The sequence below is a fragment of the Myxine glutinosa genome, chromosome 8, assembly GCF_964187855.1.
Source record: "Myxine glutinosa chromosome 8, kmMyxGlut1.1, whole genome shotgun sequence".
Taxonomy (NCBI): Eukaryota; Metazoa; Chordata; class Myxini; order Myxiniformes; family Myxinidae; genus Myxine; species Myxine glutinosa.
Genome location: NC_136268.1, coordinates 37450768 through 37864854, shown reverse-complemented (window position 1 = coordinate 37864854; position 414087 = coordinate 37450768). Strand labels below are relative to the sequence as shown.

General features: G+C 43.2%; 2 protein-coding genes and 1 long non-coding RNA gene across 22 annotated transcripts; 2 read left to right on the top strand and 1 right to left on the bottom strand.

Annotated features, from left to right (window-relative positions):
• Window positions 1-727: 727 nt before the first annotated feature.
• On the top strand, window positions 728-49950 carry LOC137432424 (synaptopodin 2-like protein; the record flags this gene model as incomplete). 2 transcript variants are annotated; one of them, XM_078783196.1, is given in 3 exon segments in its annotated part: window positions 728-1317; window positions 5608-6297; window positions 44381-49950. In XM_078783196.1, coding segments are annotated over 3 exon segments (1685 nt in total), but the record flags the coding sequence as incomplete, so codon positions are not given.
• On the bottom strand, window positions 12870-56801 carry LOC137432428 (uncharacterized). The gene is made up of 3 exons (XR_010985497.1): window positions 56765-56801; window positions 19632-19725; window positions 12870-12907 (listed from the first exon to the last, which is right to left on the bottom strand). It is a non-coding gene; the product is annotated as an uncharacterized LOC137432428 (long non-coding RNA).
• A 39667-nt stretch (window positions 56802-96468) lies between these two features.
• LOC137432425 (calcium/calmodulin-dependent protein kinase type II delta chain) lies at window positions 96469-364922 on the top strand. 19 transcript variants are annotated; one of them, XM_068124341.2, is made up of 21 exons: window positions 96473-96586; window positions 101325-101419; window positions 171483-171542; window positions 218179-218233; window positions 263962-264027; window positions 281809-281881; window positions 289519-289621; window positions 290757-290840; window positions 297437-297531; window positions 298490-298612; window positions 299342-299425; window positions 302401-302443; window positions 316482-316522; window positions 318973-319032; window positions 320575-320619; window positions 321509-321557; window positions 322752-322907; window positions 324784-324859; window positions 333476-333570; window positions 337913-338166; window positions 361690-364922. In XM_068124341.2, exons 1-20 carry the CDS (start codon window positions 96525-96527, stop codon window positions 338146-338148), a joined length of 1701 nt encoding a protein of 566 aa, XP_067980442.1. In that variant the 5' UTR covers window positions 96473-96524; the 3' UTR covers window positions 338149-338166; window positions 361690-364922. The 19 variants fall into 19 exon arrangements, with proteins under 19 accessions (XP_067980459.1, XP_067980442.1, XP_067980444.1 ...); XM_068124343.2 differs by lacking the exon at window positions 318973-319032 and adding an exon at window positions 317895-317921; XM_068124340.2 differs by having other exon boundaries at window positions 316479-316522.
• Window positions 364923-414087: the final 49165 nt, after the last annotated feature.

Genomic DNA, 414087 nt, shown 5'->3' with positions numbered 1-414087 from the left:
CCATGTTCTTGTGGGGTTGGCTAGGAGAAGCTTGGCCCGAGTCTTTCACAAATCGGCTGGACAGGCCTGAAGTTCGAAAGCGTAGGAATTTGGAAATTGTTAAGGGTGCCGCCGATAGCTAACCAATTCTTCGCGAAAGACAACATGGGATCTTTAACGTTCCGCCAAATAATGTCAGCAGACGGGACGCCCAGCTGAACGTCTTTCCGAACCTTAAGTCTTAAACCTTAAGTCTTAAACCTTATGTCTTAAACCTTAAGTCTTAAAGCTTAAGTCTTAAAGCTTAAGTCTTGAACCTTAAGTCTTGAACCTTAAGTCTTGAACCTTAAGTCTTCAACCTTAAGTTTTGAACCTTAAGTCTTGAAATTTGGTAGAGAGTGTTCATGACATGGTCTTATTACTACTCGTGGAACAATACCCTATTAAAACTACAATAAATAACCTTTGTGTGGGGTGGCTGGAATATTTTGCTAATACACGGTGTATCTATACTTATTAGCAAAACTTTTGAGTTTAAACAAACATTAGCTTTTTGATTATTTCATCACAATTCCAGAGATCTTTAAATGTCTAATAATATTTTTAACGATTTCCTATAAAATGCTTCCCAATCACGTTCTTTACAAACATTGTCATGCTGGAAAAGTGAGAGGTTTGATGGCTTTTTAGTTCTCCTGGTCCACAGATTGTAATTTTCTTCTTCGCAATGCGATGAAACTGTGTGCAGATCCATCAAAGCAATTAGTCACTTCAATCAAGATGCAGTCAGCAACGCACTCATCAAATGCCTTCAAGTCCAAGGGGATGTTTAATGGCCATCCGAGTAGTACAGCATCCCCAACGATGCACCAAAGTCATGACATTAACGGCTTCCCACCTTCTGAGGCCGACAGCCAGTCTCGGTCTTCGGCCGTGTTGAATCGCAGCCCACGGCCTTTCACGCCAGGTGGCTTCGGGTCTGTTGGTCGTCCCTCGACCAAAGCGGTTGAACCACAGGTCGTGGCCTTGTTCACGCCTGATGCCACTGTTGCTTCCGCTCCACCAAAAACGAACTTTAATCGCTGCCCGACTGCTTATCCAGGCCGGGGCAAAGACATCAATGCAGTCGGTGAATCAATGATCAACAAAACCGATTTGGAAACTCCTGCACGAGGCCCAACTCAACGGCCTGCTATCCTGCTGCCTGTAGGCCAGAGCCTTATGAATAGTGAAAGGGAGACCCAACACGCACCCCAACCAACAACACCGAACACAGAGAACTTGCCTCCACGAGAGCAACGCATTTCTATCCCTGCTGTGCATACTGGAAATCTTCAGGTCTGACAATGTGCTCTCTTCTTTGTTCGCTGTCTTAATTCAGAGTTGTGTTTCCATTTACTCGAGTAAGCTAAGGCACATATAGAATTCCACCTTCGAGACTAAACCTTGAAGGTTGCATATTTTAATGCGCATCAGCCAAAAGCTTACAGAGCTCCTGCCTCGTGAGACATTTCATTTAAAAATAACGTCCATATGTAAGTTACGACTTGAAGAAGCGAGCTCTCTGAGCTATGGTTATAATATTCATCGCAAGAAATCGAATAACAAAAATATACAGACAAAAGGACATTTAGTCCACAACACCCATGTCTGTTTTACATCCTGTTATCATTCGTTGAACAACAGTAGTTCTTATAGTTCCCACGTTATTATTTTGTTTTGTATGTTCTGATTCCTATTCTGACCTTTGTTCACCTCATCCATTAACATTCCGATGTTCAACACGAGTACAGGTATTTGGACATTCTCCAAACCTCCCCATGATCATTTCCACATTTTCTAACGGCCTGCCTTGTCTATATGTAGTTGTTCCCAGCGAGATACTTGTCTATCTACTATATGGTAATGTACTTATACCTCTCACTTAGCTTTTTTGCAAATGTATACATCTGCAAACTAGAACGGCACTCGGTAGAGAGCATACCTCCGCCAGGCTGAACAGTTTATATTTTGTATCCTACTGATAGGCCGGATCTGGATCCCGGCCTTCACGAAAATCTAATCGGCTTGTTCTTCTCACCTAACCAGCTCGTCCACGAAGTTTAGTCATAACTCGTCCATAACTTTTTGAAATATCATGTTATATATCGCTTTTCGCCCGATCTCTCAATGGTGAAGAATCACTTACAAAAATTAAATAATTCTCATATCCGAATCCATATTCAGATCTTCACCAAAATCGAATATATTTGTCCCTGTCACATACACAACCTGCCCACCAGGTTTCGTCCAAATCCGTCCACAACTATTTGAGATATCCTGCTATGTATCGTTTTTGGCCCTATCTCCCAATGGTGAAGAATCACTTACAAAAATTAAATAATTCTCATATCCGAATCCATATGCAGATCTTTACCAAAATTGAAACGATTAGTCTTTGTCTGACACCCAACGTCTCCACCAGGTTTCGTCCAAATCCGTCCATAACTTTTTGAGATATCCTGATATGTATCATTTTTGGCCCGATCTCCCAATGGTGAAGAATCGCTTACAAAAATTAAATAATTCTCATATCCGAATCCATATTCAGATCTTCACCAAAATCGAATATATTTGTCCTTGTCACATATACAACCTGCCCAACAAGTTTCGTCCAAATCCGTCCACAACTATTTGAGATATCGTGCTATGTATCGTTTTGGCCCTATCTCCCAATGGCAAAGAATAAAATTCCACTAGCCGGATCCGAATCCGGATCTTCACCAAAACCTAAACATTTCGTCCTTGTCACAAACACTAGATCTCTGCCAAATTTCGTCCGAATACGTCCACAACTTTTCGAGATATCTTGTTCACAAACAAACAAACAGACAGACAGATATGGATGAAAACAAACCTCAATCCACCTTCGGTGGCGTTGTAAAAAGGACTTTGAGAGCTTGTTTGGCATTATAGTTATATCCTAGTGACAGCTTAACTGTTCATCGCATTGTTGTAATGGGAATAACTTAACATGACTGACAATGATAACTTAAGACCCCTTCTCATCAAAGCCCTCCTATGCTAAGACATGTTGATATTGAGACTTGGAAACTTATGAAATAGGCCACAGGCATCGGAAAAGCAGATTAATCACATGCAGAACATACAACTTTAAAATTACAGAACATATAAAAATATTTTTACAATTTGTTTTAACACTTTTTTTTTGTTCCTTTTTGAGAAGCATTGTTTAGGCATTACAAGAAACATTTACAATGAATACAAACAGTTACGGGAAAGTTCAATTATTTACATGTAGATGTTTGGAGCATGGCCCTAAAAGCCCTACAAGGCACTGAACAGTTTGAGAATGCTTCCTTGAAAAATTCAAGAGAGCCAAGAAGGATAAACCAACAGATTATTCCATTTCACTTTGGCCTGTACCCAACAACATATTACTCGTACCCACAAAAAAAATGCAGTAACCTTAAAAAAAAACAAAAAGAGGCTCATGTGAGCATTTATGAAACATCACTAAAGTTTGTCGTTTGTAGAACGAACCCTCACGTCAATGTGCCAACTGTGTTTGCAACAAGCCTGAGTAATATGTGCAAATTGCTGTATTAATGTCACCAAAAGTGCACGTTTATGTTTTCCTTAAATCAATCTATATTAAGTTGTCATGGCAACGCAATCATATTTACATGGCCTAATGAAGGGACTTTTCATGTTTGCCATTTGTAGATCTAACTTCACGTCAGTATGTATGACCGAAGCCTGATTTGTCGAACAGTAAAGACATTCCTTGTTGCAACTCACAAACGAATGACCTTGTGAGTAGCTCTAATCAGGTTTGCTTAGCTACGGAAACTAATTTGTGCCATAAATTCTTTGTCGTATTAAGGCCTATCGAAAAGCTTTATAAGGATATCCTTAAGAAATCAAAAAATAGGATGTCCATGTTTCAATAGCTTCTGCCTTTGATTCCCGACCCGACTACAAACTCATATTACAGGTGTTTCACAGGCAGGGTGTGGCGTCGCAAAGTGTGCCATCTCTCGGAAGGCCGGTAAGCAGGTGTCCCGTCTGCTGGCATTAATTGGTGCACGCTAAAGATGCCACGGCACCTTTCGTGAAGAGTAGGCGAGTTGACGCCGACACCCTGAACAAATTACAACCTCCTTCCACCTTCAGTTGAACGTCAGGCCTGGCCAGCCGGTTCATAAAAGACTTGGGTCAAACAAGAAGGTGCTAATTAAATTAATTAATTAATTAATTGTCGTCATCGAAGAAGTAGCAGTTGTAGTAGTGGATGCTTCAATAGTTGTTTTGTCGTCATCGAAGAAGTAGCAGTTGTAGTAGTGGATGCTTCAATAGTTGTTTAGTGAGCCAAATCAAACTGAGCAAACAGACGCCTGAAAGAGAATATCAGAGGAATGCAGGCAGGTCGTTAGGGAAGATATATTACGAGTGAATAAAGTAGTGAAGAAAATAAATGGTACTGCCAAGACTACAGATAGAACATTGTTTTATTTGCTATTTATGGAGATAGCACAGTATTTTCATCAGTAACATTTTATTAGCCATAGCAAGGTTCTCTAAGGGCTTTAAATGTCGACCATGAGTGTGCAGCAGGACTATAAATATTCCTAACCAGCGAGGGTAAGATAATCCTCTCTCTGAAAACCAATAGTAATCCAGTTGGGGTTTAACAACAATCTGATAGCAACACGGCAATTATCCTGGTAGTAACTCAGTTTTCAGAAACTTAAAATCCAAATATCGAATGCTGCTTCCTTTAGTCAGATTTGAACCGACACCTTCTGGGATATCAAGATACTGCCCGCTTCACTAAACCACCATCAGAGCCGCCATGATAAGTACGTTTCTTTTGCATGGGCCTCAAATCCAAATGTCCCATCTGCATAATTTAGATGCAACTCAAAAATGAACTTGCAATGAATGTTCTTTGGATATATATTTCATTAAAATTGGACTTTGGCCCATTGCTAAGGCCACGGAGACTCTGCGAATAGACCAAAATGAATATGGATGTAAAATGCCAGTTACATAAATGGCTTCTAACGGCAAGTCTGTCAAGTTAAATGTAAAATCGTAAAATGGATATACAAAGACAAGTAAATACAAAATGGGATGTTTATACTAGGTGGTCCCAAATGGCCTCTTTTTGTCAATCTTATTTCTTTAAGGCGTGCGATACTAAAGCGCGTGTCTCGCTGTGTGTGTCTGGTGCGCTTTCTAAAAGCATTCTTATGTGCTTCAGTGTGCTCTAAAATTGAAACATTTCCAAATAATGTCTCATTTATGTCAAATAAAACATTTATTATGAACATTTTTCCAGAAAGCACAAGTGATTCATCCGGAGTTTATTGAGTTTGTTCCATCAGGAATAAGTTATGGATCTTTTGAGGTTAATTGTTTCAACACGATGGCAAAAAATAATAGCAAAATCATAAAAAAAGACAAATGCGTTAAAAAAGAAAACTATTTACACATTAGACATTACTTTGCCTGCAGATAAATTTACAATACTTTTCTACGAGGTTATTGTTCAAGGGAGGTATCTCCAAAGGTTATTGCATGTGAAGGAACGACACTAAACACATCTGTACTTGTTCTTTCCAGGAAGCTACAAAACGACCCAAACAAAATGTTTACAACTTTTCGGAGGGTGTCAAGGCTTCTCAGAATTCAGAGCAACAAAAAGCAATGCAAAAGCGTGGATTCGAGTCTTGTCCCGAGGAAGACTTCTTGAGCTTGGGAGCTGAGGCCTGCAACTTCCTGAGAGCAGAGAAGATGCGCTCACCACCTCCCATCGCTCCAAAGCCCGCTCGCCCAGGCAGTGCCAGTGACGTGTCTCCTCCAATCACTTTAGAAGGACGTGGAGGGGCATTGTTTGCTCGGTGTCGTAATCGCTCTGACCACTTCGTGGTTGAATCGACACAAAATGCATCCGTGGATACAGCCTTTGCCTCACATTCAACATCAGCAGCACAGGCTTTGGAGGAAACCTGGCAACCAACAGCTAATGTTCGTTCTCCTCCTAGTCTTTCTGGGAAAACCAAATCTGCTAGCTGCTCAGAGGTCTTGGTTAGTGCTAGTCCACAGCAAAGTTCTCCACGACCCGTGCCTTTCCAGGCTACCATGGCGACATCGATTCAGTATACAAGAGAGCAACCTAATTCAGGAGCCCCTCCATCACCTGCCACAAACACCGCAAAAGAGGCTTCATGGCGACCCGTCTCGGCATCAGGAAGCACATCATCGAAAGGCCAAGCCACATTCTACGTGCGCAAGCTCGGACTGCAGAGTCAGGTCTGGAAGCCCGTGGCATGTCAACCTTAACAGCTTCACCATCTTCTCCAGTCTACACCCAGTGGTTTATTTTCATCTCTTTTATCTTCCTAACAGTGCTTCTCTTTCAGTTTCCCACTTGCTTGCTTGCTCTGCTATATTCGGCTCATGAATTCAGTGTACATTTTTAATATAATTTTTTTGAAGTAAACCTGACCATTGCACCTCTTCCCTTTTGGGGAATGGTCCATGGTAATGCCCTGTGGATAACTCACTCATAATACCTATCTTTGCAATTTCACTTCGGCCTTAAAATATACACAAAGAATTAAGTTAAGCACCCCTACACAACGAATTAAGGTAAGCACCCCCTAATATATATTCTTTGTGTATATGTATACATTGGCATATATTCTAAGGTATGTGAGATCAAATAATGATTGGTATGACATTAGCAATTATCCATTGATGAAATTGAGTGATCAAAGTGAAAAAAAGTGATTGGTTGAGTCAGTGATCCGATCACGTGGGTCCTACACACGTTATTGACGCAAAGATCGCTAGAGGTCTTCTCAGAACAATGACTGTACGTTAGAAAACATAAACGTCATCCACACTGTCCGTGATGGACCTAAAGCTCCATACTTAAATTGAGGTGAAAATATGCCTAAAATTCCCAAAAAATTTCACCTTAAATTATTCAGAATAAAATATTGAAAACGGCATGATTGTTATGTTTTTATGTGACCATAATATCACTTCTCCAGAAAATATAGCCATATCATGGGTATATTACACTGTTTTGACGACAACAAACTTGTAATGTGCGAGGTTGTAAAAAAACGGGGGGGGTGCTTAACTTAATTCTTTGTGTATACTAATCGGCTTCTCCTATAGGAACCCATGATATGAGTTCCCATTAAATAGTGAAGGTTAATTAGAATCATAAACCTGAACGAATAGGATGACACGTATCTATTAAGTCATATTTTAATTCTCTTGGTAATGCTCATTTTTGACACAGGTTTGAACATATATCACAGTGCAAAATGTACCCTCCACCCCCCCCCCCCCCACCCGCTTCTTTTTGACATTACAATGCAAGTTGTTACAAACGTTCAGTTGTGACACAACGACACTACTATAAGCAATAAATAGGATTCCAATGCTCACTTGTAATCCAATCCCATAAGTTTCACCGATATCAGCGATATGCACTAAACACACACATCCCCCGATGCCTTTCCACGTCGTTCTATTTGTACTTTCAGCTATTTCTGCTCTTTTCCTTCTGCATAGTACTGCTGGGAAACTAGATTGTAGGACAGCTTTTAGGATATCCTGTTTGTAGACTGGCATAGCTAACTCCTCTCACTGGGCAATATTAAGCCTCATAGCTATTGCGATAACATATTAATTTCCCCATTAGGAGGTGTACGTTTGGCCCATTACTTTTACTGGCAATGGTACCCGCCCTACGGACTTCAATTGGGAGGCCCAAATGAAAAGGCAAAATATCAGAAATTGAAGATTTTTTTTAATTTTAAACGATTTATATAAACATTCGTTGAATCATATCACACGCAAATCATCAAAATCTAAACAGTATTTGTAGAATTTCAACAAAAGCCACATCACTGTTCATATTGGTAAATATTATTCCATCGTGTTTGGAAAAACTTGAAAATTTGAAAAATTGGAAAATTGGGGGAAAAAATTGGAAAAACAATATAGCCTATTTTACTCCAGGGGGTCCCAGGACTACCCACCCAAAATTTCGTTGCGATCGGTTCAGCCATTTTTGCGGTACCTGGGAACAGACAGATAGACATTTGGTGAATTATAGTAAGATTTTGTAGAATTTCAATGAAAGCCACATCACTGTCCATATCGGTAAATATTATTCCATCGTGTTAGGAAAAACTGGAAAATTGGAAAAACAAATTGGAAAAACAATATAGCCTATTTTACTCCAGGGGGTCCCAGGGTTACCCACCCAAAATTTCGTTGCGATCGGTTCAGCCATTTTTGCGGTACCTGGGAACAGACAGACAGACAGACAGACATTTGGTGAATTATAGTAAGATTGTCCCTACATCAACGTCCTATTTTATTGGACACGTGCGGAACTTTGATGCTTACCTACTTGTTAGAAACCGAGGTATGTGTATTTTCAATTTCCTGTTGTGGAATTCAACAGGTCTGCTCCATTAATAACGGAAGATAGTGTGAATATCAAAATAGTCGAAATAAAGATGTACTTGCCCAAGGTTTAGTTAAGATCAGTAAATATCCTGAAAGGAGGGGTGGGAGTTAATTTTGTTTTAATTATTTCATTTTTTTTTGCATGATGCTCGCACAAAATTACAGTTTCAGTGAACGTGAGGACGAGTAAAGTATTTGATTTCAAGCATGATGAACGAGGCAGGAAGTCACAGCATCGTCAAGAGAATACAAGGGCACAAATTGTGGCATACGAGGGAAGCGATTATGGAGGGACATTTCACTGAGAGTCGATGAATGCACCAGCATGAGGATTGTTTAATGTATGTGGGTTAAGGGTTAAGACTTCCAATGAAAAAGCTCAATGATTGTATTTTGATGAGAAATTGCCTGATTTTGGAGATCTGAGTTTACTTGCTCTATTTATTGTGCTTCCTTTTCCATTAAAACTTTTCCCTTTCAAATACCTTTCTAAAGCCTCACTATTCTTTTTCTTCTTCTTCTTCTTCTTTGCTTTTGCTAATGCTATATTGCCTTAACTTTTTCAACTATAACATAATTTTGACATTTTATCCTTTGCACAAACTTGGTTGTTTTGTAACCTAAAGCAATAATGCTGAAATGAAGTGTAAAAATTTGATGGTTTCAGATTGGTAACCTGTGGTTCACTCAAACATATCAGCTTCATGTAAAAATGTGACATGTCACGTCATAAAAAATTTATCGCAGACAATTGTCAAAGAATAACTGTAGAAAGACTTTTGGTCTTTCTTCCTGAATTCTAGTTTGGATAATTGCGGCCACATTTACGATACGATATTTAACTCAGTTATTCACTCCCTGTTCTACCAGGATATTTTGGAAATTATTCCCTTGCAAAAAATTATACTGGGAAAGCTTTTGCAGAAACACTAAAGCTACCATATTTTAATGTAGTATGCTAGTATTTTAATGTAGTACAGTATTTGGTCTACGAGTCAAAGGCAACACTTAAAAGATAAATCATAAAAGGTTAATTTAACGGGACTTTCGTGCAAAAAGCCCTTGGTTGCTTATCGCATGATGAGGTGGAGTTACTACACAGGTGTTTTTTTAACTGCCCGCTGACAAATCTACTTACTGTTCCTTGATCAAAACTATGGAAAACCATCATATTTTTGATAAAGGATTGCGACAGTAAATTCAAGCACTTTTTAACAAGTGTTAATTTGTGTTTAAATCTGGTAAACAAGGATATTTGTCAATAACTTTGACAAACTTTGACACTAGTATAAAAGCCGGTCAAAAATGCCGGGTTGGAACAGTTTATTTGACGGTACAGCCTCTTGAGCACGCCAAAGTCTGAAGCCTCGGCCTAGTGTCAGGTGTGCTTATATCATTTTTATGTATTAGACATCCTATGGATGTAAATGAGCACTCGTATAACTCTGCGTGCGTTGCATATCACGTGCAGTGAATTTCACCTCCCTGTGCATAGTATTTATTGTTATTTTAAACTAGAACAACACTCTTCAACATCACGACGTCAACTGATATGTCTCCGCCCACATTATTACATCATTATAATACTTGTACAAAGTTTGATTAAATCCATTCAGCTGTTCTCAAGATATCACATTTATACCTGACATGGCCTCTGACCTTTGACCTCGGGACCCCAAAATCTAATCATTTAATCTTTACATCATTATACATACCTGTATCAGGTTTGAATTAGATCACTTCAGCTGTTGTCAAGTTATAGACCTATTACAGACTTTGACCTTTGCCCTTTGACCTCTTAACCCCAAAATCTAAAAAGGTAATCTTTAGATCATTATACCTACCTGTACCAAGTTTGAATTAGATAACTTCAGCCATTCTCAAATTATAGACCTATTATTGAGTTTCACCTTTGACCTCTTGCCCCTAAATTCTAATCAGTCAATCTTTACATCATTATACATACCTGTACCAAGTTTGAATTAGATCACTTGTGCCGTTCTCAAGTTATAGACCCATTACAGACTTTGACCTTTGATCTCTAAATCCCAAAATCTAATCAGTTCATCTTTACATCATTTTTCAGTGTGAAAAGGCATTATGATGCAATCCTAGTACATTAAGCATCTATGACATCCGAGTGCATTAATTATCATCTTTCACTCACTCACCACAGGCAGGTTGGTGGTCTTTCTGTCTTTTACCGACTCCTATCCGGCATAGCCCCCCCAGCTATATCTGCGCTCTGTCCCCCAAATATTCCTACAGGTCGCACAAGATCTGCAAGCAACCCTCTTATGGTTAAACTGCCAAAATCAAGACTCTCTGCTCACCTTCACTCCTTCATTGCTCTTTTCTCCCGCCTCTGGAACAAACTCCCTCACTCTCTTGAATCCCACTCCTCCCTCCAGGTCTTTAAAACAGCTGTTCATCACCATCTCTTATCTTCCCCCATTCAAAACCTTGATCTTATCTACCCCCATTAATTTCACTCCAGATCCACTATTGTGAAATACCAACTTCTTTCTTGGAAGTTCAAGCAGTGTCCATGTTTTATATCTGTTCCACCACCCCCCCCCCCCCCCGCCTTCGCAAGCCCCCTCCCCCAAGCCCTCTCCCTCCCACAGATCTTCCGTTGTCCCTGTTCTCTACTGTTGTACTTGTGTGCGTCCCTCTCTCTCCCAATCTTGTCTCCCGCTCCCTTTATTGTATGTTTTGTGTGTCCGTTTGTTGTTGTTTTTGTGATTGATGTTAGTTAGCTCTTACACGAGCCTCGATCTTGTATACAAAAAAAAAGAAAAAAAAAAGACATGCTCCAGTAGTTTGGGTGATTAAACAAGGTAAATATGAGAACCAGGCCTTATTAGAAAGGCTTTCAAAGCTGCATGGAGTGACGTATTGCAAAACTCACCAAAACATGGTGAGGACTTTTGAAGTCATGGCTTTGCATTTTCATACTGATATTTTAAAGCAAAATCATATCAATAGTATTTTCAGTTGGAAAAAAAAATCACTTAAATCGCCCCTCCCCCACCACGCCCCCTTCCCCCTCCCCCACAACCTTCACAATTTTTGTTAAAAGTGGCATGACATTGGTAACAGTTTATTTCTCTGCTTATTCGGAGTAACTACTCGACCAATAACGTTTCTGCTCACTACTAACAGCATGTGTGGTGGGGTTTTCAATCATCTGCTAATTCCCCAATGTTGTGCTGAACCCCCATGTGATTTCTCATTTATCCTCCATTTTTACCATTATAAATTTTGGCTTTTCGCCTCACATTAACCACCATTTAATGGACGTGGAATTTGTACCCTAGCCAGCATGTGTGAGACTGCAGTACAGAGGTTGTCGTGTGTAACTAACCACAAATTGACATAAATGTGGCAGTGAATGTCAGGGCTTTAATTATGAAACTGCTGCCGCACTTCTTGTATTTGTCGTGTTGCGTTTTCATTGGATTTAGCAATCTGGTGCGGTGCGGCCTGGTTCATTTGTTGGGGAAATGGTGGGTCGGAGTAGGAGCATTTACAGCATGGGACATCATGCTGCGATCATGTTGTTCAGACGTCTGTCGGCGCTTAGTGGGGGTCTCTTCACATTTGGCTTCATTGTGTCCTGAGACGTCTACAGTTTCCTGCATGAACTCACATTGTTGAACTTGAAATATTATCGGGCCATCTGTGGGGTTGTTTTGGTGATGTGGATGACTCGTTTCAATTTATTTTATTTTTGTCTTGTAAATATACAATTTCATCAATAAGTATTGCAACAGTGAAGTCAAATTTGTTATTACTGCTATACACTCAAAAAAATTGGATTTGAGATCAAAATATGAATATGATTGGCAAGAGTAGACAATGTCATCTTTTATTTCTTGTTTTTTTATACAGTACATATACATATATATATATATATATATATATATATATATATATATATATATATATATATATAGTATATATACATATATATATATATATATAGGGGTGTCACTAAAATGTAAAGTTTGGATTTTTCATACTCTCACCCCGGGAATTATTCGATTAGTAAAAACTTTGTGACTGAAAAATCATTTGGATTGAATAACTTTAAAAGGTCACCCCCGGGGTCCAAAGTTTTTTTTAAATTTTATTTAAAAATCAGATTTTTGTATTCCAATCAGATATTTTTTATTTAAATAAAACTATTATTTGCTCATTTTTTTATAAATACGAATGAATGACCGATGAACATAACATGTTCTACAATTCTACATATATAGAACATATAGATTCTACAATTCTGCATTCTACACGTATAAAATTAACGACGTCTCTGCGGGCTTCTTCTTCAGTTCTTCCGGTCATCCATTTCCCGAAGCCTTATCATTTTTCCTTATCCAGCGTCCGTTCCTCTTCTCTCAATTGTTCTCCTTTCAACTCCCTAAACCACATCAAAACGCGGTTCTTGTAATATCATTCCTGCTTCCAAAAAAAATATTGATATTTCTACGCACAAAAAAAATAAAAAAAATTGCAACACGTCAGTCATCTCCCAGATTTCGCAGTGATTGGTCTTACATAGAAATCATATTCTACTTAATCTTTCTACAGATGGATACCCGCAAACAGGTATACTTGCTACGAACAACGGTGGATGAAGTGAAGGGATGCAAGCTTCCCTCATATAGGCAAGCATTCGGGCATTTCTTCTACCTTCACCATGAAAAGAAACTGACAGTCCGGGACGCATTAAGGGAGTCTTGTCGAGCAGTGATGGCTTTCTGGGATAAAGCTCATATTCCAACCAGGCTCGAGCAACATTGCATGAGCAAACTAGAAAAAGTTTTCGAGGAGTGGAAAGGCCTCAAGAAACACGCTTCAAGGACAAGTGATTCACACAAGACGAAGGAAAAAGAATTCATTGAACGTTTAGATCATCTCTTTGACATCGCCCACGCTGACGCTGAGAAACTGATCAAGTGCCGAGAGGATTGGGAGTTCCTCCAGCAGCAGCGTCATAGAGGACGTCCCGGCTCAATGACATGTCTGGACAAGACCCATCAACGCCAAGCCGAATATCGTAATCGACAGCGGGAGGAAGAGGAGAAATGAAGAAAGCGACCAGCAGATGAAATGAAGGCAGTATCTGAGGTAGCGATTTTAGAGTCATCGTCTTCAAGCGCAGATGACAGCCAAGAAGAACAAGGAGCATGTGGTGGATCGTTCACGCCAAAACGAAAAATGATGAAGAACATGACACCAGAATTGGCAGCAGCGCTTGATCGTACACACCTTTCATCAAGGAAGGCCACGTATCTGCTGGCCGAGACAGCTACCAGCTTTGGTCATGACGCCAGCAAGTACAACATCAATCGTGGGCCCATTCATCGTCAGTGTGAAAACTTCCGCGTCCAGATGGCTCAGCAGTTGAAGACGGAGTTACAAGTGGAGGGTCCATTAACTGTTCACTGGGACGGGAAACTCATGCAAGGTCTGACGTCACGGGAACATGTTGACCGGCTTCTTATTCTTATATCGGGCTTCAGAACAGAACAGCTGCTCGGGGTGCCAAAGCTTTGTCAGGTACTGCGCAGGCACAAGCAAATGCCATCACAGAATGCCTAAATGAATGGAGAGCGACTGATCGTGTCAAAGCCATGTGTTTCGACACCACTGCGACAAACACAGGTCACCGTGGGGGAACTCTTGTTCTTCTCGAGGAAAAACTTAGAGGAGACCTCATGTACTTTGCGTGCAGACACCACGTCCTAGAATTGGTGCTAGGAGCAGCGTTTGAAGCAACCATGGGGACAGCATCAACTGGTCCTGAGATTCTACTCTTCAAGCGCTTCCGTAGTCAATGGCTCTTCATTGACCAGCGACAATTCCAAACGGCGGACACAGATGTGGTCACCAAAGCCGCAATTTCTGAATTCAGAACGGAACTCATTGAGTTTGCTAAGTCACAGGCTCATCAAGTGCGTGATGACTATCAGGAATTACTTAATCTTTCCGTCATCTTCCTAGGTGGAATTCCACACAATGGCTCGATGGATGGCTAAGGTGCTCGATGCCATCAAGATCTGGCTCTTCCGTAACCAGTTCCAAATGACAAACACTGAGGTACGCGGAATTCGAGATCTCACTCTCTTTTCCATTATTGTGTACATGAAGGTGTGGACAACAGCTTACCAATCCATCGAAGCACCACTGAACGATTGGGAATTGATGAGGACGCTCATTCGATATTCGGACAATAAGATCTCTGATTGGGCAACTCTCTTGCGAAAGTGCTGATCTGGCTGAATTTATCATCTGTTGACATAGCAAATTTCGGCCCTAAAATTAGGGGTAAGGGAAATGTAAATGGTTATTTCACCATTTTGCAATTGTTGTATTCCAACATTTTAGGTGTCATCATCAAGGTATTAGGCTGGGCTACAAATTGGTATCAGAAAATTTTCATTGGGGTCACCGAGTACAGTTTTAGGGGTCAAAAGGTCACGCTCGGAAGGGTCAGGTGAAAATCTAGAGGTCGGGGGTATAAATGACCCCATTGTACCCAAACCAATAAAAATAAATAAATTCCACTCACCAAATTTAAGAGTACTATATAACAAAGTTTTTAATAATCAAGCCATGTTTGATGGGAATACAAGTTTTGGGAATTAACCCCTTAGTGTCTATGAGCAAAATCGAAAAATGGCAAAAATATGATTTTTTAAAATAGAAGTGATTCCACGCTACTTGCATGATCAACTCATGTGTATAATGTAATATATTATAAATTGTATTGATAAGGCATATAACCTGACCATTTAAACCAATTTAACCATTTGCTTGCCTATATTAACCCCTTCTGGTTGTTTCACTTAAACCATGTTAGCCCTGTTCATTCGTTTACAAACTGGTACTTTCAACTCGAAACCAAACATACCATGGGTATGCATTCACTTTTCTTGTTAGATTAGGCCTTAAAATATTCACAAGGTTTGATAATGAATCTCTCATGCACATTTAATGAGGGTAAGTGGGGATAAATGTACCATATCCATCCAGTCTCATTCCTCTAATGATAAATTACTACATGTAGTAAAATAGGGTGTGTCAATACAAGGCTTGTGAACTTTCTGTTAGTATTTTAGTTAGGATGATGAGGCTGATTTTATGAATGAAGAATCATGAGTGAGACGTTTATGTTCAGAGAACATCTTCATTTTTTTCCTCCATTAATGTGCACATCAGTGGATCCCCGCAGCAGTTACAAGCCATGGTGCATGAAACTTTGGCTTTTCTGCAAGGGCAATGTGGCCCACATTTATCTTTGCGACATTTGCATTTAGTTTTCAGCAAACCTGGTTTTGACGGTTTTGTCATCAAAGTAGCCAGCAAGTATCCTTTCTTGGTATTCCGGCCAAAGTCGGTGGGATCGGGCAACGTTGGACTTGCCATTGTAGCACGTTTCCAAATTAATATTTGGTACAGAGCCCTCAGGATGTGAAGCTGAAAAGCATCGCTTGTGGGAGGCAATGATCGGATGTCAGATCTCTTTGTTTGAAAAATATGACACCGTAGCTCATCCATAGAACCAGAGAAGTCCTTTTTCCCATACAGTGCATAGACATATTTATGCGTGCACTCTGCAATAGCTTCTGACATTTCAATACCCTCTTCAGGAATTCCATATTGTGCAACTGGCTCAAGGAGCTTTCTACAATCCAATGCCACTTTCAATGCACGTTTTTTTCCACAATGGAAAAAGTAGCTGACTGCATCACAGCCAGTGAGAGCATATGCTGACAGTAAGGATGAGCTGGTCATATCTGTGTATTGGCTTGCAAAAAACTTGGAAATAACATGACATGGGATGAAGATGTTCTCCTTTTGCATCCAGAGCTCGTCTAAACCATCGACCCTTGAAACGTGGTAGATAGCCAGCATAATGACATCCGTGTCAGTGGCTTGGATGACTGCTCTCTTGCACCCTTGTTCCTTTGCCGAGTCTGCAATGTGAGCAAAGATACGCATATCAGCCTCCTCATGTTCATCACTGGCCAAGCTTTCAAGTTCTGATATACCATTTTTGGTCAACTTCAAGGCAGGTCCACGGTAAATTCTGCCTTGCCACAGATGAAACATACCATGGTAAATTCTGCCTTTGAAGTTGAAGATCTGGTGATAAGAGGCAAAGTTTTCTCAACAACATCATCCTCAGTTGTTTTGGAACGTTTCTTTTGATCAACAGATTTCTTGTTCGTATACATATTGCGACATCTTCGGTGATATTTTGGTTGTTTATCAAAAAATGCATCTCTGCAAATGATGTCATCTTGGAGACGACTAGCAGTGTCATCATGGCGGTGTGTCACAGCGTATAAGAGAGTATCATACCCGTTGTTCGTCACCTGCTGCAGGGTATCATGGGTGGTTTTCTGACATATTATGCAGCAAGTAAAGTCAGTTTTGAGAAGAGACGGACTCTTGCGTTTCCTTCCAAACTGTAGCTCGGTGAGTTCTGCCATGGATAGACTTTGGATGTTGTAACTTGAAGCTGAAAGGCAAAGTGCAAGGCGTCAAATTTTCAGTGAAATCCAACCATGCCAATGGAAATAAAATAAAATGCCGCTAGCCCCACAAATCGGGAGCTGTACTACTCAGCCATAAAATGAAAATGACAACAAGATGGCAGCTGTGGTGTGGCCATATTGGATGAAGAGTTGTGCTGGAAATCAAAAGGAAGCTTCCTCTATCCATGCGCAACACACAACTAAGAAATTGGATGAACTGACAAAGACATTTTTTAGTTAATGGGCAGAAACCAAATTCAAGATGGCAGCTCTGGCAGCCATATTGGATATGGGATTTGGCCTGAAATGAAAAGGAAGCTTCCTGTACCCACCCCCAACACATCAGTAAGAAATGGGATCAATCGGCCAAGGCATTCTTTAGTTAGTGGGCGGAAACCAAATTGAAGATGGCGGCTCTGGCAGCCATATTGGATATGGGGTCGGGTCGGAAATTGAAAGGAAGCATCCTCTACTCTGCCCCAACACACCACCGAGAAATGGGATAATGATCATGCCGGAAGAATTAGCCTGCATTCTCTCATAAGGGGGACTGAATAACCGTGTCCTTATGGGCTTCCGTAGATTCCATAAAAATGTACACGTTACATAATGTACAAGCCCAGCCTAAAGTACTCAAAAGTACAGCCAAAAAATCTAATCACTGCAAACTAATTACCTGTTAATGAGGCATAATACTTCTTTTATGATTATGTAACACGAGGTGTCTATCATATTTCACGATTATAGGATGTGATGGATTAAATTTTAATTTCCAGATAGATTTTCTGGCTCTTTCAAGCATGACAAATGAGAGGTCAATTGCACCTCCAAATAATGACACACTGAGGAGCTCTTTGTTTTTAAGGTATGGTGTCTCATTAGGGACTCTCCTTTGAATGAGTTCGCATTGGGCTTAAACACTTACCTTTAGCCTATTGTCTCTTGATTTAGCTGCCACTCCCATCACACAAATTGAAGATAATGATGTTTATTTACATAAAAATGAACAAGTCGGATCAACAACTAACATCAAAGAGCTATAGTTACTGAACATCTTCTGTAAATTTTCAATAAAATTGTAACAGATGAAAAATGGTAAAACGACACGAAGGGTTAATGTGAAAAACACACAAGGGTTAATATAGGCAAGCAAAGGGTTAAATTTGGTTTAAATGGTCAGGATATGTACTTTATCAATATAATTTATAATATACTCATGTTTTAATCATGCAAGTCGTGCAAAATCACTTTCATTATAATAACCTATATTTTCGCCATTTTTCGATTTTGCTCAAAGACATTAAGGGGTTAATTCTCAAAACCAGTATTCCCATCAAACATCGCTTGATTATTAAAAACCTGGTTGTATAGTACTCTTAAATTTGTGTGAGTGGCATTCATTTATTGTTATTGGTTTGGGTACAGTGGGGTCATTTATACCCCCGACCCCTAGATTTTCACCTGACCCTTCTGAGCGTGACCTTTTGACCCCTAAAACTGTCCTCAGTGACCCCAATGAAAATTTTCTGATACCAGGTTTTAGCCCAGCCTAATACCTTTATGATGATACCTAAAATGTTACAATACAACAAAAGCAACATGGTGAAATAGCCATTTACATTTCCCCTACCCCTAATTTTGGGGCTGAAATTTGCCATGTCAACAGATGATAAATTCACCCTAATCGGCACTTTCGCAAGAGAGTTGCCCAAGCAGGCCACCCTAGACATGTGCACCATGGCCCATTCTACCAAAAAACACCAAAGACAAAAGTATGTTCTTCCATGACTACCTCAACCCTTTTTAAGCACATTTCTGATCTCTGGCTCCCCTACTATGAGCGGTTGCTCTCTACAACCTACTACCTACAATTTTAGGTAAGCATAAGTATTGGAACAAATGATTGACAGGTGTTTTTGTTGCCCAGGTGTTTCTTCTTGCATTGATTGTTCACACACAAAAGAGCTGTGAATGTCTAGTCTTGGTTTTAGCATTTGCTTTGCCTTGGGAGTCTGCCTTTGGAGTCAGTCGGCATAAACCAACATGAAGACCAGAGAACTGTCTATGAAAACAGCGCAGGCTATTTAGAATCTGACAGAACAGAAGAATTCAATTAGAACTAGAGCACAGAAATTGGGCATAGCAAATACAACAATTTGGAATATCTCGAAAAAGAAATAAATCACAAGTGTACTTAGCAATAGACAACAACCAGGTCAACCAAGGTAAACAACTGCAGTTTGATGACAGAAAAATCATTAGAGCTGTGAAGAAAACCATAAAACAACTGTCAGCGATATCACCAACAACCTCCAGAGTACAGGGGTGAAAGTATCAAAATCTACATTTGCAGAGACTTTGACAGCAGAATTACAAAGGCTACACTGCAAGATGCAAACCTCTAATCACCACCAAAAATAGAAAGGCCAGATTAGAATTTGCCAATAAGTACAGAGGTGAGCCAGTAATGTTCTGGAACAAGGTTTTATGGACAGATGACCAAGATAAACCATAATTTATGGACAAATGAGACCAAAACAATGGAAAGGCAAAAGTGTAGAGAAAGGGAGGTACTCCATGTGATCCAAAGCATACTACCTCATCTGTGAAGCATGGTATAAGTTCTTGCACCATCTGCTCTTTCCATGCTTTGTCCCCCTCAGGTCTCTTCAGGGCTCACAAGGTCCACCATCTGGTGAAACAACATAAATCCAGGATTTTGACAAAACTATTATTCCATTCAAAACATAAAATATTTGCCGAGCATGACAGATTTGTTTAACTGAAGACTTTGATGTAGATGAATCACCACTTACATCTTTCATCAAACTTTGCTCCTATCCTACAAAATCTTTAAATACAATGCATGTTAATCAATTTATACAATAAGAGAGCAGTTTGTCTATGTGTGACATCATTTTTCTCAGAGATGGCTGAAGCCTAACTATGTGAAAGGTAATATTAAATGCTCCCCAACCCCATTGCTGAGTGGGTATAGGGAAGTGTTTTAGGCACACACAAAAAAAACAAGAAAAAACAAACAAATTGATTTCATCAAAATGCCAACAGGATAAGAGCATCACGGGCACGGTCATCATGGGCTACTTAACAGAAACTTTCCTCCTTCACGATGTCTCTGATTCCTTAATATCTCTCCCAGGTTACTCCCTCCTCTGGTATGACAGACCTGAGCCTCGTCCTGGAGGTGGGGTTGCTATCTTTATCAAAAACTCTCTTCCTCACTCGCCCTGCACTTCCCTCTCTCCACCTCACCCCCAGGAGTACCTCTGGCTATGACTTCCCCTTCGCTCCCACCTTTTGTTCATATGTGTTTTGTACCGTCCACCAAACAGTGATGACTCCATCTACATCTCGCTGTCTGATAATATGGACCAACTTCTATCTACTCATCCCAACTCTCTCTTCCTCATATGTGGTGACTTCAATTGTCACCATGCCAGCTGGCTGGGTGTGGGTTCCTCTCTCACCAGCCATGGCTCCTCAGCAAAGGACTTCTGCGACTCACTGGGACTGACACAATCTGTCAATTTCCCAAACCGGATCTTAGTCAACCGAACATGTTCTCTTCTAGACTTGGTTATGACTAACTTCCCTGCAAATGTCTGCTGCTCTTCTTCTGCTCCAATCGGCTCATCTGATCATGTGCTTGATAAGTGGACATGTCTCTGACCATTCTCAGAGAGCCTCCTCAGCGTCGACGAGTCTGGCGTTTCACTCAGGCCAATTGGCATGGTCTTCAAGCAGCCATCAATCATCTGGACTGGTCTCCCATCTCTACCGCCTCTGACATCAACTCATCCTGGGAATTCTTCCAAAGTAAATTGCTCTCTCTCATGCACAGATTTAGTGTATCCCATCTCGTCTTCAGTTGTCATACCCTTCCTCCCGTCCATGGTACATGGAATCTTGTGGTGAAGCAGTTGCCCAGAAACAACTTGCCTTCGCCTCCTGAAAAGCAAATCCAACGGAAGGAAATCTCATATCCTTTCACAAAGCCCGAAACAAGTGTGTGTCCACCCTCAGGAGAGGCAGGAAACGATATCTCTCCACTCTCAAGACCGAACTCTCAAAACTGTCTCCCTCTTCCAAATCCTGGTGTCTGGTCAAATCCATTTCTGGTGTTTGTTCCCCCTCCATCCCCTCCCTTACCTCAAATGGCTACACAGCTGACTCTGCACGTGAAAAATATTAATGCCTCAACTCTGTGTTTGCCTCTAAATCTTGTATCCCAAACCCATCCCTCTCTGTACCCACCGTACCCAGTCATACCCAGCTGCTCCTGGGCTATGTGTCCTTTCCTCCTGACAAGGTGGAAAAGTTTCTGTCAAACCTAGACTGATTCTGCAACTGGACCTGACAGCAACAGCCCACGGGTCCTAAAATTCTGCTCTGCCGCTTTTTCACTCCCTCTCTCTGTTCTCTTCACCCTCTCTTTTGCTCAAGGTCATCGGACATCAGCTTGGAAATCAGCCAACATCACCGCTTTACACAAAAAAGGTGCAAAAATAGATCCTTGCAACGACAGACCAATCAGCCTTCTCCCAATTATCAGCAAAGTCATGGAATCCATCATTGCTTCGGACATCAAATCTTTCCTCATCTCAAATGGCTTGATCTCTGATCATCAATTTGGTTTCAGACCAGGTCACTCTACTCTGGACATGCTGCTTCTGCTGTCTCAACAATGGATGGAGGTTCTCAATGCCAAACAGGAAATTAGAGATGTCTCCCTTGACATATGTGCCTTCGATACGGTCTGGCACCCCGCTCTGCTCACCAAACTCTCCTCCTATGGTATCCATGGAAATCTCCACGCATGGCTTGCGGACTTCCTATCTAGTCGTAGTCAACGTGTGGCCCTGAATGGGTTTCTCTCATCTCCCCCTTCCTGTTCAGGCTGGAGTTCCCCAAGGTAGTGTTCTGGGCCCTGTGCTTTTTCTGGTCTTCATCAATGATCTCTCTGACTCTCTTGAAAATCCTCTCTATCTCTTTGCTGATGACTCCACTCTCTGCCGCTCCATTCCTCATTCTTCAGATCGGCAGTCTGCAGCCTCCTCACTCTCTGCAGACCTGGACACAATCACAGACTGGTCAATCAAGTGGAACATGTCTTTCAATCCTGACAAATCACCCACTCTTACAATGTCTCTCCGAAAGGCCCGACTGGAAAACCCTCCCATCTACTTTCTCAACAATCCTCTCCAAGAAGTTCTGTCGCTCAAGCTTTTGGGTCTCACTATCTGCCATGATCTTTCTTGGGAAAACCACATTTCCAAGCTGGCCTCCAAAGCCAGTCGCCAACTGGGCATCCTCCGTCGTGCGAAGTCCTTCCTTGGCACACCTGAGCTCCTCACCACATACAAGGCTTTCATCCACACCTCAATGGAATACTGTTCCTCCTCTCTGGGCCGGTGCTCCTGCCTCACACCTAGCTAGGCTTCACGCTGTTGAAACCAAAGCTTTCAGAATCATTGGAATCTCCCGCGATGAAGCTAACTCCGAGGGCCTTTCACTTACTCACCACAGGCAGGTTGGTGGTCTTTCTGTCTTCTACCGACTCCTCTCCGGCCTTGCTCCCCCAGCTTTCTCTGGGCTCTGTCCCGCAAATATTCCTGCAGGTCGCACAAGATCTGCCAGCAACCCTCTTATGGTTAAACTGCCAAAATCAAGGCTCTCTGCTCACCTTCACTCCTTCATTCCTCTTTTCTCCCGCCTCTGGAACAAACAATCTCACTCTCTTCAATCCCACTCCTCCCTCCAGGTCTTTAAAACAGCTGTTCACCACCATCTCTTATCTTCCCCTATCCAAAACCTTGATCTTTTCTACCCCTGCTAATTTCACCCCAGATTCACTTTTTTAAAATACCAACTTCCTTCGTGGAAGTCCTTGCAGTGTCATTGTGTTTTATACTTCTCCCACCCCTCCTCTCCCAAAGCCCTCTCCCTCCCACATATTTCCCGATATCCCTGCTCTCAAATGTTGTGTTTGTGTGCTTCCCTTTCTCTCCCCATCTTGTCTACCGCTCCCCTTATTATATACTTTGTGTGTCTGTTTGATTTTTTGTGATAAATGTCAGGTGTTTCGCGAGCCTCGATCCTGCATACAAAAAAAACAAAAAAACAAACAAAAAAAAACGCCGGGTACTGGACTGCTCGTGATATATAAAAGGGAAAGATATGGGAGGACCCTGGTGCTTATTCTTTGCTTAATTGGTACTCATTGCATCCTGAATATATGAATGAATGATCGTTTTAAGGCCATTTTCCCCGCTGGAGTGGGGATTAGCCTTGCGGGCCCCATGACAATCATGGTTCCCTGTTTGAGGCAATGTTTTATGGCCGGATGCCCTTCCTGACACCAGCCCTTAATCACCTCTTGCAATGCGCAGGGATAGGTGCACCTATTCTAAATCGGGGTACACACCGGGATCATTCATCCCAGCAAGCTGGTACTCAATTTGCCGACCTCGGAAGGATGACAGGCTGAGTCAACCCCCTGGCGTTAATTTAGCGATCGACCGGGATTCGAATCCAGGATCCTAGGATCCCAAGCCAGCACCTGAACCGCTAAGCCAACACTCGGCTCTCTCAATTCGCCTTTCCATTGTTTTGGTCTCATTACATACTATTACTCTTAATTTACTGAACCACATTTATGACCAAAAAGGTATTTAGAAATACTTTTCAAACAAAGTGAGGAATAATTGAACTAATTTTGCAAATTGCACAAATGCAGATCTCTAAGAGAAACATGTTATCGGGCAGGAGTACCATCACGTGCAGACTGCAGATGGATTTCAAAGCAGTTAACTCTAACGTAACCACTGGAGGTAAAAACAAGTGATATCGATTTTTTTTGAGGAAGAGATTATTGAGAGGGGGTATGTCAGGTCAGATATAAAGATTTAGAAATAATTGTCGACAAAACACGTCAGCAATTTGTGTCGTGTCAGGCCACATCAAAATGTCATTATGTTTAAGTAAGAGGAAATAGTGTTAAAACTGATGTTAATCACCATATAGAATATGCCATTCACTCTTATACTCATCTTATCTACTATACACGGATGAGGTGTGTGTGATGACTGATGACTATAAATGGACCGAAGAACGGTGTGCAGCTGATGATCCGTGCAGTCGGGAAACGAGTCAATTGCTTACAGGTTAAGGTTCTTGCTTTCGGTAGGGGAACTATGTTTTGAGGTTTACAATTTAAACTAGAGGTTCCATGGAACCTGAACTCAACTGGTCCATATCAATATGGTTACAACGTGCATTTTAAGGCCATTTTCCCTGCTAGAGCGGGGGTTAGCCTATGGTTAATATGGTTAGAATATGCATAATAGAACCACAAACTATATAGTTTATATGTGCTAAAAATATATGACAAAAATGGATTTTTCAATATGGCCGCCCTGCCGCGCCCATTTTTGGGCGTGCAACGCCCAAATGCAATCCCAAACTAGTTTATGTCTTAAAGATGCTGCATAACAAGTTTCATCAAATTTCATCAATATTTGTGACTTTTAGAGCGTAGACGTCGAATTGTTTACAGACGACAGACAGACAAACAGACAGACGTACGACGGACACTGGGTGTCGACAAAAACTCAGCTGGACATAGTCCAGTTGAGTTAATAAAGTTAAATATGGGATGTTGTGAAATTAACATCATTTACAGAAATCCTTTCAATTATTTATATTTAAGTTTAGGAACAACCTATACTGTGCAATTAATTAAATGCATTTTTAAATAAGAATTGAAGAAGAAAAATAAGTATTGAAAATCATAAGAGATAAAATTGTGAGAAACAAAAATAAAAAACAAGATGTGTGTGTGTGTGTGTGGGGTGGGGGAGGGTGAGGGGGGGGGGGGGGGGATGTGTGTGGATGAATATGTGTATATATGTGCATATATATATATATATATGTGTGTGTGTGTGTGTGTGTGTATGTGTGTGGGGGGGGGGTGTGGGGGGTGTGTGGATGTATATATGTGTATATGTTTATAGATGTGTATATATATATATATATATTATATATATATATATATATATATATATATATATATATATATATATATATATATATGTGTGTGTGTGTGTGTGTGTGTGTGTGTGTGTGTGTGTGTGTGGGGGGGGGGGGGGGGTGTGGATGTATATATGTGTATATGTTTATATATGTGCATATATATATATATATATATATATATATATGTGTGTGTGTGTGTGTGTGTGTGTGTGTGTGTGTGTGTGTGTGTGTGTGTGTGTGTGTGTGTGTGTGTGTGTGTGTGTGTGTGGGGATGGGGGTGTGTGGATGTATATATGTGCATATATATATATATATATATATGTGTTCCAATGATTCTGAATGCTTTGGTTTCAACAGCGTGAAGGTGAGCTAGGTGTGAGGCAGGAGCACCAGCCCAGAGGGGAGAGCAGTATTCCATTGAGCTGCGGATGAAAGCCTTGTATGTGGTGAGGAGCTCAGGTGTGCCAAGGAAGGACTTCGCACGACGGAGGATGCCCAGTCGGCGACTGGCTTTGGAGGCCAGATTTGAAATGTGGTTTTCCCAAGAAAGATCATGGCAGATAGTGAGACCCAAAAGCTTGAGTGACAGAACTTCTTGGAGAGGATTATTCAGAAAGTGGATGGGAGGGTTGTCCAGTCGGTCTTTTCGGAGAGACATCGTAAGAGTGTGAGATTTGTCAGGATTGAAAGACATGTTCCACTTGTTTGCCCAGTCTGTGATTTTGTCAAGGTCTGCAGAGAGTGAGGAGGCTGCAGACTGCCGATCTGAGGGATGAAGAATGGAGCGACAGAGAGTAGAGTCGTCAGCAAAGAGATAGAGAGGATTTTCAAGAGTCAGAGAGATCATTGATGAAGACCAGAAAAAGCACAGGGCCCAGAACACTGCCTTGGGGAACTCCAGCCTGAACAGGAAGAGGAGATGAGAGAAACCCATTCAGGGCCACACGTTGACTACGACTAGAGAGGAAGTCCGCCAGCCATGCGTGGAGATTTCCATGGATACCAAAAGAGGAGGGTTTGGTGAGCAGAGCGGGGTGCCACACCGTATCGAAGGCACGTGATATGTCAAGGGAGACTGCTGTAATTTCCTGTTTGGCATTGAGGACCTCCATCCATTGTTGAGAAAGCAGAAGCAGCATGTCCAGAGTGGAGTGTCCAGGTCTGAAACCAAATTGATGATCAGAGATCAAGCCATTGGAGAAGAGGAAAGATTTCATATCTGAAGCAATGATGGATTCCATGACTTTGCTGATAATTGGGAGAAGGCTGATTGGTCTGTAGTTGCTGGGATCTGTTTTTGCACCTTTTTTGTGCAAAGCGGTGATGTTGGCAGATTTCCAAGCAGATGGAAGATGACCTTGAGCAAAAGAGAGGGTGAAGAGAACAGAGAGAGGGAGTGAAAGAGCGGAAGAACATGATTTTAGGACCCGTGGGCTGATGCCGTCAGGTCCAGTTGCAGAATCAGAGTCGAGGGTTGACAGAAACTTTTCCACCTTGTCAGGAGGAAAGGACACAGAGTCCAGGAGCAGCTGGGTACGACTGGGTACGGTGGGTACAGAGAGGGATGGGTTTGGGACACAAGATTTAGAGGCAAACACAGAGTTGAGGCATTCAGCTTTTTCACGTGCGGAGTCAGCCGTGTGGCCATTTGAGGTGAGGGAGGGGATGGAGGGGGAACAAACACCAGAAACAGATTTGACCAGACGCCACCAGGATTTGGAAGAGGGAGACAGATAAGAGAGTTCGGTCCTGAGAACGGAGAGATATTGTTTCCTGGCTCTCCTGAGGGTGGACACACACTTGTTTCGGGCTTTGTGAAAGGAAATGAGATTTCCTTCCGTTGGATTTGCTTTCCAGGAGACGAAAGCAAGTTGTTTCTGGGCAATAGCCTCACCACAAGATTCCGTGTACCATGGACGGGAGGAAGGGTATGACAACTGAAGACGAGATGGGATAAATCTGTGCATGAGAGAGAGCAATTTACTTCGGAAGAATTCCCAGGATGAGTTGATGTCAGAGGCAGTAGAGATGGGAGACCAGTCCAGATGATTGATGGCTGCTTGAAGACCGTGCCAGTTGGCCTGAGTGAAATGCCAGACTCGTCGACGCTGAGGAGGCTCTCTGAGAATGGTCAGAGAGATGTCCACTTTAACAAGCACATGATCAGAAGAGCCGATTGGAGCAGAAGAAGAGCAGCAGACATTTTCAGGGAAGTTAGTCATAACCAAGTCCAGAAGAGAAGATGCTCCGTTGACTGAGATCCGGGTTGGGAAATTGACAGATTGTGTCAGTCCCAGTGAGTCACAGAAGTCGTTTGCTGAAGAGCCATGGCCCATGGCCGGTGAGAGAGGTACCCACCCCCAGCCAACTGGCATGGTGACAGTTGAAATCACCACATATGAGGAAGAGAGAGTTGGGATGGGTAGATAGAAGTTGGTCCATATTATCAGACAGCGAGATGTAGATGGAGTCATCACTGTTTGGTGGACGGTACAACACACATATGAACAAAAGGTGGGAGCGAAGGGGAAGCCGTAGCCAAAGGTATTCCTGGGGGTGAGGTGGAGAGAGGGCAGTGCAGGGCGAGTGAGGAAGAGAGTTTTTTATAAAGATAGCAACCCCACCTCCAGGACGAGGCTCAGGTCTATCATACCGGAGGAGGGAGTAACCTGGGAAAGATACCAAGGAATCAGAGACATCATGAAGGAGGAAAGTTTCTGTTAAGCAAATCACATCTGGTTTGTCAGAAGCAACCTGTATGGAGAGATCAGTTAAGTTTGAGCGAAGGCCCCAGATGTTTGAGGTCCATACTGTTAAGGAAGAGGAAGGGGGAGCATCGGATACAGAACAGGGGGGGGGGGGGAGCGGTCGGGTAAGATGTGGAAGAGGAGGAAGAGGTAGGGAGAGCTGTTGAAGGTGTGTCAGAGATTACAGAATAGCTTGGAGAAAGGGAAGAATGGGGCAGACAAAAGGTTTGATGGTGATTGGGTGAGGCACAGTGAGGTGTTATTTGAGGAGGGGGAAGAGTGAGGCAGAAGGTTGAGGGAGAAGAAGGTGAAAGTTGGAAGGGGGAAGAAGCGGGGATGACGCTTTGAGGAGGAGGGGTGAGAGGGGAGTCTAGGAGGGGAGGAGTGAGGGAGAGTCTCGGAGGGGAGGGGAGTGGGGGGAGTTTAGGAGGGAAGGGGCAGGGGGGGAGATTTGAAAGGGATGGGTGATGGGGAATATTTGGGGGGGAGGGGCAAGGGGGAAGATTTGAAAGGGTTGGGTGATGGGGAAGATTTGGGGGGGAGGGGCAAGGGGGAAGATTTGAAAGAGATGGGTGATGGGGAAGATTTGGAGGGAAGGGGTGAGATTGGATTTTGAAAAGTGTACGATTAATGGGAAACGAACATTTATTGCAAAATGAGTTTCTTGAGACATTCGAGTCAAAAATACATTTGAGGACGCTGACGGATGGGTGGAGTTCTGGAGAGTTTAGGGAATGAATGAAAGATGCACTGTAAGAGATGGATTTTTTTTTTGGAATGAATAGATTTGGTGAGCAAGTCGAAAGCATCCTTTTATAGAGGAAGAAGAAAAAGGTGTTATAGAATATGACAAAATTAAGTTCTTCAGGGGACAGATGAAACATTTTTTAACAACGTGATCACGTGATCACAAACAACGTGGTCGAAGAACGAACGAACAAATAAGAATGAACAAACGGATAAGAACAGGGAAGGAAATTTTTTTTTTTTTTTGAGATTTTAAAACAAGGAAGTATGGGGTGAAAAGAACGTGAAAAACAGAGACCGAAAGTAATTTGCAGCGCGATCGAAGAACCGCTGAGACAAAAAAAAGCCTCAAGCCAAGGGCTGACACGGTAGCCTACTAGCACTACACTAGGCCTCAGAATACACGATAAAAACGACGATTCTGTACACAGATATGAAAAACCAACACCGAGAAACCTATTAAAGTCACCCCAATAGGTACATACACCGGAAGAAAGATACAGATTCGACAAAAACACAATTGTGAAAAATTACTTAACTTCGAAAGCGTGCGCGCGGGGACAGCTTTGAAGAGACGTGACGACCAATCTTGCGCATGCGCAGTCTTTTCCAACATGTTGGATGCATTCCAACAACAACAACAACATGCATTTTAAGGCCATTTTCCCTGCTAGAGCAGGGGTTAGCCTATGTGTGTGTAAATAAGAGAGAGACAGAATTGTGAGGAACCGAAATGAAAAACTAGATGTGAGGCATGTTTTTTGTGCTTTCTGATATGGAATGCGATACACCAAAATGATCGTCATGACCTCCAAATTTGATCAGGCTAATTAACTACAAAGAATCCAGAAGAATTCCCATGTTTTTCCTGTTAAGGGGTATAGAGAAGTATAATATAGATCTTTGCACGGCATGGCATTCTAATTACAAAATAAATAACATAAATAATGACAACTTGTAACAAAGCATATACAACATACATGTATTAATTAATACTAATAATATTACCAACAATAATAATAGTTGTATCATTTGGCAATAATAATAACAAATGTTTCCATGGGAAGTTGGCTTGAATTAGCTCAAGGAGGCAGAAGAGGATATAGGAATAGGGAAGTTCGCCGACATGCATCGACAACTTCGAGGCAATCTTCTGGAGAAGTATGACAATATCAAATTTGTCTGGAGTTAGACTCTCTGAGGAATCATTTTGTTGGCTGCTGAATCTCGTGCAAGAAGACCTGGATCAACCTGACACGATGAGCAATGCACTGAATCCCCTCCTCCAACAATATATGCAAGTGCATCGTTTCCATTGGATGTTGGAGATATGTGCTCGGCAGTTTATACATGCACAATTAATCGGCAGTTTATCTCCCTTTGTAAATTGCTATTTACATGGGTGATTATAATCTGTGCGACTAAAACGATGTTTTTGTCAGCGTTTAAGGGTTATAAGAAGAAAAAGGGAGCTATAACTGAGATAAGACTTGTTTTATATTGCAGAGATTGGTTAATACTGCACATGGAAGTTTTGCTTTAAAGTGAGTGGGAGGAATGAGGACAGTTGATTAATTAAACTAGCAACGGTACACGCCATAAGGGCGGGGCTTCAATTGGGAGGCCCAAACGAAAAGGTAAAATATCAGAAATTGAAGGTTTTTTTATTTTAAACGATTCATATAAACATCCGTCAAATCATTAAAATCTAAACAGTATCTTACTATAATTCACCAAATATCCCACAGTGATCGATACTCTATGATCGTGATCGTGAATCGTGATCGATAATCGTGTTCATAATCGCTATGTCGTATGTACTCCCGATACGTGTTTCCTTCAGTTGAAATGGGTTAGAATTCTCTCAAGCAGGGATTCAACCCGTGTCCTCATAAAAGGTCTTTATCCGAGATCACCGAGTTCGATCGGTGCAGCTGTGCAGCGATCGGTGCAGCTGTTTGTGCGGCACCCGGGAAAGCAACATCGTCACAATGAGAACAATGAACGTTACGTGAACGCGAATGTTATGCGGGAGTCCAAACCTGAGAATACTGGAGACTAAAGCTGAAATTGGGAAAACTAAATAGCCTATTTTACTCCTGGAGATCCCAGGATTACCAACCCAAAATATCTTTGCGATCGGTTCAGCAGTTTTTACGGTACCTTCGAACAGACAGACAGACAGACAGACGGACATTTGGTGAATTATAGTAAGATAACGCTTCGGCAAGTACCTACAGAAGAAAGCTGGGAAGAATATGCAGGTTTAGGTATGGTTGGCTGTGTGCATGTGACCATGTGTGCCTTGTAACTTTACATCTGTTTCCTACCGACTCCTCTCCGGCCTTGCTCCCCCAGCTCTCTCTGTGCTCTGTCCCCCAAATATTCCCACAGGTCGCACAAGATCTGCCAGTAACCCTTTTCTGGTGAAATTGCCAAAATAAAGACTCTCTATTCACCTTCACTCTTTCATTCCTCTTTTCTCCCGCCTCTGGAACAAACTCCCTCACTCTATTCAATCCCACTCCACCCTCCAGGTCTTTAAAACAGCTGTTCACCACCATCTCTTATCTTCCCCCATCCAAAACCTTGATCTTTTCTACCCCCGCTAATTCACCCCAGATACACTTTTTTGAAATTCCGACTTCTTTCCTGGAAGTCCTTGGTGTCCTTGTGTTTTATACCTCTCCCACCCCCCCCTACCCCCCCCCACCCCCTTCCCGTGCCTCCTCCCCCCAAGCCCTCTCCCTCCCACAGATCTCCCGATGTCCCTGTTCACTACTGTAGTACTTGTGTGCTTCCCTCTCCCTCCCCATCTTGTCTCCCGCTCCCTTTATCAAATGTTTTCTGTGTCAGTTTGTCTTTTTGTGATTAATGTTAGCTCTTACACGAGCCTCGATCTTGTATACAAAAATAAATAAATTATAATCTGATTTCTTCCCCAACTCAGGCTCTGCGCCTCCCTGTCTACTAGAGTCCCTGTATAAAGAGAGTTGCGCCATGCGCTGACCCGAGATTTCTGGTCACATGATTTCGTGGCGCCATTTTGTGTCTAACTTCACCGTGCGTGAACATCAGCTTGGTACGGGAATGTTGTTTATTGCCAAACAAAATGACTGGTTGTTCTGCTTTTGGTTGTTCAAACCAATCTGGGAAATATAAGATGTATAGATTTCCAAGTGATAAAGTCAGAAGACACATTTGGGAAGCGAAAGTCAGACGAAAGAGCTGGAAAGCGATCGACTCCTCGAGACTCTGCCAGGTAGGCCCACGCCGCTTGATGATCGATGTTCAAAAGCAATTCTATCTGCTCGGTTTTTTTTTGGTTGTCTGTCCGTTGAAAACCTGTCTGTGCTTTTCTGTGCTTTTCCATATCTGTTCGACTAGACGAACCGTGCACACTGCAGGTATTTTTAAAAGTTTTTTCTCTGTTTAATTACGGCTTGGCGCAGTCGAAAATTAAGTGTTAATTAAGTCGCCAGCTATGAAACATATTAATCGATCAGGCAATATCCATCAGAGTTCTGGGCAAGGGTGTAGTAATAAATGAACGTTTCAATCTTACTAGATGCCGATGACGTTTTCCTTATGTCAGAGACAGAAGCTGACTTGCAGCTTGTTAAATCATTACAATGGAAATTGAATATAAATGTCGATAAAACTAAAGTTGTACACTATAGAAATATGGCAATACCACGTACAGAATTTGTTTTAAGTGTGTTAGACTATATGTCGGCTGGAAGTCCTACACCGGAATTGCTCTCGGCACCCTTTAAAAAATATTGGATATTCCCACACTCCTTTCTAAAAGTTATTAAAATTCAGAGAACGACAGCATTGGTTTGTCTTACTTATAATGTTAGCTCTTATATGCAGTGTTGGCTTGTAATATGCATTGCCATACCACTTTTAATATCACCACACAGCTCTTTTTCACGGCAATAGCTGAGTTTTTGACAAAACAAATATCACCTGTATGTAATAATAAGACAAAATATGTGCAGTAAAATTTTTTTTAGCAGGTTTAGAATATATCACCCCATATCACGAATGTACATGTATATCTAATCCGACACATAGACACAAAATGGCGTCCAAATTTGAGTTGACACAACTCTCTATATACAGGGACTCTACCTGTCTACCCTTTAATAAACATAATAAAAATGCTTCCTTCCAACATCCCTGCTCCAATAAACCATGAGGTATTTTAAACACCCATAAATTAGTTTAACTTGTAATAGCTTAATAGTTAAAACAAAACATACATTCAGTATGAGCTTTGTTTGGACCTCAAAGTCACGCACAAGGAACTTTGGCGCAAGAGGAGGCCATTCGGCCCATCTTGCCTGTGCTGCACCAACACCAGTAACCGTCACCAATACGTACACAAACTACCTGCAAAAGCTGCCAATATATCCCCATACCACTGTATCTCTACTGCATGTAGATACCTATCGAATTCCAATTTAAACCTATTTACCAGCTCCACTACCACTTCTAGTTTTAACAGCTTGGCAGTTCACAGCCATTTGCCACACTCATTTTATAACTCTGGTATCAACGGTTATTTTTTTAACTTTATCAGTGTTTTGCTGACTTGATCAAGCTGTTGATCTAGTTTTATTTTTTGTTTGTTTTTTGCTTTTTTGTTGTTTTTGCTGTATTTTTTAAAAACTAGTTTTTTGCTATTGCCCCTCTCATCATACATTTGGCTATTACCCATTGCAAAGTTTTCTATAATAACCAAAGTTCCTGAGTTTTTGTTTTCTATCAGCTTTATTAGACTTTTGTTGCACATTTTTTCAATGAGGTGAGAGTTCTGGAAGACATTAAACACAGATTATAGTGTGTGAGGGAAAAATACCTCACTACAATTATTTATGATGTGAGAAAGAACCACCTTTAGAGGCCATTTTTCCCCGCAGAGCAGGGGTTGGCCTTTTTTGGGCACTGTGGTCCCCTTTTTGAAGCAATGTTTTATGGCCGGATGCCCTTCCTGCCGCCAACCCTGTTAGTCGCCTCTTGCGACACACAGGGAATTACCAGTGAGCTGGTACTCAATTTGCCGACCTCGGAAGAATGACAGGCTGAGTCAACCCCCCGGGCGTTAATTCAGCAACCAACCGGGATTAGAACCCAGGATCCGAGGATCCCAAGCCGGAACCCTAACTGCTAAGCCAACACCAGGCTAATTATTTATAATGTGGGAAGCAATGCTTTTACAAAACGCATATCTAGCCAGCTGATATGATATACAGTGGCCTGCAAAAGTATTCACTCCCTACCAATAATGATACATGAAGATGAATTACGAGTTATGTAGAAACAGTTTCCAAATGAACTTTTTTATTTACAACTGAAGAGATCAAACTAAACACTGTTATAGTTGAAGGAGGTTACATGTCGGGAATATCTGTAAAAAAAAAACATGTACAAATCACAATTCACTGGTTGTAAAAGTATTCAGCCCCTTATGTCAGTACCTGGTGGAAGCATCTTTTACAGCAATAACTGCTATGAGTCTTTTTGGGTCGGTCTCCACCAGCTTTGCACAGTGAGATGGTGAAACCTTTGCCCATTCTTCACGTGAAAATTGCTCTTGCTGGGAATACAGGTTAAAATCCCATACAGTATTACTTGTCTCGTATAATATTACACCGATGTCTGCTCATGTCTTTGTCCTGCATATTATGTTTTTTATTATATACACAGTCGAGGCTCGTGAAAGAGCTGGCACATAAAACACATAAAAAGAAACAGAAACACACATGAAACATATAATAAAGGAACGGGAGACAAAAGGGGGAGAGAGAGGAAAGCACACAAGAACAACAGGAGAGAACAGGGACGTCGGTAGATATGTGGAAGGCAGAGGGCTGGTGCAGGGTACACGGTAGAAAACAAATTGACACTACTAGGACTTACGAGAAAACATAATTTGAAAAAGGTGGATTTGTGGTGCATTAACGGGGTTATAAAAGATCAAGGTTTTGGAAGGGGGAAGATAAGAGATGGTGGTGAAAAGCTGTTTTAAAGATCTGGAGGGAGGAGTGGGATTGAAGAGAGTGAGGGAGATTGGTCCAGAGTCTGGAGAAAAGAGAAATGAAAGAGTGAAGGTGAGCAGAGAGCCTTGATTTTGGCAGTTTCACAAGAAGAGAGTTGCTGGCAGATCTTGTGCGACCTGCAGGAATAGTTGGGGGACAGAGCCCAGAGAGAGCTAGGGGAGCAAGGCCGGAGAGGAGTCGGTAGAAGACAGAAAGACCACCAACCTGCCTGCGGTGAGTGAGTGAAAGGCCCTCGAAGTTAGCGTCATCGCTGGAGATTCCAATGATTCTGAAAGCTTTGGTTTCAACAGCGTGAAGACGAGCTCGGTGTGAGGCAGGAGCACCGGCCCATAGGGTAGAGCAGTATTCCATTGAGCTGTGGATGAAAGCTTTGTATGTGGTGAGGAGCTCAGGTGTGCCAAGGAAGGACTTCGCATGATGGAGGATGCCCAGTCGGCGACTGGCTTTGCAGGCCAGCTTGGAAATGTATTTTTTCCAGGAAAGATCATGGCAGATAGTGAGATCCAAGAGCTGGAGCGAAAGAACTTCTTCGAGAGGATTGTTGAGAATATATACTAGCTTCTTGAGCTTTGGACCAATGTATAAAACAGGTGGGATAAGGTAAAATAAAATATTGTTGTTGTTAATTAGCCAACCCATACACTTTTCCATGGAAAATTAGTCCATACAGGGCAAGGGGATGCTGCAGCCCCAAATCAGGGGGTGGACTTTGCAGGGCAGGAATTTGGAACTTGGTCAGGGTGCTGGCGACAATTGTCTACTCGAAGCAAAAATCACCATGGGATCTTTTAACGTCCAACAGAAATCTACGCTGGCGGATGGGACATCCAGCTTAACGTCGCATCCGAGGGACTGTGCGCATATATTGTTGCAATACCCTGTCTGTGAAACATCAACCCAAACTAGACAGCTCAAAGAGGAGCGTGCTACCTCTACGCCCTCCTGGCAGACAAAATGAAGTAAGAGTGTGACTCACAGGTGAGAGACAAAGAGATCAATGAATGATGATTTTATCAGGGAAAGAGATGGAGTAATAATAAACAGAAAAAGTAGTTGAAGCAATACTTAATGCATAAAAACTTTCTATACCCTCACAAAGTTATCTCCAAGAGTACTTGCAGAAAGACTGACTTTTACTTTTCTCGTGAATAAGCTGATGATGCCCAAACCTCTAATTTCGACAATTTGAAGAACTGTTCAATGGAAGGCTTCCTGATGTAGAATTTGTTTTCCTTGGTGGAAAAGCATAATCTTAATGCTCAAGTATAGCACACTATAAGCAGCTGAAGAGTATCAAATGATCATTTGGAGCATTACGATTAGAGGATCGATGCCTTTTGCTCACTTATTTCAAAGCCAGCTTGAGTGCATTAGTAGCTCGTCAAGACCATATAATGTCTAGTTTTTACTGACCTTCTTACTTGTTCACCTACTGTTGCTTATTATAACCTTTTCCTTCTCATTAAGAAAAAAAAAATTCTCATGAAACGTTTTTTTTTTTTTTTTTTTTTTTTTGTTAAGCCTGGTGTTGGCTTTAGCAGTTAGGGTGCCGGCTTGGGATCCTCGGATCCTGGGTTCGAATCCCGGTCGATCGCTGAATTAACGCCGGGGGGGGTTGACTCAGCCTATCATCCTTCCGAGGTCGGCAAATTGAGTACCAGTTCACTGGTAATTCACTGTGTGTCGCAAGAGGCGACTAACAGGATTGGCGGCAGGAAGGGCATCCGGCCATAAAACATTGCTTCGAAAAGGGGACCAGCGTGCCCGAAAAAGGCCAACCCCCACCCTGCGGGGAAAAATGGCCTCTGAAGGTGGTTCTTTCTTCTTCTTCTTTCTCATCAAAAAAAATCTAGCTCTCTCATAGTATGATTAGTAAATCTAAATACAGTACAGTATTACCATTTTAACCAGACTGTAAGTGCCATCATCAGTTTCCTGTGTAGCCTAGTGTTGGCTTAACAGTTAAGGTGGAAGGCTTAAGATCCTAGGGTCTTGGGTTCAAGCTCCTGTCAGCTCGTTGAATTAACACCAGGTGGGTCGAATCAGCCTGTCATCCTTCCGAGGTCCCATCCTTCTGAAATGAGTACCAGCCAGCTGATAACGGGGCGGCACCGCTGCGTATCAGTGGCACAGTCGTGCCCTCCCCACCACCTCTACCCCCGGGAAATGATGCAACGAGCAACCACACGCTGCATATTAATAAATAAATAAAGTTTCCTGTGTAAGGAATACATGATAGTTTGTCACTGCCTTCCACCAGACGTCTAGGAACGAAATACTAGGATTATGCCAGGTTACTTTTACACAGTGGCCTACCCTTTTCAAAAGACACAATAGGATATTCCACAATCCATGAGCAAGTGCTGGTAAGGAAGAAAGGAAGGAAGATAAAGGTTTGGCAGAAGCGACGGTGTACAATATGATGTAATATCAAGTATTGGAATACCATGTTGAAAGTTTATAATCAGACTCCATTTCATTCTGGAATAAATAGAACCTAGAAAGCTAAACTTTTTTACCACTTTTAATTACTCCCACGAATGGTGGTTAATTCAGTTAAATTTCTTCACAAATGTAAGGTTCCAAAATGTTTTAAACTTCTAAAATAGCTACTCTACAAATAAATTTCTTTGTAAAACTAAAATGGCCACCAGTCTACCAGTGGCCCATCTTTGATGAGATCGCAAAATAAAGTGAGATGCATGTTTATGCCATCGTGTACTCTACTTGTGCCAAGTTTGAACAAAATCGGACCATGCATGTTCACGAAATGGTTGGGAACACATTTAAGTAACAAAATGGCCGCCGGTCGGCCATCTTGGATCTGATTTCAAAAAGAAACGACGAGGATGTGTAAGTCATCATTCATTATCTGTGTGCCAAGTTTGAACAAGATCGGTAAATGCATGTCTGTGAAATGGGTGAGGACGTGTTCAATATCAGGTTCTTTTTTACAACTAAAATGGCCGCCAGTCGGCCATCTTGGATCTGATTTCGAAAGGAAATGACAAGGATGTTTAAGCCATCATTCATTATCTGTGTGCCAAGTTTGAACAAGATCGGTAAATGTATGTCCATGAAATGGGTGAGGACGTGTTCAATATCGGGTTGTTGTTTTTTACAACTAAAATGGCCGCCGGTCGGCCATATTGGATCTGATTTCGAAAGGAAATGACGAGGATGTGTAAGCCATCATTCATTATCTGTGTGCAAAGTTTGAACAAGATCGGTAAATGCATGTCTGTGAAATGGGTGAGGACGTGTTCAAAATCTGGTTTTTTTACAACTAAAATGGCCGCCAGTCGGCCATCTTTGATTGCATCGTGAAAAAAATGATGTGCATATGTAAACCATCATGTGTCATCGTTTTGCCAAGAATGGGCAAATCGGTCCATACATCTCCGAGATATGGTTGCGGACGCACAAACACACACACGGACAGATGAGACCCAATCCATAAGCCCCCGTTTTGGAGTAAGTCCAACGGGGGCTAAGAATACCTCTACATTGTAAGAACACCATAGCAAGCATGCCTTGCAAACATGGGCCATAATTCGAGGACTTTCACACAATATTAGTTGTTTTGGCCCTTAACCTTTGGTGAAGAGAGAGATCTCCTCTTAAAGTGATCAAGTGCAGCAGCTTACATGGTGAAGTGTGTAATTAATATATGTGGTACTTGCTAAAGAGGAAAAACGAATTAATGTATTTCTGCATAACTGTAGCAGAAAATAAAATGTCTCTCTTTTAATTGCAATAAAAAAAATATATATAAAAATACAACTTCTATACTTGTAGGATATCATTAACCAGAACAGGAAGGAGATAAATAGAAGGATGTTTCTTTCATTTACGGATTGATGCACCTACACCGCAGAATATCATAGCATCAGTAAGTGTTATGCAACAGACTTTTCAATGCAAAAAGCAATTTGGGATAAAGAGGCCATTGCCCTGTGTGCAATGTGAGAGTAATAGACCTTGTGTTTGGCCTCGTCACGGGCAGTTGCCAATAATACCGAGTGCTTTAGATTCCACAAAATCCAGGAGAGAGTGATGCTGGGGCACCACTAAACAATGAACATCGTTTTTTTTTAACAATGAACATATAGCATCCCACTGATAGGCCTGATCTGGATTCGGACCTGAACCAAAATCGAATTGGCTTGTTCTGGTCACATAGCCAACGTATCCACCTAGTTTTGTCATAACTCATCCAGAACCTTTTTGAAATATCATGCTATACATCATTTTCGCTCTATCTCTCAATGGTGAAGAATCACTTTTTAAAAAATTTTTAAAGTCTTTTCTGATCTTCATCCAAGTCTAATAGATTAAGCCTCGTCACAAACCCAACTATTCACCAAGTTTTATACCGAATCCGTCTATAATGTTTTGAGATATCATGCCACATATTGTTTTTACCTCAGCCATGGACGGAGGTTATGTTTTCATGCCTGTCCGTCTGTCTGTCTGACTTTAAACAGGATATCACAAAATGTTGTTGACGGATTTGGACAAAACTTGGTGGACCGGTTGGGTGCCTGGCCAGGACAAATATATTCGATTTTGGTGAATATCTGAATATGGATTCGGATATGAGAATTATTTAATTTTTTAAGTGATTCTTCACCATTGGGAGATAGGGCCAAAAACTATACATTGCAGGATATCTCAAAAAGTTATGGACGGATATGGACGAAACTTGTTGGACAGGTTGTGTGTGTGACAAGGAAGAATCGATTCAATTTTGATGAAGATCCGGATCCGGATCCAGCTCGAATAATTTTAAGTGATTATTCACCTGCGAACCAATGGGGCCATTAAGGAAGTACAGTAGTAGTAGTTTTCTTCATCTCCAGTGGTACACATAATAACTCAAAGTCCTCAAGCTCTCCAACCCACTGTTTCTATTCATAAAAATCAAATGATTACGTTATTGCATTTTGCTTCCCCAGCCCCTCATCAATTAATTACATTATTGTTACATAAACAACGCAAGTATCTTGTGACTCCATCTTCCATCATGATCCTTGGGTTTTAGTGTGATTTGCAAAAAAACTCCATCATCTGCAAAAAAAATGAGTCATTTGCTCTTGTGCAATGTAAATTTATGCAAAAGACCTTAATGCCAAAAAATTTGAAGTTTTTGGAATTTAGAAGGAACATATGCACGACTAACTATAATTACACATTTGTTTACCTATCTAGTGAATGTACGATTGAACTGAATTATTTATTTCCAACCTTCTAATATAATTTGTCTTTGGGGTTGGGACCTCTTGTCACCCAATCTTTCTGCCTGTATTTCTTATTTTACTCTTAAAAACCCTTTTCTCTGCATTACCTCAATACAGGTCAGTGCTTTAGCAAGTAGTAACGATGACGATGATAAAGAAATAGTGAATACAGTTCATAGAAAAGTTTCTACAGGTGAGGGGCATTGAAAAGGTTCTATGAATCAGATACTCGACAAACCTGATAAATAGTCCAAAACATACCAACCTTTTTATTTTTATCATTCTTCAATATATAATATCATACTATAATGGAGCTAAGAGATATGTGGGTATGTATGTCTGCTATGTACCCATTGGTTGGAGATCTGGCCCCACTCAAACCACAACTGGCACCTGAGAAAAATAAATCATACGTCCGCCATTTTGTGAAGGTGCGTATAGGTCTCAGGCCTCTGGTGTCAGCTCATGATACAGTGCAATTGGAATTATCCGAACGATATAAACATTATGTATTATATATGCACATAAGCAGTCGACATGATTTTGCTTATTGTCGTACGGTATCCAGGATTCTTTTTGAGAGTGATCGCGCCAGCAGTCTGTGGCCTATACAGCAGAAATTTGTGTAATAAATCGAGGTTTTTGTGCGAAATTTTGGGTTTAGGCTGAGTTGTCAAGGCTGATTAGTGTGAAAATACAGAAGGGCCGCTTGTCATTTGGACGGGCTTTTCTGGCAGTATAATTAATGAAAAAGCTGTATTTTTTATTTACAGAGATATGACAGAAGTAAGTAGACACCTTTAATTTATTCATTGCATCTGTATAACGCGATTTGTATAGAAGAAAAACACGACAAAATGACAATAACACTGAAGCTTTTGTGCTGTACTCTTCAAGGCAATTCACAGCAAAGAGACTGGAACTCTGGAAGAGATGATAACTAGTGCATTTATAAGCATGTCTAAGTAACCGTGACACTGATTGGTTCTTCAGTCATGATGTCTTTGGTGTTCTGAACGCCCATTCGTTGACTTAATCACCACTGTCCCTGGCTCCGATTGGCTGGAGCGGAATTGTCAGCGATGACGCACCATTTGCATCATTACCTTGGACAGCGGTCAGGGAAATACCTTTAATCTTTCTGTGTTGAAAGAGAATGAGAGAATGTACAAATTCCTTTTGACGACTCAATGTAGGGTCCATGTAATGGAGAAAGGTTGCTTCTAACATACGTAGACGTAACATACTGCGACCTCGGTTCAATATATTGAACATATCTGCATTGTACTGGTCTGCACAATCGGGGTTGGCAGTCAAGTGCGGTGCAATGGCAGAAGAAGAAGAAGAAGAAATGGTCAAAGGTTCTCACACGTTCTCAAAGGAACGTTCTCACACCCAAGTTCTTTGCTCGAATCACCAGGGGGTCATGCTGTTGGATACGATCAGCCAACCTTTGGGTTGTACATAGGAAACAAGTTCTTTGCAGAAACGAGTTCCTGGGTCTTGTATGACAATTAACTATGCCTCAAACCCAGGAAGCACACAAACTTTCCGATTTTCAAAGAGGACAAACTGTTGGCCAATCGGAAGGTGGAGTCAGCCAGCGTCAGATAGCTCATATCTTTGGCATTCCCTTTTGTACGGACAATTGGGTGATTGTGCAATTCACCCGCGAAGGCAAGGAATACACATCTCGCCGTTCTGGTCGACCTGGGCCCTCATAAAGGTGTAATCGAGCTGTCAAGCGGTCCATTGAGAAAACTCTCCATTGCAAGGCAGCAGATGTTGCAGAAGGGGTCCAGGTTAGCTCAAGAACTGCCGTGCACCACCTTCATCAACTGGGCTACTATGGGAGAGCAGCTAGGAGAAAACCTCTTCTTAGACCAGCCAACATTCAAAGGCGAAAGAAGGGGGCTGACGAGATGGCCAACAGACCCTTCGAGTTTTGGCAAACTGTCATTTTTTTCAGATGAGTCTCAATTTGCTCAATTTTCTGACAGTGGGCGCGTTTGGGTCTGGAGACTTCCCAGTCAAGAGTTTTCTTTGAACCGATTGAAGCCAACTGTCAAACACGGTGGTTTTTCAGTGATGGTGTGGGGAGCAATCTGGAGCGCTGGTCGGTCAGAGCTTGTGGGGTTTGTTGGCAACATAAACTCTACGATATGCATTTCTATCCTTCAGGATGGACTTCTCCCTGTCTTCTCCACTGGTCAGATGGTCAAAAACAACACTCTGTTCATGGAAGATGGAGCTCCATGCCACACTGCAAAAAGACCAAAGAATGGCAGGACAGAAATGGGATCAAGCAACTTCCATGGCCAAGTCAGTCTCCTACATGAAATCCCATTGAACACCTCTGGGCCGTATTGGATCGAGCAGTGCGAAAAAGTCCAGGAAACCAACATCATGGGCAGAATTGCTAAACCTTTTGCATGAAGCCTGGGCAGAAACCCACAATAGAAAATTTCGGAACTTGTTAGTTCTATGCCTGAAAGAGTAAAGACGTTGAAATCTGCAAATGGCAAATCTACAAAATACTAGTGTATGTATTAAAATGGATCAAATGTACTTCAAAGGTTCAATACATAATTTTCTTTTTAAATAATGGTGTCTATTTACTTCTGTCATGTCTGTGTATATGTAACTCATTTGTATAATTTGTGGAATGTTCCTAATATATTACGTGCAGAGCAATAACATTAGGAGGCATTAGTGTACTTTACATGACTTACAAAGACATTCTTAAAGAAAGGATAAATCGACAGTACATGCGATTTGAACCTAGGGACACAACATCACAGATAAGTACGAGATGGAAAACTTGTGAGGGCTTGAATTCCTAAAGTTCTGAAAGATGATTGAATAACATCATCCAATGTGTAAAGTCACATCAATTTTCCATTGTAATCATACTAAAATACGCCATTTTGTGTGTCTGTTTGTCTGTCTGATGAATTTTTGATGCCAATACAATCTGTCGTTACTTATCCAATCTCAACCAAACTTGACAGGATGACGAAGGGTTACATTGAACGAAGGGTTTGATGAAGGGTTTTAAAGTATAATGGCCTAAGGTTGTAGTGCATGCATTTGCCCCCCTCCCCAAGGGGGTTTTCTCCCCCGAGCGGGTTTTCCCCGCAATTGCCGTCAATGGCATTGCGTGTTGAGGTGTATATCAATGTTAAATTAGCTTTATCGTGGCGTATGTCCAAAGAAGATTTATTGTCCAAAACATGTATGTCCAAAAACGTATGTCCAAAACAATATTAATACTAATAATGTCCCACTTCCCCAAGGCGTTTTTCCTGCAGCGATAATGTGTATAAATAGCTTATGGTTATAATGGCCTTTCCGTGGGAGCAACGGCTTCTACAGGAAGTAAAACTATTATAAACCACAAACACGTATGCTTATCTTTTTTTAACAGTCGCTAATGCTCTTTATAACACTAAATGAAGAAATTTGGAGGAATCCCGACATCTGTGAAGTAAGGTTTACTTACAGAACTGAGCAAAGATCTACTGTACTCTATATAACCCACAATTGTTGGGTTAATAACATGGCCCTTTCTGCCTCTACCGTGGCATTTTTCGTAGTGAACTTTTGAAACTCGCTCCTGCTGTTTGATACGAAACTGAAAGAGAGAAGCTCGGGTTGTGCTCGTTTCCCAATCAGCTATCTAGCACTTGCCAAGCCAGCCATTCCTTAACGGTTTTGAATGGAGTGCTTGCTCAAATGCTTAAACCACTTGGCAATCTCTACCACAAGAAACTTGGTAAATGAACACACATCCAATGTTCTTGAGACACCACCATAGGTCGTCTGTAATCTATATACCCCAAAGAGGAATGACCCTTCCTGCCGCTCCCGTAGTGAGCGAGTGTACTAGTAATACAAATCTGACATGTCTAATACAGAATCATAGTTTTAAATTACCTTGCTCTTCAGTTAATTGGCATAAAACTCATTTTCTGTTTGTTCTTTTTCGGACCGATTAACCGCAAATGCTTCAAATAAAAAAGGCACAATGTAAACCTAAAGATGAAGGTTTAGCTATTTGAGACTTGAGTTAAAACACACACACTTACATGTGCACACTATGGGCTGTCGCCACGTAGCAATTTGATTCCTGGGTTGAGTCAGGATAAATTTTTTCCCACACTAGCCCCAATTGGGAATTTTTTTCCGTTTAGTAAATACACATCTGACATGTCTAACAAATACTTTTTAATTCTCTTGCTTCACAGTTATTTTGTAAAAAAAAAAAAAAAGAAGAAAATAACCTGTCTTTTCAATTCTGTACATATTAACCCAGAACACTCTAAACAAAAAAAGCACAATGTAATAGTAAAGATAAAGGTTTAACTCTAAAAATTATTTGTGAGTTATCGAGTAAGAACAATGAGCCTAACAATCTGCAAAACCTTCCTGCTCCCCTCCCCCTCCTTCCTTCCCTTTTCCCTCCCATTTGCAAACTTTCTTTGATTCTCCAGGTGCCTTTTTCATTTCCAAAAAGAAGTGGTCACAAGATGTGTGAAACGAACGAAGACACGCGATCAGAACCAGCTGCCTGGGTCTCTCCAGCTCTTTCTCCAGTTCCAAGTTCACCCAATCTTCCATGCCGTTCAATTCATACACGTCTAGCTCGATCTGTCACTGAGGCAGCTCGACGCAAGACTCTGTCAGGGCATTCTTTAGCATGGAGGCAATCTGGTGTGCAGCGAGCATCTTCTTTCTCTAACGCCAGTAGCTGTGCATCCTGCCCAGGTAACTCCCCGAGCTGGAAATGGCACGGAACTGGTCCAAGATGTGTGCAGACAGGTGCGCTTGCATCAAAAGCAAGCAAGCAACAAGTCTGCAACGTTCGGCCACAGGGCTGGAGGGGACTGGCACACTGACAGATATATTTGGGTTCCAACGAAACCATGTGCAAAGTCAAACTGGGCAAGACTATACTGGATTCTACAAAGATACAAATATCACTGCATCCAGTCAAGTGTTTGGTCCTGCAGGGGAATGACGTCATTACATTTTGTGCTTTGAAAGATTTCTGATGTATTGGAACACTTAACCTACACATGAGGGCGTTCAAAATGTTCTATAAATAAGGTAATCACAATAGTCCATGGCATGTACTCTTAACGTTTTTTATTTTTCAAAACAAAGTATATATAATTAGGAGGACAATATGTCATCTTTATATTGATATGCAGACCCCATCCTAAATTGTTGGCATGTGACTATTGTATTCTGTTCGTATAACTGTTTCAACACCCCTCATAGAAAGAAAGACATGATCATTCCTGTGTTTCAGGGTAATAATACTTGTGATTGTATAACTTTGTTGATATTTGATGGCTTTATTTTCATTATTTTCTGACTAAATGAAGAAGTAATAACAATCTGCAGTCCCATTTCAAAATTGCACATTATACTGTTATTAAATATTCACAAGCATTTGCAGCATAACATATGATGGAGCATCCTTGAGAATTGTTGCACTCTTTTTAACACACCAACACACACCAACACACACCAACACACACCAACACACACACACACACACACACACACACACACACACACACACACACACACACACACACACACACACTTTGATGTCATTCTTTCCTCTGGTTAATACTTTGAAAACAACTTTATTTCGTTCTGTAATACAACAATTTTATTTGTCATTCTGTGAAATTGTGACAATGATCTGGTAAAACAAAGTAGAATACAAAGAGGAAGATGAAGCATATGGGTGTTGAAGTGTACAATGAAGAAGAAGAAGAAAAACTCTGAAGCTTTCCGACTCCATGCCTTGATTGAAACGGTGAGTTGCTATACTTTGGTTGTAAGAGAGTTTAGCAAAGAAAAAGAGGAATTTAGGAGGTCATTACATACTGTATTAAACTTTGATGCAATATCGTATGATAGGGCAGCAAGATAAAACCTACACTGGCTTCAAAATGTACGATGGCATTATCAGGCATGTTAATACCCATTACCCAATAACTCAGGTCTTGCCTTGCAGTTCTGTATTAATTAATTAAGCCCTAAACATTGAACCTTGGCATAATTTCACTGGCTTTATTTGTTATGATAAACCTTGTTTTAGCAGGGGACTATCTATAGGGTTATTCAAAAAGAAGTATACAACAACAAACAACATCAGGCATTTTAAGGCCATTTTCTCTGCTGGAGTGGGGTTAGCCTTGCGGGCCCCATGACAATTACGCCATTTCCCCATGACAATCTTCTCCATTTTGCCCTATTTTCTACATCTCCCCTCGTTAACCCCCTTGCCGGCATTTCTTCTTCCACCACCTTGCGCCAAGTCTTTTTCGGTCTTCCCCGTCCTCTATTTCCTTCAACATTCATTTCCATCACCCCTATTTCCTTCATAGGAATTTCCTTCATCACCTCTATTTCACCCCCTATTTCCCCATCTATTTCCTTCCCCATTCATCATATATATACGTATATTCATTTCCATCACCCTTCTCAACCAGTCACGTTCATCCTTCCTCAACACATGACCAAACCATCTCAACCTGTTCCTCTTCACAGCATCAATCACAGGCTCTATTCCCATCATCTTTCGCAATTCATCATTTGTCTTCCTCTCTCTCAACGATACTCCACACATCCACATAACCATTCACATTTCCACCCTTTCCAGCCTTCGTTGCTGCTCTACATTCATTACTCATGTCTCATTCCCAAATATCATAACACTTCTCATACATGCAGCATACACCTTTCCCTTCAGCTTCAACGATACATATGTCTTCCTCTTAGAGTTCTTTGTAAAAATATTACTCAAGTCTATTTTCGTGCCTTCACCTCATTCAATAGTAAATAAGCCATATATAATAGGTTATGGTCTCCCTTTATTTTTTTCTTGTAGTGCGGTCTCACTCGGTAAGACAAATACCGTTAGCAAGCTGGTAAGCATTGTTCATGGACATTTCTTGCATAAGAGAGTACTTTTCCATTCATGTTTTCATTTCCAAATTTGATGTCCTTTACTTTGGGTATGTAAATGGCCCATCGGAGATTTTGCTACCAAACGGATGCATTTGTAGCAAAGCTAAAAGATCAAACTCTTTGAACCATTTGTCAGGACAAAGAGTACAGCATGGTATGCCTTTCATTTTGCCGAGGAAGATATTTCTCTCGTCTCATAATCTGCCCGAGTTGTCCAACTTCGTTTTTCTTCCTCTTTTATGTCGTGCTTTTCCAGCTCAGCATCCATTTGGCTGATGTTGGTAATTTCACTGCCAAGGAATGTGAACCCTTTATTTTCAAAGCTGATTGATGGTGCAGAAAATGACTCACCAGGTGCCTACAGTTTTTTGTTTTCTTTAGAGTAACCCAGCTTTCCCAAATTGAACCATACTAAGATGCACTACCCTGATAAACCCGATGATATTGCACTGTATATAAGCTTCTGTTGCATCAAAGAGGCAACAATGCACAATCAGCAGCAAAAGGCATCTCTGATAAATGAGAACACGGATATTTGTTTTCGGTTTAAATCCCAAATTATGAAGTCTGGCAACTACTCGACTCATGTAGTTTTGCTGTCAAAGTGTAATGGTATTAGCCTTAGCATATTGCTAGCAACTATCAATAATGCACAATTGCTTGCAGCTGTCAATAATATCAACAATTCAGTTTTATTGAATATAAGAAGAGAAGGGGATACCTACACGTTTGATAAAAAAGAGGAATTTTAAACTTTTTATCCTTACTTTATCATAAACTAGTGAGGTACCCATGCCTAATTGAGGTACCTTAACCTAATTTATTATATAGATTCCTTTTAGCCTTTCTTCCCTCTCATCACAATTCAAACTTTTTTCCACCCCCCCCCCCCCCCTTCCTGCCCTCTCTCCTAACTTCCATTTCACAATTTATTTCTCTCTCATTACCCCCTCGCCAGCCTTTATCTAAATAACATGTAAATGGTCTCAGAATATTATAAGAAGCTTTATGTGAATGTGCAAGCCATATACACAATCACCACCTGTAGAAATAGTCGAGCTAAATAATTATCGGAAGGGATACAAGTTGATAATAAAAAAAAATTTATGTGCTTCAAATGGCAACATTGTTTTTTATATGGTGGAAATCCTAAGAATGTGGAAGAAGGAGATAAGCAAGAAGGTCCAATGCAGGTGAAAGATGGAAATTAAAATACACGTGAGGTTACAAATGAGTCTTTGTCTCTCAGCTGTGCTCGAGGAACGAGTGGAGTATAATCTCCATGTACAATATTTGCAAAAAGTCGGAACGATTCTGAAACGTAGTACCTAAAGGTGTTTGCGGCCTATCCGCAACGCTTCACGGCATGGAATAGGGCTCGTTTTGGTCATATTATATCAAAGAACCAGACAGAGTACTGGATTGCCTTACCTTTTTGCAACACAAGAGCATGCCTATGCTCATTAGCAATTTTTTCATATATCTTGCTTCCACTTTATACAGAAACGTAACAAATAGTCAGGTTCACGATGTTAACAAATATAATTTCGTTCAAAATTTTGGGATTAGCAAACCTGTACATTTTTGGAATCATCAGAGCATGGAGAATCCGAAAATCAATGTTGGCATTTGCACAGACACCTGCATGGCCGCCATTTTGGATTTTCAAAATGTCCGCCATAAAATACATATTTTGCGCTATCTCGGCTTCTAGTCAACCTAGAAACTTAATTAAATATGCTAATCCTATGTTTTCTGGGTCAAGGAATCCAATAAATGCCTCAAAATAGTGCTCAGGATTATAGAAAAGCAACAAACAAAGGTGATTGAAAACCATTGTCTTTATATTTGTGATATAACTGTATTACATAATACATGATATTGCAAGTCCTTTGATGTTATAGGTATGGGTTTATAAAGCAAGAAAGCAGCCTTGTTAGTATCAGATTGAACTATAAGTCCTATACACAGGATCTACGAGGTCTATACCGTTCAGGAATATGCTTTTACAGATCTTCATCACTGTCTCCTGAGTGTCATTTTCGCAAAGGTGTCTACGCAAATGCCAACATTAATTTTGGATTCATCATGCTCTGAATATTCCAAAAATGTCTAGTTTTGCTAATCTCCAAAAATTTTGAACAAAAAAACATAGTGAACCTGACTAAAAAAGTAGATTAGGCTTGAGGGCTGGCCAGTATGTCTGCAGGCTGAAATATAGAATCGATAAAAGCGATTGATTAAAAAAACTGTTATTTATCTATGATGGTTTCAATTGAATTTTTCTACCTGCTAATTTCACAAAAGCTCAATGCTTTTATCTGAAGAAACCCAAAACAATTTGTTTTTCTATTTCTATGCATTGCCACAAACTTCCTGAGCAACTCCTATATCAGTAAATAAACACTCCCGGTATACTAGCCATGTCACCGGTATGGCAGATAACAACACAAAAAGCCGTAAAAAAGAGGTTCCTGCAAATACATTTGACAGAAAAGTGTTTGCCAACGGTTTGATCAAAGTGGATCTAAATATTTCATCATGTATGTAAGAGACCTTGATCTGGATGGGAATCCAGAGACAATGGGAGCACCATGTTTGCACACATTTTTTGTTGTTGTTTTTCTTAGTGCTTGCAGTCACGAGCACTTTTTGTTAACTTAAATTGCTGAGCAAGCAGTTCAGGAAATTGTTGTTAATAATCGTACGCATTTTCTGATTTAGGACATTTATGACCGAAATACTGTACATCAAGACTGCTTGAGAATGATAGGCAGATCAAAACTTTGCTTGATGCTAAATCAAAAGGTTACTTTGCTAGTTTCCGATACAAATCCACATGTTAAAAGTTGTATTTCAGCTCGGTCATATCCACAGCTGCAATTCCTTCACAGCCACTTTTCAAATCACAAGCATAATAGTAATTTTTAGTTTAGAATGCCACTGACGATACACACATGATCACTTTGTTTGTTTTTGGACTCGAGATTTGTCAAATGTATTCAAAACAATGATGTACTCATAATTTGCTGTGTTTTTTATAGTTTGAAATAAAAAAAAGTCTATTCAACGAGCAATGTGATATATATATATTTTTTTCTAGAAACCATATTTCATCATAAACTTCTGTCAGGAAAATCATGAAATAATTTATCTGAAGTTTGATTGCTCTTGAACAGTTTACCTTTTCATCCCACCGATAGACCGGATCTGGAACCATACGTTAAAGGTTCACAGACACAGAAAAAAAACATTTTAACCCTGCGCTCGCGAAGCGAAAAGCGGGGTTAAGCATTCAGTTACGTACGTGTGCCGCCGTGCATGTCTGCATTTTTAAAAAAAATCATTTTCTCGGCAACCGTTGGTCCGATTAACATGAAATTTTCACCATAGGAGCGCCTCCTCCTGTAGAATATTTTAATGATTATTATGACGTCATAGGTCACGTGGTACAGGCGCCATCTTGGAAAAACCGAAAAATGTTGCACCTCTATATCTCCAAAACCGCTGCATGGAATTTTTTTTAAACATGGCTCATTGTAAAGAACTCCATATGGGGAATAGGTGTTGTTAACGATGATGTCATTGGTGCCATAATTATGACGTCATAATTCGACAGGAACAACACTTAGTCTGATCAGTTTGAAATGCATTGAGCGTGATCTATGCAACAATTATATTAGAGAATATAAATTTATGATGTCATCGCTCACGTGGTCTGGCAGCCATATTGGATCAAATTTTAAAATGTTCAAAAACAGAAGAGTTGGCTCGCAATAAGTTGACGGCGCAGGGTAAGTATTCTCTGAATACCATCTAGTTTTTGATGTGATTATATTGATTTTTAAATAATAATAAACAAAGAACTGAACATGGTTTTTAATTTTAATAATTTTTTGAGGTGTTACAGTGAAAACATCAAACCTGTTGGATACCGCCCCTAAAAATCATGACGTCATCTGTGTGACATGGCGTCATCTGTGTGACATAATCAAAGGCGAGGTTGTCTCAGGGCACAACAGATAATGGCTGCAAACTCGCTTCACCCTCGTCCAAGTAAATTTCACGAAGATTTTTCTGATCAAGAACTCTCTACACAACAACAACAACATGCATTTTAAAGGCCATTTTCCCTGCTAGAGCGGGGGTTAGCCTAGAGCGGGGGTTAGCCCGCATCAAGAACTCTCTGATAGTCAAAATTATTATTAAAGAAACCCGCAGCAAAAAAAATTCCCGAGATGACGTAATGAGTCACTTTTCGTTATGTAATTTCGTAATTTTCGTAATTTCGTAATTTCGTGACGTAATGAGTCACGCCTGTACCACGTGAGTCACGTGGGTAATAAAATCGCCATTTGAGGGGGGGGGGGAAGTGGGGAGGTGTGGGGCCAATCCAGCGTAAAAGGACACCCAAAAACATTAATATCTTCCTTCCAGATATTTATTCAAAAAAGAACAACGATTAGATGTTAAGTGAAGCCATATCCATTAATTAAAACAAACATAATTTTCTGTGTCTGTGACCCTTTAACCAAGATCTGTTTGGCTTGCTCTTGTCACCGAACCAACTCATACACCTAGTTTTGTCATAACCTGTCCAAACTTCAAATATCATGCTGCATATCGTTTTTGCTCCATCTCTCAATGGTGAAGAATCGCTTTAAAAATTCTCGAATCTGGATCCGGACCTTCACCAAAATGTAATTATTTATTCCTTGTCACACACCTAACCTCTCCACAATCATTCGTCTGAATCTGTCCACAACTTTTTGATACTCAACAACTTATGTAACTTTTACATGTTTGCAAGTTCAAATTAAGTTTAGTTTTCTCTTTTTATTGTTAATTTGCATCGCCTGTTTAGGTCTTGGATTGGTTGATCTTAGCAGCTGGGACGCCAGCTTTCAAAAACCCAATACTGTGTTGAATTGAGGAATCAAAAGTAATTTTGTCCTGTAGTTTGTAATCAAATTTTGTCCGACTTCTGTCCTGGAAGACCTAGCAGTGTCAATGTGTTTTATACCACCCCCCCCCCCCAACCCTAACCCCCTTCCCGTGCCTCCTCCCCCTAAGCTCCTCCCACAGATCTCCCGATGTCCCTGTTCTCCGCTGTTGTACTTGTGTGCTTCCCTCTCTCCCCATCTTGTCTCCCGCTCCCTTTATCTTATGTTTTATGTGTCCGTTTGTCTTTTTGTGATTAATGTTAGCTCTTCCACGAGCCTCGATCTTGTATACAAAAAAAAAAAAAAAAAAATTGTTCACTTGCGTTGCTGTAATTCATGTTAAAGTACACGAGTATAATATCATGGAATACCTGGACACTAGAGAGTGTCAGGTCAACATGCCCAACAACAGGGTGGAGGGAAACCGGTGCATGGGTATCGAATGTGATGTCACTGAGTGTCCTTGTCCTGCATATAGCATAGCTACAAGTTCATGTATGAGCCTGTCACACAAATAATGCATATATTGCCACAAAATGCATAATAATATTTCATGCCATTCAGGGAAGGGGGGGGGGGGGGGGGGGGGACATCAAGTACATTAGTACCGTTATATATATATATAATAACCACCTTTAGAGGCCATTTTTCCCCGCAAGCGGGGGTTGGCCTTTTTCGGGAACCGTGGTTGTTGTTGTTTTTTGGTCCCCTTTTTGAAGCAATGTTTTACGGCCGGATGCCCTTCCTGACGCCAACCCTTTTTGCCGCCTTTAGCGACAAACAGGGAATTACCAGTGAACTGGTATTCAATTTGCCGACCTCGGAAGGATGACAGGCTGAGTCAACCCCCCTGGCGTTAATTCAGCGATCGACCGGGATTACAAACCCAGGATCCTGGGTATCCTAAGCCGGCACCCTAGCCGCTAGCCCAACACCAGGGATTTTATGATTATAGGAAATTTATTATTATATTATTTTTTATTATTTTATTTTATTATTATAAATTATTATTTATAATTATTATTATAAATTTTATGATTATAGGAAATTATACAACTGATTAGTCAAGATAAATATATTTGACATTGTTCAGAAGTACAGGTAAGAGGGTAGCAATTGTCTTAAATATTCCCAACTACTTTAAACGAGGTGTATTGATACAATTCATTCATTCCATTCATTCATTCACTTTAAACGAGGTGTATTGATACAATTCATTCATTCATTCATTCCATTCATTCATTCACTTTAAACGAGGTGTATTGATACAAGCCCCAAGGGAAGCGGAAGTACAGATGTTGGATCGTTTACATACAGACACTGGTGGTAGGGAACAGGACGGACATGGAAAGAAGAAAGAATAAGCAGGAATAGTGTGAAACAGATGGACTTAATAGGGAACACGCAGAAAAGGAGGGGGCAGCACGTGATGTTGATATCTTCACCTTAAATAACCTCAGAAAAAGACAGGATTGGATGGATAGACACAAGGTGGCGATACCACAGGAGGGAGGAAATGGAAACGAAGTAGTTGGTGAGATTGGAGAGAATTGACATTTCTGGGAGTCTTTCGGCAGGTTGTCCATTCAATATGTATGGCCCTTTGGAGCCATGGGTGAGTGAAGAGAAAATATAACTGGAGGTCAAAGAAAACCTACAAAATAGCTTGTGATGGCAAAAAGCAGGCCAAGCTCACATCCTTATGAAGGCTTTCAATAGTGCAACTAAAAAGTCTTTAGCTGTACAAGGACATTCAGCAGGTAAAAAGGGTTAGCCCAATCATGGTTAAGCTACCCTCTTCTTCATGTTAGTCCCGAGTCAGGGATAATCGGGGGCCGGGGTGACAGTGGGGAAGGAAACTACTCCACCTCGACTTCAGAGAGCGTGGTTGAATCTGTCAAATATGGAGTACTGTTGTCCCAATAAAAAAAAGCAACTTTCCGCTCCACCCTTCAAAGGATCATCTGGCAACATCGCTAACATCGACACTACCTTTTGAAGAAGAAGGCAGATTCACTACTCGTGAACTGGGTGCCCATGCTGAACTGCAATGCCCACCTGCCAGCCTGTCTAATGACCTTTTACTAGTGAACATTGCATTGGACACTGCCAACCAGCTCTACTGCCTTTCAACGTATGATGGAGGATATAATGGTTATCCATTGTTATGCGCATGTGTTGGAATTCCATCTCTTCCCTTTATCTATCTATAATTCCAGTAATCTCTGTGTGTGTGTGTGTGTCTGTGTGTGTGTGTGTGTGTGTGTGTGTGTTTGTCTGTGACCGCTGTTTCTCGACAACCACGGGTCCGATCTAATTGAAACTTGCCAGATATATTGCTGGGGACCTGAGGATGTGCCTTTTCAAGGTTTCATATTAATCGGAGAAGTAGTTACCGAGCTATGTCCAAAAAACGATTCAACCAATCAGAGAGCAGCGAGCTATCACGTGTGCCGAACGTGGCGAACAGACTCTGCCTCGGACGGCACATTTGAGAGCATATTCATTTATTTCACGTTGGCAAACTATGTTGGCGCTATGTTGGTGTTAAACTATGTTTTAAAACTAATTAAAACTAATTTGCGATTCATCGTAAATGCGATATGCGACCTTCCGGACAGTCAAATGAGGACGTCACTTCCGGACTTACGGATAGTCATAGTGACGACGTACTGATGCTGAACGTGGCGAGCAGACGCTGCCTCGGACGGCACATTTGAGAGCGTATTCATTTATTTGACGTTGCAATCTGTGTTGATTGTTGTAAGGTACGATCGATTGTAGTACACGTTTATAATAACTCTGCCGATACAGGCCCGATTAACTGCAGCGCCATCCGAGCTGCGGCGTCGGGACGATACATTCATTGTACGGTCACATCACGCACTTACGGGCACGCCCATGGGCCCATGGGCACGCCCATGCATGCATGGGCGAAGACATTTTTTTTTTTTTTTTTGGCAAGGAACGGGCACCCACGTACGGGCACGTCCTAGTAAATAATAATAATGATAACTAGAACGACACTCGGTAGAGAGCGTACCTCCACCAGGCTGAACGGTTTACGTTTTGTAACCTACTGATTGGCCGGATCTGGATTCATACCAAAACCAAAATCCAACCGGCTTGTTCTCGTCACCGAACCAACTCATCTACCTAGTTTCACCATAAGTCATCCACAACGTTTTGAAATATCATGCCATATATCGTTTTTGCCCCCATTTCTTAATGGTGAAGAATCAGTTAAAAATTCAAAATTTCTCGTATCCGGATCCGGATTTTCACCAAAATCGAATCAATTCGTCCTCGTCACACCCAAAATGTCCACCAAGTTTTGTCCGAATCCGTCCATAACCTTTTGAGATGTCATGCTATATATCGTTTTTGTCCCTATCTTTCTATGGTGCAGAAGTTTACAAATTATAGTTATCCAAATCCGGATCTTGACCAAAATCTAATTAATTTGTCCTTGTCAAACCCCCAACCTGTGCACCAGGTTTTGTCCAAAATTCGTCCACAACTTTTTGAGATAACCTACTCATAAACAGACAACCTACTGGGAGTACAGGGTGGGGAAAAGACCCCAAATCTCAGGTGGATGAAAAGACCCCAAATCTCAGGTGGGGAAAAAGACCCCAAATCTCAGGTGGGGAAAAAGACCCCAAATCTCAGGTGGGGAAAAAGACCCCAAATCTCAGGTGGGGGAAAATACCCCAAAAGTCAGGTGGGGGAAAAGACCCCAAATCTCAGGTGGGGGAAAAGACCCCAAACCTCAGGTGGGGGAAAAGACCCCAAATCTCAGGTGGGGGAAAAGACCCCAAACCTCAGGTGGGGGAAAAGACCCCAAATCTTAGGTGGGTGAAAAGACCCCAAATCTCAGGTGGATGAAAAGACCCCAAATCTCAGGTGGGGAAAAAGACCCCAAATCACAGGTGGGGGAAAAGACCCCAAAAGTCAGGTGGGGGAAAAGACCCCAAAAGTCAGGTGGGGGAAAAGACCCCAAATCTCAGGTGGGGGAAAAGACCCCAAATCTCAGGTGGGGGAAAAGACCCCAAATCTCAGGTGGGGGAAAATACCCCAAATCTCAGGTGGGGGAAAAGACCCCAAATCTCAGGTGGGGGAAAATACCCCAAATCTCAGGTGGGGGAAAAGACCCCAAATCTCAGGTGGGGGAAAAGACCCCAAATCTCAGGTGGGGAAAAAGGCCCCAAATCTCAGGTGGGAGAAAAGACCCCAAATCTCAGGTGGGGGAAAAGACCCCAAATCTCAGGTGGGGGAAAAGACCCCAAATCTCAGGTGGGGAAAAAGACCCCAAATCTCAGGTGGGGAAAAAGACCCCAAATCTCAGGTGGGGGGAAAAGACCCCAAATCTCAGGTGGGGGGAAAAGACCCCAAATCTCAGGTGGGGGAAAAGACCCCAAATCTAAGGTGGGGGAAAATACCCCAAAAGTCAGGTGGGGGAAAAGACCCCAAATCTCAGGTGGGGGAAAAGACCCCAAACCTCAGGTGGGGGAAAAGACCCCAAATCTCAGGTGGGGGAAAAGACCCCAAATCTCAGGTGGGGGAAAAGACCCCAAATCTCAGGTGGGGGAAAAGACCCCAAATCTTAGGTGGGGAAAAAGACCCAAAAACTCAGGTGGGGAAAAAGACCCCAAATCTCAGGTGGGGGAAAAGACCCCAAATCTCAGGTGGGGGAAAAGACCCCAAATCTCAGGTGGGGGAAAAGACCCCAAATCTCAGGTGGGGGAAAAGACCCCAAATCTCAGGTGGAAGAAAAGACCTGTCTGGTGTAGTTTTCCTCGTCATACATCATAAAAGTGGAATTAACCCTTCCCTAAAAACGGATTCTGTGGATTTCTAGAAAAAAAAACAACTGATTATACAGTAATCAAAATATGAAAAAAAGTTCAACCAAAGTAAATTGATACCTCATTTATCTATTACCTTGAATTTTCATGGAGTTTGGATGAAATTGCCTGAAAATAACCAGTGCCCGCATCCGGTGGTGTAGTGACACATTTTGAGGTGCTGGAGCCCTGCAAAATATGTACCGGCCGTGACGTCATTGCCAGATCATATCTACCATCACATCAAGTTTTAAAACAACATTCAACATTTGAGTGTCCAAAATGAATGATAAATGAAATACGCACATTTTACCAAAAGACAAAGGATAAATAACACTCAATAATCTCAGAATTATTAATCCAACATTGTAGAAAAAGTCAGATTAATTTAGTCTCTCAACACCGTTTTTCGACAAAACCATATATTTTATAAAATTAAGAGGTTTAAAAATATTTTTTTTAATGTCTGGCCATGTGGAAAGGTTCGCACTGACACAAGACCGACTTTCACTCCTGGGTGCCTCATGCTCCTGGGTGCCTGGGTGCCTCATTTCACTCCTGGATGCCATCTTTAAAATGCAGTGGTTTGTGGGATATCTCAGGCAATATTGAACGTATATTTTTTGTTCTATAAAACAATTACTGTAGTGAAATTATACCAAGGTGAACCCAGGGTGTGCTCGTTACAGAAGGGGCGTCTATAAGACCCGGGACAACCGGGGCGCGCGGACACTCCAGCGGAACTCACTGTGACATAGTCCTGTAGTTTGAATGGTATGTACGCCCCTAAATGCTGCGCTGACTGTCCTCTCTGTTGGACCATTGTTATATTGAATCGACCATTGCTGCTCATGAAATACTCTGATTTTAATGCCTGTTGCATGCATGTATTCTTACAGGATGTACTACAGATCTAAATGATATTAAACCTACCCAGAGGTCAAGTCGTGTCTGAGCTTGATTTTCACGACATTTAATATCATTTAGATCGCCGGAATGGCTGACCACAAGATGATCGTGGTACCGATTCTCGGAGCCGACCCTCAAGCTGAGGGATCAGCATCGGAGTTCACTCACTGGCTCAAAACGCTGGAGAATTACTTTGCTGCTCACGAAACAGAGCCCACCGCTGCGATAAAGCTGTCCGTGTTACAGTCGAAGGTCTATCACACCGTTTTCCGGAACATTTCTCAATTTGGGACGTACGCTACGGCTCTAGCCGAGCTGAAGCGCCTCTACGTAAAGACACGGAGCGCTGTGCACGGCCGGCATCAACTCTCTCAGCGGCGACAGCAACCATCTGAATCGATCGATCGCTTCGCGCAGGAGTTGCGCTACCTGTTGGCAGACTGCGTGCAGGACGTCCGGACCCACGAGCAAGTGCAGGACGACTTGCTCCGAGATTCATTCATCTCCGGAATTAATTCTGGAGTCTTGCGGCTCCGACTCTTGGAGGTCGCGGATCTGACATTTACAGAAGCACTACAGCTGGCACGCGTATACACAGATGCCCGAGAACAATCTACCGCATATGATCACCCACGAGTCGTGGCGGGGACCTCGCAACTCGCGTGACCGGAGAGGGCTACCGCCGAGGATACGGAGGAGGACCCGACCACTACGGCCGAGTCTCTGGGAGCTCCTGAAGCGGACTCCGCTTCCGGCCTCACTGCTGCCGCCGCTGCCCGGCCACGGCCTGACCGGTATGCAAAATGTTATTTTTGTGGGAATCGGCAGCACCCTCGCTCTGAATGCCCAGCCCGGGAGGCTACATGCCACCTGTGCTCCACCAAGGGCCATTTTGCAAAGGTCTGCAGGAAGGCCGCTCGGGGCACGCGTCCCCGCACGACCTTGAATGGGCTCATCGCGGAGCCAACGGATCGAGCGCTGGACGGGGCGCCTCACTCGGCTTTGAAGAGCCGCTCTCCTTCTCGCGGGCCTCTGGCTACACGCCCGACCTTGGTGAGATACACCGGGCCGCCGAAACAAATGCTCCTGCTGAGGCCCAACCTGCCGACGCTGCCCGAAGGATTGCAGCCGGCGTGGGATCCACCCGCGAGGCGCGATCTTCTCGCCCGGCCGGTACTATACCTGCCGGGTCTGCCGGCCTTGCGCAGGCCATCATTCCGCTCACGGTCGCGGGCGTTTTTGCGCAAGCTTTGATTGACACGGGGTCCACGGATAGTTTTATCGATCAGCGACTCGTGCATCAACATGGGTGGCCGGTTCTCGGGACAACCCGCCGGATCTTCATGGCCTCTCAGGGACTTCGGTTGAGCACAAAAGGGGCGTGTCGATTGAAACTTGTGATAAAGGGACGCACGTTCCCGGACGTGTATCTCATGGTATTACCTGCTTTATGCGCTGACGTTCTGTTAGGACTTGATTTCCTTAAGCGGCATGGACGTTTGGAAATAGACTTCGGAGGGCCGGACACGCTCGCTGTGTGCGCCCTCGCTCAAATGGACATGGAGCCACTCTCACTGTTCCCCAACCTGACCACTGATTGTACCCCTGTAGCCGTCAAATCGCGGCGCTACTCTCGCGCGGACGCGCAATTCATTGCGGAAGAAACGGCCCTGCTCTTGAAGGACGGTATCATAGAACACAGTAGGTCACCGTGGCGGGCCCAAGTCTTAGTGGTGCGGAGTGAGGCCCACCGCCGGCGCATGGTAATCGACTATTCGCAGACAATTAATCGTTTTACACAGCTGGATGCCTACCCCTTACCGGGGATGGACGCCCTGGTACGCCAGGTGGCCCTGTATTCCGTTTATAGCACTCTTGATCTGCGTAGTGCGTATCATCAAGTCCCCATCTCTAGGGCTGATCGCGTCTTTACAGCCTTTGAATCGGGTCAGCGGTTGTACCAGTTCACGAGACTTCCCTTTGGGGTAACTAACGGAGTCGCTTGTTTTCAGAGGGCTATGGATGACCTCGTTGCGAAGGAGAATTTGACCGATGTCTTTGTCTATCTGGACAATCTTACGGTTTGTGGGTATGACCAGGAGCATCACGACGCTAATCTGAAACGCTTCCTCGAGGTCGCGCGGAAATATCGCCTAACCATGAATGCGGCTAAGTGTCGATACTCTCTACGCACGGTAGACCTTTTGGGGTACACCATGACCCATGGCTCCGTCTCTCCGGATAAGGAGCGTCTGCGCCCTTTGCTCGATATGGCTCCGCCTAGCGATCGGGCTTCGCTGAAACGCGCTCTAGGGCTGTTCGCCCACTACTCAAAGTGGGTGCAAAATTTCTCCGCGAAGCTCCGCCCCCTCGTGGCCTGCGACACTTTCCCCATGGGCCCGGCCGCCCTGGCGGCCTTCGAGGGCCTTAAAGTCGACATCGCTGGCGCCACTGTCGCGACGATTGACGAGAGTGCCTCTTTCGTTTTGGAGAGTGATGCCTCGGATCATGCGATAGCGGCGACTCTCTCCCAAGGAGGCCGCCCTGTGGCTTTCTTCTTGCGGACTCTCACCTCCGCCGAGCGGAGGCATTCGTCTGTCGAAAAGGAAGCATACGCGATCGTCGAATCAATTCGGCGATGGCGGCCGTATCTGCTTGGGCGGAGTTTCCAAGTCGTCACGGACCAACAGAGTGTTGCGTTTATGTACGACACCTTACATGCTCAGCGCATTAAGAATGAGAAAATCACCCGTTGGCATATCGAACTCGCCGACTTCTGCTACACCATCAAATACCGCCCGGGGAAGGATAACCTGGTCGCTGACGCCTTATCGAGGCCGGCCACTTGCGCGGGGGTTGTAACTTTGGAGGGGCTGCGTACTTTGCACGGCACTATGTGTCATCCCGGGGTAACGCGCTTCGTGCATTTTGTGCGCGAGGGCAATCTGCCGTACTCGATTGAGGACATCCGCCGCATCTGCCGTGATTGCGCGATCTGTGCGGAACTCAAACCGCGTTTTTATAACCCTCCTATGGGGACACTCGTTAGGGCTACTAGACCGTGGGAGCGCTTGGCGATGGACTTCAAAGGGCCGCTGCCAATGTCGAGCTATCTGCTCACTATCGTCGATGAGTATTCCCGATTCCCCTTTGCTTACACGTGCGGGGATATGTCGGCTGCCACGGTTATTCGGTGCCTGCAGAATTTGTTTTCTATGTTCGGGTATCCGGCCTACGTGCATACCGATCGGGGTGCGGTGTTCCTGTCCCAGGAGGTGAGGGGCTACTTGCTCCAGCATAATGTCGCTTCGAGCTACACCACCCCGTACCGGCCCCAAGCGAATGGACAGATCGAACGCTTTAATGGGATTATATGGAGGGCCGTCATGCTAAGCCTTCGGACCCTCGGCCGAGGCCTCGATAAATGGGCGTGGTCACTACCTGCCGCTCTAAACTCGATCCGGGCTCTCCTATGTACTGCCACCAACCAGACTCCTCACGAACGACTGTTCCACCACCCTAGAAGCTCCGGCAGTATCTAATCTTTACCCAGCTGGCTCGCTGAACCGGGGCCCGCCTATCTCAAATGAGCGGTTCGCGCTAGCAAGTACGACCCCCTTGTTGACAAGGTGCAGGTCCTCCAGGCTAATCCCGAGCATGCTCGCGTGTTAACGGCGGATGGCCGCGAGTCTACTGTCTCCGTACGCCATCTCGCCCCATGTGGGGACGACGACAGGGATATCGACGAACCCGTCTACGAGTCTATGGACTCTTTCGAAGCTTCCCCTATGGAACTACCACCGTTACTCCCGTCGTCCCCCACTCCCGTGCCCGAAGGCGCAGGGGCGCCCCCTCCGACTCCCACCTCCGGCGGCTATTCCGACGCGGGGGACTCCGGGCTTGGGGACGCCGTGCCCGGTAGATTCCGAACACGAACTGGCAGGGAAGTTCGCCGCCCCGACCGCTACGGGTGGACCGACTGACGTGGATTGACGTGACCCATTCGTTTATTGCTGATGCTTGCTTGCAACCTGCCGAGCGGCAGTATAGTTCTAACGGCGGGGAGAATGTAGTGAAATTATACCAAGGTGAACCCAGGGTGTGCTCGCTGCAGAAGGGGCGTCTATAAGACCCGGGACAACCGGGGCGCGCGGACACTCCAGCGGAACTCACTGTGACATAGTCCTGTAGTTTGAATGGTATGTACGCCCCTAAATGCTGCGCTGACTGTCCTCTCTGTTGGACCATTGTTATATTGAATCGACCATTGCTGCTCATGAAATACTCTGATTTTAATGCCTGTTGCATGCATGTATTCTTACAGGATGTACTACAGATCTAAATGATATTAAACCTACCCAGAGGTCAAGTCGTGTCTGAGCTTGATTTTCACGACAATTACGTCAATGGAATAATTAAAATTGTTCGGTTATAATACATCTGTTTGCTTGTAAATCCTTTGCTTTTAAAAAAGACATGCCATAAAAATACAAGATGTCCCTCGCAAATGCCAGCCAAACAGTTCAATCTTGGTTTCATCAGACCACAAAATCTTGTTTCTCAGTCTGAGAGTTCTTTAGATGCTTTTTTGCAAACTCCAAGCGGGCTTTCATGTGTCTTTCACTGAGGAGAGGCTTCCGTCTGGCCACTCTGCCATAAAGCCCAGATCGGTGGAGTGTTGCAGTGATGGTTGTCCTTCGAGAAGCTTCTCCCATCTCCACACAGGATCTCTGGAGCTCAGCCAGAGTGACCATCGGGTTCTTGGTCACCTCTCTAACCAAGGCCCTTCTCCCCCGATTGCTTAGTTTGGCCGGGCGGCCGGCTCTAGGAGGAGTCCTGGTTGGTCCAAACTTCTTCCATTTAAGAATTATGGAGGCCACTGTGCTCTTGGGAACCTTCAATGCAGCAGAATTTTTTTTGTAAGCTTCCCCAAATCTGTGCCTCGACACAATGCTGTCTCTGAGCTCTGCAGGCAGTTCCTTCGACCTCGTGGCTTGGTTTTTGCTCTGATATGCATCGTCAGCTGTGAGACCTTATATAGACAGGTGTGTGCCTTTCCAAATCATGTCCTATCAATTGAATTTACCACAGGTGGACTCCAATGAAAGTGTAGAAACATCTCAAAGATGATCAAGAGAAATGGGAGGACCCTGAGCTAAATTTCAAGTGTCATAGCAAAGGGTATGAATACTTATGTCAATGTGATATTTCAGTTTTTTCTTTTTAATAAATTTGCAAAACTTTCTAAAATCCTGTTTTCTCTTTGTCATTATTGGGTATCGAGTGTAGATTGATGAGGGAAAAAATGAATTTAAACGATTTCAGCATAAGGCTGCAACATAACAAAATGTGAAAAAAGTGAAGGGATCTGAATACTTTCTGAATGCACTGTAGATATACGAGGATAAAAAAAGGTTTAATTACCAAATCACTCCACAAATTGTCAACTTTATTGATTTAAAATGATCTCTCTCTCTCTCCTTTCATCATCTTTCCATCAGATGAGGGAAGGATGAAGGAAGGAAGGAGAGAGAATGAGGAAGATTGAATGAGGGATAATCCCACTATCAATTTGCATTTGTCAACTGTCTTTGACACCAATATAAATTTTATTTACGGAGCCTGGGCATCAAGATACTACATACATTGAACAGTTTCAAATGGAGCACCTCAACGTCATTAGAGCATTTATATTGCACCAGATGTGGCAATAAATGTGAATTGTTGCTCCCAGCTTGCCGGCTCGATGACTGAAGACACCAGTTGCGCTGTTACCGCCTCCATCACTACTACCCCGTTTAGTAATTGGGTAAATAAATAACGTTGACAAATGTTATGTTGAAAATTATTAATCGATTTTCATCATTTCATGTGGGTCTTTTTTTTGTTTTAGTGTTGCTAAGCTAAGCTCCGTCTCGGACCGATTGAGGTGCCGGAGCGGTGCTCTGGTGCGCTCCGAGACCGCTTCACCCCTGCCCGCACCGTTTTTGGTGCCAATTCTGTGTGAAGTAAATTTTCCATGTGCGAATCCCTCGTCACACACTCTATTATGAGAAAAACCTTTGGCACTGCACTTGCGAGATTTAGGCAAATCACCCAGGATTCACACAAACAAATTCCTTCTGTGCATGGCTAGCTTAACCCTTCTACAACAGGCATCTTGAAAGTAATTTTCAGCAACAAGTCCAATTTTATTATTAGTTTAGCTATAATAATCACGAATATGAATTGAAAAAAAAAACAATATGCACGACAAAAAAAAAATACAAGTTTTTCTAATCAAAAAAAAAAAAAGGAAAATTATGCAAACGACAAAAGCTCGTACCCATTGTTAGCTAGAGTGTTTGCCAATGCACAAACATAAAGCAATAAAAATGCAGGTAAATATCAGACATACATACACCAATTGAAAGTTTAGGGACATACACAGTCATGTGAAAAAGTAAGTACACCCCATGTAAAGTTTTGACTTTTTCAACATATTTCAACATACAGCTATTTGATCTTCATTTCAACAATATTGATAGATAAAGTTGATATAATATAACAAATATCATGAAACATTTACATTTTGTAGTCCATTGTATAATTTAAATAAACATAAATGCAAATTTCGCATGTGGAAAAAGTAAGTACACCCCTACATTTATCACTACTTCAAATACCTAAAATTAGAATCAGGTGCACCAGCTCAGGTGCAAATGATTAGAACATCGTTAGAGAGGATCTTGGAGGAACCTGTCTTATTTAAACCTCAGACATTTAGTTTGGTTTGCTCTTCGTTGTTGAAGTGTGTGGCGTCACCATGCCTAGATCAAAAGAGCTCTCTGAGGCCTTCAGAAAGAAGGTTATAGATGCCTACGAGTCTGGGAAGGGATTTAAAAAGATCTCCAAACAATTTGAAATCAATCATTCGACTGTCCGGAAGATCATCTACAAGTGGAGAAGATTCCAAACAACTGCCAACTTGTTCAGGCCAGGCCGCCCCAGCAAATTCAGCCCGAGAGCAGACCGCAAGATGCTGAAAGAAGTCTCTAAGAACCCCAGAATGTCATCACAGGACCTACAGGTAGCTCTTGCCACTGTTGATGTCAAAGTGCACGAGTCTATCATTAGAAAGAGGCTGCACAAATTTTTATCTACATGGGAGGTGTGCCAGGAAGAAACCTTTGCTGTCCAGAAAGAACATCAGGGCAAGACTAAAGTTTGCCAATGAACACCTGGGCAAAGACCAGCACTTCTGGAACAATGTGCTCTGGACAGATGAGTCAAAGGTCGAGCTATTTGGCCACAGTACCAGAAGACATGTTTGGCGAAAACCAAAGACAGCATTTGACCACAAGAACCTGATACCAACTGTAAAGCATGGTGGTGGAAATATTATGGTTTGGGGCAGCTTTGCTGCATCAGGGCATGGGCAGCTCACCATCATAGAATCCACTATGAATTCCTCATTGCACCAGAGGGAGCTTGAGGATAATGTGAGGCCATCTGTCGGAAAGTTGAAGCTCAACTGAAGGTGGACCTTGCAACATGACAAAGACCCTAAACATACCAGTAAATCCACCAAGGAATGGCTGAGAAGAAAGAAATGGAGGGTTCTGGAATGGCCAAGTCAAAGCCCGGATCTAAATCCCATCGAGATGTTGTGGGGGGATTTGAAACGAGCTGTGCATGCAAGAAACCCCTCAAACATCGCACAGCTGAAAGAATTCTGCATGGAGGAGTGGACAAAAATTTCTCCCAGTCGATGTCAGAGACTGGTAGAAAGTTATAAGAAACGTCTACTTGAGGTTGTTTCTGCCAAAGGGGGCAATACCACCTATTAGAGCCATGGGTGTACTTACTTTTTGCACATGCGAAATTTGCATTTATGTTTATTTAAATTATATAATGGACTACAAAATGTAAATGATTCATGATATTTGTTATATTTTATCACCTTTATCTATCAATATTGTTGAAATGAAGATCAAATAGCTGTATGTTGAAATATGTTGAAAAAGTCAAAATTTGACATGGGGTGTACTTACTTTTTCACGTGACTGTATATGTCCCTTGGTCCTTAAAGGGTTAAGGTGCAAAAATGAACTTCTGTGGTTGGACTCACTCACCTCTGCACAAGAAAAGTGTTGAGGTAAAAGCCAGGAACCGTGATATTGTACAGTGCCCTTAGAGTTTAATCAGGACATTTATAGAAATGCCAAGAAAGTGTTTCAGTTTCTGGGTGCCCCCAATACTTTCCACAAAGGATTTTTTATAGATAAAGTCAAGGCTTGTGGAGGAGCTAAGACACAAAACAGATCAGGATGAAACAGTACAAAAGGAACAGTATAAAGAAGGAAGAAACACCATCAGCAGGGTTGAGGGAAAAAATCGACAAAGACTTGGACAAATAAGGAATTCCAGGAGGAATGAGGGGTAGGGGAGGACACACAGGGTGGACAATATGGATACAGAAGCAAATGCTCAGGAAGGAAAAGCTAGAAACTTGGAAGGAGGTGAGTTTGGGAAAGAAGGGGCTTAACGGGGGTAGAAAATATCATGATTTTGGATTGGGGATGATCTGAGAAGGTGGTGAACTGCAGTTTTGAAGACCCAGAGGGAAGAATTAAATGGAAGAGAATGTGGAGGTTGGTTCCACAAGTGGGAAAAAGAGGAACAAATGCGTTGATGAGTGGAGGTGAGCAGTGATTGTGGATTTTGGTAGTTTCACCAGAAGGGAGTTGAGGTGGACAACATGCGCCCCGCAGAAACCTAGGGAGAGGGACACATCACGAAAGAGCAGTAGGGTGCAAGACCATAAAGAAGGCAGTAGAAGACAGAGAGACCACCAAGCTGTCTGCATTGGGAAAGTGATAGGCCCATAGACTCACCTTCATCGTATGTGATTCAAATGATTTTGACGGCCTTGGTTTCCATGACATCAATCTGAGCAAGGTGTGAGGCAGTGGAGCCAGCCAGGAGAAGAGAAGTACTCCTTCAAGCTGCAGATGAAAGCCTTAGGTGGATAGGAGTTTGGGTGTGACAGACTTTATATAACAGATGATGCCCAGTCATCGACTGGCTTTGGAGGCCAACATTTAAATGTGGTTTGATTATGGCTGATCCCTCGCAAATCCAGGGGATCCAGGTGTTTGTGTGATTTGACTTCCTCAAGCGGATTGTTAAGAAAGTACATGGGAGGGTTTTCAGATAGAGAGATATAGAGAGAGATATAGAGAGAGATATAGAGAGAGATATAGAGAGAGATATAGAGAGAGATATAGAGAGAGATATAGATATAGATATAGAGATAGAGATAGAGATAGAGATAGAGAGAGAGAGAGAGAGAGAGAGAGAGAGAGAGAGAGAGAGAGAATGAGATTTGTTTTTATTGAAAGACATATTCCAAGTGTTTGACCAGCTGGTAATTCTATCAAAGTCTGAAGAGAGGAAAGAGACTGCTGCCTGTGTATTTGAAGGATGAGGAATGTCACGGCAGAGGGTGGAGTTATCAACAAATATATAAAGTGGATTTTCCAGAGAATCAGAGAGATACTTATAAAGATTAGGAATATGAATGGGCGCAGAACAATACCTTGGGCCACTCAGGCCTTGACAGGGAGAGGAGATGAAAGCCGCCCGTTGGCTATGAGAGTAGAGGAAGTCAGTAAGCCATGTATGGAGTTGGCCCTGGATGCCATAGGAAGAGAGTTTTGAGAGCAACGCGGGATGACAGTCTGTATTGAAATCTCGAGATATGTCGAGAGAGATGGCCCTGATCTCATGCCTGACATTGAGGGCTTCCATCCATCGATGGGAGCATAGAAGCAGCATGTCTGAGGTAGAGTGACCTGGTCTGAATCTGAATTGATGATCTGAGATTATTTGGAAAAAAGGAAGGATTTGATGATGAATTCCTTGACCTTGCTGATGTTTGGAAGTATGCTGATAGGTCTGTAGTTAAGGGGATTGTGTTTTTTTTAACCTTGTTGATATAAGGCCGTGATGTTGGATGATTCGCAAGCAGATGGAAGATGACTTATCACAAATGTTAGGGTGAAAAAGGAAGATGTGCAAGAGCAGCAGAGCAGATCTTTAGGACATGTTGAGTGCCATTATGTTTTTTGAAAAATGTCCACAACACCGACACTGCTTCTCTCTCGTGGAAGAGATCCTGCACCGTAAGGTCTGCTTTTTGTCAAGTCTCAGCTGAGGAGCCCACTATCCACTAATACACCATATTTTGATCCAAAAATTATTTTTCAGCACAAAACAGGCTCTTCCTTTACCCTTCCTCTTCCACTTCCCTTTTTCTCCTACAACCGAGGCTATAATTGGTGCTTTGGTACACGTAGTTTCAAAAACTACAGGGATTCAAAGTTTTCCGCACCTTCTCACGTCTAACATTTTGGCTAGAATCTGAAAAGTATGGAATGTTGCTACATACTGTACCTGCTTGCCGTTTATTTTGAGGCCAAAGTCAGTATTGCAAAAAAAAGTCAAATATAAATTTGCAATATAATTTTTTTTTATAGGATTCAAAGTCGCCCTCCTGCATCAGCAGCTTAGTCCTGCCTCAGCAATAATGCAACCATCAAAGTGAATTGAATCCCGATAAAGTATGAATGATTTGAAGAGATAGGTAAACTCGTGCTGGACTACAATTTGGCCATGTGACCGATGACCCCTGCTGGACAACACCAAGAAGCTACAGCCAGATTGACTGTGTACGAAGAATCAAATCCTCTTGGGGAAGTTGAAATGAAGAGATGTGATGATGGGTTGCCACCCAATATGGGACATTGTGTTTTCATTTTTAACAATCGTTACAACTGGAAGAAGTTTAAGTATTCCAACATGCGTGGGCTATTTGTAAATCATGAAATTTTCACAATAGGTGCACCTCCTCCTGCAGAATTTTAAATGATAATTATGATGTCATATGTCACGTGGTATGGGCGCCATCTTGGAAAAAACGAAAAACTTTGCACCTCTATATCTCTGGAAGCGCTGCATAGAAAAAAATTGAGACATGGCTCATTGTAAAGAACTCTCCATGGGGAATAACATATGTTAATGATGATGTCATAGGTGCCTAAGTTATGACGACATAATTCGATAAGTACAAAACTTCATCGATCAAGATGAAATTTCTTGAGCGTCATATAGGGATAAATTGGTGGAGGAAAAAAATTTATGATGTCATAGGTCACGTGGTTCGGCCGCCATATTGGTTTTAACACAAAAGCCTTCAAAACCACTAAAAGCACGTCCTGGCGAGGGTCTGCAATCTCCGATTGCTCTTTCTTGTATAAAATGTTTTATTACTTGTTTCTTTACTTTTTTTTTTTGGAAATATATATTGATATTTTACTATTGATTTACAAATGTTGTAGTACAAACTTTACCGGTGCTCACCAGTGGCGTATTGAGGGTGTCTGGCACCTGGTGGCCCTGCCTCCACCGGCCTGATTGACAGTCGTAGTCCTGCAGACCCATCGGATGCCTTCCTATCGTTTTACAAAGGAATGTAGTTTTCCATACTTTTCGTGGAATCCTTTAAAGCTATTAAAATTACGATACCAAAGGATGTTGCACGAAATAAAACGTTGCACATCGGATTGTAACAGAATCATTGCCATTAATAGGGGCAGCTCGGAAATATGCTGTTTGAAGATGATGATTCATTATTAATTATTATTATTATGAATGACGAGATGAATTCCCGGGTTTGACCAATTTCGTTTTTTTTCTTTTGCCATGGTCTGGAGTATTGAAAAGTGATCCCTGCCTGGACAACCAGTTGAGTACAGAGCAGGTAGGTTCTCAGATGTAGCCTAAACGAATTTTTTCGAGAAGATACTCAAACTTTAATTTTGTATGTAGCAGATGGGACCAGCATTTTTTCCGCGCCATCCCTACATGGAGAGTACTAGCGTCGTACTCTCGGATAGCCCTTATTAGTCCAGCTGCAGAGGGTCAAGCGTGAGACTGCGGTTTGTTTTTGCATTGGAGACAAGTTCTGGGAATGTAGTTGCTTGGGGGAAAGCAGAGTACAATGGACGCCCCTCTTTGTAAACAGTTTATTTCTCGGTAGGAAAGAAGGATCAAAAGTGGTAATACTAATCAAAAAGGGCCTCTTCGGCAACCATAGAGTGGTAATACTAATTGTAATCGTATATAATGATAGTGACAATGGTTCATAATGATAATGGTAATGGTACATAATGAGAGCACGGCAAGCACGAGACGGCTGGTTTTTTTTTTACGGTGTAGCCCATAGGGCAATGCAGTCGAGAACTGTGTTTGTCTGTCTGCATGTATGTATGTCCCTCACAAACCTCCACCAATTAGACCTGAGGATATGGTCACATGACAGGGGGACAGCATTTCGTAAACATTGCATTTGCATATTTTACCAAAAGGAAATATAATAACATTCTGCGAAACATTTTGGGGTCCCATCAGTTGTCATAAGGTGAGATCCAGTCACATGACAAGGGGACAGCGTTTAGTAACCATTACAGTTCCGCGCGCATTACAGTTCCGCGCGCAGACAATAATTTTACTAAAACGAAAAATAATAAACTTCGGTGGAACGTTTTGGGGTGCCAAGGTAAAAACTAAAATTCTAACTGAAGTACCTCCACACCCAGAGTCAAAAAAACAACAGACAACGGGAAAGATAATGAAATAAAATAAAATCCCTTTTTGGCCGTCTGGCACTCAGCTTGGCCTCAAGTTGCTCTTTTTGAGGAGAGTGGTGGTGACGAGGCTCAGGGAGCACATAGATGGCGCCAAGGGTGATGAGGCAAGTTGTGTAGGCAGCCCTTTCTCGCTCACCAATCTGTCTGAAGCGCCAAGAACCCTACAAACCACCACCTTTATTGCTCCGAGTGGTGCCACAAAAGCACCCCAACCCCACCCAGCTCAAGATCGGCCAAACACAGCCAAGATGGTGCAGATTCTTGTTCGAGCAAGCTCAGTGAGACGTGCTCTTCTTCTTTTCCTCCTGAAGCTTCTCTATGACGTCACACCGACCAAGGGCAAAGCTCATTCCGAGTCACCCCATGGTCCTCTCGGCCAATCATGACATTCAGGGGCGTGGCTTGCCGGCTCTTTCTTCCACGCCCATCGTACCACTCTGGGGGCATGGCCTTTTTCCTTATTAGGTCCATTGGGTGGGGCTTACTTGCCGAGAACCTGCCTGGCTTGCAGTGGATGGTGGTTGTGGTTTAATGGAGGTTTTCATGGCTGGCCTTGGCAGCAAAACGCAAAGGGAAAATCACAGAGGGAATATCACATACTGGAGAAAACTAACCGTAAACACTAACTAATTATCACTGCTTCACCCCTCGTGTGAAGACACATAAACAATCTTAAGCTACAGTCTCCCTATTTATGTACATCAAGATTTCTCCTACACGACCGTCCATGGCCCATGCTATAATTATACAGCCCTACCTTTACTATGGGATTCCTTCATCTACCCCCACACACGTAACAGTATTAATTTGTGATTGGAATGATGAATGATGCTGTTTGGAATTAATATATATATATATATATAGATATTGAGTTGAAAGCAGAATGAGGAAATGACGTAAGGGTTTCCATTCGTGACCTTCGCGGATTCCCCATTTGCAGTTTCACCATTGACTGGATATAGCAACATTCAGACTGGGTACGATTTTGTCCAAGTCCTTCACGAACCTGCTGTCAATGCCTAACACTCGACTGAAAGTGGCGAACCGGTTGTCCATGCCTGAAGTCAAAATTTCTTAATACTTACATTTTTTGTTAATTGGTGAATATGTTTGCTAATTGGTGATTAATTCCAAACATTCATTCATTATTTGCTAATTGGTAACTGGTATCCCCCACCCAGGTCATACTATCCTCTTCAAGTAAAGTATCAAACAAACCCACGATGCCGTTGTTAGACTATCGGTCTTGTTTTAAATTGCTTCAGTTTCTTTATTTATCCACCATTGTCCAACCATAACTTTTTTACCATCTGAGATTTTGTCATCAAATATTCAAACCAACCTTTATTATGCGAAATAGGTGAAGTACCCAGCATTGCCAGTGGGGATGGAGGGGAAGGAGGACAAATTAACCGTTGCAAAGAGTGCTTTAACCTTAGCATTGCCCAGGTAAAAAAGAACATTGAAATACCTTCTGCCAGCACCACAATGTGGCGCTGCACAGTACACATTTACATAGAGAATTCAGCCAATCAGCACCTCACTCCACTAGTTGTGAAGGCTCTTCTCAGTTCGTGTTTACAGCACCCTGGTAAATCTTTATTTCTCCCGATTTGTGCATAATTTGGTGAGCCAAATTGACCCATAATGTATGGGAAAAGTACCGCAGGTGATACTTTTTGGTAATGGTGGTGTTGGTAATGCTCCTCTCAACCTCATTACTCATCGCTGTCTCAAGCTACTCTGGCTGAATGCATTGCTACGTACAATACCATAACTTTATCTCTTTTTTTGACGTCATTACCATTAAAAAATTTATTTTATTTATAAATCGATTTAAAACATTTTCATGTGTACTCAATCATTATTTGTGCTATTAACAACCAATATGCCAACGAAGCTCTGATATATCGCTTATAGGTGAGCAATGGTGCTGTCTGGCCTGAATTTCCACTGGAGCCATGTTAAAATTGTCTTATTATAACGAATCACAGGGGACTATAGGTTTGCTCTCCTTCAGTCTGTCTGTCCATCCGTCCTTCCTACCTGTGGTTTTCCAGACTTTTTTTTCTCATACCCTTTAACATATTCATCTGAAACTTGGTACATGGCTTTATTATGATAAGCTACAGAACAAGTTCGAGTTTTAGGGCGTTTTGTGAATTTTTCACAGTTATACCCTTTTTGGACTTTGATTGTTTGTCTGTCTGTTTGCTGTCTGTGAACAGGATATCACAAAACGTTGTGGACGGATTCAGACGAAACTTGGTAGACAGGTTGGGTGTGTGACAAAGACGAATGATTAGATTTTGGTGAAGATCTGGATCCAGATCCCTATCAGGGAATTTTTAAGTGATTCGTAACAATTGGCAGATATAGGGCCAAAAACGATAAAGAGCAGGATATCTCAAAAAGTTATAGATGGATTCAGACGAAACTTGGTGCACAGGTTGGGTATGTAACAATGAATGAATAATTAGACTTTGGTGAAGGACCGAAACAGGATCTGAAAACTTAAGTGATTCTTCACCGATGAGTGATGGGACGAAAAACAATAGGGGGCAAACAATAACAATAACAACAATAACAAACAAACAAAACAATCGTACAGGCACAATATTTCAAAAGGTTATTGATGGATTCGGACAAAACTTGGTGGATTGGTTGTTTCACAAGGAATAATTGATTAGATTTTGGTGAAGATCCGGATAAGGGAATTTTTTTTTTTTAAGGTGAAAATTCACTCTTGAGAGATGTAGCCAAAAACGTTAAAAAGCACGATATTTCAAAAAGTTGTGGACGAGTTGTGACAAAACTTGATGGATGAGTTGGTGTGGTGACAAGAACAAGCCGATTCCATTTTCGTGAAGGTCGGGATCCAGATCCGGCCTATCAGTAGGATACAAAACATAGACTGTCCAGCCTGGCGGAGGTATGTGCTTTACCGAGTGCCTTTCTAGTTACCCTCACCTGAGGAGAGGGTATTCAATTTGAGTCCATTTATTTGTTTGTCTGTCTGTCTGTTTGTCCGCACAGAATAAATATGATTTTCTCTGCAACCGTTGGTCCGATTGACAGGAAATTTTCACCATAGGTGCAACTCCACCTGTATAATTTTTAATGATAATTATGACGTCATAGGTCACGTTGTTCGGCCGCCATATTGGAAAAACCGAAAACATTTGCACCTATATATCTCTGAAAGCGCTGCATAGAAAAAGTTGACACATGGCTCATTGTAAAGAACTCTCCATGTGGAATAACATCTCTTAAGGATGATGTCATAGGTGCCTCCATTATGAAATCATAATTCGACAAGTACAAAACTTCATCCGATCAAGATGAAATTTCTTGAGCATAATCTAAGGATAAATTGGTGGAGAAAAAAAAATGATTACGTCATCGGTCACGTGGTTCGGCCGCCATATTTGTTTTAACACAAAAGCCTTAAAAACCACTGAAAACACATCCTGGCAAGGGTCTGCAATCTCTGATTGCTCTTTCTTGTTTAGCTCTGTTTTTAGCAGTGCTCGATTTTCAGGAACATATTCCGGGCGTTAATCAAGGTATGATGGATGGTACTTAGATAAAATATTACGCCATCTTCAAAACAGTCTAATTTGCCACTGACACTCTCAGCGTTGGGCAATATTGAGATTCAGGCAAAATCGTGGCTCATAGGAATATAGATCGAGCTTGAAAACGCAAAGCAGACAGACCACCTTTAGAGGCCATTTTTTCCCCCGCAGAGCAGGGGTTGGCCTTGGCAAAACAAGAGTTTAAAAGTGTTGGGGCATATCGACATTCAGACAATGTCACAGCTCATAGGAAATATAGATCGTTAGAGAAACGCAAGGCTAGAAGATTAAAAGACCTTTCCATATTGTTTTTCTGAATACTACATGTGGGAAGGTGTTCTATGAACTCTATAGTTTATTAATTGTTTTCTGTATTTTAAAAACATGCATTTACATTTTTACACACCATTTTTATTTACTGTCCGTCACTCTTCAATGACGCCAACTCAACGACAAAAAGTACGTTACCGCATGCGTGCGTTCATACCTGCAAGCTTCATGGACAGAAGAATGTTCTTGCACTCTGTGCACATGCTGTCACACCTATGATAATTATTGTATTTATATTATACTATAATAATTATCGTACGTTTGGCAACAATGGTTAGTGGAGTGTAAGTATTATTCCACTGTAAACCACTGTCTTTAAAATGGTTTTCGGTTGTCGCTACTGTCGGACGGTACGAAATATAACGTCGTTAATCGCGCGCGCACACACACACACACACACACACACACACACACACACACACATATATATGTGTGTGTGTGTGTGTGTGTGTGTGTGTGTGTGTGTGTGTGTGTGTGTGTGTGTGTGTGTGTGTGTGTGTCTCTCTGGCAATTATGTCACCATGGCCCCACCCCACCGGGCTGTTTGACAGGAGGATTCCCTTCATATTCCTTTGTGAAATAATGCAGTTATGGCTAATTTTTGTGGAACACTTTCAAGTGGTAAAATTTTTGAGTAGTCAAGGGCCTTCCCACTATGAAATGCAGTATGTTCATATTTAAACTAAGTCTGGTGGATGGTGAAAAGGTGAAACTGCCAAAATCAAGACTCTCTGCTCACTTTCACTCTTTCATTCCTCTTTTTCCCCGCATCTGGAACAAACTCCCACACTCTCTTCAATCCCACTCCTCCCTCGAGGTCTTCAAAACAGCTGTCCATCACCATTTGATACCTTCCCCCATCCAAAACCTTGATCTTTTCTACCCCCATTAATCCACCCCAAACACACCTCCTTCAAATTCCCTGTTTTCTTTCCTGAAAGTCCCTGTCGTGTCTCTAAAGGTTGATGGAGGTTATGTTTTCACCCCTATCTGTCTGTCTGTGTTTGTTTGTCCGTTTGTGAACAAAATATCTCAAAAAATTGTGGACGGATTCGGACGAAATTTGGCAGAGATGTAGCGTATGTGACAAGACCGAAATGACTAGATTTTGGTGAAGATCCGGATTCGGATCCGGCTACTAGAATTTTTAAAGTGATTCTTCACCGTGGGGAGATAGCCTGCTATGTATCGTTTTTGGCCCTTTCTCAAAAAGTTGTGGACGGATTTGGACGAAAGTTGGTGGACCGGTTGGGAGTCTGAGAAGGACGATTCGATTTTGGTGAAGATCTGAATATGGATTCGGATATGAGAATTATTTAATTTTTCAAGTGATTCTTCACCATTGGGAGATAGGGCCAACAACGATACATAGCAGGATATCTCAAAAAGTTATGAACGGATTTGGATGAAACTTGTTGGACAAGTTGTGTGTGTGACAAAGAAGAATCGATTCAATTTTGGTGAATATCCGGATCCAGATCCAGCTAGTATAATTTTTTTAATTGATTCTTCATCATTGAGTGATATGGCCATTGGCCAACCAGGCGGAGGTATGCTCTCTACTGAGTGCCATTGTAGTTTATCCTGTGTACCCCGCCCCAGCCCTCTCTCTTCAACAGATGTCCCTGTTCCCTACTGTTGTTGTACTTCCGTCTTTTCTCCCACTCCCTTTATTATACCCTCTATGTGTTAACTCTTACACGAGCCTAGACCAAGTATACAAAAAAAAAAGTCCTCAGCTCAAACTAATTTTGAGTTAGGCTGTCTGAAAAGAAGAAGAATTGCAAATGGGCTATTTTGGTTAGTCAGCTTTGAAACTCAGTGATGCTGTCAGAAAGTTTAATTAGTGATATTGGATGTGACATCCTCCACAGATAACTCGTAGGTACATTATATTGTCCTGTGGATGGCTCTATTAAGACAAAGCATCCACGGGTGGCTAATCGAGCTTTAATGAGGCGTTCACTTCAATCAATGGCAGATGATACGCGAGGGGGGGGGGAGGGGTTGGGGAGAATGCCGACTTACCTGGGTGGCCCCGACGATGTCTTCACCCTTTGAAAAGAAACTCACAAAAACCAGAATTGAAGGTACAAAAATAAACACGGCTTCATTGCTGTACCCCGACAACAAAGAAACGCGCCGATCAACTAAACCCCTCCAATGGAGCGCTCCCACACAGACTTAAACTACAGGACGAATGGAAGGATAAATAAAGCAATCATTGTGTTTGTGGGTGCGGGCTTATCTCCGTCTAGCTGAGGTGTGTCAGGGTTCGTCAGGTATCGTCGGCTCCAAGCGCACAAGCCCGCCGCGGCTCCGATGTTGGCGGGAAAAAGGCCTCGTTACACCCCCGTTCACGCTCCCCCAGGCCCACGTACGCCGCTGCATGGCAAGCCTCGCGTCCCCACGCGATCGCTCATGAGGTCCCATGCGTGAATGCCGGGTAAGAGAATCGTCGGCGCTTCAACGTCTTTCCAATGTCCAAAAAGCGAAGGCCCAAACGGGAAGAGGACCAAACGGGAGAGAAGGGAAGAGAGACCCGGGCAGGAAGGAATCCAAAAATGAGGAGAAGGAAATGTCGGCCAGCGAGTCGTTTTACTGGCCGTCTCGTGACGTCAGCTCTCTTCCCCTCCAACCACTGCGTCGCTTCTTGCTAGCCTTTCACGCCCTCCTCTCTGATTGGCCGAGCGCTTCACACCTTTAGTGTCACGTCATCGGTCGGTGGCCAGTGTGACACATCCTTCACCTTTCCTACTCTGCCAATCGGCGACCTGCTCTTTACTCGCCCCTCCCCCCTGTCAATCACGAGTCCTTCTGGGCATGGCTATTGCCTGCCTGATCGATGTTTGCTTGCCATGCCGCCGTAGTGCGTGGTCGCTTCCTGTCTGTTCTTCTGTAAGTTATCGTGGCGGAGGGGGAATTTAATTAGTGTGGTGCTAATGGGCCTAGCTAATGTCTATTAGTGCATTGCCATATGGGACACAGGTATGATCACAGGTTTGACATACCGGGGAGTTAGCATAATCCCTACTCTACCTATCACACAATCATCCTTGTATGATCACAGGTATACACTTAATCCGACAAACCAGGCTAGACAGGTCCCTGCCTTATTGTACATCGAAATGGTTCTTCTTCTTCACGACATCGGAGCACCTACCTATGCAGATCTACCTGGATATATATATGCCCTACCCAAAATTCATAACAATATGTTTATAACTATGAATCTTGGTATATCTTTCTGAGGATTTGTGTAGCTGTCTTAAACCACTGGGATGTCCGTGCCATGCCGACATAGGAAGTACAGTGACAAGTGGCCACTGGCCATGGCACAATGATAGCGGCCATCAAGTCCCACAAACCTGGTATATTTATATACCGTCAAATCCTTTACTGAGTTAGCCAATGCTTTAAATGACCAGACTATCGGTACAGTGGAGTCTTGAGCCAAACTGTGCTGGTTGGAGGAATACTGGATGAGAAAAAGAATGCAAGCGGCAAAGGAAAGAGAGAGAAAAAGGACGACAGCCAAACTCTACAAGGAGAAGCACAGTTGTGAGGTCAGTTCCTCTGGAGAGCATCCTCACCACAAATCAGCTTGCTTCACCTATACCTGGAGCTGACAGGATAGCCTAGATGTAAGTACACTCACCTCTAAACTGCCTAGCCTGAGTTTGAATCCCGACCCAGCTATAAACTGTCCTGTCATCCTGGTGTTTCACAAGCAGGGCGATTCATCGATGTATTGCCGTCCCTCAGATGGACGTTTACGGGCATCCCGTCTTCCAGCATTCGTTGGTGGACGTTAAAGATCCCATTGTGTCTTTCGCAAAGATTAGGCAAGCTACCCCCAGCGCCCTGGCCAAATTCCAAATTCCTGCCCTATCCAGCAGAGGTCATTGCATCAGCCACACAGCCATGCCCTCAGCCAATGATGCTACCCAGCAACCATGTGCTGCATACGAACAAACAAGACCTATACCCGGAGCACCAGAGTATCCATGTGTACCTGTATTGTCACTGGCTGCTGTCATCACCATCAGTAAGACTTGGCTTTCCCCCTTTCCTTATCATTTGTCTCACTTACAAGGTTCCTTTGCTTCCCCGCTATTCTTGCTATTCCTTTCATTTTGTGTGGATCTGTGGCCATATTGGGGAGGTGGTTTTGACTGGAGTTATTCGATAAGTGCCTGTTCAGTGTTGTGTTAAATGGAGGCCCATCTTGATTTTTGCCTCGTGTTCTTAGTTTAGTTATTATTGTATAGAAGTGCATCCATGTATATTGTAATTCCCATTCGTTTCACTGCCACAATCTACCATATAAAACATAATGTCAGTTTGTGTGGTTGTACAGATGTCTGTTCCCCTTCATAAGGGTCGGTTTTAAAGGCCAATCGTTTAACACGAATGTGTGTTCACTACGGCCTATTTATGAGGATAAAACAAAGTCGAAAAACATTTTCCATAAAAGAGTAATTACGTCTCTTCTATTGGAATTGTAGATGGTGGCTTACAAACCGAGCCTCAACGGCAGTGTATACAAACATTTTTTTATATTTTAAATAACATTAAATACAAGGCACAGGATGTGAAATACACTGCACGTGATGCGCAACACACTCAGAGTAAAAAGGAGTGTTCATTTATATCCGTAGGATGTCTAATAAATAAAGAAGATATAAGCACGCCAGACAGTAGGCCAAGGCTTCAGACTTTGGCATGCTCACGAGGCTGCACCGCCGAATAAACTGCTCCAACCCGGCATTTTTGATGGGCTTTTTACTAGTTATTATGAAATTATCAAATTGTACTTTGAGGTTACCATCTTTATCTTTGTTATTCGTGTGGAACCGCCTTTAGAGGCCATTTTTCACCGCAGGGTGGAATTTGGCCTTTTTTGGGCACCGTGGTCCCCTTTTTGAAGCAATGTTTTACGGCCGGATGCCCTTCCTGCCGCCAACCCTGTTAGTCGCCTCTTGCGACACACGGGGAATTACCAGTGAATTGGTACTCAATTTGCCGACCTCGGAAGGATGACAGGCTGAGTCAACCTCCTGGCATGAATTCAGCGATCGACCGGGATTCAAACCCAGGATCCGAGGATCCCAAGCCGGCACCCTAAACGCTAAACCAACACCAGGCTTTTTGTTTATCGAGTGGGAAGAGATTTAAATGGTCCTGCATTACCTGCTTGGAACTGGGCCCAATATACTGCCTTATGCCACGCCAACCTCCACTGGAAAAGGAGAGGAAATGGTTCCATTGATTTAGAATGAATGTCCCGATTTGAATGACAGCCGTTAGCATACATCCACCAACATCAGGTTTATTTCATCCATTATATTGATATGGAATATCAAGGACACATGCTTATGCTTGTACTTTCTCTTTCTCTGTTTGTCTCTGTCTGTCTGTCTTTCTGTCTGTCTCTCAAGCCTCCTCCAGACTACAATTCATAATAGAAAAAAATTGCGAATGTGACAGGTATGTAATGTAGTGTGGGCAAAATAACTCAACTTTGAACGACACTTGGAGCTAGTAGAATACCAGAATACCTTGGTCAAGGCCAGTCAGTGTTGGTCTGTGGACAATTTGAACAAAGACATTGACCACTTATTGAAACCATGAGGGTCCACTAGTCATCATGGGAAGCAAAGTAAAGCTGATGTTCCAGGCATCAGCTCCCTGTCAGACTTCTCTTGCCGCTATGAATGGCTAATTGCCTAATCGTCAGCCGTACTTTAGTTGCCATGGTGGTTGCAGACGTGTGCTTACTATCAGTCTACAAAATCGATCATACTGTAGCTGAGATGGTATGATCATTTAATTTTCTGTCAGTCACGTCCATCAGTTTTGGACAGCCAAGAGTGAGCGGGCAGAGCAATGGCCAAAACAGATGAGTTGCTTCTCAATACACGCTCTCGTGTTGCCTCCAAAGTAGCAGAAATGACTGCGGGGGGAATGGGATCTTGTTACAGTACCTTGAAAGTAACAGAATCTAATATATTGTTACAGACGCGGTTGTGGATGTTAGTTTACCGAGCGGTTTGGTATGACCGCGTCTGCACAGTTTACCCGATTATGCTCGAACGTTGACTAAGTCGCACTATGCTAAATCAATGATGGAAAAGACACAACGGCTGGATTAAAATGACACGACACCAAGGGTTCAGTTCTCAAGACCTCCGGAGGAGGTTATATTAGGGCAGAAGGTCAGATTACAACGACAAGAGGGACAGCATAGAAAGGCAGGCACTTAGACACACTCTTATATTAGCCCCGACAGACGACAGATAAACGGGACAAAACTGACTCACACGGGGATTGATGGCAAGGAGGGGCAGGTCTTCGATGGCTCAAGGTGCACCTTGGCTCAGGGGCAAAATCGACCCGGTCCAGTCCAAATATGCGGGAGGTCTCACTCAGCGCTCGGAGGTGGTGACTTGTCTTCTCAAGCTGGGGGCGCATCTGACGTCACGTCCGGTAAGTCGCTGCGTATATCCGGCGGGGAGTGACACGCCCTCGGCTCGTTAGCTCCGCCCCAGATGGAATCGGCCCGTTGCTTCTCATTGGGTGCGGGGGTTACCGGCTCCGCCCTTGACGAGGGGCTGACAGCCAGCCCCTTCGTGGTAACCCCGTGGGCGCACATGGCCATGGCGGCTAACCAAGCCGGTGTGAGGACGCACACTCCCCGCGCCGCGCCGCCCCCAATCTCCTCTGTTGTTGTAGTTGTAGTTGTTGTTGTAGTTGTAGTTGTTGTTGTTGTAGTTGTTGTTGTAGTTGTTGTTGTTGTTGTTTCATGGGGAAGATGGGAGGAGGTAAGGGGAGGTCCTAAACTCACTACTGGTGCCATACAATCACATTCTAGTGCAACGAAGAGTCAGAATTAATGGAACGAGTCCTTAACTGACATAGACTAAGAATAACTAGCAAGATGTCCGAAAGTTGTCTACGTGAGATGCGGTGGACCTGGGCACGACATTTAATGGGGGAAAAAGGGGAAGGTCGGTTCTACAGAGTGTTATTTACAGGCAATGGGACTAGGGAATGGGGGATTGGGGATAGTTGGGGAGTATTGGGGAAATAGGGGAGTATTTACAAGCGGATATTGAGGCCAAATGCCATATCCGCAACATTGCACCCTTCTCTACCCTCGGGGCGTCCCGACCCGATAAATTTTTACCTACTTTAGTGTGGCCCTCAGATGTAGTTCCCTCTACTATTAACTCTACCCTGAGTGCGACAGTTTTACAGATATTCACAAATGAGTAAATATGTCCCCCTGCGACGTTGCACCCTTCTCCTCACAGAAACACGCCCACAGGATAACCGAATCGCGGAAAGAATTCGCAAACTAAACATACAGCCGGTAGGGCGCATTATTTACAAGACTACGCTGATATTTACACTACGATCCAGGACCTGTTTTTGGAGGAACACATGCAGATGTTATGCATAGAGAGAGCACGCATGCCAGCATCGATACACCAACCCACGAGTGCCCTGTGGCCTTACGGCCTTTAATAATGTGCAGAGCACCCCTTCCCAGCACCAAAAGCACCACCCCATCACACAGTCAGCACCATCCGGTGTACCAATAAAGTGTTTATAAATCACCGGTGGTGTCGCAGCCGGCCGATGTTCTGCCGCTGGTCTTGCCTTCATGTGGTGCACTTGGCCTTCTTACTTCTTTCAAAAATAAAGAAAGGCGCCAACCGCGTCCATTTCTGTATTGTGGCCTTCAGTGGTGTCAACTAAAAGTGGTTCACCTGTATGGCATAGGTGCCACGTTGACCCATAGGTCCATCCACGGGTGGTGCTTGGCCGCAAAAGAACTGCGGTCCATTGTGGGTGGCCACCAACATTGCGGTCCATATGGTGTATCGATCCAGGCAGCAAGCAGCAAAAGTGCAGGCCCACAACTGCGTAGCCAGCACCTCTCTCTCCTCTCTCTCTACCCCAAAGCCAGATCCTCGGAGGTGGGAGACAAAAGAAGAAGACAAGTGAGTAAGGTGGTAAGGGCGCAAAAGTGCACGCAATGTAAGGTAATGCACACTGGGGGCACATGGGAACCAGGTGAGACAGGTACGTTCCTACCGTACGCCCCCCCCCCCCCCCACCAGGTAACCTACATGGCCCCTCCCTTACCCCTTACTGTATCCACAAAACAAAACACTACCCATAAACATCTACTTTACAAATCAACAAACGTCCCTACTGTCTTCCCCGTTCCTCCCATATACCAAATTCGTCTTCTCTCCCTCCTAACCAATCAAATTTGCCATTTTCAACTCTCATCAAAATTTGCCATCTCCAACTGAACATCAAAATTTGCCATTACCAATTCATCATCAGTCCCTCCTAAGGAGGGAGAGATGGAATCACCCCAATGTCTCATCCACGTCGTGATGCGTCTCACAAATCCAACAGCAATCCTTACTTCCTGCAACACAAAACAAAGAAAACACAGGTGTGGAGTCATCATCATCACCACAGGTAAGTGGCTGCGTATGGTGCGACAGGTTCATCAATCCTAACTATTTCCTAAATGACTTTAACAACTTTACACTACCCGGGGTCTTTCTCCGGCCAAACCATTGGCCCTCTTACACTATGGGTTCTAAAAACCAATTCCCATTGGCCAAACTGTGGTGCTTTTCAATTTGGGGTCTCACTCCCCCGATTCATCTCCCGGTGCCCTCGCACAATTTCTGGGCTGTGGCGTGTACCTCTCCCAGCGGGTCTACCCACCTGCACACCTCCACCACTGCAGTTGCCTCCGAGCTTACCTGCTCCTTACTCTAACCTAACTACCTGGGGAAGGCCCTCTGGCGCTCTCCCCACTCGGTGCCCTCTCTGGCACTGGGCTACCCGATCCACACCCGGGATCCTCAGGCACCCACTCACAACTACCGGCTCCCAGAGCCCACCTGCGGCCTCACCTGGCCGACATCCTCACAGTGGTGGAGTGCCCAACCAACTACACACACTAACAGGCTACACGCCCAGCCATTTCCACAACACTAATGCACCCATCCACAATACCATTCTGCAACCGCACCACAAATGCCAATATCCAACCACAATTTACCTATACCCTCTACCTAACACTTACACTACCCGCCCCGGGTATCCGTGATGGGGGTCCACTCTTCCCCCATTCACACCTTCGCACCATGCACACCACTCCGTACCACTTACTCCAACTCTCTCCACACACCTGTACTTGCACACCTGTGCTCTCACACCTGGTGCCACCTGCACCCTTCTCTCCCCAAGCGCATTCGCGCTGATCCACAACACTCATTACTCACACACTGCTCCACACACCCGTCCAGTTGCACACCTGTGCAATCACACCTGTTCCATCCTCACACACACGGCATCATCTCAGCTAACTACTCCCTTCTGAAACTTGCGCTTCCCAGTCGTCCCTTTAAACTATTGCGCTCCCACGTCATTATTATCCATACTAATCTACCTGCGTCCCCACTGCAGGTATCAGTCACTAACTAAACTTAACGTCACCTAATGTCATCTTCTAGGGCCCTATCCACGATATATCCTAACCCACCCGGGCTAGTTTTCACTGCCATACACCCCTTAAGCTATTGCTCCTTTGCCCCACATGGGAAGGGCGGCAGGGATGCCAGCCTTACCCACCGGGCCCATCGCTCACTACCAATTTTGCACATCAAATTTCAACAAATCAAAAATTTGCCAATCCTACTCATCATCTGCCAATCACTACTGCCAATCCCTTGCCAATCATCAAATTTTGTTTTTCTCTAATTTCGGGTCCAAAACACTAACCTCATCACCCAGTCTACTCAATAATGCCTCTCGGTGCGCCAATTCCTGTCCAAAGCCCGGCTACGTAAAGCCAAGCCATGAATGCGGGTTGTTCTGTGCCAGCGGCTGGATGCGTCCGGCACTCGGTGCAGGGACGGGGGCTTACCCGGGCCGAGATCCCACGCACAATCTCGGCGTGGAGCCATCCAATGTCCCGATCTCGACCTGCCGGAATGCCTCAACAAAAAGTGGTCGCCATGACGACCCTTTCTATCGGGCTGCCCGCTCCGCCTAGTGGAGCACGGACACGGCCGTTCAAAGCGAGGCCCAGCACGCACCGAGGGCCCGATTCGGCTAAAAGTCGCTCTAACCTCTAAACCGGTTACCTTCGATGCTTCACCTGGACGCTTACACCCCGCAGCCCGTTCCTTGCTCACACATCCAGCCGTTCCCATGCTCCTCGTACCTTTCCTTACACACCCAGGTCCCCTCATTCCACTCACAGCCTTGGTCACACACCTGACCACCGAACACTTTGGCACACATTCGTTGGTCGCACACCTCACCAACACACCTCTTCGCGCCCCCTCCTCTGTCACCTCCTCTGTGACAATCACAGGTGTGCTCTCATTCGCACACCCAACCACGTGCCTCACCACCAACTCCAGCGTGCATTCCCACTCACGCTCTACCATTCCAGGTGTGCATCCTTCCATCCCAGGTGTACATCCTCGCTCACCTGTCACAACCAACTCACTCTCCTTGTCACTCTCACTACTCTCACCTCCATTCTTGACAACGCACTCACCCTTACTCCCGACAGCGCACTCTTTCCTCAGGCACCTGTCCGTTACACACCTTTCTCGCGCACACTCTTGCGCACACTCTCCCGTCACACCCTCTGTAACACTCACCACAGGCATGCATTCTTCCTTGCCTTTGACAGCGCACTCTTTCCCCATGCACCTGTCCGTCACACACCTTTCTCGCGCACACTCTCCCGTCACACCCTCTGTAACACTCACCACAGGCATGCATTCTTCCTTGCCTTTGACAGCGCACTCTTTCCCCATGCACCTGTCCGTCACACACCTTTCTCGCGCACACTCTCCCGTCACACCCTCTGTAACACTCACCACACCGCGCTTCCATGTGCTCCCTCGCACACGCGCTACGACCGACTCACTCTCGCCAGCACCCTCACTCCTTGGCACGCACTTTTTCCTCACACACCCCAGAGTCGGACTTTCTTGCACACCTCCTTTTTCGCACACCAGACCTGTCGCACACTTCACCAACGGCCTCTCACGAACACCCGGGTCCATCTCGACCCCCAAGCTTCTTAAATCACCTGGCGCATCATACGCACGACCGTATTGGTCACCACTTACACCGGGTCCTCTTCCTCTTCGCTTCTCCTCCATCACCTGCGAATCCCTCATCCGGTTAATGAGCACATCATCACGATCCGAACACAGACTTTGGACCAATTCTTTTACCTCCTCTTTTATCTCTTTATTATCCTCTCTCCGTCGCTTCTTAATTTCGCTCACCCCTTCTTCCACTTCTTCTAATTTCTGTTTCACCTCCTTCATCTCCTCGTGCGCCCCTTTAAGTTCTTCCTCTAACTCCACTTAATTTTTTTCTATGTGCTCCCGCACCTCCCGCTCTTTAACCTCCATCACCTCAACCACTTTGTTCATTTTCCTCGTCAGGTCCTCAAGTACCGTCTGACACTCTTTCTTAATTACCCCTACGTCCTTTTTCATCTCCTTCTGCGTCGATTTTAACCCCTCTATTACCGCTGTGTTCTTCTTTACCTGTTCCCCCAACTCCTTTTGTCCCACTGTCAGTTGTTCTACTCCCAGCGTCAACTCCTCTATACCCCCTTGCAATTTTACAGTCCCCTTTCTCACCTCCTTCTCCATGCGCTCCTTACAGTGCCTCACCTCCTCGCGCACTCCTCCGACCTCCTCACTCACACCTCTTCTGATCTCCTCTCCCATCACTTGCATCTCCTGCCCAGATGCCACCCTCATCTGCTCCATTTCCTCCCTGTGAGCATCCAGTTTGGTTTCTACCCCCATTCTGACCCCCTCTATCTGCTGCCCCATTTGGTTAACTTCCCTTTCCCCTTGGTCCCTCATGTCCCTCAATTTGCCTTCCATCCTGTTTTCTAACCCCTCTAACCCATTTTTCACTCCCTCTATCTGATTCTCCTGGGCAGCCATTCTATTTTCTACCCCCATTAACCCCTTTTTCACCTCTTTTATCCCGTTGTCTAACCCCTCAAATTTGTCGTCTAACTTCCCAAATTTCTTGTCTAAACCCTTAAAATTATTGTCTAACCCCTCACCGGTACCCCTCGCTTCGTCCCTCATTACCCCCATTTGGCCCTCCAATCGCTCATTCTGAGCCTCCATCCGGTTCCCCATTTGTCCCATACTGCTTTTCAAACCTCTAATTTGGTCTCCCAATTGCTCACCCATTTGTTCCATAAGGGCCCTCATTTGCAGGAGGAAAAGGTTCGAATCCACCAGGGGCGCTGCCACGGTCGCGGGCGCGGTGACCAGCGAGGCGCCATTTTGCGCTCCCGCAACGTCGGGCGCAACGACGCTATTTTGTGCGTCTGCTACCCTCACTGCTTCACTCTCCTCGCGTCCCTCAATTTGGTCCTGGACCGACCCTGCCTCACTCTCCTCTACCGGAACCCAGCTGTCTTGATCCGCCATAGCGCGACCTTCAAAATTCGGGTTTTTATATTTGGTAAAACACAATCGAATTTCGTCGTTATAATTTCGAGCGCGGGAAACGCGCTCCGGATCGAATTCTACCTCCCAACACCAATTGTTACCCTAGTGGTACAATTGGTGTTCCAAAATTTGAGCCTAATAAATTTAGTCCCAGGTCCGAATCCGACACTCCTGACACCAATTGTTACAGACGCGGTTGTGGCTGTTAGTTTACCGAGCGGTTTGGTATGACCGCGTCTGCACAGTTTACCCGATTATGCTCGAACGTTGACTAAGTCGCGCTATGCTAAATCAATGATGGAAAAGACACAACGGCTGGATTAAAATGACACGACACCAAGGGTTCAGTTCTCAAGACCTCCGGAGGAGGTTATATTAGGGCGGAAGGTCAGATTACAACGACAAGAGGGACAGCATAGAAAGGCAGGCACTTAGACACACTCTTATATTAGCCCCGACAGACGACAGATAAACGGGACAAAACTGACTCACACGGGGATTGATGGCAAGGAGGGGCAGGTCTTCGATGGCTCAAGGTGCACCTTGGCTCAGGGGCAAAATCGACCCGGTCCAGTCCAAAGATGCGGGAGGTCTCACTCAGCGCTCGGAGGTGGTGACTTGTCTTCTCAAGCTGGGGGCGCATCTGACGTCACGTCCGGTAAGTCGCTGCGTATATCCGGCGGGGAGTGACACGCCCTCGGCTCGTTAGCTCCGCCCCAGATGGAATCGGCCCGTTGCTTCTCATTGGGTGCGGGGGTTACCGGCTCCGCCCTTGACGAGGGGCTGACAGCCAGCCCCTTCGTGGTAACCCCGTGGGCGCACATGGCCATGGCGGCTAACCAAGCCGGTGTGAGGACGCACACTCCCCGCGCCGCGCCGCCCCCAATCTCCTCTGTTGTTGTAGTTGTAGTTGTAGTTGTTGTTGTTGTTGTTGTTGTAGTTGTTGTTGTTGTAGTTGTTGTTGTTGTTTCATGGGGAGATGGGAGGAGGTAAGGGGAGGTCCTAAACTCACTACTGGTGCCATACAATCACATTCTGGTGCAACGAAGAGTCAGAATTAATGGAAACGAGTCCTTAACTGACATAGACTAAGAATAACTAGCAAGATGTCCGAAAGTTGTCTACGTGAGATGCGGTGGACCTGGGCACGACATTTAATGGGGGAAAAAGGGTAAGGTCGGTTCTACAGAGTGTTATTTACAGGCAATGGGACTAGGGAATGTAGTCCTTGAGCCAGACCAAAAGTAATGCTCCGGCGGGGGGAGTAATTCTCATTATGATTTTCCATTAGACCAATGTCTCAAGTGTCAGAAAAGGTGTGATGGACATCTGAGAACGGTAGCTTAGTGCCCGGATGGACGCCATCTTTGAAACCACCCAGCTCGAAAATGCCCATTTGGTGGGGTACATTGTTGCACGTGTATCTGGACTTCTATACTAGCTATCGATGTGCGGTTGACGACTAAATATACGTCCGATGTGTACCGTCTAAATAAAAAATAATATGAAGCATTTTGTTTTAGATTAATTATTATAAAAATCAATTATCGAAAAAAAATCATATATTTTTCAATATTTTATTATTAGACTTGTACTTTTTTTTAGTGAAACAACACTGGTATGATTTTCCAAATTATGCATTGTGCTACACCGTTTATCTGTCTATAAAAATAACTCAAAAACTAAAACATATCATCCACCACGAGTTTACAACAAATAAATGTAAAGAGGCATAAAATGACTTAGGCCGCCGCTGGCATTATCTATTCTGACGATAACGCAAGTTAGGAATGTCGTACGGAGAGGATTTTAACACCATACGATATCTAATAAGCAGGCGGAAATTGTTACATAGGAAATCTGCACTTTGGTGGCCATCTTGGATTTCAAAATGGCCGCCAATTATATTAATTATTCATTACTAGAGTTTGGAAAGACGTATGGAGCTGATTTTAACACCATACGATGTATATTCCTAATAAGCAAGCGGAGGTATCATTGAACATGTCATGTTTTAGTCAAATAACACCGGTATGATCTTCCAAATTATACATTTTGCTAAACCGTTTATCTGTCTATAAAGATTTTCAGGCAATTTGGCCTGCATTATAATAGAGAACAACATATGCTATACAATATACAGTGCACACAAAGTTAATCATCAGAGTCGCCATCAGAGTCATTGGCATCCTGAGCCACGATAGCATCATCCTGCACCATGTTGGAGCATCCCTGCAGCTTACACACAACAGTGCACTTCAACCCATTCAGTATGCAGGAGCAATCTGACGGTCGACACGTCCTTCTGCATGTGCATGAGATGAGATTCAAGACGACATCTGGAGCTGGTAGACCCGCCATCCATCGGATTGTGAGCGAACCGCCATCATCGAGTTCCCAACCATGTCCTGCTGATGGTGTTGGGACGTCTGGTAGGATTTCAAGGCTGCGTCGCCAGATAGCCGCCTGATAGTTGGCCCTAAGCGTATGCTGCATCAAGGAGTCTTCACAAGGCGGCAATTGTCCAGATTCGATCTGGCCCTTCTTTGCACAGAACATGTGATAACGGAGCGAATTAACACCGACGATCTTCGTGTTCTTGGCGTACAGCTGACACGTGAAGGCCTGAATGCTATTGAAGACGTCTGTTGGTACATTCCACGAAGATCCCAGATCTGTGAATGCTTGAAGATACAGCTCATTCGCTTGCACAAGCTTCAAAGCCTTTATCTTTCCTTGGCTAGCCAGAGCACTCACAGTGTCACACCCGCTCCATGCATGAAGCCCTGGCAATGCACTGCAAACTCCAGACCCCAATACCGCAGCCAACTTTCCAACGTCGATCATTCTGACTCGAACCTTTGTTCCTCGTCTGATGAAGAGCTGACTATTGATGGTTCTGCTGAGATGAAGACTGATGATCAGAACGTCGGTGTCATCTGCCACTAAGATGATCGTCTTGTAGTGGGTAGCGGCGTGCTTTGCGTGGAGAAACATACGCGTGTCTGCTTCCTCGTGGCTACATTCGAGTGCTTGCACCAACTTCCACCTATCGCGGGTCAGTACCAGACATTTTTCACCACAGGTGACATACAGTGTTCTGTTGCCTAGCTTTTCGCGATTTGTTTCATGTTTCCACGACTCCGCCAGAAACACAACCAGTTTCTCCTTTGTCTGGCTGCAAGCAAGGAGACGCCGCCAGTTCATGATTTTGTGTGCGGGTCTGATCTCGCTGAAACTGATGCCTTCATTTGAACCGCGGTTCACACGCTCAGCTGCTTTGATGGATTCTTCTGTGTATGTGTCAAAGACAACATCGATGCGCTCACTGCCTTGACCAGCGTGAAGCGCTGCAGCAAGGATGCGGTCAGATAGTTCTTCGAACGTGTCGTTCTCGCCATGCATCTTTTGTATGAGAGCCATCGCATCAATTATTGTTGCACTTCGCTTGTCAACGTTCTCGGCTGGTTCCACAAGACCTTCCATGTGTTTCGCAAGTGCAGCTTTGTTCGTTTTTTTCATTGACCCATCAACGTTTGCCAAAGACCATGGTAACGGCCCTAGTGGGTGACAAAGGACAAGTTGCATGTCGAGGTTCCTTGTCTTGGCGATGAGTATCATGGTGGCAAACAGTTGTCTGTCAGCTCTCAGGACGATCTCCTTGTTTGTGCCCTTCACAACTTTCTGCTTGATCTTACCAAAGGTCTTCATGTTTAGCTTGTTCAATGTGTCATGAAAGCCTGTTCCCTCTTCAAGACGTTTCTGGAAGCTTTGATACGCCGCTTCCCCCTTTTGCAGGGTGTTGAGTAGGTCATTAGAAACGTCCTCCCTCGCAGCCGCTCCGGTAGATATACTGAGAAGACATGACGGATCATCGGCGAATGGATTGGTCCAGTCATTTTCCAGTAGATCACAGATAGCTGTGATGCCAGACTCATCACGTTTGATGCGAGAAGTAGACAAGTCAGGGTGCTTGGCGTGAGATGTGTCGCTGCCATTCACAAGGATAGTTTCTCGTAGTTGCCTCAGTGCAGTAGCCCGATTTTCTGCAGTTAGATAGTATCGTGACACAGCCCCTTGTCGAAGACTAAAACCTCGTGTTCCTCCAGCTGTTTGCGTATCTTTGTTTACTGTTTCTTCTGTTGTCTGATCAACAGCGATTCTGGCAAATGGATTCCCTGGTCTAAGCTGTACGGAGAAGTAGCCTTGATTGTATTCTGATGACCTCTGTATTACCGGTGAGCGTTTTCATGACCCACGGAAGTAGGACATGCTTCGATGTTCTGATGGTACCCCGGTGTACAGCATTGATGATATCTTGAGCCATCGACCATACCAGTGTGTCGGCACGCGCAGAGCTACCCCCACTCCCGCAAATCAAAGTATGCAGAAATACACGAAGAGAATCTGGTATCTTCACGTAATCTGAAGTGAGTTCTGCTGGCTGAGGTGGCCAACGTTCATTGTAATGAGCATCTTTGATCTGGTGTCGCAGTGAAGTAGCTGCACGCACAATGTTACTTTCACCGTCCGTTCGTTCAAATGCTTTCACTTCTGCTTTCAGGTTTACGCACTCTGCAGCAATCTCTCGCTTTGTCAGATTATCGGGCATCAAGTATACACGGTGTTTCACATTGAAGAAGATGAGCGATTCTCCAAACTCTCTTTGTAATGTGCGCTGCAGATTCTTCTTGATGGAGTCACGAACATCAACTGAAAATGTATCTGAAGACAGGATATCTGTTGCAACATCAACTATTGGAACAATCCTCGGGTTCAAGAACAAGTCAGTGCGAATGAAATTGAATATACATCGTATCATTTCTTTTTTCTCGATATTATCTTCAATGTCAGTTTCTACTTGAGGTTTTTGGGGCCGTGTGTAGTTTCTATAGCAGGAGAAGTGGTAGTGAGCCTCAGCTGCAACCATATCTCGTGTAGTCAATGCCAAAACTCTCTCATCATTGCGAGCTGTCGCAGCATCTCTTATTGTCTTATCTGCTCGAAGTTCAACAGCCAAGACAACTGTTTCACGGGTACGACTGCCTTTTATGAATTTTGAAGCACGCTGGCAAAAAATGCATTTATCATCGTAGACCGTTGAAGTTGATCCTGTCTCTTCCCGTGATGATCGCCGTCGCACCGCATCGCCAGTATCAACTGAAGAACTTCTAGCTGCATTGGTCAAAGTAGCTAGGTGGTTTTTGTGAGTGAAGTCTGATCTACAAGCCCTATGGTATAATATTGGAATATTAGGAAGTTCAACTGCGCCTTCTTGGACTAGCTTTAGAATTGGATAAAAGTTTCTAACTGCGGCTGCGTCACACAATGTCTTCCAAGAACTGTTGCCCGCTGCCTTGCTTAGTTCAGAGAGTGGCGACTTCTTGCTGCACAGGATGCACGTTCCGGACTCAGGTTCAATCTTCGCCCGTTTCGCCTCGACACCGGCCATCTCAGCTGAAAGAACAAAAAGACTGACGTTAGATTACTCCGATATCCGAAAAGCTCGCCAGCTTACATAGACATACTCATCCAAGTCAGTGAACATGTTAGATGGCGCCACAATACAACTCTATAATAGAGTTGTATGTGGCGCCATCTAACATGTTCACTTTTAGTTCTTAAGCCACCCACCCCCCCCCCCCCCCCTCAGAAATTAATCAGGTCACCGCAACAAATCTCAGACTGAGATATAGAATATAGAATATAGATATAGAATAGACTGACGTCACTTTCGGCACTGGGTTCTGTGGGTTGATTATCGGCGGGAAATTCCAACTGACATAGTTTCGGTTTGTGGAAAGTGCATGCCTTTTCATATATTTTTTGTGTAAACTCGTGGTGGATGATATGTTTTAGTTTTTGAGTTATTTTTATAGACAGATAAACGGTGTAGCACAATGCATAATTTGGAAAATCATACCAGTGTTGTTTCACTAAAAAAAGTACAAGTCTAATAATAAAATATTGAAAAATATATGATTTTTTTTCGATAATTGATTTTTATAATAATTAATCTAAAACAAAATGCTTCATATTATTTTTTATTTAGACGGTACACATCGGACGTATATTTAGTCGTCAACCGCACATCGATAGCTAGTATAGAAGTCCAGATACACGTGCAACAATGTACCCCACCAAATGGGCATTTTCGAGCTGGGTGGTTTCAAAGATGGCGTCCATCCGGGCACTAAGCTACCGTTCTCAGATGTCCATCACACCTTTTCTGACACTTGAGACATTGGTCTAATGGAAAATCATAATGAGAATTACTCCCCCCGCCGGAGCATTCACTTCAAAATATGGCCGGTTGGCTCAAGGACTAATGGGGGATTGGGGATAGTTGGGGAGTATTGGGGAAATAGGGGAGTATTTACAAGCGGATATTGAGGCCAAATGCCATATCCGCAACAATATAAAGAAGAACGTTTGTGTTTGTTTATGCATTCGGACCTTGCAGAAACCAGTGCGACCAAACTTTGCGTGGCCTACTCTATCACCCAGGGGAAGGTCACTCCGGCAGCGATCGATCAATATGTTTTGTGAAGATCGTATGTTGAGGTTGCAGTGATTTGTTATACTTATAAATAAAATTAATAAAAATAAGTCAAAAGAAGGGAAAGTGGTCCAAGTGCATTTTGCAACTCCTGAAGATTGGTAATTAATATGAAACCATGAGGCCACCATTCCCCAATTTGTCACGCAGGAAATATTGGTTCAGGAGTTATCAAGTGACCACTATATTAATCATGTGTGTGCGTCTGTCTGTGTGTGTGTCTGTCTGCAGCATAACTACCCGATGATATCGCCCGATCTTGATGAAACTTGGGTGGGAGGTTGATATCATGATCTAGTTGTGTCCTGCCTCGAGTGGGCATATTGCGCCCATTGTGGGCGGAGCGACGCCCGAAGAAGATGTCTTTTTAGGGGGTAATCGAGTTCAAGCTACATCTTCTCCGAGGGAGTTGGTGGAATCTGACAGGGGTTTCGGTATTTGGTTAGGCCAATGTCATGTGTCTAGCCCCACGGACCTCGATTTTTCATTTTCGCCCCAAGGTCAAGGTCACAAGGTCACGAAATTTAGAAAAGTCGATTTTTGATGGTTTTATTACATTGTTCGCTTCCTGATAGGGTGAAATGTCGTACATGATCTTATATTATCATTTACATCATGAAATACAAGTTTTCCAACAAATTTCAGAATCTTCGACCTTTGAAGGTCACAAAGGTCAAAGTTTCAAAGTTGTCGGAATCGAACCGAATTTTCGGTATTGTGTAGCTAACTAACCTCATAACTGATTATACATTATTTTCTATCTCATTTCAAGGTCAGTAACCTTCGTTTTGACATTTCAAGGTCACAAAGGTCAAATTTTCAAAGTTGTCAGAATCAAACCGAATTTTCGGTATTGTGTAGCTAACTAACCTCATAACTGATTATACATTATTTTCTATCTCATTTCAAGGTCAGTAACCTTCGTTTTGACATTTCAAGGTCACAAAGGTCAAATTTTCAAAGTTGTTGGAATCGAACCGAATTTTCGGTATTGTGTAGCTAACAGATAACAGATAATTATCATAACAGATAATACATTCCTATTTATATATTTTCAATGTCGGTTTTGACCTTTTAAAGGTCACAAAGGACTGCCATTTCAAAGTAGTCCGTCCTTTGTCATTGAATACCGCTTGCTCATGAACCAGTCGTCTCCTGACTTGTTTAAATACATATTTCATTGAACTTCTCCAAGCAATACCGGGTACCATACTTCAGCTAGTTTACTATAAATTAAAGTCTGGAGCAAAGGACTGTATTTGTCTTCATTACATTGTACTATGGACAAGGAGGAGTGATTATGATTTTTTTTTCCTATCCATCCCGTGGCTGCTAGTTGCATCACTACTGGCTGGGAGTGTGGCAGTGCGGCTGATGCAGTGCCCCCTGTTTCCAATAAGCTGCTACTCATTTGACAAACCTCGGGAGGATGACAGGAGGAGTCAACCCACCTGGTGTTATTTAACGGCAGACAGGAGCTCCAACTGAAGACCCTAATATCTCAAACCAACCACCCTAACGGTTAAGCCAACACCCGGCTTTAGGAGTCCTAAGCCCCTCCCTCCCTCACCCCACGCCACACCCCTCGTAACGCTATTCAGCCTTGTTGCATTGAAATAAGCATAATTAAGGTCATATATGTGAATATATTTTACACATTAAGAATCAAACACCGCCCTAAAATTTAAAACGGCACCGTACGCAATGACGAGAGCAGAACGAAACGCAGTTCCTACAACAATACCTTTTTTCCCTTTGTAAACGGAAGATGGCGACAACTCTCTTTCCACACCTTTCCCATTTCTTCTTTTATGTGTCCTTTACAGTATTTGCAAGACGATTGAAAACGTCATCACGTATTTAGCATAGCGCGATGACATCGAACGTCATGACCATTCCCACAGCGCGATGACGTCAGAAGGTAGCAAAATGATATTTTCGATTTTGATTTCTCGAGTTCGCTTTTTAAATGGACAGAATTAGAACAATGTCTGTCGCACATGTCCATTTACTTCAGTCAATTATGAAAATCTTCGACCAAATATATATACATACTCTTTAATCAATAGATAGGCCATCTGTTGATACTGATAGAGAAGCCAAAAGAGGTGGAACGCGTGAGGAGAAAAATAAAAACGTCTTTGGGAGTTTGTCCTCACTCAGAAGGGAAAATCGATGACAAATATATTAATAATAATTGTGATTATATGATCTTTCGCCAATCAATTGTAAGTTTAATTTTTTTTTTCCACAAGACGTCGGCGTCGGTTCAATATCCGACCGCACACATCGACAATGACGACACCGTGTGCGCACACGAGTATTGAGGTTGAGGCCTTGCAGAACGTATTACGTCAGAGAAAATGTGCGTGAGGTCGATGCGTATTACGTCAGAGGAAATGCGTGTGAGGTCACGCAGCCGTGTCTGACGCGTCGCGTACCATGCGCCGCTTCAGTTATGATGACGTCGCCTTAAACGGTCGGATGGTTTTGCCATTTTGCAAAAAATTTCCTACAAAGGTAGTCTTCCATTTGCGGTTCTCCAGCTTTCTGGTAAATTCAATGGTTGTTAGCAATTAATAAACAGTAGCCACCTGTCACGTTGCTGACGTAATGTACGCGACTCGACACCACATGTTATATATACCCCTTCACAAAATGGTGATTCTAAACAGGTTAATCAAGGGAATGCTGCAGCGAGCAGCTTCCCCAAGGCCCAAGCTAATGCTTCATGAAGGAAGTAGAGAGCACAAGAACGCACGTACGCACAAGCAGCACGTCTAACGATCGCCCCCCTTCCCGGGACGACGCCCATTTCCTGCACCGAGTGCAGCCTCGGCCCAGACACGATCCCGCCCGCGGATCCTGCGAATGCCCCAACGAATGCATCGCCCTCTGATCGCTCGCCTATCTTTAGTCGCCGTCAATCAAGCGAGAGCACACGAAGCACCACGGGATCTGCAGGAGAGGCACAACAATCGCTTCCCGCTCGAACCGAGTTCCTGATTTGTTGCATTAATTTATTCCCATTTCATAATAATTGTCATCGTTTAATTGTTCCTAAAAAAACAAAAGGCCGGACGGTGAAGAGAGTTGAGGCGTAAGGGTGGAGGCGATTTGAGAATTGAGCAGGACACCGATTCGGGTACAGAGAGGAAGGAAGGGGCTGGGTGTACGGGGGGAGTCGGGGGGGGCGGGGGAGAGTGCGCGGCGTGCCGAGCTGCCCGCGAGGCGAGACATGGCGAGCACGATATGTACGCGCTTTACGGACGAGTACCAGCTGTATGAGGAGCTCGGCAAGTGAGTACCGCTCGTTGCTAGGGCTAGCAGTGCTCCCTCGAAGCTTCTTGTGTCCTTGGTCGGAGCAGCGTGCTCTTGTCCGGCCGCTCTCGTCTGTTGTGCGCGTCTAGTCTCGATCCGTCCGGCCTTTCTACGTGCGCGCTCGGTGTGTGCGAGACGCGTCATAAATGCAGATTTATATTTTGAAATATCGGTTGGGAGATCCGACGAGATCCAGTGTGTGTGTATGTGTGTGTGTGTGTGTGTGTGTATGTGTATATATGTGTGTGTGTGTGTATGTGTGTGTGTGTGTATGTATGTGTGTGTGTGTGTGTGTGTGTGTGTGTGTGTGTGTGTGTGTGTATATGTGTGTGTGTGTATATATATGTGTGTGTGTGTGTGTGTGTGTGTGTGTGTGTGTGTGTGTGTGTATGTTTGCATTTGTTTGTGTGTTTGTGTCTGTGTTTGTATGTGTGTGTTTTTATATTTGTGTGTATGCGTGTATGTGTGTGTGTGTGTGTGTGTGTATGCGTGTGTGTGTGTGTGTGTGTGTGTGTGTGTGTGTGTGTGTGTATATATGTGTGTGTGTGTGTGTGTGTGTGTTTGCATTTGTTTGTGTGTTTGTGTCTGTGTTTGTATGTGTGTGTTTTTATATTTGTGTGTGTGTGTGTGTGTGTGTTTGTGTCCGTGTTTGTATGTGTGTGTGTTTTTATATTTTGTGTGTGTGTTTATGTCTGTGTTTGTATGTGTGTGTGTTTTTATATTTGTGTTTGCGTGTGTTTTTATGTGTGTGTTTGTGTATGTGTTTGTGTGTGTGTGTGTTTGTATTTGTGTGTTTGTGTCTGTGTTTGTATGTGTGTGTGTGTGTGTTTTTATATTTGTATGTGTATGTGTGTGTTTGTGCCTGGTTTGTATGTGTGTGTGTGTGTGTGTGTGTTTTTTTTTTTTATAGTTGTGTGTGTGTGTGTGTACGTATATGTGTATATGTATACGTGTTTGTATGTATATGTGTGTATGTGTGTGTGTGTGTTTTTTTATTATTTGTGTGTGTGTGTGTGTGTACGTATATGTGTATATGTATACGTGTATGTCTGTATGTGTGTGTGTATGTATATGTCTATTTGTATACGTGTGTGTGTGTGTATGTGTGTGTGTGTGTGTGTGTGTGTGTGTGTGTGTGTGTGTGTGTGTGTGTGTGTGTATATATATGTCTGTATGTGTGTGTGTGTATGTGTGTGTGTACGTATATGTATGTATGTATACGTGTTTGTTTGTATATGTGTATATGTATACATGTATGTATGTATGTGTGTCTGTGTGTGTGTGTGTGTGTGTGTGTGTGTGTGTGTGTGTGTGTATATGTGTATGTTTGTATGTGTGTGTGTACGTACATGTATGTATGTATACATGTATGTATGTATGTGTGTGTGTGTGTGTGTGTGTGTGTGTATGTTTGTATGTGTGTGTGTACGTACATGTATGTATGTATACATGTATGTATGTATGTATGTGTGTGTGTGTGTGTGTGTGTGTGTGTGTGTGTGTGTGTGTGTGTGTGTATTGACACATAGCTCAAGCAGCTTGATCACATACCCCGTGCCCCGACCCCCTGTACATTCCCCTCCCACACTTGTTTTTTCTCATCTATAGTGTTAGCTGCACCAGATTTTCGCCCAATATTGTATGTGCAACTTGTTTCACTGCATAAAGCGTCTAAATCTGGGTAGCTGTTCTGCTAGTGAGTGAAGAATAATCTCCATTGCCCTCCTGTCGGGTGAGTGCATGATCAGTGTACATATTGTCAGAGAAGCGCAACGTCCGCAATACTGTCTGCCGCTGTGGCTGTTTAATTACAAGTATGGACATTCGTCAGGAGGCTGCGGTATCGTCGGTTAACAACACCTGTACATTTCCTGCAATCCCACTATCCCAGCCTGTTCGATATGGGTATGTGCGAACCGTTATGTCACGTGATATTGAATGGCTTCTCCTTCCACCCAGGTCACGTGATTCAAATTTGCATTTCGTCTTGTTATCAGAACTAAAGCCAATAGAACATTCTCTTCCAATAGGACATCAATGTCTTGTGTAGGTAATGCTGAACATTATACATGTCTATCCGGATGGCGCACAGCTATCTAGTTTGGGTTCGACTTCCGACGCATCTATAAACGTTTGGATTGATGCTTTGCAGACTCAGTGGGACGGATTTTCTTTTTTGTACACAAGATCGAGGCTCATGTAAGAGCTAACATCAATCACACAAAAACAAACGGACACACAAAACATACAATAAAGGGAGCGGGAGACAAGATGGGGAGAGAGAGGGAAGCACACAAGTACAACAGTAGAGAACAGGGACATCGGGAGATCTGTGGGGGGGGGGGAGAGGGCTTGGGGGGAGGAGGCACGGGGAGATGGGGGAGATGGGGAGAGGGGGGTGGGAGAGATAAATGTTAAACGTTAAAACCTGGATGGACGTTAAACCGGACATCCTAGCTGCCAGCATGAGTTAATGGACGATAAAGATACAACAGTGTCCTTCGATGAAGTGGGCAAGTTATCGCCGGCACCCTGGACAAATTCCAAATTCCTGCCTTGACTACAACTCGGAATCAAAAGGCAAACCGCCCAGTGGAATCCTTTCCGTGGGACATCTATGGTCGCATTGAACTTGCCTTCGGAGCAGAGCAACAAAAATATATCATACATAGCGTACATATATCATATGTTCCATGGAGTATACATGTTCCAGTGAAGCTCTGTTGGTCATGAATTTGATAAACTTAAGTTTGAGAGTGCTCGTAACACCTCCACCGATGGTACCTTGGTCCTGAAAACGATACAATTGTCGTGAGACAGGTCACTCTTACTCTCCAATTAGCAATTTGGAGGCAGCAGTAATGGCGGAGCCCTTGAATCAGAAATTTGGCAAAGATTGGCAGAGCAGCTCAGGGTTCTGGTGAGTAATGGCTGAACGTCTCCAAGACAGGAATTCTTGCTGAAAAGACGGGATGATATCGGCATACCTGGAACTCCAATGAGTCACACTTGTGGTCCTTTTGCCAAGAGACCAAAGGTTTGCTCAATGTCTGCTCGATCTTTGCACCATCAAAATGCTGCTGCTTCGACAGAGAACTTTCAAGGAAGCATCTACCTCTTTGTGCTGGAGTTCTGCGTGGATCCGACATTCGGTGTGGAAAGCGTCGTGCACCACCCACTTCGATTCCTCCTTGTGACGGTAGTCGATGCCTCGCACACGTTCCTCCGCAAAGCCTTGGATGAAGGCCTCTGCACGGTTGAAACGTCGAAGCCTCGCCGTTCTCGTACCTGCTGACGCTTCCACGCCCAAATCGAAATCCTCCGAACTGGCACTTCTTCACCGTTTTATTGATTTTGAAGTCGACGCGAGTGATCATATAATTGTCACCTGTTGGGCTTGCAAGTGCGTCGATGTGACCGTCACGTATGAGCATTTGGTCTGAATGCCAAAGTCGTATGCATTACTTCAATCCGTGCATGTTGATTGGCCACATAGGCAGAGTTGTGGCCCAATGACCGTTTTGTGTAACAATCGTTGGAATGCTTATGTAAGCTCAATCCACAAAATCAAACCAATTACTCATCTCGCCGGAACCCTCTTTCACTTCAGTTTGTTCCATTATTCCCTTCCTTTTCTACCCTTGTATTTAGAGATTTTATTTATTTTTTCTCTCTCCTTGTGCTTTCGGACCTAATTGATTTTTTTTTTGAAGTTTTTTTCTTCTGTCTTTCCTTTGGTATTTCTTCTTTATTTAATAACATCTGGCCTTTGGCCTTTCTCGTACTAGTTATAACTGATGTCTCGTAATTTGCTTTCTGCACCGCATATTTTCTCGTAGTTTTGGTTATGCATACTATTTGAATTACATTCTCACTGCTTCTTGTTTTTTTTTGAATTTTTTTCTTCTGTCTTTCCTTTGGTATTTCTTCTGTATTTAATAACATCTGGCCTTTGGCCTTTCTCGTACTAGTTATAACTGATGTCTCGTAATTTGCTTTCTGCACCGCATATTTTCTCGTAGTTTTGGTTATGCATACTATTTGAATTACATTCTCACTGCTTCTTGTTTTTTTTTGAATTTTTTTCTTCTGTCTTTCCTTTGGTATTTCTTCTTTATTTAATAACATCTGGCCTTTGGCCTTTCTCGTACTAGTTATAACTGATGTCTCGTAATTTGCTTTCTGCACCGCATATTTTCTCGTAGTTTTGGTTATGCATACTATTTGAATTACATTCTCACTGCTTCTTGTTTTTTTTTGAATTTTTTTCTTCTGTCTTTCCTTTGGTATTTCTTCTTTATTTAATAACATCTGGCCTTTGGCCTTTCTCGTACTAGTTATAACTGATGTCTCGTAATTTGCTTTCTGCACCGCATATTTTCTCGTAGTTTTGGTTATGCATACTATTTGAATTACATTCTCACTGCTTCTTGTTTTTTTTTTGGTCATGTCGGCCATTTTTCTTTTTCAAGTCTGATGTTTTGCCCTAGTTCCATCTTCATTTACGAATCGACATGGAAGCATTCACCTGTACTATTTCAAGTTTGTCCTTTTACTTTCCCCTTTTATTTTTTTTCACTTCACACATCCTGTTTCAATTACCTATCATCCTTCTGCTTTTCCTCCCACTGTTTCCAAATATATCTCCATCACGTGATTGTGAGCACATATGTATGTGTGTATTTTTTTTGTGTGTGTGTGTGTGTGTGTGGCACAGGGGCGCCTTTTCAGTGGTGCGCCGGTGTGTGAAAGTAAGCACGGGACAGGAGTTTGCTGCCAAAATCATCAATACCAAGAAGTTGTCGGCCAGAGGTAATGAAACGCCACAAAATGGCCTCACGCTTATTATATGTACACATAGTTGATCCTTGTATTGCTAAATATATCCACAGCAAGAAGGACGAAGAGTGCGAGCTCCGAACTTTGAGGCCCCGTGGCAATTGACGCTCATGTCCTATTTCGGTGGCTTAGTTCACACTGCGGACCAAACTGATGTCGCAAGAGTCATTTAGCCGTGCGCCGTGTGTCCTACATACATTTGATCGTGTCTTGGTGGGGTGTGTGCCTCTTTTTCATTTTGATTATAAAATGGTTTTTCTCAACTGAGGCTTCAAGCAGGAACAAGCATGAATTGTACTAATTTTTGCTTAAACAAAAACATTTTACAAAGAAAAATTGTGATGCAAGGATAGAACGATAACCGTGTTTGAGATGACGTTTGCTAGTTACTCCATAAAAATTGATAATGATGACGAGCTTTTTCTACATCAACGTTGTTTGGCATTCAGCAATTTTGACTTTTTGAAACCCCATTAAGCATGGTGAAGATATTGTTTGAAGGCCGCATTTTGGGTGGATCATTGATTGGATGGGTTGAAGCTGATACGACTCCTTGCACCTGCAACTTGGTGATTACGGAGTCAGTTCGCATTATCTGTGCCGTCCCTTCTCCCATCCTTCCTTATCTGTCTTCTAACCCCATCCTAAATGCTAAAACATTTGGGGTGTGTGCATCTATATATATATATCTCTGGGAGAAATAGCAGAAACTCGACAATACGAGCAGGGTGCCTTATTTGCATTAAATAAATAATCGGGAAAAATTAAATAAGTAGCACACATTGCTTCAAGACGGTCGAACTTTTATTTTCGACAAGCTTTCGACTAAACAGGCCTTCTTCTCAGTCTTCCTCGAGTTCAACGAAAGACTGAGAAGAAGGCCTGTTTTGTCAAAAACCTGTCAAAAAGAGAAGATTGACCATCTTGAAGCTACGTCCGCTACTTATTTAATTTCTTCCGAATATATATATATACACGTATATATATACACATACATATATGTGTGTGTGTGTATGAGTTGTTGATGGCAGTTCAGATGGTTTAAGATGAAAATTATTGAAAATTGGAAGTGATGAATGCTGCAAGAGGATTACATATGGGAAGACTTTGCTTGGTGACCATTTTTTGGACTGGGAAGGATATAGGCCAAGGTCAGATTTGAGATCATGCAGGTGGTGAGAGGCATATAAATATTCTGTCGGTGAATAAAGTTGTCGTTACATTTCCCAAAGGCTACAATCACAAGAAAAATATGAATTAGCATGATATAGAGGAATGAGAGGCTGGGTGGATAAAGAGATGAATGGATGACGGGATTCACGGGGTTGAACCATTTATTGTTATTTTTGCTCAAATCAAGAGGATTTGAGGCACAATATGGCACTGAAGATCAGCCGTGGAGTTTGTGATGCAGCCGGTTTCGCCCTGGCTTTGGGTGCAGATGAACCCTCTTGAGCATGCTCTGCACTCTCATTTGCATTCTACCCACGTGCACATTGCGTATGCTACACGCACACACCCGCTGGAATATTGCATGACAGCAGGAAGACGAACAGAATGCTCTACAGCTGCTGAAGAATGCGTTTTTATTTTTAATTCCATCAGAAACATAAAATTCTTGAAGGAATTGGCTTTTGCTTCAAAAAATTGTGCAAGTGGTTGTTCAGGGTGACCGTATGTATTGTTATAACCAACCACATGTTACTTGTTTACCATACTGAAATGTATTCAATTGATATGTATTGTAATGACGTATTTGACTGTTTTTATATCCACAAACAAACCTCATTGAATGAAGGCCGAGAAAGCTGACTGGTGTGACAATGGGATATGAGTGTTACTTGTTTATGTAGAAAGCTGACTGATGAGACAATAGGATACGAGAGTGTTATTTACATTGTGTGGTGTGTTGTATATAGGGTGAAGGTTGCTCTGTTGGGAAAAATTAAATAAATGCTCTAAATTAAATTAAATAAGTTAAATTAAGTTAAATTAAAAATTAAATTAAATAAGAAGAAGGCCTGTTCTTCCTGGGAATTCTTCCAAAGCAAACTGCTCTCTCTCATGCACAGATTTATCCCATCTCGTCTTCAGTTGTCTTACCCTTCCTCCCGTCCATGGTACACTGAATCTTGTGATGAGGCAGTTGCCCTGAAACAACTTGCCTTTGCCTCTTGGAAGGCAAATCCAACTGAAGGTAATCTCAGTTCCTTCCACCAAGTTCGGAACAAGTGTGTGTCTACCTTCAGGAGTGCCAGAAAGCACTATCTCTCCACACTCAAGAATGAACTCTCAAACCTGTCTCCTTCCTCCAAATCCTGGTGGCATCTGGTCAAATCCGTTTCTGGTGTTTGTTCCCCCTCCATCCCCTCCCTCACCTCAAATGGCTACACAGTTGACACTGCACGTGACAAAGCCGAATGCCTCAACTCTGTGTTTGCCTCAAAATCTTGTGTCTCAAACCCATCTCTCTCTGTTCCCACCTGACCCAGTCGAACCCAACTGCTCCTGGACTCTGTTTCCTTCTCTCCTGACAAGGTGGAGAAGTTTTTGTCAAACCTCGATTCTGATTCTGCAACTGGACCAGACGGCATCAGCCCACGGGTCCTAAAATCCTGCTCTGCGGCTCTATCTCACCCTCTCTCTGTTCTCTTCACCCTCTCTTCTGCTCAAGGTCATCTGCCATCTGCTTGGAAATCAGCCAACATCACCGCTTTAAACAAAAAATGTGCAAAAACAGATCCTTGCAACTGCAGACCAATCAGCCTGCTCCCAATTATCAGCAAAGTCATGGAATCCATCATTGCTTCGGACATCAAATCCTTCCTCTTCTCCAATGGATTGATCTCCGATCATCAATTTGGATTCAGACCAGGTCATTCTACTCTGGACATGTTGCTTCTGCTCTCTCAACAATGGATGGAGGTCCTCAATGCCAAACAGGAAATCAGAGCTGTCTCGACATATCACGTGCCTTCGATACGGTCTGGCACCCAGCTCTGCTCACCAAACCCTCCTTCTATGGTATCCATGGAAATGTCCACGCTTGGCTTGCGGACTTCCTCTCAGGTCGTAGTCAACATGTGGCCCTGAATGGATTTCTCTCATCACCCCTTCCTGTTCTGGCTGGAGTTCCCCAATGTAGTGTTCTGGGCCCTGTGCTTTTTCTGGTCTTCATCAATGATCTCTCCCACTCTCTGGAAAATCCTCTCTATCTCTTTGCTGATGACTCCACTCTCTGCCGCTCCATTCCTCATCCCTCAGATCGGCAGCCTGCAGCCTCCTCACTCTCTGCAGACCTGGACAAAATCACAGACTGGTCAAACAAGTGGAACATGTCTTTCAATCCTGACAAATCTCACACTCTTTGTCTCTCCGAAAAGACCGACTGGACAACCCTCCCATCTACTTTCTCAACAATCCTCTTCAAAAAGTTCTGTCGCTCAAGCTTTTGGGTCTCACTATCTGCCATGATCTTGCTTGGGAAAACCACATTGCCAAGCTGGCCTCCAAAGCCAGTCGCCAACTGGGCATCCTCCGTCGTGCAAAGTCCTTCCTTGGCACACCACTGTTCCCCCCTCTGGGCCGGTGCTCCTGCCTCACACCTAGCTCGGCTTCACGCTGTTGAAGCCAAAGCTTTCAGAATCATTGGAATCTCCCGCGATGAAGCTAACTCTGAGGGCCTTTCACTCACTCACCGCAGGCAGGTTGGTGGTCTTTCTGTCTTCTACCGACTCCTCTCCGGCCTTGCTCCCCCAGCTCTCTCTGTGCTCTGTCCCCCGAATATTCCTACAGGTCGCACAAGATCTGCCAGCAACCCTCTTATGGTTAAACTGCCAAAATCTAGGCTCTCTGCTCACCTTCACTCTTTCATTCCCCATTTTTCCCGCCTCTGGAACAAACTCCCCCACTCCCTTCAATCCCACTCCTCCCTCCAGGTCTTTAAAACAGCTGTTCACCACCATCTTATCTTCCCCCATCCAAAACCTTGATCTTTTCTACCCCCGCTAATTCACCCCAGATACACTTTTTTGAAATTCCAACTTTTTCCTGGAAGTCCTTGCAGTGTCCATATGTTTTATACCTCTCCCACCTCCCCCCAAGCCCTCTCCCTCCCACAGTTCTCTCGATGTCCCTGCTCTCAAATGTTGTGTCTGTGTCCTTTCCCCCTCTCTCCCCATCTTGTCTACCGCTCCCCTTATTTTGTGTTTTATGTGTCGGTTTGTGTCGGTTTGACTTTTTGTGTGATTAATGTTAGCTCTTTCACGAGCCTCGATCTTGTATCCCCCCCCAAAAAAAAAAAAAAAAAAAAGGTGAGTGTAACAAGACATGGATCACTCAGTTCAAGCATTAACCTACCAAAAGCTATTTTGACACCCTTTTCTAGTTTGTCAGAATGGCCCTGTCACGTCCAGCTTGCATAGCTGTTAACATCATCAAGAGGTGTTAACTAATCTGGGAACAGTCTCATCACTCAGTTTCAGAGCATCGTGTCCAAAAGGAAAGAATGAAGTGAGTTCCAATGAGAAGTGATAATCAGCTGTCAGAAAGTGAGATGTCCGTCAGGCAAATTTCAACCTTTATAGCCATCCACAAATAACGCACTACAGGCAATATTTTCATGCAGTCGAAGATCACAGGCAACACCAGCCATGACCATAAACTTGTTTTACCATCGAAAATCACTTCAGCAGAAGAAAACCCTGCAACCAAATTGTTACAGTCGTGACCAAAAATATTGGCACCCTTGCGCACCACCCTTGCACTTTTTTCAAATAACTCACAATTTTCTCGAAAAATAAGTTGAAATTGACAAAAGTATTTGGACTCCACAATTCCTTGTTTCACTGTTAATATTACAGAACCTTTGTTTTCGATTCAGAACTTAATATATCCTTTTAAATCAGAAAATAAAAGAAATGTCATTGACAAAATTATAGACACCCAACACTTAATATTTAGTATCACAGCCTTTGGACATAATAACTGCAGTCAAGCGCTTCCTATAGCCATGAATGAGCTTCCTACACCTCTCTTCTGGCAGTTTGGCCCACTCTTCTTGTGCAAACTGCTCCATTTCTTCCAGATTTGAAGGGTGCCTTCTTCCAACTGCTGTTTTCATGTCTCCTCACAGTTGTTCAATGGGATTTAGATCTGGACTCATTGCTGGCCACTTCAGAACAGTCCAGCGTTTTGTCTTGAACATTCCTGGGTGCTTTTTGAAGTGTGTTTGGGGTCATTGTCCTGCTACAAGACCCATGACCTTCGACAGAGATCCAGCTTTCTGACACTGGGTTGAACATTGTGCTCCAAAATGCCTTGGTAATCTCCTGATTTCATGATGCCATGCACACATTCAAGGTACCCAGTGTCAGGGGCAGCACAGCAACCCCAAAACATCACTGAACCTCCTCCATGTTTGACTGTAGAGAAGGTGTTCTTTTCTTTGAAGGCTTCATTTTGTTTTCTGTAAACATAGAGATGATGTGCTTTACCGAAAAGCTCTAATTTGGTCTCATCTGTCCACAGGACATCCTCCCAGAAGGATTTTGGCTTGTTCAGGTGTGTTTTGGCAAAGTCCAGTTGGGCTTTCTTTTGTCTCTCAGCAGTGGGGTCCTCCTGGGTCTCCTACCATAGAACCCCCTTTCTTTGAGTTGGTGACAGATGGTGCGAGTTGAAACTGTCGTAGCTTGTGTCTGAATGTCAGCTTGAATCTGTTTGGCAGTTGATCGAGGTACTTCATCCACCATTCGAACAATCCTTCGCTGCATTCTTCGATCAAGTTTTCTCTTGCAGCCACATCCAGGGAGTTTGGCTGCAGTGCCATGGGCCTCAAACTTCCTGATAACATTGCGTACGGTAGACACAGGAACATCAAGGTCTCTGGAGATGGACTTGTAACCTTGAGATTGTCCATGCTTAGCTACAAACTTGTGTCTGACCCCCTCAGACAATTAGCTTGTCTTATTTCTTTTCTCCATGCTCATTGCGGTACACAGTACACACACTCACACAAAACGGCAGAATGACTCCTTTTCTCTTTTCAAACTGGTTGAATGAGTGATTTTTATATTCCAGACACCTGCAACTCACCACAGGTGAGTTCAATTCCAACGTTAAGGAGAATCACCTGCTTGAAATCCAATTATTTCTGACAACTTCTAAATGGTGCCAATAATATTGCCCAGGCCATTTTAGGATTTGTGTGGAATTAGCTAAGATGTAATAATTTTTTCAGCTTTGTTTGTTTTGTTCCACTGCAAACCAAAGAAATACATATAAGGACACCAAGAGATTTTTTTTTTTCTCAACAATTTACTGGAAGAAATTGTGCATTATTTGAAAAAAGTGCAAGGGTGCCAATATTTTTGGCCACAACTGTATGTACAAAAGACATGTGACTCATTAATCCTTGATGATGTGAAAGTGAGTGTTAGGAAATTATTGGGATACCAGGCAAGCACCATCATTACAGTTAGTTTTGCTTTGCACTCTTTGAAATTCCGCACAAAAGCAACTGCATGCAGAGTCACAAGCCTTCATCTTTGTGGTCACTGCACATCATCTCGTGTCTTGGTGAAAAGACCGGGTATTCAAGTGTCTCTTAATGTGAAAACTGGTTTGCTCCTGGTACTCTGTTCAAGTTGATGGGAGGTTCTGTTGGACTTGGAGGTTTGGTTTTTTTTTGTGCTTGGTCTCGGCTCTTGGAAAAGCTAGGATACCAAACAGCTCAGGACACAACATAACAAAGGGAACAGCAGGAGAAAGGGGAAACACCAATAACAGGGCATAAGGGAGAAGTTAGACAGAGATGGACAACCAAGGGATGCAGATAACGGTGAGGGTTAGGGGGGACTGTGTGGGGTGGACAAGATGGATACATAAAGCAAATTTTTGAGAGTGATGGGGGGGGGGGGGGGGTTGGTGGTGTAACGGGTGTGGAAAAAGATCATAGCTTTGGATGGAGGATGACTTCAGATGGTGGTGAACAATTGGCTTGAAGACCGGGAGAGAAGAATGAGTTTGAAAAGTGTGTGGGAGGTGGTTCCACAGGTGGAAAAAGAGAGGAGTAAATGGGTGGAGGTGAGCAGTGGTTCTGGATTTAGGCAGTTTCACCAGGAGGGGGTTGCTGGTGGACCATGTGCATCCTGCATACACTTTGGGGAAGGGGGAGGGGGGGGGGAAGGGACAAAGTACAGAAAGAGCAAAGGATGCAAGACCGGAAAGGAGGCGGAATAATACAGAGAGACCACTGACCTGTCGGCAATGGTGAAGTGATTGGCCCACAGACTCAGCTTCGTGAGAGATTTCAATGATCTTGAAATGTCAACGCTGAGTTTGAAAACAATTGTAAAATATTAAGAGCCAGCGGGACTCACTGTGTGAGGAATAACGGCAAATCCCTGCACCTTGATCCTATCAGAAAGAGATAGCAGATGCTGTACTTTCTAATCAAAAACAGGTAGCAGATGTTAAAGATTATATTGGGGATTTATTGCTTCATCATGCTGCTTCGATTAGCCATTTCTTTTGATAGACAGACTACAGTTTTATACCCAATACGTTTTGATCTGTTGTTTTATCTCCCATCGCTCATGTGATGTGTGATCACTGATCAGTGATCACACACTGAAGAAGCTCCAGTGTTCTGAACAGACAGATACTTCCTCTTCTTCTTTTATGTTCAATGGCTTTTTTGATAATTCCCTCTTTAAGGATCTTTAATCTATTTTCATCGCTGAATGCTCCTACTAATTTCTACACACCCCCTTTTTCCCACCTTCCACTGAGCACACTTTTATATTGCATATCGTTTCTGTATGGTAATATTTCTTCGGCACATTTATGTCTTACGTATTCATGTTGTTAGTGGGGGAATGTATGAGGAAAGTTGCAAACATTCTCAGCCAAGCTTGTAAATGTTAGGTGAGCACTGAGCAATTTTTTCAACTCCCTCATATGTAAATATTTATTTTTAACGTAACATTTATAAAATGAGGATTTTTTAAACAGTACTGTTTAACAAAACCTTGAAGCCCTGCATTTTGTAATGGCAGAGGTGGATGGGTTTACACTACTACTACTACTACAACTACTACTACAACTACTTCTACTACTACTACTTAAAGGCCCAAATTATTCCTATCTTCTTGTGGTGTCGGTCATGGTAAGTCTTTGCCAAATGTCTTTCATGAACTGACTGACTAGGCCTGATTTTCAATTGGAACTACAAGGCACTTGTTGGTATTTCCAGTATAGCAGTGCTCTCCCCTATGGGCTGGCACCCCAGCATCAAATCTGTCTCCTGTATTCCGTGAAATCTAAAGCTCTCATCATGATTGGAAACTCCTGCAACTAGACTGAAGCGCAATGTCTGTTGCTTTCACATCACAAGCAAGTTGGTAGTCTCCCTGTTTTCTACTGCCCATTCTCTGATAGGCTAACACAATGTTCTAGAGGTACGCTCACTCGACTCTAAGCCGTCCAGCTTGGCTTCAAATCCAGACCCAGCTAAGACTGCCATCTCGGTGTTTCACAGGCAGGGTGTTTAATGTCCCTCCTCTATGTTATTGTGTGTGCTGTCCCTCGGATGGACACTAAACTGGAATCCTGTCTGCTGGCATTAGTTGGTGGTTATTAAGTAACTCATAGTGTCCGTCGCAAAGAGTAGGTGAGGTATCGCCGGCACCATGAACAAATTCCAAATTTGTGCTCTCACTACTGCTGGAAGAGGAACGGCAAACAACCAAGCATGACTCTTTGTTAAGAAACTGTTTCTGCAGAAAAAAATGTTCTGTAACACAGTGTATGATACTTCGGATTCTCCGATATTGCTCCCTCTGAGGTCTGAGTCCTGCGATCCCCCATAGCAACTCCAGAATACACACGTTCTTCCAATAACCCTGTCCTGGTTAAACTTCCAAAATATAGGCTGACTGACACCACACTTTGAGTCCTTCCTTCTCCCTTAAATAGAACCGCCTTCCAAAGACCGTTCTTTCCCATTCTTTCCTCCAGGGCTTCAAGCAGCCATTGTGTACCACCACCTCATGTCATCCCCCATCCTGACCCATGTTCTTTATTACCCACATTAACCTTTCCTAAGTTCACTCTTCCATAAGTCTCACTCTTGTAGTGACAATGGAAAAATAATTAGGGCAGGAATGTGTGATTTTCTCAGGGTGCGGGCAATAACTCCTCTACTTTTTTCAAAAGACACTGAAGTATCAAAAACATCCACTAATGAATGCTAGCAGATGGAACACCCACCTTGATCTCCTTCCAAGGGTCTGCATACTTTGTGATGCAATGCACTGCCTGCTAAGTACCAATCCAACAGTTAGTTGGGTCAATAATTGGGTCAAGCATACGAAACTCAGATTAGATAGACTACGCAAAGGTAAGTTCATTACCTCTGCATAATCCTGTCAGGACATTATATGATATGATATGGTGTTATGTAGAATCCATGTACTTACCAAATCATTGTTGTTTATTTAAAGATAAAATGCTATATACAATGTTGTGTTTATAGCCCCTCACCAAAATCGGTAAAATATCCGGGTGTGGAATCTGTAAAACACCGAAGCGGTTGCTTCGCGAATGACCAAGGCACAGGCTCAATAGAGTACGGAGCTTCTTGACTTGTGTGAAAATTCATCGTTTTTAACAACTGTCTCAACACGCTCATTATCAAGATTACAATTACTAGTGTAAGATCGCCAAGGGATTTGCCAATGAACCAAAACTGTTTTATTTCAGCATGATAGGACGTAGTAGGAGGTAGACGGCTGTTCTTAGAAAATACTAATAATTTATTAAGACCATGAGACAACATAAATGGAACGAAACGAAAGAGACAAAGGCAGACGGAATGAATAAATAAATACACACTTAACAAACATTTAATAAAACTAGAATGGCACTCGGTAGAAAGTATACCTCCACCAGCCTGAACAGTTTACGTTTTGCATCCCACTGAAAGACCGATCCGACATGAACCAAAATCTAATCTGCTTATTCTTTGTCTAGGGTGGAACTCCCATGTTGTTTAGCAGCCCAGTCCAGCCCTAGTCCCAGTTTCAGACAGGGAGGAAAACCAAACAACATATCCTTATCCTAACTAAGCTCTAATTTGGAGGGTGCACCCCCTGCTTCCCCCACTCCTCAAGTGGGCTATGCACCAGCCAACTTCACTCCAAACATAGATTAATACAGGAATTGATTCTAAGCCGTACACGAGCACACGGACCATACTAAAGCATATCAATATGATGTACGATCTCTAACCTAGAGCTTACCAAATCATTGCTGTGAATTTAAACACAAAATGCTGTACAATTGTACAATGCAATCTTGAACTGCTATAGAACTCGCCAATGTGCTCTGGAACATGAGAGGTGTCTTTTAATGGAATGGGGAATGGCAGTTGATCACAGTTGGAACTAGAACATCACTCGGTAGAGCTCATACTTCCGCCAGGCTGAACAGTTTACGTTTGTATCCCACTGATAGACCAGATCTGGATCTGGACCTGAACCAAAATCTAATAAGCTTGTTGTTGTCACCTACCCAACTCATCTACCTAGTTGTGTCATAACCTGTCTACAACGTTTTGAAATATCATGCGAAAGAGAGTTGCAAAATAAATGATACTTTTTCCCCCCAGATTGTATTGACCACATGTCCGCGATTTTTCAATTCAAATTTCGCGTGCGTCATCATGACGTGTCGCGCACGTTGCCTGCGTGTTGTCCCCGTCATATTTGCGATTAATGTTCGTGTCTTTGCTGAAATCTTTTAAAAGTCGACTTCAAATGGCTTCTGAAGCTAATGGTGGACATATTGACGTGTATTAAACGTGAGTTTTTCATTTTTGAATAAAATAAAGCCTTTGGTTGGATTTTCAGCCGATTGAAACTTCATTTCATCTTTGGGGAAAAAAGTATCATTTATTTTGCAACACCCCTTATGTACAGTTGTCTGCAAAAGTATTCACCCCCTTTAAAGTTTTCACATTTTTATCCCACCGGAGCTTATTTCATGACGTTTTCAAATCCAACTTTAATATATAGAGTCTTTGCAAACTACTCCAAAGTGATAAAGCTAAAACAATACAGATAAAATCCCTTATTCCATAAGTACATAATTTACCATTTCCTCAAGCATCTTGCATCTCACAGTCTTCTATCTGACCATCAATATGGCTTTCGCAACAGCAAGATCTACTGGTGATATCCTTTCTTACATTACAAATGTCCTCTTCTTTGAGAGACTTTGCGGAATCCTTTGTTGTGGGCATTGATATCTCAAAAGCCTTTGACAGAGTTTGGCATCGGGGTCTGATATCCAAGCTTCCCTCTTTTGGATTTCCTCCTTCACTCTGCTCTCTCATATCGAGATATTTCTCTGACCACTCTATCTCTGCAATTGTTGATGGTTCAACATCTTCCTCCTTCCCTATCAACAGCTGTGTCCCTCAGGGTTCTGTCCTGTCTCCAACACTTTTCCTTTTTTTATCAATGACCTTCTTTCTTCGACAAACAAGCAAATGCACTCATATGCTGTTGACTCAACAATACAATCCTCCATGTTTTTCCCAACTGCCCCATCTTCCCTCACTCGATCTACATTTCGTTTCATTACAGCCTCCTCTTTAAATTCGGATTTGGACAATATTTCCCAGTGGGGGAAAATGTAAGCAGGTTAAGTTTAATGCATCTAAAACTCAATTTCTTCCCATCTCTCTCTCTAGAACTCATCTCAACTCTCCTATCTCCTTTGAAAGCTCCACAGTTACACGATGTGATACAATAAACCTACTAGGTATTACCCGAACATCAAATTTATCCTGGAACCCACACATTACGCAAATAGCTAAGTCTGCCTCGAATAATCTAGGAGTCCTGTTCAGATGTCGAAGATTCTTCTCCTCTCAACAGTTGCTTCAACTATATAAAGGATTGATCCGTCCTTGTATGGAGTACTGCTCTCACATCTGGGGAGGTTGTAGCTCCAGATAATTAGTGGACAGAATTTAATTCAAAGCAATCTGACTTATCAACTCTCCCAATCTGACCTCAAAAGTCGAACTGCTTGAATTACACCACAAAGTTGGCTCTTTCTCTTTTCTACAGATATTACTTCAGATTATGCTCCCTAGAACTTGCTGCTTGTGTACCTCCGCAATTAGCGAGACCACGGAATACTCGACAAGCCACTACATCGCATGATTATTGGGTGGCCCTTGGCAACTCAAGGGTGGGCCATTATGATGTTTGTTTCTTTCCCTCCACTGCCAAACTCTGGAGCTCTTTAAACTTGTCATGTCTTTCCAAACATTTATGACCTTCCCCTTTTCAAAAAGCAGATATTTTACTTTCTCAAAAACCCTTTCTTCACTTTTCTATCAATGCAGTTCTTTTATTTAAGGCCTGGCCTCGATGAGGACTATATAGTCTGTGACTCGAGCCTTCAACATAAAAATATATATAGTCTAGTAGTCGAGGACATCGCCTCTTTGTTTGCTAGAACTTATGGCAAGAAAATGACATCAAATGAAAACGAGTACACAGTCTTAACACTAAAGTAAAGTTGCACGAGGTCTTCACAGATGCAAAAAGCTGCAGTGGTAATGTACTCATGTTGAACATGTCGAGAAGCTGAACGTCTGTCGTAAACTCATTCTGCATAACTGGGGAATTGTTCACTGAGACTGTCTTGATGTTGTCGTGCACTTTTTAGCAATACAGATGTGACAAAGCTTTTTTTTAACTCGTGAATATGGCATTTGATTGGTGTTATAAGAAAAATGGCAGATTGCTAAGGAATATATTTTCTGTAGATAGACCAGACCCTATCACAGAAGCATTGGAGAGCATCAACATATAGGGCGTTGTTGTTAACATCTGCCATTATGAATATTTGCATTACATGGAGACTGAGGAAGTGGAGTGTCCGTGTACATTGAAATGTGCAAAGTATTACAACCTGTTTGTCAGAAATACGCTTAAAGTGATAGCTTTTGAAAAATGTAGATGCGGAAAAAAAATGACTCAAGTGCCATTCAAACTAATTTGCACATTCCAAGGAGTGTAGAGGGAGCACTTGGAATTGCAACATTTGAGTACCTCTGCAATGTATTGTCCTTTGTGATTTTTGACAGCACAAGTTCTGGTCTGAGACTTTGTCACAGACTTGAATCTGCAAATTTGCTGCAGAATCCAATAAGAAGAAGAAGAACAACAACAACAACAACAATGTGTGTGCATATGCAATATACAGTGGAACCTTGACTTACGAGTTTAATTCGTTCTGTGACCGAGCTCGTAACTCAAATTGCTCGTTTCTCAAATCAAATTTCCCCATTAAAATGCATTGAAATGCTATTAATCCGTTCCAGCCCGCCAAAAACCACACCAATTTTTTTAAAAATATACAGTATATATAAAAATATCTCGCGCTTTATATTTCACCTGTATGCAGCATACAAGTTGGCAGGATGGCCTGGACTGGAGGTACGCACACTTGACTCTAAAGTCTAAACTGTCCAGCCTGGGTTTGAATCCCGACCCAGCTATAACCTGTCATGGGTGAATCACAGGCAGGGTGATTCATCAATGTGTGTACCGCTAAACTGGGCACCCCGTTTGCGTCCCATTAGTTGTTGGATGTTAAGGATCTCACCGTGTTTTCCACAAAGAGAAGGCGAGCTATCGCCGGCACTCTGAACAAGTTGTGGCCTGGCATGCTCTTCTCCTCTGCCGTTATATACGTCCTCCTCGGCATCTTTTTCCAGAAGAGCCCTGTCTCGTCACAGTTGAAGATTTGCTGGGGGATGTATCGTTCGGCTTCTATCAGTTCGGCAAAAGTTATAATAAAATCTTCAGCTGCCTTCACATCCGCCTCACCAAGTCGACAACACGCACACCTCGCTCATGTTTTTCGACGATTGCGTGTTTTATATCCAAGCACATCATCCTCTTCTTCTTCTCAGTTATAATAAAATCTTCAGCTGCCTTCACATCCGCCTCACCAAGTCGACAACACGCACACCTCGCTCATGTTTTTCGACGATTGCGTGTTTTATATCCAAGCACATCATCCTCTTCTTCTTCTCAGTACCGTGTTTTCCACAAAGAGAAGGCGAGCTATCGCCGGCACTCTGAACAAGTTGACGGCAGAGATACTGTACTTGCACGGCAAGATAACCACGTGACCAGAACCCACCTGGTGGCGTAAACTCAAAATAACCAACATGCGAAAACAAAAATGCAGCGCTATACGACAGAGATACTGTACTTGCACGGCAAGATAACCACGTGACCAGAACCCACCTGGTGGCGTAAACTCAAAATAACCAACATGCGAAAACAAAAATGCAGCGCTATACGACAGAGATACTGTACTTGCACGGCAAGATAACCACGTGACCAGAACCCACCTGGTGGCGTAAACTCAAAATAACCAACATGCGAAAACAAAAATGCAGCGCTATACGACAGAGATACTGTACTTGCACGGCAAGATAACCACGTGACCAGAACCCACCTGGTGGCGTAAACTCAAAATAACCAACATGCGAAAACAAAAATGCAGCGCTATACGACAGAGATACTGTACTTGCACGGCAAGATAACCACGTGACCGGGTGGCGAAAGCTCGTAACTCAGATCTCGGCTCGCATCTCAAAGCAATAAACCGCCCGAGCGACGGCTCGTATCTCGAAAAACTCGTAAGTTGGGGCACTCGTAAGTCAAGGTTCCACTGTACATGCATGCAGGTGCACCTGACTAAAAGCCTCTCTTAACTCTATTGTTAACCATGAAACAAACCCTACACAACAGCATTGCTTGCTGAAAGAGTCCTGGCCAGCAAGGGCCTGCCATGCATACACTGTTTTGGCATCTATTGTTCAGTTATGAAGATCTTCAAATTGTATCCAGGAAAAAATTATCAAAATTTAATCGTAATTCCTGCTCTATTGCAATCTCTGAAAGATACAGAACCTTCCACTGGCAAAAGCAGGGTCAGCTGCTGCATTACTAACTGCATTATCAAAAAGCTTACATAGGTTAAATCAGTCTTTTATTGACAAAGCCAGACATCCCCCACCCCCTTTCCTGCCGCCCTAGCCAGATAAATGAATCGATCCACGGACGTGTTCCTCGCTCACTGGCTGTCATCAGCACAGAATACATTCACCTCAGGAGTTAAGCTGACAAGATGTCCCATTATGTAGTACTATATACAAATAGCACCTCTTAATTTGGTGCAACATACAAGAAAGCCTCTTACCAATATATCAGCAAGATATTTTGCAATATGGTACGCATGTGATGCAGGAAGATGGTGCCACATGCCAAACATCCAGAACCACCAATGCCTGCAAAAGACAAAGTGGGCTGCAGCTTCTTACCTGGGAAGCACAGTCTCCTGACATGAATTCCATCAAACTGTTTGGGAACATGAATCAGGAGATGTGGAAAAGACGCCTACTGACCAAAAATACGCAAGAGCTGCAACAGAATCTGCTCGTGTTTGGTAAAATTTGGATGAAGCTGTCACAGGCTCAATCACTGTATGATACCAAAGGACATACTGTCAGATACCTTGGCCAGCAGACAAAAACACATAGTCATGCAAAAGCACATATATCCTAGCCCACATGGCCAGAATGCATGGCGGTAATACCACAACCCTTTTCACTTTGAGAAGCACTAGCCATTTCTATTGAGAAATACCCTTTTAAAGAAAAAAATAAAATAAAACAAGCAAACAAAGAATTGCTATATCAAAGGTAAACGTGGACTTTGGTCCAAAGACCAAAGTACTCTGCATTGGTGAAACAAAGCTTGTCAAACTAATACAAATACACATTGGCCCGAAGGACATGACCTATGGTCACATAAACACATGTATACATCCTATCCCACAAGACCTGTTGAGACGATCTTTTTTTTTTAAATAAAAAAAGCAAACACAAAGCTATGGAGATGTACTTCAGCCTGAAGACCAAAGTGCACAATCCAACGAAGCTCGTCAAACTAATTTGCACATGCACTTTCGTCTTCATCCCAAAGGCCAAAGCACATGATCATACAAACAAACACACACATCTGAGGCCACAAAGCCAGAATCTTATGACTGCTTTTTTTTAGTTAAATAAGGTAAAAAAAAATCATCAAAACAAAGCTAAAGATACGTACTTTGGCCTGGAGGCCTGGAGGCCAAAGTACATCATCAAACAAATAAATACATCCCAGCCCACATGGCCAGAATGCATGGTTAAATAAACACATCCACCATAACACAAAAAATCTTATGGCATTTAGTAAAAAAAAGGTAAAATATCAAACACTGTAACAAATCCTAGGACATGCGCAGCTTGTCCCCATGGCCAACGTACACAGGCCAACAAAGCTTGTCAAACTTATGTGCACATGCACTTTGCCCGAAGGTTGAACCACATGGTCAAACCACCACATACAGGGTGTTCCAAAAATACCTGGACAATTTTAGTTTATATATTTAGAACCACAGATGATACAATGTCCCTTTTGGTTTATATGATACAAAAACTCATGAAGTTTTATGCGCACTACCAATACACTTCCAATGTGAGCTCCGTTTGTCACGCGCAGGACATCAAGGCAGTGCACAAGTCCTTGCCATGTTCGGCTCGGCATGTTTTCGTCCGCCAGTGTGCATGCAGCTGTGATACGAGTACGAATATCCTGCAGGTCTGTCACGTTGGTGTTGTAGCCAACATCTTTGACAAACCCCCCACAGGAAAAAAAATCCAGGGGGGTTATGTCTGGTGATTGTGGGGGCCAGGCGGTTCGTCCATCTCTGCCAATCCAGCAACCTGGATTTTTTTCATTCAAGATGGCTCGAACGATTAAGGCCCAATGAGGGGGAGCGCCATCCTATTGAAAAATGATATCGTGATGCAGGTCTTTAATCTGTGGGAAGGCAAATCCTTCCAACATGCTCATGTAAATTGTTGAGGTCACTGTATCCTCCACACAGAAAAACGGACCCACCAAGTGCTCATGGAGAAGGCCACAACACATATTGACCTTTGGATTGTGTCATACCATGTAGGGGTTTTCAGAGCCCCAGATCCTCACATTGTGCTGGTTGACCTTTCCGATACATGAAAGCATGCTTCATCTGTGAACATGACCATTTTCAGGTAATCTTCATCATCCTCTATGCGACAGTGCATTTCCAAGGCAAACGCATTGCATTTGGGTCCATCGTTTGGTTTGAGTTCCTGTAGAATCTGCACCTTTATTGGCAGAAAGTTTCAGTATTTTATGCAAAATCCTGTGTACAATGGTGGTTGGTAGTCCCAGTTCTCTGGATTCTCATTGAATTGATTTTCTGGGACTTTGTTGAAATGATTCACGCAAAAACTTGAACTTCATTCAAACTTCTTATACCTAGTCCGCAATGACGGATTCCTTCCATACCTCGTACGGAAATTACTTTGAACTTGTGTGTTGGAAGAAATTACGCTGAAATCTCTTATCTCTCAATGAACCGAGAGCTCCCCTGTGTACTGTTCCCGCTCCTCCAGGCTCCCCCCCCCCCCCCCCCTTCTCTGAGATCTCTCGCAATCCTTTTAGAACTGTTCCCGCTCAATTATCGTCAGTTCTCACCAATCCTCCTCAGTTCTCACCAATCCTCCTCAGTTCTCACCAATCCCCCTCAGATCTCACCAATCATTCTCAGTTCTCTTCAACAAAACGAGCTCTCCTCAAATCCTGTGCAATTCCCTCCCAGGACTGTTCTTGCTTCTTGTAGCATACAGAACCAAGAGCTCTGGCTCCTCCCAAGTCTCCCTTGACAGCTCTCTGCCCCTGCTTCAGGCATTGGACTCCATCCCCGTCCAGGGGACGAATAAAGCTCCATTCCCTCTCTCCTTGCCTGGCAGAATCCCATAGCTTTCTGCTGCGTTTTCTGGGCTGTTGTTAACTATTATCTACAGAGATGTCACCCGGCACGCCCGGTGGATGTTTACATGAGGTTTAACACACGTTTCCTTAACTTTAATCCCTCTATCTTATCACCAACATGTCTCTCATATCGTGCACAATGAAACACAATCCTTATGCTAATAGGTCCCTACATCCTTGCATCGAGATTTGCTTCCTACTCGCACACGGTCCATACTATTCTATACAGATCTATCTACCCTAAGTGTATATATATATATATATATATATATGTATATCTGTCTCGGAGCTCTTGAAGAATTAACTCAGATGATAGCTGCTCCTACCAGAGGAAATCATTTTTTAACATCTTTGAAATGGTTTTATTTAGGGCATAATTGCATCATGGAAGTGAACAAGTAACACCACTTTGATTTCTAAACATAACTTATTAAAGGCATACAATCACTGAAAGTAAATGGCACATAATTATGTATAATCAATGTTAATTACTATGCTGTGGCCCCTTAGAGAAGCTATTAAGGATATGGAGGGAAGAAATAAAATATAAGTTGGATTCGATGGAGTGAAACGAGACAAGTAATGCCTGTTTTGAATGGTACTGAGGGCAGCATGTCTTTGGGAGTGTTAGGACATTAGAGGAGAGATGACCAGTTCAACCATGGCTATTCTGCAAGCTGCATTGGCAAACTATGAACTGTTGGTGCTGTGAAAACACTCTGGAGGTGTTGGTAGCACTCAGCATCACAGAGAGGTGCCTTGAAGGCATTCCAATTGCACAAATTGCTGCAAGCATGGTATGGCCTCGTTGAGATGGTGAAGAAGCTGTGAGGGCACCAAGGCATGCAAATTGGCGCAGTTGATGCAGGCGAGATAGCCTTTAGTGCATCGGGAGCACGTTAATGGTACAGATCAATTTGATCAGGACCTATAATGCATTTCTGTGCCTACTGCTTCCATGTGAGTCCACTTCTAAAGGTGTAACATTACTCCTCTTCACACCACCCTCTCCTCTGTCTTTAGTCTATTGCTGTAACTGCCTCACTGATCAACCCTTTCACAAATATTCCCGAAACTCTAGCTCCAGCTGCCACTTTTCCTGTGTCTGTTCAACTCCAACTTATGGTATTACCATCTTTATCCAGTTCTGACCTCTCACTGTCTTTGGCACATCCCTGAAATGGTTTCTGTTCAAATCCACTTACCAGTTGTTGGGACAGATCAAGCAATGACGTGATCAAACTAGCCAGAGAGAGAGGAAATACAACTGGCCCACACTCAGCAGGATACTTAAGGACCTTCGTCCTCCACATGAATGCCAACCTTTGAGGTTTGTCCATTCTCTAACCTCTAAATGCTGAGCGTCAAGCAAGGAAGCAGCACATACCATTTTTAAAGTTTTGATGTGATTAGACGAGGGTGAAAATCGAACCGTCGACCACCAAGACTCTATCATATCTATCGTAAAACCACAGTGCCATTGATTTTGGTGATAAAGTTTGTATGCGTGAAAGTTAATATGTGTTCCCTTAGGCTACAAGATACTTTGACGCAGGATGAGGCTATTAGGCCCATCAAAGTTTGTGCTGTTATTACCAACTTATGGTTGTTTGTCCGTACTCTATCCTTTTAAAATCGTGAGAATCAAGCGGGGAAGCAGCACGTACCATTTTTGAAGTCTTTGGTATGACTCGGCTGAAGTCCGAACCACTGACCTCCCAGACTCAGAGCGGACGGTCTAACTATTACACCACTGAGGAAATGTTTGTTATAGCAGACTGGCTTTAAACTGAGGCTGGTTTCGTCTGAAGATGGGAAAGTTTTATTTGCTTTGGGAGTCAATCGCAGTGTGAAAGTGGGGTTTTGATTCTGGAGTTTGGTGAGTTATTTAATATTTTTCCACTTCTTTTTTCAATTCTCACTGGCATGGCCTTTTTCCACAGCCTTGTGTGGTAAATGTTCCTTTACCTTATCATAATTATCCACGCAAAGGGTCTTGCTTTAGCCAAACTATTAGGCATGTCAGCTGTGCTTATCAGTTCTTCCATTCGTACCAACCTTGTGTAGTTACCTGAAAATACATAATGTGGAAGTGGATAAAGATGACCTTTGTTTGATGTATTGCTTTTACAGTGTTTGCTTATCTTTTTATCTGCAAGTAGCATGCTGGAGTAGCTCGAGTAAATGGTTTCATTGGCCATGGAAAATATCACCATGTAGGTACGTTCCTTTAGAGGCCTGCAATAATTCAAGGCAAAGGTTTTATCTGCTTTGCTGGCACACCTTTCTGTCATATTGTTTAATTAGGACTCACCCTATAGGATAGTGGAAGGCTTATTGCTGTTGTAGCGTTTGTTTCGACAATTGGCACCCACAATTTTTAGTGGTACCACAGAGTTTCTTAGACCCCTTGGAGGACTAAACCACCAGTTAGAATTTTTTTTTCTTCCTGTACTCTCAACACTCCCAATTTCCGATCTGTATCTCGGAGCCATCTGGGACTTTCGGATTGAAATTTTGCATTAATAATGGAAATAAAAAAGTATGCAGGGTGGATGTAATTTTTTTTCATTTTGACCTAATATTAAGGTCATGACCGAATTATAGACATTTTTACATTTTTCACCAAAACTCGACAAAGGTCTGTCTGATCAGAACAGAATTGCCCTTTATAGATAGCCTGTGTCGACGCCTTAGATCGATAGATAGATAGCCTAAAACACGGTGCATTTATGCTTATTTTACATCATACCCCTCCGGGTTAAAGGTCAGGGTCAAATGGTGGTCTGAAAAATAATGGCGTTTTTTTGTCATCGCTCAATTTTTCCAATGAGGAATTTCAAAGACCACTTGGTCTTCCAACATATTCTTGCAACATAATGATGTACCTGCACTGAAGTTGTGCACCTGATATTTGCTTCGTGTCTTTCACCTATTTTTCAGATTGTGGCCTCATGAACGAAAAACACTTTTTTGATCATAACTTGAATAATCTTCCTCCGATTTTTATGGTGCTGAGTTTGATGGATAGATTGTAGATGGGGACATATTTTCTTTATTTTCACTAAGTCACTAAATAGTAATGGGCAAGGTCATATGGTGGTCCAAAAATACGGCAATCAATGGATCACCGACCAAAGTTAAGTCGCGGGTGATCGCCAAGGGTAAGGCTTGCCGGTCGGGGGAGGCCGACCCTTGGCAATTGCTTTGTGATGGCAGATATCTAGTTCTGTTTTGATGTTGAATTGTGTACACCTGGAGGATTCCCATAGCCCTCTACCAGACATTTCTTTGCAAATTGGTTAATATTTAGAACCACCTTTAGAGGCCATTTTCCCTGCAGAGCAGGGTTTGGCCTTTTTCGGGCATCATGGTCCCCTTTTTGAAGCAATGTTTTATGGTCCGGATGCCCTTCCTGCCACCAACCCTGTTAGTCGACTCTTGTGACACACAGGGATTTACCAGTGAACTGGTACTCAATTTGCCGACCTCGGAAGGATGACAGGCTGAGTCAACCCCCCTGGCGTTAATTCAGCGATCGACCGGGATTCAAACCCAGGATCCTAGGATCCCAAGCCGGCACCCTAACCACTAAGCCAACACCAGGCTTGGTTAATATTTGGTTAATAAATTATAGTTAGTTATAGTTTGAGAGTATGATTTTTATTTCCTCTTTTGTAATTGACACCTGAAACACTGTGTAGTGTTCCCTCACCCAAGGTGCATCAACATGCACCCTGGGTGAGGGAACACTTGTGGTCACAACTATCCTGTACCTTGTGTTACCTCTTAAGCTTTCAGTGTTGATAAAAGGGCTATAGATTGGTTTTGCTTAGGCTGTGGTTTTTTTTTTTTTTTGGTTTTTTTTTTTTGTATACAAGATCGAGGCTCGTGAAAGAGCGAACATTAATCACACAGAAAGACAAACAGACACACAAAACAAATAACATCGGGAGCGGTAGACAAGATGGGGAGAGAGGGGGAAGGACACAAACACAACATTTGAGAGCAGGGACCGAGAGACATGGAGACATTGAGAGAACTGTGGGAGGGAGAGGCTTTGGGGAGAAGGCATGGGAAGGGGGGGGGGGGGGGGTGGGAGAGGTATAAAACATATGGACACTGCCAAGACTTCCAGGAAAGAAGTTGGAATTTCAAACAAGGTGGATCTGGGGTGAATTAGTGGGGGTAGAAAAGATCAAGGTTTTGGATGGGGGAAGATAAGAGATGGTGGTGAACAGCTGTTTTGAAGACCTGGAGGGAGGAGTGTGATTGAAGTGAGTGTGGGAGTTTGTTCCAGAGGCGGGAGAAAAGAGGAATGAAAGAGTGAAGGTGAGCAGAGAGCCGAGATTTCGGCAGTTTAACCATCAGAGGGTGGCTGGCAGATCTTGTGCGACCTGTAGGAATATTTGGGGGACAGAGCACAGAGAGAGCTGGGGGAGCAAGGCCGGAGAGGAGTTGGTAGAAGACAGAAAGACCACCTACCTGCCTGCGGTGAGTGAGTGAAAGGCCCTCAGAGATAGCTTCATCGCGGGAGATTCCAATGATTCTGAAAGCTTTGGATTCAACAGCGTGAAGCCGAGCCAGGTGTGAGGCAGGAGCACCAGCCCATAGGGGAGAACAGTATTCCATTGAGCTGCGGATGAAAGCCTTGTATGTGGTGACGAGCTCAGGTGTGCCTAGGAAGGACTTCGCACGACGGAGGATGCCCAGTCGGCGACTGGCTTTGGAGGCCAGCTTGGAAATGTGGTTTTCCCAAGAAAGATCATGGCAGATGGTGAGACCCAAAAGCTTGAGCGACAGAACTTCTTGGAGAGGATTGTTGAGAAAGTAGATGGGAGGGTTGTCCAGTCGATCTTTTCGGAGAGACATAGTAAGAGTGTGAGATTTGTCAGGATTGAAAGACATGTTCCACATGTTTGACCAGTCTGTGATTTTGTCCAGGTCTTCAGAGAGTGAGGAGGCTGCAGACTGCCGATCTGAGGGAAGAGGAATGGAGCGGCAGAGAGTGGAGTCATCAGCAAAGAGATACAGAGGATTTTCCAGAGAGTCGGAGAGATCATTGATAAAGACCAGAAAAAGCACAGGGCCCAGCACACTGCCTTGGGGAACTCCAGCCTGAACGGGAAGGGGAGATGAGAGAAATCCATTCAGGGCCACACGTTGACTACGACCAGAGAGGAAGTCCGCAAGCCATGCATGGAGATTTCCATGGATACCATAGGAGGAGAGTTTGGTGAGCAGAGCTGGGTGCCAGACCGTATCAAAGGCACGTGATATGTCAAGGGAGACAGCTCTGATTTCCTGTTTGGCATTGAGGACCTCCATCCATTGTTGAGACAGCAGAAGCAGCATGTCCAGAGTAGAGTGACCTGGTCTGAAACCAAATTGATGATCAGAGATCAAGCCATTGGAGAAGAGGAAAGATTTCATATCCGAAGCAATGATGGATTCCATGACTTTGCTGATAATTGGGAGCAGGCTGATTGGTCTGTAGTTGCAAGGATCTGTTTTTGCACCTTTTTTGTGTAAAGCGGTAATGTTTGCTGATTTCCAGGATGCTGGCAGATGACCTTGAGCAAAAGATAGGGTGAAAAGAACAGAGAGAGGGTGAGATAGAGCGGCAGAGCAGGATTTTAGGACCCGTGGGCTGATGCCATCTGGTCCAGTTGCAGAATCAGACTCGAGGTTTGACAAAAACTCCTCCACCTTGTCAGGAGAGAAGGTCACAGAGTCCAGGAGCAGTTTGGTTCGACTGGGAAAGGTGGGAACAGAGAGAGATGGGTTTGGGACTAAGGATTTTGAGGCAAACACAGAGTTGAGGCATTCGGCTTTGTCACGTGCGATGTCAACTGTGTGGCCATTTGAGGTAAGGGAGGGGATGGAGGGGGAACAAACACCAGAAACGGATTTGACCAGACGCCACCAGGATTTGGAGGAAGGAGACAGGTTTGAGAGTTAATTCTTGAGTGAGGAGAGATAGTGCTTCCTGGCACTCCTGAGGGTAGACACACACTTGTTCCGAGCTTGGTGGAAGGAACTGAGATTTCCTTCAGTTGGATTAGCCTTCCAAGAGGCAAAGGCAAGTTGTTTCAGGGCAACTGCCTCACCACAAGATTCAGTGTACCATGCACGGGAGGAAGGGTAAGACAACTGAAGGCGAGATGGGATAAATCTGTGCATGAGAGAGATCAGTTTGCTTTGGAAGAATTCCCAGGAAGAATTGATGTCAGAGGCAGTGGAGATGGGAGACCAATCCAGACGATTGATGGCTGCTTGAAGACCGTCCCAGTCGGCCTGAGTGAAATGCCAGACTCGTCGATGCTGAGGAGGCTCTCTGAGAATGGCCAGAGAGATGTCCACTTTGACAAGCACATGATCAGAAGAACCGATTGGAGCAGAAGAAGAGCAGCAGACATTAGCAGGGAAGTTAGTCATAACCAAGTCTAGAAGAGAAGATCTCGCATGTGGAGTAGTAGTGATGAATGAGCATGTTTGTCTGTTAGTCACTCGTGCATCCCAATCTGTTTGTTTGTCAATGTTTCTCTTTTGCCAAGCAGGTGAATCTCCCCCATTTTGGGGTCATCTACCACATTCTGAAATGGGAAGTGTTGTACAGATTGGCCTGAAAATTAAAAGCAAGTGAAAAGAGAACAGGATTGAAAATGGTGGTTGAGAGTATTCATGATAAAAAGGGAGGAATGGGGGGGGGGGGGGGGAGGGGGTGGGAAGAAAAGAAGAATATTAGAAGGATGTATAGGTGTCAAGGGTGGGGGAGGGGGTTCAAAAGTTATCCAAGGAACTCCTCCAGTCGTTGGCTCAATAAATGCTGTTTGTGCTTCCCTTCAGAAAGTTGTTTTCATTCTAAAGGCAACTTAATAGGGTAGAAAAATGTAATTTTGCTGTAACATTTAAACATTTCTTCCTACCAAGTACACTCTGGCATTGATTTGATGCTCTTAATATCATGAGCAATTTCTCTAATTATGACATTCTACTCTTGTATTGCAATGCAATGACCTCCTAAATTAATCATTTAAATGACATATTGCAAAAAACAAAGGTTTTCGCTATTTAGCCCTCCATGTGTGTCATATTAATTAGTTATTGCATTATTTTTTTTATCTTGCACTGCTTCGTTGTCCAACTTGGTTTTCCATTATTTTACTATCTTAAAACCTTTTGTTTAACCCATTGTGAACTTCTGTCTTCAAACTTCACATGATACAGTATACTTCACACCCTTTGTTAGTGATGACATCAAGAGCACTTCCCGTGCTTCCGGTTCTTTCCTACTGCCTCCTTTTTTTTTTCTTTTTTCTCCCTCGCTTTCAGTCTAAAGGGCATATTCCTGATTTCTTTCTGTTTTACTGCATGGCAGTACAGTGTATCTGAATTAGTAATGTGTTTGCTTCTGAGCTGTCTAGTAACGGGTTTGCACTTTATAAAGATCTATGATCATTTTTATAAAGTCGATGGGGCTTATTACAATGTAAAAGACTTAGTCCCGGTTGCATAAACTCCCTTAACCTTAAGGAAAGATTTCCCTTAATGTACACTGTAATTCCTTAGCTAAGGATTTCCTTAAGTGCTGTTGCATAAACAACCCTTAAGGATAAGGATTTCTTTAAAGTTAAGGTAATCCTTAGGAGCCGTTGCTATACCAGGCAGCCAATCACATTAGAGATAGGAAGAGGCTTCCGAAAGAAAGTACACGTAATGAACATGTAATTTTAAATGACGCTTGTCATATGTTGCATAGGGAACACTTGCTTGTGGACAAAGGAGGAATGAAATGATTCTTGTGTAAAATTCATTCGATTCTCATTCACCATTTTATTACTTCCGCCCCCGAAGGTGGGCAGAGGTTATGGCCCGGTTGCATAAAGCATCCTTCAGGAACAATTTGAGGATTCCCTTAACTTTTCCCTTAAGAACATCCTTAAGTTGGGGTTAGTTGCATATACGAATAATTTTTAACTTGTTCTCTTAAATCCTTCCTTAAAGTTAAAGGAGCATCCCCCCATCCTTAAACACGAACCTTTGCGTTTCCAAATGGTGCTTTTCTTGGAAATTTGTCAGGAGGATGACAATTATCACAGCGCGATGACAGACTGATATAGCAATACTTCCGCAATTTTCACGCTTTCATGCCATCCAGAATATTTTGCTTGTAGTTTTGCACTCATAGTCAGGTTCACTATGTTTTTTCGTTCAAAATCATGGTAGATTAGCAAACCTATACATTTTTGCAAACGTTATTACATGGAAAATCTGAAAATCAATGTTTACATTTGCCAATTCCGACCAATTCGATTCGACCAATTCGACCAATCGACCAATTCCATTCGACCAATTCGACCATTCGACCAATCGCTTCGATCGACCATTCGATCGATTCGATTCGATTCATCGAATTCGATTCGATCGACCATTCGACCAATTCGATTTGCCAATCAATTTGACCGACCTTTGCTTGTGTGGAACGGACTGTGAAAACGATGCGGACTATATTGTCGGATACGACACACAGGACAGTGATGACGAACTCAAAATGGCATATTCTGTAATCGTGTATGTTTGATGCCATTGACTGCTTGTGTATATTTTGTCATTGACTGCCTGTGTAGATGTGAAGTTATACTGACTGCATGTGTATATATGATTTTGCTGACTGCCTGTGTATGTTTGGTGATATGAATTATTGTGACACATTTTGATGTTATTAACTGCCTGTACAAAATGATAACATGTATTTGATTATGCAACTTATCGCGAATATAAAGACAGTATTTTGCAATTCAAAACCTTTGATTCGTGTCTTACCATTCCCCATAGCACTAATTTGATACTTTCATTGGATTCCTTGTCCCTGAAAATATAGGTTTTGTATATTTTAAAAAGTTTTTAGGGTAATTAGAGGCAGAAATAGAACAAAATATGTATTTTACAGTGGCCATTTTGAAAATCCAAAATGGCCGCCATACAGGTATCTCTCCAAATGTAAACATTGATTTTTAGTTTCCTTATGCTATAACCTTTCCAAAAATGTATAGGTTTGCTAATCTACCATGATTTTGAACGAAATATAATTTATTGACATAGTGAACCTGACTATCATATTTCACTTTTATAATTTCACACTTTCACCATTCTCGGAAAGTTTTCAAGCACTTACTGCACACATTAACGCATTCACAGTAAAATGGTGAATGAGAATGGAATGATTTTACACAATAATAATTTTATTCCTCCTTCAACCGCAAGCACGTGTTCCCCATGCAACATAACAAGCTCATTTAAAATCACGTGTTCATCACATGTTATTGCTTTCAGACTAGCGTCCTATCTCCAATCTGATTGGTTGCCTGGGATAGCAACGGCTCCTAAGGATTTCTTTACCCTTAAGGAAATCCTTAGCTGAGGATTCCTAAGGGATGTTTATGCAACAGCACTTAAGGAAATCCTTAGCTAAGAGAAATGGAAATCTTTCCTTAACCCATAAATCACGTCAGGCCATGATTCATTTGTGATTAATATATATATATATATATATATGTATATTATTGTATATATATATATATATATATATATATATATATATATATATATATATATATATATATATATATTATATATATATATATATATATATATATATATATATATATATATATATATATATATATATATATATATATATATATAAAAAATTATATATATATATATATGTATATATATATATATCTATATGTATATATATATATATATATATATATATATATATATATATATATATATATATATATATATACATACATACATACATACATACATATATATATATATATATATATATATATATATATATATATATATATATATATACATATACAGTCATACCCCGTTTTATGCCATTTCGACCTACGTCAAATCCGACTTTACGCCACTCTTCTAGAGTAAATTTCAGTTCAGCGAACGTCATTATGTGTGACTTTACGTCACTCCTACGGACGTGAAAAATTTTTTTTCTTCACATTAGCCATCTTCCTTTCCGTAAACACAGCATCGATCGTAGACAGACGCTTCCTCTTCTGGGTTCGTGTTTACCTTTGCCCCCTTTTCGATCCCATCATGCTTTGCGGTGGAGCGCCCTCTGTTGATATTTACCGATTCACGATAAGGTCTATGCCTTAGGGCTGCCACGGTCGACGGTATCGACCATCATTCATGATAGGGAACGTATTCTCGCATACGTCACTGAAAAAGCGCCACCGGCTAAGACTGCTAAAATGTGTGTTTGTGTTCAGAAGAGACGCCATGTTTAAGGTGAATAACATAATCTTATTAATTTTATTTATTATTCTTTACAAATTCATTTATTAATTGTGTTCATTACTCATTAAAAAATATGACTAAAATGTGTTTGTAGTGTTCTTTAAGGTTTAGCGATAGTTATATACTTTCGCGAGTTATTTACTGTAGTTTTACGGTGTTTGTCTTCATTTTAAGGCATTTTTAAGGCTTTTTTTTTCTTTCTTTTTTTTCGTATACAAGATCGAGGCTCGTGAAAGAGCTAAAAGGCATTACGCCCGGTTTACGTCAAAAACCGAGTTACGTCACGGCTTATGGAACCAATTAATGACGTAGGCCGGGGTATTACTGTATATATATATATATATATATATATATATATATATATATATATATATATATATATATATATATATATATATATATATATATATATATATATATAATATATATATTGTTGCGGATATGAGGATTGCATTTTTTTTGATTGTGTTGTATTATATTGGAGATGGTGATGAACATTGTTGGATATGGCCCCTCCTGCCTCCAGAGTTGTATAAAGGTAAAAAGGGCGTCCCATAATTAGTCCAAAAGCATACACGTCAGCCAATCATAGAATACCCCTGTTCGATAGTTATATCTTATTATGTGTTTTAGGGTAAGGCTGTGTCTCCCATTAATTGAAATACTCCATTGCACCAGTGAAAGAGATAGATTCCCTTCATTCCCATTCCCAAAACCTCCATTTCCCCTTTCGTCATTGCCAGGCCTCGATCGCCATTGCCAATTACATCCCCTCCAATTGCCGCCATTGACCACGAGGCAGGGTTGGTGAAGAAAGGCGGGTCCCCACCTCGTCAGGGAGTGGAGGAGTGAGCCAGCCCCACTCGACCAACCATGAACAAGGGGTTTGGCTTGAGAGGGCGGAGAGAGAACGTTTGGGGGAGGTTCGAAAAGGTTGAGGGGCGGGGCCTATATAACCCGCCGGCGGGGCGTTCCCAAGGGCAGACGAGAGGGAGTCCAAGCAGTTGAGACAAGGAGGGAGAGACATGAGATGGGCTGAGAAAGGAGAGGAGCTTTTAAGAGAGTCGCAAAAAGGTCCAAGGCAGATGAGCTGAGAAGAGAGAGGGTCCAAGAAAGAGCTGAGTTGTGAGGTCCAACAAGCAGAGATCATCCAAGGAAGCACCAAGCCTGCTATTCGTCACCTTGCTCGCGAGCGGCAGCGTCTACAGCAGCAGCTGCAACAACGCTCGCCAGCCGCGTAGGGGCCTGGACGGCAGTTCGGAGCAGGGCCGCGAAGGAACGGCGGCTGCCCAACGTGCGGATCGTGCTGCCGGACCCAGTGGACTTTCCTCTCCTTCCAGCCAATTCCTGTCATCATTCCCCGTGTGAGTCGTCTTTGTTTGTTCTGTCCTGGGTAGGTAATTAAGCTTGTATAAGCTAAAGATTTCACTGTGTCACCTGCGTCTCATGTCCCTGTAAATAAACGTGACTGCTTTCTTCTTGCTTATATGTGTAAATAATAAACCCAGTTACTCTTCTGTACGTCTTCTTCCTCTTTGCATTCGGTCGCTTTAGAGTTTTCCATATTGAGCAGCTGCGGTGCGATACGGCCAAAGTTTGGGGTTGAATCGGGTTAGTCGGGGAATAACTGTTCGGTTCGCGGAGCCTCCGCTCGGCAAATATAACATCTTTAACCGCGTACCGTAACAATATATACATATATATATATATTAATCACAAATGAATCATGGCCTGACGTGATTTATGGGTTAAGGAAAGATTTCCCTTTCTCTTACCTATATATACTGTATATATATATATATATATATATATATATATATATATATATATATATATATATATATATATATATATATATATATATATATATAGTGGAACCTTGACTTACGAGTGCCCCAACTTACGAGTTTTTCGAGATACGAGCCGTCGCTCGGGTAGTTTATTGCTTTGAGATGCGAGCCGAGATCTGAGTTACGAGCTTTCGCCACCCGGTCACGTGGTTATCTTGCCGTGCAAGTACAGTATCTCTGTCGTATAGCGCTGCATTTTTGTTTTCGCATGTTGGTTATTTTGAGTTTACGCCACCAGGTGGGTTCTGGTCACGTGGTTATCTTGCCGTGCAAGTACAGTATCTCTGTCGTATAGCGCTGCATTTTTGTTTTCGCATGTTGGTTATTTTGAGTTTACGCCACCAGGTGGGTTCTGGTCACGTGGTTATCTTGCCGTGCAAGTACAGTATCTCTGTCGTATAGCGCTGCATTTTTGTTTTCGCATGTTGGTTATTTTGAGTTTACGTCACCAGGTGGGTTCTGGTCACGTGGTTATCTTGCCGTGCAAGTACAGTATCTCTGTCGTATAGCGCTGCATTTTTGTTTTCGCATGTTGGTTATTTTGAGTTTACGCCGCCAGGTGGGTTCCGGTCACGTGGTTATCTTGCCGTGCAAGTACAGTATCTCTGTCGTATAGCGCTGCATTTTTGTTTTCGCATGTTGGTTATTTTGAGTTTACGCCACCAGGTGGGTTCTGGTCACGTGGTTATCTTGCCGTGCAAGTACAGTATCTCTGCCGTATAGCGCTGCATTTTTGTTTTCGCATTTTGGTTATTTTGGAAAATTTCATGTTCATGTCGAACATTTCATGTTCATGTTCATGTTTTCATGTTCATGCCATGCCAGGCCACAACTTGTTCAGAGTGCCGGCGATAGCTCGCCTTATCTTTGTGGAAAACACGGTGAGATCCTTAACATCCAACAACTAATGGGACGCAAACGGGGCGCCCAGTTTAGCGGTACACACATTGATGAATCACCCTGCCTGTGATTCACCCATGACAGGTTATAGCTGGGTCGGGATTCAAACCCAGGCTGGACAGTTTAGACTTTAGAGTCAAGTGTGCGTACCTCCAGTCCAGGCCATCCTGCCAACTTGTATGCTGCATACAGGTGAAATATAAAGCGCGAGATATTTTTATATATACTGTATATTTAAAAAAAAATTGGTGTGGTTTTTGGCGGGCTGGAACGGATTAATAGCATTTCAATGCATTTTAATGGGGAAATTTGATTTGAGAAACGAGCAATTTGAGTTACGAGCTCGGTCACAGAACGAATTAAACTCGTAAGTCAAGGTTCCACTGTATATATATATATATATATATATATATATATATATATATATACAGTATATATATATACATAGGCATCGTGATTTATCAATGTGATTTGATTTATCAAACTAGCAACGGTACCCGCCCTAAGGGCGGGGCTTCAATTGGGAGGCCCAAATGAAAAGGCAAAATATCAGAAATTGAAGGCTTTTTTTATTTTAAACGATTTATATAAACATCTGTTAAATCATATCACACGCAAATCATCAAAATATAAACAGTATTTTTATCTAAACAATCTTTGTGTGGATACGAAGGTAGTCGGAGGCATTATGTTTTCGGTTTGTCCGTATGTCCGTCCGTCCGTATGGGCTACACCTTATTTTTCTCAGCAACTACATGTCCAATTCAGACGAAACTTTCAGGGTAGGAGTGACACCCATGCAGAATGTTTTTTATGATAATTGTGACACCATTGGTCACGTGGTATGGCAGCCATCTTGGATTAAACACGAATGATGAAAAAATTATTTCTCAGAAACAGCTGAATGGAAAATTTGAAAATTGGCACATTGTCAAGTACTCCCAATGGCGAACAAAATCATGATAATGATGACATCATAGGTGAAGTGGTATACCAGCCAAAAAATGTTTTAATCGAATTCCTTATCCTAAAAATCGGAAATTGCATGCACATGATCTAAGACACATTGTATTGAAATATTAAATTTATGACATCATAGGTCGCATGGTTTGGCAGCCATATTGGATTTAACCTACAACCTTAAAAAAGCATCTTCTCCCAATCCACCAAATCAATTGACTTGAAACTTTACGTGTGTCATTGACTCGGCATGGCGATTAAAAGATTATCAAGAAAACATAATTGGTCACATATTGGATTTAAGGAAAATATTAAATAATTATATCTCTGAAACCGCTTACCCTTTCTATGTGAATTATTACAAATATCATCTAGCACCACTGCTGCATATAGTTTGAAAATGATGATGTCGTAGGTCACATGGTTTGGCAGCCATCTTGGATAGAAAAACGAACTTTATCCGATCAACACGAAACTTCACAAACGTGATCCCCTACCCATACATATGCAGAGGGTACATTTTTTTTACTCTAGTTTAAGGTAATTTGTCATGTGGTATGGCAGCCATATTAGCTTGAAAGCCAAGATTTAAAAAAATCCCTTCTCTGCAACTGCTTCACCGATCGATGTGAAACCTGTCATGGCTGGTGAAAATGTGATACTTGAAAACAGCTGAAGGGATTTAAATCAGACTTGTTTATTTTTAGGACAGAATGAGGGCATCTACCCGTTGTGGGACTATGCGGAGGCATATTGGCGACCTCGCATTGCTCTAGTTTTTTTAAACAAATAAGGGCATTCTTACTCTGCTACATAATTACATGCATGGTTTAGACTAGAAGACTTGAAATGTATACAAGTGAAGTAACTTAGATGTGAAAGTCCGTAAGCTTGGACTCTTCATACAAAAATAGGCAATGGTGTAAGATACATGGATAATTAGAGTGGAATACAGGCATAATGCATGGCTGAATACCCTCTTCCAGTGTTTATGTTTTTTGGATTGTTTTGCAGATGAATAATTAAAATAAACAAAAACTTGTTCCATTAATAGAGTGTTTGAGGTTTCACCAAAATGTACCAGAGAAAACGTTTTGCAAAACTAATGTATGTAAAAAGGGCACAGGTCGAAACTACAAATTATCTCAAGATGTGGAGCCCACCCGCATCCACTTTGTACTCGAACTAATCTTGACGAAAACAACAGCTTTAAAAAAAAGAAGGAAATTTTATTGTTTACTTTGTCCATATTCTCATAATATACGTAGGTTTGTTGAAAATTTGATGAGAAAATCTCAAATGGTAAAAAGCTCAAATAAGTCAGCAGTTCAAACCCAGACCAAGTGATAACAAAGACTTTAAAGTGGTAGGTCCGCTTCCTTTCTTGAAGCTCAGCATTTGAAAAGCATATAGCACGGACAAACAGCCGTAAGACGGCAACTATTGTGCAGGCTCTATGGGCCTCCTCCTGCATTGACAACGTTCCTTGTAAGGCAACTCATTAATTTCATGAACTGTGAAGTAAGCCTTGCTAGTCTAGTAGGAAGATTAGGTCCCCCTGCACCCCCCGGAGATATACTTCTAATCAGTGTTTCTAGATTGGAAAAAATGTGTAGAAAATGACTAGCTATGGCCCCAAGCTGAAAAAATGTCCCACATACCATTTTTATGCAAATTACTGCTGCCATTATCAAAAAAACGATTTTTGACATATCTCAGCCAATATTGCAGATAATTGAAAAATGAAGGTGTCTAGACCCATGTTTTGAAGGGCATAGATCATGATAGAACTATTCATAACATGATTACATGTGTCTATGGTATACTAGTATGCATATTAATGCTGTAATTACAAAATAATCAGTTTTACAAATGATAAGGATACGTTAATACTGCAGATAACTTAACATGGTACATAAGGGGTCTAAACCCAGGTATTTTCAAGGTTAAATGTCAACAAGATGCTCCTGAGTCTTGCATAGGGGCGGGACATTGGCAGTAACATTGGTACCACTCAACTTTTCTTCCCACCATTGACTTTGTATTGCGAGAGATTTTCACTTGCTTATTTAAAGGTTTCTCACCCAGCCCACGTAAAATCTACCAACTCCTGCTGTTAACTCCCAAACATATTTTTTTATGTTATCCAATCACAGTGCAGAAATGACAGACTAGAGATCCAAATTAGTGCTGCTATAGCTGCCATTTTACATTTCCATCCATGTAACATGCGCGCTCGCGCGCTCGTATCAATTGGTAATGTCGCGCGCTCGTATCAATTGGTAACGTTGATGTTATTGAATACCTCAGTTGAAAGTTCAGTCTTCCATTCCATCTGTGTGTTGTTCTTGGTATTCATCCTCCAATCTAGCCAGGTAAGATGCTAACTATAATGTTACTCACACTCTTGACTTCAGTTTCTGCATGAAATCATAAACAGGCAGAATAACAGCTGAGCCAGCTAGCACCATGTTAGCTAACGTTAAAGCTAGCCTCATCTATGTACAGTATGTTCCTAATGTCGGTGTAACTTAAACTTTTGTTAATGCCAAACATGAGACATATCTGTTGACTTCTGTATATGAATTGAACCAGAAAGAGGCACGACAGCTGAGCTAGCTACAGTAACTTAGCACAATGTTTCATTGGCCTAGATAGCTAACGTTAGTGTGGAAGAATTTAGATGTTTTAGCTATTAGCACTTTTGATGCCACTAAACATGGTTTAGTCAGCTAAAAAGTACCCTAGTGTAGAACATGACTCAGAACCTCTGTTACCTCACTGAAAACTCAGAGCCTCCTTTCACAGGCACTTTTAACATCATTCGTGATTTCTTATTTGTCATTTAACAGTGATGGTAGACATCGACAGCAAGCATGCCCAAAAGAAAACGGAGTGTAGAACCTGCAGCCCAAAGCTCTCCTCCTACATGCATCCTTCATGTACCATCCATGTCTGATCATGGGGATTTCACGCCCCTCCGTAAAATTAAAGGATCTGCTTCAGAAAAACTGCAACTGCTTCAAAAGATCCGGGATAGACGTCTCAACCAACCGCATGACTCCCCATGTCGTATGCAATCAGTATGTGATCAGATCCCGGCAACTCTTCCTGATGACCTAGAAAGAGTAGGATATCACAGCAAGTGTTATAAGCACTTTGTCCGCCACTTTCATCGTCTGGGAGATGATACAGAACCAGGGCCATCAACCTCATCATGGCATCACTCTCCTCGTAAACCAGGAGGTTCTGCTGAACCCATCTTCCCGCCAGAGTGTATATTTTGTGAGAAAGTTGAGACCAAAGATGCTCATCGCAATACTGAGAGGCCTACAACCTTCCCATCCTTTAAAAACAAAGAAAATGCATGGGAGCAAATCGAAACACGGGCTGAGAAAATGGGTCTCTATCGACTCCATCGAAAGGTGAAAAACAAAGACCTCTTTGCATGTGAGGCCAAACACCATCCGTCATGTTTTAAAGCTTTCCGCACAGCATTCTACAACTATGAGCGTGCGATTCACAGAGCCGAAGCACCAAAGGAGCAGGCTTGCATGTCAGCCGCCCATGAAAAGGCATTCAACTCAGTACTGGAACACATTCAAACCCAGGTCATCCAGCAGAATAAAGTTCTACAGCTTTCTTCCTTGCGCTTGCTCTATGTCGAGGAACTGAAACTGAATGGATATGAGAACTCAAATTATCGGTCAGAGAAACTACTGAAACGCCTACAGAATGACCCAATCAAGGAGCATATCCACTTCACGAAGGTTGATCATGACAAATGTGATGTCATTTCTTTCTGGCTTGTGCACAGCTCAAACATAACAGTTTCCAATGCTCTCGCACGAGCATTCACACTCGGAAGCACAAACAAGAACCAAAATGTTGCCCTCCAACTTCGCCAGGGTATTCTACAGGCTTTCAGAGAGTGTAAAGACCAACCATGGCCACCAACAGCTGAAGACATGGAGCTCAATCCTGAAGACATCCTACCTCCAGACCTTGTCCGCTTTCTCAGCGTGCTAATGACTGGCAAGGAGGGCATCGAGACAGAAAAGGTGAAGCGTCTGGTCTTCTCCATTGGACAAGATCTGTGCCGTGCAGTGTCAGATGGAAAATGGAAGTTACCAAAGTACATTCTCCTCTGTGTGACTGTAAGGCACCTGTTCCGAAGCAAACAGCTCACCACAATACTACACAGGCTTGGACACTCTGAGAGCTACGATTTCGCCTTGGAGTTGGAAACTGCTCTCGCCAAGGTCCTGGATGAAGTCTCAACTTATCGTACACCACAAATTGTGACAGGAGAGGGCAACCTTGTATTCCACTGTGAGTGGGACAACTTGAATAAAACCACTACCAGTGTGCACGGCAGCAACATTGTAAACAGTGCTGGAGGAATCATGGTGCAGGAGGTCAAGCCCGGGTTCGAGATCCTTTAATTTTACGGAGGGGCGTGAAATCCCCATGATCAGACATGGATGGTACATGAAGGATGCATGTAGGAGGAGAGCTTTGGGCTGCAGGTTCTACACTCCGTTTTCTTTTGGGCATGCTTGCTGTCGATGTCTACCATCACTGTTAAATGACAAATAAGAAATCACGAATGATGTTAAAAGTGCCTGTGAAAGGAGGCTCTGAGTTTTCAGTGAGGTAACAGAGGTTCTGAGTCATGTTCTACACTAGGGTACTTTTTAGCTGACTAAACCATGTTTAGTGGCATCAAAAGTGCTAATAGCTAAAACATCTAAATTCTTCCACACTAACGTTAGCTATCTAGGCCAATGAAACATTGTGCTAAGTTACTGTAGCTAGCTCAGCTGTCGTGCCTCTTTCTGGTTCAATTCATATACAGAAGTCAACAGATATGTCTCATGTTTGGCATTAACAAAAGTTTAAGTTACACCGACATTAGGAACATACTGTACATAGATGAGGCTAGCTTTAACGTTAGCTAACATGGTGCTAGCTGGCTCAGCTGTTATTCTGCCTGTTTATGATTTCATGCAGAAACTGAAGTCAAGAGTGTGAGTAACATTATAGTTAGCATCTTACCTGGCTAGATTGGAGGATGAATACCAAGAACAACACACAGATGGAATGGAAGACTGAACTTTCAACTGAGGTATTCAATAACATCAACGTTACCAATTGATACGAGCGCGCGACATTACCAATTGATACGAGCGCGCGAGCGCGCATGTTACATGGATGGAAATGTAAAATGGCAGCTATAGCAGCACTAATTTGGATCTCTAGTCTGTCATTTCTGCACTGTGATTGGATAACATAAAAAAATATGTTTGGGAGTTAACAGCAGGAGTTGGTAGATTTTACGTGGGCTGGGTGAGAAACCTTTAAATAAGCAAGTGAAAATCTCTCGCAATACAAAGTCAATGGTGGGAAGAAAAGTTGAGTGGTACCAATGTTACTGCCAATGTCCCGCCCCTATGCAAGACTCAGGAGCATCTTGTTGACATTTAACCTTGAAAATACCTGGGTTTAGACCCCTTATGTACCATGTTAAGTTATCTGCAGTATTAACGTATCCTTATCATTTGTAAAACTGATTATTTTGTAATTACAGCATTAATATGCATACTAGTATACCATAGACACATGTAATCATGTTATGAATAGTTCTATCATGATCTATGCCCTTCAAAACATGGGTCTAGACACCTTCATTTTTCAATTATCTGCAATATTGGCTGAGATATGTCAAAAATCGTTTTTTTGATAATGGCAGCAGTAATTTGCATAAAAATGGTATGTGGGACATTTTTTCAGCTTGGGGCCATAGCTAGTCATTTTCTACACATTCTTTCCAATCTAGAAACACTGATTAGAAGTATATCTCCGGGGGGTGCAGGGGGACCTAGTCTTCCTACTAGACTATTGCACTCTTCCCTCGACAAGGCTTCAATCAAGAGGCACACTCACATCTCATTCACCCCACCCACCCCCACCCCCTACATCATTACCTTTATCTTTTCTACCCTCATTAATTAATCGCACCTCACCCAAACCTCTTATTTGCATGTTACTGTGTTCCTCCCATGCTTCCTCTTCTCGTTTCTTGTGAGTTCATTCCCTTGCTTGTTGTGTCCAACTATTGCCCCGCTGCCCCACTCACTGACAGTGTGTTGCCATTTTGCCCTTTGGCATTTCGCTCTTCCATGAATCTCCATTTTGTATACAAAAACTGAACGCATGCTGTGAATTGTACTTGATTTGAATTTCAATTGCTCTCTATCTGCATTTGCGAGGACCAAGGACACTTAGTTTTGAGAGTGCATGGTGCTTCATTGTTATCCAGTGAGGCTGTGATGATATGCAGTGTATGGCATTCAAACCTTGAGAAAACCACCTGTTGAAGATCCTTAATTTTTTACTTCACAACATAACCATTTGGACCTATAATTGTGAATACTTCATATGTTTTGAGTCTTTTATGTGCACCAATAAGCTCTTGCATGATTTGAAGCAATTCGATTATTTTCAGGAGAAAATAAAACGACTGTGAAATTTTTAATGCAATAAGAGAGATGTTTGTGTGTGTGTGTCGCCATTTTCTCAGAGATGGCCAAATGGATCTTCCTCAAACTTTCAGAGGTTCGTTCATTCTTGAGTTCCGGGAAGATTGTTAGGCAAAAAACATTTCTGGCGAAATTTTGGAAAAAAAGTTGGATTTTTAAAAATTGCTCTTGCGCCCAAGCATTTGTAGCTATGTGAAAGGAAATATGAAATGATCCCTGAGCCCTTTCCTTAGTGGGTGCAGGGAAGTGTTTCAGGCCCCTATACAAAAATATTCGAAAAAAAATCAAAATTTGATTGGCAAAAAAAAAATAATGGCAACAAATGAAATTCAAAATGTTCAAAATGGCAACAAGATCAGAGCAGCAACGGATAAAGCCGGGTACCCTAGCTAGTACTTGATGAATATTGAGTACTTTAAGAATAAGTCAGATCTCGCATGACAAGGTCAAATAATAATTTAGATCAAATTGCAATTTTGTCAAGTCAATTGTTTTCATTTTTGTGTTGAAAATATCTAATTGCTCCTCTTCAAATCCTTCAATTAACCTTTTTCCCAACCTACATGATGACCGATTTTATACAAGAGTTAACCAAAGAGCATGCTTGCCATGACCGCGGGTAACGTAATCAAGCTCCATTTCTAAAACAAGCACAGTACACCGGAGGTAGGGATGCCTCACCGTGTCTTCTCCATGAATTTTTTCAACTTTTTCTTTCGAAAATATCAGACGTCCAGAATCTGCAATCATTCTTCGTGCAGCCCTGCCTAAAATCTACACGATGCTATCGACTGTTTGTGAAAATGGCAGTCCCAAAGCCTTTCACTTTGTTTATTTGTGTTATCCATCTCCATTGCTTCCTTTGACTGTGCCCTTGTCTTTGAGGCTTTTCATGTACAATAACGTTGCAGTGGGAAGACCCATGAGGATTTTCTCAGTCCTGGGGCCTGTTAGTTTAGGGCCTCGGTGGCCATTTACTGAGGCAAACAAGTGGGCGGAAGGCAGGCAGATGCTCTTCACTCGCGTGGGTTGCAGAGGTATTGTGTGGATGAAAGGGAGAAAAGCCTGGATTACGTTGCACCTACAGTGCTTGTGAGCTGATTCTTTTGTGTCATATACCATCGAATTTCCTCTTTAAATATCTCCTGCTCACACCACAAGTTATCGCTCCCACCTCAATCTTGATTTCTATGACAATCATCTCTATCCCAATTGCAGTGGCATTTGCTGTTGACCCCTCTCCATCATCCTTCATTGCTTTCCTTAACATCCATATTCTGTCCTTGTTTCTTCCCAACACCAGGCTTCCCATTTGCCATCTTGATTCACTCGTCAGTTATTCCTCCTCGGCTAGGTTTGTTCTCCACCCCCTCTCATTCCCATGGCTTTTCTGGAATGTTTGGTTTCAAGATGCTTCAGCCACCATAGCAATCCTGTCCCCCAGGTGCTTCTCTTTACCACACGAAAAATAATCTTTGTCTCTTTTGTAATGGAAATGAAATAATATTCAGGAAATAGTTATTTCCTCATCGTGCTCTCATGAAACATGGAGTTATTTCTTCATCAAGTTGGCTAGAGGGCAATTTATTTGGAGGCAGGAGAAAAGGTTCCATTTAACAATCAAAACCTTCCATTTAAGACCATGGTTCTTAACCTGGGTTCGACCAAACCACAGGGGTTCAGTGAGCCAGTCTCATTGCATTGCAATTTTTTTTTTTTTTTTTTTAGTTTTGTATAAATTCTGAATCTATGTGTAATTACGCTTATTATTAATATTGTTATTATTTTGCTATGTATGTTACGAACGAATGGAAATGTTATTTGTAATTGTATTCCCATCCCATTCATGGTTTCTCTGGTCTGTGTTTAAGATAAGTTGTTTCACACTGACTGTAGTAAGTTGAATCAATGAGCAACTTGCTAATTATTCTGTTGATGGTGCTTACTTGCTTACTTGCTTACTGGATTTTGGACTTTGCAGGTGTTCGGAAATTCCAGTGAATAGCCTCGATTAGCTTGCCGTGTGCCGCGCGTCATTGGTCGTGCCTTAATTTGGAGTTACTGATTAATTGAAATGTAAGTTTGAAATGTTTGTGGATATGCAGGGTGGGTTCAGAGTTATATTAAAAGTCAAAAGTGGATGGTGATTATAAAATATGATTGAATTACTCAGAAAATTAGGTGGAGGTGATAAAACTCCTTTGGTCGCAATTCAAAACTAACAATTCGCAGTTTTCTATGTAATATTATAATGGGATTTGAGGTGACATAGAGTTGAGTAGATAATAAATCCCATCATCGTAACTATAAGTTATGTTTTCTTCGTTAAAATTTCTCAGTTTTCAGAGGGGTACTGATTATATTTAAGCATATTCCTTTTTTAATTTTTGTCATATAATTATTTGCCCGAACTCAATTAAGATCAGTTTGTTACTTTTTTTTTGTTTTTTTTTTGCAGTATGTCGAGCAAAAAAAGGAAGTGGTCGGAGGATTACGTGCGATACGGGTTCACGTGTTTGACGGAACGGGACGGAAGTTAGCGTCCTCAATGCATGCTTTGCAATGTCAAGTTGAACAACTCCAGCCGAGCACCAGCAAAACTACGGGAACACTTCAAAAAAACTGCATGGCGAGGGGCAGTACAAAGACGCAACGCTGGATGAATTCAAATTGAAGAGAGTCCAATTTGACGCAAGTGCTACCTTGCCCACTCTCGGCTTCGTTCCAATTGACAAACCGATCCTGTGAATTACGTGCGAAGCCGTGCTCTGAATCATCGCATCTTCAAAGAGTTGTGCAATGAAATTGGCTCTGAATTCGAAGTCCTTCTCTACCACTCTAATGTTCGATGGTTATCACGAGGGAAGGTCGTGAGCCGTGTTTTTTCCTTGCGTGTAGAATTAGCCCTGTTTTTGCGAGAACACCAGTATTGCCATGCAACGCACTTCCAAGAGTCAGAATTCATCCTACACTTTTAAAAATACCTATCTTAGTCATTCATTATGGGCCCCTTCTGATTGTTGGCTTGGCACCATTGTAAACCTGGCCCTGGTCATAGTGAATGGAGGTGCATCCATGCTTGAAATCTTCTGTTCACTTTGATAATTTACTCTAGAGGCAGGAGCAACGTCCCCCAAAAACGATGACCAAAACTATGACCGTATATTCGTGGATAATTCCTCAACTGTTTTGTGCTTCTTCATGAATTTTGTTTCTGTCAGCAAAATGTAATGTCCTCTCCTATATTGTTAAATGTGCTCAGAATTCATTTTGCTTTCTACTTGCACGACATAAGTCATGATAATTTTTAACAAAACTGTAAATCGTGAAATTTTAGCCTTAAAATTAGCAAAGGATACAAGAGTGTAACCCAATTAATAACAAATCCTGGCCGCTAATTTAATACAGTACTGATGTGAGAGACTGATTGATTACTCCTCTTAAGCAATGGTCCGGCGCTTTCCCATCAATATACAATTCCTACACCTGTTGTGCAGAGATTTCAATTAGGTACAGATTACTCTTAATTATATCAGGATAGTTTGAGGTGTTGCTCAACTCCTCTTGCGAAGCGGCAGTGATGTTACTGTAGTAGCTGTACAGTATCCAATTTTTGATTGAGAAGAAAAACTGAAGTTTTTGTTTAACTCACAGTAACCTCCTCATTGAATGACATTTTAAAAATGAGCAGAATATGAGGAAACTAGGTAGGCATTTTTACCCATTGCTTCGCTGACAGATTTACTGAAAAAACAACATTTGCATGAAGCCTAGACCTTGTGTGTATATATATGCCTCTTGGCATATATATATACACACATTGGCATATGTATATACTAGGGCATGCCCGTACTATATATATATCTAAAATTATATCCCCCCCCCTCTATTTACATGAAATGGTTTGGTCCAAAGCGAACGGCTTGCGAGTGGTGACAATCCCCCCCCTCTATTTACATGCAATGGTTTGGTCCAAAGCGAACGGCTTCCGGAGTTTGGTAAAGGAATCGCCATCGCGTGCACAAACGCGCAGGAAAGCGAATGAATCGCAAATTCGTTTTTATTAGTTGTAAAACATAGTTTAACGCCAACATAGTTTGCAAACGTGAAATAAATGAATACGCTCTCAAATGTGCCATCCGAGGCAGAGTGTGCCCGCCACGTTCGGCACACGCGATCGTTCGCTGCTCTCTGATTGGTTGAATCGTTTTTTGGACATAGCTCGGTAAGTAATTGTCCGATTAATATGAAACCTTGAAAAGGCACATCCTCGGGTCCCCAGCAATATACCTGGCAAGTTAAAAGTATATCGGACCCGTGGTTGTCGAGAAACAGCGGTCACAGACAAACAAACAAACGTACAGACAGACAGACAGAGATTACTGGAATTATAGATAGATATACAACAACAACAGGCATTTTAAGGCCATTTTCCCTGCAAGAGTGGGGGTTGGCCTTGCGGTCCCCATGACAATCTTCTCCATTTTGCCCTATTTTCTGCATCTCCCCTTGTTAACCCCCTTGCCCGCATTTCTTCTTCGACCATCTTTAGCCAAGTCTTTCTCGGTCTTCCCCGTCCTCTACTTCCTTCCACATTCATTTCCATCACTCTTCTCAACCAGTCACTTTCATCCTTCCTCAACACATGACCAAACCATCTCAAACTGTTTCTCTTCACAGCATCCATCACAGGCTATATTCCCATCATCTTTTGCAATTCATCATTTGGCTTCCTCTCTCTCAACGATACTCCACACATCCACCGAACCATTCGCATTTCCACCCTTTCCAGCCTTCGTTGCTGCTCTACGTTCATTACCCATGTCTCGCTCCCATAAATCATAACACTTCTCACACATGCAGCATACACCTTTCCCTTCAGCTTCAACGGCACTCCCCTCCTCGTCAGCACGCCACTCGGTTCCCGAAACTTCTTCCATGCACATCTCACTCCAGCAACCGTTGCCGAGTCTGATCCACCTTCTCCATTCAGCATGTCTCCTAGGTAACAAAATGTTTTCACACCTTCCAGCTTCATGCCGTCTCCAAGATCCAACTCAACATTTCCTCCATCTGCAGCTCCCTCTGTGCACACCTTACACTTGAATGTAGCTGCCACACTGGTTAATGACCCTCTCAAACCACTACATTTTTGATGAACCCACTCAGCGCACATTGTACATTTAATGGAATTCACTCCGACACCCTTCTAGACGATAGGGCATGTGGTCCTAAGAGCTTGTCTTGTGGTCTCCATCTCCTGACTAAATAAAACTTATTTTATAATTAAGTTAAATATTTTTTATGAATTATCGTTCATATTCCCGCGTCATCGGTTGGAGCATTTTGTCGAATTTTAGGTTATAATAACTAATGGGTCACGTGTGTAAACAGATGCTGTTTGGTGAAAAGTATCGGTGAAAATGGCATCAGTTGGTGTCAAATTTGGTGTAAAGAATAGGTGTTATGCACATGTTCCAGGTGCCGGTGGTGATATTGTGCCATTTTTCCGAAAAAAGGTGGAGAACATTCTTGAGTGCTGTAGATATTTGGAGCGTTTTGGTGGGAAACCAGGCCGATTTAGCGAGGTCTTTCGTCCGCGATCATGGTCTACACTGCAGCGCATGTGGAAGTGCATTGCCGGTCCCTGAAACTGGGGGTTGCCACGCAGTGTGTTACCGGTATTTCACTGATTCTACCAAGCAAAAACGTGCCCAAACTGCTAAACAGAAGCATCAGAATGTCACCCAATCATCCGGTAAGTTTAAAAGTAGCCTACAAATACATCACGAATGAGAAAATTACATGTACAATCACGTAGGGAGGCCTATGAAATTGGGTCAGGTCAGTCCCAAATGTTGTGATTACAAGGCGAGGCGGGGCGGCTGCGAGGCTAACAAGGCGAGGCTGCTACACTACTTATAAAGTGTACCTGAGAGTTCCCCTGTCGTGGACCCACCAAAGGGAGGCGTATGGGTAGTTGATGGCATGGCCATGCTTCAGCAAATGAGTTCAAAAGGAATGCCCGCAAGCATGGGTCAACTGGCGGAAAAAATTCTGAGACAGTTAGTGTACCTGGCACTAATATAAGTTGTAGCTCCAACTCTGTACACTTTGTAACAGACACGTATCCATCGATCAGTATTAAGGGTGCTGAGAGGAAACGACGGGCAGCGAGTGGTTCCCAGAGGATTAAAATATCCAAGGCAGACCAACCTGTACCTAAACAATGGAAGAAATATCTGGCAAACAGCTTCAATAAGGAACAGCTAGTTCACTTCTTGTTCAACCATTGGAGTACTTGTGGAGAGGACAACTTTAAGGGCATCACACTGTATGTTGCACATGGCAAGATGTGTCATTCCATCACACCAAGAAATGGTACCATCAGCATTGAAGAAATACCGCAGCTCCATTCCACCCAAGAGGAGGCTGACACCAGGATGCTCCTACATGCACATTACATCAGCACCCAAGGCATCAGAAGCATCATCATCAAAAGCCCAGACACTGACGTGTTTGTTATTGGTGTGGCACTTGTATCGCACCTTGTGGGTTCCCAGTTGTATTTCCACACTGGCAGAGACGACAATGTACGTACCATTGACTTACAGGCCATACAGCAGGAGCTTGGAGATGACATCGCAAAAGCCATCATAGGTCTCCACTGTTTCACAGGATGCGATTCTGTAAGTTCCTTTTACGGCAAAGGGAAAACAAAAGCAATCAAACTTCTCACCCAAAATAAATCCTTTTCCCATGCGTGTCAAATGCTTGGCGAGTCTTTCTCCGTAACAGACGAGCTTGTTTCTTTACTGGAGGACTTCGTTTGCAAGCTTTACAGCCAGCAGGAGTACAGTCATGTCAACGATGCACGGTATTCTATGTTTTCGATGGCTACAAGAAACGAAAGTGTCATGCCACCAAATCGAGATGCCCTCATCAAACACGTACAACGAGCCAACTTCCAGGCAGCTGTTTGCAAGCGCAGCTTTGACAATCACCCAGATATCCCATCACCAGCTGGAGCTTTTCGTGATTTGATCGTAATTTTTTTTAGGTTGTGAGTGGGCTACATCCTTGAAAATTGGCACAATTGTTGATTGTTTTATGTACTGTGATCTAATGAGAGCATTTTTGGAAAATATCTTTAGTTCAGAATTTATGGTAGTCCGAATAGTTCATCAGCAAGAAAAAATCACAAAATTTGGCAAACCGTTGCCATGGCAACATGCAAAATATTTTTTCAAAACACTCTCCATTAGATCACAGCTTGCTAACCTATAAACAACTTGGTGATGTTACAGCATGATCTGATATTTGTAAATGTGTACAAAATTATGAGCAAATTTTTAATTTTACCTTAGCCCAAATTTAAGGTCATTGACATTTGACCTCGGGTCACTAACAAGATTGACCTTGACTTGCGCTAATTAATGTATTTCTTAAAACTAGACACTTATATGATTATGTTGATACCAAACATGGCATCATTTGTCAAAACATTGGCAAGATAATACCTCTTGAATGTAGTCAGGTCTTTTTGACCCATAGTACCCCCTTAAATAACATTACTTGTTTGACGCATTATTTTTAGGTGGGAATTACGAATTAATGCTCCACTTTTGAGCGTGGGAACAAAGGGGATATTGATAAGACATGCAATACCTATATTTTAAGACATAATATATGTAGTTCCAATGTGGAGACCACCAAAAGCACTTTCTGAAGGGATTTTGACGACATGCCCTATAGTCTATTCCTGCACACAGCACATGGCCTCTTCCCAGTTCTTTCCACCTCACCACATGCTTTACCACTTGACATCACCTTCGTCTTTGCGATATTCACCTTCAGACCTTTTGTATCCATACATTCCTTCCACTTGTTCATCTTTTCCTTCAGTCCATCCATACTTTCCGCAATCAACACCAGATCATCTGCATACAACAACTCCCACGGTAAACCCTCCTTTACGTTCTGAGCCAGCACCTCCATCACAGCTACAAATAGTAGTGGACATAGTACCGACCCCTGATGCACTCCCACCTTCACCTCAAACTCACCACTGTTCCCGTCCTTCGTCCTTACAGCTGTGCGCGCTCTTTTGTACATTGCCATCACTACTCTGATCAACCATTCCTCCACTCCTAACTTCCTCAATGTCCATGTCACTACTTCACGTGGAACCCTATCGAATGCTTTCTCCAGATCAACAAACCCAAGAAACAACTTCTTCCTCTTCTCCATGTACTTCTCCTGCAACTGCCTCACAATAAAAAGTGCGTCTGTCGTTCCTCTTCCTGGCATAAATCCAAACTGCATTTCGTCAATCTTCATTTTCTTCCTTATCCTCCTCTCCAACATCCTTTCCAATACCTTCATTCCATGCTCCAATAACTTTATCGCTCGATACGAGCCACAGTCCAGAGGTTCACCTTTGCCCTTGTATAGAGGGACGAGGGTACTCAGTTCCCAATCCACTGGAATGCGGCCTTCTTTCACCACCAGATTGCAGATCTCTGTCATTCTCTTCACACCCCAATTTCCCGCTGCCTTCAACATATCTCCCACAACTCCCGTCGGTCCTCCCGCTTTTCTACTCTTCTTTGCTTTTATCGCTTCCTCAACTTCCTTCTTGGTTATCTTCTCTGCCGGTCCTAAAACTGGGTTACTCTCTATGTTGCCATCCCATTCATTCTCTGCATTCAACAGTATTTCCATATATCTCTTCCATCTTCCTTTAATTCCATCAGGGTCCACAACGATTTGTCCCACTTCATCCTTCAAGCAACTCACCCCCATCACATCACACCTCTCTTTTGCTATCTGCTTTGCAATCCTGAATACCGCTCTCCGACCCTCTTCCAAATCCAAGCGTTCTCCGAACATTTTCCTGCATGCCTCCTGCGCCTTTGCTACCTCTTTCTTTGCAGCCTTCTAACTTTCATGCTCTTCCTTTCCTGCTCCCGTACCCTTCGCCTTCTGCCACTCCTTGAACTTCTTCCTCTTCTCGTCAATCTTCTTTCAAACTTCATCATCCCACCACCATGTTTCCGAGTGCCTCGGTGGTCCTTTTGTCCATCCACATACCTCACCAACGGCTCCCAACAGACTATCTTTCATTGACATCCAACCACTTTCAAGCTCAACCACATCATCCTCTACCCTACTCAGCCTCTCTTTTAATGCCTCCCTCACTGTCACCTCTTTCAATCTCCACACCTTCATTCTCGGTTGGTACTTCAACCGCCGAGCTCTCCTCGCACCTTTCAACCTTATGTCGCAGACAACCAAGTGGTGCAGTGAAACAGCCTCCTCCCCCGGGATCACCTTTGTGTCCCGGAGGTGCCCCCTATCTCGCCTATGCACCATCAGGTAGTCAACGGTTGTCGTCGACCCACCTGACGTGTATGTAACAAGCTTATTATCCTCTTTCTGGAACTGAGTATTACAAGTCAACAAATCAGCTCCATCAGCAAACTCCAAAATCCTTTCACCTTCTCCATTTCTCACACCATATCTGTAACCCCCATGAACTCCCTCAAAACCGTCCATACTCCTTCCCACATGTCCATTCAGGTCTCCTCCTACCACAACAACTTCCATATCTTTCACGTTTTCCATCAGCTTCTCTATTGCACACCAGAACTTGTCCTTCTCTTCATCGCTCCAACCAACCTGCGGAGCATATCCCGAGATGACATTCACCAAGAGCTTTCCAATCATCATTTTCATCATCATCAACCTTTCACTCACTCTCGTCACACTCACCACACTGTCTACAAACTCCTCAGAAAACAGGACACCAACACCATTCACGCTCTCCAGGCACCCTTGCCACACAAACTTGTATTTCTGTCCCTGCCTACCCTTCACCATTCTCACACCACTTCCCTTCCAGCTCGTCTCTTGCACACAACATATGTCCACTCTTCTTCTGACCAATACTTCCACCACTTCTCCTGATCTCCCTGTCATTGTCCCTACATTCCATGTCCCAAACCTCAGAAACCGATCTCCACGTCGGGCATCAGAGTTTTCTTCGTTATAAATGGAGTGAGTTCCACCCTTGCTTCGATCGGGTTCCCCACCTTGAGTTTTGACGAGAGGGAGTGGGGTCCCCCGCGGGGTACTTTGGGCTGTACCCTGCCCATATGTAGTTGTAATTGTCATGGTTCTCTTTTTGAGGCAATGTTTTTATGGCCGGATGCCCTTCCTGACACCAACCCTTTTTAGTCGCCTCTTACGACACGCAGGGATACGGTGTACCTATTCTAAACCGGGATACACACCGGTATATATGTATATATATATAAACTGTATGTACTGCAACTCAGCCTGGGAATTGTTCCACAGAAACCTGCTCTCTCTCTCATGCACAGATTCATCCCATCCCATCTTCAGTGGTCCTGTCATTCTTCCCGTCAATGCAACAAATGTGTGTTCACTTTCTCTCTTTCTCTGAAATGACCATCTCACAATCCCATCTACTGTCTTAACATTTCTCTTGAGGAAGTTCAGCCACTCAAATTCCTGGGTCTCACTATCAGCCATGATCTTTCTTCTGGGCAAATCACATTTCAAAGTTGGCAGCAGCCGCCGAATGAGCGTCCTTCCTTGGCAATCCTGAATCATTATTCACCTACCAGGCCTTCATGCTTAGCTTGATGGAGTACTGCTCTCCGCTCTAGCCTTACACCCCTGCCTTGCTTCTAGCTTAGCATGATGCCATGGAATCAAGGCCTTCAAGATAATCGGAATCTCATGCAATGGCTTTGCTTCTATGGCGTTATCACTTTACCATTGCAGACAGGTGAGTGGTCTCTCTGTCTTCCAGCTTCTCCTTTCTAGTCTTCCTCCCTCTTCTGGTCTTCCTTTCCATCCTTCTCTCCCTCATGTTTCTGCGGGGCTCCTGCAGTCCACCAGGAATCACATTCTGGTGAAACTCCCACAATCTAGAATCACTGCTCACTTCCACTCATTTGTTCGTCTTTTTCCCCCACATGTGGAATCAACTTCCATACTCTCTTCAATCTCATTCTTCCCTCCAGGTCTTAAAGACAGCTGTTCACCACCATCTCAGATCATCCCACATCAAAAACCATGAACTTTTATACCCCTATTAATGCAATTTCCCACCACCCTAAGCCCACCACCTTCAAATTTCCAGTTTTTCCTTCCTGAGAGCTGCTTCTGTATCCAGCTTGTATACCCCCTGTGGCCTCCCCTACACCTCATTCGTATCCGCATCCCTTGTTTGTCCATCTTCGTCTACTTTGTCCTCGGCCCTGCTGTTGGTGTTTTACCCCACTCTTTCTGCTGTTCATTTTATATTGTTGCTCCCTGATCCATTTCGTGTTCTATCTCTTCCACGAACCTTCACTTTGTATATCTATATATATGTACATATATGTATATGTACATATATGTATATTTACATATATGTATATATATGTATATGTGTATAATATATATATATATATATATATATATATATATATATATATATATATATATATATATATATATACATACATACAAACATACAGACTTTGCATTTAATATGGAATTTTTTTTTTTCTTGACTTGGGTTTACTTTCTGAACTCAGTATATCAATCTGGTGAGTTTCTTTTATGCTTCGGTGATTTGTTTGTTGGAAGAACCATGTCACTGATTGTCTGTCGCAGCAAGAAGTCAACAACAGGATTATATCACAGGTGGCGTGACAAAAGGTAAGGACAGGTACATTTGACGATTGGCTTCACAATCCGGTATATCAGGGTTGTTGCGTTCTGTATTAGTGGAAAACAACTGCTGCACGTCTACAAGAGTTATTGCCGCTTCCTCTGGAGATGGTCCGTCAACTCGACAATGCTGTTTGTCATTGAGTGGTGGCTTTATGAAATTCTGGCATGAAACAGTGTGCTATTGCTCTGCAGTATGGCATCACTCAAGGTCAGGTGTCAAAGATCCTGAAACGAAATGCTCAGAGGGGTGTCCCTACTCCAATACCGAGGCCAGGACGTCCCCTCAGAACCACAAGGAGGGACGATCACCAGCTGCACCGGTTAGTCCGCAATGGCCGTACCAAGTCAGCTAATCGGCATAGGGCTGAGTGGCAGCAACTGACAAATGTGCCTGTATCCAGAAGGCTAGTCAACCAACGACTGGTTCAAGCAGGCTATCGTGCCAGGCGTCCCCTGAGAAAGCCACGCCTGACCAGACAAAACCGCCAGCGCCGATTGCAGTGGGCCAGAGAGCACCGTCAATGGCAGCCAGGACACTGGAATCTCGTGATCTTCAGTGGCGAGTCTAGATTTCTGGTCGATCGTCAGGATGGCCACATCCGAGTGTGCAGACAAGTGCATGAAGCCTACAACGAAGATTGTATAGTGCCAAGAGTCCAAGCTGGAGGTGGTGGGGTGACCGTTTGGGCTGCTTTTCATGCAGGGGGCAAAACTGACCTGGTCGTTCTGAATGGAAACCTAAACCAGTTCAAGTACAGGGCCATTCTGGAAGAAACATTGCTTCCATTTGCTCATGCAGCCTTTCGAGGAAACTTTGTCTTCCAAGATGACAATGCACGGCCTCATCATGCTCACATGATCCAACACTTTCTTGCTGACCGTGGTGCAGAGCATATGGAGTGGCCTGCCATGTCCCCAGATATGAATCCGATAGAGAACTTGTGGGCAGAATCAACGTGACAAATCGACAACCTGGATCAGCAGCCAACCTCTGTGCGTGAATTACAGCAGGCTATTGTCACTGCATGGCAAGCGATTCCTGTCCAAACCTTGGCAAATCTCGTGAACAGCATGCCTCAATGTGTGCGTGCTCTCCTGAATGCTCGTGGGGGTTACACGAAGTACTGAACTAATTTTACTGTCAGTAATCCCAGTCGTAATTTAACTTTTGTTTTTGTTTTAAAAATTTTTGGCTAATGTGCAAAATAAAGAGATACTTCTGGAAAACGTACAGAAATTTAACACAGTACTGTCCATGAATTGAGTTTGATATCAGTTTACATCACTTTCAAGGATCAATCTATTTGCTTTGAAATGTCAAATGTGGTTTTTGTTTCTTTTAAAGTTCACATTAACAAAATCTAGAATAATTTTGACATAATTCCAATGAAATTTTGATTCCAAGTCATCTTGAAAAGTAAGTTCACCCCCACAAAAAAATATGCCATTTTAAATGCCAAGTCTGTATATATATATATATATATATGTATATACAGTAGTGACCCCTAATTCCGAACGCCCCTCATCTCGAACTACTCTAATTCCGAACCGTAAATTCGAGAAAATTTTGTCCCTAATTCCGAATGTATTTCTATAACCGAACCGCCAACATAGCGTTAGCGTCGTTCATATTTCCCGCCGCGAGCGTCGAGATTTTGAAGGCTTTGAAGAACCTATTGTGCCTGCTATTGTAGCATTGGGTCAGTCCATGGGCTTGGAGGTGAGTGAAGAGGATGTGGAGGAGTTAGTGGAGGATCACAACAAGGAACTCACCACAGAAGAACTTCAGCACCTCCACAAGATGCAGCAAGAAGAAGTGGCAGTGGAAATTTATTCAGAGGAGGAAGAGGGAGCTAGTGGTAAAATTTCCAGTGCTGAAATTAAAGAACTGTGCTTCCATTGGTCTAAAACACAGGCCATTGTTGAAAGGTGGCACCCTAATAAAGCAGTGGTTAACAGGAGCATTAACTTGTTCGGTGACAATGTGATTGACCACTTCAGAAAAATTAAGAAAAGTCGCCAACACCAGGCAACTTTGGAGAGGTGGTTCTCTAAAGAAAGCAAGCCTAGTGAGCCCCAACCCTCTACAAGTGGTGTTAAGAGACAAAGAGAGCAAACACCAGAAGCACAGTCATCTGATGTTAGCTTGGAAGGTGCCTCACCTTCCAAGCAATAAAACCCTCTCCCTCCTTCCTCCTCTCCAGCTTCCACATGCACCATCAGAACTCTCCACTAAGGTAAATGCAGTTATTTTCATGTTAGTACATTTATTTCTTGTTTTTATTATTATTATTATTTGATATTTAGGGCATTTACTCATCTTATTTTACCTTGAATCATGTGTATTTGCAGTTAACAGTGTCTTGATAATGGATTTTTGGGGTCCAGGAACGGATTAATTCACTTTCCATTATTTCTAATGAGGAAAATAGTTTCTAATTCCGAACTTTTCCCAATCCGAACTTCCGCTGGAACGAATTAAATTCGGATTTAGAGGTCCCACTGTATATATTGTTGTGGACGCGGTTAAAGATGTTATTTTACCGAGCGGTTGGTATTACCGCGACCGAACAGTTATTCCCCGATTAGTACCCGATTCCACCCAAACGTTGGCCGGATCGCACCGCGGCTGCTCAATGAGGGAAAAGACTAAAACGATGAATGCAAAGAGGAAGACGAAGGCAAAGAAAGGTTTGGAAATACTACTAAATTTATTTACTATTTACACACATAAGCAAAAAGAAAGCAGTCACGTTTATTTACAGCACATAAGACGCAGGTGACACAGTGAAAATACTAGCTTACCTACAGTCTTAATTAACCCAGGACAGAACAAACAAAAGACAGACTCACGTGGGGAATAATGACAGGAATCGCAGGAGGTGGATGGCTGGAGGTGAACGCTTGGTGGAGCCAACGTGGAGCTTGGTGGAGGTGAACGCTTGGTGGAGCCAACACGGAGCTTGGTGGAGCCTTGGTGGAGGTGAACGCTTGGTGGAGCCAACGCGGAGCTTGGTGGAGCCTTGGTGGAGGTGAACGCTTGGTGGAGCCAACGCGGCTGGTGGGGGGTTGGTGTGACGGGTTCTCTCTCCTTCCCTCACAAGCTTCAGGACTCTTTCTCTCTCTTTCTTAGTCCCACCCAGTCCAACAACTTCCTCTCTTGCTTAGTCCAACTCAAGGCCTTTCTGTCTTCTGATCTCCTCCCTCCTCGACTCTCTCTGGGGGCCTCTGCCTCGGGTTATATAAGCCCCACCCTTGACCCTTTTGCGAACCTCCCCAAAACGTTCTCTCTCCGCCCTCTAAAGCCAACCCCTCGTTCTGGGTTGGTCGGCAATGGCTGGTTCACTCCTCCCCTCTATGACGAGGTGGGGACCCGCCTTTCTTCCCCAACCCTGCCTCGTGGTCAATGGCGGCAATTGGAGCGGAGGTAGTTTCCAATCGACGAAAAGGGGGAATGGAGGTTTTGGGAATGGGAATGAAGGGAATCTATCTCTTTCACTTGGTGCAATGGAGTACTTCTATTAATGGGAGACACAGCCTTACCCTAAAACACAGAATAAGACATAACTATCGAACAGGGGTATTCTATGATTGGCCGACGTGTATGCTTGTGGACTAATTATGGGACGCCCTTTTGACCTTTACACAGCTCCGGAGGCAGGAGGCGCAGAATAACCAATAATAATAATAAAGCACACAATAAAAAAACACAATCCTCATATCCGCAACACTGCACCCTCCTCCTCTTAGGCACGTCCCGGGCCTACAACTTTTATTTAGTGTGACACGTAGGTGTAGTTCCCTCTACTTTTAACCTGACCCTGAGTGCGACAGTTTTAAAACATAAATAAATGTGTCCCGCTGCTCCATTGCACCCTGCCTAACAGACTTACGCCCACAGTTAACCGAATTGCGGAATGGTCTTCAAACTATACATTGACGGTGGGGAGCATTATTTACAATGACTCTGCTTTTATTTACAAGACTAACCCAGGACCTGTGATTGTTCTTTCTGGGGGGGAGACAGTCTGCTCTGCATCAATGCACCATGAAAGCACCCAAAAAATGCACCAAAGCACCCTCAAGCACCAATCGGTGCAGTCATCACTGTTCATCAATGTTCAACAATAAAAAATAACCAAACAACCCCTAACCCTGCAGGTGATCTCTTGCTCTTCGGCTCCCTCTGCTGGCTATTATTATGTCTTCCAGTTGTTGTCATTCTCTCTCATTTTCTTACTGGCGGCCTATTTGCAATAAAGTGTGCCCAACGTGTCCATTTTATTTTCTTTATTTATGGCCCACAGGGCCGACTACGTGTGGTTCACCTGTGGGGCATCGGTGCCCTGTGGCCAAGGTCCGCCAGCAAGATTTCGGGCCCTCATGGCCGGTTCCAGCAGAGGGGCCATGCCCCAACCCATGGGGTCCATCAGTGGTGCTCGGCCACAGGCATGTGGTCCATAATGTGGTGCATCGATGCAGACAGCTGGTTCTGGGAATTCCGGGCGCACAATGGAGGACTCACGCACGCTCCCCTCGGCGCCCAATGGCGCACAGGTCATGTGGGAGACAAAAGAGACAAATGAGCGAGGGGTAAGGTCACAAGGGTACACATCAATAAGGCAATGCAAGGCGAAATGTGTACGGAGAGCGAAATGAGAAAGCTCGTCCCTACCGTACGTCACCCCCCCTGTCACCTACACTACCCTTGCCCTTACCCCATATTTACAAAATCTACACATTTACAAATTCGTCGCTAATGTCTCGTCTCCCCATATTTCTTCTACACCAAATTCGTCTCCACAATCCCTCTGGCCAAAATTTGCCATCATCAATTCATCATCAATCCTCATAAGGAGGAAGAGATGGAACACAAAGCACAATGTCACACCCACGTCATGATGCGTCTCACATTCCAAACATTTGCACAGTAAAAAATAATCAAAACATGGCATGGTGTGGAGTACCTGTCACCTCAGGTGAGTGGATGCAGATGGTGCGAGGAGATCCTTCATCCTAACTATCCTCTAAATGATTTTAACACACTTTACACTACCCGGGGTCTCTCCCTGCCAATCCATTGGCCACTTACACTATGGGTTCTAAAAACCAATTCCCATTGACCAAACTGTGGTGCCTCTCAATTTGGGGTCTCACTCCCCTGATTCATCTCCCGGTTCCCTTGCACAATTTCTCGTCTGTGACGTGTAGCTCTCCCAGCAGGTCTACCCACCTGCACACCTCCACCACTGCAGTTGCCACCCGAGCTTACCTAGCTCCTCACCCTAACCTAACTAACTGGGGAAGGCCCCTCCTGGCTCTGTCACCCCTTGGTGCCCTCTGGCACTGGGCTACCCGGGTCCATCCTCCGGATCCTCGGGCCCCATCCACAACTACCGGCTCCCAGAGCCCACCTGCGGCCTCACCTGGCCGACATCCTCACAGTGGTGGAGTGCCCAAACCAACTACACACACTAACAGGCTACACGCCCAGCCATTTCCACAACACTAATGCACCCATCCAATCACCATTCTTCCACCCGCACCACAGACGCCAATATCCAACCACAATTTACCTGTACCCTCTACCTAACACTTACACTACCCGCCCCGGGTATCCGTGATGGGGGTCCATCCTTCCCCCATTCACACCTTCGCACCATCCACTCCACTCCACAATTTCCACCATACTCACTCCACGACCATCCATTCCAATACTCCAGATATTCCACACTACCATTTATTCCACACAACCATTCTCCATACCTGTTGTTGCACACCTGTGCACTCACACCTGGTGCCACCTGCACCCTCCTCCTCTTCCTGGACCATTTGGTCAGCACGACTCATCACTATCACTCCCTCATACACTGCTCCATCCACCTGTTCAGTTGCACACCTGTGCAATCATACTTGGTCAATCACACCTGTTCACAATACACTTCTATACACCTCCAACACTCACACGGCATCATCTGAACTACCTGTTGCCCTGCTAACTTCGTGCTCCCCGTCTTCCCTTTAAACTAAGCACATACCACGTCATTATTATCCACTCTAATCTACCTGCGTCCCCACTACAGGTATCCTTGTCACTAACTAATCTTAACGTTACCTAATGTCATCTTCTAGGGCCCTACACACAATATCCTAACCCACCCGGGCTAATTTTCACTGCCATACACCCCATAAACCTAGTGCTCCTTTGCCCCCCCCCCCCCCTGTGAGGGATGACAGGGTTGCCATCCCACCACATGGGGGACGTTCCCACTATCATCCCCCCCAGTCCTCTGACGCTACGAGCCCCCGTCGCAAGAGGTACTGGGTCCTGCCTCGGCATCTAGAGCCGAGGCGATCCATGAGGGCGCCTGCTCGCTGGCATAAGGTCTTATCCGGTCGGCATGGACGATCCGAGGGGGGGCCCGTGGCCCCATTTTGATTTTAATCACCACGTCACAGATTTGCGACAGGACGACTCCCGGGCCTTGCCAGGGGGAGGTGAGTTTTGGGCACCTGCCCTTCCGCCTCCGGGGATTAAAGAACCAAATCTTCATCCCCGGAGCGTATTGACTCCCCTGGCTCCGGTCGTCGTACCTACGCTTCATCTTGGCCCCCGCCAGATGGAGCTGGCGGCGGGCGAAGGCATGGACCCGCTCCATGCCTTCCTCCAGGTGACGTGCGTAACCCTCCCTCGGCGGTGTATCCGTGGTGTCTGGCACGGGACCGCATAGCAAGTCGGCGGGAGCCCGTAACTCCCGCCCATACATAAGCAACGCTGGACTGCATGCGGTGGCCCCGTGCTGGCTAGTTCGGTAGGCCATCAACAGGTACGGGAGATGTTCGTCCCAGTCATCCTGACGGGTGGTGGTGAACAATGCCAGTTGTTGGATCAATGTTCGATTGAACCTTTCCACCATCCCGTCAGATTGTGGCCGCAAGGGCGTGGTCCTGGTTTTTCGAATTGACAGGAGTCTGCACACATCTTTTAATAATTGACTCTCAAAATTTCGTCCCTGATCGGTGTGCAGCTCCTGTGGAATCCCGTGCCGACATACAAATCCTTCTACGAAGGCCTGCACCACAACCCCGGCTTCTTGGTTGGGGAGGGCGTAGGCCTCTGGCCACTTGGTGAAATAGTCCATTACAACGAGGATATACTTATTACCTTGGCGGGTGCGGGGCAGCGGTCCTAGAATATCCATAGCCACCCGCTCAAGGGGGGCCCCCACCTGATGTAATTGAAGGGGGGCCCTCATCCTCCGTGCTGGTCCCTTTTTAGCAGAACAGGCGTCGCATCTCCGACACCAGTCCTGTATGTCGCGCCCCATATTCACCCAATAGAACCTCCGGCGGACCCGAGATATTGTCTTTGTCCTGCCCAAATGGCCGCCGGAGCGGGTACCATGCACCTGTTGTAATATGACGTTCTTGAATTTGTCAGGGACTATCACCAGCCAGGAAGTTCTATCAGAGGGAACCTCCACCCACTTGCGATATAAGATGTTGCCTTTCAACTCCAGGGTCTGCCACTGAGCCCAATACGCCTTTGTTTGCGCCCCGAGGGGGGTGACCTCTTCCCCCTTTGGTCTTTGCCCCAATTTGACCCAATTGAACACTGGCCCCAGGACAGGATCCTCCTGCTGGGCCGTGCTCCAAGCCAAATCTCAAAATTCCTTGTCCGCGGTTAGTGGCAAAATTGGCCCTCTCACCCGGGTTGCCCGGACGACGAGATTCGGGGCAGAATCGCCCAATTGCTCCCTCTCCTCGTGTCTCGCACAAAATTTGCAGTTTTCCCCCAGACAAGGACGCCGAGAGAGTGCGTCCGCATTACCATGGGCCTTCCCGGCCCTATGGGCCACATCAAAATCGTACTGCTGCAACTTTTCCAACCACCTTGCCATTTGGCCCTCCGGTTCCTTGAACCGAAGGAGCCATTGCAGGGAGGAATGGTCAGTTCGAACCGAAAATGTCCGCCCGTACAGGTACGGGTGGAAATGGTTCATTGCAGCCAGCATAGCCAATAACTCTTTGCGAGTGACACAATAATTTCGCTCGGGCCTACTTAAGGCCCGACTATAGTAACCAATCACTCTCTCCACGCCCTCCTGTGTCTGAGACAAAACTGCGCCCAATCCTTCCTGGCTCGCATCCGTGTCCAGGGTAAATGCCCCGTCACTAGTGGGGTAAGCTAGAAGAGGTGCGGATGTTAGACACCCCTTCAAATTTTGGAAGGCCTCGTGGCACTCCCGCGTCCAATTAAATCGCGTCCCCTTCTCCGTAAGCCGGTGGAGGGGACGGGCCAACTCCGCAAATTTCGCCACAAAGCGCCGGTAGTAGGAGCAGAGTCCTAAGAATCCCCGCACCTCTTTGATGGTACGTGGTGCGGGCCACTCCTCTACCGCTTTAATTTTGTCTGGGTCCGTTTTTACCCCCTCGCAGCCGATCACGTGACCTAGATAGGCCACCTCTCTTGCAAACAAAGTGCACTTACTCGGGTTCAGCTTTAACCCTGCCTGTCTGAGGCACCCGAACACCTGGTCCAAATTAGCTAATGCTTGGGGGAAGGTTTTGGCATGTACTAGGACGTCATCCAGGTATACCAGGCATGATTGCCATGGCATGCCGCCTAGTACATGTTCCATCAATCTCTCAAAGGTGGCGGGGGCGTTACACAAACCAAACGGCATCACAGTAAACTGATACAGCCCCTTACCTGTGGAAAATGCCGTTTTCTCCTTCCCTGTCCGATCCATCTCCACCTGCCAATACCCACTCTTGAGGTCTAAAGTTGAAAACCAATTTGAGCCCGCAACGGCATCGAGCGTGTCATCAATCCTTGGCAGGGGATATGAGTCCTTGAGTGTCACGTTGTTTAGCTGGCGATAGTCCACGCAGAACCGCGTGGTCCCATCCTTCTTTTTGAACAGCACAACAGGTGACATCCAAGGACTTCCCGAGGGCTCGATCACACCTGCGTCGAGCATTTTTTCAACCTGCTCGTCAGCTTCCGCCCTCTTGCTCCAAGAGAGCCGTCGGGCGGCCTGACGAATAGGCCGGGCCTCACCGGTGTGGATCTGATGTTTCACCAGGCCCGTACGTCCAATATCCTCGGTGGACAAGGAGAAGAGGTCCAAATGGGACCCAACCAGTTTGTGTAAGGCCTCCCTCTGGGTACCTCCCAACTCTATGCTACTCCGATTTACCATCTCGCAAATGGGATCGGGCCAATTCCTAGAACTTATTGAAGGCTCCCCCTGGGGCCGGCTCGGCTGGATGTTCTCGCCCCTCACTGACGCGACTTCTCTAACTGGGGTGCAGCCAGCTATCTTCGTGCCCCTTACTATAGTGCGTGGTTCTGTGCTAATATTAATTACTCGGACGGCCACTACCGGCCCGTCCGTTTTTACAAGGGTGCGGCCCATGATTAAACCAGGTATGGATCGCGCTGCCACCGGTTCGACCAGGCCGCAGGATTCCTGCCATGTCGGGCGGGCTAACCATCGGGCCGGCACTACGGCCTCGGCCCCCGGAGGGATGGTCACGGCCTCAGGAGCCTCCAGCTCCACCCTCTCGGCCGTGCTCACCCCCTCCAATGGTAGCTCTTCCACTCCCCATTGCAGGATCCCCCGGCCCAAGTCGATTTTACAACCGCCGGCAGTCAACAAATCCAACCCTATTAAGCACGGGTCGCACACCTCCGCCACCCAAACCTCTATCTCTTGCTTTACCGATCCCAACTTGAGGGTCACAAAACCACGCCCTATGATCGGAGCCGTTGCCCCGGTAGCCAGCTGCAAGCTATGATTTTCCAGACGCTGGATTTTACCCCAGCCGTCTGCACTCAAATTAAGGACCACGGGGCTGATGATCGTGGCGCTGGCTCCCGTGTCCACCACGGCGTCTACCCCCACGCCGGCAATTTTGCACCGAATTGTCAAACTACCTGTTCCAATTTGGCCACAATGAATGACCTGTCGCGTCAACGAGGGCTTCTCCCCATCCCCTACTGCCGAACACCGCCCTGCATGCCCGGCACGTTCTAGTTTCCCGGGCCCTGGCGGGGGGGGGTGTCTGAGGTCGGCTAGGCCGATTGATACGGGGCGGAGTTGAGGGCATCGGTTGGCGGGGAACGTCCCGGTGCGGAGCTCGACACTCCCACGCACGGTGACCCATCCGAGCACAATTATAGCACCTCACCTGGTAAGGTGCTTGCCTCCGGTATTCCAAATTCCCCCCCCTGTATGTCCGAATTGGGGTACTCTGTCGGGGACTACCGGGGGCCACCACTGGGGCCGCCTGCCATGGTCCAGGTCCCGCTAGATGCTGATCCACCAGCCTCCGAACCATGCTCTCCAGGTCAGGGCCCCCGTCGGGGGCGGGCCCCCTTAGGGGGCCGCCCCCCATCTCGGGCCCCACCTGACGCACCGCCACTGCATGGCGCTCGCCTCCCTGGGCCAGGGGCCTCGCTGCTTCCCAACGGGCTGCAGCGTCGGCCGCCTGACTCATGGTCTGCGGGCGCCACATGGCGAGCTGTTGTCGGAGCTCCAGACCCGGAAGGGCCTGAATAAAGTGATCCAGCGCCAGGCTTTCCTGGGAACTCGCTGCCATGTCCGCGTGTGCAATCCCCACTGCGCGGCGAATATCGTGAGCAAGTTCCCCGATGGTCTCCTGGGGCTTGCGTTTACGCTGCGCAAGTTGAGCTTTAACAAGCTCGCTTTGCTGCTCAATACCGAAACGGTTAATTAAAGCCGCACGGAGAGCTGGCAGGGTAAGAGCACCCGGTGGTAAAGCTGTCAGCACCTCCGCCGCCGCACCGCGCAGTGCCCCTACCAGGTGTACTCCACCTTCGTCCGGATTCCAACCGTTGCCTTTACACACGTACTCAAACTGTGCAAGGTACGCCCTCAAATCACTCTTGCCATCATACGGCGCGAGTGGGACTTTGTGGGCGCCCGAAGGTCGGACCCCGCGCGTCACTCCCTGCGGGATCAACGCGGGACCAAACCGCTCGGGCTCCCACAGTACGCTATTCCCGGGGGGCTCCCACGCGTCCCCTGTTCCTCCAAACACTACCCCCCGTGGTGTCGATGCCTGGGTCGCCCTGCCGCAACCCGCTACCCACTCCATACCCGCACATTCTTGCTCACCAGCACCCCCCTCACTCCCCATAGCCAGACCTCCTTGTACACCTCCTCTTTCCACACACTCCGGACCAGTCATACACCTCACCATTGGTCCCTCACGAACACCCGGGTCGAAATCAACCCCCAAGCCGACTGAAGCTCCCCTCACATCACATACATTTCCGAATATATCGCCACTCACCTTGACACCTCGTCTCCGCACCTCCTCTGCCACCTGCCAACTCTTTATTTGGTTAGTGAGCACCTCATCACGATTCGAGCACAGACCTTGTACCAATTCCATCACCTCCTCCTTTATTTCCTTTTTAGTTTCCCTTCGTCTCTTCTTAATTTCACTCACCCCTTCTTCCACCTCCTCTAATTTTTCCTTTACTTCCTTCATCTCCCGGTGCGCCCCCTCTATCTCTTCCTCTAACGCCACTTTAACCGTTTCTATGTGCGTCCTCACCTCTCGGTCCTTCGTCTTCATTACTTCTGTCACCTCTTCCAACTTCTTCGTCAACCCCTCATGTACCATCTGACATTCCTTCTGTGTCGCTATTAATTCGTTTTTAATGTCTTTTTGTGTCGCTTTTAACCCCCCGATTATTGCCGTGTTCTTTTCCACTTGGTCCACTAGTTCCTTTTGTCCCACTGTCAGCTGTTCTACTCCCTTCGTCAGACCCTCTATTCCCCCTTGTAACCTCGCCGTATTATTTCTCACCTCTTTCTCTATACGCTTTTCGCCTCGCTTTACCTCCTCGCGTATCCCCGAGACCTCCTCACTTACACCTCGTCGTATCTCCTCCTTCATCTCCTCCATCTGGTTCCCCATCTGTTCGATTTCCCGGGCGGTATGCTCCCCTATTTCCCGCAATTTGGCTTCCATCCTATTTTCTAACCCCATTAACCCATTTTTAACCCCCTCTAACTGATTCTTCTGGGCAGCCATTCTATTTTCCACCCCCGTTAACCCATTCTTTACCTCTTTTATCCCGTTGTCTAACCCCTCAAATTTAGCTTCTAGCCGTTCCCCCATTTCTCCCATTTTGCCCCCCATTTCTCCCATTTTGCCCCCCATTTCTCCCATTTTGCCCCCCATTTCGCCCCCCAATCGCTCACTATCAGCCCTCGCTTCGTCCCTCATTGCCCCCATTTGCTCACTCTGAGCCTTCATTTGCTCACTCTGAGCATCCATCCGGTTCCCCATTTGTCCCATTTGGCCTTCCAATCGCTCACTGTTCTTGTCCATAAGGGCCTTCATTTGTATCATAAAAAGATTCAAATCCACCGGTGGCGCTGCTACGGTCGCGGGCGCGGCAAAATTTGGTGCCGCTACACCCACGTGCGCGAGGACGCCATTTTGTGCGTCTGATACTCCCTCAACCACATTGCCAATGTTCTCCTCTACTTCGTCCCTCTGATCCTGGGTTACTCCTAACCCCTCCTCTAGCTCACCCACCGGCATCCGATCGCCTTGACCAGCCATGGCGCGATTTCAAAATTCGGGTTTTTGTAAAACAACACAAATTTCCAGCAGCTTGTAATTTTGAGCGCGTTAAGCGCGCTTCGGGCCCGTATCTCACTCCCCGACACCAATTGTTGCGGACGCGGTTAAAGATGTTATTTTACCGAGCGGTTGGTATTACCGCGACCGAACAGTTATTCCCCGATTAGAACCCGATTCCACCCAAACGTTGGCCGGATCGCACCGCGGCTGCTCAATGAAGGAAAAGACTAAAACGACGAATGCAAAGAGGAAGACGAAGGCAAAGAAAGGTTTGGAAATACTACTAAATTTATTTACTATTTACACACATAAGCAAAAAGAAAGCAGTCACGTTTATTTACAGCACATAAGACGCAGGTGACACAGTGAAAATACTAGCTTACCTACAGTCTTAATTAACCCAGGACAGAACAAACAAAAGACAGACTCACGCGGGGAATGATGACAGGAATCGCAGGAGGTGGATGGCTGGAGGTGAACGCTTGGTGGAGCCAACGCGGAGCTTGGTGGAGCTTTGGTGGAGGTGAACGCTTGGTGGAGCCAACGCAGAGCTTGGTGGAGCCTTGGTGGAGGTGAACGCTTGGTGGAGCCAACGCGGAGCTTGGTGGAGCCTTGGTGGAGGTGAACGCTTGGTGGAGCCAACGCGGCTGGTGGGGGGTTGGTGTGACGGGTTCTCTCTCCTTCCCTCACAAGCTTCAGGACTCTTTCTCTCTCTTTCTTAGTCCCACCCAGTCCAACAACTTCCTCTCTTGCTTAGTCCAACTCAAGGCCTTTCTGTCTTCTGATCTCCTCCCTCCTCGACTCTCTCTGGGGGCCTCTGCCTCGGGTTATATAAGCCCCACCCTTGACCCTTTTGCGAACCTCCCCAAAACGTTCTCTCTCCGCCCTCTAAAGCCAACCCCTCGTTCTGGGTTGGTCGGCAAGGGCTGGTTCACTCCTCCCCTCTATGACGAGGTGGGGACCCGCCTTTCTTCCCCAACCCTGCCTCGTGGTCAATGGCGGCAATTGGAGCGGAGGTAGTTTCCAATCGACGAAAAGGGGGAATGGAGGTTTTGGGAATGGGAGTGAAGGGAATCTATCTCTTTCACTTGGTGCAATGGAGTACTTCTATTAATGGGAAACACAGCCTTACCCTAAAACACAGAATAAGATATAACTATCGAACAGGGGTATTCTATGATTGGCCGACGTGTATGCTTGTGGACTAATTATGGGACGCCCTTTTGACCTTTACACAGCTCCGGAGGCAGGAGGCGCAGAATAACCAATAATAATAATAAAGCACACAATAAAAAAACACAATCCTCATAACCGCAACAATATATATATATATATATATATATATATATATATATATATATATATATATATATATATATATATATATATCTGTGCAGCGTCTGTCCTGTCTTGTGTTGTCTTGTCACTGAAGTACTTTCTCAAACTTTAGTGAAATCGTACCAAACTTCTGGTATGCACATATCTCTCCCGTCGGTATGTCCTAAGCGTATTTTTTATTTTATTTTTTCCTATTTTTTTTTGTTGGGGGATTTTTTTGGGGAATTTTTTTTTTTCAACTTCAATTGTTTATAAAATGTGATATCACGTATATTACAAATACATTTGTGCAAAATAATTTTTGAATTATGATTGGTTTAAACCATGACAAAATGGCAACTCGGGTACAGTCATTTATCTATATATCTACACATCTGGGCAGTGTCTGTGTTGACACTTAATGACTCCCTCAAACTTTTGTTTCCGTGGTTGTGAAGTGTTTTTAATAACGTTGTGGTGGTTTTGAATCACGTGGTGGTGAGGTATTTTGAATTATGTGGTGGTGAGGTGTTTTTAAATGACGTGGTGGTGAGGTGTTTTTAAATCACATGGTGGTGAGGTGTTTTGATTTACGTGGTGGTGAGGTATTTATAATTACGTGGTGGTGAGGTGTTTTGAATTACGTGGTGGTGAGGTGTTTTGAATTACTTGGTGGTGAGGTGTTTTTAAATGATGTGGTGGTGAGGTGTTTTTAATTTTGTGGCTGTGAGGTGTTTTTAATTTTGTGGTAGTGAGGTGTTTTTATTACGTGTTTTATGGCTGTGAGGTGTTTTTATTACGTGTTTTATGGCTGTGAGGTGTTTTTAATTTTGTGGTGGTGAGGTGTTTTTATTACGTGTTTTATGGCTGTGAGGTGTTTTTATTACGTGTTTTATGGCTGAGGTGTTTTTAATTTTGTGGTGGTGTGTTTTTATTACGTGTTTTATGGCTGTGAGGTGTTTTTATTACGTGTTTTATGGCTGTGAGGTGTTTTTAATTTCGTGGTGGTGAGGTATTTTTATTACGTGTTTTATGGCTGTGAGGTGTTTTTATTACGTGTTTGATGGCTGTGAGATGTTTTTAATTTCGTGTTTTATGGTTGTGAGGTTTTTTTATTATGTGTTTGATGGCTGTGAGGTGTTTTCAATTTCGTGGTGGTGAGGTGTTTTTAATTTTGTGGTGGTGAGGTGTTTTTATTACGTGTTTTATGGCTGTGAGGTGTTTTAAATTACTTGGTGGTGAGGTGTTTTGAATTATGTGGTGGTGAGGTGTAATCGTCCCAAACTTCCAGTCTGCACCTACCCCTCCCCTTTGTGTGTGCTGAGGGGTTCTTTCTTGAAAAAAAAACATTCAACCTAAATCTTCAACCTAAATAGCCTATAAAAATGTAATATCACAATCACAACAAATACATTTGTGCAAAGTAATTGTTTGTATTATGATTGGTGTAAATCATGACAACACAGCAACTCAGGTACAGTCATTATCCTCAGCTAAAATAAGCCGGTTCCTCAGTAACGACGCGCTCGCCTCACCAAGCTAGTATATATATATATATGTATATCAGTCATTGTGCGACTCAATTCCATCAGTGGAAAACCGCCGGTAAGGTGTCCCATACAGCTACTGCTGCACCTTACTGTGAGCAATAGGCACCGCCTGCCACACGGTAACATTATCTCTGGTATCCACTCACTATATGGAGTCGACCTGAATGCGGTTTGGAGTAATGAAATTCGTATATGTAATTTAGTGCTCCAACCTTATGAGTGAATGTCGTGCGGTCACCGCCACGTATGTCCACATTGCCTGCCAAGCTCCAGAGGAGCCATCTCGCAGAGCGTCATTTTAATAGATGTTTAGGCGGTGCTTATCGCTCCCAGTAAGGTGCAGCAGTAGCTGTATGGGACACCTTATTATTGTTCTTTGATGCAAAACAAAACATGATTACTCGTAAATGGATGTGACCGCTTCAACACGCACAGGCATCACGTGATACGCAACAGGACGAGGTGCATCATGTGATATGGATCAGGGTGAGCTTTGCTCACTGTGCTGCACACGTTTGTCTTTGAGTTAGTTCAGTTCATTGTGAATTAGATGCCCTCATATGATGGAGGATATTGTGAGACAGAAAATTCGCTCTATACACTTGTATTCTGTATCTGGGAATTCGGCTGAAGTTCACAGGCAACTTGTTAAATAATGTGGCGCTGATGCAATGACAGAAGAACCATCGGCAGAATAAACAAGCAGTTTGATTAAACTGGCAGCATTCTTCTAAAACAGTCACCAGGTAGGCCTCGTACTGTTCGAACTGAGGAAAGCAGACCGGTCATTCAACAACAACTCGACAGTAACGCACCATTATCAACTCGTCGCTTATCAAATGTCACCAACATAAGCCGATCATCGATTCGAAGAATACTGAAAGACCTTAATGCGAACCAATACATACCCAGATTAATTCACCAACTGTCTGAGGATGATTTTGACAGGCTTGTTGAGGCATGTGAGACATTGCTTGGGTTAATGGATATGGACAATGATTTGCAGACCAGGATTTTGTGGTCAGATGAATCCCAGTTTACTTTATCTGTTTCTGTGAATCGTTATAACAGCGTGATATGGGCAGTAGACAACCCACAATTTACTGTTGAGCACAACGTCCAGTATCAAGCTAGTGTGTCCATTTGGGCAGACATTTCTTCTGGAGACACTGTTGGACCAATATTTGCGAAGAAAATGTGAATGCCGCAAATTACCTTCTAATGTTGGAGCAGCATGTATTTCCACTTAATGATGGCCAAATGTGGTTCATGCATGATGGTGCGCCTGTTCGTTATGCGGCCAGTGTACACCAGGCCCTTGGTTTGAACTTTACAGACAAATGGATAGGCCGTCGTGGTCCGGTTGAATGGCCGCCGCGCTCTTGTGATTTAACACCCTGTGATTTCTACCTTTGGGGTTTCCTCAAACGCAAAGTGTATGCGAGGAATCCTACGACCCTTAGAGACTTGAAACAATTAATCCGTAATGAGACTGCTGCCTTAATGACGGAAACGTGTAGAACTGTGTCAGAGTGTTTCGTCATGGCTACAGCTGTGCATGGACAATGTAAAGGAAAGCAGTTTGAACATTTGAACTGATCTGTTTCATGTATACAGTCACGTGAAAAAGTAAGTACACCCCATGTAAAGTTTTGACTTTTTCAACATATTTCAACATACAGCTATTTGATCTTCATTTCAACAATATTGAAAGATAAAGATGATATAATATAACAAATATCATGAAACATTTACATTTTGTAGTCCATTGTATAATTTAAATAAACATAAATGCAAATTTCGCATGTGGAAAAAGTAAGTGCACCCTTGGCTCTAATAGGTGGTATTGCCCCCTTTGGCAGAAACAACCTCAAGTAGGCATTTCTTATAACTGTCTAGCAGTCTCTGACATCGACTGGGAGAATTTTTTTCCCACTCCTCCATGCAGAATTCTTTCAGCTGTGCGATGTTTGAGGGGTTTCTTGCGTGCACAGCTCGTTTCAAATCCCCCTACAACATCTCGATGGGATTTAGATCCGGGCTTTGACTTGGCCATTCCAGAACCCTCCATTTCTTTCTTTTCAGCAATTCCTTGGTGGATTTACTGGTATGTTTAGGGTCATTGTCATGTTGCAAGGTCCACCTTCGGTTGAGCTTCAACTTCCGACAGATGGCCTCACATTATCCTCCAGCACCCTCTGGTACAATGAAGAATTCATAGTGGATTCTATGATGGTGAGCTGCCCAGGCCCTGATGCAGCAAAGCGGCCCCAAACCATAATATTTCCACCACCATGCTTTACAGTTGGTATCAGGTTCTTGTGGTCAAATGCTGTCTTTGGTTTTCGCCAAACATGTCTTCTGGTACTGTGGCGAAATAGCTCTACCTTTGACTCATCTGTCCAGAGCACATTGTTCCAGAAGTGCTGGTAAAGACCTTGGTGTTCATTGGCAAACTTTAGTCTTACCCTGATGTTCTTTCTGGACAGCAAAGGTTTCCTCCTGGCACACCTCCCATGTAGATCAAATTTGTGCAACCTCTTTCTCATGGTAGACTCGTGCACTTTGACATCAACACTGGAAAGAGCTACCTGTTGGTCCCGTGATGACATTCTGGGGTTCTTAGAGACTTCTTTCAGCATCTTGCGGTCTGCTCTCGGGCTGAACCTGCTGGGGCGGCCTGGCCTGAACAAGTTGGCAGTTGTTTGGAATCTTCTCCACTTGAAGATGATCTTCCGGACAGTCGAATGATTGATTTCAAATTGTTTGGAGATCTTTTTAATTCCCTTCCCAGACTCGTAGGCATCTATAACCTTCTTTCTGAAGGCCTCAGAGAGCTCTTTTGATATAGGCATGGTGACGCCACACACTTCAACAACAAAGAGCAAACCAAACTAAATGTCTGAGGTTTAAATAAGCCAGGTTCCTCCAAGATCCTTTCTAACATGTTCTCATCATTTGCACCTGAGCTGGTGCACCTGATTCTAATTTTAGGTATTTGAAGTAGTGATAAATGTCGGGGTGTACTTACTTTTTCCACATGCGAAATTTACTTTTTCACGTGACTGTATATATATACATACACACAATTTCCTCTTTACCGCTGTCCATGGCCTAAGAAATGCTGGAGTAGTTCCGATCCTTTCTCATCACATCTTATGTCAGTGGGTATGTGTTGAAGAGAAAATAATCGCTCGTCTCTGTCATCGTCTTTGGGAGCTCATACCATTTCATTCTGTTTCATTTCTCATTCAAGTATTTTGGGGATTACTTCTCAGCACAACTCAATTTATTTCTCTCTTAGGTTTCAAAAATTTCATCGAGACCTTTTCCATGTCAGTTGCACAGATTTATTTACTGTTTTGTCCATGACACAGGAATCCGTGTAACATTTCTTTACACTTTTGTTGTCTTTTTGTTAACCAAAGTTTTCTAAATTTTAAACCACATCATATAGCAATGGCTTTTCACGTGTTTACTTATTGTGAGAGCAGGAATGTTCTCATAGATGCTCACCTGTAAGGTGTCTGCTCCTGGGGTTTTATCCTCGACATGATACATTTTGCTCCAACTTGGCAATACTGGCATCCCGTGCCATCAACTCAAGGGATTGCATTCTGGAGTGCGCTGTCCATTGGATGGCATGGAAATGACGGGCCAAATGTAATTTTAGCTGTACCTTAAAAACGGTGCGTGCTACCTTTATTACCTTGTGATAATTAAAATGCACACGCATACTTTCTGTGAAGCTTATTTGAAAGTCAAGTGAATGCATTATATATGTGTACAGCATGTGGTGATAGCAATTTGTAACTGGTGACTCACCATGAACCATCCATAACTTATTTCAGTGTTGTTTGTCACCACAGTGCAAATGGTTATCGTGTTGAGTGAAGAACGCACCTTTTGTGCACGTCTCATTATTAATCACCTCTATTTTTCAATGCATCAATTATTCTTCAATTGTAATTGTCCTTCCGTTTCCTTTATTCTGCTGTCGATTCGCTTTAAAAATGGCATTTTTATTGGTCTAATAGCTGATAAGCTCCTTGAAGCACGTGCAGAATTCTCAATTTGAATGTCAAATGTGTAAGAAATGTATTTACAGGACTTGATTTTCAACAGCACTCAAGATTGTAAAAGCCTTGTTATTTTTGTTTCATCAAATGATCTTTAAACAGATGATACTTGAATGCCTCTTATGTGGATTTCTTTGTCTGTGGATCTTTTAGATCATCAGAAGCTCGAAAGAGAGGCACGGATCTGTCGCCTGCTCAAGCACCCCAACATTGGTGAATATCCTGGCAATGCATCATTCTGATCAGTCTTTGTCATGGCGACAGCACTTTTATAAACTGCAATTTTCGAATAAACGTCTTATTTAAGTAAATAATACACCCACTCGCTGAGGGAGTGGCAAGAGGAGTCATGTCATTGTCCTTATCATTACTATAATAAAAATTTACTTCCGTAAGGGTGTTGCAGGGTAATATTACGCATCATATGAAGCCCTTGGGGAGGGGTGATATTGTTTTGTTAACAGCATTAATATTGTGCTATTATCATTATTGTTGTTATTACTTTTGTTATTAGAAACGGCCTTGGGAAAACACCATGATAAGCCTTAACATGTCGTTTGTCCATGGAGGAAACCCCCCTTGGGGAGAGGGATAGCGGCCTTGTAAAAACGGCAGGATAAGCTATTTATTCACCTTAACACAGAGTTTGCCTCAGGAGGAAATCTCACTTGGAAAGGGGGACAAATGAATTCGCTACAACCTCCATAGTTTTGTCCTTAGTCCTCCTGTCAAGTTTGGTTGAAATTGGATAAGTAACAACAGAATGTATCGCAGTCAGACAGACAGACAGACATCAAATTGCGTATTTTAGTAAGATATAAATAAATAATATACATATGTTCTACAAAGCACTTCAGATCAGGAGGGGGCTATAAGGCCCATCTTAGCATACGTTAGTATTGCTAACCTATGGTTGTCTGTCCGTGCTTTTGAATTGAATGAATCAGCCTTTAGAGGCCATTTTTCCCCGCAGAGCGGGGGTTGGCCTTTTTTTGGCACCGTGGCCCCCTTTTCGAGGCAATGTTTTATGGCCGGATGCCCTTCCTGCCACCAACCCTGTTAGTTGCCTCTTGCGACGCGCAGGGAATTACCACCATGCTGGTACTCAATTTGCCGACCTCGGAAGGATAACAGGCTGAGTCAACCTCCCTGGCGATAATTCAGCGATCAACTGGGATTCAATCCCAGGTTCCCAAGCCGGCACCCTAACCGCTAAGGCAACACCAGGCTGGTGTAGCTTTATCCCTTTTAAATGCTGAGCGTTAAGCAAGAAAGCAGCGTGTATGATTGTTAATGTCTGTGGTATGACTCGGCCAGGGTTCAAACCATGGACCTCCCAGACTCAGAGTGGTAAAGCCACTTAACCTTTGTAGAATATTTGAAAAGCTCTGCCCATAAATGAGTGGGTCACAGAGCTTTTTGTGTTTATCTTTGGCTCCCTGTACCCAGCTCTGGTGAGAGTAATAGGGTTTCGGGTAGATTAAGACCTAAAGTTCAGGAAATGAATGTGACCTAATCTATGTATACGTCGTTCTCATATTTAGGTTTTCATTTTTTTGTGAAAGCCACTTAAACGTCATCGGATATAAGTTTGCTTTTTGCTGATGATTAATTAATTCCTTCATTTACATTTTACAGGAATTGCAATTTGTTTTGAAATGTCCAGCTTCATTCTTGGGACTACAGTGCTGTAATTGGTCTTTATTTTGATTAATTGAAGCTTCTTCTCCTAAAGTGAAAGCCTTTCGCAACTCTTAAGTGTTTTAATCTCAGACAGTCTTTGTTGAATATATATTTTGCAGAGTAAATGTTTGCATTTTGAATATTCCACCGAATAATTATTTGAGCTTCAGAGTCGGTTTGTTTCCGGCTAAACGAGCTATATCATGTTGGAATAATGATTAGCGGGTTATAGCAGAGGAATTATTAATCTCCTCCGTACCATCATCGAATTGAGTTGTTGCACTATGTCTATTTGTTTTGTTTTTTCGCTGCGACAGAAATCCTTTGAGAAATGTGCAATAAATTATGCTGCATTGAGGTGATTGAAGAAATTGATGCCACCAAATATCTGTAAATTTTGCTTCAATAATGTTGAGCTCAGATAAGTCTCTATGTAATTAAAAGTTTATCATTTGCAGTGCAGGGAGGAGCAGGTCCCTCGGACAGATGAAATAGACAAAGGACAGATTGACAAGCGGGGCAATTTATAATGTCAGGGACAGGTAGCACAAAAATGTGTAACATTACCAATGGATGTTATCAACAGAATGTTGATGGAGGTATGCTTACTGCCGTGGGAAGGAAGGACAAGCTGATGTTTCGGGCATTAGCCCTTCATCAGAGCAAAATAGGATGCTCATCATTCATCACAGCTATTTTACTCCGACGAAGGGTTAATGCCAAAAATATCAACTTCTACTTGCTTCCCAAGATGGTTATCATACTTCGATCAACGTCCTGTTGATTCCATCCATTGTTCTACCTATCGGTTGACACTAGTTCACTAGTTCTTCTTGTGATATTACCTTATTTGATGTTTAAATGATGACTATTGATGTTGACTTGTGTTTCGCTGTTCATGGCAGCTTAGCTGTTCTTCTCTTCTTCCACCTCTGAAGAAATTTCCTGTTCAGAAGTTGTGTCATCATAGTGTTAGTCTTCGTCGTTGTCGTCTTCGTTCTGGTTGCTCAAGCACATCCCTTTGTTGTCTTTTTTTATCTGTTTAATTACTCTCTCCTTATCTAGCTTACATATCTCATTCCACAAAAGTACTTCAGATGACCTAATATACAGTCACATGAAAAAGTAAATATACCCCATGGAAAGTTTTGACTTTTTCAACATATTTCAACATACAGCTATTTGATCCTCATTTCAACAATATTGATTGATAAAGGTGATGTAATATAACAAATATCATGAAACATTTACATTTTGTAGTCCATTGTATAATTTAAATAAACATAAATGCAAATTTCGCATGTGGAAAAAGTAAGGACACCCTTACATTTATCACTACTTCAAATACCTAAAATTAGGACCAGGTGCACCACCTCAGGTGCAAAAGATTAGAACATTGTTAGAGAGGATCTTGGAGGAACCTGTCATTTTTAAACCTCAGACATTTAGTTTGGTTTGCTCTTTGTTGTTTAAGTGTGCGGCGTCACCATGCCTAGATCAAAAGAGCTCTCTGAGGCCTTCAGAAAGAAGGTTATAGATGCCTACGAGTCTGGGAAGGGATTTAAAAATATCTCCAAACAATTTGAAATCAATCATTGGACTGTCCGGAAGATCATCTACAAGTGGAGAAGATTCCAAACAACTGCCAACTTGTTCAGGCCAGGCCGCCCCAGCAAGTTCAGCCCGAGAGCAGACCGCAAGATGCTGAAAGAAGTCTCTAAGAACCCCAGAATGTCATCACGGGACCTACAGGTAGCTCTTGCCACTGTTGAAGTCAAAGTGCACGAGTCTACCATGAGAAAGAGGCTGCACAAATTTGATCTGCATGGTAGGTGTAAAAAAAAAAACACCTTTAGAGGCCATTTTTCCCCGCAAGCGGGGGTTGGCCTTTTTCGGGAACTGTGGTTGTTGTTGTTTTTCGGTTCCCTTTTTGAACAATGTTTTACGGCCGGATGCCCTTCCTGACGCCAACCCTTTTTGCCGCCTTTAACGACAAGCAGGGAATTACCAGTGAACTGGTACTCAATTTGCCGACCTCGGAAGGATGACAGGCTGAGTCAACCCCCCTGGCGTTAATTCAGCGATTGACCGGGATTCGAACCCAGGATCCTAGGATCCTAAGCCGGCACCCTAGCCGCTAGCCCAACACCAGGGATACTGTAGGTGTGCACACCTGGTAGGTGTGCCAGGAGAAAACCTTTACTGTCCAGAAAGAACATCAGGGCAAGACAAGTTTGCCAATGAACACCTAGGCAAAGACCAGCACTTCTGGAACAATGTGCTCTGGACAGATGAGTCAAAGGTAGAGCTATTTGGCCACAGTACCAGAAGACATGTTTGGCGAAAACCAAAGACAGCATTTGACCACAAGAACCTGATAAAAACTGTAAAGCATGTTGGTGGAAATATTATGGTTTGGGGCAGCTTTGCTGCATCAGGGCCTGGGCAGCTCACCATCATGGAATCCACTATGAATTCTTCATTGTACCAGAGGGTGCTTGACGATAATGTGAGGCCATCTGTAAGAGAGTTGAAGCTCAACCAAAGGTGGACCTTGCAACATGACAATGACCCTAAACATACCAGTAAATCCACCAAGGAATGGCTGAAAAGAAAGAAATGGAGGGTTGTGGAATGGCCAAGTCAAAGCCCGGATCTAAATCCCATCGAGATGTTGTGGGTAGATTTGAAACGAGCTGTGCATGCAAGAAACCCCTCAAACATCGCACAGCTGAAAGAATTCTGCATGGAGGAGTGGGCAAAAATTTCTCCCAGTCGATGTCAGAGACTACAATAACACAACAACAACAAGAACATCTGGTAGAGACTGGGAGACTGGTAGACAGTTATAACAAATGCCTACTTGAGGTTGTTTCTGCCAAAGGGGGCAATACCACCTATTAGAGCCATGGGTGTACTTACTTTTTCCACATGCGAAATTTGCATTTATGTTTATTTAAATTATACAATGGACTACAAAATGTAAATGTTTCATGATATTTGTTATATTATATCACCTTTATCTATCAATATTGTTAAAATGAAGATCAATTAGCTGTATGTTGAAATATGTTGAAAAAGTCAAAACTTTACATGGGGTGTACTTACTTTTTCACATGACTGTATGACTTGCATCCACTGTTAGTTTGCTTCTTTGATTGTTTCTCCCTTTATTTTTATCACTTATGACAGCATGAACTTCAAGAACATTTTGTTCTTTGAAATTTGAACATTAGAAAAATAATACATAAACATTTTTGTACTTTACCATCCACTTCCATCACTTTTCTCAAGTTTTCTTTCTCATCGTGATAGCTAACCATCATCATTAATATACACGTACAGACACAAAGATATACATCTGCATCCGTACACCTATATTACCGTAATTTAGTCTTTTGTTTTTCACCTCTAGCCACGTAGAATCCTTTATTCAAACTCTGCCATATACTTACATTCTTCATGAAATGATAATTTGCGAACATTTTGTTTTAAGTTTTGTGACCTTTCTTCCTCTGCTCCTTCTTCTTCCTCTTCCTCGTCTTCTTTTTCCTCTTCTTCTTCTTCTTCTTCTCAAAAGGCACTTATTTATTCATTCATTTCTTATTTTCATGTGATTAGTAGCTCCACACTGCTGATTAAATTCCACATGCTATCCTCAACACAATATAACTTATCTAATTTCCTTTTTATAATTGAAATGGAAAACTAGTCTTCGTAAAGGTTAGTTTTGGTCTGCATCAGCGGACTTCAACAAAAAATTAACGCAAGAAACGTCAGCTTCTCCTTGCTTTCCATGGCAGTTAGCACTTCAATCAATATTCTATTGATTCCATCTTTTTGTAATAAACTTGGATGTCATATTTATATTTTCGATAGCTTGCACTTTGTGAAACAACATTGCATTTTTACAATCTACAACATAAGTGCAGAGGACAGCGAGCTTTACATCACCATCTCTAACCAGGCATCCCAGAGGCAAGCACATGTGGTACCAACGGAACTGTCCCTCAATCTACAACACCCAGCCCCTTCCATAGAGGTCTCCGAACTAATTCATTAACCAGGCTAAACTTTGCTTTATTTCTGAGATCTGATGGAATCGGGCACATAAAACCAAATCTTCTCCACAAAATGATAAGTACTCCACAAGCATAGCGCAAAGAAGAATTAAGCAAACGGTTTACTCTGTCTGTCAGTCTATTATTGAGAAATTGTTTAATTTCAATGGAATTTAATATCTTGAACGCTGAATAACTTTAATTGGAATCACGAACCTGCAGTTTAGCAGTACTGTGGCTCTGAATTTGGCAAATTGTATGGAGTCTCATCCCGAGCGCACAATACGCATAGTGCGGTAGAGCAATTGCTTCATTCTGTCTGTCTGGCAGTCAAACAAAATTGAAAATCATTCCAAACAGTAAACTTACTGTTTTTAGAGATGTCACGAAGGACACAAGCAACAGGCATGAAGAACTAATGTAACTTGTTAAATAAGGTGGTGTAAAACATGGCGCATCAACAGCAGAAAACTTCCGATTAAATGTTTGTTTGTTTTTTTTACAGCCTGTAAAGCATTTATTAGTCCCCTACCGGTGTACACCGGAGGGGACTATAGGTTTGCACACCGTCCCTCCGTCCGTCAGTCCATCAGTCCGTCACGCAAAGAACAGTTTTCCGGACTTCTTTTCTAAACGCTTAATGGTAATGATTTCAAACTTGGCACATGGTTTCCTCATGATAAGTTACAGATCAAGTTCGAACCTCACGACGTTTCGATCATTTTTGACAGAGTTATGGCACTTTGAACGTTGGTAATTCTGATAATTCTGATGATCCTTAACTCAGTGCCATTTTAGTTTTAATTTCCTTTAAAAAAGATTTTCTCTGCAATAATAGGACCGATTGAGATCAAATTTTTACCATAGGAGGGACTCGGTCTGTGCAATATTTTAATGGTAATTATGACGTCACATGGCACGTGGTTCGGCCGCCATATTGTTTTTCGTGAAAACACGAAAACCCCTTTTCTCTGCAACGGCTGAACAGATGGAGGCCAAACTTTGCAGGCAGAATCGCATACCCATGACGAACGAAAAAAGTCAGCGAGCATGACGTCATGCATCACATGGTTTCAGAGTTGTGACGTTTTTAAGCATGAACCTTTAAAACCGAGCCCCTCCCTCATTTTTGATCCAATCGAGGGGAAACTTCACAAATCTGTTCAGCATGTCAGTCTACTAAAATGTCCTTTTGGAATTTGCGATAGGGCACGTGGTTTGGCAGATATCGTTCATTAAACGAAAATATTTTAAAAATGGATATCTCTTGAATTGCTAGTGCCTCAGACCGTGAGTTGGTAATAATTTATATAATTCACACAGTGCAATATGTGCAGGCCGCTCCACGGAGCGACCTTGCAGGCTTATCAACGAGGCGAGGCGTGACACACGTGTGTCTCAGCATACCTCAGATCAAGTTTGAAAACCAGCATCAACCGTGCATAAATTTGCATATTCGATCATTTTTGACAAAGTTATGGCACTTTTAACTTTGGTAGGGGACATGCATTGCAGCGCAATACTCAGAATGCTTGTTTTATTTAAATTTTATTATGCAGAACACACATGACCTTGTTTGCACTTCCCAAAACCTTCAAATTAGCCATACTTGGGCAAAATTGTATGTTGTCTGAACCAATCAAATTTGTCACCCATGCTCTCAGGGCAGGGGACCTTCGGGACTGTTGTTCTTATTCCAATCAAATGTTTCCAACAACATCCCATGTCCAAGTTCCAATAAAGTCCCACGTCCTTTTTCTCAAGACTGCGTGTGTTGAGGTGTTCTACGAACTCTAGCTGTTGCTCTTTTATACACTAAGCATGCTGGAAAGGATTTCCAGTCTTGTGCGAATGCCCATAAATATTTTAGTAAATAATAACCATTCCTTTCACATCATCAATGGCATAGGGCTGCCAAGGCAATTTCATTGGCTAGAGCACATAATCCTGGAAGGGTGACCACTCCGATGCAGGATACTTGAATGGCTCATTTTTCCAAGAGCTGGTACTCATTTTGCCATCATCGGAAGGACGACAGGCTGAGTCAACCCACTTTGTGTTATTTATGACATGGCAGGAGCCTGAACTCAAGGCCTTAAGCTCCTAAGCTAGCCACATTGACCGTTAAACCACCGCCAGGTTGCAGTTAAATTTACATGTTTTGTGATACATTTTGGTCTTAAAGTGATAACATCAGGGGAATCATAATACTGAAGGAATTTAGATGTTTAATTTGTTTTAGCCCTAAAATATATATTTTGTATATCCATGTGTCAAGATGTCACATTCTGGCATCTTGTCTTTCCATTCGTAGCTGATAGGACAGCTGAGATGCAATGTACTCACCTTTGAGCTGTCCCTTCACAATTTGATTTTTAGCCTGGCTATAAACCATCACCCTTGTGAAGTGCACGCTGGGTGATGTTTGGAGTGCTTGCTGGTGCCATAGCCAAATTCGAATTTCCATCCTAATATACAGGGAACACTGCACAATGCACATACTCGTATGTTAGGTGAAATGCTTTATATAATTTTTGTTTGTTCGTATGCAACACGTGGCGACGGGTTTGCATCAGTTCTTACAGGGCAGCAACAGCAGAAGCAGCAGCAACGAAGCAACGAATGTAGAGCAGCAACGAAGGCTGTAAAGGGTGGAAATGCGAATGGTTCGGTGGATGTGCGGAGCGTCGCTGAGAGAGAGGAAGACAAATGATGAATTGCGAAAGATGATGGGAATAGAGCCTGTGATTGATGCTGTGAAGAGGAACAGGTTGAGATGGTTTGGTCATGTGTTGAGGAAGGATGAAAGTGACTGGTTGAGAAGAGTGATGGAAATGAATGTAGAAGGAAGTAGAGGACGGGGAAGACCGAGAAAGACTTGGCTAAAGACGGTGGAAGAAGACATGCGGGCAAGGGGGTTAACAAGGAGAGATGCAGAAAATAGGGCAAAATGGAGAAGATTGTCATGGGGACCGCAAGGCTAACCCCCGCTCTTGCAGGGAAAATGGCCTCAAAATGCATGTTGTGTTGTTGTTTGCTTACAGGGATGTGGCAGTGACATTGATGCAATGCCCCTGTTGGTTAGAGCTGAATATGGAATTTTGCCAGGGTGGAGGCCCATACTCTTAAGAGTGTTGGGGCATCCATGACAAGTTGATAAATGTTTCATTGGTAGAACAAATCAGCAACTCCATCACTGGATGTGAAATAAAAAGGAATATTGTGCAAGGCAATATTGATCCCTGGTGTTGGGCTAGTGGCTAGGGTGCCGGCTAAGGATCCTAGGATTCCTAGGATCCTGGGTTCGAATCCCGGTCAATCGCTGAATTAACGCCAGGGGGGTTGACTCAGCCTGTCATACCTTCCGAGGTCGGCAAATTGAGTACCAGTTCACTGGTAATTCCCTGCTTGTCGTTAAAGGTGGCAAAAAGGGTTGGCGTCAGGAAGGGCATCCGGCCATAAAACATTGCTTCAAAAAGGGGACCGAAAAACAAAACAACCACAACCACAGTTCCCGAAAAAGGCCAACCCCCGCTTGCGGGGAAAAATGGCCTCTAAAGGTGGTTTTTATTTATTTATTTATTTATTGTGCAAGGATATATATACACACAAGTTTACCCATTATTGGCCGACGACTTGGCCCATTATGCCTGTGCTGTACCCACACCCCATCAAGTGAATTAATCAATTTACTTACCAAATAACTAGACATAACATGCAGTGCGCATTGCAATGGAACTATAGTTTTCCTCGCATTTGACACTACAAAATAACATATCCAGACCAGAAAGCCCAGAGCCGACCTTCAGCTGACACAATACTTGGTCTTCAGCGGAGATCTCTCACCCAATTACCAACTGTGCTCAGCTTGCTTAACTTACAAAATCTGACCATCAGTTCCATTCAAAGCAATGTCACAGGCCTGTGATTGTATAGTATGAGGCCTTACCAGGGCCTTTTTGGGCTGTGAGATTGTAATTAATCTGTTGTATTTTTGTGTGATAGTGTTATAATTGTCTGATCCCCTCCCCAACCCAAAATTTAGCTTCACCTCATTTGTCCTTTCCTACAAACTTTTAATACGCAATTTTCACAAGTTCCCATTTTGAGGCTTTTAAAAATTATATTTGGTGTTTAACCATTGCCTAACTATTTGTAGTAGCCTCGCCTGGTGGGTTAAAGTCCGTGAGGTGATATTGTATTGATCTTGAAAGTTTTTCTCCAGAATGCTGCTGCTCATACCAGTACACCATATAGATTGTGCTGTATACTCTGCAGTGGCCTGAAAAAGTATTCACCCCCTACCAATAATGCCACATTTAGATGAATTATGAATTATGTAGAAACAATTTTTCAAAATGATTTTTTTTATTTATTAATAACTCAAGAGACCAAACTAAACACTGTTATAGTTGAAGGAAGTTACATGTCAGGAATACCTGCAAAAACATGTAGAAATAAAACATTTACTGGTTACAAAAGTATTCAGCCCCTTAGGTCAGTACTTGGTGGAAGCAGCAATGCCTTGCAGCAATGACTGTTTAAGGGTTGGCATCAGGAAGGGCATCCGGCTATAAAAACATTGCCTCAAACAGGGAACCATGATTGTCATGGGGCCCGCAAGGCTAACCCCTGCTCTGGCAGGGAAAAATGGCCTTAAAACGATCATTCTATATTCCTGCTATGAGTCTTTTTGGTCTCTACCAGCTTTGTACAGTGAGATTGTGAAATCTTTGCCCATTCTTCATGTGCAAATTGCTCTAGTTCTGCCAAGTTTGATGGGGATCGTCGATGGACTGGAATCCTCAAGTCTCACCATAAATGTTCATGGGTTCAAGTCAGGACGTTGACGGGGCTACTCCAGAACATTTTTTTTCCTTCTTATTCAGCCACTCCAGTGTGGCTCCAGCTCTGTGTTTCGGATCATTGTACTGCTGAAATGTGAATCTCTTACCCTGTTTCAGATTCATAGCTGACTCAAGCAGGTTTTCATCAAGGATTCTCATGTACTTTGCACCAGCCATTGTCCCTTCTATCCTGACAAGCTTGTCAGTCCCTGCTCATGAAAAGCAGCCCCACAGCATGATGCTTCCACCACCATGTTTGGCAGTTGAGATGGTGTTGACTGGGTGATGTTCAGTGTTGTGCCTGCAGCAGATGTAACGTTTTGAATTTAGACCAAAAAGTCATATACAGTCACGTGAAAAAGTAAGTACACCCCATGTAAAGTTTTGACTTTTTCAACATATTTCAACATACAGCTATTTGATCTTCATTTCAACAATATTGATAGATAAAGGTGATATAGTATATCAAATATCATGAAACATTTACATTTTGTAGTCCATTGTATAATTTAAATAAACATAAATGCAAATTTCGCATGTGGAAAAAGTAAGTACACCCCTACATTTATCACTACTTCAAATACCTAAAATTAGAATCAGGTGCACCAGCTCAGGTGCAAATGATTAGAACATCGTTAGAGAGGATCTTGGAGGAACCTGTCTTATTTAAACCTCAGACATTTAGTTTGGGTTGCTCTTTGTTGTTGAAGTGTGCGGCGTCACCATGCCTAGATCAAAAGAGCTCTCTGAGGCCTTCAGAAAGAAGGTTATAGATGCCTATGAGTCTGGGAAGGGATTTAAAAAGATCTCAAAACAATTTGAAATCAATCATTCGACTGTCAGGAAGATCATCTACAAGTGGAGAAGATTCCAAACAACTGCCAACTTGTTCAGGCCAGGCCGCCCCAGCAAGTTCAGCCCGAGAGCAGACCATAAGATGCTGAAAGAAGTCTCTAAGAACCCCAGAATGTCATCACGGGACCTACAGTTAGCTCTTGCCACTGTTGATGTCAAAGTGCATGAGTCTACCATTAGAAAGAGGCTGCACAAATTTGATCTACATGGGAGGTGTGCCAGGAGGAAACCTTTGCTGTCCAGAGAGAACATCAGGGCAAGACTAAAGTTTGCTCGTGAAAACCGAGGCAAAGACCAGCACTTCTGGAACAATGTGCTCTGGACAGATGAGTCAAAGGTAGAGCTATTTGGCCACAGTACCAGAAGACATGTTTGGCGAAAACCAAAAACAGCATTTGACCACAAGGACCTGATACCAACTGTAAAGCATGGTGGTGGAAATATTACGGTTTGGGGCAGCTTTGCTGCATCAGGGCCTGGGCAACTCACCATCATAGAATCCACTATGAATTCTTCATTTTACCAGAGGGTGCTTGAGGATAATGTGAAGCCATCTGTCGGAAAGCTGAAGCTCAACCGAAGGTGGACCTTGCAACATGACAATGACCCTAAACATACCAGTAAATCCACCAAGGAATGGCTGAAAAGAAAGAAATGGAGGGTTCTGGAATGGCCAAGTCAAAGTCCGGCTCTAAATCCCATTGAGATGTTGTGGGGGGATTTGAAATAAGCTGTGCATGCAAGAAACCCCTCAAACATCGTACAGCTGAAAGAATTCTGCATGGAGGAGTGGGCAAAAATTTCTCGCAGTCGATGTCAGAGACTGGTAGACAGTTATAAGAAATGCCTACTTGAGGTTGTTTCTGCCAAAGGGGGCAATACCACCTATTAGAGCCAAGGGTGTACTTACTTTTTCACGTGACTGTACACTTTACAAAATATGTGTGTATATATATATATATCTGTGTGTGTGTGTGTGTGTGTGTGTGTGTGTGTGTGTGTGTGTGTGTGTGTGTGTGTGTGTGTGTGTGTACGTAAACTGCTCAGCCTGGCTAGGGGATTCGCTCTACCGAGTGCCGTTCCAGTTCATTTAACATTACTCTTTGTCGAAGCACAATAAACTTGGTTGAAAATTTTTAACACTAGTTAATCATATTTGGCTTGCAGTCATGTTGTGAAAGGCATAATGCTGCTGAAGTTTCAGGTTAATTATTTTTTTTCCTTCTGTGGAATTGACCAAACACCTTTCAATACCACGACAATAAATAGTTGACTAATTTGGGGAATAAAATAATTCCTGTACTCTGCCTGATGTATTATGGAGCCCTTAAAGCCAAGTTAAACATACTGGAGTTTGATGCACATTTAATGAACAGCATTTCTAGAGCTACATTTCAAATGCTTGAAGTGTGTAATTTCGTCGAGATGGATCATTTTCAATTCAAAATCATTGTAAATGCAGTCTCTTGAAACACGTCAGAAAGCTGTTTACATGCAGACAGTGTGTTTGATAATTTAGAGGAAATAATAGGGGCTGCCTATCGAAGGGAAAATGCGACATTAGTAGAGGGGAAGGTGGGGTTCGTTGAAATATTGAAGTTTTCAAAGGAACCAAGCATGATGTCTAGATGATGCTGCCATTAGTGGTAGATAACGACGTTACCCTTTCACCGTATTGCTTTCAATACAAAAGGAAAGGAGTTGAGAAAAGTATGAATTACGATTTTTTTCAATTCTGGGTAAATATTTCTCTTTGAGGGAAAGTTCTTTTATCTTGATGATGTAGTTTGATAAAGGTCAGTACTTTTTATGCATTATATGCAGGTACTAAGCTGCAGTATGAGGAGAAGTAGATCTTGTAACTAAAGCACTGGTGTGCACTGTACATATAAGATTTACAGGTCTTAGTTGGAACAGAAAGCATGGGGTTAGTTAAAAAAAATATTCCAACTAACCCCACATCCTATATTTTGCCCCATGTAAGTTTCTCAGACGCTGCAGCCATTCCAAGGCATAGGATGAGCCTCCTACATTTTCTTCCCTGCCTGACAAAGTTGAAGAGTGTTGTCATGAACACAATACTTTGTAATGAAACTGCCAGCCCCATACAAAAGTGGTTGTATAAAGTGTTGCTCGCCAAAACTTGTCTTCCCAGTAGGGTTGTCTGCCTACAACTCAGAGTAGTTGTGTCAAAATCAATTGTACTCAACATATTTATCTGAGAATAATTCATTATTCTATGGTTTTAAGACCACCTAGACCGCCTACTCAGATCAGTTCTCCCATCCAAACTCACCTGCCGGACAAGCAGGAAACTGGTTCGGGATATCACTGTATGTCTAACAATTACTTTGAAAGATCTGCAAGGCTCTATGTCCAAGATGGTGTTCATCAATCAACAATATCCAGTTCCCTTTACAAAGCTGGCCTCTATGGACAGGTGGCAAGAAAGAAACTACTTTTGAAAAATTCACATCTGAAAGCTCATATGAAGTTTGTGAAAAAGCATCTTAATGATATTGCAGGCATGTGGAGAAACGTTTTGTGGTCAGACGAGACAAAAAATTAACTTTTTCGTCTAAATTCAAAGCGTTACATCCTGCGCAACCCTAACACTGAACATCACCCAGGTCATCATCCATCCATCCATGGTCAACACCATCTCTACTGTCATACGTGGTGGTGGCAGCAGCATGTTATGGGGCTGCTTTTATGGGGCAGAAAAGACAAAGTTATATCGAGCACACATACACATATACACAGTGTCTTTCTAGGGACAACCATTATTCAACGAAAGATGTATAGTCTAGTAGGAAGACTAGGTCCCCCTGCACCCCCCGGAGATATACTTCTAATCAGTGTTTCTAGATTGGAAAAAATGTGTAGAAAATGACTAGCTATGGCCCCAAGCTGGAAAAATGTCCCACATACCATTTTTATGCAAATTACTGCTTGAGGGGTCTTTGAGGGCTTCATCGAGGTGCTCTCGGTTGCAAGACTGGGTCATTCTGAGAAGCACAGCAGGGTCAGAGATCATGATGTTCTCCTCCTCAGTGAATCTCTCCATCAACAACCTCTCCATTGCCTCACACACTGTTTTGAGGCAAAAGAGGGACTTTGCGTAGGCCTTTCCACTGAGAACACCTTTGAGAGATCCACTTGTTACTAGTTGTGCCTCAAAGAGAATCTCTGCATATCCAGAACCACGCATCTTGTGTCCAGTGAGCATCCCGATGTAGTTCATGGATGTGTGGAAGGGTCCAATCGTTACTACATGACTAGCAAATTCATTTGGCCAGCGCCAGATGATGGGAAGGGCTTTCATGCAGACACCCAGATCAAATGTATTCAGGACCCATCTCTGACCCACCTCAGCAGTTGCTGCCTCGGAACGCTTCAGTAGCTCACGAACAACTGCGTTGTCTGTGATCGGTTGGTGGATAGGCGTGCAGTAGTCGACTGTTGATTTGCTGGGTGGGGGAGAACCAGTTGCAGAGGTGAAACCCCCTAGCCCAGGCACAGGCTGCAGGCCACAGCTTCCGATGTATCTGATGAAGAGCCAGATGTAGTACTCTTGCATCGTAGTGGCATAGACTGTGTCATTCTCTGCTGGCGGTGTGAATGATGAGCCTTCAGGGAACTTCGGGCCAACGCGAGTAAAGTGCAAGGGTGGGAGAGTTTTTGGTGTGTCGACCTTCAGGCTACGCTGTTGTGACCTATTGATGGTAGGTAGCATTCGGTCCTTGCTGCTCTCGAACCCGGGCTTGACCTCCTGCACCATGATTCCTCCAGCACTGTTTACAATGTTGCTGCCGTGCACACTGGTAGTGGTTTTATTCAAGTTGTCCCACTCACAGTGGAATACAAGGTTGCCCTCTCCTGTCACAATTTGTGGTGTACGATAAGTTGAGACTTCATCCAGGACCTTGGCGAGAGCAGTTTCCAACTCCAAGGCGAAATCGTAGCTCTCAGAGTGTCCAAGCCTGTGTAGTATTGTGGTGAGCTGTTTGCTTCGGAACAGGTGCCTTACAGTCACACAGAGGAGAATGTGCTTTGGTAACTTCCATTTTCCATCTGACACTGCACGGCACAGATCTTGTCCAATGGAGAAGACCAGACGCTTCACCTTTTCTGTCTCGATGCCCTCCTTGCCAGTCATTAGCACGCTGAGAAAGCGGACAAGGTCTGGAGGTAGGATGTCTTCAGGATTGAGCTCCATGTCTTCAGCTGTTGGTGGCCATGGTTGGTCTTTACACTCTCTGAAAGCCTGTAGAATACCCTGGCGAAGTTGGAGGGCAACATTTTGGTTCTTGTTTGTGCTTCCGAGTGTGAATGCTCGTGCGAGAGCATTGGAAACTGTTATGTTTGAGCTGTGCACAAGCCAGAAAGAAATGACATCACATTTGTCATGATCAACCTTCGTGAAGTGGATATGCTCCTTGATTGGGTCATTCTGTAGGCGTTTCAGTAGTTTCTCTGACCGATAATTTGAGTTCTCATATCCATTCAGTTTCAGTTCCTCGACATAGAGCAAGCGCAAGGAAGAAAGCTGTAGAACTTTATTCTGCTGGATGACCTGGGTTTGAATGTGTTCCAGTACTGAGTTGAATGCCTTTTCATGGGCGGCTGACATGCAAGCCTGCTCCTTTGGTGCTTCGGCTCTGTGAATCGCACGCTCATAGTTGTAGAATGCTGTGCGGAAAGCTTTAAAACATGACGGATGGTGTTTGGCCTCACATGCAAAGAGGTCTTTGTTTTTCACCTTTCGATGGAGTCGATAGAGACCCATTTTCTCAGCCCGTGTTTCGATTTGCTCCCATGCATTTTCTTTGTTTTTAAAGGATGGGAAGGTTGTAGGCCTCTCAGTATTGCGATGAGCATCTTTGGTCTCAACTTTCTCACAAAATATACACTCTGGCGGGAAGATGGGTTCAGCAGAACCTCCTGGTTTACGAGGAGAGTGATGCCATGATGAGGTTGATGGCCCTGGTTCTGTATCATCTCCCAGACGATGAAAGTGGCGGACAAAGTGCTTATAACACTTGCTGTGATATCCTACTCTTTCTAGGTCATCAGGAAGAGTTGCCGGGATCTGATCACATACTGATTGCATACGACATGGGGAGTCATGCGGTTGGTTGAGACGTCTATCCCGGATCTTTTGAAGCAGTTGCAGTTTTTCTGAAGCAGATCCTTTAATTTTACGGAGGGGCGTGAAATCCCCATGATCAGACATGGATGGTACATGAAGGATGCATGTAGGAGGAGAGCTTTGGGCTGCAGGTTCTACACTCCGTTTTCTTTTGGGCATGCTTGCTGTCGATGTCTACCATCACTGTTAAATGACAAATAAGAAATCACGAATGATGTTAAAAGTGCCTGTGAAAGGAGGCTCTGAGTTTTCAGTGAGGTAACAGAGGTTCTGAGTCATGTTCTACACTAGGGTACTTTTTAGCTGACTAAACCATGTTTAGTGGCATCAAAAGTGCTAATAGCTAAAACATCTAAATTCTTCCACACTAACGTTAGCTATCTAGGCCAATGAAACATTGTGCTAAGTTACTGTAGCTAGCTCAGCTGTCGTGCCTCTTTCTGGTTCAATTCATATACAGAAGTCAACAGATATGTCTCATGTTTGGCATTAACAAAAGTTTAAGTTACACCGACATTAGGAACATACTGTACATAGATGAGGCTAGCTTTAACGTTAGCTAACATGGTGCTAGCTGGCTCAGCTGTTATTCTGCCTGTTTATGATTTCATGCAGAAACTGAAGTCAAGAGTGTGAGTAACATTATAGTTAGCATCTTACCTGGCTAGATTGGAGGATGAATACCAAGAACAACACACAGATGGAATGGAAGACTGAACTTTCAACTGAGGTATTCAATAACATCAACGTTACCAATTCATACGAGCGCGCGACATTACCAATTGATACGAGCGCGCGAGCGCGCATGTTACATGGATGGAAATGTAAAATGGCAGCTATAGCAGCACTAATTTGGATCTCTAGTCTGTCATTTCTGCACTGTGATTGGATAACATAAAAAAATATGTTTGGGAGTTAACAGCAGGAGTTGGTAGATTTTACGTGGGCTGGGTGAGAAACCTTTAAATAAGCAAGTGAAAATCTCTCGCAATACAAAGTCAATGGTGGGAAGAAAAGTTGAGTGGTACCAATGTTACTGCCAATGTCCCGCCCCTATGCAAGACTCAGGAGCATCTTGTTGACATTTAACCTTGAAAATACCTGGGTTTAGACCCCTTATGTACCATGTTAAGTTATCTGCAGTATTAACGTATCCTTATCATTTGTAAAACTGATTATTTTGTAATTACAGCATTAATATGCATACTAGTATACCATAGACACATGTAATCATGTTATGAATAGTTCTATCATGATCTATGCCCTTCAAAACATGGGTCTAGACACCTTCATTTTTCAATTATCTGCAATATTGGCTGAGATATGTCAAAAATCGTTTTTTTGATAATGGCAGCAGTAATTTGCATAAAAATGGTATGTGGGACATTTTTTCAGCTTGGGGCCATAGCTAGTCATTTTCTACACATTTTTTCCAATCTAGAAACACTGATTAGAAGTATATCTCCGGGGGGTGCAGGGGGACCTAGTCTTCCTACTAGACTAGTAGGGATGGTTTCACATGATCATTTATTATGATCATCCCTACCTTGTTTCCATACTTTTTGGAGTAACATCCCTACATCCTTTCGCATTAAAAACAAGACCGGAAGTCTAACAGCGGTATAGCCGGGCTTGTAAAACATTATAAACCACAAACACACATGATTAGCTTTTTAAACAGTCGCTAATACTGTTTATTAAACAAATAAATTTGGAAGAATCCAGACATCCGTGATGTAAGTTTTACTTACAGAACTGAGGGAAGATCTACTGTAATCTAGATTATACCCCACAAGGGTTGGGTACGTACCATTTTGTTGGAAGAGACGTAACGCTGATGCTTTCGATATTTGATGGTCATTTTAATAATCGGTTTGTTTATGTTTCACACTGAATGAAAAATGTAAAGGTAGAGCATGGCGATTGTGATATATGACAGGTTCGACGATATGTTCGGTATGAACGGCATATAAATCAAAATGGCGGTGCGTGGCGAGTCAGCCGTAGCACCACCATTACGACATCAGACAGAATCACATCACCCTGTCACGTGGCCAGATCCTCAGCTCTGATTGGTATACGTTTGAGGGGACATACATACGTATAGACGGACACACAATGTTGTAGACAGCTTTTCCCTATGGGCTATGCCGTAAAAACTTCTTATTACTTGTTTCTTTACTTTAAAAAAAAATATATATATATATCGATGTTTTACTAGTGATTTACAAATGTTGTAATACAAACTTTATAGAGTCTGTAGACAATTTCATTATTTATTTTATACACTTAAAGGTATCTGGGATATTAAATTGACTGTCACAGAAATTTTAATTGTTATTGTATCTCCCTGTGTTGCACACTTCCAACATCCCACAAATGTTTATTGGGAAATATCACCCCAAAAAATAGCACTGCAAGCATCAGTGTGCATTTGGTGTGCATGTGTTGGTGTGCATCCTAGGTGCATACAAAATAAATATAAACTTTATATATTTGATGAAGTGGATTGCGTTTGCATTTCTCAACTCGAGTAAATCAAGAATGAGTGATTAGAATAATTTCCTAATTTAATTATGACATGAGTCGGTGATGAGGAATAAGCATCATTAGCAAGAAGGCATTGGAGGGCACGTCTGCGTATGTGGAGTGTCATAGGGTGGGGAGATTAGGTGGCATATGGTGGAGGATGTACGGTGGAGCTTTCTAATGGTTTGAATGGTCGCAACAAAACTTAGCACCCATAATGGAGGCACCATGGAGAGTATAATTGGGGAAGCGTTGCTTAGTAAATTTATGGGAGGAGAGATTGAGGGTGGGGAAAAGGGTTAGGGTTAGGGTTGTTAGTTGTCGTTAGTTGTTAGTTAGTTGTTAGTTGTTCGGCCCATAGTTGTCCCACTATTTACGTCAGCCCTATGGGCCGCAATGCTATAAAACGTTACTTGCATAATGAGGGATTTATAGTGAAGAAATTAAGTTAATAGCTTTTATAGATTTCTTAATTTAGAGGGGATTTGGAATAAGAGGTGAGTACCAGGGGAAGGGGGGGGGGGGCGGCTTGAATGATCGCTGCCAAATTTGGTCGAGATAATCTAGACCCCAAAATGGGTTAATGATTAAAACATGAAGTTATTAGGTTTATTAGATCTTGAGATTAATGTAGGGGATTTGGAAGAAATTGAAGGGTAATCTATTTAACCACTTTAATTGATTGTAACCAAACTTTTTAAGGATAGTATAGGCCGCATGAGGAGTAGAATAGGAGGGAGGTTGAGGTTTTGGGAATTTGTTTTTGGTTAGTTATGTTTGTTCCAGTGGACCAGCCTAGTGCTAGGAGCAGATCTAAAACCTTTCTCTCTATCCTTTTCGACCCGATCATTTTAGCTTTAAATCCTGGTCGTTTTTCTCTGGACGTATATTTCCTGCTGACTTAGCAATAGATGCAAGATCCTCTTAACTTAAAAAACTAGAAAAAGGAAAATATTTGTCGAGACAGTTTTTGAGCATTTGATGCTGTCTGGCGCACCATCCCACTCCACAAGGCGAATTGTACAGCGCTGTTTAGGGTACTTGATCATTTAATTTTCTCCATGTACAGAATCCGCATGTTACACTGCATGGCATACTGTATCTTCTCAGCATTTGGAAAAATACTTTGAGACTGTGTCTTGGGACCAATGTTTTTCTTTATATACACAATTGAATACATCTTCCTTTTGTGAGAGAGGCAGGCGGGGAGGAAGAGGGCATCAATTCTCCATCACTTTGTAGATGACTTAACCTGGTACAAAACATTTCCTCTTTTGTAACAGGAATCTGTGATGGATCTCCAACATTGATGTCGAGTAAATAATTTAGATTAAGCTCTTCAGTGTTGACAAGTTCCACAATCATTACCCCTCTCCAAAAAGGATTAAAAGCAAAATGACGATTTTAGTTGTCTGATCAATGTCTGAAAGAGAGGAACAGTAGAGACATGCCAGGCATTGCCCAGGGTTCCACCAATTAGTGGGTTTAGACTTCAGTAATAAAGGTTTTCATCGCTTTTCTATTAAATTGCTGCTGATGTTTTGATAGCAACCAGGATTATTTGGATGCTTTTTCATTTCGATTAGTTTTTAATACAGCATATACATTTATTTCTACTTATTTCTATTTATTTCTTATTCTTATTCTTATTATTTGCTTATTCTTATTCTTATTTATTTCTATTTCTTTCTACTTTTATACATTTATTTCTACTTATTTCTATTTATTTCTTATTCTTATTATTATTCTTATTATTATTATTCGCTTATTCTTATTCTTATTTATTTCTACTTATATACATTTATTTCTTATTTATTTCTACGTATATACATTTATTTCTTATTTATTTCTACTACAGCATATACATTTATTTATTTATACTTGAAGATTGTCATGGGGACCGCAAGGCTAACCCCCGCTCTTGCAGGGAAAATTGCCTTAAAATGCCTGTTGTTGTTGTTGTTGTTCTACATTTATTTCTACATTCTTATAATGCTTTTTTCTTTCAGTGTGTGCACTTGTAGAATCGATTTTTTGCTCTTTTATTTCTTTCATTCTGTCTCTATTGCATATCTGACAGTCATCATCAGCTTTGCGTTTGTCTATGGTAAAGGCCCAATGTTGACAGTCATTGTGGCTGCGGTCATAATAAAAAGGCAGTTGAAGTGATATATCTAAATTGTTTCAATTTCAGCAGGATATTAACAAATAGGAGATAAAATGAGCTGCTTCATTTCTGTGCAATGATTTTGATACAGACAACTTATTCTGAATTGGGGTAGTTCATGACTTGATGTTCATGGTAGCAGAAGTGCCATCTGGACGGACATCTTGTGTACAAAAACTGAGGTTCATGTTAGAGTGAGGTGATGAAGGATAAAAAAGGACAACATAGTGATAGCAAAACCACAGTTGGATACAACAAGGAAGGGAATGAGCTAACAACAAAGGAGGAAAAAGTGGAGTGGGCCGGGGAGATATTAGCCGGCAAGTCAGGGGGTTTGGTGAGGTCATGTTAATGGGGATGGAAAGAATTGCATGTAGTGATGGGGAACGTAATGAGATGGTGGGTGCACCATAGACTTGAGAATCGAGACGAAATATTTCAATATGGTCTCAGAAGGCATTCCACTAACAGAAGAAAACAGTGGAAAGCCAGGATTCTTGGAGTGGAAACAGGAGGGGAATTCTGCATTAACGTGTGCATTTCAGCAGAGCTGGGAATGGTCAGAGATGAGAGCATAGGGAGCTAGACACAATCTTTTCAATTATTATTCTCACCCTAAAGGGGATGCGAGACTTTTGCAATGCCTGTGTGTGTGTGTGTGTGTGTGTGTGTGTGTGTGTGTGTGTGTGTGTGTGTGTGTGTGTGTGTGTGTGTGTGTGTCCGCATCTAAATATTTCACCTTCAAAAATGATTTCTCTCCAACCACTTGTCCAATCGATGTGAAACTTTATAAGTAGGAGGGACTCCTCGTGTATAGTGTTTTATTGTTAACTCTGACCTCATAGGTCAAATGGTATGGCAGAAATATTGGATTAAAGGAAAAAATATCGGACATAGTTTTCTCCGAAACCGCTCTCAACAAAAAAAATTCGAAACTTGGCATATGTCGTCAACTCCCCATGGAATTTGGGTGATAATATAATGACATCATCAGTAAAAGTGGTATTCCAGCCATAATTGGTTGATTTTATATCTTTATCTGAAATATCTGAAACTTCACATAGTATCTGATTAATGACCCGATGTGAGTGAAGAATTAAATTTATGATGGTCATAACCCATGCCAAGAAACTATGTGACATAATAGGGTGCATGGATGATACGGGTATAATGTATATGGGCCTTAATAGTGGTGTGTTCAGTTAAGTATTTTGTTCGGAATGACCGCATTAGGCAAAACTATGTGCTCTGCAAATGCCGTTCTAGTTTGAACTCTTGTTCTGTATTTGAAAAACTCAATGGTCAGAAAAGGCCACAGACTTGTCTGCAATGAGAGCAATGGGTTTTGAATTTTGGCCTCATTGTGGGGGATTCCAATCAATTCCAGACATTGATGATCATTAGATGTAAGCATACTGCTTGGTCTATAGTTGATAGGAACTGTTTTTGCACCCTTTTGTAATTGGGGAAGATGATTTCTAACTTGCATGGCAGACGGGAGGCAAGCAACGAAAGACAGGCTGAATAGAGCAAAAAGAGGAGAAGCAAGAGCAGCAGAGCAGGATTTGAGAACATGAGCACTGGTGCCACTGCGCTTGTCATCATTAAAGAGTTGAGGCTGGACAGAACTTTCTCTACCTTCTCGGGTGTGAAAGACACAGTGTCAAAAAAGCAATGGGTATAACTTGGTTATGTGGAGATGGAGCTAGCTAGATGGGTTGGTTACATAAGATTTGGATGAAAATAACGGGTCCAGACATTCTGACTTATCTCAAGCAGAGTTTGTGCTCTTGCCTTTTGGGGTTAGGGAGAGAGGATGGATGAGAAACAGTTTGTAAAACTAGATCGGCACTCGGTATAGCACATACACTACATGACCAAAAGTATGTGGACACCCGAACATCGAACATCTCATTCAAAAATCATGGGCATTTATATGGAGTTGGTCTCCCCTTTGCTGCTATAACAGCCTCCACTCTTCTGGGAAGGCTTTCCAATAGATGTTGGAACATTGCTGCAGGGATTTGCTTTTATTCAGCCACAAGAGCATTGGTGAGGTCGGGCACTGATGTTGGGCGATTAGGCCTGGCTCACAGTCGGCGTTTCAATTCATCCCAAAGGTGTTTGATGGGGTTGAGGTCAGTGCTCTGTGCAAGCCAGTCAAGTTCTTCAACACTGATCTCGACAAACCATTTCTCTATGGACTTCGCTTTGTGCACGGGGCCATTGTGATGCTGAAACAGGAAAGGGCCTTCCCCCAAACTGTTACCACAAAGTTGGAAGCACACAATAGTCTAGAATGTCATTGTATGCTGTAGCGTTAAGATTTCCCTTCACTGGAACTAAGGGGCCCAGCCCAAACCATGAAAAACAGCCCCAGACCATTACATTAATCCTCCTCCACCAAACTTTACAGTTGGCACTATGCATTCGGGCAGGTAGTGTTCTACTGGCATCCGCCAAGCTCAGATTCGTCCGTCGGACTGCCAAATGGTGAAGCGTGATTCATCACTCCAGAGAACGCGTTTCCACTGTTCCAGAGTCCAATGGCGGCGAGCTTGACACACTCCAGCCGAAGCTTGGCATAGTGCTTGGTGGTCTTAGGCTTGTGTGCGACTGCTCGGCCATAGAAACCCATTTAATGAAGCTCCCGGCAAACAGTTTTTGTGCTAACGTTGCTTTCAGAGGCATTTTGGAACTCGGTAGTGAGTGTTGCAACCGAGGACAGACAATTTTTACGCGCCACGCACTTCAGCACTTGGCGGTCCCATTCTGTGAGCTTGTGTGGCCTACCACTTCGTGGCTGAGCTGTTGTTGATCCTAGACGTTTCCACTTCACAATAACAGCACTTACATTTGACCGGGGAAGCTCTAGTAGGGCAGACATTTTACGAACTGACTTGTTGGAAAGGTGGCATCCTATGACGGTGCCACGTTGAAAGTCACTGAGCTCTTTAGGGCCCATTCTCCTGCCAATGTTTGTCTATGGAGATTGCATGGCTGTTTGCTTCATTATATATCCATGTCAGCAATTGGTGTGGTTGAAACAGCCGAATCCACTAATTAGAAGGGGTGTCCGCATACTTTTGGTCATGTAATGTAGTTCACCAGGCTGAACAGTTTACGCTTTGGATCCCACTGATAGATTAGATCTGCATTCGGACCTTAACCAAAATCTAATCGGCTTCTTCTTGTCACCTACCCAACTCATCCACCTAGTTTTGTCATGACTCATCCAGAACTTTTTTGAAATATCATGCTATATATTGCTTTTGGTTTCATCTCTCAATGGTGAAGAATCACTTTAAAAATTCTCGTATCCAGATCTGTATCTTCACCAAAATATAATCAAATCGTTCTTGTCACACAGCCAATTCATCCACCAAGTTTTCTTAAAACCCGTCCTCAAATTTTAGAATCATCATGCAATATATAATTTTGGCCCTATCTCGCAATGTTGAAGAACCACTTTTAAAAATTAAAAAATAATTGCATCTGGATCAGGATCCAGCTTCACCAAAATGGAATTAATATGACCGTGTCACACACCCAACCTGTTCAATAAATTTGTTTTGTTTTGATCAAATCCGATCATAACCTTTTGAGATATCATGCTATACTGTATATCATTTTGGCCCTACCCTGTGTATCCAGATCCAAATCTTAACCAAAATCTAATGAATTTAGCCTCTTCACATACCCAACTTATCCAGCAAGATGCGTACGAATCCGATCATAACCTTCCAACATATCATGCCATACTTTTTTTTGTTTGTTTGTTTTTTATTTTTGGATACTAAGTCTAGGCTCGTTTAAGAGCTAACACATAGAACAGATAATAAACGGAGCTGGAGACAAGAGGGGGAAAGAGAGGAAAGCACAACAAGAGTCGAGAACAGGGGCATAGGTAGATCTGTGTAAGGGAGAGGGCTGGGGTGGGGTACACGGTATAAAACAAATTGACACAACGAGGATTTTCAGGAAAGAAAACTGAATTTTAAAAAGCTGGATTTGGGGTGTATTAATGGGGGTAGAAAAGATCAAGGTTTTGGATGGGGGAAGATAAGAGATGTTGGTGAACAGCTGTTTTGAATACCTGGAGGGAGGAGTGGGATTGAAGAGAGTGTGGGAGATTGTTCCAGAGGTGAGAAAAAAGAGGAATGAAAGAGTGAAGGTGAGCAGAGAAGATGGTTTCTGGAATATCTTGTGCATCCTGAAGGAATATTTGGGGGACAGAGCACAGACAGAGCAGGGGGTGCAAGGCCAGAGAGGAATCCGTAGAAGATAGAAAGACCACCCAACCAGCCTGCTTTGAGAGAGTGAAAGGCCCTCAGAATCAGCTTCATCCTGGGAGATACCAATGATTCTGAAAGCTTTAGTTTCAACTACGTGAAGCCGAACCAGGTGTGAGGCAGGAGCATCAGCCCAGAGTGGAGAGAAGTATTCCCTTTAGCTGTGGATGAAAGCTTTGTCTGTGGTGAGGAGCTCAGAGGTGCCAAGAAAAGGACTTTGCACGATGGAGGATGCCCATTCAGCGACTGGCTTTGTAAGCCAGCTTGGAAATGTGCTTTTCCCAGGAAAGATCATGGCAGATTGTGAGACCCAAAAGCTTGAGTGACAGAACTTCTTCAAGAGGATTGTTAAGAAAGTATATGTGAGGGTTGTGCAGACCGTCTTTTCGGAGAGACATTGTGAGAGTGTGAGATTAGTCAGGATTGAAAGGCATGTTCCACTTGTTTGACCAGTTTGTGATTTTATCCAGGTCTGCAGAGAGTGAAGAGGCTGCTGCCTGCTGACCTGAGGGTTGAGATATTGAGTGGCAGAGAGTGAAACATCAGCAAAAAGATAGAGAGGATTTTCCAGAGAGTCGGAGAGATCATTAATGAAGACCAGAAAAAGCACAGGGCCCAGAACACTGCCTTGAGGAACTCTAGGCTGGACAGGAAGGGGAGATGAGAGACTTCATTCAGGGCCACACGTTGACTGCGACTGGAGAGTAAGTCTGCAAGCCATGTATGGAGGTTTCCATGGATACTATAAGAGGAGAGTTTGGTGAGCAGGGCGGGGTGCCAGACCGTCGAAGGCACGAGATATGTCAAGGGAGACAGCTCTGATTTCCTGTTTGTTGTTGAGAACTTCCCTCCATTGTTGAGACAACAGAAGCAGCATGCCCAAGGTAGAATGACTTGGTCTGAATCCAAATTGATGATCCGAGATCAAGCCATTGGAGAAGAGGAAGGATTTAATATCAGATGCAATGGTGGATTCCATGACCTTGATTGTATATCATTTTGGCCTTACCTATATGGTGAAGAATCACTTAAATGATTCTCCTATCCAGATATTCACCAAAATCGAATCAATTTGGTCTTGACACAACCCTACCTGTCCATCAAGTTTCGTCTGAATCCGTCCACAACTTTTCGAGATATTCTGCTCACAGCCAAACAGATAGACAGGGGAGAAAACTTAAGGTGGCAGAGGTGATAATATATATTATAAAAGTTAATTCTTGTCTTTCCCAGTTGAATTCCCATAACTGAGCAATTATTTGAAAAGCTTACAGTGTTATGTCAATCAATATTATTCTAACGTTTTATTTTGGAATGTAAGATTGCTATTTTTAAATTAATTTTTTTTTGGTTTGGCAATTGTTGCTGAAAAGTGGCCTATTACCCTGCGGTAGTGGTGGGCAACCCATGGCCCACAGGATGTTTGTGGCCCGCAACGCTTCTGCTTGTTACCCCAAAGTTTACAGTGCCCTTTTCATTAACATGTATCTCATTTTGACTTGTAGTTGCAGTAAAGGGGTGTGTAGAGACCCAGGAGTTTCTTTTTTTGAGGGTCAGACCTGCGGCCCTATGATTAGCTTTGGTTGCTCACCACTGCAAGTTGAGTGACTCATTTGTGTCTGATTATAAACGGTCATGAAGCTTGTCTTCTTTGTACACATGGTTTCTACACATTTGTACACATGGTTTCTCTGTGAGAAAGATTTGAAGATTTTTCTTTCTTCTTTGGTTTCTCTTCTTTTTTTTCATTTGAGAATACACCCTTTTTGGTTTTTATCTCTATGTAGGTGTCTCATTATCTCTCTCGTTTTACATTTTGCATAAAGCGCTTGTAAAATAGTATTTATTTCGTAACTTGGCTTTAAAATTAAAACTGCACAATTTTGTCTTTTAGAAGTTTCACATATGTGCCCCTTAATTTTCTATCTCCTTACTCTTAATTCCCTTTTTATTACCTCCTCCACCGAAGGTGGATAGAGGTTATGTTTTCATCCCAGTCAGTTTGTTTGTTTGTGAACAAGATATCTCAAAAAGTTGTGGATGGGTCTGGACGAAATTTTGCGGAGAGGTTGGGTAATGGGTATGTGGCAAGGACGAAATGATTAGATTTTTGTTAATATCTGGATTCCGATCCGGCTCCAAGAATTTTTTCATGATTCTTCACCATTGAGTGATTGGGCCAAAAATGATATATAGCAGGATATCTCAAAATGTTATGGACGGATATGGACGAAACTTGGTGGACAGGTTGTGTGTGTGACAATGAAGAATCGATTCAATTTTGGTGAAGATCCGGATCCGGATCCAGCTAGTATAATTTTTTCATGATTCTTCACCATTGAGTGATTGGGCCAAAAATGATATATAGCAGGATATCTCAAAATGTTATGGACGGATATGGACGAAACTTGGTGGACAGGTTGTGTGTGTGACAATGAAGAATCGATTCAATTTTGGTGAAGATCCGGATCCGGATCCAGCTAGTATAATTTTTTCATGATTCTTCACCATTGAGTGATTGGGCCAAAAATGATATATAGCAGGATATCTCAAAATGTTATGGACAGATATGGACGAAACTTGGTGGACAGGTTGTGTGTGTGACAATGAAGAATCGATTCAATTTTGGTGAAGATCCGGATCCGGATCCAGCTAGTATAATTTTTTCATGATTCTTCACCATTGAGTGATTGGGCCAAAAATGATATATAGCAGGATATCTTAAAATGTTATGGACGGATATGGACGAAACTTGGTGGACAGGTTGTGTGTGTGACAATGAAGAATCGATTCAATTTTGGTGAAGATCCGGATCCGGATCCAGCTAGTATAATTTTTTCATGATTCTTCACCATTGAGTGATTGGGCCAAAAATGATATATAGCAGGATATCTCAAAATGTTATGGACAGATATGGACGAAACTTGGTGGACAGGTTGTGTGTGTGACAATGAAGAATCGATTCAATTTTGGTGAAGATCCGGATCCGGATCCAGCTAATATAATTTTTTCATGATTCTTCACCATTGAGTGATTGGGCCAAAAATGATATATAGCAGGATATCTTAAAATGTTATGGACGGATATGGACGAAACTTGGTGGACAGGTTGTGTGTGTGACAATGAAGAATCGATTCAATTTTGGTGAAGATCCGGATCCGGATCCAGCTAGTATAATTTTTTCATGATTCTTCACCATTGAGTGATTGGGCCAAAAATGATATATAGCAGGATATCTCAAAATGTTATGGACGGATATGGACGAAACTTGGTGGAGAGGTTGTGTGTGTGACAATGAAGAATCGATTCAATTTTGGTGAAGATCCGGATCCGGATCCAGCTAGTATAATTTTTTCATGATTCTTCACCATTGGGAGATAGGGCCAAAACGATATATAGCAGAATATCAAAAAAGGTTGTGGACGGATTATTTCGATTGAATGTGTTTCTGTATTGTGATTTTCTGGTCTACTCTGGAATACAAAATCTAAACTGTTCACCTGGCGGAGGTATGCTCTCTACTGAGTGCCGTTCTAGTTTCTTATCTTTTTCTCAGTTTTTCAATATTTATTTTCTCAATTTATCTCTCACCTCATGGCATTGTATAATAAATGTATGGTTTTCATGAAGCTCACTTTACAGCTCTAGCATGGTGTTTTTTTTTAAACTTAATATTGAAGCTTGATGCAAATTACATATTGCACAAGATGCATTGAAATGTCACCGACATGGATAGCATTGGAAAAACACATGCCCTTTGTTGTCATTGTGCTGAACCGGAACAATTGGAAAGGAAACTGTCAAAGCATTCCCACATCCCATTTCAGTTGTCTGACTTTCAGCCAGGGGTTGATATACTGTTGGTCAGTCTCACTTAACACTTCTCTTGGGGTGAAGACCTTCCTTTAAGAGCAAACCAATTTTTGATCGGTGTCATTTGGAGAAAGATGACGAAAGTAAAAGCTTCAGAGACGGATGGGGTGTGTACATGGAAAGTGTTGAGTGCCTAGTTAATTTGAAATATGGATGGGGTAATTAAGGAAAGAAAAAAAAAAGTCTTTTATAGCCAAAGCTCTTGAACCACAGAAGCATCCAGCTCTCCGCTATTTATAGAATATTCAATAATCACCATTGCTGCAATCAGTCGACTGGTAATATTTAACAACTAATTACAGCAAATAACATAACTGTAGGGTTCAAATTAGTGACCAGTAGGATGAAAGTTTTCATTACTCAACCAGTGCTTCAGTGCCTGATAATTGCAGCATCGTTTGAGTCAAAAATTCAAAATAGTGTCATGAAAGACTGAAGCGGGGATATGATGGCTTGGCAATTAACTTTGAATGGGTGTGTGTGTGTGTGTGTGTGTGTGTGTGTGTGTGTGTGTGTGTGTGTGTGTGTGTGTGTGTGTGTGTGTGTGTGTTATCTCCATATGTGGGTTTCAGAAGGTGGAATGGAGTCCACCCAGGTCTCAAAGTATCCACCTTTGCATGTGCTGTTTACGAGTGTGTGTGCAAACACACACACACACACACACACACACACACACACACACACACACACACACAAACGGCTTACCTTGTGTAGCTTTTCTTGGTAGCTACAATGGGGAATAGGGAATGAAAGAGTGGGGAAATGGGGAATGAAAGAGTGAAGGTGAGCAGAGAGCCTAGATTTTGGCAGTTTAATCATAAGAGGGTTGCTGGCAGATCTTGTGTGACCTGCAGGAATATTTGGGGGACAGAGCACAGACAGAGCTGGGGGACCAAGGCCGGAGAGAAGTCGGTAGAAGACAGAAAGTCCACCAACCTGCCTGCGGTGAGTGAGTGAAAGGCTCTCAGAGTTAGCTTCATCGCAAGAGATTCCAATGATTCTGAAAGCTTTGGTTTCAACAGCGTGAAGCCGATCTCGGTGTGAGGCAGGAGCACCGCACCGGCCCAGAGGGGAGAGCAGTATTCCATTGAGCTGCGGATGAAAGCCTTGTATGTGGCGAGGAGCTCAGGTGCGCAAAGGAAGGACTTCGCACGACAGAGGATGCCCAGTTGGCGACCAGCTTTTGAGGCCAGTTTCGAAATGTGGTTTTCTCAGGAAAGATCATGGCAGATTGTGAGACCCAAGAGCTTGAGTGACAGAACTTCTTGGAGAGAATTGTTGAGAAAGTAGATGGAAGGGTTGTCCAGTCGGTCTTTTCGGAGAGACTAAGTGAGAGTGTGAGATTTGTCAGGATTGAAAGACATGTTCCACTTGTTTGACCAGTCTGTGATTTTGTCAAGGTCTGCAGACAGTGAGGAGGCTGCAGACTGCCGATCTGAGGGATGAGGTATGGAGCGGCAGAGAGTGGAGTCATTAGCAAAGGGATAGAGAGAATTTTCCAGAGAGCCGGAGAGATCATTGATGAAGACCAGAAAAGCACAGGGCCCAGAACACTGCCTTGGGGAACTCCATACTGAACAGGAACGGGAGATGAGAGAAATCCATTCAGGGCCACACATTGACTACGACCAGAGAGGACGTCCGCCAGCCATGTGTTGAGATTTCCATGGATACCAAAGGAGGAGAGTTTGGTGAGCAGAGCGGCGTGCCAGACCGTATCGAAGGCACGTGATATGTCGAGGGAGACAGCTCTAATTTCCTGTTTGGCATTGAGGACCTCCATCCATTGTTGAGACAGCAGAAGCAGCATGTCCAGAGTAGAATGACCTCGTCTGAATCCAAATTGATGATCAGAGATCAAGCCATTGCAGAAGAGGAAGGATTTATATCCGAAGCAATGATGGATTCCATGACTTTGCTGATAATTGGGAGCAGGCTGATTGGTCTGGAGTTGCAAGGATCTGTTTTTGCACCTTTTTGTGTAAAGCGGTAATGTTGGCTGATTTCCAAACTGATGGCAGATGACCTTGAGCAAAAGAGAGGGTGAAGAGAACAGAGAGAGGTGTGAAAGAGTGGCAGAGCAGGATTTTAGGACCCATTGGCTGATGCCGTCTGGTCCAGTTGCAGAATCAAAGTCGAGGTTTGACAGAAACTTCTCCACCCTGTCAGGAGAGAAGGACACAGAGTCCAGGAGCAGCTGGGTTCGACTGGGTACTGTGGGTACACAGAGAGATGGGTTTGGGACACAAGATTTTGAGGCAAACACAGAGTTGAGGCATTCAGCATTTTCACGTGTGGAGTCAGCTGTGTAGCCATTTGAGGTGAGGGAGGGGATGGAGGGGGAACAAACACCAGAAACAGATTTGACCAGATGCCACCAGGATTTGGAAGAGGGAGACAAGTTTTGAGAGTAGAGAGATGGTGTTTCCTGACTCTCCTGAGGTTAGACACACACTTGTTCCCGGCTTTGTGAAAGGAAATGAGATTGCCTCCCATTGGATTTGCCTTCCAAGAGGCAAAGGCAAGTTGTTTCAGCGCAACTGCCTCACTGCAAGATTCCATGTACCATGGACGGGAGGAAGGGTATGACAACTGCAGACGAGATGGGATAAATCTGTGCATGAGAGAGAGCAATTTACTTTGGAAGAATTCCCAGGATGAGTTGATGTCAGAGGCAGTGGAGAAGGGAGACCAGCCCAGATGATTGATGGCTGCTTGAAGACCATGCCAGTTGGCCTGAGTGAAATTCCAGCCTCGTCGATGCTGAGGAGGCTCTCTGAAAATGGCCAGAGAGATGTCCACTTTAACATGCATATGGTCAGATGAACCGATTGGAGCAGAAGAAGAGCAGCAGACATTTGCAGGGAAGTTTGTCATAACCAAGTCTCGAAGAGAAGATGCTCCATTGACTGAGATCTGGGTTGGGAAATTGACAGATTGTGTCAGTCCCAGTTGGTTGCAGAAGTCCTTTGCTGAGGTGCCTTGATTGGTGTGAGAGGTACCCACACCCAGCCAGCTGGCATGTATACAGTTGAAGTCACCACATATGAGGAAGAGAGAGTTGGGATGAGTAGATAGAAATTGGTCCATATTATCAGACAGCGAGATGTAGATGGAGTCATCACTGTTTGGTGGACGGTACAACACACATATGAACAAAAGGTGGGAGCGAAGGGGAAGCCATAGCCAGAGGTACTCCTGGGGGTGAGGTGGAGAGAGGGCAGTGCAGGGAGAGTGAAGAAGAGAGCATTTGATAAAGAGAGCAACCCCACCTCGAGGACAAGGCCCAGGTCTATCATACCGGAGGAGGGAGTAACCAGGGAGAGCTATTAAGGAATCAGAGACATCTTGAAGGAGGAAAGTTTCTGTTAAGCAGATTAAGTCTAGTTTGTCAGAAGCAACCTGTATGTGAGGTGAGGTGGAGAGAGGGCAGTGCAGGGAGAGTGAGGAAGAGAGCATTTGATAAAGAGAGCAACCCCACCTCGAGGACAAGGCCCAGGTCTATCATACCGGAGGAGGGAGTAACCAGGGAGAGATATTAAGGAATCAGAGACATCTTGAAGGAGGAAAGTTTCTGTTAAGCAGATTAAGTCTAGTTTGTCAGAAGCAACCTGTATGGAGAGATCAGTCAGGTTTGATCGAAGGCCCCAGATGTTTGAAGTCCATACCGTTAAGGAAGAGAAAGGAGGAGCATCAGATACAGGACAGGGGAAGGGAGGGGTAGGGTAAGATGAGGAAGAGGAGGAGGAGGTCGGGAGAGCTGTTGACAGTGTGTCAGAGATTTCAGAAGAGCTAGGAGAAAGGGAAGGATGAGGAGTACAAAAGGTTAATGGTGATTGGACAATGATTGTGATGTTAGTGAAGCCTTTTCTAAACACCGACTGATGAACTGATTCATATAAATGTTTCGTACTTTGTGTTATGGTTATCCTTTAAAATCCTTCAAATAAACAATGATGCAATCTCCTGGTGAGTCAGCACTGCCATGAAACCTCCCCCCTCCCCAGCCCCCCCCCCTCTCCTTCCACTGTCTTGTTAGCTATCCATGTTGGAGTAAGACGAGGAGGGAAAACTCTGATGTAACACCAATGGGCTGCAGAAGGTCATTGGTCTTAGTTTCTAGTTCTCCAAGTAGCTGATGACTACAAGCCTAATCCATCCTCAGTAGCAGTGGCGATGCACCACAGTCATAGCCAGTTGAAAGCATGAACATGTCACTATGATAAGTGGATGCCAAAGGAAGAAAGAAGTACTTTGTAGGTGGGTTAGGAAGCTGAAAGTTTGCATACTGATGTATCTTAAAACCAAGATTTCAGGGGAAAAAATCACAAAACTGTCCGTAGATGTCCGTAAATGAAAATATCCATAAACAAAAGTCGGCCGGTGAAAACATGTTACCCACAGAGGGTCACCTGACAAAAAACAATGGTATGTATGCTATGTGATATTGTATTGGCCCGCTCGCTCCCTGAGGAAGCATTTGTTTCTCAGTTTTATGGTGGTATGATTGGAGAAATGAATGTGGGTTTTTGTTGTTTTTGGATGTTGTGCATTGGTAGGAAGTCATAAACATTTATCGTTCATATACGGTGTATAATGGAATTTTTTTACAGTGCATATTTCAAGTATTGTAAGTTTATGTTGTTAGGTGGAGGGAGGGGGATCCACAGATGGGTCGTGTTGAGCATAGTATGGACCATGTGATCGAGTAGGTTAGATTCCCCCCTTGTATCAGGATATTTGTCAGTGTCACGGCCTAAAGCACACCAAGCCAAGCATTCAATCACACCGGCTTTATTTATAGGTTATCACACTCAAAATCTATTTCTACACATAAAGATAAATAGCACCGCAAAGTGGGCGTAACCCCTCAGCCCATGCATGGTGGAAACAAATTTCAAGATGGTTGCGGTGGCGGCCATATTGAAAATCGCAGCGCGCCATTTTCGAAAGGAACCTTCCTCTACTTAACCCCAACACACACTGCAAAAATGGATTTAATCGGACAAGCCGTTCTGCTCGAAATTGACGGAAACCAATTTCAAGATGGCTGCCGGGGCGGCCATATTGAAAATCGCAGCGTGCCCATTTTCGAAAGGAACCTTCCTCTACTCAACCCCAACACACACTGCAAAAATGGATTTAATCGGACAAGCCGTTCTGCTCGAAATTGACGGAAACCAAAAGTTGACGGACGCCCGGATTGCTGCCGTGACGGCCATATTGAAAATCGCAGCGCGCCCATTTTCGAAAGGAACCTTCTTCTACTCAACCCCAACACACACTGCAAAAATGGATTTAATCGGACAAGCCGTTCTGCTCGAAATTGACGGAAAACAAAGGTTGACGGACGCCCGGATGGCTGCCATGGCGGCCATATTGAAAATCGCAGCGCGCCCATTTTCGAAAGGAACCTTCCTCTACTCAACCCCAACACACACTGCAAAAATGGATTTAATCGGACAAGCCGTTCTCCTTGAAATTGACGGAAACCAAAAGTTGACGGACGCCCGGACGACGCCTGTGATGACAATACCCCTTAGCCCAATTTGGGCTGAGGGTTGAAAAAGGAAACAAAGACGGGAGAAGAGAGGGGAAAACCCGGATTAGGCCAGCACGAGAGGGGAGGAGTAGGCAGCCAGAGCCAGCGCTGCAGGGTACTGCTTGTGTCGTCAGTCCCAAGGGAGGACCTACAGTCCGGTGGTCCTGAAAAGGTCCCAAGAGGAGAGACCCAGACGATGCGGATTGGAGCAGTACTGTATCCTCCAGTATCCACTCAAGGCCAGGTTGGGGGATCTGAACTGGAGGAGCTGCAGCGAGAGTTTGAAATAAGCACTGCATTCAAGGCAGGCCCCACAGTAGGCCCCAATGCAGGCCCAGCAGTAGGCCCCAAGGCCGGCCCACAGTAGGCCCCAATGCAGGCACAGCTGTAGGCCCCAACAGGGGGCCCCAATGCAGGCCTAGCAGTGGGCCCCTGTGCAGGCCCAGTGGTAGGCCCCAATGCAGGCACAGCGGTAGGCAAACGCAGTTTCTGTGTTTGGTGGGGGGCAGGAGGGGGTCTGGAGTTGTGGGGGTGGTGTTCTGGAGTTGTGTTGGGGGGAAGTGGGGAGGAGGTCCCTAGGTTTAGAGTGGCGTTAAGGCTGGGAGGGGGAGGTTGTGGACTTGGGGTTTGGGAGTTGGGGGAGGAAGGGAGCAGTGGAGTTGAGGATTTGACATCACATTTTACATTGAGCAGATATTCCGCGAATCCATGCTAGTAATAATAATACTAATTGTATTTATATAGCGCCTTTTACCAATGAATACAAGGCACTGTAAGACAGAAAAAGCGAGATGAAGAGAGAATGAAGGGGGTGGGGTGAAAAACAAATGGAGGCGCTGCCTATGAAGAGCTCAAACAATACACACTTTAAAGAATAAAGAGCTCCTTCTGATCACTCATTCTTGATTTACTTGAGTTACTTGCAGAATGCACCACAATCCACTTCATCAATTGTATATGAAGCTCTTTCACAATGCACTTCTTGAAATATATAATTAATTGATCATTTCTACATGTAGGGTGCACCCCAGTATCTGTTTGCAGTCTTTGTACAAACCGAATAGACCCCTTTTCTTGGCATTATTAATGGCAGTTTGCTATTATTGAAACATTAGGTCTGCGTTCTCCCTTCATGCTCCTCACATTCCTTCATCGCTTACTTCATTTTTGTTATTTATAGCTTGGAGAGTTAAACATCTCAAATTTAACTCCACTAGGATTAAATCTAATTTTATTATCACGAAGTTTACTCTATCTGTACTAAAATATATTTGAATTTTCAAGGAAATTACTGATGGAAAAAGGAAAATTAGCCCGACTTTACTAATTAAAATGTCATTGAAATTGCTTCAGCAGTGGTGAAATCGATCAATAGGTTTATAGAAGCGTGAGTGTAAGAGGAAGGATTCAAAGGATTCAAAGCACGTATAAATTGAAGTGTCTGAACATAAATAGCTTATGATATTGAGCAATGAAGAATTTTATGTGTGCAAATTTTTGCTGAATATTATTTCCATTAATGGACAATATATAATCACCTTTTCAGGCAGTGCAGCTTTTAATTGTAGCATTTATTAACTCAACTGGACTACCGTCCAGTGGAGTTAATCACATGCTGAACCCTCCGGCGTCCATCGTCTGTCGTCGTCGTCGTCTGTCGTCTGTCGTCCGTTAACTTTTCGACGTTAACACTCCAGCGTCCACAAATATCAACCGATTCTGATCAAACTTGACATGCAGTATCCTTACCCCAATGACCAGTTAGGTATTACATTTCAGCCCGATCCGTTGAAAAATGGCGGACTTAGGCGACCATTTTGTTTTTGGTCATGAAAACGACGTTAACACTCTAGCGTCCACAAATATTAACAGATTTTGATCAAACTTAGAATGTTTAACCCTTACCACACAAGGTAGGTTGCTATTGCATTCCAACCCGATCCGTCACAAAATGGCCGCCATATTGTTTTCAGCTCCGAAACGATGTTAAGACTTTAACGTCCACAAATATTTATAGATTTTGATCAAACTTGGTGTGTGAGACTCTTACCACACAAGGTAGGTTGCTATCTTAAGTCAAATCTAGTACAGACAACTGACCTACTTTAAAGTTGTCCAGTCAGTTCAGTTGAGTTCTGCTTCCCTGGAAGCTCTAGTTTATTTTCACATGTTTGCTGATTAACTGGCCTATCTGGTTCAGATGTCAGTGTTCCCACCTGCACCCCTGACAGTGATACATGGAATCCACATTCAGGTTCCATATACCAAATGTATTTGTCCATAATCTGCTGATTTTTCTTGTCGTTCACATTAATATGCACTGATGACTACTCATGTTTTTGTCCCAACTGGCACACTCACCTCTGAGCTGTCTCGCCTTGGTTTAAATGTCGACCCACGTATAAGCTGTCACCCTGGTGTTTCATATGTAGGGCGATGCATTTCAGTATGCTCCGTCCATTGGATGGACATTAATCCCGAGGATGTATCTGCCAGCATGCGCTGTTTGTAGGTGGATGTTAAAATATCCCATGGTGTCTTGCATGGAGAGAAGGCGAGTTATCGCTGGCACCCTTAACAAACTACAATTCCTGAACTATCAGTTGAGTATACTCTGTCGGAGTGGCGATCCTTCCGGGGTTGGTTCTAGGACTAAAAACGTTTTTCGACTACTCATAATAACTCCCAGAGCATTGCAAATATTAGGGGCATCTAATTATTATTTAGTCTCCCGCTATAGGATAAGGGAAGGCTTTTACATGTTGTAGGGTTTGTTTCTACAATTAGTGCTCCAATTTTTAATTGGCCCTCAGAGTTTCATAGACCCATAGGAGTACTAAACCACCATTTAGGTTTTTGCGGAGTTTTTTTCCTTTCATTTTTTTTTTTTATGGTCATGATCTAATTATAGACATTTAAACATCTTTCAGCATAGAAACAACCACTCCCTTTGCGAAGCATGGTAATCCATCTCCCCCCTTGACAGGAGGGGGATTCTTTTTTATTTTTTGGCCTATGGCCTGACACTGGGTACCTACCAACACGTATGCAAAATTTAATAGAGCTCGGCCCAGCCCTGTTTTGTATGACTTTCAGATACACAAACATACATGCATACATAGAATTGCCTTTTTTTTCTTCCTTTTTTTTTGTTGTATACAAGATCGAGGCTCGTGAAAGAGCGAACATTAATCACACAGAAAAACAAACAGACACATTACACAAATAACATCGGGAGCGGTAGACAAGATGGGGAGAGAGGGGGAAGGACACAAACACAACATTTGAGAGCAGGGACCGAGAGACATGGAGACATCGAGAGAACTGTGGGAGGGAGAGGGCTTTGGGGAGGAGGCATGGGAAGGGGGGGGGGGGTGGGAGAGGTCCCTTTGCCTTATACAATATTGCCTTATACAATATAGTAGGATAACTCAACTAGAGTTTGTCCGATCAGAACGAAATTTCCCACTGCAGATATCTTTGAGCAGGGGTCCTCAAATATTTTGATCGTGGGCCAGAACCAAAATTCCTCAGCACCTCACGGCCCACACAACCAAAGACATTTTAAACAAGTAAAAGCTACAGGACACATTACATGACACCCCTTAAAATTGTTCTTACATAAAAGATTATCTATTTTCTCCCCATGCCCGCTAATATTATTGGGGAGGGGGTGGTGGATTGATGCCTTTGTGTTGGGAGGGGGAGCGTGAGGACTTGGGCTTGGAGGCCTTCCTTACCTTTTACTACTATACTATGATTTGACGACACTTTGGCAATTGATGATGCCTGCGCATTTCTGTTTGATAGTGAGAGATTTACCACCTTATTCCGAGTGCTTACATTTTATATCCCCTTAAAGGTTCTTTTCCATTTGTTCGTCATGCGTAGGGTATTTTTTGTTGATTTTTTTTCTGAACAACTAGAACATCTACATTATTCCTCCACTTCATTCCTGGCAATCCCTGAAACTGTTCACTCAATTTCAATGGTGAATTGTGATAGTGCAGCTGATTTTGATTTTCTTCAGTATCACAATATACAGGTTTGAGAAATACTCAGTTGACTGTTTACGCTCAGTATTTACATTTTCTGGTAAAGGTATTTACATCGGATATAAAAACTTTTTTTGGGTTGTTTAACCCCTAAATTGTCATAGTCACTGTAGAGCCTTGTCATATCAGGTGACGATGCTTTAATTCCATTATTTGCCTTAATTTATTGGCTTAAGTCCTGTGTCATTGCTGAACTGATTGGTACATGTCACTTGGGATCCTCCTCTACCGACTCTACTCTATCTATGATCACTTCCAATGAAGTCATTTAGAAACAGGGTTCTTCCTTGCATATCCTGCATGCAGTGACCAACTGCAAATTCCAGGTCTCTTTTTCTCATAGTCCGGGAGACTTGGATCTCGATGTCCTTTTATTGCAGGGTTGCACCAAAAGCAACTGGATAAGTTGGTGTTGGCAAAGTGGCTTAGACAGGAGCAGCTTTATTATGCACTAATTTTGACATGGAGACATTATGACATCTCCAAGAAAAAGGATTTTGTACAATAATATGTTGTATGCGTTTGCTGTCTACTCACCGGACCTCATAAGAGCAATAAAGTTTTGGCAGACAGTACGCCGAGTTTAACGTCTTTACATCTTTAAAATGTTAGTCCTTATTTGATTGGATGTTGTTGTAGATCGTTGCTTGAACGTCGACAATTTTATTGGCTCTCGTATGAAAAGGTACGACGCTTGGATACTTGAGAATGGGGAGTATAAGGGAAGGGAGGACACCGTAAAATGTTTGATTTATTATCCATGCTTGTAGAATTAGAGCTTTTAAATTAACGGGCCTGTGTGTATCACTTGAGAATGTCAGGTAAAGCACCATTGTTTTTTTCAAAGGATATTGCATTCGGAGTCTTGCAGTTGGCAGATTACGTTGATTCATTATGGAGTTTAAAATATGAATAAAACCCGAGAAACAATCAAAATACAATGAGAAGCACTGAGAGATATTCACAAAGTAAAAGTAATCTCTGCTGCAGGTAATTGTGACTGTGAGCATTATGGTAAAAGGTAATTGATAACGAATTTCATTTTCATCTCCACTCCGTGATTATTGTTGTGACCCATATTACATAATGTAAACATAGTGATTGATAGGCTCACTCGGTCTCAAAAATGGGTCTTTGGAGTGTTGCTTGCATCTGGTTTTCACCCACGTCCACTTTCTTGAATCGCTTACAACAAGCAGTGTCATTGCTACAATGCACCCGCAACAGTATCAACACTTAAACATCCCATAACACACACACACACACACACGCGCGCACGCACACACACACACACACACACACACACACACACACACACACACACACACATAAACACACACACACACACACTGTACACACACACATACACACACTGTACACACACACACACTGTACACACACACACACACACACACACACACACACACACACACACACACACACACACACTGTACACACACACATACACACACTGTACACACACACACTGTACACACACATACACACACTGTACACACACACACACACACTGTACACACACACACACACACTGTACACACACACACACACTGTACACACACACACTGTACACACACACACACACACTGTACACACACACACACACTGTATACACACACACACACTGCACACACACACACACACACACACACACACACACACACACACACACACACACACACACACACACACACTGTACACACACATACACACACGCGCGCACACACACACACACTGTACACACACACACTGTACACACACACTGCACACACACACACACACACACTATATATACACACACACACACACACACACACACACACACTGCACACACATACACACACACACACACATACACACACACACACACACACAGACACTGTACACACACACACACACACACACACACACACACACACACACACACACACACACACACACACACACACACACACACACACTGTACACCCACCCACCCACACACTGTACACACACACTGTACACACACACACACACACACACACACTGTACACACACACACAATGCACACACGTACACACACACACATACACACACACACACACACACACACTGTGCACACATACACACACACACATTCTGTACACACATGCACACTGTACACACGCAGACTCTGTACACACACACACACACACACACACACACACACACACACACACACACACACACACACTGTACACGCACACATGCACAAATATACACACACAAACACACATACACATTGTACACACACACACACATACACACACACTGTACACACACACACACACACACACACACACACACACACACACACACACACACACACACACACACACTGTACACACAAACATCTTTTGATCTTTCATTTTTCTTCTCGAATGCAGATTTAGATATCTTAAATATCTTTGTAACATGAATCTGTCAATGAAACAACTACAATAACTAAAACTCACCATCAGCATCCAGCTTACCATCAGTGGAACAAAACAGAGGAAAGCAGGTTCTGTTAAATGTACTCAGAATGTTATTTCACATTTGCAAGGCATCGTGACTTGTTTAGAAGTATTTTGTCTGTTCCACAAATGCAGTTGCACCAAATGACTGGCAACCTCTGCAACTACTACCCTGATGACAACTGGGCATAAATGATCACCGAGTGGTCCATCGCAAAAGTTTCTCGAGAGGGACATTCTTGATCCTCCCCGTGTGTTTTAAGTGCTTTAAAATGGCCGACCCATCAAGCAAACCGGTTCCCACTCATTGCTAATGCTCGTAAATGGGATCCGCAAATTTTTGATGCATGTTTTGGCTCATGTATGCATACATTTCGGGTCATCAGATGGTGAGTGGGGGAGGGCACCTGTCTTGTCTGTCCCTCCCTTTCCTTCCGCTATTCATGGTTGCTTGCAGTTCAAATTTGGAGTGAAGGATCAGCCCAACATTGGCCCTCGAGCCAGCCCTTGTTAAACTTCAGCAGTTGCGGCGTGAGGCATCTGCCATCCATGAAACCAGTACATAGTGCTGGGAAGGTCATGCCTATGTATAGCAGGCTCAGCATTCGGACCAGCAGCAATGAGCGATGCTTTTGAGACTGGAAAAGTTGGCATGGTCCTGTGCGGTGGATCAAGCTTATAAATGACTGTTCACGAATGACGTGTATGGATGAAATGTACATTTTAATTCTTCTGTATGAGGGTCAGTCAGGTGTATGGATTATGGTTTGCCAGTTCCATTAAATCTGTTGTTATTGTCCTGCCCTTCTCGCCCCCCACAACCGCACACCCCCTTCCAATACCCTGCCCCCATCTGCACGATACCACTGCAGGAAAAAGAGACTTTGTGGTTAAAGATTCATCATTGTGAAATTCCTAGAGGAGCAGTTTTTTTGCAGGAGAAATGTGACATTGAGGATTCCATCCACTGTTTACTTCCGCCACCATGTTATGTTTTCACCCCTGTCTGTCTTTGTTTGTCTGTCTGTTTGTTTATGAACAGGATATATCAAAAAGTTGTTGACGGATTCGGATGAAACTTGGTGGACAAGTTGGGTGTGTAACAAGGAAGAATCGATTCAATTTTGGTGAAGATCTGAATCCGGATATGAGAATTTTAAAGTGATTTTTCACCATTACGTGATATTTCACGATATTTTCAAGCACGATATTTCAAACAGTTATGGACGGATTATGACTAAACCTGGTGGACGAGTTGGTTCGGTGACAAGAACAAGCCGGTTAGATTTTTGTTCATGTCCGAATCCAGATCCGGCCTATTAGTGGGATACAAAACGTAAACTGTTCAGCCTGGCGGAGGTGTGCTCTCTACTGAGTGCTGCTCTAGTTAATGTTGTTGTTGTTGTTATATAGTTACTATGAATTGGAAGTCTTCACATAATCCTATATATATATATATATATATATATATATATATATATATATATATATATATATATATATATATATATATATATATGCATTATATACACAGTATTGTATATGTACTTTAAAAAAAAAAAATTGTATACAGAATCGAGGCTCGTGTAAGAGCTAACACATTGAAAATGAAAGCGTGCACAGACACATAGAACATACAATGAAGGGAGTGGGAGACAAGCGGGGGAGAGAGGGAGCACACAAGCACAACAATAGTAGAGAACAGGGACGTCGGTAGATCTGTGGAAGGGGAGGGCTGGGCGAGGAGGGAGGTTTACACGGTATAAAGCAAATGAAAACTACTATGAATTTCAGGAAAGAAGTTGGGGATTGAAAGAGGTGGATTTGGGATGTTTAATAGGGGTAGAAAAGATCAAGGTTTTGGATGGGGGAAGATATAAAGATATATACTGTATGTGTATATATATACAGACTTGGCATTTAATATGGAATATTTTTTTTGTGGGGGTGAACTTACTTTTCAAGATGACTTAGAACCAAAAGTTCATTGGAATTATGTTGAAATTATTCTAGATTTTGTTAATGTGACCTTTAAAAGAAACAAAAACCACATTTGACATTTCGAAGCAAATAAATTGATGCTTGAAAGTGATGCAAGCTGATATCGAACTCAATTCATGGACAGTACTGTTAAACTTCTGTGCGTTTTCCAGAAGTATCTCTTTATTTTGCAAATTAGCCAAAAATGTTTTTTAACAAAAACAAAAGTTAAATTACGACTGGGATTACGGACAGTAAAATTACAGTTCAGTACTTCGTGTAACCCCCACGAGCATTCAGGAGAGCACGCACACGTTGAGGCATGCTGTTCACGAGATTTGCCAAGGTTTGGACAGGAATCGCTTGCCATGCAGTGACAATAGCCTGCTGCAATTCACGCACAGAGGTAGGCTGCTGGTCCAAGTTGTCGATTTGACGCGTTAATTCTGCCCACAGGTTCTCTATCGGATTCATATCCGGGGACATGGCAGGCCACTCCATATGCTCTACACCATGGTCAGCAAGAAAGTGTTGGATCATGCGAGCACGATGAGGCCGTGCATTGTCATCTTGGAAGACAAAGTTTCCTCGAAAGGCTGCACGAACAAATGGAAGCAATGTTTCTTCCAGAATGGCCCTGTGCCTGAACTGGTCCAGGTTTCCATTCAGAACAACCAGGTCAGTTTTGCCCCCTGCATAAAAAGCAGCCCAAACGGTCACCCCACCACCTCCAGCTTGGACTCTTGGCACTATACAATCTTCGTTGTAGGCTTCATGCACTTGTCTGCGCACTCGGACACGGCCATATTGACGATAGACCAGAAATCTAGACTTGTCACTGAAGATCACGTGATTCCAGTGTCCTGGCTGCCATTGACGGTGCTCTCTGGCCCACTGCAATCGGCGCTGGTGGTGTTGTCTGGTCAGACGTGGCTTTCTCAGGGGACGCCTGGCACGATAGCCTGCTTGAACCAGTCGTTGGTTGACTAGCCTTCTGGATACAGGCACATTTGTCAGTTGCTGCCACTCAGCCCTAAGCCGATTAGCTGACTTTGATACGGCCATTGCGGATTAACCGGTGCAGCTGGCGATCATCCCTCCTTGTGGTTCTGCGGGGACGTCCTGACCTCGGTATTGGAGTAGGGACACCCCTCTGAGCATTTCGTTTCAGGATCTTTGACACCTGACCTTGAGTGATGCCATACTGCCGAGCAATAGCACGCTGTTTCATGCCGGAATTTCGTAAAGCCACCACTAAATGACAGACAGCATTGTCGAGTTGACGGACCATCTCCAGGGGAAGCGGCAATAACTTTTGTAGACGTGCAGCAGTTGTTTTCCACTAATACAGAACGCAACAACCCTTATATACCCAATTGTGAAGCCAATTGTCAAATGTACCTGTCCGTACATTTTGTCACGCCACCTGTGATATAATCCTGTTATTGAATTCTTGCTGCGACAGACAATCAGTGACATGGTTCTTTTAACAAAGAAATCACCGAAGCGTAAAAGAAACTCACCAGATTGATATACCGAGTTCAGAAAGTAAACCCAAGTCAAGAAAAAAGAAATATTCCATATTAAATGCCAAGTCTGTGTATAATTATTATATTTAAAAAATATTAAATTCCAAAACAGAAATTTTCTTTGTCGAACAGTATTGGTCGGTAATTCATATGGAGCACCATCAATAACTTGCAATGGTTTTTGTCATGTAGAAATGACAGTAAAGGGTCATTGATCCTTATTTTTGCAGTAAAGGCTTAAACAAGGACGTATTGAGTCAGGAGGATAAGTATCGGTCAGCAACGTTTCCTGCCTGGTTGCTATCAGTCACTAATTATTATTGTACACCACCTATGACCTTTGAACATTGTTGTCATGTAGAAACACCAGTAAAGATAATCTGTCTTCCTTTTGTGAAAATAAAACTTCAACTAGCACATATTGAGCCAGGATAAGTATCGGTCAGCAACATTTCCTGTCCAGTCATTATTTCATTAGCACCATTCATTTTTGGCAGTCCATTGATTAGGTTCTTCATTTTAAAGCCTTTTTCATCCACTGATCAGATTATGAACGAAATAGCTTTCATGAAATGTTTAAACATTCCTCCTGATACAGAATTTTCATTTAATTGTCCAACAAAACAATCTGTTTAACACTTTCGACTTTCTATCATTACATTTGTGTTCACGTTCTTCATAAGATGTGTATTTGCCATCGTAACACTTGGCATACAGAAAAAAACACTCGCAGATTGCACGTGTACTTCTGGGACTACATTCTTTGGCAATTTGTGCTTTTGAAAAAAAGAAAAGTTCTCATTAAATGCTTATTTGCATATTGGGCAGAGTGCATGACGAATCATTATCCTTAATTGCTGTCCTTGCACCGAATGTTGATGCCAACTCCCAATTACATGAGGTGACACTTTACTTGCAAGATCAGTCTGACTATTTGAAATAATTTTTACAGGCCGAGGGGTAAGAGGCTACAAATAACGGTCAAGATGTATTGCTCTTCGGTTTGTTTTATTGGGTATTTATTGCGCATATGCTCCAACATGTTGCTTCTCATTTTAAGTCTTTCAGAGGCTACCAGATCTGGCAGGATCGCCTTGAGGTATGCACACTCTCTGAGCTGTCGAGCCTTGGTTCGAATCTCGGCCCAGCTACAAATTGTCACTCTGGTGTTTCACATGCAAGGTGTCGCAACAATGTGTGTGCCGTCCTTCAGATGGACATTAACATTGGGTGTCCCATCTGTGGGCATTACATGGTGGACGTTAAAGTCCTTCGCAAAAAGAAAGTGCCTTTTTAAAATCTTTTTTTTAATGGATATTGCCCAAGACAAGGCATACAGCCACTCTAGGTAAGGGGCACCCTGAATAAATTCCAAAATTCCTGCTTTAAGCTACAGCGGGCATTGCCTCGGCAGAACAACTGCACTTTCAGCAATTAGACCATCCACAGTCATGTGTTGCAAAAAAAGAATGGAATAGCCAGGTTTCCAATCATACCTTGACTCTTGAGTGAACACGCTGACACTGAATATACCATCATTACACAAAATAATTTTGATTATGGAACTGATAATTTGTGTGGTGTGGGCATGATAGATTGGTCAACAACACTCGCAAGATAATATTTTGTCGTTAATTTATTAATTGCTCCTTTATCATTGATAAAATAATTTATCATCTGAATAATGTGTTCTCTTTCTTTCTCCCACCTTTCCCTTTTGCACATTCTCACAATCTCCTTCTTTTGTCCTACCGAATCCCACTCCCAACCTCCATTCCCTTGTCATTTCCAGTCCGCCTTCATGAGAGCATTGCTGAAGAAAGCTTTCACTACCTAGTCTTTGATCTGTGAGTCTTGCACTCTACGTGTGCATACATCATGTTATTGCATACACAATCATGTTTAGGATCTAAGAATAGGTATAAAAAATTACTTGGAAGCCACTGTGTGTGTGTGTGTGTGTGTGTGTGTGTGTGTGTGTGTGTGTGTGTGTGTGTGTGTGTGCGTGTGTGCTTCCAATAACTCACATTGGGATCATAGAAATTTCACACAAATTACCCAAAAAAAAATTTCACAAAAAATCAATGTGGAAAAGGACAGAAAAAAGGCAAAAAAATATTTTTTAACAAAAACATAAACCATGGCAATAGACAAGTTTCACACAAATATAATTAAATTGTTTATCAGCCAAAATGATGCCGATGGACTTGACAATGATAGAGATGAAGCCATGACAGAGGATGGGGATAGATAGACATCTCTGAAGGGTAGAGCGAAGGTGAAGAAGCCTGCAGAACACTTCCTTCCCATCCATTGACCAAGATTCACCAAATCACTTGCTGTACTTTCAACACAAACCTTTATCGGACACTGCAGTCATTTGGAACCTGCTGAAAGAAATACGGTGGATCCAGGTCAACAGAATGAATGTCAACATTCATTCATTCATTCATTCAGGTCAACAGACATGAAGCACTGTTTCCATGTGATATAGTTTTAAAATTTTATTGCACAGCCATCAGTTTTTAGGAAGGTTTTCTTTTGTAGTTTCTTGCAGAGGAGATGATAATGCAAGAGCAGAATATATACCAGCTTCTAATATAAAAACCTTTGCAATTTTCCAATACCAGGGGAGGAGGAGTCCTTATCATCCTCTTTGGACATGTTGTTGATCCGAAGAACTTTGGACTTTAAGTGTAAATTATATATAGAAGGAGACGCATCTGGGCATGTGTGTGTCTGTCCATCATGCTTTTTAGTATTCTGAGGAATTCCTGCTGTCGTACAATAGTAGAAATGGTCCAATTGGAAAGATAATCGTCAATTTATTTAGTTGGAAAGCTAGTAATTAATTTACTTGGAACAAAAATTTGTGGCCGTTCAATTAAACAGTTTAATCATAAAAATCATAAACGAGAACGGCACTCATAGTCAGGTTCACTATGTCAATAAATTATATTTCGTTCAAAATCATGGTAGATTAGCAAACCTATACATTTTTGGAAAGGTTATAGCATAAGGAAACTAAAAATCAATGTTTACATTTGGAGAGATACCTGTATGGCGGCCATTTTGGATTTTCAAAATGGCCACTGTAAAATACATATTTTGTTCTATTTCTGCCTCTAATTACCCTAAAAACTTTTAAAAATATACTAAACCTATATTTTCAGGGACAAGGAATCCAATGAAAGTATCAAATTAGTGCTATGGGGAATGGTAAGACACGAATCAAAGGTTTTGAATTGCAAAATACTGTCTTTATATTCGCGATAAGTTGCATAATCAAATACATGTTATCATTTTGTACAGGCAGTTAATAACATCAAAATGTGTCACAATAATTCATATCACCAAACATACACAGGCAGTCAGCAAAATCATATATACACACGCAGTCAGTATAACTTCACATCTACACAGGCAGTCAATGACAAAATATACACAGGCAGTCAATGGCATCAAACATACACGATTACAGAATATGCCATTTAGAGTTCGTCATCACTGCCCTGTGTGTCGTATCCGACAATATAGTCCGCATCGTTTTCACAGTCCGTTCCACACAAGCAAAGGTCGGTCAAATTGATTGGCAAATCGAATTGGTTGAATGGTCGATCGAATCGAATTCGATGAATCGAATCGAATCGAATCGATCGAATTGGTCGAATGGTCGAATGGTCGATCGAAGCGATTGGTCGAATGGTCGAATTGGTCGAATGGAATTGGTCGATTGGTCGAATGGTCGAATTGGTCGAATGGAATTGGTCGATTGGTCGAATTAGTCGAATCGAATTGGTCGGAATTGGCAAATGTAAACATTGATTTTCAGATTTTCCATGTAATAACGTTTACAAAAATGTATAGGTTTGCTAATCTACCATGATTTTGAACGAAAAAACATAGTGAACCTGACTATCAGTAGAGAGCATACTTCCGCCAGGTAAACAGTTTGCATTTTGTATCCTAGAGTAGACCAGAAAATTACAATACAGAATCACATTTAATCAAAATCATCCGTCCACAACTTGAGATATCCTGCTATGTATCGTTTTTGGCCCTATCTCCCAATGGTGAAGAATCACTTAAAAAATTATAATAGCCGGATCCGGGTCCGGATCTTCACCAACATTGAATCGATTCTTCCTTGTGACACACATAACCTGTCCATCAAGTTTCGTCCAAATCCATCCATAACTTTTTGAGATATCCTTCTATGTATCGTTTTTGGCCCTATCTCCCAATGGTGAAAAATCACTTAAAAGAATTCTAGTAGCCGGATCATCACCAAAATCTAATCATTTCGTCCTTGTCACATACGCTACATCTCTGCCAAATTTCGTCTGAATTCGTCCACAACATTTTGAGATATCTTGTTCACAAACGGACAGACAAATTAGAAATCACTCATAGAGCAACACTTGGCAAAAGAGAACAAAGTAGAATGGCACTCGGTCGAGCATCCTTTTGACCACAAAAATAATTAGTGGTTGAATTCAGTGACCTGATATGCAAATCGTCTTCAAATTTTTAGTTCATCAGTTGAAAATTGTCAATTTTAGAAATTTGGCCTATGTTGACCTTTTGGCCTATGTTGATCTCAAAAATAGTTGGTGGTTGGTTTCAGTAAGCTGATATGCAAATCCTACTCAGATTTCAAGTCATTCGGATGAAAATAGGGGATTTTAGAAGTTGCAAATGGTTATTGACATTTGGCCTATGTTGACCTTTTGGCCTATCCTGATCTCAAAAATAGTTGGTGGTTAAATTAAGTTAGCTGATATGAAAATCCCATTCAAATTACAAGTCAATCGGCTGAAAATTGAGGATTTTAGAAATGTGAAAAAGTGGTTGCCCTTTGGCCTCTGTTGATCTTGTGACCCATGTTGATCTCAAAAATAGTTGGTCGTTGGTTTCAGTTAGCCGATATGCAAATCCTATTCAGATTTCAAGCATTCAGATGAAAATTGTGGATTTTAGAGATATGAAAAAAAGTGGTTGACCTTTGGCCTATGTTGACCTTTTGACCTCAAAAATATAGGATTTTTCAGACCACGAAGTCCACCATATGGTGAAGTTTCGTGAAGATCGGTTTAAAATTGTGATCTGTAGCCTGGTGTTGGCTTAGCGGTTAGGGTGTCGGCTTGGGATCCTAGGATCCTGGGTTGGAATTCCGGTCGATCGCTGAATTAACGCCAGGGGGGTTGACTCAGCCCGTCATCCTTCCGAGGTTGGCAAATTGAGTACCAGTTTACTGGTAAAATTCCCTGTGTGTCGCAACAGGCGACTAACAGGGTTGGCGGCAGGAAGGGCATCCGGCCATAAAACATTGCTTCAAAAAGGGGACCAAGGTGCCCAAAAAAGGCCAACCCCCGCTCTGCGGGGAAAAATGGCCTCTAAAAGTAAGTATAGGCAAGTATACGTGAGCGGACAGACAAAGAAACACACACACAAAGTAACAAAATCATTTTTTTTAAACAGACCCGGTGTCATAATGGTTAGAGTATCCAGTCTGAATCTGGGAGGTTGGTATTTTGATTTCGACACTGGCCAAGTCAAACCAAAGACTTTAAAAATGGGACATGCTGTTTCCTTGTTTAACACTGAGCATTTGGAGGATAGAGCATGGACAAACCATGTTGGTTGGAATCCATGGGAAGGAGGCAATTTTTCCTTAATTTCCCCGCTGAATGTGGATAGAAGAGCGACATCATTAAGATGGTGTTGAATGTACCCAGAATGCTCCATTAAGTTACGACACCCCCAAGCTCAATGGCTGTTCGTCTGAAGTCGAGTCCCGTGTTGTCTCCTGTATGTCTGCATGTGAGCGGGATTTGTCTTTCACCTCCTCCATGATCCTTAGTCCGTTTAGAAAAAATAACTATCAACGAGATGAAAATGCTTGGTAAATAAATTCAAAACAGAAGTTGATATTGTAACTAAAATAGGACATCGCTCAATTTTTGTAATTATTTTTCAGTTACTTTTCAATGGATCGCGGAAAAAAAAAACGGGAACATTTTCACGTTAACCAGACAATTCTTTTTTCCCCCCATTGCGCTGACCTCATGTCTTATAGCCGAGCTGCGCGGGTCATTTGTGAAGCTACTTTGATCATTGTGCTTTAACATGTTGTGAAGCTGATGGCATTCACCATTGCGTCTCCTCTAATTTATACACGCCAGTCGACGTGAAACACACTGTACCACTTCATAGTTTGCAAGCATTTTGATAGGAGTGAATTAGTCATCTATGTGGGAGTGGCAGCAGGCCTCTTGGCTGGTGAATGCATTCCAGCTTATCTGTGATATTTACGCACTGTAGAAATATTAACTCCTCAATAATTCCCGGTATGAAAACACCTCAAAAGGAAAAATGATTCAAATCAAAACCAAGGTGAAGCTGGATATTGTCCTGTCGGTGAAGACTCTTATCAGGAGATTGTAACCAAAACAAATATCTTTCTAGGCTACTTATATTCCAACAAACAGCAATAGACAGCCGCTTTCAATGCTGCAGGCGGTCCCACGCTGTCTCTTACATCGTTTGACTAATTTGCTCAATTGGTGTCACTATGGTGACATCATGTCTGAAATTGAGTCTAGTATGAGTGCCGATTGCCACCAGAGACCGGGCAAACATCGGGGAGAGGGGGTGGGGAGGAGTGATGGCAGCCATTGGAGAAATTGCAAGGGTATTTCTGTACGACGTGTGGTATGTTGGGAATTCCCTTAGTAAGCATGTGTCTTTTCTTTCTCTGACTTGTTCGGGCCTGCGAGCAGTGTGTGGAGTGTATCATGGGTGGACGGGAAGAGGCTAAGCACTTAACAAATTACATATTACATTTATTTATTTTCCCAAGTAATGCAAAGAATACATACAATAAGTTTTTGCAATGAAATATTTTTGTGAGTTGTGATGTGAGATCTCAAGATCTCTCACAAGATTTATGAGATCATAGCTCACAAAAATATTTAATTGCAAAAACTTATTGTATGTATTCTTTGCATTACTTGGGAAAATAAATAAATGTAATATGTAATTTATTAAGTGCTTAGCCTCCTTCATTCTATTTGAATTAAACCTGAGGGTCTACAACCTTTTTCTAACACACTGGACAATTAAATCATTGATGGATGCGTTCTCCCTCAATAAATTTCACTTTGCCCCCTTGAGATCAGGGATACAGTGCCTTCAGAAAATATTCACACCTCTTGACATTTTTTTCACATTTTGTTGTGTTACGGCCTGAATTTTAAATAGATTAAATTGAAATTTTTTGCCGCTCATCTACACAAAATACCCCCAGAATGTCAACGTAGATTTTTGAATTTTTTACAAAATAATTAAAAATGAAAAGCTGAAATGTCTGGAGTCGAGAAGTATTCAACCCCTTTGCTGTGACACTCAAAATTGAGCTCAAGTGCATCTAATTTCCTTTTATCATAGTTGAGATGCCCCTACAACTTGATTTGAGTCCACCTGTGGCCAATTCAATTGCTTGGATATGACGTAAAAAGAAACACACCTTTCTATATAAGGTCCAACAGTTGGCAGTGCATGTCAGAGCAGAAACTCTACCATGAAGTCCAATAAACTGTCCTTAGAACTCCAACATAGAATTGTGAGGAGGCATAGATCTGGGAAGAGGTATAAGACAATTTATAGTGTTGGAAGTTCCCAAGAGCACAGTGAGATACATTATTAGGAAATGGAAATAGTATGGAACTACCCAACCTCTTCCTTGAGCTGTCCATCCAACCAAACTGAGAACCTGGCAAGAAGGACCTTGGTTACAGAGGTGACCAAGGACCCAATGACCACTCTCAGAACTACAGAGTTCCTTGGCTGAGATGGGATAACCTGCCAGAAGGATAACAGTCTCTGTAGCACTTCACAAATCTAGGCTTTATCGGAGAGTGGCCAGGCGGAAGCCACTCCTGACAAAAAGGCACATGACAGCACACCTGGAGTTTGCAAAAAAGGCATTCTGAGAGCATGAGGAAAAAGACTGTGGTCTTATGAGACAAAAATTAAATTTTGGCCTGAATGGAAACCACTACATCAGGCAGAAATCTCGCACTGCTCATCACCCTTCTAACACCATTTCTACAGTGAAGCATGGTGGTGACAGCATCGTGCTATGGTGATGCTTTTCAGCGGTAGGGACAAGGACTCAGCGGACAAGGATTTCAGCGGTAGGGTTTCAGCGGTAGGGTAGGGACAAGGAGACTTGTAAGGACAGAGGGAATAATCAATGGACCCAAATACAGGAAAATCCTTGAGGAGAACCGACTTCGGAGGGCAAAAGACCTTGGACTGTGGTGAAGATTTACATACTAACAGGACAATGACCCCAAGCATACAACCAAAGCAATACTGGAATGGATTTAGAACAAGAACCTGAAAGTCTTTGAGTGGCCCAGCCAAAGCCCAGACTTGAATCCCATTGAAAAGCTATGGAAAGACTTGAAGATTGCTGTTCACCGACGCTCCCCATCCAACTTGACAGAGCGTGAGCAAAGATATTTCTGTATTTACTTTTTTATTGTTTTATAAAGAATTCTAAATCAAGTAAATCCACTTTGACATTATGGAGTATTATGTGTACATCAGTGCCAAAAAAAATCTGAATCCATTTAAAATTTCAGCTGAAACACAACAAAATGTGAAAAAGTCAAGGGGTGTGAATACTTTCTGAAGACACTGTAGGTCACACCAGGATCTGCATCTGGACTATTCATCCTGTCACACACCAAAATCTAATTTCTTGTCACCTACCCAAATCATCCATCAAGTTTTGGCAGAATCCATCTACAACGTTTTGAAATATAATGCTATATATCGTATTTGGCCCAATCTCTCAATGGTGACGATTAACCTGAAAAATAAAAACATTATCGTATTTGGATCCGGATCCAGATCTTCACCAACATCTAATCAATTCATCCTTGTCCACACACACAACCTGTCCGCCAAGTTTCGTCCAAATCCAATCATAACCTTTCGAGGTATTGTGCTATATATATTTTTGGATAAGGAATGTAGGGTAGAAAAGATCATGGTTTGGATTAGGAACTATCTGAGATGGTGGTGAACAGCTGTCTTGAAGATCTGGAGGGAAGAATGACATTGAAGAGGATGCGGAAGTTGCTTCCACTGGCGAGAAAAAAGAGGAACGAATGAGTGTATGTGAGCTGTGATCCTGAATTTAGCTTGTTTCACCAGGAGGTGGTTGATGGTGGACTGTGTATGTCCTATAGAAACCTTCGGGGGGGGGGGGGAGGGGGGGGGAAGGGGGACAAAGCACATACATAGCAGAGGGTGCAAAACCATAAAGGAGGCGGTAGAAGACAGAGAGACCAATGACCTATGTGTGATGGTGAAGTGTTAGGCCCACAGACTCAGCTTCGTCGCCAGATATTCAAATGATATTGAGGGACTTGGTTTCCAAGGTGTCAAGCTGAGAAATATATGATGCAGGGGACCAACTCAGAGTGGAGAGCTGTACTCATCAAGCTGCTGATGAAGGCCTTGTCGATGTTTATAGGACAGAGGATGCCCATTCGGCGGCTGGCTTTGGAGCCCAAGTTTGAATTGTGGTTTGCCTAAGAAAGATCATGGCTAATAGTGAGACCCAAGAGTTTGATTTCCTCAAGAGAATTGTTAAGAAAGTTCATGTGGATGGGGTGGGGGTTGCCAGACGGTCATTTCAGAGAGCGAGAGAATGAGAGTTTGAGATTTGTCTGGATTGAAAGATGTATTCCAAGTGTTTCATGAGCTTTCGATGATGTCAATGTCTGAAGAGAGGGAAGAGGCTGCAGCCAGCCTTTCTGAAGGATAAGGGATGCCAGGACAGAGCAAGGAGTCATCAGCAAATATATAAAGAGGATTTTCCAGAGAGTCAGAGAGATGATTTATGAAGATCAGGAATAGGACTGGGCCCAGAACATTGCCCCTACTCCATTGTTGACAGGGAGAGGAGATGAAAGGATTATGTTATAGCCACACGTTGGCTATCAGAGGAGAGGAAGTCAGTAAGTAATGGGTGGAGTCAGCCTTGGATGCCACAGGCCGAGAGTTTGGGGAGCAAGGTGGGATACCAGACTGTATCAACAGCATTAGATATGCCCAGAGAGATGGCCCTGATCTCATGTCTGACATTGAGGGCCTTTGTCCATTGTTCGGTGAGTAGAACCAGCATGTCCAAGGTGGAGTGATCTGGTCTGAATCCAAATTGGTGATCTGGGATGAGCTTGTTATAGGACAGGAAGGATTTCATATGAACTGTGATTATGGATTCCGTGGTCTTACTGATGATTGGAAGTAACCCGATAGTAGTTGAGGGAATCCGTTTTTGCACCTTTTTATGTAATGCAGTGATGTTGGTTGATTTCCAAGGAGATGGAAGATGACTTCGTGCAAATGATAGGGTGAAAAGGGCTGAGAGATGATGTGAAAGAGCAGCAGAGCAGGTTTTCAGGACATGTGAGCTGAGCATAGCAAGTTCAGTGCAATAGCAGAGTCAGAGTCGAGAGTTGAAAGAACCTTCTCAGGTGCAAAAGACACAGAGTTCAGGGGCAGTTGGGTACGACAGGTAGGGTGTGTACCGAGAGTGAGGTGTTGTGGACACAAGATTTGGAAGCAAAAACACAGAATTGAGGTGCCAGCAGGTTTTAGAGGAGGGAGACGAGTTTGTTGGAGGTTGGACAGATGATGTTTCCTTCTCCTGAGAGTGGACACACACTTCTTGCGGACTTTTTGGAATGCACTGAGATAGCTTTCGGTTGGATTTGCCTTCTAGGAAGAGAAGGCAATTTGTTTCAGAGCAACTGCCTTTTCCTCATACGACTCAAATGATGGGGGACCTGGAGTTTGAGGTCCTTGCTATTATTATTTCAAGCAGAACATGTTTCCCAAAAAATTATTGCTATCCATTTTGGTTTTAATTAAAGTAAAACTTCAATGGAATGGCAGCTGGTTGGTGAAAGAAGTGACATGAAACCAGGAACCGAGTAATGAAAATCTCCCAAGTCAAAACGTCTGCTCTGAAAATCCCAGCCCTTGTTTCCATAGTATTGGATACCAAAGTTATTTGTGCAAGTCTTCATAAGTAAGTACTAACGAATCAATCTTACTATAATTCACCAAATGTCTGTCTGTCTGTCTGTCCGTCTGTTCCCAGGTACCGCAAAAATGGCTGAACCGATCGCAACGAAATTTTGGTTGGGTAATCCTGGGACCCCTTGGAGTAAAATATATATATATAAAACACAGTTTGTGTGTGTGTGTGTGTGTGTGTGTGTGTGTGTGTGTGTGTGTGTGTGTGTGTGTGTGTGTGTGTGTGTAATGTTACCGATAGACTCCGAAACGGAGAGGCTCACGTGCTTGATATTTGGCATAGACTTGGCCATTGAGCCTGGGACGAACATGGCCGAGACCATATTTGACGAGATCCATATTTTTTATTCATATTTACCTCAGCACATTTCAGCGAAGTACCTGCTAGGCGCTAATCTCAGCCAGTGCCAGAACAGCTCGCTGATTCGCTCAGAGCGATCACGTGATGTTCCATCCCATCACACGTCACACGTTTGCACGTAATTCAGGGCGAAAAGCGATTGCACTTTTTCACCTTTATGCGATCGTGTTTTGTGTCGATTTTGTGCGATATGAATTAAATTTTAATTCATATTTCGTGTTTACGAATTTGAATACGAAGGATTTCCCCTTTCCCCTTTCGATTTCGAATACGAATCGAATACGAGCTTGAGTCGAGAGGGCGAATGTACGGGTTGGGAATGTACGGGTCTCCCTTCCCCCGCCCGGCAACGCCGGTACTGGAGGGCGTGGGTCACAGGATCGGTGAGTCTCCAAATCCGCTTCGTGCTCTTGCGAAGATGCAGGACGATGTCGCGATTGTTGTGCTGCTCTCCGACCATGAGAACTGCAACGTCATTGTTGACTGGCCCTCCCCTTACCTCCCCCTTCCCTCCCCCTTTCCCCTCCCCCATCCGTCCTCCCCCTCCCTTCCCCTCCGTCCTCCCCCTCCATCCCCCCGCCACCCTACCCCTTCCCCTTCTCCCCTCCCCCCTACCCCTCCCCCTCCCTTTTCCCCTCCCCCTCCCCCTCCCTTTTCCCCTCCCCCCTCCCCCTCCCTTTTCCACTCCCCCTCCCCCTCCCTTTTCCCCTCCCCCCTCCCCCTCCCCTTCCCCTTTCCCCCTCCCCCTCCCCCTCCAACCCTCCCCCCTCCCCCTCCCTTTTCCCCTCCCCACTCCCCTCCCCTTTCCCCCTCCACCTACCCCTCCCCCCTCCCCCTCCCCGCTCCCCCCTCCACCCCCCACCCTCCCCCTTCCCCTCCCCCTTCCCCCCTCCCCCCTCCCCCTCACCTCCCCCCGCCACCCTACCCCTTCCCCTTCTCCCCTCCCCCTCCCACCCCTCACCCTCCCCCCCTACCCTCCCCCCTCCCACCCCCTCACCCTCCCATCCCTCACCCTCCCCCTCCCCCTCCCCTCCCCCTCCCCCCCTCCCACCCCCTCCCCCTCCCATCCCTCACCCTCCCCCTCCCCATCCCCCCTCTTCTCCCCTCTCCCCCTCCCCCTCCCCCTCTTCTCCACCTCTCCCCCTCCCCCTCTTCTCCCCTCCCCCCTCTTCTCCCCTCCCCCCCGTTCCCCTCCCCCGCCCGGCAATGCCGGGTACTTCTGCTAGTAGGCTATATTGTTTTTCCAAAATTTTCCCAATTTTCCAGTTTTTCCAAACACGATGGAATAATATTTACCGATATGAACAGTGATGTGGCTTTTATTGAAATTCTACAAATACTGTTTCGATTTTGATGATTTGCGTGTGATATGATTTAACGGATGTTTATATAAATCGTTTAAAATTAAAAAAAGCCTTCAATTTCTGATGTTTTGCCTTTTCATTTGGGCCTCCCAATTGAAGCCCCGCCCGTAGGGCCGATACCGTTGCTAGTTATATTAATAAACTAGAACGGCACTCGTAGAGCACATAGTCTCCCACCATGTATTTATTCGGAACAAAATACCATCGTTAAACTGAACACGCTACTATTCTGGCCCATATACCCGTATCATCCATGAAATCTACATTATTATGTCACATTGTTTCGTGGCATGGGTTATAAATGTCATAAATTTAATTCATCACTCATATCGGGTCAAACATTAGATATATGAAGTTTCAGATTTGTGATTTTTAAAATGAAATTATATAGATGCAGACACGCTCAGACAGACAGACATGCAGACAGGCACACAGACAAACACATGGATAGACAAATAGACATGCAGACAAACACACAGACAACCAAACAGACAGACAGACACAGACAGACAGACACACAGACAGGCACATAGACACACAGACAGACACAGGGAAACACACGCACAGACACATAGGCACGCAGACAAACACAGACCAACACACAGGACAGACAGACACACAGACAGACACACGGACAGACACACAGACACAGACAGACACAAATACACGCAGACAGACACACAGACAAACACACGGATAGACACATAGGCACCTGGACAAACACACGGACAGACAGACAGATAGGGGCATTGCAATAGTCTCACATCCCCTTTAGGGCGAGGCCAACAATATAAGTGATTATTCAGAGTTGTTGTAAGAGTATTATACAGAAAACTTCCATTGTTTGACTTTTATTATCAGACACAGACTTCCTAATTTTCCCCTCACACGTCAAAATTTGCTTTGCTAATAAAATGTAAATATAATATGGAAATGCTTGTGAAAATTTATGCTTTTTCTTTTGAAAATTCTCCAAATAAACTATTGTTTTACAGATTCGTGGCTTCCCATGATTGAATGTTTTTTAAGTGGTTAAGCCGCTTCAATATTTAGCTATGTCCTTCCTTCCATCCATACAACAATACAACACAGAGACAACAACAACATAGATAGTTACATAGAGTTACATAGTAGAGTTACATCCAGTTACATAGAGTTACATAGTTACATAGAGGCAACATAGAGAGTAACCCAGTTTTAGGACCGGCAGAGAAGATAACTGAGAAGGAAGTTGAGGAAGCGATAAAAGCAATGAAGAGTAGAAAATCGGGAGGGCCGACGGGAGTTGTGGAAGATATGTTGAAGGCAGCAAGAAGTTGGGGTGTGAAGAGAATGACAGAGATCTGTAATCTGGTGGTGAAAGAAGGCCGCATTCCAGTGGATTGGGAATTGAGTACCCTCGTCCCTCTATACAAAGGGAAAGGTGACCCTCTGGAGTGTGGCTCGTACCGAGCGATAAAGTTATTGGAGCATGGAATGAAGGTATTGGAAAGGGTGTTGGAGAGGAGGATAAGGAAGAAAGTGAAGATTGACGAAATGCAGTTTGGATTTATGCCAGGAAGAGGAGCGACAGACGCGCTTTTTATTGTGAGGCAGTTGCAGGAGAAGTACATGGAGAAGAGGAAGAAGTTGTTTCTTGGGTTTGTTGATCTGGAGAAAGCATTCGATAGGGTTCCACGCAAAGTATTGACATGGGCATTGAGGAAGTTAGGAGTGGAGGAATGGTTGATCAGAGTAGTGATGGCAATGTACAAAAGAGCGCGCACAGCTGTAAGGACGAAGGACGGGAACAGTGGTGAGTTTGAGGTGAAGGTGGGAGTGAATCAGGGGACTACTATTTGTAGCTGTGATGGAGGTGCTGGTTCAGAACGTAAAGGAGGGTTTACCGTGGGAGTTGTTGTATGCAGATGATCTGGTGTTGATTGTGGAAAGTATGGATGGACTGAAGGAAAAGATGAACAAGTGGAAGGAATGTATGGAGACAAAAGGTCTGAAGGTGAATATCGGAAAGACGAAGGTGATGGCAAGTGGTAAAGCATGTGGTGAGGTCGAAAGAACTGGGAAGTGTCCGTGTGCTGTGTGCAGGAAGGGTGTCGGAGTGAACTCCATTCAATGTACAATGTGCACTGAGTGGGTTCATCAAAAATGTAGTGGTCTGAGAGGGTCATTGACCAGTGTGGCAGCTACATTCAAATGTAAGGTGTGCACAGAGGGAGCTGCAGATGGAGGAAATGTTGAGCTGTATCTTGGAGACGGCGTGAAGCTGGAAGGTGTGAAAACATTTTGCTACCTCGGAGACATACTGAATGGAGAAGGTGGATCAGACTCGGCAACGGTTGCTAGAGTGAGATGTGCATGGAAGAAGTTTCGGGAACTGAGTGGCGTGCTGATGATGAGGGGAGTGTCGTTGAAGCTGAAGGGAAAGGTGTATGCTGCATGTGTGAGAAGTGTTATGATTTATGGAAGCGAGACATGGGTAATGAACGTAGAGCAGCAACGAAGGTTGGAAATGGTGGAAATGCGAATGGTTTGATGGATGTGCGGAGTATCGTTGAGAGAGAGGAAGACAAATGGTGAATTGCGAAAGATGGTGGGAATAGAGCCTGTGATTGATGTTGTGAAGAGGAACAGGTTGAGATGGTTTGGTCATGTGTTGAGGAAGGATGAAAGTGACTGGTTGAGAAGAGTGATGGAAATGAATGTAGAAGGAAGTAGAGGACGGGGAAGACCGAGAAAGACTTGGCTAAAGATGGTGGAAGAAGAAATGCGGGCAAGGGGGTTAACAAGGAGAGATGCAGAAAATAGGGCAAGATGGAGAAGATTGTCATGGAGACCGCAAGGCTAACCCCCACTCTAGCAGGGAAAATGACCTTAAAATGCATGTTGTGTTGTTGTTGTCGTTCCTTCCATCCATCCATCCGTCCATCAAAAATTAAGAACACCCTTTCTAACCCACCATGTTTAATTCTTAAGGGTTCCAAACGGTTCTGAAGAGTAATTCTAACAGGTTCTAAAGGGTGATTCTAAAAGTTTCTAAAAGGTGATTCTAAAGGGTTCTGAAGGGTAATGCTAAAGGGTGATTCTAAAGGGTTCTGAAGGGTAATAATGATGGGTTCTAAAGGGTGATTCTAAAAGTTTCTAAAAGGTGATTCTAAAGGGTTCTAAAGGGTTCTGAAGGGTAATGCTAAAGGGTTCTAAAGGGTGATTCTAAAGGGTTCTGAAGGGTATTCTGATGGGTTCTAAAGGGTGATTCTAAAGGGTTCTGAAGAGTAATTCTAACAGGTTCTAAAGGGTGATTCTAAAAGTTTCTAAAAGGTGATTCTAAAGGGTTCTAAAGGGTTCTGAAGGTTAATGCTAAAGGGTGATTCTAAAGGGTTCTGAAGGGTAATTCTGCTGGGTTCTAAAGGGTGATTCTAAAAGTTTCTAAAAGGTGATTCTAAAGGGTTCTAAAGGGTTCTGAAGGGTAATTCTAGTGGGTTCTAAAGGGTGATTCTAAAGGGTTCTGAAGGGTAATTCTAATGGGTTGTAAAAGGTGATTCTAAAGGGTTCTGAAGGGTAGTTCTAATGGGTTCTAAAGGGTGATTCTAAAAGTTTCTAAAAGGTGATTCTAAAAGGTTTTAAAGGGCGATTCTAAAGGGTTCTAAAAAGCTAATTCGAATGGGTTCCAAAGGGTAATCCTAAGGGGTTCTAAAGGGTGATTTTAAAGGGTTCTAAAAGGTAATTTGAGAGGGTTCTTCACGGTAATTCTGAAGGGTTCCAAAGGGTCATTCTAAAGGGTTCTAATTAGTTCTTAAAGTTAATTCTGATGTGTTCTTAAGGGTAATTCTAAAGGGTAATTCTAATGGGTTCTAAAAGGTAATTCCAAAGGGTGATTCTAAAGGCTAATTCTAAAGGATAATTCTAAAGGGTAATTCTAAAGGGTTATAAAGTGTAATTCTAAAGGGTAATTCTAAAGGGTAATTCTAATGTGTAATTCTAAAGTGTAATTCTAAATGGTAATTCTAAAGGGTAATTATAAAGTGTAATTCTAAAGGGTAATTGTAATGTGTAATTCTAAAGTGTAATTCTAAATGGTAATTCTAAAGTGTGATTATAAAGTGTAATTCTAAAGGGTAATTCTAAATGGTAATTCTAATGTGTAATTCTAAAGTGTAATTCTAAATGGTAATTCTAAAGTGTGATTATAAAGTGTAATTCTAAAGGGTAATTCTAAAGGGTAATTCTAAATGGTAATTCTAAAGTGTGATTATAAAGTGTAATTCTAAAGGGTAATTCTAATGTGTAATTCTAAAGGGTAATTCTAAAGGGTAATTCTAAAGGGTAATTCTAAAGGGTAATTCTAAATGGTAATTCTAATGTGTAATTCTAAAGTGTAATTCTAAATGGTGATTATAAAGTGTAATTCTAAAGGGTAATTCGAAAGGATAATTCTAAAGGGTAATTCTAAAGGGTAATTCTAAAGGGTTGTAAAGTGTAATTCTAAAGGGTAATTCTAAAGGGTAATTCTAAAGGGTAATTCTCAAGGGTAATTCTAAAGGCTAATTCTAAATGGTAATTCTAAAGGGTAATCCGAAAGGATAATTCTAAAGGGTAATTCTAAAGGGTTAATTCTAAAGGGTTGTAAAGTGTAATTCTAAAGGGTAATTCTAAAGGGTAATTCTAAAGGGTAATTCTCAAGGGTAATTCTTAAGGCTAATTCTAAATGGTAATTCTAAAGGGTAATTCCAAATGGTAATTCTAATGTGTAATTCTAAAGTGTAATTCTAAATGGTAATTCTAAAGTGTGATTCTAAAGTGTAATTCTAAAGGGTAATTCTAATGTGTAATTCTAAAGGGTAATTCTAAAGGGTAATTCTAAAGGGTAATTCTAATGTGTAATTCTAATGTGTAATTCTAAAGTGTAATTCTAAATGGTAATTCTAAAGTGTGATTATAAAGTGTAATTCTAAAGGGTAATTCTAATGTGTAATTCTAAAGGGTAATTCTAAAGGGTAATTCTAAAGTGTGATTATAAAGTGTAATTCTAAAGGGTAATTCTAATGTGTAATTCTAAAGGGTAATTCTAATGTGTAATTCTAAAGGGTAATTCTAAAGGGTAATTCTAAAGGGTAATTCTAATGTGTAATTCTAATGTGTAATTCTAAAGTGTAATTCTAAATGGTAATTCTAAAGTGTGATTATAAAGTGTAATTCTAAAGGGTAATTCTAATGTGTAATTCTAAAGGGTAATTCTAAAGGGTAATTCTAAAGGGTAATTCTAATGTGTAATTCTAAAGTGTAATTCTAAATGGTAATTCTGAAGGGTAATTCGAAAGGGTAATTCTAATGTGTAATTCTAATGTGTAATTCTAAAGTGTAATTCTAAATGGTAATTCTAAATGGTAATTCGAAAGGGTAATTCGAAAGGGTAATTATAAAGTGTAATTCTAAATGGTAATTCTAAAGTGTAATTCTAAATGGTGATTCTAAAGGGTAATTATAAAGTGTAATTCTAAAGGGTAATTCTAAATGGTAATTCTAAAGGGTAATTATAAAGTGTAATTCTAAATGGTGATTCTAAAGTGTAATTCTAAATGGTAATTCTAAAGGGTAATTATAAAGTGTAATTCTAAATGGTAATTCTAAATGGTAATTCTAAAGGGTAATTATAAAGTGTAATTCTAAATGGTGATTCTAAAGTGTAATTCTAAAGGGTAATTATAAAGTGTAATTCTAAATGGTAATTCTAAATGGTAATTCTAAAGGATAATTATAAAGTGTAATTCTAAAGGGTAATTATAAAGTGTAATTATAAATGGTAATTCTAAAGGGTAATTATAAAGTGTAATTCTAAAGGGTAATTATAAAGTGTAATTCAAAAGTGTAATTATAAAGTGTAATTCTAAATGGTAATTCTAAATGGTAATTCTAAAGGGTAATTATAAAGTGTAATTCTAAATGGTGATTCTAAAGTGTAATTCTAAATGGTAATTCTAAAGGGTAATTCTAAATGGTAATTCTAAAGGGTAATTATAAAGTGTAATTATAAATGGTAATTCTAAAGGGTAATTATAAAGTGTAATTCTAAAGGGTAATTATAAAGTGTAATTATAAATGGTAATTCTAAAGGGTAATTATAAAGTGTAATTCTAAAGGGTAATTATAAAGTGTAATTCAAAAGTGTAATTATAAAGTGTAATTCTAAATGGTAATTATAAAGTGTAATTCTAAATGGTAATTATAAAGTGTAATTCTAAATGGTGATTCTAAAGGGTAATTATAAAGTGTAATTCTAAATGGTGATTCTAAAGTGTAATTGTAAATGGTAATTCTAAAGGGTAATTATAAAGTGTAATTCTAAATGGTAATTCTAAATGGTAATTCTAAAGGATAATTATAAAGTGTAATTCTAAAGGGTAATTATAAAGTGTAATTATAAATGGTAATTCTAAAGGGTAATTATAAAGTGTAATTCTAAAGGGTAATTATAAAGTGTAATTATAAATGGTAATTCTAAAGGGTAATTATAAAGTGTAATTCTAAAGGGTAATTATAAAGTGTAATTCAAAAGTGTAATTATAAAGTGTAATTCTAAATGGTAATTATAAAGTGTAATTCTAAATGGTAATTATAAAGTGTAATTCTAAATGGTGATTCTAAAGTGTAATTCTAAATGGTAATTCTAAAGGGTAATTCTAAATGGTAATTCTAAAGGGTAATTATAAAGTGTAATTCTAAATGGTAATTCTAAATGGTAATTCTAAAGGATAATTATAAAGTGTAATTCTAAAGGGTAATTATAAAGTGTAATTATAAATGGTAATTCTAAAGGGTAATTATAAAGTGTAATTCTAAAGGGTAATTATAAAGTGTAATTATAAATGGTAATTCTAAAGGGTAATTATAAAGTGTAATTCTAAAGGGTAATTATAAAGTGTAATTCAAAAGTGTAATTATAAAGTGTAATTCTAAATGGTAATTCTAAATGGTAATTCTAAAGGGTAATTATAAAGTGTAATTCTAAATGGTGATTCTAAAGTGTAATTCTAAATGGTAATTCTAAAGGGTAATTCTAAATGGTAATTCTAAAGGGTAATTATAAAGTGTAATTCTAAATGGTAATTCTAAATGGTAATTCTAAAGGATAATTATAAAGTGTAATTCTAAAGGGTAATTATAAAGTGTAATTATAAATGGTAATTCTAAAGGGTAATTATAAAGTGTAATTCTAAAGGGTAATTATAAAGTGTAATTATAAATGGTAATTCTAAAGGGTAATTATAAAGTGTAATTCTAAAGGGTAATTATAAAGTGTAATTCAAAAGTGTAATTATAAAGTGTAATTCTAAATGGTAATTATAAAGTGTAATTCTAAATGGTAATTATAAAGTGTAATTCTAAATGGTGATTCTAAAGGGTAATTATAAAGTGTAATTCTAAATGGTGATTCTAAAGTGTAATTCTAAATGGTAATTCTAAAGGGTAATTATAAAGTGTAATTCTAAATGGTAATTCTAAATGGTAATTCTAAAGGGTAATTATAAAGTGTAATTCTAAATGGTGATTCTAAAGTGTAATTCTAAATGGTAATTCTAAAGGGTAATTACAAAGTGTAATTCTAAATGGTGATTCTAAAGTGTAATTCTAAATGGTAATTCTAAAGGGTAATTATAAAGTGTAATTCTAAATGGTAATTCTAAATGGTAATTCTAAAGGATAATTATAAAGTGTAATTCTAAAGGGTAATTATAAAGTGTAATTCTAAAGGGTAATTATAAAGTGTAATTATAAATGGTAATTCTAAAGGGTAATTATAAAGTGTAATTCTAAAGGGTAATTATAAAGTGTAATTCTAAAGGGTAATTATAAAGTGTAATTCTAAATGGTAATTATAAAGTGTAATTCTAAATGGTAATTCTAAAGGGTAATTATCAAGTGTAATTCTAAATGGTGATTATCAAGTGTAATTCTAAATGGTGATTATAAAGTGTAATTCTAAAGGGTAATTATAAAGTGTAATTCTAAATGGTAATTATAAAGTGTAATTCTAAAGGGTAATTATAAAGTGTAATTCTAAAGGGTAATTATAAAGTGTAATTCTAAAGGGTAATTATAAAGTGTAATTCTAAATGGTAATTATAAAGTGTAATTCTAAAGGGTAATTATAAAGGATCGTCTGTTTGCCGTGTCGCGAGCAAGGCCTTTGCCGCATCGCGAACGATTTGAAATCGAAGTTAAGTGATTGTTCCCATTTGTATTTTCGTTAAAACTGTATTTATTTATGGTGTTGTACGTATATTGTGTCCCGACGAAGATTTTTCGGTGCAAATCTTTCATACCTGTATTGAAAATCGTGTTAATTCGTGTCATGTCTTGAGGCCTTGTACAGTGTGCACTGTACAACCTTGAGGCTTTGTTTTTCTCTCAGCGGTCCGTCGTTTGTGATCCAATAACTTTCGTTCTCTGTATTCCCAGTCTTTTCACCCATAGCCTACTTCCTTGTGTAAATCTCAACTCAAAAAAAACAAAAAACAAAACATTTCCTTCTCTGTTCTCATTCGTTTATTCATTCTTATTCGTTCGTTCGTTCTTCGACCACGTGTTTCTCCCCCATTTCCCCAGATAGTTTTCACTCATTAACCTTCAATGTTTACACTTTCTCCTCAAGTTATGTATTCCGTCATATTTTATAACACCTTTTTCTTCTTCTTCTATAAAAGGCTGCTTTCGACTTGCTCACCAAATCAATTCATCCCAAAAAAAATATCCATCTCCTATAGTGCCTTTTTTCTACATTCCCTAAACTCTCCTGCACTCCATCCTCCATCCAGCGTCCTTAAACGTATTTTTAACTCGAAGGTCACAAGAAACTCATTTTGCAATAAATGTTCGTTTCCCATAAATCGTACACTTTCAAAAATCCAATCTCACCCCTCCCCTCCAAATCTTCCCCATAACCCCTCCCCTCCAAATCTTCCCCACCACCCCTCCCCTCCAAATCTTCCCCATCACCCATCCCTTTCAAATCTCCCCCCTTGCCCCCTCCCTCCTAAACTACCCCCTCACCCCTCCCCGCCAAGACGCCCCCTCGCCCCTCCCCTCCTAGACTCCTGCCTCACCCCTCCCCTCCAAATCTCCCCCATATCCCATCCCTTTCAAATCCCTCGCCTTGTCCCTTCCCTCCCAAACTCCCCCCTCACCCCTCCCCTTCAAATCTCCCCACCCTCATTGCTTCTCAATTTCCCCCCTCTCACTCCCCCTCCTCAAAGCATCCTCCCCGCTTCTTCCCCCTTCAAACTCTCACCTCCATCTCCCCCAACCTTCTGCCTCGCTCTTCCCCCTCCTCAAATAACACCTCATTGTGGCTCACCCAATCACCATCAAACCTTTTGTCCGCCCCATCCTTCCCTTTCTCCGAGCTATTCTGAAATCTCTGACACACCTTCAACAGCTCTCCCTACCTCTTCCACCTCTTCCACATCTTACCCTACCCCTCCTCCCCCCTGTTCTGTATCTGATGCTCCCCCTTCCTCTTCATTAACGGTATGGACCTCAAACATCCGGGGCCTTCGTTCAAACTTAACTGATCTCTCCATACAGGTTGCTTCTGTCAAACCAGACGTGATCTGCTTAACAGAAACTTTCCTCCTTTATGATGTCTCTGATTCCATAGTATCTCTCCCGGGCTACTCCCTCCTCCGGTATGATAGACCTGAGCCTCGTCCTGGAGGCGGGGTTGCTATCTTTATCAAAAACTCTCTTCCTCACTCGCCCTGCACTGCACTCTCTCCACCTCACCCCCAAGAATACCTCTGGCTACGGCTTCCCCTTCGCTCCCACCTCTTGTTCATATGTGTGTTGTACCGTCCACCAAACAGTGATGACTCCATCTACATCTCGCTGTCTGATGATATGGACCAACTTCTATCTACTCATCCCAACTCTCTCTTCCTCATATGCGGTGATTTCAACTGTCATCATGCCAGTTGGCTGGGTGTGGGTACCTCTCTCACCAGCCATGGCTCCTCAGCAAAGGACTTCTGCGACTCACTGGGACTGACACAATCTGTCAATTTCCCGACCCGGATCTCAGTCAACGGAACATCTTCTCTTCTGGCCTTGGTTATGACTAACTTCCCTGAAAATGTCTGCTGCTCTTCTTCTGCTCCGATCGGATCATCTGATCATGTCCTTGTTAAAGTGGACATCTCTCTGACCATCCTCAGGGAGCCTGCTCAGCGTCGACGAGTCTGGCATTTCACTCAGGCAAACTGGCACGGTCTTCAAGCAGCCATCAATCATCTGGACTGGTCTCCCATCTCTACCACCTCTGACATCAACTCATCCTGGGAATTCTTCCAAAGTAAATTGCTCTCTCTCATGCACAGATTTATCCCATCTCGTCTTCAGTTGTCATACCCTTCCTCCCGTCCATGGTACACAGAATCTTGTGGTGAGGCTGTTGCCCAGAAACAACTTGCCTTCGTCTCCTGGAAAGCAAATCCAACGGAAGGAAATCTCATTTCCTTTCACAAAGCCCGAAACAAGTGTGTGTCCACCCTCAGGAGAGCCAGGAAACAATATCTCTCCGTTCTCAAGACCGAACTCTCTTATCTGTCTCCCTCTTCCAAATCCTGGTGGCGTCTGGTCAAATCCGTTTCTGGTGTTTGTTCCCCCTCCATCCCCTCCCTTACCTCAAACGGCTACACAGCTGACTCCGCACGTGAAAAAGCTGAATGCCTCAACTCTGTGTTTGCCTCTAAATCTTGTGTCCCAAACCCATCCCTCTCTGTACCCACCATACCCAGTCGTACCCTGCTGCTCCTGGACTCCGTGTCCTTTCCTCCTGACAAGGTGGAAAAGTTTCTGTCAAACCTCGACTCTGATTCTGCAACTGGACCCGACGGCATCAGCCCACGGGTCCTAAAATCCTGCTCTGCTGCTCTATCTCACCCTCTCTCTGTTCTCTTCACCCTCTCTTTTGCTCAAGGTCAACTGCCATCTGCTTGGAAATCAGCCAACATCACCGCTTTGCACAAAAAAGGTGCAAAAACAGATCCTAGCAACTACAGACCAATCAGCCTTCTCCCAATTATCAGCAAAGTCATGGAATCCATCATTGCTTCGGATATGAAATCTTTCCTCTTCTCCAATGGCTTGATCTCTGATCATCAATTTGGTTTCAGACCAGGTCACTCTACTCTGGACATGCTGCTTCTGCTGTCTCAACAATGGATGGAGGTCCTCAATGCCAAACAGGAAATTAGAGCTGTCTCCCTCGACATATCACGTGCCTTCGACACGGTCTGGCACCCCGCTCTGCTCACCAAACTCTCCTCCTTTGGTATCCATGGAAATCTCCACGCATGGCTGGCGGACTTCCTCTCAAGTCGTCGTCAACGTGTGGCCCTGAATGGGTTTCTCTCATCTCCTCTACCTGTTCAGGCTGGAGTTCCCCAAGGCAGTGTTCTGGGCCCCGTGCTTTTTCTGGTCTTCATCAATGATCTCTCTGACTCTCTCGAAAATCCTCTCTATCTCTTTGCTGATGACTCCACTCTCTGCCGCTCCATTCCTCTTCCCTCAGATCGGCAGTCTGCTGCCTCCTCACTCTCTGAAGACCTGGACAAAATCACAGACTGGTCAAACAAGTAGAACATGTCTTTCAATCCTGACAAATCTCACACTCTTACTATGTCTCTCCGAAAAGATCGACTGGACAACCCTCCCATCTACTTTCTCAACAATCCTCTCCAAGAAGTTCTGTCGCTCAAGATTTTGGGTCTCACTATCTGCCATGATCTTTCTTGGGAAAACCACATTTCCAAGCTGGCCTCCAAAGCCAGTCGCCGACTGGGCATCCTCCGTCGTGCAAAGTCCTTCCTCGGCACACCTGAGCTCCTCACCACATACAAGGCTTTCATCCGCAGCTCAATGGAATACTGTTCTCCCCTATGGGCCGGTGCTCCTGCCTCACACCTAGCTCGGCTTCACGCTGTTGAAACCAAAGCTTTCAGAATTATTGGAATCTCCCGCGATGAAGCTATCTCTGAGGGCCTTTCACTCACTCACCGCAGGCAGGTAGGTGGTCTTTCTGTCTTCTACCGACTCCTCTCCGGCCTTGCACCCCCAGCTCTCTCTGTGCTCTGTCCCCCAAATATTCCTACAGGTCGCACAAGATCTGCCAGCAACCCTCTGATGGTTAAACTGCCGAAATCTCGGCTCTCTGCTCACCTTCACTCTTTCATTCCTCTTTTCTCCCGCCTCTGGAACAAACTCCCTCACTCCCTTCAATCCCACTCCTCCCTCCAGGTCTTTAAAACAGCTGTTCACCACCATCTCTTATCTTCCCCCATCCAAAACCTTGATCTTTTCTACCCCCGCTAATTCACCCCAGATCCACCTTGTTTGAAATTCCAACTTCTTTCCTGGAAGTCCTGGCAGTGTCCATATGTTTTATACCTCTCCCACCACCCCCTTCCCATGCCCCCCCCCCCCCCCAAAGCCCTCGCCCTCTCTCAGATCTCTCGATGTCTCCATGTCTCTCGGTCCCTGCTCTCAAATGTTGTGTTTGTGTCCTTCCCCCTCTCTCCCCATCTTGTCTACCGCTCCCGATGTTATATGTTTTATGTGTCGGTTTGTCTTTCTGTGTGATTAATGTTCGCTCTTTCACGAGCCTCGATCTTGTATACAAAAAAAAAAAAAAAAAAAAAAAAAAAAGTGTAATTCTAAATGGTAATTATAAAGTGTAGTTCTGAAGGGTAATTATAAAGTGTAATTCTAAAGGGTAATTATAAAGTGTAATTCTAAATGGTAATTATAAAGTGTAATTCTAAATGGTAATTATAAAGTGTAATTCTAAAGGGTAATTATAAAGTGTAATTCTAAATGGTAATTATAAAGTGTAATTCTAAATGGTAATTATAAAGTGTAATTCTAAAGGGTAATTCTCAAGGGTAATTCTAAATGGTGATTATAAAGTGTAATTCTAAAGGGTAATTATAAAGTGTAATTCTGAAGGGTAATTATAAAGTGTAATTCTAAAGGGTAATTATAAAGTGTAATTCTAAATGGTAATTATAAAGTGTAATTCTAAAGGGTAATTATAAAGTGTAATTCTAAAGGGTAATTATAAAGTGTAATTCTCAAGGGTAATTATAAAGTGTAATTCTAAATGGTAATTATAAAGTGTAATTCTAAATGGTAATTATAAAGTGTAATTCTGAAGGGTAATTATAAAGTGTAATTCTAAAGGGTAATTATAAAGTGTAATTCTAAATGGTAATTATAAAGTGTAATTCTAAATGGTGATTATAAAGTGTAATTCTAAAGGGTAATTATAAAGTGTAATTCTAAAGGGTAATTATAAAGTGTAATTCTAAATGGTAATTATAAAGTGTAATTCTAAAGGGTAATTATAAAGTGTTATTCTGAAGGGTAATTATAAAGTGTAATTCTAAAGGGTAATTATAAAGTGTAATTCTAAATGGTAATTATAAAGTGTAATTTTAAATGGTAATTATAAAGTGTAATTCTAAAGGGTAATTATAAAGTGTGATTCTAAAGGGTAATTATAAAGTGTAATTCTGAAGGGTAATTATAAAGTGTAATTCTAAATGGTAATTATAAAGTGTAATTCTAAAGGGTAATTATAAAGTGTAATTCTAAATGGTAATTATAAAGTGTAATTCTAAAGGGTAATTATAAAGTGTAATTATAAATGGTAATTATAAAGTGTAATTCTAAAGGGTAATTATAAAGTTTAATTCTGAAGGGTAATTATAAAGTGTAATTCTAAAGGGTAATTATAAAGTGTAATTCTAAATGGTAATTATAAAGTGTAATTCTAAATGGTAATTATAAAGTGTAATTCTAAAGGGTAATTATAAAGTGTAATTCTAAAGGGTAATTATAAAGTGTAATTCTAAAGGGTAATTCTCAAGGGTAATTCTAAATGGTGATTATAAAGTGTAATTATAAATGGTAATTATAAAGTGTAATTATAAATGGTAATTATAAAGTGTAATTATAAATGGTAATTATAAAGTGTAATTCTAAAGGGTAATTATAAAGTGTAATTCTAAATGGTAATTATAAAGTGTAATTCTAAATGGTAATTCTAAAGGGTAATTATCAAGGGTAATTCTAAATGGTGATTATAAAGTGTAATTCTAAAGGGTAATTATAAAGTGTAATTCTAAAGGGTAATTATCAAGGGTAATTCTAAATGGTAATTATAAAGTGTAATTCTAAGGGGTAATTATAAAGTGTAATTCTAAAGTGTAATTATCAAGGGTAATTCTAAATGGTAATTCTAAAGGGTAAGTACAAAGTGTAATTCTAAAGGGTAATTATAAAGTGTAATTCTAAATGGTAATTATAAAGTGTAATTCTAAAGGGTAATTATAAAGTGTAATTCTAAATGGTAATTATAAAGTGTAATTCTAAATGGTAATTCTAAAGGGTAATTCTCAAGGGTAATTCTAAATGGTGATTATAAAGTGTAATTATAAATGGTAATTATAAAGTGTAATTCTAAAGGGTAATTATAAAGTGTAATTCTAAATGGTAATTATAAAGTGTAATTCTAAAGGGTAATTATAAAGTGTAATTCTAAAGGGTAATTATAAAGTGTAATTCTAAATGGTAATTATAAAGTGTAATTCTGAAGGGTAATTATAAAGTGTAATTCTAAAGGGTAATTATAAAGTGTAATTCTAAATGGTAATTATAAAGTGTAATTCTAAATGGTAATTATAAAGTGTAATTCTAAAGGGTAATTATAAAGTGTAATTCTAAAGGGTAATTAAAAAGTGTAATTCTAAATGGTAATTATAAAGTGTAATTCTAAAGTGTATTTCTCAAGGGTAATTCTAAATGGTGATTATAAAGTGTAATTATAAATGGTAATTATAAAGTGTAATTATAAATGGTAATTATAAAGTGTAATTCTAAAGGGTAATTATAAAGTGTAATTCTAAAGGGTAATTATAAAGTGTAATTCTAAAGGGTAATTATAAAGTGTAATTCTAAAGGGTAATTATAAAGTGTAATTCTAAATGGTAATTATAAAGTGTAATTCTAAAGGGTAATTATAAAGTGTAATTCTAAATGGTAATTATAAAGTGTAATTCTAAAGGGTAATTCTAAAGGGTAATTCTAAAGGGTAATTATAAAGTGTAATTCTAAAGGGTAATTATAAAGTGTAATTCTAAATGGTAATTATAAAGTAATTATAAATGGTAATTATAAAGTGTAATTCTAAAGGGTAATTATAAAGTGTAATTCTAAAGGGTAATTATAAAGTGTAATTCTAAATGGTAATTATAAAGTGTAATTCTAAAGGGTAATTCTAAAGTGTAATTATAAATGGTAATTATAAAGTGTAATTATAAATGGTAATTATAAAGTGTAATTCTAAAGGGTAATTATAAAGTGTAATTGTAAAGGGTAATTATAAAGTGTAATTCTAAAGGGTAATTATAAAGTGTAATTCTAAAGGGTAATTATAAAGTGTAATTCTAAATGGTAATTATAAAGTGTAATTCTAAAGGGTAATTATAAAGTGTAATTCTAAATGGTAATTATAAAGTGTAATTCTAAAGGGTAATTCTAAAGGGTAATTCTAAAGGGTAATTATAAAGTGTAATTCTAAAGGGTAATTATAAAGTGTAATTATAAATGGTAATTATAAAGTAATTATAAATGGTAATTCTAAAGGGTAATTATAAAGTGTAATTCTAAAGGGTAATTATAAAGTGTAATTCTAAATGGTAATTATAAAGTGTAATTCTAAAGGGTAATTATAAAGTGTAATTCTAAATGGTAATTATAAAGTGTAATTCTAAAGGGTAATTATAAAGTGTAATTCTAAAGGGTAATTATAAAGTGTAATTCTAAAGGGTAATTATAAAGTGTAATTCTAAAGGGTAATTATAAAGTGTAATTCTAAAGGGTAATTATAAAGTGTAATTCTAAAGGGTAATTATAAAGTGTAATTCTAAATGGTAATTATAAAGTGTAATTATAAATGGTAATTATAAAGTGTAATTCTAAAGGGTAATTATAAAGTGTAATTCTAAAGGGTAATTATAAAGTGTAATTCTAAAGGGTAATTATAAAGTGTAATTCTAAAGGGTAATTATAAAGTGTAATTCTAAATGGTAATTATAAAGTGTAATTCTAAAGGGTAATTATAAAGTGTAATTCTAAATGGTAATTATAAAGTGTAATTCTAAATGGTAATTATAAAGTGTAATTCTAAAGGGTAATTCTAAAGGGTAATTCTAAACTGTAATTTTAATAGGTTCTAAAGGGTCATTCTTGTGGGTTCTAAACGGTAGTTCTAATGGGTTATTAAGGGGAATTCTGATGGGTTCTTAAGTGTAGTTCTAAACGGTTCTAGAAGTTAATTCTAAAGGGTTCTAAATGTCATTCTTTATGTTTTTTTCTTCATGGTTTTATGCAAAAATGATGCGGGTCTCAAAAACAGTTGACAAAATGTTTATACTTATTGCATGACACTTTATTATGTAAGAAATAATATCAAATCAAACGGTGTCTAATGTTAAGTAAACTATGGCATTTAGCATTTGGAAAAATTGTTGTCAGAATCTGAAAGGCCTGTAACTTGCATGGATTGCACACATCCTGGCAACTGCACCACTTCTTTCGGAGAAGGGTGTGATTTTTTTTTTCTTTTTTTGCAATTGCGGAGTTGGCACAAATTGTTATTGCGGTCACTGCTAAGGAATGAAAGAGGATTCTATTATTCTTTACTGCAGCAGTCAAGGTTTGTTACTGCGCCAATTGTTATTTATAACTGTTGCGTAAATGGTGTCGATATTTGACTTAACAACTAGTCTTGCTCATGATGATTGGTGTCGAAGCTTACATCGACACACAGGTAGAACAATGGCTGAAATTAACGGAACGTTGATTGAGGTATATGCTAACTGCTGTGGAAAGCAATGAGAAGCTGACATTTCAGCCATTAACCCTTCGTCGGAGCAAAAGAGCAACCCCGGCTATTTTGCTCCGATGAAAGGTTAACGCCTTAAATGTCACGTTCTCTTTGCTTCCCGTGGCGGTTAGCAGACTTCAATCCATGTTCTGTTAATTCTGTCCATTGCAGACACTTGCTTTTCTCTTGTATTACCTACTTACATACATATCAAAGTTTGTTATTTGATATTTATTTTCTCCTCCCCCCTCACACCCAATTCTTCTCCACCTCTTTATGCCCATTTTTACCTCTGGAGGTTATGTTTTCACAACTGTCTTTTGTCTGTCTATCTGTTTGTCTGTCTACCTGTCTGTCTGTCTGTGAACAGCATATCTCAAAACGTTGTCGACAGATTCGGACGAAATTTGGTAGAGAGGATGGGTGAATGACAGGGATTCGTCTTGATGATTAGATTTTAGTGAAGATTTAAATCTGGAACCGGATCAGATAATTTTTTAAAAGTGATTCTGCACCATTGAGAGATGGGGCCAAAAACAATATATAGTACGATATCTCAAAAGGTTGTGGATGAATTCAGACAAAACTAGACGGCACTCAGTAGAGAGCATACCTCCGCTAGGTGAACAGTTTACGTTTTGTATGCCAGAGTGGACCAGAAAATTACAATACAGAATCACATTTAATCAAAATCGTCCGTCCACAACTTTTTGAGATATCCTGATGTAAATCGTTTTTGGCCCTATATCCCAATGGTGAAGAATCACTTAATAAATTAAATAATTCTCATATCCGAATCCATATTCTGATCTTCACCAAAATCGAATCGAATCGTCCTTGTCAGACACCCAACCGGTCCACCGAGTGTCGTCCAAATCTGTCCACAACCTTTTGAGATATACTGCTATGTATCGTTTTTGGCCCTATCTCCCAATGCTGTGAAGAATCCCTTTGAAAATTATAGTAGCCGGATCCTAATCTGGATCTTCACCAAAATGTAATTATTTCGTCCTGGTCACATACGCTATCCATCCACAACTTTTTGAGATATCTTGTTCACAAACAGACAGACCGGGGTGAAAACATAACTTCCATCCACCTTTGGTGGCGGAGGTAACAAGGCGGCTGAGTTGGTTAAAAGACAAGAACAAGACGATTCGATTTTGGTCAAGCTCCGAATCCAGATCTGGCCTATTAGTGGGATACAAACTTAAACTAGTCAGCCTGGTGGAGTCATGCGCTCTACCGAGTGCCATTCACTTCACCATGGGGCAAAAAATGATATACTGTATGTATATATATATATATATGTATATATATATGTATATATATATATAACATGATATTTCAAAATGTGGACGTGTGACGACAAAACTTGGTGGATCAGTTTGATAGGTGACAAGGACAAGCTGATTCGATTTTGGTTCATGTCCGGCTGCAGGTCCGGCCTATCAGTGGATGCACATCATAAACTGTTCAGCCTGGCCTAGATATGCCCTCTATTGGGCAATATGCGCTTTCTATTGCATGAACAGTGGCTACACACACAGTGGCTATATCTGTGAAAGCTATGTGATTCCAAAATGAATGTTTCACAGGGCACAGAGTCGTAAATATTTTCCATTACATTCACGGGCAATCCAGCCTCACATCATGTTTTGCGGTGAAAAATAAATAAACACGTTGAACAATCATGGTAATCAAGACCGTCTGAGACCCCCATTGTTGAGGAATTTGCACGATGACCATCAAATGGTTCCACCACCGTTCTCACATTCCAGTCAATTGCAATAAGCCGACATCACAATCTTCTTTGGGGTGTACGCATCAGGATTTGTGGTCTGCTCAGGGGCGGATCCAGAAATTTCAAGACGGAGTGGTGCATGAAACTAGAGCGCTGGGGGGGGGGGGGGGGTAAAGGGGGGTCCGTGGGTCCTCCCCCAGGAAATTTTTAAAAATTGATCTTCAGAAACGGCATTTCGTGCGTTCTTGGAAGTTTCTGCAGTTCCTTGTGTTCTTTCCTGGTCCAACAGTTCAACAGATTCGCACCGCCTGCACCCTCATCCTGGATCGAAGGGGGGGATGCACACCCCCTGCACCCCCCCCACCTCCCCTGGATCCGCCCCTGCCTGCTTGTGCAGGGAGTAGCTGGTCTTTCTGTACGTTTTCACCCAGCATGAAACAGTTTGTAGCAAGGATCGTGCATCAGTGTAAGATATTTAGGAAAGAAATGGGATAGATATGATTTTATGGTTGCTAAAAACATCAGTTTTTGTTGAAAAGACAAAAAGCAATAAGTATCATCAATGATTTTTATTTGCTTTCCTGCGAACTACCTTGTCATATGCGAGACACAGGAATAGGTTTATCAGGCCCAGTAATTATGCCTAACCAGGTGCCCTGAGGTCTGATATACAACCGTTAAATGAGATGCATTGTGCCAAGGGAGGTTTCAGTGTATGGTGTGACAGAAATGATTAACACTGAGAAGGCGGTTATTTATTTATTGCCTTTTAAAATAGTTTGGGAGATGCCTGTGGCACTGCATTTATATAGGCAGCATTTTAGTGCCAATGCAAAGTTGCCCTGACAGCATAAATAGATCGACCATAAACTATACTGGTGTCACGTGCACACCAATTGCTTCCTCCCTGAAAATAATGAATGAGCCAGCTGGCTATTTACTGACAATGCAATAGTTGCATGGCAATTCAGCCGAGACGAGCTTGATTTGCAGGAGCTTGGAACCTGCAATCTTTTTTTCTGCTGCCTTCAATTGGATTTTAGGCCAGCCCCTCTGTGTTGTGTCTGTTGTCCTCACTGCTCAGCCACCAATGTACATTTTGCTGTCTTTGCACTACAATAGAGTGATCACACAACTCTATAATATCTGCAATACACCAGGATGTTATTATCTAAGAGCTAAAATAGTAGGCCTTCTTACGTGCCAGGACTACCTTCGTCGTTATTATCCTGCGCATGCGAAGCGAAAAGCGTTCTTAAACAATTGGTTAATTTTTGTCTATCTGGCTGTCTGTCTACAAACCTCAGTTTATGATCGAGGAACAACTTAATTTGAATTGAATGTTATGTTTTGAACACAAATTGGACAACAACAACAACAACAACATGCATTTTAAAGGCCATTTTCCCTGCTAGAGCGGGGGTTAGCCTTGCGGTCCCCATGACAATCTTCTCCATTTTGCCCTATTTTCTGCATCTCTCCTTGTTAACCCCCTTGCCCGCATTTCTTCTTCCACCATCTTTAGCCAAGTCTTTCTCGGTCTTCCCCGTCTTCTACTTCCTTCTACATTCATTTCCATCACTCTTCTCAACCAGTCACTTTCATCCTTCCTCAACACATGACCAAACCATCTCAACCTGTTCCTTTTCACAGCATCAATCACAGGCTCTATTCCCATCATCTTTCGCAATTCATCATTTGTCTTCCTCTCTCTCAACGATACTCCGCACATCCGTCGAACCATTCGCATTTCCACCCTTTCCAACCTTCGTTGCTGCTCTACGTTCATTACCCATGTCTCGCTCCCATAAATCATAACACTTCTCACACATGCAGCATACACCTTTCCCTTCAGCTTCAACGACACTCCCCTCATCATCAGCACGCCACTCAATTCCCGAAACTTCTTCCATGCACATCTCACTCGAGCAACCGTTGCCGAGTCTGATCCACCTTCTCCATTCAGCATGTCTCCGAGGTAGCAAAATGTTTTCACACCTTCCAGCTTCACGCCGTCTCCAAGATCCAACTCAACATTTCCTCCATCTGCAGCTCCCTCTGTGCACACCTTACATTTGAATGTAGCTGCCACACTGGTTAATGACCCTCTCAGACCACTACATTTTTGATGAACCCACTCAGCGCACATTGTACACTGAATGGAGTTCACTCCGACACCCTTCCTACACACAGCACAGGGCCACTTCCCAGTTCTTTCCACCTCACCACATGCTTTACCACTTGCCATCACCTTCGTCTTTCCGATATTCACCTTCAGACCTTTTGTCTCCATACATTCCTTCCACGTGTTCATCTTTTCCTTCAGTCCATCCATACTTTCCGCAATCAACACCAGATCATCTGCATACAACAACTCCCACGGTAAACCCTCCTTTACGTTCTGAGCCAGCACCTCCATCACAGCTACAAATAGTAGTGGACTTAGTACCGACCCCTGATGCACTCCCACCTTCACCTCAAACTAACCACTGTTCCCGTCCTTCGTCCTTACAGCTGTGCGCGCTCTTTTGTACATTGCCATCACTACTCTGATCAACCATTCCTCCACTCCTAACTTCCTCAATGCCCATGTCAATACTTTGCGTGGAACCCGATCGAATGCTTTCTCCAGATCAACAAACCCAAGAAACAACTTCTTCCTCTTCTCCATGTACTTCTCCTGCAACTGCCTCACAATGAAAAGCGCGTCTGTCGTTCCTCTTCCTGGCATAAATCCAAACTGCATTTCGTCGATCTTCACTTTCTTCCTTATCCTCCTCTCCAACACCCTTTCCAATACCTTCATTCCATGCTCCAATAACTTTATCGCTCGGTACGAGCCACAGTCCAGAGGGTCACCTTTCCCCTTGTATAGAGGGACGAGGGTACTCAGTTCCCAATCCACTGGAATGCGGCCTTCTTTTACCACCAGATTGCAGATCTCTGTCATTCTCTTCACACCCCAACTTCCTGCTGCCTTCAACATATCTCCCACAACTCCCGTCGGCCCTCCCGCTTTTCTACCCTTCATTGCTTTTATCGCTTCCTCAACTTCCTTCTCAGTTATCTTCTCTGCCGGTCCTAAAACTGGGTTACTCTCTATGTTGCCATCCCATTCATTCTCTGTATTCAACAGCATTTCCATATATCTTTTCCATCTTCCTTTAATTCCATCTGGGTCGACAACGATTTGTCCCACTTCATCCTTCAAGCAGCTCACCCACATCACATCATACCTCTCTTTCGCTATCTGCTTTGCAATCCTGAATACCGCTCTCTGACCCTCTTCCGAATCCAAGCGTTCTCCGAACATTTTCCTACATGCCTCCTGCGCCTTTGCTACCTCTTTCTTTGCAGCCTTCCTGGCTGCCTTATAACTTTCATGCTCTGCTGTTTCTGCTCCCGTACCCTTCGCCTTCTGCCACTCCTTGAACTTCTTCCTCTTCTCGTCAATCCTCTTTCCAACTTCATCATCCCACCACCATGTTTCCGAGTGCCTCGGTGGTCCTTTTGTCCATCCACATACCTCACCAACGGCTCCCAACAGACTAGCTTTCATTGACATCCAACCACTTTCAAGCTCAACCACATCATCCTCGACCCTACTCAGCCTCTCTTTTAATGCCTCCCTTACTGTCCCCTCTTTCAACCTCCACACCTTCATTCTCGGTTGGTACTTCACCCGCCGAGCTCTCCTCGCACCTTTCACCCTTACGTCGCAGACAACCAAGTGGTGCTGTGAAACAGCCTCCTCCCCCGGGATCACCTTTGTGTCTCGGAGGTATCCCCTATCTCGCCTACGCACCATCAGGTAGTCAACGGTTGTCGTCGACCCACCTGACGTTTATGTAACAAGCTTATTATCCCCTCTTTCCTGAACACATTATCCTTAACACAAATTGGACAATGAATTGAAACGAACCAAACAGGCAACTTACTGTTTTTAAGGGAATCATAAATGACACAAACAACAGGCATGAACAACGAATGTAACGTGTGAAATAAGGTGGTGTATAAGACGCTGCTTCAACGGTGGGAAAACTTCAACTGACGCCAATACATGCTGTCGTTACTTATCCAATCTCAACCAAACTTGACAGGATGACGAAGGGTTACACAATGAAGGTTGTAGCGCATTCATCCCCTCCCCCCCTTCCCAAGGGGGTTTTCCCCCCCCGAGCGAGTTTGCCCGCCATTGCCGTCAATGGGGTTGCACGTTGAGGTGTATATAAATGTTAAGTTAGCTTTATCGTGGCGTTTTTCCAAAGAAGATTTATCGTGGCGTTTTTCCAAAGACGCTTTTAATAACAAAATTACTGATGATCGCATATTGTTAATGTTATTACAAAACAATATTAATACTAATAATGTCCCACTTCCCCAAGGCGTTTTTCCTGCAGTGATAATGTGTATAAGTAGCTTAGAGTTATCATGGCGTTTCTGTGGGAGCAACGGCTTCTACAGGAAGTAAAAATATTATAAACCACAAACACGTATGCTTCGATTTTTACACAGTCGCTGATGTTCTTTATACCTCTAAATGAAGAAATTTGGAGGAATCCCGACATCCGTGAAGTAAGGTTTACTTACAGAACTGAGCGAAGATCTACTGTACTCTACAGTTACGTGAAAAAGTAAGTACACCCCATGTAAAGTTTTGACTTTTTCAACATATTTCAACATACAGCTATTTGATCTTCATTTCAGCAATATTGATAGATAAAGGTGATATAATATAACAAATATCATGAAACATTTACATTTTGTAGTCCATTGTATAATTTAAATAAACATAAATGCAAATTTTGCATGTGGAAAAAGTAAGTACACCCCTACATTTTTCACTACTTCAAATACCTAAAATTAGAATGAGGTGCACCAGCTCAGGTGCAAATGATTAGAACATCATTAGAGAGGATCTTGGAGGAGCCTGGCTTATTTAAACCTCAGATATTTAGTTTGGTTTGCTCTGTTGTTGAAGTGTGTGGCGTCACCATGCCAAGATCAAAAGAGCTCTCTGAGGCCTTCAGAAAGAAGGTTATAGATGCCTACGAGTGTGGGAATGGATTTAAAAAGATCTCCAAACAATTTGAAATCAATCATTCGACTGTCCGGAAGATCATCTACAAGTGGAGAAGATTCCAAACAACTGCCAACTTGTTCAGGCCAGGCCGCCCCAGCAAGTACAGCCCGAGAGCAGACCGCAAGATGCTGAAAGAAGTCTCTAAGAACCCCAGAATGTCATCACGGGACCTACAGGTAGCTCTTGCCACTGTTGATGTCAAAGTGCACGAATCTACCATTAGAAAGAGGCGGCACAAATTTGATCTACATGGGAGGTGTGCCAGGAGGAAACCTTTGCTGTCCAGAAAGAACATCAGGGCAAGACTAAAGTTTGCCAATGAACACCTAGGCAAAGACCAGCACTTCTGGAACAATGTGCTCTGGACAGATGAGTCAAAGGTAGAGCTATTTGGCCACAGTACCAGAAGACATGTTTGGCGAAAACCAAAGACAGCATTTGACCACAAGAACCTGATACCAACTGTAAAGCATGGTGGTGGAAATATTATGGTTTGGGGCAGCTTTGCTGCATCAGGGCCTGGGCAGCTCACCATCATGGAATCCACTATGAATTCTTCATTGTACCAGAGGGTGCTTGAGGATAATGTGAGGCCATCTGTCGGAAAGTTGAAGCTCAACCGAAGGTGGACCTTGCAACATGACAATGACCCTAAACATACCAGTAAATCTACCAAGGAATGGCTGAAAAGAAAGAAATGGAGGGTTCTGGAATGGCCAAGTCAAAGCCCGGATCTAAATCCCATCGAGATGTTGTGGGGGGATTTGAAACGAGCTGTGCATGCAAGAAACCCCTCAAACATCGCACAGCTGAAAGAATTATGCATGGAGGAGTGGGCAAAAATTTCTCCCAGTCAATGTCAGAGACTGTTAGACAGTTATAAGAAACGCCTACTTGAGGTTGTTTCTGCCAAAGGGGGCAATACCACCTATTAGAGCCAAGGGTGTACTTACGTTTTCCACATGCGAAATTTGCATTTATGTTTATTTAAATTATACAATGGACTACAAAATGTAAATGTTTCATGATATTTGTTATATTATATCACTTTTATCTATCAATATTGTTGAAATGAAGATCAAATAGCTGTATGTTTAAAAAGTCAAAACTTTACATGGGGTGTACTTACTTTTTCACGTGACTGTATATAACATGGCCCTTTCTGCCGCTACCGTGGCATTTTGCGTAGCGAACTTTTGAAATTCGCTCCTGCTGTTTCATACGAAACTGAAAGAGAGAAGCTCGGGTTGTGCTCCTTTACCAAGCAGCCAGCGCTTGCCAAGGCAGCCGTTCCTTAATGGTTTTGAATGGAGTGCTTGCTCCAATGCTTAAACCACTTGGCGATCTCTTCACAAGAAACTTGGTAAATGAACACACACCCAATGTTCTTGAGACCCGCCCATAGATCGACTGTAATATATATACCCCAAAGAGGAATGACCCTTCCTGCCCCTCCCGGGGTCTGCAGGTGTACTCGTTGATTCAAATTCCCAATTTTTACCTGCGACACAGGTCTACAAGAGCTCCGCATGGTTGTTGTTGCTGTTGTTGTTGTGGTTCTTGTTGGAGATAGATTTTTGAAATGTGCACCCATTGGTTGGACAGCTGCTGGATTCCACCCACATTTGTCACTTGACTCCAACCACCATGGCACCCAGACAAAATAATATGGCCACCATCTTGATTTTCTGGTGGGCCGAAGACGTCAGGCCTGTAGGCCTCTGCTGATTATACACTACCCGGGTTTGTTGCATCAGATTTCCATTGACTTTGTTTGGGTCGTGTTTTTTTTTTTTTTTTTTTTTTTTTTTTTTTTTTGTTGTATACAATATCGAGGCTCGTGAAAGAGCGAACATTAATCACACAGAAAGACAAACCGACACATAAAACATATAACATAGGGAGCGGTAGACAAGATGGGGAGAGAGGGGGAAGGACACAAACACAACATTTGAGAGCAGGGACCGAGAGACATGGAGACATCGAGAGATCTGAGAGAGGGCGAGGGCTTTGGGGGGGGCGTGGGAAGGGGGCAGTGGGAGAGGTATAAAACATATGGACACTGCCAGGACTTCCAGGAAAGAAGTTGGAATTTCAAACAAGGTGGATCTGGGGTGAATTAGCGGGGGTAGAAAAGATCAAGGTTTTGGATGGGGGAAGATAAGAGATGGTGGTGAACAGCTGTTTTAAAGACCTGGAGGGAGGAGTGGGATTGAAGGGAGTGAGGGAGTTTGTTCCAGAGGCGGGAGAAAAGAGGAATGAAAGAGTGAAGGTGAGCAGAGAGCCGAGATTTCGGCAGTTTAACCATCAGAGGGTTGCTGGCAGATCTTGTGCGACCTGTAGGAATATTTGGGGGACAGAGCACAGAGAGAGCTGGGGGTGCAAGGCCGGAGAGGAGTCGGTAGAAGACAGAAAGACCACCTACCTGCCTGCGGTGAGTGAGTGAAAGGCCCTCAGAGATAGCTTCATCGCGGGAGATTCCAATAATTCTGAAAGCTTTGGTTTCAACAGCGTGAAGCCGAGCTAGGTGTGAGGCAGGAGCACCGGCCCATAGGGGAGAACAGTATTCCATTGAGCTGCGGATGAAAGCCTTGTATGTGGTGAGGAGCTCAGGTGTGCCGAGGAAGGACTTCGCACGACGGAGGATGCCCAGTCGGCGACTGGCTTTGGAGGCCAGCTTTGAAATGTGGTTTTCCCAAGAAAGATCATGGCAGATAGTGAGACCCAAAATCTTGAGCGACAGAACTTCTTGGAGAGGATTGTTGAGAAAGTAGATGGGAGGGTTGTCCAGTCGATCTTTTCGGAGAGACATAGTAAGAGTGTGAGATTTGTCAGGATTGAAAGACATGTTCCACTTGTTTGACCAGTCTGTGATTTTGTCCAGGTCTTCAGAGAGTGAGGAGGCAGCAGACTGCCGATCTGAGGGAAGAGGAATGGAGCGGCAGAGAGTGGAGTCATCAGCAAAGAGATAGAGAGGATTTTCGAGAGAGTCAGAGAGATCATTGATGAAGACCAGAAAAAGCACGGGGCCCAGAACACTGCCTTGGGGAACTCCAGCCTGAACAGGAAGAGGAGATGAGAGAAACCCATTCAGGGCCACACGTTGATGACGACTAGAGAGGAAGTCCGCCAGCCATGCGTGGAGATTTCCATGGATACCAAAGGAGGAGAGTTTGGTGAGCAGAGCGGGGTGCCAGACCGTGTCGAAGGCACGTGATATGTCGAGGGAGACAGCTCTAATTTCCTGTTTGGCATTGAGGACCTCCATCCATTGTTGAGACAGCAGAAGCAGCATGTCCAGAGTAGAGTGACCTGGTCTGAAACCAAATTGATGATCAGAGATCAAGCCATTGGAGAAGAGGAAAGATTTCATATCAGAAGCAATGATGGATTCCATGACTTTGCTGATAATTGGGAGAAGGCTGATTGGTCTGTAGTTGCTAGGATCTGTTTTTGCACCTTTTTTGTGCAAAGCGGTGATGTTGGCTGATTTCCAAGCAGATGGCAGTTGACCTTGAGCAAAAGAGAGGGTGAAGAGAACAGAGAGAGGGTGAGATAGAGCAGCAGAGCAGGATTTTAGGACCCGTGGGCTGATGCCGTCGGGTCCAGTTGCAGAATCAGAGTCGAGGGTTGACAGAAACTTTTCCACCTTGTCAGGAGGAAAGGACACGGAGTCCAGGAGCAGCAGGGTACGACTGGGTATGGTGGGTACAGAGAGGGATGGGTTTGGGACACAAGATTTAGAGGCAAACACAGAGTTGAGGCATTCAGCTTTTTCACGTGCGGAGTCAGCTGTGTAGCCGTTTGAGGTAAGGGAGGGGATGGAGGGGGAACAAACACCAGAAACGGATTTGACCAGACGCCACCAGGATTTGGAAGAGGGAGACAGATAAGAGAGTTCGGTCTTGAGAACGGAGAGATATTGTTTCCTGGCTCTCCTGAGGGTGGACACACACTTGTTTCGGGCTTTGTGGAAGGAAATGAGATTTCCTTCCGTTGGATTTGCTTTCCAGGAGACGAAGGCAAGTTGTTTCTGGGCAACAGCCTCACCACAAGATTCCGTGTACCATGGACGGGAGGAAGGGTATGACAACTGAAGACGAGATGGGATAAATCTGTGCATGAGAGAGAGCAATTTACTTTGGAAGAATTCCCAGGATGAGTTGATGTCAGAGGTGGTAGAGATGGGAGACCAGTCCAGATGATTGATGGCTGCTTGAAGAGCGTGCCAGTTGGCCTGAGTGAAATGCCAGACTCGTCGACGCTGAGCAGGCTCCCTGAGGATGGTCAGAGAGATGTCCACTTTAACAAGGACATGATCAGATGTTCCGATCGGAGCAGAAGAAGAGCAGCAGACATTTTCAGGGAAGTTAGTCATAACCAAGTCCAGAAGAGAAGATGTTCCGTTGACTGAGATCCGGGTCGGGAAATTGACAGATTGTGTCAGTCCCAGTGAGTCGCAGAAGTCCTTTGCTGAGGAGCCATGGCTGGTGAGAGAGGTACCCACACCCAGCCAACTGGCATGATGACAGTTGAAATCACCACATATGAGGAAGAGAGAGTTGGGATGAGTAGATAGAAGTTGGTCCATATCATCAGACAGCGAGATGTAGATGGAGTCATCACTGTTTGGTGGACGGTACAACACACATATGAACAAGAGGTGGGAGCGAAGGGGAAGCCGTAGCCAGAGGTATTCCTGGGGGTGAGGTGGAGAGAGTGCAGTGCAGGGCGAGTGAGGAAGAGAGTTTTTGATAAAGATAGCAACCCCGCCTCCAGGACGAGGCTCAGGTCTATCATACCGGAGGAGGGAGTAGCCCGGGAGAGATACTATGGAATCAGAGACATCATAAAGGAGGAATGTTTCTGTTAAGCAGATCACATCTGGTTTGACAGAAGCAACCTGTATGGAGAGATCGGTTAAGTTTGAACGAAGGCCCCGGATGTTTGAGGTCCATACCGTTAATGAAGAGGAAGGGGGAGCATCAGATACAGAACAGGGGGGAGGAGGGGTAGGGTAAGATGTGGAAGAGGTGGAAGAGGTAGGGAGAGCTGTTGAAGGTGTGTCAGAGATTTCAGAATAGCTCGGAGAAAGGGAAGGATGGGGCGGACAAAAAGTTTGATGGTGATTGGGTGAGCCACAATGAGGTGTTATTTGAGGAGGGGGAAGAGCGAGGCAGAAGGTTGGGGGAGATGGAGGTGAGAGTTTGAAGGGGGAAGAAGCGGGGAGGACGCTTTGAGGAGGGGGAGTGAGCGGGGGGAAATTGAGAAGCAATGAGGGTGGGGAGATTTGAAGGGGAGGGGTGAGGGGGGAGTTTGGGAGGGAAGGGACAAGGGGAGGGATTTGAAAGGGATGGGATATGGGGGAGATTTGGAGGGGAGGGGTGAGGCAGGAGTCTAGGAGGGTAGGGGCGAGGGGGCGTCTTGGCGGGGAGGGGTGAGGGGGTAGTTTAGGAGGGAGGAGGCAAGGGGGGAGATTTGAAAGGGATGGGTGATGGGGAAGATTTGGAGGGGAGGGGTGATGGGGAAGATTTGGAGGGGAGGGGTTATGGGGAAGATTTGGAGGGGAGGGGTGAGATTGGATTTTTGAAAGTGTACGATTTATGGGAAACGAACATTTATTGCAAAATGAGTTTCTTGTGACCTTCGAGTTAAAAATACGTTTAAGGACGCTGGATGGAGGATGGAGTGCAGGAGAGTTTAGGGAATGTAGAACAAAGGCACTATAGGAGATGGATATTTTTTTTGGGATGAATTGATTTGGTGAGCAAGTCGAAAGCAGCCTTTTAAAGAAGAAGAAGAAAAAGGTGTTATAAAATATGACGGAATACATAACTTGAGGGGAAAGTGTAAACATTGAAGGTTAATGAGTGAAAACTATCTGGGGAAATGGGGGAGAAACACGTGGTCGAAGAACGAACGAACGAATAAGAATGAATAAACGAATGAGAACAGAGAAGGAAATGTTGTTTTTTTGTTTTGTTTTTTTTTTGTTTTGTTTTTTGAGTTGAGATTTACACAAGGAAGTAGGCTATGGGTGAAAAGCCTGGGAATACAGAGAACGAAAGTTATTAGATCACAAACGACGGACCACTGAGAGAAAAACAAAGCCTCAAGGTTGTACAGTGCACACTGTACAAGGCCTTGCTCGCGACACGGCAAACAGACGATCAATTTATGAAAGATAAACACCGAGAAACAACCAAAGTTGCACACAATAACTTCACACACCGAAAGATAAATACAGTTTCGACAAAATACAATTGTGAACAGACTTAACTTCGAAAAACGTGGAGACCGTGTGGAGCTTCGAAAATCCCTGCCGCCGTCTCCAAGATCTCGCGAGATCTCAACGATCAGGGATCTCACGATCTCTCAGTGTTACTCACGATCAGGGATCCCGAAGAATCTAATCAATGTTGAGTAAATGGTATTAGTAAGGTTTAATCAAGCCCGTCAGCATGCACGGATGAGACTCCCTAAAAATATTGCGTTACGTAATTTTTGAACGGTCCCATATTGAGGTTAAACAATTCGTGACCATGTGGCGAATCAGCACATTCTGAAATAACCGTGGGGAGGGTGACATGGATAAGAGGTGTGGAGGTAATATTTTAATAGGGCTTTAAATGTGCGTTTCCTAATCGGCCAATTACCGGATTTTGTCATAGGTTGTGACCACAGTGCGGTCATTCATGTTACCTCTGCCACCGAAGGTGGATGGAGGTTATGTTTTCACCCCTGTCTGTCCGTTTTTCTGTCCGTTTGTCTCTCCATCTGTCTGTCCGTTTGTGAACAAAATATCTCAAAAAGTTGTGGACGGATTCGGACGAAATTTGGCAGAGAGGTTGGGTATGTGACAAGGACGAAATGAGTAGATTTTGGTGAATATCTGGATTCGGATCCGGCTACTAGAATTTTTTAAGTGATTCTTCTTCACCATTGGGAGATAGGGCCAAAAACGATACATAGCAGGATATCTCAAAAAGTTATGTACGGATTTGGACAAAACTTGTTGGACAGGTTGTGTGTATGACAAGGAAGAATCGATTCAATTTTGGTGAAGATCCTGATCCGGATCCAGCTTGTAGAATTTATTAAGTGATTCTTCACCATTGAGTGATATGGCCAACCAGGTGGAGGTATGCTCTCTACTGAGTGTGCCGTTATCGTTATACATTGGTTTAACTGAATGTTGTTGTTTTTCTGATGATGGGTCATTGGTCAAGGAGGCATGATTGTTTTATTTTAACCTCCCTCATCGTTTGTTTCATTAATCAGGGCTAATGATGTTCCTTGTGGTCTGCTTTTGTGCAATGTACTCGTCTGATTATTCTGCACAAATATGTCAAAATAAATAAGTGTTTCAGGCCTTTCTTTCTTTTACTTCCTGCAATTTTGCTTTACTTCCTGGTTTTGGGACATCGAAATGTGTTGGTTATCGCAGCTTTAGTCCACGTTTTCCTTCCATACCGTTTAGCATCTTGCTCTGTGTGGTAGGAAAGGAAAGCGTGGGGTGCAAGCGGGGAGAGGTTGTATTGGTAACACAATTGGGCAGCCATCTTCCATCACCCAAAAAACAAGCTCACCGTAAACGTGTGTGCTAACTTGATTATCAATAGCGTTCAAATGCTTATTTGATTAAACCATGATCATTTGTTTCTCAGTCGGGGAGATATTGATGTCGGTGAAATCAGCAGTGAGTGCAGCATTCAAGGAGAGCAGTGGCATGTTGATGCTTCACCCGTTCACTTCACGGCGTTCTGTAGTGTATGAATGAATGCAAGACACGATTGTTGGACATTTGTAATATCTGGTGATTGCTCACATTTTCCCCAAATATGTTCGATCGCTTTTTTTCTTTCTTAAAAAGTAATTAACCTCATTTTTTAAAGATGTATTTGCTCTTCAATCACCCTTTGTCACATTTGAGGGTTTTGCTGAGGCCGATAATAATAACTGGCCAGGAGCCCTCGCGGTCGAACTCGTTCGTCGTGGCAAACAAGCGGAGCCGCAATCCATTTTGCATTCGCTGCCAAGCCGGTGGGTGAAATTAGCATAGGGGCGTTGTTAGGGGGGGGAGTTTTAGAGATCACATTGCATCTGCCATGTGTTATCATTAGGCCATCACGACTTCCAGAGCCAACAGATGTGGGATGAAGGGTTCGGAGCACTTATATACGTTGGAATATCGTTTGGGTTGGAGGGCATCCAGAGGATGGAGAGCAGTAGGGAATAAAAAACATCTATTCAACTTGTAATAACCACATACAGGATACCTTATGTTGTATCTATGACGGTGACATTACATTGTATTTGTACCAGTTAGCTGGCCGACGACAGCTGTCTTGAAGGTGTTGTCTTTTCAAAAATTTCTACCAAATACACACAATCTTTTTCAAACAAAGAAGGTGCATGTTTAGCAAAAGAGAGGACAAAAGGTCTTTGCCACCGATGCGATCTCCGTATTAATTGTAACGCAGAGTGCCAAAAGAATGGCTGTCATGCCTTTTTTTCGAACCTTTATTGTTTGCCACATTTTTTCATTGACTATTTAGCCATGCGCACGCCTCCACAAAAAAAAAATATGGCTCTAGGATGGAGGCCATGACGGGCAGGTGGTTCGGGCTTGCAGCGGCGGAGCCCACGCAGTAATACACCCCTGAACGCATCGGTTGGTGTGGCTCGGTGCTGATGCTTGACGTAATCCACGGCCCGATTATGTCACCTTGTTGCAGGACGTAGTGGCACTCAGGCTGTGTGTGGCCTGCCTCTAAATATAACTATGGCCTTTCCAGCATGTTAGTTATGGGAGAAGATGGCCCTTTCAGGAGAGCGAATACACTGTGCTGCACATTTCTGAAGTTTTATTTCTATTTATATATATATCTATATTTTTTTTTATTTTTTTTTTCACTTCATTTGGGTGACAAATTCATTTTTATGCAATTTTCTATTACTATTGTTTTCTATTTTGTTTTTCCTTTATGACTGCTTCAACATTCATTTTGATATGATCACCTTGGCCTTATAAATTGGCTTCATAAATTAGCTTTTCTTTTTGGGGTAATACATTGATCATGCTACAACAACTATATGATTGTGTTTATTATTAAAATGGAGCATTAACATTTTCAAGGGGATATGTTGGCACAGGTATTAAGATAGTAAGCTCTTTTGGAGATGCAAGGCCTCAATTCCCTTGCAGATGGAGGGGGAGTAATATGAACGGTAGATGACTCTGATTTAATCTCGGGTATTCATATGTTGGTGATACCTAGCTGTGATTATTTTATCAGGTGGGGCACACTATCTGCAGCAATGTAACGTTGCCCATCTTTACCTCCGCCACCAATGGTGGATGGAGGTTATGTTTTCACCCCTGTCTGTTTGTCCGTTTGTGAACAGAATATCTCAAAAAGTTGTCGACGGATTTGGAGGAAATTTGGCAGAGATGTAGCGTATATGACACCGACGAAATGATTCGATTTTGGTGAAGATCAGATTTTTTTAGTGATTCTTCACCATTGGGAGATAGGGCCAAAAATGATACATAGCAGGATATCTCAAAAGGTTGTGGACGGATTTGTACAAAACTTGGTGGACCAGTTGGTTGTCTGACAAGGACGATTCGATTCGATTTTAGTGAAGATCTAAATATGGATTTGGATATGAGAATTATTTAATTTTTTAAGTGGTGCTTCACCATTGGGAGATAGGGCCAAAAACGATACATAGCGGGATATTTCTAAAAGTTATGGATGGATTTGGATGAAACTTGTTGGACAGGTTGTGTGTGTGACAAGGAAGAATCGATTCAATTTTGGTGAAGATCCGGATCCGGATCCAGCTAGTAGAATTTTTAAAGAGATTCTTCGCCATTGAGTGATGTGGCCAACCAGGCGGATGTATGATCTCTACTGAGTGCTGTTCTAGTTTACACTGCAATGCCACATTTCCTGATTATTGTTCCATGTGCTTCCTCTTGGCACACGCTGGTTTCCGGTCACAATTAAGGCAATAATGATTGTCGACTATTACGCAAAATGACATGTTGCCGCATTCCTACTTATTTATTTATTTTAGTGGGAAAACATGGCTTGGCATTTAATTTAATTCATTTTGTGCTATAAATATTGTTTTGTCCTTCACACGAGGTTCAACTACCTCCATGTAAAATATGATGAGAATGTGAATTATGTAAACATATATTACCCCAGAACCGACCTGATATACCCCACCTCCCCTTTCTGCTCCCCCACACACTTTATTGGCAGAGGCAGGTAGTAAAGAACACCAGCATTGGGATCGCTATTTTTGCTGCGCAATTAATTTATTTAAGATGACCACGTTGCTTACATCAAAATTCCTTGCATCTAATGTCGCACTCTCATTCTGCGTAAATGACCGATCATGAAATGTAGTCCTGTGTTCAAAATCCTGAGCAGGTCCAAGTGTTGAACCATTTTGCTTGCCGTCTTTGCACCTGCAATCCAGGCTACACCACATTAATTGACCTTCATGTATGTGTCCTTACCTTCGTATTGACAATGAAGCATTATGGTGACAGAGTTTGTCGGCATTTTGGCGAGGAAAATAGTTAGCGCAAATGCAACAAATGCAGGGGAAAATGCGCATGGGATTTGAGGAAGGTTAGGGGATGATGGAACTGGAAGCATATACACACGAGTAGGTAGGTGCACGTGAGGGGAGCAAAATGCTTAAAGTGCAATTATGGCACCAAAAATTAACAGAGAATTCCATTGACCTCCGAAATACTAAGTAGGTACTTCTGTTGTGTCCCCTTCGTTCTTGGGTTAGGGGTGAATGCCTCTGATGAAGCAGTCACCTTAAGACGTGTTTTCTCTGTTTTATCCGTTGTATTTCAGTCGTGTTTATGCATCTTTATTTTTTAGTTTTTGAATACCCTTGTTTTGCCTTTACCCCCTTTCATCCTTTATAGAGTAACGGGAGGAGAACTGTTTGAAGACATAGTTGCCCGGGAGTATTACAGCGAGGCAGATGCCAGGTGAGTCTGATGGGGGATCCACAAAGGTAGTCCACTTGGCTATGAGCTTTTTAGTCTCGGATGGATTCTCAGTCTAATTATAAGCTGTCAGATTTGTGCTTCACTGGCAAGGAGTTGCATAAATAAGTATCGTTCCTCGAATGGACTCTGAGCTGGGATTCTGTCTGCTGGCATTAGTTTGGTGGGCGTTAAATATCTCACGGTGTCTTTCGCAAAGAGTATGCGAGTAATCGCCGGCATCTTGAACGAATCACAAATTTCTGCCCAAACTTGTTCAACAAAATGCAACCTTTCAGTTGAGGCTTTGGCACCCCTTCATGCATGATAGACCAGCCAGTGGTCCAGGGAGGAATCTGAAACACATCTGACACAAAAGCAAAAACAATAACAGGTTTTAGGTGAAAGGTGGCACATGTTGTTGGCATTTTAAAAGGCCATTTTCCCTGCAAGAGCGGGGGTTAGCCTTGCGGTCCCCATGACAATGTTCTCCATTTTGCCCTATCTTCTGCATCTCCCCTTGTTAACCCCCTGGCCCGCATTTCTTCTTCGCCCATCTTTAGCCAAGTCTTTCTCGGTCTTCCCCGTCCTCTACTTCCTTCCACATTCATTTCCATCACTCTTCTCAACCAGTCACTTTCATCCTTCCTCAACACATGACCAAACCATCTCAAACTGTTTCTCTTCAGAGCATCCATCACAGGCTCTATTCCCATCATCTTTCGCAATTCATCATTTGGCTTCCTCTCTCTCAACGATACTCCACACATCCACCGAACCATTCGCATTTCCACCCTTTCCAGCCATCGTTGCTGCTCTACGTTCATTACCCATGTCTCGCTCCCATAAATCATAACACCTCTCACACATCCAGCATACACCTTTCCCTTCAGCTTCAACGACACCCCCCTCCTCGTCAGCACGCCACTCAGTTCCCGAAACTTCTTCCATGCACATCTCACTCTAGCAACCGTTGCCGAGTCTGATCCACCTTCTCCATTCAGCATGTCTCCTAGGTAACAAAATGTTTTCACACCTTCCAGCTTCACGCCGTCTCCAAGATCCAACTCAACATTTCCTCCATCTGCAGCTCCCTCTATGCACACCTTACACTTGAATGTAGCTGCCACACTGGTTAATGATCCTCTCAAACCACTACATTTTTGATGAACCCACTCAGCGCACATTGTACATTGAATTGAGTTCACTCCGACACCCTTCCTGCACATAGCACATGGCCACTTCCCAGTTCTTTCCACCTCACCACATGCTTTACCACTTGCCATCACCTTTGTTTTTCCGATATTCACCTTATTTCGTCTCCATACATTCCTTCCACTTGTTCATCTTCTCCTTCAGTCCATCCATACTTTCTGCAATCAACACCAGATCATCTGCATACAACAACTCCCACGGTAAAGCCTCCTTTACGTTCCAAGCCAGCACCTCCATCACAGCTACAAATAGTAGTGGACTTAGTACCGACCCCTGATGCACTCCCACCTTCACCTCAAACTCACCACTGTTCCCGTCCTTTGTCCTTACAGCTGTGCGTGCTCTTTTGTACATTGCCATCACTACTCTGATCAACCATTCCTCCACTCCTAACTTCCTCAATGCCCATGTCACTACTTCACGTGGAACCCTATCGAATGCTTTCTCCAGATCAACAAACCCAAGAAACAACTTCTTCCTCTTCTCCATGTACTTCTCCTGCAACTGCCTCACAATAAAAAGCGCGTCTGTCGTTCCTCTTCCTGGCATGAATCCAAACTGCATTTCGTCAATCTTCACTTTCTTCCTTATCCTCCTCTCCAACCCCCTTTCCAATACCTTCATTCCATGCTCCTATAACTTTATCGCTCGATACGAGCCGCAGTCCAGAGGGTCACCTTTCCCCTTGTATAGAGGGATGAGGGTACTCAGTTCCCATCCACTGGAATGCGGCCTTCTTTCACCACCAGATTGCAGATCTCTGTCATTCTCTTCACACCCCAATTTCCCGCTGCCTTCAACATATCTCCCACAACTCCCGTCGGCCCTCCCGCTTTTCTACTATTCATTGCTTTAATCGCTTCCTCAACTTCCTGCTCGGTTATCTTCTCTGCCGGTCCTAAAACTGGGGTTTAAATAAGACAGGTTCCTCTAAGATCCTCTCTAACAATGTTCTCATCATTTGCACCTGAGCTGGTGCACCTGATTCTAATTTTAGGTATTTGAAGTAGTGATAAATGTAGGGGTGTACTTACTTTTTCCACATGCGAAATTTGCATTTATGTTTATTTAAATTATACAATGGACTACAAAATGTAAATGTTTCATGATATTTGTTATATTATATCACCTTTATCTGTCAATATTGTTGAAATGCAGATCAAATCGCTGTATGTTGAAAAAGTCCAAACTTTACATGGGGTGTACTTACTTTTTCACGTGACTGTGTATATATATATATATATATATATATATATATATATATATATATATATGATTTTATAAACAGGAATCAAATTCCTGCGAGGGGCTAAGTGTGAAAAAATTCTGACTCAATGCGGGGGTCGAACCACGGACCTCCGTTGATAACGTGTCAACAGCCCACTGCGCTATTGAGCCAGCCGCAATCTCCTCAGAACTTTTCCACACTTAACACTGCGAGCTTTATAATGGCCGATGTCTTACGTGCCTGCTAGGCAGACCCCGAATGTGAGCGTAAGTATATGTATGCGTATGTATGTGTGTATAAATAGAAGTGCATTGAAGATTAATTCATCTACAATTTTATAAACAGGAATCAAATTCCTGTGAGGGGCTAAGTGTGAAGGAAAGGGGACACAGAGCAGAAGCTTAACCAGTTTAACTTATCCCCAGAGACAGGGCCCACTCACGCACAAGGGGAGATGGAGGAAGAATGTTCGTGCGCCATGTATATATATATGTATATATATATAGATATATATATAACTGTGAGAAATAGTAGAAACTCCACAGTACAAGCAGGGCGTCTCATTTGCATTGAATAAATAATTATCGGGAGATTAAATCAGACGCGGACGAAGCTTCAGGACTTCGATCTTTAATTTTTGACAAGCTTTCGACCAACAAAGGTCTTCTCCTGAGTCTACAAAAACAGCAGGCATATATATCAGTCAAGTATGTATAGTGAGATGTGTGTAAGATGTGTGATATGTGTAGAAAATGCATACAAAAGGAAGAGCCACGCCAAAGCTCACTCACCGGCCCAAGTTCAACGGAAGTGAAGCGCACCTTACAGTTACCGTTTGCGTTACAGTTCCGGTGCACGTGCATATACAAATATAGAGATACATACATACATAAACACACAAGCATATATTCATATACCATTTATATTCAAATAATATATTTATATATTTATATAAATAACATATAAAGGTGGAATGAATGAATGGGTGAATGTATGAATGAATGAATGAATGAATGAATGGGTTACGGTTAACAATTTGATTGGGTTGATGTAGGAACATGCTTTGATCATCAAAATCTATGCCATGAGGGATTTTTGTCCGAAGTTTATGTATCCAAAAGGACTCACGTTTCAGAATCGTGGTGTGTGATCGATTTGTGATTGATTCAATGGCAGAGATTTGAATGTCATTTATAGAGTGATCCGGTTGATTAAAGTGTATCGTGTAAGGTAGAGATTTGCCCTGACTGGTGTGGAAGTTATTGATTTCTGACCGGGTGTTATTAATATATATATTTATTTATTTATATATATATATATATATATATATATATATATATATATATATATATATATATATATATATATATACATATATGTATATATATGTATATATATGTATATATATGTATATATATTGTTGTGGTTTTGGAATAAAGGTTAATTCCCCCTCGTAGGTAAACGCACCACAACATGAAGCCTCGCGGTAGTTCAGTTATTTCTTCGTGAATGTAAGCATAGTCCTTTCCTGTGTTTAGTTTTGCGTTGAGTAGGCCAGTGAGTTTAGGTGTTCTTTTGACGCTGAAATGCCATGTGGCAGGCCTGAGCAAGTCTGGCGGGGCCGAAGGGAGGCGCTGCAGTAGGGAGTGGCCGGTAAGAATGAGCTGCCAATCGGGGCTCGAGGGGAGTGGCTAACCACGACGACCAGAGGCGGGGTTTGGAACATTCGAGTGAGACTCTGGGGCGGGGCCATATAACCCTGCTCCGAACCCCCCCCCCCCTCCCCACCCCCCGCCTCAGAAGGGCAGTTGAGTTGAGATGAGAGCCGGAGAGTATCGTGAGTTCAAGTGCTGAGTTACAGTTCCCTGTGAGACGAGTTCAAGCCCCTGTGAGGGTGATTGGAGTTGGGTTGAGCTTGAGCACGCACGAGAACGCACCGCCGAACGAGGGCATTGAATTGCGGTGATCGAGATTGTACAGGAACTTTTCCCGTGCCCCGTGCCCTGCGCTCTGCGCTGTATTAATCGTGCGCTCGAGAGGACGACCCGTGCCGGGCCACAGACGCGCGATCTCCTCCTGCCTGCCTTCGCCTGCATACGTGCGGTGACCACCAAAGAGCCACGCTGGGCGAGCTGTTCCGGAACGACCGACGGCAAAGCGCGTTTGGCGCGCAAATTCTTCCTCCATCTCCCCGTGTGCGTGAGTGGGCCCTGTCTCTGTGGATAAGTTAAATTGGTTAAGCTTCTGCGCTGTGTCCCCTTTCCTTCATTCTGAATCATTGTACAGTGTAAATAAATCGTGTTCTTCCTCTGATTTGACCGTCCTGTCCCTTCCATCAATTGGCTTCACATGGTACGAATAGAATCGCTCGAATCGGGTTCCATAAAAGTAACAGCACGAGTCACGTGATAGGCATACCGCTCTGGCGTACTCGATTAAGCGTGGCTTGTGCGAGGTTCGGTCCCCGCTTTCGTGGCAGCGTGGGTTAAAGATACGTGCAAAGTTGTCCCGATACCCTTCTTCACGTTTGCTCCGGAAGTGGTGATTCGGCCTCGAGGACCCGAAGACCCAGGGGGAAAAAAGGGGTTTAATCCCCCCTTTGTAAAGGGAACGGGCTTCAGGAGATCGGCAACAATATGGATTTATGTATATATATGTATATACAGACGTGGCATTTAATATGGAATATTTTGTTTTTTCTTGACTTGGGTTTACTTTCTTAACTCAATATATCAATCTGGTGAGTTTCTTTTACACATTGGTGATTTATTTGTTAAAAGAACCATGTCACTGATTGTCTGTCACAGCAAGAAGTCAACAACAGGATTATATCACAGGTGGCGTGGCAAAATGTACGGACAGGTGCATTTGATGATTGGCTTCACAGTCGGGTATACAAGGGTTGTTGCGTTCTGCATTAGTGCAAAACAACTGCTGCACGTCTCCAAAAGTTATTGCCGCTTCCTCTGGAGATGGTCCGTCAACTCGACAATGCTGTTTGTCATGGAGTGGTGGCTTTACGAAATTACGGCATGAAACAGCGTGCTATTGCTCGGCAGTATGGCATCACTCAAGGTCAGGTGTCAAAGATCCTGAAACGAAATGCTCAGAGGGGTGTCCCTACTCCAATACCGAGGCCAGGACGTCCCCGCAGAACCACAAGGAGGGATGATCGCCAGCTGCACCGGTTAGTCCGCAATGGCCGGACCAAGTCAGCTAATCGGCTTGGGGCTGAGTGGCAGCAACTGACAAATGTGCCTGTATCCATAAGGCTAGTCAACCAACGACTGGTTCAAGCAGGCTATCGTGCCAGGCGTCCCCTGAGAAAACCACACCTGACCAGACAACACCACCAGCGCCGATTGCAGTGGGCCAGAGAGCACCGTCAATGGCAGCCAGGACACTGGAATCACGTGATCTTCAGTGACGAGTCTAGATTTCTGGTCTATCGTCAAGATGGCCACGTCCGAGTGGGCAGACAAGTGCATGAAGCCTACAACAAAGATTGTATAGTGCCAAGAGTCCAAGCTGGAGGTGGTGGGGTGACTGTTTGGGCTGCTTTTCATGCAGGGGGCAAAACTGACCTGGTTGTTCTGAATGGAAACCTGGACCAGTTCAAGTACAGGGCCATTCTGGAAGAAACATTGCTTCCATTTGCTCGTGCAGCCTTTCGAGGAAACTTTGTCTTCCAAGATGACAATGCACGGCCTCATCGTGCTCGCATGATCCAACACTTTCTTGCTGACCGTGGTGTAGAGCATATGGAGTGGCCTGCCATGTCCCCGGATATGAATCCGATAGAGAACTTGTGGGCAGAATTAATGCGTCAAATCGACCACTTGGACCAGCAGCCGACCTCTGTGCGTGAATTGCAGCAGACTATTGTCACTGCATGGCAAGCGATTCCTGTCCAAACCTTGGCAAATCTCGTGAACAGCATGCCTCAACGTGTACATGCTCTCCTGAATGCTCGTGGGGGTTACACGAAGTACTGAACTGTAATTTTACTGTCCGTAATCCCAGTCGTAATTTAACTTTTGTTTTTGTTAAAAAATTTTTTAGCTAATGTGCAAAATAAAGAGATACTTCTGGAAAACGTACAGAAGTTTAACACAGTACTGTCCATGAATTGAGTTCGATATTAGTTTACATCACTTTCAAGGATCAATTTTTTGTTTCGAAATGCCAAATGTGGTTTTTGTTTCTTTTAAAGGTCACATTAACAAAATCTGGAATAATTTCAACATAATTCCAATGAACTTTTGGTTCTAAGACATCTTGAAAAGTAAGTTCACCCCCGCAAAAAAAATATTCCATATTAAATGCCAAGTCTGTATATATATATATATATATATATATACATACATACATACATACATATATATATATATATATATATATATATATATATATATATATATATATATTGTTACGGATCTCGGACGTCGGCTCTCCCCTTATCAAGTATCAAGGGGGGGTTAATCCCCTTGTCTTGTTATCTGGCCGACCCGAGTCCTGGGGGTTATAATGTTCCTTCCCGTCGGTGGTAAGTAGGGTTGTTGGTCGAGTCTTAGTCCAATTACCTAAGTACTACCACCGGCCGTAAAGCAAGAAGATAACTCCCGCTCGAACCACGGATATTGGTGGAAACGCCGAGCGGATAGCGAGCCGCGATCCGAGCCGTTAACAATGTGACTAAACCCGATTCTGAGCGGTTTCTGATCGTGCCACATTTACCCAATTAGAGAAAAGACGAATGCGATCGGATAAAGAGGAAACCCAGAAAATAGGAAGAACAAAGATTGGTTTATTAATTATTTACAAGAAGGGGAAGAGGAAACGAAAGAATGTATAGGATAGGAAGAGGAAGAAGCAGCACACAGGGCAGTCTTATACAGTCTTACTCTTAGTACCCAGGACAAACGTTCACACTCACACGGGGATTGTAGATGGTGGATGGTCACCGGCGCGTCCAGGCTCCAGTCGGCTCCAATGCAGGCTCCGGTCCAGCGGTGAAACCCGGCAGGCAGCTCCACGTGTAGTTGAACGCGACCGGACAATCTATCTATAATTCCAGTAATCTCTGTCTGTCTGTCTGTACGTCTGTACGTTTGTCTGTGACCGCTGTTTCTCGACAACCACGGGTCCGATATACTTTTAACTTGCCAGGTATATTGCTGGGGACCCGAGGATGTGCCTTTTCAAGGTTTCATATTAATCGGACAATTACTTACCGAGCTATGTCCAAAAAACGATTCAACCAATCAGAGAGCAGCGAACGATCGCGTGTGCCGAACGTGGCGGGCACACTCTGCCTCGGATGGCACATTTGAGAGCGTATTCATTTATTTCACGTTTGCAAACTATGTTGTTAAAGTATATCCTGGCAAGTTAAAAGTATATCGGACCCGTGGTTGTCGAGAAACAGCGGTCACAGACAAACGTACAGACGTACAGACAGACAGACAGAGATTACTGGAATTATAGATAGATGTTGGCGTTAAACTATGTTTTACAACTAATAAAAACGAATTTGCGTTTCATTCGCTTTCCTGCGCGTTTGTGCACGCGATGGCGATTTCTTTACCAAACTCCGGAAGCCGTTCGCTTTGGACCAAACCATTGCATGTAAATAGAGGGGGGGGATTGTCACCACTCGCAAGCCGTTCGCTTTGGACCAAACCATTTCATGTAAATAGAGGGGGCGGGGGGGGATATAATTTTAGATATCGATATAGTACGGGCATGCCCTAGTTTATATAATGGGGGGAAACTGGTACGCTGCGTACGTAATATGTGCACTGTATAAAGGCACCAAACGCCCCCTCTCCAATGTACTCCTTTGATAAGGTCCTCCTTTCATAAGCACCACTGCATCAGTCCCGTCAATGCAACGCGCGTTCTCCCAGCAAGTCATTCAAGGCGAGCAAGTCAGTCACGCGGTAAGTCTTTACAAAGGTGCGCTCTCCCGATCAGTAAGTTTATGCGTGCTCTGGTAAGTAAGTCCTGTTGGTAAATGTGCTCGCTGGCAAGTCCTGTGAAAGGGCTTTGCGTTCGCGCTTCTATAACTCGACCAAGCGATCACTCCGCGGGCCCCAAAGCCACGCCTGTCGGTGATGTCACTTCAGCCCTGGTTGGCTGGTTAGGGCTTACCGGCTCCGCCTTTGATGGCTGGGTGACGTGGCCACACCTTCTTCTTGGCGTTCCGCCCCCTTTTTCCGGGCCTCACCGCGTGGCTTATGGCGGCTTTGAGCGAGCGCTAAGGCAGCTGCTGCTAACAAAGGCGCGTAACAAATTGAGAGGGCCATGGGCAGACTGGAGGGCGCGTAATGGCGTCGCTTGGAGAGGGAGGCTTTGCAAAATGAACAGAATGGGCCTACTTCTTATTTGATTGACACAACGCAGATTCAACTATTGGAAACACGGCCTTACCTATACACATACCAATGAAATAACTGAAGTCCTATGGTGGCCCACGTGTTGCTTGTGGCCTAACTATGGGGTGCAACCTTTAACCCTTTAATGATGTCATATTTACAAGAATGATGTCATATTTACACAAGTGTGGGTTCTCAAAACCGCAACAATATATATATATATATTTATATATATATATATATATATGTATATATATGTATATATATATATGTATATATATATGTATATATACAATCGGGAGATTAAATCAGACGTGGACGTAGCTTCAGGACGGTTGATCTGTAATTCTCGACAAGCTTTCGACCAACAAAGGTCTTCTTAGTCGTCCCCAAGTTCATCCGCTGATGCTATCCGATATATATATATACATATATTGTTACGGTCCGCGGTTAAGGATGTTATGTTTGCCGAGCGGAGGCACCGCGACCTAACAGTTTCCCCGATTCACCCGATTCACCCGCACGTTGGCCGTATCGCGCCACAGCTATTCAATGAGGAAAAGACTAAAACGACGGATGTGAAGAAAAGGAAGAAGAAGAAGACAAAAGGTTGAAAATACTACTAAATTTATTTACTATGTCCAGGCTCAAAGAACCCAAGGAGAAGGAAAGATAAGAAAATAATATACAGAAGCTTTTTCGAGACACAGTGAAAATCGCTAGCTTATCTAAACAGACTTAATTAATACCCAGGACAGAACAAACGAAGACGACTCACACGGGGAATGATGATAGGAATGGCAGGTGGATGTTTTGAGGGAGAGGGAGGTCCAACGGGTCCTGCAGCACGATCGGCGCGTTGGGCAGCCGCCGTTCCTTCGCGGCCCTGCTCAAAACCGCCGTCCTGGCCCCAAGCGGCTGTTGAGTGTTGTTGCTGCTGTTGAGTGTTGTTGCTGCTGTGGATGCTGCTGCTGGCGAGCAAGGCGACGAATAGCAGGCTTTGTGCTCCCCTGGATGATCTCCTTTGAACAAGAATCGCTGCTGGATGATCTCTTCTCTTGGACAAGAATCGCTGCTGGATGATCTCCCTTCTCTCTCTTGGACCTCACAACCCAGCTTTGCTCTGACGACTCCCTCAGCTCTTCTTGGACCCTTTTACTCAGCTCTCCTCTGACGACCCAGCTCTTTTCTTTGCACCTCACCACGCAGCTCAGCCTTGGACCTCACAACTCAGCTCTCTCTTGGACCCTTTTACTCAGCTCTCCTCTGACGACCCAGCTCTTTTCTTTGCACCTCACCACGCAGCTCTCTCTTGGACCCTTTTGCACCTCACCACGCAGCTCAGCCTTGGACCTTACAACCCAGCTCTCTTTGCAGCTCTCTCTTGGACCTCACCACGCAGCTCAGCCCTGGTCACTCTTGCGCGTGCGCTTTTATAACGCCTCCGGCGATTAAGCCGCCGGCCTTCAGGACACGCCCATTGGTGTGCTCACCTCGGCCATGGTTGGTCGCGCGACCCTCTGGCTCCGCCCTTGATGACGACGGGCGGGCACGCCTTTCTTCCCCAACCCGAGCACATGTTCAATGGCGGCAATTGTAGTTGGCAATGCGAATGGCAATTGACGAAAGGGGAAATGGAGGTTTTGGGAATGGGAATGAAGGATGAAGGGAATCTATCTTTTTCACTTGGTGCAATGGAGTGTCATTCTAATGGAAGACAAGGCCTTACCCTAAAACACATAATAAGGATATAAACTACTGAACAAGGGTATTATAGTGTCCTTCAATGGATGCTTTATGTAATTAACTACCGGGACGCCCTTTTAACCTTTACACAACACTGGAGGCAGGAGGGGCCAGACTCAAGCAATAATAATAATAAAGCACACAATAAAAAAAATACAATCCTCATATCCGCAACACTGCACCCTCCTCCTCTTAGGTACGGCCCGGGCCTACAACTTTAATTTAGTGTGGCACGTAGGTGTAGTTCCCTCTACTTTTAACCTGACCCTGAGTGCGACAGTTTTAAAACATAGATAAATATGTCCCGCTGCTCCATTGCACCCTACCTAACAGACACGCCTACAGTTAACCGAATTGCGGAATGGTCTTCAAACTACACACTGACGGTGGGGAGCATTATTTACAGTGACGCTACTTTATTTACAAAATGCAACCCAGGACCTGTGATTGTTCTTTCTGGGGGGGAGACAGTCTGCTCTGCATCAATGCACCATGAAAGCACCCAAAATGCACCAAAGCACCCTCAAGCACCAATCGGTACACAGTCATCACAGTTCATCAATGTTCAATAATAAAAATAACCAAACAACCCCTAACCCTGCAGGTGGTCTCTTGCTCTTCGGCTCCCTCTGCTGGCTATTTGCTTTCTTCCAGATGTTGTCATTTTCTTTTGCTGGCAGCCTATTTGTATTAAAACTTGCACCCAACGTGTCCATTTTTATTTATTTATGGCCCACAGGGGCCGACTAGTGTGGTTCACCTGTGGGGCATCGGTGCCCTGTGGCCAAGGTCCGCCAGCAAGATTTCGGGCCTTCATGGCCGGTTCCAGCAGAGGGGCCATGCCCCAACCCATGGGGTCCATCAGTGGTGCTCGGCCACAGACATGTGGTCCATAATGTGGTGCATCGATGCAGACAGCTGGTTCTGGGAGTTCCGGGCGCACAATTGCGGACTCACGCACACTCCCCTCGGCGCCCAGTGGCGCTCAGGTCCTCATGTGGGAGACAAAAGGGGGGACAAGACAGATGAGCGAGGGGTAAGGTCACAAGGGTACACATCAAACAAGGCAATGCAAGGCGAAGTGCGTACGGAGAGCAAAGTGAGAAAACTCGTCCCTACCGAACGTCACCCCCCCTGTAACCTACACTACCCTTGCCCTTACCCCATATTTACAAAATCTACACATTTACAAATTCGTCACTACTGTCACGTCTCCCCATATCTCTTCTATACCAAATTCGTCTCCACAATCCCTCTATCCAAAATTTGCCATTACCAAATTCATCATCAATCCTCATGAGGAGGAAGAGATGGAACACAAAGCACAATGTCACACCCATGTCATGATGCGTCTCACATTCCAAACATCTGCACAATAAAAATAATAAAACATGGCATGGTGTGGAGTTACGTCACCTCAGGTGAGTGGATGCAGATGGTGCGAGGAGATCTTCATCCTAACTACTTTCTAAATGACATTAACACACGTTACACTACCCGGGGTCTTTCCCTGCCAATCCATTGGCCAACTTACACTATGGGTTCTAAAAACCAATTCCCATTGACCAAACTGTGGTGCTTCTCAATTTGGGGTCTCACTCCCCCGATTCATCTCCCGGTGCCCTTGCACAATTTCTGGGCTGTGACGTGTAGCTCTCCTAGCAGGTCTACCCACCTGCACACCTCCACCACTGTAGTTGCCACCCAAGCTTACCTGCTCCTTACCTAACCTATCTAACTGGGGAAGGCCCCTCCTGGCTCTGTCACCCCACTCGGTGCCCTCTGGCACTGGGCTACCCGGGTCCGTCCTCCGGATCCTCGGGCCCCATCCACAACAACTCTACCGGCTCCCAGAGCCCACCTGCGGCCTCACCTGGCCGACATCCTCACAGTGGTGGAGTGCCCAAACCAACTACACACACTAACAGGCTACACGCCCAGCCATTTCCACAACACTAATGCACCCATCCAATCACCATTCTTCCACCTGCACCACAGATGCCAATATCCAACCACAATTTACCTGTACCCTCTACCTAACACTTACACTACCCGCCCCGGGTATTCGTGATGGGGGTCCACTCTTCCCCCATTCACACCTTCGCACCATCCACTCCACTCCATAGTTTCCACCATACTCACTCCACGACCATCCATTCCAATACTCCATATACTCCAGACCATTTATTCCATACACCTGTTCTCCATACCTCCTGTAGTTGCACACCTGTGCAATCACACCTGGTGCCACCTGCACCCTCCTTCCTTCCTGGACCATTTGGTCAGCACAATACTCCTCACCATCACTCACTCAAACACTGCTCCACACACCTGTTCAGTTGCACACCTGTGCAATCTCTTGGTTCAGTTGCACACCTGTCACAGTTCTCTCGATGTCCCTGCTCTCAAATGTTGTGTTTGTGTCCTTCCCCCTCTCACCCCATCTTGTCTACCGCTCCCCTTATTTTGTGTTTTATGTGTCGGTTTGACTTTTCGTGTGATTAATGTTAGCTCCTTCACGAGCCTCGATGTTGTATACAAAAAAAAAAAAAAAAAAAAAAAAATCACACCTGTTCACCATACACTTTTCACAATACACTTCTAAATACACCTCCAACACTCACACGGCATCATCTAAACTACCTGTTGCCCTGCTAACTTAGTGCTCCCCGTCTTCCCTTTAAACTAAGCACATACCACGTCATTATCATCCACACTAATCTACCTGCGTCCCCACTACAGGTATCCTTGTCACTACCTAACCTTAACGTTACCTAAGGTCATCTTCGCTAGATCCCTACACATTATCCAAACCCTCCCTCGGCGAGCTTACACTGCCAACCCCATAAGTCTAGTGCTCCTTTGCCCCCCGGCTGTGAGGGATGACAGAGTTGCCATCCCACCACATCGGGGACGTTCCACTACCAATTTTGCTCGTCCAAAACCAACAATCAAAAATTTTCCAATTACTGCCAATTCTATTCACTTTTCTAAATTTCGGATCAAAACCACTATCAGTATTATCATCATCACAGTCCGCTATATCCTAGCCTCGGTGCGTCATGACATCATTAAACTCGGCTTCGTAAAGCCGAGCAATGAATTCGGGTGGTTTGGTCGCCTGCAGGTTGAATCCGTCCGGCTTTCGGTTCAAGGGAGGTGGTTTGGTCGGGCCGAGATTCCACGCACCATCTCGGCGCGGCACCTTGCGGTCCCGGGCCCGATGGCTCAATCTCCCCCGGTCGGAACCCCGTCCCCGCGAGGGGGCAGCGTTCCGCTTCCTCCCACTCACCCTTGAACCGGACCGGTCGCCTCGCCCGACAAGGCCCGGACTCGACCGTGCAGGGCGGGGCCAAGCCCGAATCGGCAACGACGCTTCGAAGAGAAACGACGCAGCTTCGATCCGCGCCGGGCCTCGCATCCAACAAAGCACACCGCGCCCCGAGTGCTCGCATCGGCTATCCGTCGCCCTAAACGCTAACCCGGTTACCGTCGATGCTTCACCTGCATGCTCACACGCATACGCTACCTCTTTCACCCTCACCGAGCTCGGTGCTCCAACGCCGTCCGTACATTCCACCAACGCTCTCCCTGTTACACACCACACCTCTCGCGCACACTCGCCGTTCGCACACCTCGGTCCACACCTCTCCTCCGTTACGTCCTCCGTAACACTCACCATGGGCGTGCACTCTGGCATCCACCCACTAACGCGCTCACATGGGCTCTCCCACACTCGCGCTACCACCAACTCAGGTGTGCTTCCTCGCACACCCTCAACCATTCCAAGCGTGCATTCTCGCAGCCGCTCCACCACCAACTCACTCCTCGTGTCACACTCCGTACACCCCGACGTGCATTCTCGCTCGCACTCGGTTTCACTCCCACACTTTATAACACACCCACTCACCGACGCACACTTTTTTTTCACACGCGTGCCATTTCCACTCACACGGGACCCTTCACCAACGCCCGGATGCTTCCTCGATCCCAAGCGCGCGAAAATTCTTTTGTCGCCAAACATCCTCTTACAAAATCTCCCCGCACAATACACAGCACGACTCACCTGGGGGATCCTTTTCTCCACGCGCACCTGCAAACTTCCATTCGGGTTAAGCACAGCATCGTGATGTGAGCAGGGACTTTGCACATTTTCCATTTCTCCCTGCAATTCCCAGGCTACCTCCGTCATCTCTTCAATTTTAATTCCCAGCACTGCTTTTTCTTTATTCCCCTCGACGACCGTTGGCTTTAATAAAACACCCTCTTCTACCTCAGCGGTCGCCGGCTGCTCCATACCCCGTGTCGCGATTTCTACCCCCGTCATTTTACCCGCGCTTTCCTCCACTTCGCTCAACCAGCGCTTCTCGACCCGCGTTACCTCGTCGTGCACCCCTGGGACCCTTTCGCCCAACCTGCGGTCTCTTTCCCTCTCCGCTTTCCTTTCCTCATATACGACTCTGTCCCTCGCCATTTCCTCCATATCGGCCCTCGTTCCGTTCGTTATTGCTTCAATTTTATTACTCAATTTCTCCCTGTTTATTCTCAGCATCTCGGTGAATTGCGCCATGAAGTCCCCCACATCAAAGCCCCCTATTTGCGCAGCGGGCGCGGCTACCCCGCGCTCGTGCGAGCTGCCACTTTGTGCGTCTGATACCACGTGCGCGAGAGCGCCATTTTGTGCACCTGATACCCCCTCAACCACATTGCCAATGTTCTCCTCTACTTCGTCCCTCTGATCCTGGGTTACTCCTAACCCCTCCTCTAGCTCACCCACCTGCATCCCGTCGCCTTGACCAGCCATGGCGCGATTTCAAAATTCGGGTTTTTTTTTTTCTTTAAAACAATTTCAGCAGTTCGTAATTTTGAGCGCGTTACGCGCGCTTCGGGTCCGACCCCGCTCCCGACACCAATTGTTACGCCAATTGTACAATTGTGTCCCAAAATTTGGGCTAAATTAATTTAGTCCCAGGTCCGAATCCGACACACCTGACACCAATTGTTACGGTCCGCGGTTAAGGATGTTATGTTTGCCGAGTGGAGGCACCGCGACCTAACAGTTTCCCCGATTCACCCGATTCACCCGCACGTTGGCCGTATCGCGCCACAGCTATTCAATGAGGAAAAGACTAAAACGACGGATGTGAAGAAAAGGAAGAAGAAGAAGACAAAAGGTTGAAAATACTACTAAATTTATTTACTATGTACAGGCTCAAAGAAACCAAGGAGAAGGAAAGATAAGAAAATAATATACAGAAGCTTTTTAGAGACACAGTGAAAATCGCTAGCTTATCTAAACAGACTTAATTAATACCCAGGACAGAACAAACGAAGACGACTCACACGGGGAATGATGATAGGAATGGCAGGTGGATGTTTTGAGGGAGAGGGAGGTCCAACGGGTCCTGCAGCACCATCGGCGCTTTGGGCAGCCGCCGTTCCTTCGCGGCCCTGCTCAAAACCGCCGTCCTGGCCCCAAGCGGCTGTTGAGTGTTGTTGCTGCTGTTGAGTGTTGTTGCTGCTGTGGACGCTGCTGCTGGCGAGCAAGGCGACGAATAGCAGGCTTTGTGCTCCCCTGGATGATCTCCTTTGAACAAGAATCGCTGCTGGATGATCTCTTCTCTTGGACAAGAATCGCTGCTGGATGATCTCCCTTCTCTCTCTTGGACCTCACAACCCAGCTTTGCTCTGACGACTCCCTCAGCTCTTCTTGGACCCTTTTACTCAGCTCTCCTCTGACAACCCAGCTCTTTTCTTTGCATCTCACCACGCAGCTCAGCCTTGGACCTCACAACTCAGCTCTCTCTTGGACCCTTTTACTCAGCTCTCCTCTGACGACCCAGCTCTTTTCTTTGCACCTCACCACGCAGCTCTCTCTTGGACCCTTTTGCACCTCACCACGCAGCTCAGCCTTGGACCTTACAACCCAGCTCTCTTTGCAGCTCTCTCTTGGACCTCACCACGCAGCTCAGCCCTGGTCACTCTTGCGCGTGCGCTTTTATAACGCCTCCGGCGATTAAGCCGCCGGCCTTCAGGACACGCCCATCGGTGTGCTCACCTCGGCCACGGTTGGTCGCTCGACCCTCTGGCTCCGCCCTTGATGACGACGGGCGGGCACGCCTTTCTTCCCCAACCCGAGCACATGTTCAATGGCGGCAATTGTAGTTGGCAATGCGAATGGCAATTGACGAAAGGGGAAATGGAGGTTTTGGGAATGGGAATGAAGGATGAAGGGAATCTATCTTTTTCACTTGGTGCAATGGAGTGTCATTCTAATGGAAGACAAGGCCTTACCCTAAAACACATAATAAGGATATAAACTACTGAACAAGGGTATTATAGTGTCCTTCAATGGATGCTTTATGGAATTAACTACCGGGACGCCCTTTTAACCTTTACACAACACTGGAGGCAGGAGGGGCCAGACTCAAGCAATAATAAATAATAAAGCACACAAAAAAAAAATACAATCCTCATATCTGCAACAATATATATATATATATATATATATATATACATATATATAGATATATATATAGATATACATATATATACATATCTGTGGGTCTGTTTCTTATGCTTGGCCACATCTTTAAAGCTACAAACTCCATACTCGGAGTGCAGATACAACTTTGTGTGGGTAGTAACATGGAATATGTGACCGTGTCACAGGCCGTTTTGAAGTCGCAAATTGAGGCAAAAGTGACCAATATAGCAAAATTTGGCAAACAGGATGAACAATTAGTCTCAAATTGAAAAGGCCAGATTTTTTTAGTGCACCACAATTAACCTTTTTAAAGTCTATAAAATAAGTTAAATTAAGATTAACTGAAACTTTTCCCATCACTGTGGACAGGTATTTTTGCTAATCATACATGATTTCTAATTTGCATTGAAACACATTTGTTGTTTTCAACTTGTTTTTGTCGTCGAATAATTTGTACACAAACAAATTAGTGTACAATCACTCGTATTCGGTGTTTATTTCTCTCTTCTTGGACAACCTGTGCCAACCGGAACAGGAACTGCCGAATGACTGTGATTGTCTTTATTGCTGCAGATATGCAACTTCACATTAAACAAGGACCCAGAGTCCCACGTTTGGAAATTGAAATTGGTTTGTCCGTGAAGGCATTCTGTTGCTACTGATGATTCTATTTTTTTTCCCCCAAAAGAAGGAAGACAAATGCGTGTGACGCGTTATTCTTGTGCTTTCAGTCACTGCATTCAACAGATATTGGAGAGCGTGCATCATTGTCACCAGTATGGCATTGTGCACCGAGATCTCAAGGTAGATACACTGTAGTTCATGCACTCATCAAACGATACTTTGCCTATTATCGGTTGCACTTGATGTGTTGTCCTTTTGGTGTTCCATTTTTGGTGCTTTGTTCATGATGCTGGGTTCACAGCTACTGTGTTAATTTGTTCGTCCATTTTCTATCAATAACCTTGTAATTTCAGTTGAAGGTACACTGATGTCCCCCAATGTCCATGTCCTTCATGCAATTTACATTGCAAGCTCCTCCGTGAGCCTTCAACACTGTAGATATAGAATATTTGACCTTGCTTTAATTGTGGAGGGACAAGCTTGTGTTGATGCTGACGATGGGTTTGGGGTTTGATTTCCATTTGATGAGTGTCAGCACTTTGCGCTGAAGTCGAAAAGAACATTTCAAGAAGTGCTCACAGACAGTCAGATGTCAAATTATTTCAGGAAGATATTTTGCATGTTTTCCTGCAGTTGAAGTTGAGTTAATAAGGAAGATGGAAATGTTTGCCATGAGTACTAATTGGATGGGGTAAAAGCTGAAAGAATCAGACAGGCAGTCGAAACCTCAATGAGAATGGCCGACCAATTTTATCTTTTCAAAGATTAAGGGCCCATCTATTATTAACAACAGCAAAGGTAGTGGAATTTTGATCCTCCCTCACCCCTCACCCCATTACCTTTCCTCCCCCAGCTTTCCACCTCATTGTATGTGCTTATTATTTGCCCTTTCCCTTGTATTCCCTCCCAATTTTTGCCCTTGCATCTCCTTCCTAACCTTTTCTCTTCCTATTCCCTTTTTTTTTATTCCCCAGTATGCCTGCCCCTCATGCCAATGTAATACAGCAATGCCCCCAGAGAAATTACATGGATCAAGATTCTTTTTTTTGTTTAATGAGACAGATGTGTGAAATAATATGAAGCAACTGTGCACTTTGTGATAAAAGCTTAAAAATTGGCATGTTAGGTTTGGCAAACATATACAAACATATATACTGGATTTGTCAAAGCGGACGAGCTAAACATGGCCTGTTATGGAAGGCTTTTTTATTTCAACTTGGCCACCACTGGCAACCGGTATTCCTAAAATCTTCATGTCCAGCATGTTAGATAAGTGTCTTTACGCAGATGTTTGGCCGGGGGCTGTATTTATTGGCCGAGAATCTTATTGGCTTTATCACTTATATTGTTTATCATACAATGGCCTAGGCTCATGCAGAAGCTTATTGACAAAGGGTATCAGGTTTACAAACTGCCAAAGGGTATGTGGAGTTGGATAAACATACATAAGTAAGAAAGGAGGACTAACACAAAACGAGTAACAATGGCCTGGAGAGGAACAGAATGGGAAAGAATCAGCGTGTGCAGAACAGATCATGGGTGAGGGCATGGGACAAGATGGCCAATTGCATTTGAAAGGCTGGGGTCAGAAAAACAAGAACAGCCACAGGGAGAGGAGAACAAGAATCAGGAGAACAAGAGAATAAATTATTGCAGGTGTTGAACCACCCTGGATTTTGGGAGGGTCAGCAGGTGAGGGTTTCTTGATGAGTGCATGCTTCGGCAGGTGACATGGGAAGGGGAAAGAGATCGGAGATGACAGGACGAGCAAGTGGCAATCCTGTCAAACAAGAGGCAAATTTATCATTCCTCCCATTGCCTTGTGACGTACAACGGAGCACAATATACAAGCGACGAGAGAGACACCAGCACAGATCAGGCAGACATAAGCACAGCCATTATGAAATCTGAGATGGCAGCCATAATGCGAGTTGTTCTGTTTGACTTCATTCCTGGAAATGTTTAATGAATTTGTTTGACATCCGACATACTTTCACACTATCATACTAAAATACGCCATTTGTGTGTCTGCATGATGAATTTTTGACGCCAATACATTCTGTCGTTGCTTATCCAATCTCAACCAAACTTGACAGAATGACGAAGGGTTACACAATGAAGGTTGTAGTGCATTCATTTGCCCCCCTCCCCAAGGGGGTTTTCTCCCCTGAGCTGGTTTTCCCCGCCATTGCCGTGAATGGCATTGTATGTTGAGGTGTATACCAATGTTAAATTAGCTTTATCGTGACGTTTGTCCAAATAAGAAGATTTATGTGGCATTTTTCCAAAGACGCTTTTAATAAAAAAATTAATGATAATCGCATGTTGTTAATAGCCGGAGAAGCCGGTGTTGTCAATAAACGCGTACGTATTATGTCGAAAACCAGATTATGCCTTGGCTTGAGAATTCCGAAGCTCAATGGAGGCCGCCATCTTGCGGATGCGGAAGTATGCATAACAAATTGAAAAACGTTCAATAGGAGTTTCTTTCACCCGTCTTTGTTTGATTCACAATCTTATGCACCTCCAATTTATTATTAAAATACTTTAAGACCAACCTCAGGCCCGCACGGGCCTGGTTATCTTCAACGAAAAGCGTCACCAAACACCGGAACCAATGAGATTCGAGCATTTGAAAAAATATTTCTAAAACCAAATCACGCAATGGAGGCCGCCATCGACCGGATGCGGAAGTTTGCATAAAACAATTGCGAAAAAGTTCAATAGGAGTTTGTTTCACCCGTCTTTCTTTGATTCACAATCTAATGCACCTCTAATTTGTAATTAAAATACGTTAAGAACAACCTCGTTATCTTCAACGAAAATCATCACCAAACACCGGAACCAATGAGATTCAAGCATTTGAAAAATATATTTTTTAAGCTTATTACGCATTTCGGACGCTGAAAACGGCATCATATATTCTAAAATTGACGAAGAATTATTTTTTAGAAATCTCGCGGCCGTAGGGGATAGTTTTTCACGGCCAGAAATACGGTATAAGCGGTTTACATAAAGAAAGAAAGCTCGGTTTGATTAACGACAGTCACACATTGACATTGCCGTTGAAACGGCGCTATCGTCTGATCTGTCGGCACTGATCTTACTGCAAGCTAACTTCTTCTGGTGGAGGAAGCCGCAGTGCCCGGAGAGAACCAGTCCTGATAGCGACTGAAGTTAGAAGACTACACACATACTGTGAAAACGTATGTTAAGCCCAGTTAAAATTTCTTAAAATAGGCCTTAAGCTAGCACATCGTATAGTTACTTCCTTAAGCTTATTGTGACATTTATTGTATGTAGGTATTGGGGAGGGCTGTCTGCTCTTCTCTTTTACCAAGTCTTACCAGGTACGGTACCTACACCGACCTACTATCAACTACCTAACTTACTGATGCCATCGTGATGGGTAAAATAGTGGCAAGAGGCTTTGGCTTTGCCGGCTCATTGCGGCTTTGCAGTCGGGTACTAGTATTATTACAAAACAATATTAATACTAATAATGTCCCACTTCCCCCAAAGCGTTTTTCCTGCTGTGATAATGTGTATAAATAGCTTATAGTTACAATGGCGTTTCCGTAGGAGCAATGGCTTCTACAGGAAGTAAAAATATTATAAACCACAAACACGTATGCTTAGCTTTTCAAACAGTCGCTAATACTCTTCATAAAACTCAATCAAGAAATGTGGAGGAATCCCGACATCCGTGAAGTAAGATTTACTTGCAGAACTGAGCGAAGATCTACAGTACTCTATATAACCCACAAATGTTGGGTTAATAACATGGCCTTTTCTGCCGCTACCGTGGCATTTTTCGTAGCGAACCTTTGAAACTCGCTCCTGCTGTTTCATACGAAACTGAAAGGAAGAAGCTCGGGTTATGCTCCTTTACCAAGCAGCTAGCTAGCACTTGCCAAGCCAGCCGTTCCTTAAGGGTTTGGAATGGAGTGCTTGCTCGAATGATTTAACCACTTGGCGATCTCTCCACAAGAACCTTTGTAAATGAACACACACCCAATGTTCTTGAGACCCGACCATAGATCGACTGTAATCTATATATCCCAAAGAGGAATGACCCTTCCTGCCGCTCCCGGAGTCTGCAGGTGTACTGGTATTACAAAGTACACAATTCCTTCACATACAGTCGTGACCAAAAATATTGGCACCCTTGCACTTTTTTCAAATAATGCACCATTTCTTCCAGAAAATTGTTGAAATTAAAAAATATTTTGGTATCCATATATGTATTTCTTTGATTTGCAGTGGAGCAAAACAAAAAAAGTTGAAAAAATTACTAAATCTTAGCTTATTTCACACAGAAATCCTAAAATGGCCTGGACAATATTATTCGCACCTTTTAGAAGCTGTCAGAAATAATTAGGTTTCAAACACGTGATTCTCTTTTACTTTGGATTTTATCTCACCTGTGGTGAGTTGCAGGTGCCCGCAATATAAAATCACTTATTCAACCAGTTTGAATAGAAAAAAGGAGTCATTCTGCCGTTTTGTATCACTGTGTACCGCAATGAGCATGCAGAAAAGAAAGAAAACCAGAGAATTGTCTGAGGAGGTCCTACACAAAATTGTAGCCAAGTATGGACAATCTCAAGGCTACAAGTCCATCTCGAGAGACCTTGATCTTCCTGTGTCCACTGTACGGAATGTTATCAGGATGTTTAAGGCCCATGGCACTGTAGCCGACCTCCCTGGACACAGCAATTCTCCCTGGACGTGTCCGCAAGAGAAAACCTGATCGAAGATTGCAGCGAAGGATTGTTTGAATGGTGGAGAAAGCACCTCAATCAACTGCCAAACAGATTCAAGCTGACTGTCAGACACAAGGTATGACAGTTTCAACTCGCACCATCCGTCTCCAACTCAATGAAAGGGGGTTCTATGGTAAGAGACCCTGAAGGACCCCACTGCTGAGAGAGAGACGTAAGAAAGCCCGACTGGAGTTTGCCTAAACACACCTGAACAAGCCAAAATCAGTCTGGGAGAATGTCCTGTGGACAGATGAGACCAAATTATAGCTTTTTGGTAAAGCACATCATCTCTATGTTTACAGAAAACAAAATGAAGCCTTCAAAGAAAAGAACACCTTCCATACAGTCAAACATGGAGGAGGTTCAGTGATGTTTTGGGGTTGCTGTGCTGTCTCTGGCACTGGGTGCCTTGAATGTGTGCATGGCATCATGAAATCAGGAGATTAGCAAGGCATTTTGGAGCGCAATGTTCAACCCAATGTCAGAAAGCTGGCTCTCCATCAAAGATTGTGGGTCTTGCAGCAGGACAATGACCCCAAACACACTTCAAAAAGCACCCAGGAATGGTTCAAGACAAAACGCTGGACTGTTCTGAAGTGGCCAGAAATGATTCCAGATCGAAATCCCATTGAACACCTGTGGGGCGAACTGAAAGTAGCAGTTGGGAGAAGGCACCCTTCAAATCTGGGAGAACTGGAGCAGTTTGCACAAGAATAGTGGGTTAAACTGCCAGTAGAGAGGTCTAGGAAGCTCATTCATGGCTATAGGAAGCGCTTGACTGCAGTTATTTTGTCCAAAGGTTCTGCTACCAAATATTAAGTCTTGGGTGTCAATAATTTCGTCAATGCCATTTCTTTTTATTTTCTGATTTAAAAGGATATATTAAGTTCTGAATCAAAAACAACGGTTCTGTAATATTACCAGTGAAATAAAGAATTGTGGAGACAAAATACTTTTGTCAATTTCAACTTACTTTTTGAGAAAACTGTGAGTTGTTTGAAAAAGGTGCAAGGGTGCCAATAGTTTTGGCCACAACTGTATCTATTCCATTCACTTACAAAATCACACAAGGCATGCAGCTCAAATTGATTGATCATAACCCATTAATCATTAAAATGATTTGGCATCTTTAAAGGATGATTTACATATTATGACATTGCCATCTTAGGGGTTATGGGCAGTGAGGAAGAGGGTTAGATTAATCAAAATAATATTGACAAAAATGAAGTGTAGGAAAGAAGATACTGATAGAAAAGGGAAGTCAGGGAAGTTGGGAGAATGTCAGAAAAATGAGATGGAACAAGCATTCTGAGTATTGCACTGCAATACATGTCCCCTACCAAAGTTCAAAGTGCCATAACTTTGTCAAAAATGATCGAATATGCAAATTTATGCACGGTTGATGCTGGTTTTCAAACTTGATCTGAGGTATGCTGAGACACGTGTGTCACGCCTAGCCTCGTTGATAAGCCCGCAAGGTCACTCTGTGGAGCAGCCTGCACGTATTGCACTGTGTGAATTATATAATTACCAACTCACGGTCTGAGGTACTAGCGATTCAAGAGATATCCATTTTTAAAATATTTTCGTTTAATTAACGACATCCGCCAAACCACGTGACCTATCGCAAATTCCAAAAGGACATTTTAGTAGACTGACATGCTGAACAGATCTGTGAAGTTTCCCCTCGATTGGATCAAAAATGATGGAGGAGCTAGGTTTTAAAGGTTCATGCTTAAAAACGTCATAACTCTGAAACCATGTGACGCATGACGTCATGCTCGCTGACTTTTTTGTTCGTCATGGGTATGCGATTCTGCCTGCAAAGTTTGGCCTCGATCTGTTCAGCCTTTGCAGAGAAGAAGGGGTTTTCGTGTTTTCACGAAAAACAATATGGCGGCCGAACCACGTGACCTGTGACGTCATAATTACCATTAAAATATTCTACAGATCGAGTCCCCCCTACTGTGAAAATTTGATCTCAATTGGTCCTATTATTGCAGAGAAAATCTTTTTTTAAAGGAAATTAAAACTTAAAATGGCACTGAGTTAAGGATCATCAGAATTATCAGAATTACCAAAGTTCAAAGTGCCATAACTTTGTCAAAAATGATCGAAACGTCGTGAAGTTCGAACTTGATCTGTAACTTATCATGAGGAAACCATGTGCCAAGTTTGAAATCATTAGCATTAAGCGTTTAGAAAAAAAAGTCCGGAAAACTGTTCTTTGCGTGACGGACTGACAGACTGCCAGACGGAGGGATGGCGTGCAAACCTATAGTCCCCTCCGGTGTACACCGGTAAGGAACTAATAAATGGAATGGACATATCTCCGGAATTATGAGCAGACTGATCAATTCCACCATTTGTGTGCATAATATGTAGATGCTCTTAAAACTGAAGAAATCGCTGGAGGCATTTTGTTTTTCGGGTTGTCCATCCAGGTGTCCGTCCGAGTGTCCGTCAGTCCATGATAACTTAAGAACGGCTGAAGGGATCCAAGTCATACTTAGTACAAGTATGTATAATGATGCAAAGATGAACTGAATAGATTATGAGGTCAATGTCAGAGGTCCCGTTAGGTATAAATTATGTTACTGAGCTAACTTGTGAACCAGTGATGGGATTTTGACCAAACTTGGTATACGTACATATTATAATGCAAAGATGAACCGATTCGATTATGGGGTCAAGAGGGCAAAGGTCAATGGTCAGAGGTCCCGTTAGGTATCAATTCTGTTCGTGCTCTAACTCGTGAACCAGTGATGGGATTTTGACCAAACTTGGTATAAGTACATATTATGATGCAAAGACGAGCTGATTATATTTTGGCGTCAGAGGTCATGTCCGGTAAAAAAAAATGTGACACTTGAGAACAGCTGGAGGGATTTAAATCAAACTTTGTACAAGTATGTATAATGATGTAATAATGTGGGCGGAGGCATTTCGGTGTACTTCACCGCATCAAAGAGTGCAATTCTAGACTCTAGTTTATCTTTGCAGATGGTGGGCTCAAATGTTTGCCTAAAAAATGTTTTTTGTGTGTGACAGCCAGAGAACTTGTTACTTGCTAGTAAGACCAAGGGCGCTGCAGTGAAGCTGGCTGACTTTGGATTGGCAATCGAGGTGCAAGGAGACCAGCAAGCCTGGTTTGGTAAGGACAGGGAGCATACAGCCATGGCTAGTCACACCTTCATACGGACATAGCCTAAACTGGTATCTCTACCGTGGGCAGCAAGCAATCCGTTAATTGAGTCCAAGTCGGGTTCTTAAGTTCTGTGGTCTCAAATAATGAAATACCTGTATATGTTTGCATGTTTTGAATGAAGAATAATCTTGTAGGAGGACTATTTATTCATAATTACACACAAACTATTGGTAAATATTTCGGGGTTTTTTCGACTCGACAGCCGTTTTGTTTAGGACATGTAAAACACGCCTTTAATTACAGGATGTGCCAGGCCATACAGATGTGCTTGACATGTTCTTATCCTTTTCCATATTTCAATAAAAGTGACATCTGGAAATGTTTTTATACATTAAAGTGAAGTGATAGAAAACTGGTAAATGAGTTGTTTTTGTGTTTGCTTTTAAGCATTGGTGTTCTGTGGCCGGTATCTGCATGTTTATGGCAACTGACTTTATCACAAGTGCTCCTCCTATTGCTTCCAGTAGTCTGCCCTCTGGCCACCTCTACCACATCGGTTGCTCTTCTATTCAAGCACCGGTGTTTTGTTTCATGACAAATATATTTTATATCATCACCTTCTTTGTTTAGGCAATTGGTCTCACAAGGTGAATGTCATTGTTCAGTTGAAGTGCCTTGAAATGTAGAGTAGGCTTAGGGCATGTGCACGAAAACTTAATTTGTGTCTGTAGTTTCCAAGACTGTCAGGGTGCCCTAGACGTACGCACAATCGCCTCTGACCCTTCTAGCCTGGGTGCGAATCTCAGCCCAGGTAAAACCGTCATCCTGGTGTTTCACAGGCAGGTTGGTTCATCGATGTGTGTGCCGTCCCTAGGTTAGACGTTAAACTGGATGGCCTGACTGTCAGCATTAGTTGGTGGACGTTACAAATCCCACGGTGTCCTTTGAAAAGAGTAGGCAAGCTAGTTTCAAATTCCTGCTCTGACCTACAGGGGGCACTGCATCTGTGGCCCAACCACATACCTCCCTTTGCACATTTACTGAATATTGATCCCGTGTTGTGTTTTGTTGGAAGGAAGGGTTGTTTTTCTGTTGTTTTAAGAGCTGCTAGTTTTTGTTTATTTTTTATGCTCTTTTACAGGCTTTGCAGGAACCCCTGGGTACCTGTCTCCTGAGGTACTGCGTAAGGATCCATATGGCAAACCAGTAGACATGTGGGCTTGTGGTGAGTTGAGTACACCTGAGGATAAAAACAGAAACACACATGTTACTCTGAAGTGAGAGATGATTCTCCGGGAGTTAAAATGTTATTTCACAGTCAAGTTGTTTTCAAGGTCAGCTCCAGCACGCATCCTTAATTGTAATAGGGTTATTTGGTGGCCGTAATAGGGTTGACTCCAAACGCCCAGCAAGGGTTCTCCTTGGTTGTTTAAGGTTGTTGTTTGTGGATGTCTCATTATGCGTAGTGTATATCTCAAGAGATAAGCTGCAGGTGACTGAGTATTCAGTTCCGAGTTATAATATGAATGGAACAAAATTATTCGATCATACGATCTCTTTATGTTGTGCCCTTCAAAGGAAATGCTGTATTTAACCATGTGACCTATTTATGTGTATATATCGCGACGAATAGCCTTTTCCTTCTCCCTGCTCTCCCTGCTCCCTCCCTGCTCCCTGCTCTCCCTGCATCTCCCTGCTGACATCCCACCTCCCTGGAGACATCTCCCTGCTCTCAAATGTTGTGTTTGTGTGCTTCCCCTTCTCTCCCCATCTTGTCTTCCGTTCCCTCTTTTTATATATTATGTTTGTCTGGTTGATTTGTTTGTGAAGTAAATGTTAGCTCTTTCACGAGCCTCGATTCAGTATACAAAAAAAAAAAAAAAATTCCTTGGGATAACCTCTCTTTTATCAGCCTCGCCAGAAGAGAGGGTGTTGCACTTGGGTGCGTTTGTTTGTTTGTTTGTTTGTTTTTTGTCTGTCTGTCCGCATGAAATCTGCTAACATAGGTAACCATCCAACTGGTGCTAGCCAGTATTGCATGTTTTCTTTTTTCCATCCAGTACCTTTTTTGCCAGTCAGTACCTCTTTATAGACGTACTCACATCCTAATTGTACATACAAAGTATGTACAATTAGGATGTGAGTACGTCTATAAAGAAATAGTTCGGTTATTTCTCCGAAATAAGCTCAGAGTGGGTCTCGGTGTCCGGCCTACCGTCCGTACATTAATATTTTACGAAAATATCTTCTCACAAACTACCCAACCGATATGGCTTCATGACAGCAAGGTCTCATGGGGTTATTCTCCCCATCGATGCACCCCCTAAATAGTGGGTAAAAGGGGGGTTTGCCCCAAATATTGTATTTCATTCAAAAATCTTCTTCTCAGAAACCGCCAGACACATCCAGACCAAACTCGCCACGAGGAATCAGGACCATGCCCTAACCTTAAGTTGTGCTCCTCATGGTGTACCTCCCCTGCAAATGAGGACAAGGGCCTCCTCCATGAATTCCTCATTTTCGCTATAACATCTTCTTCTTCACAACTACATGAGCAATACAGAATACGGACCAAATTTGTTACAATTCATCAGGACAGTAAGGTCTCGTGTGGTTGTGCCTCACCCCCATACCCCCCCCCCCCCCCATCCATATATGCCCTTTTGAAGAGGGTAAAAGGGAGGTTTTGCCCCAAATATTGGCATTTCATTCAAAAATCTTCTCAGAAACTGATGACTGGATCCAGACCAAACTGGCCATGTAGCAATTGCAGCATCGTGTCCATATCCTAACCTTAAATTGTGATACCCATGGCAATATCTCCACCGGAAAGGGGCCCACTTGTGCTCCCTCCCCAAATCCTTCACTTTCACTAAAATCTACCTGGCTGATTCAAACCAAATCTGACAGAATGCATCAGGACAGGTAGCTCTGCTTGGGTTGTGCTCCTCATATGAATCCACCTCCTCAAAAGAGGTCCTAAATTCAGATAATTTTTCCAAATCTTTTCTTCTGAAACTTCCCACCAGATTCAAACAAAACTCGTTTGGTGGCATTAAGACCAGGCGCGAATCTAAAGTTGTGCTCCACGTAAGTGCCGGCTCCCACGGAACATGCATCGTTGGGTCCGGCCCCTGATCCGCCATTTTCACTGAAACATCTATTCATAACTAAAAACCAAAATTGAACCAAATTTTGCAGGATTCATCAGGACAGCAGGGTCTTCTTGGATTATACTTCTCTGGATCTGGTAACTCCCACAGTGCCAAATTCAGTTACAGCGTTCAAAACTGGGCTTTGGCAAAATCCAATCAGGACCCCATTAACCAAAGTCGATTCCGTTCAAACAGTCCCTACCCGATTCCGCTTTATCGGTCCCGTCTCCGGTCACCCCACTTGTTGGCATCATCAGTCCCCCACTGGGCTATTTTATTACAATGTGAGCATGTCTATAAAGTATGTACTATTATAATGTGAATATGTCTATAAAGCACATACTATGATTGGAACATAAATCGATACAATAAAACCGATAAGGTCTGTTTGTCCGCTGTATGATCATAAACCTATGTTGTTAATGTGTTGTGTACACACCAAACAAACACACCAGTACACAAACACCACGCAAAATACACCATATAAAACAAGTTCTTTTGAGGGTCTGCAATCTCCGATTGCTCTCTCTTGTCGTTTTTATCATGGGGTCACTCATTCTTATACCTCGATGTAAACATAATGCGGTCTATGGAGGCCAAAGTAGTCGACAGACGTTCTCAGTTTGGAATTTGGGTTTGGAGGGTGAATGTTTTTTTGTTTTTTTTTCGGGGCAGTATGGTGGGGGTGAGGATGGGATCGAAGGGGGTGAAATAATAATTCAGGACTTTAAAGGTTTCACAAATTATGGACAGAATATGACATCTTTTTGAAGAATATATAATTAATTGCTTCATCTTCAATTTAAGATACCAGCATCTATCCTAAGGTATTTGTTCACACTTTCTGTCTGTCTGTCTGAGAGACATCAGTCGATGTTCAAGGAACTACTTGATCGTAATTTAAATTTTACATTTTGAACACTGGAACACGAATCGGAACCTAAATCGGAGCATGAACCTGCGGCTTAGCAGTACTTTGGCTCTGAATTTGGCAAATTATATGGAGTCCCGTCCAGAGTGCGCATGCGCTAGCAGTATAGCAATTGCTTCAGTCTGTCTGTCTATCTGTCAGTCAGTCATGGAGTCAAACAAAATTGAAAATCCTTCCAAACATGAAACTTACTGTCTTTGGGGACATAATAAAGGACACAAACAACAGGCCTGAAAAGCGTATTTAACATGTTATCAGGTCATGTAAAAGAGGGTACATCGGTGGTGGTAAACTTCCAATTCAATGGTTTGTTTGTTCGTTTTTTTTCTACAGCCTTTAAAACTTTTTTTATTTTGAATGAATTATGTATTTATTAATTGCCATATGTGGGAAAATTACACGCTCAGACCAGGAATCGAACCCAGGTCTTCTGGTGAACGGTAGCAGTGCTCTGCCATCTGAGCTTATGTGGGAAACCCCAAATTCCATTATTTAATTATATATTTGAACACTGTAGAACACAAATCGCCTTGTTTGCACTTCCACAAACCAGTAGTTTAGTTGTAGTTGTGCAAAATTTTATGCCGCCTTGACCAATCACATTTGGTGCGTGCTCTATGGAAGGAATGACGTCGAGATTCAGACACAATTGGGGTACCTAGAGATTTAACCACAAAGTTAAATTCGCTCAAAACATCTGTTTGTTTCGTGCATCTTGTTTGAAAGATCATTCCAAAATCGTTGTTTACACCTGTAGCAAAAATTACCTCAGGAGTGCAATAATGGCCAATTTGCCTCCTCATTTCTTTGCTTAAGGTCCTACAGGATCATGTGCCCACCCATTGGACCCCTTGTAGTACCGTGGAAACTGTGGACCATTTGTGTATTCATTTTACATTCTGCATACGGAATATAAATATTTGAATGCAAGTGTTTGATTGCAGAGAATAACGTTTGAATGCAGAAGCAAACACAGTATTTTTCTTCCGCAACCGAAGGTGGACAGAGGTTATGTTTGCACCCCTGTCTGTCTGTCTGTCTGTCTGTTTGTCTGTGAAAAGGATATCTCCAAAAGTGAATGGATTGAGACAAAATTTGGTGGACAGGTTGGGTGTGTGATAAGGATTCATTGTTGTACACCACTCCTTTCCTATGCCATCTTCAGGCGCTGCATAACGTCATTGCCGGGCACTGAAGGGGGCTCAGCAATGACGCACGCTGAAGGAGAGTACTCAGTTTTAACTCTGGTTGTTTGTTTGCTTTCGTGATTTCTTGTTTTCTTTCTTGTTTTCTTGTTTGTCCGGGGGATATCTCAGCCATCCTTTCAGCTAGGAAGCTGCAATTTGGGCACAATAGTGAGTAAGTGATGTGGCTGTAAAGGATATTTTTGATTTATTGATTAATCAATTAATCGATAAATTATTTCTTGATTGAGCAATTAATTATTTAATTTTTATTTATTAATGACTTATTTCATTCATTTTCAAAAAGTTACAACTTCGGACGAAGCACTGGTGGTTTAGGTATACTATTAGCCAATTGATTAAGAAAATATTTTATGATCATCGTTTATTGATTTTAATTATGCAATTAACCAATCAAATATTGCACACCTCTCTCACCCAATACAGTCTCTATGAGCTGCACGGCAGTATTGCCGGGCGCCTCAGGCGCCCCAGTGATGCCATGCTGGAGGATATTTAATTATTTGGCATGGGGGCGGTGTACTTTGAAAGTATCTGTACTTGTTTAGATTTTGGTGAAGATCCGGATCCGGATATGAGAAAATTTTAAAGTGATTCCTCACTATTGAGAGATAAGGCCAAAAACAATATATAGCACAATATTTCAAAACGTTGTGGACGGATTAGGACAAGTTGGGTGTGTGACAAGAAAAGAGTGATTCGATTTTGGTAAAATCCTGTGTCCGTATACGTTTTTTTATATGTCTTAAGTGATTCTTCACCTTTGAGAGATAGGGCCAAAAACGATATGTAGCATGATATTTCAAAAAGTTGTGGATGAGTTATGACAAAACTAGGTGGACAAGTTGGTTAAGTGACAAGAAGAAGCCGGTTAGATTTTGGTTCAGGTCCGAATCCAGATCCGGCCTATCAGTGGGATACAAAACGTAAACTGTTCAGCCTTGTGGAGGTATGCGCTCTACCGAGTTACATTCGAGTTTTTAAAAAATACTAGTACACCCGCTAACTACGGGAGGGGCAGAAAGGGTCATTCCTCTTTGGGGTACATAGATTACAGTCAATCTATGGTCGGGTCTCAAGAACATTGGGTGTATGTTCATTTACCACGTTTCTTGTGGCCAGATCGCCAAGTGGTTTAAGCATTCGAACAAGCACTCCATTCAAAACCGTTAAGGAACGGCTGGCTTGGCAAGCGCTAGCTAGCTGCTTGGTAAATGAGCACAACCTGGGCTTCCTCCCTTTCAGTTTCGTTTTAAACAGAAGGAGCGAGTTTCAAAAGTTCACTACGAAAAACGCCACGTTAGTGCCAGGAAGGGTCATGTTATTAACCCAACACTTATGGGGTGCCTAGAGTACAGTAGATCTTCGCTCAGTTCTGTAAGTAAAACTTACCTCACGCATGTCGGGATTCCTCCAAATTTCTTCATTTAGTGTTATAAAGAGAATTTGCGACTGTTTAAAAAGCTAATCATACGTGTTTGTGGTTCATAATATTCATTACTTCTGGTAGCGGCCATTGCTCCGACGAAAACGCCATGATAAGCTATTTATATACGTTGATTCGCCGGGAAAACCCCTTGGGGAGGTGTGATATTATTGGTATTAATATTGTTTTGTAATAACATTAATATTACGCTATTATCATTAGTTTTGTTATTCGAAGCGGCCTTGGAAAAACGCCACGATAAATTTTATTTATAATTGATATACACCTCAACACGCAACCCATTGACGGCAATGGCGGGGAAAACCCGCTCGGGGGAGAAAACCCCCTTGGGGAGGGGGGCAAATGAATGCGCTACAACCTTCATTATGTAATCCTTGGTCATCGTATCAAGTTTGGTTGAGATTGGATAAGTAACGACGGAATGTATTGGCGTCAAAAATTAATCAGACAGCCACAAATGGCGTATGATAATATAATAATTATAATAAGAAAGCAAATGCACTTTGTCTCACCTACCCACACTACTCCACTTGACTTTCATGATTGACAGAAAGTAGAGCAGTCACAGCGTTTTCTATTTACACTGTCGTCTCTTCCTTAAGAGATTGGAACTGGTACAAAGCTGATGTTTCAATGAGGACATGAAAGAGGAGAAAAACAGATGTCTTTATGTACAGAATCATAAAAAGGCATTCCCACATGTAATATTTCCTGACATGACACTTCTTTTTAAACATTTATCTCCCACACGGCATCACAAAGTGACAAAAATGGATAATATTATTTTATTTAAAGCATACTCATATGTCCTGACGTGAAGCATCAGATGAAGTAAAGAATCACCATTATTTTATTTATTGTTGCTTAAATAGGGGAATATAATCTGTGTTTGTGGGTATCTCTCTTTTTGGTATGATTGTAGTTTGCAAAAATCAAGCAACCATAAGATGGAGTCTTTGTTTTTATATTTAGCTATTTCTGTTTGGCTAATGAATGAAGGTGAAGTCTGTACTTGACTATCATAAACGTTTTTCATCATAAATGTGAACTTTATTCAAAAAGTTATTTATTTTCTTTGGACAGGTGTGATCCTGTACATTCTGCTGGTGGGATACCCTCCTTTTTGGGATGAGGATCAACACAAGCTGTATCAGCAGATAAAGGCTGGAGCTTACGATGTAAGGTTGCGCTGAAAAGATGTCACTTTTCTTCTAGAGTCTTATAAAATCTATGTACAAGCTCCTCCATGAGTCTTGCATCTCTTCAAAAATAAAGACTAAAAAGGTTGCACACGGCTTCGCGCTGCACACAACGTGCTGTGTTGCGAACCCGAATTTCTCATGTCCGCATAATTGAAGCATGACTTGTTGGAGGGAGAATTATCCAAGGAGGTAATGATCATCAGACATTGAATTTCTACCATGGAAGCAAACTTTAAAGTGGATAACATAATTGCTGTTAGCCGATTTGCTTTTGTCAATTATTCCAGGCGATCTGCCGAAATTGAAAATTTAAATTTGGTTAAAAATCATCTTCAAGGGAAAATGCAGTCGAATTTCAAAATAATCGTCACATGTCATCACTGTCTGATTTTTTTTGCGTTTGCATCCTTTTATTGAAAAAGATCCCACGAACAACAACAAATTCGTTTTCTCTCTCTCTCTCTCTCTCTCTCTCTCTCTCTCTCTCTCTCTCTCTCTCTCTCTCTCTCTCTCTCTCTCTCTCTCTCTCTCTCTCCCTCTCTCTCTCCTCATGTCCTGTTTGTTTATTCCCTTGCTGGTTGTGCCCAATTATTGCCCCCATTAGCCCACTGTCAATTTCATCTTCCTCATCCATGAGCCTAACTCTTGTAGAGAAAAAAGAAATAACTTCAGATGCATCCGCCGTTTCATTATGCACTTTTTGTAAAATAATTTGAGATTAGTAATTAAAATGATCAGACGTAGTGCTTCTTAGTTGTTGATGTTTCAGTTTGGTTTCCCTTTTTGTATACTTATTAGCCTCGTCTCCACATCAAAGTACAAGGATTTGATACCAAATAGTCATAGGAAATTAGCTTTGCATTTGTGAAGGCCTTCTCAATCTCTTTCTCTGAAGTACCTTTAACAAGGGGTATGATATTCATGTTTCGTGCAGTTCCCGTCACCAGAGTGGGATACGGTCACAGCGGAAGCAAAGAACCTCATCAACCAGATGCTCACCATCAACCCTGCAAAGCGTATCAATGCTACGGAAGCCCTCAAACACCCCTGGATTTGCGTGAGTTTCCTACTTGCATTGTTCCAAGTTCGTCGTCCTGCCTTGTATTTGTACACGTTGTTATTGCCATCTTGAGAAGAGGGCCTCTTCCTTTGGATACTTAAGATTGCTGTAAACCCATGTGTTTGAGCTGACTTTTTGTGCATGATGAAAGCTTCGAGCAGGCCAAACCAGGCCATTTTCAACCAGGCCATTTCAAGAGTTAGCATCGTAGAGCTGTTTGAACAAATGTAATTGGAGCAGCACATGCAGGCTCTCCTGAATCATGTACACATTAATGTTTGTCATGTTTGGTCCATTGGTTTTTACCAAATATCATATTTAGCTTTCTCTGATGATATTTTGCATTTAGTCGGCGTGTTGCTTGCACAAGGCCAAGTTGTGGTATTTGCCGAGTGTAAAGCAAATGTGCAATTTGTTTACATTTTCATTTGGATCTACTTGGATCATAATGTGCTTTCCAGTCGAGTTCTTAACCGAGTGTTCTTACTGGCAGAAAGTGAGCCTGAATGTTATTTTTGCATAATTAAAAAATGTTTGGACACGTGGTCTTTCCAGGTTGTTGTTTTTAGATAACTATTCAACACAGCTGCTATAATTGTGATATTTAGCTGCAGATGTGCATTTATTAATTAATTTTTGCAAGTTTATACTAGTGCTGATCGAGCAACTGACTTTCATGAAAATGTTTGTTTGTTTTTTCTTTCCTTTCTTTCCCTGCCACTTCAGCAACGCTCCACTGTGGCATCTTGCATGCACAGGCAGGCGACAGTCGAATGCCTGCGGAAATTCAACGCACGGAGGAAACTCAAGGTATTCGCTGCCATTTGATCACTTCGCACATACATCGAATCATCTCCAGTTTGTATCCCTGCACCCACCACGATCGACTATGCTGCTGCGCATTGTATATATTTTGAAAATAAGCGCTTATCTCTTGTTACTTAAACTGTGAATTTAACCAAGTAACACAGGACTCACAGGTCGCTTGTCTCACATCCCACATTGTCATCGTTATTTTGTATACACAGATGTTATCTCATGACAAATGTTTAAATCATACAAACAAACGAACAAAGTTTGGTTATGAGAGGCCAAAAGTGTCACAGACCTTGTTTAAATTGAGAACAGGTAGAGTAAAATAGCATCCTCACTACATTACTAATATACATGCTTGCATCTAAAAGCAGAATACCATTTGTGATTGATGCTCTTCCTTCTGTAAACTCTGCATTTACCATGTTCTGTTCTGTTATTGTGCTATGTTCTATAGTCTATACGGAGCGTCAATTCTACCGAAGGAGTTTCTTGGCTGGGGTTACATACCCAAACGGGTCACCATTCTGACAAAATGCCATATACAGTTGGAGATTGGAGATGTACCATTCTCTTTACAGAGTGTTAGCGCTGCCGAAGCAGTTTATCGGCAAGGGTCTTGCTGGGTGGTTTGCCATTGCCTTCTCAACAGCCAGTCAGGGCGGAAATTTGTAATTTGGCCAGAGAGCCAGCGATAGCTCGCATACTCTTTGCTAGGGTGCATCAAACGCCCCATTTTTGAAAAATATTCTCATATTGATCTAGTCATGTTTTTTTTTGTTACACACGCCCCATATTGCATTTCTGTAAAATATTTAGGATTTTTGATTTTGTTTAGACCCCCCCTCCCCCCCCCCCCCCCCCCCCCCACCACCAGGATCGGCTAAAAATCGGCTTCCCTAGCTAATGGGCACCATCTGCCATACACCATCTGCTTCACCTCAGCTGATACCTGCTCGTATGCCAGACAGACGAGACTCTCTCAAGGCCAGAACACCGATGGCCACTCAACAGGCCAGTGCTGTGTTTGGTCTGGGCAGCACCATCAATAAGGAGGATGCACAAATAATGAGAATTCATCTCTCCACCTGCCGTCAAGTCCAGCGCTGTCTCATGCATCACCTCGAGAAGGGTGTGGTGGCAAAGCATCTGGGTGCTACCCCCCAAATGGAGATCTGTGCAACTTGTCCTGGCCCAGGTCACCAACTATTAGAAGAAGTCCAACATACCCACTGTCTCTAACCACCAGGCATGCATCTTGCTCATGCAGCTTCTGGACACCAACTGCAAAATAAGGGAGATCCCGACCATGTGTAGATCAATCCCAGCAACACTCGCCAAACTGTGGGCCATAGGACAACGACTGGATGCAACCTTCCGGTTGTGGCGGGCCAAATTTAGGAGCTGGTCTTGAACCCGGAGGATCACCTGTTCCTGCAGTCAATGAAGACCGACCGCATAGCATATTTTGGCAACTATGACAAAGTTATATTACAGAAGGAGCACCATCGCCAAGTTCATGAGCAGGCCGAGGAAGAACGGCACAAGTGGAAGGTGCAGAAAGTTGGTGCTGCCAGTTCCATCATTTTGTTAGCAGATGACAGTGAGGCGACAGCCAGCAGCAATGATGAAAGTGATGCCATTGCCACTCAGATCACCACTGTGACATCCACTCAAGCACACCGGCACCCAGACGTTCATCCCTCACAATATCCTTCACCGTCCAAAGTTGGTTTGGCTGTCCACTCGACTCAAGCTGACACCGACACAACAGGCCAGCTTCACGAAGGCTATAATTGATGAAACAGGGGAAATCCTGCCAATGTATCAACTTGTCATGTTTCGAAGAGAGAATAATAAAAAATTTGAAAAGTTCTTCTTTTTTTGTTCGTTGGTTACCCAATATATACAATTTCCTTTTTAAGGCAATTTTCCCTGCTAGAGCAGGGGTTAGCCTTGCGGGCCCCATGACAATCATCATGGTTCCCTTTGTGAGGCAAGGTTTTTATGGCCGGATGCCCTTCCTGACACCAACCCTTTAGTCTATATGAGGCCAGTGCTGTGCACACACGCAGGGATACGGTGTACCTATTCTAAACCAGGGCACACACCGACGGTTACCCGATTACCCAATTTTCAAAACAAGTTAACAAAATTGTTTTCCACTTTTGACCCATCACCTTTTAGAGGCCATTTTTGGAATCAGTGACCCCGAATTACTTTAAGAAAAGTGGTCTTACTTTTATATAATTCGAAGAATCTCACATTTGGCCAAAGCATCCCATTATCAGGGGTACCCAATTTCTTCCCGATCCTGGTGGGGGGCCTAAACAAAATCAAAAATCCGAAATATTTTACAGAATTGATACATAGGGCCTAATGTAACAAAAACAAAGTATGACTAGATCAATAGGAGAATATTTTTCAAAAACAGGGTGTTTGATGCCCGTATGATTTGTGAAGGACACCGTGGGATCTTTAATATACACCAAGTAATGCCGGCACAACGGATGCCCAGAGTAATGTCCACCTGAAGGATGGCACACACATTGATGAATCGTCTGCCTATGAAACACCAGGATGGCAGCTGGGTTGAGATTCAAATTCGGGTTTGACAGCTCAGAGGCAAGTGTGCCGTGAGCGCATTCACCTCATATCAAAAACGACACCAAAAGTGCCATTTTTTCCATAGAAAATATCAGCAATAAGGAAATTCCTTCTTTTTTTAAAGAGGACTCTCTCTAGTGGACCTCAACTGTCATTAGCCTTATTTTTGGGGGATTACAAAGCAAGTCTCGTGGAAGAGCTAAATGCGGAGTAGAACAGGGTAGAGAAAAACAGCACATCAAAACTCTGTGGCAGAATGGTTGATTGGAAGAGTTTGAGTAACGAGAAACGGGAGGAGGATGAAGGAGAGGATGAGGAGGCATGTGAAGTAAACAAGTTGGATTTATAATGTTATCTTTGCACAGGGTGCCATTCTTACAACCATGCTGGCGACAAGGAACTTTTCAGGTAAGATAGTTTTATTTATTTTTTCATTCTTTTTGAAATGTTAGTCAACCGATTGCTTTATTTAATAATAAATGTATTTTATATTAGAGGAATGCCACGTTTCATCCAGGCTAGTTTGATCTTTGTTGTCAGACAATATGAGCGATGTTTTTCCAACTGGAGATTTTTTTTGTATTCAGTGTCGAGGGTCATGGAGGATCTAGAACACAGAATGGATCAGGAAGTAACAGAATGAAAATAACAGAAGAAAGAGAGAGGGAGGGAACACACCAACAGCAGGGTTGAGGGACAAGATAAAATGGAGGGAGACTTGGGGCATAATGAAGGCCAGAGGAGGACTCAGTGGGTGAACAAGATGGCTACAGCCACAAACTCTCAATCACAGAAGTGGAAGAAAAAAGAAGGTGGGCTCAAGGGGGGTTAATTGGATTGGAAAAGATTATAGTTGTCGATGTGGGATGATGACCTGCGGTGGTGGTGAACTATCCTAGCCAAAAGCAAGCTAACTGCGGCGAGATAGTAAAGCCGAATTTTTTCGCTCTTAAGCCTTTCATCAAGAGGACGCGTCACTCAAGAGCAAGAGAGGCCTTCATTCCGATGAAGAGCTAATGCCTGAAAAAGGTTGTTTTTTGCATACCGCAGTGAGACTCGCGGAAGCATGAACGTTAGGGCCCTTCTTGTGGAATTGCATTGGCAATTACTTTTGTTGAACAAATTATGTGAAATTACTTCAGTGGGTGAAATGTACAAATTTGTCAATTGTGCCAGCAATAATGCTTTATAGGCTCGCCCTTTATTATTATAGCCTCAGAGGCGATTGTCACTCGTAGTTATTTTGTCCTCGTTATAAAAAACCACCGTTTAGAGGCCATTTTTCCCCGCAAAGTGGGGGTTGGCCTTTTCGGGGACCGTGGTTGTTGTTGTTTTTTGTCCCCTTTTTGAAGCAATGTTTTACGGCCGGATGCCCTTCCTGACACCAACCCTTTTTGCCGCCTTCAACGACAAACAGGGAATTACCAGTGAACTGGTACTCAATTGGATTTCGTTATGATAAATTAATTCCCTTGTCCTCGTGTCCGATTTCTTTTATCAGAGAAACACAGCAGGATTGGGTTGATTGTGAGACTAAAACGTGTTGATCACTCTTTGTTAGTGATATGTCGAGAAACACAGCCCATTTCTTTATCGCCAAGGTTTCACCTGCCACTCAGGGTGTCGAATAACTGCCGCATTCTTTAAAACGAAACAAGTTGCATCTTGCTCGAATTAAGCACCGAAGAGTCTATTCCAGGACGGATAGTCGTATCCTTGTAGAAAACGTCTTTGCAAATAAATGAGGATTTTTTTTGGTTCCAACAGCCTGCATGCTTGTCATCAATAATTATTTCGACATCTTTTTTCCACTTGGTGGAATTTTTTCTGTTGCAGTACCGTAATCTAAATTTCACCGTCTACACTTCTACCCTAAGTAAATGTCTTCCATAATAAAGTCCTGTTAAATTTTTTTTTTTAACTTTCATATCGAAACATTTTAAAGTTTGCACATGTGTTTCTTAGAAATGCTATCTTACATGTTAACACTTGTTACTGCTTTCCTTTCATTTTGGCTCCTTCTGTGAAAGCATTGGCTTATCCTCTGTTCTAAATGTCCTTCTACTTCTTTTGAGCATAACATAATAGGCATTAAAACATGATATATATATGTGTGTGTGTGTGTGTGTATATAGTTGTGCCACTGATGCAATGCCCCTTGTAGGTTAGGGCAGGAATTCGGAATTTGTTCAGCATGCTGGTAGTAGCTCACCATGGGATCTTTATTGTCCACCAACTAATGCCAGCAGACGGGATGTGAGCTTAACGTCTATCCGGTGGACGGCACACGGTTTGATGCCATGACCTGCACACGCAACGCCAAGACAACATGAATACATGTACATCTTGGGTATCCTGCCAGCTCAACAAACATCACCAATACAGTTGAGTTTATAATAACAGTAATACGAATACTGCCATTATCTCACTATATAAACACAAGCACGTGCACAAAAACAAACATGCTTGCACAAACTAACAAACGCAATAGTTTACATTATTACATTTTAAATTCTTTGAAGGTTTTCACAAAATGGCAATATGGTCCTGTGTTCCCTTCGTCATGCTGCCCTTGGCATTAGTTCTCCAGGAGTAATGGCAATTTAACCTGCTGCCTTTTTGTCCTTGTGAATTGCCGTCATGCCATTTTAGATGTGCATCACAGAGCGAAAACAAACTACGTCAAATTTTCAAGATCCTTATTTGGCTTTGACTACTAATGACCATTCTTGTGTCGAGTGTTTAGATTTGCTTGATAACGTTTACATCATTCCTTGGTTTTTTTATTTTAATTCATCCTGATATTTTTCCTTCCCTTTGATTAAAAAATGGCTTTGCTTCTTGGCATCATATTTTGACTTTCCCATTGTTCCAACTTCAGCTCCACTTGTTCAGATTGTGGGGAAAACTAATGGGTGTATATTGCCCTTACTTGCAATCCTCCTCCTCCCGCCCTTTCCCTTCCCCTGTGAGTCGGAAAGAGTGCCAGTCAGGCTGCCTCAGCCTCTGCCCCTGCCCATCCTGCCCGACCTACCCCCCCAAATCCTGTCTCTCTTGCCGGTCTTTCTGAACAAGGTACTGTAACTGCTATTGGCTGCTGCATGTGCCCTCTGACATCCATCTCAGGCCATCGACGGTACTTTATATTCATGTGTAGAAATCATGTATGTGGTAACTCAATCTTCAAAAAAACATTTTCACAAATTCAAGATGCTCTTTGTTTCTTTTGAAGATTTCTGTTTTCTTTGTCTTACTTATTGCCATGAAACTCTTCATTTTGCAATCTTTCCTCTTTGCTCGGTTTGGAATTATTGAAGCATATCAGCAAAAATTCCCATGCACCCACATCTTGTGATACATTTAGATCCTGCTGTTGGTGTGTGTGTGTGTGTGTGTGTGTGTGTGTGTGTGTGTGTGTGTGTGTGTGTGTGTGTGTGTGTGTGTGTGTGTGTGCGCGTGTGTCTGGGTGTGTGTCTGTGGTCTGTCTGTATCTTCTTGTGTCCGTACGTGTGCTTCTGTATGTGTCTATCTATATTTGTCTGTGTCCATGCATGTGTCTGTGTGTGTCCATGCATGTGTGTCCATGCATGTGTCTGTGTGTGTCCATTTGTGTGTGTCTGTGTCTGTGTGGGTGTGTGTGTCCTTATCTGTCTGTGTCTGTATGTGTGTGTTTCTGTCTATATCTGTCTGTGTCCATGCATGTGTCTGTGTGTGTGTCCGTGCATGTGTCTGTGCATGTGTCTTTGTCTGTGTGTGCCCATGTCTGTGTGTATGCGTGTCCATGTGTGTGTGCAATTGTTTTTATTAGCAAATTTGTGAACCCAAGTGCCAATGTCCTGAGTTGCATGTCCGGCCAACTCGAACCCCTGAATTTGTGATAACAGATCAAAATGCCTTCGGTAGACATTAGCTGCATGGACACGAACAATTTGCATGGATACGACATTAGCTGCATGGATATGACCAATTTGCATGGATACGACATTAGCTGCATGGACACGAACAATTTGCATGGATACGACATTAGCTGCATGGATATGACCAATTTGCATGGATACGACATTAGCTGCATGGATATGACCAATTTGCATGGATACGACATTAGCTGCATGGAAAAACCATGCTTATGGTATGAAATAGTTGGTTAGCAGGTGGGCCACATGATCAAGGTGATTTTTTTCTTGGAAACAGAATGTTTGTCCACTTGATGCAAGTTAGGCCAATCATGCTCAATAAACCACATGATACAACTTTATCTGTATTGATAATTTTACCAATATTTGTTAAATGTGAGAATATGGATTTTTTTCATGTTGTTTTTTTGGTGGTACTTGTATGCCAGATTGAGGCTCATGGAAGAGCTCGGAGTTCAAACCTGACCATGGCTTTTATTTATAAAAGACAAAGTAATTTATGTCTAGGTTTTTGAGGCAATTTGTCTGTAGAGTGTTGGTAACCAATACCATAATCACTTGTTTCCCTGATGTAATGCATGTGCCGATAATAATACGGTATGATGGTGATCGATATAGTCCTTAAATGACCTAAATAGTCGGTTACTTGAAACATGGAAGCCTGTTACGAATCTAGATTGCACTGTTTAGACACACGTCGTCCTCATGGATGCCACACTGAATGCAAACAAAAGATTCCACATTGATGGGCCAACTGTGTATTCAAAACTGGAGAGAAAATCATGAAAAGTGATCAGTTTTATATACACAAAGAATTAAGTTAAGCACCCCCCCGTTTTTTTACAACCTCGCACATTACAAGTTTGTTGTCGTCAAAACAGTGTAATATACCCATGATATTGCTATATTTTCTGGAGAAGTGATATTATGGTCACATAAAAACATAACAATCATGCCGTTTTCAATATTTTATTCTGAATAATTTAAGGTGAAATTTTTTGGGAATTTTAGGCATATTTTCACCTCAATTTAAGTATGGAGCTATAGGTCCATCACGGACAGTGTGGATGACGTTTATGTTTTCTAACGTACAGTCATTGTTCTGAGAAGACCTCTAGCGATCTTTGCGTCAATAACGTGTGTAGGACCCACGTGATCGGATCACTGACTCAACCCTACGTCTCATAGACCCTGTAAGCCGTCGTATGCGTTGCTGTGGCAGGTTGTTCCATTCCCGATGTAATGCACGTTCCAATTCATCCAGATTGGCTATTGGAGGGACCATCTTCGCAATTTGTCGTCCCAACATGTCCCAAACGTGCTCGAGGGGGTTCAGGTCAGGACTGTACGCAGGCCAGGGGATGGTTGTCACAGCACCTTGCTCCATCCGATCACGTGGGTCCTACACACGTTATTGACGCAAAGATCGCTAGAGGTCTTCTCAGAACAATGACTGTACGTTAGAAAACATAAACGTCATCCACACTGTCCGTGATGGACCTATAGCTCCATACTTAAATTGAGGTGAAAATATGCCTAAAATTCCCAAAAAATTTCACCTTAAATTATTCAGAATAAAATATTGAAAACGGCATGATTGTTATGTTTTTATGTGACCATAATATCACTTCTCCAGAAAATATAGCAATATCATGGGTATATTACACTGTTTTGACGACAACAAACTTGTAATGTGCGAGGTTGTAAAAAAACGGGGGGGTGCTTAACTTAATTCTTTGTGTATAGAATACAAACATGCTATAAACAAAAATCCAGGACAAATTTGAAGCACCCCAATATTTATTTGAATGATCATTTTGTTCTGCTTCTCCTTTCGTTTGCAGCACATTGGTCCTGGTCGCATCATTTTCCGTGGGAGCAGCTGTGCCGCTGATGCACTGCCCCCTGTAGATTAGAGTAGGAATTTGTCATTTTTCTTAGGTTTCCGGCAAAAGCTTGCCTACACTTTCTCAAAGGACACCATGGGAACTTTAATGTTCACCAACTAATGCCGGTACAAGAAACGTCCGTTTAGCATCCATCTGAGCAGTGGCACACACATTTATGAATTGCCCTGTCAATTAAACACCAGGATAACAGTTTGTAGCTGAGTTGAGATTCAAACCCAGGCTAGACAGCTCAGAGGTGCGTGTGCATACCTGTAGGCCATCATTTTGTGATTTTATAAGATGGGTTTTTTTCATCTTCTGAGTTTGAAGCAACGATGCAGTCGACTTGCATAATCACCTTTATATTAGAAAGATAAAATGAATGTCACAATATTATTGTAGCCATGTGGGTTGTCCCAGTGGTCCGGTGTGAATCCCAACAGGCCCCGTCAACTGTGACCGCAATGGCCAGCTGGTTTGGCTGTCCCAGGTTGGATCACTTATCTTTCCACTCCGATACCGTACGAGTCGAGCCGGCCAATGCATTGCGTTATCTGTGCCGCATGCCCGGTCGCCATTTACTGGCTGATCAAAGGTTTGCATTATATGGTGCTGGTTGCAGTACCCAATCAGCCCTTAAACGGACTTCGCCTAATTGCAAGAACGATCACGACAGTTCAAATTCACCCCAAGACCAGGTGTATTTAATAGTACAACATGGGAGAGTGAGTTCTAAAAAAAGGAAGAGGAGTTCCAAAAAAGGAAGAAGGGGAGATGGAGCTCGAGGCGAATTATGCAGACTGCGGTGACGTGGTCCCTGTGCATTACCACCCCCCGCATACCTTTATTGCTATGCCCCCCATGTCACCTATGACTATCCACGCCCCTCCCGTCTTACTCACGTCAGGCCGCAAGCCCGGTTTGGGGGTGGCGCGACCTTCCATGACTTTTCACCCCAATGGTAGGGGTGTGCACTCACTGCTACGGCTATTGAGCCAACTTCTCCCGCCTAAGCTAACACCACAAGCCTGGAAGACACTTTAAAAGCCAATAAAAGACAGATTCCAATTTATCTAAAGGGTAGAACATTAAATGGAGGCTCAAATGGTTGGTGGTTTTTCGACACACACTTGAGAGGGTGGACGTCATCAGTCTAAACATAAATCACGCATATCTAATACCATGATTAATTATGCCATGCTTACTCTATTACTTTTACTATGGGAATAACTAAGCTGTGCTAAGAAATGTAAACCCTAGAAGTCATTTCCACAACAATATTATGTTTCTATGAAAGGAAATGAAGTGACAAAGATTCATGTTTGTGTAGGGAGAAGGCATAAGACGTTGTGACACTTCGAAGCAAAGCCGAGCAAAATCCATCCTGCCAGAAAGAAGACTCATAGCCACTTGAGGATGTTCGGGCTCCCAATGAAATACTTGTCATACAATATGCTTTTCCAGGTTGTGCGACTTATTGTCTGATCAGCTTTCTTGATCACCTTTCTTGATCACCTTTCTTGATTCGCTTTCTTGATCACCTTTCTTCATCAGCTTTCTTGATCAGCTTTCTTGGTTACCTTTCTTGGTCAGCTTTCTTGATTAGCTTTCTTGATTAGCTTTCTTGATTAGCTTTCTTGATTAGCTTTCTTGATTAGCTTTCTTGATCAACTTTCTTGATTAGCTTTCTCGATCAGCTTTCTTGATTAGCTTTCTTCATCGGATTTCTTGATCAGTTTTCTTGATCAGCTTTTTTGATTAGCTTTCTTGGTCAGCTTTCTTGATTCGCTTTCTTGATCACCTTTCTTCATCAGCTTTCTTGATCAGCTTTCTTGGTTACCTTTCTTGGTCAGCTTTCTTGATTAGCTTTCTTGATTAGCTTTCTTGATTAGCTTTCTTGATCAACTTTCTTGATTAGCTTTCTCGATCAGCTTTCTTGATTAGCTTTCTTCATCGGATTTCTTGATCAGTTTTCTTGATTCGCTTTCTTGATTCGCTTTCTTGATTCGCTTTCTTGATTCGCTTTCTTGATCACCTTTCTTGATTACCTTTCTTGATTAGCTATCTTGATCAGCTTTCTTGATTAGCTTTCTTGATTACCTTTCTTGGTCAGGTTTCTTGATTTGCTTTCTTGATTAGCTTTGCGTTCTTGATCAGCTTTCTTAATAAGCTTTCTTGATCAGCTTACTTGATCAGCTTTCTTGATCAGCTTTCTTGATCAGCTTTTTTGATTAGCTTTCTTGGTCAGCTTTCTTTATCAGCTTTCTTGATTAGCTTTCTTGATCAGCTTTCTTGATCAGCTTTCTTGATTCGCTTTCTTGATCACCTTTCTTTATTAGGTTTCTTGATCACCTTTCTTGATTAGTTTTCTTGATTAGCTTTCTTAATCGGCTTTCTTGATCAGCTTTCTTGATTAGCTTTCTTCATCACCTTTCTTGATTAGCTTTCTTCATCACTTTTCTTGATTAGCTTTCTTCATCACCTTTCTTGATTAGCTTTATTGATTAGCTTTCTTGATTAGCTTTCTTGATTAGCTTTCTTGATCAGCTTTATTGATCAGCTTTCTTGATCCCCTTTCTTGATCACCTTTCTTGATTAGCTTTCTTGGTCAGCTTTCTTGATTTGCTTTCTTGATTTGCTTAGCTTTCTTGATCAGCTTTCTTAATAAGCTTTCTTAATAAGCTTTCTTAATAAGCTTTTTGATCAGCTTACTTGATCAGCTTTCTTGATCAGCTTTCTTGATCAGCTTTCTTGATCAGCTTTCTTGATTCGCTTTCTTGATCACCTTTCTTTATTAGCTTTCTTGATCACCTTTCTTTATTAGCTTTCTTGATCACCTTTCTTGATTAGCTTTCTTGATTAGCTTTCTTAATTGGCTTTCTTGATCAGCTTTCTTGATTAGCTTTCTTGATCACCTTTCTTGATTATCTTTCTTCATCACCTTTCTTGATTAGCTTTCTTCATCACCTTTCTTGATTAGCTTTCTTGATCACCTTTCTTTATTAGCTTTCTTGATCACCTTTCTTGATTAGCTTTCTTGATTAGCTTTCTTAATTGGCTTTCTTGATCAGCTTTCTTGATTAGCTTTCTTGATCACCTTTCTTGATTATCTTTCTTCATCACCTTTCTTGATTAGGTTTCTTCATCACCTTTCTTGATTAGCTTTCTTGATTAGCTTTCTTGATCAGCTTTCTTGGTCAGCTAATCTTGATCAGCTTTCTTGATTCGCTTTCTTGATCACCTTTCTTGATTAGCTTTCTTGATCAGCTTTCTTGATTCGCTTTCTTGATCAGCTTTCTTGGTCAGCTAATCTTGATCAGCTTTCTTGATTCGCTTTCTTGATCACCTTTCTTGATTAGCTTTCTTGATCAGCTTTCTTGATTCGCTTTCTTGATCACCTTTCTTGATTAGCTTTCTTGATCAGCTTTCTTGATTAGCTTTCTTGATTAGCTTTCTTGATCAACTTTCTTGATTAGCTTTCTCGATCAGCTTTCTTGATTAGCTTTCTTCATCGGATTTCTTGATCAGTTTTCTTGATCAGCTTTTTTGATTAGCTTTCTTGGTCAGCTTTCTTGATTCGCTTTCTTGATCACCTTTCTTCATCAGCTTTCTTGATCAGCTTTCTTGGTTACCTTTCTTGGTCAGCTTTCTTGATTAGCTTTCTTGATTAGCTTTCTTGATCAACTTTCTTGATTAGCTTTCTTGATCAACTTTCTTGATTAGCTTTCTCGATCAGCTTTCTTGATTAGCTTTCTTCATCGGATTTCTTGATCAGTTTTCTTGATTCGCTTTCTTGATTCGCTTTCTTGATTCGCTTTCTTGATTCGCTTTCTTGATCACCTTTCTTGATTAGCTTTCTTGATTAGCTATCTTGATCAGCTTTCTTGATTAGCTTTCTTGATTACCTTTCTAGGTCAGGTTTCTTGATTTGCTTTCTTGATTAGCTTTGCGTTCTTGATCAGCTTTCTTAATAAGCTTTCTTGATCAGCTTACTTGATCAGCTTTCTTGATCAGCTTTCTTGATCAGCTTTTTTGATTAGCTTTCTTGGTCAGCTTTCTTTATCAGCTTTATTGATCAGCTTTCTTGATCCGCTTTCTTGATCACCTTTCTTGATTAGCTTTCTTGGTCAGCTTTCTTGATTTGCTTTCTTGATTTGCTTAGCTTTCTTGATCAGCTTTCTTAATAAGCTTTCTTAATAAGCTTTTTGATCAGCTTACTTGATCAGCTTTCTTGATCAGCTTTCTTGATCAGCTTTCTTGATCAGCTTTCTTGATTCGCTTTCTTGATCACCTTTCTTTATTAGCTTTCTTGATCACCTTTCTTTATTAGCTTTCTTGATCACCTTTCTTGATTAGCTTTCTTGATTAGCTTTCTTAATTGGCTTTCTTGATCAGCTTTCTTGATTAGCTTTCTTGATCACCTTTCTTGATTATCTTTCTTCATCACCTTTCTTGATTAGCTTTCTTCATCACCTTTCTTGATTAGCTTTCTTGATCACCTTTCTTTATTAGCTTTCTTGATCACCTTTCTTGATTAGCTTTCTTGATTAGCTTTCTTAATTGGCTTTCTTGATCAGCTTTCTTGATTAGCTTTCTTGATCACCTTTCTTGATTATCTTTCTTCATCACCTTTCTTGATTAGGTTTCTTCATCACCTTTCTTGATTAGCTTTCTTGATTAGCTTTCTTGATCAGCTTTCTTGGTCAGCTAATCTTGATCAGCTTTCTTGATTCGCTTTCTTGATCACCTTTCTTGATTAGCTTTCTTGATCAGCTTTCTTGATTCGCTTTCTTGATCAGCTTTCTTGGTCAGCTAATCTTGATCAGCTTTCTTGATTCGCTTTCTTGATCACCTTTCTTGATTAGCTTTCTTGATCAGCTTTCTTGATTCGCTTTCTTGATCACCTTTCTTGATTAGCTTTCTTGATCAGCTTTCTTGATTAGCTTTCTTGATCAGCTTTCTTGATTGGCTTTCTTGATCAGCCTCCTTGATTAGCTTTCTTGATCAGCTTTCTTGAGCCGCTTTCTTGATCACCTTTCTTGATTAGCTTTCTTGATCAGCTTTCTTGATTCGCTTTCTTGATCAACTTCTTGATTAGCTTTCTTGATCACCTTTCTTTATTAGCTTTCTTGATCACCTTTCTTCATTAGCTTTCTTGATCACCTTTCTTGATCAGCTTTCTTGATCAGCTTTCTTGATTACCTTTCTTAATCGGCTTTCTTGATCAGCTTTCTTGATTAGCTTTCTTGATCACCTTTCTTGATTAGCTTTCTTCATCACCTTTCTTGATTAGCTTTCTTTATCACCTTTCTTGATTAGCTTTCTTGATCAGCTTTCTTGATTAGCTTTCTTGATTAACTTTCTTGATCAGCTTTCTTGGTCAGCTTTCTTGATCACCTTTCTTGATTAGCTTTCTTGATCACCTTTCTTGATTAGCTTTCTTGCTCAGCTTTCTTGATTAGCTTTCTTGATCAGCTTTCTTGATCAGCTTTCTTGATCAGCTTTCTTGATTAGCTTTCTTAATCAGCTTTCTTGATCAGCTTTCTTGACAGAAACTTCACCTCGTATGTAAAAATTGAATGTCAGCACCTTACTCTGGAATTATTTTACCAGATAGCACTTTGTCTGCTCGTGCAAAGTATGAAATGAAGTACACCTCACTGAAAGAGTTCATGAAGGACAAATGCAATGCGTCTTATCTTCATTCAGTAAGAAAGCACCGTCAACTCACACAGCTGTCCAGAAAAGCAAGGTTCATGTCCATCGTTTTGACCACTGAGTCGTTGTTCATCCGGGACGTCATTTTAGTCATTCTTGCAACTGAGCCTTTCCATGCAGACCCTTGCTGAAACTTAATGGACTAAGCTGACATCCTGAATGTTTGAGCTTTCATTTTTGAATGTAGATATTCCTCACCATAACGATTTTTTTGTGAATCGCTTATCTTCATAGCTGTCTTGGAGCGGATGTTGAACATTCCACGCATTACAGTATCAACTGTGGTTTACACACATGAGCAAAGTCTAGTTGAATGTCATCTAATTTTATTTATGGCAGGATCTTATTCTCCTTCTATTCACTTCATATGGGGTGAGGTCCAATCATACTACGCTCCTGCCCTGCCATGACCACGACACTCCTCCACTTCCCTCTGTCCTCAGCCACTCTCTCTATTCTCCAACTGCCCCCCCCCCCCCCCTCTCTCCCTCCCCCACCTTTCTGATATCCCTCTTCACACAATCCTCCCATCTCAAACTTCATCTTCCTCTTTTCCTGCTACCTTGCTCCCTCACCCTCTCCCATCTGCACCAAGTGTCCAACCCATCTCAGCCGGCATTTCAACAATCTCCCCATCAAGCTCATCTGCACACCAATCTCCTCCCTCAGTTCATCCATTCTCCTTTTATCTACCCTCTTCACTCCCACAATCCTCCTGACCCAGTTGTTCTCACAAACCTGCAGCCTCTGTTGTTGTCTCTCTGTCAGGGCCACCATCTCCAGACCGTAAAGGTAGCCGGCGTTGCACACGACATCAGAACCTTCCCTTTCAATGTCTTTGAAATCTCCCAATTGCATCCTACAAACTCAGGCAATTTAATAAATGACAAATAAATAAATATTACCAATTAAATGGGATCTATGTCTATATGATCCTTTTTATTATTATTATTAATTTTCTATAAACTATCTACCAAGGAAATCTTCATGTGTCCGTTGTCTCTACGTCCTCACGTCAGTCTTACAAATCCTCTGCCCATCACTATCTCATATGCTCAGTGCTCTCCCATGCACATCTACAATCTCTTTTACGCATTCTATTCTTCTTTCGGCCATTGTTACTCGTTTTGTGTTCTTCCTCCTTTCCTCCTAGTGTATCTCTGTCCAACTCCACATACCCTTTGGTAGTTTGTAAACCTGATGCCCTTTGTTTTTTTAGCTCCTCTATGAGCCTAGATGCTTGTCTAAAAAAGCCATTGGTCACATGGTCTTTGTGACTTTATTTTGTCTTTTTTTTTTTTTTACTGATGTGTTAAAATGACATCGATCTCAATTTGCTGTAATTTCAATTGACATTGTTCTAAACAGTGACCTGTAATTATTTTGAATGTAGCTTATTAACCAATGTGTGTCGACTTGCCAAGTTGAACATTTTTGGTGTCATGCCAGTACAATCATGTGGCCCATGTTGCAACCTGCCGTTCATCATGACATGTTTGTAATGACACAGTCACACCTTTGATCAAATGTCCATTTTGCTGCTGATACAAGTTGCTTCAACCACATTTGCATGTTACCTTGCATGCTGGTTATGGATTAATCGCCATTAAAATAAGGCCTCATTTGTACAGAGCTCAGTTTAACACCATATGTGCCTTTCCCTTGTTACTTTTGTATTGAAATAAAGCTTATTTTACACGCACTCACAAATTTTATTTTGCCCACATCTATATTGACCGAGAATGACAAACATGCAGGTGTAAGTGCAACAAACTTTCCAAAATATTTTTTGCTACAATCCTTCTAAGGCTGTGGCCTTGCTTTTTTTTTTCTTTTTTCTTTTTTTTTTTTGTATACTGAATCGAGGCTCGTGAAAGAGCTAACATTTATTTCACAAACAAATCAACCAGACAAACAAAATATACAAAAAGAGGGAGCGGAAGACAAGATGGGGAGAGAAGGGGAAGCACACAACCACAACATTTGAGAGCAGGGAGAAGTGTGGGAGGGAGAGGGCTTGGGGGCAGGAGGCGTGGGAAGGGGAGGGGGGGGGTGGGGGAGGTATAAAACACAAGGGGACCGAGGAGCTTAGTGAGGAGCTTAGCTTATAGTTTTCTCCTCCGAGAGACGGGAGACAAAAGATAGAGCTTGCATTTCACATCTTTTTTATGCAGCATTGATTTTCCCAATTCCGTCTGCATTATGCAACATGTATAATTTGTACAACATGTACAATATGTATAATTATAAATTTTAATTTGGTTCGCGGGGACCTCGGCCAGTACTTTTGGCCCTGGACGCAAAGCATCCGCTAAAAAAATGTTGATCTCAGGCTATCGTTATCTCACAAGGAAATTACAGGCGATGTACATTGAGACGTGCAATTAGCTTGTTTCTTCTTCTTGCATCGCTAGCTTTGGCAGGATTTGTAAAGTCATTCCATTGCTAGGCGTCACATGAGAAGGTTATGACTCTTCGCTTGATCTGTCGGGATTGCTCGTTTTGCATGGACAATGTTTGCCTGCAATTGGATACCCTTGTATGTTTCATCGTGCCTGTCTCCAGCTGCCGGCGTTTCAGAAGTTCCTGCATGCCGAGGCAATGATGCCAGTTTTGTTTTTAACCTAAAGCACTCTCCCCTTTGCGTGCTTTTTCTGTCGTTATTGTCATCCCTCCCTTTCCCATGGCTTGACCCCTCCATCGTCTGCCTCATGTTTCCCTCGTTACACCGCTTGTTTCCATGTGAGGTAAGTGCCAATCGTATTGTGCCGTGACCAAATCCCTGTCCCTTTTGCCATATTTATGATGTCACTTTCAATTTTATTTTGAAAATTTTCTTCTTCGCTGCTGCAACTGTCACCACTGCGGCAGTTTTCACGGTTGTTGATTTTATTAACCATCATGTTATTTTTGCCCATTCAGTAGCCAAGAGTTTGCTGGGGAAAAAGACAGCCGATGGAGTGAAGGTAACACTCATTTTTTCCATCTTTCGATATTTCTTCTTAGTTTAGTTGCAATTTTCATATCGCGGTGCCATTCATGGTGTTTCCACCTAGTATGTTCACCCTCGACCTCCTCACCTGCTTCTGTTGTCTGTTTGGAAATTGTAATACATGTAATCGCTCGTGCTGAGACATAGGAATCAAAAGCCGCAATAAATACTGGACAAGTGTTAATGCAAACTTGTGGAACATCTTGTTTTACTTCTAAATCAAATGAAAATGACTTTTTTCTTGTTGTTTTTCTCCTGCTATTGTTAGCTCTGCCATCTAAGTTGGACGGAGGTTATGTTTTCACCTTTGTTTGTCTCTGTCTGTCTGTCTGTCTGTCTGTCTGTGAGCAGGATATCTCAAAAAGTTATGGACGGATTTGGACGAAACTCGGTGGAAAGCGGTGTGTGTGTGTGTGTGTGTGTGTGTGTGTGTGTGTGTGTGTGTGTGTGTGTGTGTGTGTGTGTGTGTGTGTGTGTGTGTGCGACAATGACCAATTGTGTCCATTTTCGTGAAGATCCGGATCCAGATATTAGAATTTTTGAGTGATTCTTCACCATTTTGAGAGAGGGCCAAAAACTATATATAGCAAAAAGTTAAAGGATTAATTCGTTATGGACGGACGTAGCTTTGCTAAAATAATTAAGTAGCAAAAAGTTATGGACGAATTCGGACGAAACTTGGTGGACCACTTGGGCTTGTGACAAGAAAAAATTAACGGATATAGAATCTTAATTTTTTGAGTGATTCTTTACCATTGAGAGATAGGGCCAAAACCGATATATAGCACGATATCTCAAAAAGTTGTGGACGAGTTATGACTAAACTTGGTGGACGGGTTGGTTAGGTGACGAGAAGAAGCCGATTAGATTTTGGTTCAGGTCCGAATGCAGATCCGGCCTATCAGTGGGATACAAAACATAAACTGCTCAGCCTGGCAGAGGTATGCACTCTACCGAGTGACGTTCTAGTTCGTACTAGTGTGTGTGTGTGTGAGTGCTTACTAAATACACTGATTTTAACATTTATTTTTTGAAAGTACAACTTAACTTATATTTTCCTTACAGCCTTTGCCGTTTCGATTGTTTGATCAATTGGCATGCTGTATGCAAACGACTGAAGTTGCAAAATGTTTCCACACATGTATGTAAAAGGAGTGCTGTGTTAGACAATTCAGAGCATCCCTGCCGAGTACGTTTTATGTCTTGAAAATTTGCTGCGAGTTTACAGAAGCGGCATTATGGAGGCTTTGTAAGGTAACAATGCATTTGGGATGTACGCTTGCCTTGCTATGGTTACTATCCAACACCATGTACCGATGCTTTTCTCACTCACTGCGGATTCCCAGAAACGGAAGTCCAGTGCCAGTGTCCAGGTACTGGTCCCGGACTGCTGCTCACCGCTCACTGCTCACCACTCGCACTTTCTGCTTCACAACACCTTCTTCCTTCCAACTGTCTCTTGAACCCCAGCCTCCTCCTCTCGCTTTTACTATACGCATGCTTTGCAACCTTGCATCTGTCGTCCAAGGCACGGTCTTTTGCAGTCTGGCATTTGTGGCTCTGGGCATCACGCAATATGCACTGCATTGCACTTGACACATACTGTTCCCTTGCACGTGCATGGTATAAGCACAATCCGAAAGCATGTCCAACGGCTGGGTGTGCCACATGCTGTGTGGTCTGGCACTTTGCAAAAAGACGGTAGGGGAGAGGGGGTGGGGGTCGCACACCATCTGAAGGCCAGGACATGGAGAGTATCACAATGGCTGCATGACTGAGCAAACGCATATATCAAGCAAGGCTTCATTTTACTTTTCCTGTGTTTATTGCTCCGATAATTAATTAATCGACTTGAAGTTTATACCTCTAGTTCCGAGGTCCGCTCCTAAATTAACAGGTGTGCTAAATTATTTTAGCAAAGCTTTTATAGCAGGTTTACTAACTATTTTTGTAGGGTAGCAAAATACATTTCCCTCTATACATTTGTGACGGTTGATTTTAGAGAAAACCAAATGGACAGACTATTCAAGAATGTCCCTTTCATAGGCCGAGCAAAGTTGCAAAACCTTTTATTTTTCGACATGTGACAGTAGGCAATGCAGTCGTGAACCTTTCTTGTGAAATATTGATTTCTCCATTCAAGACATCTTGAATTTTTCTGTTTTTATGTTGTTGTTGTTTTTTTTTTGCGACAAAGCGATTTTTGAAAATAAAAACTTCTCCCGACTTTGGTGTTGACAACTTCCTTCAGCCAAGCTCCTGCCCTCGTCTCATATGACAGTTAATGGACAAGTGTTGTAAATAGTTATGTGGTGCGGGTTTGAATTCCCATTATGTTATAACCCAAACCCCCTCCACCCTTCCTCTTTATCCAACTCCCGTACCCCTCTTCCTGCTTTGGTTTGCCTATCTCGTCTCCTACAGAACAACACTGCAAACAATTTAGCTGCCAGTGGGAAGGAAATTGTGCCAACGACAGCTCTGGTATTGCGCTGTCTTCTCTTTCTGTCTGACAGTAGTTATTTGTTTTCTTCTGCAGAGAATAATCTCGAGGAATAGACTGCTACTTGCTACTTCCTTTCCCAGTTATTACATTGTCCAATTACTCAGCTTTAATCATTAGCCCGGAATGCTCCATTTCTGTGACTAGGTGCTGATTGATTGTCCTTTTTTTTTCTTTTTCTTTTTTTTTACCTTAAGTCATGGAAATGATCACTTTTCTTATTATTATTTAAATTATTTAACCACATGTACATGAATCATGCGCGTGGCAAATGCCAAGCGTATTTGCTTGCATGGCAAAAGCTTCTCGTGATTCTTCCTTCCTTTCGTCCGTCTTCTCCCACTGCTGTGCCTTGATTCAAGCGAGGGCTGCTCCTTGAGGCCTTAACGAGCGCCACCTTGCACTTGAAACTCTCCGAGCACACGCAGACAATGGGCGTGCTGTTTGTGCTCCGCCGTGCGTACGTGTCACCATTAGCGCCATTTAACCTTCTGGAAACAGCAGCGTGGGCCTGAATGCCAAACACTCTTTCGGGTTAAATCGCTGGCGTAAATGAGCTGGCAGATTAACTTTCCAGTCAAACTTTTCTGCAACGACTATTTGAGCATTTTGTTGAACGAGAACATCTTTTCCTGTTGTCATTCGTTGTATAACGTGCGTTGTAAGACTTCCTTCATTGATGAGGCCATTCGCGTAACCTGTTTACATCCTGAACCTCATGGGCAGCCCTTTGATCTTATGCTTGCAGTTCTTCTTTATCCAAGTGTAGTTGCCTCCCACACTCCCCCACCCTTCAACCACCCAAGCTACCCCGGCTCCTCCCACCCCTACCTCATCTCCGGTCCTTTTGTACCGGGCAAACCATGGAAGCATTTTTTGATCCTTTGCTTGGCTGCCCTAACTCCCTGGCTCAAATACATGGTCAAGGGCCTCTTGTTGCTCTTCTCCTGCCTTTCCAAGCAACCATTTGATCACACAAGCGCTGGGAAGTTTGCTTTACCCCATCTCTTTATCAGTTGTTAATTGGGGCAGTCGTTTTGTGTAAACTGCACTTTTAAAATAGGTGTAAGGTGTGCTTGTTTGCATAGTTCATTTGATTAACAATCAATACTTAGAAACCAAACGATGCATTTTGAAGGTCCTTAGGACAGAGTTTGGCCTAAAACCAAATCCACCAAAAGCAACCGACGTTTAAATGCACAATTATTTATTTATTTGTGTTTTCTGAATGTCTGTCATGTAACTTTTATCCATCATGCCAAGGCCTCGTGGAGTCCTTTCCTAAATGTAAATGAGCTCGAGCCACCATTGGTCACATTAAGTGATGCAGTCAATAGTCTTATGGACATTGCGTAGTTTGATGTTCCTTTATAGAACAGGCTTCAATCAGTTTCTTTAAGTTAGGCTTTTAACTCGTCTTGTGTGAACACCTTTGTTTTATTTTGGTTTTTTGGGGGTTTATTATTTTCCTTTTTATTTTCATAATTGTCTTGACATTCTTTTTCACCTCAATCGCTCTTCAGGAGCCACAGACCACTGTTATCCACAACCCTACAAATGGAACCAAGGTATTTGCCAGAGGCCTTTCTGGATCTGCTGTGTGGCCTTCTGGTGTTTATTTGCTGTAGGTTTAGTTGGAACCGATTTCTTTATTTTATTTTATTTGCTGCATGACAGTTTTGCACCATTCTAGCAAGTTAACCTCTGGAGTGCTTTTGTGCTTTACCCAAAAGTTTTCTTTTGTTTAATATATATAATTTGGTCTTGATGTTCATCCAATTTTTTTTTCTGGTATTGTTACTGACTCGTTTGTAACACACACACCCTTTCTCTGGGTGTCCTTTGTTTTGGAGAAAAATACTTCACCCAAACTGGTGGCTACAACCAACCGGCAGAGCTCCCACGCACTACTTTCCTTCAGTTTGTTTCTGTCTTTCTGAGGCCCTCTGGCACGGGGCTTCAGCTCGGCGACCGTGGTATAGTGCTGAGCCGGGATTACACCTGGCATGCTGTGCTTGCAAGCACGGTGTCACGTGTTCTGCTGCTCTGTGATTGGCGGGGGAGTTACGGTGGCCATACTTTGTGCATCGTACTCCTTTTTGTGTTTGTGCTCGTTGTCGTGGCTTTTTCCTACTGTGCTATTTTGTGCCAATTGTATTGGAACTGAGGCAGGAGGAGGATGTAGACTCAAGGGCGGGGTGGGGCGGGGGCACAAAAGGCAGCTGCAATGGCTACCAATCGATCAATGCCTTGCCACATGCCAACCTGAGCTTGAAGCTCATTGATTCATGCCGCATTGCTGCATGGCCTAAATCTCTGTGTGACCTTCAAAATTTTCCCCCAAATGTGTGCCTCCCATGCCAACCCATGCCATTGGTGACCTCTTCCATAAAGCAATTGTTCTTATTTCTCTATTTACCCCCTCCACACCCCCCCCCCCCCCCCCCCGCCAACCAGGAATCGTCTGAAAGCAGCAATGCAACGATCGAAGATGAAGACATCAGAGGTGATTTTTAGCTCAGCTGACTTTATTTGACTGCTTTTGTACTTGTGTGAACTGAACTTTTCTGAAATTCTTCTTACAATACTGTTTAAGTCTTCCCAAACCTAAATATCAGTTTTTATGTTTAAACTGATCTTGGTGACCCCTTTTCAAAACAAAAGTCAAAAAAAAATCATTCATTATAAAGTTTTTCACTTTGCATTCTGACATGAAAAATGCCCTGTTAACCCGAGAATGCATGACTCGGGTCCAATGAACCCGGCTGTCCATAGAATGCCTTCGGGCCACACATCCTGGGGTTAAGCAGTGAATGCAACTTCAGTGGATTTCCCAGGACATTTCCCTGGAGGCAACAACGCCTGCTCTTCGGTTTGCTGAAACTTGCACATGTGACACGACAACATGTGCACGGCACAGCCAATCATGGAGTAAGCATAATTGCCTTCACACAAATTACTCGGAAATTCACGGAAGTTACATCAGCTGCTTAACGGGGCATTGTTCATGTCACAATGCAAAGTGAAAAGGCCGATAACGATTGGATCCACTAAATCTCGGTGTTTGAATTTTGACTTTAGTTTCAGTTCTCTCGATGGAGATTTTTATTTTAAATATTAAGATTCAAATGCAGAAATTCAAACAGCGGACGTAGATACTGACGAGTTTGCTACAAACACATTCAGTTTGATGATTTAAAAGCGATTATAAGATTTATATAACTGTAAACATCATTCCTTTGTGGAAAGTATTCTTCTTTTGGGTTTTAACTTCTTCCACATGTTTCTTGCCATCCTCAGGTTCATAATAATCAGTAAATTTCGGCAAATGATACTTTTACGATTTGCAAGAAATAAATCTATGATAAATAAATACGTTTTCTGGGAATAAATGGATTTCATTTTGCTTTTCTGTCTACTTTGCATCACCATTTGTCCTGGATTTTTATTCCCCCTATCCCATGAAAAAAGTTACATGCAATTGAGCGATTGCTTTTACTTCGAAACATTAGTGGAAGTTATTTGGCAAATATTTTTCTCCACCTTTTCATCTTATCACCTTTTTATTTCCTGTTTTTTCTGTTTTCTTTTCCCAACCCGATCACTCCTGCACTGTCCCCGATCCTGCCCTGCCATCCCCATTCGTGCTCAACCACCACTCCAAACCTTCCCGGGCCATCGTACGCGCTGCCCTCCACAGCAAAAAGTGCGGATCAGCCTTCGGGTGGGGTTAAACGGGCCGAGCCGTGTGGTCTGACCAACACGCATGCCATTTCTAGCCCCCCGGCTACTAGGCCACACAACAGTCACAGCGTACAGCTTTCAGATCTCAATTGTCCCACCCCTGCTACGCAGTGTAAGTTTTATGCATGACGCACTTCCTCGGGGGAAACGGAACACTCGTAACTGCCCAGTGCCGTTGGGTGAAAGTCCAATGAAGAAATACTCCAGCTTTTATCAACTAAAAAATGACATTGGTATAAAGACCACTGGCATCAAAATGATAGTTGGGGAAGGTGCATAGTTTGTCACATGGCACTGCTCAATTAAATAATTCAATTTTTGTGACGGTTTTACTCCCGTCTTCCACATATAATCAAATCTTATAGTTTTGGGAAATTGCTCCAATCTACAGAAGCGTAACTCAGGCAAAGTTGCTCTCCGCTTGGTCTGGATGGAATCCGTGCTTTTTCATTATTGTTTGCATTATTTACCTTTGCCACCATCTCCTTTTCATCGCACATCAACATCATACATCGTTGCTGTTTTAATAAAACACGCTCTACCCCACTTCCTCCCATCAGGGCCAATAAACAAAAAAGCACACAATGTACTTTGTCTTAGAATAGCATCCTGCAAGCCACCATATCGGCTCAATACGTGTTCGGATTGTCCAACCGATTTTAATCCCTTGATATCTCCAGCCAGATGTTTTAAATTTTGAGTACAATTGACCGAAGCTCAGCTATGCCCAGACTTTATTCTTCGCAGAAATGATATTGTGCTTTCGAGCCAAGCCCGAGACAGTGGTGCAGAATTGCTTTGTGTCCAACGTAACATTAGCTTGCGAAGCATCTACAGTTAACCCGCACCCTCTTGGAGTCCACAGTTAACCCACAAAGGGGAACAAGATAGTTGGAAGGTCAGTGCCTCGAATCGAAAGTCCTCAGGATTTTATTTTATTCCTGCCGTTTTATTGAATGCATGAGACATATTCTCTCTCTCCGCAAGGTGTGCTGCCATATTGGACAGCAGTTTACAGTTACAGCTTGTTCTCTCATGAAGAACTCTTTTTGTTTTGAGTGCTTTCTCCCCCTCTCTCATAAGCTCACTTTCATCGTCGCGTCAAGCTGTATCTAACAGTATCATCTGATAGTTCGCTAATTAAAGGGGATTTCCACTCAACGGGTAACATGTTTGCCTTTATCACGCAACCGCATTGAGGCTTGCGGTCGAGAAAAACAGTTTGGTGAAGCATAATTGAATGAGTGTAGAAAGGGAATAAGGCAGTATCCTTAACAAAGTAGCCTGCCCTGACAAGCCCCACACGGGATCTGTAATGCGAGTGGGCTGGCCAGTACATCACTGTACGTGAGGCCTGAGCGCCGGGCCGCAGTCATGGAGGGACAGTCCACAGGTGTGTCGGTTTCTGATGCTTTAGTTAACCATTGTGAAAATATTTTGACAACACTCGCCTCGGCTACACCCAAGACTTTAAGCTTTGCAGACGTGAATTTCTGCTTCCAAGCAAAAGCAGAGGCTGTGGTGTACAATTGCTTTGTGTCCGCCGTAACGTTAGCTTTCAGAGCCAGGACACAGGCAGCTTCAGATTGGTCGAATGCAGATGGCAAGCAGTTGGCATGTGTTTAGCAGAAAATTGGGAACTCGTACATTATTATTGTTTTCTTACTAGTTATCTTTCAGGAAAATAAAAGTATGTGATAAATTGTGCTTTTTACGTGCATCAACGACATGGCTGCGTCTCCTATAAATGATACATCCCGCAGCCACGTGCTACATGGGCTCAGAAATGCGATTGTTCATAGAAATCTTCCTTTGTGCTTACATTTGAAAAGTTCTGGATGATAGTTGTTGCATGCCATATTGCCATAACCACAAATGTAGACAAATGATACAAATCCCTTTATTATGATTTCTTGCTGCACAATAATCCATCGTGTCCTCATGTATTTTTTGCGTCTCTTATACCACTTCTGTTTCTACCCTGGAAGCCCGTAAACAGGAGGTTATTAAAGTGACAGAACAACTCATCGATGCGATCAACAATGGAGACTTCGAAACCTATACGTATGTTTTCACATGCGCATCATTGCTGTTTGCACACACACACACACACACACACACACACACACACACACACACACACACACACACACACACACACACGAAGATGGATACGTTGAGGGCTGGGATGGCTCCATCACATCTTTTGAAGCCCACATATTGAGCTGACACACGCACACACCTCCCATTACATCACGACATGGGGAATATCTTCCTCCTTGCATTTATTTATTTTATTGTGCCCTTCTATCCTATTGCCACACCCTCCCAAGTTTTGCTTGATAATATAAGATCTTGGATAATTTTATCGTTTTTTATTATTTTTTATTAGTACTCTGATCTGAAGTGCGTGGAAGAGCTTGTGCGTGTATTTTACTTGCAAGACAAGAAAATTAGGAGACATCGGCATGTATTTACATTGCTTCAACTACAGACTTGGCATTTAATATGGAATTTTTTTTTTTTCTTGACTTGGGTTTACTTTCTGAACTCGGTATATCAATCTGGTGAGTTTCTTTTATGCTTCGGTGATTTCTTTGTTAAAAGAACCATGTCACTGATTGTCTGTCGCAGCAAGAAGTCAATAACAGGATTATATCACAGGTGGCGTGACAAAATGTACGGACAGGTACATTTGACGATTGGCTTCACAATCGGGTATATAAGGGTTGTTGCGTTCTGTATTAGTGGAAAACAACTGCTGCACGTCTACAAAAGTTACTGCCGCTTCCCCTGGAGATGGTCCGTCAACTCGACAATGCTGTTTGTCATTTAGTGGTAGCTTTACGAAATTCCGGCATGAAACAGCGTGCTATTGCTCGGCAGTATGGCATCAATCAAGGTCAGGTGTCAAAGATCCTGAAACGAAATGCTCAGAGAGGTGTCCCTACTCCAATACCGAGGTCAGGACGTCCCCGCAGAACCACAAGGAAGGATGATCGCCAGCTGCACCGGTTAGTCCGCAATGGCCGTACCAAGTCAGCTAATCGGCTTAGGGCTGAGTGGCAGCAACTGACAAATGTGCCTGTATCCAGAAGGCTAGTCAGCCAACGACTGGTTCAAGCAGGCTGTCGTGCTAGGCGTCCCCTGAGAAAGCCACGCCTGACCAGACAGCACCGCCAGCGCCGATTGCAGTGGGCCAGAGAGCACCGTCAATGGCAGCCAGGACACTGGAATCACGTGATCTTCAGTGGCAAGTCTAGATTTCTGGTCTATCGTCAATATGGCCGCGTCCGAATGCGCAGACAAGTGCATGAAGCCTACAACGAAGATTGTATAGTGCCAAGAGTCCAAGCTGGAGGTGGTGGGGTGACCGTTTGGGCTGCTTTTCATGTAGGGGGCAAAACTGACCTGATTGTTCTGAATGGAAACCTGAACCAGTTCAAGCACAGGGCCATTCTGGAAGAAACATTGCTTCCATTTGTTCGTGCAGCCTTTCGAGGAAACTTTGTCTTCCAAGATGACAATGCACGGCCTCATCGTCCTCGCATGATCCAACACTTTCTTGCTGACCGTGGTGTAGAGCATATGGAGTGGACTGCCATGTCCCCGGATATGAATCCGATAGAGAACTTGTGGGCAGAATTAACGCGTCAAATCGACCACTTGGACCAGCAGCCGACCTCTGTGCGTGAATTGCAGCAGGCTATTGTCACTGCATGGCAAGCGATTCCTGTCCAAACCTTGGCAAATCTCGTGAACAGCATGCCTCAACGTGTACGTGCTCTCCTGAATGCTCGTGGGGGTTACACGAAGTACTAAACTGTAATTTTACTGTCCGTAATCCCAATCGTAATTTAGCTTTTGTTTTTGTTAAAAAAAATTTTTGGCTAATGTGCAAAATAAAGAGATACTTCTGGAAAACGCACAGAAGTTTAACACAGTACTGTCCGTTAATTGAGTTCGATATCAGTTTACATCACTTTCAAGGATCAATTTATTTGCTTCGAAATGTCAAATGTGGTTTTTGTTTCTTTTAAAGGTCACATTAACAAAATCTAGAATAATTTCAACATAATTCCAATGAACTTTTGGTTCTAAGTCATCTTGAAAAGTAAGTTCACCCCCACAAAAAAAATATTCCATATTAAATGCCAAGTCTGTATATAGACATTCGGAGATGTTAGACAAATAAACACAGTTCATGGGATCTGAATCTCAGATCACAGCATCAACATTATGCTCATTTTGGGATTGTCAAACTAGCACAAATGGACTCACTCTTGATATCTCGCCTGAACATTGACCAAACAAGTAGTTTCAGGAAGCTGCATTACTCCCATCCATTTTTCAACTGCTCACTAATATCCTGCAGAAGGAAGTACTACATGGACGTCTTAAGTTAAAGTACCATCAGACAATCGTAATGCTCAATTGTACTGCATCCCAATGACAGACCAGATAGCAAACCTAGAAAAAGGTCAGATCATTGTCCAACATCTGGGACGTGTCACTAAATCTAGAGAGTTCTTACATTTGAATGTCTGTCTCTAGAAGGATCGACCAGGCATCCCTTCTATCTACTTCTGTGACCAGTCTTTGGAAGAAATTAATTCTCTCAAACCTGGAGCATTCCAATGTCTCTCTCAGGACCATCTTGGGACTATCAATCTCGGGCCTGAAAAAACAGGTTGTTTGCTCTTAATGGCGTTCTCCCTTTTGTGGCTGGTGTTCTGCAAAGCAGAATTTTAGGACTGACTGATTCCGGTATACATCAAAAATCTCTCTCTCTCTCCATAGAAAATCTCTGTAGGTTTGGAAAAAATAAATTGTTGATCAGCTACCTGGAAAATGTCTTTCAACACAAGAAAATCCCATGCTCTCACTCTGTTTGGATCGGCTTTCTTGAACCTCCAGTTTATTTCTCAGGCCAACTTCGGGAAGAACTGCAGACCCTGGAGCCCCTTAGGCTCACAGTCCTTCACAACTGATCAGGCTGACTAATGCCTTGGTACATGCCAAATAGGTAGATCCATTCAGATTTCAGATTCAGATTTCAGAACTCAGAACTCATTAAAGTGTGTGAGGCCTCCCTCTGAAGTATTGGTCACATTCTGGCCTGTTGCAGCTGCTTTCCATCTAGCTCCTCTAAGGCAAGCACGTCTAACACACTCCACGTTATTGGCATCTCTCGGCAGGAGGCCAATTTGCTGTTTACTTCTCACCCACCGTGGGCAGATTGACGACCTCTCATCTTTCTGTTGCCTCACTTGCGGCCTCGTTCATCCCACGCTCTCATCTCTCAATCCTCCCCGAGCCTGCAGGTCACGTCTTCTTCCACAATCCCACACATAGTTATCCTTTCCAATTCTAAGCTAAACGCTCATCTCTATTCCATCGTTCTTCTATTCTCGGCTAACCCCCGCTCTGGTAGGGAAAATGGCCTTTAAAATGCATGTTGTGTTGTGTTGCTTCTATTCTCTGGAACCGACCGACTCCTTTCGTCTGGTGTCTCATGTCCCTTCCCCGAGTCCTTCAAGAGTGCTTTCTCCCAAACCCACCCCTGCTCTCTTCTACTCCTAACGACCCATCCCTCCTCTTCCACCTCTTTTCTTTCTGCCACTTATCCACATATGTCATGTCTTTGTTTCCTTGTTCCTGTTTAATCATCTCTCAGTCTGCGAAGCTGCTGCCTTCTTTCGTTTAGCTCCTCCATGATCCTGGAAACTCGGAGACAAAAATAAAAAATGAAAGAAGCTTCGGCCCTTCGCAATAAAGATACAATATTGTTGAGGGCCCGAGATGAAGATGTTTGAGGACATCGCTAACTTTGCATTCGTTTTTATTTATTTATTTGTGGCGCTGCATTTGGTCCTGGACACTGTTGTGTACAAACTCCTTCCGCTAGTAAGGTTTCTGACCATTTGTGGATAACCATGAAAAAAACCTCATTCACATGAATAGCTATATGGTATTGCAAACAAATTTGACGTCATTGTCATTATGTCTTAAATTTTAACATTTCAGATCCGCATAAAACCATGATGATGAAAATGTATTGGAAAGTATGAGAACTAAATTTTCTAAGGTAGAGAACTAGAGTGCAAGCCTAACTTTTCTAAGGGTCATTCATTTATTATCTCTGTTGCTGGGGAAAAGAGAAAATTGGAATTGAGAGAAAGAAGAGAAACTGAGTGGATAGGAGGGGAAGAAGTGTTAGGGTGTGCGGGAGAGGAGGTGAGAAAAGAGAAAATTGGATGGAGAGCAAAGAAAAATGTGCACCAAAATCGGAATGTCAAAAACATCCATTTTCGGCCCGCCTGTTACTAGAAGGACAGGAGAGGGGGACAGGAGTGTGTGTGTGTGTGTGTGTGTGTGTGTGTGTGTGTGTGTGTGTGTGTGTGTGTGTGTGTGTGTGTGTGTTGCGTGTGCGTGCCAGTCCCCATTCACCTGTATTATTGCCTCAATTAGGGAGTCCACACACAGACCAACTTTAGTCCATCACCCCAGGGCGACCTACTTTAATATGACGGGCCTCAAACATAGTTTGCAAAAGTTGTCAAATGTAACCCTAAAACTTTTACATCTAATTTAAGCATCAGTGGATTTTGTACCATGATTGTTAATTATGGCAAAAATTATCCCATCCTGTTCCTAAGTGTGTGTTTGCCCACACCACCTGTGGTTTGAGGTATGTTGCAAGGCCTATGGCCTCACATGCATGCCCAACCGGCCTTGAGGCATGGTTGGACAAACTTGTGGAATCAAACCATAACAATTCTATGTCTACCTTGAATTTGTTTTTTGTTTTTTACCTTAAATGTGCATTATGTCCAAGTTGAAGACGATGAATCTTGGTTTATAATATGTGTAGTCTCTTCACCCTGTCTGTTTGTCTATCTATGAGGGCTGTGTGTTGTTCTCAAGGGTCTTAGTTTTCTCATATCTACTCTTTATAAAGGTGGTCTGTCTGTGTGTGATGGGTTTCCTACTAGTTCACATACTGGATTTAAAAAAATTAATAATTGGACTTGGACCGGTTAACTTTTACTAGAGATGAAGCATTACCAGCATGTTATTCATTATATATGTATGTATATATATATATATATATCTCTGTGCAGTGTCTGTCTTGTGTTGTGTTGTGTTGTCTTGTCTTGTCTCGTCACTGAACTACTCCCTCAAACTTTTGTGAAATCGTACCAAACTTCTGGTATGCACATATCTCTCTCGTCGGTATGTCCTAGGGTATTTTTTTGAAAATTTTCCAATTTTCTATTATTTTTTTTGGAATTTTTTCGGGAAATTTTTTTTTCCAACTTATGTTTTCAACTTCAATTGTTTATAAAATGTGATATCACGTATATTACAAATATATTTGTGCAAAATAATTGTTTGAATTATGATTGGTTTAAATCATGACAAAACGGCAACTCGGGTACAGTCATTTATCTATATATCTACACATCTGGGCAGTGTCTGTGTTCTCACTTAACGACTCCCTCAAACTTTCCTTTCCGTGGTTGTGAAGTGTTTTTAATAACGTGGTGGTGGTTTTGAATTATGTGGTGGTGAGGTGTTTTTATTACGTGTTTTATGGCTGTGAGGTATTTTTAATTTCGTGGTGGTGAGGTGTTTTTATTACGTATTTTATGGCTGTGGGGTGTTTTCAATTTCGTGGTGGTGAGGTGTTTTTATTACGTGTTTTATGGCTGCGAGGTGTTTTCAATTTCGTGGTGGTGAGGTGTTTTTATTACGTGTTTTATGGCTGTGAGGTGTTTTTATTACGTGGTGGTGAGGTGTTTTTATTGCGTGTTTTATGGCTGTGAGGTGTTTTCAATTTTGTGGTGGTGAGGTGTTTTTAATTTCGTGGTGGTGAGGTGTTTTTATTACGTGTTTTATGGCTGCGAGGTGTTTTCAATTTCGTGGTGGTGAGGTGTTTTTATTTCGTGTTTTATGGCTGCGAGGTGTTTTTATTCCTTTTTTATGGCTGCGAGGTGTTTTTAATTTCGTGGTGGTGAGGTGTTTTTATTACGTGTTTTATGGCTGTGAGGTGTTTTCAATTTCGTGGTGGTGAGGTGTTTTTAATTTCATGGTGGTGAGGTGTTTTTATTTCGTGTTTTATGGCTGTGAGGTGTTTTTATTCCTTTTTTATGGCTGCGAGGTGTTTTCAATTTCGTGGTGGTGAGGTGTTTTTATTACGTGTTTTATGGCTGTGAGGTGTTTTCAATTTCGTGGTGGTGAGGTGTTTTTATTGCGTGTTTTATGGCTGTGAGGTGTTTTCAATTTTGTGGTGGTGAGGTGTTTTTAATTTCGTGGTGGTGAGCTGTTTTTATTATGTGTTTTATGGCTGTGGGGTGTTTTGAATTACTTGGTGGTGCGGTGTTTTGAATTACGTGGTGGTGAGATATTTTGAATTATGTGGTGGTGAGGTGTTTTTATTACGTGTTTTATGGCTGTGAGGTGTTTTCAATTTCGTGGTGGTGAGGTGTTTTTATTACGTGTTTTATGGCTGTGAGGTGTTTTCAATTTCGTGGTGGTGAGGTGTTTTTATTACGTGTTTTATGGCTGTGAGGTGTTTTCAATTTCGTGGTGGTGAGGTGTTTTTATTACGTGTTTTATGGCTGTGAGGTGTTTTTACTTTCATGGTGGTGAGGTGTTTTTATTACGTGTTTTATGGCTGTGAGGTGTTTTTATTACGTGTTTTATGGCTGTGAGGTGTTTTTATTACGTGTTTTATGGCTGTGAGGTGTTTTCAATTTCGTGGTGGTGAGGTGTTTTTATTACGTGTTTTATGGCTGTGAGGTGTTTTTACTTTCATGGTGGTGAGGTGTTTTTATTACGTGTTTTATGGCTGTGAGGTGTTTTTACTTTCATGGTGGTGAGGTGTTTTTAATTTCGTGGTGGTGAGGTGTTTTTATTTCGTGTTTTATGGCTGTGAGGTGTTTTCAATTTCGTGGTGGTGAGGTGTTTTCAATTTCGTGGTGGTGAGGTGTTTTTATTACGTGTTTTATGGCTGTGAGGTGTTTTCAATTTCGTGGTGGTGAGGTGTTTTTATTACGTGTTTTATGGCTGTGAGGTGTTTTCAATTTCGTGGTGGTGAGGTGTTTTTATTACGTGTTTTATGGCTGTGAGGTGTTTTCAATTTCGTGGTGGTGAGGTGTTTTTATTACGTGTTTTATGGCTGTGAGGTGTTTTCAATTTCGTGGTGGTGAGGTGTTTTTATTATGTGTTTTATGGCTGTGAGGTGTTTTCAATTTCGTGGTGGTGAGGTGTTTTTAATTTCGTGGTGGTGAGGTGTTTTTATTATGTGTTTTATGGCTGTGGGGTGTTTTGAATTACATGGTGGTGCGGTGTTTTTAATTACTTGGTGATGAGGTGTTTTGAATTACGTGGTTGTGATGTGTTTTGAATTACGTGGTGGTGCGGTGTTTTTAATTACGTGGTGATGAGGTGTTTTGAATTACGTGGTGGTGCGGTGTTTTGAATTACGTGGTGGTGCGGTGTTTTTAATTACTTGGTGATGAGGTGTTTTGAATTACGTGGTGGTGAGGTGTTTTGAATTATGTGGTGGTGCGGTGTTTTTAATCACTTGGTGATTAGGTGTTTTGAATTACGTGGTGGTGAGGTGTTTTGAATTACGTGGTGGTGAGGTGGTTTGAATTACGTGGTGGTGAGGTGGTTTGAATTACGTGGTGGTGAGGTGTAATCGTCCCAAACTTGCAGTCTGCACCTTCCCCTCCCCTATGTGTGTTCTGAGGGGTTCTTCTTGAAAAAAAAACATTCAACCTGAATCTTCAACCTCAATTGTTTATAAAAATGTAATATCACAAACACAACAAATACATTTGTGCAAAATAATTGTTTGTATTATGATTGGTGTAAATCATGACAACACAGCAACTCAGGTACAGTCATTAGCCTCAGCCAAAATAAGCCCGTTCCTCAGTAACGACACGTGGTGAGGCGAGCGTAGCGAGCCGAGCCAAGCTAGTGTATTTATATATATATATATCGAAGTGTCGATTTATTGGGTGACGTATTAGCCACGCACATTTCCGAAGGAACAGGAAAAGACGTTGTAATGATGCTGTGAGTCAGTCATGAAATGAGTGAGTCGGTACTGGTTCTCAGATCTACTGTAATCTATATGCTCTGGTGAGGCTGTGCATTGTTAAATGCCTCTCTTGTTGCTTATGTAATATGTACAAGGCCCCTGATCACATGCCTCACAAACTACACATTCTAGATTGACAATCACTGACTTCTCATGCTGTGGCCTTCCTGCTATGCGGCATTTTCAAATGGTTCTGTGAATCAGCCCGGTGGTATAATTTCAAGCTGTTAAGGAGGAGACAATGACGAGGTTTACAAAACAGATTTGCTTCCTACTGTTCCTAGAAGCACTGAGAGCAAGCTGCGTAGCCCTGCATGTGAGCACATCTATAAGCATGGTCGTTGTTGATGTTTATAAGTGTCTTTCATCATCGGCACTATTTTGCATTTGGCTATTATGCATCATTTCATAAGGAACAGTTTATGAATGCTTACTGCTTTATTTATTTTTATTATTATAATTTATATTTTCTGTTTCTGCCTCCATGCCACCTGTCACCCCCCCCCCCCCCCACCCCTCTCTCCCTCTCTCTCTATCCACCCCGCCCCATCCCCTTCACACAGAAAAATATGTGACCCTGGCTTGACCTCGTTTGAGCCTGAGGCTCTGGGAAACCTTGTAGAAGGAATGGACTTTCACAAGTTTTACTTTGAAAACCGTATGTCAGAAATATTTTCCTCCTTGCACGTCATATTCACCCTTTACGAGTGGCTTTGTTTTCCGCAAATGTCTTTGCTGAAAAATGTTTTTTGTTATTTTTGTATGATCTCGTGTTTTCTCCATAACTGGTCATGCTTTTTCATGATATCCACGTTTAGCTCTCACATTGTCTAGTCTTTCAAAGCTATCAGCCAACTTACCTTTTAAACATCAAGCAGGTGATGTAAATATCTCTTTGCCAAACTGCGTTCACTTGTTTTTGAGTTTTAGGAATCATACTCAAAGCTGTTGGAATTTTTGGACGTAAACAATGGGTGCCCTCATTTTGCCAGTCTTGTTTTGACTTCACACATGTTTTCACATCTGATATATGCTGATACCTTATTGTTTGTTTGAACATGAAGATTGTAAGTAGAGCATTCCTCCATCTTAGCCAAATAAACCATTCAAAATATATATTTATATATATATATACTCTTATGCGGTGGGGTAGTGATATGTAGAGGCAGGTAGATTTGTATAGGTAGGTGCTCCGAATGTCGTTTAGGAACCACCATGTAATAAGTACTTGTTTAGCCCGGATGTCGGATTAAGGTGTATCTTCGTCCCCATTATGAGGAATGGGGCATGTTAACTAGTTATAGGGATTATGTTAACTACTGCATTGTTCGTCAAACCTCAGTAATTTACATACCTTGCCTTGATATTGAGATGTAAATGGTTCAGGGAGTAATAACAATTTAGTTATGATATATTTGGTTTGTTAGAATTAAGTTTTTCCTTCATCGTTGCTCAAGGAACATGGATAAACCATAATGGCTGATCGCGGCTGAAGGCGCCGTATTCGCGTATAGTGTCATGTTGTATAGAGGCTTCCTACAGATTTCCAGTAGATTGTTGACAAGGTTGTCCATATACATTTTGTTCCTAGATATATATAGATATGATTTTTGGCAGCCAACCTTTTTACAGCACGCCATGTCTGTTTTTCGAAAAAAAACTGGTTTGCCCCCCCTGGGTACAACTGGAAATTTGGAAAGAGGTGGACTTGGGGAAGGTTCGTAGATATAGAAAAGATCATGGTTTTGGATGGGAGGGGTTGATGTGGTGGGGGGTGGGGGGGGGGGTGATCTGAGATGGTGACGAACAGCTGTCTTGAAAGGAGGATGCAAAACCAGAAAGGAGGTGGTAGAAGACGGTGAGACCACCAACCTGTTTGCAATGTGAAATTGATAGGCCCATAGACTCTGCTTCTTCGCTGTAAATTCCAATGATCTTGAAGGAATTAGTTTCCACTGTGTCAAGCTGAGCAAGGTGTGAGGCATGGGCACCAACCAGGCCAGTGGGGGTCAGCAATGCTCCATGAAGCTGTGGATGAATGCCTCTTTTTTAATACATGGACAAGGCTCGTGAAAAAGCTTGGACACATAACAGATCAGGACACCACATAAAAAAGGGAACAACAGCAGCAGGAAACACCAACAGCAGGGCGTAAGGAGAAAGTAGACGGAGACGGACAAACAAGGGATGTGGATAACAATGAGTTGTTAGGGGAAACCACAAAGGCTGGACAAGATGGATACATAAACAAAATTTTGGGAGGTGGGGTGGTTTAACGAGTTCAGAAGAGATCATGGTTTTGGATGGGGGTGGTGAGATGATGGTGGTGAACAGCTGTCTTTAAAACATGGAGGGAAGAATATGATTGAAGGGAGTATGGAAGGTGGTTCCACTGGCAGTAAAAGAGAGGAATAAATGAGTGGAGGTGAGCAGTCGTTCTGGATTTAGGCAGTTTCACGACGATGGGGTTGCTAGTCGACCACATGTGAGCTGCAGATACTTAAGGGGGAGGGGACAGAGCACGGAGAAGGCAGAAGGTGCAAGACCAGAAATGAGGCAGAAGAGGACAGAGAGACCACCGACCTGTTAGCAGTGGCGAAATGATAGGCTCATAGACTCAGATTCAGCGTGGGAGAATCCAATTATCTTGAAAGCCTTGGTTTCCACGATGTCAAGATGTGAGGAGGTGAGGCGGGAGCCAGGCCAGAGGGGAGAGCAGTACCCCATCAAGCTGTGGATGAAAGCCTTGTAGTAGGATTGGAGCTCAGGTGTGGCAAGGAAGGACTTTGCTTGAGGGAGGATTCCCAGTTGGCGTCTGGCTTTGGAGGCCAACTTTGAAATGTGGCTTGCCCAAGAGATATCATGGCTGAGAGTGAGACACAAGAGTTTGAGTGACTGAACCTCTTCGAGATTGTTGTTGAGAAAGTAGATGGGAGAGTTTGCGCAACGCTCCTTTCGGAGAGAGAGAGAGAGAGAGAGAGAGTGAGTTTGGGGGGAGTTCTCAGGATTTAAGACATATTCGAAGTGTTTGACCAGTTTGTGATTTTGACAAGGTCTGAGTATAGGGAAGAGACTGCTGTCTATCTCTCAGAAGGATGGGAAATGTTACGGCAGAGAGTGAAGTCATCAGCAAAGAGATAAAGAGGATTTTCCAGAGAGTCAGAGAGATCATTGATGAATATTAGGAATAAGATGGGGTCTAGAACACTGCCTTGGGGTACTCCAGCCTTGACAGATAGAGGAGAAGAAATGGTTCCGTTGAGAGCCACACATTGGGCTGTGAGAGTGGAGGAGGTTAGTAATACAAGAGTGGAGTTGGCCTAAGATTCCATTGGCAGACAGTTTGGAGAACAAGGCAGGATGCCAGACTGTATCGAAAGCTCGAGATATACCCAGAGAGACGGCCCTGATATTATGACTGATATTGATGGTCTCAGCACATTGTTGGGAGAGAATAAGCAGCATGTCCAAGGTACAGTGACCAAGTCTGAAACTGAATTGATGATCTGAGATGAGGTTGTTGGAGAAAAGGGATTATTTTGTGTCAAATGCAATGATGGATTCCATGACCTTGCTGATGATTTAAAGTAAGCTAATAGTTCTGCAGTTGAGGAGATCCGTTTTTGCACCTTTTTATGTAATGCTGTGATGATATTTGATTTCCAAGCAGATAGAAGATGACCTGTGGTAAATGACAGGGTGGAAAGGACAGAGAGAGGAAGTGCAAAAACAGCAGAGCAGGTTTTTAGGCCTCGTGAGCTGATGCCATCATCCGGCCCATCCACCTTCTGAAGTGTAAAAGTCAGTGTCCAGGAAGATTTGGTTGTGACTGAGTAGGGTGTGTAAGATTTTGAAGGAAAAACAGAATTGAGGCATTCAGCCTTCTCACGAGCAGAGACGGCTTTGGTGATATTTTTAAGAGAGGGCAGCGATGGAAGGGGAGCATACACAAGAGACTTAACAAGGCACCATCAGGTTTAAGAAGAGGGAGACAAGTATGGAAGTGCAATCTTGAGGTTGGGCAGATGTTGTTTTCTGGCTCTCCTGAGAGTGGACACACTTGTTGCAGGTTTTGTGGGATGATCTGAGATTGCCATCAGTCGGGTTTGCCTTCTAGGACATGAAGGCAACTTCATTCAAAGCAACTGCCTCATCACAGCACTCTATGTACCAAGGGTGGAAGAAGGGTAGGATAATTGAGGAGGAGATGGGATGAATCTATGCATGAGAAAGAGCAGGTGTCTGTCAAAGAATTCCGAGGCTGAGTTAACATCAAGGGCAGTAGACATGGGAGACCCGCCCTGAAGTGAGTTGGCTGCGTACAGTCCCTGTCAATCTGCCTGAGTGAACTGCCATACTCGTCGGCATTGATTAACCATTTTCTAAAACACACGCACACACACACACACACACACACACACACACACACACACACACACACACACACACACACATCACACACACTGGAATGGAAAAGAAGAGATCAGTTCAACTGGGATGGTCCAATTTGAATACAACAACAACAACATGCATTTTAAGGCCATTTTCCCTGCAAGAGTGGGGGTTAGCCTTGCGGTCCCCATGACAATCTTCTCCATCTTGCCCTATTTTCTACATCTCCCCTTGTTAACCCCCTTGCCCGCATTTCTTCTTCCACCATCTTTAGCCAAGTCTTTCTCGGTCTTCCCCGTTCTCTACTTCCTTCTACATTCATTCCCATCACTCTTCTCAACCAGTCACTTTCATCCTTCCTCAACACATGACCAAACCATCTCTACCTGTTTCTCTTCACAGTTTGAATAATTTTGAATCATCAAGTCATATCAATCATATCTCATCTAATTATATAATAGCTCTTACGTCCTCTTGTCCACATTAACTTTGTGTTCATATTTATGATGATAATTTATTGGTTTAGTTTGAACATGAATTCATTTGTTTGTTTGACCTTTGTGAAACCAACCCTTCTTGTCTTCCCTATCATACCACCTTCATTGTAGTGCTGTCCAAGAATACGCGCCCAATCCACACGACAATTCTTAATCCACACGTGCACCTTATTGGCGAAGAAGCGGCATGTGTGGCCTATGTTCGACTCACACAGTTCCTGGATGGCAGCGGCATTCCACGCACCCAGCAGTCAGAGGAGACGCGTGTGTGGCAGCGCCGTGATGGCCGCTGGCGCAATGTCCACTTCCACCGTTCTGGTGCCCCGTCTGCTCCACCCATCAAATAAGGGCCTTTACAATTGAAGGTGATTGCAAGTTTAAGTTGATTTACTTTTTAAAAATAAAGCATAAACAGTTAACTCATATATATATATTGTCACCTTCGTGCCATTCTTGCTCAAGTCAAATTTTATCGAAAATGACATTTTGTTATCCGGTAATTGGTTATTGTGTCTAGTTACTGTCAATTCATAATAGAATGTCTATACACGTTTTTTTCGCCGAAAAAAATGTGTTTGTTCAACTCCGTGCCATTTCTGCTTATCGAGTGTTCGTGCCATTTCCGCTCATCGTATATCACCGAAATAATGACTCCTCCCATTAAATTCAACGAATCCTAACCCATCTCTATAACGCAAGTTAGAGATGACATAAAAAAACTCGTGTATAAATGAAAACAAATTCAATGTATCATAACAATTCATTTCTTGATTATTCGTTCCAAAGGGTCGTCAGCATTTAGGTAGAACCGTGAGCAATATTGTCTCTAGCACTTCTCCGTGCCATAATTGCCTAAGCCAAAATTGCTCACGGTGATTTGCCCAAGCCAAAATTGCTCACGGTGATTTATAATCTCTGTTATTTATAAATTTAGCTTAGGTACATGTTTCTCTACAATTGCATGCAATGATAATCTAGGTTTTCTTCACTTAACAGAATTTAAATTCAGTACTGAATCAGATGGCTCGAAAAAAAAACGTTTTTTGTGATTATGTCGTAAACGCTTTTTTCGACTTGAGCAAGAATGGCACGAAGGTGACTATATATATATATATATATATATATATATATATATATATATATATATATATATATATATATATATATATATATTATATATATTATATATATATATATATATACATACATACATACATACATACATATACAGACTTGGCATTTAAAATGGAATTTTTTTTTTTTTCTTGACTTGGGTTTACTTTCTTAACTCAGTATATCAATCTGGTGAGTTTCTTTTACACTTTGGTGATTTGTTTGTTAAAAGAACCATGTCACTGATTGTCTGTCGCAGCAAGAAGTCAACAACAGGATTATATCACAGGTGGCGTGGCAAAATGTACGGACAGGTGCATTTGATGATTGGCTTCACAGTCGGGTATACAAGGGTTGTTGTGTTCTGTATTAGCGGAAAACAAATGCTGCACGTCTCCAAAAGTTATTGCCGCTTCCTCTGGAGATGGTCCGTCAACTCGACAATGCTGTTTGTCATGGAGTGGTGGCTTTACGAAATTACGGCATGAAACAGCGTGCTATTGCTCGGCAGTATGGCATCACTCAAGGTCAGGTGTCAAAGATCCTGAAACGAAATGCTCAGAGGGGTGTCCCTACTCCAATACCGAGGCCAGGACGTCCCCGCAGAACCACAAGGAGGGATGATCGCCAGCTGCACCGGTTAGTCCGCAATGGCCGTACCAAGTCAGCTAATCGGCTTTGGGCTGAGTGGCAGCAACTGACAAATGTGCCTGTATCCAGAAGGCTAGTCAACCAACGACTGGTTCAAGCAGGCTATCGTGCCAGGCGTCCCCTGAGAAAGCCACGCCTGACCAGACAAAACCGCCAGCGCCGATTGCAGTGGGCCAGAGAGCACCGTCAATGGCAGCCAGGACACTGGAATCACGTGATCTTCAGTGACGAGTCTAGATTTCTGGTCTATCGTCAAGATGGCCATGTCCGAGTGTGCAGACAAGTGCATGAAGCCTACAACAAAGATTGTATAGTGCCAAGAGTCCAAGCGGGAGGTGGTGGGGTGACCGTTTGGGCTGCTTGTCATGCAGGGGGAAAAACTGACCTGGTTGTTCTGAATGGAAACCTGAACCAGTTCAAGTTCAGGGCCATTCTGGAAGAAACATTGCTTCCATTTGCTCGTGCAGCCTTTCAAGGAAACTTTGTCTTCCAAGATGACAATGCACGGCCTCATCGTGCTCGCATGATCCAACATTTTCTTGCTGACCGTGGTGTAGAGCATATGGAGTGGCCTGCCATGTCCCCGGATATGAATCCGATAGAGAACTTGTGGGCAGAATTAACGCGTCAAATCGACCACTTGGACCAGCAGCCGACCTCTGTGCGTGAATTGTAGCAGGCTATTGTCACTGCATGGCAAGCGATTCCTGTCCAAACCTTGGCAAATCTCGTGAACAGCATGCCTCAATGTGTACGTGCTCTCCTGAATGCTCGTGGGGGTTACACGAAGTACTGAACTGTAATTTTACTGTCCGTAATCCCAGTCGTAATTTAACTTTTGTTTTTGATAAAAAAATATTTGGCTAATGTGCAAAATAATGAGATACTTTTTGAAAACGTACAGAAGTTTAACACAGTACTGTCCATGAATTGAGTTCGATATCAGTTTACATCACTTTCAAGGATCAATTTATTTGTTTCGAAATGTCAAATGTGGATTTTGTTTCTTTTAAAGGTCACATTAACAAAATCTAGAATAATTTCAACATAATTCCAATGAACTTTTGGTTCCAAGACATCTTGAAAAGTAAGTTCACCCCCACAAAAAAAATATTGCATATTAAATGCCAAGTCTGTATATATACGTATATATATATATATATATATATATATATATATATATATATATATATATATATATATATATATATATATATATATATACAGTATATATATATATATATATATATATATATATATATATATATATATATATATATATATATACGTATATATATATATATATATATATATATATATTTGCGAGCATTTCTTGATCTTCAGTATATATATATATATTTATATATATATATATATATATATATATATATTTGCGAGCATTTCTTGTATAGCTTATGATGTCTTCACCTTTGAATAAGCATTTATATGGCATTGTGATTTAAGAATGTGGTAAGAAAGGTGGAACCATTTGTTTTGGCATCGCTGGTACCCAGAGTGCCCCAGGATGTGACGACACTCTCCACAAGCGTAATGGTTGGTTGTCTCGTCTAAGATATGTAGTGTGTGTGTGTGTGTGTTTGTGTGTGTGTGTGTGTGTGTGTGTGTGTGTGTGTGTGTGTGTGTGTGTGTGTGTGTGTGTGTGTCTCATCTCCACTACGAGCCTAAGATCTTATTAAAATTAAAAAAGCTCATAGATCGTAAACGTCAAAAAAATTCCACTTGTAGATAGAGATGGAAGCAAAGGTGAGGGCAACAAATGTTTGGTCAATGAAAAGTCCGATTTCATGCAAATATAATAAATTACCTCTAAATCTAGAAGGACACTCGGTAGAGCGCATACCTCCACCAGGCTGAACAGTTTATGTTTTGTATCCCATTGATAGGCCGGATATGCATCTGAGCCTGAACCAAAATCGAGTCAGCTTGTTCTTGTCACCTACCCATCTCATGCTCCAAGTTTTGTCCAAATCCGTCCACAACTTTTTGAGATATCATGCTATATATCATTTTTGGCCCCATCTCTCAATGGTGAAGAATCACTTAAAACATTATAGTATCCGGATCCAGATCTTCAACAAAGATCTCATCATTTTATCCTTGTCAATCACCCAACCTCTCCACCAAATTTTGTCCTAATCCGTCCACAACATTTTGAGATATCCTTTTCACAGACAAACAAACAAACAGGGGTGAATGAATACATAACCTCCTTCAACCTTCAGTGGTGGATGTGAAAAAAACGAAAACAAATGAAATCACAAAAATAATGAAATTAAAACTTTCCAGTTTCATCAAGATGCCAGATTTTGAAAGAGACCGATTGACTCAGATCTGATAAACTTATTGGTTAAACGCAGACAACTATTTCTATTTGATACCTTCAGTCACTCTTCAAGACCAATTTGGTGGTAATCTTGACAAAGGGCTTTGGGGGCTCACAAAGAAGGTCAAATGTGGTCAAAATAGGTAAAATGTGATGAATTTTTACTTTTATCAGTTACTGCAGATCCATCTTTCAGGGCATGGTGATGTATATTAAGAGTGACATACTGATTAAATTTCCCAATAATTAATACAATTGGTGGTACTAGAGTTATAACTTAATCCAATTTGGCTTCGGTTCATTTGAAGGTTATCTCAGCCTGGGGAGGAGGATCAAAAACAAGAATGAGAAGAATTCAAGTCCATTTGAGTTACTTCATATGAGCATTCCAGTCGTTTTATTTGAAGGTCTATCTCAAATACCCAGCACTACGTTGTTCTTTTGTGTATGCAGAAATCGAGGCTCATCGAGTAGGTAAACGACAGAGGGCAGTAGGTTCACAGACGGAACGAGGATCAAAGAGGCACAGGAAGACAAAATAAAGTGCAGGGGTGAAAATGGTAGAGAGCGTGAGTTGGTGATTGGCAGCACGCTTGAAAGCCTGGAGGGAGGAGCATACAACAACAGGGAGTCAGTTCCCCAGACAGAGAATGTATAGCAAATGGCACCATCAGCAAATGGGCCATAGGATGTTTCAGGGAATGGGAGAGGTCGTTTCAGTCCAACATGGATACCTTCAGCCCTATAATGCCGCCTTGTGGGAAAACCAGTCTCGTAACAAAGATCACATGACATCATGCCATCGAAATTGACTGACGAGCTTCCACTTGGTAAGAAAAATTGCATAACCTTTCAAGGAAGGCCCTTGACCTACTATTAGCAGACAGCTTGGTAAGTAAGACTGATTGTGCCAACAAAAACAACAGGCATTTTAAGGCCATTTTCCCTGCTAGAGCGGGGGTTAGCCTTGCGGTCCCCATGACAATCTTCTCCATTTTGCCCTATTTTCTGCATCTCTCCTTGTTAACCTCCTTGCCAGCATTTCTTCTTCCACCATCTTTAGCCTAGTCTTTCTCGGTGTTCCCCGTCCTCTACTTCCTTCTACATTCATTTCCATCACTCTTCTCAACCAGTCACTTTCATCCTTCCTCAACACATGACCAAACCATCTCAACCTGTTCCTCTTCACAGCATCAATCACAGGCTCTATTCCCATCATTTTTCGCAATTCATCATTTGTCTTCCTCTCTCTCAACGATACTCCGCACATCCATCGAACCATTCGCATTTCCACCCTTACCAGCCTTCGTTGCTGCTCTACGTTCATTACCCATGTCTCGCTCCCATAAATCATAACACTTCTCACACATGCAGCATACACCTTTCCCTTCAGCTTCAACGACACTCCCCTCCTCATCAGCACGCCACTCAGTTCCCGAAACTTCTTCCATGCACATCTCACTCGAGCAACCGTTGCCGAGTCTGATCCACCTTCTCCATTCAGCATGTCTCCTAGGTAACAAAATGTTTTCACACCCTCCAGCTTCACGCCGTCTCCAAGATCCAACTCAACATTTCCTCCATCTGCAGCTCCCTCTGCGCACACCTTACATTTGAATGTAGCTGCCGCACTGGTTAATGACCCTCTCAGACCACTACATTTTGATGAACCCACTCAGCGCACATTGTATATTGAATGGAGTTCAGTAAGTAAGTAAGACTGATTGTGAGACAGTATCAAAAGCTTGACAGATGCCCAGAAAAAGGGCCCTGATCTCTCGTTTGAGATTTAGTGCTTCCGTCCATTGTTGGGTGAAAATAAATAACATGATGTTGCGAGACTCCCCAGGATGGAAAATGAGCTGATGATCAAATATTACAAAGTTAAAGAAAAGATTATTCCTGAGGTCTGCTGATATGTCCCCATCACTTTCCTGATAATGGGGAGAAGGGTCCACAGAACTTAACTAGAACAGTGCTTGGAAGAGTGCATACCTCCACCAGGCTGAACAGTTTATGTTTCGTAACCCACTCATAGGTCGGATCTGGATTTGGACGTGAACCAAAATCGAATTGGCTTGTTCTTGTCGCCTAACCAAATTCATCCACTGAGTTTTATCGTACTTCATCCACAACTTTTTGAGATATCATGCTATAATATATATATATATATATATATATATAATAAAAGGCTGTGTCCGTCCATCTGTCTGTCTCCTCCATAACTCAAAACCATGAAACCTAGCAGTCCAAAACTTTGCATGCATACACCTGGACCTCCAACAGATTGCAAGGATGAAAACTGGGTGTGGCTGTGTTATAACACCCTTTTTGAGGATGATTAACAAGGTGCGCATAAGAAAAAAAAAACCGATGTGGTGGCTTACCAATATTGCGGCCCACCATTTTGGTCAGCGCACTTTGGTCAGCACCTTGCTGGGTTCTTAAGCCACCAATTTGTTCCGGCCTTCTCAAACACGCCTTGCCTTGGAAACATGATCGATTAATTATTATCATTACTTAATTGAAGCACATCATCAAAATCTGGATTTGGATATGAGGATTGGATGCTGTAGACTAAATAAATGTCCAAATGTGGAGTGGAATTTGTCAAAATTTACCATATCTGGCGATTGTATAACTGTATATATGTATTTATTTTAGCGAGGCTGTGATTCTCATTCTGGGGTTATTTTTTTTTTTTTTTCAACTTAATAATAATCATTACATAATTGAAGCATATCATCAAAATCTGGATTCGGATATGAGGATTGGATGCTGTAGACTAAATAAATGTCTAAATGTGGAGTGAAATCTGACAAAATTTACCATATCTGGCGATTATATAACTGTATATATGTATTTATTTAAGCGAGGCTGTGATTCTCATTCTGGGGTTAGTTTTTTTAATTTAACTTAATAATAATCATTACAGAAGCATATCATCAAAATCTGGATTCAGATATGAGGATTGGATGCTGTAGACTAAATAAATGTCCAAATTTGGAGTGCAATCTGACAAAATGTACCATTTTAGCGATTTTTTATATGTATATATATATATATATATATATATATATATATATATATATATATATATATATATATATATATATATATATATATATATATAAAATTTCTTTGAGCGAGGCTGTCATTCTCATTCTGGGGTTAGTTTTTTTTATTTAATTTAATAATAATCATTACATAATTGAAGCATATCATCAGAATCTGGATTCAGATATGAGGATTGGATGCTGTAGACTAAATAAATGTCCAAATTTGGAGTGCAATCTGACAAAATGTACCATTTTTAGCGATTTATATATATATATATATATATGAAGCGCGATGCTGCGCGCGCTAATGCTTACGCAAGGAGCAAGCGGACAACGCGGTTCATAAAAGAGTCTTTATTGAAAGTACTCAAACTGCAGCACTGAGCTGCTCCGGGCTGCGCGCCCCGTGTATATCTTGAGGCCACGCCTCTCTCTTGGGCGTGGCCGCCGCCCACTCGGTGCGCGGAATGATGTCACCACGCAAGTGGGCTTTCGTGTCCGCCACACGCGCCCCCCCAGAATTCCCGCGCACCTGGAGGGCCAGTTTGCGGGGCAAACGGATGACCCGGCCGAAGCGCCCCCTGGCGATCGGCGGCGTCCGGGGTGCAGGGATGCCAGGTGGGATGCCTCTGGCTGCCCCTGGGATGGGTGCAGGCCCGGGGGCGGCGTGGCGGCGGGGCTGGGCGGTGCCGGGGGTCCGCCCGCAGGGGGGCGGCCCCGACGCGGGGGTCGGGCCACTGGCGGTGGATGGTCCACGTCGAGGTGGGCCGGCTTGAGGCGGTCTACAGAAACGCGGTCAGGAGTACCGCCGATGTCCAGGGTGAAGTGCTTCGCCCCGGTCTCCAGCACGCGGAAAGGCCCGTCATACGGGGGCCGCAGTGGTGTCCGGTGGGCATCGTGGCGGACGAAGACGTACTCCGCCGTGCGAAGCTCCGGGGCGACGTGCGTCGGTGGGTGCCCGTGGCATGCCGTTGGCACCGGGGCGAACCTCTGGGCGGTCTCTTGCAGAGCGGAGCGCTGCTGTGCCGCGGACCATGGTGCCGTGGAGTCTGGGAGGAACTCGCCCGGCACCCGCAGCGGTTGCCCGAAGACCAACTCCGCCGCGGATGCGCGCAGGTCCTCCTTGGGCGCCGTCCGGAGGCCCAGCAGGACCCAGGGGAGCCTGTCGACCCAGCTGCCGTCGCGGAGGGTGGCCCGGAGCGCGGCCTTCAATGAGCGGTGAAATCGCTCACACAGGCCGTTAGCCTGGGGGTGGTAGGCCGTGGTTCGGTGCAGCCGGACCCCGAGCCCCTGCGCGACCGCACCCCAGAGCTCCGAGGTGAACTGGGGGCCGCGGTCGGACGAGATGTCTGAGGGGGCGCCGAACCGGGCGACCCAGGTGGCGATGAAAGCCTGCGCGACGTCCGCTGCCGTCGTCGACGCCAAGGGCATGGCCTCCGGCCACCGGGTGGTGCGGTCCACCATGGTGAGGACGTGGGTGAAACCCCACGAGGGAGGCAGAGGTCCCACCAGGTCCACGTGGACGTGGTCAAACCGGCGTTCCGGCACCGTGAACGGGGCCAACGGGGCCTGGGTGTGCCGGTGCACCTTGGCGCGCTGGCACGCGAGGCACGTCCTGGCCCAGCCGCGGACGGCCTTCCGGAGGCCATGCCAGACGAACTTGTCGGCGATCAACCTTTGGGAGGCCCTTGCGCCCGGGTGGGACAGGCCGTGGATGGCGTCAAACACCTGGCGCTGCCAGCCCGCGGGCACGATGGGGCGAGGCCGCCCGAGGGAGACGTCGCACAATAGGACCGCGCCCGCGCCGTCGAACGGCACCTCGGTGACGCGGAGGCCCGTGACGGCGGTCCGCAAGGCCTGGACGTCGGGGTCAGCGGCCTGGTCCGCTGCCATCCGGGCATAGTCGATGCCGAGGTGGACTGCGTGGGCGACGGCCCGGGAAAGGCAATCCACCACCGGGTTGTCCTTCCCCGCGACGTGCCGGATGTCCGTCGTGTACTCAGACACGGCCGAGAGGTGACGCTGCTGCCGGGCCGACCACGGCTCGGTGACCTTGCCCATCGCGAAGATCAGCGGCTCGTGGTCGACGAAGGCCGTGAACGCACGGCCCTCGAGCAGATGGCGAAAGTGCCTGACCGCCAAGTGAAGCCCGAGCAACTCGCGGTCGAAGGTACTGTAACGGCGTTCGGGCGGGCGAAGCTGCCGGCTAAAGAACGCCAGCGGTTGCCAAGCTCCACGCACCCATTGCTCGTGCACCGCGCCCACCGCGTAGTCCGAGGCGTCTGTGGTGAGGGCGATCGGTGCATCGGGCGCCGGGTGCGCGAGCATGGTGGCATTAGCCAAGGTGAGCTTCGCGCCTGTGAACGCCGTGTCCATCTGCTCGGTCCAGGTAACGTCGCCTTTGCCCGGCTTACCTCGGAGAGCTTCGTGCAGGGGGCGCAGGAGCTGGGCGATACGGGGCAGGACCGATGGTAAAAGTTCACCATGCCCAGGAACTCCTGCAGCCCTCTGATCGTGCGGGGGCGCGAAAACCCCTTCACCGCCTCCACCTTGGCCGGCAGGGGGACGACACCAGGGCCTGGTGACACGGTGCCCCAGAAAATTGATTACGGCGATGCCGAACCGGCACTTTGCGGGGTTCACAATCATGCCATGCTGGCCCAGGCGTTCGAAGAGCGTGCGGAGGTGGCGTAGGTGCTCTTCGCAGGACGCGCTGGCGACGAGGATATCGTCCAGGTAGACGTAGACAAAATCCAAGTCGCGCAGGACGCTGTCCATCAGTCGCTGGAACGCCTGAGCCGCATTCTTCAGACCGAAGGGCATCCGCAGGAACTCGAAGAGTCCGAATGGCGTGATGACCGCCGTCTTCGGGACGTCCTCCGGCCTGACGGGGACCTGATGGTAGCCGCGTATGAGGTCCACCTTCGAGAAGAAGGACATGCCCGCCAAACGGGCGGAAAAGTCCTGAATGTGGGGGACGGGGTAGCGGTCGGGAGTGGTGGCGTCATTGAGACGGCGATAGTCCCCGCACGGTCGCCATCCCCCGCCGGGCTTCGGCACGATGTGCAGCGGCTATGCCCAAGCACTCTCCGAGCGCCGAACGATGCCGAGTCGCTCCAGGGTAGCGAACCCCGCTTTTGCCACCGCCAGCTTCGTCGGCTCGAGGCGGCGTGCCCGGGCGTAGACCGGTGGCCCGACGGTGGGGATGTGATGGGCCACCCCGTGCTTGACGGCCCCCGCCGAGAAGGTGGGCTGCGTGAGGGCCGGGAAGCCGGCGAGGAGGCGGGTGAATTCGTCCGCTGCCGGAAGCGTACAGATCAACGTGGCCGGAACCGAACCGTTCGGCAAGCCGCTCGGCGAGCCGCTCGTTGAGCTGCTCGACGAGCTGGGCAGCGCACAAGCGAGCGAGCTGAACGTCTCGGCCTGGACAAGACGTCTGCGCTTTACGTCGACCAGGAGCCCATTAGCGCACAGGAAGTCCGCGCCAAGCAGTGACATGGGCACGTCGGCGGTGACGAACGTCCATCGGAAAACCTGCCCTCTGAACCGCAGAGAGAGGCAGCGTTTTCCGTACGTACGGATGGGCGTCCCGTTCGCGGCAAGCAGCGCGGGGCCCCCGCCCGTGGCGTGCTTGTCTGACGTACCGGCGGGAACGACACTCACCTGCGCTCCCATGTCGCACAGGTAACGGCGCCCGGATAAGGTGTCCGTTATGAACAGCAGGCTGCTCGAACGGCCGGCGCTCATCGCCACTATTGAGCGCCGGCCCGGGCGTTTCCCGACCTGTTTAAGGAGCATGGCGGATGACACTGCCGAGCCTCGTGGCCGAACTTGGCATGGAACCAGCACCAGGTGGTGGAGCTGGAGGAGTGCGGCTGGCTCCGCCAGGCCGGTGGAGTTGGCGGTTTTCCCCGCGGTGGCGGTTTTCGCCGCGGCGGTGGGCGGGGCGTGGCGGCGGTCACGAGGTGCGTATCAGCATGCTGCGTATGCTGTGTAAGCTGATGCTGTGGATCAGCATCATCAGCAGCATCAGCCTCGAGGTCCGTGACGGCCGCACCGACTCTCGCCCGTGTATCCGAAGCCGCGAAGTACCTGTCCGCCTCGGCTGCCAATGCTCGGGGTTCCGTTAGCACGGTCCCGGCCAACGCGAGGCGAACCTGTGCTTGAAGTTGGCGACGGAAAAGCGCCCGGAATAGAGAACCGGGGGCTTCGGCGCCCAACAGTGACAGCATATGGTCCATATCGGGACCATATGAAGGGACCATATCACGTCGGGGTCACCATATGAAGCGCGATGCTGCGCGCGCTAATGCTTACGCAAGGAGCAAGCGGACAACGCGGTTCATAAAAGAGTCTTTATTGAAAGTACTCAAACTGCAGCACTGAGCTGCTCCGGGCTGCGCGCCCCGTGTATATCTTGAGGCCACGCCTCTCTCTTGGGCGTGGCCGCCGCCCACTCGGTGCGCGGAATGATGTCACCACGCCAGTGGGCTTTCGTGTCCGCCACATATATATATATATATATATAAATTTCTTTAAGCGAGGCTGTCATTCTCATTCTGGGGTTAGTGCTTTTTTTATTTAACAACAATAATTTTTAACTTAATTCATACTTCCATGGGATAGGGTGTCACTCCACTGTACCTGCGATGTGTTTTTAAAATTCCTCGGCCATTTCAACCAGAAGCAATCAGCTTGCTATTGCTTGCCAAGCCAGCCGTTCCTTATCACCCATTTTGTTGGAGTGCTTGCTGGAGTGCTTAAGCCACTTCACGAGGGATCTTAATTAATTGGTCACAAGGCCGGGAAAGTTTGGGTGTGTTGTAATTGTAACACCCTTTTTGAAAATGATTAACCACCACTTGGTGAACGCTATGCAGGCTCCTTTTGCAAGCCATGGTGTTACAGTAGAAAATATTCAGGCTGCTTTTGCAAGCCATGGCATTACAGTAGACAGAGCTCCCTTTTTGTTTTTATTCAGGCTGCTTTTTCAAGCCATGGCGTTACAGTAGAAAGAGATCCCTTTTTGTTTTTACGTACCATTTTTTTATTGACTAACATTTTTGTGCGATATACTAACCCTCCCCTCCCTGCCTCTCCCTTCCATCCTGCCCCTCCCTCTCCCTTCTCTCTTTCCCTCTTTCCCTTCTCCTCCCCTTCCCTTCTCCTCCCCCTCCATCCTCTCCTCCCCCCCTTCTCCCTCTCTCCCCTCCTCCCCCCTCTCTTCATATTCCCATCAGGAAGCGACTCATTGTTACCCGGCAACAGCGGGTATAGTCCGTGGGCTGAGTAGGGTTTACATGCACCTCCCCCCCACAACTTAACTTCCCGGGTATGTCCATGTACCCCCCACCCTAGGGGTTAGGAAAAACCATGTTAACAGAAAAAAAACTCATTCCCAAGGTACGTCGCACGCATATTTTGATGTTACCCCCCCTGTGTCAGTGATTTCCGAAAATTAGGGGTAGGCGAAATTCAAATGGCCATAACTTTTTACCTAGTCATCCTATGGTTGCATATGACCCCTCAAAATGTTTGTCCTGGGACACTCTTTACAATGATATGTGTTATATGCAAATGAGATCACTAATGAGGTCACCAGAGGTCAAACTATGAGGGAATGAGTTTTTTTTCTGTTAACATGGTTTTTCCTAACCCCTTGGGTGGGGGGTACATGGACATACCCGGGAAGTTAAGTTGTGGGGGGTGCATGTAAACCCTACTCAGCCCACGGACTAGTACTTTTGCTAGTAGATATGTATATATACTGAAACGCAAAAGAAACTTACCACCTTTGAAACCTTTAAATATCAACAATAACACTGCGTGTAGTAAATGTGTGAACTTATTTGTGGACAATAGTGTCCTCACTGTCAGACAAAACGGTCACGGATGGTCACTTGAACCTTCAATGGTCACTTCATAGCACAGCTGTTGAACAGCCGTTTTGACTGTCAGTGATTAGCCAAGGGGTACGGGATGATTTTAATGAGCTGCACGTGATGTCTTGATATTGGCTTTAAAAAGGCCAGTGCAAAATGGGCATTTTGACCGAAAAATTTGACCATTTTTGCCATTTTGACCAACTCCAAAAAGACCGAAAACGCAAAAGAAACTTACCACTTGTTTGAAATGTAATAAAATTGTAACAGTTCAAAACAAAACAAACCAACAATTGCTAATTGAAACATTGGCATTTTATTGATGACATGTCAAGTTTTTGACCAAGATACACCATCTCATCAGTTTGTTCTACAGTACAGAACAGCACAGGGTGCAATGTCAGTCCCCTTTCAATAGCGTGTGTGGCCACCATTGTTTTGGATACAGGCAGTGCATCGTCGGCATATACTGCCTACCAGTCTTTGGATGGATTGCTGCTGGATTCTGTCCCACTCAGTCCTCAATGTCTGAAGCAGCTCTGCCCGTGTCCTGGCCCTGCCAACTACGCGTCTCCCAAGCTCATCCCACAGGTGCTCTATGGGATTCAGGTCAGGGGAGAGTGCAGGCCACTGCATGGTGTTGATGTTCTCGCCTTGGAGAAATGCAGTGGTAAAGCGAGCAGCATGGGGACGAGCGTTGTCATGCTGAAAGGTTCTCAGTTCTGGGTGGTCTAGCAGGAATGGCAGCAGATGAGGTCGCAGGATGTTATCCACATACCGCTGGGCATTACGATTCCCATCCACAACCACCAGTGGTGTCCTGTACCGGCCTGATATGGCGGCCCACACCATCACACTTGGGCCACCCCACCTGTTGGCTTGACGCACGCACCAATCGGCATATCGCTTGCCAGTTCTTCTCCAGACACGCTCACGCCCATCAGGACTGTCCACACAGAACCTTGACTCATCGCTGAAAACGACCTCGTTCCACTGTGCCAAGATCCACCGCTGATGCTGCTGGCACCATCTCTGTCGGTTGCGGCGATGGGCAGCCGTCATCACGGGGCCTCTGTATGGTCTTCTGGCAGTCAGACCATAGTCATGCAGTCGTCTTCGTGCAGTATCATTGGAGATCCGTGGGTTTGCACGCTCCGGAGTTTCTGCCGCAGTGCGGGATGCTCGACGGAATCGATCCCGCAGGTGACTTCGGACCATCTGCCTGTCCTGCCTTGCAGTGGTGACTCTTGGCCTCCCTGATCGAGGTCTGTCATCTGCAGAGTTGTGGAGGGTGTCTCTGTCCACCAGGGCCGATATTGTCTGGTGTGAACAGCCAAGGCGACGTGCCACCTCACGGTAGCTCAGTCTGCCTTGCAGCATGCCCAGGGCACGCTGCCGTTGATCCCTTGACAATCGTGGCATGTTGATTGAAATGCCCATTTTGCACTGGCCTTTTTAAAGCCAATATCAAGACATCACGTGCAGCTCATTAAAATCATCACGTACCCCTTGGCTAATCACTGACAGTCAAAACGGCTGTTCAACAGCTGTGCTATGAAGTGACCATTGAAGGTTCAAGTGACCATCCGTGACCGTTTTGTCTGACAGTGAGGACACTATTGTCCACAAATAAGTTCACACATTTACTACACGCAGTGTTATTGTTGATATTTAAAGGTTTCAAAGGTGGTAAGTTTCTTTTGCGTTTTCGGTATTTTTGAAGTTGGTCAAAATGGTCAAATTTTTCGGTCAAAATGACCATTTTGCACTGGCCTTTTTAAAGCCAATATCAAGACATCACGTGCAGCTCATTAAAATCATCCCATACCCCTTGGCTAATCACTGACAGTCAAAACGGCTGTTCAACAGCTGTGCTATGAAGTGACCATTGAAGGTTCAAGTGACCATCCATGACCGTTTTGTCTGACAGTGAGGACACTATTGTCCACAAATAAGTTCACACATTTACTACACGCAGTGTTATTGTTGATATTTAAAGGTTTCAAAGGTGGTAAGTTTCTTTTGCGTTTTCAGTCTTTTTTAAGTTGGTCAAAATGGTCAAATGTTTCGGTCAAAATGCCCATTTTGCACTGGCCTTTTTAAAGCCAATATCAAGACATCACGTGCAGCTCATTAAAATCATCCCATACCCCTTGGCTAATCACTGACAGTCAAAACGGCTGTTCAACAGCTGTGCTATGAAGTGACCATTGAAGGTTCAAGTGACCATCCGTGACCGTTTTGTCTGATAGTGAGGACACTATTGTCCACAAATAAGTTCACACATTTACTACACGCAGTGTTATTGTTGATATTTAAAGGTTTCAAAGGTGGTAAGTTTCTTTTGCGTTTCAGTATATATATATATATGTTGTGAAATTGTTTGTTTTTTTTTGGCCCTATCTTTAAAACATTTGATCCAGATCTGGATTCGGATCTTCTCCGAGCCCACCAAGTTTCATCTGAATCTGTCCATAACGTTTGGAAATATGCTATACATCGTTTTTGGCCCGATCTCTCAATGGTGAAGAATCGCTTTTTAAAAAATCTAGTATCCAGATCCGGATCTTCAACAAAATCTCATCATTTCGTCCTTGTCACACACCCAACATCTCTACAAACAAACAGACAAGGATGAAAACATAACCTCTGCTCACTTTCCGTGGCAGAGGTAATGACCACCGGTTCATGGTTGAGTGGGTCCGATTTGGAACCCTTCTTGTGAATCGGGTAGCATTTGCAATTCTCCAAGATGAAGGAAAGAGACCATCTAAAGCAGACCCGGAGAAGAGTTAGGATAAGGGAGAGGATATGGCCGAAGCACAGTACTTGAATATACAATGCCAATGCCAACATATCATGTTACAGAGGATGTGCCAAAGTTATGACCAGTATGTTGGTCATCTTTATGTTTGGCCCTGGCTCCTCGAAGGACTAATATACATTGCTTGTGGGCTATACAGAGATACTTTCAGGTCCCATGAGTTGGCTTTGCCTTCCAGTTGGAGAACGCATGCTGTGTTTTCACGATTGCCTCAGCACTTACCTCAGTATATGCCATCCTGAGAAGTATTGGATCAAGACATCCTTTATGGGTTTTTAATATGTTTGTCCATCTGCAATTGCAGTGGATACATTTGGCTGTGACCAAAGTAATATTTATAGTTTTTATTCTGAATCACCAGCAGTATCTTTGTTCTTGAGATTTTTTTTCACTCGTCACTACCTCAACATAAGCTTGCTGCAGCGCAGCAAAGGCCTTCTCTTCTGTGGATGCATTACTTGGTCTAAAATAGATGACCCAGATATGTACAGTATCTCAGAATAGGATTGTTAGTAAGTGAAAGGGGACACAGGGCGGTATTCTCCATCTTCCATTCACTTAATAGCAGAGCTGGCAACTCTGGCTTTGCCACAAGAGATTGCAGCCATACATGTATCTGGTAAGTGAGCTCATTTTAGGTGTTACAACAAGACTTCCTGTGTGGGGTGGAAGGTTGTCGAGATTTGTCTTTGCATTGAGAAACATCGCACTACACGTGTTGACTATGAGGTGTCGGGGGTCATAGTGGTGACAGACAAAGGATTCGACACGAGACACCATCTCGGGTTTGGGCCGCTGATCTCAGCCCATGTTATCTACCAGCTGAAGATACCCGTGTTATACCTTCACTGCAACTTGAAAGAGCCAACGGAGAATTTCAAGATCAAAATCGCCATCTTTCTGTGTCGTATGCTTCTTCATGTTGCCCTTTTTGCAGAAGCAAACACACATTTCACTTGTAATGCTTGTATCACATGACCTGTTGAATCAGATGGCAAATTCAACATTGATTCATGTTGTTTGAGTGGCGTAACAAAGTCAACTAACCTAAATGGCCTCCTGTGTCCAAGTTCCTTCTATTAAACAAATAACCACCTTTAGAGGCCATTTTTCCCCGCAAAGCGGGGGTTGGCCTTTTTCGGGGACCGTGGTTGTTGTTGTTTTTTGGTCCCCTTTTTGAAGCAATGTTTTACGGCCGGATGCCCTTCCTGCCACCAACCCTTTTTGTCGCCTTTTACGACAAGCAGGGAATTACCAGTGAACTGGTACTCAATTAGCCGACCTCGGAAGGATGACAGGCTGAGTCAACCCCCCTGGCGTTAATTCAGCGATCGACCGGGATTCGAACCCAGGATCCTAGGTATCCTAAGTTGGCACCGTAGCCGCTAGCACCAACACCAGGGTTCTACCCTTCTTCTATTCTACCCTCAAAACTCTTTCCAGCAGTTACACTTTGAAACGTGGTATTATACCTGTCATTAATTTAAAATTACCTTGATGCTAACGAATGGCAGCACCTTCTAAAATAATAAATCGTGTACTTCTTCATTGAACTCAATAAGCGTTTTGTTGGAAGCAGGTTTTATTTATTTATGATGGATAAAATGAACAAACATTATGCACCCCACTCTTACCCCGCGCACGCGAAGCGAAAAGTTGGGTTAAGCAATTGGCTCACTCCTGTCTGTCAGTCAAACAAAATTGAAAATCATTCCAAACAGGAAACCGAGTTTATTGTTTTTAAGGACGTCATAAAGGACACAAACAACAGGCACGAATAACTAATGTAATGTGTTAAATAAGGTGGTGTAAAAGACGCTGCATCAACGGCGGTAAATTTCCAAAAACAATTTTTCTAAAACCTGTAATATCTTTCTTTTATTTCAAATGAATTAGACACTTGAACACTGTAGAACACAAATAAACTCTTTGTTGCTTTCAAAACTCTTCCGTTTAGCAGTACTTGGACAAAATATTACGGCATTTTACGTCATCACGACCAATCAAATTTGTCGCTCATAGACGCTAGACATGTCCTCATTGCTCAAGACAGCGTGAGGTCATGTGTTCTATGAACTATGTAGTTAATGATTTATTTCATTTGTTTGTTTTTTTAAATGCCTTAAAGAAAATAATTGCTTTTTCCATATCTGTGATTCCACAAGAAATTCTCAATCACTTCCTGCTTCTTCGAACAAGAACATTCATTGGGGCAAAGCAATTGCAAAGCAATTCAATTCATTCATTGCAAAGCAATTCTCCCTCTTGTTACTTGCAAAATCGAAGATTTTTTCAAGTATATTGGTTGGTCTTGTGCGTTATTCTGTCTGTTTATCTGTTTGTATGTCAGTCGCCTACAGGACACAATTTTATACCGATCTTCACGAAACTTCACCAGATTTTTTTTTTTTTTTTTTTTTTTTTTGTATACAAGGTCGAGGCTCGTGAAAGAGCGAACATTAATCACACAGAAAGACAAACCGACACATAAAACATATAACATAGGGAGCGGTAGACAAGATGGGGAGAGAGGGGGAAGGACACAAACACAACATTTGAGAGCAGGGACCGAGAGACATGGAGACATCGAGAGATCTGAGAGAGGGCGAGGGCTTTGGGGGGGGGGGGCGTGGGAAGGGGGCGGTGGGAGAGGTATAAAACATATGGACACTGCCAGGACTTCCAGGAAAGAAGTTGGAATTTCAAACAAGGTGGATCTGGGGTGGATTAGCGGGGGTAGAAAAGATCAAGGTTTTGGATGGGGGAAGATAAGAGATGGTGGTGAACAGCTGTTTTAAAGACCTGGAGGGAGGAGTGGGATTGAAGGGAGTGAGGGAGTTTGTTCCAGAGGCGGGAGAAAAGAGGAATGAAAGAGTGAAGGTGAGCAGAGAGCCGAGATTTCGGCAGTTTAACCATCAGAGGGTTGCTGGCAGATCTTGTGCGACCTGTAGGAATATTTGGGGGACAGAGCACAGAGAGAGCTGGGGGTGCAAGGCCGGAGAGGAGTCGGTAGAAGACAGAAAGACCACCTACCTGCCTGCGGTGAGTGAGTGAAAGGCCCTCAGAGATAGCTTCATCGCGGGAGATTCCAATAATTCTGAAAGCTTTGGTTTCAACAGCGTGAAGCCGAGCTAGGTGTGAGGCAGGAGCACCGGCCCATAGGGGAGAACAGTATTCCATTGAGCTGCGGATGAAAGCCTTGTATGTGGTGAGGAGCTCAGGTGTGCCGAGGAAGGACTTCGCACGACGGAGGATGCCCAGTCGGCGACTGGCTTTGGAGGCCAGCTTTGAAATGTGGTTTTCCCAAGAAAGATCATGGCAGATAGTGAGACCCAAAATCTTGAGCGACAGAACTTCTTGGAGAGGATTGTTGAGAAAGTAGATGGGAGGGTTGTCCAGTCGATCTTTTCGGAGAGACATAGTAAGAGTGTGAGATTTGTCAGGATTGAAAGACATGTTCCACTTGTTTGACCAGTCTGTGATTTTGTCCAGGTCTTCAGAGAGTGAGGAGGCAGCAGACTGCCGATCTGAGGGAAGAGGAATGGAGCGGCAGAGAGTGGAGTCATCAGCAAAGAGATACAGAGGATTTTCGAGAGAGTCAGAGAGATCATTGATGAAGACCAGAAAAAGCACGGGGCCCAGAACACTGCCTTGGGGAACTCCAGCCTGAACAGGAAGAGGAGATGAGAGAAACCCATTCAGGGCCACACGTTGACGACGACTAGAGAGGAAGTCCGCCAGCCATGCGTGGAGATTTCCATGGATACCAAAGGAGGAGAGTTTGGTGAGCAGAGCGGGGTGCCAGACCGTGTCGAAGGCACGTGATATGTCGAGGGAGACAGCTCTAATTTCCTGTTTGGCATTGAGGACCTCCATCCATTGTTGAGACAGCAGAAGCAGCATGTCCAGAGTAGAGTGACCTGGTCTGAAACCAAATTGATGATCAGAGATCAAGCCATTGGAGAAGAGGAAAGATTTCATATCAGAAGCAATGATGGATTCCATGACTTTGCTGATAATTGGGAGAAGGCTGATTGGTCTGTAGTTGCTAGGATCTGTTTTTGCACCTTTTTTGTGCAAAGCGGTGATGTTGGCTGATTTCCAAGCAGATGGCAGTTGACCTTGAGCAAAAGAGAGGGTGAAGAGAACAGAGAGAGGGTGAGATAGAGCAGCAGAGCAGGATTTTAGGACCCGTGGGCTGATGCCGTCGGGTCCAGTTGCAGAATCAGAGTCGAGGGTTGACAGAAACTTTTCCACCTTGTCAGGAGGAAAGGACACGGAGTCCAGGAGCAGCAGGGTACGACTGGGTATGGTGGGTACAGAGAGGGATGGGTTTGGGACACAAGATTTAGAGGCAAACACAGAGTTGAGGCATTCAGCTTTTTCACGTGCGGAGTCAGCTGTGTAGCCGTTTGAGGTAAGGGAGGGGATGGAGGGGGAACAAACACCAGAAACGGATTTGACCAGACGCCACCAGGATTTGGAAGAGGGAGACAGATAAGAGAGTTCGGTCTTGAGAACGGAGAGATATTGTTTCCTGGCTCTCCTGAGGGTGGACACACACTTGTTTCGGGCTTTGTGAAAGGAAATGAGATTTCCTTCCGTTGGATTTGCTTTCCAGGAGACGAAGGCAAGTTGTTTCTGGGCAACAGCCTCACCACAAGATTCCGTGTACCATGGACGGGAGGAAGGGTAAGACAACTGAAGACGAGATGGGATAAATCTGTGCATGAGAGAGAGCAATTTACTTTGGAAGAATTCCCAGGATGAGTTGATGTCAGAGGTGGTAGAAATGGGAGACCAGTCCAGATGATTGATGGCTGCTTGAAGACCGTGCCAGTTGGCCTGAGTGAAATGCCAGACTCGTCGACGCTGAGCAGGCTCCCTGAGGATGGTCAGAGAGATGTCCACTTTAACAAGGACATGATCAGATGATCCGATCGGAGCAGAAGAAGAGCAGCAGACATTTTCAGGGAAGTTAGTCATAACCAAGTCCAGAAGAGAAGATGTTCCGTTGACTGAGATCCGGGTCGGGAAATTGACAGATTGTGTCAGTCCCAGTGAGTCGCAGAAGTCCTTTGCTGAGGAGCCATGGCTGGTGAGAGAGGTACCCACACCCAGCCAACTGGCATGATGACAGTTGAAATCACCACATATGAGGAAGAGAGAGTTGGGATGAGTAGATAGAAGTTGGTCCATATCATCAGACAGCGAGATGTAGATGGAGTCATCACTGTTTGGTGGACGGTACAACACACATATGAACAAGAGGTGGGAGCGAAGGGGAAGCCGTAGCCAGAGGTATTCCTGGGGGTGAGGTGGAGAGAGTGCAGTGCAGGGCGAGTGAGGAAGAGAGTTTTTGATAAAGATAGCAACCCCGCCTCCAGGACGAGGCTCAGGTCTATCATACCGGAGGAGCGAGTAGCCCGGGAGAGATACTATGGAATCAGAGACATCATAAAGGAGGAAAGTTTCTGTTAAGCAGATCACGTCTGGTTTGACAGAAGCAACCTGTATGGAGAGATCAGTTATGTTTGAACGAAGGCCCCGGATGTTTGAGGTCCATACCGTTAATGAAGAGGAAGGGGGAGCATCAGATACAGAACAGGGGGGAGGAGGGGTAGGGTAAGATGTGGAAGAGGTGGAAGAGGTAGGGAGAGCTGTTGAAGGTGTGTCAGAGATTTCAGAATAGCTCGGAGAAAGGGAAGGATGGGGCGGACAAAAGGTTTGATGGTGATTGGGTGAGCCACAATGAGGTGTTATTTGAGGAGGGGGAAGAGCGAGGCAGAAGGTTGGGGGAGATGGAGGTGAGAGTTTGAAGGGGGAAGAAGCGGGGAGGACGCTTTGAGGAGGGGGAGTGAGAGGGGGGAAATTGAGAAGCAATGAGGGTGGGGAGATTTGAAGGGGAGGGGTGAGGGGGAAGTTTGGGAGGGAAGGGGCAAGGGGAGGGATTTGAAAGGGATGGGATATGGGGGAGATTTGGAGGGGAGGGGTGAGGCAGGAGTCTAGGAGGGGAGGGGCGAGGAGGCGTCTTGGCGGGGAGGGGTGAGGGGGTCGTTTAGGAGGGAGGGGGCTAGGGGGGAGATTTGAAAGGGATGGGTGATGGGGAAGATTTGGAGGGGAGGGGTGATGGGGAAGATTTGGAGGGGAGGGGTTATGGGGAAGATTTGGAGGGGAGGGGTGAGATTGGATTTTTGAAAGTGTACGATTTATGGGAAACGAACATTTATTGCAAAATGAGTTGCTTGTGACCTTCGAGTTAAAAATACGTTTAAGGACGCTGGATGGAGGATGGAGTGCAGGAGAGTTTAGGGAATGTAGAAAAAAGGCACTATAGGAGATGGATATTTTTTTTGGGATGAATTGATTTGGTGAGCAAGTCGAAAGCAGCCTTTTAAAGAAGAAGAAGAAAAAGGTGTTATAAAATATGACGGAATACATAACTTGAGGGGAAAGTGTAAACATTGAAGGTTAATGAGTGAAAACTATCTGGGGAAATGGGGGAGAAACACGTGGTCGAAGAACGAACGAACGAATAAGAATGAATAAACGAATGATAACAGAGAAGGAAAATGTTTATTTTATTTTATTTTTATTTTTATTTTTTTTATTTTTTTTGAGTTGAGATTTACACAAGGAAGTAGGCTATGGGTGAAAAGACTGGGAATACAGAGAACGAAAGTTATTGGATCACAAAAGACGGACCGCTGAGAGAAAAACAAAGCCTCAAGGTTGTACAGTGCACACTGTACAAGGCCTCAAGACACGACACGGCAAACAGACGATCAATTTATGAAAGATAAACACCGAGAAACAACCAAAGTTGCACACAATAACTTCACACACCGAAAGATAAATACAGTTTCGACAAAATTCGACAAAATACAATTGTGAACAGACTTAACTTCGAAAAACGTGGAGACCGTGTGGAGCTTCGAAAATCCCTGCCGCCGTCTCCAAGATCTCGCGAGATCTCAATGGTAGAGTTGGTCAGAAGATGGTAGAGTTGGTCAGAAGAATGAATGAATGAATGATCGTTTTAAGGCCATTTTCCCCGCTGGAGCCGGGGTTAGCCTTGCGGGCCACATGACAATCATGATTCCCTGTTTGAGGCAATGTTTTTATGGCCGGATGCCCTTACTGACGCCAACGCTTGGTCACGCTCTTACGATGCGCAGGGATACGATGTACCTATTCTAAACCGGGGTACACACCGGGATCATTCATCCCAGCAAGCTGGTACTCAATTTGCCGACCTCGGAAGGATGACAGGCTGAGTCAACCCCCCTGGTGTTCATTTAGCGATCGACCGGGATTCGAACCCGGGATCCTAGGATCCCAAGCCGGCACCCTAACCGCTAAGCCAACACCAGGTCAGAAGGAAGAAGCCTATTGTTTTTGGGAGCTTCAGTCTAAAATTGGCATTTTTCAACCAATTGACCTGAAAATTGAACAGCATTTGCATATCGAGTCACTAAATTGGGAAGCCTACTATTTTTGAGGTCAAAAGATCAAAGGTCAACTCAAGGTCAAACTTCCAAAATCATCAATTTTCATCTGAAAAATAATCAATTTTAATCCGATTGGCCAAAGTTTTGATGAAGGACGTCAATTTTAATCTTAATGAAATGGGCAATTTGATGTATCCATGGCAACTTTTTATTTTGGGGAGGGGGTGGATTTTGCAACTATCGTGCTATGCATGGCGTCTTCTTGTTTTTGTTATTTTTGGCACAGAATGCGGCATTATACACCGCCCAAATAAAGTGTTTACTGGTGCGAAATTTTCCAGACTTTTCCCCTTACCCTTTAACATTTTGATCTAAAACTTGGTAGGGGACATGTATTGCAAAGGAATTTTCCCTCTTGTTTATTTTATAACATTGCAGATGTTGGTGGCAAACTGTAAACCTTATTTATTTATTTTTGTTGTTCTTTTCCCAGCCATTGTAAAAACATTACTCACGCTCTTCTGCATTCCGCTGTTCCTCCACCGTGCTCCCGGATCTTTGCAGGTGGGCAGTGGGTGAGAATTTGCGTGTTGGAGGTGCTCTCCTGATTCAGCGGGGCAGTTGCCGGTGTAAGAAAGGAGAACAGGGCAAGTTTGAATCGACCACCAGTCCTGACCCTTCCCAACTCACCCCTTTTGCCCATATGCAGCCTTTGCTCTTTCAGCACCTTGGTAATCTCTTGGTGCCATCTGCTCTATCTCTCTCTTTCCTGTAAACCCCCAAGGCACAAAAGTCTACCCTGTCTCGTGCAGGCTGGCTGAAAATCTGTTGCATGAATTTAATTGCGTAAATTACTGATTATTATAATGGTTGTGTCAAAACAAACAATGTTTTTGCAGTTTTCACCCTGGCATGATTTGTCCTGTGAGTGTATCTTCATGGGCAGGTTGTTTGTGACGAGGGCTCCGTTGGGCATGGCCCACTTTAGCGTTGTCCATTGAAGAGTTCCTGGCGTACGTTAAGTTTTTATCCATCCCTTGATGGTGAAACATCGTTCTGGATCGAGTACATCTCATCGATATTTTAGAATGTCTCAGAGGTTACTGCTGTGTTTTGCCATCGTTATTCCATCCAACTTTTTCTTTGTTGTTTATATCCGATTTTTAAAATGGAGCGCTGTGGGGCATGCCGCAACCGGCTGCTCGAAAAGACCGATTGAAGGTGATAGGGTATTGCTTTTTTTCATAAAGAGGCATCTCAAGTGGTAGGTGCAGGATGCTCTGAAACAGGCCATTGTGCTTAAAATGGCTTTTGACTAATAACCCTAAGGCGTGCCTGATTTGGAGACAAACTTATAGGATTCGCAATCTCAAAAGATGTCCCCATCAGGTTTAATGATGCGTTTATGAGAGCTTATTTGTGCAAAGGTAATGCTGCGGACCATCAAATCATTCATCAGGTTGTTGTTGTTGTTGTTTTTTTGTCCCTTTCTTTTCGTTCCTATTGCTGAATTTTTCTCTTTTACTCGTCCCGATTTGTTTCGTTTGAACCAGTGCGCTTTATAATCATGCTATATGTTTCTTTTTAATTTGTTTGGGGTTTCTGTGTATCACTAATCCTTAATCTGCTGTTGGTGGCTATCTCCGTGTCTTTTGTGCAATAACTTGGATGTAAATTTGTGGGTCATATTTGCAATCAGTTCTGGCCTTTTGATTGGGTGGATTTATTTTTCCCCGAGGTGATGGTTTTCGTCCGATCATGTAACTTTGATGTGGTATCCTTTTTTGTTTTGTTGTTTTAATGATCGCCCGTGTGTCCGATAACATGCCTGCTCCCAAATCTGACGCAGGTGGTGTGTATTCGTTTTCTTATATATATTTTTTTGGTAAACTCACTTTATCATGCTTGCCTATGTGAACAAGAAAGTCTGCCAAACAGCTGTTCCTGGTGCATGGTGTTTGTAATTTATTCTGGCAGTTTCCATTGATTGACGAAATAGAGGAATGTATGCACAGCTTTGTTTGGAGCTAATCCCGATGGCTCTAATGATTGTGAAAGCTAAATGCATCATCTTCCAGCGTGTATTAAATGTTTAATATTTTGACTGATCCTCAATTTGCACACTTGTATGAGTCCCTACAACCTCCCTCCCTCCGACCCCTCCACCACTCTTCCTGATCTCTCAACTCTCTCTTCCTCCTTTCTCAACCTCTCCAACCCCCTTTCATTTTGTTCATCTTTTCCTGTCCACTCCTTCCCTCTTTGGTACACCGCCCTGTTCACCCATCACACGCCCATTTCCATCAATCATCCTCTTTACCTCCAGACTGTCATCAACGCATTCTCTTCTCCAGCAGTTCCTTCTCTTCTCGATCACCTTCATTTCCCCCGAAACCACTCTCTTTCCCTCCTCCACATTTGTCCCCTTTATTTCTCATCCCCACGTTCTCTCTCGGCATGATGGTTGTATTTCGACAAGTAATGTGCTGCATTTATAGATATTGCTATTAGAATGTGGTGAAGAATCGCTGAAACAATTTTGAGCCTCTTCCATGTTTCAGGATCGGTTGAGATGATGGTATTTTAATTGAGCAATTTCATCTTCAGCATTTTTGAAATGCAAGCAATCTAGTTTCTGTATAAAATGGACAACAATTTAAACGCATGGGGCATGTGGTGTACAGTTGTAAGCACTGGCGAATGTTTCTTACCTGTGCATCCTTTACCAATCGCTGCAAAAAGGTTTTTTCTTGTCGTTTGTTCAAAACACGCTGTTGAGGGATTTAGCATGAACCAACTGCTCTCTGCACGGAAAACTTTCAAATGCCCATTCATGTCTTTGCGAGCTCGTCGTAATGCTGATCAATAACGCCTGTGGTTTCTCAAGTGCTTGTTGCATCCTGCATGATTAGTAACCCGGCGCCGGGAATTCTTGGTTTTTCCTACGTAGTTACTGTACCTCTTCTTTGTCTCTCTCTCTCTCTCTCTCTCTCTGTCTCTCTCTCTCTCTCTCTCTCTCTCTCTCTCTCTCTCTCTCCCCCCCCCCCCCCCCCATCTCTCCCTCTCTCTCCCCATCTCCCTCTTACTTTCTTTCTCTCTCCCCATCTCTCTCTTCCTTTCTTTCTCTCTCCCCATCTCTCTCTTCCTTTCTTTCTCTCTCCTCATCTCTTTCCCCATCTCTCCGTTACTATCACTCACCCCATCTCTCATTCTTTCCCTCTTCCTATCTCTCTCTCTCTTCCTTTCTTTCTCTCTCCCCATCTCTCTCTTCCTGTCTCTCACCCCATATCTCTTTCTATTGCTCTCCCCATCTCCCTTCTCCTTTCTCTCTCCCCATCTCTCTCTCATCCTTTCTCTCTCCCCATCTCTCTCTCAATCTCCCTTTCTCCATATATCGCTCCCCATCTCTCTCTCTCTCTCCCTTTCTCTCTCTCTATGTCTTTTTTTCTCCCCATATCTCTTTCTCTCTCCCAATATCCTTTTCCACATCTCACTTTCTCTCTCACATCTATTTTCTCCCTCTCTCTCCTTCTCTCTTCCCTTTTCTCTCCCCATCTCTCTCTTATCTCCTCTCCAACTCTCTCCCTCTCCTTTTCTAATCTTTCCACTTATTTCTTCTCTCTCTTTCCTCTCTCCTTGTTTGCTCTCTCTCCTATGTCTTTCTCTTCACCCGTCTCAGACGCTGATATCGTTTTGGGGATGGGAATGTGTTGTATTGCATTTTATTTCCGGTTCCCTTGCGAGGACGGTCATGACGTGTAGGACAACAAAAATAAACTTGCGTATGGATACCGAAACTTCTTTCCCATTATCCATTTGTTGGTACAACAAAATGGTAACAAGAGCTTGTCTGGTGTTGAACAAATGCAACGGAGCCACTAGAATCTTCGTTCGAATGCAATTTATACAGCTGTTGGTTGGTTACGATAAATATTGAGGATGCATAACCATGTTGCTCATTATCATAATTTTTTTCTCATTTAACCATAGAGTACAGTCGGACCCCGACATTCGTGATCAAAACATTAGCGGGTTCATAAATTGCGACCTGCTTCCACATTCGCAGCCCTGTGTCCCATGTATTCGCGGTTTTTCGAGAGCACAACAGTTCTAAAACATATCTTCCACCATCTATACACAAAGCAGCTGAACGCATGCAAAAAACATATCTTCCATGAGCCGCTTCTACATTAGTAGCCATATGCTTCACATCTTTCGTGGCGACAAAAAAATATTTTAGCTACGCTATTAGCAAGCTTTGCAAGACGTACCACAATTTGCACTCTGAACATAGTGTCACGGGATGTACCACCATTCACACTGTAAACATAGCTTAGCGGGATGTACCGCCATTCACACTGTAAACATAGCTTCATGGGATGTACCACCATTCACACTGTGAACATAGCTTCGCAGGATGTACCACCATTTGCACTGTAAACATAGCTTCATGGGATGTACCACCATTTACACTGTAAACATAGCTTAGCGGGATGTACTACCATTCACACTGTAAACATAGCTTCATGGGATGTACCACCATTCACACTGTGAACATAGCATCGCAGGATGTACCACCATTTGCACTGTAAACATAGCTTCACGGCATGTACCACCATTCACACTGTAAACATAGCTTCACGGGATGTACCACCATTCACACTGTAAACATAGCTTTGTGGGATGTACCACGATTCACACTGTGAACATAGCTTTGCAGGATGTACCATGATTCACACTGGAAACATAGCTTTGCAGGATGTACCACCATTCACACTGTGAACATAGCTTAGCGGGATGTACCACCATTCAGACTGTAAACATAGCTTTGTGGGATGTACCACGATTCACACTGTGAACATAGCTTTGCAGGATGTACCATGATTCACACTGTAAACATAGCTTTGCAGGATGTACCACCATTCACACTGTGAACATAGCTTAGTGGGATGTACCACCATTCAGACTGTAAACATAGCTTCATGGGATGTACCACCATTCATACTGTAAACATAGCTTCGCAGGATATACCACCATTCATGGGATTTTCCTCGATATTTGCGGATTTTCCCTGATTCAGGAACCAGCGTGATAGTAAGGGCATTTTATGAGATATTTCACAAATCTGTTAACTAAATTGTTACCAAAAAATTTCTTCACCAATATGTTTGTAAAGGTGTGTAATAACATGTGTTAAAATGTTGAAGTTCAACTCCCGTGGGAAACCCAGAAAAAAAGCTGTTGAATTCGGGTACCGAAAAATTATTTTCGAGAAATGTTTTTTTTTAAATCGGCCCTTAAGTAACTTATGAGGGGTCAAATAAGGGTTTTTCATGATTCTGAGTTGATTGTTAACATTTATATTTTCACTTTTACATTTACACACAAAGTAGCTTTTATTTCACATACATATATAATACTCAAGAGTTATTTCTCATTCACAATGTCAGAAGTTTCAACAGTCATTGTCTATGTCTTCTTCAGACTCAACAACATCATGACTGCAGTTTCATGACTGCAGATCAAAGGTCACTATAGCGACCCCAGCGCGCCGTATGCACTCTTTCAGAGTGGTGAAGATGGTGTTGAGGTCATTAGGGTCTCCTTCAATAACTGGGAAGAACTCGATCTGTGTGCTCTGCTTTGCATCATTAGCATGGATTCTCTTCATCCAGCCATTCCAGTTGGAGTGTGGGAACTCAGGATCGTTGGCTTTGATCACCCACCCCGCTGCCCAGAGTGTGTCACCTGGAGTGAGGAGTGGCTGATCATGAGCCAGGGAGGAGGAAAGCTCAGCGAGGGGGAGAAACATGATCGCGTTCGTTCCTATCTGTTTCCTGTTCGTAAATGGAATAATCTTTACTTCAGTTCCTCTCAGGATCTTCCTCTCAGGATCTTAGCTTTGTCGAGTGCCTTCAACTTCACCCGGGGGAAAGCTGCTGTTGTCTGTGGATCTGGCAAAGGTGGTGCCGGAGAGGTGACTTCGATCCAACCCATTGAGTGAAAGGGAGTGTTTCCGTGAATAGAGACAATGTTTAAATCTATATTGTCTCCAACAAACTGAGTGACTGCATTGTTTGTTTCCCCAACCTCCATAAAGACCACCTGATCATTACTTGACAATTCACTTTCACTGGCTGGCACTTTGGCTGTCATCACTGATTGATCCTCAAGCGCAGCATCAACCACAACCTCATCATTGATCTGTTCATCGGTTTCCTCCACAATGGTGTCAAGAGTGCCAGAAGTATCTGGAACATCATCTCCACTCCTACTATTAAGGAAGCAGTATTTGTAGTTTTGTGTCTCCGTGTAAGACTCAGTGTATCCCAGCCGGTGGAACTTGTTGAGCATCAATTTTGACCCAAATCTATGATCAAGTTGTATGGCAAGCCCCATTTGGTGTGGCAATACTCCAGACCGAGGTCGACAGGCCTTAATAAAATTCTGCCCCCAAACGGCAACTCTTTCGTCTGTCTTGACAATCGGTCTCAAGAACATCTGAAGGCTTGCAGGAACAAGTGTCAGCTGACTATCGATGTCAGTCATACTGTGTGTGGTGGGGTATGACTTTGGACCTAAATCAATCAAGGCAATATCATTGGATATGAACTTGAGTGCCGTCTTTATGATCTGAGTCTTCTCATCTCCATGGTCAAGATTAGCATGATGCCCTCGCAGAATATTGTCGGTGCCATCTTTGAGACAGAGTACATCTGCCCTTCTTTCCTGTGTTGTGAAATACAAGGTGTCTTCGTATTTCTCTAGAAGTTTTATCTTTAGCCAATGCTTTGAATAAGAAAGGCTCTTCTCTGGTGACTGATCAAACTCCTGCAGCTTTTCATGGACTTGGTCCATGTTCATTACCCCATGCTCTAATTCTGAGTCTAACCATTCGCAGAATTCAATAAAAACTGCCTCTCGCTCCTCATCAATACTCCTCTGTCCTCTCTTCCTTTTTCCTTCCTCATCAGTCTTGGACAAACTGTCACCTCTCGCAAACATAAGTTTGCATCGCAAATGGTACAGTGTTTCTTCTGCTACCAAGTCGTTGATCCCTTCCAGGCGTCCAGTGACTTCAGTGCCCCAGTCATCCCCGCGACTCCGTGCTGTCTTCAGCAAGCTTGCCTTCAGTGTATCTGCAGTCAAATTATCTGGCACTCTGTATTTCTTTCTAGCTTGTGCTGGATTATTTTTGTAGAGCTGGGCTGGTTGGTTGCAAAGAATGCATACATCCTTATACAGGAGGTCAACTGACTGTGATCTTCTAGAACTGCAGCCAGTTAATGAACTGAACTCACAAGTAGTGCGTCTTCTCTTCAACTTTGATGACTCTTTCTCTGCCTTTGATGCTTGAGCTGACTTCTTGGTGGTTGCAACAAAGTTGTTGTACAGATCATTTTTACACTTCTGGTGGTACCTCAGTTTTCCTTCCTTTTGAGCCTCCTTCATACGTTCCACAACAGTAACATTTTCGACAGTTTCTGCTTGTTTCAATAAAGTTGAGTATCCCTTTGGAGTTGCCTGTATGAGCCTTTCAGCTGGTGTATCCGAGCGTGCACAGATGAAGCAATTGAGCACAGGTGGAGTAACGTCTTCATCCATATTGCTAGACTCCATGTCCTGCAAAGTAGAAAATGAGATATATTTAGAAATTATTTTTCCACAAAGGAGTGTCTGTGGTGAAATATAAATGTTAACAATCAACTCAGAATCATGAAAAACCCTTATTTGACCCCTCATAAGTTACTTAAGGGCCGATTTAAAAAAATAAAAATTCTCGAAAATAATTTTTCGGTACCCGAATTCAACAGCTTTTTTCTGGGTTTCCCACGGGAGTTGACCTTCAACATTTTAACACATGTTATTACACACCTTTACAAACATATTGGTGAAGAAATCTTTTGGTAACAATTTAGTTAACAGATTTTCATATGTTTCCCTTACTATGAACCCTTTTCCCATTGAAACAATGCCCGAGGGGGCAAGGACAAAAATGATACTGCTCTTTTTTTTATTTTGTACACAGAATCGAGGCTCGTGAAAGAGCTAACATTTATCACACACAAAAAATCAAACAGACACACAAAGTATATAATAAGGGGAGCGGTAGACAAGATGGGGAGCGAAGGGGAAGCACACAAACACAACATTTGGGAGCAGGGACATCGGGAGATCTGTGGGAGGGAGAGGTCTTGGGGGGAGGAGACGTGGGAAGGGGGGGGGGGAGTGGGAGAAGTATAAAACACAAGGACACTGCAAGGACTTCCAGGAAAGAAGTTGGTATTTTTAAAAAATGGATCTGGGGTGTTCTTAGTGGGGGTAGAAAAGATCAAGGTTTTGGATAGGGGAAGATAAGAGATGGTGGTGAACAGCTGTTTTAAAGACCTGGAGGGAGGAGTGGGATTGAAGAGAGTGAGGGAGTTTGTTCCAGAGGCGGGAGAAAAGAGGAATGAAGGAGTGAAGGTGAGCAGAGAGTCTTGATTTTGGCAGTTTAACCATAACAGGGTTGCAAGCAGATCTTGTGCGACCTGTAGGAATATTTGGGGGACAGAGCCCAGAGAGAGCTGGGGGGGCAAGGCCGGAGAGGAGTTAGTAAAAGACAGAAAGACCACCAACCTGCCTGCGGTGAGTGAGTGAAAGGCCCTCAGAGTCAGCTTCATCGCAGGAGATTCCAATGATTCTGAAAGCTTTGGTTTCAACAGCGTGAAGCTGAGCTCGGTGTGAGGCAGGAGCACCGGCCCAGGAGGAAGAACAGTATTCCATTGAGCTGCGGATGAAAGCCTTGTATGTGGTGCGGAGCTCAGGTGTGCCAAGGAAGGACTTCGCACGACGGAGGATGCCCAGTCGGCGACTGGCTTTGGAGGCCAGATTTGAAATGTGGTTTTCCCATGAAAGATCATGGCAGATAGTGAGACCCAAAAGCTTGAGCGACAGAACTTCTTGGAGTGAATTATTCAGAAAGTGGATGGGAGGATTTTCCAGTCGGTCTTTTCGGAGAGACATAGTAAGAGAATGAGATTTGTCAGGATTGAAAGACATGTTCCACTTGTTTGCCCAGTCTATGATTTTGTCCAGGTCTGCAAAGAGTGAGGAGGCTGCAGACTGCCGATCTGAGGGATGAGGAATGGAGCGGCAGAGAGTGGAGTCATCAGCAAAGAGATGGAGAGGATTTTCAAGAGAGTCAGAGAGATCAATGATGAAGACCAGAAAAAGCACAGGGCCCAGAACACTGCCTTGGGGAACTCCAGCCTGAACAGGAAGAGGAGATGAGAGAAACCCATTCAGGGCCACACGTTGACTACGACCAGAGAGGAAGTCCACAAGCCATGAGTGAAGATTTCCATGGATACCATAGGAGGAGAGTTTGGTGAGCAGAGCAGGGTGCCAGACCGTATCGAAGAAACGTGATATGTCAAGGGAGACAGCTCTAATTTCCTGTTTGGCATTGAGGATGGATAACTTTGGCATTGATAACTCCAATTTCCTCTTGCACCTTTGTGCCATGTGGTGATCATAACTACCAAGTTTGGTGAATTTATGCCCAACAGTTTCGGAGGAGATAGCATGATGAATAGAGAAACAGAGCCGATTACAATATCCCCCCATTTTCTTTTTCAAGGGTGTGGGGATAATAAAAGAAAAAAACTATCCCCTTGTGGGGCTGGTGGTTATTTCTGCACGTTTTCTGAGAAGGTTTTATAATAAATTACCTGAATTTGAGGCGAAATCCCCCTTTCACCCACTCTAAATTGGCAGATCCAGAAGGTGATGACAAGTACCTCAGGTAGTGCATGATAGACTATGATCCAGGAGAGATATTGCAAATGACCGAGCTGAAAACACGGGTTTTCACAATTCTTCAAGAACAGCAAGATACACGTGAGTACAAAGTGGTCTAAATGGATGCGTAGCTGCCCGAGGTCCGTTGCTGGGGAGACGCAACCAAACAAAAAGGCTGAAATGGGCTGCGGAGGATGAAAGTGGATTATGAAACCTGGAAGAAGATGCTCCTTACAAATGAGTCCACCTTTGAACTGTTTGGCAATAATCAATGGCAGTTTGTCTAAAAGCGCACAGGGGATAACAGTCTGTGTACAACAGTTACAGTTAACGGACAATATGGGTCTGGACTGTTAACGGACAATATGGGTCTGGACTGTTAATGGACAATATGGGTCTGGACTGCATCTCAGCAAAGAGGGTCAGAGATTCACATAAAATCAAAGCTACACTGACCGGTCCATTCAGGTTCTGTCGCCTCTTGCGGGTCCGTAAGGAATGCTTCTCATTGGGTGGGATTCATCTTCCAACATTCAAATTATTCCAGGGAATGTGTTTAAAACAGACTATCTAGAATGTGAAGAAGCTGATGGAACACTCACAACGACGCCTCAGCCTGCACAAAGTCTTTGTATCATCGTCACTGAGGCTATATGGAGTGAAATGGAGGCTGGATTGTGACAGTTAGGATTATGAGCTGGAATTCTAAGAGCTAGGGTTAGGAGACAGGGTTATGACTGTGACCATTTCATGAGCTGGGTCACTGAGTTCTGAGATACATGGTTATGATAGTTAGGGTTATGAGATTTATCGTTGTGATAGTTAGGGTTATGAGATCAAGGGTTATGAGACAAAGGGTTACGAGACCTAGGGTTATGAGATCTAGGGTTATAATACCTCGGGTTATGAGACCTCGTGTTATAATACCTCGGGTTATAAGATCTAGGGTTATGAGACCTAGGGTTATGAGACCTTGAGTTATAAGATCTAGGGTTATGAGACCTAGGGTTATGAGTCCTAGGGTTATGAGACCTAGAGTTATGAGACCAAGGGTTATGAGATCTAGGGTTATAATACCTCGGGTTATAACATCTAGGGTTATGAGACCTAGAGTTATGAGACCTAGGGTTATGAGTCCTACGGTTATGAGACCTAGCGTTATGAGTCCTAGGGTTATGAGACCTCGGGTTATAAGATCTAGGGTTATGAGACCAAGGGTTATGAGACCTCGGGTTATAAGATCTAGGGTTATGAGACCTAGGGTTATGAGTCCTAGGGTTATGAGACCTAGGATTATGACACCAAGGGTTATGAGATCTTGGGTTATGAACCTCGGGTTATAAGATCTAGGGTTATGAGACCTAGGGTTATGAGATCTAGGGTTATGAACCTCGGGTTATAAGATCTAGGGTTATGAGACCTAGGGTTATAAGACCTAGGGTTATGAGACCGAGGATTATGACACCAAGGGTTATGAGATCCAGGGTTATGAGACCTCGGGTTATAAGATCTAGGGTTATGAGACCTAGGGTTATGACACCAAGGGTTATGAGATCTAGGGTTATGAACTTCGGGTTATAAGATCTAGGGTTATGATACCTAGGGTTATGAGATCTAGGGTTATGAACCTCGGGTTATAAGATCTAGGGTTATGAGACCTAGGGTTATGAGTCCTAGGGTTATGAGACCTAGGGTTATGAGACCTAGGATTATGACACCAAGGGTTATGAGATCTAGGGTTATGAACCTCGGGTTATAAGATCTAGGGTTATGAGTCCTAGGGTTATGAGACCTCGGGTTATAAGATCTAGGGTTATGAGACCTAGGGTTATGACACCAAGGGTTATGAGATCTAGGGTTATGAACTTCGGGTTATAAGATCTAGGGTTATGACACCAAGGGTTATGAGATCTAGGGTTATGAACTTCGGGTTATAAGATCTAGGGTTATGAGACCGAGGGTTATGACACCAAGGGTTATGAGATCTAGGGTTATGAACTTCGGGTTATAAGATCTAGGGTTATGAGATCTGCTGTTAAATCGGTTGGAGTTCTGACACCTGAAAATGTTATTTTGCTTGTGAGAAAATATCACAACTTGGTCCCCGAAATGTAGTCTGTAAAATGAAACAAAGTCGATAACGGCTTCATTGGGAAGAGCTTCACAATTTGATCCATAATGATGGAGATTACAACCAAGAAAGAAAACATGCATGGAGATGGATGTTCTTTCAATGTCGTTGTTTGTAAAATAGAAGGGAATGGAATTTTTAATTTCCAATTAAAACCTCTTGAGAATGGCATGCAGACATTGTGCAACTGGAGGGGACGGTGCTGTTGGGGAGCGGAATTCCATAGTGCACTGAAATGCATAGTTCAACTGAAAATCAACTGTGCAACTGAAAATCAAATATGACTGCATAGTTCTGCAATGACTTAATGAGCTATCTCATTACTCAATATCGTTGATGAAACTTTTATTTGAATAAAAACCAAATTTTCAACTTTGGCCAGATTACTCATCCAAACCACACAATGATAGACCTATAACAATGGATGAGATCAACAGGACTTTGATCGAGGTATGCCATCCGCCATGGGAAGCACTAGGAGTCAAACAAAATGTAAAATCATTCCAAACAGGAAACTTGCTGTTTTTAAAGACGTCATAAAGGAACAACATGCACGAATAACTAATGTAACGTGTTAATTCATTTTTAACTCGGAGAGTAGTCCAGTTGAGTTCATCACATGCTGAACCCTCCGGCATCCATCGTCTGTCGTCTGTCGTCGTCGTCTGTCGTCCGTTAGCTTTTCAACGTTAACATGCCAGCGTCCACAAATATCAACCGATTCTGATCAAACTTGACATGCAGCATCCTTACCCCAAGGACCAGGTTGGTATTACATTTCAGCCCGATCCGTTTAAAAATGGCGGACTTTGGCGAACATTTTATTTTTGGTCATGAAAACGACGTTAACACTCTAGCGTCCAGAAATATTAACAGATTTTGATCAAACTTAAAATGTTTATCCCTTACCACACAAGGTAGGTTGCTATTGCATTCCAACCCGATCCATCACAAAATGGCCGCCATAGGCCGCCATATTGTTTTCAGCTCCGAAACGACGCTAAGACTTTAACGTCCACAAATATTTATGGGTTTTGATCAAACTTGGTGTGTGAGACTCTTACCACACAAGGTAGGTTGCTATCTTAAGTCAAATCTAGTACAGACAACTGACCTACTTTAAAGTTGTCCAGTCAGTTCAGTTGAGTTCTGCTTCCCTGGAAGCTCTAGTTAATGTAATAGGCCTCAAGCTGACACCGTGTATCGTTCAATCCCGTTCCGAGGTCAGAGAGACTAAAAAATGAGCACTGGTAATCTGAGTACATGCCGAGTTGTAGCACATACAAAAAGTTTAACTAACAGATCCTGCCAGTTTGAAAGTTTTCCACACGTTGATGTCGCACTACTTTGTCTTGCATCGAAGGCACTAATTTTGAATCTAGGCCTATCAGAACACTTGCTTGGGTCACATGACATACAAAATGGCGGCGCCCATGTCGCGCTGAATGTTTAGTCATGGCCTCGGGAAAATGCTTCATGCACTTTGAACACGTCGTGAATGACCTAACTTCGCCGTTTACGCCTCTTAGATGGAGTAAATATCGTGAATGCCTGCAGACGTGGCTGCAATTGGACGGTGAGTGTCACAATCTTGCCAACAGACACCAGCATCTGGTCAACGTCGAGTTCACCAACACCTCCACGAGTCTACGATACACCTCCACGAATCCTCCACGAGTCTAAGCTACACCTCCACGAGTATACGATACACCACCACGAGTCTACGATACACCTCCACGAGTCTACGATCTACCTCCACGAGTCTAGGATACACCTCCACGAGTCTAGGATATACCTCCACGAGTCTATGATCTACCTCCACGAGTCTATGATCTACCTACACGGGTCTAGGATCTACTTCCACGAGTCTACGATACACCTCCACGAGTCTACGATCTACCTCCACGAGTCTAGGATACACCTCCACGAGTCTAGGATATACCTCCACGAGTCTATGATCTACCTCCACGAGTCTATGATCTACCTACACGGGTCTAGGATCTACCTACACTGCTAATTATACCCCAAGTTATTGTGCAGGGTGGGACGAAACGAGCTCTGTTGTACAATGTCTGCATCGGTGGGAGATATTGGATATGCGTCTGCCTGCGTTCGATGTCAACCCACTGTTTACGTTTGATCTCGATTAAAGGTCACATGACAGAGGTAAAACCTCAGATGTTTCAAACTCGAATTATGATCTGCAAAAATATTTTCAAAGGGCACAAGTCCTGTTACACCCAAAAATTTAATCTGTCCATCTTTGCACAGCAGGCCATTGTGGTCTCAAATTTGGTTGTTGTTGTTGTATCACTTCAGACAGTTCTCTCGAACAAGCCCTTGACACAAAGACAGCGGATCGATCTCCCAGAAACGACCCAGAGATCCCCCACATCGAGGATGGTGTGACCCACCTTCATGGAGTCAGGGCCATGTCAGAGTTGGAGAAAGAGAGAAACAGGGACAAGAGGGAGAGGGACGGTCCATGGGGACCAATCGGCACTCTGACCCTAATAAAGCGCTGACCTGACGAATCCGGGCAGCAGGACAGAATGGGGAAGATTTTGCCCCCGAATTGCATTGGGGAGAGGAGGGGGAAGGGTTCGACCACCATGAAGAAGCATCCGCGATATTTACTGTCAAGTTTGATTGAAATCCCTTCTCTCGTCCACAAGTTGTGGCAACCAAGATTTTAAATTAAAGGTCACATGACCATGGTCCCTTTGACCTTTTCAACCCAAAATCGAACCAGTTCATCTTTGCATTACAGTTCATACCAATTTTGTTTATCATACCAATTATTACAGTTCATACCAATAAGCCAATCCCATAAGCGGTTATTCTGGAAACGAAAGTCTGGTACGGACCGACAACCGGACGGACAACCGTCCTGCGGAGGCATAAAAACGTGCACTCTATACTAATTTTAATAATAAAATGCTCACGATCACCTTGCTGTTCTACCTGAGCTAAATAATTGCTGATTAATTCTACCTGAGATTTTCAAGTATATTACTTGATCTTGTGCGTTATTCTGTCTGTTTGTCTGTCTGTTTGTTTGTCTGTCTGTCTGTCTGTCTGTTTGTCTGTCAGTCAGGCGCCTACAGGTCACAATTTTCAACCGATCTTCACGAAACTTCACCAAATGGTAGAGCTGATCATAAGCAAGAAGTTTTTTGTTTTTGGGATCAAAAGGTCAATTGGTCAACATAAGCCAAAGTTCACCAACTTTGTCGAATTTCTAAAATCCTCAATTTTCATCCGATTGCCTTGAAATTTGAAGAATATTTGTGCTACTTGATCCGGTGGACATTCAGAATTTTCGCATACATCGAAGCCTGCATCTTTGCGTATTGACACGACGGTGAATAAACTATCATGCGATTTACTTCAGGTGTGTGCCTTATTATTATCTATGGATTGATACTTATTGTATCAATGGATTATCATGTATTCATCGGATTCATACCGCCGACCATAATGCCAAGCTTCCCTACTCTACATTCACGATGCTATCCCTGGTCATCATGCGGTCCCCATATGCATCTGGAGGCATTTTTAGTGTCGCCCCTTCATCCGTTGTTTTCCAGACAACCACGAAACGTCGTCAATAAGCAGTATCCCTTCCATATGCCAAGCTTACCCATTTTCGAGAGGATATCTCTGATGGTTTCGAAAATATTTTGGGTTAATTTCGGAGAAATTCATTGAATTTTACAGTAGGTACGTACGACAAAAGTACATTTTTAGCCGCGTCGCAAGACGCTGGTCATAGAGTGCCCTCTGCTGTTGTTGTTGTTGTTCTTCTTCTTGTTCTTCTTGTTCTTGCAGAGAAGACAAAACCTCAAAGCTCCACCCATTCTGGGAGAGCCTTCATATAAACAAATATCCACCATTTTATTAACTCGCATAGCTTTGAGGCCTGTTTTGTAGGCCCGTGGTGTCTTCCTCTCTCACACAGTTTTATTTCAAATCAAATTCGATATAACATTTCATTTTTCACAGTCGCTAACATAGTTTTAGACTCGGTTGAAAAAAAACGGGAAGAAAATCCGATGAAAGTTGCCCTTTATAGAACGAAATGAATTCTCAAAGGCCTGTAACTTCAAGTCCATTGAGATTTTTTTATTTTTAATCGCGGCATGGTCAGTCATACACCGCCCGAAATAACAGACGGGAAAATGCCGAGATATATATATTTTGTTTAAATCGCGGCATGGTCAGTCATACACCGCTCGAAATAAGAGACGGGAAAATGCCGAGATATATATATATTTTGTTTAAATCGCGGCATGGTCAGTCATACACCGCCCGAAATAACAGACGGGAAAATGCCGAGATATATATATTTTGTTTAAATCGCGGCATGGTCAGTCATACACCGCCTGAAATAACAGACGGGAAAATGCCGAGATATATTAAAAATTCGTCGCCACACACGGGAAATTGCCGAGATATATTTTCACTTTGCACAAAAATAACATCAAGTAATCGAATCAATAGGAATGTCCTGTGCCTATAACATCGACGTTATAGGCACAGCTGCATCTAGGCATTGTGTAACATCGACGCGGCTTTTGTTTTAATTAAAACTTTTTGTACTTGTTTACATTTCCGCTGTATGATGCGTGCACAAGTAAGAGCCTTCAAAACTGACAAGGCCACAGAACCATGGGAGGTATGTGCCGAGCATAAATTCCTAGGCTGAATTATATGTACTGACGGAGATACCAGGCCGCAAAGTCGGCACCGGAGCTAAAAATCCTCCTTTTTGACTCCACATGACCCAGTTTGATGTGGTCGTTCACGGAAACTGGCAGGATTTCAGAGTTAAACTTTTAACACAAGGTCAGGCGTGTTATATAAAATAAAAAAAAGCATAGATATCGTAGTCCCACGAGTTCGGAAGGAAACTCATTTTTTTGGCACTATTTCAGGCCTCAGCTTGAGGCCTTTAAGGAGATGTTGGGATGTTACTTCTAAAAGTATGGAAACAAGGTAGGGATGATCACAATAAATGATCATGTGAAACCATAGGGAATACTGGCGTACTCTCTGATTTGAACATCAGAACACCGATCGCCTTGTTTGCACTTTCAAAAACATTCAGTTTAGCAATACTTGGGTAAATTGTTATACCGTCTTGACCAATCAAAATCACCGCACACTGAGGGCGCACACTGAGCTGCACACTGAGGGCGCACAGAATGTCGTTGTTTGATCGTTCTTTCAATGTCGTTCTTTCAATGTCGTTGTTTGTAAAATAGAAGGGAATGGAATTTTTAATTTCCAATGAAAACCTCTTGAGAATGGCATGCAGACATTGTGCAACTGGAGGGGACGGTGCTGTTGGGGAGCGGAATTCCATAGTGCACTGAAATGCATAGTTCAACTGAAAATCAACTGTGCAACTGAAAATCAAATATGACTGCATAGTTCTGCAATGACTTAATGAGCTATCTCATTACTCAATATCGTTGATGAAACTTTTATTTGAATAAAAACCAAATTTTCAACTTTGGCCAGATTACTCATCCAAACCACACAATGATAGACCTATAACAATGGATGAGATCAACAGGACTTTGATCGAGGTATGCCATCCGCCATGGGAAGCACTAGGAGTCAAACAAAATGTAAAATCATTCCAAACAGGAAACTTGCTGTTTTTAAAGACGTCATAAAGGAACAACATGCACGAATAACTAATGTAACGTGTTAATTCATTTTTAACTCGGAGAGTAGTCCAGTTGAGTTCATCACATGCTGAACCCTCCGGCATCCATCGTCTGTCGTCTGTCGTCGTCGTCTGTCGTCCGTTAGCTTTTCAACGTTAACACTCCAGCGTCCACAAATATCAACCGATTCTGATCAAACTTGACATGCAGCATCCTTACCCCAAGGACCAGGTTGGTATTACATTTCAGCCCGATCCGTTTAAAAATGGCGGACTTTGGCGAACATTTTATTTTTGGTCATGAAAACGACGTTAACACTCTAGCGTCCAGAAATATTAACAGATTTTGATCAAACTTAGAATGTTTATCCCTTACCACACAAGGTAGGTTGCTATTGCATTCCAACCCGATCCATCACAAAATGGCCGCCATAGGCCGCCATATTGTTTTCAGCTCCGAAACGACGCTAAGACTTTAACGTCCACAAATATTTATGGATTTTGATCAAACTTGGTGTGTGAGACTCTTACCACACAAGGTAGGTTGCTATCTTAAGTCAAATCTAGTACAGACAACTGACCTACTTTAAAGTTGTCCAGTCAGTTCAGTTGAGTTCTGCTTCCCTGGAAGCTCTAGTTAATGTAATAGGCCTCAAGCTGACACCGTGTATCGTTCAATCCCGTTCCGAGGTCAGAGAGACTAAAAAATGAGCACTGGTAATCTGAGTACATGCCGAGTTGTAGCACATACAAAAAGTTTAACTAACAGATCCTGCCAGTTTGAAAGTTTTCCACATGTTGATGTCGCACTACTTTGTCTTGCATCGAAGGCACTAATTTTGAATCTAGGCCTATCAGAACACTTGCTTGGGTCACATGACATACAAAATGGCGGCGCCCATGTCGCGCTGAATGTTTAGTCATGGCCTCGGGAAAATGCTTCATGCACTTTGAACACGTCGTGAATGACCTAACTTCGCCGTTTACGCCTCTTAGATGGAGTAAATATCGTGAATGCCTGCAGACGTGGCTGCAATTGGACGGTGAGTGTCACAATCTTGCCAACAGACACCAGCATCTGGTCAACGTCGAGTTCACCAACACCTCCACGAGTCTACGATACACCTCCACGAATCCTCCACGAGTCTAAGCTACACCTCCACGAGTATACGATACACCACCACGAGTCTACGATACACCTCCACGAGTCTACGATCTACCTCCACGAGTCTAGGATACACCTCCACGAGTCTAGGATATACCTCCACGAGTCTATGATCTACCTCCACGAGTCTATGATCTACCTACACGGGTCTAGGATCTACTTCCACGAGTCTACGATACACCTCCACGAGTCTACGATCTACCTCCACGAGTCTAGGATACACCTCCACGAGTCTAGGATATACCTCCACGAGTCTATGATCTACCTCCACGAGTCTATGATCTACCTACACGGGTCTAGGATCTACCTACACTGCTAATTATACCCCAAGTTATTGTGCAGGGTGGGACGAAACGAGCTCTGTTGTACAATGTCTGCATCGGTGGGAGATATTGGATATGCGTCTGCCTGCGTTCGATGTCAACCCACTGTTTACGTTTGATCTCGATTAAAGGTCACATGACAGAGGTAAAACCTCAGATGTTTCAAACTCGAATTATGATCTGCAAAAATATTTTCAAAGGGCACAAGTCCTGTTACACCCAAAAATTTAATCTGTCCATCTTTGCACAGCAGGCCATTGTGGTCTCAAATTTGGTTGTTGTTGTTGTATCACTTCAGACAGTTCTCTCGAACAAGCCCTTGACACAAAGACAGCGGATCGATCTCCCAGAAACGACCCAGAGATCCCCCACATCGAGGATGGTGTGACCCACCTTCATGGAGTCAGGGCCACGTCAGAGTTGGAGAAAGAGAGAAACAGGGACAAGAGGGAAAGAGACGGTCCAACGGGACCAATCGGCACTCTGACCCTAATAAAGCGCTGACCTGACGAATCCGGGCAGCAGGACAGAATGGGGAAGATTTTGCCCCCGAATTGCATTGGGGAGAGGAGGGGGAAGGGTTCGACCACCATGAAGAAGCATCCGCGATATTTACTGTCAAGTTTGATTGAAATCCCTTCTCTCGTCCACAAGTTGTGGCAACCAAGATTTTAAATTAAAGGTCACATGACCATGGTCCCTTTGACCTTTTCAACCCAAAATCGAACCAGTTCATCTTTGCATTACAGTTCATACCAATTTTGTTTATCATACCAATTATTACAGTTCATACCAATAAGCCAATCCCATAAGCGGTTATTCTGGAAACGAAAGTCTGGTACGGACCGACAACCGGACGGACAACCGTCCTGCGGAGGCATAGAAACGTGCATTGTATACTAATTTTAATAATAAAATGCTCACGATCACCTTGCTGTTCTACCTGAGCTAAATAATTGCTGATTAATTCTACCTGAGATTTTCAAGTATATTACTTGATCTTGTGCGTTATTCTGTCTGTTTGTCTGTCTGTTTGTTTGTCTGTTTGTCTGTCTGTCTGTCTGTTTGTCTGTCAGTCAGGCGCCTACAGGTCACAATTTTCAACCGATCTTCACGAAACTTCACCAAATGGTAGAGCTGATCATAAGCAAGAAGTTTTTTGTTTTTGGGATCAAAAGGTCAATTGGTCAACATAAGCCAAAGTTCACCAACTTTGTCGAATTTCTAAAATCCTCAATTTTCATCCGATTGCCTTGAAATTTGAAGACGATTTGTGCTACTTGATCCGGTGGACATTCAGAATTTTCGCATACATCGAAGCCTGCATCTTTGCGTATTGACACGACGGTGAATAAACTATCATGCGATTTACTTCAGGTGTGTGCCTTATTATTATCTATGGATTGATACTTATTGTATCAATGGATTATCATGTATTCATCGGATTCATACCGCCGACCATAATACCAAGCTTCCCTACTCTACATTCACGATGCTATCCCTGGTCATCATGCGGTCCCCATATGCATCTGGAGGCATTTTTAGTGTCGCCCCTTCATCCGTTGTTTTCCAGACAACCACGAAACGTCGTCAATAAGCAGTATCCCTTCCATATGCCAAGCTTACCCATTTTCGAGAGGATATCTCTGATGGTTTCGAAAATATTTTGGGTTAATTTCGGAGAAATTCATTGAATTTTACAGTAGGTACGTACGACAAAAGTACATTTTTAGCCGCGTCGCAAGACGCTGGTCATAGAGTGCCCTCTGCTGTTGTTGTTGTTGTTCTTCTTCTTGTTCTTCTTGTTCTTGCAGAGAAGACAAAACCTCAAAGCTCCACCCATTCTGGGAACCATAGCTCCACCCATTCTGGGAGAGCCTTCATATAAACAAATATCCACCATTTTATTAACTCGCATAGCTTTGAGGCCTGTTTTGTAGGCCCGTGGTGTCTTCCTCTCTCACACAGTTTTATTTCAAATCAAATTCGATATATCATTTCATTTTTCACAGTCGCTAACATAGTTTTAGACTCGGTTGAAAAAAAACGGGAAGAAAATCCGATGAAAGTTGCCCTTTGTAGAACGAAATGAATTCTCAAAGGCCTGTAACTTCAAGTCCATTGAGATATTTTTTTTTTAAATTGCGGCATGGTCAGTCATACACCGCCCGAAATAACAGACGGGAAAATGCCGAGATATATATATTTTGTTTAAATCGCGGCATGGTCAGTCATACACCGCTCGAAATAAGAGACGGGAAAATGCCGAGATATATATATATTTTGTTTAAATCGCGGCATGGTCAGTCATACACCGCCCGAAATAACAGACGGGAAAATGCCGAGATATATATATTTTGTTTAAATCGCGGCATGGTCAGTCATACACCGCTCGAAATAAGAGACGGGAAAATGCCGAGATATATATTTTGTTTAAATCGCTGCATGCTCAGTCATACACCGCCCGAAATAACAGACGGGAAAATGCCGAGATATATATATTTTGTTTAAATCGCGGCATGGTCAGTCATACACCGCCTGAAATAACAGACGGGAAAATGCCGAGATATATATATTTTGTTTAAATCGCGGCATGGTCAGTCATACACCGCCTGAAATAACAGACGGGAAAATGCCGAGATATATTAAAAATTCGTCGCCACACACGGGAAATTGCCGAGATATATTTTCACTTTGCACAAAAATAACATCAAGTAATCGAATCAATAGGAATGTCCTGTGCCTATAACATCGACGTTATAGGCACAGCTGCATCTAGGCATTGTGTAACATCGACGCGGCTTTTGTTTTAATTAAAACTTTTTGTACTTGTTTACATTTCCGCTGTATGATGCGTGCGTACGTAAGAGCCTTCAAAACTGACAGGGCCACAGAACCATGGGAGGTCTGTGCCGAGCATAAATTCCTAGGCTGAATTATATGTACTGACGGAGATACCAGGCCGCAAAGTCGGCACCGGAGCTAAAAATCCTCCTTTTTGACTCCACATGACCCAGTTTGATGTGGTCGTTCACGGAAACTGGCAGGATTTCAGAGTTAAACTTTTAACACAAGGTCAGGCGTGTTATATAAAATAAAAAAAAGCATAGATATCGTAGTCCCACGAGTTCGGAAGGAAACTCATTTTTTTGGCACTATTTCAGGCCTCAGCTTGAGGCCTATAAGGAGATGTTGGGATGTTACTTCTAAAAGTATGGAAACAAGGTAGGGATGATCACAATAAATGATCATGTGAAACCATAGGGAATACTGGCGTACTCTCTGATTTGAACATCAGAACACCGATCGCCTTGTTTGCACTTTCAAAAACATTCAGTTTAGCAATACTTGGGTAAATTGTTATACCGTCTTGACCAATCAAAATCACCGCACACTGAGGGCGAGATTCAGACAAAATGGCGGCGTCGAGCGATGCACCCACAGAGACACCTTCGTCTAAAAGTCTTCGTCTTCTTTATCCTTGTTTTGTGCATCTTTTTCTCAAAGATCGTTCCAAAATCGTCATTTTATCTGAGAATAGTTAGCAGAAGGTTCAAGTCTGGACTTTTTCGTTTGACCCATCGGCTGCTTATGGTTTCCATCGCGCTTGTTATTCAAAGTTCACGAACAAAGCTAATATATTACAGAACGTGCTCGGAAACATAAAGCAAGAGTTGAACAGATTCTTTTCATGTTCCTTTTCTCAAGACTGACAAGTTGTGCTCTGATTTGGTTTTCTAATAGATTTGATTATTCAAGTTTAACGATTTACTCTTATCGGTCAAATATGACAAATAAAGAGATGAAGATTCTTTGTGTCTAATATTCTATGTCCTGTTCTGTGTGTTATCCTGTTCTGTGTGTTCTCCTGTTGTGTGTGTTATCCTGTTCTGTGTGTTGTCCTGTTGTGTGTGTTATCCTGTTCTGTGTGTTGTCCTGTTGTGTGTGTTGTCCTGTTGTGTGTGTTATCCTGTTCTGTGTGTTGTCCTGTTGTGTGTGTTATCCTGTTCTGTGTGTTGTCCTGTTGTGTGTGTTATCCTGTTGTGTGTGTTATCCTGTTCTGTGTGTTGTCCTGTTGTGTGTGTTATCCTGTTCTGTGTGTTATCCTGTTCTGTGTGTTGTCCTGTTGTGTGTGTTATCCTGTTGTGTGTGTTGTCCTGTTCTGTGTGTTGTCCTGTTGTGTGTGTTATCCTGTTGTGTGTGTTATCCTGTTCTGTGTGTTGTCCTGTTGTGTGTGTTATCCTGTTCTGTGTGTTCTCCTGTTGTGTGTGTCGACCTGTTCTGTGTGTTGTCCTGTTGTGTGTGTTATCCTGTTCTGTGTGTTATCCTGTTCTGTGTGTTGTCCTGTTGTGTGTGTTATCCTGTTGTGTGTGTTATCCTGTTCTGTGTGTTGTCCTGTTGTGTGTGTTATCCTGTTCTGTGTGTTATCCTGTTCTGTGTGTTGTCCTGTTGTGTGTGTTATCCTGTTGTGTGTGTTATCCTGTTCTGTGTGTTATCCTGTTCTGTGTGTTGTCCTGTTGTGTGTGTTATCCTGTTCTGTGTGTTGTCCTGTTCTGTGTGTCGTCCTGTTGTGTGTGTCGTCCTGTTGTGTGTGTCATCCTGTTCTGTGTGTTGTCCTGTTCTGTGTGTTGTCCTGTTGTGTGTGTTATCCTGTTCTGTGTGTTATCCTGTTGTGTGTGTTATCCTGTTCTGTGTGTTGTCCTGTTGTGTGTGTCGTCCTGTTGTGTGTGTTATCCTGCTCTGTGTGTTATCCTGTTCTGTGTGTTATCCTGTTCTGTGTGTTATCCTGTTCTGTGTGTTATTCAGTTGTGTGTGTTATCCTGTTCTGTGTGTTGTCCTGTTGTGTGTGTTATCCTGTTCTGTGTGTTATCCTGTTCTGTGTGTTATCCTGTTCTGTGTGTTATCCTGTTCTGTGTGTTCTCCTGTTGTGTGTGTTATCCTGTTCTGTGTGTTATCCTGTTCTGTGTGTTGTCCTGTTGTGTGTGTTATCGTGTTGTGTGTGTTGTCCTGTTCTGTGTGTTGTCCTGTTCTGTGTGTTATCCTGTTGTGTGTGTTATCCTGTTCTGTGTGTTGTCCTGTTGTGTGTGTTATCCTGTTCTGTGTGTTGTCCTGTTGTGTGTGTTATCCTGTTCTGTGTGTTATCCTGTTCTGTGTGTTATCCTGTTCTGTGTGTTATCCTGTTCTGTGTGTTCTCCTGTTGTGTGTGTTATCCTGTTCTGTGTGTTATCCTGTTCTGTGTGTCGTCCTGTTGTGTGTGTTATCCTGTTGTGTGTGTTATCCTGTTCTGTGTGTTGTCCTGTTGTGTGTGTTATCCTGTTCTGTGTGTTGTCCTGTTGTGTGTGTTATCCTGTTCTGTGTGTTATCCTGTTCTGTGTGTTATCCTGTTCTGTGTGTTATCCTGTTCTGTGTGTTGTCCTGTTCTGTGTGTTCTCCTGTTGTGTGTGTTATCCTGTTCTGTGTGTTATCCTGTTCTGTGTGTTGTCCTGTTGTGTGTGTTATCCTGTTGTGTGTGTTATCCTGTTCTGTGTGTTGTCCTGTTGTGTGTGTTATCCTGTTCTGTGTGTTATCCTGTTGTGTGTGTTATCCTGTTCTGTGTGTTGTCCTGTTGTGTGTGTTATCCTGTTCTGTGTGTTATCCTGTTCTGTGTGTTATCCTGTTCTGTGTGTTATCCTGTTCTGTGTGTTATCCTGTTCTGTGTGTTCTCCTGTTGTGTGTGTTATCCTGTTCTGTGTGTTATCCTGTTCTGTGTGTTGTCCTGTTGTGTGTGTTATCCTGTTGTGTGTGTTATCCTGTTCTGTGTGTTGTCCTGTTGTGTGTGTTATCCTGTTCTGTGTGTTATCCTGTTGTGTGTGTTATCCTGTTCTGTGTGTTGTCCTGTTGTGTGTGTTATCCTGTTCTGTGTGTTATCCTGTTCTGTGTGTTATCCTGTTCTGTGTGTTATCCTGTTCTGTGTGTTGTCCTGTTGTGTGTGTTGTCCTGTTGTGTGTGTTGTCCTGTTCTGTGTGTTATCCTGTTCTGTGTGTTGTCCTGTTGTGTGTGTTATCCTGTTCTGTGTGTTGTCCTGTTGTGTGTGTTATCCTGTTCTGTGTGTTATCCTGTTCTGTGTGTTATCCTGTTCTGTGTGTTGTCCTGTTGTGTGTGTTATCCCCGAGCGAGTAGTTCAAAAGGACCAATGGAACTTGAACAGTAACTTGTTAACCTGAGGAAACGTTATTGTGTTGTTTACCTCTCAAGGCTTCTTCTTCATATCTTGTGATGCAAACACCGTGCCCGAGATGTTCGGTTGGTCGGCAATGGCATCAGGAATTGACCTGCCGAGCTGTAAATGGGGGATCCAACGTTCCAGATAAGGCTGTGCAGCTGATGCAGTGCCTCCCATAGGTTAGGGCACAAATTTGGAATGTATACTGGGGGCCAGCAATAGCTCACCTACTTTGTGTGAAGGACACCCTGAGATCTTTAACGTCCACCAATTAATTCCAGCACACATGGCACCAGTTTCACATTCATCCGAGGGATGGCACACATTGATGAATCACCGTACACCTTCCTGTTAAACACCAGGGTGACCGTTTATAGCTGGGTCAGGATTCAAACCCAGTCTATACATCTTCAAGGCGAGTGTGTCTACCTCTAGGCCATCCTTACCAACTCACACAAAGTACTAACATAAGGACCTCTGGTCAAAGTCACAAGTACAGGTACCTCTACCTATGCATGGTCTCATGACCTCTTGCCTGCTGTCCGCACAATTGCAGGATGATGAGGTGCAGGAGACTGCCATTGTTTGTTTGATGACGTGATGGAAAAGGTTTACTTTGCATTATCAATCACTAGAGTAAAGAGGTTGATGGAAACCACTAACCCAAAACAGGCATCTTCCACCTATTTAAAAAAAAAAAATTCATCAAAAAAGAGCAAGAACATTGTACTGTTTTCTTTTTGTTTTTAATAGAGAAGTTGTATTATGGGGGAGTGAAACTAAAGAGGACAAAGCTCTACAAATTGACACGAGTAATAGGGGAAGAGACCCCCAAAAGCACACGTACACATCACAAACGTATATATGTGTATATATAGAGACATATCTATATCTATCTATAATTCCAGTAATCTCTGTGTGTATGTATGTCTGTATGTTTGTCTGTGACCGCTGTTTCTCGACAACCACGGGTCCGATATACTTTAAACTTGCCAGGTATATTGCTGGGGACCCGAGGATGTGCCTTTTCAAGGTTTCATATTAATCGGACAAGTAGTTACCGAGCTATGGCGATTTCTTTACCAAACTCCGCAAGCCGTTCGCTTTGGACCAAACCATTTCATGTAAATAGAGGGGGGGGGATTGTCACCGTACTCGCAAGCCGTTCGCTTTGGACCAAACCATTTCATGTAAATAGAGGGGGGGGATTGTCACCGTACTCGCAAGCCGTTCGCTTTGGCTTTGCGAATGGACCAAACCATTTCATGTAAATAGAGGGGGGGGATATAATTTTAGATATATATATAGTACGGGCATGCCCTAGTATATAAAACACAGTTTGTGTGTGTGTGTGTGTGTGTGTGTGTAATGTTACCGATAGACTCCTAAACGGAGAGGCTCACGTACTTGATATTTGGCACAGACATGGCCATTGAGCCTGGGAAGAACATGGCTGACATAAAAATTTATTTCATAATATTTTTTTACCATATTTTTACCTCAGCGCATTTCAGCGAGGAATATTATGCACGGAATCTGACCGGTGGCAGAGCAGCGCGCTGATTCGCTCAGAGCGATCACGTGATGTTCCTTGCCGCCATTAACTCAGTTACGCGTTCGCACGTATTTCAGAGCGAAAAGCGATTGCGTTTTTTTCACATTGCAGCGAGGAACATTGCCATTCACACCACATAGGTTTTTTTTTCTTTCATCTTTAGATCCATATTTTTTTTCAGCGAATCTGAATCGGTGGCAGAGCAGCGCGCTCATTCGCTCATTCGCACTCATTGATGACGATCACGATCGCGTGATAACGTGATCACGAATGATGTTCGTGACGCGATCACGTGATGTTCCTTGCCGCCAGCAAGTAGCATAGATTTTATTTTAGCATGATTAGCATTTAGCATGATTTAGCATGATTTCGCATAGATAGTAGCATGTTTCACATAGATTTTTTTTCAGCGAGGAATATTATACACGGATTCTGACCGGTGGCAGAGCAGCGCGCTGATTCGCTCAGAGCGATCACGTGATGTTCCGAATAAGCACAATCAATTGAGTGTGCCGCATGAGTCTGCGATAAGTGTTTAAAGTAAAGTAAAAAAAAAAAAAATGTTAACGTGCCGTTGTTAGCCTATTCATGTATAGTTTGTGTTGTATTTAGCTGTGGCTGAGCTAAGATGTAGCTGAACTTCAGAGTCGTTGACTCTGGTATCCTTTGACCTCTTAATCACCTTGCTCCATTGGGACAAATCCAAGTAATAAGCGCATCGGCAGGTAAATCCACCGGAGCGAGATGAAGCACCTCTCAGGTTGAAATAATGTGAGTTATTCCATCCCCGCCGCCAGTTGGCTTCACTTTTCACGGAGTATGAGCGTTCTATATATTTTCAATTCAGTGCGCCCGACTCGCTCACGTACTTGATTTGTGGCATAGACATGGCCATTGGGCCTTCACGGTGTAATTTGTGCGAGGCTTTTGTCCGAGTGAGCTTGAGTCGAGAGGGCGAATGTACGGGTTGGGAATGTACGGGTCTCCCTTCCCCCACCCGGCAACGCCGGTACTGGAGGGCGTCACAGGATCGGTGAGTCTCCAAAATCCGCGTCGTGCTGTTGCGAAGATTCAGGACGATGTCGCGATTGTTGTGCTGCTCTCTGACCATGAGAACTGCAACGTCATTGTTGACTGGCCCTCCCCTTCCCTCCCCCTTCCCCCTCCCCCTTCCCCCTCCCCTCCCCCCTCCCCTCCCCCCTCCCCCTCCCCCTCTCCCCCTCCCCTCCCCCCTCTTCTCCCTCACGTTTATACACGGAATGCCGGGTACTTCCCCCCCCCCTCTTCTCCCCTCCCCCCTTCTCCTCCCCTCCCCCCCGTTCCCCTCCTCTTCCCCCTCCCCTCCCCTCCCCGCCCGGCAATGCCGGGTACTTCTGCTAGTATATATATAAAAGAAAGTTTTTGCTTGTTTGTTTGTCTGCACGCGCTAATCTCCTGAACGGTGAAAGATAGGAGGAAACCTCTGAAACAAAAAATGTCGGGACGGGCCCCGGGAAGATTATAGGCGAGGTGGTGAGGCCCGGCTGGGCCCATTTCGCAATTAAAAGCTGAGCTGAATTATAGTAGTAAATTCATTCAAAAAGAACCCGGTCAACGCCGGGTGCTTTCGGCTAGTATATATATATACACACACACACACACACATATCAACCCTTGGACCCTGCTATTCGCGAAGGATATGTTCCTGGAAAATCCGCGAATAGCAAAACCCATGAATAGTGGGGCATTGTTTCAATGGAAAAAGGGGGGATCGGTTCCCGAGTTATGATAATCACGAATAGAGAGGCAAAGTCCACGAATGGCGAGGCAAAATGTTTGTCGACAATAAACGTTGAAGGTTTTATAAATACCGTTGGGTGGCAGGAATGGAATGTCGAGAAGGAAAACAAGGAGGACAATGAGAGAAGAAGAGATTGTGGGTGGAGAGAAATCATGACGTTACAAATTTGATAAAGCACATGGGAAGCTGCTGATCGTTTGAAGTTCTGTTTGGTCAAATATCTGGGGATCCACTTCCAGGCTTCCGGCTCATGGTAGTGGGCCCAGGCAGACAGAGCGGCACCGGAAGAAGAGACAGCATTTCCAATGTGTCCTGCGTGGCACACCTTCTGCAGCGACAACAACAAAGCAGATAAAACACAATGGGGTCATGCAACAAAAATAAAAAAATGAATACATCCGGACCAACATGAAGTTTTGAGAAAGGCGCAGACGCTCTTCATCACCTTCAAACTCCGCTACGAGTTTGACCGCCGAAGCACTTCAAGGTGGAAATGTATCGATTCGTCGTCTTTCTACCCTCTGTCACCTCGCTCTACCATGGGCCTTGATCTTGTGTATAAAAAGGTAGGTGACCCAGGTACGATTGGGCCAAATGCTCGTTAGGTTTGCCCTGTTTTACTAAATAATATGATCCCTGATGTTATTTACAGGGCCATTCCTCACTGTACCTTGCTCGGACTGCAATTCCACTGTCTCGTGGTATACTTACACCAGTCACAAGCTCGTAGCGAGGAATGCCAAGGCCGATTTACATCCTGAACAAGTTCATTTCAGGTGCCATGCTCCATTTCAGGTATCGCCAACCCTTTTTTCAATTCGAGCTCCTTTTGATTAATGAAATATTTCAAGAGTGACTAAAACATTCACAAAGCCCGAAACAAGTGTGTGTCCACCCTCAGGAGAGCCAGGAAACAATATCTCTCCGTTCTCAAGACCGAACTCTCTTATCTGTCTCCCTCTTCCAAATCCTGGTGGCGTCTGGTCAAATCTGTTTCTGGTGTTTGTTCCCCCTCCATCCCCCTCCCTTACCTCAAACGGCTACACAGCTGAATCCGCACGTGAAAAGGCTGAATGCCTCAACTCTGTGTTTGCTCTAAATCTTGTGTCCCAAACCCATCCCTCTCTGTAGCCACCATACCCAGTCATACCTAGCTGCTCCTGGACTCTGTGTCCTTTCCTCCTGACAAGGTGGAAAAGTTTCTGTCAACCCTCGACTCTGATTCTGCAACTGGACCTGACGGCATCAGCCCACGGGTCCTAAAATCATGTTCTTCCGCTCTTTCACTCCCTCTCTCTGTTCTCTTCGCCCTCTCTTTTGCTCAAGGTCAACTGCCATCTGCTTGGAAATCAGCCAACATCACCACTTTGCACAAAAAAGGTGCAAAAACAGATCCTAGCAACTACAGACCAATCAGCCTTCTCCCAATTATCAGCAAAGTCATGGAATCCATCATTGCTTCGGATATGAAATCTTTCCTCTTCTCCAATGGCTTGATCTCTGATCATCAATTTGGTTTCAGACCAGGTCACTCTACTCTGGACATGCTGCTTCTGCTGTCTCAACAATGGATGGAGGTCCTCAATGCCAAACAGGAAATTAGAGCTGTCTCCCTCGACATATCACGTGCCTTTGATACGGTCTGGCACCCCGCTCTGCTCACCAAACTCTCCTCCTTTGGTATCCATGGAAATCTCCACGCATGGCTGGCGGACTTCCTCTCTCGTCGTAGTCAACGTGTGGCCCTGAATGGGTTTCTCTCATCTCCTCTTCCTGTTCAGGCTGGAGTTCCCCAAGGCAGTGTTCTGGGCCCTGTGCTTTTTCTGGTCTTCATCAATGATCTCTCTGACTCTCTTGAAAATCCTCTCTATCTCTTTGCTGATGACTCCACTCTCTGCCGCTCCATTCCTCATCCCTCAGATCGGCAGTCTGCAGCCTCCTCACTCTCTGCAGACCTGGACAAAATCACAGACTGGGCAAACAAGTGGAACATGTCTTTCAATCCTGACAAATCTCACACTCTTACGATGTCTCTCCGAAAAGACCAACTGGACAACCCTCCCATCTACTTTCTGAATAATCCTCTCCAAGAAGTTCTGTCACTCAAGCTTTTGGGTCTCACTATCTGCCAGGATCTTTCCTGGGAAAACCACATTTCCAAGCTGGCCTCCAAAGCCAGTCGCCGACTGGGCATCCTCCGTCGTGCGAAGTCCTTCCTTGACACACCTGAGCTCCTCACCACATACAAGGCTTTCATCCGCAGCTCAATGGAGTACTGCTCTCCCCTCTGGGCTGGTGCTCCTGCCTCACACCTAGCTCGTCTTCACGCTGTTGAAACCAAAGCGTTCAGAATCATTGGAATCTCCCGCGATGACGCTATCTCCGAGGGCCTTTCACTTAATCACCGCAGGCAGGTTGGTGGTCTTTCCGTCTTCTACCGACTCCTCTCCGGCCTTGCTCCCCCAGCTCTCTCTGGGCTCTGTCCCCCAAATATTCCTGCAGGTCGCACAAGATCTGCCTGCAACCCTCTTATGGTTAAACTGCCAAAATCAAGACTCTCTGCTCACCTTCACTCCTTAATTCCTCTTTTCTCCCACCTCTGGAACAAACTCCCTCACTCTCTTCAATCCCACTCCTCCCTCCAGGTCTTTAAAACAGCTGTTCACCACCATCTCTTATCTTCCCCCATCCAAAACCTTGATCTTTTCTACCCCCGCTAATTTCACCCCAAATCCACTTTTTTGAGGTGACTTTTGACTTCTTTCCTGGAAGTCCTTGGTGTCCTTGCGTTTTATACCTATCCTGCCTCCCCCCAGGCCCTCTCCCTCCCACACATCTCCCGATGTCCCTGCTCTCAAATGTTGTGTGTGTGTGCTTCCTCCCCTTCTCTCCCCATCTTGTCAACCGCTCCCCTTTTTATATACTTTGTTTGCTTGTTTGTTTGATTTGTTTGTTTGATAAATGTTAGCTCTTTCACGAGCCTCGACTCTGTATACAAAAAAAAAAAAATACCAAAAAAAAAAACATAAATTGAAAATATATGAATTGATAAGGGTACAAATTTAGTTATTGAAACTTGAAATTGCCCACTGGTACTGTGTAACCAGGTGTGTATCCTGAGAGGGCAACTGTGATGGATGCCTTCAGATGCTCGTCTGTCGGACGTGTTCGAAATTTAGATTGGATGCCATTCATGTGGGAAAAGGCAGATTCGCCAAGATAGGTGGAGCCAAGATAGGTGGAGCCAAGCAGGGAAGCCACTTTCATTACTACCTTACAGGTGTTACTGTACTTTTCAGTATCCACAAGGCCCCAGAAAATTTGAAGGCTGATAATCTCCATTTCCATAGGTATATAATCAAGGTCAAACAGCACACGAATTTGTTCAGAAATGTCGCCAACATCAACATCCGTGAAGGGGTTTGAGGTGAACATCACACAGGGCTCAGTCTCTTCAAAATCTTTAAATCCGTTGTTGAATTCTTGGCCAGTCCTGGTTAGGAAATCTCTGTACTTGTCAATGTCCACGATTCGGACAGCAACCTCATTTTCCGCGAGCGTTTGAAGCCTAGATGGACAATGTTGCGTTTTCCTTTTCTGGACTTGTTGTACCACAAGGTTAAGTTTAAACCTGGAAGCTTTCACTGCACTAATCATGTCGGAAATTATCTTCTGCTTCCCTTGCAATCCACAGTTCAGGGTGTTCAATTTTGCAGTCATCTCTGCTATTAGAAATGCCAAATCAAGCAGCTACGCAATATTTGATAATTCGGTGATATCTTTGTTTCTTGACTCCATGAAAACTTTTTTTCCTTTTCAAAACAAATCTTTTCACTCGCGATCGACATGTTGGTGACCTCTGCTCTGTACACAGAGTTCTACTGGAGCCATTTCTTGGCTAGGGTTACAATCCTCTGTGAGCCACCACTCCGACACAGGAAGTTTGAATTTGGTCGGCGTGCCGGCGCTAACTTCTCGAAGGACACCGTGGGATCTTAAAGTTTCACGAAGTAATACTGATAGAACAGGATGCCCAGTTTAAAGTCTATTCGAAGGAGGGCACACACAATGATGAATCACTTTGTGAAACACCAGTGACCGTTTTTAGTTTGGTCGGGATTCAAACCTTGGCTAGGCAGCTCAAAGAAGCGAGTGTGCGCCCATCCTGCCAGACATGAGAGCTCTGTCGCCATACTAAACCGACATTGCTTTACATGGTTAATATGTGGATCAGCCTTTCCAAGTGGTGCATGTGTCAATTAAAAGATTTGAAATCCCAAGTTTTTAATTCAACAAGATCTGTAACCTCAGGCAGGATTAGTATAACAATATGTATGTATATATATATATACAACAACAACAACAACATGCATTTTAAAGGCCATTTTCCCTGCTAGAGCGGGGGTTAGCCTTGCGGTCCCCATGACAATCTTCTCCATTTTGCCCTATTTTCTGCATCTCTCCTTGTTAACCCCCTTGTCCGCATTTCTTCTTCCACCATCTTTAGCCAAGTCTTTCTCGGTCTTCCCCGTCTTCTACTTCCTTCTACATTCATTTCCATCACTCTTCTCAACCAGTCACTTTCATCCTTCCTCAACACATGACCAAACCATCTCAACCTGTTCCTCTTCACAGCATCACTCACAGGCTCTATTCCCATCATCTTTCGCAATTCATCATTTGTCTTCCTCTCTCTCAACAATACTCCGCACATCCGTCAAACCATTCGCATTTCCACCCTTTCCAACCTTCGTTGCTGCTCTACGTTCATTACCCATGTCTCGCTCCCATAAATCATAATACTTCTCACACATGCAGCATACACCTTTCCCTTCAGCTTCAACGACACCCCTCATCATCAGCACGCCACTCAATTCCCGAAACTTCTTCCATGCACATCTCACTCGAGCAACCGTTGCCGAGTCTGATCCACCTTCTCCATTCAGAATGTCTCCGAGGTAGCAAAATGTTTTCACAACTTCCAGCTTCACGCCGTCTCCAAGATCCAACTCAACATTTCCTCCATCTGCAACTCCCTCTGTGCACACCTTACATTTGAATGTAGCTGCCACACTGGTTAATGACCCTCTCAGACCACGACATTTTTGATGAACCCACTCAGCGCACATTGTACACTGAATGGAGTTCACTCCGACACCCTTCCTACAAAGCACAGGGCCACTTCCCAGTTCTTTCCACCTCACCACATGCTTTACCACTTGCCATCACCTTCGTCTTTCCGATATTCACCTTCAGACCTTTTGTCTCCATACATTCCTTCCACGTGTTCATCTTTTCCTTCAGTCCATCCATACTTTTCGCAATCAACACCAGATCATCTGCATACAACAACTCCCACGGTAAACCCTCCTTTACGTTCTGAGCCAGCACCTCCATCACAGCTACAAATAGTAGTGGACTTAGTACCGACCCCTGATGCACTCCCACCTTCACCTCAAACTCACCACTGTTCCCGTCCTTCGTCCTTACAGCTGTGCGCGCTCTTTTGTACATTGCCATCACTACTCTGATCAACCATTCCTCCACTCCTAACTTCCTCAATGCCCATGTCAATACTTTGCGTGGAACCCGATCGAATGCTTTCTCCAGATCAACAAACCCAAGAAACAACTTCTTCCTCTTCTCCATGTACTTCTCCTGCAACTGCCTCACAATGAAAAGTGCGTCTGTCGTTCCTCTTCCTGGCATGAATCCAAACTGCATTTCGTCGATCTTCACTTTCTTCCTTATCCTCCTCTCCAACACCCTTTCCAATACCTTCAATCCATGCTCCAATAACTTTATCGCTCGGTACGAGCCACACTCCAGAGGGTCACCTTTCCCCTTGTATAGAGGGACGAGTGTACTCAGTTCCCAAGCCACTGGAATGTGGCCTTCTTTCACGACCAGATTACAGATCTCTGTCATTCTCTTCACACCCCAACTTCCTGCTGCCTTCAACATATCTCCCACAACTCCCATCGGCCCTCCCGCTTTTCTACCCTTCATTGCTTTTATCGCTTCCTCAACTTCCTTCTCAGTTGTCTTCTCTGCCGGTCCTAAAACTGGGTTACTCTCTATGTTGCCATCCCATTCATTCTCTGTATTCAACAGCATTTCCATATATCTTTTCCATCTTCCTTTAATTCCATCTGGGTCGACAACAATTTGTCCCACTTCATCCTTCAAGCAACTCAACCCCATCACATCACACCTCTCTTTCGCTATCTGCTTTGCAATCCTGAATACTGCTTTCTGACCCTCTTCCGAATCCAAGCGTTCTCCGAACATTTTCCTACATGCCTCCTGCGCCTTTGCTACCTCTTTCTTTGCAGCCTTCCTGGCTGCCTTATAACTTTCATGCTCTGCTGTTTCTGCTCCCGTACCCTTCGCCTTCTGCCACTCCTTGAACTTCTTCCTCTTCTCGTCAATCCTCTTTCCAACTTCATTATCCCACCACCATGTTTCCGAGTGGCTCGGTGGTCCTTTTGTCCATCCACATACCTCACCAACGGCTCCCAACAGACTAGCTTTCATTGACATCCAACCACTTTCAAGCTCAACCACATCATCCTCGACTCAACTCAGCCTCTCTTTTAATGCCTCCCTTACTGTCACCTCTTTCAACCTCCACACCTTTATTCTCGGTTGGTACTTCACCCGCCGAGCTCTCCTCGCACCTTTCACCCTTACGTCGCAGACAACCAAGTGGTGCTGTGAAACAGCCTCCTCCCCCAGGATCACCTTTGTGTCCCGGAGGTGCCCCCTATCTCGCCTACGCACCATCAGGTAGTCAACGGTTGTCGTAGACCCACCTGACGTGTATGTAACAAGCTTATTATCCTCTTTCTGGAACTGAGTATTACAAATCAACAATTCAGCTCCATCAGCAAACTCCAAAATCCTTTCACCTTCTCCATTTCTCACACCATATCCATAACCCCCATGAACTCCGTCAAAACCATCCATACTCCTTCCCACATGTCCATTTAGGTCTCCTCCTACCACAACAACTTCCTCATCTTTCACGTTTTCCATCAGCTTCTCTATCGCACACCAGAACTTGTCCTTCTCTTCATCGCTTCGACCAACCTGCGGAGCATATCCCGAGATGAAGTTCACCAAGAGCTTTCCAATCATCATGTTCACCATCATCAACCTATCACTCACTCTAGTCACACTCACCACACTGTCTACAAACTCCTCAGAAAACAGGACACCAACACCATTCACGCCCTCCAGGCACCCTTGCCACACAAACTTGTATTTCTGTCCCTGCCTACCCTTCACCATTCTCACACCACTTCCCTTCCATCTCGTCTCTTGCATACAACATATGTCCACTCTTCTTCTGACCAATACTTCCACCACTTCTCCTGATCACCCTGTCATTGTCCCTACATTCCATGTCCCAAACCTCAGAAACCGATCTCCACTTCGGGCTGTACCCTGCCCACATGTAGTTGTAATTGTCATGGTTCTCTTTTTGAGGCAATGTTTTTATGGCCGGATGCCCTTCCTGACGCCAACCCTCTTAGTCGCCTCTTACGACACGCAGGGATACGGCGTACCTATTCTTATCCAGGGTACACACTGGGAATATATATATACAGTCACGTGAAAAAGTAAGTACACCCCATGTAAAGTTTTGACTTTTTCAACATATTTCAACATACAGCTATTTGATCTTCATTTCAACAATATTGATAGATAAAGGTGATATGATATAACAAATATCATGAAACATTTACATTTTGTAGTCCATTGTATAATTTAAATAAACATAAATGCAAATTTCGCATGTGGAAAAAGTTAGTTCACCCCGACATTTATCACTACTTCAAATACCTAAAATTAGAATCAGGTGCACCAGTTCAGGTGCAAATGATTAGAACATCGTTAGAGAGGATCTTGGAGGAACCTGTCTTATTTAAACCTCAGACATTTAGTTTGGTTTGCTCTTTTTTCTTTTTCTTTTTTTTCCTTTTTTTTTGTATACTGAATCGAGGCTCGTGGAAGAGCTAACATTTACTTCACAAACAAATCAACCAGACAAACAAAATATATAAAAAGAGGGAGCAGAAGACAAGATGGGGAGAGAAGGAGAAGCACACAAACACTTGAGAGCACACAACATTTGAGAGCAGGGAGATGTGTGGGAGGGAGAGGGCTTGGGCGGAGGAGGCGTGGGAAGGGGGGGGGGGGAGGGGTGGGAGAAGTATAAAACACAAGGACACCAAGGACTTCCAGGACAGAAGTTGGTATTTCAAAAAAGTAGAATTGGGGTGAAATTAGTGGGGGTAGAAAAGATCAAGGTTTTGGATGGGGGAAGATAAGAGATGGTGGTGAACAGCTGTTTTAAAGACCTGGAGGGTGGAGTGGGATTGAAGAGAGTGAGGGAGTTTGTTCCAGAGGTGGGAGAAAAGAGGAATGAAGGAGTGAAGGTGAACAGAGAGTCTTGATTTTGGCAGTTTAACCATAAGACGGTTGCAGGCAGATCTTGTGCGACCTGTAGGAATATTTGCGGGATAGAGCCCAGAGAGGGCTGGGGGGGCAAGGCCAGAGAGGAGTCGGTAGAAGACGGAAAGACCACCAACCTGCCTGCGGTGAGTGAGTGAGAGGCCCTTGGAGTTAGCTTCATCGCGGGAGATTCCAATGATTCTGAATGCTTTGGTTTCAACAGCGTGAACACGAGCTAGGTGTGAGGCAGGAGCACCAGCCCAGAGGGGAGAGCAGTATTCCATTCTTTGTTGTTGAAGTGTGCGACGTCACCATGCCTAGATCAAAATAGCTCTCTGTGGCCTTCAGAAAGAAGGTTATAGATGCCTATGAGTCTGGGAAGGGATTTAAAAAGATCTCCAAACAATTTGAAATCAATCATTCGACTGTCCGGAAGATCATCTACAAGTGGAGAAGATTCCAAACAACTGCCAACTTGTTCAGGCCAGGCCGCCCCAGCAAGTTCAGCCAGAGAGCAGACCGCAAGATGCTGAAGGAAGTCTCGAAGAACCCCAGAATGTCATTATGGGACCTACAGGTAGCTCTTGCCACTGTTGATGTCAAAGTGCACGAGTCTACTATTAGAAAGAGGCTGCACAAATTTAATCTACATGGGAGGTGTGCCAGGAGGAAACCTTTGCTGTCCAGAAAGAACATCAGGGCAAGACTAAAGTTTGCCAATGAACACCTAGGCAAAAACCAGCACTTCTGGAACAATGTGCTCTGGACATATGAGTCAAAGGTAGAGATATTTGGCCACAGTACTAGAAAACATGTTTGGCGAAAACCAAAGACGGCATTTGACCACAAGGACCTGATACCAACTGTAAAGCATGGTGGTGGAAATATTATGGTTTGGGGCAGCTTTGCTGCATCAGCGCCTGGGCAGCTCACCATCATGGAATCCACTATGAATTCTTCATTGTACCAGAGGATACTTGAGGATAATGTGAGGCCATCTGTCCGAAAGTTGAAGCTCAACCGAAGGTGGACCTTGCAACATGACAATGACCCTAAACATACCAGTAAATCCACCAAGGAATGGCTGAAAAGAAAGAAAGGGAGGGTTCTGGAATGGCCAAGTCAAAGCCTGGATCTAAATCCCATCGAGATGTTGTGGGGGGATTTGAAACGAGCTGTGCATGCAAGAAACCCCTCAAACATCGCACAGCTGAAATAATTCTGCATGGAGGAGTGGGCAAAAATTTCTCCCAGTCGATGTCAGAGACTGGTAGACAGTTATAAGAAACGCCTACTTGAGGTTGTTTCTGCCAAAGGGGACAATACCACCAATTAGAGCCAAGAGTGTACTTACTTTTTCCACATGAGAAATTTGCATTTATGTTTATTTAAATTATACAATGGACTACAAAATGTAAATGTTTCATGATATTTGTTATATTATATCACCTTTATCTATCAATATTGTTGAAATGAAGATCAAAAAAACATTTCCTTCTCTGTTCTCATTCGTTTATTCATTCTTATTCGTTCGTTCGTTCTTCGACCACGTGTTTCTCCCCCATTTCCCCAGATAGTTTTCACTCATTAACCTTCAATGTTTACACTTTCCCCTCAAGTTATGTATTCCGTCATATTTTATAACACCTTTTTCTTCTTCTTCTTTAAAAGGCTGCTTTCGACTTGCTCACCAAATCAATTCATCCCAAAAAAAATATCCATCTCCTATAGTGCCTTTGTTCTACATTCCCTAAACTCTCCTGCACTCCATCCTCCATCCAGCGTCCTTAAACGTATTTTTAACTCGAAGGTCACAAGAAACTCATTTTGCAATAAATGTTCGTTTCCCATAAATCGTACACTTTCAAAAATCCAATCTCACCCCTCCCCTCCAAATCTTCCCCATAACCCCTCCCCTCCAAATCTTCCCCATCACCCCTCCCCTCCAAATCTTCCCCATCAACCATCCCTTTCAAATCTCCCCCCTTGCCCCCTCCCTCCTAAACTACTCCCTCACCCCTCCCTGCCAAGACGCCCCCTCGCCCCTCCTCCTAGACTCCTGCCTCACCCCTCCCCTCCAAATCTCCCCCATATCCCATCCCTTTCAAATCCCTCCCCTTGTCCCTTCCCTCCCAAACTCCCCCCTCACAACTCCCCTTCAAATCTCCCCACCCTCATTGCTTCTCAATTTCCCCCCGCTCACTCCCCCTCCTCAAAGCGTCCTCCCCGCTTCTTCCCCCTTCAAACTCTCACCTCCATCTCCCCCAACCTTCTGCCTCGCTCTTCCCCCTCCTCAAATAACACCTCATTGTGGCTCACCCAATCACCATCAAACCTTTTGTCCGCCCCATCCTTCCCTTTCTCCGAGCTATTCTGAAATCTCTGACACACCTTCAACAGCTCTCCCTACCTCTTCCACCTCTTCCACATCTTACCCTACCCCTCCTCCCCCCTGTTCTGTATCTGATGCTCCCCCTTCCTCTTCATTAACGGTATGGACCTCAAACATCCGGGGCCTTCGTTCAAACTTAACTGATCTCTCCATACAGGTTGCTTCTGTCAAACCAGACGTGATCTGCTTAACAGAAACTTTCCTCCTTTATGATGTCTCTGATTCCATAGTATCTCTCCCGGGCTACTCCCTCCTCCGGTATGATAGACCTGAGCCTCGTCCTGGAGGCGGGGTTGCTATCTTTATCAAAAACTCTCTTCCTCACTCGCCCTGCACTGCACTCTCCCCACCTCACCCCCAGGAATACCTCTGGCTACGGCTTCCCCTTCGCTCCCACCTCTTGTTCATATGTGTGTTGTACCGTCCACCAAACAGTGATGACTCCATCTACATCTCGCTGTCTGATGATATGGACCAACTTCTATCTACTCATCCCAACTCTCTCTTCCTCATATGTGGTGATTTCAACTGTCATCATGCCAGTTGGCTGGGTGTGGGTACCTCTCTCACCAGCCATGGCTCCTCAGCAAAGGACTTCTGCGACTCACTGGGACTGACACAATCTGTCAATTTCCCGACCCGGATCTCAGTCAACGGAACATCTTCTCTTCTGGACTTGGTTATGACTAACTTCCCTGAAAATGTCTGCTGCTCTTCTTCTGCTCCGATCGGATCATCTGATCATGTCCTTGTTAAAGTGGACATCTCTCTGACCATCCTCAGGGAGCCTGCTCAGCGTCGACGAGTCTGGCATTTCACTCAGGCCAACTGGCACGGTCTTCAAGCAGCCATCAATCATCTGGACTGGTCTCCCATCTCTACCACCTCTGACATCAACTCATCCTGGGAATTCTTCCAAAGTAAATTGCTCTCTCTCATGCACAGATTTATCCCATCTCGTCTTCAGTTGTCATACCCTTCCTCCCGTCCATGGTACACGGAATCTTGTGGTGAGGCTGTTGCCCAGAAACAACTTGCCTTCGTCTCCTGGAAAGCAAATCCAACGGAAGGAAATCTCATTTCCTTTCACAAAGCCCGAAACAAGTGTGTGTCCACCCTCAGGAGAGCCAGGAAACAATATCTCTCCGTTCTCAAGACCGAACTCTCTTATCTGTCTCCCTCTTCCAAATCCTGGTGGCGTCTGGTCAAATCCGTTTCTGGTGTTTGTTCCCCCTCCATCCCCTCCCTTACCTCAAACGGCTACACAGCTGACTCCGCACGTGAAAAAGCTGAATGCCTCAACTCTGTGTTTGCCTCTAAATCTTGTGTCCCAAACCCATCCCTCTCTGTACCCACCATACCCAGTCGTACCCTGCTGCTCCTGGACTCCGTGTCCTTTCCTCCTGACAAGGTGGAAAAGTTTCTGTCAACCCTCGACTCTGATTCTGCAACTGGACCCGACGGCATCAGCCCACGGGTCCTAAAATCCTGCTCTGCTGCTCTATCTCACCCTCTCTCTGTTCTCTTCACCCTCTCTTTTGCTCAAGGTCAACTGCCATCTGCTTGGAAATCAGCCAACATCACCGCTTTGCACAAAAAAGGTGCAAAAACAGATCCTAGCAACTACAGACCAATCAGCCTTCTCCCAATTATCAGCAAAGTCATGGAATCCATCATTGCTTCTGATATGAAATCTTTCCTCTTCTCCAATGGCTTGATCTCTGATCATCAATTTGGTTTCAGACCAGGTCACTCTACTCTGGACATGCTGCTTCTGCTGTCTCAACAATGGATGGAGGTCCTCAATGCCAAACAGGAAATTAGAGCTGTCTCCCTCGACATATCACGTGCCTTCGACACGGTCTGGCACCCCGCTCTGCTCACCAAACTCTCCTCCTTTGGTATCCATGGAAATCTCCACGCATGGCTGGCGGACTTCCTCTCTAGTCGTCGTCAACGTGTGGCCCTGAATGGGTTTCTCTCATCTCCTCTTCCTGTTCAGGCTGGAGTTCCCCAAGGCAGTGTTCTGGGCCCCGTGCTTTTTCTGGTCTTCATCAATGATCTCTCTGACTCTCTCGAAAATCCTCTCTATCTCTTTGCTGATGACTCCACTCTCTGCCGCTCCATTCCTCTTCCCTCAGATCGGCAGTCTGCTGCCTCCTCACTCTCTGAAGACCTGGACAAAATCACAGACTGGTCAAACAAGTGGAACATGTCTTTCAATCCTGACAAATCTCACACTCTTACTATGTCTCTCCGAAAAGATCGACTGTACAACCCTCCCATCTACTTTCTCAACAATCCTCTCCAAGAAGTTCTGTCGCTCAAGATTTTGGGTCTCACTATCTGCCATGATCTTTCTTGGGAAAACCACATTTCCAAGCTGGCCTCCAAAGCCAGTCGCCGACTGGGCATCCTCCGTCGTGCGAAGTCCTTCCTCGGCACACCTGAGCTCCTCACCACATACAAGGCTTTCATCCGCAGCTCAATGGAATACTGTTCTCCCCTATGGGCCGGTGCTCCTGCCTCACACCTAGCTCGGCTTCACGCTGTTGAAACCAAAGCTTTCAGAATTATTGGAATCTCCCGCGATGAAGCTATCTCTGAGGGCCTTTCACTCACTCACCGCAGGCAGGTAGGTGGTCTTTCTGTCTTCTACCGACTCCTCTCCGGCCTTGCACCCCCAGCTCTCTCTGTGCTCTGTCCCCCAAATATTCCTACAGGTCGCACAAGATCTGCCAGCAACCCTCTGATGGTTAAACTGCCGAAATCTCGGCTCTCCGCTCACCTTCACTCTTTCATTCCTCTTTTCTCCCGCCTCTGGAACAAACTCCCTCACTCCCTTCAATCCCACTCCTCCCTCCAGGTCTTTAAAACAGCTGTTCACCACCATCTCTTATCTTCCCCCATCCAAAACCTTGATCTTTTCTACCCCCGCTAATTCACCCCAGATCCACCTTGTTTGAAATTCCAACTTCTTTCCTGGAAGTCCTGGCAGTGTCCATATGTTTTATACCTCTCCCACTGCCCCCTTCCCACGCCCCCCCCCCCCCCCAAAGCCCTCGCCCTCTCTCAGATCTCTCGATGTCTCCATGTCTCTCGGTCCCTGCTCTCAAATGTTGTGTTTGTGTCCTTCCCCCTCTCTCCCCATCTTGTCTACCGCTCCCTATGTTATATGTTTTATGTGTCGGTTTGTCTTTCTGTGTGTTCATGTGATTAATGTTCGCTCTTTCACGAGCCTCGATATTGTATACAAAAAAAAAAAAAAAAAAAAAAAAAAAAAATAGCTGTATGTTGAAATATGTTGAAAAAGTCAAAACTTTACGTTTGGTGTACTTACTTTTTCACATGACTGTGTATATATATATATATATATATATATATATATATATATATATATATATATATATATATATATATATATATATATATATATATAGATATATATAATATATATATATACTGTATATATATAATATATATATATATATAATATATATATATATATATATATATATAAATATATATATATATATATATATATATATATATATAAACCATAAGACCCTGCTATTCGCGAGGGATATGTTCCTGGAAAATCCGCGAATAGCAAAACCCATGAATAGTGGGGCTAACCCTAACCCTTACCCGTTAATAGTAATAGTAGGGCATTGTTTCAATGGAAAAACGGGGATAGGTTCCCGAGTCGCAAAAATCCATGAATAGAGAGGCCCAAACTGCGAATAGAGAGACAAAATCCGCAAATGGCGAGGCAAAATCCACCGACAGCGAGGCAAAATCCGTGAATGTCGACAATAAACCAGGAAGGTTTTATAAATAGCGTATTTGAAGCTAACAGCTGTGAAAAATAAAATTTGCGCCCCTCAAAAACTGCAAATTAGCGGAACAGAGCCACGGATAGGAAAAGAAAACCATGAATTTCTGGAAAGCAACCCTGAATAGGGAAAAAACTCGATTTCGCAGCACACGGCCGCAAATAGAAAAAAAACTGCAAATTCGCAGAACACCATAAGATATATATAGTATATATATATAGATATATATAATATATATATATACTGTATATATATAATATATATATATATATAGTAATATATATATATATAGTATATATATATAATATATATATATATAAATATAGTATATATATATATTTTCTTGTTTGAAATTCAACTTCTTTCCTGGAAGTCCTGGCAGTGTCCATATGTTTTATACCTCTCCCACTGCCCCCCTTCCCACGCCCCCCCCCCCAAAGCCCTCGCCCTCTCTCAGATCTCTCGATGTCTCCATGTCTCTCGGTCCCTGCTCTCAAATGTTGTGTTTGTGTCCTTCCCCCTCTCTCCCCATCTTGTCTACCGCTCCCTATGTTATATGTTTTATGTGTCGGTTTGTCTTTCTGTGTGTTCATGTGATTAATGTTCGCTCTTTCACGAGCCTCGATATTGTATACAAAAAAAAAAAAAAAAAAAAAAAAAAAAAAAAAAACACGGCCGCGAATAGGAAAAGAAAACCATGAATTTCTGGAAGGGAGCCGCGAATAGGAAAAAAACTCGATTTCGCAGAACACGACTGTGAATAGAAAAAAACTGCAAATTCGCAGAGCACGGCTGCGAATAGGAAAATAAAACCGCGAATTGCTGGAAAGCAGCCGTGAATAGGAAAAAAAACTCGATTTCGCAGAACACTACTGCGAATAGAAAAAAACTGCAAATTCGCGTGACACTTCCGTGAATAGAGAAACAGATCGCATTTTATCACCCGTGAATACGAGAAACCCGTGAATAGCGGAGTCCAACAGTATATACTTATATATGAGGTGCAGACAGTCTTGTTTATGGAAATTTAACCAGGATGGGGTCACTGGAAGAACCTGTGCATCCCAGAGTAGGGACGAGAGAGAAGGCGAGACCAGAAGAGTGGTCAATGACCTACCCGCGATACGTACATACCGATACACAAAAAATAAGAAAAAGAGAGCTGAGCGAGAAAGTGTTCTGGGCTGGGCCCTGTGCTTTTTCTGGTCTTCATCAATGATCTCTCTGACTCTCTTGAAAATCCTCTCTATCTCTTTGCTGACGACTCTACTCTCTGTCGCTCCATTCCTCATCCCTCAGATCGGCAGTCTGCAGCCTCCTCACTCTCTGCAGACCTGGACAAAATCACAGACTGGGCAAACAAATGGAACATGTCTTTCAATCTCTTACGATGTCTCTCCGAAAAGACCGACTGGAAAACCCTCCCATCCACTTTCTGAGTAATCCTCTCCAAGAAGTTCTGTCACTCAAGCTTTTGGGTCTCACTATTTGCCATGATCTTTCCTGGGAAAACCACATTTCAAATCTGGCCTCCAAAGCCAGTCGCCGACTGGGCATCCTCCGTCGTGCGAAGTCCTTCCTTGGCACACCTGAGCTCCTCACCATATACAAGGCTTTCATCTGCAGCTCTATGGAATACTGCTCTCCCCTCTGGTCTGGTGCTCCTGCCTCACACCTAGCCCGTCTTCACGCTGTTGAAACCAAAGCGTTCAGAATCATTGGAATCTCCCACGATGAAGCTAACTCCAAGGGCCTTTTACTCACTCACCGCAGGCAGGTTGGTGGTCTTTCCGTCTTCTACCGACTCCTCTCTGGCCTTGCCCCCCCAGCCCTCTCTGGGCTCTGTCCCCCAAATATTCCTACAGGTCGCACAAGATCTGCCTGCAACCCTCTTATGGTTAAACTGCCAAAATCAAGACTTTCTGCTCACCTTCACTCCTTCATTCCTCTTTTCTCCCACCTCTGGAACAAACTCCCTCACTCTCTTCAATCCCACTCCACCCTCCAGGTCTTTAAAACAGCTGTTCACCACCATCTCTTATCCTCCCCCATCGAAAACCTTGATCTTTTCTACCCCCGCTAATTTCGGTCCCCTTGTGTTTTATACCTCTCCCTCCCCCTCCCACGCCTCCTGCCCCCAAGCCCTCTCCCTCCCACACTTCTCCCTGCTCTCAAATGTTGTGGTTGTGTGCTTCCCCTTCTCTCCCCATCTTGTCTTCCACTCCCTCTTTTTGTATATTTTGTTTGTCTGGTTGATTTGTTCGTGAAATAAATGTTAGCTCTTTCACGAGCCTCGATTCAGTATACAAAAAAAAAAGAAAAAAGAAAAAAAGTGTAACCAACGTAAAAGGAACATGGAAGGGCCAGGGCTGGGGGGAGGGGGTAGAAAGGACTTTAACATGCAAACACCTGAAAAGTTGTGATGACATTGCTGAACTGACAGAAAGTGCGACTGCAGCACTTCTGCTTTGATCGTGAGCGTCATGATCTATGTTTAATTCCTGTGCCGCGTTTTAGTTTGATTTGCGACCTCAATTTCTTCTTTAATTTGTAACTTCCTGTTTATCTCCAGATTTTATCTTTCACACTAAATAAAGGGAAGGAGATGTTTGTTGTTTGTTTGTTTTTTGGGGGGTTTTTTGCCCTCAAATAAATTCTGCCTTTCTCCCGCTTCGGCGTCCTTGCCTATTGATAGAAACACCTTGCTTGGAAAGCACCTGCAGGACGAGAGTTTATAATTGAGCGGCGAATCAAACCCTACACACTCCACGTTAGATGGAATGGCATCGTTAACTGAGGGTAACTGTTGTAGCGCCCTCTGTTGGTTATGGCAGGAATTTTTAATCTGTTAATTTGTAATTGGTTTTAATTGAGTTTGTAATTTATTTGGAGTTGGGTCGTCAGGATTCGAACCCAATCTAGACAGCTTAGAGGCGAGGGTGCGGACATTTAGGCCATCTTGTCAGCCCGTGTCTCTATGGGAGACATTCCAAACCACCATCCCGATTGATGACACTCCCAGTTTACCCCGAGCCATTTCATATGTCCAAACTAACAAGGCAAACTCAAGTATGTTAAAGTCAGTTTAGCTCATGGTTTCTCCATCACATCACGACTACCCGCGGTGAGCTCACAGTACAAGAGTGGATACACCTCCCCATCAATATCCCTGCCTCCTATGTTAAACCCATACTGATCCTCTCTCCTTGCCTTAAATCCCTTTTCCTAATGTTATTTTTACCGACCTTGGAAATTCCAATCGTTTTGGATTCTCTGGTTCCCCGGCACCGATTTCTATTATATTAAGACAAATACTACCAATTATGTTTCAGTTGCTTGGACACAAAATCTTCTTCTTTTTCCCAAAAGGTGGGCTGAGGTTATGTCTTCACCCCTGTCCGTTTGTCTGTTTGCTTCTTGTGAAATCGAAGATTTTTCAAGTATATTGGTTTGTCTTGTGCGTTATTGTGTCTATCTGTTTGTCAATCACCTACAGGTCACAATTTTAAACCATCTTGGAAAAAACTTCACCACATGGTAGAGTTGATCGTAAGGAAGAAGCCTATTGATTTTGAGGTCAAAGGTCAAACAAATGCCATATTGAGGTCGAATTTCTAAAACTGTCATTTTTCATCCGATGGACTTGAAAGTTGAACAGCATTTGCACATTGAGTCACTAAATTGGGAAAACATCTATTTTTGAGGTCAAAAGGTTAAAGGTAAACTCAAAGTCAAACTTCTAAAATCATCCATTTTCATCTTTGAAATCGTCACTTTTCCTCTGATTAAGCTGAGAATTAGAGAGCAATTGCACAGTACATCACGGACTTGGAAAACCAACTACTTTAGGGTCAAAAGGTCAAAGGTTAAGTCAGATAAACTTCTAAAATCATCAATTGTCTTCTGATAAATTCTCCATTTTCATCTTATTAACTTGAAAATTAAACAGCAATTGCATAGTGCATCACAGAATTGGGAAAGCAACTATTTTTGAGGTAAAAAGGTCAAAGGTCAAATCAAAGTCAAACTTCTAATATCATCAGTTTTCACCTGAAAAAACATCATGTTTCATCCTATTAACTTGTAAATTAAACAGCAATTACATGGTGCATCATTGAATTGGGAAAGCAACTATTTTTTAGATCAAAAGGTCAAAGGTCAATTCAAGGTCAAACTTCGAATATCATCAATTTTCATCTGAAAAATCATCAATTTTAATCTGATTAACCCGAGCTTTGATTAAGATCGTCAATTTTAATCTTGATGAAATGCACAATTTACTTGATTAGTGGCAACCTTTTTGGGGATCGGGATGGATTTTGCAACCGAATTGATGGTGCAACCTCTGCATGACGTATTCTTGTTTGTTACCTAGCAAAAAAAAATAATAATTTGACATGTATGTTGATCACTCCGGTTTGTGTGTTTATTTGTCTATCAACTCGCTTATACTTGCCTACAGGTCACAATTTTAAACTGATCTTCTCGAAACTTTACCAAATGGTAGGTTTGTGGTCCGACGAAATCCATATATTTTTGGGGTCAAAAGGTCAACATCGGCCAAAGGTCAACCACTTCTCTTCAAATTGATAAAATCCTCAATTTTCATCCGATTGACTTGAAATTTGAATAGGATTTACATATCAGCTAATTTAATTCAACCACCAACTATTTTTGAGATCATCATAGGCCAAAAGGTCAACATAGGCCAAAAGTCAACAACCTTTTCAAATTTCTAAAATCCTCAATTTTCATCCAATTGACTTGAAAATTGAATAGGATTTTCATATCAGGTAACTGGATTCAACCACCAACTATTTTTGAGATCAACATAGGTCACAAGGTCAAATATGCCAAAGGGCAATCACTTTTCTTTCTAATCCATAAAATCCTCAATTTTCATCCAATTGACTTGAAATTTGAATAGCATTTTCATATCAGCTGACTGAATTAAACCACCACCTATTTTGGAGATCAAAATAGGCCAAAAGGTCAACATAGGCCAAATTTCTAAAATTGTCAATTTTCATCCGATTGACTTGAAATTTGAAGACGATTTGCTTATCAGGTCACAGAATTCAACCACCAATTATTTGTGAGGTCAAAAGGATACTTTACTGAGTGCCATTCTACTTTGTTCTCTTTTGCCAAGTGTCGCTCTATGAGTGATTTTCCATTTGTTTGTCAATCACCTAAAGGTCACAATTCTAAACCAATCGTCATGAAACTTCACTAAGTTGTAGAGGTTGTCACAATTGAGAAGCTTATTGATTTTGAGGTCAAAGGTCATCTAGAGGTCATATTTCTAAAATTGTCATTTTTCATCCAATTGACTTGAAAATTGAACAGCATTTGCATATTGAGTCACTAAATAGGGACACCAACTATTTTTGAGGTCAAAAGGTCAAAGGTAAAACTTCCAAAATCATCAATTTTCATCCGATTGACTTGAAATTTTAACAGCATTTGCATAGTGCCTCGCTGAATTGAGAAACCACCTATTTTAAGGTCAAATGGTCAAAGATCAAGTCAAGGTCAAACTTCCAAAATAATCAATCTTCATCTGAAAAAATCATCAATTTTCATCCAATTGGCTTGAAATTTTAACAGCATTGGCTGAAAAGAATCCATAAGCCTCACTGAATTGGGAAACCAACTATTTTTGATGTCAAAGGTCAAACTTCTAAAATCATACATTTTCATCTGAAAAATCGTCACTTTTCATCCTATTGACCCGAGCTTTGATCAAGATAATCTTAAAATGGACAATTTGATGGATCAATGACCACCTTATTTTTGGGAGGGGGTGGATTTTGCAAGTATCGTGCTCTGCATGACCTCTTATTGTTTGTTCGTTTGCAGGATGTTTCAAAAAGTTATGGATGGATTCGGACGAATTTTGGTGGACAGGTTAGGTGTATATTGACAAAGACGAATTGATTCGATTTTGGTGAAGATCCGGATCCATATAGGATAATTATTAAAATCTTAAGTGATTCTTCACCATTGAGAGATCGGGTGAAAATCGATATATAACATGATATTTTAAAAAGTTATGGACGAGTTATGAATAAACTTGTGGGATGAGTTGGTTCGGTGACAAGAACAAGCCGATTAGATTTTGGTTCAGGTCCGAATCCAGATCCGGCCTATCAGTGGGATACAAAACGTAAACTGCTCAGCCTGGCCGATGTATGTGCTCTTCCGAGTGTTGTTCTAGTTTGCCATGAGTTGCGAAAAAAAATTGCATTACCCCCCAGAATCGTGTAGTCGGCTGTGCATGTTTCGGAACTACAAAGAAATGCAAAAAGAAAGACTTACCGACAGAAGCCCTTAAAAAAACAGCAATAACGAGGAATACGATGAAAAGTATCTTTTGGAATCGCATCGGGTGGCACCGATCGGGTCTCTGCAGAGGTCTTGGGATCTCACGGCTGCAGGTCCCCCCAAGTCCTTGTTTGTATCACTTTATAACACACATTGTCATCTGATCGTTATCTTTCTTATACTTTAGGACCACCCCAACCCCTCCCTCCTTTATTGCGATCCACGTCCTGGTTAATAATTAGGGAACGCAGGAGTAAAGAGAGGATGGGGGGAGCAGGGGAGAGTGATGAGCGGAGTGGATTGTTGGGTGGCCAGGTGTATTGTAAACCTGAGGGTCATTGTATTAATGCAGTTGAATTTTTGACCCTCATTCCCTTTGCTCTGTTCTCCATCTCCCTCATCTTTTTCTTTCCCCCACCCTCTTTTTTTTCTCTCTCTCTCCAATCCATTGCATTCATAATGTGTCCAAAAGGTCGTTTTGACAGTCACGGGATTGACCTTCTACAAGTTATTCCAAGACCGCAATACAATGAAGAACCAGGAGCTGATACTATAGGTTATTCGCCTTTTGGGTGATCATCACACACACACACACACACACACACACACACACACACACACACACACACACACACATCAAAATACCAGATGTGAAGATACTGCGTGGAATCTTCCAGGGAGACAGCGTCTTTCCCCCCTTCTGTTTTGTCTGGCTCTGAACCCAATAAATAACCTCATCAATGGACAAGGACACAGATACACTCCAACAACCAATAGATGAACATCCAAAGAAATAGGAAAAGTGACACATCTTCTACACATGGATGAATTAAAGCTCTTCTTGCCAAATGACAAAAAATTGCCAGAACAACTAAAACTAGTAAAACTGTTTTCCGGGGACATTCAAATGGAATTTGGACTAGACAAGTGCGCCAAGTGCACATTTGTACAAGGTGAAATTGACCTTGACAACTAAAACAATTGACAACTTGACAACATAAACTTGACAACAATTGAAATTGACCTTGACAACATTGACAACTTGACAATTGGATGAAATTGACAACTAAAACAGACAGCATAAAAATTGACCTTGAAACAACAATACAGCAGTTAGAAAACGAAGCATCATACAAACACCTCAGAGTAGAAGAGGGCCATCAAATATGTCACAAACAAATGTGCTAAACAATCGCCAAAGAATGCCTACGTAGAACGAAGCTGATCCGGAAAACATACCTCTCCCCAAGAAACAAAATCAAAGCCATAAACCAGCTCGCTGTACCAGTGTTCCAATATAGCTGCGGAATAATAAACCGGGCCCAATCAGAAATCATCAAGTTAGACATCAAAACAAGAAAACTCTTTACCATCCACAAAATGTTTTACAAAAACCAGTGCATCCCGAGAATGTACCTGCCAAGACGAGAGGGAGGGAGCGAACTGATGGAACTCAACCTGGTGCGCAGAGCGACGAGTGTCGGACTAGCTGAGTATGTGAAATGCTTAACAGACTATCGGATGCGGTTTGTAAACAAACATGAACACAACAAACCTGAAAAAGTATCCCTAACTCATCTTGCAAATAATTTCCAAAACCCAGGTGTGAATAGAAGATGCCGCACATGAAAATGAAACAGCAACAAATACAGCCCCAACAATTGCAAAAAAGACAAAATGAATATATAAAAAGAAATATCAATAAATATACACCAACAACTGGGAGTAGAATGATAGAATGAAAAAAAGAGCAGGAAAATACAAAAATATATAATTGGACAGAGTGGGGATTGACAAAGAAGGCTCACTGGAATGGTTAAGAAGAGGTTAGCTCAACTGGGACAGCAGACGAATCATAATAAATGCCCAAGATCAAGGACACTTATCGAATGGATTAAAAAAGATGGCGGAACTGAGCCAGACGGACAAGTGTAGATTTTGCAAGACCGAAACAGAAAGTACTAGTCACCTGCTCTCGAGATGCAAAAAACGATTATCAGAACAACTTTACACACAAAAGCACAACAAAGTATGCACAGGGGTTCATTGGCATATCTGCAAAAAAATTAACATCCCAGTACCAAAAACACTCATGGAAACACGAACCAAGGGCAATCATTGAAAATGAGGATGTCAGGCTTATGTACCACACCTGACATCGAGCGTGAACATATAAAACAAAGCATTGCGTCCAGACATTGTACTCAGGAACAAAAAGGAAAAGACAGCATTGATGAATGAGATATCAGTACCCAGCGGTTTTGGCCGAAACAATGCAGAAATCAAGAAAATGACCAAATACCAGGACTTCAAAAATGAGGTCAAGATCTTGGAAGCTGAAGAGCATCAAAACTGTACCAGTGATAATTGGAGCAACAGGAATGATGAAGAAGAACCTCACTGAGATTTTGAAAACCATCCCTGGGAATATTACCACAAATGAACTACAACTTGAGGCAATCCGAGTTTCGGTGACGATCCTGAAAAGAGAACTTGGAACAAAATTCTGAAAAAGTTGAACAGCTTGGTCCATGAACCGTGATCCCTTACTGGAGGAGACGGATACTTTGGGTCCTGGGAGGACTCTGTTCCACCTCCTGAAACTCCCAAATGGACATAACAACCAACGACACAAACACATATATGTGCGCACACACACACAAACACAGATAAATACACACACATACACACACACAAACACACACACACATAAACACACACTGCCTATTTAACAAGAATCAAGGGATCCCACAAGTGTCCTTCATGAAATCCTGCCCTGGCTGTCACTGGGAAGGGAAAGGCAAACCACCCAGTGTAATCCTTGCCGTGCGACTGCTTTGGAAGCACTGGACCTACCTTTCAGGCAGAAGGCAACATAGAAATCGGTCATCCTTTAACAACCATTGCTCGAAACATCCTTTTGCCACAAGAGAATATTCAATTGCTATTAACATGCTTCACTTCCAACTACCACCCTTTCCAAATAAGGCCACAGTGCTCTAATTGTCCTACCATAAAGTTGCCAATGTGATTGACAACAGGAATTCTAAGTGAGGCTTGTTAAACAATGGTCAATTGACCACATTACTGCCCAAAAGCCGTCCTTAAGCAAATTGAGTGCCCGGGGAAAGGTTCGCTCGCGGTGTGCAGAAACCGCAAACAGAGGACATCCGCCAACGAATGTCCCTGTTTTGTGTTTTATTTCCCAGGCCGAGAGCGGGCAAGCTTGTAGGTTTACGATAGTGGGCATAAAACATTGAGAACAACGGATTTGAAAAAGTCTTCTCAGGAAGGCATAAAATGGCATCAGCATAAAGTTCCCCAGGGTATT

Coding starts and splice junctions, on each gene's coding strand:
- LOC137432425 (XM_068124340.2), top strand. CDS start 96,525: ATGGCGAGCACGATATGTACGCGCTTTACGGACGAGTACCAGCTGTAT. Junction 297,532..298,489: donor TAAAGGCTGGAGCTTACGAT/GTAAGGTTGCGC, acceptor TGTTTCGTGCAG/TTCCCGTCACCAGAGTGGGA. Junction 321,558..322,751: donor CGAAGATGAAGACATCAGAG/GTGATTTTTAGC, acceptor TGCCCTCCACAG/CAAAAAGTGCGGATCAGCCT.